Genomic DNA, 576,716 nt, shown 5'->3' with positions numbered 1-576,716 from the left:
GACAGCTTGGTTTTTGCAATCCCAGCAACAAATGGTAAAAAGTAATATTAAGCAAGTAGCAATGGCACTGTAAAAAGATTCCTTGGGTCTATATGTTTCCAGCCAAGAGTTTATAAAACTCTTCTGTGTGATAGATAAGGCCATTCTGAAATTTAGTACAAATCCATTTTAGAACTATGTCAATAGCTAGAGAATACAACCACACTACTGGAAAAAGGGTTTGCAGCTTGTTTCTATTTATTTGTTAAAAAGGTAAAAGCTGAGATAAAGAAATACGTGCATATCTGACTGAAGAGATTGAACGTGTTACTGCAGTCAGGTAGCCTGACGGTTCAGAAGGAACCGTCCGCACAGACAAAAAAAAAATAAAGGCACCATAATCAATTCTTTCCAGCCTTTCTGACTGTGTACAGAGAGTGAATGCAGGCATGTAAAAGACAATGTATATCTTTTTCCCAACGTGTAGCACATTAGGTTTCGACAAGACAGTCGAAAATATTATCTCCTATGCTAGCTTTTCCTAGGGTCAGGACCATGTGCCTTACCCCTCACGTGGTGTCTAGGAAACAGGCAATTAGTGCTATCCACCAGGTGTGAGGGAGGACTCTAGTGAGTTTAATTAAAAACACTGGATACTGTAAAGGAGACAGACATGGAAAAAATACCCAACAAATGAAGGATTGAAAAAGACAAAAGGGAGTGCATATTACAAAGCATTATGTATTTTCTTTCAGATATCTTTTTCCATTTTTATAGAAGAAGATTCCATGGGTTACTCGCGGGTTCAGAGAGATCAAGGTTTGGCATTTTGCGTAGATATTCAGCCCCTGACAAGGCTGAGGGTCGCTTGTTATTCTGAGTGAAATGTAAGGAAAACAAAATACCGTATGAAGCCTGACTTGGTCCTGACTGCTTTCAGTGAATACATTTGTGCACTTATTCTTGCCAGAGCAAAACTATATGAAGGCTGCACTCCCTTGGACTTTCTTTTCTTCAGCTCTCCCTCTAATCCTTCACCTTCAGGAGTGCATGACAGAGTTGATTAATAAACAGCAAATAAGGTAAAAAATGAGTACAGAGTAGAAAGCACTTGAATTAATGCATTGTGGTACTGTCTAGATTCACATAATGAAGACTATAGAATGTTTTCTGATAATTTTTAGCTTAAACAGTATTCTACTTATCAATATGTTTTTTCTTAATTGCTTCAAATGAAAAATTCAGCAGCTGGTGAGAAGTGAACTGAAAAGTAAATCCCAGGTTTTTCTGTTTCCAACTGTGAAAGGAACAACTTTCATAAAAATGAGATATTTGTCTCTGAAGACTATCCCAGTGATCAAAAAAGTAAATAAATATTAAGACACAAAGAAGCATTGGTGACATGACTGCTGGTGTCATGTCTGATTTTTTTCCCAAAGGGAATAATGACAGTTACATCTCCCTCTACATTAAAACTTGTTCTTAAAGCTACTCATTGATTTTTAGACTTAAACTCCCCAAGCCTAGAAGTAGGACATGTATTTGTTCTTTTGCTTGCTTGCTTGCTTACTTTCTGTATCCTGGTATACCCCTGCCTTCTGGAAAGTTTGTAATAGTGTGATAGTAATTTTTAAAAAAATTGTCAGATTATAGTTAAAATTAAGGCAGTGTGGCCAGTAGCACTATGCCTCATTAAACATTACATTGAACATTTTAATTTAGTCAGTATAAAATTCTATTAAAATGTCATTTATCTCTTACTGAGAAGGTGGTGTAAAAGCAATGGAAAGAAAGTCAAGATTAAAAGAAGAGATATTTTGCTGATTACAAATATGATAGGTCAAATATTGCCCAGTATAATGTGCGTGAGACAATTCTCCTGGTATTGACTTTGTCTACAGTATAACATAAGGATGCAGCTTTCAGGATAATGAGCTTTTTGTGGTTCAGACAAGTGAAACTAGCAATAAATACAGTTTTTATTGTATTTTTTTTACAATAAAAACTGTAACTGAAGGTGACTGTCACTTCTGCAGCTCATGGGCTCTAAAGTATCACAGAAGTCTCCCAGTTTGCATTACTGCTGGCCTCATCCCACAAATGGAAATGAAGATGGGCTCACAGTATGGACACGGCTGAAACATTTTTAGCATTATACTTTTCAGTGTCACATAGGTATTTTTGTCAAGCTAACTGAAACTAATTCTTTGTATCAGAGATTATTTTTACCTGAGAGGATATGACATAGCCCAATATTTTTTTCTCTTATAGATGTGATCTGAAATATTTGTAATGTGGAGGTGTCCCTGATGTCCTGCTCCCTGTTTCTTTCTCCTGTTTACAGGATATAAATTTTTCATGCTAAAAATTTCCTGGTTCATTTTCATTTGTCATAAAATCTGGATAAGATTTAAAAATTCAGAGGAGAACTTCATTGTTTAATGCAAATGCCTAATATTTAACATTTGAACTCCTGATTGTTATACTTTATTAAATCATGTCAGGAACTAGTTACTGCAGGTGGCAATATTTATACCACTTTCAGATCGAGATGCTGAAGTATAAACAAATATGGTAGGTCTGTGCACAAGACCTGTTCCTCACCAGCACTAGAAGGAACGTTTAAGCCCTGTGTGAGTGGGTGGCTCAGCATGGCCCACCTGTGGGGCTTCCAGTAAACTGTCAGCTGGAGAGAAGGGAAAAAGGAGATGATGGAGATGTGCTGGAAGGGTTCCCTTTCTGCGGGAAGCTTGTACATGTCCTGGGTCAGACAGCGAATGTAGGCAAAGGACTGAAGGGATGGAGTTGTTGCTGGGCACAGGGCATTGAAAAGCCCAGAGACATGCACAGGATATGCTGTGCCCCTCTCCTCTGGCAGCACAGGCATCCAGTGATGTCCCATGGCCATGAGCTACTTCAGGAAAGCCCTTACTGGGGTGCTTTAAGCAAGTGCCTGATGTCCACCAAAGCTAGGCTTCAAGGCAGACACTCAGTGTTCAGAAAGCTGATAGGATTAAAATATGTATTTCAAACTGAGCTTGCACTTGGCATTGGGTAGAAGTGAGGAGTTTCAAATTTATTTATTTGAAATTATGATGTTATTGACTATTTTATAACCAGACTGTGTAGATGTAAGTGATTAGCAAAAATTAAGTCTGCAAAAATAGAGGATGAGAAGGGCAGAGAAGTATGATAGGTTCAAACAAAAGAGGTAAGGAAACAAATGCACTTCTCATTTAAATAGGTTTTCTTCTTAAATCAGATTGATTTGTGTTCAGTTTCCAAAAGTCTAAAACTTCGTGACAAGATAGCCTGGTATCCTGCTCGAATTTTATTTTTTCTCTGTTAAGGACAGCTTTGCCATTGTCATTTTTATGTTATTGCCTTTTCAATCTGATCCTATTTTCCTGTCAAAAGCAAAACTATTAGTGAATTTGCTGAATGGCTTCTAAACAAAATTCAGAAAGTCTCCTGCTTCATTCCTCTAGTTCTTAAAAACACTTTGTATGTTCGCATCAATAACTGCAGTTTTCACCCAGAGATCAGATCAACTGTATGAGAATGTAGTCTTTCCATTTCCACATTTCTAACACAGGTTTTCTGACCACACTAAAATTTAGGCAATTATTCCAGTCATATTACGGAATTGAGATAAATGTATTTGGTAGGTTGTTCTCTAAAACTAACGTTCACTTACTGTTTGACTTGTGGGGCTTTGTCAATATTTGCTAACTGTAGGGTGTTTTGCAAACCATGTTGTAAAGCATGGCTCTAAATACTTTTCACTCTTAGAATATTCCTCAAGGCTGAAATATTTTTGTGTTTAACAACAAGATGAAATCAGTTGAAAACCCAGACTGTCTCAATGCAAAAGAAGAAATTTAACCTTAAATAGAAATTCTCTAGTGTACGGATTTTTACATAATTTCATTTGCTTTCCAGGAGGATGGGTGTTTACCAAATATGGTGCTGGAGGGCAAAAGTATTTTGAAGTGATTTATTTTCATGTTGATAAGGTTGTATAATAAAAGCTATAATTGATATTTAATCTGAATTATAATCAATCATAGAGAAGATGTGCTAATGGCTATACTTGTTGACTGACTTAAACTTATAGCTACAGTAAATACATATTTTTCTGTTCCACAAATAATTCATTGATATTCTCAGCACCCTTGGTTCTGTAGCATTTCCAGTAGTTATCAAGTGGGATGGATAAGCTTATCTAGCTCAAGCAATGCCATGGTATAGATAATCAAGTGAATACAAAAGTCTATGCAGCACCATGCAGAGCTAGTAGCTTGAGCCCTTGAAACAATATCCATCTGGGCGGAAGCCAAAGTAATTAGTTCTGCCTCCCTGGAAGGGTATTTAGACAAAGCACCACACTGAGGCAGCCCTGGTGCTTCTGGCTCCCGAGATAACTTACCACAGCCAGCTCAGGTGGCTCCGTAAGGTCCTGCTCCACCGAGTCCAGGCATGTTTGTCCCTACCACAGAGGAATAGCTTTGCCTCCCTTGGATTGCTGTGTCTCTTAATCATTTCTCTTTGTGATCTGAAATAAATAAAGCAGCTTTGGTTGTATTTTCCATATGAAATGTTACCTCCATATTAGCTAAATGAAGGTCAGATCTTTCCTCCCTTCCTTACTAAGTTCTTTAAATAAGCTACGTCTGTTATGAAACTATTATGGCTGACCAGAGGACAGTCATTAAACATATATGGCGTATTACAGGACATTATTCATACTTCATATGTGTAGTGGAGTGATCATTTAGGTAGTTTATTTTACCATGGTTGCCTCATTTAGGCTGTGCAGTCACTTCTTAAATGTGTTCTCTTGAAATTATATTATTGAAGTGAAGTCTACTCCCTCTTCAGCCCTGCACCCCATGTCACTAATAAACTGTTTGACAGATGTTTCATTTGCCTCTCTTACCTTTCTTTAATCTGAATTTTCAACATTTTCCTTTTACATTGCCTCATAAGGCTTTTATTTTTAAAGCAAAGTTTAACTTCTGACAGAATCACCACTGTGGTTTATAATGCAATATAATGTCCAGAGGCTCAGTCATAATTCTTTTAACTACAAGCCAAAACAAGTTGCTACTGATTATTTCAGCCAAAATACCCAAGTGCTGAAATAGTCTTCCAGTGCTGGCTCTTATGTAAACACTATAAAATGACATTTATAACTGCCAGGCAGCTTTTGCAAGTATCGATATCAGAAAAGTCACAGTTGAAATGTGACAGAAGTAAATACAGAAGATTGAAAAATGGTCCAGTGATTTTTTTTTTTTTTTTTAAAGTAAACACAAACCAAGCAAAATAACTTTCAGTTATTTGGACAGTTGTCTGTGTCCATTTTCTGTTGCTTGTTCATGCTTAGCTGCCTGCAGAACTTCACATGGTGGGCTTCCAGGTTTTGACTGGTCTCTTTGAATTACCAAAATGATGTTCTGCTATAGTTGAGGGTTTGTCAGTTAAGTAGTAGAAAAATCCCACCCAGAGGTGCATAAATGACAGAGAATGCACCAAAAAAATCTTCCTATATAGGAAGTGTCTGGTACTGTCATCAGTCTTTTCACATTACATACCCTTCAGTCTTGTTAGCACATTGTTGTTTGAAGTGCGGATCTCCACCCTCATCTTGATGTGTCAGTGTTCAATTGCTTTGTAATGACTGCTGAATAACATTTTTCTTTAAAGGTTTTTTTTTTATTTAAGAAAGCTTTTCTATCTCTTCCCAAACTCTAGTTCCTCCTAGAATGGATGTTTTGATGCATTTTACACTGTCTTCCATCTGTACCATATTTCTAGCCTACTCTGAGCCCTCATAATTCATTCTACAGTAGTTATGAGGTCAGATTAATAACTAGTATGATAAATAGTGAATATCAGGTTGTTCATCATGCTATGAGTCAAAAGAAGGAAAACTTCAGGGATCTTTGGTTGCAGTCTCTCTAGCTACTCAATATACCCCCTGCATATTGACTGAGTCTCATAACTTTTAACTTAATAGAATTAATTCCCTGCTGACTATACTCATTTATTGAGTTTGTAGAAACCCATAAAAGCACAGTCATATGCTTTATGATCAGTACTTTGTGCTGCCTTGAGTATCCCTGAATCAAGTTATTCTTCTATTTTGATCATAGAAGCTGATGTGATACAGTCAGGAAAACTTGGATATTTATTGTATAAATTTAATGACAATTCTGCATTTATGATTTGATCCACTGGCTGAGCAAGTTTTGCCAGGTATTAATTCAATCACCATATACATGAGCTCAAATATACAGCAAGCAAGAATTTGAAAATCACCTAACTACCCTGACACTGATGCCCAAAGATTAAAGGATAAGGTTAAGATTTAGTTACTGATTTCCAATTCTGTTATACCCTTCAAAATAATTACTAATCAATATTGAAAAGCAACAGAAAATAGATTTCCTGTAATTTTGTAGATTGTCTAGATTTAAATTAATAGGAACAAAAGAATTAATATATTGGATAAGATTAGGACCATTTATCTTGATGCTGACAGAGGTTAATATCAGCTATTTTAGAGGAAAACTTTAGAAAGAAAACTTTATTTAAGGATGTTAGAAGATAACTGTTTCCCATTACAGTACATCTCAGGAAACGTGATCAGAAGACAAAACAAATTTTCTGTGTTACTGAAATCAGTTGGAAACTGTAAACACAGGACTGAAAGCCTGCTTTTTTTTTTTTGTGATCATGCTGCTCATTTCTTGTTGCTTCTTTTTGCTTTGCTTTTTTGTTTCTTTTACCTTCTCTTGTAAAAATAACACAAAGCACATATTGTGTACTTCCAGAACTGTGCACTACAATTTACAAACAAAGCGCTGCTTCATCTTCCCTTTGTCTTGGAGCTGCACGTTAGAGTGCAAGAGTACGCGTTTTACCGTTACAGTGCAAAGGGAAAATGTAGCTCACGATAATTACAGCATTATCTAAAGGCTGATCATGCCATAAGGAATTGTACTTCCATCTCCTGTTTTGCTAAATAAAGACAAGTCATTTCTGTCAGCAGTATCTCCAGAGAATCTCTTGGGGGGGGGGGGAAAATAGGATTACAATTCTGTTTAAAACATATTTGCATCACCAATAAAATCCTACATTACACAGCTGAATGTGCAAATTGAGGTATCATCGAAGGCAGATGATGCATTTCAAATTTGAACCGAACTGCTGAGAGACTGGCTAACTTCAGTCTTGCGGAAGAGATGAAGTGAGTGGCGGCACTGCACAAGCAGCTGTGGGAAGCACAATTAACCTTGACCTTTTAAGAGGTGGAAGGCAGTTTAGTAGAGTGTTAGTATTTTCCTGATCTCCTGATTCAGATGTAGTACAGTTTCGGTAGTGTCTAAACTGACTTCTGTAAAAGTCCGAGTGCTATAGAGGTAAAAACTATGCAACCTAGCAAACCTGTCAGACAGCGTGAATAACCTAGTCACCATTCATGTACACAACTGCTGTCTGAACTTTTCCGGGGTCAGTTTTAGGCTTGAAATTTGCCTTAAGAATCAGCACAAGTCTTAATGTGCTTAATGTGCTAAAGTAACCTCTCCTAAAAGTATTTTTCTAGAAAGTAGTTGGTTTACAGAGAGTGTTTCAGACATTTGCATGGGGAAAAAAAAATATTTTAAGAACAAATCCATAACAAATGGATGTGAGGAACACATCAGGACTGATTAAAGACCGATTCTCTTATCAAATAAGTGTTTCGTGTAACGTGAAGATTATCCTGGTATGACCAAATCTTTTTTTTTTTTTTAATATATTCCTCAAAAACAAAAATGGTAGCTATTTATTATAACAGGGAAGAAAACACCATCAAAAATTGATCTCAGGTATTTTCCAAACTAAAACAAACGTGTGGCAGTCCTGAGAAGTATTAATCACTCAATATGGCTTTTTTCTAGATAGGGTATGCAGAAATTACTTCACTCTGATTCAAAAAAAATAGTTCATGTCTTTTAGAGTGGAAAAAAAATCTCTACAAACAATGCCTTATTAAAGAAAATTGAAAGTACTTATACTGCAGGGCTGTTCACATAATAGTTAGAAGACAAGCAGTTTAAAAATGCTATGATAGCTAATGTAAGGTGAGTTGAGATGTATTGTACCAATTCTTTCTCCTGTTTTCAACATAAGAAGATATTGGTTTTGTCATTCCTGTTTCTTTATCATACAACAGATGAAACAACTCATCAACAGACAGGCTTATGATGGATTTCAAAGTCCGCACACAAAATAGGTTCAGTAATGTATGCCCAGCCCCTGTAGGAGTGGGGTGACAGGACGAAAAGACTAGATAATGCTCTGAGGAAAATCCACCATCAATCACATTCTATATTCGGTGGAAAAATGTGCCATTCCCTGACAGATTGTGACATAGTGGGTGGTATTTTGCCAAAATATTTGTACACAGTTATTCAAATGACTGCTATTGCATTGTATAGGTTTATGGCTGTATGGTGTATTCTTGCTAACAATTCTTTTGTAGGATAGAAAACATTTGACATTGAACAGAAGATAATAACTCTCTCTTAAAGCAGATGCATGATGATCTGGTCAGGTATCTGCAATGACTCCCTGTATATAAATGGGGATAAGAGAGGATTCCATTATGTAACTTTTTTAGCAAGATGTTTTGAAAAAAATACCAGTTTCAAAAAAGTATCAATTTATTTTTCATTTTTTAAAGCAATTGATTTAAAAGCAGAGTTGCTACATTTTACCATGGTCTTTTTATATTTTAAGGTGAAGCTTAAGTATGGTCCCCTTCTCCATTCAGATCACTAAGTAATACCCAGGAAGTTTATTTTAAAGATATGATCTTCTTGCATTAGGCAGAATTAACATTATGTCTCTAAAAATGCAGAGGAAGTGGTTCAGCTGTATTATAGGTGAACAGTAGAGCTTTCCAAAGCCTTGGGATGTTTTTGGGCGCTGGAGAGGCACATAGCTGCATGCCCTGCATTGCTGCTTCTAAAAATCCCCACAGCACGCCCAGATTCAGGCACACATGCGTACCATGGGATGGAACCATATCTGGAATTGAAGCTGTATGCCAGTGTTTGGCTGAATCTGAACTGCCAAGGAAAACTCAGAATATTGACACAAGATTTATTATCCTGGTCATACACCATTTACAACAAATGCTTCATAGTGCAACTTAATCAAATGTTGGCAGGTGTACCTGGCAAGACATAGATTAAGAAAATGAAGTAATAGTAGGGTAGGAGTAAATACAGATGCAGCACGAATGATATGGGAGAGACAATTGCTTAACCATACGCACTGCAACATACGGTGCTGTTAAACCACCCAGATCCACATAAATTCAAATCTGCTCTTGTAATGCCATTCCAGGGCACACCAGAGTCAAGGAAAATATTTTTATTGATATGAAGGTGTTAAATCAGTTTTATATGATATCTTAGAAGATGTGCACTAGTTTCATTGGCAGCAGAACTGGTTAAACAGTTCAAACACATTTACCCTTTCATTTTCCCTGTTAGTAAAATAGCATTATTACCAGTAGTACTTGTCCCTTCCCCCTTTCTTCTTCACCCCTTTTTGCCCTTTCACTGTTCAGACTAACTTTAATAGCAATTCAACTTACTTACTGCAGGAAGGGATCATTTTCCCAGATACATGGAAATCTTATCACAGCAGTTGTCATGGGAAACTCACAGTTTTTACTCTTGAATTCTTATCATCTTTTCAGTAGATCATATAAAAAAAAAAAAAAAGAAAAGTTGTACAATTATGAGAGAAGTTGGTTTGCAACTTGAGGACTTTTAAAAATTTGAGAGATCCAGAAAATTAAAATCGAAGAAAGTATTAAAGATATTCTGTATTAATTAGCAACAATTGTCATTTCTTGCATTGAAATGAAATGAGATGGTCACTGCCTTTGCCTAGTAGTGAGAAACAAAACCTAAAAGAAGTGTGAAATCAATTACTTCTATGAGTGTTGTGTTAAGCGTTATGCAATCAGAGGCTGCTTTGCATTCATAACACATCCAGAATCTCCTATCTGAATAAGCTCAATTATTCTACCTGTTTCTCTAAACCTTTGTTTCTTCTGAAATGAAAATCTTTGATTGTAATAATAGTGCAATTTACTGCAAAATTCTTTCTCATCCTATGGTATAAATTGGCAGAATCAATATGTAATAATATTTTGAAGGTCATACATTTCAATTATAGTCAAACTTATGCATAGGTTACAAATTGCTTTAATCGGGGATGTGTGAGGCAAATGCATTGGCTCTGTAAAATTGTTTCAGATACTGTTTTATTCTTGTCACTTCTTTATTTCTTAATAAATATTTCCAAGAACAATGAAACTGTTATGTCTTTGACAGCCGGATAAAAACATGGAAACTTTCTCTAGTGAAAATATTGATTCATTCCCATAATCTGAATATAAGAATGGAAGGATAAGATCAAATAGTGGCATCATATTGCCATGTAGATATTTCTATACATAAGTCAGAATTTTGTTGAATGAGACCTGTGTTATTTTGATCTAAAGATAATTTTGAATTTTTTTTCATATCATGCAGTTAATTTCTGAGAAGTTTGGAGTCTATGCAATACTAAATTCCTTCATATTTCAAGTTCCCAAATACGACAACATATAAGCAACCTTGTCCACTTACTTAAAAAAGAAATGAAATACGACAAAGACCTTTAAATGTTCATACATAATATTTACAGAATTAACCTTCTTGAATTATGATTATTAAAATATTAAATGTCATCCACTTTATTTCAGCATTGTAAATACAACAGCCTCTTAAGGACTTGTAATTGCTGGAGGCGTATAAATTGGAGCCATTTTGGATTAAACGGGAAGGGGGTCTTGTACTCTTGAGCACTTCAAGCTCACTGGATTTTTTTCTTTTCTTGAGGACTGGGAGAAACGCATGTCCGTGTTTGGTGAAGTCGTAGTCTCAAGAACAGACCTAATTAAAATAACAAAACAGGTTTTTTTATGATGGATATGCTGTTTTGCTGAAACTGAAATAGTTTCACACAAATATCGTGAGCTGAATAAAAATTTTAATAGGTGGAGTGTCTGAAGTCCAGGATAAAATGTTGAGAAGAAAAAATGTATTCTCACAGTAGCTAATAATGCTCTAGTGCACTCAGATAGACTTGGGGAAATATGGTCAGGTTCCTGTTCCACTTCATTTGGTTCATCTCTCAGTCCTTTTGCAGGAACTCTTCTCTTCTCTCTGCATATTAGCAGGGGCAGAGACAGAGGGATTTCAAAACAACGTTAGGACTCTCATCTGGGATGTGGTCTCAGGGATGCTAGGCTGAGCTCATTGCTGCCTGAGCCACTTCTATGCCAAGTCAGCATAAAATTAAGCTGACCAAGAAAAAGTTTTCTGCAAATTGTTTGCTCTTTATGAAATTAGTTTTCCACTGGCTTAGCATATTCAAACAGGGTCTGACTGACACTGGTATGAGTGCACAGGCACTGGTTTCACCTACACCTATTTGAGTGCAACTGGAACAATCATGATAGTCTTCTGTCTCAGATTAAGATCAATTTTCTTAATATTTTCTTAAATATGTTTAATTTGTTTTAGTCTATGTTAAAGCCATTTCTTCTCCCCACCCTGTCTTAGGGAGATACAGCAAGTTCTTTTGTAGACTTCTTATGCATTAAACCAATTTGATGCAGTATGCATTCTGCTTACAGTATTTTGGAATAAAAGTGTATAAGATTAATTTTAGCATTTTTGGGTACATGTGAATCATGAAAACTGGAGTGCATAAGGTTTTAAATGTATTCCTCAATATGAACAATAATATTTATTAAGTTGACTACTATAAATCAAGTTGTCATTCTTTACTGGCTTGCAATGCTGCACTTAAATCTCACTAAACCACAAGCTTATTTCACAAGTTGGTGTTAATGCATTTTGTGAGAGGCTTAGAAAAACATGTCAACTGTTCTGTACAGGAAAGCTGAGGAGTTGGAAAGGACTGTGTTTTAAGCCTTATTGCTGCTTACCTGACTTTCTTTCAAAATTTCTTTCATACTTATATGTATCACATGAATAACATGCATAGTGCTAATAGAATGACCATGATTCTTCCAGTATTCTGGTTGTTTAACAACCATCATTTTCCCCTTTCGACTAGCAAATCTTTGCATTTCTTCATGAATATGAAATTGGACTACTTTGATGAAAGGTCTTTTTGAGCAGCAATTCATAAAATTATAGGTGGTAACTGGAGAGCAGTGGCATTTGCAAGTACATGAATGTGGGTGCTACAGCAAGGACAAAAGAAAAAAACGCCTGGCTGAATCTCTGACCACACACCCTGCCCACTAACTCTTCTGTGACTTCTGTCACAGAGCAATTCCAAAGTGGTTCATCTTCAGTCCTGGCAGGGATTCGATTGAGATAGAATACGAACATATATCTGTTATGGAATTCTGTAATGGCTTCCCCCCCCCCCCCCCCCCCCCCCAACTCCCAGGTAGTCTCAAAATAAAGTAGGAAGCATTACAACTGGGAGAGCTGCTTTGTAAAATCAATATCAGCACCAAAATGGTGATGAATTTTACACAGGTTTAAGTCTCCTGTTTTCTTGAGCGGTCAGAACACAGACACTTGGATGTTACTGATGTCTCTGTTCCAGAGCTATTCCAATGATGGCAGAGTAGGCTATGTTCCTTTCTATTTCAGGAATGACTGCTGTTTTCAAAGCCTTTCTACCTGCTAATGCATACAGAAGAAAGAACTTACCTTGCTTTTTCAAAACAGCGGATGCTGCCTGTAGCTGAAAATGTGCTTCTCAGACAGATCTCTTTGATAGGTAGCAATACATGGTAATACAGTTAGATACAGAAAATATTTTGTGGGTAAGTGTGCAAAGTGTTTTGATCTGAAAATCTGAAAGGAAAATATGCATTACCAATAAGTAATTCTTTGATTAGAACTCTTTGTGAAATATTATATACTTAAAACAACATATTGAGATTCCTCCAATTTTTTTTTTTTTTATTTCTTCTTGATTTTTCTCTACCTTGCTCTTACATTTTTGATTCAATAGTCTCAGAGACAACCTGCTGTATAAGGATGTGGCTTTAAATACCTCTTCTGTTCTGAAATGGTGTACAACTATATGAAAATTGATTTATTTTTCATCATGTGTCCAGAATAAATTCCTATATTTACATATTTTACAAATTATTTATCTTAATGGGGGAATCTATTGTTTGATGTCCATTTCTTTCACTTTTTACATGCTTTTGAAGAACTGTCACACATTATTCTGGTGTTTAGGTTTTGTGTTACCATGTGCAAGTAATACAAAAATAGAATTCTGTGCCTCAATTTCCACACAGAATTTACATGTTCACATTTATTCATTTGAGCACCCTTACCAAATAAAGCGGGCTTTTCAGAATGTAAACTAGAATGCATATGTAGGTATTGTTAAATACTGATTTCACACTGAAAAAAATTATCTGCCAAATGGGTTTGATCTTAGCTACAGAGCACTCACTGGAACAATTTTTCTGACTGCATACGAAGTCCAGCTGAGTCTGAGAAACGATAGATGGTCCAGTTGAGTCATGGCTTGAGGGGCATAGAGAAGGCAAACCTCACTGACAGCTCTTTATAATCAATCTACACTGTAAGAATATTTTTGACTATTTCAAAAAGATTCCTTCACAGAGATCAAACATTGCTCACAGATATTCCAGGATCTAAGAAGGAAGCAAAGCTCAATAAATCATTTGCTTGTTTACCCAGTGGAAATTCAGGCACAAAGACATGTTCCCTTCATTCCATTTTCCTTTTTAATGTTAAAATACTTGCCAAGTTAGGAACCTTTAGAAGCTTGCTGAATTTTAATTTTACTTCTCAGAGAGGTCTTGGTCTTGACCTTTAATTTTAAAAAAGCTTTATATTCACTTTAAACTTCCATGAAGTTTTCTTTTCTCTTTAAGAGTTTGGTTTAGCTGCTGAGTAACTTAGTTGATTTTTTTAAAAGTCATATTTTCTTGGATGTTACCCACAAAACCTTGAGGTCAGAACATTTTCATTCATAAAGGGTACTTAATATGCTGAAATCTAATACATATAATAGTAAATTGAATGCCAAGATTAACAATAGCCATGTAAAAAGTTCTTGAATTTGAACTGTTTAAAGTCAGAACAAACCAGAATTGCTCATGACTTAACAATTCATTGTGCTTTCTTCTGAGATCTTAGGAGACTGATATTGAACATCACAAGCATTTTCTCCAGGATTACAAGTGTTCAAACACTTTTTGGAATCCACAAGATTTTAAAGTCTTTGTGAGAGCAGTTTTCATTTCATTGCTATCTAGTGAATTGTAGCGCATGTGCTTTCTTAATGATCTGGCAACAGTCATTACTGTGGCAACCACTATAAATCATGACCAAATGAGAATTTTGCAGTCTCACACAAAACAAAGTTGGAGTCAAGCACACTTGGAAAATCCAAATGGTAATGCCTCTGTCATTTATGTCACGTGACTTGCACACATAAATGGTGGTAATGGATCAAGATAAAGGTCTACCTCACAACTGAAGCCAACAGCAGATGTTTAGGAAAGAGTACAAGAAAATCAAGCATGTAGTATAATTTCCACATACCAGTCAATACTCTAAATTAACTTTATGTTACCACAGAATATTCTTTTTTTTTCCTCCTGTAATTTAAGTGAATTTCAACATTGGAGAATATCTTTAAATGTGCAATTTGTTAATAATTTTAATTCTGAAATGGTTTCCAGTTAATACTAGACCCAGTACCTTCATATCCAGGTTAAAATATTTCACAAAAAATAAATTATGTTCTCTCTAGGTGAAATTTGAGCAGATACATGAGTCACTTCCAGTTCTAACAGCCAAGAGGCTTCTGTGCGCTATCCATATTTAATCAAGCATGAACAATTCCCACTGAAGTCAAAGGGATTTTACCTATGGTGTCTTCAGCTATGTTGGGACTTTTATGATGTCTGTGATCTAAAAATATCCTTTTCCTCTGTACAATTTACAAGGTGTTCTGAAAGGTTAAGGGTAGCCAGATTGTCAATTGGCAGTCATCAGTGTCATTTGCCACCATTTTGTAGGTGGGAAAATTGAGGCACAGAGAGGTTAAGACAACTGATGCTGATGTGGTGAGAGTGATAATCCAGAGATGAAATCACTGTTCCTCTAAATGAGAACATGTATTGAATTCAGTTGAGATAGCAGTGTCACTACAGACTTTGATTTTGAACCTGATTTTTTACACTTCTGTAGCTTATACGTATAGTGAGGAAAGAAGAATCCATTTCATTTCCTGAATTACAAAAGCAACATAACTCTTAATCCTCCACAAGAAGCACATAGTTCCTTTTTGCCATTATGCAGCAAAACTTTCAAAAAACCAGTGCTACAGATTCATGGCTTTAAGGGATACAAGAACGATTAACAACATTACACCTTTTAGAGGCCCATTAAGCATAATAAAATAATCCAGCTTTTTAAAAAATCATAAAATGCATCGTATACCCAGGGAAGACAGATGTCCAAACAGATAAAGCAGCATATTGACGATATTGAAAAAAATGATGCATTTTCCTCTAAAACAAATGAATGTAAGAACATGGTCTAATGGTCACAGTATAAAAGTGGGAGTGAGAAGACCCTGGAACTGAAGACTTTTCAGTTTCTCGTATTGTTTAATGTTTGACTGGAAAAGACAATATAACACCATATTTTGGCATGATTTTTCCCTGTGTATAGACATCTATATGTACATTTCTTTTCAGATGAGACTTACATATGTGTTTCGTACAGGCAAAAAATATCCTTCTCCAAGCCTGAATTCTTTTATGCTTCAGCAGTTTATTTGACTATAGCTATCATTTACACTGATGTATATTAGATAGCAAAAATATCCATTACTGGAAGGGGTAGCTGTTTCAGTCCCTCTCACCATTTTCAGCTGAAAGAAAATGCATTGTGTAAAACAGTAATGAAAGTTTTCTAGCCTTTCTTTCCTGTGCTTCACGCTAGAAGCCTAAGGCACACTGAAAGATGATGAACAACCTCTTTTTCTTGCCCAAAGGCATGTCATCAATATTGTCAGCTTTCCTTATTGATGATGTCTATTTTCTTGATCAGTGATTTTCCCTTTCTCAGACCTTTTTGAGGTAAATGTAATGACAGCATCCATAGGTTATATTTGTAAATAGAGTGCTGCTTTTTTGAATGATGGCTATGGGCCATCTTGCTGGTATATGTATGAACACTTAGACCTAGACCACAAATGTACTTAGGTAATTGATTGCAGTTAAAAGTTCAATGAGAATTTGATGCCAAAATGGTCTTGTGGCACACGGCTTTACCCTATTTGTTTTGTGTCTGTGTACAGAACAGACATTTGGCATACAGACCTACCTCTGCCTCAACTGGGGGACACATGAAATGTTGTCCAAGGTATTTCTCCAGACTCTGAGAAGCTGTGCCAGGACTAAAATACTGTAGAATACTCCACTTTTGTCTTTAATGGAAGCATTCATCCAAAGCTACCAAAAAAACCTGTTGCAAACAGGAGTGAATTGAGTTTTATGGTAGAGTTGGATTAGTATTATTAAACCAAATGTATTATTACTGATGAAAAACCTCAGGCAGAGAACATATTAATTTTTCCAGTTCCTTTAGTTTGAGAAGTAGATCCATAAATAATACATAAATCTGTGGCTACTCCTCCTCTCCTCAAGCCATTTCTTATTTTTTGCTAATGTATGATTTCTTTAAAGGTTAGTAGGACAACATCACAAAACAGTATAACCTTAGGAAATATAATTGAAACGATTTCTAAATCGTTGTGACCTTGTGACTGCAGTTTCTGCTGATAGCAGTCACTCTATTTTTTTCTGAAGATCATGAGTGAAATATCATTCTCGTGCTGTAAAAGAAACCTCAGTTATTTGTACCAATATGTGGAGAAGCAAGGCACAAAACAGTTTTTTGAGTGCTTCCTAACACCACTCAGAGAAATTCTGAATGGTGTTTGGCAGTGGGACATCAATATTGCTTTGCAGCTGCTGTGTAATTGGGCACTTGGCTCTCCCTGATGGACTGCAAATACCTAAATTAATATTCTTTTTCTGACAAGGGGGTTAATATGCAAGATATATATTGAGACTCATCGTGTAAGTTGTCGTGCAAGTCTTTTGAGTTTTCATTATTGAACTTCTCCTCCTCCCAATCAAAACTACAATTCATTGCTGAACACTAAGGTAAAAGGTTTAGTAATCCCTGAAGCTGAGTAATTCCAGGAACATGGGCACTTCTTTTTCACTGGGTAAGAAAGATTTTTGAAAGTATTCTTAGAGTTGATGCCCCTCTGTCCTCTGAAAGAGGCTTTCGTGCTGCACACCGCTTTTACCCAAAGCCCAATTTTGAATTTAATACTCTCAGTCAGAGCCTTACTACGGTCATTTTCTGATTTTCTAGTTGGATAAAGCAAAAATTGCATTATATCTTGGATGAAATTTTCACTGACTTTTCATGATTCTCACTTGACACCATTTTCCATTTAAATACTAGTCAGAACCTGATATAGGATAAGACACCTGGTCATTTCTGAAACTTTAGTTTATGGAACTGAACTGAATTTCTAAGAGAAATACAAAAGATTGTTTTGCTGTTCAGATTGATCACTCTTTTGGTAATTAGTGTAGTGGGTGTGTGGATGCTATTAGAGGGGCAGTAAAATGACAGATGTTCATGACTACAAAGTTAATGCCTTGACTAATCAAACATCAAAGCACAGAAGCCATTTTTTAAAACAATGGGTATGGAGTCAATACTGCTGGCTATCTGAAAATTGCTCTTGCAAAATCAAAGTGATTCATTGCTAGTTAATATGTGCTAGAACTTGGGGTAGTAACCTCAGGTATGCACCCAGGAGGAGTTTGTTCTGTGTCCATCATTGGTGTAAGAGTGAAGAATATTTTCCCTATATGACTATAATGAAGTGTCTCTTTTTTTCTTTCATCTTTTTTTTTTTTTTTTAAATTTTTAAATTTATTTCATTAAGCTATGGGGGATGTAACTTGCTATGGTGTTTTTTCCTGATGTACATTGGAATAATTTTTTTTCCCAACTAAACTCTGATTTACAATCTATAGTCAATTTAAGAGAGTAGCTGTTGAGCACAAGGTTTCATATACAAGACATTGCATATTATATTTTATTTTGTTCAGTATTAATATTAGGAAGTAAAAAAACCCCCAAAACAACACAACCACAAGCTAGTGTAAAATTAATACTTAAAGTTCTATTGTGATGTGGCAAAACTTAAAAAAAAAAATTTTCTCTAATGATATTGTATCTATCTTCACCAGGAATTTCATCTAAGATTTGCAGGAATTGTTTCTTTACATGAATTACCTGTATGTTTATAGCTAATACTGATTAGAGTATGTTCAGAAAAAACAATGAAGAAAATATTTTCAAACTGCTAGGCATTAATCAACTCATTCTGACCTATAGGAAAGGAGAGATCACATATAATTTTTCACAGAGAAATTAAGAATCATACATAATATATGCAATTTGCCCTTCGCGAGTTTTTGGCAGAGGAGGTAAACATTACCTGAAAAGGAAGCTTCTATAACAACAATAATTCCTTCAGTTCATTTTCAAAACCAATATGGTTTTAATGTTTGATGAAAGAGAATTTATTTATTGCTTGGATTATTTATTCGCATCTGGTAATTTATGGAATTATTTATTTGAATGCAGACTTTAGAATTCAGACAAATGCTCACTGTCCATCACAGAGTCATTTTAGAGGGATTTATCAGTATCACAAGTAATTATGAATTTAATTTTTTCTTCCAAATTAGTGCTTTTGAATGAGACACGTTCTGGGCAATCAGCTTAATACCTAATCAAAAAGTGAGTTGTCAGAGAGTAATTGCTAGGAACTTTCCAAAAATCAGGCCTTTTAAAATTGAGTGTTAAGATCGTTAGAAGCTTTTTAAAACCATGTCCTCCTTTTTCCTTCAGTGGCTTTGACCGAAGTTAAATACAGGAGAGTCATTATGGCAGCTACCTCTCAGGTAAGCAGTGATGATTTGTGAGGAAATTAGTGCAAGCAAGTTAGGTAAATAGGGATTTGAAGGAGAAAGGACATTCTTGATATATGGAAAGTTATAAGCTGCAGTAGGGGTAAAGGATGGCAATAAATTCCCACAGTAAAGGACTTACTGATTAGGATGCAAATAAGTGTAAGGGAACGTCTTAAATCTGATTTAAATGCCAAGAACAGTTTCCAGGAGATGGTCAGGTATCGCAACAGGGCCATATAAATGAGATGACGATCCAGGAAAAAAAATTAAATCGAGCTGTCAGAAGTATCAGCAGTCTAAGGTCTTTTATACACAACACAAATGACAAACCAGGACAGAACCAATATAGAAAAGAATGATACAGTCTTCATCATAGCATCAGTGATTTGACAGGGACTTAATATGGAGTATTTAATGGCAGGTAGGGTGCTGAGACAAAGAGTTTCTCATTGTTTCCTCGTTTTCAGATATTTTTTCTTTGTTATGTCTCCTTCCTTTTCTATTCCATGTGCCTAAGAACAGTAGGAGCAGCTTTGTAAATTGTTACATAGAGCTAAAATGGATATCTATAAAAATTAAAATTGTGTAAATAGATACCTATAAAATTAAAATTCTGTAAATTGCTATGAAAAGCAGGTGAATTAGTCTATAGAAATGATAAAAATACAATTAAATAAGGTAAGGAAATCGGATTGTGTGAGGTGACTGACATAATGGTTGTCTGCTTGTGTTCTTATTGCATTAATATGACATCATAAAGAGGACTGTAATTTTTGAACATGTTTCTTAGTGCTTTAATTTTACTGCAGATGAACATATTTGTACTTCTGTGCGTAAAACAATATAATGTGAGGTACCAAAATGCTCTGTGACTCTTTCTGTATGTTTAGATTTTAGATATATTAGGAGGCGCTTTTTTCAGAAGAGCATTGCCATCCTTCTGTGCAACTTCTAGAACTCTCCTCATATTGAGTCTAAAGGAAATTTCACCCTTTGTATTTTAAAGGGTTGTGTTTGAATTCTATTTTAAGTATGTTCATTCAATCAAACACCTGGCAGTATAGAGGCACTTACTTAGCTATTATTCATCTCGCTGGGGATTTGGTACCCAAATGCCTCTGTGGATTTGCTTTAAGTCTTGTTTAAAGCTACTTGTAATCAATAATTGATTGCTATCGATTGCCATGAGAAAATAAGTTGGGTTACATTTTGAGCTGTAGATGAGGAGCTAGTCTGTCTCAAACTGTGACCACAGTCTACATTGGCCCCTCAAATCATTGCTGGAAAAGAGTGGCTGTGGCCTCAGGAAGACAGTGAATACACCAAACAGATCCACAGCAGTGGAGTAACATGTCAGGTCCAAGTGGAATCTGCTCACCTAGTGTCTCTGCTCTGGGACTCAAAACTGACAGGTAGAAACTCTGTGTAACAGGAAAGAAAAACGCAGGCTCAAATAAAAAACATCTCTTGTCTCTGCAGAGGTACCAGTGAAGCTACCTTAACAGTGGAGGATTCTTTGCCTTTAAGAGTAGACTGAAAGCAACCAACTTACTATGTACAGATGTTAAGCTGCGCATATATATTTCCTTGGTTTGGAAAATTAAATTGAACCAGTGGAATAATGTAATACATTTTGTTTATTTAGATTACTAATACATTATGTTGTAGAAGTTAATTAGATGGCATCCTTTGGAATCTAGGCATTAATTAAACACTCACTAAGTGCAAGAAGGAATCAGGGTTAAATTCAAAATCATGATGTTCAGTGAATGCTTATTGATGCTACAAGGTGTCCAAAGAACTATAATCCATCTATTATTATATTTGGTTGAACTGTTGATTAATGAAACTGTTGACAAAGCAGAAAGGAAGATTGCTCCATAGAGTATGATCTGAAAGCAGATGAGACTGAAAATGTGGTTCAGGTGTCTAACATCTGTATTATGGCTCCTGACAAGAAGAGAACAAAATTGCCTGGCTCCGTAGAGACCTCAGCAGAGCCTGACATAGGTATTATTTCACTAACTGTTCCCCTTGAATTGAAAGCAGATAAATTTACCTCTGTAGTTACAGGGGTTAATTGCTTGTTGATGGAGGAGACTTTTTATTTCTGGGCACAGGAAAGTTCTGACTAAGTGGATTTGCTTCCGTTCTGAAACTTACCCTGGCAGAGAAGGCTACTCTTTCAGCTTTATTCTACGTTCTTTAACCAAGTATTTCCTTTTCTTTGGCCAAGAATAAGACAGACCTAATATTAAGGACTTCCCTGCCACTTTAATATATTCTGTAGGAAGGACTGCACACTGTTCAGAAGTTGGAAAGGTGGAAAAATGAAGGCATATTTGATTATAGCCCATGTTTTCACCCTTTCTGTTTTCTAAGGAAACATCTTTTTTATGTATGAGCTTGAATAGTTAGAATGCTGAAGCATCCTTGAATTTCTCCTGTATTTCTCCAGTCAGATGAAGTGTGAGGCACCCGCTATCTGCTTTTGTTTACAACCTGCATCTAATAGTAAAGGTTACATTTTCCTTTATGTACCAAGACATTGCTGGGCTTTGTTTAACCTATTATCTATCTGAACTACTGGTATATTTTGTTAGAGTTTATACTCAATTGTCTGCAAGAGTTGTAAAACAAGCGTAAGAGAGAATTCTAGCTTTAATGAACATTTAGTTCTTGTATCATTTCTGTGTGTAAAAAACCACTTTGCACTTCTGAAATTTATTTTTGCACCAGTTTCTAATAACCCTGCTTGATTTGTAAGGCTATCAGAGATAACAGCATGAACTGGTCTTGAAGATAAGGTGTATGAAAACTTATCTATAGGCTACTTTGGTCTCTCTATCCTTCTTCCTTCTCACCAGTATCACTCTTTTGTACCTATCTCTCCCTATGCTTTTACCTTAAGTACCACCAATAACAATCTATCTGCTGTTTCTTTCATCGGTACTGCTTGACATCAAAAGATGCTGTTCTCCTTTTTTATTACTCATCTTGTGTGTACCAAGAAAGAGCAGTGGTGTTCAGTGGTGTTGCCATGGCTTACTCTCACCCTTAGGCAGCATGGTAAGGCTTTAATTTCATCCTGCCTTGGACAAGGATTTTGTGGACATGAAAGTTCAACTTAAAATAAAACCTGACCTTATTACCATATTTACTGCTCCCACTGGATGTGTTCTTATTATCTATTTGGTCTGAATTTCCAGAGGGGAAATCACTAGGCTTTCTATTTTCCTTAAGAGGATGATAAATCCAAGAAAGCTGTAGTCTGAAAACAGCTTTCAGAAGAGGTGTACAATTCTCTGTTAGTACTTTTAGGATGCTTGAATAGAAAAACTTTTCAGCATTATGTCTCATATCTAAAAGCTGGTGATGTTATCACTAATCTTGAAAGCACAAACTGTTTACATTTGTCCTGAAGTGATAATTTTCCCATAACTGATTTTTTCCAAACATCTGAGTGAAACTGTAGATTTTGTGGTAGGCCTCTCCAGATCTTACGTGCTGATTTGCACATACTCCATCTTACATCGACAGTTCTCTGAGAACTTCTTTGTAGTGGATTAAGTGGTCACAGGAGCTGCCATGCTGTGAGATCCAGCCCTAAATAGACTCAGAAGAAATGAGAAGAATAGAGTCTAGAGAAAAACCTCCAGAGCATTTCTGAATTGGAAGACAGATGGATTTTCTTTACTTTGCAGTTTTCATATTAATGAGAATCTTGTTGTATATGATCTACAGGAAGCAGGTTTGCTCAAATCTTATGTAGTCATTAATTGCATGATTTTACATCAATCCATTTTGTGTTTCCAGCAAGTAATTTTTTTTTTCTCTGAAAATGACCAATTCTATGAAAAAGTTTTAATGATAAAGTGAAATGTGGAAAACAAAGTGGCTCAGCTCCAGCAAGAGGTTTAACCACTTCATGAGTTAACTTTGTTAACACAGACTGAGTAAAAGCTGTTTTCTCTTCAGCAAGGATCAAAGAGGTCTGGTAATACTAGTGAGAAAAAAATAACAACTTCTTCCATGGGTTGTGAGAAACTAAATAGCCAAAAGCTGCCTTTGAACCAAAAAGTCAATTCTTTGTGTAACTGAAAAAATAGTGCATTATTTTTCACCACGATATTTTTATTACAGGTGGCATTATCACAGCAGCCTTTGTTCATTTCCACTGCTTGCCAAATATCTCACTGAGGTATTGTGTCCTTCAGGGTGACAACAGAACAACCCTATTAGACACTGAAGGTGATGTAAATGTTCTTAGAATGCTTATGAAGGAATTTTCTTCTTTCTGCAGACTTTTAACACTGTTTAGAACAAAAGGTTAATTGTGAGATAAGCTTCTATCGTCCTGTTTTGACATTGCAGCTCTTGTAAAAATAGATGTTGGGAAATAATTGTGATGATCTTTAGACCTCCATTTTAAAGATTTCATTAAACTTTAGACAATGCAATTCCTTCTAAGCTTCTTCTTAACATGCATTTGTCAAACAGGTATTTATCTGCTTGTAGAGCAATACATCTGATAGAAGGTGGCTAGTACTGAGTGTTACTTCTCTGACACTTTGAAGACTTAATTTATCCAATTAACAGCTTTCTTGAGAACCGTGTGGGTAAAGTAACCCTCTGAATAATTAATATTCAGATATAAATTATTGAATAAAGGTTAAAAAGTGTGTATCATAAAAGGCTATCTTCAAGTGAGTGAAAATGTTCTTACAGAATAATCTTTCCAAAATATGGTACATAACTGGCAGCAATCCAAAATAAAAGTAATTTGCAGAAAAAAGGAATATAACAGTTTTTCCTTTGCTTCACTAGAATCTCATTGGTTGAATTTGATTAATCACATTATCTTGGTTGTCCATTTTAGGTACATGCTTGTAATAATGAATCAAGGAAAACAAGAGAAATAGAGAGTTTTAAAGAAAACAACAAAATCATTAATTATGAGGACTAGAACAGTTAAGTTAAAAGAAGGCTGAGAGCAGATCTGATAACAGGCTTTGCAGATTAGAACGCTGTGGAAAGGAATGGCGATTCTGCCTTCTCCATGTTTTCTAAGCATACCAGAGGATGAAATTGGTCTAATTCACACTGGGGTTTTTTTGTTTTTTTCTGTATTCTCTGAAAGAGGCCTGTTTGGTAATCTATACATTTCCTTTCCAGTGCAGACATGTGTCTTCTGTTTCTTATAGCTTATTTTTTTTCTCAGGAAGCAATTACTTCTCCAGTGTCTGAATTTATTATCTAGAGAGATATAAAACACAGAATAAAATATTTGTAGATAAATACAAAAATAATTTTTATATATAAAATAAATAATTTGCACAATTAATTCTGAAATTTTAAGATGAAAAAATTAATAGAACTGAGATTATTTTCTTTCATAAAAAATATTTCTTCACAAAAAGATAAATTGTCAAATTATATACAGCAATTGATTGATTCTGTTGCTGTTCAATGAAACGAACATTTTTTAATAGAAATGTTTGATCTCAGTACGGAAGGAAGAGCAAGATGTAGTAAATGTGTTTGCTACTTTATTTATTTGCTATGACAAAGAAAATTCAGTGTCCTTAAAACTAATTTTCCTTCTGGTTTAAGTTAACATTAAAATGATATTTCTCAAGAAAAATACACTTAGTACATCAGTATAATAATTGTATTGATCAGACTGTCCTGCTGGACAATAGATTTGTCTTGTACTGCTGCCTCTTAGTACTTTTATAATTTTCTACCCTTTCTATTAGCAAACAATGTTAACTTAAAATTTAAAATATACTTAAAATACTCAACTGTCAAGGAATTTGAAACACTGGGAATCATCAATAGCCTGTGCAACAATGAGATCTTCAGTGATGTAAGAAAGTCTAAAAATAAAAAGTCACTTTTGGAGGGCAGAAGGCAGACTCAGTACTGTTTTGCTGCAGTATCTCTACATGTAATACCTAGTTTGGTGCTGCTATCATCACTATTTTTAACAAGGACCAACCAGCAGAAAAGTATAAGAACACTTCCTAGTTCATCAGTGGAAAAAAGCCATTGTACACATGCTTCACCTGTATATTCAGAGCAACATTGTTTGGTAGAGCATTTCTTCCTGCTCATAGAATACTTCAGACAAAAAGCACTCAACACAGTTCTACCTGACAATAAACAGAAGTACAGTTAGCACTGTAACCATGGCAAAAAGCTCTCAGTGTGGATATAATATATGTGCTGTCTGATTTCCAGCACATAAAGCATTACAATTTCTTCAGGTAAAAAGACTTAGTCACATGTGGCATTCTGTTGAAGCTCATCTGTCACTACATTTAAAATAATATACATGGAGGTAATATATTTAGCTTTATCTTTTTTCTGCATGTGGCCTTTGTTCCTCAGAATATTTGTATTAAATCTGTTTTTCCCTTCTGTTTATATGTGATACTCAACTATTCAATTCTTCTGAATGCTTGTTTACAAACAAAGCAAAAAAATAATTGATATTGAAATGCAAATACAATATAAGCAACCTGCCTCCATTGCATTAAGATGCATAGAAAATAACCATATTATACCATTCTGAGCTCTGAATGTGCACCCAAAATAAATACAAGCCATCACTAAATACTTTTTTCATCTCATAATGGGCCATTAGTGAGCTGTCTTCATATGCCATATAACAGCTGAAAGCAAACAGCGAGAACAAGCGAAGAGTAAACATGCCACACTTGGAATTAGACAGGAGGCAGAGTTTTGGCTGTCTTCACACTTACTCTATATTCACTGGTTTCTAGGGAGCAATTCTCACCAACCTAGGGGAGAAGAAAATCAGACTAAAATACAGTTTCAGACAGCATTATAGTGGAATATACAATATAAATGGAATAGGACATGCTGCAAATGCTGTTACGTGAAAGTCCTAACAGCAAAGGAGATATGTGATGCCTAAGCGATTAGAGCCTGTTGAGGTTTTTTAAAGAGGTCATTTTTTCAGTGGAAAATGCTTATCCAATGGAACAGAAGCATTCTGTTAGCTCTGACAGGTCAAGTCAGAATAATTCCTTCCAGCCAGCCGTTTCTGGGCCACTCATTCCCTTGGACCCCATGCATGATTGTGGCTCTGGAATGCTTGGCTGACAAGCATCACTGCCAGCCCCCTCAGGTTGACTGTGGACTCTCCTTGCCATGCCAGAAATATTAACAAATCTCTGTTTACATTCTTCCAACTTTGGTTTTGTTTTGTTGTTTTGTTTTTTGGTTGGTTTTTTTTTTTTTTTTTTTTTTTTTTTTTTAATTCTCTTCTCTAGAAAATTTCTTACTGCTGAAATTTGGTTCTGATGCTCAACAAAAAGCAGCTTCACCCCTTCCCCCTCCTCACTACAGTTTTGAAATTGAGACATTTCTGTAGGATGGAAATTTTGGCTTAGTGTCTGTCCTTTCACAAAATTACCATGAATTTTGACAGAGCAGAGTAATCAGCATGCTACCACTGGAGCTGTAGATTGAACATTAGATTGGCAGAGTAATTCTAAGGGGGAGAAGTTGCTTGAGGTCTAGCTTAAGCTGGGAATTGGCACTACAAATCAGTGACGGTGCATTGGCAGAGCGGTGTGCTGCGAGTATGATCTGGCTCCTTGTCATTCTAAACAAATAAAACCGCAGTAAGCTTTCTCTGAGTGATTCAATCTAGTAGGTATATATACTTAGAGCCTAAGATAGAAATGATTGTGTTTTCTGTCTAATTTGTGATGCTTGGTGGTGATTTATGTCTTACATTGGAATCCTTATGGATTGCAATAGGAAACAGAAACCACAATACGGAGTTATTCAGAATGCATTAGTTTTTGATCAGATGATTTAAGCTATTAACAGTTTGCTTTAAATCACCAGCACTGGACTATTTATTCTTTCTGTGGGTTTAGAAGTAATGCAATATCCGGACTTTCAGCTTGTTTGGTAGTCCCTAAGCATTCTTTTAATAGACTGTTCCCTGACTGAGCTAGTACAGAACTTGCCACAAATATTATCTCAGATGATAAACACAGAATTTCTTTCTGTCATTCATTTATTGGTATAATTTCTTATCTTCAGCCTTTTCTTGCTACATTTGAAACAAGCTGTGAACCAATTAAGCCTTGAATTGCTTGGATGTTTATTTGGAGGAAAGACACACTTGCATTTATGTAAATCAAACTATAAAAAGATCAAGAAGCTTCACAACTGTGAAGTATTGAGATGATCTCTAAAAATATCAGGTAAACAGCATGTTAGAAGGTAGCTTTGCAGACACTCAACCTTTTCTTTTCAGGCTATCAAACAAGTCAACTCAGCATCCAGGGAGTTAATGATAAATGAAACTGGCTCTCTAGGGAAGTAGAATAAATGCTAACATAGTGTGGGCTTTAGTTCAGATTCTGGGAAGGCCTGCCTGCCTGCCTTTGGGTGTGGAAGAGGGATTGTACTGATACTTTCCATCTATATCTTTTTTCTTTTCTGTAATTTCATCTGCATAAAAAGCAAAAGAACTTGTCAAGGATTTCTGGAGTTCTGGAGGCTCAATGAATAGTGGGTTGTGGGCACTTGGGCTGCATCACACTACAATAACCTCAACACATTCAGAATATTTTTAGCTTATCACACGTGCTCTGGCACATTTGCCATTACCACATAAAAAATTTCCTGCATTAAAAATTCTATGTGTTAGGTTGAATAAAATCTTTGTTGGGAGACTTCTAGGATCCCGAATTGGATTTCTGGTCAAAATTGAAACATTTATCTTAATTACATGCCAGAATGGTGAAAGCATGAGGGATGAGATCCCTCAAATCCCAATCCCAAATGACAGATTTGGTGAGTCTCTCTTCATTTGCTCCTTTTGAGGCTAATGTATTCAGTGTAATTACTCTTGACCTGATTTTCTCTTGACCCAAAGAAATGCATTAAGGCAAATCAGAATATGGACTTGCAGTGAAAACCTTCCAAAGACCAGTTAAAGGAATTGTCCATAATTTGAGTAATTTTTGCAAAAAAGGGAAGGAGGGAGGGGACGTTTTACAAACACTTTGTTGAGTTTATTGAGCTTGTGTGATCAAATATGGACATGTCATTGCACTGTTCAAAACTCAGTTGAGAGAAAGCTGATTTTCCACATATGAAACTTAAAGTATGTAAAACTATATATTTATATGTGTTTGAAAATGAAGTAAAACACTTTCTAGAAGTTTTGAGTTTAGAGAAGCTTCAAAACCTAACGATACCAATGCATAAATATGTGCTTAAACTAGATAATAGGCACTGACAATTCAGAGAATCTAAGTAGTGATCCACATGATTAATCATGCAAGTATTCACTTGTAATTCTGCAGCTGATCTAGGATGTAGTAGCTCTTTTAACACTCCCATGATTTCAGAAGTGGACTCTTGTGTTTAATTGTATGGAATCCTGAGTTGACTGTTCCTCATCTAATAAAAGTTTTTTATTGATCTTGTGGGCTGATGACCTGCTTAACTTCATGCACGATAGTGGGGAGAGGGATATTTTGAAAATTCTCATCTGTTAGCCAACTCCGTTGCAGGGAGAGGGACTTGCCCTGCATTTGCCAACACAGCTATTCCTGCTGCACATGCTGCTGTGTGCTGCAGTAGGAAGGATGCTGTGGCAGATCTACACTTCAGACCGTAGCTCACGCATTTTTAAGAATCACGTGGAAGTTACAGACACATCATCTTAGTCAGTTCTGTGAACCACACGGGAACAATATTGTTAAGTCCAGCAAAGTTATGTTTTTCTGGTCAACAAAAAAAACTAGCTAACAACAGAGATTCCCTGTTCTATACTTGCATCTTGCACCGGACATTTGCATCTCACCAAAAGAGGAAATTAAATTATTTTTACATCAGTGATTTCTGTGATCTTGCTTCTAATGAACCACCAGCTGATTAATTTTTCTTCCTAAAATGGCATTCTGTTTCTCAGATGGAACATTACCATCCCAATCTTTATCACTCCCACACGTCACACAAAGCAAAGGATGTTAAAAAATATGTTTACTATAACAGTTTGGGACAGAATATGCTTGCAGTATATCTAGAAATCCAGAGGACCAGACAATACTGTATTAAAGAACACCCTGCAATGATTTGTTAAAAAAAAAAATTGTTAACTTGAAAATGCAAGAAGGAGAAACATGGTCCACTGGTATGAATATGGGAGTTGGAAAGTCTGGGTTCATCTTTCTGCTCTGCCAGTCTCTTCTTCCTTGACTTTCCCTGTGGCAATGGATTCTGCTGAACCTCTGCCCCCCTTCTGCAAAACACGGGCAGCAGTATCACCATATTTTAAACTGTTGTGCTAAAGACCTGGAGTGCTCATGGTAATAGGGTAACAGATACTGAGCAAATTAGATACAGGTTTTGCTGAAAGTTTAAATGGTATCAATTCCTGCATATTTACATGTTACTATTCGTCATTACCCTGCTACATTGGCATTCAAGAGGCAAATGCCCAGGTTGACAGACTATAAAATTTAATTTCCTTCCATACAACATTTTTTGATTAAAAAAATCTCCTGTTAATATGTGCACATATGTATGCATGTATGTATATATGTAGGTATGTAGATATTCATACATTACTATTAGCCTCCAGACACATTGTTAAATTCTGATACTGCTGAGAAGTCTGAAACAGTTTGTATTGCAGAGGTCTTGCATTCATCGCCTACTGTTTTATTGACTGAGTGAGGGACTGAAATAGGCACCCTGGCTGTTCTCCAAGGAAAAATAGGAGCCAGTCCTTTGCTTATTGAAAAAAAAGGACCTGGCATGGAGAGCAGGGAGGGACCAACATGGTATGTGCTCTTACATTCCAGCCCCTCGCTCCTCTCCAGTTACTTGAGCATGAGCTGTCTTGGGTGGGAGCTACAGTTCACGGTGGTATTTATGTATTTTTCTATAAAAGATCATAGTAACAGTGAAATTATTGGGAGAAATTTGAAATGTTGAGTGAATCAGTCTTGAACTTTTTAAAAAATTAGTATTAGATTTAATTTGTTATTAATTTTATAAACTCTAACCACAAGATAAAAATTCTGAAATATTTTAGATTTCCTTAGGTGGTGATGCATGTTTGTATGAACACAGGAGGTTAGATTTTCAATTAGGTTTATTTAATTACCTCCTTTATATTATTGACTTAATCAATGTTTAATGAAAGTTGCATATGCTTTAAAAATACTAAATTTTGACTCTTTTTAAGAAAAGCTATGGATAATTTTATCTGAAAGTAGAATGTGGAGAACATGTCTTTGAAGAGAGTCGTCAGAGCAGTTTGACCCAAAATAGAAATCTTTTAAATTGTTTCCACTTTTCTGATTCATAAGGAAATCAGAATTTAAAAAATTCCATTTGTTCCCTAATCTCTTAAAATAGCCATAAAGTCTTATACCTCAAAACACTGATAGAAACAAGTTCTGATGAATCACTACAAAAATGTTGTCCTTGAGAGTCTGATGCTGGCAGCAATTTCTGCCATTTTCTCCACATTCGCCGTGCACTCGTTTGTGCTAACTGTGCCATCTCTGTCTGTAAAAAAAAAGGCACAGAACAGGCACTCAGGGACAGCGAGGATTTGGCAGCCTAACTGGCTAGTGGGCGTTTTGACTGACTTCTGCTGTTACCTGATTGCTGCGTGCATAACTTGGGGAAAAAATCACCGCTGCAAGAGGCGAGAGGCGGGCAGCCACTGCGTATTAGGGCAGTGCCTCCATGTCTCAGCAGCTCCTGCCATGGCTCCCAGGCACACACACCTCCTTCGCTGTGCTTGGGGGCTCGCTTTTCCTCTAAACATTAACCGATGTCTCTGTACTGAAACTAGGGGTTGGTATGGGGTGAAGAACAACCCGTGCAACACTGACAATCACTTTAAAACTTAAGGGAATAAACTTTAACAGCAAATATTTTATCTTCTTGACAAGTAAACACTTTAGAGTTCCTTTCAAAGGGTAATAAAAATGGAGTGGCTTAAAGAAAAAAGGAAAAGGAAAAGGACGTATTTTCTATTTCAGATCTTTACTGGCAGGTCCTGAGCTGGTGTAAATCAACTCTGCTCCATTCAAGTCAGCAGTGATTTATATCAGAAAGGATCTTTACCTTTTAACTTTAGTCCACCCATGGAAGGAATACTTTGTATGTAAGTACTCAATTTCTAAAAAGGTGGAGATAATTTTAACCAAAAAATGTCTTATTGAAACAAAACCAGAAATTAAAAAAAAGATGAAAATCCGTGTGTACATGTGTACCCATTAAGGGAAGAGAGGTAATAATGTGTGCATAGGCCCTGCTGTTTAGGGTGTATTCAGCTGTTCCAGAGGGAATTCAGGTTAATTAAAAAACTTTTTTCATTTGTTAAAGAAAAAAACTTGTTAATTTCAACTTTCATTAGAATCTGACAACAAAAATCAATGCCTATCTAATGGCAAAAAGAGATTAGTGGAAGGTTACTTTTCTAACACAGTTCTACCAGAGGCTAAAGACTCTTTCAGTGGAGGGAGTGAATTTACATGCTGGAAAGTGTGCTCTCATTGAACTGGTCGGCAGATTTAAGAAACGTGATTGAAGATAATTGTGCTGGAAATGATGGTTACTGCTTGAATGTTATTTTGCATGGACTGACCTGATGTAAGACACAGTTCTAGTGGAATGTACAAACTTGGAGGCACTCTAAACAGGGAATTGAATTTCCCTTGGTAATTCAAGTTTGTGTAGCATATTTGGAGCAGGGTGGCAGATGATTGTATCTAGGAATACAGAGGCAATGGACATGTGATTGCAAGTGTCCTCCTAAGGCTTGAGCTAACACAGTATATTCTGCTTTGCATTTAAATGCAAAGGTGGACCACATCAATCTATTTCATGTGTGGAATGATACAACTTAAGTTGCCTGTAATCTGTCATTTGACCCTCTAGGACTAGAACATTGAACAGGATTTTTAAGAGTAAATCATTAGCAGAACAGACATAATTATTAAACCAAGGATATATATATGTATCAGGTTTGGGAGATCTGGATGTGCAGGACTGCTGTGGTCTCAGTGTAGTTTTGAACATTTGTATGTATGATACCTGGGTCCTTAAACATTTTTAATAGATCCCAGACTTTCATTAGAATTTGAACTTTATTTATTGTCACCACTGAGCAAAATAGGCAACAGAAGAAAAAAAAAATCAAATTATTGTCTCTCATGAATTATTAGGAGGAATTGAATATAACTGTAACAATGGCTTCTTCATAGTGAAACAATATGAAATCTTGAATGACAACATGAGAGATGACAATTTCTGTCACAACAAATGGCCGAAATACTGAATTCATTGTAACTCCAAACTACTTGAAGACTTTAATGAAGGTGGGGAGGAAGCTAAGTTATTCAGAATTTACAAATGTGCATAGACTTGCCCAAGATCTGTGCTTGGCACATGTGCCACTGTCCTCTTTTCATTCCAGATTTCCTCTGTTGTAGTTCATTGCTTGTCTACAAGACCAGCCGTCTTCTGTGTAGACCAATCTTTCTCATTTTACTCTCTCACGGTGCAGTCCCCCAAGGTAATTGGGAAGTATCCTAATTAAGTTTTGTTAATTTGAAGAGAAAGGACCATTATATACCTTGGATGAGAAATGCTATACAAGGGTCAATTATTATAATGATGATTATTATTAAGCATTTCAGACTGTCTATCTGCTCTATTGACAACCTATTTGCAATCATTATTTTCATATGAATATTCATAAGGATGGTAGAGATATGAAGTATGATACTTGGCAACATTTATGCAATTAAATACACATTTAAATTCTGCTGGTGGTAGTGGAAATTAAAATCTTCAGACTGATTAGAAGAAGGTTAGGCTCTATTAATCCCCACCATCTATACATCTATCCCTGTAGCTCTCTGTCCTCACTAGATGTTTCAAAGGTGTTCATCTGTGCCCTTGAATTACAGAATAATTTCAACTCTTATAATAGTGTAAAATAGCACAACTTCTTTAAAAATGAATATGTATTAATAAATATTATTTACATAAATATCCACATTGATGTCTTAATCTCTCAAATGTAGAAGAGCCATTTTTCATGCAATCAAAAAACTTAATAGCTTTTCAGTGTGAAGAAAAGTATCCCATTTGAACAAAGGAAAAAGAGTAAGGAGAGGTTAGGCCTATGCTTGTTTGATGGATAGAAATTTCATTTGAATGAGATCAATAATTATTCCACAGTTTCTGAAAGAGCCAAAAGTTAGGTTTCTCTAGAGTTACCTGCTAGCTAATTGGAGCATTCCTCCTTTTCAGCCTTTGCTCAGGGCTTCAGTGAGTGGTGATTGTTCCTGGTCTTTTACTACACCATGAAAAAAGTAATCGGAAACTAACTTCAGTTTCATGATTGTCTGCTGTTATCATGAAAAAGAAATCAGCTGCTTGCTCTGCTTCTGATTTTTTCTCACTTTGCATCTATTTCAGAGAAATTTGCAGTATAATTTTTTCCCAAATTAAATAGTGTGTTGAATTTTTGTTTGTGTGTTACAGCCATTGTCAGGAAAGAGAAGAGAAGGGCAGTGGTAAAAGCTGGTTAAAATGCTTTTGCCTATTGTATTTGAACAGACAATACTACTGCATTCATCTGAAGTATCCTTCAGAATGCCTGTTCACCCTTTGCATAGCCCTGAGACTCCATTTATTTCACACATCAATTACACACTTGACATTTTAACACTATGTCTCTGATTTTAATGGGTTTTAGGAACTGCATTATGATTAAAGAGAAATGCTTCATTCACAAAAGGAGACACCAATCACATTAAGAACAGAAACATAAATTGCAAAATGTTAAAATTAATGTAACTGGAACTCAAGAAAAAGATAAAATACCTGTAGAATTTCCATCTCTTAAGATGTTTCTCCTGTGTATGTCCAGAAAGTACACTGCTGCTGTGATACTTAAATTTCTTTTTGGATTTGCACTCTTAAGAATAGGATTTCCCTCACGCTTATTACAGGCCACAGCCTTCAGCATTGTTTCAAGGACAATTCAATGGAATTAGAATGGCTCTGAAATCACTACAAATGTTGTTTTGTGTTTAAGAAATTCCCAAGCGGTAATTTAATGTTTTCACCTTTCTTCTTTGTAAGATCTGTCATTTAGTTTGAATGTCAACTACGTGTGGCTAATGGTTGCAAGTATCTTTTTAGGTCTTACCTCTAAGGAGGTTGTGTTGTTTGTATATTTCTTTTAATAAAATATTTCTCACTAATAGCAATTAGTCCAAAGCAAAGATACTTTTTTGTATAACAAGAAATTTCTGAGTGTTATTTAAATTGTCTCTGTCACAAATGACCTACAAGTCATTTTACAACAAATTTGCTGTTATTTTATTGGCAGCTGCATTTCAAATACTTTTGTATTAATGGAACTTGATAACTGGACTTTCACCCTCTGATGAGTTTATTAATTTAGTGTTTAAACTTCACACAGGTTCCTGACAGCAGAAACTGGAGAAGAGAATGCTTGACAAAAAGTAAACTATTTTAGTTGGTTGCTGTCTGAGAATAAGGAAAAGACAAATGTATGCAAAAAAGCTTCAGAGAAATAGGAGGTCAGATTTTATCCTATTTAGTCTTGCTTCTTCAGGTGGTGCTGTAGCTACTTTAGGAAGCTCTTGAGCTGAAAGATTTTTCAGCCCATATGAGCATCTGTATCAGGAATACTTAACTCTTGCTAAACTGATTTCATTTGTCCTGGAAAAATGAGAGGTGAAAAGCAATCTATCCAGTTTTCAGGCCAAGTCTGGCCAAGTATTTTCTGTTTTTCATAAATAATAAAACAGAGTGTATGCAAATTTAATTTTAAGTGAACCCAATTTACACATGCGAGTGAGCAAAAATTCATCCCTTTGGGAAGTCTGTCTCTAAACTCTGTGGCATGAACCTTTAAGTCTGATATATATGTATCACTCTGGGAAGAAGGACATGAGTTTACATAGAATAATTCCATTTAACCTGTGTTCATGTGTCATCTCTTATTCAAGATATTTTACATATTCCTCTCAAAGTGTCCATAAGCAATGAGAACCCATTACCATTTCAATCCAGGGAAATTATGACTAGATTTTTAAGAATGTCTTATGCCAGACTGGAATTCATAATGTTGTATTTAATTGAGTCTACATAATCATACCAATGTGGCACTTGGCCTACATTAGGGCTTTATACCTTGACCAGGTAGTCTACTGACAGTATGTGAGAACGTCACTGCAGATGAAATCATTTGGCAGAGGAAGGACACCAGGACTCAGATGTGAGAGTCTTTCTTACCTCCCCATATGGATGTAAAGATGGTAGAGCAAAGCTCTAGTCTGAAATGTTATCATTAAGAAGCTGCTTAGAAAGCAGCTCCCCACCACTCACAATCAGTTCGTGCTCCCAGCTCCAACTAGTGATCCCAGTGTTTTTGAAGACAAAGTGTGGAGGGCTTGTTTTCTGATAATTTACATTAATCTGTTTGGCTGAGAGCTAATAGGGACTAGGAGTGCCCAGACAGTCAATTACCAGGTCTTAGATGAAAACATGTTTGATGATTGTTTCAGATGTGTTGGCATCTCATCGCACACTGTGGGAATTTATTGTACTACCCAGGGAGTTAGGACAGGAGACCCACATATAATGTCCATATATTGCTGCCTTGCTGCCTATCAGTATCTCTAAAGCAAAGGATCGGAAGGGTATATGGCCTGTCACTGTTACAGCTTCCAACCAAAAGAGAATTGTCTCAGAAGATGAGCACCCATTTCTGATGTGAAATATCTTTTTTTTTTTTTTTTTTTTCTTCCCCCTGCTGGAATGATTTCTGACTTATAAATGAAAATGAGAAGTTTTATGGTGTTGCTGTTTAATGTACTTAAATTCTGATCTGACAGACTATACTATCACTACAGGAGGTAAATTAAATCTTCATCAGTGGTACGCACAGCCTCTGGGCTAGGCTATGTAGGATGTACTGCATAAATTGTACCACTTGACCCAAGGCACTATGAATCAAATACACTTCTAGGTACAATTTCCTCCATATTTCCCCTAGCTCAAGTGTGCAAATGCAGAAGATAAGCAAAAGTTACTGGTTTATGTAGCATTGGTCTCAAGACTCAAATCAGCACGTGATTCACTTAGAAGTCACAAGGAATTTTACAAATAAATTCTGGGTTCATTCCAATGGTTATTTAATTTCTGAGTACTTAAGGAATATTCAAATCAAATTTTCAATACTTAGGAATGTATTAAAAATGAAAATTACAGTTCTCTCAAATTCATTTGCAGGAATGGGATCATCAATTAAAATAGCATACTGGATCTTGTAGTTAAGAGCAACTGTTGGCTACAGGTGCCATACTGCAGGTGAAACAGGACACATGCTGCACCATCCAAACATCTACTCATCTCCTCCCATACTCCACCCACACTTCTCAAAAAAAAAAACAAAAAAACCAAACCACCAAAAAAAAACAACGGATGGTGATAGGTGTGCAGCAATTGCTGTTTGTTGTATATCTGCAATGGGTTATTTGCATTAGACTTCTGAAGGATGTTTATATTCTCTTCCAAGTTGCAATCTAAGCACATAGATTAAACTATTTCTAGGACCATATACAAAAATATTGGGGAAGTCTTGGTGGCTATAAATTCATAGGGTCACATATTGATCTTTTCATGTTGTTATATACTGTCTTATTGAGTAAATGCCGCAGTGGGAAGTTAAGGGGGTAAACTATGATCTTTATTAGTAAGGGTATCTGGATGTCAACTGGCAATGGGAACTGTGTTGTTAAACCTTTTTTTTTTTTATCCTTTTTTTTCTTCTTTTTTTCCCCAGAGAAAGAGTGCTGAGTTGTAATAAAATACTGTTTCTTTAAAAAAAAGGACAAAACCCCATCTCTTCCAGCAAAATGAAGTAACACTAACTAAAGTAATTATAAAAAAGGAACACTTTTTAATTGACAACTTATTTCTTTAATAAGAAACAAAAACTATTCTAACTGTTTGGAGGCAAACCATGTGACCATTAATATGTTCAGATATTCATACGGAGTTTTTGTGCTAAATCTAGATAATTATTCTCCCTTGTGATACATCTAATTGATATTACATTTACAATAATAAACACCAAGTATACATTTGATTCATATTGCACTGATATTTAAAAACAGTAGCAAAGTGCTGTGCCTGGAGGTTTACAGACAAGTGAAAATACAGCACACAAGCAGGGGAAAGAAGAGAATAAAATATTCTTGGTGAAATTTACTTTCTTACAGTTTCAGCTCCAAAGACCTGATCAGTAGTCCCTGTGCTGCAGCTTCTGTGATGAGTTAAGCTGTTGTGTCCATGGCAGAGGAAGTGAGGCACAGATACTGTCCAGACTGTTATTTCTGTAGCTGGTAAATCATAATAATCTAGAGGGTCAGTTCTTTCAGGGACCTTAGGTTATGCCCTCACAGATGTCTGTACAGCCCAAGTCAGAATTAAGAGAAAGACTTTGATAACAGGTGCATAAGTCTATATGCGCTTAAAATGTAAGATGTAATGCTATCGTTCTGTACTGATAGATTTTTTTTAATAATTTATGAAGTGCTTTTGTGTCTGTTTCAGTAGACTGCAGCGTTGCCAGATTCTATCTGCAGTTACGAGTGAAAACATCTTATTGATTACGATGACAGTTTTGTCTGATGGCAGAATTAGAAGTCAATGGGAAAGGAGTGTTTTGAAGACAGAAATTGGTCCACAGTTTATTAACTGATAACTGTCCAATTATTAGAACATAGATAATGAAGGAGAATAATGGCTCTATGTTTTTATCACTTCATGTAATTATACAACTTCCTGGTGCATGTTTCTTTCCCTAAATGCCTGTAAAGCTGACAAAGACATGCTTTGTTACTGTCTTCCAGCAAGAATTATTCCGCTGAATAATATTTTGAAGGAACCAACATACCACAGAATTACTGAAATTTCAGTTTATTCAATTGGACAGCGGCCATTGCCAAGCATTCTCCTGAGTGGTTCCAAAGGATAAACTAATAAGAGAACAACATTCTAATTGTAGTAAATATGAACAAACAGTTTAATTTAGCAAGCACTTAGAACTTTTAAGCATGTATATACTCCTACTGTCTTAAAAGCAATACTTGAAGTTAAATAATAAATACTTAAATAAAGTTAAATAAAAGTTAAATAATACTTGAAATAAAGTTGTATACATCTTCTCTCTTGTTCCATTATAGCCTTAAAGAAAAATGGATAAAAGCTCTCATCCCTCCTTGAAGCTACACTTAACTAAAAATTTGAAAAATCTGAATTTTCAAAAAGCCCTAAAAAAAAATTTTAAAAACCTTCAAACATCTCTGGTCAAAACCAACCCACCAAGATTCCAAGATTAAAACTTTAGTAAAGCAATAAACATAAAAAGAAGTAATAAATAACCTAAACCTAAGATTTCTGTAAATTGTCTCTTTCAGTTATGACTTCTTGTGTATCTGCTCTGATGCTCAGTTATTTCTGCTGCTTGATAAAAATTCAGGACATTTTGAAAAGCATCTTTCTTTTGTCAGAGAGGATTTAAAGTGACTCAACCACATCAGAATGATCAGAGAGCATCTGATATTCAGGGCTGTTTCAGGAGAGGTTGTAGTTTCCATCTGCAAGCAGTTGCACACAATCAAGGTTGTGTGAGATATTGAAGAAAATCTAATTTTAGTCAGTCAGACTTCAAAGAGTAGTTTACTTATGTTCCTTACACGGAGCCAGGCTCCTGCTGAGTTAAGCTCCTGCTCTGACTCATTGTCTATAGACAAAATCAGGAGTCCAGGGAGTTAAGCTTTCTAAAATTCAATTTGTGCTTAAAAATAGACGGTAGAAACATTTCTGTGTTTTAGATAACAACAAGCAGGCCAGACTTGTTAAATAATAATTCATCTAAACACTGAAGTGACTCAAAACTTAACTTATTTTTCAAAGCGTGGTTCTGCAGTGAACTGTACACATTACAGGATCATAGTAGGGAGAGGAAATGTGTCTTATGCTCCAATACAGTAACTTCACGCTTGGGTCCATGCAAAAGGCTTAGTGTCAACTTCTTTTACGTAGAAGATCAGATGTGGTTGGGCCTCTGACTTTTAACCTAAGTGTAAAATACTGATTGCTTTGTTTAACTTCAAATTTATGACCAAGCATTACGTTGGTGGACTAGTCCCCAAATGATACGAATTGATTTTGAAATTTTTTTTCTTATGTGAAAATTTGAAGACATAGATTGTCTAACTGCTTTGCTATTGATGTCGCCCTGCCTTCTTTCATAAGTATTATCAAATGGGATGTTTGTTTTGGGGTGTAGATGTTTGTCTCCTGGTGTTGTAGTTTTTTGAGTCAGGTTTTGATGCTCTTAATTAGACACTAAAAATCACTTTATACCACTTGAAAACTTCATACATGATGAAATTAGTAATATCTAACTGGACTTTCATGTGTCAGCAAATAGACTGTATTTATGTTTCATCAGTTAGGATCTTATTTGCCCTTCACAAGTCTTCACACATTATTATTATTGTTCCTAATATTGCTTTGACTAGTTCCTTAACTACTCTAAGTTTTATTTCTTCAGATTCTCAGTGTAGCTGAATGTGCATACTGTTCCTTATTCTGGTCTGCAGGCCTGTCTTTTTGTTGAAATCAGCACATAAAATAGCTGGGTCTTTGGAGGAAGACAGATAGTAAATACCTTGAATCCTGCAGCCTTCTCTATCGTCTCATATTTGCTCTTTTCCTATTAAATAATGTATACCTTTGCCACCTTCTCACAGTACTAAAAGAACCTTTTTACTGTTATCTCTGATATTCCTTGCTAGTAATAATTCCCTTTTAACCTTCATTTTTCTGATTGTATACCTATCTAGCTGTATAATACCTTTCTATTCCTCCTTTATGATGTGTTCTTTTTAGATTTTTAAGTTCTTTAAAGAGTCATGCCAAGCCTTTTTCCTCTATGGTAGACTCTTTTGCCTTTGTGTTTTTAATATAGTCTGTTTTAATAACTGCCAATTTTCATGCACTTCTTTTTCCCTTAGAATTTCTTCCCAAAAGATCCAACCTACCAATTCCCTGAATCTGTCAGGTTTCGCTGTTCTTATTGCACTGCTCTTTGCAATAGAGATCTCAGACAATTTCTTGATTTTTCCCCTCCAATTTTCTTTCTACTTTCAAATTCTTACTTAGCGTCTTCTTATGAGTCAGGATCAAATTCATGGCACCAGTTCCCTGACAAACTTCCGCTGCCATCTGGACAAATGTAACTGTCTCTGAAACAGCAAATGCCTTTTGGACAGCCTGCATTTTCCAGATTTTTTGCAAGATATAGTTTGGTAATAAAATCTGGTTTTACAATTTTGTCCTTTGGATTCATTTATTAATGATAATTGAGCTTGATTTTCCTCTTTCTCTACTTATTGGTAATTTGCTTTATACAAGACCCTTCCAATGACACTGTTTAAGTTTTTGGAGAAAGAGGAAAATGCTTAGGGCTAGATTTACAAAGAATGAGTCATCGTTCACTCCGTGTTCTTACCATTAAGCAGACAAGACAGCCTTGAAGCAAAAGAGAGTCAATATTATTGCCATTCCTATTTCATAAAGGGGAATTGAAACACAGTGATTGTCCAAAGGTCATTCTTGATGTCTGTGAAGGATCTGAGAACTGCTTTAAATGTCCTTAATTCTAATCCAGTATCTAAGTGACAGGTAGTTTTTTCTCATATTCATCTAGCTCTAACTCACTTTTACCAGTTACTCAGGTTGTTTGTCATCTGATTTTGATACCATTTAATTAATTGTTTCACATTTAGGGTTTTTTAATCTTTGCTGAAGAATAAATTGCCTTCTTTAGGGTTTCTTTGCAAAGACAGATTATGGATAAAAAGGTAAAAAAGCGGGGGTGAGTTTTAAGTAAAATAAATGTTTATATGTGGACTGATTTTCCAGTCCACAAACACTATATATATATGTGTATATGTATACATATATGCATGTATGTATGAAAATATTTATTTAATTTTATGTAATTGTCAACTGATTTTCTATCCATCAGTTTAGATAGTGACATCTGTTGTTTATCCAGTTACTGACTCTTAGATGTGAATAATATATTCTAAGCCTTGCTTCTCACAGTTACCAAGTGAAAAGAGAGAGAATAGACCGCAGGGCCACAGCTCTCAGGGTCGGGGTTTCATCCCTGTAGGAAGGATGGAAGGAGAGAAATATTCAGACATCTCTGCTATCCACACTGTTAAATCCTACACAGCCCTCTGTCGGCTGCATCCTTTGCTCCTACACTGATCCCTGGAAAGACCTACCTTGCATTCATACCCAATGAACCTGGTTTTCTTTTTTTTTTTAATAATTTTTTTTCTTTTAAAGGTTTTACACATAATCCTCCCTGACTCTTGCAAATGCAGAGTCTCTTGTTCCCCTCCCAAGCTTCTTAAACCCAGAGATCCCACACAACAAAAGGAGCCCTGCTGACTTCCATGCTCTAAGTACCTTGTGCAGAGGAGAGCCTGATTTACTTTTGAATGTTGGTGGGTGTGATAAAACTATTGAACTTACTTTCTAAACCCCACAAAATTGGTCCCTGTAGTGACTCATCTGGTCTTTCTGTTCATAAGTAATAACAGCTATAATAAACACATGAAGAACTGCCCAGAAGATCAAAACCAACATTTTATTCCCAAGCAGCACTGAATTTTGCTCATCCAACTACCAAAACATAAATAATTTAGAAAGTAATTTCCCTTACCATTATTCAGAATTAAAGAGCAGCAGAATGGGAAAGAAGAAAGCTAGAAAAGAAAGGAGAAAGGTGTTCATAAAAGCTGGAGACTGATAGCAATGGCCAAAGCAAACCAATCAGAGAGATCTGTCAGTGTTCCTGGTGCTTAAAATGCACTGGTTTTGTTTTTCCATGGTAGAATCTCTGCTGAATATTGGCTGACAAATGTGCCATTGGCTTGTGTAACTGCTATTTATTATTTGTCATGCCGCTTGGGAATTGCAGCTATAGGCTAAGACCTTTTTTGCTTGGCAACATACCAACTCAAAGCAGAAGGATATTTGCTTCCACAAAGAGATTAAAATAACACAAGGACAAAATGAATAACATATATATGCAGACAGATATGCATTTGTAAACTTCTACCCAATTCTGGATAGCAAGGTGTCTACCAGTCAGATAGCCATCTGGCTGAAGCCAGCTGTATAGAACAACACATTGTATTTAAGGCATTAAATATGACATCTTAAATTTGGAACCATTCATAGCTGTGCTGGAGTAGATCAGGGACCAGGTAACAAAAGTAAGAAACCCTCTTCTCTTTCTTTTTTGTAGGAATAATCGTTTGCCTGCCCATAGCAAGGTTTCCTCCACACTGGTTCAGCTGTACTTGGTGAGTATGAGAATCCTTACTCAAGGTTTTTTTATTGTTCTTCTCCCCTGTAGGGAGATGAAGTTCAGCTGAAGTCTAGAAGGAGAAAAATATCTAGTTTTATATTGGTTTCATGATGTGGTATTTTATATCAGGAAAACTGAAACTTTGCAGGCAAGGTATTTATTCAGTTCTTTTACATGATTCCCGGGATTGAATACAGTAAAACATGTAAGTTGAGCAATTAAATTAATGAATAGTGTCACTGCTGTTTTAGTAATTTAATATAAGATGAAGAGGGGGCGATGACTGTGGGATGATTCATTTCTGATGCACACCCACAAATTAGCATTCCTTGTGCTTGCTTTTGTGTGTGTAATTTTGCAAATTTTGAACTTCAACAGAGAATTATAAACTATAATTGGTTCACAACTGAAAATACAAAGGTTCAACGGTCTTCTCACTGCGTGGAAGAACCACGCTAAGAAATTTGCTTCTGCTTATTTATGTCCTTTAAAAGATGATCAAGGGCTCAAAGTTCTCAATGACATTTAAATGATGGATATAGCAAGAGTGCAGTAAGGTCCAGAAAGCCTGCTTAGGCTTCTGCAATTTGGGAGTGGTTTTGAGCACTCCCATGCGATTTTTTAGATATTTCCTACCTTGTCCCTGGATCCCAGGTTTGGGACAGGGGTAGGAACCATCTTCCTATCTTTGGTACTTCTGTGAAAGCATTAGTTTAACATTTACAGAGCTTTTTAGTGCAACATTTTGGAACCGAATTAGTTTGGAGGGACCAGATTTATCTGGTAAATACTTGGACATTTAATGTGTGCAATTCACATCCTACTGCAGATTAACTGCCACCAGTTCCCAGATCAGCTCAGATGCATGGTCAACAGTCTTTGCTGTGACTACAGCATAGATATACTGCACTTTCCAACAGAAAAGAATAGTGCTTCCCTCCTGAGCAGGGCTGCAGTGAAGTGAGAAACATCATTAGGTGTGGTGGTACACTAGCAAAGAGTAGTTGGATGGATGCTAGCAGAATATTGTATAATATCTAGGAATCTCAATTCCTAGTAATCTCACCTGGCTTCAAACTCTGACACCAAAGTCTATCCCAAGGTCAGATCATATGTGGGTAAGTGAGAGACAGTGGAACAAATGGTCTGTACAGCTGCACTCCAGACCTGTTGGCTCTAGGACATAAAACTTGGAACCATTTTGCCACAGACTGCATGTCTATTTTCAGATCAGAAATTAAAAAAGATCAGAATGGCATTTGGAAGAATTTTTATTTATATATATACACACATATATATTTGTGTGTGTGTGTATATATATATATATAAAGATGTTTTGAACATACGAAGTTCTCTTGTCTTTAGCTTGTTTGATTTTGATTTTGCTCTCAGATTGCCTTTGGAGTATCTGCAGGGTTTTCTTGCATTTGTAGGAAATTTACATTTTAAATTGCATGTAATGTGCCCTCTTTCCACTACTCTAATTTCTAAATGTTATTTTCATTGGTAGCATTTTTTTACACAAGTCAAGGTACTTTGCTCCTTTCTAGCCACATAGCTTCTGTTTTTCCCCAAAATCTTTTTACTTTCCAGTATGCTTTAGTTTCCTTTTTTATAAGCAGATATTTAATTTTCAGTTGTTCCCTCACTTGCAGATTAGCTTATTTTGTCTAATTATTTCTCCTTTTTAATCTTTATACTTCAAGGGAAATGGGAAGACACATGCTATCTGAATTTTTCACATTCTGAAGTTTATTTTAATTGACATATCTCTTCACGGAAAAATAGCCGATTCTTTTCCAGCTCTTGCTCTTCTCCAAGGTGAGCTGGAGGGGATGGAGACCATGCCCTGTCACCAATGGAAGCTAGGAGCTGTTGCAGCCTGGCCCCCCTACAGGGAACCCTACACAGCACCAGCCTCCAGCCCAACTCTTTCATCTTCTTTGGCTTCTCTAATTCAAGTTTCTGTGTAATGTTTATTCCTGGCCACCATTGCTCACAGGCACTTTGAATCTTGCAAAACCGCCCAAGAAAAAAACAATACATAGAACACCATCGCAGTCACTATCTCTGTTTCTTAATGACATTGATCAGCTTTTCTAAAATTAAACAAGTGTCTTTTACACAATTTAGTTAGTTCTAGGCAAGTCTCCAAAAGGTAGAGTTCATGTCAGATACTGTTGGCTTGTAGCCACCTACCTTGTTGATGTTGCCTTCTTGCCATTCTTTGTCTACCTGCTTAGAATTTAATTTATGTGAAACATCCATCATGAGAATTTTATGATAAATAGGTCTTGGAAGAATTTGAGTGTTTTCTCCCTTTACCCAAGTAAGCACTAATACAAATTCACAGGTGTGGGCATTATCGAGGTTGGTATCTACTCTGTTGGGTGTGAGTCTTTGTGACTGCTAATTGTGTCCTGATGAAGTACTTGTGATTGCACCTTTGGACTAATTCCTATTTTTGGAACTCTAAATCATAGATTGAATCAAATGGAATTTTTATTGAGTGTTTCAAAATGGTACTGTTAATGATGGTATGGAGACACTCTTTTTCACACACAGATTACAGTTTATTACAGAAATTTAAAGAAAATGCTCTTTCTGTTGGAGAAACAGAGACAAGGAAGACATAAAGATATGTCAAGTCTTTATGCTGAAAAAATCAGATTTATGCCATTTGTGAACGTAGCTGTTACAGTAACTGTTTCTCTTCTACTGGATTTAATTATTCTCTCCAATGTAGTAAAAAAAACCTCCAATATTTTATAGCTGATTCTGTGCACAGGCTTGCATTTGTGGTTGGACCACCTTTAGTATTTATTTGCTTTTTCTTTGTTGGATTTCAGCAAAAAATCAGTTCGTAGGAATGACTTTTATTATTCCTAACAGTTTACAGCTCCATAATATTTGCTTACATGCTCATTCAATTGAAGACAATACCTGTTTCCATTACAAATAAGGGAGAGAGAAGTGGCTTATCTAAGGGTTCTCTTGTACTAGATTTCATTTTAAGTGAGTCTTAGAGCTGTATCTAATATTATCTAATATAAAGATATTTAGATAAACAATTTAGATTTATGTCTGTATATTTAGCTTTTGACTCTTATAAACAGCTATGGAATTTCTTCGTGTCTTCTTAAGTAAGGCAGTGTTCAGCAGGAGAGTGATTTTCAGAATTTGGTGGATGAAGTCAAAAGAAATTCACTTTAATTATGTGGATAAGGAAAAAGAAAGTTGTGAACTCTTCCTAAAAAATGGGGTTGAGGAGTACAGGTTGTCTACACAATGTGCAGTGTATTAGTAGACATTGCAATTGTGTTTGATTAACAGTTCCTACTTCATTTTCCACTACCTTTGGGGATACCTGTGTTATATCTGTTATCACTGCTCCCTGCCAAATGAGAAAAGCAGAGGACACACAATGGGACCCAGATCCATTCAATGGAGCTGAATTGGCAGCACTGCAAGCTAACATCAGGCTGCCTGCCAGGACAGAGAGCAGGGACAGACATACAGCTCACCTGAGCTGGGAAATAGTAGATTGCAGTGCAGCAGCATGCTGGTAAAAAAAGCACCTGATATTTCTTTCCCAGGAACAATGACTTCATGGATTTTCAGTCATTTCAGAGAGAGAGAGAGAGGTAGGAGGGAAACCGTTTCATGCTTCTCATGAGCATCAAGTATCTAATACAGATAATATCTTATATCTCATATATATATGTGTCCATATATATGCCTATAACTGTCTAGGACACACAGGTATTCTGAAATTTGTTTTCATTTCATTTATGAGGCTGCTGCCTTCCTAATTTGAGCTTCTCGCTAGAATCCCAGATGATACTGAAGAATCATTTCCTCTATTAAAAACCCAGAACCTGCGAATATTATTAATACTACTGACGTTATCCTTCCTCGGAGTGGCTGCTCAGCAGTGCTGGTGGTCCTGTCCCAGATGAAGCTGCCTAGCAACCTCTCTTGCAAAATTTTAGACTGGAGTTCCTTTCCAGCTAGCACCTCTTCTCATTTGGTTTTCTTTATTCTATCACCAGACTGTACATTAAAAGCTGTCTCAATCCTTTTAACGTTAGAAATGCTGGCAAAGGTGAGTGTCACCTGTCAGGCCTGACTTTCATTATTAGTTCATCTTATTGTGTATTTTTGCCCTCTTCTTTTTATGTATTTTCTCTCTCTCTCTTTTTTTTTTTTTTTTTTTTTTTTACTGCAGTAGTGCCAGTTACATGATCTCTCTGGACCATGGAGAGAGTCTGATGGGACAAGTGTATATGGTAAACTTGTACAAACAACCATTGCAGTGATTTCACTAGGAAACACACAGAGAAAAGAGATAATAAACACAAAGGAGTTCTATTACTCTATTAATGTGCATAACAGAAACTATTTCCTGAGGCATGTCTTTATTTTAATGGAGTAATTTGGAGTATTTTTGAAAACATATGCAATTAACATTGATCTTTTTCACCGTGATACTACTAAAGGTACCTAAATGAGAGCCTGAGATGAGAACCTTTTCTTGTATTCTCTGAGAGAGTACTCCAACATATGCATTTCACTTTCTCTCAGGTGGAAAATGCTTTGTCTGACATCTCTTTTCAAACTCACATGAACGTCTCCTTTCTCTCACTTTACCACAGTGGTGATTAATGTACTTTCTGAACCAGTGAGATACTCACATTCCTACAAATCCCTTTTATTACTGCTACTTTTATTAGGTATCCATGCCCCATTGTGCTATGCGTTACACTGATACAAATTTTCAAATTGCTCAGGATTGGCTTTCATATGTACAATAAGACTGGAGTGTCCCCAAATTCTCAGGATTTAGCAATTAATTGTGCCTGGAGTCTGGATCTCAGAAAGCTTTTTTTCTCCGGCTGCTTTCCAGAACACAACAGCAGATCACCACAGCACATACCCTGGTTGCTATTCCTGTGCCTATCATCTAATTTGTGTCTCTGTGTTCAAGGCGCTGCTGTTCCCTCCCAGAGCCCGCTCTCTGGGGTTTCTCCCCAGCAAGGAGTGCTGGGTCGTGCCTCCTCCCTCCTGTAAGGCTGGAAAGCAGCAGGGACACGCACCCACACCAAGGAGCTGGAAAGACCTACAACCCCTTTTTCAGATGCAATGCAAGTATCTTTACTTGCCAAACGGTTCTCCAGAGGTGACCCCAAATAAGAAATACCTCACAGTTTGTACAGTTTAGGTCTCGCACTGGCCAGATGTGCAAAGAGCGTGCATACTGGTGTACCATTCCTATTTACCAGATGAGAAACTGAGGCACAGAGAGCTTATGTGACTTGGTCAAGGCCAGAGGAAGTTTACTGCAAAACTAGCAACACTCGGGGTTTTGTCCAAATTTCCTCATTTTCTATGATTAATTTAATTCCTAATAAATTTCTTATTTTTCATTCATAAAATGCTATGAATAAATCATATGCTGAATTTATTTTTCATGTCTTTATTTACTTTTGGGCACATGTTGTGGCATTAAACAGTAGACAGCACTGCAGGGTCTTAATTGCCCTAGCAGGTGAGCTGCCAGTAATTACAGGAGTTTCCAGAACTGACTCTTGTTTTAAGATCTCCTCCCTCATGCTTCCCCCTGCAGTTGCAGAATACTGTTTTTTCTATTTTTCATTACTATGACATCTCATTGAAGACAGAGAGGTGATGTTGCAACTAATGCTGCTGTGAGGATGAGCTGGCAGCTGAGAGACTGATGACCCCATCACTCTCTTCCTAGGTGGAACAAGCTTACAGCACTGCAGGAGAAAAAGTCTCTCATGCATATCTGAGAGGAGGTGGGAGGTCTGGTCTCCTGTTTGTACCCAGAAATGGGTACACCAGCTTCTAGGGGGAGGGACAAGAGAGAAGAGAATATATCTTTGAAATTTACTGCCCAGGTGTAAAATAAATGAAAGAAACTTGGAATGCAAAATTAATTTTCTCGTAACAGCTATAGAGAAAGAATACAGCTGCTGATAAATGCTCTTGTTTTGCAAGCGCAACGTTCTTTGTGAGCTCCATGTTTTCAGCTCTGAAAACCTCTGGAGAATTGCTGTGAATGATGTGCTCAGGATTTTTAGGAGCTATGCTCTTCCTTACACTTGCTTCTCTCCCTGATCTTATTTATGTGAGGTTAGATGCACACATTACTTCAACCCCAAGAGAAATAGGCCAGCTCATTTCAGCATTTCAAAACTAGATGAAAAGGAAACTAGATAGTTTAGATACTATTTTAAGGCTCACACATTAAAGATTCTCCTGAGAGAATGAATCTGTCATTCTTTTCAGGGTGGGATGCAGAACATTATTTTTGTACTAGTAATTTTCAAAAGAAAACCAGAACTGTCTTCTTAAAATTAAACCAAAATTGTTGTCTGCCAGAATCTATACAGTAGAGACAAGCTCAGCTGCTCCAAATGCAGTACAGGCTCATCCTGACCACCGTCTTTCCCAGGGCCCTGGCATGACCCTCATCAGAGGCAACGCAGTCAAATGCGGGGGGGCACCGGTCACCGCTGCCTCGGGTGGGGTGAAGCCTGGACAGTGCTCCTCATTCCCATCATTTGGTGAATAAGGAAAAGAAAAGCCCAGATGTGCCCAAAGACTCCAGGTAGTAAATGAAAAGTGCTGCCTCAAATAAGCTGAATTTATGTGCGGTTTTTCTGTTCTCTGAAGATATTTCGGTTTAAAAAAGCAGATCAAAACGAATGAAAGAAAGTTCAGGTTTTTAGTTGGGATCAATCTATCAAAATGTGAACAAAATGTTCAAATTCTCTTAAACACAGACATCCAAATTCTGCCTCTGGTGAGGAGTCACTCTGACCTCACTCTGCAGCCTGCGCTGGTGAGATAAAGAAGCTTGCGGCAATGAGTTTGCATTTTATTTCTTTTTGAAATGGAGCAGAAAGTCTCCCTTTTGTGGATATGAGCTCTTAAGACACCTGGGCTCCTGAGCCCTTTCTCAAGTACTTGAGTTCTCTGCTATAGAAGTAGGCCTGAAGATTTGGCGATGCACTATAGCACAAAAAGTTAGTGAGATAAATTGTTTTAAAATACTAAAATTATTTTTTTTATTATTTTACAGGATATTAGAACTTATTCCATTTAGAAAATATCTGGAAAATGGAAGAGTGAATTTGCAGTAAAGGTAGGAAAGCTTGGCCGTGATGTTAGCAAGGAAAATATCAAGTCCATATTTTCCAAACACAGTTAAGAAATCCTGATGCTTCAGTAATTTTGAGCATTGGAGAATAACGAATAATCTTGCACTGGAAAGTTTGCAGGCTTGTTAACTAAGTTATTTCTTTCTTATTAAATTTGAAAAACTAAGAAATTGTACAGAACAAGCTTGCCTTATTCAAGGCAAGTATATAAAGTATATAAAATCACTTCTGATAAAAGTCAGTGGATAGGCAGCATGCATGGTTTTGTTTCATGTATTAAAATTATTAATGACCAATATGTAGGCATACTAGATTGCATGTTTGTTCTGCACTTCAGCCTACATCGAACACATTTTCTACGTGCTGAGATGCTGTGGCTGAAAGAGCGCGACCCTTGTGCTGCTGCCATTTCATTTTTTTCCCTGAATTGGTATGAGTCACCTAGCAAAGCAATGGGAGAATTTTCAGGGACACGTCTGTGTATTTTTAGAAGAAAACAGTATACCAAGAGTAGCTAAAGAGATGTGCTTCTGTTTAATCAATGAACAGATAACATGGGAAGTTTTACCCAGCTGACTGTATATACGAAGAATCCAAAGAATACGTACGGCAGCTCTGTGTGCAGTGCTGCACAGATAGAGAATTGTAAGCGTCACAACACTGAGACCAGGATCCTGAGCTACACATTATGCTTTCTTTCATTGATGCTGATTTTTACAGTATTTTGTGGCACATGAAAATCATGAAATTCAGGCTCAGGTGGCCATTTTGTTGAGAGTTCAAACCCATGACGTTCAGCCCCATGGGAGCTGCCTATCCTAACGCACACTTCATGCCGCACTGTTTTGCTGACGGACAAGTGTGGGAACTGCTGGGAACAGCCATGACTAAAGCAAGAAACACCTCTAAAGATACCAACATCTTTGAAAGGAATTTGGACACTCAATGCCCATTTATTTTTAATGGGATGTAAATCTGTGAATTCGTAGATGTCTCCTTGCTCATTGGGGAAATCTGCCAAAAAGCATGGCCAATTGCTTGGGCTGGAATTGCTGACTTTGGTTTTGTTTGAAGGGAGAAGGAAGGGGATGGATTCTTCCAAACACCTGCCAAACAGGACTGACCTGGAGCAGACACCCCCTGGAAAGTTACATTTTCAGGAGTTTATTTTAAAGAATTAGGCTGTAGAACACAGAGTTCTTCTGAAGACTGACTTGCAAATCATGTAGTGTCACCTTGGAGTGATATTTTATACTGTGACATTCATTGCTACTCTGGCTTTCCCAGGGACTGTATAAATTGCTTCTGCAAGCAGAAATTTATTATATATATGCAATGTAGCTCTCTTGATTTTGCCCCTCCATCACTCCCCCAACTCCTCCCCAAAACAGATGTTACTATAAGGTGTTTTATCATTTGTTCCTGAACTTTTCTTAATGATTGCGGTGGCATTTCTAGTATTTCTTAGAGGCAAGTGCAGCAGCTGCCACCGTGATTGTTTCACTAAGTCAATGAAATACATTTTACAACCAAAACCAATCCAGCTATGATTTCATAATTATTGCTTCCCTTGTTCAGCTCCAGAGCTGGACAGTCATTCTGGTCAGTCTGGATATTCCCCATTCCTAAATCCCAGGATCCTACAAAACTTAGTGCTGTGTTCTTTTTGTTATGCATGTTGAACAAATATCTCACAGATTTGAACAATTTTGCTAGACTAGCTTGTCAGGAGGCATCTTGACTTTGTTTCAGTTTTAAATTCTCCTCCTTGACTAGCCCTTATGCACACCCATCATACTTAACCCAAATGGATTTTCTACGAGGCATGTTTGGGCTTCCTTTCTGGTATAGCTTACATAAGGTGAGATCTGTCATTCTGCTTTATCTGTTGTTTTTTTCTTGGTTGTTGTTTTGTGGGGTTTTTTTTCCCCTTTTTTCTGATTCTTCTTGAACAGATTCATAGAAAAGAATTCAGGTAAAATTCCCATCTACTCTCTAGAGTCTTTGGCCTTTATTTTCTTTTGCTTTCTACTGAAGTACTGAAACAAAATTTAAATGTCTTATACATGCTTTCTGCTATAGACAAAGATCAAGTAAGATGTAAGACAGTCCATATTTTCTTTGACCTTGGTCCCACCCTTTATTCACCCTTCACATCTTATGCAAATACTATACTCCAAGCCAATACTGAATTTCTTTCATTAATCACAACACCGATTTATATAAAGTTTATTTTTAATATCACAGCATAACTTCTCAGTAATTTTCCTTATATTTTTGAAAAATTGAAGTTGTTCATATCGATCACTCTGTATTTTTACGCAATTAGCTGAGTGAAAATATTTTTAGTCATCTATTTTAAAGAACAAAATAACAACTCTTTCTCTACAGAGCACTCATAGATATTCAGAGCTTGTGATTCTGCCATGACCTGCTTAATTGGTCATGGTTCATTCAGTCATGGTTTGAGGAGATGCAGATGTTTGGACATGGATTTTTAAACCATTATAATAATATAGGCCAGCTATGAAACTATGATCTGGATCCATATCTAAATTCTGAAATATTACAGTCCCATCAGTGTTAAAATTATTAAATGATACATATTTTGGATATTTGGGATTGCTGTCTTCTACACTTCCACTAGAAAACATTAATGTCATGATATCTTTTCTGTTAGCTATTTATGAAATGCCCACAGCTGTAAGCATCATTCTTGGGACAACCAGAAAACCGATCATAATGTAGTATTTTAATACCAATATGTTTAATTTTAAATACTAATTAACAGAAAAACATTGCTGAAATTAATGTTTGTTGCTAAACCAAACCCCAGAAGTTGTGCAGTTTAAACTCTGATTCCTGGAAGCTTAGCAGGAGGCCTGTGGGAGATGCAGGAGTTTTAACTAAAATTGTTTCAATTTTTAAAAGGGGACTTAGATGACTTAGAGATATGACTTTGATATATTTGGGAAAAAATACTTACAATGAGCAATGATTTCCAGTTTTGTTTTACCATACTTGTGAAGCATTCAATCTGTAAAACCATCTATATTTTTCCAAATTCAATCAGATAATAAAATGTCTGGAGTTGGAAAAGACCATTACTTATTGCAGTGTCTCTGGGGAAAGGAGTGGCTGGTAGAAGATTTTTACTTAATTTTGCTGTTGTTGACTCTCCACTGATGTTATTTGAATTTACACTAGAATTGAACCTGGTACTGAAACAATAAAATGTTTGCTAAAAAAGAAGGAAAAAGAGTATGTGGAAAATTTTATTTTACGACAATGAGACAAATACCTGTAAACTGAAATTGTTGCAGGAAATATAGGCTTTTTAGAAAAGAAAAAAAGAGAAAAGGTACTGAATTGGATCTTGCATCTTCTAGGCTTAAAATTCTAAATAATAACCCTGACAATTTTTTGCATTTTGTGTATCTCAAACCTGCATTTTCTTGTCCCACAAATAGAGACATTTTCTGCTATTGATTAGTCTTTTCTATTTCTTAGTGACTCAGATTCCTCGTTTATATCTACATGTATCTAGCTGTCTCAGGACATGAAGTTTCATTCTTGAAAGTGCAGATATGGTCTCTTGCAAATATCACAGCGGAATTTGAAAGTGATGTTTACCCATGTCAGCTAAGCAAAAGCACTTGGAACTGGCTATCTCTATGTTCAATGAAGTCAGTGGCAAAAAAATCCCACAAAATATGTTCTATAAGATCTTGATGTGCTTGTAATATATGTCCATATATAATTTGTTTTAGTGATGAATTTATGGATGTCAGAAAATTTGGATAAACTCAGACATATAATTTATCCAAGGGGCAGCTAATCCATGTTAAGTGCAACAGGCCTCAGGAAAGGAAATTGCATATTGCCCATGTTAACGAATTAATGATGTTATCTTGGCTTTTCAATTCCTTCAATCATCCTGATTTAGTTTTGACAATTCAATTAATCAAAGAAAATTGCCCCTTTTTAGGTTTGTTGTTTAGCCTACTATTCACTGATGATATTAAAAAGAAACTAGGTATATTAATTGCGGCATTCAATTTTCAGCGTTAAGAGTATTAGTGTCTTTCTCTGGTTTTGATCAAAGTTGTGGCATAGTGAATGCCAGGCTAATATTTCTCATGTATTCCTTGTACTCTGACGAATGAAAGTGCCACGGCAGCTTCCTATCACAAAAGACTTTAGAGTTGTTGCCTATATCTACACATAGTAAAACGCATAAAGGTGCTCTTTTATGCCACTTTTTCCATGTTGAGCCTGGACAGAACTGTAGAAAGCGGACTGTCCCTGTCCCAGCGACACCTCTTTGGAACTTCCTCTGAAGGCCAAGCTTTGCCTAGCTTTTTCTGTGGGCTCTCATACTATGAGACTTGATTCCGTTGTTCCTGATTAATCAGGTAATTGTTCAGATTATTCAGATAACCTAAAAAAAAAAAAAAAAAAAAAGGCAATTTAGACTGCTTTCATCCCTTTTTTTGAGAGGTCTTAGAGGACTACTCAGAGAAAAATGGGTCAAATCTCAGAAGACACTTAATGAGACAGATATTGACCCAGTTCAGTGGGAAAGAAAAAAAAAAAAGAAGCCATCTAAACGAGGACATTCTCCAGTACACCATTCAAGTCAGTAGTAGAAGCAAAACTTTCTTATCTTTATACCAACTATTAAATAATACTTCACCGAAGTTAAATATTAAATTGGCTTCTAGCAATGCCATCAGCAATGTACAGCAGTATCTGTTTCTGAGATATAAAATGTCCATACATCCAAAGTATTTTGGTAGATTGGAGGTTTAAAAAAATAAAAAAATAAACAAATTATTACCTAAAAATTAATTTCTACATTATATTACAGAAAAACTTCATCTGTGTTGTATGTGTCAAACCTTTAATTGGTCAGCACGCAATATGGATTAATTGGGGGGTGTGAGGTCTGTGTGTGGAGCGATGTAAGTTGGTATGCAGAGCAGGAGAGGAGTTTCTGCATTAATGGCTGGCAGAAATGAAAAATAAACCTTGTTAAAGCCACACAGTGCATAATTTTACATTTAAAAAATTAGTTCTGAGACTGGCACTCTGGAGAAGCAACTGTTTCATCCAACTGTCCATGATGTGATTGTGTGTGATCATAAATCAGCCTTCCTGCCATTGCCTTTTTCCCAGATAACAACTGGTTACAAAAAGATCAATCTTTTGCTGTAAATACTTTAATTTAAATGATTCATAGGACCATGTTTATTATGAGGAAAAGTTTACATGAATTTGTACAATTCATTTTGATTCATTGACTTTCATTCAGGTTCAGAATGAAAATAAATGGAATGAGTTGTGGAGGAGATGTTCCATTTTCTGGTTGGCCCTAGGGTTGCCATCAATTATTCACAATAACGCTTTATAACTTCTGATAAATTTTTCTTACAGCAACACTGCAAATTTGATGGAGATATCTGTGGTAAATAGAGGGGGAAAGCAGACATGTTATGTGATTTGCTCAGGAACAACACAAGACCGAGCTGCAAACAGAGCCACCATGGTCTCAGTTGACACATGACATGACCTCATCTGAGAGATGACAGTTAACCAGAGATTTCTTATTAAAAGAATAAGTCTTGGTCACTCCAAGTGGGTAGCTGGGTTGTTCTGTTATAAAATATAATGCACTTACAGTCATCAGTGAGCTAGGAGGGGAAGGGATGCAATATGTGCTGGCATATACATAACACACATAGATTAGAACCAAGTGCCAATGGGACAGGACAGTCAGGAATGGTTTCCCAGACCATGCAACACCGGACCAGCATAAAATTGTAGCCCAAGGCCTTTAACTGGTCTGTTGCTAAGTATTAATGGAACAGGCAGGCTCATCAGGTCAGACACCATGGAAGAGGAGCGTTTCCTTATGCAAAACTGTGTGATAGCAACGGCATTTGTAAGGGATGAGCATTTTCTTAGCTTTGACACTGCTGTAGTATTTTGAGGTATGAAAGAGGTTTCAAGCAGCTCTTATCATAATGTAGTAGCAGCCCCCAACTGAATTTCTAAAAGATTTTACTCAGCAGTTTCCTGTGCTTATACAGCAAACTCTTTTCTCTCTTATTTGCATGGATCCTTGGACTGTGCCTTTTCAAAATGGGGTCAAATATACAGAAAGACACACAACAATTAGAGAAAAATAAACATTAAAGTTTTCTCATAGTCTAAATATGACTTGTTTCATTGTTCCAATAACATCATAGTTCTTCAAATGAAATTGTCAGAATGAGGACCATAAGGGAGATTTAAAGGCATTTAGGCATTTTACTCCTATTGAGTTAGCCACCTGAATATCCTAAAAAAGCTGACCCTCTCTTCAAAAAAGAGCTTCATTAAGCTCTAAATGCTATATGCAAATTGCCTCTATAACCTCTTCCTTTTTACTGTCTGCGTTTGCATAATGTAACAACAGGGCTTTGAGATTCATGCTGTGCTCTGTTTCTGCTGGGCAATCCATATATGTACTCACATTGCAGAACAGTGATAAAGCTTTTTCTTTCCTCATGTAAGACCAGATCATTTAAACAGCAGCTGTCTGTCTTTTGAGGTGAAAATGTAGTTATAATTTTGAATAAAAACCTACTCCTTCCATCCACTATATGCAACTAGAATGTATCAACTAAAAGATTCTCTTGGGAGAGTTAATAGCCATTTTGTCACAAAATCAAGTTTAAAATTTAATGATGTTTACAAAAAAGTTTATTTTAACATATACATTTTGAAATAAACTGTATGCAAACAGATGATCCTTTGGTTGAGATTCATTTTAAGGAGACTTTCTAGTCTTTCAAAACTAATGAATTGCTGCCAATAAAGGCTAACATGCAGAAATGAAAAGGCTTTACATATTCCATATCAGGCTTTCCAAAGTCCACTGAAGTCACTGAGGAGCTGCTACCCTACAGCAGTGAGGGGTATTTCAGCTCTGAAGGGAAAGCAGATTTGAGAAAAAGGGCTACCTGCTTCTTTAAATGGGACAATTTAAACCCTTCCCTGCCCCTCCCTTCTTGCTTTATAGAGGCCAGTTGAGCTAAACCCCAAGCAGTTTTGTTTCCACTGAAGCAGGCTGTAGAGTGATGCATGAATTACTCCTGAGAGGTAATCAGTCTGATTTTAAGATATGTTTGCTACCTATTTGCAAGTATCTTTTGGTGTGTTCTGGCTCCCCATTCTTGCACCTAGCCTGTGCTCAGCTGTTCTCTCCAGCGATATTCTGAAATACGGTTGTGCTAAAGTGAATTAAATCAGTGTATTTTCTAACATTGGAGATTTCAGCTCAACTGATTGTATAGGCTGGTATGAAAAGGTAATTACTTGCTTGGGTATTATTTACATCAGCTATCCCATATTTTAGAGAAATGGGATATAAATGTTCATGGTTAGTGTCATGTGGTTCCCACTGTATATACTTATAACACAACCAGGCAAACAGCAGGTGTATTATGCAGAACAGTCTCTACCAGAATAAAGCCATAATTGAAATGGACATTGATGTCACTGAACAATTTATCTTCCTTAAAAGGGTTTTGCTTTACAAAAGAAGCTAATTTAGTCTGGGAAATTAAATTGATAGCCATGTGGGAACATTTGTCTAATTCACTTACAGAGTTGTATCATTAACCATGATTGTTTGATCAATATATACAAAACAGTAGAATTTACTCAGTTGACAGATGTCAGAGTTCCTCTCTTCATTACGGAAAGATTCTTTGTGGGTAACCTGCAACAACATCTACCTCTGTAGAGATTCAAAATGCTAATATGGTATTAATAATGGATTTTTAAATACATGATACAGTCTTCTACAATATTTTAGTAGGCAGCTAAGCCCATGAATAACTCTTCCTAAATCCATGATGTGTACCAGATATAGAAGTTTTGTAATGGCCTTACCGCATTGGATAAAACCCGGAGGATGCCAAACCTACTCTATCTTACAGCTAAAAAAATTACTTCTATTCTCAGGTTATATGTGGATACTAGCAAAGAGAGTGCTTCAGAGAGGGATATACTTCTGCAATTACACGTGTACTGCTAGGATTGCCTACTCTCCCTCTTTAATTTTGCCATATTACTGTATTGTATCAGTTTTACTCTATTTCCATCATGTCCATTTTGCTTCTTGTGTCTGTAGAAACTGATGTGAAAAACCTGTGGAAGCTGAACCTATGACAGATGTGTTTTAGACCAGTATGAGAAATTATTCAGGTCAAAAAATTTCCAACATGTTCATATTTGAAAAATACAAATGGTATTTTTCTCTGCATCTTCAGAACTTTCATTCATTTCATTAAAGCTTTCCTTCATTCCTACAATTTATGTCATCATGTATTCAGCTGTACATTCTGTGAATCATGACTATAAATCACTTAAAATGGCTTTTCTGATCTCAGTTCAGCATTGTCCTACTTTGGGAAGAATTTTTTTTATCAAGTGGTTAAAATATAGAGAAATTTTATCTCTTCTTCCCTTCTCAAACGAAGTTCATTTAATAAAACCTTTCTTTTTACCATAGCTTTAGAAAATTCTTTGTAAGATTTATCAGTATCAATGTTTTGGAGTCTGGGTGCTGCTAAGAGGTGTGGTATACTGTACATTCACAGTAAAACTTAAACATGTTTTAAAACATCTCATATTTTGTCAAATAACTTTTTTGTATAAAGGAATTTGGAATATTCGCTACTAAAAATGTTTGTATTCACAGTGGAATCTGAGCTGCAAAAATTAGTACCTATACTTGGATGTGGATGTGGGAATTCAGAGGAAGGAGCTTTGTTCACTCCTGTTACAGACAGGAAGGCTGCCTCTGCCTCACTTGGTAAAACTCAGGGTCGTTCCAGTGAAGCCATTAGGACAACAGTGATTTTGGGGCAGTATACTTCTGTTTATCAAACAGCCTAATAGAAGAGAGACCCCTGTTTAAACAACCTGTTGTTTTTGGTTTGTTTTTTTTCTATGAGTCCTGGCTCTTTTCATTACTTTCCTATCTTTTAACTTAACATGTCTGTGGCTCAGACTTTCACTGAATTAGCATGGGTGTAAAACTGGAGAAGTTTCTTTTGATGTAAATGGAAATTATTTGTGATTTGCCCTGGCTACAGTGACATCAGATTTTCATTCTTTATCAATTCTTATAAATGGTGGTGCCTTCTCTCTCTCTTTTCCTCCCCTCCCTCCCTTTCCCTTCTCTTTTAATAATGGACTTTCCTCTTATAAAGCTTTTCTGCATCTTGGCTTGGCTTAAAAAAGGTGCAGTTACTTCTGAATGACAAGCAACACAGGAGAAGTTTCCTCCATTTTCTTTTTTTCCTCACTTGACTTGCCTTCTGCAGTTAAAGTAATATATTTTTCACTTACATAATTTTATGTTCTTCTTAAACCAACATGCACAAAATACATAAAACACAGGTAACTTGGCTAGCTTTCATTGACATTTAAAACTAGAAGTGTGACTGCATTAGGTAAAATAATCTTTCTTTTCACTGCATTTTTCATTTTATTGCTTTTCTCACATTGTAAATACTTTTTAAAAAGTATATACTAATCTATTAACCAAATATTATGATACTTTGAGATGCCTAACCATCACAGTAGCGTACAGTACATCCATGTCTCCTATGACAATCTATACCAATTTATGTGAGCTACAACTCTGGTTTTTGGGGGATAGATCATGCTTTTGAATGGTATACAGTAATTTTACTGACACCTGATCCTTGCCTCAGCTTTTACTGAGTATTTGTCATGGAACTGGTGAGTATCTGGTCTATAGAGGTATTCCACTGTGTGCAAGGTATGGGGACCGGGTACCTGGCCTCTCATCCAACTTCCTCTCTCTAATTAGTTAAATGTGAAGGTGAAATGGAGCCAGATTTCTGCCTATTACTCATACTTTCATGCTCTACTGTTTCAGACCAGGAGTTGAAAGCATAACTCTCTCTGTAACCTGTTTGAATCTAAGGCCAGGATATCATGCCTAGCATGAAGGTGATTCTTTCATTCTCTTGAGTAAGAAGTCAGCCCCAGCTGAAATAGAGTCTTTCCTATCCTCTGGCTTAAGATATTCAGACTTCTTGAGTTGGTAGTGACGTAAGAATACAAATGCTTTGTGCAGTCCTGTACTCAAATTCAATTTCTTTAAGTCAGTGTACCATAAAGAATCAACTCTAGGATTTCCAGGTAATGGATTGCCATATGCTTGAACTTGCGACTTTAACTAAAGCTGTCAAATCAGTGCTTCTGAGAAGTATATTTCTTTGATTTCCTTTTATTCTCTTTGGTCCTGGCTTGAAAGTAGGAAAATAGAGACAGACATGATGATAGATTTGACAGCTGACCTATTACTCTCCAAGAAAATGATACCATGATGGACCTTCTCTAATAAGAATTCAGAAGGTATTAATGTCACTTTCAATCTAACAAATGTTTGACCTTTATTATGGTCTTACAGAAATGATAGCTGCTCATACTCACTCTTCAATTTTAAATGCACACTGAAAAACGTTTAAATGTGGAAAGCCCACAGATTCAAGGCAAGTTCAAGAAATTGCTTCTGACTGCAGGTATTTTAATTAATTTATGAATGACAGAATAAGCTGGCTCATGTTGAAGGTGGCAATCTAAGGAGCTACAAAATCCGTTTCACAAAGCTGCATAGAAGACTTTCCCTTCTTTGGGAAGCTATGTTATATGATTCTGCAGATTTTCATAGGCGTACTTTCTCTCCAGGTTCTGGGAAGAAAGCCAGAAGTCTAATCCCATTTTGTAAGTGATTGGGGCCAAATTCTATTCCCAGAAAATTAAATGAGAGTTCTGTGATGTAGTTCAAAAGAACTGGGAATTGACCTCTATCTAATATCTTTCAGAATAATTTATTAAAATTATTTCGTTTTTTCTGCTATTGCATTGCCAATGCAAATTTGTGCATTGGGTTTCAGACTCTGAGGCAGAGGGGAAAAGAAGCTAAATAATGATTGAAATTCCAATAATATTAGTTTTATGCTTAATTCATATTGCTCCTAAAAACAATTCAATGCACAAGTTCATGACACTATAGAAAAATGTTCCAGAAAGGACCATACCTGCAAAGATGTACTAAATAGAAGAAAAGGCTTGAAAAACACAATGCCCTGATCTCAGTAAGTCAACATTTTAAGACTAGATCCAAACAAACCCTGCAGAACTGGGGCTATAGAGGGAGTTTAAACTCACGCTTGTATTAGAACATGTTGTAAAAGAAACGGAGTGAAAGAAAAATGCAACTTATTATAAAAATTGCTATTTAATATTAAAATCACTCCATCCATTTAAGTGATTAATCCTCAACTGTGCAATTCCACCTTGCTTTCCTGTTTAAACTCTCCTTGAGCAACTTAAGCTTATTAGAACTCATTGCTTTATTGAACTTCTGTGATAAAGTATCTCATGTGATTGATTAGCCTTTTGTCTGGAATGCTCTCCATGGCAAAGTATAGTTATTCTACCCAAGCAGCTTTGCCTGTGACACTCGCCTGAAAATCTCATTGATGCTTATGGAGTCAGTAATACTTAGCAGGTAGCTAGGTATTTAACAAATTCCAATTGAATGTAAGTGTATGGATTAAATTAATACACAGTCAATATTATTATAATGAATGGTTCCTTTAATGAACAGGCAACTCTCATTCTTTTAGATTAGGATTTTCAAAGTAGTTTTGAGGGATTAACATATTAAATTTCAACAGTGTTTTTAAGATAAGGGGCACCTAACTTCCTTATGTACACATAACAAATCCTCACTAAGTTTCGTCTCTTGGATTTGTGTGCAAAGAAGAGGGAAGAGAGTAAGAGGGTTGGGTTTTTCCAAGCTTTTTAAAATTGTTTTTGGAGAATTGCCAGTTCTAAGTCAATTAAATGGTATTAGCTGCTTTAGCTGTCTCTCTTGGCTTGTCAGCTAAAGAGAAGTATGACACCACATGGTTTAGGAAGAAAGTAGAATTTCAGTCATAGCATCTTCTAAAACAATTATTTGTGTCAAGGAACAGTTCAAGCTTCTTTGGGAAAAGGGATAGATTGTGTGACTTGACAGCATTGCCAAACTTATTTTCTAATATATTTTATTATTTTATTATACTTCAATTTCTAAATATAATGCATTAATGTAAATGCATTAATTTCTGCAGTCAAAATCTGGGGAGAAAGCTGACACCAGAGAGTGAACTGATTTCTGAGATAGACTGCCATCTCACAACATTAGACAGCTATCTCTGCTCTTTGGCTACAGAGGGGGATTAGTTAGATGAGAAAAATCCACTCTTAATGGCCCTGCATCCTTCAAGAACCACTAACCTTCCTCAGTTTTGACAGTAATACTTATGATGGAAATGTGCCCAATTGTGGGGCTTATGGAAGAAATTCTGTTATCTAATACAATTACTTACTGAATTTTTTATAGAACAAGTTATGATTTGTCTTAACATCCACAGAGAAACTAAACAATATAGGTTAGCAGGTATTTATTTTTTTAGTTGCAGGGAAGCCAAGGACAAAAAATTTCATTTTTGAAAACTGATGCTTTTCTTAACTTTTTTTTTTCTCTAGGCTTGGAAAAAATAGCATACTAATATTTGGATTAGAATATTTATATTTTTTTAACACAAGAAAGTGCCATTTCATTGCTATATTTAATTAAACATTCTTAATGGTCTTTGGACAAAGTCTCTGAGTTTATGAAACTTGTGTTATTCAGTAACACAACAAAAAATCCTGATAGAAGATAGTGATGTTAATATTTGTTTTTCTGTCATTTGGTGCACCAGCTGTCACCAGCTGTGCATAAAACAGAGATGCTCTACTTCAGAATTACTCCAGGATTCATCCGAATGATTATGTTCCTTAAATCAGCATGTGCTGATTTATGACAGTGCCACCTATCTTTAAGTGAGTTCATACTATCCTTATTTGCTATCCTGTATTAATTTACAGCTTAGCTCTCTGTTTCTCCAGTGTTTCTTGCAACTCTGAAAGGTTGATGGGGAGAGGTTTAGTTTCTCAGCTATCCCTAAAGTTTACATTCAAAGAGGCATCTCTGTTGAAGGATGGGATTTCCAGTGAAAACCAGGGAGAACTGTGCCAAATTGATAGAAAATTGGAGGCTGATGTGGGAAGCCTCTGCTTGAGGAAACCAGTCTGAATCAGACACAGCATTACCTTAAATCTTAAGCAATCATTTCTCAGACTGGCTTTTCTTTCTGTCTATTCTTTCATCTACCCATCCACAAAAGCCTTTGAAAGACCTTGGCTTTGGTATAATGTGCGAAAGAAAGCTTTTTAAAAACTTTATTTTGTGAGAGTAGAACCATTTGCCAATTAACTTTGCTCATGCTAAATAATGAGGATCTTACTAAAGGCTGAGGTAAAGTCCTGCTCAGTGCCAGCAAGGCATTATAATTGGGCCCATGGTAAGAAATGGAGCATGTATGTGATGCTCAACTTCAAGCGTTTGCTTACATCCCCACTGAAGTTAGTGGTACTACTAATATGACTGTCTCTTTAATCACACTTAATTACTTTACTGAATGACACTTTTTAGGCATATAGAATAATTGAAGATAATCACTTTGACCTATTCCAACCTTGGGAAAAGATTTTTTTGGAACTAGACTGGAAAATACATTGAAAAATAAAGGTGGGGGAGTGGGGAATGAATTTTGAAAAAGTATTTTGACTCATCTGCCTGTAGCCATGAAAAACATCTATACACTCTCAAGTAGTTTTGTGTGAGTTATAACTGCCACAAAGTGGGAAATGTTTCATTTTTGTCGTTATTCTGAGTGAGTTTATTAAAGCTAGGCTGAACAATTAAATCCTGATGAAGCTGGGTTTTGTGAGGAAAACTGATATATCCAGTTGAAAGAAGTGGAAAAATAGCAGAGACTTTTTTTTTTTCCAAACTGAGTTTTAACAATTTATTTCAGAATGAAATATTTAGATTGTTGCAAAATAAAGTGAATTTCAACTCAAACATACATCTGAATTTTTCAAAAGACTATTCCAGGGACTCAATATCAAGTATTGAGAGGAATTTTATTGGGTTTAAGCTAAACATATTTGTAATCTGCATGTTCTCCACAAAAAGAGCTGTATCATAGCTTCCCCTCCCCCCTCCTTTTTTTTTTTGAGGGAATGGCAGTTTCTGATCTCACTATGAATCAATCTTTAATAACTTTATTCAGTCAAGTTTCCATACAATTAAAAAAAGGTCAGTATAATGCATATAATTTAGTGGTGTGACTGAACACAGTAGTGGCAACTCTAGCATAGCTCTACAAGTTGATGTTATGTTCAGAAAAAAAAGTGGAGTGATCACATCTTTTAGGAATATTGCTTACAATAGCAGAATTGCTCCAGGACTCTGTCATTGCATTAGGTGAAATCAAAACTGATTCTGAACAGAAGTTCATGTATATGAAGTTCCATTTAATTTTCATCTGTTTGGTGGAGGCTGTATTTGGGCTGCCAGCAAATCTATATAAATTGAAGTGACTCATAATTATATTTTGAGTTCAGGCAATATGTAAACACAAATTCTGATAGGGTGCTACTCAAATCCTTGATGTATTGCTGTCTCTGTGTGGCTGTTGGTGACCATGTATGATTGATTCTTAATATACTCTGTTTATAAATTCCAATTTCTAAAAATACTGTGCTATAGCAAAAAGCTCAAACAAAGCTTCTTGTTACAGCTCAATATATATTAGGTCAGCATATGCAGTTCTCAAAATTATACTGGAAGTGAGAAATGATTTGCCCTTCATACTTTAAATTAGCTTACTTAGACTACTGAATGTCCTCTGCCTTGGTAAAGTTTTCTTAGATGAAAAATCTTTGTATTTCCTTAGGGACATTTGGAACGAAGCAGTTAATGGTGTCTGCTTAGTGACATACAGTGTCATAGATTGAGTTGTGGGTGATGCTTTACAAAGGAACTGTTTTGTGCTTCTGTTTTCAAGAGCATATCCGCAGGAGTCTGTGTGCTCATCTATTTGTCTATATATTGATATATATACACACACACCCCTTTTTAAAAAGGTACTTAATTTAAGAACAGTAAAAAGCAAATCACTTACAACTGAATTTTGATGTGCTACCAAGCGTGATGTGTGAAACCCAGACTGTGTAAAGTTTTTGGAGAAAAGCATGAATATATGCAAAGGTTTTCTGGCTTCATTGCAAACCTGAAATGATTCTGATGTTTTGTCGAGTTTGTATAGTTATTCTGAGTAAAGCAGAACCTGAACTTAATTGCAGCTGATTATTTCAGTGTTAGAAATCAGGTGCCCAGCATGTTGCATCAAATTTAAAACAACTCCATAAAGAAGCAAGCTTTATGTACTATCACTTGTGCATAAAAACAGGAATGGAAAAAGAGCTGCTGCTTCTAAAACAATAAGGACTCTAAATATTATGATTATCTTGCATATTGAAAGTCCATAATTTATCAGAACTTTGGTCTCTTTTGAAACTAGGAAAGGAGAGGTTGGACAAGGAGTTACTTCTTCACGTAGCTGAAAGGAAACTTTATTTTAATTAAAAGTCCAATGACTTTCCCTTTCAGTAATTTAACTATTGGAGGGGGAAGATTCTAAGAAAGAGGAAAATAATATTGCCATCTCTGTTTCCTTCAAGTGTACAAATAATCTGGATTCGGACATCTTGCCCAAAACCAAGTATTTGGTAAAAAATCAAAGAAATAGGAGAAATTGTGGCCTTCTAATTTTTCATGCTCAATGTAAACTCTTGATCTTCAATGTCCACTTCAGTTAAAGCTGGAAGAGCGAGAAGAGAGTGACAGAACTGTAAGTGAATGGCTTGCACGTTAAGGTAGTTCCAAAGCAGCCACATTTAACCTAAAATGTCCAATAATGAAAGTCAGGCTTTCCTTTTGAGTTTCAACACTGAAATACTTATTCAATGGGGCTGAAGCTCTCTGCAGTTGACATCTCTAAGGAACAGGTGAGCTATTTGCCAGACGCTCTGCCTCTACTGTTGAGGCACGGAGCTTTCTGACTCCCACTGCCTTACAAGTGAGTTGAGTTCTCTCAGCATTACTTGAAATGGGAGCACTAAATGGAGAGGTAAGCTACAGCAAGGATGCATCTAGCTCTCTATTCCAGGTTTCTTAGAAGGAAACAGAAATAACATTAATAGAAATATCTGTAGTTTCTTAAGAAGAATAAAAGGAGACAGGGCTACCCCTAGGATTAAGCTCAGGATTGAGGAGGAAACAATCCTGTGATTCTTGTGAGTAACTGCTTGAGAGCTATGCTCAGTTGGAACCTGAACTCAGCCCATAAACTTGCCCAAGGCCTCACAGCAAACAACTGTACCTCCTTGTTCTGCTTTTCTGTAAAATGAAAGCAGCTCTTCATAGTGCTTAATCTGTTAGGCATAGCCAAAATTATTTAATGCTTATCTTCCTATCTGAATGAAATTGGAATACAAATAATTCTTTTCCTTCCTTACTCTAAGAATAAAAGTTCTGAATAGATGCTACGTACCCCCATATACAGTTGTTACCTGAGTTTTGAAAAAAAAAAAACCAAACCAAAAAACCCCAAAAAAGCCCACAGCAATGTGAAACTGATTTGTGTGGTTTTGTTGATTTGGGGGTTTTGAGGTGTTGCTTTCTTGGGTGTTTGGGTTTTTTTTTTAAACTTCCTGGTCTCAGCTCTGCTATTCTCAGCTAAACTATTACTTTTTTTTTTTTCTTTTAAAATATAAACTCTTCCATTTGCTATACCCTGTCTTCACCAGAATGCAGGTAACTCTTACAAATAGAGGTATAAATTGTCTCAATCCTGTGTTCTCTCAATAGTTTGCCATTTCTTGACATTTCTCACTAGTAGCTCTGTTTGTTGCTTTAGAGTTTTACCAAAGTGCTGGACCCACTCCAAGCAGTAGGACACATGCCTTGTTTGTTTTGCCAGGATTTTTACTTAGTTTTTCAGCAACCAAGAATGGGCCCGGGTTCTTGTAGCCTAAAGACTCCCATGTGGTTTCCTAGTAACAGAATCTCCCATTACGCTCATTCCTAATAGAATAAATGGATGCCTCTTCTCTGGAACAGCACTGTATCTTTCAGATGGGAAGTTATGAAGGTACAGGGTGATTGCAATCTTCTAATGAAGGATTCAGAGATTATTTGGTTCTTGAAAGCAGGATGAGGAATACCTATATTTACTAATTTCCTTCCTGAGTCAGTTTTCCAAGAGCTTGAACACTGCCTTCTACCCCAGCTAAGTGGAGATGATGGTCGGATTAACATTTGATCCTGCAGATGACTTCCTCCAAAGTACTGGCAACTTTCATCTTCCCATGTGAACATGAATGCAATAGTATCATTCTCCTTAGCTATGTTGCTGTCTTATGGGAACTGACTGACATCCCTCAACGTTGCTTGCTAGCTGAATAGCAAGGAGACTGCTTTTCTTCCAGCAGAACATGACAGCTGAGTGGTTTTTATCTAATAGGGCCCCATATGCCATGGGGTCTCAGGAGGGAAGAGATACCAAATGCTCTAGCTGCTTATGTATTCAGTTCTAAAAGAGGGAAGGTCACCTAGCCCTAACTCACAGATAGAAAACTCAGTTTGGCTGCTATTTGACAATTTCTTCCCATTAACCATAAGTCTGCAAAATCACACTAGTGTAACAGGTGGGTTCTACCTTGACAGGCAAGTCACAACCACCAACGCTGAATGAAGTCCAAACTACTATCCAGTCATTGCATATGCTGAGCACATGCATAAGTAACATCCTATTCCATTTCCTGAATGTCAGCTTGGAGTCCTGACTGATGCTAGTTCATTGAAACTCCCTTGAGGGTTTTCACTTGGGGAAGCTGTTATGCAAACTTCAAATAAATGTAGTTACAGCCATAGTCAGCTGAATGCCCAAGAGTCCTTTCAGGAACTCCGGGTTTCCAAAGGTGGGGCATTCAGATACTGTGGATGTTGATATAGTGATCCCAACTAAAACATAAATGGAAGATGACAAGGAGAAAAAAGGTAGGGGTAATTGTGTATTTGTTGTGGATGGAGAGGAAGATCAATTTATGATTTGAAATAGATCGGTTAGAAAGTGAATGCATAGCAACAGAAAGAATCTCCGCTACATTTACCAGCAACATAAAATGCTCTGTGACTTTTGTGTGTATGCCAGTCATCTTTTAGTCTCAAAATGACATTCACTGCTTTGTTTAGTACCTCAGCACTTAGCAGGAAAAAACCCACAGAATATTTGTGTTGAGTGAGAGGAAATGACCCTTAAAAGTTAGTATAACCATAACTTCAGCACAACTGTGAAGATTGTAAATAATGTGTTTTCCCTCTTGATCATCTAAAGGACTTACATGATTTCAGCGCTATTCTGCATTTCCTTTCATCTTGGATGTCTCCGTTTTGGAGTAGTCTTGATTCCTAGAGTGGATTAAAATGTACAATGAGATATGCCAGAGTCATACTTGTATTATAGCAAGCCACAGTGGCCACTTCTTGGTAACTCTTGCATTGATTTCAGACTGCACAATGTATAGTGATTAATACAGTAATTTTCAATCACTTAATTCCTTATTGATAAATTGTTCTTAACCTGTAGGTGGAAAAAATACCAAGTAGGCTCACTTCCTATGTCAAATTCCTCCTGTGCTCTCAGCAGAATGCTGATGGGATCGTTAGGAAGAGATGAACAAACTGTGATTGCAATATGAGTAAGAAGAATTCTATTTTGATAACAACTAGTTTGAGTTCTTAGGGATAGAGAGGGTGAGAGTAGCTCTGTCATTAAGTGATTATTATCTATGGAGATAAAAACTAGGAGAAAGACAGAGGGAGGCAGAAAAACATGAACTTTGGTGTCCTAATGCCCAGTGCCCAGAGAGCAGATCCAAGCTTTGTGGTCACAATAGTTTTTCTGTTCTGCAGACAGGGCTGTCAAATAAAAGGTTGTTCAAGAGAAAATATAAGTGAGATCATATGGTGAAGGTAAACACCATTTTCCATTAAAAAAAAGTCATAGCAGCATAGAGTTAGTTAGAATTATTTATATTTTAGTTTTGACTTGTGCATTTTATTTTGGCACAGCCTAAAAAAGTTAGTAGAAAAGTAATATTTCATTCAATTAATTTGAGTCTCATTGCTTCAAAACTTACTTTCAAAGGTTCTGTAGTAATAACATGACTACTTTTTGTATATGCCATGTGAGAGTTATGTGTGTGTTAGGTAATAATTCTAAGCATGTCCAACATTTTAACCTTTCCTTTTGTATCTAAGAACTGGAGAGACAAAAATTTCTGTGCTGTAGAAAAGATGATACATACATCAAAGGGGCATGCTTAAGTGAAAAATTTTTCAGTGTGTTTATTTTCTGAGATGATACCTGATATGCAAGCTTGAGCTGGGCATTATACATTAGGGAATGACAACTTCCGAAAAGATTTCTCAAAAATATTCTGGGCACTTCCACTTAAAAATCTTAACTTATTTAATGTAAGATGTTCTTCCAGTTCTACTAGAAAACAATATTTCACATTGAATCTGAAGTGTATGGTTGTTCGGTGATTTTATTTTTACTGGTCATTTTCTTATGACATATTGCAGTAAAATTTTAGCTACCTTTACTAATATTGTTGCTTTTGTCAGGGGTGTGAAGATATGAGATCTCTAACATCAGAACACACTGGTCTAGTTGCTTAGGTAAACCAATAAACATGCAATCAGAATAATTGAATTTATACTGTGTCATAAAATACACACACTATATGGAAATTTAAGCCCAGTATGCAGCGCTCTCAGCACAGGATAATCCCAGTTCTCAACCTAAGAGAAGAAAGAATTTTTTTTCTTTCTCGTAGACAAAGAACCATCAGTATAGATTGGTGTTCTTGTACTCCCAAGAAGCCTGTAGTAGAACTGAGGAAAGCATTTAACTACAACTTAATGCACGAACTACAGGAGAATCACTTCAAGAACAGGAGTACACAGTATGTGTCACTAGTGGACCAGTCTGATCTAATCTAGCCATCTCCAGGACACCTCCTCGGTCTAGTCCTGACTCTGTGGGGGTCTAGGAGATAAAAACTTCTACATGAAGTTGAGATTGGGAGCCAGAACCATCTGTAGAAGAAAACTGGGTGTATTAAAATATGCCAGAGTGCGGTACAGTCAGATGGGTAAATGATATATCTGAACCATAGTAAGCTCCAAGTGCTTGTTCATTTAACCAGTAAAATTGCATCCACACTAGAAAGATTTCACAGCTTTAATTATGTTTTTGGATTAATTAAAGCAGTAAAACTTTCTAATGTAGATGAGCCCTTGTTCATCTCATTTCTTTGCTTCCGGCATGCAGTCTATCGGATTTGCAGTGGAATTTAGACACCCTTATTTTGTCATTTTGCATACAGCTTAGTAGGTCTCCTAATGACTTCACCCAGTCTTGTGTTAACTTTTGCCTTGCCATTTTCACTTCATGACTGCACACTTATTATAAATCAGCTCACACTACAGCTCCTCTTGGAAGCACATTTTCCTAGGCTCCATGGTTTTCAGGCATGGTGGGGTTTTATTAGCAAATTTGGTACAGTACAATCAGCATTACGCTTGAAATGGTCTTATTTATCCTCTGATTTTTGACCCCTAGATGTCTGGCATGCAAACAAGTGCTCTGATACCTCTTCTACTGTAACAGAATTTGCATTCTGTCCACACCAGCAATTTTACTGAGGCAATGAATATGATAGATGGTCCTGACATATAGGCCCAGTGGTGTCAGCATATTTACAATGGTTTCTTTCTTTCAGTCTTTTTTCCCCCTCTTTTGGCCCAAATATGAAGGTTTTGAAAAGATAACAAGGATCAGATGGGTGGATAAAGGATGAGAGTGCATGATGAAAAGGACAGTAATGCATACTATACATGTGAGGAGGTACTAGAAGAGGTATATGAAGTGGTAGTGTTTCTGAATTTGCTCATCTTCGGTGGGCTGCTGTTTGCAATGCTTGCCATCATACCTAAAGGCTCTGTCCAGTTAGGAGCATACGAAATAACATTTTTTTGCAGCACACTGTTGTATCAGTTGACTAGCATAAAATAATTTTTCAGGTCATGGCTTGGTACTGAAGCAGTCTCTGTGCCTCTGGAAAGGCTTCCAGTTTCCATAAAAGATAGACATTGGAGTAGGAATGGCAATCCCAAGAGTTCTAATTTTATGATTAAGGTCTACAAATCTTAAAACTGGTTTAAAATCAGAAAATTTTAAAATGGATAATTCTCTCTTACTTGGACCTTTGGGGCACATATTTTGATAATTTTAAATATTTTCTCTACCATCATAAAAACTTTCTTCTTTCACTTCTTTAAAAAGTAAAGTTAATATTTTCACAAAATAGTCTGTTTGGAGACTTAATAAATTATAACAGGTTTCCTCTTAAGTCACAACTTTTGCAACTATGCAAAAGTATTAAAGCATTAAAAGAGTCTTAAAAAATTCTAACAGTAGAACTAATTACTAATAAAGTAATACTAATCCAAATAAGTATTTCTACAATTTAGTGGTACAAAATGAACTAGTTTGAAACCTGAAACTTTTGGCCTAACTATACTCTTGCTTTTGTGCTGTGTAGCAATGGAAGAGTCAAATAGAATTCTCTGCCCTCTGGTACTACTTATGAAAACCTGTGGACTTCTTCAAAATGAGTTATAAAGCTTATGCATGTGCTCGATTATGGTATAATTCCTAAGGCTATACTGAGTCACTGAAGTGTTTAATGTATGCATATGTTTGTCTGATTTAATAACAATCTGCTGAGAAATAAATAAGGTGAGACCTTGGGTGGTTATAGACCTTCACAGGGAAGTACTGTTGGATTAACAGTTTACTCTTCTTCGTTTAGTTGCAGTTGCTGATTGTGTGATTGTCACTCAGTGAAAATGCAAAGGAAAATATATTTTAAATAATATACTGACTATTAAAAAACAAACAAAAACCTCAGAAAACCCAATCAAACAAAAAACAACTCAAAAAACCAACCAATCAACCAAAAAACCTACTAACAACAAACCCCCCTTCTCCCTGGTAAATATGTTTGGATTTAAAGGACAGTGCATTAATTATTCATCCATCTATGCCTCACCAGACCCAGGGGAATCATGGCCTGAGCTGCTGTATCCTGCAAATCAGGTTTTTTGCTTCCTTGGGAGGCACCACAGATTTCTCCCTGGGAAAGATGCAATCACAGAAAACCCTCAGAGGCAAAGTTAATCCCGTGAGCAGGCAAGTGAACCCATACTATATTCAGGTTTTTGTTACAAACAGTTTCTCTCAAATAGGAACATATATGGCTGGTGTTGCTGGCAGGAGTTAAAGGTACTACAATATTGCAATTTCAGCCAGCAAAAATGAAAAGTGGCTCCAGCCAAGTCACTTCCACAAGATCTGCAAAAATGTGCAATAGTTAGTTTTTATTTTTTCATAGCAGAGTCCCCAATAGTGGTGATAAACAGGATCAAAATACGGGAAATCTTTCTGATTACAAAAAGGTGGACAGTCTTATATCAGCATTAAATGGATTTTAGAAGCAATGAGTACTATTTTTAGGCTTGAGTTCATAAATAGAATGGGACAAAAGGTCAGTCTGGCACATATGGCTCATTTACTGTTAAGCCGTACAAAGAACCTTGTAATAGCTGGGTTTTATAATAACTGAAAAACCAATGGATGAGTGGGTACAGAGAATTAACTTCATAATCGGAATGTTGCATTTGAATGTTATTGAAAACAATTGTAATTATTTGAATCACTAAACTATATTTACATGTTTTGAGTTTCCCCTTTGGGATAGTTCCCTGGTTTTCTATCACACATCACTGGCTGGTAGATATTAGGCTGCAGTTAATAGCTTTGCATTACATGGCAATGTTATTTTGAGTACCTGAATGTAGCAGCAGCAAAACATCATGGGTTGTAGCTGTGGTCAGATCAATACATTCATACGAAATGAGGAGAAAATGAATGTTGTGCGATGAATAGCTCTAGTTAGAAAAACGTCTCTTGTAAGAAGGAGCAAACTTAATAGTCTGCAGCAAAAACACAGAAGTAAAGAGCACTGTGACACTGTAAGGAACATAAGGGAGCTTTGGTATGCTGTATACCTCTAAGGAGAAACAGGATTTACTCCACGTTATTCTCCTCTTAAGGAAATGGAATAACACTTATAAATAGTTAAACATCTAGAGGAGAACCGAGGAAGCAACAAAATCTGGGTTGAAGTCAGCCTTTTTGTAATCATCTCTCTGCCTCCTGGATGGGAACTAAGCCTGATGGGAGAAGCAAGAAGGGAAGCAAGTTGAAGGCACTGACATCTGACTGCAGGGAGCTTGCCAAAGGCTGGCAAAGCTCTGAGTTTCTGTGGAAAGGACTTACGGCCGATTCCTTTAAGCACAAGTGATATTTGAGATTTATGGGCTTGTTTCTCCAGGTGGAGGGGATGCAGCAAGCTACAAGACAGAGGGACCAATGAGGACAGGCGAGGCTATTTGTGCAGCAGACTGAGAGGTGACCTGGGTGAAAAGCCTGGGAAGTGGCTGCTGATAGAGGGGAGGCCCTTCGGCTCTTGTGCAAAGTGAATTCTTCTTCACTTGCAGATGGAGGCTTTGGGAATGTGAGACTGCAAAACAAAAAGCCATATTGGAAGGCTAACTGGACATCACTGCTTCCCTTAACAGGTTCAATCCAAGAAATAGAAATGCTACCTGAAATACTCGGGGGTAACAGTAACACTTAAATATCAAAACCAGCATGAAATGAAAGATGAAATGCTGTGCAGCAGTGCTTGCTGTGAGGGGACAAACTGCTACAAGTACCTTCATTTGTGCTTTGCCTTTCTTTTGCTGGCATGTGTGACCATAATGTCTTCTGACATGTACTTTTTTGTCTGATATCTTTACTTTAAGTTTCATGCAGGTTTTTTTTTTATCACTGGGAACAGAATTTCTCTCGCTACAAACAGAAAGAAGGCTGTGTTGCACTCAGGTGTGATAACAAGCTGCTGTTTCTGAAAGGGCAAAATCTCAAGCATCTTTTTGTAACTGCTTTAGCAAGGACTTAGCAGGGCAGACCTTGCAGCTGTAGTAGGAAACATCATTTTTTCCCTTCGTGCTGTGATGGATGGCTATCAACAGTGGACTCCTGTAAACTAAGAAAACAGTTCTTCCTCATACCACAGTCAGCAGAGCACTCCATGGTGGGACTCTGCTCCCTTAATTTAGACATCTGCAGTACAGACATCTCTAGCTGAGCTGGGCATACAGAGCACTTTTATAGTCCGTGGAGAGAAATAGGGAATGATTTGTCTTATTCTACAGTAAATGTCTAAAGTGCCATATAAGTCATGCTTTAGAAATGCCTATGTCTCTCCAAGGACTATTAAGATGTTGTAGATAACTAGTTGAAGACTTCTGAATTCACCCATCTATAGACAGGTGGGACGGGATCCTTTCCCTGGCCCTCAAACTAAACAGCGAGACAACTGCTGGCTGGTGCTGCAGACAGCTTCTAAGCCACGTGGGCCTGGCTGCTGCCCCTTCCCACCAGGTCCTTTCCTGCATTTTCTGTTTCAGCTTCCCTGCGGGTCATTCTGGGCCTGCTGCCCCTCGCATAGTACCCGGCGCAGCTTTTGGACTTCCTGAGAGAGCCTGTAGGTAGGGAAATTGCTTGCTATCCCTTTAGGGCTCCTGTTTACCTGTTTTAACACAATAATTTGTACCCCATATCCACAGACCATGCATAAAGGAGCATCCATAGGATGTGATCCAATTTTCATGATTTTCACTTTTATCTACCAGGCTTTTAATAAATTCAGAAGACTGTACAGTATTTAGCTCAAACCCAAACCTAGCAGAAAAGGACATCTTCCTTCCCATGGCCTCGCCTTAGGCTGCTCTGCTTCAATCTCAATCCCAAGGTGTTTCTCTTAAGTTTATTTACAGAGGAGGCAAGTGCTGAGCTTGGCTTTCTGTTTCCTTGCACCACACAGTCATTTACACTAATAAGAACAAGATTGCAACTGCTCCACAGCCAAAATGAGGACTCAAAACAGAAATTATGGGCCAGATTAAGTTCTAATTTGCATCTAATTCTGGATGAAGTGCCCCTCCTTCTCTTTTCACTCATACTAGCTCTGTTTCAGTGTTGCTTTAGGGTTTCCTCTGTCCTGCTTCTGTGTTGTGGATTAGTTCCTTGATTGCAATGTGATTTCAATAATATCCATAATTGCTCAAGTTTCAGTAGCTAACTATGTTAATTGAGGAGCCGGACAGATGGCTCAAGCATCTGATACTAAGCTTACCGTGCTGAAATGATGTAGCCATCAGGATTTGAAGTGTTACCATGGGAATGCACTTCCAAAGGCGGTTGAGTGCTAGAAGCATTACACAGTGACACTCCTGCCAGGGCTGTGGTGACACTAGCTTTTAAGAGATCAGAAGAGGCAAGAAAGGGTCATCTTAAAAAATCCCTGGAGAAATACTGTGATATGTTGGTATCCTCCAATTAGCTGCTGTATAATCAACCAATGGTTCTTTGTACATGCACTCCATTAAGAGCATCAAAGCTATGAAGAGCCTTTGTTTCTGGAATAAAGTAGAACTATCATTTTATAACTATAATTTTATAACTTTCATTGTAGACTTTCAATTGAAATAAAATCTTTCTGGTTTTCTAAATCCTCTATTCATCTCTCTGGAAAGACTTTTCAGTGGCTTTTAGAGAAAGAGAATGGTTTGGTAGCTAAGAATTGAGGTGTGATTTCAGTAAAATCTGCAATGGTTTAGGTTTCTGTAGGTAACTATGTGAATTGCAAAGTGGGACAGGTGGCTCAAACATCTTACATGAAACTTACAGTGTTGAAATGACGTAGACATTGGCTTCAGGGTAGTATATAGCTCTTACTACTTTGTGTGCTTTTGAGCAAGTCCTTTGATTTCTTCATAGAGAATAATTGAAATTTAAGCCAATATATTTTACCTTACAGTTTGAGTAGGCTGAGGACGTGCTAGTTACCAGTCTGACAGATGGAATTCCTTACATGGCTACATTCAACAGCATGGGATCAGAGAGTAAATGTGGGCCCCAAGCTCCTTCCACCCCCATAACCCCTGTAGCCCTGCCCCGTTACGCTGCACGGCCATAGCATCTTCTGCAGGGAAAACAAAGGATTTATGCATATTGTTGAGTGGCATGTTTCAGAAGACATCAGTGAAGGTTGTTCCCTGCATGCCCTGCCAGCCCTTTTCTTCTGCTTCTCACTTAGAGAGTTTCTGGTCAGGATACACCGAGGTGGGTCCCCCTTAATCCCATGCTGGATAGGCATGGCGAAGGTGGCACCTACTACTTTAGGAAAGGTGCTTCAAGGCACTGAGGATGTCCATTATCAAGATCTGCAAATATCTAGTCATACTGATATATCAAAGGAGTTTCATCCACTCTCTTAATTCTCTGACTTTGGGGGGGTTTCCCTGTGTAGATTTTCTGTGTTTTCATGGGGGTCTGTTGAAAGTTATCTGAGATTAATTGGTGTTTTTCTTTTGGTTTCAGTGAGCTTTTGAGCCAGTCTGTAACTAATGTCTAAACTGCGTCCTTGTCTTTCCCTGAGATAATGTTACCATGTCCATATGTTGCCATTTAATCTTTTGTATAATCTGTTCTGGACAGGAAAAAATAATAAACAGGGACCTGACACTGCAGATCAACTGGAAAACCTGCCAATGGCTTCAGTAGAAGGTTTTCTTGAGTAGAGAAATTATCTAATCTGATTCATGTCCATCACCATGGTAACTGAGCACTGTGTAGAAAATTACCTATATCTGTAAAAGAGTTTGCACATATACTGGATTCTTTCCTCCCCCCTCCCTATTTATATGATTTAAGAAATTCAGTGGATTTTTTCCTCTATCTTTGTGAGAGTTACATGAAGTGGAGACTAGGGCCTGTGTTTGCTTTGTTATGTAGAGTAATTCCCTAGGGTAAATATATTTACCGTTTATCATCTGTTCATATACATAATGCATATCTGTAGCTGAGTTGGCTAGCAGTTAAAAAGTTGTTTGTTTTTTTTTTAACCTTTCAGCTGAAAAGATGCATAAATATAAATTCCACCTGCAGATATAACATCCTCAGTGCTGTGTATTTCCAAACCCCTCCAGCAGCTGGGCTTTATATTCCAGGTCACATGAAATTATTTTCTTTTACTTAATTACTGTGATGTATCACAAGAGTTCCTGGGTGTGATGCCCCATATGAAATAGGCATGGCTGGAAATTCCAGCCAGCTCATGAGAAATGGATGTGACAGAACATAATTTCCAAATATTGGTGGGGGGTTTTTACCAGAAACTTAGAAGTTGCTGTTTTTTCTGAAACCAAATACACTCTGAAAGGCTAGATTGCATAGTATAAGTTGTACTTTTGATACCTCCATTTCTGACAGTGTTTTTCAACAACAAAAGAAGGGCTGTCCATGAAGATCATTCACAAATAGAACTTTGTCTAACTGCTGCACTTCACCAATGAAAACACAAGTAACAGGAAGGGAAAAGAGAAAAAGAAGAATAGTTTGACTCTTCCATTTCCTCCTAAAATGTGTTTTTATTGTAGTGCTTTATCTTATTCTTGGTAATTTTCCATCTCTGGGCACTTTTTTAGAATCTGTACATTTATTTTGGAATTTAGAGGGGAGCTGAGATCTCTGGAAAATCTCTCTCTAGAGTATAATCTTCACAGTATTTGTCTGGTTATAGAAAAAGCCATGGAGAGGAAAAGTTCTGTCTGTCTGCCTGGGGCCTTGCCACATCTCTCACTTAGCCAATGCAATCCATGTTGCCGTGATTTCAAAGAAATGTTGTGACTGAATGGCTCTAGGCAAGATGGCTAGCTGTGCTTGCCATTTTTTATTCTTTCTAAGTAGTAGTCCCTTTGCAGGACTTGTAGCTGGAAGGAAACCTTAAAATTGTAAAATGAATCATACTTGAGTAGAAAAGGAATATCGCTGGCACTGCTCGAGACAGGGGCCAGAACATATGAGCTTCATTTTCACAGTGAAAAAAGTCCTTTGGTGGCTAAATACATTTGTGAATCAGGGTTGTAGACAAATCCTAGCCCTGCTTAAATAAGATGGTAGTGATTTCTGACTTGTGAAATATGATCTTGTATTGTTTTCATTGCAGTTTTGCACTGCTAATAAAGTACTGCCCCTCACTCTGAACCGTGAAAATCAGCGACAAAAATACTCCTGCTGAAATGAACCAAAAGCTCATCACTGCCTGTTCTGCTCTTTAGGCCATTTAGAGCACCATATTTTATTCATTTTCTTTGAGGGCATTGTGTGTTGCTGATGCAAATTTTTGATTTTTCAAAAGTCTGCTTCATTTCCACACATGCACACAAAAGGTCTAGAAATGCCCGTGCTTCAGATCTCATGCCTTGTCTGAAGAGCAGTTTCAGTCCAAAATAAATGACAAGCACTTATTTAACAGAACAGCTCCTTGGTAAACTTTGAAGCGTATCTGCTTATTTTGCCTAACAGGTAAAATATGTGCTTTTTCCTTCTGCTGTTATCAAAAAAGAACCAATATAGGGCATGTGCATTCCTCTCTACCCTGTCCATCATCATCAGAACTATCAGTCATGTTTTGACTATAGAATATTCTTAGGCAAAAAGTAGAGAGCTTGTTTTTGCATGCTCCAGGTCACTCTTGCAAAAGAGCTATTTTTCTTCACAAAGTTGTGCATTAGATACTTCTTTCACTCAGTATCTCTTCCAACCTCCAAAATGTACTAGGTTTCATGCTTGATTTGTCCACATTTCTAGGACTGCTAATCTTTTTTTAGTTTCCTTTATCTTAAAGCATAATTATATATTAAAAAAAAATAAACCCCCCAAACCTACAGGTGCTAATGTTAAAGTAGCAACATTTATTTGTCTCACAAGAAGTATTTTGGTAAAGATTTTTGCCCTATTATCCACAGATGAAGAGGGGATTGGTGAGGGAATTGTGGTATAACCTAAAGAGAGCGAGGACAAACCTTTCAAAAGGATCTACGGGCAGTTTGTGTTGTGCAGTAGCAGAAGAGAGGGCAGAGATGCTCAAGGTAGCACCATCTCAGGCTGCCGTGTCCTTGTGGTACGTACACCGCCTGTTTGAGATACCAGCTGTGCCAAATTATTACTGGAAGTCAGTGCGGTGCTGTGCCTAAACTACTAATTGTTTCTTCTCAGTTTCTGACTTTAGAGACAGTGCTGAGCAAAGGTAGCTAGTCTGCTGTGTCACTACCAGAGGTGGTGGCTTGTCTAGTGTCTTGGCGTCTCATCGCTCCAAATGCTTTTTGAGTTTCAGGGTCCTTTTTTGAAAGGTCCTTTTTTTTTTTAACATTTAATTGAGTTTAAGTGACATAGATTGCTATAGAATAGTTATCAAAGATCTTTAGGAGTTTATACTCCAAATGTCGAGTTTCTGTTAGGCTTTAAAAATATTTACATGTTGATTTCCTATCGATTTCAATTCCCACATTTGAAAGTCCCATTAGATGCTGTCAGCATCTCTTAGTTGCAAGTGAAGATGCCTAGATCCTTTTGAAAGTTAGATGTTTATATCAAGAAACATCGGCCATACACTGCCATCTTCACCCCTGTAGAACAACAACATGCAGTTGAAATTATCAGACTCGTACATGGTTAAAATGCAGTCTGAATTTAGCTCCTTTATAAAGTAGACAATTTTTGTCATATACTTGTATCTAAAACATTTGAGCAACCACACTGGGATTATTTGCCACAATAGAATGAAATAATAGGAGGTGGTAGTTTTGTATTGTACAACTGCATAAGTTCCATCTAGAGCCCCTTGACCTTTGGCCAAAGCTCTGCTTTTTCTAAAAATCTCTTTCGTAGCAAATAGATACTGCATACATGAGAGGGGATGAGGCATGGAAATGGGTCAGGTGCTGGCTTCACCATCTCAACAAGGTAGTTACAAGAAAAGAAGGGAAAACTGGGACTGAAAACTGGAACTCTGGGAGCTGTGTCATTGAATCACAGGGCTTTGGAACTATTTCTGGCATAACACAACCTTTGTGTCACATTTTGCTCAAGGCAATAGGTAGAGCTAAACTGTTGTCTCAAATTCCGTGATAAAATCACACTGTGGTCTTCACTGACATATAGAAAGACTGTTTAAATGTCTCTGCAAGATGCCTAGTGAAAATGCTGTTCTAGGATGCAGAAAGCCAAGTTCTTTGGTTTTCTCAGTATTACAGTGATGGAAATGATAATGCAGCTGGATGATTAACTTCAACAATGTCAGCATGTTCTCACCATTGCATTTACATTAATTAGTCTACATATTATTATTTAACAGCACACTTCTCTTAGATGAATTCACTAATGTACTTTTTGGCTCCCACTATGTAGAGTACCTCTGCTTCAAAAGTAAGCTATTAAATGCTGAAAAAGGTAGGAAGATTTGTGGAAAGACACACAAACGTGTTCACATTTGAATAGGAGTGCGCAAAGACATTGAATGATAACTTTCCTGCAGAAATCTCTTACTGCTTACTATGCAAAAGTCTTTGTTTCTGCCTCATGTGCAGGCAGGAAAGAAACAAAAAGCAGCGTATCACATTCAGAGGAGGAGTGGATGTTTATGGACCTGAGAAATGAGATGAATGAATGGTTCCAGCCAGATTGTTTTAGCATAAATTAAGACACTGTTCACAGTCCAGAGAAGGAACAGGAAATATGCTGAGTACAGATCCTTACAGCTGCACCCTATGTACTAAGCACTCGGGTTATGAACAACAGTTAGTCTTCATTGCTTTCTTACACTGCATCTCTTCACAGCCAAACAGTCACTGAACTTGAACTACATCATGTTTGGAATAAAATGTAATAATATCTGTGGGGTTTTTATTTTAAATCTGTTTTCATAACCATCAGAGTTATGAAAATCCTCTTGGTCAGGAGTTTAAATATGGAATGTGATACTTCAGTTTTTGCCTTATCTCTGTGCTGTCTTTAGCTGCAGAACTCAGCCTGCTCCTGTGGGCTGGAACAGGGACACCTGAGCTCCATCTTGCTCTCAGTAGCTATGAACATGGTGTTGCAAATAACTTCTAGTGCAACTAGAATAGAAAAACTGAAGCATGTAATCAATCACATAACTGAAGAATTTTGGGGCTTTCCAAGAAGTATATTGGCTTTCAGTTGTGGGGTTCCCTTTTCTTCCCTCCTGCTCCTAAACTTTCTTTTGAAAATGAACAAAGAACTATGTTCTACATTGTGAGATGTAAATCTAACTGTAAAAAGAGGAGAATGCACTATAAATGTAGGAGAGTCCAAGGCAAAGAAACCTGAGAGCCTCCATATCAGACACATAGGGTAAGAAAAAGACAAACTTCTTAATGAAGTAATTTTTTCTTGATTGATGAATATTTCCGTTTGTCAAATCTCTTGGTAGGTAAGCAGCATTAGCATGGGGAGAACTAGCCTCTTCCAAAGACTGATGCACAGTTTGACCAAACATAGCATGAAATATAAAGGTTACATCTTTACATCAGCAGGGTCATCTTTCAAATAGGAATCTAAAGCCTTACTCTCTTAATACCCTTTTAAAATAACTTGCAGACAAGAGGCAACTGCCTATAATGGATGAGATAGTGAAAGCCAAGCTTAAATATGAGAGCCTAGATTTAATGTATTACTGGCAATGAGATTAGGCAAATTTGACTAGAATTCCATTTCGGGTTGAACATGAAACCTCCTGATGTCATTTGCATGATGTCATTCAACAGGTTGAAATCCCACTTTAAATAAAAGAACTGCCAAGATCTCTTTTCTGGATGTGTTTAGAAATCAGAGTTGCAAATAAATGATGCTTTTGAATACAAGAGACATGTACAAATTAATATTATTCTTTGCCAAGGGGCCAAAATTTCATTCATGAATGAATATCCATCAAATATGATGACTTAGGTTGATAAAAGAGTGAATGAAGCAAGAACCTAAGGCTTCCCCTACCCATGAAATTGATTGTTTATTCAATAAGAATCAAATTAAAACTGTTGTATCGATTCAGTTAGTCCTGTAGAATGTAGTCTTTTGATATTGATATTTTTAAACTGTAGTTATATTAGCAAACGCAGGCTGAGGAATGGGTGAATTGCATGGGTGCCAATCCCATGAAAACGTTCATTGCACCCCTGTGGCGCCAGCCATGAACAATTCATGATCATGCCTTTATCCATTCAGTAAGTACTGCAGATATTACACACATGCCCTAAGTCTTGATGATACTTTAGGAGGGGGAAAAAAAAAAAAAATCTATGTTCTAACACTGATGAGAAAACAACTGTCTAAATACTTCATTATCTTTTATTTCATTTATGTCTGGAGAGGTGCAGGGATGATGGTATCTTTTTCTAACCCAGATAACTCTGTTCTTGGTCTTGGGTTATATACTTCCCTAGGACAAAAAGTGCAGAATGTTACCCACTAGTCATGATACCAGGTGCAAAATTAATGGTCTCATTAACCTTAATCATCTTGTTTTAACTGTGAAGATCTCATGATCTGAAGAGGATAGTACCTTTAGCTTACAGTCATAAATAAGCATTTATCACCCACTGCTGCGGGGCAAACTTTCCTTTAAAACACTGAAAATGTGTTAGAGGAAGCTTTTGTGGTTTATCTGAAGAGCAGAATATATGCAACCTTCTAGACACACAGGTGGTGTTAAAGAGGCAACTCCCCTGTTCCCCAAGATCTGCACACTGTAAACTGGAATTTGTTTTAGTTAACCTGGAGAATATTAGTTTGCCATTGTTGCCCATGTGTGACACTTATTAATATTATCTCACTAGAGTATATATAGGGAACTGTTTTATTACTATTATTGTGTTATCAACAACTGAGAAATATTTTGAATCATTCATGCTAATCTCAGTACTGCAATACCGAGTATTCTTAGATTAGAAGTATTCTTTGAGAGTTCAGCTTTCAGCTTCTATTAGTAACATGTTCTGTAATGTACACTTTTTTTTTGTTGATATGTCTGTAATTTTGTTCTTCTTGGCTAGGAAAACCCAAACACTGACATCATAATATTCTTTAGTATATGAAATGAGAATAGATGGGATTTTCATGCAACCTTAGCTTATGCTTTTTGGTAAGTGATAGTGAAAAAGATGATCCAAAAATGCATTTGCTCATCAGTTAAAGATCTGACTTAAGCTTATGTAGATATATTTTAGCCAGCTTTACCCCACCTAGGCTGATAAAATCTGTGCAAGCTAGCCCCTCCAAAACTTACCCACGTTCTCAGATTTGTAGCCTGCAATGAGATCGTGCTTGGTGTTGTGTGTGCTTACAATAATTTGTTTTGTTAGCTCTAGTTCATCTACACAAGCAACAATTGCAGACTGATTGCTGTATAACATGGGGGTATTTATGCAGTTGTGATTGTATGGGGTATAATAAAAAGTGGCAGTTGTTTGCCTGTTTTGTTTTCTGTTGTGATGCCCAGAAATTCTGCCATAAGGATTTGTATGCATTGCTTGATTGCTACCATTCATCTTGGAGCTCTTTACACTATTCTTAAGCAAAACAGACCTAAGGCTGCAGGGATTAACAGGCCCCATAGCAACTCCCACAAAATAGCATCACAGAATCATAGGATCTTGAAGATTGGAAAAGACCGCTAGGATCATCAAGTCCAACTGTTAACCCAACACCACCATGTCACCTAGACCATGTCCCGAAGTGCCATGTCTACATCCTTTTTGAACATCTCCAGGGACGGTGACTCTACCACCTCCCTAAGGAGCCTGTTCCAATGTCTGATCACCCTTTCAGTGAAGAAATTTTTCCTAATATCCAACCTAAACCTCCCCTGGAGCAATTTGAGGCCATTTCCTTTGGTCCTATCACTTCTTGCTTGGGAGAAGAGGCCAACACCCACCTCACCACAACCTCCTTTCAGGTAGTTGTAGAGAGCAACTCTCTAGGAATGAGGTAGACCTGGCATATGCTGTCCAGTGCTCCACCACCTTCACAGTGCTTGGTGGGTGTAGCACAGGGACAGGAGAAAACTAGAAGGAAAGACTCTGAGTTGCAGCACATCTCCTAGGTAGCTGAAAGAGGCAACTGTAGGACAGAAAGCCTCTCAAGCTGAACCAATATTTGAGAGGCACAATAAACACAAAGATTTTTCTTTTTTTCGTACTCCCCCCCCCCCCCACTTCCTTCTCTTCCTTAGGCTGTGTCTTTTATGCTTCAGATCTTAAGATGCACAGCACGTAATCTGGTGTGTGGGAGGCAGAGACTCTGTGATTGAGCTGCCGATTTAAGTTAAGTTATATATTGCCCATAAATTGTTATTTTCTGGGGCTTATCGTCTTCATTAAAAATCACTTTGCGCTGAACATTTCTGTTATTTTATCAGCTCAAAGCTGGCTGTTTATGCCTCTAAAAAAATCCACTTTACACTTTCTGAGTTCTTAAGTTGTATTGAACCCTTTCAAAAGGAACTCCCTTTCGAATCTTTTACAAGAAACCAGAAACAACATTTTGAACAGTTCCTCTTTTTTGAAATATTCTAGATCAGATCATGAATGGTACTGTGGAAATCAACAACTTTTCAAAATTACCCAAATCCAGAGTTAGCTAAGATTTGCTATAAAACCACTCATTATGTAATGATGGCCATAAACCAGCAATTACACTATTTCATTGAGTTTTAATTATGTAATTGCAATGACTATGTTGATTGAATTCTTAGAATTGTTAATGGTGTTAAAGAAAATATTATGAATTTTAGCCCTTGTTTTTCAGAAATACTTTTAAATGGCACCAGAATTCACATGCTTCCCCTCCCCTTCCTTGCATGCTTTATTTTTCATTAAAGGGGGAGTTTCTTTTGAGAGAAGCAGACCCGAAGTGAAAACATAGCGCATATTGGATCCAATTTCCACATCTGGATCCTCCTGCAAGTACTAATTTCCACCTTCCTGTTTTAAAAGGAGCTTGGTACTTTGCAGCATCATGCAGATCATGCAGGATATGTACATTAAAACTTAATATGTAAGAGAGACAAATTTCTGACAAAAATGGGAAGTTTCAAGGCACTGAATAAAGTGTTACGGCCTCCTTCATCATATCTTTGCAATTCTATTCACTTATGTTTAAGAAAGATGAGCTAAAATCAGAAAAGGAGCAAAAGAAGATTGCAAATATAATTAGGAGAATGGAAAGTTGATCATACAGGAGGAAATCAGGGGCTGTCTCATTCATTTTCATAGAAGGAAGCCTGACTAGGTACATCATTGCTATATATAAATAAAAATGGAAGGACAGAGAAGGATAATAGTGATAGAAGAATAAATGGATATAGACAAGACATTAATACTTTCAGACTGGCAGTTTAGAACCAAATTCCCATCCACCAGAGCACTGAGGTGCAGCAGCAGCTATTCCATGTGATGAAGAGAAAAGAGCCCAACTTTTCTTAAGATTGACCTCAGTACTCTGATGGAGAGGACTTGTGTCCATGATGCTTGTGACAGAAGAGAATTTGACCATTTGAATCAAAATTACCACTTCTGCCTTGTGTTTTACTTTTTCCCCAGGACAGCAAAGTATTTAAGCAAGTTCTAAAATCCTGCTGAAGTGAGGACTATCCTGGATAGTGGTGATAGGATGAGGGGTAACAGTTTTACACTGAAAGTGGGGAGATTTGGATTGGATGTTACGAAGAAATTCTTTACTGTAAAGGTGATGAGGCACTGGCACAGGTTGCCCAGAGAAGCTGTGGATGCCCCATCCCTGGCAGTGTTCAAGGCCAGGCTGGATGAGGCTTTGGGCAACCTGGTCTAGTGGAGGGTGTCCCTGTCCATGGCAGGGGGGTTGGAACTAGATAGGCTTTAAGGTCCCTTCCAACCCAAACCATTTTGTGATTCTCTAATTAACCCCCCAGTGGGGACACCTCTATCCCCATTGACAGTGGTGAGACTTTGGTTAGCCCCAGTGGAAGAGGAGACAAACTCTAAGACCTTTTAAAAACCCCACTGATAAGATTCAACATCTAAAAGCATTTACTACTTGATTGTTTTATTGTTCTCTTTGTGACTCCAAGTGACAGGGTAATGGGGCATTTCTGTCATCACACAGCTACTTTTTTTTTTAATCCATTGTAATTCTTTAGTTAAGATTCTATGTCATCTAATTCAGTCCAATTGCTCTCAATTAGGTTTCGGTGAAGCTTGCACTGGACTATGTAAGCCCACTATAAGGACCCCATGGACACTGGCTTTTTCTGAATGGTCCTGCTAGGAAATAAGGCTTTCAGCCCCAGTGAGTTTGTTTATTTAAACTTTACTGCATTTACTTTTTGTCTGAAAATAAGACAGGTCATCTGAAATTACTTTTAGTGATACACCATAAGTATCCATAGTTCACAAATGCATTCAATAGAGAAAGTGTAATTAAACTCCAGCACGGACTTTCGTTCCTTGGAGATCAATGCATAGGTCTTGGCTGCAGTAAGGACAAATTTCATGCTTAATGTGCATCTCCTAAATTGGGTGATATTAATATGCTGATCTCTTTGGGACAGGAGGTATTGCTTGCTATATTAATGGACAATGCCTGTCATGCTGGGGTTGTAACTTGATTGACATTTCTATGAGCTCTGAATGTAAAATTATAATCAGAAAAGCTTGGTAGCTTTTTTCCACTCATAATTCATCAAATTGCTCAATACGTTTTTCTCTAGCATTTCAGCCTTTTCCATTTGGCAAATATTGATGGTTTTTCCAGAGCTTTAATGGAGGTAAAACTATCACAAAAATAATAATTGCATGCATTTCTGTAACGGTTACAAGCCAGAAAAAGCTTTTACTTTGGTCCAGAATAAGAACGCAAATTAATATACAGTCTAAGCTCCTTCTCAGCTTTTTAAAGTCTTCTACTCTGAGTCAATCACAGCTGCTCTGAATTCTAGTAATATGCAGTACCTTTATAAAAGTACTTGACTATTGCCCATCCTAAGCAAGAAGACTTGCAACTGTTTATTAGTGTCAGCAAACATTTCACACAGGTATCACTGAGAAAACTTACAGAACCAATGTTAACAGTATTTAACTATGCTAAAAGTCATAATACCTACCTCCAAATAGCCTCAATGCTGTAATTGTTACTCAGGCAAAACTTTAAATAATAAGCAGAAGATTTTTTCTTTTTTGATAATCCATGATCAAGTCCAAAACTTGTAATGGTAACGTTATACAAACCCAGTACAAGCAATCAGCATCAGCACCAGATAAACTGTATCAAATTCATACAGCACTGATTTTTTTCTTTGGAATCAGGAGGCATAGTGTAAACTGGAAGGAGGGGAAGGAAAAAAAAAAAGCAAGTCCAAGGTACGCAAGGTCATACTGAGTGGCTAAGCAATATCTCCATCTACCTGTCTCCGAGTTAATTATGTACATATACAGGTATCTGTCAACTGAGGAGTCAACTAAAGCAATTTCTAAAGCAGCAGCTGAAAATGGATAAAGGCAGCAGAACTTAGTAGTACATCTGGCAGCTTTAAGAGCACTTGACCTTATGTCAAGCCAAGCTGGGAGTCCCCAAGCACAAGCTATCGAGTCTCTGGTTCACTTCAGGCGTATGCAGTTTCCCTTAGAGCAACAACTTCTCTAAGGCAAAGCAAGGAATGAGAGAAGGACGTTCATAGCGATTGACTTATGCTGTCACACGCCTTGTAACACTGGGGAAAATGCACGTGACTTGTTAGCTCATGTAGAGGTGCACTGTTTCTCTCATCGTGCTCATTTTGCCATTGTGCATCATGATGAAACTTGGAGGCTTTTTTTTTCCGCCCTTGTGACAGCACATATGCAGATATATTACATTATTCATTCTCTGTGTATACCTCTTGTAGTTTTAAGTGTAAAAAATATTTGTAATTGGATAACTCACAGGCATCCTAAGCTATAAGATGCAGTTTTTACATGGAAATTTTCAGCAGTTTATTGTATCATAGCTATGCATGATCTTTATGGAAGAATAGAGTACTCTTATGCATGAGAATATTCCACGTCCATAAAATTTCAACCTTGTTCCAGAAGATAATGCTCTTATTAGTCAGTAAGGCTGGCCTGAGCAGAGCACTAGACAGAGAGTCATGAAAACTGGATTCAATCCCCAGCCCTGTCCTTGGTCTTCTAGGTCGTGGTAGGCAAATTGTTCAGAAGTCTCGATCCCCTTTTTAAGTGGATGTTAAATCTTTGACTTTGCTTTAAATCATTCTGAGATTTGCAAATGTAAAGGACTGTATTAAAAGTAGATGGCATATTATTGGACTAGGAATTCCCATTAAAATTTGTCAGTTTTAACAAAGAGTTGCAATACGATCTTAGTGAAATTGCTAAAGGACAGGCACTTTAAAATAATTGGAAACAGGAAAAAATTGTGAATTCATAATACCTTTTGGAAACATTACAACTAGTCTTTTTATGCTATATTTTTTCATTCTTTTAAAAAGATTAAAACTCCTTTCCCTCTGCCTTTTGTGTTCAGATTCCAATGTATTCATCAGAGTGACTGTCTTTGCCCTGTGTTGCTAAAGGACTTAGCATAAAGAGATCCCCGTGCCTGGAAAAGAAGTAGAAGTCATATTCTTAGCTCAAATAAAATAAATCATTTAACTTGTGGGGCAGGTGGGAAAGGGTTGAGGTGCATCCTGCTCTTAAATGCAAAAGACCACTTCCTTTCCCCAAAGAATGTGCTTTCCAAGTAGATATTTTAAAAATCTTCAGTGAGAATTTGACCGTGTTATCCAATATAAGAGCAACTACAGATAGATATCTGGTCACCTTTCTAGGCTACTGATTTCAGTCGAATAGTCCCACTTATACTATGCCCTGTGCTTTTGAAAACATAATATAACACTTTCCAAAATGGTACAAAGAATACATGAGAGCTCAAAGACACATTCCTGGGGATTTGATTGTACCAGTAAAACATTCCTCTCGTGAAGGGCAGTAGTGTTTAAAACCCCAGAAAGCTCTGCCCTTGCCCAAAACAACCTGTGCTGTGAACCACAGCTTGTCCCAGGACAAGGTGATAGTACAGCTATCCCTCCCTGTGGCAGCTGGATGTAAAGCAATGTGCAAGCTGCAAACTATTTTTAATGATGATGTGTTATTTGACAAGGAGCTACTGAAATTCCTTCAATACTAGCATCACTTAGGGAGACCTTTAACCCCAGGTATACATATTCACAAAACTGGAGGATGTGCAATGGAAGAAGCTACTCAGAAAGCCTGTGGAACTGGTTACTGTAATCTTGACCACAAAGACCTGTCTGGTTTCATTGGAAGCATGCTCACACCAGAGTCACTGATCATCCTGAGTTTCTACACATGTAAGGTAGTTGGTAACATCTACCAAGGGGTGTGTGTGTGTGGTGTTGGTGGTGTAGAAACCCAGGAAATTAATGTAATAAATCAGTGATTATAACAGAGCTGACAAACCTGTTATAAAGTAAATCATGGCATCTTGTTCTTCTGGTTCTGCTGACTACCAAGGAGTCTGTCTCTTCATGTTCCAGATTTTCTCTACCTCTTGTTTGTATGTCTATTTTTGTTTTCTGCTGATGGATTTATATTTTTTTGGCCATGTTGGAATGACAGAACAGTGACATCTGGTGACCAGTTATGAGTATTCATTTTATTTTTTTGATACTTCACCATAAAGCAATTACCCCAAATTCTGGTAATTACTGTGGAAAAATATATTAATAAACAGATCAATTATTTTTAAAAAGCCAGACCTCAACACCTCCCATAAAATAAGTATGAATGTCAGAATTTTAGCCTAGTCTGCTGAAGAACTAAATATTAGGTGATTGCTTATCTATGTAGCCATCTGACTGCCCACTGCCACCGAGCTGTTCACAGTCAGGTCCTATGTTGTCCCCATGGGTAGGAGGCTGTGCCATGTACATCCGTGGGGTGCTTGGCCTGAGCTGTTGACTGACCACAGATGTATAGGGTTTGTGTTATTTTTAGACTTGGAGGAAGCAATCATTGAACTAGGTTCCTGAATTCTCTATACACTTAAAAAAAAAAAAAAAAAAAGGCACAAACTCCAACTCCTCAACCTAATCTGCTGTCACAGCTTTGTTTTTTTTTTCCTAAGTGGGCTGCCAGCGGGGCTCCTGCTAATAGCCTGATGTCTCAGCATGCTATGCTTTTTGGACCTATTAATTTCATAAACAGAAACATCAGTGCTTCTCCTCCCTTCAGGCTTTAAAGGGCATGTCTATACTCAGTCTCTATCAGCTGTAGCTGCTAAAGCTATGTCTCTGCTACATCACGCAACTGCTTTAGCTCTCAAATGTTCCTGGGGTTGTTCTGATGATATTGGAAAGTAGGCTGAATTTATCCAGAGATTCATGAATAAGAAAGAAATCAAGAGCAATAAAGCACTGAGCTGCCTCTTTAATCAAATGGGTTTCCTGCATTGTCCTGTAAGGAGTTGAGGATAAACGCCACCGCATCATGCCATTATCCTCCTTGGCACTGCTACCGGTGCTCTCTGTTAGGACAAACAAAGCTGTTGTTCTGGGAAGTGATACGATCCACTGTTTTATTATATTCCCCCCTGTTTCCTTGGCTTCTCTGCCTGGTTGCAGCCTGCCTGGGGAGGAAAAGAGGAGGCACTGAGCGCATCCCCTCTGCCTGTCCCAGGGCAAGGGTACAGCAGGAGGCCCATGCCCTCCTCTTCCTCAGGAAAAGCAACCAAACACCTTCTGTTTTTTCCCCAGATCATCAGCAGAGCTGCCCTGCTGCAGTGCTGCTTCGCAGGACAAAGTTGTTTTGCTGCTGCTTCCCTCCTGATGAAGTGAGAACTTGCTTTCACAGAAAAATATTTGAAAATTTAATTTCACTTGCTGTTAGTCTTTTGTACTCTAATAATGCTTTCAAAGATGAGCCTTTTCTATTGAGATCCAATAATTTTCTAATTTTGAGTAGAGGAGGGGAAATACTGCTTTTAGAGAGAGAGATTTTCAGAGTCAGATGACAACTTCAGAATACAAGAAAAGGGAAATTCCTAATCAGGTTATAAACAAAGACTACGTGATTCCTCTGTGCTGTTAGAGCTTGCAGAAAGAAGCAGTGTGTGCTCTGGGGAACTGACAAATGAGTTATCTTAATTTTTTTAACCAACAAAATGAAAAAAACAACATTATCATTTGGGTGTGCACACTAACAAAATCAAATTAAAACAAGTGTCCCAAATAACTGGTGGATACCAGAATCCAGGGATGCCAAAGCACCATTGTGCAAAGTAGGTAACTCAGATATTTAAGGCAACAGACTTTGTATCATTCTGCCTTAGCTTGCTCAATAATAGAGCCATTTTCTTCTTTCATAAAACTATTTCTCAGAAAAAGCTGCTGGAACAGGATGGAAAGGGTGGCTAGATATCTCGGTGAGACCTGTGGCATCATACTGCATGGAGAAGCTTTGACGTTCCATCCTCTTCACTCCTGTTTCAGGCCTTTTCTCTCAGGTGATGGATGTGCTCCATGGCCATGGTCGCGCTGAGCTTGGGTCCGTGTGTGCATGTTTGAGGTTAAACCGCACAAATCCTGCCGTGGAGAGGAGCTCAGGCAGAGTCCTCACACAGCCACAGCTCTTGGGCTCCTTCTTGAGCCTCTGGAGGATTCTGCCTACAGTGGCACGGTGGCCCTGGGGACCCACCCACACGTTGGCAGGATGGATCCCAGGCTCCCTCAGTCCAGGGCCACCTGTTTAACACACACGAATAAACCACCACCACCTTCTTTGTCTGCTCTCAAAGCCCAGCCAGGCTGGTAGCACGGGTCACAACCTTTTCCTTTGTGCTATGTCTGCCCTCTTCTGCCACTTCATCATATTGTCCAGAAATAAATTTACATCATCATAAATTACTAATCTGTGCTATTAGTATCACCACTGAGGTGAATGAAGTGCTACAAAATGTATTAAGTCTAATTTCTTTGCATATTGGTTCTTTCTATATTCCCAGCTCCTGCAGGGTTTAGTAGATATGCAAATTATGTTTGATCCATTTTTGGAAGTAAGTTTTAATTATTAATATTGTAATAAAACAATTAGAATAATTTTGGGGGTTGTTAAAAATATTTTAAGTTGATGTCATTTTCCTAACTGTACTGCTGGGTATAAATAGAAATGGTTATTGCAATCTCCTGACCTAATGGGAGTAACCTGGCAAGTATTATCGTTCCAAAGATTTTTTTCAATCTTTCTTTTTTTGCCATCATCTCAGCAAAGATGGATTTTTCCATAATATCATTATAAAACATTCATAAAAAAAATAATGTTTTCCTTATTGTAAGTGGTATGTTTTAAATTACGTTTAAAACATCTGAAAGTAATTTATCCCAGAGCTACATGGTGTCACTTGAGAAAAGAAAATCAAAATTGCTTTTGAATTTGCTATTACTTCAGTACTACTTGTGATGGCAGCTGAAGTTGCTGTTTAGAAAAATTGAGTCCCTAAGCATCTTGAGGTACAATACTTGTGTGTGTGGGTATGTATAAGTAATTTCCTCAACTCCTAGTACTTTAAAGCTTCACTTTCTCATTCCAATGTCTCTGATTCCCTTGACCTTGTAAGCATTTTAATGTTGTACTTTCCAAAAATGACCATTACATCCTTAATTGAGCATTTTAATTTGTTTTGAGTGCTATTTTACAGTGGCTAAAACTATAAAGCTAAATTAGACAAATTACAATGCATGTTCATAGAAATTAATTATTCCTAATGATTTCCTGCCCAAATATATATTCCTTTCTATGAATGAAATAGAATGCTGGTTCTTTACTCTGGGAAAATATCCATATGTTTACAGAGATCTTAACTGACAATCTTATTATAGTTCTGAGTTATACAAAAATTTATTTCTATTGCAACCTTTTAGGTTCTGCTTTATTGGTTGGTTTTTTTCCCTCTCCTTGACCCTTGTCCTCTCCCCGCAGCCTGTGGACATGGAAACACTGACCACCTACTTACCCAACAGATCTGAAATGAGCTGTTTGAAATTTCAGCTGTTTTACTGTTCCAGTCAAGGTTGCTTTGATACTGTAGGAAATGATCTGGTTTTCCTTGTGGCCATAAGGAATCTGCTGATTGTCTTCAATAAATAAAGAGTTTCTATCCTTAAATCTCCACTGTGCATAACATTTGTATCTGCAGCTCGGGTAGATGTTACACTTCAGCTCATGAAGTGCTGCAAATGCTGGGCAGCTAGGGATCTCAAGTACAAAAGACTTCTAAATTGGGGTACTATAAAATATTATGATTATGGATCTGTTAAAATAAAGATCCTATCATTCATATAGTGATGATATTTTTTCTAGCAATATAAAGCCTTCACTCCACATTCTGATAATGATTGAAATCACCATCCAAGCCTGCACCAGTTTGTCAGTGTTCATTTGTTTAAAGAAATGGGGGGGTTGTGTTGCTTTTTTTTTTTTAGTGACTATTCTTTACATTACATTTACTGTAGCTTTTTTTTTTATTTAAGAGAACAGTTCAGTGATTAATGGGCTATTGAGCTAATCTCATTCAAACATCTCTAATACGATCTCACTGCCAAGGAATGAGAAAGAGCACATCTTAGATCTATGAGGTGCCACATTATCAAAGTCACTGGTTCTTCCTGGACAAGGTTAGCGTTTCGGTAATGTCAGTAGAGAAGCAGCACTTCCAGCTTTGAACTGTCTGTGCCAGTCAGAACCACCCGTTCTCCCATTTCAGCTCTGCTCAAAGTGTCAGAAAGCACAACGGGATGGATATATAGCTGAACATGCTTTACAGAAAAGCAGAAGAATGCCTCTGGGTCTTTTCAGTAATTTTACACTTTAGCTATTTCTTTGCATTTTGTACATACAGGAGAAGGACTGCTTTTGTTAGATGACTAGTCATTTATTTGTCCAGGTCAGTTTTAAGTGAATTAACATTGTTTCTGTGTCTTACAGAAAATAATGCTGTTAAAAATAAAATGAGGTACTTATCCATGGGTCATAGCCTCCTTAAGTAGCCTTTAATGAGCCCAGGTTTCACTCATGGTCTTATTTTATTATTAAAATATGTATATTTTGGTGTATTAAGATGAGAAACCAATTTGACCTTGATCTTAGGGCAAGTCACTTTGCTCCTCTGCACTGTAGGTGCTCCTTTATGAGGAGACACTATTAACATCCTTTCTTAAGTGCTTTGAGATCGCTGGTTGAAAAATATTATACAACAGCTTGGAGTCCTGATTTCTTCCAGTAAGAGGTTTTGATTTTAGGGAATTTTTTCTGATGTACCACTTGAATTTTTTTTCTGCTGATTTTTCTCTCCATTATAAATAGTTCTGTAAACTCCCTAGATAAATATCTCATATCTTGCAGGTATTTATTAATCAATGGTTGTTGGTTTTATATTATTTGCTATTATGTTACATTGTCAGAGTTAAAGAACTTGGTAGAGTTTAATCACATGTTCTTTCTCAGTATGGCATTGCAAGAGATATGGATAGAAATTGCAGGTCACTTTTGCAGCTGGTTAAGGAGACAAACTGTGTTACTGGATGGTTTGGGGGGCTACAAAGATTTTTGAATCTCATAAAATAATTAGGCTGGGTTTTGTGAATCAAGATATTCAGATAAAGAGGAACTAAAATATCTCATAGTTTCCTTTCCTTTAAAAGAACAACAACTTTTATATGTTGGTGGCTTTGCTGTCAAACAAGTGACAGAAGATCTCAAATGAAGAATAGTGAGGGATGGAAGAGGTCACCTAGAGAAAGGTACTTGAGAATAGTGAAGATGAAAAGAAATGTTTGTACAAAAATGAAAGATGTTGAAAAACCTGCCAGCATTCAATAACTAAAGGTGTTAGTAAATCAGGATGTTTAGTATCTAAGACATTATTTAATACCAGTTTGATGAACTAGGATTACACAGTGAGAGGACTGCTACCTCGTCTGCAGTGTTTTTCTACAGAACGGTAGTTAAAAATCCCTATCTTCTTGGTTGGATAGTCTTTTGTTAGATCTTGCGTTACATAAATGTGAGAGCAAGTCACTACATATTGAATATCTTAGAAAATAAAGGCTTGAAAAAGTAGAGGAGCAATAGCAATAAACTTCGTGTCTTTCTGTGGTACCAAGACCTTGACGGCAGAGTGTGTGCTTCCCCACAAAGAGGGAACACAACTCACTTTGATGGCCTTTCCTTGCGGTGCTCAACCTCATACACAACCGTGGGGAAATGTAAAGGGAGGGACTCAGAAAAACCAAAGGCTTCATTAATGTGAGTTTCCAGCAAGAGGAAATATACGTCCTTGAAAAAAAAAAAGAGGCAGAGGATGTGCCGCAGTGATAACTGATGCAGAGAAACAACAGGATCAGCTCTGATTTCACGCTGGGAAAGATGCTGATCGCATGCACTTTGAGGAGGGCTGGCAAGTTCTGAAAAACCTGCTGTGATCGCAGAATGAAGCCTCTGCAAAGTATTTGATTGTCACAGATAACATCATCCCTAATGACAGAGCAATCTTGTTTAACTCAGTTTAACCCTTCCGTCTAACAACCTCATTCCATTCTTGTTAGTTAACACTGAGAGTCGGTGATGTGTTACCAAGGGATATGATTTGTTTTTCAGAAGTTAGCAGAAATATCATGGCATAAAATTTAAGCCTTGAAGTGTTTCCCTGTCTACTGTATTTTTATTTCTCTCCGTTCTCACCTGTATCAAGGGATAGGGAAAGTACTGAAATCAGTAGGCAATGTAAAAAAGAAAATTTCCAAGCAAAGATGACAACGAATATTTAGAATAATTACAAATAGACAGATGATGAAACCCAGTAGAAACATCTACACATTTGTAAACAAAGGCATTATACTTTAATGATGCTATGGGAGTGATCACCAGTCATTTTGAGAAGATTTAAGTACGAATAGCAAAGAAAAAGGATGACCTTTCGTTGAGACCTCAGTTCAGCAAAACAGTTAAGGGTATCTCAACTGCAGTGTTAGTGTAGGTTTGTATTCAGATCTTTATGCTCAAATCTTTTCCATTTATAAATAAATTCTCACATCTGTCTTGAATGGTACTTTAAATGTGGACTAAGGGGGGTAGACGCCACCACAAGTCTTAATCTCATATAGCAGCCTTCCCAGTCTCTCGTGAGGAGGCAAAATTAATTGCTTAGGTCCAGGTGGTGACTTGTGTCTTCCCCCTTATCAGGAAATAACTACTTTTCCTACAACAGACTGGGAAAAAGTGTTGCCTGAAGCACATTGCTCTTCTCCATGAAGCACAGAAACATCTGAAAAAATGAATGAAGCAAGCAGAGAGGCAATGTTGACTTGTGTGTCATTGCAATGTCGCTGCTTACCAACACACGACTGGCCAGGGCAAGACCTTCATGCTGACCATGTTAACACTTCAGTGAACATAATCTTGTGCCTGCACAAGGACTATGCTGAAAATCAGGTGCTCAAACCCAAATCAGGATTCAGGCTCACTCAGGGTGTATTATCTCCATCAGTCCTACTTCCAAACTGTGCAGAAGTACCAGTGATGTATACATCTGGCCCTCTAACTCAATCTACTATGAGACTTTGCTCTATGAAGATGTGAAAACATTCAAAGACTTCCTGTCTTTTCTTCCCATTCTTGTTGTGATAGGAGGAAAAGGTTTACTCAGGTTACTCCCAAAGTTGGAGGATTTGTCATAAGGTCATTTATCTGTTAGTAGTACAGTCTCAAACTCCTGTGTAAAGAGGTACGCACAAAATATTTTATGTTCTTTGAAGTCACCATCTGACCTCCTGCCTCAGAGAAATGGGATGGGTATTTGAGAAAGAACACGTTGACTGTTTCAGCCCAAGGCATAAATTTTCTAAGAGATTTCTCAGGACCCCTGACTTCTGGCAGAAGCAGTCCTAGCCTGAACTACAAGCTATATCTTTTTTTTATAAGCTTATATAATTTCAGAGTGAAGTTTTCAATTTTTTGAATTACAGAAGCCAGACTGAACTCTAAACATTTATAAACATATCGGTGACTCTCTCCTTCCTCCTCAGCTGTGTCCACCCAGGCTGATTGTTAATTAATGGGGGGGTTTGGGGGGTTTTGGGGTTTTTTTTAGAGCATTCGGTGTTCACCCCAAAGGTCTGAAAACAAGTATTGAAATTGGAAAGATCTTGTAATATTGTAATATTGTGACTGGTACTGACTCAAAAGGATGTCTGAGGAGACAGAGCCTGACTGCAGATGTGTAGAACCTGCTGCTTGGGCATTGCAAATGCTGCAGCATTTCCTTCTCTGTCCCTCGCTGCTCCCTGAGGAGAGGCTATTTTCCTTGCTGTTGTTTATAAACGCATATTATTGGTACCCAAATGGATGATCTGGAAATGTCAAATAGGAACTAATTTAAAAACAGAAGACAGCAGACTGCAAAAAGTTTTAAGCTAAAGAAAAAAAAAAAAAAGTGGCATCAGCTAAATTTAGAAGGCAGAGGGAAACCAATTAATAGAAGTGTATTTGAAGGAACACACAAAATGAGGCATAAAACCTTATATAACAGGTTTTGTTTTGGCAAGAAAAGTAGAACAGAATATGGAAAGAATGATGGTAGTGGATAATAATGGTTTGAATGTTTTAAACAGGTTAGGATTTGTAATATTTTCCACTTGAAGTGAATTCAGAATTCATGTGGTGTTATTCAAGGGCTTGGAAGTCTTTTTTCTTGAACCAGGAAAGACAGTAATAGATGTAGGTCAAATTGCTGGGTAGTTGGTTGAATGACAAAACTTAATCTAGCGGGACAGTAAAGTACTTTTTTTTTTTTTCCTTCCCCTCTCTCTGCAGTGCTGTTTAGAGATGTTGATGGTTAGGGTATTTCCCTCCCAATTTTACTTCCATCCAGAAAGCACCAGTCCTCTAGTTCCATTAATAGTCATTGCAACCCTGTTCTAGGACAATAAGATATACTGATTTATGGAATTATGAGAGAGAGATCATTTTTCATGCTCCAACTAGCAGTTATCAGCAATTTTGATGATGTGTTGGAATCTACCTAGCTATAAAAGGCTCTTTCCAGTTAACTAAGTGTTGAAGCTAAGTTGAGGCATTTGCTATTGCAAAAATCACTTTATTTGACTGTTTCATAGCTATTTTATTGCAGCATAAATCCACTTGTCTTTGCTAGAGAAAACTGCCATCCTCAACAATTTCAAGTCATTGATTGCATATGTGGCCATAACTTGCCCCGAATGTCAATCCAGAAAGACAATACTTAGTCATCACGTTTAATGTTTTTTCTAGAGGAATTCTTATGAGCATGGGTGTACAGTGCAGCCTGCTAACGGGGATTGCATGTCTCCATGTCCTCACTCTGACTAAACTGTCATAATGATGTAAAATGTTGGCCCAGAGAGCTATAATGGGTGATTATATTTTGGCATCCAGGCGTTCTACCCAACTATCTGTGTGATTCAGTACAGTGCGTTGGTTTTACCACTATTCAGCAGTTTTAACCTGACTCGCTCTTGGTGAAAGACCAGCTCCAGTGCAATCAACCTGGCAACGCTGGGGAAAATTGAAAGCTAGTAACAAGCCTAAAATAAGTAAAGAATCAATTTAGAATGAAACAAACTCAAGTCCTTTTGTTTTATAAGCTATACGGAATTAATTTATATTGTCAAAATTAAATGGCCTTCTCCCAGGTTTGGCATGAGTCGTTGGTCAGCCCATGGAGGTAGTGCCACCAAAGGGCTCTCCATGGGACAGGTAATAAACTGCTTTTTCTGGTGACTCTGGGAATCTCTTACAGACGGTCGTCAGCACCTATTCACAAATGGGCTTTGAAAAGCCATGCAGAAGCACATTATTTTTTTGTCTGTACATACACCCCCCAAAAAATTGATTGATAATCAATAATATATGGGCTGCCTCCAAGAATATGTTAATACTAATGTCAACATGAGAAAAAGAACCCAATAAAAGAGAATATATGCTTGTTCCATTCCTGTCCTTGCATTTTTGGGCATTGCATGCTGATGTTTATGAGCATAAACTCTGTTCTGTGTCCTTACAGCAACATGTGCCACAACAATTCATCTTTTACTACCCACACAAATACTCTTTGCTAGAAATTAATCTCTTTTTTCATACATATTTAGAGTTGTAAAGCAAGGAAGAGATGGAGAAATAGTCAAGCAAAGTAGTCAAGCAAAATGCAGCTTTTTTGACTGCTACTTGAAGTTTTCTTGGCATTTTTTTTCTTTTTTTTTCTTTTTTTCTTTTTGTTTTCTATTTTTTTCTTATTATTTTTTCCTTTTGGTGGGTTTTTTGTTGTTTTTTGTTTGGTTCAGTTATTTTTGTTAGCAGCTCTTGCTGAATAGGTACAATACCCTTTGCTGTATTATTCCTTATTTAAGAAAACATCTAAGATACTTAACATTTATTTTAAAAAATATTCTAGATACTAATCACTGCAGAAGACAGTGCACTCCTGACACTCATTCATGATAACCAGTGATTACTCTTAATTAATTACAGAAGATTTTCCAAGATTCATTGTACTGTGAGAAGAAGATCAGGCCCAGGATCTCCTCCTTGTCCTTCTACCTCATTTCTTGTTGTGATTTGCTTCCTTTGAAAGAAGGTAATGCTGAACTGGGACTACCCACAACAACCAGCATCATTATATTGTCATCTTTCTGATCCTGCTGGATCTGCTATTATCTGTCTTGCAGACTGTCCTAAAAATTTTTCTTTTTGCGTCCACTGAAATCCTGTCTGTCCAACCTGATTTGCTGCCTGCTTATCTAGGAGATTGTCACAAATCTGATTTTTATATATAACTGTCCTCACACTCAGTGTGCCCAACACCACTCAGCTTGAGGCCATCTGGCAGTATGAAGACAGATTTTTGAGGCTCCTTCCTCATCCCAGTGCTGTGAAAAAGCAACAGGTAAAGATGCTTCAGGAGGCTGAAGCAGATGATGTCCACTGATGACTTAGACAATTAGCCAGCTTTGAAAATACCGCATCAGTATGATCATGTGGTTTGGACTGGATAAGTACGTATTAGTCTGGATTAGCTCGTTTTGCATGGACTGCCAGCAGAACACAGCCTGGGCATACAGTGCCCTCCAGCTGAACTGCACAGAAAATTCTCTGTGTGGATAAAAATGGATTTTGAAACCCCCCAGACTAGACCAGAGACTCAAAACAAGGCCTGCCTGTGCGGCAAACAGTGAGAAAAGTAGCACTGCATGCATACCACCACCATCTGTGTTCAAGTAGCTGCAAGTGGATGACCAGTAAGTTCTCTTCTCCCAGGTCCTCTCCCCAGAAGTCCATCATGCATGTGGTACAGGAGGTTTCCCATCTCTGCTCACTTCTCTCCCATTCTTTCTTCTCATTTGTATATGAAGTTTTCCTTTCCTTTCTCCTCCTTTTTATTCTCTATCTTCCTCTGTGTGATTCAAGCGACTTGGCATTTGATGAATTCTCTCAGTGAATTGATACGGGAAAGGGAGAGATTCAGACCCTGTGTATAATACCTAGAGCTAAAGGAAATGTGCTGTAGGATATGAGAATCCAGGTAAAAATAAGTAATCTTTGTCTTTTTTTTTTCTGTCTATGGTATTTCACATAATTGCTATTCTGATGTTGCTATGGTAATGCCAACATTTCTCTGTCTCTATATTTCCTCTTTTCTATCACTTAGATCTATTTCCTACATGGACCCAGTTCTACCTAACAGATGAATTGCCCATCTAGAGGAGTAGGTCTTTTTTTTTGTTGTTTTTTTTCCTCTGTTTTTTTGTTTTTTCCTCTTTTTTTTTTTTTTTATCCTTCTTTCCAGCCTCATGCAAGAGACTTACTTTAAATCTACACAGAACTTAAAAATAGATTTGTTTTCAACTTTTAGAAAATCAGAGCTATTGACTCTGCTGGAGAAAAAAGAGGATAATGAAGGGCAAATTTTTAAGATAAGCAAGTTTTATGACAAAAAATTGTTTGTTACTGATTAGCCAGATTAACCCTACTCTGGATGGCTTTGTTCATAGTAGTACCATGTAGTAGCATAAGAAGAGTAATCTGGAGGTGTCATTTATAGCCAAAAAAAATGGTGCATGAGGGAGAAAATTAATCCAATATTTCCTGGACAACAGAACCCATACTGGGTGAGTTTGTCTCCATTTAAACTGTGGTATTTGAAGCCAGGTTGGTTTGGCTGCCATCTCTGTACAGAGTGAATGACATTCCAGTTAGGCTCTTTGTGGCTCCTGCTCTGAGGATGTTCTCCAGGATCCTTCTATTGCTTAGCAGAGCATCTGGTATTTTTTTCCATAGACAAAGATAACTTTGAATTAGAACTCTGACCCTTTCAAGATCAAAGTATCTGCACTCTAAAACTTGCCTGTGCTTCTGCAGGATGTGTAGGAAAAAGCCCACGATGACAGATGGTAGGATGCTCTTCTTTCCAATATTATCTTATCTCAGCCTCTCATTGTCTTAACATCTGCAGCAGATTTTATATTTTCTTGGAGGAAACCAAATGCATGAAAACATGAAAAAATGCAAATATTATAATAGGGTAGACTGAGCTAGTAAAACAAATAATGCTATTTTCTTCCCAATTTTGAGACAAATATTAATATTGTCTTATCCCATTCATCTGAGAAATACAGTTATTGCTATTGCCAGTTGTTCAGTGACAAGCTCCAACTTGTCCAGAGTCCAGCTTGTATCAGACTGTCAACTGTAGACAGTGACTGTAATTTCTCTCCTGCCAGTTTTGGTGGGGTTTTTTTTTCAACTACTTTCCCATGAGACTCACTCAGTTTTTTAAGCTTGAGCTATATACAGCACCATACCCCTGCAGAAGTCACTGGCCATGGCAATTGCACCTGGGGCCTCAACATTTAAAGGCATGTGCTGGCCAGGTTGATACTGATGGGAGCATCTTGTCTCCTGTGTGTGACCCAGTATCCTCAAGGAGAGCAAAATGTTGTATGGTTTGAGTTTACACTACACAGAAAATGTCTTTTTAAGCTAGTAAGCAATTGTAAACTCATCCACAAATTCATGTGGAGGTAGAAACAAGGCACACCACATACTTTGTAATTTTATAAATGTAAAAAGAATCACAGTAGGCTCAGTTGGTGGCTAAAACTGCATAGACAGCTCCAGAGAAATGCTAATGCAATTTTGGCTCCCTTCTCCTTTTGTATTACACATTGTAATGGCATTTATATTACCTTTTGAAAAGATGAAAGTTTTTAATGGTTTAACTGGGATGACACTCTCTGAACTGACTGTATTTTATCACTGATTTTTTTATTCATATTACAAGGATGAGTATCCAGTCATATAGTTCTTTTGAGCTCGAATTCAAAGTCCACAATGTAAATCTGGCTATTCTTGCATTTGAGTCAAACTCATAATGATATTTTAAACGTAGATCTCAAACTATGTTTCAAAGGAAGCTAGACTTTTGTCCACATTTAGAGACCAAAAATTAGCAATGAAAACTGACAGGAACAAATTAATGATGTGGTTCATCCATGCAGTGGTATAAAAGTCCAGCTCTGCAGATCATAGCAGAATTATATAATTCAGTGGTCCATACTACAGCAGCAGCAGGAAAACATTAGTTACCTTAAACAAGTAACAGACTGTTTTAAGATCCTGCTGAGGCTTTCTTTCTCTGAAGAGTCAGAGATCACTGTCATACCAGCTGATTGATAATGTTTTATTTGACTTGAGATCTTGCACAAAGTAAAGGTGTGAATTGATTCTAATTTCTATTTTTCATTGTAATGAAAACTAATTAACAGTACTCAACAACTGGTTCAACAGAAAATATGAAAATTTCAATAAGTATAACATATTAGGGATATAAAGTGGTTTATTTTTGTTTCTGGTTGGTTTGGGTTTTTTTAATAAGACATATTTTGATACATTTCTAAGTTCTGCTGAAGTATCCTTATTTCCCCTGAATATCGGAGTATCTAATTCAGCTGTTTTGTACTCAGTACTGTTAGTATATTTATTTTTACAGCAAAAGATGGGCTAACATTGAGTGATCTATTTTCATATCCAAGATATGAAACTCAATTTAGAAGGAACTTTATGTTTACGAACTCATAAAGTCAATGTCAAAGTTTGAGCTGGAGCCACAGGCTCTTGTGATGTATAAGAATTAAATAAAATGATTCGGTAAATCCAGAGAGGACAAGAAATAGAAGTGTCATTTAAAACAAGAACAACACTAAGAAGCCCCCTTTACCTGAAGAGATACATTTTTGTCAGATGCTATTTTAATTTTGAGATTATATGATTAACTAGAGTAAAATGTAGATCCCAGCTCCACAGATACTTCTGTATATGCTGAATCGTATGGGCTTGCAAATGTGATTAAATGTAGGCCTGTCTGTGTGCTCGAAGGGACCAAGGACACTGTGGGACTGCACTGAAGCCTCTGATTCCTTGGGAGACCAACAGAACTATTAGTCTTCTGGTGAAAGGATATGGCAAATTTGCAAAGAAATTAATTTGGAGATTCCACTTGAGACTGTGGGTTACCTGTTGGGAAGAGACTCTAAGACACTTTACACTAGATGATATTTTCAATAATATGATTTTTCTGAACAGGAATTCTGACTTGTAATTATATGGAGCAATGGGCCCAGCTGATCAAAATTCTGCTTTTCCCCTGGATTTCAAGTACTGTGCATTCATTAAATACCTCCACCAGAAGTTACATATTCCAAAATTACCAATATTTTTTTCCTTTGACTCTCATCTCATTCCTTCAGCCTTCACCTTTGAGAGATATTTTCTTTGCTGTATTTTCAGAGGAGGCTACTACTGATATTTTTTTTTAAAAATGAAACTGTATACAGTGTTAATAATACTTTATTTTAATGTAAATAACACTTCAGTTTGTGGTGTTTCCAGTACAATGTTAACAATTATCCATGTAAGTCAATATTACCACAGCTTCCTATTCTCATCTTCTGATGGCAGAGGAAAGAATTTTGTCTGTGGAAGAATCCCCCATTAGTGATCTTCAGGCTTTGAGCTGATCCAAATAAAGAAATAGATACTTTACTGGAATTCAGCTGTATCGCATACTGATTAAAATACAATTTTTGACAATCACCATTAATACAGGCATAGTGTCTCCATGTTCTGGGGATCAGCTTTTAATGTTTTAGACTTAATGGCTCAGTGAACGTAATAGAGATTTCTAGGGACTAAGCTCGTACATGTTTTCATTTGTCTTGTGGCAAGAAGGTTTGTTAGCTACAAAAGCTATAATACTATTTTCTCCTCATTGTTTCCAAAGGGAGATTTCATTGTTGTAGAACCTGTATCTAAACTTATTTCTGGTAAGGTATTCTTGGTCTCTCCAAGTGTGTCCAGTTCTGTTGCATGATGTTATTACTTATCATAGTGTGATGGTAAAGATTTTTTCAAAGACTGGGGCCTGTACTGCTCAGAACTGAATGTGTGTATCACCATCCCAAAGCATTTACAGTTCTTATGTAGGAAGCAAAAAATAGCTGGGAAGAAGAAGGTTTGGTACCCTTCCTGTACCACAGTGAATGGGATACAGAACAGTTTCATTCCTTGTGCAGATCAGTGTGTGGGAGAGTGGGGAAGTGATCTCAGATCCCCTGTAGTGCTAAGACATAAGCCTATACTTCTTGTTCAATTTAATTTAGAATAAGTATCCATTTTTAACTGTGCTTCTGTAAATCATTTAGTAATAATCCATCCTCTTGAAACCAAAGCTATCACAATCAGCTGGATATGAATAATTGGTACTAGAAGATAGGTAAAAGTGTCTCTTTCCCTATAAAAATGTCTTCCTTTCTGAATCAATTCAGCATTTTCTCTCTCCTAGAGAGGGAAGAATATTCAGGCCATGAAAGGATGGAAGAAGAGTTTTGTTTTCGTTAGAAATTCTTTTTTCCAAAGATCAGTAAGAAAAGCCCCATCTCTTCATTATATTGAGCATACGAAGAAATAGATTCCTCCAGCAATTTATATAACATCTGTAGCATGTTGTCAAATAGCTGGGGGCAATTACAGTGCCAGGGAGATTTGGATTCATTAGTATTACTAGCTTGAATACTTCTAATAATTAGCCAAGTCCCTCTGGTGAAGAGTAGATAGTCTTTATAAGTCTAAAGCCATATCTCAATTACATAAAAGAAAGCAAGCTGCTATTCATATAAGGTACAATAGGTGATTTGGAAATCTGTTTTCTCTAGATGGTTAACAAACCTGACGTAGCAGAGAGCTTTATACTTTCTTTTATCTCATCTTTTTGCACAAAAAGTTGATTTTAGTTATCATTGCTTTAGTTTAGTGACCCATTGGATCAAATCTATAACTGGAAGACATGGAAACATTTACTGATTTCTCTTTTTCTAATGGAAGGGGGGATTGTTGGTAGTTTGGGGTTTTTTCCTCCCACTCCCCCCAAGATCCCTTGCCATCCAGGAAGCAACGCATTTGTTCCCTCTCCTGAGGCATTTTAGGGAGGAACACTTCTGTAAAACATTAAGAACATTTTGTGGAGAAATTAAATTCAATGAGAATTGGAGATCAGGAGGCCTATTTTCAAGTTCTGTAAGCACATTTTAAAACTAATCACCAATAAAGCTGAGGATCCTTAGAGGAACGGACGTAATAGTGTATGCTGGGAAAACAGGTCTCTGTAGGTGTGTGCTGGAGCTTTCTCTTTTAATGCAGCTTCAAGTCTCATTCCGTATGGCAAAAAAAAGTGATAGGCCACGAAGGACTTACTTACACTCATGATGAGTCTAATCCTGTTGAAATCAAGGAGAGTTTTGCTAGGAACTTCAGCGGGGCTGAGATTTCACCTTTAGTTTTCAGAAGAGATGTTGGCTGCTTCCCAGTTTAATGTGATTTATTCTTCACTTCCTTTTAAGTTCATCCTCTGATTAGCTTTAAATTCAGGTTAGAGCTTCTCTCCTCTGTCTTACAGAGAGCAGCAGTGACGGCTGTGGGCAGTGGCAGGGAGTGGAAAATAGCTGCTTGCAGAGAGGGACGAGGGTAAGGCTCTGGTTTCCAGACCAAACACCACCACCAGCAACCTGGATAATCGGCAACATGCAATCATGGCGTTTCATTTAAAATCATTCAAACCAAAGTGCCATCAGGAGGGTGCAGAAACCTTTGAAAACATTTGAGATTTAAGGATGGTTTGTAAGATTATTTTTTTTTTTAATTTTTTATTTCTTCTTTCAAGTCTTAATTTTTCTTAAGCTACTGAGGCCAGGGAAGCATTTAAAATGTGAGCCTTCATTCCCTGCAGTGCAGACTGGTGTGTGATTAAAGCCATGGGTGTTCCAGGCACCTCACTGAAATGGGCTCTGGGCTAGCAGAGGCTCAGGGGTGACACAAAGGCCCTTTTATTTCATTGAGCTTGTCAGAGAATTCCTACAAGGAGAAAAAATAACTTCCATTAAGTTAAGGGAGGCAGAAGCAGAGGAAAGCTTTGACTCCAAAGACAACCTACATGATATTAAATTGAATGTTTTCTGGTGAGTGAGTGTTTTGTGGTGTCTCGCTTGAAAGAGGGAACAAAGTGTGGATTAGAGAAGCTGAAAAAGCCAGGCATGTAAGGGTGTTTATTAATGTTCTCTGTTATTAAGGTTAGTCTTTCATGTGACGCTCCTACAAAAGGTAAAGATGTACAAATACCTGACAAGGAGAATAATAATAAGGATGAATAGGTCTGAGATGGATTATTTTGCTGTTAAAAAAGGGTATAAGAGGAATTTAGTACTTCAAAGAAATATTAAAATCATATGTCATGGAAGTGGAGCTGAAAAGCCTAGATAAATTAACAATATCTGTGCTGTTCGTTACTCCAGCCATATAAGCTGATACAGAGTTTGCCAACTAAAGAGCAGATTTTTGCTGGAACTGAGTAGCTGGTATAAAATGCAGACCCAAGGCCCACACATTCCTGTTTAAACAGATGTGTAAGGCCATTGACTTCAAGTATCTTGCACAATTCCCTCTGTTAATGCACCGTGCGCTAGATACAGGCTCGCTGCATCCTGTCATTGGCTCTTTGCCCTTCTGTACACGTTCAGTATCAAAACATGAAATAAAGAAATGCTCTACCTAAATTAATTTCTACAAGAAAATCATCCATGTGTGTAATAGCATTGTTAATTGTCTGTCATCTTGACAGATAGAATAATTCATTATTGATACATTTGATAATAAGGGGCCTGAATCCTGGCTTCTCCTTATTGGCTATTGACCGTTAGCTAGTCACAGAAACCTTCACTCTTTTCATTTTTACCTATATTTATACAATATAAGCAGGAAAAAAAACAGTGGATTTGGTAGCAATTTGTATGGTTTGTTTCATATTTGTATTTAAATATGTGATTAGCACCTGGCTGCATTGTAAATCATAACACTGACAAAGTGCTTGTATGATCTATGTATCTACATTTGTCTCCTGCACTGAAAATAACAAAGGAGCAATCAGTCTTTGGTATCACAGATGCTTCAGGCCTAAAACAAAATCAGAAGGTCTTGTTTCTCTTCTTTCTCAAGTTAAGTACTGGCACTGCCACATCCAACCACCCCGCAGTGAGTTCTCTTGACATTTACTTCTGGCTGCAGAACAATCATATCACAAATTTTTTCTCTAAATATAGTAGCTGAGAAAAATGCGTATTAGGCATTGCTGTAGGCATCACTGGTTTTGAAAAGTACACCATTAAGTCTTTTGAAAAAAGTTTCATCCTGTTCTTTTCTCAAATGGGCAAGGGTTACCTATAAATATTTTTTTTTCCTTCTCCCTATTGCTTAGCAGACTTTTGCAGTTGGTTGATACATCAGTTGATATAAATACATAGATCATGGTGCAATCACAAGAGTTGGAAGTTCAAATTTCCATCATGCAATTTTTACATATATTTTACACAAACCTCTAATGAGCCTCAAATGCAATTTGACACATTTGTTCTTATGGAATTTCTCATCCCGCTGTCAACAAGCTGTCTACTAGTATTCAGAAACCCACTTCAGATGGCTATTAATTATGCCCAGTTAGTGTCAAAATAGTTAATTCCTTTTTTCCTTTTCTTCTTTTTTTTTTTTTTTTAGACTTAATAGCATGCTATCATCTGGCAGCTTAATCTTTGCTTTAATGAACAGTAGCAACACATTAAAATGATGTGAAAATTACTACATTAACTTTACAGAAAAAATATCATTAGTACAAGAAACACATTAAATTCCTCAAGGATACCTCAAGTGCATGGATTTTGAAGTTGATTAGAAGTACTTCTGCAGAAATTGTTATTTTAGGATGTTTGCTACCCTTTTTCCTGATCTGCTATAAATTACCACTATATGTCATAGATAGAGTTATATAATCTGTGCAGATATAATAGAATCGTAATGCACATAAGGATATCTCTGAGGTCATCATTTATTAGTTAAAACACAAATAATCACAGTTTTTAATGATTTTGGCTGGAGGTCTAGCTGGGAACTATCATAACATACCTGTATTTAAACAGATTTACATGGAGTATTAACAATATATGTATAAGTATAAATGAAGAGATACTTTTTTGTTGTTGCACCAGCATCACTATTATCTGTTTTTCCACCATGACTTCACTTGGCTGTTGCAAAAGCACATGAGCTATTCTAGATGTTGGATTGTTTTGGTCTGTACTACTGAAAACCTTTCAGGGCCATCATACTACTCACTTTACCACCGTGAATTTTATAAAATGAACCAGTTTTAGCTGTGTTGCTGGACTATTTCAGGCTACTACTGCTACACAGAGCAGTTGTACATCTGACATAGCTCAAAATAATGTAAAGCATCCAGGCCTGTGGGTGAAATTCAAACAGTGTAACGTAAGGTTGCAGGGTATATTATTTTCGGCTTTCCTCTTCTGCTGGCTCATGACTGGCTATAGTAGCCAGTAGCTGTCAGAGGTCAGATTTGCAGAGTATTAAGCACCTGAAAGCTCACATAGGCACTCGCTGACATTTGCTGAGTGCCAAAGTGTGTTAGCAGATGTCTAACTCCTCACTGACATTCTGTCTACCCAACTTGCTTATGAGCTTCTGCAAACCCAGTTAGACATGTATGTTCACCTTTAGGTACCCAGAGGTTTGCCAATTTGGCCCTAATTCCATGAAGTGATCCATCTGATCATAGCAAAAATGTTCATTCAAAAATTGTCTTGCAAAAATTGGAAACTGATTTAAAAAAAACCAACCAAACAAAAACCAAAAACAAACCAGAAATCTTTCTGTCCCACTGTTTCTCATTTGTAAATCAGCCATTCTTGATTCTGCCGTTAACAAATGAACTGTCTTTTAGAGACCTTTCTGACCCATCTAATATAATTACATAAAAAGCCCATGGCAGGTTGATCTGTCTCTGTTGTCTCTTCTCATGATTTCCAACCTCTCTTCCCATTTCACTTCTTTCCTGCATTAAGTAATATGTTCCCAGCATCAGTTCTCATGGCTAAAACCGCTTCTCTGCTATTACCACATTTGTGCTGAACTTATTATTCCCTCAGATTTTTAGGCCTGGAAGGAGTCTAACATCATGTGGCCTGAGCCACTGTTAAATCAGGCTATAGAATTTCACTCTTACTCTTTTACTGAGCCCAGTATCTTGAGTTAGATTAGTTCAGATCTTTCCTAAAGTTATCGCTCTGAATCAGAAGGCTTCAAGATGTGGATGCCCACTGCCTTTCTTGGTCACTCATCCCTCGTTCCCTCTTGTCTGCCTCCTAACGTGATGGCTGGATGAAGCCACCATTCCTTCTTCTGGGATCCTGCAAAGACTTCTTGCAGTGTCTCATAGTTGTCTACACTGCAGCACCGTGGCTTGTGGCAAAAGGGCTTTGCTCACACTGAGCAAATTCTTCAGTCGTCCCACTTCCCGCCAGATGCCAGAGAGGTTGGCTCATCGCATGAGTCTGCACTGGGTGGGTGCTGTCGCGTTGCAGCATCACATCAACTAGCATATTTAAATGAATTTGTCGTAGATAGATGTTAGCAAATCTGTCATATCATGTATCATACTGCTTTCTGATTTAGTTATAATCGTACCTTTAGAAAAGCCATTGTCTGACACATTGTTCATCCTCTTTTTTCTACAGACAGAACAATTTCCCTTGATATTTCACCATCTGGGAATCCTTCTCTTCTCTGAATTTAAATGTTCTGCAGTCTCAGAAGGGCAGCTCTGTTCTCTTAGGTATTGGTTATTCCCATTATCTTGATTCATTTTCTTATGATCAGGTATTTTTTCTTATTTTCTTCAACATAAGAAGTGTCCTGGACCCAGAGCCATGAGATGGAAGCCTGTGATATTGGAGGTCTGGACCTGGATTTGGTTTTGGAATTTACTGACATCCCCTAACTCCCTGGTGGGTTAAATCAGCATCTTTTGGCTACACCTCCTGCAATTTGCAGAACATACCTGTCACACTTGTATCTACATCTAGTTTCAATAATCCATTAGCATGGCTTTCCCTCCTCTGGCACTGTCATGTAGGCTGTAGCATGTACACATTAATATTCCCCAATAGTCTCTTCCTTTTAGCTATCTTTTTTTTTATTATTATTATTTTTATTATTTCCCCTCCCCGTAGTTAATGTGATTTCTTTAGCCTGTATTTCTCAGGTGTCCTTTCTAGTTTTTGAAGATGACTTTCTCTCTTGTCTCTGGAGGAATCTGACCCACAATGTAATTCAAAGATGCTTCAAAGCACCCAGAATGCTATGACCCTGCATCCCACGCCTTAATCTTAATTTCTAAAACTGTGTGAAATGAAGCCTGCATATAGATATAGTTTTCATGGAGATCTGAATTCTTTTTTTTTTTTTATTTTTACCTTTCTACCAGTCCATGTTCTCACACACTGTGTTATTATTGTCTATTTTCAGACCCTCTTTACCTGGAAAAAAAAAAGAAAATAAAAAAAGGTCTGGTTTGTATCTCCTGACTGTCATTTAGCATGAATTTTTACACTGATAACACCAGCAGATGGCCAGATGTACTTTTAACTTCTCTGCTTTGGAGATAAGAGTGATATTAATCCCCCTTCAGTAATCTACTGAAGTATTTACCTGCCTGGAATCATCATCTTTATTTATTTTTGGATTCTAAATTCTTTTTTTTTTTAATATCCCTTCTATATGCTTTTCATTTCAAGTTGCTTAGATGACTCATTACTAGGCTCAGGTGGGGAATGCATTTGCTGTGCCAGCCACTAAATAACAAGTTTAGATGGTTTCTTTTCCATAGATGATTTTTATGATTATTATTTTTAATCTTAGCTGTGTCTTTTTTCGTGATGTGCTGTTGGGTACTAGCAATAGATCTGAAGTGTAGTTTGCACTGAAAGTCTTTTCTGGCCATTTAAAGGAGCATTAAACTGGGAGTAAATTATTTGTTGCTTTTTTCTTATACTCTTAAACTGCCAACATAGTGAGAAAGGGATTTTGTGTAAAAGACAGCTGTATTCTAAATGTCTCTGAAGAAGTAATAAAGAGTTTAGTCCCAAATGGATAAAGGTGAGAAATTTACCTGTATTTTTAAAAATAAAATATTATATGTTAGAAGACCTCATTTAGAAAGGAATTGTTTGAGTAATTCTTCCATTATCCCCAAGATTAGTTTAGGAGAGGCCAGTTCGAACCCATTACAGAAAGTGATCCTTGTCCTAAACAATTTCTCTGTCTTGCAGTCGTGTACACCATAACACACATTAACATTTTCTGTATTTTCATCAGAGGATGGTATTTTGGTACTGCAGGTGCAAGGATGTACCTCAAAACTCCCAGGGTGTCATGGGAATATAAATATCAATAATACAAAACCAGGAGCAGATTTTGCACGAGGGCGATCCCTTCTTTAATTAGTCCCAGATCTCAGGGCTTGTCTGCCTTTAGCATTTTTCATCGAGAGACAACTGTTCCTGAATAATTTTGTCTACAGGCTCCCTGGGAGGCTTCATGTCACCTAATTATAAATTTGCGACAATGTTCATGTTTGCATCTGAACTAGTCATCTAAGTAGTCGGTGGCAAGAGAGAGGTGTTCCTAGTGCATGATTCCCCTGGCAGAGGTCCTTGTGAGGCTGAGATAACAAAAGCTAGGTTTTTTCCCTTGATTGTAAGGGGAATCTCTGCCACAAATTCAGATTCTGATTTCTGCATGGCAGGTGTTTAAATTCAGGTATGTGCTTCCATGTCCTGTTTCAGAAGTGGACTTGGCTCAAGCAAAATAAAGTGGTCACCATCCCAAACAGGACTATTGTCATGGGCTTGTTCAGGGATTCCTTTTGCAGTTTAAATTCCCACTCCATCATAATTAAAATATATTATCAGAGAAATTCTTGAGGAAAAAAAAAAAAGCAATAATCTGTGGCTGAATACTGTTTTCTCAGCTAAGTATGCACTCTGCTTGCCAAATACTGAGCTATGGTAAGAAAGGTGTATTGAATGTACAAGGACAGAATACATTTATCAATTTATCTTAGTTGCATTTGCAATTGCCTAGGCTTTTCCTCTCCTTTTTCCTATGCTGAAGATGTTGCATATGATGGCATTGTGCCAGTCATACACCAGTAATTGCAACAACAAAATTTCAACTGTCTTCCCTGTATGAAATTTTTATGATAACGTAGCAAGATAGGTCCACAAGATTTTAAAGCTTCAAAATAGCCAGGCTCAAAATGGATAAAACAGGACTTTGAGATTTTTTAAAAAAAAAAAGTTTAGAATATGTTCAAAAGGCTAGAAAGAATGGAAAGTACTTATTAAAGTGATTAAACAACAGTCAGATTTAAATGCCTGTAAAGCTGAATCAAAACCTGAAAATGAGAGAAATGGAACTTAAGGAAACTTCCTATCCATTTCTGTCTACTGGAGCATACAAAATGCAGTTTCCTGGCTATTTCTAACGTAACTACATTTTACCAATAAAACTGAGAGCCCACCAGATTAATGTGGCCTGCAAATAATTTTGAAACCAAAATGAAGTATTCCTCAAAATAAGGGAAAATTACATGTAAGACTCAGAATTTTCTTCCCCCAAGGCAAGAGCTGAGGATAGCTGAAATTATACTTCAGATGGTTTGGGCTTTTTCTTTATAATGCATACCAATTACTTCTACAGTAAGTAGATCTGTTTTCCTCTGCCTGTTTTGAGAAGATATTACTTACATTGTAGATGAGGGCACAATTCTATGTCCAGCAGTGCATTAGCAAAGACACAATTCCTTGCACCTGAGGGCTCTGCCTGCCATCTGTAGAGCTCAGTGTGCCAGATTTGGACATCTGTCTTGGAGACGTCCATCAGCAAAAAGTCCTATTTAAAAGCATCTTCGGATTTCCTCAGGGCTTCCCCCTTGGTTTTCATGAGCAATATTTCTCACCCACGCACTCAAAAATTATTTACCACCTGCTATGTTCAGAGACTGGGACTTCCAAAATTACCATCCTATAGCTTAAAAGCCCAGGTTTCTGAGGCTAGTGAAGTCGGGAGAATTGCGTAGATATGAATGGAAACAACTGGGGAAAAGATGAAAACTAGTTACAGAGGTAGTTCAGAGAATTAATCTCCACAACATATTAAAAACCAGTAGACAAAGCTGCTGTTAAAATGCAAATGACACGCAGCCTTTATCACTCATTCTAAATCTACTCTCAAATCAGCTGCTAGACTTTGAAGCACTTGTTGATGATGTGAGTTAGGATTTATGACTGTGAAAGCATCAACTTCCTTTTGTCTTCAAGTTAGTACATGACAAGAACAAAAACCAGTATGGAAATAAGTAACAATTTGCTTTCTGTTTTTAATTAAGTTTGGCAAAATAAGGTCAGAAGAGGAGTATTTGAAGTTGCCTTGGGGATTTTTCAGACTTTCTCAGTCAAACTGCTGCTAAAAATATAAAGAAAAATCTGAGACACAGTTGGAGCATCATTGTCAGGACTATAATTGCTTTAGAATCAGCCTGGTACTCTCTAAAAGAAATGTGAAAAATTTCTGTTGACATGTTTGGAAAATGGATTGACCCAGTGTTCACTAAGTAAAATAATTTGATGTAATCGTGATCCGCAGCTGGTTTCTAGCATTTGCTGAAGCCAAGACTTTCCCCTCTTTTCCCCAAGAGGGGAAAAAAAAAAAAGGCAAGTAAATGTTAAATGCTGGCACTTATATTTTAAGGATATTAAATACTTGTGTCAAATAATAGTTTTTGCATTTTTCTCTCCTAAATTAGCTTGGACATTGTGTATTGGTTACATGGGGTTTTTTTGTTGTTCTAAAATGTGCAAGTCTAGAAAGTTTCTAAACTGTTTGACACAGACATGTGGGAGGCCATACATTAAGCTATTAATCTTGCCAGGTTCCTGCAAAGAATATGCTCAAAGAAGTAGAAATTTGTGTAGAAAATTCATAAGGAAAAAGTCCAGTGAAACCCCAGCTGAGAAATACTTGCAGAGCATTAGCCAGTTCTGTGCATCATCCAGTCTCCATGCTTTTCCCACATCCTCTTTACTATGTTCAGCACCTCAGCAGTGATCAAATGATCTCGAGCACTGAAGGTTTTCAGTCTAATCCAGCAAGGCACCAGCCTCAGTGAAAATTAACCGTGTCCTGAGTGGCTGTGCCGATTTCAGGTGAGCTGGAATGTGCTAAAAGCAAGCATTAGTTTAAATTCTTCATAAAATCAGAATCACAATTAGTGGTCATAAAACACTTTGGAGGCCAAGAAGATGAAAAGCACTTTTGCATGTGAAATAATTTATGGTCTTTATGTTTGTGTTAAAGCAATGACATATGCAACTCTTTAGTTTTCAGTCCTTATATATTTCACTAAGATTAATGTTGCCAAGTTTATTTCCAGCAAGACATGACTGTTCCACCCTTACAAACTTAGTACACACAAGAGGCCTAACAGCTGCATCTTATCTTCACCAGGCAGTGCATCTGCAATGTTGAAAGTGATGCATGGAGAATTTAGTCCATTAAGCTCAAGTGCTGTGATGCAGAGCAAGTAGAGCAAAGGCTTTCTTCCCCATGTACTGCCTGACACTTTGTTTTGGGGATGGAAAATGGGTCAAGCAAAGAGTTCGCTTTGAGGTTCACTAAGTCTCATAACACAGGGTTGCATGACACCGTGCTGTTTGAATGCCATTTATGCTGCAAAAGTGCTGTGTTACAAGCACAGAGTCCTAATCACTTTGTGTTTAATGGGTTATAATATTTTGCCATTTTTTATTTACATTGATTCGATGAACTACATTTTGATGACCCTCTCTGTTTTAAGGAAATGCCTTTGATACAGACTGGCATTACAGATGAATTAGGTACCACCTCTGGTTAGTCTGACTTATTGCCAAGCATCATGATGGGAAAGAGTTTAAAATCTTTGGTTTTTAAACCTTCGCAAAGAACAAATGTTCTTCTCCTCTCTTTTAAATCTGCACCACTATAATTATGAAAAGCAACTCAATTTTACCATCACCTACGGGCAGAAGCTATATGCTGCCATTTCTTTTCTTGTACAGCTGTCTGGTTCAGTAAATACATCTTTGGGGACTCATTTGCATTAGTTACCAAGAGATGATGTGCAGCAGTGAATGGTGGTTTGTGCTTTCTAATGGGCTTTCTCAGCCCTCACTTTCTAACACGATTATGAGCTCTACTGTCATTAAGGGAGGAGCGCAGATTCAACACTGTGCAGGAGACCTGAAGGTTAAGACTGAGCAGGCGGAAGGGACATCATCTGGCATTCCCCATGGTACCTTGTAACAGCCTTATGCCAGACTTTCAGCCAAGGTCCAGCAAGGTTTCCCTTTTTGAGGCCCGACAACTGTTTTTGGAGTTTCATTAGAGTTTGGTATTATACTCTAGGAGCTTATAAGAGACAGTAAAGTGCACCGTATCAATATTTGTCATTATCAGAGAAGTAGAACAAGAAAGCCAAAGGGCTCTGCATTTAGATTATTTCAAATTATTTAATGCGTGGCTGCATTATTTGAAAAATAAGATCAATAAAAACCCAGGCGATAAGGCATTTTGGTTTTAGTGGAAAAAAGAAAGAACAGATGCTAACCCCTTCATTAAGCAGAGATTTGTCCCTGAGAGGAATGTGCTGGCCAACAAATCCCTGCGTGTAGGTGAAAGTGGGGAAGGGGGAGGAGAGGCATATTGTTTCTCAGCCAGTCTAACCACTAGTCTCAAAATTAGAGAGTTCAGAGGAACATTTTGGAATATACTAGAAAGTCTGGAGAGAACATGTCGTACCGCTTTTCAAAAACACTTTGTGCTCATTTCTTTAGATAATCTGCACAGTTGTGATTTCAGGTTTCATAGGTTTTCAGTAATACACACTAGGGCTTTTTATTATAAGCCCATATTATGAAGTGTTTCTCCTGGCTGGTCTACAAAAAACCGTGATGGCATGAGTTTACAGTAACAAGTAAACTCATTAGCTTCCAGTAGGGGCTCTCTTACTGTGCATTTTGCATATTTTTGTGTTCAGACAGGAATGATTGCGGAGTAACTGCTTTGCTTATTGTGTACTGATTTCCCAAGTAAAAAAAAATAAAATAAAATTACATTTTCACTGAATAACATATTTTTCAGATTGATGTATGTTTTGTTGTGATGTAAGTTATGCAGGGTTTCCTCTGGTGCAAATTGGATTGAGTGTGAACTAAGGGCTTTGTCTTGCAAATTTTTAACTGAATGGAAATAATAGTATGGTATGATAAAATTATATAGAATTTATCAGCAAATATAAATTACGTATCTCACTAAATAATACATGTTCCAGATACCTTTTATTGTATTTTGGAGTGAAGGAAAGGGAAGAAAAGGGAAAAGATATTGAATTGTAAATATCATTTTAAAATATGGTTTGAAATAGCCTTAATAAACACAAATGCCTGCGTTCCAAGTTAAGGTTTTAAAAAAACTTCTGAGCAATATGCTTGATTTATTTAATTATTCTAATCTTCAGTGCTGTGCTCTCCAGAATTGTTCAAAACCATATTGATAAAGAAAGGCCATCCAGTCCCTTGGGATCAGGGATCTATAGTTGCTTTAGCCCATCATTACAGCAGTCTTTCAGCTTTATCAGTTAGCGTTCGCTATTTTCTTATCATTTCTTGTTACGCACCTTAGTTTCATAGATAATGATTATATCCATAAAAGCCCATTTTAATTAATAGGTTCAGCATTTTATTCTCAACAATTAATTTTTTTTCCCCAGACCATTTAGTAGATATATCTGTCAAAAATACTTCTTGCCTACAATAAATATTATTTTGAAGTCATACTCCAAATGGGAAAAGGACAATCTATTTGTTACCAGCTAGGACTGTTCTGTGGTTTATCAAAAATGAGGGTGTCGCTGTGAAATAATAGTAGTGGGATAGATGATTGATGTCACTAATTGGAGCCTGTGCTTTTAGGCTAGGTAGACATATCAAAGACTAAATGGGCATGAAAGCTGAATTCACCTCTCACCCTTACAAATGAGCTATCTCAGCTGGGCTTAGAGCGTGTTGTTTAATCAGTGAGGAGCAGCCTCTGCTGATGCTCCCGTTGTTGTTGCTATTTGTCATTAAACGAAGGTCATCAGTCTCTGTGACTCTCCCTTCAACCTTAGTATTAAATTTGCTGTAAAGAAAACAAAAGCACTGATTAGTGAGGCCTGGAGATGTTTGTCAGGGCTACAGGTGTCTTTCTCAACTGGAGACTGAGTATAAAAATAAATCTTTGTAAAATTAAAAGGTTCCATTTATCTTGAAGGGTGGGGGAGGATTATGGATAGTTGAAGGTGGGAGAACAAAATTGCCAGATCTGAAACATAATCATTGTCTTTTTGTCCATCAGAAAATTGGTTTAGGTTGCTTTTTTTCCCCCAGCTGATTTGTCTTGGACAAAATTCATATTTTATATATAACAAACTTATTTTTTTTCCATGTCAGACAACCTGTAGAAATAAAATTTTGTTACTTAAATTATAATGCAATGCTGAGTGTTTAGTATTGTGCTTTTCGTCACTGTATTAGCTTGCAGAGAATTGGGTTTGCTGCCAAATATACATCCACAGTTCTAGTAAGCCCCTTCCTTCCTTTGTGCAACATCCAGGCATGTATCTTCTCTGTCCTGTGCGTATCTCTATATCCTTTGGCTCTCCTCCATCCAAATGCAATCACTAACATCTGATCAGAAAAGTCATTTTGATGAACCTTTTATCACTTCTTCATGGGGAAGCCATGTATGAACCAAATGATGGTGTCCTGTGAGGTATCATGAGGTTGTCTTTTTTTATTCTTTTTTTTTTCTTTTTTCTTTTTCTTTTTCCACTTTCCTTTCTTTTTTTGAGAATCTGTAAGGAAGAAATACTGTTGATTGCATCAAGTGTCTCAAAAGTCATCAGAAACAATTTTGCTCTTTAGATTTACATATGAAAGTCATAAGCCAAGGTTAAACGGCTTCTTTGTACATGTCAATACGATATCCTATGCCACAAGTGTTCTCCTTGAACAGGTAGAGCCAACTGCCTCCATCAGGAATGCAGGTTGGGGCTCAAATTGGTTTAATTCTCTATACTGTGACAGTGTTATGCACAAGACTTTCAGACAGTTTAGAGGTAACATTCAGTGATAGTTATGTATTGTGTCAGCTTTTTATCCTACTGAATTTTTCAAGGCTCTTGTGGGTAAGTCCTGCTCTTACCTGTTCACAAATTCTTCCCTGACATGCCTGGAAATGTGATGACTTCCTGATTATTTAGGCTAATATGTGCATTTGGTTGCATAGATTAGTTATGCTTTTAAAATTAGAAATACATAGTTTTAGCTTATCATAAAATCAGAGACACAAAATGAATTAGTTTGATGCCTTGCATTTGGGAATAGTACAGCTGGGAATAAGATTCCTTCCTGTTTTCTAGTACATAGAAAAGTGTGCTTCTTGATATTGATCACATAAAATACATTTTATTACACCATAATTGCAGATATTGAGACAGAGTGGAACCCTTATAACTGTCAGTATTAGATTTGGAAGAAAAAAAAAAAAACCTAGGACTGATAACTAAAATAATATGGCTTAGATAACACAATAATGTTCTTTGTAGAAAGCGCTGAGCAGATCAGACTGGAACTTACTGAATAACTCAGTATGTGATTATAGCCCTCGGCGAATTGTCTGAAAGTATACTTTGAGTTGTGTATAGATTTATTTGTTAATCATAGTAGTTTAAGCAATTTATGTGATCTAGCACATTGCAATCCTTCTTCTGCCGTCAGATTTTATTTCTTGCTCAGATCGTTCTGCCTTATGTGACTTGAATAAAAATTTTCATAAACCCTCTAGATTTCTCTCAGGGAATGCATGTTCACCTGGGGGTAACAAGCAGGAGAGACGAGTTCACTGAAGAATTAGCGTGGCTGTGACTTCCGTGTGTGTTCATGACCGTTATCTAAAAGCTGGTGAGAAAGCTGCACTGGAGCACCTTCGGGGTGCATTCCGATGGGCAGGGTTCAGACAGTTCAAAGGGTTCCTTAGCCACTGAGTTTCCTGTGAAGAGGCAATCTCTGCGTTTGCTTACACTGAATAGGAACAGGTATAATATTCAAAACAATCCAGTTACACCAATACTAGCCTGTCCATACAGCTTTTGGCACCACTTTAGATACATTAGTTTAAACTTTACAGATAACCCACAAAACACTGCTTTCTTCATAAACAAGTTCAGCTCACTGACTCACTGGGATGGGAAGAAGCAAAAAATAAGGAAAATAATTAAATAAATTACCTTGTAATAAACATACTGGCTTGTAAGGACAGCTCCTGGGAACAGTCATGGCACCAGGAGATCTCTTCTGGGTGAATATGCTGTAATTCAAGCTGAGGAGTACCAACGTTACATGAGAGAAATGGGGCTTGAAAGATGATCCTGAGCTGCTCCAACCTTCAAGGATCACAACAGTCAACACATGAGACTCTCACCCTGAATAACTAAAAGTTCCCATTAGAAAATCTATACAACAGCACAACATGAGCCCACCACCACCATTCTATAAAATGGATAACTTAGCAGCTGATCTGAAGCAGTTCTCACTTTTGATTATATTGCAAAGATTACCAGCAGCCAGGTAATAATCAGATCAGTACCGTGCCAGTTTCCCCATATCTGCATAACCTCATTACGTGTTTATCCCGTGTTGTGTGTGATTACAGAGTAACTGAGCAGCCAGAATTGTTATGCTTATTCCAGAATTGACTTTTTTAAAGTTTATGATGTAAGAGCATATATCTTAGGGATGAAAATTGATCCGTTCTATAAGATAGGAAATATTTGGACAGCAGCGTAGAATCCCATGTAATGTATATCTACTCTGAACAGAGAGTGTAGCACACTTAAATCCAAAACTTCACCCAGTTTAAGTGGGATTTAACTTGGCCATAAGTTTTGTCCTGACTTTCTGCAAAGATTTGAAATTTTGCCAGAATTTATACCAGGAATGGGCTTGTTATAATAATTAAAATTAAGACAAGATAACATTTTGTACTTGCAGATGGCACAGAGGAGCAATAGGGGCTGATCTTGTAGCAAAGAAATTAAAGTAAAATGTCAGTTAAACTAGTTAATTACATCATCTGAGCCAATGTGAGATGCTTCAGTGAAGTTTAAGACCTTGAGTTATAAAGTAAAAGCAGACCCCATGATCACAGCAGCCAATTTCTCTGCAGCCCTTTGCTCTCAGCAGCAGGTAGGATGTGGCATCATTCTTTACATTTGATCATTCTGCTTTCTGCTGTGCATATTCACCAGTATTTGTAATTAGATTAGATTTACAGCCAGAGATGCTCATTAAAATAACATGTAATTGTATACATTTGCCTCTTCCTTCTTCCTCTGCTTCCTGAATTTAGCTATGTCTCTGAATTCAGCTGCAGTTCTGAAGCTGAGTATGTGTGAAATAAGGACTGGGTGCTATACATGTCCACAGAGTCGTTCCTCTTGCTTCCTGGTAGCGGAAAGGCGAGGGGGTTGTTGAGGACCATCTGATGACCAAGAGGCACTGTGTCCCTCCTGACCATGCAGCTCTCCAATTACAGCTCCTTTGCAGAACTGCAGATAGGCATTGATGTTATATATTTACTTTGGAAGGATCCTTGGTTCTTTGAGCTCTTGAAAACATGAAGTGAATGCACATCTAAGCATTGAAGTAGGAGATTTCCAGAAGTCCATGGCATTTGTTGGTGATCTCACAAGAGTCTGGGAACGATGCTAGTAGTTAACGGAGCTAACTCCTCTTGGAAGCGTGGATATGTTGCTGTTCATAGCAGGATACAAACAATAGCAGATCCAGGGGTTCAATCCTGCTTTACTCCCAGTTAGTACCAAATATATTTCTGTGAATAGGCTCAATCTTTGATTGTGTTTGGGAACCTTTCTGTGTGACACCATACTATTTTTTCACATTATTCTTCATGTATAGCGATTCAGGTGGTTTATTTTATGTGAAAATGGACCTTATTGTCTGAACATAACCAAGAATAATTTAGATTTTTTTCTGCGTTTTTGACTTCTTTCGAGTTTCCAGTTTGTAATGAATCTTAAATCCAAGTCAGTTTTGACTGGGCCGTTGTCTGGTTCCCGAGGCTTGTATGCTATCTCAAGGACAACAGTTTTACATGTATCATTTAACTTTTCTTTAATTTCTCTGGTCTGAGCTCTTACCAGATCCTGGGGGAATTGCTTTTATCGTGTTTCCAACCCTTCACTTTCACACATCTAAAGCATATTTTTTCTGTTCTGAAAACCCAGCATCTGGTTATGCTCATACTGAGCAAAATGAAATAATAGAGTCAATGGCATACCAATTAGATCACTAAAGAAATCACAGTTGGTTGCCATTTCCAGGAACATGTAGTTACTTCTGCAAGACAATACTATTATTACCTTGCATTTGGAAGTACTGCAAACTCTTTCAACAACTTTCATGGATGTTTGCCTCAGAACTGAATGACTCTGGTTTAATTTAAATGTAAATGAAAAGTACATAGTGTTTAAATGTTTAACAAACACACAGAGGATTTTGCACAGAGCAGAATTATTCATTTACTATGTTCTGTAGTAGTTATTATTCATTTATCGCCACATCTAAATTCCTTAATCAGATCCAGATGATATTCTGCAGATTCTCTCCCTCTCCCCTCCATGTAGATGGCCTTCAGGAAGACTTCCCAAGAGCTATGCCAGCTTGGCTTCTGCAAGTTGCTGCTGGTTTCCTAAATCCTGGCTGGAAAATAGCTTCCATGATTGCAGAGCATAACTAATGCCTTCTAATACTTTCTTCGCAATGAGTAGCAAAATCGAAGCAAACAGCAGGCCTTAGTTCCTGCTGCAATTCTGGATTCTGGCAGACTCTCCTCAGGAGTTCCTGGCCTCTTTTTACTGGAATAAACTGCATGTTTGAAAAGAAGGACAACAGGGAGTCTCTTTAACTTAAAGCTTGCAGAGGTTTTAGAGGCACTGCTCTCATCTCTTGAAAATCACTGCTACAGTCTAAGAGCTAATAAGAAGGCTCGTCCGTATCTTCAAAGCCTTTAGTATGTTATACTTTGTGCAGCCATTTATTCATAGGTGTTCACTATACTTGAAAAGTCTTTATTACTGGTAATTTATATATTATTCTGGACATTCCATTTAGTGTCATTATTAATGTACTTCATGTCTATATAGTCTCCAGGCTGTTCTTTTGTAATTAGAAAGTGTTGTATTTTTAACAAAAGAGCAAGATAGGCTCAGGTCAATAGTTCTGTTACACATACCTATAGCACAACCATGCCCTGCCCCATGATATATCTCCTGGGCCTGAGGACATCCAGGTGGGTAAGCAATAACAGTACAGCTATTTTGACTTCCTTCAGCAATGACACTGATTTGAACACGTTCAAGTTTCTGATTTTTTTTTTTTTCTATGATATAGCTACGAAATTGGGATTGCAATAGACCAGTCATCTTGGCAGTCTGAATTGTTGCAAATTCTTGTTACAGGTTCTTGTTAGTCTCTTTATCTAATTCATCTGCCTCCAAAAAAACCCATTCCATTTTTCCTCACCTTCAGCCTTTGCCAGTATGGAGTTTTCTTACATCTGCTCAAATTAATAAGTGTAGAAATTGGTTTTAGTGCCACAACATTAAAAATATATATATGTGTATATATATAAAATCCTGCTGAATTTCACATTATTTTTGATACTCTGACTTGCACAGATATCCCTAGCCTGAGAACTTCTGAATAATACAGACAATTCATTCTTCATACTGTTCAAGAGTATGAATTTAATCCTGTATATGGCAAGTTTGTCAGATTAACAGATTCTTCAATTTTGTTCTGGTTGCTGCTGGTGGCACGTAAATAGCGATAGAAAATCCACCCATCTCAGTAAGAACTGGCTCCAACCTTGGGCAAGACGTTGCAGCCACAAAAGCAGGAAGATGGTGGTTGTTACAGTGAAAGCTGTAAACCAGATTTGTTGTATAGAAAATTTCTTGGGGGGATGACGCTGCATGACACTGGACCTCAGCTCTCCCACGAATGCAAAGTGAACGGGAGCGCTCGGGCTGGCTGCAGCAGACTTTAGCCAAATGACGCCGGAGCCGGCATGGTAGTAATAATTCAGAAAGTTTGCCAAGATATTCTGACTGGCAAATTAATCCAAGTCACTTTCTGACCTCGCAAATCAAAGCTTAATTTTCTTTCTAATTTAAAGTGAAACCTAACCCTGCTGGTTTGCAATGTACTAAATACCAACAGGTTTTTTTTTATATATATATATTTTTAATATATATATATATGTTCTGTCTAGTTCATGCAAAGTGGAGATGAATTCACATTAACAGGGGCTGGTTGGTAACTAACACTATCACTCAAAATATTGTGCTGAACATAGAATACAATATACCATAATGACCACGTGACAACAGAAGCTCCCCAAGTCAATGTACTCTTATAGACTATATTTTTGCAAAAAATAATGATTGAATTTACTCTGCAGAGCAACCGTGTGATAAATAATTTCAATCCTTTAGTTACTCACTGTAAAGAAGCTACATAAATAATTACGGATTTACTGACAGCAATTAAGTTGGCCTAAGGACCCAGGATTAATAACACACTTACTCTGCTCATTCTCTGGAATAATAACTTAGATGCCGTTTCTAAACATCATATATCTTTATCTTAGATTCTGATAACTGTCAGCTCATCCTGGCCAAAGGAGCTATGAAAATGTAGCTAAAATGGAGCTTGCTTTAACTTCAGTAAATCTCTTTCCCTTAGTGCCTGTTTTTGCAATAGTCAGGATTCTAGTGAGGCAATCTTAATTTATTAGTTTAATCTGGGAAATTAGTTGCTGTAGGTTTTGGTTATACAGATCAATGGACAATAAAAACCATTTTGACTTGAATGAGATTTCTTTTGCTTTTGCAAGGATGCAAAGAGAATACTGAAAACAATTTGACTATTGTTTTAGAGACTAAAATTCAAAAACAAGCACATACAAAACAAATATTGCACCGAAATCTCTGATAAAGGGTAGTTTGCAACCGTGTAAAGACATAACACATTGAAAGTTTAAACAAGTAACAGCTGTTATGTTAGACACACACACACACAAATATTATTATAAATTGCACTTTAGAGAAAGGAAAAAGGAAATTTTTTTGAAAGCTTCTAGCTGATTTAGGAATCTAAGTCACATCATTAACTGACATGGTGCCAAAACCACATAGCTGTGTCTTCAAAAACACCTTTTGAAAGTAGAAGTTGAACTATAGTTCCTTTTTGAACAATTTGCTAGGTACCCATTTGAATTCTAGGAGTTAAGTATATTTTAATGTCTGTGCCTATGTGATTTTGACTTTAAGGACTGTTCAGTGCCTATTACTACTTGGGCTTCCAGCTGCCTAGTCACTTATGAAAGCAGGATTTAGCTGTTCAAATCCTTTAGACCTTGTGATGCTTAGTGCAACGGCATGAAAAAATTGAACCTGACTGCCTAAAGATACAGCTAAGTACTCAGCAGCCTATTATAAAATGCCTACACTGGTTAGGCTTGAAATCAGTTTAAGCAAAAATCACAAAAGTGCCCATGCTGTTCATTGAATAGGATCTAATTAGTATACAGAGATAGTGATCAAATGCCTTTTATCCTTCTGTAAATGAGGAATGATTCTCTGCTTGTATATTGTGCTGAAATGTTTATATAATTTCAGGAAAGTACCTGCAGAAAAAATAATCAGGCCAAAAAGATAATGCTCTGCCTTGTGCTATGTGACAGCTCTGTGCTCCTGAGACTGTCCAGTGCCACCACCTGCTAACACCACCCATTCTTGTCTCATACAAAAGGCATGGAAAGACTAGCTCTGAGTGCTCTTTTTAAGTACAACATTGAGCAGCTCGCAGTACTTGAGAGCGGATCACGGTGTATCCTACACGTTGTGCTCCAGCCCTAACTGCCCTGCTTTTACCAGTTAGAAGAGACAAAGCCAGCAAGTACTCCAACTCATGTTATTGGTAACAGTCGTGATTGCTCACGCCTGCCTGGGAGAAGGGTCTCAAGCCAAAATGTCAGGATGTGTGGGAGCTGCTTGCTCTTTGCCCCAGTAATAAATAGATTTTAGATTGTTCTGTTAACATTTGGCTGTTTGCAGAGTTCTGCTTTTATTCTAAAGGTTTTTATAAAGCTGAGAGGGACCTTCACTTGACTTTTTAACTCGAGGTTGCATCTCAGTATACTTGTGCTTTGGAGTGTAACATACAGTCTTTAGTGGTTTTCTCCCTTCTTTAATTTAGAATAGCAATGAAAAGCAGGGACCTGTTGAATGAGTTGGAGAAACTCCGCTGCTGCTGTGATACTCTGCTTTCCATGGACTGTTCAGGACTTTTGTGGGGACTTGGAAGAAAGAGAATAATCATGCTGTAATCCATTTGTGACTTTGAGCCACCTGGCTAGTTAGAGATGTAGGTCATAGTCACCTATTAAAATTTGAGAATCACACTCTTAATTTGAAGCTGAAGAGGGTTTGATCAGTTTTTAATGCTAGAAGATTGATCAGTGTTCAGTGATTGCATTGAGTTTGTTCTAGTCTTTCTCCAAGTTTGACACTGCTTGGATAAAGGTTAGGTGTCTCTTTCTCTCTGCTTGACTCAGATTTTTAAATGTTGACAATAATCCTGAAGTTTTATGTAAATTGAAATCTAGCCTGAGTTGGGTAAATAGATGCCTGCCTTTACAGTGTCTGTCAACTAATGCAAGCTGTCAACAATTCTGTTTCCTTTTAATAAAACATCTGAAATTTGGCTTCTCTGGCACTATCAAAAATTTAACTGAAACCCATTCATTGCTTGAAGCCTATTAGGAGATTAAGGCACTGAATTAATCTAAATATGTTAATGCAGCTACTTTATCCTTTCTAGATCTTTTGATAATATCACACATGGGTGCCGTAACCTTCAGAAATGCCAGTGTTGTCAGAGGGGAGATCCTGCGGAGTGGTCAGGAAGGGAAAGACAAACCATTAGCTGTCCTTTGTGATCATAGAGGAATCTTTTGCAAGTACCTATTGCCTTTGTTTTGAAAAAACAAACAACAAAAAAACCCAACAACAACAACAACAACAAAACCCCAAACCACTATCTGCTGCTTTTAAGGCTCCTCCACATCTAAATTCTGTCTTTGGAAATGTTCACACACCCTTCAATGGCCAAAGCCCGCGTGCATGCCTTGGCGGCATGCTCCTGGCTGTGACAAGGTTTGGCCGTGCAGATGAGCAGGCGCCCAGTACTTGCTTAGCTGGACAAGTCCCAGAGAACAAGGGCAGTGGGGAGCGAAGGGCTTCTTCATGGAAAGCAGAAGACCTGCCTTTCTTGAGACTTGAGCTCAAATCTCAGGTCTGCTGTTTTAAGTGTGTGACCCTGAGTAAGGTGGGTTTTCCAAGTTCCTCAGCCGTTAAATGAGACATTTTACAAGACTGTAATGACGATGAAACTCATAAACTTGACTCAAATATGTAAGCTAGTATAAAGTTTTTGCTCTTTCTTCTGTTTCCTACCTGACCTGCAATGGTGATTTTAGGGGAAATTATTAAACTGTGGATGAACTACCAGTAACAATATTATTTCTATAGATACATTCTCAATGTCCATTTGTAATTATTCTGTTATTATTATTACAGTTGTCTTTGTTGTTGTGTAACAATACACCACAAGGCACTAAGCAGAAATCAGGATTTGGAGTACTATGTGCACATAGCACATATATGGACTAAACATTTGACGCTCTAGCAAAAAATGTATGCTTATATTTTAAAACTAGGTGCTAGAAAGGGATAAAATGAATACATGTAAGAGAAGGAGACCAATGGTAATGAAAGAATAGTAAAAGTAGCAGACATCATTAAATGTGGCAGTTTGGTTCAATTCTTTTTTTTTTTTTTAATTATTTTTGCACACTTGTATTTTATGAGAGATGAAATGTGATCTGTGGATGAATCGCCCTCACTGGGATCACAAGACTTGCAGCTGTGAGAAGGCAGAAGGGAAATTATTTTTCATGAGACATTTCAGTTTAGATTTTGTAACAACATTAGGTACCCACTTTTCCAAAGTTTTTACAGCTCTTGGCTGTCAGTTCTTGGCTTTTTGTTTCAAAATGTCCTAGACTGGGCAATTCTCCAGTGTATTTGTTTTGTAACATCTTGCTTGGATAATGTGACCAAGGTGGGTTTTTTCCAGTTCGCCCTGGAAATAAAAAAGACACTATTTGACAAGTTCTGATTAGAGAAATACCAATATATGAAGGAAGTTCTTGTACTACGACAGTATGAGGTAGGGAGGGCTATTTTCCCATGTTATTAGCAAAAGACACTGAGGCACGAACTTACACTTCACTACCCTGTTTTGCAAGACAGAGAAAAGAATCTTACGAGAATGATCTTGTGGAGGGTCCATATAATCCAGGGTCAATGATGTTCCCAGTGTGATCAGTGATAAAGGCATTGTTTTATCATGCTTTGAGATAGAAAAGTATTATTGTTCTTGTTGTGGAAGTTTCCTTTATTCATAATCCAGGACAGCTCAGAGGCAGAGAAAAATGAAAGGATTGTGCTTCAAAAAAATCATAAGGGTAGACAAGTCCTACCACAAAACATTGTTTAGATAAATAGATGTTGCAGAAGATTCTATCAGTAGCATCATCTTCAATAGCCTTTTAACTATTTTCTTCCATTCAGGATGAAAACAGCCCAAATTCCCCTTCTGCTCTCTGAGGGTAACTACCACCGAGCATTTGGCCACTGTGATGTCTATGTGTACTTTCTTGGACCATGCAAGTCTGAGATAAGTCAAGGAACTCTAACTTTGATAGAAAATATCTTTGGAATTTTAAAAAAATAAATAGACAAAATGAAGGATTTTACATCTGAATTTAAGCAAATACGGAATGGTACAGTTCATTGACAGAAAATCATCTTTATGCCAGACTGATGCTACTGGTTCAGTTCACTTTGTTCCACTCCAAGTCTAGTGAGAACAGAGGGGTAGGAGTGACCTTGTGAATACTACTTTCAGTCCTGCCTTTAAGCCATACCTTTCATATTTCTATCGGAAGCATTTCATTTACATGGTTCTCAGGACAGATTCATCAGAGTAGGGTAAATGATTTAAGACTGATGGACTGCTGTGTAACTCGTGAGGCTTTTTTAAAAAAGTTAAGTCCTTGTTCCTGAAGCATAATTTTCTTCATGATAAAATGCAGTGTGAGGAAGAGGTTACACCTCAGAGAATATATACCTCACTGCAAAACATTAGTTTTTTCACCTCAATATTTCCAAATTGCCTGGTAATGTCCCTAATGTATTCATTAGAGAGTGGATGGATCAGCATGGCACAGAACTAGAATAAGATTCACACCAGGGGATGTGAAAACACAATATTGAGATAGAGAAAGGAATTCTTTTCATGTATGGAATAGAAATAATCTGAAGATGTCTGTATCTGTGCTTGCTTTCCACAAATATTTTTTTCTTCTTCTTACATTTCCATTCAGAAATTGCATTTCTGTATAAAGGCCTTCTATTTTTTTCTTTTCTGAAGTGAAATGGCATGTACTGTAAACAGATGTCTTAAACAATAATGACTTGTTCTGAACTTCTTGCTGGTGACTAGTGAACCACAAACATATACTGAGATGAACAATGGCAACAAAAGATTATCATGTTATTTATTTGAATTCAGCAGCAAACTTTGATTGAAGGGGATCTGTTTGTTTGTTACCCAAGAACAATCGAGTGTTTGACCTGAGCACAAAAAGTGGTCATGAAGGTGTGGGGGTGGTTTACTCCAATGTTGGAATTTTTACTGGAAGCTAAGTTTGATACACATCTTTCTAGTTCATTGCGTGCTTTATCAAATGAGAAAACAGACCCAATAAGTGCCCAAATGTTTTCTAGCTAGCACAGTGTATATACTATTGTAATATTCCATTTTTGTAAGTATTCAATATTTTTGCAATTAGTCATTTCCAACTGACTCATACAACTAAGAACGACGTGTGAATAGGAAACTGTGAATATTTGTACAAGATTTTAGCAAACAGTCTGAAGAATGGTAGTTAGTGTGAAGTAGTTAATAAATGTCAATGTCTCATCCAGTTCCAGAATAAGACATGACAGAAATCCTACTGAAGTGGTTGGAAGTCTTTCAACAATTGACTCCATTAGGCTTCAAATTGGAGGGCTCATCAACTAAAATGGGATGGAGTTAGTTGTATTATTTGTAGCACAGTATTAATATTTTTTTTTAACTTTGAATAATGTCACAGTTTTTTTTTCATTCAAAATGTCTGTAGCATTTCTATGAGCAAAGTCTTTCAATCTCAAAATTTTTCATCCTGTAAACTGTCAGTCAAATTATGACAGTCTTATGGCAACCTGGGTTTTTCTGCTTCACTTTCCTCTGTTCAGCTGGAAGATAAGAGTACAAGGAAATTAAAAAATAATGCAAATGCAAGATAAAAATTCTAGTCAAGTTTTAAGAGGATCTTTTTTTAAAATTCTTTTGTATTTGGGCATTCCTCAAATAAGATACAATAACCTCAGCATGCTCTTGAGATTATCAACAGAATTTCCATGCTATAGACCATCCAGAAAGAGGAATACTTCAGAGGAAGAAACACAGTAGATTTCAGGTACCCTAGATGTAGCCATTATTTTTCACTCTCATGTATCTGATTCCAATTTTGTATAAATGCTCATGTAAAAATAATTATTTTAAAATCTGTGCTGCTATACAAGAGTAGCATTGGAATCTTCTTGCATTTTTCTGACTATTAAAACTGACTTATGATGGAACAGCTTCTGTCATTCCATTGTAACTTTCTAATTGACTACATATTTTTTGGTATTAGCCCTAAAAAGCCTGTCTTGTTTTTTCTTTCTTTTTTCTCCCCCCACAAAAAATTCTGTTCACTTTCTGTGATGATCTTAAATGATTACACCAGGCATATGCTGCTAATGCAGAAATGAGATGGAAGCAAACAAGGCCTACATCTTTGTACGTTCCAGCTCCTGAAAAAAAATGGAGTGGGAGGGTATGTTAAATGACATTTCTCAGCAGCCAAATTATTCCTCACTCACATATCAAATGCTCCTTCCTGAATACTTAATTGACCAGTAAACTTCCTAATTAGAACACAAAAGCTAGATAAAAGAGTGCTTCTGGCCGTACTGTACAAGAGTACTGAATACACTTAGCTCCATATAGCACGGAGATACATTACCTCTGTAAGAGTAAACAGAGTAAATTTTCAGATAAAATACTGCCTTTTCACCTCTGGGATGAATGCCCAGTTTCTGTCCATATTACTACTAAATGTGAAATTAGCTTTATAATATTTCTGCCAGGCTCCTCTGAATAACATTTGGCATCTCAGAAACTTTGTTGTCACTTAGCACAGTTTGGGCCACATGCCCTTTCTACTCAAGGACTGACCTATCTACAAGGTGTAGTACCAACTACCCTCAGAGGGAGGGACGTTCCTAGGAGTGCGTTGGCATGTATCCCCATCTAAGTCACTTTACCTGATGCCTTTGATGCCTACATTGCATGCCCAATCCATAAATTTCCTAGGCTGGGTTCTTTCCACTGCATTAAAGCAGATGTTGCGTGGGCAGTGTCTGTGTGCTCAATGCACCAGGACAGCCCTTGCATCTCCAGAGGTGAAAGAGCAGCGCTGCTGGTATTTCATGCAAGGAGACAATCAGGTCTAGCAACCTGAATTCTCTCCTTGAAACAGGTATTCCCGCTCAGGTGCTGGGTTCATTCATAAAGAAGGGTAGATCTGGCATTGCCTGAATCAGTGCTCATTCTGGTACAAATACTGCCCAGGCTGCCCTGCTGTGGGGTGCTGCCTAACGTTGTTTCTCTTTGGTTGTTGATCCTACTAAGACTCATTTCTTTGAAAAAGTCACAAATGTCTAAGTACCAGCAGCTTTCGTAGGCATCTTGACATTTCAAAGCCAGGATTGATCTTCTGGATTTGCAGTTTGCAGCAAGGTTGCACATAAAAAAATTCTGATACCGGGGCCAAAGTAGTTCAGATTTTCAAATCTACAGGTTTAAAGGTATGTATACATATCGGTATATACATATGTGCATACAGACATCTCTAAGAATAGCAGACTTGCATCTGACTTACAATTTGACTTATAGTTGGGAAACAGGAGTTCAGCTGAAATAGACAACTGAGGTTATATTAACTTAATAAAAAATGTAGGGTGTAACTCAAAACCTCCAGCATCTTTTAACAGAAGTCAAGTGATTTTCTCATTTGTCTGTCCAGCTTCTATCAAGTTCATTACTCTTTCTTGATTAAATCTTTTCTAATGATTTCTGCCCGAATGAGAAGCAGAGAAGGTGTAGTCACAAATCATTCCTTAGACAGACTGTGACAGCGATGTATATTGCTCATTTATGTTCAGCTGTGTGTAAATCTTTAATTCTTCTTCTTAACTGTAAGGAAAAGGGTACCATCAGCAACAAATATCCTAAGGCTGCAAATTCTAAGAAAGGAAACTTCTACCATGTTATAGCTGGCAGTAATTGGAAAATTAGAAAAAATGTTGCATGTTTATCAGGAATAAATTTAATAGTGAAAAAGGGGAACCAGTGTGATAATACTTATCATTTAAGTCATTACAGTCCATTTATCTCATAGAATTTATTTATCTGGAGGAGAACAAAAAGTCAACTTTTGCCTCTTTGGCGTATTTCTATAATTGGGGTCTATGAACAGTTTGGTCTGTGAGTTGGACCACTTGAAAATGCATAATGGGCACCTTTCGGCTTGAGTGGAGTGACTTACATAGATAGAAAATCCTATTCGAGACCAATAGCTACACAAACTTTTTGATGCAATCAAATCTTTCAGTGAAAGACGTAGGTAAATTTTCATTTTATCGACAGGACACTATTGTTACGTTCTAGCCTCAACACTGGTATAGTGTTCATGCATGTACGTAACGTTAAGCACTTCCCTTAGCTTTACATGTTCAGGTGTTGCCAGACAGGAGTGTAAGAAATTTCTTGCAGTGGGAACCAGACCCATTTCTTATTCTGGAACAGATAGGTCTTCATTTCACATTGTGTTAGCATCTTAACTTTATTTAGATTTAAACATGTGTTAGAAAATAGAGGTGGATGCTACTCTAGTCTGGATGGTGGAGTTGGCTTACATGTATCTGTTTCAGCATCACAGTGTTGGAAGGATGCACACTTCGCCAGGCAGCGATAGTTGGGAGAGAGAAAGGCTGCAGCCTCCTTAGCTCCTCTGGTAAACCTGTGCTTCCATACAATTAAACATGTGCTAGGTGCAGAACAGCACCTTCCCTCGGTTTGGCCCTACAGATAAAAGGGAGAGGAAAATATTCTTTTCCCCCTCAGCCGCCTTTCATCTGTTATTTTTCTCTTTTATCTACTTTTCCTCATAAGGCTGATTGTAAATGTCGCCTTTTCTGACAGAGAACTGGGCTGCTTTGAGCAAGATAACAAACACATGCTTTTTCTCCCACTTTCCTTATATAAAATAGCATTTCTTATCCTATTTGCGTTGTTGCCAGCTCTTATCTCTAATTTGGATCATAAACCAAGACTGTCTTTTTCCAGGAACATTGAATAATATAAAGGCTGGTAAACTGTGAGGATATTTTTCTTTTTTTTTTTTTTTTTCTTTTTCTTTTTTTTCTGAATGTTGCGATGTTTCAAAATAGATTTGGGAACTATTCATACTCTATAGAAAAAGCAGAAACAAAAGCTTTTTATCCTCTTCATTTCTGACTGCTAGGTCTGGCTGTTTTAACGTGTTGTCTTTCCCTTCTTTACTAAAAATGAGAGAAGCTTTTTTTCAGTGATACTGGTGTGAGTCAAGGCCTGATCCAAAGCTTACTGCTGTTAGTACCAAAAACTTCTGTCGTCTTCTGCTGGCACTGAATGTGGCTGAGACTCTTACCGTGCAGTGAGGGATTCGGGGCCTTGGATAGGATTCCTGCCTTAAGGCTCTGCTTGAGAACAACTTCCAAAAGAAGATGCTCAACTGTTCCTTCAAGACTGATATTAGCAGGTTCTGAAACGGGCTGCACAGACAACTGCTCTTCACAAAGGGTGCTGAGAAAAGGGGCAGAAAAAGAAGCCCCAGATATTAAGCAGGAAAACCAGACTTTAAGATGGGTGGCTATAGATTAAATATGTCCTCTACTTTTTGCAGAACTGAACCTCCACTTTGCTCTCCAGAACAACAGTTTCTTCTTTGCTTTTCACTTTCCCCATTTTCTCTTTCACAACTGTCTACAGGAGTATCTGTTAAGAAACCAGACTTGGGGAGAGAACTAAAGCCAGGGCCAGATGATTTAACTTCAGTCATGGACATTCACAGGTTATTAATTCTCTGGTAATTCCTGGATTAAATGTTTCATAGCATATTTTCAGTCCTGTTAGGAGGGAAATAGGACTAAGATATTTTAATTGTTTTCATAGTTGCCATATAGTTACACAAACTGAAACTTTACATGGGGTCAGTCGCCTTGGTCATGTTTGGAAAGGGGTTAGTGGGTAGTAGGTTTATTTCATTCTTTTTCTATGTGTTAGCAAATGATTACTTCTTCCCCCGATCGCCCTTAAAAATCTCTTTCTTTGAGACAGTATTAACATGTTGGATGAACAAAAGTCTTTCTGCTATTGCTCTGGATTCCTGCCTCCTTTTGTATCTCTTGTGGCAGTGTAAACATCCCTTTCATCTAAATACTTTTGGAAAATGGCCCCAAAAGTTTAAGAGTACGTAGAGCCACCAACATCATGGATTTCTGGTTTTGATTCTGGCCTTTAGACATTTCCATTGTCTAAATATTTGTGATTAATAAAAATAGGTTATACAGCCACTTCCAGAAACTCTTTTTTACTAATCACGGTCCCAGCACAAGGACCAGCAAGTAAACGCAGGGGCAGCTGTATTGCAAAAGAAAGCTTCTACTGTTTATTGCTCACTGCGTTGGTGTGCTGCCCTTCCACATCCATCCTACTTACCAGTGAGGACACTGGCTATTATTTCATGTTTATGTAGCCTCGTTTCTTGCTAGCCCCTAAACACTACTGTCATCAACAGTAAGATTTGTATTCATAATAATAATTGTGAATAGCAAGTAAGCACTGTAAATACTGCACACAAAACTGCTCAAGAGAATACTTTTCACAGATTAGGGCACAGTCTCCTGTTCTGTTAAATCTCCTGATACGTCCCCAATTGCTAAAGAGAAGTGAATGAATTTTTGATTGAGATGTGATGGGTTTTACTGCATTCATCATCTAGTAGATCCATCAGGGCATTTCTGTCATGCTTATTATTATGGTACCTCAGCGAAACTTAATTCCTTATTGAGTGGGCACCAGAGAGGACTGACGTGAGACCAGGAGAGTCGTGGTCTCTGGTAGCAGTTGGAGGCAATTGAGTCCAGCCAGGGGTAGTAGGTGGAGTATTGCTGGCCTGGGGCAAGTCACTAATTAAATTAGCTTTTCTGGTTGCTTATGTCAGAGGAGCCCTGACATAACCTTCGGTAAGGGACCTCTTTATTTCTCTTGAATGCCAATGAATTTATTAATACGAAGATCAATTTTAAGTGCTGCTCCCAGTTTGGGTTGCCATGGAAACCGCTGACCTGCCGTTAGAGTGAGGCAGCCTTGGGTCCAGCCCCTCTGTGCTTGCTGGTGTCTGAGTGTGTTCTGTGACTTGGATGAAAATGCAGCAAATTACAGCTGTGCATATCTGAGGCAGGGTAAATCCAGAGGTCATGAATCTCAGGATCAATGGGTTTCTGCTTCAGATAAATCCTTTTTTTGCTGCACCCTTGCAGACTATGAGATGGCAGAGAGAGAAATTAAGTTGGAGAGCAGTAGCAAGAAGCATCCAAGCAGAGCCTGCCTTGAGTCAAGGATGTAAACCAGGGCCTGGATGAGGCCATTCCCACAGTACTCTGCTGGTTTTTGATCCATAAAGCAGGAAGTAACCTTCATTATGGGACTCTATTCATCTTCCCTTGCCTGTGCCCACTGCATGGCACTGAGAATAGCAGAGAACTGGACCCAGTGATTGGGCTTTCTGTGCCCCTGCTGACAGCTTCTGAAACTTCTGGGGCAAAGCATAATTTTTGCAATATCAATTCTCGTTAAAGAAAGAGTTTTAATAAATGCAAACCAGCTACTTATAAGTTTGTGCCCTTGATCTATCTGTATGGGAAGAATACCTTCCATAGAAACTGGTATCAAGAGCCCCAATATCCATCCTATGCCAAATTCAAAACATAAAAGCAAGTAAGGCATGGGGCGGTGGTCTTCAGTGGGCAGCTGCCTATTAAAACGCCATGCCCGGAAGGGAGCAGGGGGCCAGAACCATCCTGAGCCAGAAAGCAGAAAGGGGAGGTAAGGACCTGAATCAAAGCCCTCAGCAGGGCTGCAGAGTCGGTTATTAGCTGCCAGAGCAGTCTGCCGGAGACGGGCCCTCAGGTGGCACGAGCTGCTGCAACTTAATTGATGCCAATTCACAGCACTTCAGGATCTACTTCACAGAGTGTCTGGGCTCATGGGGAGGATGTTTTCAGAAAGCTCTTGGCCAAGTATGGATTTCGGTAAACGAGTGTTTACAAATAAGTCACTTACCACTTCAGCTTTATAGATAGCCACAATTTTCTCTTTCTCACGTAACCTCAGCCTCCCCAGCCAGACAGAGCAATGTCAGATGCAAATGTTAAAGGGAAGAAGTAAAATGTAGGCATTGCAGAAATGAACATGTACAGTATCTGATGTAAGTGCTGGCAAGACCAAGTAAGAAATGCCTGAGGAGTTAAGTAAACTGAAGAGGTGTTTATGGGAAGGGAAGTAAGCAACTCGAGAGAATGAAGAAGGAACAAGACCTGTGAACGTATTTGATTATCATAAACAGGGACCACCTGCCTCACGCATCCTAGACAAATACAGCTTGACTTGTAATTAATTTCATTGTATAAATTCCACCATCTGTAGGAAGAAAAAGCAGAAGGTAGAAGTGGAGGTAGTATAACCTCTTCCCTATGCCAGTCCCAAAATTAATACTGCAAAAGAAGCAGTATCTGTAGACCATGTAGGAGATAAATGCCTATAGTTTATGACATCTGCTCTGGCTTCACTTGATAGATAACTCCAGACAAGTTAAACAGAGTTTAACTTTAAGAAGAGTTTGGGGAGTGACTACACAAGTAACTTAAAAAAAAAAAAAAAAGTTGTTCTTGGAGCATTGTGGGAGGTGCCTAGTGGTAGTGATGCAGTTTAAAAAGAATGTTAATTGCCAAATAGATCAGATAACTGGAATTCAGGAGTTTTACATATGTTTATTTTAAAATGTCATGAACTAAAAATGCAATTAAAACTGAAAATAAGGATTAAAAAATGTTTGCAACTAATAGATCAGCAATTTAGGTTTCAAATTGCTCAAAACCAGGATGCTGTCCATTTGTGCAATTAAAAGAAGGCACCGTAGCTCTGATCCAGCCCTTGTGCTCTGTAGAGAAATCATACAGACCTAAGCACAGTAGTTAAAGTAGCTATGAGGCACACTGAAGTACCATCAAACACATCACACTTTTCAGCTTTTCCCTCTACAAAGTTTCCTAGTTCTCAAACAGCTGCCAAGCTACTAGGTCTTCAACAGCCCTCACTCTGGAAAGCTGCTTGAACATGGGTGGTTTAACATGGATTGCAGCTTTATTGGCACAAAGAGACACAGTTTACAAATTTTTATACTTTTCAACTGACTCAAAGTCAGCAATGGACAGGAGCTCTCTGACTGAAACTGTATCAATGGCAGAAATAAAATAGCTTTAGAAACAATTATAGCATGGATGAGACAGTGTTTGCATCTTAGGCAGAAGCAGAGAGGTCCTCTGATGGTGTGTAGTTATGCTTTAGTGTCACTGTTATCATGTGTAAGAATTGTATTTTTGTCTGGATGGATTAACTTGAAGGAGTAACTGTGGGTTTGGCCACGAGAGCAGGTGACCAACTCTACTGTGGTTTATGGAATTTCTTATTTAGCAAAAGAGTAAATATTGCTCCTTTTGGCACTCCCCAACGTGCACTCTGACCCATCAGCAGATCCTTTGTGTCCTGCCATTTCTGTAGGAATGTTTCTTGACTGAAATCAGATATTTTTGGCCAGGCTCCTACTGTGCTGGAAACCAGGGAGAGTTTGAAGAGGCGTATATGCAGTGTGTACGTTGTACATCACTTCCATCGAACAAAGTGAGGTGCTGTCTATGGCCCTTGGCCCAAACAAAGAACAAGGCTGCAGCCTGTCTTTGTATTACTCATTTTGCATGGCAGTTTTCTGGGGTTGTTTCTGCTTGGTTGGTTGGTTTTGTTGTTTTTTTTGTTTTGGGTTTTTTTTCAAATTTTTTTTTTCTCCTTAAACTGCATCTCTAAGTTCTTACTTTCTCATCTTGGAAAGTACAATGTTTCACAAATTATAGTACACAGAAGGAAACTTGAGTTTAGCTGTTTTGAGCTTCTGAATGAGCATTTCTTGTAGTGCCATTACTGAGTCTGTTATCTGAAAAATAGCTCTATTAAATGAAGAGCTTTGATACATAGGAAGAAAATTATCTGATATTTTTTTCCATGTTAAATTATTGTACTGATGCACATCCTGGAGGGACTGTATTTTTCTTGCAGAAAGAACAGTTAGGTGTTCATAGGTCCAAACATTTTCTTAACAGGAAAATGTTATTAAAAGTTGCTCTACAAAATGTTTTGTTGCTTGTCATTATGAGTTATGGCTAATGTAACAGTTACAGGGGAAAGACAAATGAAGTTTGCTCTGTGCACACATGAGCTCTGCAGAAGGATTTAGGTGGTTGAGGGAAGAGGACAGCAGAGCGGGATGCAGGGTGCCGGCGTGCAAGTGATGCTCCAGCACTTGTGCTGCTGCAGGAGAGCAGGCCCCTGGTGCTGTGTCAGGGCTGGGCAGCCTGGTCAAGGTGGGGAGCCTTGCTTCAGCCTGGATGCAAGACTGCTGTGCTTGCAGGAAACAGGACCAAGGATGTTTTCCTGGCCTCACGCTTTCTTCTATTTGCCTTAGGCAAGTCCCTCTCCATGTGCCAGCTTTTGTGGGGACTCCTGTTAGACACCTGTGTGCCGCTGCCATCTCAGCCTCAGAGCAGAGCTGTGATTGCAAAAGGCAGCAAGTGTGGACTTCAGGCTCTTCAGTGCCTGGGTTTGTAGTGCCTGCTCCTTTCATGGGTCAAGACTGTTGATAGACTAGAAAATAAGTTTGATTTCAGAAGTTCCTTTGATTTCAACCGCTGTGGATTCAAAGAGAAATTACTCATAGAAGTGACTTTCTTGAAGTCATGGAGCAAATATTACCCTTTACTGTCCATTGAAATCCTCCTAAGTGGCTACTCTGATCTAAATAAGCCCAGCTCTTAAGATGGCAGAGCACAGCGTGAGTTATTTTACAGCACAAATGTATCCTGTACTGAGTGTCTGTAAGTGTAAATAATAACTGATTTTGGCAGAAATGCCTTGTACACTGGAGACCCTGCAGACAAGCAGAGAGCAGCTTTCACACATTTTTTTCCAGCTACGTTGTAGAACAGAATGCGGAAATCCAGATTTGTGACACGCCGGGTGATTCCTGCTCCCCTGCTGGAAAAAAAGAAAAGACCACACTGCTTCACTGGTGTGGCTTTTTGTATGGGAAAAATGCATTGACATGACTTTTTCTGTGATTATTCATTTCCCATTATGGTTTGAGAGAGAGGAAGAAGTTCCTTGACAGTATTATGGAAAAAAGCAGCAACTGCCCTGTGGCAGAGAAGAGGTATAAGGCATGTAATATAACCTGGCTCTGCAGCAGCGCTGTACAATGAAATGCTGTGCTCTTCCCTGCAAAATGTAAATGATGCAAATTCCATCTGCTTTGGGGCAATCTCTGTTTTTAACTGGGGGAGGGTTGCTCCTGAAGGTAATATAAGCAGTGAAAGAAAAAAGGACATTACAGGAAGTATAATACATATTATGCATGTACAGTGAATAAACACTCCATCTCTGCACATGAGGAGTACATGCTCAATGAGGTAATGATGAAGCATTTACTGATACAAATGTGGAGGATCACCATCTGACCTTGCCTGTCTTGCCGCGTGTCTCTGTGTGTGCACTCCTGGCAACGCAGCGTGCTGCAGAAACCCGCTCAGGTGCTGCTGAACCACATCCAGGACTGGCAGTGGGAAAGTCTTACGGGGTTTTGTGCTGACCCTATAGCAGCTGTAATGCTCAGGGGCTTTCGATGAGAAACAGTGTGGTACCGTGCTGTGCCACACACTTGCTGGCTCAGGACAAGGGGAAGTCGGTGGGAATGTCTGCACTTATACGGGATCTGCTGCCGATGTGTGGATAGTCATGTGCGTCAAGGGGAGGTCGATGAAAATGGATGTGGGAAGGTATTGCTGGGAGCTGCATCCACCATCAGAGCTGCAAAGACCCACTGAAGCCAATGACTGTATCTATTCAAAACTTGATTCTATTCAGTAGAGGTTCACGTGTGTGGTTATAACCACCATATCCAAAAGATCAATAGTGCGAGGACATCTGGCTGGCAGTATTCCCAGAGCACCAGTCAACTTATTCTGGATGTGAGATCTTCAGATATGGCTCTTTCATACCAGCATGATTTAGTCTATTAGTTGCTGGCGTTATCAACATTTTACTCCAACTATTTACTTCTCCTCACAATGTACATTATCTGCATGGTGATACTTCTCTGGGTACCATTTGCCCTACACAGAAGTTTTGACATCTTTAATTAACTTTTCTTTTCCAGACTGTGATTGAACACTGCTCCTAACAACTGATTAGCAGTAAAGGCTTAGACAAGGTGCTTAGAGAGTTCCTAACATTAAACTAATTTTTTCCCAGATGATAATCAGCCACTAGTTTTGATATCCCCTTAGTCTGAAGGTATAAGAGATTATTTATAACATCACCAAATAATGGATAGTCTGGCTTTTAAGAACTAATTCCGGGAGACCTTTTGCATGCTGTATGTTGACTTGCTGTTAGTAGCAGGCGATACTGAGCAGCCTTTTAGGCATATAAAAACATAAGACTGAAAAATATCCCTACATCATGGAGTCAATACATAAACTTGCAGTGTAGTCTATTGACTACACATCTGAGATGTTAATGCATAATATAGAATCTAAAAGCACAATATTCAGCTTACCAAATGCAAAACGTAGTCCACAGGCTTTTTTATTATATAATTATTTCCTTTGCTGCTGCAGAAAGCTCTCTGCGCAAATATTCACAGATGCAAGCCTCAGATCCTGAAGCCTCCCACACAGTCATCAACAGAGAGTATGAAAGGGACTGAGCTTTGCCCTTTTTTCTCTATGAACACATGTCCATATGTACCCCCTTCCTTTTTTTTTTTTTTTTTTCTTTTGGAAATGGTAAAATATGACAAATTAGTGATACATGACTGGCTAAGTGAGAAGATGTGCTCACATTTAGTTGATCTGTGCAGAATCTGAAACAAAAATGCCAGAAGGAAACATGCTATAGTCAACATAATATGAATTTTAAGTTATCAAAATCCTACTATATAAGACCCAGATTTCCAAGGAGCATCCAATCTTTGCTGCTTAACTTGAGACACTTTGGGAGGGTAAAAATTTTGTTGTGTTTTGTTGTGCATTTTCCTTCAGAATATTACGAGCACAAACTAAAACAAGGCTTTGGCAGTGACAGAGTAGCTTTTGTGCTTCAATTTGGTTTGGTTTGTTTGTTTGGGTTTTTTTGGGGTGTTTTGGAGCTTGAACTGTTTTACTCATTATTGCATGTTCGTAAGCAGAGATATGCAAATGCTTAGCTTGGAGCATGCTTAAAGGAACACATACAATGCCCAATCAAGCCTGCTTTTGTACAGTAACCACAGAAAATAACATGGGGAGAGAAAATTTCAGTTGCTTTTGGTATAGGTAAATTAGCCAGCCTGCAACTGCTCTATTGGGAATTACCCTTAGCAAATTAGCAACTGGTCAAGGAAGCTCTTTGATAAAGATGCACCGAACAACGTCTAAAAGCCACCCTTATGACTCAATATTTCTGTCATGTGTCAGCACCTGGTGAGTATGCTGATGTCAGTGGTACATTTAGTATTGTAATCACCCTTGACAAGATGAAATATGGCGTCTGCATTCCAAGAACATATGGGATGATTGAGAAAGAAAATTGTGTGAACAAGGGCAATTATAGCAATAACTATCCATGACATACTACATTGAGTCATCCAAGCATAACATAGATATAATGAAAATATTTTTAAAGGCAAACATGATGTAAACCAGTGCCAAAATTATCTAATTTATTATTCTGTCATGAATGATAAATGTTAAAAATACCCTCTATATTACACAGAATAGCCAGAGAGCATTCCTTTATGTATGCCTTGCTGCATGATTTGGAGGGATACAAACCGAGGAAGGTTTCTCTGCAATGGGTATTGAAACATGATGAAACACCTTTCTCATCTCAATTCCAATCTTTATTTTTTCAGGATATAATTGCTCTAGTTATTCTTCATCACATAGTTCCCCTCCTGTTTAACTTTCCATCATCACCCCACCACATCTAACAGCTATGCAACATAGAGGAGGCAGTTGGCAGCTTATTAATCACAACAGAACCAGCTTTAACCTTGAAAATATGTCATCTACAGGATCGCACCTCTATGATAACAAGCTTTTGGAGCTCTTTGTTCTTTGAGATGTAACATTTCTCGATTTACATTATCATTTTCAGATAAAAGTGTAGCAGTAATAAAGTTTGAATGCAATATGCATTAGTTAAAAAAAAAATAAATTTACAGTATTTGTAATGCACTTCAGTATGACCCATTACCCTTCTATGGGTGACACTAGTCCTAAAGTCAAAGTTTCAATCTCTGAGCCACTGGAGTGAGGCCCAAGCCTTGTGCTGGTTTTCTGCACTGGCTGTGCTAAATCTCAGAAGATCTCTTTCTGCTAGAAGGCCACAAATTGACTGTCCTGAAGGGTCAGGGGAATCCCACCCATTTGATGCAGCTCTGGGAAACCATTGAAGTAATTCCCTGCTTTTGCTCTGATGTAGCGCACATGCAGGTGGACCTGCTAGCCCTACTTCACATGCAAGGATGCTCCCATGGGTAGAGACTGCCGCCACAGTAAGAAGGACATCTCTGCAGATGCTAGAAAAAAGTGAAGAAACCTCTGTCCTAATGCTGTAGCAATTAACAGATGCTTTCCATTGTTACAGGACACAGCGGAACCTCAATATCTAACACAGTTACATGTAGTTGTGGGGACAGGGTGAGGGTTAGGGGGCCACACTGTACAATGCTTTTGTTCTCAGCACTGGAGCCAGCAATAGGTGAAAGAACCAAAATTAGCGTAGCACCAGCATTTAAAAATAAATGCTCTGTTTGTAAACTGTGAGTCTCAAAGCACTTATCAAAGAGGACAGTATCATCATCTTCATTTCATGGATGGGATAAACACATAGTCAGGAAAAGTTACTTGCTGAAGGTCACGCAGCAGGGTAACAGCAGAGCGATGACCCACCCCCCACCCCCCCCCACCCCCCCCACCCCCCCCCGCATTTCTGAACCACCACCCTTTCTGACCATGCCTGTGCTCCCAGGTATCCAAAACATGGATAGTTGGTGGCGGTTGGTAGTTACTACAGATACTTGGCTGCAGGGGAGCGCAAACTGCCATGGAAAGTTAATTGTTGCATGGGCACCCCTCTTCTATCCAGCAAATTCTGTCTCCAACCAGGGAAAACAGCAGAGAAGTGATACAGTGATAGGAAGAGCCTTCTGAAAAATATGCGTGTGTAAATATAGATTTAAAATATATATATTTTTATATATATTTATATATGCAAAGTGTGTGCATATATTTATGTATATGTATGTATGTACACACACACGCACTCTTCTATATTCAGAGATCTGGTAGAATGGGCAGTTTTCCCTCTAAGTCTGAGACAGAATCTGTTTGTCATATCCGTAAATGTCATTTTTTTTCACCTAGGAACTGACCTTGACCAGGTTGCTGGAATAGTTGGGTTAGAAGAAATAATCTGCAGCAAATGCTTCATAAAATAGACTGCTTTCTTAAAGGGGAGGGAATTACTTTCCTCAGTATATTGTGTGGGTATAACTTTAATACAAAAGCATTATCTGCACATTACCTAGCTGCACCTGATGCTTATAGTAGGTCTCCTCATATGAGTAAAGCTCTGCTTATTTAATCACAACAATAGTACGCACAGGGAACCATAACTGTTATGCTATTGTTTATAACTCATGTCAAAAGAAAAAAAAATTGAACAAAGTTCTTTTAGGAAATTAAGAATCTTATTTATTTGAGGGAAAAAAACCCAACAAAACTAAATTATTTTAGTACTTACTGGCAAAGTCATTCTTGCTACATTACCTATTTTAAAACTCACATCTCATTCAATTAACATTTCATACCATTGACAAAATGACACTGTCCTGAAAATAAAAAATATTGCAAAAGCTGCTATATACAAGCCCATAAATAAACTACAAGATTTTCAGGCTTCAAAAGACTGAGGACAGGAAGAGATTGTTTAAAGATTCATTTGAGCATTTCTTATTCAGTACATTTGCTGCATTCTGTAACAACAAAAATACATTTAATCAAACAAAAAGAATGGACTTTTAGATGGCAATGGAACACATTTGTACATGGTGAGTTTTTTACTAGTGTATCAAAAACAGAAGAAATCCCATCCCCAACCTAGTTTTATAAATACAGTGTTCTTGCTCCTAAACTCACGTGACATAAACAAGATAAACTGCTTCATCACAAGTAATGTTCAAAAGTTAAAGCATGGGATGCAGGTTATCCACAGTGGATCTCAGTAGATACAGGATAATAAATGCTCCCTCAATATATAATACATCTATGTCACATTCTAACGTATAACACCAAAAACATTTCCATGCTCTTCTTATTTTTGGTGAACAATTTTAAAATATGATATACCTGGATGAAAAGCAGATTTAGCCCTTTATACTACTGTCATTTGTATGTTGAATGTCTTTTTCAAACGGACCTTGGGTGGTGACATAGGTGACCAAAGCACATCAATCAGCACAGGAGAAAATGCAGACAATGAAAATTGTGCAGAGGGGAATATTCTTAAAAATTAAGATCGTACTAAAAAAAAAAAAGCTTTCATATGTCCTCTGTTCATTCACAGAACTCTTTGGGCTATAATACAATGATTAGAAGAGAAATGATCAAGGAGGGTTTCAATCTATATCCATGGTCACAGTGTTTAAAAAAAATAGTACAACAAAAAACACATGCTCCAGTATAAAAAAAAAAAAAAAAGCTTAAATATGTTGTCTACACACAATACAGACACTGAACTCTGCTATCACAGCACTCTACTGTTACAATCTCCTCCTTACATTCCAAGGGCTCCTCCTACTGTGTCTTTTGGGGGAAAAAAACAAATCATCATTCTCAGGCCAAGAAAAGCCCGTATGTTTGCACAGCTGTAAGACAGTCTAACACAGAAAAGGCTAGGAAAAAGCCATACATAAAACCCAAAATAAAGACATAGACATTTAGATATTTAGCAGTTAGAATATTGACCCTCCTTTTTAGAATTAGAGTCAACAGCTTGAGTTATTTAGCAGTAGGAAACACAAGATTAGAAGCCTATATATTTCATGCATGTTTATATGTGATATGCAGCATGTCACATTCTGCTCTGTTCTAGCTGCATAAATCCAGCATATATCTGGGGAAACTAAGATAATTTCTTAGAATGTTTTAAATTGTAGCCACAGACAAACTTGGGTGCACTGTGGGGTTTCAGTTTGGTGACCATACCAACAAGTCTTGGCCAGGAAGGGGAGGCACTGGAGGTGGAAAAGATTGGTCCAAACTGAAACAGATCATTTTTTCTTAGGGCAGGAAGGAAACATGGGGAAAACTTGTTTTGGATCAATCAAAAATGAAATGCATTGATGTTGTCTAAACTTTCAACTCCATTTCTTTTGGATGAAACACTTTGCTAAATTCAGTCCTAATTGATGAATGCTTTCTGCTCCCTAAAGATCAATTTACTTTTATTTACTATCCAATAAACAATTTCCACCCTGCACATTAGAGTGCAAATACCTTTTCTCTTGGAAATCAATAGCAGATATCTTGCTAGATTCACTGGTACCAAAAAAATGGTCTGAACTGCTGAAGATACAAACCTTTAATTAAGAAAGAAAAAAAAAACCAACCCCCCCCAAAAAAATCTCTTAGCAAAAAATGAGGTTGAAAAAATGAGGTTGCATATTTCCCTCCTTTTGTATTATTTTCTTAGCCCAGTGTATTAGAAAAGCTAATTCCCCTGGTAATTCCTGCAAACCAGTATACCTGGTGTGTGAGGGAGACAGCTACCGCAAAGAAGGAAGAGCTGGGGATGCGAAGACATGGCTGCAACACTGCTCTGTGAAGGGGTCTCATCTTTGGAAATGTCTCTGGAGACCCTGCTGCTGAGTAAATCCTAGAGCAAGACACATATTTAGGGGCTCTGACCACCTCTGGGGCTTACAGTCTGCTTTAACCCCAGCTAGAAAGATGCATCGTTGGCACAGCCGAGATTGCACCCCCTTGTGCTCCACACATCACTTCTGAGAACCTACAAAACACTGGTCAAAAGAAAAATTACAGTGTTTTTTTTTCTATTAAGTGCTGAGCAGGGTTTGAGACCACAAAAGACACTGCAGAGACCTATTTAAAAGATGTCTGTAAGTAACAATACCAAGACTTATTTGTAGTCTGGCTGTGTTCACAGTATATCATTGTGTTACATTTTTGTGGTTGGAATTCAGTGTCTTGATTTGACCAGTAAAAGAAGAAAGATATGTCACAGTGCCAGGTTTTGATTTCCAAAAGCTACAGTGCATTTGCGAAATGCACTTGATGATGGACAGTTGTTGATTGCATCCAAAAGCTTCAGGCAAAGCAATACAACTCCTTCATATTGCGATATGTCAGCAGACACAAATCAGTGATAGCAATCCTGTGGACTGCTCTAGGAAAAGCTTAGCCATCTCTGCCTTTTATAGATATGAGGTAAACAGGAATATCTAAAATACTAATAGGCCACGTATAGGAATATTACATGTTCCATATGCTGTTTATGTGCATAGAGACATATGAGTATATTAACTTTGCTAATTCCATGCCCATGCTGGGAGCTGAGTAGCTGGAACTTGTTCCTCCCTCAAGTCCTGGCTTCCTTGTGGCATTTAAATTAATCACCACACTATGTATTTTGAATAAGCTTCACTTCGATAATTGGATTCTGTAAGGTAATAAATGTAAACAGAGAGTGCACAGCAAGACCAGAATAGCCCCATTACAACATCACAATGGGAAGCATTTCATTTTAGAGCATAAAAATCCATCTTTCTAGAGGTATGTTGCCTTTCCTCAGTTCTGGGAGCTGGAATGATTCAGATAGCAATAAGCCCTTTTTGCGTACCTCGTGTTTTCATCATTGCTGACAAAAGCATCCAGTGTATATTTGTGCTAGTTATTTTTCCAGATACTGCTAATAGCCAAGTGGTAGAATGTGTTATGCTTTCGAAGGCAAGCAGATGAGGGCTATTTACTGAACAAAACAGTACGGCAATTTCCAATTTATTAGGCAGTGATTAAAAAAAGCAGTTTTTCTATTGGTATTAACAGTGAGAAAAAAATGGTGGACACTGTGTCAGAGGTCCTGAATGTATGGCTTGGTTTTCACGGAGAAGCTCTTATTACTGTCAGACTGCCGATAAATCAATGCGGTTGGCTGAATTGGTGCTTTTATCCCAGGTGTTCAGCTTTGTGGGGGTTGTACCTGGCCTGTTCCCAGTCATCTGGAAAACAAAATAATATTGAAAATAGATTTATTTATTTTGCTAAACCACGCTTGTCTGGATGAAATAAAAGCTTTAAAGCATCTGTTTACATTACAGTGTTGTCAGAGAGTCCTGAGAGCATATGCCATGAAGGATTTTTAAACAGTTATTGTCCGGATCTAAGGTGATTGGCAGCAATCACTTAATAACACCTATCACTTCAGAAGTCTGGTTCTTTATAAAAACAAATTCAAGGAGATCTAGAAAAGCATATTCATGTGTTGACTTATTTTAGAGTTTATTCCTCAGGCTTAAATGTAAAAGTACACTATCAAAAAGCCATCATCATCAGACAAATACACTGCCAAAATGCTGCTTGAATGTGTAATAAGAAGTCCATTACAATTGGTGGGAATAGTGTCATTGAACCGTGCTCCAGAGTTCATAAACCTTTGTTTACTTTTATTTGATAGTTTACCAGAAGGCAGAATTTTGTCCTTTACTTTCAAAACAGATATTGTAGCTGCAATTTAATACTTGCTGATTGCACCTGTCTACACCATGCATTAGGTTAGGTACTAAAAATACCCACGTGCCTTCTTGTGTCCTATTCTTTCCAACAGAATTTAATGTGGAACACTTTGAAGTACAATGGGGGGAGGAAAAAAAAAAAAAGAAAAAAAAAAAGGAAGAGGAATACTTACAATGTCTGAATTGAAGGGTTTCACATTGATGTTGCGAGTTGAACTACTGGTAAGGGACCAGACCTTGGTTTTGTGCTTAAAAGCAGCTCTAACCTTTGGGGAAAAAAATGAAACCAGGTAGAAGATTTCTTTTGAGAAAGTTGTGTTTATTTTCACAGGTGTAGTTTACAATCACTTCCCCATTATCCTTCCTCCACATTAACATCACTGTATTAAAAAACAGCAAACAATCCACTCCTACATTTTTATTTATATTTATGGTCTTATTTTAAAATTTAACTTTACTTTTCAATTATCCATACTTTAAATACGAAGCATTGTGTAACCTCACATATTTCTCATTTCATTGGCAACATTTTCATGTTATCATCTGGGTTATCCCATCCTCCTAGATGTCAAAAGTATGACTGTGTTACCATTCATCTTGTTAAAAATAACAAATGATAAAAGCAAAAAACCAAAACTGCAGGGCATATAAGCATACATCCCCAGTATTTGCAGTTCTGGTTTGAAAGAATTCATGAGGTGCCATTATATTGATTTTCAGCAGCTGACTAGGACACTTGCACATTTTCTAAATATACAGCCCCAGACAGGACCACAAGCTCCCGGTATGGGCAGACTCTCCCTGGAGCTCACGCAGCCCTGATGGTTCTCAGATGCCACGAGGACATAAGCCAGCTGCCAGCCTTTGGAAAACTGAAATTATTTAAAGATGCTGAATGAAATCCCCTATAGATGTAGGAAGATTCTGCACCAAGGTGAAAATAATCAGCTGCATAAAGAAACGATAGTGAGGCAGTTGTTCTTTAGGCAAGTTGGTGAGATTTATCAAGGATTACTGGCTGGGAGTGATTGACCAGTGTTACGATGTCATGCTAAAGAACATCTTGTCAGGAGGAGCATAGTCTGCCAAACACACAAAGTAATCTTTCCTCCCTATTCTACACTGGCACAGCTAGAGTACTGGGTGCGGTACCCCAGGAAAACCAGGGACCAGCTGGCGACAGCTCTCAGGAGAGCAGTGAGGATGATCACAGCTCAAGCAAACACATGTTACGAGAAGCTCAGGTTGTTTAATCAAAAGAGGAGACGAGGGGAAGAGAGGATAAGTCTTACAGTTTTCCCTTTGCTGCAGAGAGGAAGGGAATTATCTGTTCTTTATACTCATAGTAGCTAAAACAGGAAATGAGAAGCTCAAGCTGCAGTAAGAAAGATGAAAACTACAATTTAGGAGTGGCAGTAGTGAGGCTAATGAGGCACAGAGCCAAATTGCTGAGGGAGGTCGAGGGGCTTCGATGACTGAGCTGTCAGGGGTGACACTGGCATGTTGGACGTGTGCTGCTGGAGAGGCTGCTGAAGTCCCCATCAGACCCGTTCTCCTCAGCTTCTTTAAAATTCCCAGACACACTGGGAATAAAGCTCTCATTTTTACCCAACGACTTGGAAACATCTGTTGATTTTACTTTACTGTATCTGAGTTTTACTTCTATGGTAAAAATGAAATTCTCAAGAAGATTTCTCGCAGTTTAGCTGAAGAAGTTTTTTACATATGCACAGCATACGATGGAGCCAGTAAGACCTGCTCTCCAAAAATGACAGTTGATGTTAGCTATATATGAACTGTTTTTTTGAGGATACAAATTCTGAAAAGTTTCTGAATTTAATTTCTCATGAGGTTCCTGGAAAAATGGCAGCAATTCAAATAGTTGTATTTGATGTAAGACATTTGAAGCTTGACACCAGGAAGAAAGCTTTCTGAGCTGGGGGCAGAATAGAATAAAGAAATATTTTTCCTCCTTCCCTTTAACCTGCCTGCTTCACTTCAGCTGATTTCAATCAAGATCAAGAATTTCATAGTCAGTCCTGATTCTCCAAACTGGTTGTAGCAAAGATCATACCAATGCTCTAAGCCTGAATAAGTTGGCAAACATTAATAAATAATAATGTCTCCACAGAAGAGCTGGAGTGCTAGCGTTGCATAGGAAGAAGCAGCAGACTACGGGGCAGAGCTACTTAGTAGCATCCCAAAGAAAGAGCTGTGGGAGAATCAAAGCTGTGTGGGTATTCACAGAGCAGTATCCCTGTCAGCATGCTGGAAATAGTTTTCATAAGAAACTTTCGTTACCAGTAATACATGTTGCTGAGCATTTTCTGCTATCTGCCATGGGAGGAGAGGATGCTGCAAGCTCCAGGCCCAGCAGAGATGGTCTCCAGAAGCCCCATTTAGATCAGCCTTGCCTTGGCTTTACCTCAGTTGCTCTGAGACACCCTGAATGCAAAAAGATGCCTCTTGGTCCACTATGAAAACCTGAACTTCCTGCCAAGAAAAATACCTAGAATATGTTCTGCTCTGTTTGGTTTCCCATTAAGGATTGATGAGCAATGTCCAAAAATATGTTTTGCTGAGAATAATATTTATTTTCCTCTCTGGAACTGCAGATGTAACAAAGCCAGAGGCCCCCCCCAACGGGGACTACCAGAGTGAGTCCTGCTCCCACTCTTTAGGCATCCTCCCTTAGCAGCACAGCCCACACCCCCTGATCAGTCCCTCCAGCCCTCAGGAGTGCTTCTTTCCTTAAGTCTTGAGCTGCCTTCTCCTCTCTCTCTCTTTTTTTTTTTTTAAAAAAACCCCTTTCTTATGTTAAATAAAATAAATGACAAACATGGGTCAAAATGCCACAAGTCACAAAGTCACTAACAGTTGTGTATTAATTGAAAGAAAAAAGAAATCAGTGGCATAGCAGGCAATGATAACGGAGAAAGTCTCTTCTTGGTTTACAGTCATGTTACTTGAATTTGTAACACCAAATTTGTTAGCACCATTTGGTTACATACCTCTGAATTCAGCAGACAGTGAAACAGGAACATGAAAAATCCCTGAAAACAGATGGAAACGAGAAAGGTGAAGAATGAAATACAATAATGTATTTCTTGCAGTATTACATAAAACAGGTATTGAGTAGCTGGAGATCTATAAATATTGAAGAGCAGGCCTAACTCTGCTCCATGTTAAACTGGAGAAACCTCCAGCATCAGGTTACTATGAGGCTTGTCTGGACCTTTTCCTGTAAAAGAGCACCTCCTACCCTTTGGGGTCCTAAAAAAGAAATTTGGCTGAAAAGAAGCAGGAATTCTGTTTTCATGACAACAGGAGAACTTTTTGTCTGTGCTTGCAAAGATAAAGGCAGAAGGAAATGCTCTTTGGGAAACACCAGATCAATAATTTTCACATTAGAGAAACAAAGTATTAGCATTAGGAAAATTTTCACAACAGAACTTTGCTGTCATTGGGCTTTTTGTCCAATGGAAAGTGAAAAGGTCCCATCCCCTTTTTCTTTTTTTTTTTTTAGGGTGTATTCAGTCAAACTCATGTTTTTTATTTTGGATGAAAATTGGAACTTTTCTTATCAGCTTACGGGGAGAACTCTGTTGAACTTCTTTTTGTGACGATAGTGCTACTTGTTCCTGAGACAAAAAAGGATTTATGTGAGTTCATTTTTTCTCCCCCTTTGTAATCATTATTTGGGAAAGAATTATAACACACCTATAGATTTATGCCTTTACGGAAATGTCTGCTTAAAGCTAAGCAGATGCTTATATTCCCTCTTGGACAGAGCTATTTTTCTGGATTGGTGTATTAAGAAGATGAGGGCTAGTTGCTTGCATGCAAGAGTTGTGCAGCATGCAGAATAGCTCCATTTTTCTCCTAATACCCCACCTTTCCCACAAACTTCTGTTCGCTTTCATTTAGTCTCAGTGATGAAGCCTCAAACTGAAAAACTGTACTGGTATCTCTACTGAAGAATCTTGCCTGTCATACATGGTGCTGGAAGAATGAATTTCATTTCTCAAGCTCACTGTCTCATTTATTTAATTATTGCTACTGGAAACACTAAGGAGTGGGATAAAAGTTTTGTTCAAACAGAGACTAAACAATTGCCAGTACTGTATGGTCAGCACAGACTTAAAAGACAGAGGAAGGAACATCATAAAAAAAAAAATCCAATAAACGCAAGCATGTGAAAACATTACTAATGATCCATTTATTGGATCTCAGCAGCAGTTTGGTAGCAGCAAACTTTCCCACCAGGTACTTACTTGTAGTGAATTGAAAACAGCAAATATATACTGAAATACTAATGCATGGGCATTGACAGCCAAAATCCCAAAGATCCATGAGCTTCCCAAGATCGGTAAGAGAACAGCGACAGCTTTAGCTGTTAGTCTGAAAGAGAAAATGAAAATAGGAAATGTGATGAGACAGTTAAAAAAATTTCAGCCCACGCACCAGGGAGTTTATCAATTAAGTCCTGGCAGCAAGGCAGTGTGTGTATGACTCTCTTTGCCATAAAATTCTTTTAATGGGCAAGTCTCTTAATTACTCATTCCTCATCTATGAAAATAAGAATAACAGAACTTCGGTATCTCATGGGATAAATACAGATCAAGAGTCAGTAACTGAGGGTGCAGGGGAAGAGATGGAGAGATGATCGTATCACTACTGCAGTCATATCTTCATTTTACAGTGAAGTATGATTTTGTCATTGAAGAGTCAGGTGTAAGAGTCAAAACCAGAGGGCAGAAACCAAAAACAAAGACAGCATGACATGGAAAACTAAGCCCACTATATAGTACATCCAAAATGCATTTGCTCAGCACTATGGCTGAGTCAAGACAACATGGTATTTCTCTTACAGAAAGTGACTTGGGATTTTTAATCACCACAAATGGGAAGAAACAGGATGTACCTCTGCCAAATGCAAATCCTCTAACACCCCAGTATTATTCTGCTACCATCCTGCTTTGTTCAGAGTTGATTCAGAGAAACGTATGCCAAATACTGAAATAGCCTGTGTTTCTTGGAGATCCCTACTGATATATGTTCACTCTGCTTAGCTTGGAGGTCTTGGCAGAATTTCAGTGAAAGGTGGTATGACAGGTGAAAAGCTAATGTACTGAGAAAATAAGAGGGATTTTTGATTTTGCCTTAATGAGTTATGTACAGGATGTTTGTTACAGCGGAAGACAAAAAGAAATTGTAGTATACCAGAGAATTAAATGATCATGGAAAGTTTTCTGCAGCAGTTGAATTCTGTGGACCAAATTTTATATAAAGAGTAAACAAAGGGAACCACAGAGAAAACAAAGGCATTGCATTTAGAATTGTAAGATCACAGTTAGGTCTCTTCAGTGTTTTCACAGCCTTCTGCATTAACCGCCAAAGAACTATGCACTTTCTATGAGGAGCTCATTTCCTTCATCTGCAACAGGAATTAAGGGCAGCCAAACCTCACGGAGCGCTCAGGACCCTGTAGAAGAGGTACAGGCAATACTTGCATCTGTTTTCTGCTTTGATGTAAACATTGCTGACATCTCTCTGCAACTGAATGCCACTGAATGTCACTCAGCCACTTCCAACAAAGACGGGCACAACTGATGAAATTTAATTCACAAAAAGATTATTGCTTATCCCATGCAATTGTCTTCTCCTTACGAAGCCTCAGAGCATCATCTTTGATTCATGCTAATTAACTGCTCTAACGAATTGTACTTTTGTGTCTGTGTATACCTTGTAATATTGACTTTAAGAGTAGTGCAGTAATACCCCTACAGAGTGTTTCTAGTGTAATCACAGAAAAAATAGGAAGACAACCAGATTACTCTGTGGAAGTCCTTGCCACAGGATGCTACGGACATCGCAAAATGATCCTATAAATTCACGGAAGATAGTTCTGTTGTGGATTGTTAAATGTGACAATTCTGATGCAGCCGCTTGTGCAGGAAGTCCCTAACCTTTAGTGTGCTGAAAGGTGGGAGTACATATGCGGAGAAGAATCACTCTGCTTGACCTTTATAGTGGGGACACAGGGTTGGACGGGCCCCCAGGCCATCTGGTTGAATCTGAGATGGCAGTCCTTCTGCTCTTTGCCTAATCCATCTGGCTTTTTAATTAAAACAATAAACATCTCCACAGCTTGTTTTCACATCAGTTTGATCCGGTAAAGGCAGGTATAAAACAGAGCGGGGCCAGGTGACCAATAATGGAGTCAATAAGCCATCACTCACTTTTTCCCAGGAAGAGCTATACATCTAGTTCCCAGCACTGGACAACCCAAAACCATTCATGATGTCTGTCCACTCTGTAATCACTCAAAACCCCATGAATCCCACAGGGCAAAACATTCTTGCTGTCAAGACACAGCTAACTAGACAGCCCAGTGCAATTTTGCTTGTCAACAATGAATAGATGTCAAACCTTTGCACACGCCGGCACCACATTTTCAGTGACAGCTATCAAAGGACAAACACTTCCTCCTGGGTAGCTGAGTACAATTTTGGAGGTACAAGACAGAAAGCACAAGGAAGGGACCTGTCCCCGTTTGAAACACCCTGAACCAGCAAGGCAGATAGATCTAATCCCTACTTACCACAGCACTTATTTACTTAACTCCTGTTGTAGCCCATCACATTTAAGCACATGCTTACAATTAAATATGTGTTTAAAATATGTCAGTGAATTTAGTCTATGGTACAATTATAGATAAAGCAGCCAAGCAGGCAGTAAAGGGAACGGGTAGTGAGAAACTAAAAGTCAATCCATGCTCGCTAAAGCTACATTTTTTCCAGAAATTAGCAGATTTCTATTTAGCTGGATATCTATGCAAGAGAGAAAGTTGTTTTAGGGAGATTAATGTCCTACTTGTGCCTTTTACCCCCTGGTACAGATTAAAGTACAGGTTCAGGAGAGAAGTGCGTAGAGCTGCATGACAAGAGACCACTTGTAATTACAACAAACATAAAACAAATGAGAACTTTGTACAACACAATTCAATGAAGAAATCTTTTAATTAAACTTAGAGCCAAGACATCTTGTTCATTTCAATGACCTGAGCACACACTTCGTTATATCCTTGATTAAAAGTATATGTTGAAGAACTGCATAGGCTTCAGGTTTATAGGGAAATCTGGGATGGGGAAGAATCTGGAATTTTATTTTTTTTTAATTGATTCATAACTTTATGTCCTTGGCCATGCATATTTCTGTACAATTAAATTTAATTCTGCAAAGAGTGTATTCAGCCAGAAAATGAAGGAAAACCTTAAAGCTTGACCTCTTCTATTTAATTAAAGATGCATTTTAAAAGATATAATTTTAAAACAACTGATACAAGTTTATTTTAATGAATCAAGGATGCTTTGGGTTTTTTTCCTCTGTTAAGACTAAAGTTCATCACCTCAACTCTAACATAAGATGTGCTCCACTGGGGAGCTGCCAGCAGACCACCTCTTGCAATCAGCTTTGTGCAGAAAGACCTGTATAATCCTACAGAGCCCTTGTGCCTTCAGGAAAATGTATCTGTGCAGGACTCAGGACATACATCTGCGGGGGGGGAAGATGGATTAGGTACATTCATATTCCAAGACAGTTTAGATGTCCTCTCTAACCTGATACAGCAGGTGATTAGTATGCCCATCACAGCTACACTTGTAAAACTGTCTTCATTACAAACCACCCTTTTTTCTTTTTCTCTTTTGTTCTCACACTCTCAATTTTTATAAAATTTGCAGTTTGGAATATAATTTTCCCCAGTTGGTTTGTTGCCAAAAATAAGTTTTCATTATTTCTTTTTCAGTCAGAGCATAAAAAGCTTCATCTGTAATTTGTAGTTGAGGGCAGAATAGAGTTAGGTACTCAGTTTCAATGTTTTGAAAATCATTCTTACAGTTTGGATTTTCAGGAGCCTTTAACATTACAAATGCCTTATATATTTTTTGAAATCTTGTGTTAATGAAGACTGCTCACTGTTAAGCACAGGGTTCAGCACATGTGCAGCAGAAATTCATAGCTAAAAATGAAAACAAAATAAAGACATATGGGATTTTTCATGGAAATGTATTAATGTTTCATGCACATCCATTTAGGAGAGTGGCCATGTGAGGGTGACATTCATTTAAGACTTTCTAAGGGTCAGCTCTGCATATGTATGACTTAAATCTCATTAAGTCTTTTTTTTTTTTTCCCTAATTATTGCATAGCTCTCTATGCTTGCGCGCTCTGAATTTCATCCTATGTATGAAATTATTAGTTCAAGGTGTTTATGAGCTTTACTCACCAAGCAAAGGACTCTGCTCTATTGTTTCTGGTCCTCTTTTATTTTCTTCCACTTACCCCTCCCCTTCCCATCCTTATTTCATTTTGTCTTTGAACTTTAAAAGAGAAAAATGCTAAATGTAAAATGCTGCGTCAGAACACCATTAAGGTGGCAAGGTTAAAAAATCTTAGAAATACAAAAGTTAATGTTCCACTAGGCACATTAATTCCGACACACTGCACATACTTTATTTTTTTTTTATTCCCATTTTTCTTTGCTACATGAATATTTTAGTAGATTAGTTCTAGTACACTAAGATATAGAGTGCAATCAAATACATGTTGTTTTTGGAGAAGGAATACTGCATGACCGTCAAAAAAGAAGTCACTACCGTTGCTTGAGCTTTATATTGTCTATGAAATTGGTGACATGAAGCAGCAACACTTTGGGGCAGGTCTTACTTTGCAGATATTGAGGTCCAGCCCCACCAGGACTTCATAAACCTTGCTAAAAAAATCTTCTTTTCTCCATGTGCCCTAATGTATCAGAAAACAGGATGACCATTGCCTTATGAAGGACCCTCTAAATTTCTCCTCTGTGCCCCTTCTCATGCTCTGGCCTTTGAAATTAGAAGCAACCTAACAGCCTGTTTCTCACATACACTTTTAAAAGCTCAGGTATTGTTACTCTTCTGCAGTCTAATAGCATTAAGTTTGGTGAGCTTTTTGTCTCTACACATCTATATACACTGAATGATCAGTCCTGGAATTAATTAATTAGAAACAAAGCAAAACCAGCACAAAAAAATTCGGTTTTGCTTTCTATTGTTTCCTATTGCCAATATATATTTTTTAAAAAGTATGTACCTGTTACTACTTAGACAACTTCTGTAAAATACAAAAATACCATCAGTCTGATTAAATTTTTATATCCGGTGTATATGGAAAAGCCCTTGGGATATTACTAGCTGTACATAGCCTAACTATCAATTCAGTCTAAGGTTAGGGTTGTTGCTCACTCTGCCCCGACACTAAAATCTCTTCAGCTGGGCTGCAGAGCCTGCAGAAGCACCGCTCACTAAGAACCACTTTGGCATGACTTGATTTCATTCAGACTTGCATGCTTGGTTTTTTGCAAGAGGCAAGCAGCAATGAGTTGGTACTGCACAGGGCCACATCTTCTGCCATCGGAGCTGCAGAGGCTGCTCTGCAGACAAATTGCTGGTCCTTATAAGCTCATAGTCCCACTCCCCTGAGCACTCATGTATGAACCCCATTGTCGGGGGGGCAGGATTGACTCCTTGGAAAAATCCTTAGAAAATTTTTCTGACACACTTCTTGGAAGAACAGCATTAACTTCATTCATTAACTGTTAATCAAGCTGTCCATTTAACATGCATTCACCCTTTAAATCTTCTGTTGAAAAAAAAATATTTTTCTTCTCCTTTCCTGTTCTTACAGTTTAATTCTAATTCCTGAAGAGTAAACCTTGCTCACCAGAGATCTTCCACTCCAAATTTCTTCAATTGACTTTGTTCTGTTGCTTTTTTTTTTTTTTTTTTGGCATTCAATTCAGTGCAGGGTTTTGATATTTTCTGTATCTCTTTCTCAGTCAGAGACGGACTGTTAGCCAGTGTTTTGTACCAGCTGAGATCCTGAAGTGTGCAGCAATCAATCAATAGAGGAGCGGAAGTTTTCTGAGTTGAATAATTATCATAGCTGTACTGGAGTCCCAGTGTGCAAGAAGTACAGGTTTCAGCACTTCTGAGACGTATTTTCATTACCAACATCATATAAAATCATTGAGCTGTTACTGAAGTTGCTAGGAACATTTCTCCAAGAGCGTGGTTGGGCCTTATAGTTTTATTGTATTTGCAATTGGTTTGGAACAGCCCTACTCAATTGAGATTGCTCCCTTCCCGTTATTTAATCTTTGCCCTTTTCTGCTATTGCCCTGAGCACACTGTCGATAGCTCACACCGATGCAGAGCGACTACACTGACAGCTACAAAAAAGAAATTTCACTGCTGGCAGAAAGAAAACTTTATTACTTCTGTGAAGGGGACCCCTAATTCACAAATCAGTTTTATTGGTTATATATGGAGCACTAATCCTTTTAAGACTTCTGACATCTGCTTTACAGTCATGATGTCTGCTGAAGAAAGAATTAATTCAGACTCATAAGCCAAGATTATATAATAATTGGAGGAAACATCTAAAAAAAGCAAAAATCCTTCACAACAATTCACCAAAATTGTTACCCTGACAAACAGTCCTTTTAACTGAAATCTCTCTTGTTTCTTCAACTCTTCACTAGCCGCTTTCAACAATATCCCATATACTTCGTATAAAAACAAAGTAAATCCATAAACCTGTAACTAACATTTCAGACTAATGCCGGGAAAAGTTGAATTTAGCTTCGGGTTGGCAGTCGTTACAAGTGGTGTTCACCAGCCCCTAAGCTGGAAGCTGGAGAGCTGCTGGGAACCACAAGCAGCAATTCTGACTACGAATGGCAACGTGTCTCACCCGAGTTCAGCAGTGCTTCCAACACACACCTTGCCTACGCCGTCTGACCGGTACTCGGGCTTTCCTTCCTGCGGATGTCTGAGGGATGGCCGTTCTTCTGACCATGGCATTCAGGGGTGTTGTGTGCTGCCGCTCACTTTGTTACCTGATTCTCCAAGGAGCAAAACGAACACTAAGTGTTGTAGGTGATGAGTTGCCACCAATATCAGAAAAATGGAAGAATACTGGTAACAACCCATCTTTTTTTAGTGAATGAGGCAGTGAATAGCAACAAAAACATACACATCTGTCTTCAGGGCTGATCCAAAGCCACTGATATAATTTGGAGTCTACAGGATCAAGCTTCCTTTCACTCCTCAATAAAACCAACCAAGTCTCAGTAGAGTAATGCACTGTGGATGGCATAAGCAGCTCAGCAGAGTAACCAAAGCACAGGCTTCAGAGTCAAATCCCTCAGGCCCCCTTCTAATGTAGCAGCCAATTTACTACTCACACTGCATGCGAGTGACACAGAGTAGGTGTTTGGGGTTCTTTCCAAATGAAATTAATCTCTGAACTCTGCTAGACATCTTGATCTAACGGGTAGAGCTCGCTTCTCAGAAAGGACAGACATGGATTTTAATTTTGCTCCTGCCACTGAGCAGTAGCTCATGAACTCCTGCAAACACACATGTACCTTTTTCTTCTCCTAACCTTTGTCTTGGCTATATAGACAATAAGGCTGATGGCACAATGAATGTCTTTTAATTAGCACATACACAGTTCCTAGCTTAATCTTGGGTGATTTCTAGACACAGCTATAATAAATTGGAAAAAAAAAAAAAAAAGACAAAACCACTGGTTACTGCACATGCCATTTCCCATTTTCCCAAATGTTATTTGCCCTTTCAAAGTGATGTTGTGAAAGTGAACAAGAAATATTTACAGACACTTCAGATGATAATTTCTTTCTGTTGGGTGCCATTTATGATCCAGGGAAGACACTGCTAGTCAAAAGTATTGTAGCTATGAAAAAAAAAAAAAAAAAAAAAATCTAGGCTGCAACAGCAATTACATTCAGATTGATTTTTTTATCATGTGAGTGGGAAGGGGGGGGTGGCATTACTCCTTTTCTGTTATGCTCAGTGTACAATACCCAGCCCTCTACCACAGACCCTCACAGGAAGGCAGATACTGCCAAAGCAGTGCCACTTCTCATAAGTCTTCCCAAAAGTTAAACCTGCCTTTAGTAGATACAGCATTTGCCCAGAATATAGGAGGTCTTGGCTCAAATCACCCTTCTGCCTAAGGGATTGCAGTTCCCTTTTTTCCAGAAGAGCATTTTGACTCCCTGCTTGGTGATCATTCTTGCCTATTGAATCTGTTCCACTTATATTAAATAATTAAATATCCACCAGGTCAGAAAGACAAGGTGTACTCCACAGATTAGTCGTGAGGCACTCCCCTGAGAGAGGAGAGTCCTATTTAATCCTTGCTTTATTAATACTTCTTATTTTATATTAAATATTCAGTGGAGCAGGGACTGAAATCCAAGTCTCCATTTAAACCCCAATCAAGCCTGACAAAATTATGGCCACGACCAGAAATGGAGGTACCTTAAGAATTTTAATGCTGAGAAGGCAATTCCAGGGGCTGGCAGCATTGACTCTTGACTTCAGCACCTAACCAGGGGTTTAGGAATCCTTGCTAAGTCCTCCCACAGATCAAGTCCCACATCACCTCCATCACTTCCTGATTCTAAAACTACTAAAGAAAAAAAAAACTTCCCAAAGAAAGTAATAAATACTTAACTAAAACATGTCCTTCTCCTTGTCTTTAATGCAAGCTATTAAAAGAATATAAAGAATTAAAGCATAATGTCCTTGCAAGCTGAATTTTCAGTGGTTATGATTTTCCCAGGGGAACTGAATTTGCAGTGGGATTTTTCCATTCTCTTTCTAAAATTCCTTTCTCCAACATTTTTTGACACTAATTCTCTCATTACACTGCTGCAGAGACAGCATTCTCTGCTTCTCGATCTTCAAGCCCAAGGTTAGCACTAATTTTCCACTGAACTTTGCCATTGAGTCATCAAAGAAAATAATAAGAGCTTACTCTCACAGTAGAAGAATGTTCCACATCTAACCAAGGAGTATTAATAATTGGGTTTGGATGAGGATATGTGGTACCTGCACTGAGAGGCTTTGTACCACAGGACAGCCAGATGTACATGTATTCATTCCCAAGAGACACCCAAAAGCCTCTCTGTTCTTAGTGAAGTCGTCTTTTTTTTAAAAGGTGACTGGGAGCTTTTGCTACTGAATAGTCTTGTTGCATATTTGTGCTTTAATAATCAAAATATTGTGCATCTCTGAGCTTCTTTTATGCTCTGTTTCTATTGAAGCATCACTTGAACCTGAGGAACAGCCCCAGTGTGATAGAACATGTTCTCTCTTTTCCCATAGCAACCTCTAAACGAACATGCACTATAAATATTTCCAGTTAGCTGATCACTTCAGATCTGCTGAGCACCATGATAGGTGAGCAATGATACAATCCTTTTGCGTACAATCATTTGTAATAAATTCACAATCAATGGTGCATTTCCAGGTAGACTAAAGGGTTGACTGTTTGTTGCAGTCACTTGTTAAATTTTTTTGAAATACAAAAAATGTGGCTGCTGAAAAAGTTTTTTGGGAGACTCCGGTAATGGGTGAGAGAACAAATTTCCCAGCAGTTGGTACTGACAACCACGGCCAGAGGCCAAGATAATCACATTCTCAGAAAACCATGTGGAAAATGAAAGCAACTTAAAAGAAAAAGGAGAATAATAAGCCCTGATCCTTACAATAGTGAAGATTTATGGATCTCTTGAACACAAACCATTCACTTTCCTATTTCTTATAGTGTTTGGTTCTTCCTTAAAAGCTGATTCTGGAGTTCCTTTAAAGGAAGCGGGGAGAGGGGGAAGGCAAGAAAATATTACCCACTTCCACTTCAGGGGTTCTTTAATAGTCTCACAAAAGCAGATTGACTGGGAAGTCTGGAGGGATTAATTTTGTTAAGAAGAAAATAAACTGCAATGTTCTAATGGGTCAGGTCTTTTTCATCTAGCATACTATTATTAAGCATCGGTTTGTTTCCGAAGGTGGAACAGTCCTCTTGGTTTTTCCAGTTTGCATCTTACAGAGCAAGCACCCAAGAAAAGAGCAGAATTTTTTTCTCACAACCAGACAACAAAAACTATGCAGGAGGATCTGGTCTGGTTTTATCCATACAGAGTTAGCCATGAGCTAGTCCTGGGTTGAAAAAGGTTATGGTATTATTTATTATGGCAATCTAACCTTGGCTGCTCTGGATGCTCTGCACATGTGAAAACATATGTTCCTTCAGACTCCCCCCTTCTTCTAACAGGGACCTAGTGCCTAGCTCTGCGTTGGACTCAGCCCAGGAGAAGGAATTTGTTACGACAGCTTGTTCCCAGAAAACTCATTACCTATCTCTTCCAAGGACAAGGCAATGGAAAAGTCCCAAAGGGCTAGATCCTGCCTGTGGGTGCCAGATGGACCAGGCTAGATGTCATCTACTTCTTTTCTCCAGCACTTCCACCTAATGATTTCTTCCACTCCTGCCTCCATTGTTTTATCCATTTTCAAAGCTCCCAATGCAGGACTTCTTCCATCTCATGACAGCTTTCTGTATAGACTATCCTGAGGTACATTGTTAGTGTAAGGCATGAATCTACATCAGCCCAACACTTACTATTTTTAATTGGCTAAATCTCTGCAAGTCATCTTGAAACAATATACTGAAAATTAGTCTTATTGTGCTATTTACAGCCATCTGAATCTTTTTTATAGTTATTATATCACGCGGTGAAAATCTTTGTTTTCCAGGCAGTAAACCAAGATGACAGACCCAGTGCTAATAAAGAGGGATTGTCAAATTACAGAAGTTATGAAAAAGACCTCATAGTGTTCACTTTTCCTTGCATAACAGGAGATTTGAGGGAAGAATTCACATGACTGGAATACTGATACGAAAGGGCACAGCTTGTTCAGAAAGGACACACAGGGAAAAAGAAAGGGTATATCAAAAATGTAGACCTGCTCAGAGCGCCAGAAACTACAGGCAGACAGACCTTTCAAAAATCTCTGTGTAAAAATAAAGGCAAAGGAAACAGGAACAGTATGGCAGCGTATGTCTGCTTTGGCTTGCCAAACCATGAGGCTAATGTGGATGGAGCCTTTTTTTACCCCTAAACATCTCAAGAGTTATCCAAAGCAAAGGATGAGGTGTTAACATGGAAGTAGCTTCATTTAATTAATGATAATGAAATACAGTTTATACAACTGTTTTTTCATGACTTATAAAACTGCAGCTGGTGATGTAACCCCATTATTTTTTTTTTTCTTTTTTTTTTTCTTTTCCTTACTCTGGGATGTCAAACCAGGAACATGGTATGTTAAAAATATGAAGTAGCCCCTACTTTGTGCTCTGTGCTGGTGATGCCTGAGATGGAGCATCATGTTGGGGTTTGGGTATCAGATTTCCAGAGAAGTGTGGTCCTCTGGAAAGACTCTGGAGGCAAGCAACAAAAATGATTGGCAATCTAGAAAATGTGGCCTGTCAAAAATGGTACAAGTTTTGAGTATATAGGTTTGCAGGGAAAGAAACTGTTGTTGATGTCCACTGGAGAAGGACAGGCTTCTATTTGTTATTTCTTAAACTGCCCTTGTAGAAATGTCAAGCTTTTTAAGAGAAGACATTAGGAAAAAAACTTGTGAGCTAGCTACACCCTGGAGAGACTCAGATTTCCATCACCAGAGGCTTTTACCAGTATAAGTGATTGTGTTTTACACACAATTCAAAATGGTCAGGAGCAATTACACAGCCAGTTACCACTGTTCAGCTGACAAGTGGCAATGAACTTCATAGCTTGGTAGTTCTGTATGCCTGGGAACACCCAGGAAAAGCAGTCTCACAGAGACAGGGTTTATTGGAAATCTGTAGGTTTGGCAAATATTTCTGGCTCTTAGCTTGAAGTCAGGGGGGCTCATAGTTTAATTTAGGATGACAAAGTAACAATCACATCAGCCCATACACAAAATTTCTGTGCAATAACATTCACAAACACACCCCCCCCCCCCCCCGAGGAGCTGAACTCTGAAAATGATCTCTTGACCTAAACAGTCTCAGTGACCCTTAATTATGCAATGATATCAACAGAAAGATCATTCTCCCATTTCCATGGCAACGGTACCAGCGAACAGCAAAGCTATCAAGGTCAGGCATATAAACTGAGAAAGAAAAGTAATTTTCTGTGTAATGGTTCATATGAGCTTTAACTGGAGTAGTGGCAAATAAATAGCCGTATACTTGCTTGATCGCCTGTCTCAAATGTACATAAGGGAAAAAAACAAAAAGAATTGCTGAAGTACAACTACAATCCCATTGCCTTGCTGTCTGGTTTCTAAAAACTGCTGGTGACTGCTGCTTCAGAGGATAACACAAACTGCAGAAAAGCATTCAGCTATGCAATGCTGTAATGCGAGGAACTTGATTTCTTATTAAGCTGGCATTGAAGAAGCCAAGCAACATATGGTTTTTATTGTGTTTATCAAAGTTAATGTCATAGCTGATGCTGTATTACTTGCAGAAAAGCTCAGTCGGAAAAATTCCAAAAAAATATTTTCTAATTTGTCAGATTAAAAATGTTTACTAACCGGTTTGACTCCCGCCTTCTCCCAAGGACCTGCTTGCAAATGGAAAATACGGAAAAATCTACGTACTTCCCTACTAAACTCCTTACAGAATCCAGGATCAGCCGCACCAGGCTCCGATTCCCTCCTCTTTTCTCCCTCACCCCTTTGCAATATCCATGAGGTGTCCAGGAGCAGGAGGTTTGCAGGTTGCCGGCCAGCTGCCTCACGGGGTGCAGGTTGGCTGCTGGGGACCTGCCACCAATGCCAGTGCTTGTGTCTGAGGATCTTTTGGCTTTCCGGAACCATCTCAAGCCCTTTGTTTTAGTAACATGCTGCAGTATTGGGTACAGTTGCAGTCCATCCACATTATGAAAATGAAAAATAGACTCTGTAGTCATTTATTTTTTTAATTTCTGAGCTGAGGATTTGCTGATTCTCTTGTTCTGTACGGTGGGCTCAGACCATAGCTCATGACAAGCTCCTTTATGCAGCTCCATACATATTTATGCCAGTCTTATTGCTGCTGACCGTTTTGAACATGTAATATGAATCATTACTATCTCTACTCACATGAGAACACCCAAGGCTTCGTTGTTCTGTTACTGTATTTGGATATTCCCTAGTTTTTTAATATCTTTATTAAAATAATTAACTTGGGAGGGTGGCTAGAGAAGCTACTTAGACTCCCTGGGGATAATAAACACAAGAGAGTTAAAGAGCATGGCTCTTCGTGGGGTGACTACAGCACCTCCCTTAGAATATCTCACTATTCTTGACATTCTCATGCTTTCAATTATCATCTGACCTAACTGTCTTTTTGATTATTTCTAATATTCTTCCAAAATAAAAGTGCTTTTTATTCAGTTTCTTTCAGTAAAATATGTTTCTGCCTCACATCTTTCTCAGTCGGAAAGAATGAGGCATAATTTCCAATTTCTATTTCCAAAACACTTGTAACATATCTATAGTTAATGGCATTTTATTATTTACCTGAAGATAGCATCTAAAAGTTTAAAAGGACTTTTGATTCTAAAATAGGACCTTTTCTTTATTGTAATTACCCATATTTTTCATTTATTTAATTTTATTTTGAGAGCGCATTGTCAGGAAAATATGTAAATCACACTTAGCTAAGAGCTGTGTCAGCCTGGGTAGTGATTTACAAGGTTGCCTAGAGCTCTACACAAGGTGCATGTTTAAATAAGCATTTACTTTATGCGATGGCATAACTATAATATTTGTCTTATTATTCTGCATAAAGCTGACATAGAGTTCTAGGATTATAAATTGGACCAAGGATGTAAATGCAACAGTTCAAGCAAACTCTTGGAGTTATTGCTGTTCACAGTGAATTGTACCATTTCATGATGAACAACCAGCATTTAATAGTTGCTCTGGTACCAGGCATAAAGCTATAACTCATAACACTGTCCTCCTCCTACCAGCATTTTCATGGCTTAAAATCAGATTAAAAGATTGAAACCAAAAAATAATTAGGAAATTTTTAAAAACAAAAGAATGTGAACTTCAAAGCTCTTTTTTCACTGTAGATTTTCAAAAGCTGAAAATTTCTGTTGTTATAATTCTAAAGTAAAGAAGACATGATATTCTTTAGACAACTTGGGTGGAGAGAGGGCGATACCACACCTGCATTGTTCACATATGTCACAATATCATTTCGCTAACAACATCTTTGACCCGACTCCTTCGTATGCTGGAGTATCCCATGAAAGACACATCAGGAATGATCCAACCGTAGGCATGGGGTCAAGAGAGTATTTTGTTCTTATTAAATGCCATATAAATCCTGATTTGACTTAAGGAGGCCCCATCTCAACATAGTACACCCTCAAGCTCCTACAGAGAGAACAGCTTTCACCTGCAGCGACGGCTTTTAGCATCTATTGGGGACTGATAGTGTGGAATCAAGAAATTGATTCAACCATAGATCAATAAGGACAACATAGGTTTCTAGACATTGAAGAGGAGAAATAGCTGAAGGGTGGGTTGGTATGACCCCTTCTTTCATACCCTTCCCTTTCATTACTGATTTTGTTGTGCTCAGAGCAAAGTTTCATCATAGGGATTTAATAACCAAGTTTTAATAAACCTCATTCTATCCTGACATTCAGATATGAAAACAAACATGCCTTAGCATCTCTAATGAAAAGTATTATATCCTTATACTCAGAAAATCCAGCATCTCTTAAATATCAAGTTTTCCTAGTATATTTCGTACCTATTTCATAGAATCATATAATAGTTTGGGTTGGAAGGGACCTTTAAAGGTCATCTGGTCCAACCCCCTCCCCTGCAATGAGCAGGGACATCTTCCAACAGAAGTCTTACTGCCCTTCCTAATACAAGAAATAGGCACACGAGTAGCAGAGCTGCTTGTTCTTTTGGAGTTCTCAATCAACACACCCTGATTACCCTGGAGCAGTAAATCATGTTTAAGGAGAAATGACATATGGAAAACAATCCTCACAAAGGACAATTTTGGCTCAGAAGGGGACAACCAACTAAAAAATAAGCTGTGGAAGGACTCATAATGGCATCTTGTCCAGCTCAGTCATGAGACAGGATTAGTTGTCGCTCCTGGCACCAGAATTAGTACTGACAGACATTTGTGCAACCACTTCTGAAAGCCGTTCAAAGACAGAAGCTCATCAGCTCTCCAGGTGATCAACTCCATTGCTTTGCAACTCCCATCCCACTACTGGAAACTTGAAGATATTTGATTTTTTCATCAGTTTAAGCCTATTACTATTTGTTCCTTTTTCTGTGGTTGTGCAGAGCAGGCTCGTCTCAGCAGCTATGTTGTATATACTTTTAAGCTTTTATTACTTCTCCCAAAATGTGCCTGAAATGCTCCTGAACAATCACAACATGGCCTGGAGCCTTTCTCCAGTGCTCTGACTCTTAGCATCTGCGGTAAAGAAAGCACTACCATTACTGCCATTATGGTTCCCAAAAGATTAGCACTTCCTCATTAATACTCTCATTGGCAACATTCAAACCCACGTATTTTCAGTCTACAACTCTGAGTCTAATAAGGAGATACCCAAACTGCCTTTGTATTTGTCATATTCAATGAGCCAAAAATTTAATTAGGTTGAAGACATTATCATTGGCAGTAGCACTTCAGCTCACTAATTGTCATTGCTTAATGCTTTCATTTTAATTATTTCCTTTATTGCCAGTCAACTCTCCTCCTTCCAAGAGTTTTCTTGAGGTACATCACTCATGCTGTTTGAAGCCATGTTCAATGAACATGATTCCTTACACACAATTAGAATTGTCAAGAAAAGGAATTGCTGAAAGCAGATTTGGCCTGCCACACTGCTCTTTCTAACTGATGGCTCTTCTTCAGCAAATGGGAAAAGCTCTTTTCTTTTTCAACAGAGCCCAGAAAAGCAGGAGCTACATTTCTCCGAGGGTTGCACTGCAGCATCTCCCACCCAGAAAGACACAGAAAGAATTTTCTAGTGATATGGATTTTCATTCCCCGTAGACTTTCAGAAGAGTTTGCAGATTGTAACTTGCTCCTCAACCCTCTTGGAAGGGGGGGGGGGGGGAAGAAATTCTGTAATGATATCACAAATGGGTGGAATTTAGTTATGGAGAGAGATTATGGTATCTCCTTTGGCAGGAAAGCGCTCACGAGAGCCTCAAGCAAGTGCCATGACTGACAAGTACGTTCTGTGACAATGAACTGCTGCAAATAATCCTTAGAAAGAGAAGTCTTTGGACATCAAATGACATGAAATACGAATGGAAGCACAAGAACAAAATGCAACAAATACACAGTATCTTGCAGAATAATGCCTGATGTTAAAAGCACCAAAGCTATCAGCACTAACTCGAAGGCTTGGTATCTGAAACAAAAGGTGACTGGGCTGAAAGGCAGGCGGTCTGTTTATAAACAAAGTAAAATACTGATGCAGAGTCATGACACGGAATGGATCATTGATTAAACGGATGAGCAATTTGCCACAGTGCATTCGGTGTGCTGCAGGGATATAATAGATGGCTTGGCAAAGTGCTTTGGAATGGTCAATTACACAGTTAAACCATACAGATGTCTGCAGCATCATGAGCTGTTGGAGGACAACCCTCTTGCATTTGTATCTGTCAAAGGGAAAATCTTTCTGTACAGGTTTGTTTTTTTTTTTTTCCCCCCCAAATAACCAAGGGAAGGAACAGATTTGCATTAAACCTACGTACTCAGTTTTCAATTTCATCCAAAGTGGTTTATGCTATATTAAAAAAGGTGGAACGGACTGACAAAACAGCTTACACAACTTGCTTGCCCTGTGGAGTTTTCCTTGAAGCCCTATTTTGCTCCCATGCACTGCAGCTACTGCCATTCATTCCAATATTCAGTCATTAATTTAACTAAACAGAAAAAATGGTTTTCCTTCCCTCGATAGAGAACTAAGAGGCTGTTTTATTATTTTACTGAGTGAAGATCAAGCTTTGAGGGACAAAGGAAATGAGTAAAATGAAAGAAAGAATGGGGTAAAAAGCTAAGAAATATTTCCGATTTTGTGGTAATTGCTTTCTCTGTGGATGACTATGATAGCTATCACTGCTGGTTCACTGGCTCCTGAAGTATACACTTTATAAAAAAAATAGAGTTTTTTCCAACTCCTTGGACCATTTCAGAGCAAGCAGTGAGAAAGTAATCAAGAGTTGGACTTGGCAATTTATTAAGAAAAGTTAATGGAACTGTCTCTTTGGACAATGCAATGCAAAAGTGAACTAGCTGGGAAAGCGCAGTGGTATGGCTAAGCATGGTACCTTTGTTTCTAGACTAAAACTACTATTCCTGCAAAAGAGACATGCTTTGCATTTCTTCCCCTATTACGATTGATATTAGTCTTAGTGCAAAACTAAAATATTTGAAAACTGTTATTATACTTGTAAAAAAAGAAAAACTTTTGTAATCCAGGAAGCAGGTAAGTCATGTAACCAAACAGCCACCTGTGATAAACTTAATCAGGGAAGAGTTCTCCCCCTGGGTAATGAAATGTGCAGGTTTCTAAAACACTCTCACATTAAATATAAATTCTCACTGTAACAGGGAAGTAACTTCCCAAGTAAACACAGCAATGAGTCTTTGAAGGGGCACAACAGCAAGAAAAGAAGCTATTTAGGTCCTAATAAGACTTAATGAATGCATTGACTGGAATTAAGACTTTACATGCAGCAGAAATAAGTAAGAAAAAGAGTTCAAATGGTCCATAACTCAGAAATGTAATCATGTGCCTTTTCAAGCACGTGAGCAATTCCATTAAATTAATCTCCTTTAATTGCATTAAGCTCAGAGAGACTACTCATATGCTTAAACTCAAACATATGATTAATTATTTCCCTAAAAGAGGGCCCAGTCAAGAAGAATGTATAATGCAAACAAATGCTGTGTGTGTACATTTAAATGTTTCAAGGTATTTGATTCAGCATTCTATAAACTAAAACATTCAGATTATCTTTTTTGTTGAAAAATCTGTTCCCTGGGTGCAAAACATTCTCAGAAAGCAGGATCTGAATTATTACATAAAATTATTTTGCTGAGAGTCAATAGCTAATCATTGAATACAAGGTTCAAATATAATCAATCACCATTAAGTGAAACAACGCATATTCTATACATGTGTTCAATATGCTTCAGAAAACAATACAAAAAGCATCTTCTTAAGTAAATTCAAGTAATAAATAGGAGCCGATAACAATTCGTTGCTCAGCTCTTACCAGCAAACTGCTCTTGCAGAATTAAAGTTTCAGATGCTAAAAAAGTGACTGTTTTCCCGGACACACAAAAATTCCTACAATCAAATACTTACTGTTCAGACTGTTGCAGGAGTCTCATTTGCATTAATTAGCATCTATGATCATATACTGATTAATTAATTACATTCATTTTGCCTTAAATTATTGGTCATTTTGCAGTTTAAGTGTCATATAAACTTACTTTTTATGCTGCTTCTTCAGTTTGTCCTATATTTTATTTTGGGGGTGCTATTATTATTTACTTTAAGTAAACAAACAAACAGACGTGTCCACACCAGTATCTCTGAAACTAGTGTTCTGCAAGATGCTGTCTGACATCACCCTGTGACGAGCAACCTCTGAGCCTGAAGAAGTCCAACAGCCCATAATGTTTTGCACTTTATTCTGGGTGAAATGTGAATGGGGAAGTTGAGTAAAATTAATTTTATGATAAAAAAGGAATTTTGTGCACAACCTCCTTTTCGATTTTGGCTTTTAAACATGAATTTTGACGGACGCTGCCTTCAGAGCGGAGCACTGGCTCACCCCGATGCATATTCCGTAGTCACTTTTGAGTCAGCATTTGAGAGGACCTGTTGCCATATGGAAAATCAGGAACAATTACTCTAAATAATTGCATCAGTTTATTGCTGTCTGTTGCCAAGAGAAACAAGCCTTGTTGGTAATATCCACTCGTGTTGCCAAGTAACTTAATCTTTAGGGAAACTAAATATGCTCCAGTACTAGCACTTCTCTAACAAATATCCTTTCTAAGTGATAGCATCATGGCTCAAAACTGCATCTTTGTTGTGACAATTTCCTACGGTAATCTCTGTTCAGCTATGGGCTGATGGCCTCAGAGGTGTGAGTTATCACACCTGGCTTGAGACATGCCCAGAGATGGTATCTGAGTACACGCTGGGCAGCCTAGGCTTCCTTCAGTCTCTGGGGAAAAATCAGAATTTTTAAGGCAGGTGAGATGAACACATAACAGACGAGTTGAGCTACATAGCAGAAGCACCCATTTCTCCACTGATCAGGAGTCCAGGTGCAGGTGGCAGCTTTACTGAGCTCTAAAGTTAAGGGAGACGAATCCAGGTCAGGTGCTGTCCCATCCGGGCTGCAGCAGAAATGGAAGCCAGGCCTCGTCAGCATGATTAAACTTTTCCTTTGGCAGCAAACCCTGGCAAGAGGCGAGCCTGATGACGAGCCTGTTTGGTAAAACCTGAAGGCTGGGATTTTCGGACTGCAATGGCTGTTCATATTTGAAGTCAGCAGGAGCTGGGAGCGTGAGGCTCTTAGTCAGGTACAAATATTGGCCTGAGCTACCAAGGACAGGCAAGCTGGCGCTGGCACCTCCCTCACCCTCCTGCCACAGGCGCTGCTGCCGTTCTCCAGCCAGCTTTGCCTACGCCTTTCAGTTCATTATCACTTGTAAACTTCGAAACCCTGCTGTTTAAGTGCTATCATCCAAATTGTTGCAGACAACAACTTACTGTTTCATTCACTTACATTTCATTCCAGCTTGAAAAGACACGCAGAAATCCCTCCTTTTTTCCCCTCTCAAGTTTACTGGGTTGAGCAGGCTTCCCCACCACAGCTCCTTGCATTGCAGTTCTTATCTTCTGTCTTTGGCTTTCGGAAACCATGAACGCAACCCTAAAAACCCCACTTCTGCCTCATGTACCACTTCACTGCAGCAAACAACTGCAACATGATGACAAAGTGCCTCCTTCTCTCACCAAAATCACGTTGTGCCATTTTAATTCAGCTGTTTCTAAGAAGTGCTTGATAAATTCTTTCTAACATGCTGCAGTTTCCTCCCTAGCTAATATCAACTGAACTGCACTATTCAGATGGGTGCCTGACAGGCCCTTTATCTGAGGCTCATATTACACAAAGTGTTTTGCAGTCTTCAGTGATTCCTCCCTAAACCAATTGAACTTGTTGATTCAGAAACTACCTTGTAGTCCTTGCTGACAGCAACTCGACAGAAACTACAGAGCTTACTGCGTTCTTCTGATTTCTCTGTGCTCTCTGTCACGGATTCGTTTTGCTGTGCTTATCCACTCTCACATGTTAACAACCTCTAATCAACATCCAGGATCCTTCAGTGGTTGGAGGCATGGGTTTTTTCCACTAGGAAAAACATTCCCCATGCAGCTGTCAGAACAGAACCCTCTTTTGTTTTGTTCTCTTCTTTTTTTGGAAAACAGAACCATGGACAGAATGATTTCACACTAGGCATATAAACTTCTCACCTGTATAAGGAATACTGATGACAAGAAAATGAAATCCAGTGTTACGAAGGCCTTATATTTCTCTTTTTTCCAACAGGCCAGTTACTTTCTCCGTGACATCCTCTGTACATGAAACTAATTCATCATGCCTCACTGCTATGTTGAATCAGGGTATAAATACCCTCCAAGATCTGATTTGGAAAGCTATTTATGCCTTTCTCATTTCAAATTTCTTCTGAGGACCCATTTCTGTAATGATATCTACAGAAAAAGAACTATTCTGTATGTTCTGTTTACCTTCGATTATATTTCATTGAATTAATTTAGTTCTATGAGGAAACCTGTTCTATCAAAGCATATTTCTGCTTAACCAATAATTTATTGATTGAATGCTTCCAGATATATCTTCCCATTGATTACCATTTTTCCCCATCACCATCACTTTTGTTAGGTCAAATCCAAAAACTGTATTTTAAAAATCACTTGGCACAAGAAACATCTTTTAGCCAGGGTGTCTGGAGGAGTCCCCTTTTCAGTACAGAGCTCCACCATTCCAAATCTACAGCTGATAATACTGGAACTAAGGACATATACTCCTGATTAAACGGATTTCATGTTGTTCCTAGACCAACCATTCATAAATTGGTTTACCTATGTACACACATATAGTTTTATTTTAAAAAAATAATAAATATTAGTGTGCAGGATACAGTATGAATTGAATCAATCATTTGTAATACAAGTAAAGAAATATCTAAGTACATAGAGGAATCTGTGCGTCTTCTACTTACGGAGGTTGTTCCTTTGTCTTCGTAATTCTAATAGTGTATAGAAATTGGCATTGACAATATAGTTATTTGCTTCCTAAGGTTCTATATTTCCTTGGTATTTCTGAAGGTCACAGGGACTCAGTCAAACCTGAAACAGTTATTTTAATTCCCAGTCTTTTCATTTCACTGCAATGTAATTATCTTATAGATTTTTGTGTAGACTTATTTACTGTTTTTCTTTTCCTGTTGGATAAGTATACAATAATTAAACTAACTTCAATTAGGTAACTGTCACCAATATTTAAAACTTAATGGCATTTTAAAAATTACATAAGTAATCCAAGCATAAAAATTATTCTTTATGATACCATTTCAGAGCAGTGGCACCAAATCCTTATCATACAATAGCCTGTGACTCAGAAACATTAAACACAAACCATCATCACATTTTTCTTCTATCTGTTACATATTCCTTGAGTTGCATAAAGCGTCCTTTTTATATTTGGACTAAAGCATCTTTATGAGATACAAAATACAAAATGAAACATTCAGCATCTGACTTTAAACTCATATTAAATTATCTTCTTAGCTACCCATATGTAATCCTATAGATTTTAGAAATCAGAATTTGTCCTAGTGTATTCAGATGTAGGGATGTATCTACCTTACATTTCCCCTCTAGCCTTGCTAGTGCAGTATTTTAAAGATGATACACTCTCAGAGAGGCCACCATCCCAAGGGGCTCAAGACACCTTAATATAAGACCCGCTTGAATTTAAATCCAGCATAAGTCTGCGTGCTTTGCAGTATCAAGAGAGGCTTACAGATAAGCATATGCCTAAATATTACGCTGAATTGGAGCTAGAAACAAGGTTTATCTGAAGGAGCAGAATAGTTGCAATACCCCAGTACAGATTAACGATGCTCTGTGAGATTTATCTTTGAATATAGCAGGAAGAGGAAAGTCTCCATTAATAAAAGGGAAAATCATGAATCAGCAAATGCTGGAGACTGTAATAAGCAGGAAAACACTTTAGCTCATGCTGAACCACAGGTCTCATCCTGTGCAGTATTTGGCTTTCATAAAATATAGGTTAACTGGCTGCATTCAAGAGAATGATATGCTACCTTTAACATTATTTGCTTTTTACTAAAGACAAATCATATCAGTGTTCTGGGAGAAGTCCACGATACACGTCTTCATGATACAACATTGTGTGAGATTATTAACTTGTTATAATATAATTTGAATGAGAAAAACTTACTTGAAGGCATTGGCATCTCCATGGACCTTATAGTTGTCTGCACTGATTCTTGAGATAACCCTTGTGACAGCAATGAGAATACCAATATTGACCTGAAGAAGAAGAAGGAACGAGAGTCGGTCAGGAAGGTACGTACTGACTGTGTCAGAAGTGCAAACTGCCCTAGGAGTCTATTGTATAAATACAACAGAAAATAGGAACTCTGTGTGTTGTATTTATTTGGCAAAAGAGGTTTCCAGTTTGGGGCTGGTATAGTTTGACCCTTGTCAATGGATTTCCCTCTCCCCACAGTGGGTAGTTTTTGCTTGTACTTTCTGTCCTTCAGGAACAGTCCTTGTCTGTTTAGGATAAGGCTGGACTGATACATTGCTTCACAGATAAAGAAGTGCTCAGGATTCCTACTGTACAAATAAATACCCTAGTAATCTACTACCAGCTGACAAATTAAACAGAAACTTCAGTGAACGGGGGCATGTGTCTGCATTCTTTTTGGTTTTGTGCTTGCATGTGCACAGACTTCAGAGAGCACCTTTCTTGCTAGACTTCACAGTGTACAGTTCCTGTTTCTCACCAAAGTCTACTTGCAATTTAAGCACAAGATTATTTTAAAACAGCAATGAGGAAAATATGTTAAGCCTGAACTCTGCTCTTCAAAAGCCCTGCTCTTTTTGATGTCAGGCCCAGCAGAAGCATCAAGAAAATGAAAAGAACTCCCACCAGAAAAGTAGGAAATCTTGAAAAGACTAACACTGCCAATGTGTAACAAACGAGAGTTTGCTCTGGAGCTACAGGTGAAGAAAGAAGGAAATCTTGATCACTTAAAGGAAATGTGGCAAACATCGCGTTGCTGCACAAAGACCTTGGGTTTAAAGAGAGAAAACAAAAAGAAAGAGGAGAGAATGTGAAGGTGAAAGACGTATTTCCCTTTTCCTGTCCAAAGTTACACATCAGCTACAAAGCTGATATTTAGCATCAAGTTAAGCACAAGAGTAAAACAAAACTACCCTGAACTACAGAGAAGACTTCAATATAGTGCTGTTGCTCAGTTAAAACTCAATAATCATTCTCTATTTTGACATCAATATTCTAATTCTGAGGATGAGGGTGAATTAAAAAATGTTTAAGTTTGATGATAATGATTTCCTTGATATTTTTCAAATCTTCTGACTACTATTTCCATTTTAGATTTCTAAGGACAGATCATTACCTGGTGTAAAGTAGGACCATAATTGTGATAGTTTATTCCTGCCACAGCTTTTTAGCCCATCCTAAGAATACCCTGTGGAACCTGACAGCTTTTCAATTACAAGCATACTTGTTGTTCAATCAGATTTACAGAGATGAATAAGAAGTGAAATTCAATGGTCTTGGGATCATTTTCCCTATTCCCATGAAATCATATTTTGTAAATATCTTTTATAAATTCTTTGAGATGGTAATAAGCATTTTTGAGATACCCACTTATATGTTAAATATGCATGTTGAGTGAAGCTGCAAACGATGAGCATGAACAAATTACACTTTCTCTTCTTTCTCTCTTCCCTGTCTCCTCCAAACTCTCCAATTTTCTGCTGCATGTCCACCAAATGATCATCATCATTACTCCCGCTTTTCATGGGAACTGCACAGGAAATGCCTCTCTGTACCCCTGACTTCTTTCCTGACACATGATCTTTCAGCAGCCGTTTTTAGTCTTTTATCTAAAATATCAATCTCACCTTTTGACATTTCCTTGTGATGTCTCACTGACAGTTCATCCTGGCAGTTTTCCATGATCTCTTTTTCTGGTGACTGCAGGCAACAGTACACTCCTGCCAGCCTCACAAGCACTTAACCCTAATGCTTTTTTCCATTTCTAATTCTTTTTAGACAATCCTACATTTTGCTTTCTGCATAGCATTTTTAAAAATATGAAGATTATGCCTAAATAACGTATATTCAAATACTCCCTCCAAAAAAATCCAGTTAAGTAAAAAAAATAAAAAATGAAACCTCATTCTTCTGATTTTCCTCCATCTTACAAAAGTCAGTGCAAGTTATGAATGAGAAGCACCAAGAAATGGATATTCAGAATCTTGCAAACTCTCACTCAAATGGGACACGAACCCTAAGATCTGGTCATGAAAATGGCACAAGTAAGATAATCTCAGAGGAGAAAAATTAGATGGTTTTCTAAAGCACAAACTGTTTGGCATTTCTAGCTGAATTTTCATTTCTTTACCTAAAGTTGGAAATTAATTTCCTAGGTATTTTGGATGGTCTAAAGCAGAAATTTAAAAAGGCCTTGAGCTTCTCCTCTTGTGCAGTCAGTGTGACTATATCCTTTCCAGGGTGCATTAGTAATATGTTTAAAAGATGAGAAGAAAACACTGTGATCTCACTGCTGATAAAAAACCAAGGCACTAGTAAAATGAGCAATAGACCATTACACCCAAGTCCCAAAGTTCTATATTTAAATTTTCTGAACCACTTGGAAATTTTTGTTTAGGTATTTTGAGAAATTAGAGTAATCTCATCCAGCCTAAACAAACAGATTAGCTATAAATGTCTTCCTTTGCTAATGTTTCAGTAAGTAAAGCACGGAGGTATTTCCACTGCCCTTATAATGGGAAACCAAAATACAGCCACTGAATTGTTCCTCCAGTGATTTTTTTTGGCATCTGATGTAAATACTTCACCAATTATTTGAACAGGAGATTGCTTAGTTGGTGAAACACTCATTATGCTTTAACTTATATCAGAATGTTCAGACTAGGAGAATAAACATTTAGATAAGGGAACCGTATAGACTTCCTATTTTTTTACTTTTCTGAAAGGCCAGCTTACCTGACAGTTGGAGTTGTTTTGCCTTAAAATTACGCAGGAACTTAGAATATTTTTACTTGCAGGTACTGGCCACAGTCTACTTTAAAAAAAACTATAACTAATAACATTAGCACTTGTTTTCTAACTCACAGGACTCCCTTCAAGGCAGCTTGTCCAACCCCAGGCACTCACAGGTCTCTGTGAAATCAGCAGGAGATGCCAGCTCCCGTTAATGTTGGCTTGATCCAAAGCCCACCAGAGCCCATGCAAAGATCCCTATGACATCAGAGAGCTCTGGCTCACTCCAGTGACTTTATCTGACTAAAAGATGTCAGATCAGGAAGAGAGTTAAATGAGTAAAAAGGACCACTTTCAATATCTTTTCTCATCAAAAATTTGTCAGACCAGATACAGTGAGACAAATTCTTTCCATTGCTTAGGGTTTTTTTGCAGGGGTTTCACCTAGATTTCCTCCAAGTCTCATGAGATTATTGTTTCTTCTTTAGTGCAGCGCAGAAATCCCATGTGTAAAACCCTCTGATGTGGTGTGTTGCATCCTAGCCAAGAAAAGGCTTGGCAGCACAGTGGAACTAAAAAAAAAAATGTTTAAAACATATTGCCTTAATTAAATCCATTGACCTGCTTTCCTCTAAAACCACAAACTATTTTACGCTCCACTTCACTTTCGGGCAACAGTGCAGGGAGTTATAACTGACTCCTCCAATCTGAGGTTTAACATGGTGCAAGTTAATTTGATCCTTATCATGACATCATTAGTAGCACAGCAGTGTTGCAAGTTGTTGCAGTTGCAGCCCATTGCTAGGTCACATCGGAAGTCATTACTGGATATTCCATATACAGCTAGTCGATTAAATTAGATCGATGTTGAAATATGGGAGAATGATTTTGGAAAGCCTGCTTCCACTCTTACCTATCCCAGAGCAACTACGTATGGAATAGGCTAAATTGATTTATTTTAGACTTCTGTGTACATTACTTCATATTCATGCACGTAGTATGACACTAGTCAGAGCTGAATATCAGAGCAAAACTTTGAGGTTGGAAAGGAAATACACAAGAAAATAAATAATATATAAAAGGCGTTACAGATCCCTGACTTCTACTCTTTCCTAATATTAACCCTTAATTTTTAATTTCTTACAATCTGTCCCCTTTGAAAAAAATGTTGCATGCTTTCCTGTTGGTTAAGTAAGAAGAAATTTAATTTAAAAATAATGAAGGAATTTGATTTTAAAATAGTAAAAGTGCTCATAACTGAGTGCTAATAAGAAAAAATGAGAAAATGAGAAGCTTAGCAGCTGTGGTCTGTTCATTTGTGCTCTAATCCTCCACAGCACTTAAGTATGTACTTGATTTCAATGACTCTGAGGAATCCTACTGTTTCAAGGCCTTTAAACACTATGGGTCCAATTCTGTCACCTTTTCCCATGATGAACAATGTCTAATAAGGAACACAAATTGTCACTTTTCAATCAGTGGGCCTACCTGCAGAGTAAGATATTATTCAGCCTACAAAAATGATCCCAATTCCACACTGGTACGTAAAGTTATGAATAAATACCATGAGGCAACAGAAATAAATCATGCATGATCAGCAGGTATAAGGGAGAGAATATTTTTTTTATAGAGCGAACATTTGTAAGCAAGTACCAACCAAAGACAGTGATGGCAATCTCAGCCTGGGACCCGAGTTCCACGGAGTCCCATCTGAAGACAGTGGGTACAAAGCTGATGTCCCCACAGCACAGAACTGTTAGCAAAATGCTAATGAAAATCATTTAGCATCCATAAAAATGCTGTTTATCAGAAAGACTTGTAAAAAAACACCAGGAAAGTAACTACTTAAAGGGAAAACAATAGAAAGGGCTTGCCACTACATCCCAATATCTCGCCCCCAATGGATTGTTCACAGTCTGCAGCACACCCACTGCTCCGCACACACAGATGCTTTCCACAGAATTTCCTTAATTCTGCCATATCTATGGAAACACACCAAGGCAGCAGATGGCTGATAACAAACAAAGCCTTCTGCCAGAAGTTTTAATGTCTTGTTCCAAAAATTCAGGTGCTTTGTCAAGTTTGGTTTTTGGGTTTTTTTTCCTTTGAAAACAAGTCCCAGGCTCACTTTGGCCGAGATTGGTTTGGGTTTCAAATTAATTGCAACAATTTTTTTGTGAAGCTGCCTTAAGAGGATGCTATAGAGGCTTGAGTGTTGTGGTTGGGAGGTGGGGGAGAGTAATCTTTAAACCTTAAGACGCAGGTAGAAGCCAAAAGACCTACACATAGAAGGAACTATTTCATCACATCCCTTGACTCAGACCCCAAGGAAAGAGCACTTTACATACGGGAATCCATATAGGGCTGGGAGGTTCTGTGAATTACTCCCTAGAAAAGTATGTGTGAGTATTTTTTCCCAGTCACACTCCCACCACATCATTCTGTTTTAAGGCTCCGTGATGTCTATATTGCCTGTGAGGCTGTGGCAGGACAAAATCAGACTGTGTCTGCCTAGTCTCCAGGGTGTGGGAGTTGAAAGGAGCAGTCTCCCTGTTTTCTTCACAGCATAATCCCTTTTTCTTGGCAGAGAGAAACTGTGGATGGAAGTAGTCAAAAACTGCCTTTCGAAACGTATTTTCAGAGCTAAGCACTAGTTCATGCAACTAGTGGCTAATTTGTTATTTTAAGAGCACAGGCATACATGCACGCACAAAATAGTGTTTAGCCTTGTTATTTCCCTATAGGCACTAACACATTTTTCAGCTAGCATATTCAATGCCCAGAGAGAATAATTTGTCAGCTGGCTTGCTGCTATTTTGGGCAGAGCTGGGTTTAGACTATTTAACAAATTGCTCTACGTGGATCAACCTTGTGAGCTCATTTTTTTCTCTTTCTCAAAATATTTGTATCCCTATAAGAATATAACTTGAGCTGCACAAATGTTATATATCATAAGCGAGAGCCAGACAGTTAAACCCTTACTTTCACTGGCAAGCAGCTACGCATGCAAATTGTTGAAGGCTGTGCTCACTCAGGTGAGTAAGCACTTCACTATCTGGCATGTTTTGATTGATATCATCTTTGGACAGCAGCTGGGAAAGATTTGATTTCACTGGTAGCATCTCATTTCCTCCTTTGCTGCTGAACAATGGCCAGAAAGCAAGTGCTAATGTGAGAAGGAGACATTTCAATATTAGATTATTTTAATTGCTCTCCAATCATCAATATCTACATATCTTTGAATATGAACTCACATGCAGAAGGTCTAAGGTACAGTCCAACAAGAAATTAAGTTTGTTGGAACAAAGTCCAGAGCTCTTTAGCCAGCTCTAATCCAGTGATCAACATTTCTTATTTACATGTATATGCTTTCACTTAGGTAAAAGACATTCTGCCCTTCCTGCACAGGGATTTTCCAGTGTTGTCATTAATAGTTTGATTAAAATGCTAACATGAGGCAATTTCTGCCACATCAATATAGCAACTATTTTCATTGTTTTCTTAATATATGTTTATATAGCATAGTTTTTCTTGGGTGGAAGATGCTGGATTAGGCTGGGCTGGGCTCCTTATAAGAGATGCTGATTTTGCTGTCTCCCAGGCAAATGTTAGGATGTCCACTCAGCTGCAGTGTAAAATTGCCTGAGATGGAAAAGGTCAGCCAAGGAGCCACCTTCTGCTTGCCAAATAGTTATAGAGATATGCAATGGTAAACATTAGTTCTATATGCATAGCTCTCCTTCCTTCCTTTGGCTTGTGAGCAGGATTTGTGGGGTTTTTTCTGCATGACGAGATTTGGGGAAGTTTCTTTCTGCTTTCCATGGAAATCCTAGCTTCTGTAGGGAAGTACAAAGTATAGTCAGTACCTTCTTTTGATTCTTCCTCCAAGCAAGCAGTCAGGATCTTATTTCACCTGACCCTCCTTAAACACCACAGCAGGCAGACTCCGGTCTCAATTTGGGCTCATGCCTTTAAAATCTAAGCTTTAAAGACAATCTGATTTCACTAATCAGTGAGTCTATTCCATGTTCATACTGTCACTCTGACATTATAACCTGCAGCAAAAATCATAGATAACCTGATCAATTAAAGTATTGGAAACAGTGCTGAAGAGGAATAATCTCCCACTTCATCCCTGCAAACACCCCTGACTCCTTAAGCAATCACAGTGATTAAGCTACAACTCACTGTAATTTAATGTGTGGGCATAATTAAACTGCTGCAGAGCATTCATGTATCAGCATCAGAGCCATGAACCTGCACTCTCCCCGGAAAGATGATGTTCATTATAGCTGGCAGAGGTGTCTGCAGCAGCCACCTGAACCCTGGCAAACTCGCCTTAACAGCCCTGCCTTGATCAGCCTGACAAAGTGCCGCACCTGACATCGAATTCCAAAACCAGAGGAATAGCACAAATTCCTTCTCACTGTAAGAAGGTGGGTGCAGCTTGCTACCTTCTCCAGAACTCACCCAAAGGGTGACAGCTCGTCCTGTTGTTTTAACCTGTTCCTGCAGGCTGCTGACTGCCTGCAAACTCTGCCGATGATCATCTTCACTGAGGGCACTCAGCTTTACTGGGAAAAGTGAGCTCTCTACAAGCAAAAGCTTCAAATACCAGTGGGGTGGAATCAGCCTTTCAGCTTTTACTTGTAGATATAAAACACAAACCACAGAGTTTGTTCTTCTGGGGGATCTTTCTGAGAATTATTAAAACTCCCAAGATTACTTGGTTCTACACAGTTATTAATGGCCCCAACAGGGCTGTTTCAGAAGAGGGCTGTCCCAGTATTTTAGGTTGTATTTTTGTCTTGGAAGAGCGAAATTAATAGTGTGAGAATTAATATGCACAAAATTAGGAGGAAGGAAAATATAATTCTAGATCATTCATCTCTGTCATTCAATCAGTTTCACTGGCCTGGCACAAGGAGTGACATCAGACCTTCAGCGAGTTCTGCTCTGTGGCTGACACAGACGTGTGACAAGAAAGCAGCAGCAGCCGTGGGTTTACCTACCAGAATTACAAACAACGCCGGTGCCACAAAAGCCCAGATTGCTCCATTCTCTAGTGAAAGCCAGCAGCTGCAGAGAAAAATCAGAATGATTATAGATGAAACACACGGTCATTTAATTAGTAATGTTCTTAATTTAAAAAGAGACTAAAAGAGAGTGCAAAAGACTGATCAATTTTAAAGGCAAGAGACATGATAAAGCATCAATAAGAAGCTGCTTTTCCCCTCGCACTTGGGGAATCTGAGGCAAGATCTCATTTTGATTTGTATCTTGCAGAGAGTCAGTGACAGCTATCTGCCCTAGCACGCCTTCAAACAGCATTGGGGCGGAAAGATGGGAAGAAAGGAAAGGTTTTATTTGCTATTAGTTGTTCTTGTGTCCTGTATCACAGGCACTCATTTCAGTGCTGTGAGCACTGTCATTGTAGCAAGAGAGAAACTGAAGCCCTCCCTGCCTTGCCTGGCTGGGGGTGAGGAAGAGGCTGGGAAACATGCTGTCAGCTTCACACGTCTGTTTTGCAGCACTGACGATATAAGCTAGTTTACCATACATAAAAAATAACCCCTGCTCCAAATCTTTTGCTTACGTTATGGTAGGATTGAATCCTATGGGGGTTTTTCCAGATAAACTTGCTTTTCTTTTTCCAGATGAGAAAGGAACTTAATTTTCAAAATTTTTAACAATATCCACTCCTGATCTTCAGATGTTTAACTGCAGATTTCTTCAAAAGATTAAATATCTTTAATCAAAGGTTATTCTCATCTTGTTAGAAACTTTTCATCCTGTGCTTTACTCTGCGCATGGGGTAAGCAGGGAGCTCACCGTAGGAGACCTTATGGCTCTGCAGCAAAAGGGAAAAATTGGCAAAACATCTCAGGAGCTTTTTGTGCATCATCTCAGCAGTGAAAAGCCAACCTGAGGGTTCTAGGTCTAAGAATATGCCTATATAACAGTCGTGCTTTTGCAGGCTATCTCCCCTGCTCCTCGGCAGGATCTTGCAGAACCATGTCCCTGTTAACAGATCTACACGGTTTTCTCCCCATCAGACTTCTCATCCTTATTGCACTTGGAGTGAAGACATTTTCATACTCACTTGCCACTTTCTCCATAGCTGTCTAGGGATGATGTTGTAGAAATTACACAAATCACCAGCGGGCAGCCTGCAAAAAGGCAAAGTCAGTGGCAATATCAGTAACAAAAACACATCTTCCAGTAAACCCCGCAAGTTCAGCTAAATTTCATTTGAACAGAACAGCTCAGAGTAATTTTACAATGAAGTTTAACTCGACATCCTCCTGCAGCTATGTAATACAACATGTTTTAATCAATTAATGTCAGACAAACAAAATGACTTTTCAATAAAGTACTAAACAGTTAAACTGAATTAGTGCTAATTTCATTGAGAATCATAGTCCTTTTTCAGCCTGATTTTTGTTTACGCAATTTCTCTCTTGCTGTTCAAGCAGTGATATCCTGTGCAGCAATATCAAGCTTATTTTAACCACGTTCCCCCAAGTAAGGGCAACTTGTTCAAGAATTCAAAACAATCTAGAAAACAAAGTTGAGTTTCTCACAGGGGTGCATGACTAGCAGGCAAGAGGACGGATATGGCGACATTTAATTATCTAGAGCATCACACAGCAGCAAGAGATGGTTATGAAGAGACAGAAGCAAACACAGATCCCACTCAGATGCCCAACCAAGACTTATTTTAACATAAATATGTAATAGCTCTACAAGATTTCTGTGTTTAAAGGAGAAGTTTCCAGACGGGTTTTGACAGTTCCAGTGTGCTGCATCCTGGGAGGTAGAGGAGTGCTTTACGGGATTACACAGGAATTAGACAAAGGCGGCCAGTTACGGTCCTGCTCTCGGGGGGAGCTGCGTGTCTGCGGCCCCCCAGCACTGCGATATCCTTTGTGCAGCTTTAGCACAGCTTTCCAGGCCAGGAGCTGGAGAGGAACCGAGGTTTTTCTTGCCAACAGTTCTGAATATAGTAAAACCTCATCCCTTTAAATATTAAATGATTGTCTGTTAATTCCTGTGTGATTTAATAAAATGTGAAGGTTTGGGGTTTTATCATCTTATGGAATTTAATAACCAGGTCCCAGACAGAGTATTATACATGATAGCTTAGAGTTTCAATTTTCTTTTAAATTCTTCAGGTTTTCTGCATGAGGCTTTACAAAATTCCCTGACAAGCAATTTCTGCTTAATCTTACCAATGTCAGCCCCGTAAAATTCTGTGAAATTTTCCTGTAATGACAGAACTGTAATTTTTGGAAAAAAGTATTTTCATTCTGTAATGATTGTGGCTAGAAGCACCTTGTATTTATAAATAAGACAGACAGTAGTTAAAAAGCAGCATCTACAGGCATTGTTTATGTCTTCAACTTTGAAATCCAATCTGCAGGATGGGGTTTAATATCCCATAAACTTGACTCTGCTCTCCCATGCTTGTCCAAATCAGGAATAGCTCCTTAGAAGTAATATTTGTGTAAGACCTAAACGAAGGCAAGATTTTAGCTTACTGTCACATTTGCCTATTTAAGAAAGGGAATTCCTACACACAGTTGAATAAAATCAAGAATAATTATATTCAACAGAGCAATTAAGTACAGACAGAAGCCTATCTGCTGAAACAGTCTACCATGGGTATGTGAGCTACCTGGGGTACCTAAAAGTCCCACAGGTACGTCTACACATTACCAATTACATGTCTGGTTGCTGAGTAGACACTGCCGATTGGCACTGTTTGTCTTCTGATGCAAGTTGTCTTCCCATGGCAGGAGCTTTGTCACAGAAGCAAAAATACCTGTGCTTACCCAAGTCTCCCTTGTACTTCTAGTCTGCCTTTATTTTTCCAAGTCAAATGCTGGATATTCAAAGGATTTAGCATGATGCTTTATCAATTTTAAACGGCAGTGAAGAAGAAAATTAAATACAGAGTTCCTTTGGAAGATAATAAAACTTACGCAGATGAAACATAGAGCAGTCATCTGCATAAAAAGAGCTGTTAAGTCAGTGAGAATAAAATGGTCTACAGCCTATAGTGCAGTGTTTGCCTTTTCTTTGCATTAACAAGGTATTAAATGGATAACAGCAATGGAGGCAGAATCAAGGTTTTGTTAGAGTGAAATTGGAGTATTTTTTCTTTAAGAAACAACCATTCAATAAATTCCATAAAGGTTGAAAAAATATATTTAGCCTAAGGGGGATCATAAGATTTGATCTGGACTAAAGAATTCATATGGATTATTTATTATACACAAAAGTAAGTACGTTTGCTTAATCTTTTGTCAGTAATAATTACATAAGAGCTGTGAAGTTTAGTCTACACCCATAATAGGTAATGTTAATATTGTGCTGGCACTGGTTTTCATCCATGAAAGAATTATGGATATGGTTTTTTGCTGTATCTGAATGTTTTCTCAGTTAGTAGATGCTACAAATATGCTCACCAACCCTACTCCCAATCGCCAAATTTACGATGCAATAGACCGTGCTTTCCAGAGCACAGTATCAGATGAAAATATTCTTGCACACCTTCCTGGCAGCTGATCTATGGCACTGGTGTCATCCGTGTCTCTGTAGTCCTAGAGCAATACAGCATCACATTCAAATGGGGTAAATCAACCCACATGGAGCCGTGTGCTGCTGCAGCTTGAGCCCTCTGGGGCCCCAAGCCAGCTAATTTAAAGCTACCTCCCAAATTCAGCATCAAAATACAGCCTGCAGAGCAGGCATAAACTCTTAATACCTGGCACAGGAAGCCCCATAACACAAGCCTTGGTCAGACAAGATTGTCCCTGAATTCAGCCCAAACACAGTCACTAGGGTGAAGTCTAAAATGAATGTCAGCTAGGTCCTCTTCTTCATCATTAAACTTCACATTTAATCCATTTGCTTTAAGTTTCTGAGGCACTAATGATAAATAAAATGAAAAATGCCTGTAAAGCTACAAGCTGTATTTTGAAAGCTCCTGTGTCTTCTATACATAGAAAAAACCAGACAGGCTATAGAAACTCTGTGGCAGGCAATTCAAAGCAATTTTAGGACATTAATTCTAAAAGGTTAAATATGTCATTTATTGAGAAAGATGAAGCGTTAGACCCAAGTGAAAGTATATTTCCTTCTAATATTGAAAAGATCTGCTTTGCTTGATGGGGAAAAGCATATTCTCCCATTTGTTTTGTAGAAGTTAATTTTCGATTATTTTCTTTTTCTTCTGCTGCGTTACACTGTATCTATGCAGAAGTCTGGGACTACATCAAGCAACAGCAAATAAGGAAATTTAAATCTTTTGACAGCTCAGAACAAGGTGTTCCTTCTAAGGTGGCCTCTAAAAGAAAGGAAATTGTCTGAAATAGGAAAACATGTTAAGGCCAAAGTGCCACAGCAAAACCTCCAGTATCAAAACTCTATCATCAGCATTCTACAAAAGGGTGGGTGGGAAAAGCTTTGCTACAATAATCTGTGTGTGTTATGCTGAATCACCAAGGCAACAAAGTATTTTTTTTTTTCCCCAATCAGTCTCAAGGTAGTTTTATAGGTAGGATATTATCACCTTCCTAAAATTGCTCTTCTTTTGAATTCCTGGCAACTGTAGTCTTCCAGGTAATTTTAGCACCCTTGGGACTAAAGATAATACACAGGAACTTCAATCAGCTCTGCACATTTGGTATCCTGTCTCTGATTACTGTTGAATTCATTTTACAGGAGTAATATCTCTCAGAAATCTCAATAGATGTTAGGAGATCAGTGATACTCAGTGCAGAGTTCCTTGTTCCCATCTCCTGTCATTGCCTCAAGTTTCAAATTGTCATTGATACAGATGTCCTGGTTTTGGTTGGGATAGAGTTAATTTTCTTTCTAGCAGCTGGTATAGTGCTGTGTTTTGGGTTTAGTATGAGACTAATGTTGATCACACACCAATGGTTTTAGTTGTTGCTGGGTAGTTCTGGTGTCTACACGAAGCCAAGGACTTTCCAGCTTCCCAGGCCCTACCAGGTGCAGAAGAAGCTGAGAGAGCACAGCCAGGACAGCTGACCCAGACTGGCCAGAGGGATATTCCCTGCCATAGAACGTCATGCTCAGGATATACCTGGGGAAGCGAGCTGGGAGGTAGGATCGCTGCTCGGAAACAGACTGGCCATCAGATTAGTTTTTGTTTCTGTGGGTGGTGAGCAATTGCATTTGTGTATCACCTTTTTTAATATATTATTATCATCGTATCTTTTTTCCTATCAAATTGTCTTTATCTCAGCCATGAGTTTTTTCTCCATTCTCCATTCTCCTCCCCATCCCCTTGGTGGGAGAGGGGTGAGCAAGCGGCTGCATGGTGCTCAGTTACCAGCTGGGGCTAAACCACGACAATAGACTTGCAAACTTTTACACATGTACCTAACCCAGTATTTCTGCTTAAATAAGAATGATGGGTCCGGGTTTTTTAAATTCAGGGCTGGGGGGTTATCATTTGTCTGGGAACTTTTTGAGTTTGCAAAAGTCAAATGCATTCACACTTCATCAAAAGCAAAGAATGAAGACATGACCTGTTTTGACTAACGTGAGATGAGACATCCTTGTCTTCAACTTCTTTCTACTGTCTTTGGTCAGTATAATAATTAGCTAAGCCAAAGTGTAAAAAACCAGCCATTTTTATTAGACACTGGAAAATGTATATCTATTACGGTCTCAGGATGGCACAAGAACACTCGACTTCCTTTTAACAATTGCATACAATGAAAACTTACCCTCATTTTAAGAGCTAAGCAAAACAATTTCAGGACAAAACCTTTTTAGCCTCTTTCTCCAGCCTTGCAAGACTTCTATTTAGATGTGTGATTTTTATGGAATAAATGTAACTCCCCTCTATTGTAGTTTCAACAAGTTCCTGAAGGAACAACCCAAACTCTACCCCACAGAACACACGCACACACTGCTGCTGAAGGCAGTACTGATGCTTGATCTCTAACCATTTCTATTCACATTCCGTGCCAATGTGCTAACAAAAGAGAAGGTGGGGAAAACCTGGGTGTCCTTTTAAGCATTTAATTAGTGAATACTGCAATGTGGATTTTCTCTCTAAAAACATCCTTATTCAGCAACATCTATTACCAGCTGAATGAACATTACATATCAGGCAGTGAGTCACAATGCTGCTGACTGAATGAAGGCTGTCCTGATACTTATCAAGAGATAAACAATTTGGAATGCAGTTGCCTAGTTAAATTACTTTAGGGATGTTTGGACACACTTGCAGCAGTGATGTTAGATATGATTAAGGAAATTCAACATTTAATTCAAATATGAATACTTTGAGCTATGAGGAAAAAATAAAGCAATACAAACTACTTTCCCAGCAACACTGTAGATTTACTGGATTTCAGAAAACATTTTTTTTCCAAGTCATTGTAGAAATAATAATTGGCACGTGCTTTCCACAATTGAAATATTTGTCAAAAAAGGGCTTTTGAAAAGTTTACACAGAGAAATGTATTACTGTTATATGAACAATGTCTTCCACTATCTGCCTCCAACAGGACCATGGCTACATTTGGCACCAGGTTTCTTACACAATCATTACCAAGAAGACTATTGCTAGAAGAACTGATGTAGAACCTTCTATTGCTGGTGCCTCCTGTATTTTGCTGTGTATATCTAATTTGATGACACAAACCTAACTGTTGGGTCTGAGGGATTATCATCCAAAGCATATCTAAAAATACCACTGACTTTTTTAGTAACTACATTTAACATCCCATTGGGTTATGTATCAATAGGCTATGTACTCATTGTGCTAATTACTACTAATTGAGTGGTAGCAATCATATTGCAATGAAATGAGGCAAAAATGCAACATTTAGTGCTATTCATATTGCAGTCAGATGCCACATTTATCCTTTTGTCTTCTAAATCACTTTGTAGATCACTGCCATTTTACAATATATAAACCTTACACAAAATGCCAGAAAACAAGGGTAAAGGTGCATTGCGGAACATATAAATCATTAATTTATTTTCATAAGGTAATTAATGATTGATTGTAAATTGAGTTAATCAAAGCATCTGCTCTAAGCAAATACCCCAGTGAATTAAATGCCAGTTCTTATTATTTTATTAACTGTTATGGCTTTTTACATAATATTTCTGAAGGAGAAAGAGTTCTCAAGGGCTTATGAGAACATTTTCTTTGGTTTGATCCACTTGGATTTGTATTCCATGAGCTCTGGATTAAATAAATCCACAAGAAACCTCTCTAACATCAGCAGGTTTCTCTACCTTTAGCACTGAACCTAGAAGAATCTACAAATCTCCAAAGTCTTTAACTCTCAGCCTGTCTAGGTTCTCTTTACTTTTGGGTCTATGTGCATGAAAAAGATTAATTATTCCACTTAGCCTATTTTGAGTAGTGGTTTTGGGAAAAAAAAAATTAAAAAAAATTACACAACTCTAACAAAAATTCAGCAAAACAACTTTGAAATCTTTTCAGCAACCGAAGCTATAAGGTGCATACTGCTGGCAAGCGAATTGGCCACTCCTTAAGAGAAAAAACCCTATCTTTAAGAAACTAGGATAAGGACATATATATATGATACTCTTGAACCTGTCACAGAGGAAACAATAACCACAAAGAAAAAACTTCTGACTAACCAAACTGCAGTTTGTCCCGTCAATCTAGCAGATATCGTTTTCACCAGAGGACGGTATAAAACAGCCCTTAGACAGAACTGCTAAGAAGGAGATTTTCAAACAAAAGAAGAATGATGTACAGAATAAAAAGGCCATATTAAAAAAAGGACAAGTAGGCAGCTGTTGAGATATATATAAATATATACATATATATAAAAAAGTGAACAGCATTACTATCACCCAGATCTGCATGGTGCCAACAGGTATAAAATATTCCAATTACGACTGCAGTAGGTCTGTATTATTGATATAATTGGTTTTCATTCAGCTTCCAAATGAATTTGTGGGGGGAAAGATAATGAATGTTTTAACATATTTTGAAATAATCTGTAATTACATAGATATTCCTTTGCTATCTTTTTACATCTCTCTTTTTGACTCAATGTATGAGGTTTTCTTCTTTAAATGTGGAGTTTTGTCAAGCATCATTGCTGTACTTCCAGCACAGTGAAAGCAAGCTGAAACAAAATATTCAGTTTTGATTCCTCAATATGCACACAAATTATGCTTTCATTACTGCATATAAAAAGCTCTGAATTGTTATCTGTGAGATTCCTGTGTCATAGGACTACTTTTTTATTCTTAATAATAATATTGAGGTTCTGTGCAGCCTTTTTCATCTACAGATTTCAAGGCACAAAACATCACCTAATGAAGTCTTGTGATACTCCTGTGCTACTGTGCCAATTTTTTATGTATGGATTGCAGAATACAGATAGAATAAGCCAGTGCTGCGAGTTAGAACCAAAAAAGGAACATAGCAGTGCAGTGAGACCTTCCCTCCCACACTTCTGCTCTTGATTTGGTAATTAAGGATGTGATCTGGCCTTGTGAGGTCATGGAATTCACTCCAGTGGAATTAGGTTTAGGGACTATACGTTTTAAAGTCTGATTACAGTCAGAAAAATTATGCATTTTCTTATCCAACAGACCTACTCTCAGTAAGGCAAACTATGTTCATAAGATGACAGTTTTACATATGCTTCTGAATACAATCTTGTCCTACAGTGAGAAGACTTAAAGCAAGCAGCTACTAAATGCTTACCCCATCCAATTCCATAATAATATAAGTGCTTGCTCTCTTCTGACCCAAATACTTTGATCACCATACTGTAAAGATGAAAGCCTTCCACCAGCATCCATGCAAAAGCACTCAGGAAGAAAAAATGAAGGAGAATGGCCAAGATCTTGCAAGGCACCTAAATTAAGAAGAAAAATTAATACATTACTTTTTTGTGATGCAGTCACATTGGTTTTCCAATTTTTATTTTTTTTTTTAAATTTCTGTATACATTTACACGCTAAATGTTAAATCACTGGAGTAAAACAGCCTTAAAAACAAAGCACTAGAGAATTTCATTTTTCTATGGCATTTTCAGATAGATTTAGAGTAACAAATCCTCTTACCTTTTAACAAAAAAGAAAAAATACATTGCCAAACGTGATGTGTAAATCCAAACTAATTTTTTATTTATAATAGTAGGAGCAATACTCCTACTAAAGTCTAAAACATATTTAAGAACTCAAAACTGAAGGGTCGACATCCTGTTGCTGAGCCTGTAGTAAATATAGGAGAGGCAAAGAAGTGGGGGTACAGGCATTGTCCTGTACCCCGCTCCCTGTTCTGTGATGGCAGAAAAAACAGCACAGTTCATGCCTCATTTTCTGTGAGGAACTGGTAGAAAGTCAGTGGATCAGCTAAGCTTGAGCAAAACATGGAAATTTTAAAATAAAGTGTCACGTTGAACCTGCTCTTTAGTTACACTTCGCCACGCAGCTTTCCTACTTTGCTGTTCTTCATATTAAAAATAGGATAACACACCAATTAAATCACATCATATTCCAGTGTCTGTCTGTCCTGGTTAGAAATTCTGTAAAAGTCCCACATGCTCCTCCATTGGCAATACTAATACAGACATTTCAAGAAGTTATAGCAAGCTATCATTAGCTCTTGAGTCCTAATTGCTCTATGGTGGACATCTAGTTTACCTGCCTGTTTGAATTCTCAGTTTCACATAGTCTGAAGTATGTACCAGCTGTATATGAAGTCATATTTAACAAGAACACATCTAGTGATTCAGGCAAAGAACTGAAAGTCTCTTCTGTAGGATGTTTACAGGCAGTTTGAATCTTCCTTGATAGTCACAATGTGCTATCAAGATTCTGGAAACAGCAGCTAATATGAAAATTTAAGCAACAGAAGAAAAACATCTAGAAAGTGAGCCCACCTGGTCTAAACTGGACTATCTGTTTCAATTTAAAGTATAACACGTTTTGAAGTGAAACAAATGCTGCCCCTAAGAGAGGAATGCCATGACTAAAGCAATGCAGCAAGAAGTAAAAATATCCTCTTGAGTCCTGCTTACACCCATCTCAGTGCTTACGGCCCACTGCGGGCTACCGGAAATGCAGTCTGGGCTTAATACCTGGCTTTTCCTTAAGTCGCTCCTCAAAGAGATCTTTACATTTTTCTCTAAATCTCCTATCAACTCGCCTTATGAAAACAGGAAACCTAATCCTTTCTTCTTCCCCACTCACGTATTCGCACAGCACATTCTCCTTTCCCACTAATTGCTTTTCGAGGATGTCTCACCACAAGTGGTTTCGCTCATCATACAGTAATTGAACAGATGTGACTGCCAATGATCTTGCCACAAGATAACCTTGTTTGGTTTTTTTTCAGTTAAGGCACATTTTAAACATGCTCTTGGAATGAGTCCCAGCTATATCTTGCAGCATACTGATGATGGTCATTCTGCTCTGTAGTTGCAACATCCCTTCTGTGACACCTACAGAATTTCAGAAGGGTTGCTTGCATGCAGTCCACGTAAATAGGAAGACTTTTGTTTGTTTGTTCATTTCCTCAAGGTTTCCCTTCCTCACCTGGACAAATCACAGTAAGGTATCCATTACCAGTAGGAACTAGTTTGCTGGCACAGGGGTTCTCTGATGCTAATCATTAGTTCCCTTTGTTGCGTTATCTTAGCTGTCCTGTGCTGACATTTATTTCTTTTTGCTGATGGCTCGGGATTTTGTACACTAATGAAAATTAAAATGTTGGGACTTGATCGTATAATGAAAATTGAAGCTTTCCCTTACCTTCTCACTTGTACTCAGTTGGTTCTGTGATAATACAAGGACATTCTAATGCAAATCCACTGTGACCACACGTATTAAAAAGCAATAACTTTGTTTTTAATTCATGTGAGTGAGATCTGTAAGTGTTTTAGTATTTCGCAATGTTCGGTGACATATAACTAAACCAGATTTGCTTATTGACAAAAACTGTAAAAACCTTTCCAGTTAATTTTAGCATAAGGATATTAAATTCATTTTAATGCCTTTTGATTTCTACCAGAAGACTAGTCCATGAAAATAAAAATGCAACATAAAGCTGACTTACAAGCTAGTTCTGTCAAATGGATACTTTCCAATTTTTGAGTAGCCAAACAATATGAATCACAAAACAGCAGAAAAATAAAACATAGTGAAGTAGCAGGAGGCTGGTCTGTATATAATTTTGTATAATATCAAGTTGCAGACTTTTACATAAAAATCCATAGCAAAGTTATTACTCATTTTGTATTTGTGCCTTAATTATTACTTTGAAGATACTCTTAAATGACAGAATTGCCTTCTTGAGAAAGATATTGAAAAGCTGAGACTTTACAGATTAAAAACAAGCAGCTCTCCCTTGCTGTATCATAAGATGCACACTACTTTTGGTAGAATACCTGTAAAAAGACAGATCTCATTATTGTTACTCTTACAGTTGACTACTTGTGAGTCTATGGAAGTACAAAAATCAGTCCAGCCAGTAGCACGGCCTATCATGTTATCATTGTTGGAAAGTAAAGCAGACTCTCAGAAACACCTCTCAGAAAACAATAGTCATTTGTTTACTGAGGACAGTCTTAAAACAGATAGGTAAATTTGCGTATATTTTCTAAATTCAACTTATAACAGTGTTTTCAGTTTAACTGGCAATCTTACTGCATTATACAGAACTCTGAAAATGTCCTTCCCTGCAATCTATATGCTGCTTTGATACACAGTCTTGAATTTCTGCAGATACATGTACCATAAACAAAAGTAACTCATCTCTCTCTTTGGAAGTATTTTATGTGATGCCAAGCATGCTTCACTTTTTCCCACAAAGATGCTCAAGTCTTTGGAAGGCTTTAGTAGCCTAAAGAATTGTTGATGGTTAATTATTGTTACATGCACACCGCTGTTTTGGATTCTGTTAAAAAGAAAGGTGGTCTCTAGTCTATAGCAGAGAGTAAGAAAGACAGCAAACATCTCTGAAGAAACAAATCCATCTATTGCGGAAAGTCTAAGGGAAGTCATTAGACTGGCATGTGGATAGCAAAGATATCTTAGGGACTTGGCAGCATAGGAAGAAAATGCTGTGTGCGAAGATATTTGCTTTCTCTAGAAGAAAGATGTCCTGGCTTAAGGAACAGTTGCCTTTCTGGAATATGCCATGATCATTTAGGACTACTGCTTTAGCACTACTGACGTTAGGTATCAAGGACTGTCTTTTTAGAAATAGAACATAAAAAAATATGTTCTTGGATGCATTAGATCAAAGTCCTATTCGTGGAAATAGAGTTTTGTGGTTAAAAATTATTCCTACTCTACAAAAGGAAAATTGCTGTAGTATAAATTGTAAATTTAAATAATACATCTGAAATTACCAGGGTAATACTGTATGTTATATCTGGAATCAAAACCTAAATATCCCTAGCGATGGAGATGGGAAAAGGATGGAGAGTCTAAAGGCTGTCGTGCAAGAACGGGATGCCAGCTTAGGGCCTGTTTCAATGATGCCATTCCCCGTCGCACTGTATTTCCTCAAGCAAACTGGTACCACTTGTCCTCTCGAGCAAGGGCACTTCTAAACTGTTTAGCACTAGATACACCCATCTGTGGCAGAAGCAGAAGATTAAGAAATTTACACCTTCTAGTGTAAATACTGCCTCTGTCTTTTTGTAAACTACCATTTAGCAGTCCAATTAAAGCAGTAATTAAAGGTATTAAAACTGATGTCAAAGCCAGTGAGAACTGAGCATGCAGAAGGCAAGGACAAATAAAGGCAAATAAAAGGATGAATCACAACATCCTTGATCCCAAGAGGTTAAAACAATAAAAATACTAGTGTAGCAGATAAAGTTGAAAAGCATGATGTACACACTAGGATCTTTACAGTGTTGTGCCCTACAATTACTCTGTTAACAGAGGAGATAATGCTGAATTATCCATGGATTCTGTGAAGTGTTTCACTTCAGAAAGCCTGTGGCATAAAACAGGTCTTGCTTTCTGTGTGCTCCTGTTTCAATTTAACTAAAGTAGGTTTTGAATAGGTTTAAGAGAAATGAAAATATGCACCTATTAAACCACAACTTAAGTCTATGTGAGCGTTTCATAAGCTTAGCTACATCTGCTTAACTAAACAAGCAAGATGTCTGTGTGTGGACAAGGCACGTTGTAAGTGTAGGTGGACACTGGGACAGATCTCTGAAGAACTCAGGCCCTACCTACATCCAACTAAAAACAGGAAATGCAACTAGTATTTCATAGTTTTTTAAAAGACTGGAGGTGATGCTGGCCTTGATAAGGTGTGAAGAGGTTTTTACACCTTACCTGAAGTGACTCAGTTGGATTGTCTGAAAATCTGGAATGGTTGAAAAAGGAAAAACTTTGAGAATAAGACTCCCTGTTATGCTGAGTGAACGTTTTATTGCCCTCAAGCCTATGTCCTTTCAGCAGAGTTTTAGCTCTGTACTTACTCAGAGAGGATTATTTTCATGCCTGGTTTCATGCCATTGTCTTCAGTTTCAAGTTATATCTTTTGCTGCTCTCCTCTGTCTCTATTTAATTTTCCTTCTAAAGCATTCCCTACTATTTTCTCCCTTGCACATTATCTTACTCGTTCAGGACCTACCTGAATGTTAAACAGCGAAAGAGTATGAACTTACTCTTAAAAGAAAGTGCTTTTAGATCCTCAGGTAATAATAGCCTATGTAAAACCAGACATGTTTTTTATTTATAAAATTAACAGAAATTCAAGGGATCCCATTTGACCTGAATATAAATTTAAGTAGCTGCTGTACTGGCAAAATTAAGAGTGTGCAAACCTCATATTTACTTGTACTGAGAATAAAAAGAATAAAAGATGAATAGAAACTGCTCACTGCTTTTCAAAAGTCGTATCGAGCAACAACTGGTCACCCAAGCAGCCAAGTTTTGACCATTACAAAACCAGAGCACACTGGAAGATTATTTTAAAATCAGGTTTTGTTTCTGCTTTTTGCAGGTGGGACTTTCCATCAACAGACCTTATGTTACTTTAAACAGCATTTTTTAAACACAACAGTGGAAACAAATTGGTTTCACTGGTATGTAATATTATTAACTTGGCATATTCATCTTAATCTAAACCAGGTGTTTGAGATGCCAGTTTTAATGGTTTAGATTCTGGTACTCTCCACAAGGAATTCTCACCTGTAGTAGTAGATCCATAAAATCAATCTGTAATTTCAAGTTCCGATCTATGTGATCAGGCAGAAAAAGCCTATACATGCATAGAGCTTAAGTACCACATAAGCAATGTGAAGATATTTGTCATTTGCTTAAGTGGTGGCTTTAGATGCCCAGAGAAGTTTATATATGTTTTACAATACTGAGGATCTCAGATTAAACTCTTATATAGCGATACTTGGAGATAAAGCTTTCTGCGAGCTCTGGCTAATTAAGCAATAGTTGCTATACCTTTCTCATTGATTATTACTCAGAACAAATAAACTGAATGATACTTAAAAATCATCTAAATTTCCAGAGTAGAGATCACGATCAAGAAATCTGCTGTTCAGAAAAAACAGTGTATTCTACACACAAATAAAACTTTATGAGCAAAAAGCAAAGACCTTCCGTTTTGCTCTCCAGAAGAAATTGCCACAGCTCCATCAGGAAACTCATTACTTTGCAACGAGAATAAGATGACTTTTTAATGTGGGGAAAAAAAAAGGGCAAACTGTACCATGGCAGAGAATAGACGATTAAAACAAAAACAAACAAAAGCACAAAAAAAACCCCAACCCTAACAGAAATATAAATACCTTACCTAAATAAAAAATTCACACAATTTTCTCCAATACAGAATTCCTACAGTTTTCAATAAAGAGAACGGATGAGAGAAAACAGAAGCCATGTCAGGCAGAAGTCAGCCATGCCATTTGAACACACAACTGAAATGTTCTCCACTACTGTGGTGATTTTTCCATTTGATGGGTGCATACCTCTTTCAGGTTTGCAAACATCCAGACATGGCCACATACTACGATAACACTATTTGGATGCACAGAAGACTTTATCCAGTGTTGTAGGATGTCATTTTTGGCTAAGGCACGTTAAAAATAGGAGATCTCACATGCAAGACACTTTCTTGCAGGTGGCACGTGGCATCATTCCATGGAGGTGCCTCACCAAAACCACAATCACTTTTTCTAGCACTTACCGTTCCAGGGCTGAACTGAAAGCTGGTGAGAAGCAGGATCTGGGCCACCAAGACAGCAAAGGACAGATTGGCATGGATATGATAGCGTTGGTTGCGGATGGTGCTGACAGACCTGGCAGAAGATAGAAAGACACATGAATAAAACAGTATTCCAAGAAGCACAAACGTATTTATGATTTATCAGCAAGCATTTTGATTGGCTTTTGATCATTCATTTTGGTGGCGTTATCATGTCTTTTGAGCACTCCTTTCATCAGGATGGAGTGGTACCTAACTGGTTTCTTTCATATTCCACTGCCATCCTGAAGGCAGCAAAAAACCTGATTTGCACATTAACTAGTTCTGCTGATGACTTGTGATAGAATATTAAAAAAGGGCTTGATCCTGAATGGTGCTGTGCTGTCAGGGAAGTCAGATATGCACCTCACAGTAAACACCTTGGGTCTTGCACCATCTAGGCCACACTGCCACAGAGTAGTTTTATTTTGTTGGTATTTGCCTGTATTAGAAATAAGGGAACATGAAAATACATTGGTTACAATTTTTACTGTACTATTATCGGCTTTTGAGAGCAGGAACTATAGCTACTTACATGTATGGGCAGTGCCTATCTTGACAGAGACCTGACCTTGATTACAACAGCATTTGAACCTGTCTCTCTGGCTTTGCAAAACCAACTGGAAATCTGACAAGAAATCTGCTTTCCTGGGAGTCTTCTGACCTCGTGTTTCTGTTCTCATCCAGAAATAGGAAGTAGAAAACAAACAAAAACATTTATCTGAACATTTCAGGCCTTTCGCATATTTTTATTCTTCTTTTAAAAAAAAAAAAAATAGTACTAGTGATAACAGGTTTTCTATTTCAAAGCACACTGCCTGCCAGCCCCCACCATCCACTTTAATCATTTCAGGAGATCTGGACCGTTTGGCTATGTGAATGGCAGTGCTGCCTTAACACAACAGTACGCACTCCCATCTTTTTTGTTGTATCACGCTGGATGGTGATGACTTTTGCAACCGCTGGTGACACATGGAGCGTGCCCCCTGCAGCAGGGTGACCCAGAGCAGCCAACAAGATGGCTTGCTGTCAGCCCTGCTCTCCCAGCACTGTTGTAGCCAGTGCTCCATTAGAAGGGAGCGAAGAGGGAGACGACAAGTATTGATGTCCTAAAAGTAATACAAAGAGACAGGTTGCGCTGCCTGGTGCCAATGGCTTTCTAATAAGGAACTTCATATAGTCGTAAGCTGGAACATCGTTACCCGGAAGGCAATCAGGACTGCCCTCCTGGGAAGCAGCCGTCATTGCCAGTACGTGGAGTAGCAAAGAACTTGCCAGATTCCTCTTCACTTACCTCATGGCCATCTAACACTACATTGCAAAATTTCGCTTCAGCTGTTTAATGAGGCCCTGGTCTCCAGTGAAAACCTAATCAAATTATTTTTAATTGGCACTTCGAGTGATCCTGTATGTAGGTGGGGTGCTTAACCCTGTGACAGTCTGCTGGGTCCAAGCTCTCTTTCCAAGTCTTCTGTTTGCCTGCAGTTTCTCGAGGAGTTTTCAGCCCAGCTGCAGCAATATCAGCTCCTTTTGCTTCTTTTTCCTTTCTAAACACTCTAACATCCAGTTTTGCACTCAGACGAAAATGGAGCAGATCATTCCCCTTAGCCTGAACATGCCAACAGCATGATGCCAGATAGGCAGACGTCGGACTTATTTAGAGTGGATTTTGCCATGCGTTACACACTTAATCCAAGTATGACCAACACAGATCTCAAGACTTGGAAATAATATGGGATTTGGAACAAACAAACATTGAAATTACTGGGTTTCAGCAAGTCCTTTTTCCTAGAAACTGGCCTCTTAACAGGATGTCCAAAAAACATGCTTAGGCACAGAAATAAAAAATTGAACTCTTGAGTAGGAAGAACATGGTTTAGTGTGTGAAAGGAAACAAGAATCCCATTCCTTGCTGTGCTCCCAATTTGCTGTGCAACCTTGGACAACTGACTTCACCCTTTGTCAGATCTTCTGGTTTTTATTTAGACAGAAACCTCTAGGAAACCTTTTTCAGAAATGTTTGTATTAAGCTTAGCTGGGCCTCAAACTCAGTTGTCACTACTGGATTATAGACAGGCACAAAGCCCCGAAGTGCCCCATGGCAGAAACCTTCCCAGCACAGAGAGCCCTGGAAGGGGCTGCCGTGCTACGGGCAGGAGTATGCAGAGATCCAGGGGATTTAAACATAAGCCATGGAGTGAATTCCACACTGCCTATAGTGTCCTTCATCCTACTAAAGCAACACATCAGAAAACTAGCCTAACAGAGAACAGCAAGATACTTGAAAATAAATGTGGGTTATATGAGGTAATTGTGTACAAGCTGTATGAAACAAAAGTGAAGCAGCTGATGTTGATCGAGCCTTCCTTTCTGGGCATACCTTTCTAAACAGACTGCCTTACAGACAAGAGATTTGAAAAGCAAAAAGAAGTATTGATTGTACACTCCAAACAATCCAAAGATGTATCTGGGGGGAGAGAGGGGGTGATCCTGCAGTCCTTGCTCATATTCTCCTTGCCTTGAGCTCCAGACCAAGCCCTCCTACAGCCTCCTTGAGAGATTCCTGAACTATAGCAAAACATGCAGGGTTTAAAAAAGATCCAAAAATCCCTCAGAGGATGGAAATAGCTTGCTATATAAAGATCACCCCATTTCAGGAAATGAAAGCAATTTAGAAATAACCAACCAACTGTTACAAATACATGTGCAGAATCTAATTAAGGAAGGTTGTAGAATTAATAGCCTTTGTTTTATCCTGAGCACCTGAAGGGATCCTAACCAGTGGCCTGAAATGCACTGCTTGGCTTTCTTCACAATAGTTGCTCGGCAGGTATTAAGTTAAAATTACTCACGACAATATAGCAAATGTGACCAGTGTGATCGTCAAGCAGAAGATGGACAGAGCACAGCCAATGTAAGTGATGGAGGAGAGGGCCACCTGGTGTTCTCTTGTTAGCTGTACACAAAGAAAAAAACAAAATAAAAACTATTAATTGATATATTACACTACAGAACCATAGGTCAGCACCCCTGCACATAGCGTTTCCTCCTCCATCTGCTCATATGGAAGCTGATGTTCACAATCATTCGCTGCTGTTTCCAACACGGGAAATGAAGAGCCAACTCCAAACTCAGTCACACAGCCAGGGCATCCACATGCCCATGGCATTTCAGTTCCCTCTTTTATTTCATAAGTCAGTATTTCCTCAGCCTGAGCTAAGTTTCTCTGCTGCTGCGATATCGTCAAGCCTGAGATTAGAGCAGTTTATTGGGCTGCACAGACAATGTCAGCAATAGGATCTTTCACAGCTCGCAGGGCACTTTGCTAATGCTCTCACGCTGCAATAATTTACATCATTGTGCAAATACCAGAAGTGCTTCACAACAGTGAGAACTGACAAACCAAGATAACCCATAAATCATGGGCCATTTATAGCCCACTTGTTTTGCTTAATGTATCATGTTTTCAGTGCCTGTTGAAGGAGCTGAACTGACATTTACAGAATGGAAAACCACAGAAAAGACCCGGCATGAGCAGTCAGAGGGTAAGCCTCTCGTCTCAGCCTCTCTTTTCACCTGCAGGCACCTTTTGTAGAAGTAATTCAATTTTCATGAACATTTAATCTGTAACTCCATAGTGCCTGCCACTAGGATCTATGTTAAAACTTGGATAGATTTAATGAGGGAGGGACGGTGGGTTTTGATCATTCATCCCACATTAATCAGAAAGTGTGCTTTAATTTTCCATGCAAGTTCTCATAAAGAATGACAAAAAAGCCACACCCAACAAAGGGAGCCAGACAGTATTAATATATAATAAATAGAACAGAGCTAGGCAGGAAAAAGTTTTGTCATCTCAGAAGAATTTTCAAACATTTTTCCTGACTTGAATTTGGATAGAGTTGACATTTTCATAAACTGAACATTTGGAAATAAAAAAAAAATGTGGTCAATCAAAAAGATTGAATTTTGATGTTTGAAATACTGCTTTTATTTCAACGCCTATTCACTATAAATTAAATTCCTAGCTGAAAACTCATTCAAAATATTTATTTATTCTGAAAAATACTGAAAAGAACAATACATTTTCCAAGCTTTTTACAGTAACTCTATCTAATAAAAAATAATCCTTTCTCACAGTTTGGGATTTTCTATTATTTTACACACACTAAAAATCCCCCCCCCCCCCAAGTATTTCATCACAGATTATCAAACCCAACCTGTTCTACCGACAAACTTCCCATTAAAATTCCTTTTTAAAGGAGAGACATGCCATATGGTTATGAGGAAAAAAAATGTTTTTCAATACAGACAAAACCAATGTGTTGTATACGGACATTTTTCTTGTAATTATCTGCCAACAGCATCAGCTCACGTGCAGTAAGCTTTACAGCAGAAACGCTTTACAGCAATCTGAGAACTATTAAGCGATGCAGCAGCAGCATTGAAAGACAACTGTTGCTATGGTGTTACAGTTCCTAGGAAATATGATGCAGCTCTTCAGTATTTTTTTCTCTTTCAGCCAAAGACACATTTCTTTTCCCTGACTTGGATAGCATCAATTACAGAAACAAAAGGGTTCTGTGTGCTGGACCAGCTTAAAAGGTCCACATAATTTCTACAAAAGAGCTCCTATCGTCCCTCATCTGCCAGAGAAGCCATGTATAGCCATTCTTCACAGATTATTCCTGAAATAGGAATAATTTGTGTGGTAAATTCAGAAGTTTAGAAGTGATTTCCTCATCAGGGATATTCACGTCCAAAATGCACGGACCTTATTTCCTGATTGCTCCAATACACATCCCTTTCTCTTGCTTGTAGTGGCTTGTAGTTCTGCAGAGGGAGGAGGGGAGCAGAGGAAGCTTTTCCAGCTTCAAGTCACTCTGAAATCAGTATTTCTCAGAAGTTCAAGGCTTTCTTTCACTCCCTTCACTCCCAACATCTGCAGCCAGAAAATATTCCCTACAGAGGTCAAAGCTGCTCAGTGCTCATTAAGATTTACAGTGGTCTATCACAGTGTTTGCATTGGCAAAGGCAGGTAAGGTCTGCAAAGGAGAGGTAATGTCTCACTATCACATACAAGTACAGAAGGTACAGGGGATCCATCTAGTGGAAATAGGCAAATATCAAAGCCTTTGGTTTTTTCCATAATATATCCAAGAGAAGATAATGATCACACAAACACCTTTTTCTAACTCATTTCGATCATAACTAACACCCCTAAGAAAGTCTTTCTCTGGGTTTCAGCCCAGTCTTCCTCCAGAAACCCTTGCAAGGCAAGACAAGACATGAATCAAGTTCTCCCAAGTGAAACCTGTATTACTTAAAAACAAAAAGGGGAAAAAAAATAAATCTTTTCAACAAAATGTAGAATATTCATTCAAATCTAAAATAACCTGCTTGGGTCCCCACATCTATGAACTGAAAATTGTTCTTGCTCTGGTAAACACAACCAAAATCTCATGATGCTTTAAGAATGATGCCCTTAAATCAATATCCACATCAGTGTGGTAACAACTATTTCAAAAATAACATTACTGTAGTTCACAGTCTCATCCTGCCTAGTGTGAGCGACAGAAGGCCTGCAGGTAGTTTTGGATGATTTTCTGTTTATTAAGGAAAAGGTGGAGCCCTGCAATAGCTGTTCCCAAACTGAACTGTCGGGTTGGAGGTGTGCGGGAGAGCGGTCCTGTCCACAGCCGCTCCAGGCGGTGAAGCCAGCTCCTTTCTGTGGGTGATATGAATTGCAGGGGGAAGGATACAGCATGAGAGGAAGGCTTGGAATGATTTCCAGGGTGTGGAGCCTCATTTCTAAAGACAGGTATATGGTGTGGGAGAGAAGAAAAACTGTATTTAAAATATCAGGTCTCTACTAATTTCTCACAACCCAGCTGTTACAGCATAGCTGGATGCTGTGTGTCTATGTTCATACCGTAAGGGATAAGAAACATGCAGGGTTTTTTAGAAGTACCTGGATTGTCAAAGCATTGTGTACCATCAATTAAGAAACCATTTCCTGTAAATTCCAGTGCCCTGATATGAGCTGATTTCATCGTATCTCAGCTTGTCTTTTTGAAAATTTTCAGACTTTGTGCATGATGTGGAATGTAAGACAGTAATTTGGGATGATCTTGTAGTCAGCACAAAAATGCTAATCAGGCTGTAATGCTATTACTAAAGAAAACAGCATTTAAAAGTACCAAATAAAACGTTGAGCAATCTGTGAAGTAGTCCCATGAGCCTGGTTCTCACTCTTTTCCCAATCTACATTAACTTATTCTTTCCTTCTAAAAGGTTTTGCTTCTTTGAGTTTATAAGGTCATTCTCTTACTCTGCAGCAAGCTGAAAAGCTAGGAAACAAGCTCATGCAGTCATGAGTGTTAGTAATCATGAACGCTAAAAGACAGATGTTTCTCAGTTTCAGCTTTGACAAACAATCAAATTAAAAATTCACATTCCATATAAAACTCCCACCCTTTTAGTTTAGGCTGTAACACCCTTTACCTTGCAAGTGTCACTAATAGCATGGACAAAGCTCTGGTGGTTTCGGTAGCTACACGCATCTGCAATATTATAGTCTATCGTCTTACTCTGGTTCTCACTCACAAAAGAAGTTAGTACATTGCTCAACATTTTTATTTTGGAAACTCACAGGCAACTGGATAGCCTGAGAAATGATTCTGGAAAGATACTGGTTCAGACTCCAAATAGTTATTTTTCCTTTATGATGTTGTTAATAACAAGAAAATGAATGACATCTATCTCTTCTGTTTAAACTGCACAGGAAGATGAAAATATATTATTATAGTGGGATGAAACTTTTCATCTCTGGAGTATCTAGAAAAGGTCAATTGGGGCTGAAAGAAAAATTGTTTGATCTGTATTTAGAACAGAAAACTTATTTATGTAACATCACTTATTTATGTAACATCAATGAGCAACTGTATGAACCACACAGCACAACAACCCATCAAAAAGCTAAATGGGCTAGAGGAACACAAAACAGCAACTGGTCAGATCAGAGCATCTGTGTGGGCAGCACTGGGCTCTCTCTGCCCAGCATCCCACGTTTTTGTGTGAAATTTGCACTCCTGGGCCTTTCTCTCATTATTCATCTCTCAGGCTGTTGACGTCACATTTTCTGCTTTGCAAAGCCGGGTATTTATGGCTTTGTCCAGAGGCAGGGACATTTTGGGGAAGTACTAAGCTAAAATTTTCTTCTTTACATACTGCAAAATATCCCTCTGTGTCTGCCTTTAGAGGCAACACGACGGAAAAAGGGCCGAGTGCAAATACTTAAGGTTTGTCATGGCTGATCCTGAAAGGGTTTCTCCATATACCAAATTACAACTTCACAATTTAGCCACCAAAGGCAGTAATTTCATTGTCTAAACTACTTTTGAAATCTCCTTTTTGAAAAGCAATTAATCTTCTTCCAAAAAAGACAAGTTCTTGAACAAAAAAAGAAATTTTACAGCCTTAAAAAATGAGCCCTGCAATCTAAGAACTATATCATACCTATCATTTGTATTTTAGAGAGGAACACAGAATATAATATTTTTGCATGAGCTTATAAAGTGTATACATTTTATGAAACCAAAGTTATCTGTTTACTGGTGGAAATGTAAAACATGATAATTGTATTTTTGCCCTAAGCCCAAACAGAAGAGCAAGTTATATTTCAGTGTCCCTTTTGGTCAGCTTTCCATCTCAAAGAAGCATTCCTACCGCAAAGTTACTGACAATGACGTATGTTTTTTACCCTGTTTATCAAACCAGCTGAGATCTGCCATGAGACGATCAGCTGCTGGGCTGAAATCCACTACCAAACCCTTCTGCGAAGGCTTGAAACAATATCTTATGAGACATTGCTGAGGGGAGGGAAGGGATGAGAGGTAGGGGTGAAAAACTAAGGCTCAGCCAACCCTATTGAAGCTGCACCTTTAAAATGCAATCTGAATCCAATTAAGAAAAGGATGAATAATTAACTTTGGCAGCCTCAGTGTTTCAGAGACATTAAAATGCTGGCCTTGGCTGATGAAGCTAATGGTTTTAATTGCCTCCAGAAAGGCTGCTGAAATTCAATTTCAGTCCAGTGAGGCCTTTATTTATATATTAAATAAAAATAACAATACAAATCTGTTTTCCTTCAGCTTGCCAAGCACTTTGTTAGGTACATAACATTATGTTTTTTTCAAATTAACATCTGTGTTTAGTTCAGGAGGCTCAGTCTACTCATTGAGCCAGTAAGAACGATTTTGGTGGGGCTCTATCTAATGGCACTGCACAATCACTGCTCACAGAAAGAAGTCTAACTTGAATCAGAGACTTCTTTTATCGAGCCACAATGTATCAGATACCATAAGTTTAGGGGAAAAAAAAAAAAAAAAGCCTCTGAGAGTCACGCTTTGCAGCACAATCGTCTTTATCAGCCTTTTCCAGCAGAACTGCTTTTGAATTCCCATTCTCTATCAACTCCACAAGTCCTAGTGATCAGCAATAAAGTGCTACGAAGGGGGCTTTTCAGGATTAAAGGAACATTTTCCTACAGCTGGCCCAGCCTGGTGGCTGCTTATTTAAAACTTTTCACTGCGATGAGAAAACTTTAGAATTTTCCAAATATCTCTGCCAAGGTATTAATTAGTATTTTTAAAAGTCCATGTCGTCTTTTAAAGGAGTTCTGGGCAAGATGTCATCAAACAGTAGGTAATCTGCTCATTACAAATCGCACACAGCAAGGTTTTAGTTCAAATGAAGCCTGAAGGAAGCATGGCAGTGGTACCAAATTATAATAAAGTTTGGGGATCAGAAAAGCAGATATTTGCAAGTTCCTCCTCATTTCTCTGTTTGTGTAACACAAAGCAGCGTGTTTTTTCTGCCGTCATCTCCGTCCTAAGCCTTGCAGCGTTTCCCAAGAACTGTTAAATGCCGCATTTACAGCAGATTATCCTCTGTGAAACTGAAGGAGCTACTTTTGCCCGTACACCTAAGACTTGTACATCTGTTCTCTCCTTTCTGTTCCAGCAAGAGCAGACTCATCCTGTTCTCCAATTAACAGCCAAACCGAAGTCCATCAGAGAGGGCTACGAGGAGAATAAAACCCAGCGTGGGTCCAGCAGGCTCTTGCAGGCAGAGAAACGGTGGTCTCTTGCCAGACTCTGAGTCTGAGATTTTTCAGAGCAGTTGAGGATAATTAAATACCCAGCTCCCAGTAAAATTCAATGAAAATTAGTATGTGTACCTCCCTTATCCCAGGCTTGGGCTTTGATTCAGAAGCATCCATTACGATTCAGGACTGCGGCTAGCTGTGGCTTGCACCGCAGCCAAGAATCTCCAGGTACCCAGCCCTGAATTTCCCCTACACCACGCTTTGGGGAGAAAGGGCATAAAAAGGGCAATGCAGGAGACAGACTGAACTCAACAGTACAGAATGGCTAAATTTAAAGATATTCAACAGAGAACAGTGATGGGTAAAGGTGCAGAATCATAACATTTTTATACTGCGTGGGGAAATCCTTTAGTCAGCAAGAAGACCCAGCTGCCAAATGGCTCAGTGCTTTCATTTTCACCAGAGAAAGGAGGTCTATGTTATTTTGTTAAGTATTCTGATTAAAATAGAGTCTTGTTTCATGCTCCTCAAACAAAAGAGTTCTTTTGACCATTATAGTACTCTTAAATATTTGTGTTTTCCAAAATACAAAAATCATTTTTTTGTTCTCCTCTGCTAAGTGAAATTTAGTAACTGCCAAACAATTCTCTAAGGAATTTGAGGGGTTTAGCATCCTGCAGCACGAGTCCAAGTTTTTCCATATAATTCTATGGGATTAAGGACAGAACCAGAAAGTCTCCTATTTCCTCCCATCGAAATTAGCAGAGATGTACTGGCACAGGAATAGAATAGCAAAAGAATGAACAATGGCTCTGAGCTAAAAATCAAGATCAGTGCTCAATTTTCAAGAAAGATGAGCATGAGCATAGTAAGGACAAAAGAAATATGATGCACAATCATACTGCGAACACATCAGTGAGATGTGTTACTCCATGGGGACAACATTCACTGCAATAAAATGGAGGGGAAAGTGAAGAGAGTGAGAAAGAGCAAAGGAAGTTTACAAAGCAATGCTAGAATAAACACATAGGCTGATTTATCTTTGTTCATCTGATGGGTAAGGGCTGTCTAAACTGTCTGTAGAGATCTCTTCAGTTAAATAAACTGTCAGTGGTAATAAACAGGACCGAAAAAATTGCAATGCCTATCCAATTTTTAAATATGCAACACAAAAGAAAAATTACTGGACTAAGACATTATTCTTTTCATGTTCCCAGCAATGAAAAACATGCTGAGAAAAGTAATTATGATAAAATTACAAAACAGCAGAAATTGGAGAATGTCACATTATTTCCACTTCATTGTCCTATTAGTATATATAATTCTAGCCTTATCTGGCTGAAAAATTTAAGAAAAAAAAATTCAGACTGCTATTTTAATGCCCCCTGAGTGCAATATTTGATTAATAACTTAATATTAGATTTAGGAAAACAATGCTCCAAACTTATAAATTACACACCTATCCCCCCATATTTTTAAGACATTTCACAATATTAGGACATTTTCAAAACAGTCTTTTTAAACACAAATAGATGCACTTGTCAAAACTTGCTGTCAAACTCAGCTGTAACAGTGAAAAATAAAATAAAAACACACATATTGCCCCAAAGAAGAAAATTGGGATGTCTTTCCTCTTGTAAATAGAACCTCACAGACAAATCCCCAAGCCTTTTCAAAATCCTGGACTCCCTAAAGATGCTTAGGGTTGCCTCTACAGCTCCAGCTGCAAGATCAGACTTTTTAAATATGTTCCCCTTTATAAACGTTTCTCTGCTTTCAAGCCCATTGGTGAGCAGCTTGAACTATATTGATTGATCCTCCCTTCTGAATTATGGAACAAGAGCTACAAACTACATGAAAAACGAAGTCATTTCTAGCTTCAGAAATGCAGAAAATGTGTTTAAAAACCTGAACAATTTCTACCACAGATTGTACAACACTATTAGTTTGCTGGAAATGTCCATCCACATGTGAACTTTATAGTAGACATTTTTATACCCTCACAGTTGGAAAAGATGGAAAGAGGGAAAAACAGGGGGAAAAAGACAATTTCAGAGAATGGTTTGGGAGCCATAAATTTTACAGTTGTGTCCTGCATTGGTCACTTGGGGGAGGGGGACCCAAACCTCAAACTCTATTTTGCTGTGGGATACAATGATTTCCCCTTTAAAAGGAGTTTTGAACTCTGGGTCCCCAGGTGTCCACCATCCTTTTGCTGAAATGACATTTATGTGGCAGATGGTACAAATAGCCTGGCACGCTTTGTAGTTGTTGGATCACTATAAAATAAAAACTGCCAGATGGCTGGCATGTTTCCTGGCAGGAGCATAGGGCCCCACTGACTGATGAGAGGAAGAAAAGCTGCCCAAAATAAAATAATAGCATCTGAATTTTCTTTGGAGTGCTTTTGAAATGTGGCTTAATCCGTGTTGGGTTTGATTCCTGCTGTCTAGGAAGCACCTTGTGACATCCCTTCGTCTGACGGCACCAGAGGAGCACTGCTCACATCTCTCCTCCCGACTTCATCTGTCCCTCACACCCCAGGAACGCGACCCCACCACCAGCCCTGTCCCCTCCAGCGGGAGGGAGGTGGGTGCAGGAGGTGGCGTTGCAGGTTGAGACCTCCCCAGGCTCTGTGCCAGCAGAAGATGCCTCCTCAAGGGAACATCTCATCTCCCATCCTCTGCTGTTCCTATCCGGGTTCAAGCCCGCGGCACAGCAGGGGACAGTCATATTACAGTACTACAAGAAAACCACCACAGGAAGCATATCACCCTGGGTGCCCTCTCCTTGGACTTTCTCCAGAAGAAGATAACATGAAGCAGTGTAAACACGTCAAACTAAATGGATTATTTATTTTTCCTACCGCAGCTATATTAATGCACCATTGTCTCCCTAACTATAACATTGCAGGGCAGCTGGCAGTACGGGTTTGTTCTGACTGCACCAGATGAAACAAAAGCTGGAACACTGTTCTGTGGATTTAAGGAAGAAGACAGACAGACACAAACCCCCAAGAGTGCAGCTTTAGCAATGATTTACTATGAGGGACTCTTTTGCTCTACCTCAGTTTCCCCCATCAGAAAGAGGAGCTTGATCAGAGCAATGAGTTTCCCAGAGGAGGGGTACATGAATTGGTTAATATCTGCACAACTACTCTGCACGTCCCACTGACACATTTTGTTGGGAGATGCAATTGTAAAATTCTCAATCTTACTAACTTGATCAGAGTTGTGAAAAGACTTCTCAACCGAGTTTCCAAATTCTGATCATGTGCTGACCTTAATTACATCCATGCAACTTCACAAAGGCAACCAAGGGCTGAACATGTCCCTTCAGGAACATTCTGCTCATCTTCAGTCACATTTTACCTTCAATTAACTTATTTATTCATTTAAACCAGTTGATGATCACTAAACTCCAAAACTTCAAATAAATGCTATAATTTCTCATGTTAAAACCAAGATGATAAATGAATCTTGGTAAGCAAGCATGAATTTGGGCCAGCCGTGATACAGACATGACAGCAGAGCAATACAAACATAAATAATTTTGGTATTCCACGTGGGCCAATTCATCAGCAGGCAAAGAGGTCAGTGCCAGGCCGACATCTGAGCACCACATGGTTGTAAGTTTTTCCAAGATGGTTATTTCATTCCTGAAATAAACTTGTTACAACTGCTAATCCCCTGCATCACTAAAAGCAGCTAAACCGCATACATGTATCTCCAGCTAATCAGCAGTATTGTTCATACCCTTCTTTCACAACCACTGTGACTTTAGTGCATTCAAGCTCTTGCTGAAACTAATATAAAATCTGGAGTAGTGTTCAACTACACTTGTAATCCGAGCTTGGTTTTAGCTAATTCACAGCATTCAAAGTTCTTTGTCTTCACACACTGCTCTATAGCACACAGATATCAGAGCGGAGGTTCATTTTGTGACATTTAAGTTAAATTTTCAGAATTTAAAATTTTTCTTTGTGACCTCTCTCTTTCAATTTCTTTCTCTGAAATATTGGAATAAAAATGCTTTTTCATCTCGGCAGATTTCAGTCTCTGGAGATTACTTCCAGCTGGCATACAGTAGAATAGTGACTGAATCAATCTAACCTGTTTTGAGTAAAGATAAAGAAGAAAAATCAAGAACTCGCAGCTTGTTCCTAAGAACCTTCTTGCATTTCTATGCTCCCTGGAAATTAGACCCACCTGACAGTCTGCTCCATAAACATCTAAAAATTTGTCAGCATTCCTTACCTCACAACATTTCAAGTATTCAAGAAAAAGCATCGTCAGATGCAAGATATCCTACAATTTTTTTCCTATGAATGTCTCACTGAAACAAAATGAAATCCACATGAGACATGATAATTGCTCCCCAAGCCAGGTGCATAAATTATTAATATAATTCTGTACCTTATAATAAAATTGCAATGATAAAGAATCTGGAGGATATATAAAGGTATTTATGCCCACAAGAAATGCACTATTTCTTGTATATCTATTTACACAAGCTGAAAAAAGCAGCTGTAAATCTGCTGGAGATTGGTAAAGGTGTGAAAATGAGCTGGACCAGTACTAGCAGGAAGGGAGGCACTGGGGTGGGTTCACAGTGCATCAAAGCTGACAAGGTCTGGATCATGCTATTGTTCTGTAAGTGGAAAAAGCTAGACTTAACCATCTGAAGGAACGAAGACAAGGAGTTAAGCAAGGAGATGCTTGCTCGAATTTAGCATAACTCAGAAGAAAAAGTCACCATCCTTGCCAAATAGTTATCATACAAGCGCAGCACTCTGGTCATTTGAAATGCTCGCCACAAGTATTTATGTGGCAGGTTACTTCTGAGGAGGGTCACTTATTTTCAGTATTTGTTGCTTAGAGACACCTTGGCTTTGTCTGAACTCGGAGAGTATGCTGTACTCTCTGGTTGTGAACAGCAAACTCTAAAAAACTGTAATGTCTGATTAATGGAAAGCTTATCTTTTTCTTTTTTTTTCTTTTTTTTTTTTTTCTTTTGGTGTGTGTGTATGTAAGCAAAAAGAAAATCAATCTCGTGAAGAGGAGCTGACAGAGTCAGAACACTTATCGCACTGAACTGGTCTCAAGAGTTCACGGATTTCCACATCAACAGTGTTCTCCCTAGGGATGTTCTCCCAGGTCTGAAGCTGCTGCATACACAGTGGTCTGTATTACATCTCTTTAGAATAGTCAATATCCCCCTCTCTTTTTTTTATTGTTTTCTGTGCGTCTGCCTGCCTTTCTGCAAGGGGTGGTAGAACTATTCATACCCGGTTTTACTGTTCTGCTGACTGGTTTATTAGGTTAAAGGCTGATATGGTGCCCTCGGAGAGGATGTCTGCCTGTTTGTGCTACCCTGAGAGCTACATTTATCAGTACGATGTAGAGAAAGGGAAATGATGCTTTCCACAGGAGAATGGAAGCACCCAAAGCAGAATTCCCATGAAGAATGAAGTCACTTTTTTGTACCAAAATACAGCTTTTGATGAAAACCTCTCCAGTTTTCAGGCAATCCATTTCCAATAATTTATTTACATTTTTAATGAAAAGCAGACCCCTTTTTGTAAGAAACAGAATCTAGACAAAAAAATAAACTTTCTGTCAAAAATAGTGTTCATGTGGAAAAATTTCATCCAGTTCTATTTATATGACCACAGATATATAATAGCTATATAAACAGAACTGTTCAAATGTGGGCAATTGCGTACTCCCACCCTCTCTTTTTCTTGTCTCATATGATCTGTGAACTCCATTTATGAAAAGAAAAATAAAATATACAAAAGTTCAAGATCAAATATAACATCATTGCAAGAATGTCTTAGAGCATTGACAATCTAGTATTCCAACGAGTGATTTATATGGGCCCTTTGAACCTTGGCTCATGAATTTCAGAACATGGTGAATAAACATGTATATGCATTTAAAATCCACAGCATTTTAACATTTTCTTAACAGGGTTCCAAGGACGCCTGGGAGAACTTTCCAATTGTCTAGTTGATTCAGTAGTCTCTATTGCTTAGGCATGTAAAGCAAATACTTAGCAAATGTTTTAGGAATTTGTAACTGAGCACAGTCTGCTTATATAACTCAAAAGCCAGGAAGCTTCTTTGCCCAAATCTTAACTTCATGCCAATTACACAATGAAGATACCTATTTTTTTCACTGGTTAAAAAAATTAGTACCACAAGATAATCCTAAACCGTCAATTTCTTTATATTTAATTTAAATAGCCTTTGGTATGTCTTGGTCAAAGATTTGGGATGAGATTTTCTGATGAACAATGAGAGAGGAACTACATAATAGCCAAAGCAGAGGAAGTGGAATTAAAGCACATTGACGGGATGGCATCCTTCACTGGCTTGTTAGTGGCAGCACTGCCTGAGCCTCCACATGGGCCCACTCTCATTGCCACCACGCTCTGACATCAAGGTTGTGCAGGTGATGGGAGGGCTGGGCAAAGCAGCCGTGTCAAGGCATAGTTCAAGTTCATTGCTCTGCAGACCACTGAACCCAAATTTCTCCATGCTACAATGCATTTATAAATTCTGCCAGTTGAGGTGCATATAAAAATGATTTTTAGGTGAACTTTCAGAGGTTAGAAATGAATGTATATTTTCTACCTAGCCTCCACAATCTTCCATTTAAATCTGCAGCAAGCATTTCAAATTCTCATGGATTTGCACTAGGAACATACGGACTCTATACTGGAAATACTCCTCTCACCTTTCAGCATTTCACTTTTCCTGCCACAAATTTATAAATTCCCTTCTTTTCTTCTGTTCAGAAATGGGATTTTATGTATAAGGGGTCAAAATACAACAGAAAATCATGGGCATTAAGTTTCATTTAAAAAAAAAAACCCTAACTATTCCTAATCCCTGTATATTGCTTTTTAAAACAGGGTTAATAATAGCGCATTTGTCCCATGCTACTTTTGTCTTACAAGATGGGAAGCTCTTCAGGCAAAGCTGCATTTTATTATCAGTACGAAGAGTTCCTAGTAAAATGATACTTGGAAACCAGCTGGGCTCATCTGGTGCTTTACAAGTAATAAAGATAAGGATGGTTAGATAAAAACTGGGTGACCTGAGCAAGCTACCCCCATCTTCAGACGGTTCCACTAACACAAAGGGCTGTGGGTATTAATTAAGCTCTTTGGAGAGCAGACCACCTTGTTCTAAACTGTGACCCTGACTTCGACATTACGCTGTCTAAGCAGGATTACCAGGTGAGTAGTTGTGCTCACAGTGTTGCTGAATCAGTAACTCCTAATAGCAGTCTGGGACCATTCATTCCTTGAAAAGACTCTGGTGCTGCTCAGTGGTATAACCCTGATCACGGTTCCCTTACACCACAAGCTGACTTTTATCTGCAGGAACGTCTGTGCCACCCTCACGAGCACATGCAGCCCATCCTGCAGCAGTAGATGTCTCGGCAAAGCTACTGCCTAAAAGAAGAGCAAACCCATCATTCAAACCAATTAACAGGAGCCTGAGACATGGCCATATAGTCAATGAGTTCACGCCAACAGAGCTGACAAAACCCCTCTAGCTGCACTACAGAGGACACTATGCTTGTTAGCAGCACACAGTGATAAATGTGACAGTCGGACTCCTACTGTCCTACTGAAGCTCTTCTTCAGTCTGTTAATTTATATTATAAGGATGGTGTCTGTAGAAAGCTGAGAATGTGCCAGAGAGTATAAATTTGACAGACAATTAGTATACATTTCTTTAAATGTACGGCTTGTAAATTATTTATATTACACATTCATTTTTTATTAACTGAGGTTTGTCCGGAGCAGGCCTTCATCACTATCTCCGTTGGATCCTCCCTGACAGCAGCACAAATAAAGCAGTAAAAATATATTTCTCATGCTCATGGCAGTGCTGTCTGTCTGCTAAGACCCAGGAGGGGGTTGACCTTGCCTGGTGCTGAGTTTTGGTGAGGGAGTCCTTCAGCTGGAGCAAACCACCACTTCACCTGCAAGGAGCAGACACTCTGCTCCATCTCTGAGGAAACCTCAAGGCATCACAAGGTGTCATGAAGAGAAGAACATATCTAGTGAGGGGAGCAACGTATTTGCCATCAAAGCTTCATCTGAACCCAGTGATGAGTACTAATCAAAAGCATAAGGTCCTGGGTAAACAGGGAAAGTGTCATATTCCAGCTGAAAAGAGGCTTATTTGATAACTCTGGACAAAGGAAGCGAGCATAGAGAAAACTATACATAAGGGGTTCACTCTCAACTCTAAAGCATCATTTTCTTTCTCATGCTCCTTCTACACAGGCCCCTGCTTGGCAACAAGGTGAAGAAACAGCAGCAGGGAGGCACTTGGAAAGCTGGCAGAGACAATGGCAGGGGCCAGCTGGCAGCAGAGCTTGCTTCACATGGAGTTCAAGCTCAGCTGTTCATATTCCACAAGTCTAGTTACTAAAAGTATTAAACAGCCACATCTCAGCTGTCTCTGTCTTGAAAATTAATCAGAAAAGCCAGAGTCATCTGTACAATGTCCTCTAGTGCTTTTCCTGCCTAGCACTTTAAGAAATCATGCCAAAAGAGTGAGAATATAGTAAAGAGAATTCCCACTTAACACAGAGGTGTTTCATTTCATGCTCCATTTCAGTTCCCAAAAGTTTTAAAAACATAAATATAATCAAGAAGTATTAAAACATCATCCCAGAAAGCAAGATGTGGAATAAGTCTGAGTTGGGCAAAAATAAGCCCAGTTCCAGTCACTTACTGATGCTGTGTGAGGATGCAACTGATGTATTTATGCTTCATTTTTAGCAGACACATTTACCCCTTTGCTTAATCTCACCTTCAGAGGCACCACTTGCATCAGAATGGCGAAGTTAGTGAGGTGGTTACAAAGACACACTGAGTAGTTGAGGTCCCCACTCTCTCGCGCACAACCTTCATTAGACCAAACACCAGTTCCATTGCTGCAAAGCACCAAAAAATGGAATATAATCTCTATCAAAATGCATCTTATGCAAGTTAATTTGACATGCATTGTACTATACAGGAGATAAAAAGGTTTGAAAGTCATCTCAGGCTGGAGCATCCACAAACACTGCTAGTGTCTTCTCAATTCCATCATGAAAATAGTTAAGGAAAATATTGACCAGAACAGGGCCCAGATCAGACCCCTACATGAACACCTCTAGAGACTTCTTCCCAGTTTTATAACCAATGAGTAACTCCATTTTTTCTCTACATTGTGCAACCCATTTATGGCATTTCACTTAGTCACAAATATCTGTGTTCCGAGAACTATAATATCAAACAAGTCAATAATCTTGCAAAAGTCAAAAAAGTCAGCGTATAATATCTGCTGCCTCTCCCTTCATCCACTGTCCCATTCATCCTGTCAAAGTAATTCAGACAGATTGAGCATGATTTCTAGTGACCCATCCATGTCAACTGGTTTTTGTCGCTTTATCCTTAGGGGTAGCAAGAGCAGCTCCTGCTGCACCGAGGATACGGCTGGGCTGGCTGTGCGGCCTGGTCCCAGGGCTGTGCAGAAAAGTGATCCTCATGAGTTTGCTTTCTCCTGGAGCCAGGGAAACCCAGAAATCCCTGGGCCATCACAGCCCTGCAGTGGAGTGGGGACATAGAAGCCACAGGCACACATCTGGGGGGGCTCCATGGGCTCAGGCGCCGGAGGTCACCCACCCAAACTGCCTGCTTCTTAACCATTTATTACTTTTGATATTATGCTGGGTCCTGAAGCTAGACTGAGTGATCTGTATTTTTCTTGGTGCTTATTTTAGAAATAGTTGTAACCTCACCCTTCTTCTGTCCTTTGGGACCTCCTTGACTTCTCAAAGAGAGATTGTCGTAGGTCAGAAACCAATTGCTTATTCTTTAACTAACATGCACTAGGGAATAAGAGCATCTTGATACAAATAAACCTCATTTGGAAGGACAGATTTCATATATCAGTTTCTATCCTGAGGCAAAGCCTCAAGGACCCAAGCCCCAATGGAAAACAGTACGGGAAGAATGCCCCAACCATATTAATTCGCTTCAGTAAAATCTGTTTCTAATTTATCGTAATTTGTGAGTGACCATAACAATGAGTAACTGCCAACAGCTGGGACAGTTCAACATACTTGAATCAAAACTTCGATAAAACAATTACAGTGACCTTCCCACGTGCATGCTGGATAGGAGGGATCACGGCATCGTGGGCCATTGGTACACCAATTAGGCTTATACTATTACAGCTCAAAAACTGTTAATCTCCATGAAATTAAAAATTCACTATTTGTATTCTTTCTCAATTAATTCAGTAATAGCAGCATGTTTGGAATCAAAACCAGATGAAATACATTCAGAGCTAAAAAAAAATAATTAGCTACTGCTTTTCTATAGTTCCTATTTTCTGAGTGAAATTTAAGGTGATATTTATTTCTCTTTTTTTCTAATTTGCCTTCAGAGGGATAATATTTCTCCATTCCACACATTAGCCAAAATTTACAGCTCTGAAATACTGATCTCACATGATGTTGTGACATAGGCATAGATCCAGTGAAAACAATGGCTCTGCTGGAGGTTTGCCATCTTAAAACATCCAAACATCTGCCCAAGTGGACATACTCATAAACCAAGATAAGCATGATTTGTATCAGTCTGCAGTTTTGATTCCAAAATTTTTCAGTGTCTCAATTACCTACCTAACACAGGGGCTGTGAATAACAAGTGTCCTATTTGTGATAAGAAGTCACTATCAGATTGTGGTTTTTGTAAACCAGTGGCTCCATTTCTTTAACTATTTCCATGAATGAAAGAGAACAAGAAGAATATAGGTAATAAATAGCATCACAAGCTAAGTGTAATTTAATTAAACCAAGTTAAAGAATTTGAAATTATGTAACATACCTATAGTCCAGAAATGCACAGTAAAGATGAACTCTGTTACTCTTATTTAGTGCTTGGCTGTATTGTTTGGGAGTCTGCAAGAAAGAAAATATAAACCCTGAAGGAATGTTTAAAAAGGACTAAATTCCACTATTCAACAACTTTAAACTCTCATTGTTATAATATATATTCAATAGACTTATTCTAGATTAACACACCACAACCAAAAGCAAATTTTGTCAGCCTTCGTAGCTTTAACACAAACTCCAAACATGCAAAGGCTGGTATTCAGTCTTAATTTTACACACTGGGATTAAAGTCATGTCACTGAGTGAGAAATCTGTGTCTCTTTTAAGTAAATAGCAAACCAGGATTATTCATTGTATATAAACACAAATATATGTGTTATTTTTTGCAGGATTGGAGAGTTATTCTTCAGCACATATTTGGCTTCGCTGGGTTTTGTTCTCATTGGGTAATAAAAATCTCACATTTTAGGATTAATAACACTGAAATATGTGCATTGCAATGACCAACTCACAGACATTTTCTTTCCACAATAGTGATTATTTTAAAACATACAATCAAACTGAAAGAGCAATGCCACAATTCAAGATTTTATTTTAACACACCTTAGCATTATAATGGCATCGTGTCTATCTTCCATAAGCAGATTTTGCCACTAACTCAATCTCCTCCTTTCAGGAAGCTTTGAGACCCCATTCTCCATTCTGTTACACCAGTTTCAGGACAAAATAATTCAAATTATATTGGAGTGATAGCTTGTTATATGCAAACTAGAGCATTTCCAGGATCTGTTCAACCCTTTCTAATACGTAAATCCCAAAAGTCCTCATTGTGTTAGACCCTACCTTAAGGCATTTTTTTAATTACAAGAGCCTTCAACATAAGCAAATCGCTGGTGAATTAACAGCCTTTGGATTATTGCAACACAATTCTGCTGTCAAGTGAAAGATAACCAAGTATTGCTTTCCTTGTTTTAGAGAAAGAAGGAAAAAAAACCCACCACCTGATTACACTGAAACTCAACCAAGTACAAGAAGTCCCTGATGCAATTTTCCTTCTCCTCTCCCACAAGTCCAACAACGAGTGTCAGGCACAAGGTAGCACAGTTCCCTCCTTACTAGCGATAATAAAGCATTTCTGCCTAACCCAGGACATTCACACATTCTACTGGATTTCCACACACTTCTATGCTGTAGATAAGGCCATTTACTTCTTAACTCACATCTCCGGATAACATAAATGGAATTTTCTTATCTTCTTGAGCAAGATCCCCAGACAAAATTTCTAGTTCCTTGGCTCACCCTGTTTTCCCTAAGCCTTCTTCATAGAAAAGCTGAGACTGCAGGTCAGGTACTCACAGAAGCAGAGCTTTGTGAAGAGGAAAGACTGCCACTTATTTGGGTCTCTATTTTCCCCTTTGACTCTGGTGACATCCTTTAGCCTTTTTCCATGAGGGGAGCAAAGGAAACGGTAAAACCTCACACTCTCACAAGTGTGCCACACTAGAAAGTGGTAATGGGACAAGACTGATGTCCCTCATCACCAGGAAATATCTGGTATAACCCCCAGTCTGCTCATGCCACTTTCTTTCCAGCTGTGGTGAGACACATGTAGTAAAACCAAGTATTTGACATTAATTAATACAGAGGAGTCCTTCCTCATCTGTGAAAGACCTTCCCCATCACCGGCTGCCCTGTGAAGGCCCTGTGCAAGGCCTCAGGATGAAACTGGTATGTTCCCTGCTAGATCCATCAAATCTGAACTTCCCGCTCCTTTCAGAAAGTGCCCCACCATGAGCCTCACCTTTAACGAGCGGGGGACCTTCCAAATCACAAACCACCTGTGAAATATGGAGTGTCTTACAGAAACTGCTTCCTTCCCTTAATCCCACCTCTTGCTGCTCAGAGTATTCCTGAAGAGCGCTAGTTCAGAAACTGCAGAAGACTAATGATCCGTAACCCACGGCTGGAAAACTGCCTTCTGCAACTCCAGTTAATTTAGAGTTTTGCTGGCAGAGTTCATTCTGTTTTACCAGCAGCAAGGGCACGTAGCATAATGTTTGCCATTATGCTGTATAATGTTATGTCCATCATGTCTATAGCTTTCCTGAAGTAAGCAATTGAAAGAATCCATAGTCAGTTTGTATTACAAATTACTTCACTTGTATGACAGACAAACAGCAGCTTAAAAAAAAAAAAAAAAGAAAGAGAGAGAGAGAAAGATACGCTGTAATAACAGCTAAGATCGTACAATAACTGTCATTTCTGATTTGTAAGATATCTCTAGATAAATCTTGATTCTTAATACACTTAATGGAAAGAGTACCGCAGGGTCAGGTTGGAAGAAGACATAGTACTTCAGTTGTGTATCTTTTTACACAAATAAATCCCAGATGTATGTTTTACTCTCAGTTAAATATCTCTGGCAAGGGACAAATTATTGGTTTTCTCCATCTTTAACTCTAAACACAGATGTCATTCATTAGACAAAGAACTACACCAAGTGAGGCTATACAGTCTCTGAGCTGACCAGAACTGCGTGCGTAACCACATGGAGAAATAGATAAATAATGTGTATAAAGAAGGGTCCATACCAATTTGCCTATTTACTTCTCTTTCTTAAAGAATATGGCCCATGTTTTAACACACACGACATAGGCCTCACAAGGCTTTTCAGTGCTATTTATGACAACTGTATAAAATACTCATCTTCTCAGACTTCATTGAAGTTCTGCAACAAAACCGTCATTAGAATAGAAAGCCCCCCAACATATAATAAACTGGCTACAATGAGGAATAAACCCTCTCTGATCTTCAACAACTCTACTTCAAAGTACCCACTAATCTATGAAAAACAAACTGACTGTATGTCAATACTGCATTTCTTAAGTTAAACTGTGTGTGACAGCTTATATGTGACTTGGATCCTGTAGCACTGAGGATATTGATTTAATGACATTGATGACAGAAAGCTTAATGTACAAATAGGCTTTTACACTAAGATTAACTCACTTGAGTGTTTATAAAAGCCTGCGAAAGGACAGTTCGTGCAGCTCTCAGTAGTGTGGAGAGGGAAAGTACCAGCGCGCTGAGTAACCCAGAGCCTGTGCATCAGTTCTCCCTAATCCAGGTTCTTTATATCAGTCCTCTGCATGGAGAGGGGTACGTGCAGCTTCTTCAGAAAAGAATTACATTCCAAGAGGAAAGCAACCTCTTGTCACTAAGAAACAGTGCAAACTGTATGTCTGTCTAATGCAGCAGGTATCTTGAGGAAGGACTGTCTCTGTTTACATCACGGCTGTTCAGCATCCCTTGCACTGACCACTGACTCTTGGTAACTTAGTCACACTTACAAGCAAACCACAGAAACTCGTTGTATGTGTTGAGAGAAGGTAGAGGATATACATGGATGTGCGGTGAGGGTACGGTACTTACACTGCTGGGAACTAGGCACAAGGCCATGGTTAGTGGGTGCAGAGGCCAAAAAAAGGGGAGTAGGGGGCTGAAAGGACTGCTGGAAACCTTCAGGAAAACCTACTTGCAGGAAATGTCATGAACACAATTGCAGAAGAAAAACAGTCAGCCAGCTGATGCTGGGAAGTCTTGCCAAGGAGAGAAGACAAGCAGAGGGTGGGGTGAACTTTTACGCGATTAGCTTGTTTCTCCTCCCCTGAATTTAAAAGCAAATATTTAGCTACATAGTGGTGGCCACCAAGGGAGGAGGGTGTGCACCTTCTAATTGAATATGTATTTTTCTCCAAGAAGGACAAATCTGTGGGTCAGATCTGCCATTGATCCAAACTCAGTAGCTCCAATCCCAATGTGTTGGGTGTTGGACTTCCTCTCAGCCAAAGCAGATAATAATTTACCCTATGAAGTTCAGTTTGGAGCTCACTCGTCTCTGTTTGCAAAATACAGCATTTTGTTCAGAGATTGAGAGATTTTGAAGCCTTGTCTTCTCAACCTCCAAGAACAGCATGGATTATTTTGAAGGTGGCAAGAAAAGGCACTAAGACAAACAAGCCTCTTGTCAGTATGCTTTTGTCTTTTCTGCAGTTCACAGCTCCACTGAAACATTCTTACAGGTGTATGAATCAACATCATTTTTGATTCTGGTTTATGGTTTAAATTAGAGACTAAAATGATGCTTCTAATATAAGGATTTCCTGTCCTCACAGCAACATCCTGTTAGCGTGACCTATCCTGGACTACAAGGTTTATTGACTTTCCTTTCCACCTTATATGATCTACTTCCCCTAATTACCTAGAAAACTAAAACTTTAAGGTACATTCATCTACGCAGTTCCCTGGAAAAAGACAGACAGACAGAAAGAGAAAGAATAATCACCTATTTCTACAGTGGCTACATTTTTTTCCAAGCTGTGAGAAAACTGCATTGCAAGAGACCTGGGGCTTAGGTCACCCAACTATTTTAATTTAAAGTCTGTTTGACTGATTCACTCTAAGATGTAACTAGCATATGAAATGAAAAAAAAAAAAAGTTACAAATTGTACAAAAATGAATATAACTTATGAATAGGAAATTACAGTGTGTTATGCATAAAAGCCAGGCCTTTAGTATGTGGCACAGAGCTATGCCAACACACACTTACTGAAGCAATGAGAAAAACACTGTAGGCTCCCAGGGTCAACATGAAAGCTTGCTGAATACATTTCTTACTGGTACAATCATACAGTTAAAAAAAAATCCCGTGATATCACAAAGGGTGGAAGACTTTGACAGACAATATAAATGAAAAAAACAGTGACGTATCAGAGGCTATAAAGTCATCTGAAATTAAAAAAGGTTCCCATATGTAATTGAATATGGATTGGGTTTGATCCTTCCTTTGCCTGAGGTTAAAAATAGTCAACGTATCAATTTCCTGCAAAAATACTGTTAATCAAATGCTACACCAATAGCCTTCCCCAGTTCTCAGAGTTCTCCATTTAACAGCTGCTGTATTGGGCAAGCAGTGTGAGAACAAAAAAAATAATGAAAAAACCCATGAGCGACAGACTGAAAAATATCTTGGCTGCTCTACTAGACAGCATTTTTATATAGAGAGAAAGAAAAGGAGGAGGGAATGGATAAGGAAGTTGTTCTTTTTTTTTTTTAATTATTTTGCATAGCAAAAAAAATTTGATTACTTCTGAATGTGTACAGCATCAGAAGATTTCGCTATTTTTCTTAGACTAGCAAGTCCACATCCCTTTAAATAAAAATGCCATCTTTTTAACACGATCCCATCTTTCTTACTGCACCAAACATCCAACAGCTTCATCCAACAGCTGTGAAGACAACATCTGACCACTTGCAGACCTCTGTGTGGGCTGTCAGGCACTGTGCATCTGTAAAACAGTTGCTTATGATCTGCAGAAACTGAATCTATTACTTGGTGCTCATCTTTCTTCAGCTTGTCTCTGATCCACTTCAATTTACCTGTTTATAGCACAGTTAGGCTTCATGGCACCTAGAAAAGCTGGGGCAGTGATTGTTGAATGTACTGTAGGTGCAATGTGATGACAATGTTAAAAGAGTAATCGCTCTCTCTCTGGTTTTGGGTGCTGACAAGCATAAAAGTCTTTTTTTTTTTTTCTCCAAACTACTCGAGGAAAGCTGCAATTTTGGCAATGGAAACTGACTGCAACCATTGACTTAAAATTATAATCTCCCTAAACACACATGCACAGCTCCCAAAAGGCTTTTCTTTATTTTTACAGCTAAAATATTCCCACCTTAACATAGATGTTACATTCACGTAGATCCCGCAGGCAGTTAACACAGCATCAGTGGGTCAGAGCTGACGCCTGGACTGAGGAACTTCTGAGCACAAAGTACCTTGCTCAGCCTCACTAAGCCACGTATCCTCTATGGACTATGCTTTCACACATTCCTCAATTTAAAAGATCTCAAAAATGTATCAATATATTTCTTCCCTTTTTCTTTCTCTTTGGCCTGGGTGCATATGGGCATGATGAGTGTTTTGTATGTATTTGTTAACGCTGGGCAGTGACAAGCAGTTGCATGCCAAATTCTTTCAGCTTGAAAGCCAAAACTATTTAAGATGCAGTACTGCAGCGTAAAACCATGCCAAACTCCCATTGACTGCAATCTGGATTAATAATACTCACAATATTGTTGTAAATCATGGTAATAAATGGAAAGCAGAGAAAGGCTGAAGAATAGCCACAGAAAGAAGAAGGTTCATTTTCATTACAGAAGCATGGAGCTAACTTCAATGGAAGGCATGCACAAATAGAAACTGCAGGACAAGGACCTTTGAAATTCAATTTGGGCAGCAACCAAGTTACATCAGTAAATAGTTGATGTTTAAAAATTTTAAATGCCAGTAAGTGAGAAATGGGACTCAGCATGGCAGGCTTTCCTTACGTGAGCATTAATAAACACAGGATTGAACTGATGATCTATATGAAAAGCTGCCTTAATGCTTAAGTGAAAAATTATTTCTCGTGTCCCTTAAAGCACAGTTCTGTTCCAAAGAATGACGAAGTGAAAATAATAATATTCCTTCTCTAGAAATAGTCTCATTTAAGTTATTAGCAATATAGCAGTCAGCTGGTTTTGATATGTCCTTACAGTTACACAATTATATCCATACGTAAGAAAAAAAATTATATGTACACAGCCCTCTAAACCTGCACGAGATTTAGACATCTAAGGAGGGACTAAGGAGTGCAAAGTGAAGTCACTGATACTGAAACACCTGGGATATGTCTCACTCAGAGTTTTAGCAGGTCAATTCAAATTGGAGCGCAAGAGAAAGCTAGTTTCTTTCCTGCGTGTTATTGATAGGATTGTTTACGCAGAGCCAGGGTCATCAAACTTGTTGGGACACTCCACATTGCCTCCAAATGACTCAGGGCATAACCTCCAACTAGATATTACCTCTCCAAAATTAATGATTGCAGTCTGGCTCCAAAGAGATCTAATTTAAATCAGGTAATTTAAAATGCAAGTTATTTCACTCAAGGTGCCCGTCTTGAAGCAGTTACTCATTGCTTAAAAGACCTTATTTTGTTTTAGTGTAATTCAAAGCCCTGCAGAGCAGCTTTTCTGCTTTTGCCGTCTCCCTTCCCATCTGGCACACACTCAGAGCTACCAGAACTTCACACCAGACAGAAGAAGAAACCCAGCTTGACTATCAGGGCTCAGGAAGAGTTTTTCAGACTGGCAAATGAATAAAGAAAAGGAAATCTATCATTGTTGTCAATGGTAGGCCTACCTGAAGTAGACATTGCACATGCTGACATTGAGAGGCTGTAAACACCAAGTCCCTCGGGGCTGTTCTCCCCTAACCAAGATCCCATTTATGTCTTTTATGTTCTGATCTGTTTTAACTCATCTGAGTTTGATGGGCCAGGCTGAAAGCAAACTTTGAGCACAGATGAAGCAAAGCTAAAAATATAAAACTACCCTAAGCCTGGTCATTTGTTCTGGTTCTTCCAAGAAGTTGTTTTGTGAGTTACTACTTGCCAAGGCTGGCTATTAACACAACTGGTTGTCGTGTTCATTCCTCTGGTCCAAAATTGTGTTGCTTTACGTTGCTTCTGCACTCTTCAGCTCCTTGAAAACACTATTTTTAATGCAAATAAAGTGAAATACTTATAAAGTTGTCTGTGCAAACCACGAACTAGACTTCCAAAATTCTAGTCACATATGTTTTGGATAGATGAATGAAATCTCATTTCAGCTCTTCCCCACCCTCCCTACAATCAGCATATTAAATTAGATTTTGTGGTCATGCTGATACAAGTTCATGATAACTTTCCAAAACTGCTTAGTGAAATAGCTGATGGCGTCTTTTGCTAAGATTTTTTGTTTCCTTTTGCTGTGCCTTTTTCTGTACTCTGCATTATCATATTAAAAATTTACTGCTTTTCAAAAAGAAGAAGCAGATGTTCCTTCTACACACCTTTTCTTAATCTCCTCTATTTTTCTTAACTCATGTGAAAGTACTAAAGGAAAAACAACTGGTCTGATTGATATTGGAAAGAGTATTTAAAAATAGACACCTTTTCTAATCCAACAGAACCATAATGCAAGAGGCAACAGATCTTTTTTCTTTTTTTTTTTTTTCCCCATTCACTCGTAGTATTTTGACACAGGCAGAACTATTGCCCTTTGCCGTACAACTATCCAGAGGTCTGTAACAGAAAACAACATCTAGGTAATGACAAGAGCTGTGACAGGGACCAGAAGGCAGGCATAAAGCATAATCCCTTCAAGGGATGCACAGAGTAGAATCAGTGTTAAGAATACTTTTCCTATTACATAGTATTTCCACAATTCTTAGTTTCCAAAACGGTGCTTGGACTTTTCCTCCTAATGGTTTGGTTTGCTTTGTTTGTTTGTTTGTTTTAGAAGACAAACATTCGCATCAGATACGAACCATTCCAGACACTCAGATTTAACACTAATTTAACATTTAACATTTTAAACTGCAGTCGTGGTTCACAATCCCCATGTTACTGGGCAGAGCGAATTGAAAGCAGAAACAAGAAACTGGGACAACTCAGCACTAGCTGGACAGGAGTTGGAGACTTCACCCATTATGCCGCCCTGCCCATGGAGGGCAGCGGGACAGACAGGCAGGCAATGCCTGCAAGGGTTTGCTCCGATTCCCACCGTACACTCACCCATATCCCAAATAAGACATGCCTGTCATAACCGGATTTCACAAAGCTCAGCGAAACTGAAAACTTTTAAAACAGAGATTCAGTCCCAACAGCTAACAAGCACTGGCAACAGCAAGATGTTGCACCAGATTCAAAACCAGGAAGCTACAAAACCCAACAGCAACAGCAAGTCTCACTGGCACTTTTTGTTTCAGCTTTACATACACAAATGATATCTGAATTAGCAAATATCTCTGTTTCCCACAAGACTGAAAGTTGTAATTATAAGACAAACCAATCCATATTCACTCATATTTATTATAGAAGAGTCTTTAGGGACTATTTGGGCAATTTTTCACAGCAGGAGCACATAGTAGTCAGCCCAAGATAGATTTCCAAGTGAAGAGACAAATGTATTGACTTTTCTGACTGGACAAAAAGAAAAAGCACAAAGATGTCCTAATTTTCCTGCACAAAGACCAAACAAAGTCTGTGTCCTTATTTTTTAAGAGCACAAGGACATTGACCGCCTGGAGCAGTGAAACATTAGCATTTCATGTACTCCGCATGATAATAACAGGAATAATAGACTGTTTATGGAATAATTGGGAATAATGCATTTATCTTCTTTATAAAGACTTAAGTGCCCTGCACTTCACCTCCAAGGAGAAAATTCGCTTCCAGGAATGGGTAACCTGGGGAGTCTGGCAATGCAAGAGGTCTGCTATGGCTAAAAACTGCTCACGAAACAGGATAAAGACAGAGGGTACCATGGGAATAGGAATATAGCAAGGTGGCCAGGGCTGCTGGTCCTGGGGAAGGTTCCCTGAGCTCCTTTGGGAGCCCAGTTAAACCAGTGAGGCTTTGCCCAGGGCTCCAGCTGAAGCACAATCCTGTCTCACATGTACACATCTGCATAAGCAACGGCTTAGCAACCCTTCATGGGGAGGAATAGAGGTGACAGCACAGCAGCAAGAGCTAAGTGAGCACTCAAGGAGCAAGGTCTTCAAGGCACAGGCACAAAAATCCTTTATATTTTGTGTGTGCACAGCACATAACAATGTGACTCTGGTTTGCAAAGTAGATATACTAATATGAATAAAATTATACTCCTGAAGGAAAATACCAGCTTCTTCAGATGTCAGAAGCCTCTTCATCAGCTTCAGTGAGAGTTTGATCAGGTCTGCATTGCACATTTTGAAAAAGCCAGGATTTTTCAAGATATTCAGTTGGTTCATCATCATATATTTCTAGAGTCATATTTGCTAACATTTCTTTCCAAACAAAGGTCTGTGTTTTAAAGGCTGTTTTGAATACATGATTTAATGAAAGCTTTAGGAAGTGTTTTAATAGTTCACATCAAAAACAGAGTACCAGGCTTAACGGTAAAAATATTTACCACTCAGTACATTTGTTGCTAATATTTTTTGCTAGGACTGGATTTATATGTTAGCATTTTCCATTCTCATTAAAATCCTGGCTATGCGAATGTTGCCTCTGAAAAGCAATGCCTCACATTCTTTGTGAATTATATGTGGCAGCCTTTGTTTTATATTGACCCTTTCAGCTCTTACATCCCTTGACTAGCTGCTAATCATCATTTATCCTTTCCCTGACTCTGCTAATCTCCAGAGAGCGGGTGGGACAGGCAGTCAATGGCAGCGATGGTGTATAAATAATGACAGAGTACAATAAACATTCCAGTTACAATGCCACATCTCATGACAAAGACTTTCAGAAAGATACAGCACACAGCCCTTCTACGATAAGGCTGTTGTAACCAGACTGGAAAATATTACAAAAAACTTATGCTTGCTTAAGGCCAAGATAGTCAGCCCCACTAGGTGAGATAAGGGAATGTTTATTCTGCCTAATCAAAAAATCACTTGGATTCCAGACACTTGGTTTTCCTCTCAAATTCACTTTCCTCATCTGACTTTTCACAGGTTCTTTCCTGTCTCTATGTGTTTCATTTCACATTCATTATCCTATTTAGTCTGTAATGTCTCAGACTAAAATATGACTCCCGTGTCTTGTTATGCTTTGCATGGTGGAAATTCAGCTGAAGTCTGCAGAGACCAGTGAGGAAACCTGTGCTCACACACAGCCTAATACTGTGGCACTTTCTGATAACAGCTGTGGAGCACCTGAATACCTCCCAAAGTACCTGGTGAACCCGGGGGGTTTCTTCCCCTGACTTCTCTCTCCCCAGACTCCAGGTGGGGAAATACATGCCTACTGCTTCACTTGTTACAGTTCTAGCAAACACACAGCCACAGAGTGCAAATGATCTGAAAAAGAGAAAATTAACCCCAACAAAAAATGCAAGTTTTCTATCACAGTAATAAGCTACAGCTGCTGCCTTAAGCTGTACAATCAATAAATGAGACAAGGAACCCATGACAAGGGAGGCAAGGACAGGAGCAGGACTGCTCTGTTCAGATACAACCCAGATCTGCACCCCATTGGTCTAAAGTTAATCCTTATCTTGATACAAAAATACTCTTCTGTAATGCTTCTTGAGCAGCAGAGAGATGTAACGCCCTCTCTTACAAGACCCTCTATTTCTTAGACCTAAATCTCCTATTAAGATATTATAGTCTCCTGACTAGATCTTTCTAGGATTAAGCTCATGGGTTTCCATTGCTTTTTTTTCTTTTTCTTTTCATTGTGGGAAAAAAACCTGTCAAGAACATTTACATTTTTCTTCTTCTGATTTGAATCTTTTCTCCCACTCCTGTACATTTGCCAAATATGAGTTGTCTTTTAGTCTGCTGCATGAATGGGGATGAAATTCACACAACTGTTAGGCTTGGTGTCATTTTTCATTCACAGGAAGCGTCAGGGTGCCAGAACTATTTGATTTGTGCATCAGCCACATCCAACGAATTGGGAACCACTCTGGAATTAGGCCTGGTCCATTAACTCCAGCTAGAAAGTTGAGTAATATGAGACTAAGCCATTGAGTTCATTTTTCAGATGAGAAAATGGAAGTTAGCGGAGCTTTGTGTATGTTTCTAGACATAACGCAGATAGAGTTATTGCTGCCGATACAGCAGCGACAGAAAAATAGCCGACTGTAATTTCAGCCAGGACCCCTGGGTCTGCGGTGACTATGGTGCTGCACAAGGACGGTGTAAGGAGGCTGCAGCACAGCCAGCCACCCTCCTCCAGCACTTCACGGAGCACGGGGCAGCCTGGGCTGGCAGAGGGGCTGGAGAGCCCCGAGCACCCGGCTCTGCCGGCCAGGGAGCCCTCGGGACCGGGGAAACAACGCAAAGGCAGCTTCCAGGCTGTGTTTTCAGAATTGTGATAAGTAGCTGGAGCTCTGAATTTTCCCTGTGTGTTTCTTTTTCAGGATAACCAGGATGAAAGTTTTGAAGTACATTCGACCTTTCAGTCTTTCTCCGCTTTGCAGATAACACCAGCTTTTCCTCTTTTTCCTCAGCTAAAAGTTTACACGAACATTCCACCAGAACAGTTGTGCGCAGCTGTACAAAAGAGGGGCAAAGCAAACCCAAAGCACACTGCAGCAAGCTCAGGAAGAGGAATAAGCAGCTCGGTAAGGTATCACTGCCTGCTGGGTGATTCATTTGGGCATATCATAAAGTGCCACATAAAGGCATCTTCTGCCATAAATTTGAATACCTCCATAATTACTCAGCTCCCAGTTTGTGCTGTTTGCGTGGAGCTCAGTTTTTCCATGTGATTCCTGAAATCAGCAATGTGTCCCTCTGGAAACTGATCTAATGGTTTGAGGAATGCAGCTATGGCCATTAGAGCTTTGCAAAATCTCTAAACTCGCTTGTCGATTACTTAGTACAACAACAAAATGGGCAAAGAATGAGAAATCTTACGTTCTCCCTTCAATGAAAATGCTGCTACACCCCTTTCCTTTCTCTTTCTTGCACTTCTGTGAAATGTCACTGTGTGGTAACCCGGACTTTCAAGCATCTTGACAAGATGCAGTGGCCAGGAGTTAAGCAACATATCAGAGCGTCACATTCCAGTAAGCTCCTGTGACACAGGCACCCTGTAAATCAATTGAAATATTTTCTTTTTTCTTGTTTTTTCTTTAAGTAAAATATATTACATAAATAGGGGAAATGCTTTTATATCTAATAAAACTAATCATATGCAAACAGAAATGGCTGACTGCAGAATTTAATTTACCAGCATAATTCTATAGAACTTCAGAAGAATTACAAACCAAAGAGCAAAAGCCTTCAGCAAACCACTGCATGACAGGAGCTTTACGAGGCTCAGAGGCACCTGTTCTGTTCCCACTGAACTTCATAGGGAAACTCCCAGTGACTTCAGTAGGTACAAGGCGTAATATTCCTGTTCCACTGTGATTAAGAGTTATTAAAGACGGTCCAGTTTTAGGAACACAGTGTCTCAGAACATTACAGCAACTATTTCAGTGTCATCTGAGTGCTAGTTCACGATGCTTTATGCCATGGAGCATGGAGATGTCTGTCTTTAGCAAAAGACGTTTTTGGAAACATTCTTGCTAGTGTTCATGGGAATATTTCCAATGGGGCAACACTTCCAGTTAAGACTTCCTTTTTATAGACTATAAATACTTTAATAAGTGGTTGACAGCCTTAAAAATAAATGTATTTTTTAATAAACAGATGATGGTTAACCTGTCACAGAGTGATACACAGTCCAAATAAGTCAAGAGATTCCTTCCAACTGTTACTTATAACTTCAGAGCTTTTAGTATCCTCATAACCAAAAATGCCACATGCTATGCATATCTATCCTACGTCCGTATCATCTACTGCTTATTTAGGAATACTAAAAAGTGGTTCGTTAAAAAAATGCAAAGTCATTTCTTACATAGATAAGAGGCTCTTCCACAAACTCTTGTGATAAGTAATTCAAAATTAAGTATTTCTAAAAATGGAGAACAGGAGAAAGAGGAAAAACAACCTTCCCTGGAGATGTATTTAGATTCTCCTCAGCACAGTAAGTTATCACGGGCATCAATGCTATCACTGTAATTCTTGGACTGCCCTGCACACGAAAGGCTTTGCTGCAGTTAATGGGAACATCACACAAGCACTCTCATAAAGCTGTACCATAAGGCTGTAATTTACCTAGTGGGGACCATGACCACTGTAGGGGACAGCCCAAGTTGTGCCCGCTAATAAATCAGAAGTTTAAAGCACCCGAGTGAAACAGCCTTGAGCATCAATACAAAGAAAAGGAATATAATTTCAACACGATCTTCTAGTTTATGGACAGCCTGTCATTATGGTCTCCTCGTGCTGCACAGAATCCAAAAGCAGAAGAGCCTGGGGAAGGGGACAGAAAGATGGGAAGAGGGAAGACAGAAGGGAAAACGCATCTCTTCCTCTTGGACTCAGCCGTGAGTACGAGGAGCTTGTAGTCTGTCTAAGAGCACTTTGCTTAAAGGAATAAAAGAAAATACAACTTTCAAAAGTAGCAAAATCCCATCTGAAACATTATTTACCAACAGGATTATCACTGATGCCTCTTCAAACTGTGTTGTGTACTGGTTGCACAACCAGTTACTGCTGGTGCTACCCAGTACGTTAGGTACATTTTAAGATGCACCCAGTGCACTCAGTGGGGGGCAAAGAGGAGCTCAGGGAATCTTCCAAGCACTTGCAGCAAGACTTCAGGAACACAGCCAGGCCTCTTGTTTCTTTTCTACACAGTAGTGATTCATTTCTGCTTATTTCCCATCAGCAAAATATTGATCCAACCGGACTTTCTTTGGAGTTTTGCTCCTACTTTTCTTCTCATTGTTTGCCTTGGTAAACTCTCCTAGTTCTTTCCACATTCAACCTCAGGAGAGCAGGAAAAGCAACAAAATCAAAAGGCCACATGCAATGTCTCAGGTGAATCAGTATGTTTCAGCAATGTCTAATATCTAACGTTTGCTACCCGTAAAAGCAGCTTTTAACAATCCGGTCATTAAGGATGTTCAGTGTGACATTTTAATGCAATTTTATAAACGAACTTGTCATTGTCACGCTTAGTCTCTTTACATTGCACTGGACCTATAAGGAGCTTCAGGGTGAGCGCAGCTGTAACTAAGACTGAGCTGTAACACAAATCAAGTGTCTGTATGTCCACCCCAGTCTGCCTAAGAAGTGAGCATCATTACAGAATTCATGGCTTGATCCCAAACACATTTAGGCCAGTTACAGCCTTTCTTTGGATTTAAAGGAGTTTTGGATCATTGTCTCCATTATAGGGCCAGCAAAATTCTTCATTAACACCCTCAGAGACTTCAGATTTTGCCAGATTTCATTATTTGAAAGTGCTGCCAGCCCAACAAGAGCCTTACAGCACCAGAGCCCTTTACAGCACAAAGGTGGGGCCCACTTTGAGGATACATTTTACTTTTTTTGTTTGTTTATCCAGGTTGCACTATTTTCTCGTATTTTGGTTTTGATTGACTCAGATACAGGTTGCCCTAATGCTCATGAATGCGAGCTGCTGGGTTCAAAGGAGGAATTTGTGTAAGGGAATATTCAGGACAAAAAAGTGATTGCTGTATGCAATAGCCCTTCCCATTCCTTAATCTCTTCCATAGGTTCCAGCTGTATCTTCTTCCCAAAAGTATAACCTACTTCTCTGTGAAGAGAAATTTACAGTCTTGCTGAACAAGATTTAGATCATCTGCATTGAGCTTAGGCACTGCGTGTCACAGAAAAGAAACCTAGGGACTGATCTGGCATCACATAGACATGGGTATCATTCCCACTTGAGTCTCCTAAAGAAAGGACGGGGCTACTCAGGCATCAAAATTATGCACGTCCTTTGGTCTGCACCACTGTAGGGATCTTCTTGTTTGCTGTTAGTAGAGATATTTAGGGCATAACTATCACAAGGACTTGCACGTGAAAACAAAAAGATAAAATAAATGCAAAGACATCTGAAGGCAAAATGTAAATATTCAGGTGTACTGAGTAGGTATTTGATGCACTATTGAGGGCTATTAGCTGTAATCTGTATTGCAGACATGGTTTAGGCTTGAAGAATCAAGGCTATAAAAATACTGTTTCTCCCTAAATCCACATGCCACTTGTACTGCTTTTAGCTCCTCTTTCTTCCCTGCCCTCAAGGACTGAAATCATAACAACAATCAGCTTATTTTTTAATTTAATAGAAGGAACAGTGAAACTAATTCCAGCCTTGGGCAGTCCAGACAGCAGTAATCTACTGTCATTCCTGACGTACTTTATATAAATGAGATTGCGACTAGATTGCATCCTTTTATCAACCACACGCTGAAGAACTGGCACATGGGGCTCCACTCTGTTCTTTTCACTGGGTGCCCAACAATCCCTCTGCCTCAGTGGAAACATGGTAAAATATTGAAAAACCTAAAGATAAATCAAAGCATACGTAGCAACAAAGCCCATCTAATGTAATTACTGTAGATGGCTATATATGTTGTGCAAATTGCAGCATACAGCTATGTGGTACATGGATATTATAGGTTACAGCACTCACTAGACTTGGATTCGTCAACTTCAGCTGACAAAAAATGACATCCCAAATACCTACTTTTGCCTACTTCTTCCTAGTAATTAACACAAGCAGCCTTTAATGTATGTTACACCAGGAGGCTGCTATCCAACTGTTAATAATGCACACAGGCCAACAAACATAGCAATCATGAGACTGACATGGCAGTCTCCAGTTCCCCAGCATCAATTACTAACACAGCTCCTCTGACACAAGCTATATAAAGCAGTTTGCTGGCATGCTGAGGGCTGAGGCAAGGTTTAAAATATCCTCAGAAAACTAACGTGTGCAGATTTGTCACAATTAAAAGCAATGGGTTTTTCTATTCATTTTGATTGTAACATTTACAATTTTATTTCCTCTAAAAAAAAGCTTATTTTATCTTGTTGATTGGTTGTGGCTTTTAAACATACTTTTCTTAGAGGGCCATTTGATGAAAAAGGAAAATTATCGTTTCTCCACACTCCTCGAGGTCACAAAAATTTCTTTGAGAGAACACTTCCATGTTAGACTGAAACAGGGTGGATATTATTGAAACAGAACTATTGGCATCCAATTCTAGTGTCATGTATCTCTAGTGTTTCTTTCTACTCTGTTCTCAAGCTGAAACACATAATGTGTTTGGGCACACAGCACAACTGCAAACTAAAATACATTCTCTGGACAATGCCAGCAGTATTTTGACTGTGGTTAGAAATTACGCAAACGCATGCATGAACACAGGAGGGAGAGACTCTCAGAAAATACATTCTGTTCACGGAAAGAACTCTCCCCGATTAGATTAAATTAGACTCCAGTTTATCTGATAGTAAAAAGGATCACATCCAAAAAAGAGCCACAGCTACAAATGTTGAGTGCACAAACAGTCTGTGCTCAGCCTAGTCAGAAGCCTAATGAGATATAAAATTACCTATTGGCGAGATTTGGATAGCTGTCTCATACACATACAGCAAAGAAGATGATCACAGGTATGCCTGTCCATGACATTGCTTTGTGGTGTGAAATTACCCATTTCCAAGTTCATCCATTGGACAGAAAACTCATCAAAGATTCGCAAAGAATTGTTCCTTATTTTTCCTGAAATTTTACATGAAACAAATATTCCTCTCTACATTTTGTATGGATGTGGGGGGAATTGTTTTAATTTTGCTTGGCTTATCCACTCTTGGTATAATGTGTAACTTGAAAAATAAAAATGTCATGAAATTCTAAAAATTAAAATATTGACCAGACCTAATTTTCCATACCATTTTCCCTAAGAAATCACTGAGTGATAAAAAATTGTCCCCTAATTATGACATTTTCAAAACATTTTGATATTTCTCTTCTGAGCCACATTCTCTTGTTTTTCAGACTATATGTAATACAGCAAATTATTAACTTCGATCATACTAAATCTTTGCCCAGAACATATACCTTGGTATCTCAGCGGTATACATTATCACAGTCCAAAGTTTGACGACATAACTGCTCAACATTTCCCCATAGCATATAAGCAAAAAAGCCTGTAGGCATTTTTATCACCTACATTTCTAAGGACATCTGTGTCATTTCTCTTTTTGCACATTCCCCCTAACTGTTATCCTACTGCTTTACTCAAGGTTTTTTTTCTTTTCCCGTATAGTGAATTCATTCACTGATATTGGTGTCAAGAGGATCAGACCCACCAAAATTGATGTAAACTACAAGATCTATCCCACTGGGATAATGACTTCCAGAGATTATTGTTAAAGAGAAACAATGTTTTGGGGGTTGGTTTGTTGTTTGGCTCCAGGGGTGTGTGTGGGGGGGTTGTTGTTGGGTTTTTGTTGTTGGCTTTTTTATGTTTCAGAGCATGACAAAGCCTGGAGCCAACAGTGTCATTTATTCATCTGAGTCTTTGTGATGTGAAGGTTTCTAAAGAGCTTGTTTTCATTTTATAAGACAACAGAAGAGGAGGGGAACAACTTTGCTTTCAGCTTGTTTCTAGTATTTCAACTTCTAACTTTGAGGACAAATTCAAGGCCAAACTGTAGACACCTAAAATACAGGGTTTCTTAAAGAAAATGCTGACAGCCTATGAACTATAAAAGTTACGGAGAACCCTGTAATAGTAATAATAATATCTTTCATTTATATATAGTGCTTTTTCTCCCAAAACATCTCTTAAACTATAAGTCAAACAGTCTCATCAGCGGCAGTAAAAAGGACTAAAATAACAAGTATTGTAAACTTTAGGATTGCAGAAAGGTTCCACCCCTGGTTCGTTGCTGGCCAGGACTTTATTTCCAGTAAAATTAAGTTAAACTAAACAAATTAATTTGGGCAGCTCACCTGGTCACTAATGCCCTCCCTATGAACTGTTCTGAGTGTCAAGAATGAGAGCAGGCACGTAGTAAGATCAGATGTCCAGAGATTCACACGGTGAAGAAAAAAGATTTCCTGTAGGGCTTTGAGATCTGAGCAGCCCAAGTGCATTGCTGATAACTCTGAAACTCCAGTACTTGAGATTTCCCTCCAGAGAGCTCAGAAAGGAACAAGTCACTGCTATAAAAATATATAAGCTCTTTATCTGGGTAAATAATAGTTGGGAAAAAGAAAAAAATTATAAATTTTTCCAGCAGATACTAGTAGGAGTGCAATGGCTTTTCCAGTTAAATCTTTCTGTTGAGATGGTGACTAAAGACTAAATTTTCTCCTGAAGTTTTTCTAAGAGACCAAAGTGACAATAAATAATAATAATAATAATAAAGTAAAACATATGTGATTCCTAGATGAATCACAGAAACTAAGCACATAGCCACTTGAGGAAAATTGAGGCTGCTTCTTTGATGTGTGCTATTTCCTATCACATCAGATGGTATAAAAGAGGTCTAGCTAAAAATATGAAATCATTAAGAAAATAATTTTAGACAGAACTTAGTGATTTATTTTGCATAACAGTTTCTTCTCCAAAGATCCTACTAGCAAGCTGAATAATAAATGTCTGATTCAAATTTATTATGAGAAATGGACACAAACCAAATAGTAAAATATTTGTGGTATATGGGAACCAGCAAGTATGTGAGCTGCCCTAGTTGTTTTCAGTTAGCTTCGCTTGCTTTTATTGAAAAAATAATATCCATACATAAACAGCCAACTCCTGGTCTCTTTGAAGTCAGTGGGAACTTCACCATTGACTTTAGCGGAACTCCAGTGTGGCTTCCTTGGATCTTATTTGGAAGGTGGGGGTGGGAAGTTGGTTTTTGTTAAATATGTGTATTGGAACAGGAAGACTTTTCAAAAAGATTATCATAAATTATCTGCCAATTAATTTCAACCAGTGATACAGCAGCAATATATCCTAAAATCCCTGTTCCAAGTCTTTGTGTTAAGTGCCAATATGCCAAGCACTGAGTGCACACACAGTTTCAGCTCTGAAGAGCCAAATATCTAACTAGAAAGGAACAGTTAAGAACAAAAAAGTTGAAAGATCATTGTGTCCATTTCACAGATGGGAAAAACTGAGGCACTGAATGATTATGGACTATTTTTCTTCTTGAGATAATTAATGATATTTCCTCTTATTTCATCTAAGTGAACCGACTACATTTAAACGGTTTGCTGAAAGTTACAGAAGCAAATTATGCCAGATCCAGAAATGTATTTTAAATATCAAATGCTTTATCAGTGTAAAACTATCTTTTCACTCTCCTTTTGTAATTACAATCATTCACTTTATACATCTGCAGTTCACTAGCATAATGATCAAGGGTGTCACAGTAGCCCTAATCGAGGGACCATATATAAAGATTTTAAATGCAGTAAAAAGATAGAGTAAATATATGAAAATAAGCTTCTTATGCAAATAGATTCATCTTAATATTTATCCTTATAGAAAGCAGATTTACATATTCAGGACTGCAATTATGAACGAAAGCAATTTATACATTAATTCAACACCACTCTAGAAAACTGCAGGTAAAAGGAATAAAAACAAGTGAATACTGAATAAGCTTGACAGAAGATCGTTCGTGCTTTTGTTTCCCAGAGTTTAGAATAAACCAAACAGACTGTGAGAATTATATGCTTAGTTGGAAAGATACAAAGCATCTCAATTTTCCCCACAGAACCAGAACTTCCAGGTGTGGGGTTTTGAATCACAGGCAGACCCCTAATGGCTGCTTAGGATGAAGACAGATTTTCTGATGGCTCAGCTTGATCCAACTATATCACAAAGCCTATTTAAAATTAAAGCAGGCATATTGTAGGAAAGGGAAAATAACGAACAGTGGTGCATTGGCGGAAAGATGAACTGTACCAAAACCAGATCATTTCCAGTCTTTTTTCTTATTTTAACTTTAGAAAACTCAGAAATCTGGGACACTGCTCCAAAACTGCATGGTTTACTTACAGCATATCTGAAACTTGGCCCATAAACTGCATCTTTTCCAGTTTCATGGGAATGACAGTTGCATGAGATTCGCCGTAGTGCCTGGTTAGCCACGAACCAGAAACGCCACATGAAAAGCTATTTTCATAGCATTTACGTCCAGTTCAAACACAAATCAAGAAGTGCATAGTCTTACACTGTATTTTTAAGCTAACAATATCTTTTTGAATCTCATTAAAACTTAGGTACTGTTTGGTTCAGAGTTTGAGCAAAGATATAAATAGCTATTTTTATTAAATTTTATTCAAGTTTCCTATGTTCTTCTAGTCAGTGCTTCAGGACTGAAGAAGTTGCCATATTCCACAAAACCTTCAAGGTTTTCTGGAACAGCTGGGTTTAAACTTTACCCTTACAATTTAACTTGCTGGCCAACTCTTTTGTTTGCTTTAGGTTTTTCTCTATGTATTGTTTTCTGTACCTTTCCTAGCTTTTTATATGACAGTCATTTGCATGTCGGCTTTCTTTTGCTGCTCTCAGTATTCTGGATCAGTACAATATGATGATTTTCTCAAATTAAATACTTTGATTTAAACAGATAGCTATTGAAGAGAGGTCTTGTATAGCATTAAGATTTAATAAAAATCAGGATTAAATATAAATTTAAAGGGCAAACTAAAAAAGAAATAGGATATTTACAAGAATATGAAACAAATCTTGCAAAGACACAAATACCCAGAACCTTGTCTAGTCATCCTTATATGTGCAAGGCCAGCCTCAAATGCTACCTAATACGAATAAAATTGCATCAGAGCTCACTGTACTTAGCTACACAAAGTGCAAGGCAATGGAAAATAAGGTCCATGTTCTCAACTCAGTGTAAGAAAGCCAAGTTCTTTTGAATTCAGCATATTTTACAGCAGTTTATACTCACTGAGAACCTTGACCCAGGGCAATTCATCTTGTAAAATACTGCAGACCCTTCTTGCTTGGGGATTTTTCCCCAGATGCTTCTATCATTACCAGTCATCAGAGCAGGAATAAGGGGATTTGGATAAGAGAATTTATCACTAGCAGAAAATGAAGAAGGCAGCCTGATATGGACACTTTGAGCAATTTACCTTGTGGCTAGGCTTCTGGATACAATAATTCAACATAGTTTGAAATAGCCAAAGACAAGACAAATCTCATCGTAAATAAGGCCACAGAGACTACAATTAACTTACACATAGGCACTTCTACCACCCACTAGTATAAGCTTAAAGCTATGTGCCAAATCCCTTTGTTTTTGTCAGAACCTATCTCAGATTAGCTGAATGACATTTCACAATTAATTATTTTAAAAAATGTGGAATGTGAAATGAACATCTATTATTTTCTAAAATAAAAGGAGCTCCATTTTTTAAATCAATCTAGATCATTCAATCTACTTGAAAGGCCAAATTACAGCTTGATTGTAGGCCAATTATTCCTGTGGAGATCACTTGAATGACTATAAATGTATTCTTTCATGGGCGGTATTAGTTATTTGAACACATGTTATTTGATTAAAGGATGAAAAATATCTCAGGTACTTCAGGTCAAAAATTCATTGAAATGAGTGCTGTTCTACATATATGCTGTTGTACTTTTCTGGAATGGGTTTTTCAGCCTTTGAGGTCTGAGCCCCAGGCCTCAAAAATAGTTTTGATGATGTTCATGGAGATACACACAGGGGAAAGCACAGATCCAAGCCCATGGCTAATTGTCTTTCACTGACAGGATGCCAGTGCAGCAGCTTGTAACAGCAAGCCTGCGGCCACACAGAAAGGTGATATTCTTTGGAAAAAGCAACCATGGGGTCTGCACGTGTAAGCAACTCAGTAGAGCACAAGTAATTCCCCAATGCACTCGTCTGCATGGGTTGTATTTCACTCATACTAAATGGCTCTCAGAAAAGACTTAGTCACAAACTTTCTGAGTTGGTCCCCACTGCTCGGTCCATCAATCACTCTGCTATTGTAGCCTAGATTGCAATTAAAAAAAAAAAAAAAAAAAAAAAAAAAAAAAAAAAGAGTGTAGAGTTTATATTATGAACAATAAATTCTCTCTCTCCAGAAATGTTATATCTAAGGAACAGTAATGCAGAACTCATTACCAAAAGCTGATTATGAAGACTGTGAGCCATGCTTTGGGTTATTATAATCTGATTAGTATAATAATCTATTTTATCCAGCTCCATGACAGTTCAGTACGAATTATCTTGAATACTTGAGCTGGTTGTGCTAACCCACTCAGAAGTTCTTCCAATTACACTGGCTAGCATTAACTTAAAATGAAAATGTTTACTGTGTTAAAAATAACCCTTTCAGCATTTAGTAAAAAAAAAAAAAACAAAACCCTTTATTTGTATTTATCTTCTCATTCTTCACATTTTGAGTCATGTCTCAAGATCAACTAAAGAAGGCCTTATTGTGGTTCCAATGATATAAATCCTTAGAGTTTATGCCAATACTTTTATTTGTCATATTTATTGGAACTGACATTTTTCTGGACTCTGTTCACACTATGACTTATGAGCTTAATTGGGTTTCATTTGTTTTGCTGTTTAAAATAAATTAAGACCAGGGTGTGGGGGATTTATTCTTCCTCATGGTCTTTATTTTCTAATATTGTGCAATGTGAATTCAACATTCTACTTGCTATTGAATTATGCCATCTTATTTGGAAAGACCTTACCTAGCTATTTAAAATATCCTCTTCATTTCAGAACTACTATTTCATTTAATCCCTGTAACATAAACCAGGGATCTCATCTAGTTACACTCACGCTAGGGATGAGGAGCTGAAGCAGGAAGACTAAAACTAAATTAGCAGCTGTGCCTGAGATGAGATGGTTGTGCAAGGGACTGAAGTTCAGTCTCCCAAATGCAGTCTTAAGATGGGTCATATGTGTTCTTAAAATAAGCAGCAACAGGGGAAAAACTGGGCAAGCTAAGGCTTAGAGGATCTTGGAAGCTCGTAAAGAAACAGTAACAATATATGATAAATCATGCACTCAAACAGATTTAAGTCACAAAATATCACAATTTGGGAAAAAAATTATTTTCCTCTGATACTGGTGGTGCTGGAAATAGCTGCCACATACTTAGAATGCAGAATTCCCATCCCTTCCTGATGGTCCTCTACAGCCATGAGCAGCACAACAGAGGCCAAGGCACGAAGAAAGCTGTGGAGACGGGTACTGCATCTGCCTTCCAAAGAGCAGGTATAAGAAGCTGTACGCTAATCGGGACACCCATACCTGAATATAATCCACTCCATTTCTTCTTTGGAATCAAGATTCATCCATCTGTGCTGCACTCCAAACACCTCTGAAGCCAAATCCAGTCTACATCATAAGGTATTATATTAAATAAAAAGAAAATAAGGTGATACAAAATCTTTACGCTGTTACAGTTAATTCCTGTACTACTTCCTCATATTAATAAATTGCATAGTTTTGCCTGACTGAAGCCCAGAAGACTTGTCCTACATAAGATTTTATGCAGAACTCACTGATGTCCAATTGAGTTCTTGCATCAGGCAGAATACTGCCTCCAAGGAGTGAGCCACTGCACCAGAAATGAAGGCACACTTAGAGCATGTGTATTTGAGATAAAGAGAAAAGAAAGACTTGCCTAATATGAAATGCTGAGAGAGCAGAAAAGCCTTATTGTTCTTGATTCCCAAGGCTCTTTGCTGATTCTTGGAGGACTGTTTGGGTTCTTCTTTGAGGTCAGAACATTTCAGAATCACATTCTGTAGGGTTTTGAGAACACCCTAACAAGGGCCACTGCCTAGTTCTCATCAAACTTGCTCAGTGGAGTCAGCTAAACAGCAAAGCACAATGCTCAATTATTTTGCAGTAAAATACAGATCCAAGAATGTCTTGCAGGGTATGCAACACTTTCCCCCAAGAAAACCCCAGCCTAACAACAAAAAACTGCAAAAGGTCCTCAAAATCTGAATATCGTAAGCACAGGCTAAATACTTTTGTGGTGTTTAGGTCTGAAAATTGTTCACTGATAAACCAGATGTTTGGGATTATAGAAGATGGGGCTCACTGAAAGATCTCTGATGAGCCTTGGCAAACTCAGGGATTACAAAGCAGAAAGGCAGAAAACCTGCTTGACAACTGTGGGTACATTATGATTATACAACTGCCCATACACAATTTGTGATAAAGTCTTGGACAAAGTGGAAAGGAGTTAAAAAGAATGATAATTAAAAAGGTTAGTTCTGTTATCTCCTTTAGGTAGATAAATAAGGCTGATGATCATCCAAACAGAGAGAACACCACCTCGATTAAATTAACAGCTATTAACAACAAAATTTGTTAGGGGACAGCAGTGATAGCTGGTGCTTTGTTAACAACCCCCAGGTCTGACACTTACTCCTCCTAGATATGAATTAAATTCTCAAAGAAGGAACTGAATCAAAGTTTAAAACTCTTGATGATTGCCTGCAAAATAACAGTTGACATGACTAATTTCTGATGAAACAAGCGTTGATGACAATAAGGAAATGCTGCTTAAAAATACTACTATGCTATGCCATTGAAGCAAAGTTGGCTGTTAATTGAAGTATTCATAAGAGGACAAGCAAAGCAATTCTGCTGGTGGAATAGCAGGGCACCTCAGGGGTAGATGTTGCAGACGGAAAAGGATGATGAGCCCCAGAATATTCTCAGTAACTATTCTTTATTCTTCTTTTAAATCATGTTTCAAAGTGGTTTATGAATCCATCTCCAATAAGCTACAAAGGATCAGACAAAACCAATCTCAGGATAATACTTTAAAAGAAACTAGATTTATCCCTAGGAAGAAACAGGCCCACTATATCTTTCACACGAGCTTTCTCACCAGCTCTTCGTTTTTAAAATAGCCTTCTAAGGGTATGCTCCACACTCCTGTACCTGTTCTAGTGGGTCACCTACAATAGCCTGCTGTTCTGTACACCTTATATAGTGACTAGCTTCTTCCCAGTTTTCAACGTGCCTGGTTTATGCCACCTGCCAGCTCTGGCAGCCAGTTCTTTTCATAAAGTCCTAAATTATTTTACTCCTCAAATAACCACTTAATCTTCACCCTTTTCTTTATGGACTTGGTAAACAGCAAATTTGTAAGCTTTCATTTTGTGCCTTAAAACACCTTAGACCTGCTTGCCAGTTCTGGGATGACATATTAAATATCTTTTTTGCCTCTAAAGGAAGGCATACATACTGGTTTCAGGCTGTTTAAGAGGCTACAGAAAGGTGAACACATTTAAAGTTGCTGACACCTGCAAACTCCAGACAGAAATAGGAGCACTGATCACTGGAAATATATTCAACTGCTGGCCTCCACGTACATTTCTCTTTATTATGTATCTTTTCACAAATTTTTGGCCTTGTACAGTTGCTGCACCGTACTGGGTTTTTATTTCCACTCTATTATTCCTTCAGTCCTATCCGTCTTGTAATTTTATACAGATGACATTGAATAGGTTGATCCATCTTGTAGTTAATCAACCTAGTCCTCTCCTGACAGCAGGGATTGATTGCAATACCCCTGTTTCTCCTCAATTATCTTGCTTACTTCAACGTTCCTGAAGAATTCTCCCACAACAGAATTGTCCCTTTATCCCTCTGACTGTGTGAAGGTCTGCTATGTCCAGCAAGGACTATAATGACTGCTCCGTTCATTTAGTTTGCATTCCAAGTGTGGAATATCATGTTAGTATGAAATTAAGTGTCAAATGTATATGTCAGACAAAAAAAGGGTTAGTATTGTCTTGCCAGAATGTTTGCTCAGACCAAACAACTCAAACTGTAGATTTGGTGTATATCCTACACAGAGTTATGAACAGACTTTCAGTATTTATTTTCTCACTATTTACCTGTATAGATACAGTTTCTGTGTTCTGCCTTCTAGTTCAAGAATCAAGTTATGTTATACCTTTGCCATTGTTGATACAGACTAGATCCTGGTATGCAATACACAAATTGAAGTTTGATTTTCAGAGACCTATTAAGAAAATCGGAAATCACTGATTTTATATAGTGAGCAGCAAGAAAGAGAATACAAATAGAATAATTTTGTCTTTTCCAACGTACATACCAAACTTCATGAACATGCCGTTTCAGGGTTGACAAGAAGAATTGCAGGTGAATAAAAACACTATGGAAACACTTTACTAAAATGTTTGTTTCAGTATAGCTTTCAGTTAAATCCATTGTAATCCCCAGAAAATGGAAGAAAAAGACAGATCCAAAATGTCAGAAACTCACAAAGAATACTCAAAGGTAATCTAAAAAGATGCCTACTAAATTCCATCTTTATAAAGTTGGATATCACGATACCTGAAAACTTTGCCCTTCAGGGAGCTTTGCCTGCATTTGGTTTCTAAAGACAGAAAGCGCTATCTGGTTGCTGCTCATGGAACGAGAAACAGAAAAGCAGCAGAAACTCCTGAAGACCAGTAGAAGGTAGCTCAGGCAATGAGCGAAGTGTAGCAAAGAGCTGAGGAGTCTGGTTATAGTGACCAAATTAGCAAACAGGGCAGGGAGTTGTGGTGAGATATTCTAGATTGTCAAAAAAATCCATTTTCTTCTTTGATGCAATGACACCCTACATGCATGTAACAAAACATTGAATCTTGTTTCATTTTGAAACAGAAAACACTCTGAAAACATTCAGATTCAATATGTCACACTAAACCAAAAAGATATATTCTATTTTTAAATGCTGAAATAAAAAGTTTCAATTTTAAAAATACTACAAAAGTTTAAAAATACTTAGAGCTATTCAATACTTTCAGCACAAATGACACCTAATTCAGCCCATCCACTGTTACAAGCTTTAGTGAATAAAAGAGTAGTTAAGGAAAACATTTCCTCAGCATATAGCACAATTAATTCTGCATCACCCTCTGACTGAGGAGCCCTGGGCATTTTGCCCTAAATACGCTGACACCAACAAGCCCTGGGCTGCTTTGCCAACCCTGAGTCCTGCCGCTCTGACTCAGGCAGAGCGTGCTCCGCTCCCCTGCCCTCCTGCCCAAGGTAGCACGGGACCATGCAGCACCTCCTGGCTCCACCACTCACCCTCTCAGCTCATGAATACCATTACTGTTATTAAAGGGAGGATATAGTAACAAAGATCTTTGGAGCCTGTTAAAACAGTGCAGCTGCAAGTCCAGTACTCTTTTGAAAACTAAAGGGAAAGAAAAAGAAGAAAAATAGGGGAAAAAAGGGGAAAAAAAAGGCAGCTCCTTTCAGTATAATCTTTCTTTTAAGCTGAGCAACCTAAGTAAGGGGTCTTAGTCCAGCCTCAGCAGAATTGGAAAAGCATAATTCTAGGAGATTTTTTAAATTGTTTTGTGAAGTACTTCACACCCTGTGCTTCAGGGCACGAAGAGCAGCACAGTAAACACAAATTTTGGGATGACAACTTCCTTCACAGTGAAAAGGTTTTGCCAAGACACTGACACCAGAAGAACTTCCTAGTAGATAGGGATGTCATTTGTACCAGCAAAAACCATTCGTCCGTCAAGCAAACCCAGGTCCCTGAATGACATAGAATGTTTTTGTATTGACACAGGCTGTTTTGCCTGCACAAGTGTTATTGTTTGGGGTAAAAAGCAAACAACGGTAGTGTGGTGCTGGCCCAAACATTTCTGACAATCGAGTACATCTTTTCCTGTGCTCTAGAATTTATTGGAAACGGTCTGTGATTGAGCTAATTTCACACTTTAGTCAGAGTTGGACTTTGACCAGGATCACTAACATTTTTAGATAATCGTTATGGAAGCATTCAAGTGCTATCCAATTTCTTAGAAAATAATCGGTCCATGTGAGTTAATGCCACACATTCATTTTGCTGCCTTGCTATACAGTTTGTACTATAAATTGTGAGCTCAGAGGCAAGTAAGTATAAAAGGAATGCACCTCTCTCCCCTATAATAACCCTGTATGTTAACTCTCTGTTAATTTTCCCGAGGGTAAGGCAGCAGACACAGAACTACTGGTTACCTGGACCATACCATTCCCCAGTGATCACACTCAGCTATTTCTCCAGCTTACTTTTTCCAAAGAGAGGAATGGAAGAAGAAATCTCACAATGTCTGGGGCAGAGACAGGGTCTGAATTCTCTACCTTGCACCAAAAAGAGAGTTTTTCTATATTTTGTCACCATAGGCCAAATACTGAGAAGAATCAGACCAATATAGAACATTTCTGAAAATCTTACTCTACATGCCCTTGTTTACACCCATAAAAACCAGACAGAGCATTTGTGCAAATCAGGGTAGTATGTTTTACATCCCTTCTTCACTAATGTAAAGGACTGCTGCAGGCAGCAGTGAATTGGGTATTGTGGATTTTTTTATCCTCATTTATCACTATGTCCATATATGACAACATGGAAAGTAGAAGTAACAAATAGCTAAGTTATTAGTATAGCGAGGTGAAACTCATGAAAGACAAAATATCTCATCAATCTCCTTCAAAACTGTGATGCAAAGGTTTTTATGGAAACACTCTTAATAGCATATATGTATTCTGGACATAGCAAATTACTTTGGGATGAGCAAACAACCCATTTGTCTGAAGAAGTGTTCGTAAGAAATACCCTGAAATTATTTATAATTTGTAATGACAGAAACCATCCCCCCCAAATGTTTTAGTGCATGGACAGATGTAAAGAAGCAAATATACTATCTACATGACAGGCTGATGCGCTTCTGAGTAATTTCTTGTCTTTTTGTTTGAAGTGTATTTGCTGTTGTGCTCTAAACAGCAGGTGCAGATGTAATTGAAAGTGGCTGGTTGTGTCAAATGAGAAAGATTTCATGAGAAACCTTAAAGAGCTAACCTATACCCTCCTTGGGAGAGCTGAATTCACTGATCTGCAAGAGGAAAGTCGCAGGCTGACAGCAAAACAAGAGCGCCCATTTGGCCTTCCTCCGCCACTCCTGATGAAATCATGCTATCTGGGGGCCAGTATAGCTCCGCAGATGTGCTCTGCCTTATAAACAAATGAGTGAGGTGCCTTGGGAACAGGCACTTTAATGTACGAAACAGATTGCATTCTGTTCTGCCACAAGCAAATAGATGACTGAGTGAACAACTGACATCTTTATTTGCAAATATTTCCAATTCTTTCCTTGTTCCAGGCCCCTAACACCTTCATCACCAAACCGGTTTCTACAGTTGCCGGAGCTCGGTCCCACAGCATCCATGACAGCACATTTTTGGAGATGTGGACAGACCCTCCTCGTTTAACTATCTCATCTCACCTAAGTGGAAACTGGGACTGGTATTTTGTGAATTTCTGCCACATCTAGTTAGATTTAAGGGTTTTGGCCTGATGTAAGAGGAAAGATGATGGATGTCCTCCCACCTGCAGGTGAACTAGAGTGGTGTGGATATATCCGTATATTACACAAAACTACTAGTTCTTTGGCATCTGGGTTAAAAAACCCCAAGCAATAAAATAAGAGCTTGGAGCAGGGCCAACAACAATTTTACAAACAGGTGAAGTGCATGCCTGAGTGCTAGACATTAACGTTACTGGCAGTCAGGGTGCCTTTCTGTGGCATCCCAGAGTCATACTTCTTAGGGTTTCCTTCTCAAAGAAAGTTGAGAAGTCCCTCTCATTGCAAGGGCTAGAAGAGGCAGAGCTTGGCAAGCGTGAAAACAGGCTGAGAAAAGTTACCCTCATTGTTTTTCTTTCTGACCTGAAGGATGAAGAATACAGGTGATAAACAAGGAAGCAAGAGATGTTTTAGTGCCCATTTGGAAAGTCAAGAAACTCATATACACTAAGAGACTAAATAAGAACTGCAGCACTTATAATTAACACTTCCATGCCATAATCCAGGCTGCATGCTCCCTCTTATTTATCCAACTTTGTATTTAAGTAATTGCCTCCCCTGTCCTCCTTAAAAAAAACAAAACAAAAAACACAACAAAAAAAAACCCAAAACACTTATGGGTTTTGTTGCCATCCCACATTCAACCAAGAGCCTCCTGAGACTGTACATCCTGGAAACATCCTGCAATGTCTGAACCACTGGAAATCTTAAAATCCTTTGTACCTTTGAGATTATCTCTTGTTATACTTCAAACAGGTGGAAAAACACAGCACAATATGGAATGGGTAATTATTTAAAATCCAATTATTATCCAGGGGCCTTGTTTTTCCAGATGTTTTAGCCCAATCTGACTGCAATACACCATCTAAGAATCTAACTCTCTAGCCACAGTGGGTGGTCCAAGAAACTTGTAAGAAAGGCAGGATTATATCACAGTGAAAAGTGCTTTGTTTTATAGATTCATCCCAAGCAACCTAGGTCTCTTTGTAGAACTAATTGGAAAGACCTAATTCTCGTGCAACTGCTCCACTGCCAAAGTCCATATCAGGTCATGCCTGCAGGAGACAAAAAGAAAAAGAAAAAAAAAAAAAAAAAGCTGCATCAACCTGCTTTAGGTCACAATAAATTTGGGAAATACCTATTCACATTAGAACTGTAGTATGTCCATGTAAGGTGAGGCACAACCATTAATGGGTATCCCTTTGGAAAACAATGTCTGAACTGACCTTTTCTATAAACTAAATACTCCCATTTTTAGAGTAGCTAAAAAAAGAAAAGAGTTGGAGCTGACCTCGGTCTCCTACTATACTGTAGCAAAAGTAGCAAATGCCAAACAATAGTTGAGGTATTTCCTAAGTGGCACCAGAGCATGGCTGCCTGCCTCCACCTCTAGCTGGAGGGAGCACGGACTCAGACCATCAGATTCAGGGCTGACTCACCAGTCTGTGTTTACCCTTCCTGCTCCAAGAACGTATTTTGTTAGCATGCAGCGTATGCTACCACCCACCACAAAGACAGAACATTTCTGCAAGGAAGTTGCTTTCTTTTGCAACTGATATAACTTTAAAGGTATTTTTCTGGTTTAGTATCTACATTTCGTTTTTTTGTTTTTGTTTTTTTTTTTTTTTTCCTAAGACAGGCTTTATAAAGCTCTTGTATCTTCACAAGCAACAGCTGTCAAGTTCATTTTATGGAACATGGTAAGAGGACAAAGACCTTAGGCCAACGTTTTGGCCACATGCAACCAGAGAAAATGTGCCTCTACCTTACATAAGAATTTATAGGATTAAGATCCATTGGGTCTCTTATGCAGTCCTGCTGTTACCATGGAACGTGGCTCACAGTGAAATGGTATCTTATCACAGTTAGTCTAAAGTAGGGCTGAAAATACCACCCCATCCAAATTTTCAGTCCAATTCCCACCTCTGCTGTATTTTCCATCCACAAATGTTAAACACAGTACTCCCAACTTCAGGAAATTTTTGACATGTTGAAGTACATTCCTACGTTATTCCTTTTGGGATATTCACTGCTTTTAAAAAAGCATCTTGTTTCTGTTCACGCTGTATTTTAGGCAAGGCACTTCTTTCAGAAGATCTGGTTTTAATTTACATTTGAGTGACTGCCACTGCACAATGGCCATTCATGATGAACACGTCCAATAAACTTAACAGCCTTATGATGTGCTGTTTCCTGAGATTAGTTCCATTCTATAGTGTCTGTAGAAAAAAACATTTTTTTTAATTTGCTTTTGTTGTCTAAAAGAAATTTAATGCCAGTAGTACTGGAATATGAAGACTTATTAATAAATCAAGTTTTCATCTGCTTTTTCGAGTTTTTCATTGCTTAGAAATTCCAACATAACGGCTTGCTAGGAATATTATATCTATGAATGAAAATAAAGCCAGTCCAGAGCTGTACTCCTCAATCTATTTCTGTTCTTAACTTGAATTAAGTAAGCACGCTAACTGGTGTCTGATAATACTTATGTAGATACTTTGTCTGGAAAAAAAAAAATTAAATCCAACAAACTACCGATGTAGAACTTGTCCCTGTAAAGGATTATGTACATGTATCTTTAAACAATGATGCTAAAATTACTCTATTTCAAATTAAACATCATGCATATCTTTCTTATTCATGATTTTCAGAAGATAAAGGTTACTCAAAGTTTAATTAAACCAAAGCACAGTATATTACAAGGTTTTTCACAAGGACACACTGCTTTTTCAAATGCCATTAACAGAGAGGAGCCATTACACGACTAGGGAGATCTGTGTAATCTGTAATTACATTAACTGTAAGGAATTGATACATATAGTAACAAACCAGGAACACTAGCTGCATTATTTGAGTATTGGTTGGCTCAAACGACACTGCAAAACCCCTTTCTTAATTCCATAATCCTTAATATATTTTATATATAGATGGCAATTCTCTTTCATGGATCTTATTTCCATTAGTTTCAAAATCTGTGTATCCATAGCAGCTTTAATCAAATCCTCTGAAGTCAATCACAGCCCACCCACCATCTTTGATCAAACCCATTGGAAGGTATGAAGTTATTGTTTGGATCTTGGAATCAAGGCCATAACCCTTCAAGGTACTAGTTCTGTAAAAGAAATTAAATTTAGGTAGTTCTAAGCTCTCAGTCTAAAATTGCTTCTGTATTTTGCAGTTTTTAATTGTAGGAATAAGCCCATCTGTTATTGTAATAATATTATAATTGTTTATTTTTCAGGTGGAAAAGACAGGAAATCACTTAGCAGAATATTAGGAAAAAAGCTTACAAACACCTTTGAAATACCATAAAAATGAGAGCATAAGCAAATTTCAAAGCAGTGACTGGCCATGGAATTTTAAGAGCGGGCAGACTCCAGTGCCTCTACAACCCCCATGCAGGAGTTTTCAAAAATATCTTTTACTCTGTTACACCGGGGGGTGGGTGGGTGTGTGTGGGGGGGTGTGTGTGTAATTTTTCAAAAGACTTATTGTTCATTCAGAAAACAGAAAAAAACCACGGGGTATTAAAGGGTTAGCAGTGCCAGTGTCTTTTGTGGGAGGCAATCTGATCTCTAGCTGATCCAACCAGAACTGGAACAGTTAAGCAGACGTGATATTTGAGATGTGGTTGGTTTATTTGACATTCACCTCCAGTGATAACGTTTTCAGGAGAAAAATCATCTCTATTGCACAGTGCTCTCCATCAAACGCATTCCTTCCCCAGCCTGGCCTGGCACCCCCAGGCACAGCGGTGTTGGAAGGTGCTGCCTCATTGCTAACATTTTCTTAAAGTCTGGAGTTTTTGTAGCTGGCACGAGCAGGACAGAATGAACCCTGGAAAATACTTACACAGATTATACCAAAGGAATGTAGGGCAAGGATTAAATTATAAACCAAAGGGACTTTAAATGAAATAACACAGCAGGTTGTGATGGCCATTTGATATGGTCATTTAGTATCTGACTTTCAAGATATGACAGAGGAGTAGGTGGTAGGTGTGAGAAAGAGGAGGGGACTCCTGGCTCACATGATATCCAGGTAGGGTCTATATTCCTTCTCCTTCCACCTCTCCAAACTACTCCTTGACTTGGTGCCTAGAAAATCTGGGCACCTGAATATATAGTTGGCAACATAGAATGTAAAAGTCCACACTGACATCTGAAAGTGATCATTTTACTGCCCACACTAGAAGAATGTTTCCCCACAGGAATAAGGAATTTTATAAGCGTTATAAAAAGTTACTGGCACTACAACGTATTATCACTGTGGTATAAATTACTGATCTGCAGTCAGCTACGGGCCAGCTAGGATGGCAGCCAGGGCCAGTTCTCTGCTCTGAAAGAGCTGCATGGGCAACTGCCTCCCTTTGCAGCCTTCATCCTTAGTGTCACCCAGCATAGTCCTCCTCAACGGGGATGGATCCAAACCAGAAGGCAGAGAGGGGCAGAGTAGAGAGCTTTTGTATCACATACTGATCATAATACAACTGCAGCAGCAGATAGTGTTTTAATTACATTTATCTTGCTGGCAATAAGAGCAGCAATGTAACACTTTCTCATCAATAAATATCAATGCTCCAGTTAGTTTTGCCATACTCTCAATCTTGGAGTAAATTGAGTATACTTGAATATACTTAAGAACCATGTATACTTAAGATATAAGATAATATCAAATATTAGATTCTCATCAGGCCATAATGTTTCAGCTACATAATTATATTTTTTTAATAAGCACTCTGAAATTTACCTTTATTTTTAGCCTATGTTTTCCTGAAGTTGGCAGACATTCTGTGACAGAAGGAGATATTGTGTACAAAATGCAAAATATTGATATCTATACTGTCCCTCGTATTCCTAAACCGAACGTGCTTGAGCCATCTCCCAAGCAAGCTGTTACAAACCAGCAGTAGGAGTGCGGGGCGGTGGCAGCTTGCACGGAGCAGTTCCTTCCCCCTTTGCAGGGAGCCGAGGGGTGCGGGCAGGCACATACCGTGCACGGTTAAGCTAAGGCAAACGCGATCTGCGCCAACCCAGGCTCGCCCAGTGCAAAAGGTGGAATCCAGCTGAGAGCGTAGGCTACCTTGTTTCCTACCTTGTCTTTTACATTGAGGGGAAAAAAAAACCAACCAAACAACCCAGCATCCAAGCCCTGATCCATTTAGCAAGCGTTATGTAACTGAAGTAACACCGAATTTTGGATCCTGTAACTTAGCACAAACTACAGTTAGATGATACATCTTTATCTCCCGTTCAGAAACCCCGTGCTATGAGACCATGTCATATAAAGAATACTGTCAGACAAATGAGAAAGATTGCAGCTCAGACTGAAACAATTAATCTGTATGCAGGGGTTGTCATCATTTCCCATTAGTTCGGAAGCTCCAGCCTTGTCAGTGATCCATCAGTAGTTCCAAGACACATTTTTATTTTCAGGGCTCTATAGCTCTGGGCTGAAATGTCACATTTGTGGTGTCATCAAAACATATAAAACCTGGTTTAGTCATGCAAGAAAGAATATGAGGGTAAAAATAAAAGACTTTAATAGTTTCAGTACCTTTCCCTCGTAATTTTTTTTTTCCTCTCTCTCTCTCTGAATTAAATATTGCATGCTACAGAAAATCCAAAATGAGGTAAGTTTTTCTCAGCAAGTAATACAAACTTTAATCATTACAAATACAAATCTCCATATCTGTACAGTCTTTACTAAGCACAAATGGACCCTCTAATTCCTGAACACATCTCTGTTGTCCCCCTCGCCATGTTTCCCACTGTGAGTACTGATCTGCTTTACTTTGCAGTAAGACACACAGGGTGGCGCTTAGATGTTTATCACTCCAGGTTCTCTTCATATCAGTGGAGATAAATAGGAGTAATTCAACCAATACATTTTAAACAAATACTTTGGCATGTGATGGACCATATCATGGAATACTAACATCTCTTCTTGACTGCACAGACAGTCTGTGCTGGTGAGCAAACATGGGGATGTCAATTATATAGGGATGTTGAAATACCAAAGTCTTACTCAAACACACCCTGACCCAAGTCTTCAAATGCAAACAGGGTTCAATCTTCATTCAAATAGAGGGTAACTGGGTATCCAAATACTTTTACGGATCCAGCCCTATGCATTTTCTGAATTCCTATAGGGACCCACTGGAATAGCAGCCAGTGAACAGTCATTGGATTGTTCTTCCTGTCTCTTGACCCTTGGAAGGTCCAGTAAGAGTTTTGTCTACTCTTCATTTAGTGTGAAGAGCAGCAAATACACCTCTAACATTTTGGCTTAATATTCTACAATTCAGAAGCTAGCTCTTTGCTAGCATTAATATGTGCGCTGCAAAAGTCAGTCTGAAAAAGCTGTGGCATGAAAGTAAAAGAAAATAAAGTAAAATTTCCTGATGATCTGAAAGAAAATATGATGAGAAAGACATAGAAGCTTAGATATCAAGTAATAAAATTATGTTCTACAAGACTTGCATACCAGCAAAGACAGGGATGAAATATGTGCAGCAAGAAAGTGTAAGCAAAAAGCAGCCCTTTTAGAAGTAGGGCTGGTACAGAGTCATTCCATTAATTGCCTTTATACAACTGATCACTATATTTAACCCAGTAAATCTCGAGGGGGGTGTGTGTGTTGACATGTCATTAGTGAAGACAGAGTCAGGCAAATGTGTACAAAAGCATCAAGAAATAGTAGTTACCACGGAAAAAATGTCACAGCTTGCAAGAAATGCAAAATTCAGCATTTGTGCTTACTGTGCAACTTGAAGATGTTACATTTAGTTTAGATAAATGTGGTTACCAGAAAAGTTGTTTTTCTGTAATACATTGTACCTCTGCTTTAAAAAAATACTTATGCATTAGTTAAGATCATTATCATATAAATAATATCTTTCTAACATTAAAGGATAAAATCTTGTTAGGTCTTCTTAGATAGGATAAGGACTCTCCACGGACTCTGTTCCACTAAAACATGAGGTTGCGGGCTGGCAGCGTAAGGTCCAAACAGCATAAGAGAATCATGGCTTGGTCAGCCACCGCCTTTGATCTCAAGACATAAAAAGAGAACTGATTTGGGTTGTTTCATAGACTTTCAAAGAAGCAATGAGCAAGTTGCCCAGTAGCTCTTTCTTTTTATATTCAGGATTTGGCTGAGTTTTCTGGGTTTTTTTACTGTATGGGGTTTCAGAATATACATCTATTCTGAGCATTTTTGACAACATGTAAACTTCAAGACTCCAGTACCTTTGATGATCCCCAAAGTCACAGATTATTCTTTCTTTCCTCACTGAAGCAGCATGATTTTAACTTAAGAGCCACAGTTTGAAATCTGGCTTTTTGGAGTCTGCCTTCCAGGAACAGTCTTTAGAAGCCACTTAAGATTTGCTGCTCTGCTAAATATTCTTGCCAGTACATTTATTTTCTGCTGGCTAGTTGATAGTTCCATGAAGCAAACTTTAAATTATTTTTTTTTTTCTTAAGTGAAAGAATATTTATGGTGCTTTTTTTTTAATATTTACTGAGCTCTAACTTTCCTCAAGAGAAAGCCAAAGAATGAGTTAAAATATGGAAATCTAGTTCTGGGATATACAAAATATTCAAGTTGAGGGAAGTAAAATCTAATCAGTCTGCAGATTATGCCAGAAGAAGTAAATACAAAAAAATATACTATATACTGAAGTTGTGCTTTTGTTCCCTTGGGTACAGATTTTACCACAATAAAGCAGTCAGTTACTGCAATTCTTTTTATAAATTTTACTGGAAATATTTCTATCATTCCATCAGGTTTGATGTTCACAGGATATACTTGGATTTGATGTTTGTGTGGTTAGCTGAGAAATACATGATTTAAAGTGACATCATGTACTCCAAGGTGGTTAGACAAAATGTAAGGTTACACATTTCTTAAATAATCAGGCTTAATAACACATTTATAAGGAGTTTGTTCCTTCCATGCTGCCTTCAGGGCATTGTCCAGGACTTTTATACTGAACGATTTCCACACAGCATCTCATTTCACCCCTCTCAACTGGTCGTTCCCATGCTGCTTTTTCATTCCTGTACATTTTAATGATAAAGAGAAATCTTCAAAAGAAAATAAAGCAGAAAATTCCCTGCTAGACAAATTACATGCCTCTAGTTAGGATTTAAGGACAGGAATTTCATTGTCAGGCACGGACCTGTGCTCAGTGTTGCAGCTGTGCACGCTTGCTCCAACAACTCCAAGCAGAAACATGCACATGCCAAGTAGACGACTGCACAGAGAAGCACGCATACGAATGCAGCCTGTATGGGTACACACCTTCAATGCTCCCGCCAGTTTGGCTACGAATGCAGTAATAAATGGGCCTTGAGCATCTAACTGAACCTCACTTAGTAAACACTTTGACCTGAAAGATTAAAAGTTAACACGCCGAGCTCTGAAGGGAATGAGGTGACAGCACTTGGCCACTTTGCAAGAAAACTCAGTCCCACAGAGGATGCTGAATTTATGCTTATTTGTCTCACACTGGCAACTGTTCCCAAGAGCAAAGTAATGTTTCTCTGAAACAGAAATGGTGTTTGTGCTGTATTTTCTTCTGTTATATTAAATTATTCCCTGGATGATTTTCTTCCTTCGCCCACACCTCTTTTACCCCCACTAACACTTTGTCTAACTCTTGGCAGATTTTAAATGTAAATATTTCTGCTCCTTGAAGGAATTTACATAAAGCTCAAATGCTTTGCAAAGGAGAAATGTGGGAAGCTGTCACAGCTCCTTGGTGACGCTTTAGGAGGACTCAACAGTGCATTCACAGGACCAAGAAAGGGAACGTTTTGACCTCCTGCCATTCATCAAACAATTTCAGTTTAAGAGTTAAAGTTTCAAAGCTTTTATATGCCAGTCTGCAATAATAGTCTGAAACACATTTTTACTGGTAGTGTTCAACAGGTTTGCAGTACTCACATTTTTGCAATTTTTAGCGGTTTTTGGAAGTACGATGGCTGTACAATGACACTCTGGGGCCACTGTGGCTGAGTCTGAGAATGTCTCCCCTGGAGGAGATGCCCTCACAGTTAGTACAAACTGCATCATTCTATTAACTTCTGTGACTTCCTGCTGATTGACTCCATATGAGAACCCAGTCCCACTAAATGTTTACCCAGTTTCTATAACCATGTTTTCTCCCCAGTTTGAGCAAGAATAAACAAGACTGTTGGACTAGAAAATAGATCATCACAACAGTATCATGTATTGAAATAAACAGAAATCTGGACTTTAACACTGACATAAATCTAGGGGAAAAGTTTCATGTGAATCACAACGTAAACATTATATAGAAAGTGAAACTGAGAAATCAGAGATGAGAATAAAAATTCAATACTGTTCTAGTTTTTTAATTAGCTGGAGTGCATAATTAATGATATTGCATTACAAGGCTGACTTTCTTCACAAAGAAAAATCAGTCCAGTCCTTTAAGTAATACTCCTAAAAGAAGAATTATCATTTGTCTGCCATACGCAAAAAACAATAACATTTATTTTTAGGTTGGGAGAGGGGGAATGAAACCACACAAAAAAACCCTCTCCCCCAAATCTGAAGTTCCACAACTTGTTGAGAGCAGAATTTTCATCCCTAATGACAAATGGGAACCACTAAGATTTCATCAGTGTAGCTGAATAATTACAAACATTACTCAGGAAAACCAAATTCCCCGGTGTGTCTGGCGCTTTCTCCAAATTTATTCTTTGCCTGGCTATTCAAGCTGTATTTGATATCAACTATCACAGCAGACAAACAAGGAATGAAAAATACAGACAGCAGTGCTCCTCAAATTATCATGATTGAAGTTATTTAAAATACCTTTAGACTAATAAAAAGTCTATTGCAAAAATTGTTGCCAAAGAGCAGCATAATTCACCCACAGCCTACCATGGACCAATCCATTTCTTAATTGCCACAGGGTACTTTTTCCCCCCTTGTAACTTTATTAATTAGAAATCTCCTTGAGCATTCAGTTCATACATTCTCTACCTTAGACCCACAGAGAGAATATGAAAGGAAAGTGTCCACTGTGCATGGGAAAAATGTTCGATCTTATCGAGGCTTTTTGTACCAACCTATAATGTATGTCATCATCTCTCCAATGCACGGAGAAAAGGCGCTCTGGTGCTTTACACAACCTCTCCTCTTCCTCCTATTTATACAGAGTGGGACTCCTGAGGTAGCTCACAGTAGAATCTCCAAACTTTTGATAATATCACCAGTTGTTACATCATTACACTGAACAAAGATTTAGTCATACTGTACAGAATTAATTTATTTCACAGCTCTCTGGTTAGCATGAATCCAAAATAATGAAGTTTAATGACTTACACTGGACTAAAAGGTAGTGACTAGACATTTTTCACTAGATGATAAACTGTGTATCTAGGGATTAATTCCACTCTACATCCTTACATGATCTGTCAAAGTACATTTCATCAGCTTAACCCAGTAAGCTCTTCCTACAGCGCACCATATATAACATAAATACAAAGAGCGGTTTAATTCTAGGATGGAAGCACTATATCTTCCTTCTACCAAAATACTCAGGCTTAAAGCCCCACATTATTCGGCACAGCACTCCAGCTCTTGCCTATTTTTCAGCAATATGGAGTTTAATATTAACATTAGGCATAGATATAAATATATAAATAGCAGGCTATAAGATGAGTAAATTAGGATATATATATATAGATACTGATATGGCAAGCTAAAAAAAAAATTACCAGTTGGCCAGATTAGACTTGCTCTAACTAAACCTGAGAATTTATTTTAACCAATATTGGAAACACTTATCTATTTCTTTTTCTGAAATAAACCAATAGCTTTTTTTACTAAAAATATCTGTGCCTCTGAGACATTACTTTCTACACTTATCTGCATAAGGATCAAGTAACCAGGCCTAGTGGAGGGTGTCCCTGGCCATGGCAGGAGGGTTGGAACTAGATGATGTTTGAGGTCCCCTCCAACCCAAACCATTCTGTGATTCTATGATTCCAAACTGATCTTTATATAAAGCATATTATATAGCCCTCTGCATTAGTTATAAGCATGAAACATCTCTGGGCTCAACCCTAGAACAACAAATAAAAGATCAAAATCAAATAATCAGCAGAAGATAATTCTCAAAGAAAAAAGCACTTAGAAAGTTAAAAACCTGGGGAAAAGAAAGACATTAAAAATAAGAATGTAAGGAATTTTTTAAGAAAAGAACTATTAATATTCTGAAATAGAACTTTAAAATTATCCAACTTTTGTTTACTGCAAAGTAATTAAATTTCTATTTTATTTGATCATAGGATTTATGATTTTCACATTTTCTATCTCTCCTTGTTTAGCACTAATACCCAACTTTAGCAAAACACTTAGCAATGTGCTTGATTCAAATCACATGAATAACCCCTGTAAAACATGTCACTACATTCTTTGCTCTCTCTCCTAAACTGTGATGCTCTGGTTGGAATACTAAAAGTGTGAACGTATAAGCCCTGCCTTCATCTAGAATATACTTTCCCCTTCAAAGCATATGTTAGTCATTAAATGATAGCTTGAACAGATCAAGATTACTGAAATTTATTGTGAGTCACTGCAGAGGAGGAAGGTATGCAGAGCTAGCTTCAGGGTGAGTCACTGAAATGCAGTTCCTCTTGGCTGTCCCTGTCCCGATAGGAATCTTGTTGCTGACCTAGCTTGTGTTAGCTTCTTAAATTGGGAAGGACTCTACCTTTTTTTTTTTTTTTTAAGACAAAAAAAGGGAAAATCCCTCCTTAGCAGCTGCACATTTCCTGTGAGAACAACAACTCCAAGTTTCTATTACTAGCAGTTAATATTATCTCCCAGCTCTCTTGCAAAGCAGAGGGAGTGGAGTTAAAATGCCTCGTGTAACAAGCAGTGAGGAGGGAAGCAAACAAAACCAGAAATTTACCATCCGCAGATTTCTCTAAAGTATGACTCCTCTGCCATTTCTGAGCTAAAATTAACACTGGTTTCTAAGCCAAAGTTTTTATTTATGTTGCGTGAACTAAATACAAGCATTGTTTCAGATTGGTGATGTTACTGTAACACAGCCTGTACTTAGCCATAATGCTGCCTTGTAATAAGTACTGTCACAGCCACAGCGCAGTATCAGGTGACTTTGGTTTTGCTTTAAAAGAAATGCCACTGTGGGAAGGCAAAGGCAGATCACACCCACCACTGCTGAGCAGGTGCCTTGTTTTTCTGTTGCTGGTTAAATGCAACAGCTCAGGAGCATGAAAAAAAAAAAGGACGTAGAATTCATTCCAAAAGCTGTGCAATTATTTCTGTACTAATGCTGCTAATCACCAACAGCAGACAATTTTTGCCTCCATTCGACTGTATAACTGCTGTTTCTCCCTCAACCTTCCCCACTTTTCTATTATAGCTGTGAGGACTCCAGTCTGAATGTGAATCATGTTCTAGTTTTCCCACTCAGTGGTCCAAGGCAATATTCACAGCATTTTCCTGCAGAAATTGTGAATATTTAAGGGGGGGGGGATCAATTTGCATCAAGTGGACTTGTAGAGTTTTCAAATCCTCCTCTTCCTAACTATGAATTCATTCCATTTAGAAACTGCCCACTACTACTTCATCATCAGAACATAGCTGAAGACAACTTTTCAATCCTCATTATCACAAACTAAGCTTTTTCAGTTCCACAAAACCATATTAAACTCCCTTGAATTAAACATTAATGTGTGTAACATGCCAATATGCAACTTTCAAAAATTCCTAGTCAGATCCCTCTTAACTGCAAGCCAGCATAGAGGATCTTCATGTTCAAAACACTTAAATATCCTATGATTTAGGAGTACATCCAAATGAATAAATTTCCTGTTACCATCCATATGCTTCTAGAGCTTGTGATCTTTTGGACATGCACACACACAAAAAAAAGTGATTCAATGGATTAAAAATAAAAATAGCCTATAGCCTTTCCACAGCAATGTTCTAAACCACAGTATGCACAGAAGACCCTATTCTTTTCAAAACACGTTCCATCTTCACAACAGTTAGCCTTATTTTCAGTACATTTTTGCATATATTTCCAAGGCAGCAGAACATAAATCAGGAAGACAAAAATAGATTTAGTATATTTACCATTTTATGAGTGAAGCATCATTTGTTTATATGCATTTAAATATCGGTCATTCATGCCATATAAATCATTCCTGCAAGCTTAAGATATTTCACAAAGACATAGGCAGACATGCCAGAAGTCTAGGAACTTGAATACAACCAGGTGATAATGTCTTGGATTGGCAAGTGACAAACGTAAACCCACAATCTAAAAGGCAAAAAAGCACGAGCAAAGTTCAAACTACATGCACTTAATAAATGTAGCCCAGCTCCATCAATACTTAGTGCTAACATTCTGAGGTCACCACTGCTGCAAAAAACCTAGCAACTGTTACACCAAATTAACTCAAGGAGAATGTAGAACAGGTTATTCACATCCCATACTACTGAAAACAATAAAAATAAATTAGATTAAATATAGGGGGTTGCAGGTGGTACCTCAGCTGAAATAACTAGTGAGAATTTTTGTAGTGGACGACTACTTATTTACTTAATATACGTGCTGACAGAACTTTACATTTTCAGAAATGATTTGTACAGAGCGCCTTCACTGTATTCCTCATAAATATAGGCCCATTTAACTGCTCGGACTCATCCTGTGCAACAAGTAGTATCATGGCAATTCTGCCTCTCAGAGGTACACGTAAGATGTTAGAGACAGAAAACTGGCTTAAGCACTTAGGAACATGGTCTACTCTGATTTGATTCTTGACATATCTTATTTTTTTACTGTGTTCTCACATAAGTAGCTTAGGAAAATCTAGGTCTGAAAATCTTGTCAGTGTAAGGCTTCCAGCATGAACCCAGACGATATACAATGTGATGCAGCTGAGGGTTTGATCTGAAGGATCAAACTAACAGTTGACAAGATCATCTTTCTTAAACTTCCCTCCACCACAGTAACTTATCTGGAACCTATTCATGTTGATTTGGAAGACAAACTGAGTTGAACCTGCCCAGAGGTAAGCCTATGGTTCCAGAGGATGCAAAAAGTACTTTCTCTTTTTGCTTTTACATGGATTATTCAAAGAGTAACTAATTGAGATATAGCAAAGCATTAGATTTCTGCTCACTAAAAAACACTGGCTGCCAGTACAAACAACAGACAAACTGTCCGAAACAAATCTTCACATTTTTAGTCTTTGGACTTGATTCTGTTTTTTCTTCAAATTGTTATGTATAACAAAGAATAGAGTTGTACCAGTCTGAAAGCAACAGTAGCTCAACGTCAGAGTGAGGATTGAAAGCTTGGCCCCATGGGAGGCAGCAGTTCTACCATACATTGCAATTAAATCAGAATTTTGCCCTTTATATTTAACATGTATCTTTACAAAACAGTTTTGAAAACATACTCAAAGTGCCTGACACTCCAGTGAATCTGAAATTCTCAATCAGCAAAACTATTTCTGACCTTTTAAAAAAAAATAATAATAATTTGGGCATTTTGAATCTAAGTCTACAGCTTTTTGCTATTTCAAATGCTACAGTTCACTTCTGGCACTCCAAACAGCTTGATCTCAAGATGGATTTTACAGGACCCATGCTCATAGTGGGGATTAGGGACTGATGGTATGTTATTCTTACTTTTCTGTTTATAATTTTAAACACCAAAATTATTAACATCTGAATGTTGGCCACTTCAGCTCTGCCATAAGTTTTTTCTCAACATTTAAATATGTATATATATCTACTAAAATTGTGCAGAGAAATACAATGTTTTATAGAAGAAACTCTGTCAGTTCATTAAATGTAGCACAACTAGCTGGAACTCCTGCAATAAGCCATCACCACATGCAAGGATGCTTTGAGGATGTAGTCACTGATGAGGAACTTAAGGGGAAACAAATTGAATTTAAAAATTGTGCTCATGGCTAGGACAGAACTCTACCTCACTGGACCAGATTTGATCATGTCAAATATAAACCCATGATTTTCTCTTCTCCTCCTGTGACAAGTGTTCAATCAAAGGCAGAGAGTGAAGTAGCACAAGATGCCAGAGTTCTGTAAAATAGGATAACTGTGGAATTCAGTTCTGGGTTTATAAGTCAGCAAGATTTTTCAAAGTTTATTGCTTGGTATTGACTGACCTCCAACTGCTACTGCACTGTCACTCGCAAGCAGAAATTTGAAAGAGAAAAAACAGATGCTTTTTGCTGTAGATTGATAACACTTGGTTCCAGTCACAAGTGGTTATTTTCTTTAGGCAAGAAGTAATTTTAGAGATACTAAGTGGAAGCTGGCATATAAAACTACCCACATATCCAAAGAATACGAGTCAGCAACTAAACTTAAAATTGAAAGCAAACTTGTATACTTCCAAAAACATTCAATCACTTCATGATGCCCTCAGTCCTGTTGCAATATCCATCTCTGAGGCAAAGGACTCATTTATAAAGAAGCATCGAGGCCTTGTTTCACGACAAATGAGTGATAACACATGGAAAGTATTGTGCCTCCAAAGATTTAAGTCTGTTCTGACATGGAAATGAAACCTTCTATGAATTACAGCTTATTACTATGCAATCCTGATTCTTACAACAGGCAATCTTCAATGTGCTTAATAAAAATCTATATTTTTTGTTATTGCATCTTTCGAGGCTTTTAGAATGGATTCCTATGAGAAAATAAGTCCTAGGATGTTTCTGTTAATAACATTAACAATACAGAACTATTGCTGTATTGTTAAGAGATGCTGTATATCATCATAATTTCTATTGGTATTTTAAGGTTGCCCAGAAGCAAGAAAATTAGCTGCAACTCTGTTCATTTCTCATTTGAACTCAATGGATTTTCTGTATTCTTTATAGCAAGGATTTAACTTGTGTAACAAAGTGCTGAACTTTGTATTGATTTTTAAATTACAAGCTTTATTATTATTTTTTCTTTTGCCTTAATTGTGGTACACTCTGTAAGAGTCACAATTTTAATTGTATTTTATTCAGGTTTTTCTGGCAAAGTCCATCCAGTGAAAAATTATACCTTTGTTCTGCAGATGTGGGCAAAAGTCATTATTTTTCCTCGATCAATATATAAATTAGTCAACACTTACCTTGCCATAAAAATAAATTGGCTCCACATTGATTTGTCTCTCTCATGGTAGCATTAATATTTGTGTACAAATGAGAACTGGTCCTTCTCTTATTTTATTTTCCTATCAGTAATGATGTTAAACAAACCTTGGGATACAGCACACTGCTGGTCAGGCAAAAGACAACAGAGAAGGATGATGTTCAGGTACCATTTAGAGGCAAAAGTCTCATTGCCTCATTAAAAGCTCAATGAAAATGTTCCTTAACCTTATCTCTATCTCCCTGAACTGAAAGAAGACTACCAGCACTTTTTTTATAATGAGAGCACAGTTAAGAAAAGAGGAGGTCTATCTTTTCCCTGCACTTTACCATCTCCAAAGGAGTACCCCAAGACAGTACTTTGCAGATGTGCAGACTGCACTTACAATAATAAGTGCTGACACGCTCATACGACTGCTGGTTCTGGAGATTTAAGAAAGTCACATAACAGAATATGAGATGGGATTAACAGGAAAAGCTGATAAAGCTTCATTGACAAAGCGTTCTAGCCAGGAGCATAGAGGAAGCAGGTCACTGTGGGGTTCTGATGGGAAGCATTCATTGCAGAAAGTAAAACAGCGGAAGCTGAGAAATGATTGAGAGAAGAGTTGGTCAAAAAATGAGGAGAGCAGCAGCTGTTTGAATGATTCAGTATAATAAAATGGTAGGAAAGATTAACACTTCATGGTGAGACAGACAACTCCAAGCACTACGTTTGTTAAAAGGAACCACATGGAACAAAGGAGGAATAAGATGAAACAATGCTAAATTAGTCCTAACTTGGCAGTATCTTAGTAAGACACATTTTTTTCCCCAGAATCAAACAAATCTTTAAAATGACATTTGTATTAAATATATTTGGGGGAAAGCCAGCTACATTAAGAATTCCCAATTCGCATCTAATCTTCATGTGAGGCCCTCTCACAGAGGGTGTAACAATCAGGAGTTTATAATTCTCCAAAACTGCAGCTGCACATGTTCTCCTGCAAAAAGGAGAGGGGAAAATAAAGCCTTGGAAAAAACTACAGAAGCCTCAAAGTGATTGAAACTAGCGTATGAAAAGTCTTCTTCTAGCTGTAAGGCAACTTTCTCTACAGTGCCAGTCAACAGCAAGGGATCAACAGAGCAGTGAGCACAGTGTGCTCTGGTACATCATCCAGGGCGTGAAAGCTCCCCTTTTGTCTCACATCACCTTCGTCACACCTTTACCCTCTCTGCACCAAATGTGCCTGGATTTACACCAAGCTGGTATTTCTATGTGCTGAAAGATGGTCAGCTGCCTTGTCAGGAAAGACAAGAATTTACAGCTACTTTGTTTCCGAGAGAGCGTTGAAAAGTGACTTGAGAGTGGTCAAAGATCAAGGTCTATGCTACACAGCCATACGGATTTTACAAAACATCGGTGCAGTTTTACACCATTTCTCCCTCTGTTGCCTCTTCTGACACTTGCCAGAGCATGTTATGTATACATTTCAGGCTTGACGTTCATCTCTTCTGAATTTCTACCCTGTGCTGTAATTTCTTGGATCGTATAATGAAATGTTAGTTCTTTTCTAATTGCTCCTGCTATGAAAAACATCTTGCCAGAAACAGAAATTTTTTGAAGATAATCATTTTACAAAATATACTGTTGCTTCATTACAAAACATCTGGACAGGTCGAGATTATGCCTTCTTCACAGCTGCAAACTACCATCAGTCTTCGCATCATCCCACACACCCCAAAGGTGTTAGTTGATTTCTGTTATTTTTTTGCTGGACACAGTAGTTCATCCAAGTTGCTGAAGAGCAGAGCATCATCAGTTTTAAAATCAGTCATAAGATGTCTGCCTTTCACTGAAACGTTCCTGAATAACAACTAGCTTGTGTAAATTAGTGTATCAAATTTTGTCTTTTAAAGGGCTTAGTTCAGAAAAAATTTTGCTGACAAAGAGAAATGTTTATATTAGAATAAATACTGTAACCTATTGTAAAGAAATAATTCAAAAAATGCATATTTAATAGAATTTGACATCTTAACAGTTATGAAGAACAATGTCTGTCTGAAGACATATGTCCAACATGTGAATTTTTGTAAACCTTCTTTGACCAAGATGTTGGGAATGTAATCTAAAGCTTTTCCAAAGAAATCCTAGACATTTTGCAAAGTTTAGCACCTTAATACAAGCCCATATTCAAATTTTTTTATGTTCATTCAATACTAAAGCCAAAGTGATATGCCTCAGGGTAGTTCCACTAAGGATGCTCCTTACTGTATCTTTACTGTTTTGGTCTTTGGACTTGCTATTAAAATTACCAATGCATATGCGCTAAGCGGTAACAGTGAGTTTGATGTGAGTAGCTATCCAGTAGGAACATAGCCTATTCTTTTCGTTTAAGTTCATCAGGGGTTCCCATAAGTACCGTGCAGTCACATTTTCAGCCACAATACATATTGGCTAGAGATGAGCAATCGTTATTGCTGTTGATCCTTTTACTATTTCCCTTATTCTCACTCCAGTCCTCCTTGATGGGCTAGAATTGTTTCAGTCTCTAGAACAACAGACTACTACCACATACTCCAACCTGACCCAATCAGCACGTATATCAAGAAAATGGGTAAGTTTAGAGGAAAAAGTGTGTTCATACTGAATATGCTGCAATTACAGGCAATACTAGCTATCAATGAACATAATTTTCTTGCATCACAGCCTTTGTCTAATAGTTTTTCAGATGAGCCATAGAAAGAAAACAATATGTATACATAAACAAGCTCTTTTCATTCTTTGTGCAGGTGTATGTTGACTCTCAAGACAAACACTTATGACAAACACTGAATCAACAGTGCAAAATATTTAATGAGATTTAAAGTCCCATTATCAATAAAACATCTTAGAGTGACAACAATAGATCTGAGTCTCCAGTATCACAAAGTACTACTGGTTCTCTCTCATCTTCATCTTGTATTCTAAGCAATGTGAAAGAAGGGATAGTCATTAAAAAGACCCATGAATGTAATTCTCCAATATGTAAAAAGTTTCAAGCACAACAGCCCTCGATGATCCCTAAATATCACAGGAAAAACTACCTTATATCTACAGAGAAGGAAAAGGAGAATTGCTTTTCTCCTCTAGCTATGTCATTGTGTTATAGAAGTGAACATTGTGGGTACAAAGAGTGGATAAGCATTCCTAAGAACAGCAGAAAGAATGAAAGACTTAATCACTTCATGTTCTTATGCAAAGAAGTTAATTTTAAATCCTTGATGAAGTCTCCTTGCAAAATAACCATTCTAAAGCTGTTAATGTTTTCATACAATAAAAGAATAACAGAAAAACCTGTTTCAGGGATTGTGCAACAAAATAATTGTCACTATTCTAACAACAGTTTAAGACAAGAATAACACTACAACGTACATGTCGATCCTATCCACAGGGAATCTTTACTTCTTAAAAAGAATTAAACAAGTAATATTTTTATCCAGTGGGAAAAAAAGGATGTTATTCATCCTGATTCAAGAAAATTTCTATTTTAAGTTAGAAAACCATTTTTCACTAATGGAAGCTTGACCAGAAAGTTTTCTGCCTGCTCTTTTTGTGGAAAGAATGTTGCTGAGTAATACTGGTCCTCTGAGAATCTAGCCTGAGTGCAAGCCTGAACATCAAGACCTAATGGTTGTAGTTACTGATGTCCTCTCTGGTGGAGGTGAACCTATAGTCTAGTCTCCCTAGTCCTTGTACTCATGAAATTAACAGTGTATGTATTAACTATGAGGTAACTTCTCAGCTCCACAGCACCAGTTTAGCCTCCAGCCTGTCCCCCAGACTGGGTACCATCTCTTCTGTGCACTGTGCCCTCTACCCCTTGGTGCTCTCTAGAAAAGGAAGCATTAACATGTCATTTATAAGTATGCTCTGCATTCCTACCTAATTGATTAAATATTAGCATCAGTTTGTATTGCCTTATGTTTCAAAAAGAAAGAGAAATTTAATCATCTCACAAGCTCCTAAAAGCTACATAAAAAATGCAGACAATTTCAGAGAAACCCAGAGAACCCTTGCCTAAGAAGATTTAACTAACAGAGAGTCAGGCTGTGGAATGATAAATGCTTTGTGAAGTTTTGGTTCAAGAGGTGATATACAGTTCACAGATGTTCTCTTTGTAACTATTTCCTAAAATAGATATGTTTTATTTTACTCCCTTTTGTTTTCTGTTGCTCAAGGATTGGCATTTTTCCTATACACACTAGAAGAAACATATTAAGCCGTGCCAAGCATCACTACAATCAGTACAAGAAACCATATTCTTCTTTCACTCCTCTCATTTTTACACTTGTGAAATCCAGTAGACTCCATTGGAGTAGCTGTAACTAAATCAGATCAACCGAAAAAAAGCCAGACTCAAACTTAAATATTAACTGTAGCAATATTGTGGTAGATAATAGATGGCTGCCTATGAATGCATTGCCAATTAGCAATAAGGCTCTGTATAAGAAAACAGTCACTTCTCTAATGCACAATATAAAGCACACAATACTTTAGGTAGAGACTGAAACTCCCCATTAACCTGAATCTGTTAGACAGAGGATACGTTAGACAGATGTTCATACCACATTCTCATGGATTCTGCTGACTAAAACAGCAGAGAAAGAGATGGATTACAAATGTAAAATTTCTGTCTGTAAACCAAGATCCCAGTGATCTTCACAGTGAAAGCCAACAGGCATAAAGAAAAAAAACCACACGGGTTTGTTTAACAGCCTGCTAGGAAATCATCATATTAAGACATGAGGAGGTACCTGAATAAGGTACATTTTATAAACGATCTACACAAAATACAGTCTTCGCTTTGCAAGTGCCTGCCTCTAAGAGGCCACTAGGGACATTCAGGAGAGTCCTTAGTTTGAAAAAACTGTCAGCAAAACAACACTTGTCATTTCTATGCCTCAGGGTTTTTTCATATATTTGTCTTCCGTAGCCTACTGCATCTTTATCAGAAGCCCAAGAGTATGAAGAAAATCTGGCTTGAAAACAGCCATTGAAAGAAAAATATGATAAAATATTCAGAAGAACATCTAAAAGATGTTTTCTAGGAAACATTTAAGAATGTAAATCTTTCTTTTCCGTTTCCATGCAATGCTCTAAGTGGGTCATAGGTGTCCCATGTCAGCACCTCAGAGTTTGAACTCAACTATTCTCCATTCCACTGACAAGATAGAGAGATGCCTTTTTCTCCAAGAGCAAACAAACCCAGCTATTTTTCCAGTTCCTTGCTGGAATATGGTAATTTGGTGAAATTGAAATGTCTTACCAAAATTGATCAGTTTGATTAAAACTTGTCTCCAAGTTTTCTCAGTTTCTCATATTTCTTGTCTCTTTCTCAGATTCAGAATGCTCTCTAGAAAAGGCAGTTCACACCACAACAGGGATTTGAACCTGCTCCACTCCTATCCCAGGAGATGCTCTGCCCATCATACTTGGATTTGCCCTTGGAGGAGTTCTTTCTCTGGGTTTGTTCATGAGAACATTCAAAACACCTCAGTTATCTCAATGTGGATTAGGACCAAAAGCAAAAACCATAAGTGCATTATTGTTTTTGGCAGCTCTAATGAGAGAGCAGTGATTCATACCATCCTATTGTAGATAGCACAAACACGTCCATAGAACAATATACAGAAAAGCCTAAAGCTATACTTGTCACTTCACCTTTTTCAACATGTGCACTAATCAGCCTTTTGCAGTGATGGAAACAGAAGTCATTGAAGCGTTATGGCTGGAAAAACATAATATTGTAGTCACAAACACCATCTGAATTGCTGCTAAAAATGCTACAAAAATTACAAGAGAAATACAAAGAAGTCATCACAGACACCAACATTTTCAACAGCCCTGATGACAGTCTAAACTCGTAGTTTCCATTTCACTTACCAGTTTGTGGGTGAGCTGGATGGTAATCAGAGGAGATCCTGACAGATTGTGGGACAACTTAGGTAGAGGTTCCACTTTTACGGAGATAAGATCACTGGTTGCTGAGATCATACAACCTTTGTAGGCAGCAGCTTCAGCAATCCTTGGAAAGAAACAAATATTAAGTAAGTAGAACAATAACTTTTTTTAGTTCATCCACAACAACAGGAACATAGAACCTTCTTTTTCCATTCAAAATAATGAACTTCTATGGGGGGCAAGATCTGGCCCCAAAAGATCCTACAGGACTAGAAGCAACAAAGCATAGGGAACAGCTTTAGACATTAGGGGACTTGATATCAGAAATATACCTTCATTCTGCTGCTCTTTTGCAAAGGTTTACAAGCCTTGCTGAAAATGCTTTACATAATTAGAAACCTACAAAGTAAGGGATCTAACCTACGAAAAGCAGTCTAAGTAAGGAGAAAACTTGCAGAGGTTTCAGACTGTCTAATTAAACATACATATTAATAAGACACATATATAATGCATATAAACACACAGGTAGGAATATATTTAGAAGTAATTTATAGCTTTACTTTGAAAAATTGATTACATCCAGTTAGGTTTGCTAGAGAGTACCTCAGGTCACAATATAAACAGTTGAACCTTACTAAACATCTGATTTGTCCAGGTACTACTATCTTTCTAAGCTGGAGTAATTTTTCAGTACATAAGAACCCTTTTATTTCTGCTTTCAGCTACAACTTATGACTTTGACATTTTTGCACATTTGGGAGTAACTAAGATCCATTTGCCTGTAGGGTAAAATTTTTTACACTATCAGTAACAAACCGTGCAGGAGTAAAATGGTCTCTGTCATCCACCTCTTCAGTATGTGAATGAATAAGTATTTACTATGAGAAATATGAGCCATGGTGAATTAACCATCAGCATGGGTTTCCAAACATAGCACAGCACTGGAAAGAAGCGGTTTACAAAGCACATTAAAAATATGTCTTATTTACATCTGCCACCTGTTTGCAATGGTTTCTTGTTTTTCTTTCAGAAAAAAAAAGTTACCAGACATTAAAATAACTTCATTCAGTAAGGTCAAATAAAACAGAATTCATTAAGCACAACCCTAAGCACCAGTCCTTAGTTCTGACCACAAAAACCCATCAGTATCAGAGATTACTTCTGCTCCCAGTAACCAGGACTTGAATTGAATTTGTTCATCTGAGGGCAGAATTTGCTACGTTGATACGAAAAGTTTAAGTTTAGAGAAGGACTCACACCATTAAGACCACTATTGGACATTTTGAGATTTCTCCTATGCAGATTAACAGGGTGGACTTTTTTTTCCACACCCATTATCTGCCTTTTTAACTTTAGAGAGCTAGATGAATTTTGAAGCATGAAAAAACTTCAGCACAAATGAGAAACAGTATTTCTGTGTTTCTTACTTGCACATGCAAGCCTTTCCTCACTGTGGCCCTGGATGTCAGTTGGAAGTGAGTCTGTCAGCTGATTACTTTCAGTGGAATTACTACAGATTTTCACAAACTGTATCTGAGCAGGAGCAGAAGTGGGCTCAAAACCTTTTTTTTTTTTATTGTTCAATTGTTTTTTTGTAAAGAATCAAAACTGACTCCCCTTAGAAACTGCTATTTATATTGTCTGAAAATAGAAGTCATCTGTCTGTGCAGCACAAAAGCTCCCAAAGTTTTGGTTTTAACTTTCCACCACAAAAGAAAAAAAATTGGCCTTAAGAAGAAAATGGACAGGCTTCAAATTACAGGTGTTCAAGTAGCCCAGTGCTAGCAGGAATATAAAGGAAAGTCATTAAAACAAACTACTCTAGGAAAACGTGGTTACTCTAATGAAATGTAAGCAAAAAAGTTAAAGTACAACACGAAAAAAGAAAACCAAGCAAGAGAGAATTGCACACTTATTTTTAAATCACTTTTTTAATATCTGGGGTGTGATTCCCTGTATTACTAGTTTTTTAGATGTTGTTTTGGACAGATCCGCATCTAGAATTTTATAGACGTGATTCTGTAGTGCATTACATACAGCAAAGAGTTCAAGTAGTTTGGATTAGTTATAGAAATCTAGGAGATGTTTCTTCTCCAGTGTCTGTGCTTCCATGTAACACTGCAACAGGGCCAGATCCTTCCTTCTCAAAAATGAGTGATAAAAGATACATACAACTCAGTAGAACAGGAATGGGTCTCCAGGTTGTCCTATTCCCCAAAATTCAGAGAATGTACACAAAGATGACATAACTGTTTTATTTTACTATATCTAACTCTATGACAAAGCATTAGAATACAGTGTTTTAGCATCTTTAATCATCTTGTGTTTGCTAAACTTTGACCTAAGTCAAGACTCGTTAATTCTCTTTCTTTGAGAAGTTGAGATTATAGTTTATTATCTTAATAAATTGCACTGATCCTCCTGTTTGAAAAACAAACTATCATAAATTATTGTCTCTATTTCTTCATGTTGGTAAGAAATATAGCGCATTAATGACATGTTTCCTTTACAGCCACCTGCTAAGTGCCCTTTTTGGTTTTTTTTGAGGCAGACTAAGGTAAACAACAGTACAACTTGCTACTTGATTTAAAAACGGTATTTAGTAATAGCTGTGTGATTATCTCAGTGTGATCAGTCTGGTCATATGTCAGGATTTTTTTACCCTGAAGTTCACAAATGAGTTTCCGTAATCATGACCTTCCGTGCAGCTGTATGTAAAGAAAGTGAAGTAATCTTTGACATTTATGATAGCTGAGATGCTGCATCTTTCCTTCTGCTGTCATAAATAACGCACCGAGAAGTCACAGATTGGAAAAGACTAAAAAGTATAAACTAATCCATGTATCCCAGTGTAGATCAAATAAAAACATAAAGTCATCCTAGCTTAAAAGGAAAGTGTAATGATTTACATGAATGGCCTCGCAAAATTCCCTGGGGAACTGCATTGCCAAGCGGTATACAGCTCTGCATTTACTTTATCTTATCTACTAATGATTTCATTGATACAGCATGTAAAACAAAAGGTCTTTTAAACATTGCCTGGTCTCCTGTTGTAAAATTACCTTACGGGTTTCTAGGATTAGGATTCAGATTTTATCTAAAGAGGGATGTTATGTTTTCTTTCTTGTTTCATTTAAGTGCAAGCTTTATCTTTATATGTGTCAGGAGAAAAGATGTAATTTCCTTTTATGAGACAGATTAAAATGATGAAATTCTAATACCAGATATGATGAATGGAAGAAGACAAAGACAGACAAACACGTCGCTATGGGAATCTATTTTACTACAACATAAAGTAAAACATCTAATGTAAGCTTTAATCTCTCTCTAGTTAATGACTACGTGTCCTCAATATTGCAGAATCAGGATTATGGCTCGTAATTTATTTACACTTGATAATGACATGACTGTTATAAAGGTATATCACTAAGGTAATAAACACACTGTTACAGCATGAGAGGTCCCAGATACTTACTTGGTATCCATAGGGTTGATATTATGAAAGAAGTAATGCATGTTATGGTAAAGCAGGCCAACAATGGTAATCCAAGCTGTGAAAAAGGAATAGGGGTTATTCCTAAGAGCAACATTTGTAAGCAAGAGACACTTCTCTCCTAGACCTGAAACTCCATGTTAATTAAGAGCCTTGACTTCTGTAGATTTTTATATCTTTGCTTTAGCAGATTTCCAATTATTCTTTTAAGTAAAAAAGTATGAACATCTTGCAGTATGACACAGGAGACAGATATCAAAAATAAAATAGAAGGATGCCTGCCCTGTGCAACTGTACTTCCAAAAAAAGTTGTTAAAGTAATCAGTTGTCAATTATAAATCCCCCACATAGCACTAGAAAGGCTAGCATGACATACCAGAGTCACTATCTCAATGGTAGCTACAGTAATCTAAAGGCTACATTAACAGGCAGTTTATGAAACTCAGACATGAGCAACCGGCTTCCACTTTGGTTGTGTGCTTTCTGCCTGTATTCCAAGTATTTATGGGATCTTCAGCATCTGAGTGAAGAGGCAGATGCGTATTTTCTAAGTGTCAGCCATACTCATGTCTTTCACTATCCCTTTTGCTGGGTTCCAAGTATTTATAGTGTTAACAGTTTAAGGTGGCATAATAAATTTTTAGGTTAGCTCATTTCAACAGTGTAGAAGTGTGGCTTGAAGGCTAAAATTACTCAGAAGTGAGCTTTAGCTGGAAAGAGTTAAACATCTAATGGGCTGGATCATTTCGGGATACCAAGTATGATAATGTTCTGAAGAAACAAAAAAAATGTGCATGGTGAGAGACTTTAAGTGGGAAAGGAAAAAAGTCCTCTCACATGCTATTTTTGGCATTACAAGTTGGTTTGCAATTATAGTTATTCAAGCCTCAGAGCACTTGCGGTGAAGTCTCCAGCCAGAGCCCCCTGCCAGTGCAAAGAAACAAAGCTGTCATCACAAATCAGGTAGACAGTTCAGTAATTATTAGAGTATTTCTCACTGCAGGTTATCTGCAGCTAACTTTGCTGTTTATGAATAGGGACCAACCTTCCTTCAACAGAGGTGACTGCAGAAAGGTCTCTGGGTATGTAAATTCTGTGGGTTGCAATTTAGGGCACACGGATCAGTTTTTCAAAGATTTGAGGATGCACGTAGATAGTTTTGTAAATAGGTTCCTTCAATGCTCGATTTGAACGTAGATAATTAAATTCAAACATTGTTATTTTAGTCTTGACTAAAGCTTCAGATTTTTGTCATATCCCCAGCTTTTGAGATAATTAAAATTTTAGCCTAGGTATGAATTTCTGAGTTCTGCCTTTTTGCCTTGACTGTAGTTTACATCTTCATTCTGTTTCTGTAGCTGCTGCTGCGTAAACCTGTCATTTTATAGTTTAATGTCATGCAACATTTTAAGATCATTTTTGCATGAAGGGATAAGTAATACCTGATCTGACATCCTGGATTTTCTTAAAAATAACCAGTTCAGATGATTAAAAATAGTTTACAAAATTGTGGCTTCTCTGATGTAAAAAGATGTCAATTTAAATGGCTTCAGTCTCTGTGGCCCAGCTGTATTATTCAAGATTAATTCAAGTAATATTAAAATTCTACCACATTAATCATTCATTAATACGACAGAAGAACTGCTGCTTCTTTAGAGCTATTGTGATCAACAGTGATCAAATCGGTTACTCGGAAAAATAAAGCAAACCAAAACCTATTTTCAAGCAAAATAATTTTGGGATACCCTGTTTACATGACTGCTCCTCTCTTTAAATTTTTCCTTACCTTTTTCATGAAAAGCTTCACTGGGAATGGAAATATAACTCTGTCCTCGAGATGGAAATCGATAATGGGACAAATTCAAAGTCTGAGGATGCATTTTGACCAAGCTGTAATCTGTGTGATAACCCAAACAAAAATATGATAAAATCAATAGCCTCTACAACCTACTTGACTATTTAACTAGACTTCCCTAAAGGCTATTGCAAGCCTTGAATTTAAAACCCCAGATGTTTGCAGAAAATATAGTAAATTCCCCAAGTACAAAATTGCCTTTTATATCTTGACTCCTTTATGACAGAGAAGGTGGTACACGCACTGTTAATATACCATGGATCGCTTCACCCATGCTCAAATACTGAGCTTACCAGGGCAAGCAAAACAGATTGATAACATGCTCTTCCTCTGACATTTGAAGGCATTATTTCAGACCTCCACTGCTCCATTTCAGAATGCCAGTGTCCATGAGAGCATGTGCGGTGATTAATGGTACTGGCGACTGCTCAGGTTATTTGGCCCCTTACACAGGTCTCAATGAAGCTGAGCAGAATGCCAGAATGGATTAATTACCTTTGACACCTGTAGCATCCAAAGACAAAGATGAAATTAGAGTGCTAGGATGCTAAACAGTAGTAAAATAAATTTCTCCTAAAAGGTCAAAACTATTCCTATTATTTGCAATCTCTAGCAAAACCTTGCAAAATTAAGGTTTTATTACACCCAGATATCTGCAGTTTCGAAGTGCTACGTAAGAGCTCTAGGCCCTTTAACTGCTTATCAGTATAGCACACTATTACTAGATTCATTTCATAGAACTCGTATTCTAAACCCTTCCCCAAATAACCTCAAGGAAGTTCAAGTACAGTCAGAGCTGATTACCTTTCGACTAACTGCACAGTTATCTTTCTACAACTAAAACACTGTTTTGTATTCAGAAGAGAAAATTATCTGTTTTGATTTCTTCCTCCATGTTGGAAAAGGAGGGACTGCAAGCACAGAAGCATTTAGGACACGCGGACAGTCCAGAGAGAACATTTCTGCTAAATCCTACCTGCCACGGATGATGAGCCCTCAACAGTTAAAGGTAATGAGTTTTCATCTAGATTCTGCGTCATATGAGCCATCACACTGTCAATAGTTTGAATTAAACTTCCAAATATGTGAGCGGTCTGGGGGAAGAAGAGAGAGAAGGCTCTACAACAAAAGCAATTGCAGTTCATAGCACAAAATGCCAAGGTGCCATGTTAATTCCTGTGAGACTCATCATTCAACCATCCAAAGTCAAGTGTGACTTTCTCCACAACCTTTTCCACATATAGTGGATATAATGTTGCACAAATTGCCACCCAGAGCCTGACCTTACAAAATACTACGTTTTATAGAACATCTCCAAATGACTCTCTGCTCCCACCAGCATTTGACGCTCAATTATACTCAGGATTCAGCAGAATGAGGCCAAGAACTGAGCAGATTATTTTGACAATATATAAAGACTGGTATCAGATCTTTATTGGAACATAAGCTGAGACGTTACAGCTTAGCCTTTCTTTCATCTTTATTAAAATGGTCCCCAGTATAAAGCTACTTTCAAAGTGTTTACATGTCTCCTGGAAAACAACCCTCCAGGTTGATCGATAAAATCTCGGCGTGAATGTATGTTTCCATGAAAAAGAAATTTATTTTACCTGAAATCTATTTACATCAGAGATGATCAAGGATTTTAGGCTAAGACATCCTTTTGTCTTAAAGCATTTTAGGCTTCAATGAGACCTTAATTTACTTTAGCCTCTCCTTCTTTCAGTTTAAAAGCTCTCTGTTCTGAAATCTGTGCTCTCTTAAGATTCAAACAAAAATCCCAAAAAATCCCCAGGTCTCTCCTGCAAGTATTTCTCTTCACTCTAAAAGGTAGACTTGAAGAGAAAGAACATTGATACAGGTTACTTTTCCTTATGTTAGGTTTAACCTTTCTCAAAGCTTCAGTTCACTAAACAGGTAAACACTACCACATTTTTCACATGCATTGAAAAACATCAATCTACAACACAAATATAAACTTTAAAGTATCAAAGTTCAGTGCCAAAAAAAAGGAGTGATTAGACACTTAGTGACAATATCTGTCATTTTATAACTACAATTTTGTTTCATTCATCCTGAAATATGTGGAAACTGCAGTAGATAAAGCTCTCTTAATTTAACCCTCAAAAACATATTATAGAAGAAAATGACATAATTGTTTTATCTGCGGATCTTTACTGCAAATATGAAAGCGGCATATGAGAAAAGAAATCATACTGCCAAAAAGTCCCAACAAGAAGTAGAGGTAACCGATTTAATTTCTATGCATGTGAAATTATGCAACCAAAGTAACCTACAAATCTAAGCCCATTTATCTTACCTCTGGTACATCAATCCAGTTGGGCAATAACAGAAAGTCTTCAATAGCTTTTAAAAATGCCTAAAAAGATAAACAAAACCATATTATTTGATTATTTATTAATCAGCTACATCTCCTGGTAAAGATCCAAGGCAGATCTCTGCTAGGATTTTTTTTGGTTTATTTTAAGATGACAAGCCCATTTTCATTCAAGTCACAGATTCATTTCTACCTGCTAGCACTTTCATCATGTTCTGTATGGTGACATTTTAAAGTACCAGTTTATTTATTAAAAGTAGCACCACTGTTAAACTCCCAAAGTGCAATCATCATACTACAGCTGAGGTGACAACACTGGAACTAAGACTAAAGTGAACTTATTCTCCCATTTTATCTAAATTCCTGAGACATTAATATGTCTTTTAGTCTCAGATGACTAGATATCTCAACAGCATGAGATAAATATGAGTGCCATCACTTGTACAACTTATTATCTGCTTAACTTTGACTTAAAGGTTGTTTTTGAGGTCAAGATCTGCACTTGAAGTGCTCAGCATGACATAGTCCCTGCTGTAGGAAATCTTGCTGATGAAGACAAATAGGAGGAAAAAAAGGGAGAGCAGAAAATTAAAGAAAACCCCCTCATCTTCTGCTTAAACTTGTCTCTTAAAAAGTCTTAAAAAGCATCAACTGAATATAGAAAGGTTCCACTGAGAAATGTGGAAGAAAGCTGCAAGACCTTTCTGAGCATAATTTTACAAGCTATAATACATAGGGCAGTACCAGAGCTTTGCTATATGAGCTTATTTGGGGCAGCTTCTCTCAAACACTGAGTGTGGAATTCTACCTGACATGCACAAAAGTTATCCCAAACCCAGGACCCAGCCCAAATTGCCCAGAGCATTCAGTAAGCATCTCTTTTCAGGTCACAGCATCACTCCAGAATGACTTCGAAAAGGATGTGTTAGACCCCTGGAAAGGGAGGGAAAGCAGGAGTGCTGGAGCTACTGAGCAGAGCAGCATTATAACAGGAAACACAAGTCAGATTTGTCAGAAGCAATGCATCGTAACTGTGTGTCAGTAATCAGAAAGTTTATTGCATATCACTTAAATTTTCTTGTGCTGTGAGGCATATGACAATCAAGACAGAGATAACTTTACAGAAAATAGCACGCATACTCAGTGCCTGCCTTTCAGGGAATTAGCTGCAGACAATACAAAGCCTAACCATCAATCAGACAAATGACAGAGTCTGTATGTATGATCAGGACTCTCTTGTATTTGCTTCCCAAAATAGCTTTGCTAAAGATAATCATGTCCCACGTTTCTGTCTGCAAATCTCTTTCATGGCACACAAAGCAGCATCAGATAGTATGAATGAGCAACCAAATGGCAACTGAAATGCTGTGGGAAACAGGTATGATATCTGACTGGATGATGCTCCAGTTTCAATTTAGAGCCCACACAAAATTTTCAGCAAAACAAGGGAAACAATGAATTAGAGCTTTTTAGAAGAGTTTTTGCTACATATTAAACTGTGATCCATGAAATCCAGCTTTACAGTTTGCAAATGCTAAGCTTTTAACACAAACCATCAGTTGCTGCCCATGTATTTTTCAGAAGCATTTATTTATATTGTTTTTCTGAGTAAATAATCCTTGTCACCCTGGTATTACCCACAGGCTTAAAGGAACGATCACTAGTGAGGCCAGAGCTGATTACTGTAATAACAGCTTTCTAGCCTGCTGAAATCAGGGAATTAGATGCCCATCATTTTACAGAAGACTAACTTTATGTTAGCAGAACGTGACCCCTTGTCCTCAGTTCAGACTAAAGAAAATGTCGTCTTCTCCCCCCACCCCCCTTTGTGGATTAGCTTAAACAAAAATAAATTACTCATCAGTTAAGCTGTGGACCTGATCTTTTTGTGAACTAGTTTCAGTGGAGATTTGCAATACATCTACACAGGAGTCTTGGCTGTGATTGGAACCCAGTGCAAGATAAAGCTATTAACCCACAAACGCTAAGGACACCACTATTAAAAAAAAAAAAGCCATCTCCCACAGCTTTCCACCTTCAACACAGAGCTGGCAGAGCAGGGTCTGTATCTTGGCCATTGCAGAGCCCAGCAAGTATAACACACAGCTTTGCAAAGAGATGCCAGAGGAGAGGCACAATTTACCCTCTGCTTACTACAGGAGCAATAAATGCTAACAAAAGGTTAGGCAGACAGCAGTAATTTATTTTTAACCCTCTAGTGCAGGTGTGAATCTCAAAGATAATAAGTTACAAGTTTATACTTGGGCAGTTACCCAGGCCCAGACTGATACTGTCACAACTGGAGTGCTCCCTGCATCCAAGTTAGTTAGTTTGCTATTAGCTCCTGCATGCCTCCATTTTGCTGCTGTCACTGCTCTGATTACAGTGTCATTATGTCCTGCAGCTGACAGATGACTGTCAAATCCTGCTACATTCTGGATCAGCTGGGCCATGCAGAGAAATGCTGAAATTTTTTTTCCGGAATTATATATTCTGCATGAAAATTACAGCTGAAAAAAATTAACAAATTATTTTCTCCTCCTCTGTTTCCTACTCAACTACATTATCTTTGGTGTGCGGTCATGGTTCCAGGTATAATTAATGCATTAAATAATATCCCCAAGAACTAATGGGACCCTTAAACTATTTTCTCTGGTTGAAGCTCACCTTCTGCTATTCCCTAAAATAACTACTGCTTTTTTCATATGTATTTTTCACAATCAGCAAAAATTTTCAAGGCTGCATTCAATATTCTAGCTTCTGCAGAAGTTTCAGGGTCATCTGACGCCATGTATAGATGTGAAAGACACTTACCTCTGTCAGGCTTAGAGCAGTATTTTCTGACAAGGATTTGTTGGGCAAGCTGACGGACACATTCTCCAGGTAGCCCAGCATGTTGTCGGGGGAGCGGAAGTTCGCTCTCTCCTGAATTAGATTAGTTATGATGGGACGATAGGCATTTGTAGAGAGCTACAGGAGAGAGATACAACTCCTCTGAAATTATTCCCAATGGCAGTCATTTTTTATTGTTTTAGCCCAAAAGGGAGCTTGAGTCATAGCAGACTGCTGTGGTTACACACAGGAGGCTGCATAAGCCAAGGGAAAAGGAAAGCACAGACAGACAGACAGGATAAACAGAATTTCCAGGCACAGCTTCATTTTTTCATTAACAATTCAGGCCCTATCTGCCATGGTTTCCTGAAAGTCTCTGTGAACAAGAAGAAAACTAATAGAACTTTGACACTGCAGATAGCAAGAAAGAGAAAATACACTGCAACAGCTAATTGCATGTAGACTGATTACAGCTGATTGTATTCTGCATATGAAAAACTAATTTTATTTAAATCTTTTTCATTAAGCATTTACTAAAGAGATGACAACTAATTTTGTTATTGTGGTGGGATATCTTTCCTCATTTTAAAGGAAACAAGATGAAAAATTATTGAAATGTTTTTGAATGTCCTATATCTTCAAAATTCCTTGACATATTTCAGAAGTTTCTGCATTTTTCCTTTTTTAATACACAAAATATTTTTATTTTACAATGAATTCTCTTTATCTGTCCTGTATTAAGAGTTCTGTAGTGTTTCCATCTTCCTATGGTGGCTAAAAATTCTCCCTATGCATATCTGAAAATATTCATAATTGGGGTACTAAAATAAGTGCCACTAATGAATATTGTAAAGTGAGGAGGGTCTGTCACTGTACATATACGCATTCTGAAATTATAGAAGAGAGTTATGAGGACTGTCCTACCATAGGTTTTGTAGTGGTTGTCACCACAGACCATGGAAGCGTTGAAGAAAGCAAAACTTGCACACCTGAGGAAAATACATACATGAATGAGACTGTTAGTAAACCTGATATTCCCACAGCAGATTGAATCAGTTCTAACTGAAAGTAACATATTTGCTGTTATGTGCATTTTATTTATTTGTAGTACTGTAGCTACACAGGCTTGTTTAAAGCACTTCATTTCCTGATTCTCTCATCAGTTTTATTTTGTCATCTTTATCTATATAAGCTTTGCAATTAAGTCTAAGTCTTAAGCACTTTAATTAAACCTTTGTTTGCAAACAGGAAATTTCAAGTGTTATAGCTCAATAAAAAAAGTACAACTGTACAATTAAAACATTGCCATCCATCTTCCTTCTCTAGGTCTTCCCCCAACATTTATGCAAAGTATTTATGGAAAATTAAAAAAAAAAAATTATGTCTTAGTCAGAAATAAAAATCTGTAGGCTCTTCTGACAATGTCATGTACAACCTTGCTGTATTTCTGTATATGTGATAAACTTGGACTGGGATCATAAAGACACTGGAAAAAATGAGACTCATATCTCAGCTATGATCTCCAAATGTTAACGTTTACTTATATCTTAAGTCTAAATTGCCTGAGTGCCAAATAAAATCACACCCATGAAGACAAGTTCAGAAAGACTTTTCCACATTAAAAAATGTGCAAGAAATATTCAAAGCAAATGGAAATACTTTCATTGCTTGCAGCAAAACTAAGGCATCACCCTTAAGTAAAAGGACATTGGCAGAAATAGTATGCTAGAGCTTTTGGGGCATGTTAGTTTTGCCTAAAACAAACAGGGCTCAAGGAGTCAAAACATAGCCTTCATTAGCAGTTTAAGCATACTGTAGATAACATCTCTATCAGGTGTTTTTAAGTTGATTTCAAGCAGCAGTGAGGTTATTAATCACGCAGGCTTTACTAATAAATGTCACCTACTAGCACTATATCCATTGAAAATTACCACACAAGCATGTCATAAATGATTTGTCAAGACAGAAAGAATAAACTTGATTTTGGATGGTTTCCAGTTGCTCCATTTCAAAAAATATTGATTCCTTTCTGTGCAAAGGGATTTATTGGTCATTTGTGATAGAGGAATGAAATTTTCTTCTCATCTACATCTTAGCAAGATTTTATATTTGCCAGGAGTGTGGTATTTCAGTACAATCAAACAGTAGTTGCATATATAGGACACATTTTACTCATGGATCCAAAAGGAATATAATCATTCTATTAAAAAACAGGATGTCCTATTAAATTTCTTATGTCAAACCACATTAGCCCAGCTTCAACCCTGCTTTAAGTTCTCCAAGGTCAATAAACAGGTACCAAGAATAACTTTTTTTTTTTTTTTACTATGTTGATTAGTATTGTAATATCCATTGCTCCCTCTGAGAATGTTCTGATTTCATCCATCAAACTGGAAATTTTATCAATTCTGATTAGTCCACTACTTTGAAAGAAAAAAGCAGAAAATTCAATACTCTACATTACTCAAGTGCTCCAAATCACCTGGACACTTTAAAATAATATTGCCTTGAAATTCTTCACACATCAAAACAAATATATATACCTGGTATCACTTTACATTTTAATTCCTAAGCCCCTAGAAAATACACATCAAGCTTTACTTTCAATTAAGAGGCTAGAAATTTATTTTTCACAGAAAATTGATAGTTCCTGATGACCCTGAAGACCTGTGAACTAGAGGTTTAAGGAAAAAAAACCAAACAAACAACCACAAAAACAAACACCTGATGTCATGCAAATTGCAGTAAACTCATAAAAGCTCCAGCATTAACATCTCAATGTATAAATCAAGGAGTTTCCTATACAGCCTTCTAAAAATCAGCAGGGATTGAAAGGTAGGACACAGGCAAAATTCTGTACAACTCATTAAAAATTTAGACTTTAGCAGGGTCCGAGGCACCAACTCTTCCAGCAGTGTTTCAAAAGCTTGCTACAAGCATTTATGTCCAGTAACCAGATATTCTAAGCCTCAGTAAAGCTCTTTCCAAACCGAAGTATAGAGGAAAGTAGTAGAAACTGAAGTCCTGAACAGGATTTACATTCATGGAAAGAGTTTTCCATGATGCCTTGATTGTTTGTTAGGGTGACAGATGGGAGGGTGCAGGGCTGCAAAGGATGGTTGCTGTGAGTTCACAAGAATTCAAGGGGTTAAAAAAAAAACGGTGTTCTCATACCTCTCTGACAGTGAAACAGGGCACCCATATAGATGGATCAGGTCAATTTGAAAATCTACTGCTCTTCAGTTTAGCAACATAACATTCTTCTTGAGTTACACTAAATCAAAGAATGTGATTTATGGTAGCTTTGAGTTGGATAGTGTTATAGCAACCCTAGATTGTTGTGAGAAATAAAACAGCCAAATACAGATGATTTTAAAACTATTTCCTGTATCAAATGAATACTCCCCCACCCAATCAGAATTTGTGAAGGTTTTCATAGAAATCACTTTTTAAAATAAAAAAGTTTTAAAATAAAAAACTTGCTCTCAGTTGGCATTATTTGTGTGGCAAAGCAAACAGATTGCTTGATTATATACCAGATGGAGCATTTTTAAGTGACTTCAATTCTAGAATTCTACAAAACTAGTTTATATTTTCTTGTTTATAAAATATATTTTTTATATACTTGATTGCTATAATCAAACCTGGATGTGAAACACACATACATTCTCATTTCCAGGCATGCATCAGATGTTCTATGTTATTCAAAGAGTTTCCATTGTGAAAATATTTCCCATGGGTTTAAAAGCACAAGAGTTATGGGTGTAACTGCTTTAGCTCTCAGTAACCTCGTAAGAATAAATGAAAGCAGCAAAACTGCCAGTGAAGCCAAACGTTCCAGATGCCCCATAGCTTTATTCCCGAGATGGATGTTTTCTAATTGCTGCTCTCACACAAACACTTAATAGCAACAGCCTTTCTTGTAGCAAAAATTATTATAAAGATCCATAGACTAACTGTCTTCTAAGTCTCTGTTCTAATCCTGATTCTTTGCCTTTTATATTACATTTCAGCTGATAGCTTTCTTTTTAGTTGACAAGCATACATGAGTTAGTAAGTCTTTATCATTCCAGGAACTGGAGAGAAAACCATTATTATCCACATATGCTGGAATACACTGAGTGACCTGGCTCTAAGTTACACAACAACCAGAGTGCACGTTAGAAATCCACAGTCTTTTCTAATACTGTTCTGCCTCAAGTCTAATTATTACTCCTCTTCTCTTGATCCTAGGGGATCTAACAATGGCTGGATACTTCAGGTCTTGGTAATTTTTTAATGACATTTTAAAGAAGCTAGAAGCGAGGATGAAAAGACTGTACATCCAAAGACACCTACACATTTTGGTGACATTCATACCTGACTTTTTCTGTCTCTAAAAATTACATTCAATAGCTGAAATGTGTAAAATAAACACAAATCCTACACACTAAACATTTTTAAGTCAGCATCTTTACAGATGAATTATGACAACAGTGCAGATACTCACCAACAGCAGCTGTAAAGTACTGCTCGATTTCATGGGGGGTGAGTGCCCTTTCCCATATAATGAATTCATCAAATGCCCCATTCACATAGCGCTTAGTTTGATCCCCCTCTGTCCCAGTCAGTAGATTTGCACTGGGGTCTCCGTAATCATAGAAGACTTTCCCATCTGGATCAGTTGTATTTAGAGTTCCATTGACATAGACTTTCAGTCCTTCTCTTGATTTCCAAGTAAAGAGAATATGAGTCCAATAAGGACCTGCAAAACATTAAAAGTCACAGCAAAATCCATGAATCAATTCTATTCAGAGTCTTTCCTGTTCAGTAAGTTTTTGCTGACTTGTGCAATGCTACAGAGCTGTATAGGAAGTGCTAAGAGTGAATTATGGAATGCTGATGTCATGTATACTAATCTCTATACCCATGGGGAAGCCCATACTCTGGCAGAATGCCTGTTAGCTTTTGTCTGAACTCTTACTTGGGCCCACTGCAGTTTCATAAATTACACTTGCTAAGTAGTATTGGCCAAGATTTGAATTCTCTTCAATACTGTCTCCAAACTCAGTTCAGCAAGAACTGCATAAAGACTGCAAGGACTGGAGAACAAGCAAATAGACTAATTAAAAGTTGCCACAGTTTCTTTGTTGTACTTGAGAGACTGGAAACATAATATTAATTTTCACTTGGATTGGATAATCCACAAATGTGTGAATTATTCTCACCATTTAGCGGCTTTTCTCTTAAAATAAGATTTCTAAACAGATTTCTTAAGCTTTATAAAGCTCCGTTACTGTGAGGTGAGAAAGTTCTATTTTACCAATGTACAGGTAAGTCAAATTAAGGCAAGAAAAGATTTAGTGACTGTCATTGGCATTACTAGAAGACCAGAATTTGTTCCAGTCACTAGGTAATACCGGTCCCCCAACAATACACAGTTTAGATAGAAGCAGTAAGATATGTGATATACCAAAATGTTTATTAAAACTATGCCATGGTATACAAAACTTGACACTCGGATAACAAAATGACAAAAGCACTAAACACCCAGTTAGATAGTTACTAAATAGAGTCTTAGTTTAGAGGACAGTACATGTATTCCGTTTTAGATCATACTGAGAACTGTCACGGATTAACCTGCATTCTTCACTCATGTTTCCATCTAAGCACTCCTTCATCTATTGATATCAGTAAGAATTCCACTTCAGAAACAACTGGAAGTTGGGTCTGAGTGTTGTTAGTGAATGGCAAATGTTCCATAACACAATATCACTGTTTTTTCACTTTGTATTTTCTCTCTCTCCCCTCATCAAGCAAATCCTTGACCACAGAGCTTTGTAGCTATTTTCATATACCCACTTCTCTTTCCTGAAGCTGTGCTCTTACCACTACAGCTCTCTGCAAGAATAAAGTAAAACATAACAAAGAAATTAATAAAAAAAATTATAAACTTTACCTGGCGGACTAAAGCTTGCTTTCCACTTCATCATTGCATTCCCACGGGTGTAAAATTCCACTGAGCCTTCACCTTCATTTGAACAGATTTTGAAACCACTGGAAATTACTTGTCCACCAGAGGCAGGAAGAAACTTAGCCTGCTGATCTTGAGTCTTCCAGAAAAAGGAAAATGTTACTCCTGATGAAAGTAAGTGAGAGGAGATTTTACTTAAAAAAACAAACAAACAAAAACAAAACAAACAAACAAAACAAAAAAACCCCACACAAGTGCAATTAAAAGTTTCCAATACTGTACAATACAGAGAATGGGAATGCTTTTGAGGACAGATCATCTGCTAGCATAAACAAGAACAGCATTTTTAAAATCAACAAAGCTCTAACAGTTTAAACCAAATAAATATCTTTTCCTAGGTTTCACATCACATGCACATACCCAGGACATAGTAGTGATCATTGCTTCCTGAGTATCACTTAAAACTACAGTTCTTTGAGCACAGAAAGTAATGAAGTCTTTTTCTTAGATTTATGCTTCCATTCCCTTTGCCTTACTCTCCAGTCTCCTTACCCTTCTCACCTTCCTGTGATGATCCCTTTTCCTCCTGTGATCTTTGCTTATTTCAAAGCACAAGTTGCTCTCATATCTCCATATGCTCCACCAGAATCTACATCTTTTTTTTGATGCTGACCAAATGCCAACACAGCCAGAAATAGTACATTGACTGCTTCCAAGCTACTGATGTGCTAACTGGCTGCCAGCATGCCCATGCTTATTGAGTAGCACCCATTGCTAATTACACTTCAATTCTTCTAAGGGTGTTATTACCTGTGTTTTCACACTTCAGTGCCCCAGCAATTGCTGAAAGCAAAGAACCAGTGTAAAAGAAAGGGATAGAAACATATGCAGGGTTGAGATAAAGACAGTTGAATATAACAAAAAAGGAAAATAATAATAATAGAATATGTAAAACAAGTGATGCACAGCACAATTGCTCACCACTCACAGACCACCAATGCCCAGCTAGTTCCCAAGCCATGATCTAAACCCCTGACCAGCTTCCCCTAAGTTGTATACAGAGCATGACATCACATGGTATGGAACATCCCGTAGGCCAGTTGGGGTCAGCTGTCCTGGCTGTGTTCCCTCCCAGCTCCTTGTGCATTCCCAGCCTCCTCGCTGGCAGGGCAGTGTGAGAAACTGAAAAGTCCTTGACTTGGTGTAAACATTGCCTAGCAACAACCAAAATACTGGTGTGTTATCAACAATATTCTCATCCTAAATCCAAAACTCAGCACTATACCTGCTACTAGGAAGAAAATTAACTCTATCACAGCTGAAACCAGGACATTGTAGAATTGAAGAGCTCTTCAGATTGCACATTAGTGAAGAAATACGGTTTCTGCAAGAAGGCTTGTTTCTTTAATAAAGGTTACCTCAAAAGGCTTGACTGAAACACAAGCAGCAAGTCAAACCTCCCTCACACTTCAGAAGTTCACAGTGGTTCTGCTGTAGAGGTTCTGCAGTCAAATGCAATTACAAAGAAACTGGCTCGACTAAACAGCTCCTAAAAATGTTCACCTCAGAATTTATAGTACAAAGTGATAGCAATAAAATCTGAGTTCAGAGCAGGTTGAGGAAAAGTTTATGAAGTACAGAAGTGGAAGAGGTTTTAGCCACAAAGAATCCTAATGAATTAAGTTGGCTATGACCCTGAAGGTCACCTATTCTAAACTGGCTGCTCAAAGTGGGGCCTATTTCAGAGCTATATCTGGTTGCTCAGCTGAGATTTTAATGTTATGACGGATGCAAACTGCACAGCCTCTCTGCACAAGCCATCCTGATGCTTGGCCACCTACATGGCAAAGAAACTTCTTTCTTTAGATGTAATCAGCATTTCCTATTCTACAAGGTGCCTGCATTGCCAGTCACATGTTCATTGTGCATGTCCAAGATTGTTAAGCTCTATCTGCTTCTATAAGCACCCATCAGGCAGTTGAAGACAGCCCTTAGCATGCTCTTTTCTTGATGGTTTAAGGCAAAACCTGAGCCTTCCCTCCCATGTCATACTGTCCAGCCCCTTAAGTCATCTGCTGGACTCACTCTGGCTTGTCAGCGTCTGTCTTGTATCAGGGGAGAAAAATGAGACATAGAACTTCAGATATGCTCATGAGCCCTGAGCAGAGGGCAATAATCACTTCCCTTAACGTGCTGGCTATACTCTGTTGACATGTAGTCAAAATATCTGTCTGGATGATTTTACAATCAGCAGTTCTTCAGGCCATGCAAACAGTATGAACTTTGACAATTTGCTACCAGATAGCCCAGCACAAGTTAATGAAGCCCTCAAACTATTATGTATATTTCTTGTTAAAATCATAGTATTTTCTTATATGTTTCATAATTGTATGATTAAAGATGGAAAAGCCTCAGAAAGCTCACTTCAGTCATCAGAAATATTCCTCCCCACTATTCTCCGGAACATAATTTTTTTATATTTCACATATACTTTTTGTCACATTAACTTAACAGAAAAGCTTGAAATTATATTATGGCACAATAAATAATTTAACTATGTAGTAACTCCCTGCCTAACTGATATTTCTGTTTGTCCACATGACAGCACCCGTCAATTTACATGATCTACACACCATTCCCTAAATGCTTTATACATGATAAAATAATCACCATGGAAGCATTAATCAATTATCATTGGCCTCCTAGAAATCAATCAGTGTATGAACATCATCAATCTCAGTTTCCTAGTTCTTAATGGCTACGTGTTTAAAACTATAAACACTGTGAACTCCCAACTGAAGAATTTGAGGTCTGTTTTAAGCAAGTTGCACTACCTTCATCAGCAGATAATCCTGAGTTCCTATTTCAGCTGCTTTTCACACCAGTAACAGGTTGAAACACTGATCCAGCCCTCTTCCCAAAAAACCACGCATTTCCCTTGTATCTGCACACCATCCTTCACCACCCTGGTTGAAAGGGCCACCAAGGTTAACTGTGTTAATCTAGTACTGCTACTACTGCGATTCCTTTGTCAGTGTCTCACAATCTTTTTCCAGTGCTTCACCACACTTCTGAAAGGTATGGAAGTGCTGTTATTCCTTCTTTACAGGCTGAGAGATGAAGTTAACATGACTTAGACAGACTTTTATACCGCGTGTCTGCAGTGGAGCCAGTTTCCCCCATCTTTGACTGTCTATCCTATTGGACTACTCTGCAGCTGCTGATCATCCTGTAGCCACAAGAAAACTGTGGATCTAAACTCTCCTTATGCACACTTCAGTTCATGAAATGCTGAAACTAAAAGTAAAAATTAAAGCAGGCACGCAACAAACACACAGCTTTATGAAATGCTATGTTGTGCATAGGGCTGCTTTTTTAATCTTTTTTTTAATTTCATCTTCGCCTGTGTTGACTAAATCCAACTTCTACTGCATTCAAACTAATGATTAGGAGAATATTCCCTTGCATCTTTCACAAATGTTTCTTTTGACCGAAAATGCCAGTTTCTTCTTTTCACATTTTATCTACTCAACATTTCAGTGTTTTATGTTTTTAATGTTCTTGTTTGTGAGATACTGGGAGTGCTCCAGTACTATAAAAATAATTTATTCTGATTATTATGTTATACTATAGATGTAGAAATAATATGACTTAGTGATGATTTTTATTTCCCAGCGGTATGAAAAAAAAGCATGAAAAGATACAGCATGTAACAGAAAGTGTGCCTATAATAGGATACTGAATTACTTTTTCTAATATTCTCAGGTAATAGCCACATACCATCTGCTCTCTGAGTTTCTCTGACTTTCTTGGAAAATTAATACACAGTACTTGCTATAGCAGCTCAAAAAAAACCCCCAACCCTGATTTTGAGTAATGTTACCCTTTTGAAGAATGGCCTAAATCAATAAAAGCAAGAAAATTCAATGTTAATAATACTGCTTAAGCTTAAGGACTGCTGGAGTTTGTGTATATAAAGTCCCTATTTTCCACTGATCCTTCCATTTCTACTGAATTTTAAATCTCTAGTCCATGTTCTATGCTAGTGACTAGTTGTACATTTGGTTTGACAGTATATAGTTTTAATCATCTCCTGTAATCAACATAATGTTAAGCCTGTGCCTCCTATTCGACCTGTCATTTTGTGACCCTAGCGCTAGAAGAAGAAAGGGAAGAGAAACAGAATGAAGATATTTAAGCACCTACAAGGACAAATGGATTCCAAGACACCAGAGACTTAAAAACTTCATCATCTCCAAAGATAAATCTAAAAACCCCCACCATCCCTGCTAAGAGGCCACACGGAAAAAACTGTCTCCTAAATTTGAAACTTGTAGGACAACTTTGTTTGTGAAACTGCATTTCTCGAAGGAATTAATCTTGGTGCCACAGGCAACATTTTGGGCACTGTAAGCTTATTTCTGTATTTGTTTAAATTAATTATACTGTAGATCATTGATCTGAGTAGTTGGTGATTAGATCTAATCTAAATTTTCAGCAATCAACACTCAATTGTTTTAAAAATAAATAAAAAAGTGTCAAGCTGCAATTTTAGAGTTTATTCCAATGAGAAAAGAAACAATGATTATTGAATTACATAATTTCATAGCAAAAAAGCAAATAGCAATTAATGAATTTACTAACCTTCAGGTCCACAAACTTCTGGATTACTAATGCAAGAATTTTGATAGCTTCCAAAGAAGAGAAAGGTGACTCCTTTCTTTTCAGTGACGTAAATTCCCTTGTTCACCATTCCTTCTACAATATCTAGAGGAAAACAAAAAAAATAGTTTAACATTTATATAAATCAAAACTTTCTAGAAACATGATTTTAACAGAGTCATACACCTCATATGTTTATCTTGTCCCAACTATAGGTTTGCTTTTCTTGGGTTTTTTTTGTTGGCTTTCTTTTTGGTTCTTGCTTGAGTTTGGTGGGGATTTGTCAGTGGTTTGTTTTTTTTTTTTTTTAAAAAGAACCATACAGATAACTCTTTCATTTCAAATTTGTAGAAGTTATACTCGTATTTGTCACTCATATTCTTGATTAACTAAGACTGCTTGACAGAACCCCTATACCCAGAAATTATTATTTAAAGTAATCTGAATAAACCCTATGCTTTCCAGAGTTCTGAATACCAGACAGATCATAGAGGTATTTCTATCTTACTGTTAGGCTGCCTTTGTGAAGAAATTCTTTAATCTATCAAACTTATAACAGAATTGGGTTCTTTTCATTTTTCTGAAAGGGAAATTTTCTGATCAAAAGCCACTTTTTATTAGAAAAAAATAATTCAATGAAATATACTTGACAAGCTATATTCAAAGGGCAGAAATACATATCCTTTTCAGATATCCTTTGGTATGGCATCATTATCATTTGTAAAACTATTTCTTTGTCTAACATGGGTAATGACTAATTGTCTTGTGATTTGATTGTGATTTTCTTGTGTTCACTACTAAAAAGCACTGTTGATTTATCTCCTACTAGCACATGAGCTTTCTTAATATGAAAAAAAACTATGGCAGTTGTTTACTATAGAAAACCTCACTAAGCTCTGAGAGTCCAGCTGATAGATGATGATGGGAAATTAATTTCTTTTGTCCCAAGATAAAAGGAAGGACTAATTTTAGCAATGAAGACAATAGGAAATCACAATCAAAAACCAAAAGAACACAGAACATTCTAGCATCTATTTCTGAGCAGACAGAATGTAAATATTCAATTTGGAATTTCATGTTAATACCATTGTTTGTGACAACATTTCTGCAAGGATTGAATATTCAGGATCTTGGTTTTAAGACCAAGTGAATATTCAGGATCTTGGTTTTAAGACCCTTCTCTATAATTTCTTCTGAAAAAGTGTTAGGAGAAGTGTTGCTCCAAGGGAAACACAAGCAATGAGAATACAGTCTTTTCCTGCTCTCAGGTGCAGAAATTGCCAACTAAGTGCTGACCAATATTTGCAAATCTAATGAGATAAGGGAAATGAGGAAGGCACACAAATGGTCTAAAACATGTGAAGGGTGGGACACAAAGGACTTCTCTCTGTATTTATCACTGTACATCTACCTGACCTAACAGAAGCCTTTTGCACAGCAGAATACAGCACAAGTCATGCCAGAGATGCACGTTCAGTGCTAGGGACAGATCATTTATCTAGATGGATAATCACAAATACTGTAGTCACTGCTTCAGGATTGTGCATCCCTTTATGCAATGGGGCATCTCATTTTCAAACTGTAGACAACCATCAGGTATGAGGACAGGAGTCATAGTGCTGGCCCATCTGGAAGATAACACCACTCAAGGAAACAGCAACAGCACGATGTAGCCCTCAGTGAATGTATGTCCAAATATTTTCTTAGTTCATTCCAAATCTCTAAACAAATATCACAGTTTTCACGTATCTTCCCTCCCTTTGAGTAAGAAGTCATCAAGTTCTGTCTCTAATTGACGGATAAAATTTAGTTTCTTTTAAAAATTTGAGTGTGTATTATGGAGTGAAGCAAACATTTCTAAGTTCTTCTTGAGTCACTTGAATTCTAAGTTAATCTAACCAGAATAAATCCCGTAAAGTAATGCATTCCTGTTTCCATAGCATTTCTTTTGCCATTGATGTCACTTTTTTTTAACGTTGGTATTTAATATATCTTATTATGTGAGAACCATGCAAATAGTCTATAAAGCAGATAAGTGAGGACTGCAAGGAATTAGGGTCATTTGAAGTTCATTATTAATAGAGTTCACATCTGCCAGCATACTTTTACTGTTAGAGAGTAGAAAAATAATGCACTTAGTATTCTAATATAAACCTCCTAGTATCTGAGCAGCCCAAATGACAGTTCAATCATTTCCATCCCTCTCCTTAGGTCAGATTTTTGAACAACTAAATGTGAGTTAATACCCAATTGTAAAGTGGAAAAGAGGTCATATTTCAATTGCACCTACACAAGTATAAATCTTAGTGACTTAAATTAAATGACTTTAAGCTTATATTGGTATAGATGTAACTAGTTTCCAATCTGTCAGGTCTCTGACTGGAGACTTGCCATTTTCCATTCTTCCTTTTATCTCCTGGTGTGTTGATGTAAAAAATAAAATATATATATGTGTGTGTGTATAATATATATATATAATCTCATTAAAAAGACATACATATGCAGATTTTACTTACTTTAAAAAAAAAAAAAAAAGACAAATCCACAAACATGTTAATCAAAAATGTCGTTATTAACAAGATCTAACTTCCAGACTTTTCAAATTTACTTGCATTTGTCTTTCTTAACATGTCCTTTAAAAATTACTATGAAATGGTGAAAAACAGATGGTTTCTTTTTCCTCTTAACCTTGAAAGATGGGGGTGGGGGAAATCAACTTATCTGTTCTTATATGTTCCTCTGAAGTGTCATCTCTGTTTATTTTAAGTTTAATACAAATATTTTAGGTTTTGGAGGACTGCTGGGGCCCATCCTCCCATGAGCTGCTTAGCATGGGGAGACGCCTCTCAGGTAACATTGCAGGAGTACTTTTTCAATAATGGATGCCAATGTAAGCATAAATAGACCTTTACCACTTGACCCAAAACTCAGTGTTAACTTTGAATCCAACGTTACAAGAACCATCCAAGCTTGACAAAAGCAGAACAAAAAATATGTAAAATCCTCACCTACAGTTGCAGAGAAGTTAGAGTAGGCAGAATCATTGGTATATACAAAGGTAGAGTTATGGGAAGGAAGCACAGTGAAGTTGTGGATTCTTAGAGCTGGGTGGAACAACAAAAGAAAATAAGAAAATAAGCAAAACAATGAATAAACACAATCAGTAATGAATTGACCAGTTCATATCTCTCAACATAATACAAGTCATGGATGTTGGTCAGTGGCCTTTAAAATGACCATACAACCACTTCTCCAAGGACTTGTGTGCATGTGAACATTGAATTCTTGAACTACATAAGTATATACAGTATCACTAAAATGATTTTTTTCCTTACTGTAAATTGAGGAGAAAAAATTATAAAAAATACAACTGCAGATGAAGGGCTCTGAAATATAGTCACGCTGGTAAGGAGCTCTGCAATTATAACAAAAATCATTATACTGGTGAAAGAGCTATGGGCAATTCCAGTCCCGTGTCCAGTTCTGGGCTCCCTAGTACAAGAGAGCAAGTGCAGCAGAAGGAGTACAAGGGGCTCAGGGATCTTATCAATATATTAACACCCCACAGGAGGTGTAAAGATAGCACCAGACTCTCCTCAGCTGTATCCAGTGAACAGACAAGAGGCAACTGACACAAATTAAAATACAAGAAATTCCATCTAAATGTAAGAAAAAAGCTCAACTCTTATATCTGACACTAAAGTTTTATTCTCTTTCTTTTTTTCCCCTTATTTTGATAATTTACAAGTATCTTGCCCACTAATTATTTACCTTGGGCAGGCAAATGGAGCTTGATGGAAAGCCCATGAAAGTAAATAGACACACATCGATTTGGGATTTAGACCCACGGAGCTCACAGAAGGGAAAGGCAAATGCTCTTAAAAAAAGAGAACGCACACAAGAATCTCAAGAGAAAAACGTACAGAAAACAAAGGGTCAGATGAAAAACCTCAGCACAGCCACATCTTTTTTGATTTAATATATTAAGTTGATTGTTTCCCTTCAATTGTTTCTACTGCTGAGATAACAAAAAAATTAATTTGCTGACTCTCTCACAACACAAACGCATTGAGAGATATAAATCTGGCTTCACACACAGTGACTTCAACAAATAAAATGGATTAACATGATGGACAGATTATGATGCTTCAAGGATTTAAGAGGAGAAACATGGAATGAAAATAATGGCATGATATGATGAGTGGAAAAACAAGAAAGACTAGCAATAAACAGAAGAGTTGTGTAATCAGAGTGGTATCAAAAACAAGCAAATTGCCACCTGCATTAGATTATAACAATAAAGAAAAGGGCTTTTTGTGTATCAAAGTCGAATATCAGATAGATACATAAAACTTCTGCTGGAGGCAGTTGAAATATTATCTGTGTATTATAAGACACTAAATATAAGCGACTGAGAAGAATTTCAACTGTCCACTACAACATTAAGGAAAGAATTCAACATTGTCAGAATTGCACTGCAGAAAGACACTTTTGGCTACTGGCATCCTCTGCAAATAATAGTGAGACAAAGTCCTCCAAACTTTTTTCAGCAAAGTCATGCAGCTGGCTCGTTTATAAAGTTATTTAACACAATGTCCTAATAGGAGTCAAAGGAGATTGCTCATGTGAGCCAGTCCTATTCCTGTAAATGAAGGTTTGTGGGATCAGGAACTTTATATATTCTGCTTTATCTCTTCCAAGATATAACTGCAGAGATTTCTGAACTTTGCTGAATCAATGTAATCTAACATAATTTGGAAAAAAAAAATCCAACATCAATTGTCATTTTTTCAAGAGCTATATTTTATATATTTCTTTCAAGCACTTTCAAAACAACATCTTTGTAACAACTGCCAAAAAAAATGATAGATATCAAGTGCTTTACTCTTCTTGAAACTACGTGAAGTCCAGTGTCAGAAACTTACTTTAACACAGTGTTAGAGACCTCATATGTTAAACTTTTTGTAAGTCAAATTATGATTCTATTGAAGTCTGTGGGAATGCTGCCATCAGCCTCTAATGAGAGCAGAATATTGCCATTATTATTTCTGGTCAGCCAATTTCATTTCTTTAAGAAAATTTGTGGAAAGATGGGTCAAAGTTTAAGCTAAAATACTTTAACACCTCCAGAATAAAAGGTTTTAGATATTTATGGATCTTTTTCCCACTTAGGAATAGAGATTGATGTTGCCATTTTTGTGTAATAAATAGCAATAACTTTGCACTTTTGTAACATTTTTCATGTAAGGTTGTAAAGGTCTTTAACTGCTGATTTAATCTTCTGCAATGATCTTTCTAGGTAAAGATATTACAGTCACCAGTAGTAACACAGCAGCTACCCCCTTGCACTAGTACAAAACAGTTTAGCTCAACTGCCAAGGTCATCAGCCATAGTGTGAGAAAGACTGGGGAATATACATCACCCAACTTGGAATTGTCTCAAATATCAGAAGAGAAAAAATAGTTCATGTGAAAATTGCTAAGGGACCTTTGAGTCTCAGGAGGTGGCAGAGCAGAGCTGAAAATTTCATGAGAGGAATGGCTGTGCACACACATGATGCTGCAATGGGATACAGTGGTTTGGTCAAAGCTCCGTTAATTGCATTGTCAGCACATGCTCAGGAAGCCCTCATTACCCTTTTTGTTCCTGATAGGAGACATCAGAACCAGAAAAATGCTGAATCCAACCAGACTGCCTTTTAATATTGCTCTCTCTGGGATCCTGCAGTCCTGACACCTGACTTTTTCAAATCAGTGAGAGTTTTGTCTTATCAAACCTCTCTTGGTTTTGCCTGATTGGAAAAAAATTTTGAACTTATGCTGCAATACCACTTAAGGAAATATCCAAAAGCTGATAAAAATTAGTAAGAAGTAATCAGATAAGAGCTTACACTTCTCTTTCTATGGATACTATGTGCAATTCTGAAAAGTGCCTGAAAAATTTGGGCATTTAACTCCTTCCAAAAAGCAAAAAGAAGCAGGCATCTTCACTGCTGGTGCAGCCAAAGATCTCAGTCACTGAATGTATTAGTTTGTTATGCATATACCAAACCAGCTAATAACAATGTTGTTTCAATGACTCCTTGGATCATAAACCTTTTCTCTTTATAACCTTAACAGTGCGTAGACAGTCCATAAAATGTCTGAGAATACTCTATAAAAATCAGTTCACAAATACAATACTATTTGGATATCGGAGCACTGCAAAAACATTAACTGAAAAAAATATTTCAGCTGCTGTGGTACAAAAGCTAACCTTTTCCATTTCTCCTGTTCCCTTTCTACTTACAGATCGCCACAAATACTTATGTTATTGCCATTATCAACAAATCCTTTGTCTACCTCCATTCGTATCCCGAAACTCATGAATTCCATCCACATCTTCCAATGGCCAGTAATGGGAAGCTGATGCGAGAACTTTGAATCCTTTCAAGAAACACAAATGAAAAGGTTATTAAAGTAAGGACCAACAAGGAGTGTAACAAGAAGAGAACAATAAAGGAGGTCAATAGGTTAAGTGAAACAAGATATTTTATGTAAATCAAGTATGGCACATAAATGAGATCGTAAATCAAAATAGAAGAGTAGATTAAAGCTATATATCTGATTGAAAAATAGGTTTTCTGCAGTGGTCAAACTCAACTGATTTTTATTTTAATTGCACTTAAAATGTGCAACAATCTCTGACTAAATCTCTGCTAACGTATGAGGCAGCATTCGTTGAAGTAAGAGTTGAGGAGTCATTCAAGACTAATTTCAAGATTTTAAACACACAGTGGATAGTGCAAAGCACTGAGAAGGGAATTCACAAGGGAAATATTTAGCCTCTATAGCGTACTACCTCTGCTCCTGTCTCCTCTTGGCAGCTCAAGGGAGTAGGAGAAGATGCTAGAGAGTTCCCTGCAATTTACCCTCTTCTCCAAAACTCAGTAGAAAACCAGTGCAACACCTTCAGGTTATATTAATCCAAGCATTTTTTCACCTTTGGTCTTCTGTGGAAAGACACTAGTCAGACATTGTAAGCAGTACTCAATGGAGGAGCAGCTGCAACATGGGTGAGAGTACAGGTGCCGGCACAGTTGTTACTGCAGTCTAGCCTTCCTGATGTCTCCAGGTAACTCTCACCTTGACAGAGTCATATAGCAGAACTTAAACAGAAAGAATTTGATGTTCCTCAAGAGAAGGAGTTCCAGAATATTAAGCAACATATAGAAAAGAGTTCACTCCTCCCCTCACGACATTAGCTATTCCTTCAGAACCTTCTCCACTACACCAAAACCACAACAACTCCTTGTGGCTGACAAGAACATTTTGTTTTCTTGTCCTCCTTAGCAACAGGTGGAGAAGCTGACAAAAACAAAACATCCGCTGGTTTCCATTGGCAGATTTATCTGCACTGTTTAATTGATGAATTTGAACAGATTTTAGATGTGACTACTCAAACCTGACCAGAAATGGTCAAATTTTGTGTTCAGATAACAATTCTATTTTAAGGGTAGAGTATTAATAATGGAGGAAAACATGACTTGTAATTTCTTATTATGTTGTTAGCTGGAAGAAACCCTTTATTCTCAAAATAATTAATTTAACCAGCTCTGCTGAAATAAATTTATAATCTCCTATATCTAAGTAAGTTTTAGAAGGTTGATACAGATATACAGAAATTTTACTGTGAATGCAAATGCGAATGTGTGTTGTTCACCATCATAGCATATCATCCTATTAGTTTGAGTTAATCTTTTCTTTGGGGGGGGGAGGGCAAGAAGGGGGGGAAATGACACAATCGGCAACAAGTACAGAGTGCGCAAGTATTTCTACTACACCATATCTGTAGTTCTTTGCCCTACAATCATTTTTCATTCCCAGGCAATCTTTCAAGAACCTGAGGTACAAAACTAAGAGAGATAAGTTTCTTAAAAACCACTTCAGCTGTCATACATCATACAAAAGCTCCCCACATTTAGTATGCAAATTAAAACAAATCACAAGCAGTGTCCTTTGACATTTACAGTCTATCCCACAACTTTCTTCACTCTTCAGATTAAAACAGCTTGCCAATTTGACAATTATTCTATCATTTTAACATCATGGATATAAACAGGATTTCTTTATCATGGATATGAAGGTGCAAAAATTTTATTTGCATCCTTAAACTGCCTAGCCCACACAGTGGGGATCAGTTTGATGTCCTCCGTCCTCACGGTATAGTTTCAGAGCTGTAACACAGAGAGGATCCTAAGATTTTATCAGCTTCACACTGTTGAAGAAAATTGCTAAACATCACAACAAGCAGTTGTAGATCTGAGAGCACAGAACTAAGAAGTTCTGCACCTTGTGAAGATACACGAACTACTCAGACTTGCTTCCAAACTCAACTATACCGAAGATATCTAACAAATGATTCAAAATTGACCAGGATCTATTATTGGCCTACCTAACTAGAAATGTTGGCATTGTCATAGAGGTTTTCCCACAGAAAGAGAGTATGAATGTAAATAGATAAGATGGGGATGTCTTTAGAGAAATGGATTAGATTCTATGGCTATACATTTCCTTGAATATTTGGAAGATACAGAGAAAGGCACAACTGCTAACAAAAGGAGCAAGCTACTGCCAACATAAGAGAATAATGACAGAGAATAAGCATGTACAAAACCCAATCTGAGAATTCCAGGCAACCCAAACTCAACTAAGCTGAGCATGGCAAAGCACACTGAGGAAACAGGATAGAAGAACAAGATTTTTTGCATTTACATAAACTAAATCTGGGTATGTGCTTAATTCTATCTTCAAAGAACATATTCTGGCTGCTGCAAAAAGAAATGAGAGTTATAAACTTCTACAGTATTAAGAGCATCCACATACGCTAATGTACCTCCATCCGACTTTCAAACTACCAGTTTCATTTTGCATAGCCCAGAACATGCCTGCTGTTTCACAGTGTGCTTATATGCAAATATCTCTTGCTCCTATTAACATCTCCCTTTTGTATCAAGGAACAAAGATTAATGTTGAGAGTTGGTAGGAAAAAAAAAAAAAAGAGAGAAAAATAGAAAAGAAAAATCCCGGGAGAAAATTATTTTATGGCAAAAAAATTGTGTCACAACATGGCACAAGTATTTTAGTAGCAGTAGTAGTAGCAGCATCACAACAAAGGCATTGCCATGGTTGGCATCAAACTCATAAGAAGCAGCTATATTAAAAGGACCTTACATTTAAAAGCTAGAAAAAAAAATGAGGAAAAAAAAATGGGAAGGGAAATAGATATATGGCAAAGTGAATTGCCTGGAGCCACACTGCATGCCAGTGGCTTTCCCAGCAACCAGTTCTGAATTATATAAAGCCATACTGTTACTCCCCTTCCAGCCAAGCAGCCCTAAGACCACCTCTGAAAGCAAATACCTCTTGCCTTGAATTCAACTTATACCTGCAATATCCTTTCAATAGGTCACTACTCTGCATTTAGAACAAAATCACAGGACTTGTTTACAACCTAGTTCAAATCCAGAAACCATCGCTCGCAGTTATGCTTCCCCACACACAATATACTACAAAATAAGTGTTGTGTAATTTGCCCTCTTATTGCTAGAGGCTTTTTTTTCCCTCCTATTGTTCCATCAGCTAGAAGCCAGTGATCCTCATCTATAGGAAACAAGAGTGTATTTCTCTGTTTTTGAGTGAAGGTTGAACAACAACAACAAAAATCTAGTCAGGCTGAAGCTACTGCAATAGCAGACAACATGGCTTTTCCACATCACTCTGTATTTTACTTTGAAACTAATTGCATATGGTTAAAACTGAAAAGCACAAAGCAATACATGAATTGGTAAAGCAGTAAAATTGTACTTGTACACCACCATGAGGCTTGAGGTTAAACTATTTATATAAAACAGAAGAATTCTGCAGTGACACACTCAGACCCCAAATAAACTTTGGGTAAGTTTTTTCTACATTGAAAACATATGAGAGATCCTTAACATGCTCTATAGCTGATTTAAACTTAAGCATGAAGGCTGGGAGGAGGGTGGATGACTTGAAGACATGCCAAAGTAATGCAAAGTATAAAAGTTGGCATATCAAACTGTAAATCATTGAACTGAAAATGCTGAACACTAAGACATTGAGGGGAAAAAAAAATAGTCTGTGTAGAGGTCTGATTCAGAAACTCATGCTCAAAAAAACTAATAAGCAAACAGTGTATATAGGATTTTTCTGCATACCAAATACAAACCATTTTCTCCAAATATATTTCTATGCAGAATATTTAGTAGGTAGGTTACTGAATTAGAAAGGACTGGAACAGTCTGATACTTTAGACTTTATTACATTTTTAATACAGAGCTGACATTCAAACATAGCATCACAGTTTCTTTGGAGCTACTAAGAAAATGAAAAATATAAACTGAAAAAGCAAATAAATATTTAAGCACACTGTCAAAAAATGTAAATAGAACATTCCTTACCTGGGTGTTTGGGTAGCTGGGAATAGTTTCCATACACCTGCACATAAAATATTACATAATGAGACATAGTAAGGCAAAACTTGCTAAGAGGAATCCAAATATATCTCAATACTGACCATATTTGGAACATTACCTGATATTTGTACTGAAATAAAATCAGCAAAGAATAATGACAACAGAGTAGAGATAATAAATTCTCCATGGTCTATTTAAAAGTACAACTGAAATCAAATTCCTGTAAGATTTCAATCATAAGTTTTCCTTTTAATACAAAAAGTATCAAAAGGACGTTTTCCATGCAGGTTCAAAAAGTCTGTTCCTTCAGCGATGGTAAAATATCCTTCCAGACCCTTTAAGTAGTATTTGCTTGCTTCACACTTTGATCTCCTCATTTAACTATAAATAAATTACCGTGATTGGAGGAAAATTAAAAGAAATGTGCATCAGATCCGAAAGTTGTACTGTTCCATGGAAAGAAGTCAAATATTTCTGTTACAAGCTGTGCCAAAAAGAAAAGATCTTGTTTTCAACTTTCTTCCTATGGTTGTCTTTTCCTTTCAATTACTTTCACGTTGTCAGAGATCTGAAGCCAGTTTTGGTTTTGCTAGCAAGAAAATGTACTTCCTTATAGCACATAGGGCGTATAACTCTCTCTATTTCCTCAGAAACTGAACTGAAGAGAGTTGCTAACTCCTCGCTTGTCCAGCTCACATTTGCACCTCCATCCCAGATCTTTTTGGGTGGAGAGCAAGTCTGAGTGATGTCATGCTTTCTTCTCAAACTTTGTCCCATTCTGGTACTCTATTTATATCACGTTGCTGCTGTCTCTTTTCTGGGTCCTAACACCAGCCAGCTAGGAGCAAGTGGAAACAAGTCAATGCGCTTCAGCAAACAGATAAAAGAAATTACTGCTCTTAGCAATCTGCACACTTGAAGAATCAAAGGCAGAACAAGTGTTTATAATTCAAATGCTTAAGAAAATTAAAACAGGTTTTGGACAGAAATTTTTGAAGGAAAACTAAGATCTATTTATTAAAATAAGATTGTATTTCTGTCTAAAAAAAAGTATGACTGTAAAAAAATACTCGTTTAAGTCACATGGCATTCCAAAGGATTAATTTTACTATTTCCCTATCAAGAAGGGGAAACTGAGGCATTAGCTGTTTCACTGATTTGCTCAAAGTTGCACAACAAAACTAGTAAAAGAACTAGAAAATACTTCTATAGTTACCAATTTATTTTTAATATAAAAATAATTATATTTAGGTCTTTTTATAAGAGCCTCCTAACTACACTCTGAACTATATCACAAATATTAACCATCATTTTATATGTAAAAGAAAAATAGTAGCTAGAACAAGTTGATGTTCTTCATTTAATCTGCTCCTCTGTGGTAAAATCTTGTTTTCAGTCCCCTCCTATTTTATTCTATTTTATTCTCAGTGAAGTAAACTGAAAGAGTAATAGAGCTTTCCATCCCTGTTCATCTCTTCCCTGCATTTCCATATCAACCCCTTCTTTATGCTCACACAAGCCATTTAAAGGCGATGTAGGGAAGATTAGAAACTAAAAATCTGAACCAGACCATGCTAATATCTCAGCAAAATTCAAATTATTTCATTTACCTTTTCTTTTGCCAAAAGTTATGTCAATAGATTAGATCTTATTTTCAGCCCCAGATGCTTGTGCAGCAAAGGGGGGCTGAAATCAATGGACACACAAGATATCAATCTATAGAAAAGTGATCACTTGTTCCTGTTCCTATGCATACCACTGCCCCTCTGCGACTTACCTTCTGACCTTCAGTTATCCTTCCCTCCCTACCCATCCACTTCCTGACTCTTAGCCCCATCTCTTCACATACCTGTATCAGCCTATATTTGCCTGGTTCATTTTCTTAGCTCTATTCCTTCCAGTATGTTAGCCCTCTTACTTGTCTACTTCTTAATCACAACTTCTGCACCAAACTCTTGACTAGAGTTGATTTTAACTTTTAGGATGAAACAGTTTGCCACTGACACTTTATATAGAGATTAAACAGCTGGAAGCCCACCAAGTTTGGTATCAGCTGTGGCCCTGATTTACCCAGCTAGGTCCCTGGATGAATAGTGAACTTCCAAAGCTTCTTGGTGGCAACTAGCTCCATGCAGACAACTGGTGAGTAGATGGGACTCCAAGGTCTAAGGACTGAAGAGCTCGACATTAATTTTGAAAAACTTAAGACGTTCATGCCGTATGAATACTTCAATGTTATCAAATTTTAATATTACAAAATTTCAGTATTGAAATAAAATGTGTATTTTTTTGTAACCCTGATTTAGAACCTCCAACAAAACCATTTTAAAAAATTTGAATTTCAGTTCCTACAAAAATTTAGCTTCCCATTTAGTTATAAGCAGTCTGACTTTTGCTTATTTCCCTCTAGGTTTTTTTAGACTCCTTCCCTCATTACTGTTAGCCACAAACTCCTATATCCTGAAGGAAGAGGAGTACTGTATAAACCCTAGGAATTCTGCATCACGTACTAACAAGCAGAGCCACCCTTAGAAATAATAGAGAGCTGCAGCTAAAAATCCTGAGAAAAGCTAAAATGTAAAAAGAGAAAGACAGGAATTTGAAATATTTGCCAAGAGGGGCCTGTCAAGGGAAAGAATATGCTTACCAAAACAATTGCGAGAATCCAAGCAAACATGTTCACTGCCAAAAATTTTTGTGGAAACAGTAAATTGCAAGCAGACATTGGAGATTATTTGCAGAAACAAATTCTGAATTTATTCCTGTGATCCTCTGGAAACCTGATCTGAGAAGTCACACTGCTCCCACCGCAGACCAGAGGCAGCATCGGGCATCTCGCGTGCAAACCAGAGTAATTGATCCAATGCTCGGAAGACAAACAATCACAGAGGATTGCTCTTGAAGAACCTGCAGATTAAGTAATGTTCATTTAAAGTACGTGCACGTCAATAAAAGCACAAAGGTCTGCATATGCTGGGTAACTGGGCAGCCTGCACTAAGCCCGCTGGAAAGGTTTCTCCCCAGTGCAGCTCTCCCACCCTGCTGTCCTGGGGCCCTGCTAAGGGAGTAAGGAAGGAGAAAACTGTGACCCCGTGTTACAGTACTGGGGGGACTGTGAAAGGCTTCTAGATTTTCTGTCCCACTTGAGCAGAGAGCAGGGAAAATGCCATGGAGGAGCTGCTCTGCAGCTCGGACATTTGCTGACAGGTAGAATGAGTTCCCCGAACAGAACAGAAAGCCTGATGATCTGTAGCAACAATCAGAGACTTGCAAACAGTAGAGGAAAATTATATGCCCCAGGTTTCTTCCCCATATTTTTTTTTTTCTTCCCTTTTTTTTTTTGGGGGGGGTGGGGGTGGGGGGGGGGTGGGGGGGGGTTGGAGTGGGTGGGTGTGGGGTGTGTGGTGGTGGTGGACTTTTGAAGACAAACTTTTAATAAAAATGAAAGATTAATTGTTATGTGTTGGTGATGTCGGCTGCAACACTTGCACAGCAATGCAACTGTGACCTGTCATGCAATAACTAAATTTAACTTTCAGTTTCAGCTTTCCTTGTTCACCTTGTGTTCATTCAGAATGATTATATTATTGAAACAGAAGATTAGCTGTAGCCAACATTTACCAGGAAATTAAAAATAACCTGAAGTTAAAAAACTTTATTGCTAACTGTGTAAATATAGGCAGAGAAAATAATCCTTTAAAGAGTGTTTTACACTGCAGAAGTCAAGCAATCTGTAATACAGTTTTCTTCCTTTGTTTTCATTGGAATTATTAGCTTCCCACAAGAGAGCTGGTGCATAATTAGGACTGAAATGTTTTTAAATATTCCTTTTGAGATATTTGTTAAGAATAAATCTAACAGCTAGATTTTGTAAAACTTCTCTAATACCACAGTCACTACTAGTACACCAGTAAAAATTCTGGATTAAAATGACTCCCTGGTCAAAAAATTTCTCTGCTGGCAATAGAAATTATCTACAAGGTGGTTACAGCTGATATATCACCACTCATCTGCTTGGATTTGTAATTTTAGTGCTAACTTTTCTGGCTTGTCAGGGACATCCCACCCCACAGTTTTAGAAGCTAATTCAGCTATCCTTTGTTATAGGGAACATCCAGGACAACTCTAGCAGCTTTCTTGGAACTATTCAGATGTGTGCAGCTGCAATTTGATTATATTTGCCCATCTGCAAGGAACCAGAACAAAAGCTTGTGCCAAAGCTTACCACCTTCTCAATACACATCTTTGTGCCAGCACAGTTATTTGTTATTAGTATAAGTTATTTACTCCAATAACTCTAAAAAAAGCATTTTCACAGATAAAGAGGCCACCTCTAACAGACTTCATTACACTATCTTATTCCAATGTAAAATTACAAGCTCATACCAAATAAGAGTTTTGGTGGGGTTTTTTTTCATTTAATCATAATTTGTGATGAAAAAGTCATTTCTAAACCTATGAAGCTGGCCTTGCACAGAAATGTGGCAATTGGAAGGCCCTGCATTAGCACTCAGATCAAGTTTGACATATTGACTACCAAAGCAGCACACTGGTACTGTGTTTAGAAATTCTTGAGTGCTCGCACTTAAGAGGAAGGACAAAGACCTGGCGAACAAAGTTCTCCCCCTCTAGTTGCTGTACAAGGATGAAATACAATGAGGGACAGGGTAAAGAAGCTGTCCCTGCTGATAACTGCTCTCCCAACATTTGATGGAGAAGCAACCTGTGTCATTCACCTCACCCTTCTTTGAGTTGTGCATCCCTGTCTTGCAACCTCTGTCTGGATTCTGCAGTCACCTTCCTAAACCGGGAACTGTGCCCTTAGCTGCTCCATTAGCCTCCCCCTGCTCCCCTTCTAAGGTTTAACTGGCTGCAACCAAAGCCACTTGACCATAGCTTAAACACCCAGGACCAAGAATTAAATTGACAGTACAGTTTACAGGCAAGAAAGGGAGTTCAAAACTCTTATTTCTTTCTACTAGCTACATCTCATGTATTCAAAGGCTGTGGTTATCAGTACCTGCAACGCAGACTCGAAGCTGTCTTTCCATTGTGTGGCTCATTTCAGCCCTTCAAAGGAGCCATGGCTTGGTCTACACCAGCTCTATCCAACTCACTGAGACTATGACTTCCCTGAATTTTAAAAGCAGCTATCCCCATATCATGACAGACAGGTCCATCTTGCATTTGGCAGCACTTAAAAGCACTGTAGTTTGAAGGGTTGTTTTTGTTGTTGTTTTTTTTCCTCCCCTCCTTTTCCAACCTCTCATTTCTTCTTTGAGCAAGGGAACCGAACAGGATCATTAGAGTGAATTGGCTGAAAAACACTTCTCTAAGTATTTGTATGTAGGTAACGCCTTTGAGCACTTAGTTACCTAGCTCTCATTTTTATAGTGTAGGTAGTTTATATTATAAATGAAAGTTTAAAACAGAGGCAAAGAAATATGTGATTTGGAGAACTGTTCATCCAGATAAATTAGATAACTAAATAACATACTGCATATTGGTTAATATTTTGATTAGTGTTTCCAGCACATTTGTTGTATTCTCACAAGTTTTGCTTATTTAAAACAACTACTGCTAGTGAAGCAGCTTCTTTCAATTTCAGCAAATAGGTCCTCGTCTTCCTTAAAAGGACAATTTTCTCCAAGTAGGATTTTAGACAATCTAAAAGACAATCATTGTTCCAGGCTGCCCCAAAAAAATTCTTAACAATATTTTCATACAGGGGGGAAGAATAATTTGCCAGCTGTGCCACCTTCAAAGAGATTGAAGAATATGTTTCCTTCCCTGTGTTCTTCCTTGGTGTATTACAATAAAATCATGACGATAAGCAATACTAATTGGCAAAGTAACTATGGAAGAGTCACTTTAAAACACTGTAGCCCCCTGTTTCTAGACAAAAGCAGGAAAATACAAATTTCACTGAGACAGAAGATTGTTGCTTAAATCACCAACTGTTGCTTTAAAAAAAGCAACAATTTATTATTTTAATTAGTATCATCATTGTAGTAATTTGTATTGATGTATTAGATGAGGCAGAAAAGGCTGAGTCCTGCTTTCTCAAGATTTTAGTACACAAATTCTCTTTTCCTCATGGGATGGAGTGCATGCACAACTGTGGTAACATACTATAGCACTTTCCTTGTGTGCTGGAAGAATTATGTGTCTGTTCCCAGGCCTGTAACAACTACAGACATATTTTCATTGTTATCCTTTACATAAGGGACACCAGGGCAATACTTAACTACTAGTGAAAATCTAGTCTATGGTAAGTGTTATTTAAACTGAAAACATACACAGCCTCCTGTGCTTTCATAACTCAGGACTCTGCAATTCTAGGCAAGTCCAAAATATACAATTGAGGGTTTTTTCGCTGTTATTTTGAAAACTGTTTGTTAGTGCTTAAGTCTTGTGGACATGTTGTCTCATGTTACTGTGCTAAGCTCTCCATAGACAGCATTTGCTAGAATCCCTGTAACATTCTTTTAAATGGTAAACATCCACTGAACTGTGGATGCCTATTAGTGAACAACAGTTTGAAGTACATTGTACCCATTTTCTCAAAACATTAAAACCAAACATTTAAATATTTGGTCCCTTTTCTTTTAGCACTTTCTCAACCAAACAGCTAGCGAAACTTAACAGAAGGATTTTTTCTTCCTGTTTAAGTTTTCTTTCTTTGAGTGCAAAAATTGGACAGCAGGATTAGTTGCTTCTCTTTACATTGAAATGAATAAATGATGCATGAAAGTGCATTTTTATTAGAAAAACTGAAAAGGGTTGTATAGTTGACATTAAGGATATTTTCATAACAACAAAAGTGTGGCTGTAGCCCTTAGAGTAGCTGAAACAAAAATATTGTGGGTGGCAGTCCAGCAACCATGATCTATCATGTCCAAGGATCCAATCAGTTTTGGTTGCTACACTATGCCAAAGCTTGCTACAGCTTCGCTTCTATTGCTTTTTGTGCAATACTCAATCTAATATTGAGCTACAGAATTCAAACACTTATTTTTGCATTTAGAATTAATACAAAAATCAATTTGATTTCATATCTACCTTTAAGTCATCTATTAGAAAGGTGTTGGGTTGGGATTTGTTGTTTTGTGGTGCATTTTGGTGTTTTTTTTTTTAAATCAGTCTCCATTATTGGATATCTTGAAGGCTGGACAAACACTTGCCAGAGATAATATGAAAACACTTAGTCTTACCTTGCAGCATGAGAATGAACTAAATTAGCTCTTTTGGTCCATTCCAGGTGTATTTTGCCATGATTCTGTGGCTTCTGAGATCATTGATACTCTCCTTTTTGATTTTTTCCTCATGTTCAAACAATGTTAACTTTGGCTTATATCAACACTAAGATTTACACTGCAAATCCTGAAACATAATAAATTTGAATTTCCAACACATAGCAAGAAGGAATCCAACCAAAAACTCTTGAGATATTATAAAGAACAATTTTTATAAAAAAAAAATAAAGCAAGACTTTCTAGACCTTATGGGAAAGGATTATGCATAAAGATTTTGTACAGGCTATACAAGCTAGTACTGCCTTTGAAAGAATGAATGGTATGGGAGGGACATAGAAGCTTTACTAGCATGAGAAACAGCTATTACATACAGATTTCATTAGCATCTGTATTACTGTAATTAACAGTAGGATGATTCTTGATCAAGTGCAGCTTCTCAGAGTTGTGACCTTCAATAGCACAAACAATGCTGAATGAGCAGCTATCACACACCATGTAACAAGCAACTTCATGAGCTCTTAACTGGGCTCCTGACTGTGGTAGGAATCGACCTGCACAAACAGAGCTGCTGCTGAGCGACTCAAATCCTTCTCAGATCAGCAGAGAACCACAAAAGCTATGGAAAAAGCTTCATAGGTAGAAGAATTTCAGGCATTACAGTTCTTATTTGCACAATGACATCTAACAAAAGACAATCAAAGGGTGGCAGTGGCCATTGCATGACTCTAGTCCCTAAGACACATCAAGTAGTAAAAGATATTTGACAAAATTAGTCAAAAAGTAGACCACACTAAAATATTGCATGAAATTTTCTTTGAGTTGATTATACTGAAGAGGACGAACTGAACAGTTCAGACTGAAGAAAAAGCAAACAAACTAAAATCCTGGAGCTAATTCAACAAGGCTAACACTATCACAGAAAAATATTTTTCTAATTAAGAAAACGAGAAGTTGTTGGTCAGTGCCAGAAAACAAAGTAGAGCTTTTTGGTAATAAAATTTAGGCCTAATCAGATGAAAATATTTTTATCATGCTGTATATGTATGTTAAGCTGATTTAATTTGTATATTCTTTCTGAAAACATTAGAGCCTGATGATTCAAAGACTAAGCAGTGAATAACATACAATAAATTATACATTTAAGTTTTCTTTGTATGAGGTCCACTTACTAATAGTTATTTGATTACTCTTTTTATTGTCTATTTACTGTATCATCCTGTTTATTAGGCTTTTTTTTGTATTGTGGCAATGTCTTAAATATCTTACTCCATACACTGAAGAAAAATTTGATTTTTATTTTTCAGAATAGTTCAGGCTTAGGTACAAATCCCAAAGATTTAATTGAATTTAAGCAAAGCTTTGATTATCTGAGCCTTAATGTCAAGTTTACATAAAATTGGATAAATAAAACATTATATGAATTCTTCTATACATGATTAAGCCAAATCATATTTTCCAAAAAGCCTCTGCCTCTAAGTGCATATTTTTGGTATCATTCAGGTAGTCAGATTTTCTTAATTACAGAAATATTTCACCATGATAGAGTTTTGCCTTTGGAATTTGTGCCAATTTTTCCTCTTACTTAATTCTTTCTTGCTCTTCCAGGTAAAAGCAACTTCATGAAAGTTTCATTCAATTGCTTTGTGAAACAAGTTTACTAACACAAATGGAGAATATACCCAGAAGCCCATCTGCAAATTACTTCTCAGTAAGAACATCTGAGCCTATTATAGATGTACATATTAAAGACTTTTCATACTATGGGGAATAACACAGTTCCTGTCTTTTATAGTTTCTTACTTTAGATCTAAGTGGCAAAAGCAATGAGAGGGTGGGAGCAGAAATCAGAGAGCTGGCTAAAAATGTTGGCAGTAGCTTCCAAATCTGCACTCTAAGATCTGAAGAGTCATCAAATCTGAAGCACAACCCATTAATTTAAAAGCATGAAAACTGAATTCCAGGGTTAAGATCCAGACTAAGCCCTGCAAATTTCAGGTACTGAGTCTTGGAGATTTAGCGCTCCATTGATAGAAGAGGGTCAATACATAAACCAAACCCTAGCATAAGTTCTCTTCCACACAGTCTCTTGACCACTGTGACTCCTATTGGTGACTCTTCCTCCGCTATAATGCTTAATGAACTGACTAGAAAAATCACTTGCATCTGTTGGCTGCAATAGCCATCCCAAAGATCCTAAAAATCACAAGACACACTCTAGAATCACAGAACTGGCTAAAAACCTATTTCAAAACAATAAACAAAAGGAAGAAATCCCATTTGTATCTGCCATTGTTCTTAATGCATACTGCAGAAAAGCAAACTAAAATAAAATCAACCATTCAAAAAAGTGATTTTGACTATGAAAATAGATATGATATGGAGATTAAAAAATCTCCACCTTTTCTTTTTCTAGAGGATTTGTCAATCTCCCAGGGATTTTCATAGGCTCCTTAAATAGCTGTCATTTACAGATGTCACTTGCAACAAAAGACAACTGATGTGACCTTCTTCAGATCCTTTTTAATTAGTTAGAAATACTGATTTTAAGAGATTAAGTGTTTCCCTTCTTTCTCTTGGGCTTTTTAGCACCTTTCAGCACATGCAAAGTCAGCTGAGGTGAAGAGCAGTAGACAGAATCATCAAGGAACACCTACCACATCAACATTCGCATCTGTAGCATTAAATAAGGAAGAAATAATTCTGTAGTCAACCCAGTAGCCGTGAAAGTGGCAATACAAAACTTAACATGTCAGATCTTAAATAACCAGTGATATATGCCATGTATTTAGAAGTAGGATTTATCTATTGTTCAGAGGGGATAAAAGCATTAGTCCTCTGCTAGCAGTAAACCACTAGTACCAAGTATCCACTCAATAGAGGTGAACGGAAATACAAACACATTTTGAAAGCATAATTAACCCAAGCAGATAGCATTATTTTCTTCTATCAGTTTTACAAAGGCAGGAAAGAAGGTTTTATACCTGTATTTTTTCATTCACATTTATTCTGCAAGGCTGATATATAATGTTTATGTGAAAAATAAAAGTATTTTTTCAAATGTGTTGTACTGAAGCTTCCAGGTCAGGACATGGTCTTAGTTGTACAAGACATTGTATACACACATATCAAAAAGACAGCACCTACCTCTTTAAAAGCCTATAACCAAAGCACTTGAAGAGCCCTTCCAAAAGTAGTCAACTGAAATAACTGAAAGGAGTAGTAAAAGAGATAATAGAAAAATGCTTGCCCCAGGGTATGCCTTTCAAACCACAACACAGGATGTTACATGCCGTATTTATCCTTTCACTTTACTTAAGGTCCCTGCTGTTTACAGAAGTAACACCTGATCTGGAAAAATCCAAGCTATTTACCTACAATAAAGTGGCAAAACACTCTACCTGACTTCAAGCTGCAGGGTGTTAAGGTAACTTCCATTTACATCACAGAAGTTCTACTGAAGTCAACTGACCTGTGCACAAGAAAGATTAGTGATGAAAGAAACTCAGTTATTTTCTGTTAGGTCCATTTCTTCTCTTTAGAGCATTTTGCTACAGTATCCTGTCAGCACTACCTAAAGTGCTTTCCAGCAAAGCACAGGTGCATGATCAGCCTCTCCATGTATGGGAACAGGGAGTTCCCTTTGCAATTTGTTGGATAGCAAGCTGGTCTTATTTTAAATTCTCTGTGGTGGAGAATCATCTAGTGAAGTTCTCAGTTGCCAGGAGAGTTTTGACATTTCCCCTCCCTCTCCAATCTGCATCCTTCTTTCCCCTACTGCTTTCTTCTATTATGTTTTGATATCTAATAGCAGATTTCCATTAAGTATAATTACTACTAATTAGTTATACTTTGGAATGTTGCACTAATCATGATCACATTATTAGCATATGAATGTTTTTTTTCTCTAGTCATAATTTATGTCTTTCTTCATCTGTTCTCCATACCTTCCCAGTGGCCCAACTTGCGTGCATGCTGTCTTCTTCCTGCTTTTGAGTTCCCTCATACTCCTTCTCACAGGTTCAGCCCTTTACAACAGAGGTGTCATCTCAGTGCCTAATGCAATGTTTTGCTGACTGCATTTATCTTACCAACAGTCTAGGCCACGCTTCTGGAAATGCCATTTTGGTTTTGTGTCACACTGCCCAGGCTTCTCCTGTGCCATTAGCTACCATTAGTTCCATGAGTACTACCTCAGCTGGGAATTTGCCCGGGTAGAGAGTCAGTCAATTGCTTATTCCACACTCTGAAGCAGGGACCTCAGCTGGACAGCACGGATGCAGTTTATCACCTACAAAATATGCAGAGTGCATTTGAGGAACTTTTAAAGTTAGCCTTCTCCAGCATGACTAGAGAAAACTGGCATGGAGTAGTTCTTCCAGCCATTCTAATTTCAAATCTGAAGGTTTGAGTGGAAGAACATCTTTCTCCCTTATTTACAGTCTCTTTACAGAGAGATAAAGTTATGCATTAATTCAATGTCAATTATCAAGATGTTGACTAATTCCATATAGTAAGCTCCAATTTTAATTTTTTTTTAACCTAAATTTGCTGATAGTAGAAAAAAATCTGAAAGTACATGACGGTAGTGCCTAATCTTTGCTATGCTAACAGCATTAGGATGACAAAAATCCTCCTCTAATTCCCTGTCTTGGTCTATTTCATACTCTTAGTGGATTTAACTTAAAGAAAAGGCCTTATTAAAGGTTCAATTATATTTAATCTTATTTTGCAACAAATACTGTACAAAAAAATTATCTGCTCCAATTTTAAATTTTTCTCGACTAGCCTCTGCTACTGCACACGCATTACAGCTATTCACTACTGTTCATAAACCTAAAAGCACCCATATCACTTCCTTCTTGAATACACGACGCTTGTGCAACCCCAACAGGTGTATTTCAGTTTACTACATCTCCCTGGAGCAAAGCAGCTACACGGGCGGCGTGCCCCACCGCGTGGCTGGAGCTGGTACCACAGAAGAACCCTCCCTCCTATCGGAGACGTTTCAATCAAGCCTGGAATTACCTTCTCTTCTCAGATGCCACACGCTCTACTTGTATACAGCTAGCGAGACAAAAGAATTATACAGTAACCACTCGATCTCCACAGCAAAGGTTTTTTCATAAGCTATAGCTCCCTGGCTGAACAAGTCTGATAAGAACTACTCTCTTACATCTGGTTTAAGCCTCACGTACCCAGCAACAACTTCTGCCCTTCTGACCAGCAGATGATGCATCTCAAACAGCTCTTTTATACATAAACTTTGAAGAATTACTGTACTGCTACTTTGAATTACTTTGAAGAATTACTCATCTGCTACAGTTTGAAATAAGTTTTATAACTCGACATCAATTTAGGTATTGAAGTAAAACAAAACATCCAGACCCAAATAAGAAATAAAGATACTAGATCCAGAATCAAGAAGCAATGAATAATGCCCAAAAATGTAGGCAGATTTCTTGTTTGTTGTGATCCACTTTTTTATATATAAATGGAACAAACCTCTTTGTCTTGAGCTCTTTCCCTAAATACTTGCCCTGGAAGATCTGGAAATTTTAATAAAAATTTTTAATGATGTAATCCATTGAAAAAGCCCAACAGGAAAATTAACTTTCTTTTATATTCTCAGTATAAGCAAAATACACATTGCTTCCCCCCAGCACTATGTTCAAAAGTCACCAAGATGGGAAAAAAAAAAGTCATCAGCAAGTTACCACTGGTTTTGTGTAGTGAAAAGCTTCTAAAGCAGCAGCAATAGGAGTCAGTGTTACAACTGAGAAATCAGACTGGTACTGGCTCATGCAAACTAGCTCAACCTGAAAAAAAGTTCAAAGAAAAAAAATTAACTATTTGTATTAGTTACTTAATTTGCTATCTTTAGCTTAACACTTTGTACAGAAAACAATAAAGATCCTGATGCTTCAGAGTATAATCAGTGATTTTGTCACTTAAACAATCCTAACAGGAAGGACACTGGTTAAAGTTTTCTTCTTTGATGTATTAATCACACCACCTTTGAGTTTCCTGTTTATGACTGAACTTTACAGTTAAGAGTTTAGTTGTTTTAGCTGCCCTTTTCAGTCCCTATTAATAAAGTGTCAACATGGAAACAGGCAACTGAAACTAGCCAGGCTCATTGCCTCCTAGTAACCTGGAACTATATTGATGGAATTCAATTTTGACTGCTTGCATTAATATATTAAAACCATAACTTCAGAGATAGTGGATTAAATGTTAAGTTTTGTTAGAGTTATATAGAATATGAAATTCTGTTTAACATTATTTGAGGAAATTTATCCTCATAGTTTCAGGGTTTTTTTCCCCCCTCAAGCTAGTAGAAATACAGGAAACCAATTCTTTTTACATTCCAGGACCACAGTAAGACAGGCATCAACTCTGACTACCAAAAAAAAAAATCAAAATAACCTATTTCTATACTGAACTAGTGCTCCAATATGGATATTAGCCCATTTCAGTGATGCAGCTTGTAGAACACTGGAATTTTGGACAAGTGCTATTCACTCATTGAGCAATCTGTTCACTTTGTGAACTAGAAGAGAATTACCCACGCAACCCAATTAAAAGTATTTGCCTTGTACACTCAAATCTGTAACCTAAGACTTCAGCTATGCGCTAGAGCCTCAGTACAAGTAACATGCCTTATGTTTCAACACTCCTACAGTTATTGAATAACTGGGTATCTAAAGAGGCTATGGTTTGGCTCATCACTTAAATCCCACTAAGTCTGTTAAACAGGCTGTCATATTAAGCCTTCCTTTCAAGCATAAAATTCTTCAAAGTTTAACTTGACATTATTTGTTAGGCAACAGAGTGTTTCCTGATTTTGGCCACTTCCAGAGATGATCAAGTGTTAGACACATGCAAGGACAAACTCCTTTACTGGATGCTCACGTAGCAGCTTGCGCTAGGAAAAAGATTCTTAAGGGCAAACTCTTCTGCCTAGCACAAAACACAACACAAAATCAGCCTACAAATTAATGCACTCGTGTGAAAACAAAGTGATCAAAGCAGCAGCAGATTTAGCTTTCCAGTTACTTGTAAGACATTGCTATCAATCCTGGTTTAAGATAGCCCAACTGACTGTTGTCAAAACTCAGGCGAAAGAAAGTGACCAGTACTACCAATTCAGGTCACAAAAACAACTGGCTTTTGTGGTTTAGGAAGGTGAACGCAGAAGAAAAAAAACCACCACAAACCAACCACTGTCTCAGCACTGTTTTCTCCATCAGTTTAGACTAAGAATGCATTAGCAACACAACAGAATCATTTCTAAGGGAAAAAGACAAAAACTTTGCCTCTCTTATGCCTGCAAGTTACCGTACAACAGACTTCAATCTTCTTGGCGTAGATTTCCATTTGTTGTAGAGAAATGTTCTCAAGTGTCTCTAAAAGATTCTCTGTTGAAATCCTGAGGGATCTAAGGGCAATCCTAGCTTTCCTAAGGTCTCAAACACTCCTTCACTTAAACATAGTGAGTAGCAAAACATTTCCTCTGCTAGTTTCTTGAACTAACACTTTTGCCTTACTTATTTTGCACATGCACTAGTTCTCCAACTACTCTAATACAAGCCTTTGGGCTTGAACACAGCTTTATCACGGAACTAGGAACAGCAAATGCACCTCCTCCTGCTTTTGAAAGTGAAAGCTGAGCATGGTCTGTAGTAAGTCACTAGAAGAGTTTGAAACCAGAGATCCTAGTGAGGGGAAAAAAACATGTACAGAGAACACAACCACTCCTACTATTAATCTGCTCTAACCATACAGCAGTCAGGTGAGTAGAACAAAGCAGGTATTGCAACAAAGGATGTCAGTACTGATAATGGTAGAGCTCCAATACACTGATGTATTTGGTAGAGGTTCTTACAACAAAGTTTTACTCAATACTTGACTAAAGTGTTAAAAATTTATTTTGCCTAAACTTAACTAGTGCAAAACTTCTAAGAAGTGTTACAGTTAAGGAACTTCCAACTGAGGAACCTGCATATGTGTATTAAGGCTACTTGTATTATTTATAACCAGCAATTGACACTAAAATGTGACAGACCAAGTATAATACTGCAACAAGTGGACTTAAGTTCACTCCCAAAACATTGCAAGTTGAAGAGATTACAGCAGGCCTAGTATTACCGCCTGCTTCAGAGCTGGTTTTGTGGACTTGGAAGTAATACTGAAGACTACAAAGCAAAGCTCATAGCAGTTAGACTAGTCTTCAGCTACTTCGCTTTTCATAAATCTTTTCCGCTGTTCCGATTCATACTAATGCTAGTACCCATGTGCAGCAGGCAAGTTGTAAAGATGACACAAACACACTATGAAACAATACAAATACCACTTCAGTGCTGCTGGTTTTCCTTCTTAAGGTATATCAATACTGCAGAACTACTGATGTTTTCAAAATTAATTTGTGTGTTTTTAAGCAGCGCATTTTCAGAAGTGAGATGGCCTGAAGACAAAAAAAAGCTACTACACCTAGTAGAGCAGCAGCAGATAGTCAAGCTAGCAATATTAACCACGATACGCACAGGTAAATTAGTAACCACTACAGGCAAGAACCTACAATATGAAGTTAAAGCAAGATGATGCAGCAAGAAGATTCAATGGAATGTTAAGTGGGAGCTTGTCTTTTCACAAACTAAGTGTATGACATTCCTTATTTTCATTAAGGAATTTCAGATCCTAGATACCACAACTCAGCTTCTCATCAACTAGCTAAAAACCCACAAAACCCCCCCACATAAAACTCCAATTCACACTAACTTAAAAACAAATCCTTTACAACAGTATTGCAGAATAATCATAGTCCACTTTTTGCTAGACTGTACCAGAATAGTTAAATATTCAAATAGATGTACACAAACATCAAAGTTAAAAGGAATAAATGAAATGCTCCACTTTATTAAGAAACCAAAAATACAAAACTGAAGAGTTCAAGGCTTCATGTACTCAAACACTACTGAAAAATGGTATCTTAAACTTATATTTTGTTTACTAGCAGTACTAATATTGACCAAGATTAATCTCTACAAGATAGTGTTAAAGTTGACATTTTCCACCATTTGTGCTGTAATAAGCTAAGAGTTTCAAATTAAGAACTTGGTGCAGTTACAGTAAAGTCTAGATATTTATATAAATGTTGGTTTAGTTAATATGCTGTTTCGTAGCCAAGAGCTTTTTAGCTCTAGCTACAGCTGTTTTCTAGTTAGTGAATTTTAAGATGCTTAGAGTTTGTTTCATCAGCTATAGCCCTACTGAATGATGTTCCATGCAAAGATACAGCTTTTAAGTCACCTAAGAGACCTAGATGCCATTTGTTTCTGGCTACTAAAAATACAGAGTTCTGTGAAGGCATATTGTAGAACATACTAAAAGTTAAGAGTTGAGACTGTATCCAATGGCAGCATATGCAAGCTGAACTACACTTTGCTCTCGACACCCTGCAGACCACAAACATTCTCATTTGCATGGGAATGTTGATCCAGTCACACTTACCAGTCAAGTGTTCACTGCTTATTTTTACCTGGCAGTTAGTTCAGCTCTCCTTAGGTGCTTTAATTATATGCTTCAGGAAATCAATGGAAGGTTAACTGTTAGCTCTGATTTAGCAAAAGGAGCATAACATGAGAAGCAGGAGGGAAAAGGAGAACAGAGAATGGGAAATGCAGTAGACAACCAAGTATTAGCTTCAATTGAAGAACAGAAGACATTCTGAAGAGTTTTCTTAACAATGCATGAAAGTTCACTTGCTTAGAGATACTTGAAATACAACTTTATTATCTAAACAAAAAAGAATGGGAATGACAGAAACAAGATTTACCACTTAACACTCTGATGTGACTGCAGCAGTCTTATATTTGAAACTCAAAAGGGGAAGTAATTGCAGTCCAAAAAACAGCTAAATATGCAGGTCCAAAATATGAAGTTTTTTGTTTGTGGTTTTTTTTCATTTGTTTTGTTTTTTTTTTTAAACTGCCACATTCACTCCGAAGCCCATTCATCTCTTTCAGCATCCCAAAGATTAAGCACATGTTCTGCTCAGCTAGATAATAAAGTGGCAAACACGCTGCACCACTGACATCACAGGACAGTTGCCTATAAAACTAGACTTCTGACGCTGGGCTCCAGCTTCATCCCTCACAGGTCATCATCTTCATCTGGCAGTGCAGTGGTTTGAGCAATCTGGAAGAGAGAAGTTACACTTAAGAACTGCTCTTCGGTTACTTGCCCCAGCAGTCCAAACACTAGTTATTGAGCATGTATTTCATCTTTGTGCCCCTTCTCACTTACCTGTAAGTCTTGCTCATACTGTGCTGCCAGTGCTGGGTCCATAACAACTTCAGGTGGTGCAAGAGCAGGCATGGCCACAAACTCCAAGTTAGGATCTCCAATTAGCTTTCTAGCAAGCCAGAGGAAAGGCTTCTCAAAGTTGTAGTTACTCTTAGCTGAAATATCATAATACTGCAAAAAAGTACACATTAAACATTAAAGAAAAGACACTTTTAACTGATATTCAGGGCATACCAAGATTAACATGCACATAATCTAATCAGCTCTACTTTTACCTTAGTATTCTTTTTGACCACATGACTTCTGTTTATGCTCTCAGAAACAGTTATGGCCTAAGTGTCTAGAAACATATAGTTTCAGGCAAATAGGCTGAAATTGATAATTGAAAAGGTATCCAATCTATCTTTTTCCTGTGACTTGATCTACTTTAGTCTCACTTCTGTGACATCTGATGAGATTCTGAGCAGTGAAAGCCAAATGCACACAAGCTCTTTAAGAACTTATCATAGCTTCTACTCAAGACCAGTGATGATCGTCTTTAACATCATCACTTCCCCCTTCCCTGAAGTTAGGGTCAAGCAGCCAACAGGATGTAAAGTTGGAATATTATAGCCTGTAGTGACAAAGGCAGAACACTTGATTACTGCACAGAACCCAACTGCAGTCAGACCCCACAAATTTGATTCCTACAAACTCATGCCAACATACCTGGAGATTCTTCTTCCTGTGGAAGACAATGGATTTTGCCTTGACTTTTCTGTCCTTAATATCCACTTTGTTGCCACACAACACTATAGGGATGTTTTCACATACTCGTACCAGATCTCTGTGCCAATTAGGTACATTCTTGTAAGTAACTCTCGATGTTACATCAAACATTATGATGGCACACTGAGCTGCAAGAAAAGAATAGTCAAGAGTTGCATCAGGAGAGTAAGCACTTCCCTGTAAGATACGAGAGAGAAGAGGTACCCGCAGAAATCCCACATTAGGGTTAAGCATTTGCATTAACTTTTCCCTCCCAGCTTCATAGTTCTGACAGCCCATGTTCTGTTAACACAAGTTCAATGCACAAGTCCACAGAACTCGGCTCGCAACCATTCACCTCACATCTTGAATGCCCAATCTTAAACACCAGCTAGCTTTATCAATGCAACTGTCCCACTGAGTAACACGGCGTGACGTGGTACAAGAATATACAAGGATTACAAAAAACCAACTTTGATTTACACAAGTATTTGACAGAAATTGGTTGACACCCATTTAACTAATCTCAGACATCCTATAGAGGCTTTCAGGTAGGTTGAGAGCTTGTAGTCAACATCTCAGAATGCCCTTGTCCAGAACAGTTTTTCAAAGAACACGGGGGCTTGACTCAACCCTGATGCTTCTAAAGGAGAAGCAACAGTGTCAAACCCTAATAATCCCCTGCAAAAGTTTAAGGATACACAGGTGACTGAAGTACACACAGAACACAGCTTGGCCAAGCAGAAGTAAGGGACACTACCAGTACTTCTTCAGAAAGAAAACTAGACTCTGACATGGAGATGTACAATTTCGTCTCACATAAAATTTTCCAGTTTGTGTTACAATTCCTTGCCTCAGCACAGTACATTAATAACGATATAAACATGTAGTAACTGAAACACATTTTCATCTCTTAACCACTGAATTTTAGCAGCAACATCTTCTTAAAGGTACACCACTACTCTTCATTAATACCAAGTCTGCCATACCATACTGAAACACAATCTCAGAATACTCCTACATCAGTGCAAGTTGCCTAGCAAAATCACATCTACACAAAGAGTCTGAAGACCCAGAAACCAGCTCATCATTGCAAGCCACACTGACAGCTTTCAGAATGGCCAACATGACCAGAATGAAAGATTGAACTAAGAGGTAGACTATTCCCACACACACACACCGCCCCCCCTTACCTTGGATGTAATAGCCATCTCTCAGGCCACCAAATTTCTCTTGGCCAGCTGTGTCCCATACATTAAATTTAATAGGGCCTCTGTTAGTATGGAACACCAGAGGATGAACTTCAACACCCAGTGTTGCTATAGCAATAAGAAAAAGCAGTGCAGTTAGCAAGTCATGAATTGTACTTCTGATTATAATATATTAGATCTCAAACATTTCTTCAGACATACCTACATACTTCTTTTCAAATTCACCAGTCAAATGACGTTTTACAAATGTTGTTTTACCAGTGCCACCATCACCAACCAGGACAAGCTGTTGTAAATAAAGGCAAAAAAAAAGTCAGAGCAATACACTTCTAGAGACATTTATTGGTCAATTTTGTAGTAATAATTAGTATTTACACTAAGACTGTAGTCCTACAAGATGCTGTAAAGAGAAGATTGAATTCCTCATGAAGCTACTTGCTGTACTGGGACCCAATTTGTTAAGCCCATCATGCTGTAACTCTAGTCTGACTTATCTAGTTCCTGTAGCTGAAAACAACAACAGACTGTGAATATGGTTCTACTAAACTACAAGTGACTGAATTAAGAACATTTGGTGTTTTCAAACTGAATGTGACCATATTTAGAGAGGAACTCATTTAAGCACCCAAACTGAAGAAACCCACTGTAATTTTACAATTAAAATAACACTAAAACAACTGCACTACTCTAGCCAAGTATTCTAAGAAGCACAAGTAACCTTTCATGAAGCTGTCTTAAGGACTTCTGGCTGTTAAGATAACAAAAAACCCACCCCACACAACACCAGAAAATTCTGTTCTAAAACATTTTAAGTGTTCTTACCTAAAGAATTAATACACAGCAGAAAACAGACTATTCTAGTTCACTCTAAGCACTTTTTGCTGTGAACTTCACTTCTAAAAATTAGAAATCATTCTATAGGCAAAGCATCACTAAAGTTTATTACACTAACCTACAAGTAGCATCAGGGTGACACAGCGCAAGAGGATTTTTTTTATGCAAGTTACATGCTATACTATAGTAAACTAACTGCACCATTAAGGAAAGACCAGCACTTCAAAACCAAACCTACCATCCACGTTGGCAATCTAGAGTCGCTCGTAGTACTTGACTACTGAAGGGGGGGGGGGGGGGAAGCTCAAACCACTCCCTTACCTTAAACTGCACTTGGGGCTCTCCTTGGGCGGCCATGCTGGGTCTGCAGGGGAAATGGAAGCATGTGAGCTCACAACAGGCGAGCTGATTCAAGGCCGAGCCGGAAGGGGCCGGGCGCGGTTTTCAGTTCCCAAATCGCCTCCGAAGGCGCGTGCTCTGCGCGCCAGTCAGCGCGGCCGGCGGAGAGGCCGAGGCTCGGCCCACGCCGCCGCTCCCCCCCTCCTCTCCGGCATTACAGCGCGCGTGGTCCCGGGCCCATTCATGGGGCAGGAAACGCCTCCACGTCTCCCCGCATGCGGCGGGAGTGCGCGCGGTAATGGCGGCGGCACCTCCCCGCCCACCCCCGAAGCCCCGTAACGGTAGGCTGCCGCCGCACCCCTTTGGCTTTCGGGCTCCAAAAAGGAGAGACTGAGCCGCGGCCTGCGAAGGACACCTCAGCGAGACGGACCCCTGCCTCGCTCCACAGAACGTCCTCCCCAACCGCCCACAATCAGAATCCCATCCCTTACGAGAATCTGCCTTCTGATCAGGACAGCCCGGAGTCAGTCCTCTGGGGCTCCCGAGCGGAGCCCTCCCCCGGCCGGGCCTCAGCCTCCCCCCAGCCCCCACCAGCGGGCCTAACGCGCTCTCCCCGCCATGAGCCACCATGACTGAGCAGCGCGCGCCACCTCCCCTCCCCCCCGCAGACTCGGGCCGTTGGAGGCCCCGCTCCATTCCTCCTCCCGCCCTTTTATCTGGGACGGAGCGGAGCACGGCTCCTAGCCTCCCGCCTCTCCCATTCCGAGGGGCGAGGGGAGAAAAGACACCACGCAAGCCAGGTATCACATCCTGCAACGCTCTCTCAGGCCCGGCCTCACCCCAACCCACCTCCTATCCCTGTTCCTAGACACTAGCTAACGGTGACCGCCATCCCCACCGCTCACGCTTTTAAAAGTGGCCACGCTTCCCCCCACCCGCTCCTAGAAGGAAGAGGAGGAACGCCCCGACTCCGTTACCTCTCCCGAGCCTTCTCTCCGCGTCGCTCCCCTCAGTGACTGGGCGCTGGGAAGATGGCGGAAGCGCGGTTCAAATACCCGGAGAGCGACGCCGCGCGGCCACCGGGAGGGGGAGGGGCCGCCCGTCACGTGGGAAGGGGCGGGCGCGCGGGCGCCGGGCGCGCGACTTCTCGGACGTTGCTCAGCGGCGGCCGTAGGCGCGGGGCCTGAGGGGGCACGTGCTGAGCCCTGAGCGGGGCGGGCAGCTGGGTCCTGCCTCCCGCCGCGGGCGGCAGCGGCCTGGCGACGTTTAGCCCGTTAGATATAAAGGGAGCGGGGGAGCGGCTCCTTCGTGGTGTGGGCAGCAGGGCGCGCGGGCCCCGCCGCCGGCCACAGCAGGTTCCAGCCCGCTGAACTGCCTTCCGCCCGGCGCCGGCCCCTGCAGCCCCCGGCTGTTAGAGAGCGGGCTCGGCCCCGGCATCTAAGTGGCACCTTCGGCTGTAAAGCCCAAGGATTGCTGGTGGGGGTCGAGGCTGAGCTGCTCGGGGAACTCAGCGGTCTCCCTGTTTAATCATTAAAATCGCATCAGAAAGTGTTTTAGTCAGCTGATAATACCCTTTCTGCGGACAAAGTTTAAAAATTGTATGGAGTTCGTTAGAAAAGCTTTTAAACTGCCTCCAGCACGGTTTAATAAGGTCTTTAAAAGCAGCAGGACAATTTAACTGAACAGCTTAAAACGGCTGTGTTCAAAGGGACTTTCCTTAAATCTACCTTACGACCATTATTTTCGGTTCTTCATGCAAGTCAATCTGCGTTCACTGGAGAGTGCGCTACTGAAAACAAAAGTTGTTTTGGAAGCCCTGCATTTAAAATAGTTCTCTGAGCTCTCAAGTCCAAATTTCAGTGGAACAAAGTTGTTTAAAAACTGACTTTCAAAGAATGTGTTTTGCATAGATCTATAAATACCAAGTTCATGGGTTCACACTGACTTTTAAGGCGTCTGATTTTTTTTACTCTAGTATACTTAAAAACTTCTATGTGATCTGTATAGTGCACCCCATAATCTAGAACAAATAAATGATTTTTTAAAATATCGATGGATTGAATTAACATAGAAAATACTTAATGGTAGGTGATGTATACAAACATAGCTTATTTCTTGTTCATTTCCTACAGACATAGAGGCAACGCATACAGAAAGTTTTGCAAGAGTGGTTGCACTCTGCTGTAGCTTTCGCTTGTTTGATAGTGTAATACCAATCCAAATGTTGCATAAGATTTTCTTTGTTGGAAATATCACTGGCTTGTGGAACTTGCTTTCCCTTTTTTGGATGAGTTGGTTTGTTGGTTTTTTTAGTATTTTTGCTGATCGCCTCTAGGTGTCAGGAAGAATGTTTTTCAGAATATGTAACATCTTAATTTTTTCTCAGCACAATGGTATATTTAAAAAACCCTTGTGAATTCCACCTCTCTTCTTGACAAATAGGCATGCATTTATAAATAGGAGCCCATAAAGCCACATTAGTGGAGTTCGGCAGGTTTTAAGAATATAAACACTTCCAGGGGAAGAAAAAAAAAAAAAAGAAAAAAAGCAATCTGTAACTGTGTATAGAACACTATGTAGTTTAGAAACTTCTCAATATTGTTACAAATGTACTAGTAAAGTACTTTTTTTCCTGCAAAAAAAATGGTAATATATCTGATACTTTAATTTGGAATAAAATAGATTTATAATTATTAAGTCCCCTATCGTAGCATTTTTGCTCCTGGCAAATATCTATTTTGTTGTTACGAAGATAAATTACTCCATGGAATCTAATTTTTATCATCTGTTTTATCATCATGTATCAGTAAGTGTTCAGTTCCGAGGATGCACAAAACATGCTCCAGATAACCCCATTCAGCAAAGGCCACAGAACACTTCCAAGCAGTCATCAGCAGTGTTAGATCACTCTAAAAGATTAGAATCCATAAGATATCACTAGGTAATCAGCAGAATAATTACGTTTAAAAGATCTTTACATTTCCTATATCTTGACTCAGGTCAGCTGTGAACAAACTTAGCGACTCACTGATGGAGATAACGCACAAGTAAAAGGCAGCCTTTACTAAGTACATATCTGAAGATGCAAATGAGGAATGTTACAAAAGATAGTACTGGAGATAAACAGAGTCACAGACCTAAACAGCATATTTGAATGTAACTGCTATATTAGCAGGAAGCAAAATCATTTCGTAAACTATAAATGAAGGCAACAATATATGCAGGCAAGCAATGAAAAGGAACATAATTGTACTTCCCAGTTAAAGCAGTGACTGCGGAAATGTCTCTGGAATATGAGCTCAAGCAGGAATGGAGGTCTGCACGCTGGTGTTCAAGGCGACACAGGAAATTATACTAAAAGGTTTGAAGAGGAAATTAGTCACTTTCAGCATGGATAGGAAGAATGGATCATACAGTAGCAAAATTGAATCAAAATATGTATTCAAAAGACAAACTATTCATTTTTTCACCAAGTAAAACATGTCTGACTCTAGGTTTCGTTAAGAGACTACGCTCTTGGAAAATAAGCATTTACTAGGTCAATGATGAAGGGCAGATGTAGATGTAAATTTTTTCAGAAAAAAAAATCAGCAATTTATCATCATTAAAGCAGCTTACATTGCTAGTTCAGGATCTTTAAATTCCTGATCCAGCACTGGAATAAAATTCTTTAAATACATGAGGAAAATGACACATTGGATTTTTATGCTCAGTATCCAAAAGTAACATTTTTAGAATTTACAGCTGCTGAACATGTAGTCTAGAAGATAAAGTCTGTATGTGATAGAACTGAGATACTAATAATTACATCTAATTGACTATAGTCTGAAGTAGCACCTTTTAGCAAGCACCTAAGAACACAATACCATGGAGGGTTTTCAGCCTTCCATAGTATGTACATGCTCTATGTCCCAGAAACTGCCAGGCCTGTAAGACATACCTGTTATTGTACAGATTTAGGACTTGGGCAAAGTTTTGGTGTTTTACTAGAGCCCTAAACATCACTAACAGGCTATGTTTGTCAACATGTTTTAGTTGCAGAGTTAAAGTAAGTCGATGAGCCATCGTCTGCTCCATTGGAATGGGTGTGTATAGCTTTTTTTTTTTCATTTCCAGTCATGATATGCATCACTCATAGCTGTTCTGCGGGTGAACAGCAGGCTGCAAGCCATAGCTTAATATTATGAAATGGCAAAGGGACGTGCCTGCGGCCTGTGATGAACAGAAGTGTCGGCAAAGAGAGGACACAGTCTGTACGCTTTTTGGACTAAACATGAATTACACAAAGTCCAACTGCAGCCTACCCACATCCCATACCAGAAAAGAATTAAATAAAATTCAACTAAAAAAGAATCGTATCACAACTTTTTACAACTTTCTCTCACGACAGTCTCCCAAAACTGCGTGTATTGTAATTTCTGGTTGGGGTACGCCCAGCAGCGCTGCTTCCTTGGATGGGGGTTTCCTTGTGCGTACCCGTGGTACCCTTCATCCCCTCAGCTCTCCAACACCGAGCGTTCCTCTCTTTTGAAGCGCCCCTCTTCAACATTTACGTGGCGGTACTCTGCTCAGTCCTACCTTCCTGACCGCTCTCGCCCGCTCTGTCACGGCGTCCCCTCCGCCGCCGGTGAGCGGGGAAGGGCGGGCGCAGCGGCGGAGTTACCTCAGGACGGCGGCACAGCTACCCCCGCCCGCGCGGCCGGCCGCGCCGTTACGTCAGCAGCGCGAGGCGTGTTCCCCGAGGGAATAGTTGCCGCGCGGCGCCGCCGGGGCGTGGGGACATATTCTCCTCCCTGCCCCTTCCGCTGCATGCGCGGCCTGTGGTTGCCGTGACATTGGGCGGTGGCTGGGGGCGCGGGCTCCGCCTCTCGCACCGCGGAAGGAGAGCGGGGAGGTGGCGCGGCCCGTTCACAGCGCCGGGCCGAGCGGGGCGGGAGGGAGGGAGCGAGCGAAGGGGTAGGCGGCCCCGGCGGCAGCGGGCCGGGCGCGGGCGGCCCTCGGCAGCGAGCGAGGAGCAGCAGCCGGGGAAGCCTCGGGGAGGCGCTGAGCCGCGGCGGGGATGAAGGACCGGCTGGCCGACTTGGCAGAGGTGAGGGCTCGGGCTCGGGGCAGGTCGGGAGCGGCGGGGCGAGCGCGGAGAGGCTCTCGGGGAAGCGGGGCGGCGGGCTGAGGCGAGGAGCGGGGCGGGAGGGAGGGGACAAAGGCGGCGGAGTGCGGGAGGGGAGGCGCGGGCCGTTACCGCCGCCTGAGGTAACGGTCAGCGGCGGGAAGGTGGATGTTCCGCCGCGGAGCTGGCGCCTCGGCCGGGTCCCTGGGGGCGGGGAGGTCTCCGGCTGCCGCACGGTGTTTGCCAGCTCCTTTCCCGGGGAGGGGGGCGGCTTCCTCCCGAGGGCCGGGGCGGTGCGCCGGAGCCTGGGTATCTGGCAGCAAAGTTCAAGCTTCTGCGATTTTTATAGATCACCTTCCCCCGCTTCCTCCTGACCGCTGGCGCGTTTCAAACGTTTGCGTTTTGAATGGCAGATAAACTAGATAATAATTCTGTTTTCGAACTGGCCGTAGTGGAGTGGAGTAGATTTATCTGCTTGGGAACTATGTAACCAGCAAGGCGTCAATAAAGCTATCATCGGCAGATTTTATTTTTTGCGTGTTTACAAAATGGTAGCTGGTTGTGTTTATACGCTCCTTTCCTTTCCCTTATTTGTGCTTTGAAAACAGTATCCTAAAAAAGAAGAGCGAGTTGGAGGGAGGTACCATCATGTCTGTCTTCAACAGGATATGGCTCGGTTAAAATAAAAGGATATTTGACTTTTTTTTTTTTTTCCTGAAAAGCAATGGAAATGGAGAATACACAGGAGTTCCTGTGGTAGTTCTAGGGCTCCACATATATGTCAATGTTGACCTGTGTTGAGCTGCATAAAACTTTGGGGCTCATTCATCTTAATCTCATCTACATTTTATCACTTAAAAGTGTATAGTTGACATGACGTTTTGAAAAGTTGCGTACCTGAGGGAGGTGACTTTTGTAAAACTTGATTTCTGCAGGGCACTCATGGAAATAGAAACTTCCATTTACATCTTTACTTGAAATATCAAAAAAGATCATGATTTTGTGAAGGGACTTTCCTTTACTAGTATAAATGCTTTGAACAGTGATCCTTGATCACACATATATAAGATTGCTTTGAAAAGGAATAAATAATCTGAAGAAATAATGTATTAACATTTATTTGCATATTTTCCAGACTGTTTTAGTTTGATTACTGTAGTTCCATTGTATTTTATTTGGCTAAATCATTAAGTGAAGAGAGTAGAGCTTATATGCTGTCTTTTTTGAACAGGCCTGGGCCTGCAGAATCTTCGTGAATAACTATGCCTTGCCTCTTTAATATAACAATGTAATTGTGTATTACTTTGTACCTTACATGTGTACCACGTTGGGTCTTTGCAGGAAATGGGGTGGATAGAACTTACAAGTAGTTTTAAGAGATCCTAGTACTTTATAGCCAGTCTACCCTGACCCATTTTAACTAAACTTAAGTTTCCATGTCCTCGTGTGTGTGCCTGGATTTTGACAGCAAGCAAACTATTTTGTCATTAAAAGTTGTAACATTTTCCTAGATTTCCCTTTATAAAGAAGAGGGAGAAATGTTACTTATCAGTGTTTGTGGTCTATTAACATAATGAAAGTATCAAAAAGCTATGATAATTTTAATACACTGTGTTTAGGCAGTTAAACCATGCTAAAATGGTTGCTGGAGAAAGGAATTGTTGAAGACGTGCAGATTATATAGCCTTCAGATAACGTTGCTTCCTCTTATTTTCTAGCTAGAAAAAGTCTTCCAGAGTACATGCATTTTCAGAAGATAGCAACCATAATTGTATTTGTCTGCTTCTAGGGGACTATTTTAATGTTATTTCTAAATTATTCTAAGCAGGCCAAAATGAACTTCTTTCAGCTGTTTGGACTGTCCTTTAATACAATTAGTTGGACAACTGATCAAATCCCAGACTAGTTTTAGTTATTTTGAGCATAAATGAGTGTACAATTAAAAGAAGAATAAAAGGTTCTTTCTGATCCAGTATGCTATTTTCAGCAGTGCTTGATAGTAGATACTTAGGGAAGAAAAAAACCCAAAATAACAGAGCAAATGCATAGCAATGATTGTGTAAAAGATTCTCCCAACCTTCGATGGTTTGCTGTTCAGAGATACAAGTCCATCTTAAAATGAGCTGTAGGAGCTGTGTTCAGACACTCAGTTCAGCACATTTAGCTAGCGTCAGATATTAAAAAACAGATGTCTGTTAATAAAACTCATTCAAACTTTTTGTTATTGTTAAATCATTTAAGAAAGAGGTAAGATGTAAACCTGTTTATTGGGTGGTATGGAAAAAAATGCAAAGGGATCCTTTTCAGGAAGAGGAAAACGTTACTGAGTTCTTTTTTTTTCCCCTCAGGTTAATTTCTTACATTAGTCTTTGTTCAAACATGGAATTTTCTGAAGATGAGCTTTATGTTTCCATGTCATAACAGCATAATTTCTTGTAGACAGTTACCAGGTGATGTTTTTCTGGTTGTACAATAATGCTACTAAATGTGTGTTAATGATTGACCTGCCAAAGCTGCCTGACAGATCTCTATGGCCCTCTGTAAGCCCTCCTTGGCTTACACTGGTGCTATAAGGAGAAACTCTAGAACTCTGTCACCCACTCCTTGGGTCTCATTTGTTGGGACAGTGGTGGTCAGTTGTTGTCCTTGCAGCCTGCCAGAGGAATACAGGTGATCTGGACTGAGGAAAAAAACTAACCTTGATTGGAATTTCAAGGGCAAGTAATAGTAATGCTTTTAGGTCAAAAGCTGTTTTCAATTTCAAAATTCAGTAATTAATTTGGTAAGACATCTCAAGCTAGACTTATTTATCCAATTCTATAAGGCATGAGAAGTGTCAGAGGTTTCATAAGGCATCAGGATAGCTCATACTTGGAGCTGAGAAATGACATTGAATATCTGGATTCTGTCATGTAAACCAGCTTTTGAGGGAACTTGATATATTTTATAAGTCTATGAATGTTTACGGAGTTGTATGGCCCAGACTTTCAGTCTCAAGGTCAAGCTATGAGATGCAAACAGACTTCATTAGATTGCTCTTGGCATTGATGTGAAACTTTTTATCGATTTTTTGTGATACTGCTTATACTGAGGAGGTAAGGTCTGGGAGAAACAATATGTTTCTGCTAAACTTGATGACAAAAGTGAGTTCTTGGTTGAATCGTGTGCTTGTCAAAAGCTGTATTTAGGTAAGAAGTGATTTAAGAATGCTGAGAATAGAGGTTGACAAGTCATCAAGTGTCTTTGAAGTGCTGATGTTCAAGGTAGGCTGTCCATAAATCCTTCAATAAGTTGTAGACAGCAAATTTATCTGCCACTTGGTGTTGTAACCAAATGTGAAAGCGAAATAAACGTGGAACTGACTGCAGGGAGGGTAATCATGATTGCTTCCTCCCAGCCTAGCACCCACAGGCAGGACTTCTGAGTAAGATTTTTGTACCTTTCATTTGTTTAAGATTCACTCAGGTGTCTAATGTTTTACCAAGATCTTCTGACCAAACTAAAAGCTGACACAATGAATTTCTTATCTGATACTATTTTCATTATTTTTAGTTCAGTTAACTAAACACAGGATGTAGTTATAAACAATTAGATTATTCTTACTCGGTAAATGTAAGCAGAAGGTGTTGTTTTACATAGATAATGAAATTACATGTCTTTAAGGTGTAGCTCATTCTTAAATATTAACTTATAACTGGTAGCTTTGTAGCAGTGCAGTCTCTGGTATGGGTAAAAGTTGAGTAACTTCATTTGGGCACGGCCTTCCTTGCTTATTTGTGTTAAGGAAGACTGTTAATTGATTACAATCCCTAAGGAGAGATTCTTTCATACTGAGTTCTAGCAATCATCTTCCCAAAATGAGTAACTACAAAAAGTCTTTAATGACACACAGAACTATGAGTGATTGGAAGGTGGTCTGGAAGAGCAATAACATCTAAATTCCTTTATTTCAGTTGAGGCATTGTGGTTCCCCTGAGCATAAAACCCAGATGATTTCTGACAAACATATTGTTATAGGGCTTTATGCATTCCCTGAATTTGCAGGACAGGAACTGTCGCAAAATATAAGTAATAACTATTCTTGAAGATTTGGGGCAGTCTTAGATTTTTATGCATAGTTCATAATTTAGTATAACCGTCTTTATTAGATAGTAGCAGTGTTTGGCATTGGATTAAATTGCAGAATTGTCATGCAAGTAATACAAATCTCACTCAAGAAGTCCTTTGTTGCTGGTTTTATTAAATTAGGTAACAGGTTCAGGGTTTAGGAGCAGAAGGTGGGTGTTAGAAGGTCAAAGGCAGAGGGGCTGGTAAGAAAAAAGGAGTTTTGAACATGAAAATCCCTTAATGTTACCAATCTTCTATGTTTTTTCTAACCGACAGCCCATTGACTTTATAATAGAATAATGTTTTCTAATTTTGATGCAATACAGTTCAGTCAGTGCTCTACAGAGGGAACTAGAGAACATGGAAGCTGGAACTCTTTGCCTCTGTATGATGCATGTTAATTCTCTCTCTTCCTTCGATAACATTTGAATCTCAGTTATTGTCAAGATCCATATATTTTGCTGGGTTGGCTCAAGGGTTAGGGAAGTGTGACACGGGGAACGCATTGGGCTGCGTGCCCTCGAGACCTGTGAGAGCCTGTCAGCTTGAGCTTCTGCCTCCTTGGCTGCTATTCTAGGCTTTATCGATGATGTAATGCATGTGTGGTTTAGTGTAGCATAATTATGTCTGAATTGGTGTGGAATGGCAGCCTTGAAAACACCCAAGGGCAAAACTAGTAAGCAGATGTTGATAGCTTTTTGTTCCAGCTTTCATTAGATGTGTAGCTTATTGCATCAAAAGTCAGTCATCAGCATCCCTCTTAGTATTTCTTTGAGAGGGTTTGATTTACTGTCTCAGTAAACCAATTATTATTTTCAGTTCGTGTGGGACTCACTGTGGAAGTATGTTTATGCTGTGAGAGAACATTTATATGCCACATTGTATTTTAATAATTTTTATGACAGGTAGTGAAAACTGACATCACTTACAGACTGGTTCTGTCCTGAAGTTGTTTAGAGGAGTACATGCCTTAGCATTCACAGCTTCATGGTTGTCAGGTGACTTTCTTTGACCTCTCTGCTTATTTGTTTTTAGATTACAGTCCTCAGAAAGGAAAACTTACTTTTTTGACTCTGTAGACTATTGACAAAAGGGTGTATGCAGTAGCAATGCAGAAGTCATTGTTGTTTCAGAACAGTGTTCTGAGTTTTATTTCATAGGTTTGTTTTGTTGCCTTTTGCAGTGTAAAGGAAATGAAGATGGGGAGACAGTTATTGTTGAAAAAGACCACTTTATGGATGACTTTTTCCAACAGGTAAAGTTATAGTTTTCACCATGCATTAAAGACTTACAGTTTTCTCTCCATGCCTTTTAATTTCTGTAATTAGGTTTAACAATTCATCTACACCCCCCGCCCCCGATATGCTCTGTAGTGGAATTCCAAACCGAATGTTGGTCACACTTTTGCTTGTTTAGTTCAGGGTATTTTCTGTCTTTACTGCATAGGAGTGTTTTTAACTCCCTGTTGACAAGGAATTTGCTTATAGAGTTGTAAAATCTGTGCTATTAAGAATAGTAGCACTTAAGTTTTTGGCCATATAGAATATATTTGCTATTAAGAATACCATTGTTTCTTTAAAAAAGTGCAAGCTGTTTAAATGTCAATATTTCTGCTAAGATTTCTGTCAGATAATTACAAATGTTGCAATGAAATACTTTACGATTTTTATTACCAAAGTTTTTTGTGGTTTTTTTTTGTTTATTTGTTTTAAATCTTTGCCCTGAATTATTCTAATGTTTTCATTGCCATATTTCTCTTCCTCTAGGTTGAGGAACTTAGAAATAATATAGCAAAAATAGCACAAAATGTGGAAGAAGTGAAGAAGCAGCACAGCATTATCCTGTCAGCACCAAATCCTGAAGGAAGTGAGTATCACTTTTTAGATTTGAGATATGTGTGGCTAGATATTCTGAAATAATTTTTGTTTGTTTTAGGTCTCTATAGGAGTAGAACTTCAGGTGTTCAGAATGCAAAATGTCACACAATTTATTTAAGTATTTCCATATTTAATTTGGAATTAATGTTTTCATTTGCTTATTTTTACCTTTTCTAAGGCTCACTTGAATAAATACATTTTCAGAATATTTGTTACATCATCCAAACCTTTGCTAGACCAAAACTAAGTTTAATATGGTGTCTTGAAATTGATGTCTTCAGGAACTTAGAAGCTACTTGTATTTCTTTTAATTTGGGAAAACGTTGAAGTTGTCAACTGAAGCTCATACAGCAGAGCCATTATCTTCTCTTAATTCTTCAGTAGGGGCAAGATCCTGTCCGATACTAACACTACAGCCAGCTGCTTCCGTGGTAGTAAGAGTGTCATGCTGGAGCTTTGTAACCCCAAAGCTGAAAGTGAAGATGCGCTTTCTGAACAGAGAACTTGAAGGGTTAGGGAACTTACCCAGAAACATGGAACCTTTTCTGTTCTCAACACTGCTTAATTCAAGACATGCCTGGGGTGGTAGGCCGCGTTTAAAGAAAAGGGAAGAAGAGATGCTGAGATATTTTTGTGGGATGTTGCAACACTAGCTTAACATCTACCATCTTGTTGCTGAAAACTGAAGTTTGGATGTTAGTTTTTCTTTCCCCTCCCTATTTTCTTTGTTTATGAATGGGCATATGTTTGCGTTCTTACACATGATTTTTGTCTTAACAATCGTGTATAGTCAATGAATCTCAGGTTTAATAAGGGTTCATCTGAATGCTTAAAATCTGTGGTCTCAGTTCATTTGTCAGTTTGTGTTTGTGCTAAAAATTGTGTTCAATAATGTGTCTGAATTGTGTAGGAACATGGCATTGCTTGTAAGTAATGTATGCTCTTGTGAATGTGATGTCTTCAGTAAATCTGTTAACAGAGATCTAGCTAAATTCTTAATGAATACTCTGTATTCTCCAAAAATATAGGTAGCATGTGGTACAGTCATGTTAATAAGGGTAAAAGCAATGAGTCCATGATAAACAGAAGATCTAAAAAAATGTGAGATAAATCTGTGTTTTCACTTGATAGACTTCAGTGAACTTTCATTTTGACCAGCAAATGAATATTACCCTGAAAGTGTTACATTAAGAAAAAATATGGAATCTTTTATCACCTGGCTTAGTTGGTAAATTTGGTAATATAATTTCCCAAGTGTAAAGGCCTGTCATAAGGAGCAGGAACGTGATAGTATGCTGTTAAAAATCATATTTAACGTACTTAAGAGTATAATAAACATCTCTGCATGGTTGTACTGAATACAGTTATGAGATTGCAAGGTAGAGGTTGCTGGCTTGCTATTGTCAATCATTAACAGTTCTAAAAAATGTTTTTCTTTTTTTTTTTTTTTTTTTTTTATTAAAGGAACAAAGGAAGAACTTGAAGAATTAAATGAGGAAATAAAGAAGATTGCTAATAAAATCCGAGCCAGGTTAAAGGGTAAGCTGTGAAGAGAAATAAAACTACTGTCGCTTGTAATTCAGACTAGCTAATTTTGCTGTGATTTTCCCCGGGAATATGTCTTAGTTGTTTAACATAGGTTTTGAAACATATTGAGTGGTTTAGTGTTACTATATTACAATTACTATATGCTTTTCTCCTTCTATAAACACTAGAGTATGGTATTTATTATTTAAACTGTAAAAGCAGCCCATTTTGTTACACCTTTTAAAATTTTTCCAGAGTAATAGACAGTAATGTGACTCTATTAAGAGTATTGAAGTAGTTACTGTGTTTCAAGATCTGTGCCAATGATCAACATTATTTTAACTCTGTGTGTGTGTATATGTGTGTATATATATATTGCTGCCACTCCTCTTCTCCCCTGAAATGTTAAACATGTATGCAGGGAGCTTGTATATGAAAAAAGTAATAATTAATAGTATTTACAAAGTAACTGACAGCTACGCTATTAAATAATAGACCAAGCATTGACTCAAAATATTCTTGTATTGTTCTTAGCTATTGAACAAAGTTTTGGTCAGGGTGAAAATGCTAATCGGACATCAGTGGACCTCAGGATAAGAAAAACACAGGTATGATCACTTAATAAAGTTAAAGTATTCTAGTAAATGAGAGAATGAGTTTCACTTTTCTGAAATAGTTTCAGAACTTCATGTTCTGTTTTGTTGGAATGTAAATACCGCTTTCAGTTGTTGTGCAGTAGTATTTGCTGTATCAAAAAAAAATAAACATTTTTGTTCCACGTTTTTAAATCCTCAAAAACAGCACTCTGTATTAGCCCACAAGTTTGTGGAGGTCATGACGGAATACAACGAGACCCAAACTCTTTTTCGAGAACGCAGCAAAGGTCGGATACAGAGACAATTAGAGATAAGTAAGTGACCTCAATACACTTTTTTTTAAAAAAAGATTAATTCTGTTGTTACTACCTCCCTTGTTTCTTACTACTTAAAGATGGTACAAAGCATTGTAACTCTTGGACATCTTCTTGAAGCATGTGAGGGAAAAGAAGCAATTTTATCATATGGCATAAATTCTTTGGTACTGCTCTTCAGAACAGCTGTAAAGAAGACAGAGAAAACTTACTAAATCATTTCTTTTATGTTGAAAATTATGAAAGAAAATATCTTTTTCCTTTGTTACCTTTATTTTCAGTGTGGTATCCTTAAAACATTAAGAAAAGCTGCGTTCTGAAGATAGCAAGTGTTATTAAAAGCCATTCCAAAATTAACATGCTAAACAGGACAACATCTCTTTCTATGCTATGCTCTTTTTGTCAATAACATTTATTAAATTCGGCTGACACAAAATCAGTGCTGCTGTTAGATGTACTCTAATAATTTGTTGACTGACTCACATTTGACTACTTTAATCATAGATTATTATGAGGAGTATTCAGAAAGGTACCTGACTCTACTCTGTACTATAGCATCTACCTCAGAAGGTGTCTGAAAACATCCATAACATGTTGTACCTAAAATTAGCCTTTTTTAATATCTTCTGTAAAAGCAAACACATATATTGCTGAAATAGTAAATGCAAACAAAATGTTGCCAAATTATAAGACAACTTTGCTTTTTACTTGCTTCTCAAATTCGTCAATAGGCTCTCATGCTAATGGTTCAATTCAGCATTTCAGGCAAGTTCAATTCTTCCATGTTTTAGGGGAGGGACCTAATACCTGAGGACGTGATTCTTTTAAGTTAATGTTGTTATAACCCAATTAGAGCCTTCAGCTTTCTCTCAGCACTAAAAATTTTAAAGCAGGTTTTGCAGCATTCTTGGTTATATTAGTAATATAATTACTAATATTAGTAATATAATTAGTAATATAATTACTAATATTAGTAATATTCAAACTGTAACTTTCATCTGCTAGGACAGAATTACGTAAGTTATTACAGATATTCAACTTACTTTACATGGAAAGAACAGAGATTTGATATGTAATTTGTAAAAGTGTACCGTACAAATCACTTGAATGTGTTGTGTAACTCGTAACACTTGTGTTTGTCATACCAGTGTGATCAATAGGATTCAGTTTGCTTAAACATGCAATAAACTACATCAATTGTTAAATGTCATATGAAAAGTAGAAATGAAGGTACACTGTGGGTAATCATGTTCTCTATGTGGAATATGAATGTAATCCTGTGTTGGTAAAATCAAATTTACATGAAGATTTTATTGCCCATGCAGTGGTGGCGAGCAAGTAAATTAGGTGCCAATGTGACATGATTGAATAGGTAAATATTGAATGGTATATAAATACTCTGTATCTCAAGTTCTTCCTTCTGAAGAACACTCAATTTAGCAAGGTTCATATGAACATTGTAAATGGTTCTAATCGAACTTGACCAAAAAAAACCAAAACAAAACCAGCAACAAAAAAACCACCACTAACCAGGAGGAATTCTTCATCGTAGCTTTGAATCTACATTTGTTTCTGCTATCACTTGATACTGTCTGATTTTCATATGCAAAATGGCAGTCAGTAATGGCTAAACACTACCTTGTTTTGTTGTGGAAAATGCTGAATATGAGAATTCTCTTTGAATTGTCATCCTTCTGGTATGGTAGAGTTTTATGTTCCGTAACGAATAAGTGATGAAGTACTGTTGTTTTTATCCTAGCTGGAAAGACCACCACTGATGAGGAACTGGAAGAAATGTTAGAGAGTGGTAATCCTTCAATTTTCACTTCTGATGTATGTATTTCTGGTCCAGTTATGTGTGTCTCCTATTCTGCTGCTTCTGCTATTTAGAAATGTGTCAGCACATACTTATGTCCATATCTTTTTTTCGTTCTCCTGAAGATTATATCAGACTCTCAAATAACTCGGCAAGCTCTGAATGAAATTGAGTCACGTCACAAGGATATTATGAAACTGGAATCTAGCATACGGGAACTACATGAAATGTTTATGGATATGGCAATGTTTGTTGAGACTCAGGTAAATGAACCAACTCAAACACCTTTATGTGGTGGGAATTTTTCCCCCAGTCTTCCTCTTTGAAATATGCAGAAACAATTGCTTATATTCAGATAATACAGACCTAGTGTTTTTTGACTGTGATTAGAATATCTGAAAGTTAATCACTAAAGGTGTTTTGTTCTGTTTTAGACAAACATATCTAGATGTGCTTGTAGTATATGCTATAAATAACTAAGCATAGGCTTTCTTTTCAGTTAGTATACTTAATATTTTCTTCAACGTGCTTACATTGCAATATGCTTGAACATGTTGTGTGTGTTTAAGAAAGAACAGCTGTCTCCTGGAATGTTGGCTAATATCTTGGGAATATAGGATTCTCACAGACATGGTAAAGGACTACTGTGATAAAATAAAATGTGCATTAGCAAGGATGTACGCAGCTTGTGCATACTACAAAGTTACGATTACTGTTACAACTAACGTGAATGTAAAGGGATTGACAAGTCAGGCAAATTGTCTCATTCATAATGTTTGTCTTGACATGTGCATAAATTAATTCGATTTGTAGTCTTTACATCCCAATTATCTAAGCAAAAAATTTTTAACTTCTGTTCTTACAATTCTTTGACTTACGCAGGAAAGTGAAAAGAATAATGTTCAGGAGAGAAGCTTTCCTGAAAAGAACTTTTTTTTTTTAATTGGGTTTTGTTCTAGAAGTTCCGTGTTGCTTTGATATTAAATATTTAGCCAAGGCAAATTGGTAGCAGTTTTCTTTTGAATTAAAAGTGAACAAAAGTTACTTGTGCATCATTCTTTAATGCTTTGCTGTTTACTGCTGCTGAGTATTTCTTCTGATGGACAGAAACACAGGTAATAGACTTCCTGTAATTTTTCACCAATCCTCCATTTCATTACCAAATTTCATTCATCATAATTAACTTGAATTTGTTATGTATTGACATTCTAAACCCTCATTTCTGAGGAACTTTAGAAGTTGCTATTATATGTGTGCATTTTCTTAGATAACTCTTGAACCTTGCGTTAAAATAGTCAGTATCGTTTCCCACTTCCAGGCACATCAAGGATTTCTGATCTCTTTAGTATGTCATTTTTAGTCGTGGCTGTTAAAACATACCTTGCATTCAAAGGTATGTTTTCAGGTGTTCAGTATTTGTTCCTGCAAAAGGGAGAAACATGCCTGCCCTGCCCATGAATGTTCGTTGTTTGGTTAGAACTTTGAGCCTTTGCTTCTCATTCCCTTTTTCCTTTACACATCAAAGCAGAAAAAAGTCAGCCACTAATATGTACATTATTCACTTTGTTTTAAACAATTGTTGACGTTCGATAGCTTTTCTTCTCTTAGGCTCATTAAACAAGGATCCATGGATTCCAATAATATTTTTTTCTTCAAAATTTCATTTTAAGGGTGAAATGATCAACAACATAGAAAAGAACGTGATGAATGCATCAGATTATGTGGAACATGCAAAAGAAGAGACAAAAAAGGCAGTTAAATATCAAAGTAAAGCACGAAGGGTATGCTGTCTTTCTGTAATTGTGCTAGCCAGTATATTCATTTAACACAGTATGAAGTGACCTTCAATTTTACTTGATTTTTTTTGTTGTTGCTTTATTCAGTCCTTCAAGGTAGAACTAATACATACATTTTACTCTTTTGTAGTTGTAAAATTTAAAATTAGATTAGAAGATGTTGTTATAAATTAGTATATGACAGGGGAAGATTTACCAGAGGATTTTACAAACAAAAGTTATCTGAAAGAAATCAGAACGTTTCCAATATAAGGTTGGGGTTTTTTGTAGTTAATATTAAAAATTGATATTCCCAGTAGAGGACAGAAACTTTTTGTACTACAAAAATAAGTAATTCATGCACAACTATGGCTATGTTCACAATTTCCATTTAAACTGTTGTTACAGAGTGTAAAAACCCCAAAAGAAGAATTATTATGCTAGTAGATAAATTCACAGGTTCTTCTCATCAACTACCATGAGACCTTAAATTATTCAGACTCTGAGCTTAAAGGTTTTTGGGTCTTTATCACTGGTAAACTTACCTGGATTTATAGCTATAACATCTCCATGTTAGCAGGAAAAATAAAATTATTGATTTTGCTGAAGCAGGCTTACTTTTTTAGAATTCCATCTGTAATTATTCCTTTTACAGGTAACTACTTTTATACTCCTGTAAAAGTACTAAATTAGGGGCGTCTTCCCTCTGGAAAGGGTGTGACGTTAAACTGTGATGCTCAATTTTGTAGAGGAATTGAGCTCAAAGTAAGGTTCAGGGATTTTCCATTGGTGTGGAAACTTGTTTTGTATTTCAATATCTCTCTTCCCCTCAGAAAGCCAAATGATGTATTCTGAAATCAAACTACTAAGCCATTTATTTTTGTATTTTGTAACTGTATGGCTGCAGTGACTGAATTGTTCTTCTGACCTAATTTCCCCTTTTGTGATGCTGTGCAATTTTGTGAGGCTTTTTATGGCAAGTTGGATTTGAGAGAATAATGTATCTTTATATAGATAGACAGATATCTACATATCTACATACTTGTTACATTTAAAAATATTATTTAAGTGTCAAAAGAGCCCACTTAATGTGTTTGTAAATGGTGGTTTTCTCATCTTTGGTAACTATATAGGTATTAATCATACTAGTTAACCTGTAAACATTGTTTAAAATTGTTTATTCTTATGCATGAGTATACAGGTACATTTATCTCAATTTGAGAATACTGCAGGCTTTAATAAAAACAAATGTGATCTAAAACCTGAGTATTTTAAAAATTGAAAATAAATGCAAGTCTTATTGTGCTTAATACTAAAATAATAATACCTTGTTTTTTGACAGAAAATGTGGATAATTATCATTGTGTCATTGGTGTTGATTTCCATAATTGGTCTAATTATTGGTTTGTCTGTTGGTATTCCGTGATGCTTGGATAACCTCAGCATGCATGACTTCCTGCCAGTGTGGCAGTAAGTAACTAATCAACTAATTTTGCTCTTGTTTTTATCTGGTAACTTGTATTGTTCTACTAACCCTTAATATCTGTACAGTTATGGGGGAGTCGGTTTGAGATGCATTGGTGGATCTTCTCTGACTCTGCATACTATAAAAGCGCGGTGCATGTGAATATTGAAAACTGACATCTAGTGGTAAGCTGCTCAATCTACAGAATGCAGTCACTACGTAAAACTCATAAACACAGAAGGAAATGAGACCAAAAAATCTAGTTATTTTCTAGCATTCCTTTTATTTTTTTTTATACTGAAAGTTCACATCAGCAGATAATCTACACTAAGACATGGAATACTAGTTACACTGGGAAGTTTATCAAATGGGGTTTACTATGGTTTTAAGTAGAGCTGTACAACCATGAAGTTGGCTATTATGTCTTGCAGAACATCGTAAAATTTCTTACTTTGAAGCTGTTTATTAATACTAGACTAAATGAAACAGTGGGAAATAATGTATTTTTTAAAAGGAAATCTAAAAAGACTTCAATTGGAATTTTAGGACATAAATTTGAGAATTCTTTCAATCTTCAGATTTTTTCTGTGTTAATCTACCATTTCTTGTCAAGATAACACCTAGCCAGGCTAAGTAGAAAACAGCAGTTAATTCTTCTGAGTCCAATAGAAACTCAACTTTTTACATGCAGTATCTTCAAACTATATATGAAGCGCTATGAGCGGGATGTTGTTTTAGACACCTAATTGGGAATTCAGTGTTCTGTACTAACACTTTTTGAAGTTTTTAGTTTTGATGTTAGTTTCTTTGCAGCTTTGGTTTATGGGCAGATAAGAGGGTTTACTGTATCATTGCTTGTAGTCAGAAATACCTGACCTAATGTGAGACTTTGCATGTACCCATCTCTTTTTTTTGTTTTTGTTTTTTCCTTGCAGCTCTTCTGAGCTATTACCTACACAATGTTTTTACTGACTTTTTATTGAATTCCACTAAGCATACAATTGTAAAGGTTTGAGCAGGCTACAAATATTTATCCAAGGAGGGTGACAGTAAGCAGTGTTACTGTACTTAGACTTGACCTTTATAAGTAAACGTTCACTATTGCATCTGTTTCTATACGTAATGGTATTTACAGAAGTTGGGTATGAGTAATAACAATTATTCTGTGAAGCAAAATAGAGAAATGTTAACACAGATAGCTCTATCTTGTAACTATGGTTACATGTATGTTAGAAAAGAAAGACTAGAAAGACTAGGAGATGATAGCACTAAGTATTCTTTAGAAAGAAAATTGAAACACTCAGATTAGGTATCAGTATTTATTAATTTTCTGTGGCTATGCATGTATTTAAACAGTTCTGTATCTGACAGGGTATTTGAATCTCAACTTTTCTCTCTTTTTTGCAGAAATTGATGTTCATAATTATATGTGTAACTGTATTGCTTCTGATACTTGGAATTATCCTAGCAACAACACTATCATAGCAAGCACATTCCAAGAGTTCCGAACCTTCAGAAACTCCAAAATACATCTTCAGTAAAACCAAACCTTTTTTAATAAATGATGCCTTACACTGTTCCATGATGACGACCTATCACTAATGGTTAAAAATTAAAACAAAATCACTCTTAATGTTTACTCATAAATGAAGATGAGAATGTATTAGGGTATGGATGGATTTGCATCATAAACTATACATTTGTGAGACTGAAACTTGCTCTTAATTGTTTTGAACTAAAGTAACTTGGAATTTTTTTGTATGTCAGTGTTACAAACAGCTTAAATAGGGAGTTGAGAGACTATTGAGTTTTGATCGTTTGGCTTTTTTTCCTATTGCTAATACAATTCTAATCACAAATTCTAGTACTTACCAGTGCTGCTTTTGCTAGCACTCTTGTGAACATTTTTATGAGATGTAGCCTTGTCTTTAATTATTTAGTCACCTTAACCTTTCTAAGCTTTATACTTAAAAAATGTTTCTCCAATAAGTGCTAAAATATTTTACCCTGAAAAGACTACTTATTTAACTGTCAGCCTATGCATTACACTTGAGAAGAAAAACAACAAACTTTTTTACACTTCCCAGGTTTTTTTATTTTTTCTTTCAATGTGACTAAGGTTAATTGCTTTAAATATTTACTTGCCTTTATAACAAAAGTTAGTTGTAACATTTCTGGTAAAAGAACGCAGTAGTGAAGCACACAGAATTTGAACTTGAGCAGATAATTTTACAAATAATCCTTGTGCAAAGGAAACTGGTGGATCAGTTTAGTTCATTGTTCATATGAATTTGACAAAAATTACACTTTCTCTCTCTAAAGCCAAGTCAAGATTTCTTATTCAGTAGCTTGCTAATGTTGATGTGTGAATATAGCACATGGGGATAAACTCCTCAGAAAAGTCTGAAACATAATACAAACTAAGACACTGATTTGTTATGAAATGTATGTGTCATATAACATATATGAAGTGTTTTAGTATCTACATACCTGTTGTAATGCTAGCTTGCAAGACTTGAAAGACTTCAAATGTAACCAAATAACTGCATTTAATGTTACAGGTTATTTTTGTATTTTGTGTGTAAAATATTTGTAACTTGAATTTTTGACTTCTCATTGTTTAAGGATATCCATGTAGATATGTAGATATATTTACACTGTAAGAGGATTAGAGGAAAGTATGTGTGCCTTTTTAAACACAGTCTAAAACTACGCTTGTCAATGTTTCCAAATATTCAACTATAATGTTCACTGCAGTAACTTGGTCCTAAATGGTTAGAGTCCTTAAACTTACGTTTTGCTGAAAGTGTCTGAGATCAAAGTTACTCAGTAAACTATAATTTAGTCTGACTTAATGAAATTCAGCAAAGTTTACAATTTATATTGTATGTATCAATATTCCTGCTTTGCTGTCCAAATATACTGTGAATGTGCTGGAGCTATTCAGATGTCAAACGTGTAAAAAAGAAAAAAAAAATTATTATTGGTCTTTTTGCAAGTCAGCCATAAAGAAGTCGCTTGAAAAATTTTGGCTTCGTTGGTGAACAAATTTCTTTACCTCTAAGTCCGGAACACTCACCGATGTTTGTGAGGAAGTTTACATGCAAAGTAAGGAAAGATTGGTTGCCTTAGTATTCGTTCTAGGTAAAATATATTTTTATTCTATAGTTTTCTAGATTTTTATCAGTAAATATTATTTATACAGATAGACAAATGAGATTGGGGGGAAAAAATCAGTTCTGCTGTTTAACAGCTGGTTACCTAAAATGACCCCCAAAATCCTGTCATGTTGAATTTTTTTATTTATAATGCAATAATTTGCCAGTCAAGACCAGAAATTTGATTAGGCCACTCCGTACTTTTTACTTGTTATATAGCTGCCTCAATGAGTTTGTTTTAAAACAAAACAAAGCTTGTTTATTACATGAACCTCTTTGTTCTGTTAATATTGGAGGGGAAGTAAATCTCTAACCTATGCACTAATAAATTTATCTAAGCAAGTATCTTGTGGCTATTTTTATATTCATGATGTTATTGTGACCTTTGTGCATCTTTCCAGTAAGTGCTTGAATAAGGCTGGTATGGTTTTGCATGACATATGTCACACAACTGATACCTAAAGGTAATGGAAAGGTAGTGTATTTCCTGAAACTTTTTACCCAGAAATAAGTAGAGATGATCAAAGTAGGTGTAGAGATAATTATGAATGCATTAATGGGATTTATTTATTTAAACTATGCCCATGGATTTTTGCTTTAATATTAAACTTGAAAAATATGGGAATTATTTATTTGAATAAAGCTATTCATGTATTCTCAGAAATTCCTCATAAAAGTGCATATTTCACAATCCAGAATTAAAATACCTTCCTGTTCCCTGCCTACCCCAGAATTGGAAGTTTTGGAATAGATTTGGGGTTATGATGTACAGACCAGGTGGTAACTGGAGTCATTCCCCCTGTGCTGCTCAGAGCTTTTTGCTGGCACGGCGTTGGGTGGTGGTATCTCAGTGGCGATGCTGTACCTGTGTGCTCTTGGTAGCCTGGTTCCTTCCAGCTGTGGCCAGCTGTCTGCAGTGCCTCCATCGCCAGCAGCAGCAGTGAAGAGCGAGCAGCCTGCTCGGTGCTGATAGCCATGGTGGCTGCGCTAGAGGCACGGTGGGACGGAACAGCTGCCACCGGCACTGGGCAGCATGGGCGCTGGTGCTCGTCTCCTCCTGGTGCCTCTTCTCCCTCATCTTCCTCAGTGTATCACGTGTCGAGGTACATGAGCCTTTCATACGGACAGTGCTCTAGCAAATGCAGTACAAGTGTGAGTATGGTACCGTTTAGAGAAAGATTGGTTGTGCTGATCTCGTGTGGGACTTTTTCAGAGAAATTCTGAGGTAAAAATGGCCAAGGTTTCCTTTGCTTTCATTTGAGTCCGTGCTATCTTTGTCCAGCAGTAATTGTTGTTATAACATTTGTAACAGTCTAACACAAACGAGGATTTGCATGCAGAGTTAATAGCAAAGCACTTAGAAGTTGGGAATTGGCCAGCTTCTGACTAACTGTAAGGTAATGGAGCAGTTATGCTTAGATAGATGTTTCTCTGTGGTATTGGAAAAATTGGATAGGAGTGGGAATTTTGAACTTAAGGCGAACTTGTCCATAAAGGCAAACCAAGAAAGTAAAATCTTAGCATATGGAAAATGTTAAATGGCTGTTCTTAAAGATGTGTACAACAAAAATGCTCAGGTAATTTATAAGTGCAGGTATCTGGTGCCACACCACCTGTGGAAAAAGCACCAAATCTGAACAGAAATGAATTCAACAGAATGAACTAAAGTCATTTCAAAAATTAATCTGTCTTTATTCTGCTTCTCTTTGTAGTGTAAAGCGCAGAACAGACATTTCTAGACAATGCGGGATTTGTTTGGCATAGCACTACGTGAGTTTTGATGAATATAAACCTGATAATTCAGAAGACAAAGGGAAATGAGGGAACTGCTGCCTATGAGGAAGGTTTTTTTTTTTCCCCTGCATAAAAATGATACTATTTTTAAAAAAGCCCACCCTTTCAGAGAGTTGTGCTTAATGTAGTTATGAGAGAACTGTTTGGATGTGGGTTGTGGGGAGCTTGTTTTTCTTTTTGGGAGGGGGGGGGCGTGTGAACGGGGGTTTAAAGACTTATGTTACCTAATGTTAAATTTGCTGTGATGCATTCATCTGGCTTGTGTGCAACTTCTGAAAATAACCATGGCATTCTTCCTCGTGCTGCAGTCAGTGGGGCAGCCTTTGCACCTGTGAATCAGCTCAGGCTTTCCTGTCATGTACAGTAATTGGCTGCTCGGTTATGCGGTGCCGTTTGCAGCCTCTTTTAGCTACCTCTGTCAAACACGCCAAGTCCTTCTGCCAGTAGTAAAGCACTTAAAATGAGCATTTTGCAATAAAAAGAGCATTTTATAAGCTCTTGTAACTAGGTTCTGAAGAACAAAAGCTCTCCTGGAATAAAGGTTTTTACAGAGGGAAATAAATAGAAATGGTAAGTAATTACAAAATAAGTGTTTGTGTTGTAAAGAATGATTGCTTTTATTGGCTGCGTTTGAATCCATTTTACTGAAAATGGGGGAAGGAAGGATTTTGATGTTGAAGAGTAAATAGTTCTTAAGAAATGGCTAAGTTATGATACAAAGAGCTAACATATAGCAGACTATGGGTTGGGAAGATAACAAGGATTATTTTGCATACAAAATTATATTTCCTATATCAATCTCCTGTTCTCTCTAAAATATGATCGGGTCAGCCCGTGCCAATTAAAAGTAAATGGAACTGGACAACACTAACACAGAGTGCAACTCAGTTTAGAGGGTGTCGGAATGAATACAGACTCAGCAGAGGTGCCGTTTATGTAACAGCTCGCTTTGCACTCCTTTTATGTAATCTTACAGCAAATGGAGAGGCAACTTCAATGCATATTTGACAAGGTGGTTTGGAAGTATTGCACAGAACTGTTAACTTTCTGTAGTTAAAAGGCTTTTACTTATTTTGAGTCTGCTATTATATAACGAGCAATGTTTCTAACATTGGGTAAGTCTGTTAAGGGAATTTTAAATAAAAATTTCTGAAACGAGATGTGGAGGCTGTAGATGAGAGGGCATACAAGAATTAACTTGTGTATAATAATATTGACAGCTTGTTGAAATCTGTAGCTTCTCTTTTAAGCTTCCTTGCTTCCTGAATTGTGACATGAGCCTGTGGTGAACATCTATATATCGTAGAATCAAAAGAATTACTGGGGTGGGAAGCAATTTCTGCAGGTTCATGTAGTGCAGCCTCCTGCTCAAAGCAGTGTCATTGGTGAGATCAGACTAGATTCTCGTACTGTTCTACGTCACCGAATGAAACACCTTTGATTTTAAGTGAATCTTATAAGCATGTGTTTATTTTTTAAAAAAGCCTAAACTTTTTCTGTGATGACTGTATAGTAAACAGTCTAATATTCTATGGATTAATGGAACTGTTTTTCTATAGGAAGTCCATCAAACAAAATAACACTTTCCTAGTCTAAAAATTCATGAGAATCTAGCCTTGAGAAGAATTTTTTCCTTGGCCTACTTGTGGAACAAATTTCTGTTAACTGAAGGATGTAAATAGTTATTTTGAAGGGGATACTTTGGACTAGATATAAAGTAGATGAGCTTTAGACAAGGGGCAGGGGGTGACTGGCTATGGTATTTCACAACAAAGATAACCAGATAGTGGTTTCTTCATGGTGTCTAGTGTCATCCTACCTGAAACACGTTGTTGTCCAGTCAGATGTTGCTAAGTAGAAGTGAAGGAATTGCAACTATTCCAAAGCCTGTTCAAGGCTTTACTTGGCTCTCATTTGTAGGTCACTGTGGAATCAAACACTCGCCAGAGCTGTTACAGAGCTGTTCTGCTTACGTGTAGAGTTGGAAGATTAAGTCCTAGTTCGTCCAAGTCCCTGCAATGACTTGTCCCAGATGACATGGGGTCTCTATGGCAGAGCACAGTGTTTGTTCTCAGGCGCCCGTTCCAGCTTACAAGACTGTCTTTGCCTTTGGTGTGTGCATGAAAGGGTGTTAAAAGAAATACTCCTAGGAAACTTTTAAAAGTTCATGCTATGTGTTTACTGTTACTGTCAAAAATTTTAAATTCTGTTTTGCTATCTTCCTAGACAGTAAAACTTCTTAAACTTTTTATTTGAAAGAAGCATCTGTATTGTGAGATTACTTTAGCCAGAGGAAGGAAAATTACCCATGAGGTTTTGTAAGATCTGTGAGTAACTCTACTACAGCTGTGTTTTTATTATTTTTTTTCCCAGAGCCATCTGGCAGCATTGGATTACCTAGTTCTTACCTAGAGCATGGTTAAGTAGTGGATGTCCAAATTGGTGAAGGCAGCTTTAAAATCTCAGGTTTCAAAGTGCTTTACAGAAATTCACTATCGTTGAAAACATTGCTCGCACTTTATAAATGTGGGAAGAAAGTTGAACTGAAAGAATTGGTATTGACACTTCAATTTTCTGCACATGTTGTTCTTTCGGTATTAAACTTTGGACCATGTATACCCCTCTGCATCCCCTGCTGTAATTCAGGTCTAGATTTGGTTCCTCATTAAAAGTGACAAAGGATTCCCACAGAAGAGGAGGAACTGCCATTGCAGCCTTGCGCCCCAGCATCTGAAGCAGCTTGGGAGGAAGAGATACCCCGTCCTGTGGGAACACAGCGATGCGGGAGGGAGTGTTTTCTCTCAGTTGTACTTTTGTATCAGTGATGCATTCAAAAGTGGCAAAACCCTTTGCTGTTAGTCCCATTCATTCGGTGGTCTGGAAGAATACTTTTTTGCTTCATAGTTCATCTGAACAATTTTATGTGATTGGTTTAATGATCTTAATCAGCATTTCTCTCAGCAGAGCTTTTTACGAGGCTTTCCCGGTAGTACTTCACGCACACCTCCAGGAACTTGGCCACAATGTAGATGCTGTGTGTTGGCTAGAATCTCGACTGACTTGGCAGATCGACTCCTGCTCTGTCACTGTTCCAAAACAGCAGGCTGCTGGTCATGAAAGGTGCTATCCTTTAAAAGTATGACTAAACCCTGATTTGTTTTTATTTTATCACTAGGTTTTATATTGTGAAAGTGGAAAGCAAATCCTTTGAATGCTGGCAATGGGGTAGGCAAAACCATTTCATTTGGAGCTCCCTCACAACCTTGTTTGTTGAATGCTGTAAATTTCAGCTGGATAGAAATGCTTTCAGAAAACACAATTAATTCCAATTTTATTTTTCCAGACCATTCCCTGGGATTTCTGATTTAAGCACAGCTAGCAATCTGGACCTGAGTCTAGAGAAAAGATCTGATACCTGGGCTGTATTTAGTGTGAGCAATTAAGCTACAGTACCCTGTGCAAAATCAACTTGAAACTTGGGGGGAAAAAAAAAAAAATCTCGTTCCCAAGAGCTGCCTTGACAGAAGCAGGTCTCTTGCCTCATTGCTCTGACTTAGGAGAGCTTTATGTTCAAGGGTAAACTTTGGATGAGTAGGGGAGTAGTTTGGAAAATGGTACTCTTGAAACTGCGTTGGGTACATCAGCAGGCCTGCTTGGGTTGATTCCTGCTGTGCATCTTAACTTTCTAACTAACTTTTCTCCTAAAGCGTCACAGGCAGCGGCGTGGGTACATCACTGAAACAGCCCTGCTGCAGCCGTGGGTGGGAATGATCAGCTGACAGATCCTGCAGATCTGCATCGGTGAGAAGAATTGGAAGTTTTGAGGGACAGGAGGTTAAACCTAAGAAGAAAACCCCATATCTTCTACATTTACAGCAAACATCGTAGGACCTTTGACATCTGCTGAAGCAAGACATGACCTTACTACTATAGTAATTTTATTTAAAATCAAACAAAACAAAACCAAAAAACCCCAAACAACTAAATCCTGGTTCAAGGATTTTGGGTTGTTAATTCTAAATGAAAAGTTTAGTCACTGAAAAATGCATGGGAAAGATCAACAAGAAACATACAAACCAATGAAGGCAGTATTAGTCAGCACTGGCGATGTTTTTTTAAATGAACTTTATTAATGTGAATTATCTAGGTCAGATCTTCAAAAAATGAGTAAATTAAGTTCTCTAATAGGTGTGGGATGCAAGGAAACATTTTCAAGGTTTAAATCCATATATACTGGATAAGGTTAATTCTGCTTAGCTCATTTTGTAATGGGGTCATGCCTCCTATTGGCATGGGAATGAATTGAGTTGCTTATGCTTAAAAGAAAGCACCAATTCGCACACAGTTGAATAAAAATCAAAACAATTTGAATTCAGTATTGGTTTGTTACACATGCATATTTATTAGACTGGTAGTCTGACTTGCTTAGAAGTTTAGTTTATTGTTGCTGTAAATCTAAGTGAAGCTCAAGCTCTGAGACTGAAGCATTCATGTTTTGTGATTAGCTAAAGAGAAGGGGGGAAAAAAGAGGTTAGTTGTCCTAGTGTATTACATCTCAGGCTGTGAGGTACCACATCAAGATGCATCTGTGGGCAGACAGCTTTGGTTGAAGTAGTTTTACTTTGCAAAGAAGGAAGTCTATGGGGAATTCGCAGTCAAATCCTCTTGTTCTGAAATAGCGTTGAATGTTTAGTTTTTAAACCATAATCATTAGAATATAGTTTGTCAAATACTATTAAATTCACAACGTTGATGTCTTATGCATTCGCTACAGGAGTATCGGTGGCTGGTAGTGTAATGAAGCGGGAAAGGAAGACAAGTGGCAATTACAGAAAAACAAGTCAACGTTTGCCAGCTGCCCACGGTGATGGGCTCCTGCAGGGTTACTGTTCGATCCGGAATACGCCACCGTGTGGAAACTGCTTGTAAATGCTGGCAGGGCGGAAAAAGCGGGTAGTGGAGAAGACTGCTTCATGGGATTTGATTTATTGTTTTCATGTAGCCTAATTAGCTGTACTCAGCTTCTGGCAGTGATTGAAAGACTGGAGAAAGAAGTAAGATTCCTTTCCCCTGTACTATTCACTTTCTTTTCTTAAAAAAAATAATTACCAATTACTCTAGGGTTTGGAAACCAGTTTCTGGGATGCATTTTTTTCTAGTCTTTGGTGGTGATTGATTTATGCCTAGCAATGTCTTTAGGATAGCATTCTGCATTTTGCAATAATACAATCCATTTAATGCTTATTTCTTCAATCTTTATACACCACAGCATTGTATCAGGGCACATATCAATCGTGCATATTGTCTTAATGTTAGGTTTCTAGCCTCAAATAATGTCTATATAGTGTCCATTAACTTAAATAACTTCAGTATCTCTAGGTTGCCTCTTTGAAGAGGAACTTAAGTGCCCTAAAACTTGCTGCTTTCTTCTAACAGTAGCATGAGTTGATTTTTTTTTTTTTTTTTTTTTTTATTTTAAGGTATGCATCTCTGCAAAATGTGTCAATTCTCTCTAGGCTTTGTGGTTGCTGCTGATCTCTCTTTTCAAAATTTCAGTAATCACCTTTGTGAAAATTAATTCACTTTTCTCAGTTTCAAATGTTGCAGATTTGTCTACTGTGCCTTTTCTATCTAAAGGATTCAATGGTTGCTAACTTGCTCTGCAGACTTGCCATTTTCCTCTTGCTGCTCTAATTTCTTTAATGGACTTTTGGCAGAGGCCTTGTGAAACACTGTGACTTGTACGCATCTGCCTTCCGCAGTGCTACAGATTGACTTGGGACCTGACCAGGAAAATATTTGCCACTTTTTCATTCTGTTGCTTTAATTACTGGCAGTACTCACAGAATGCTGTTGATAGTCACTTTTCCAAATGCAGACTTTCTTAGCTATTGAGCCATCTAATTGTAGATCTTAGATTTTTTTTCTGCCCATTTCTTCTCTTGGTCTTCAGCTTTCATTTTGTTTAGGTTGTTGCTTTTAGAGGCGTAGTGTCTGCTATTATTGAATCCACCTCATAGTATTTGTAGTGAAGAAAAATGCCAATATGTATGTTTAGTGAAGAAGAACAATCATCCATGATCTAGACTGATCTTGGTTCTATCCACACTGCTGCCAACCATCTTTAAATGGATAAATATAGCTGCTAGCAGATGAATCTAACTGCATCAGAAAAAAATCTGCAGAAAAAAACTACATACTTTAAAAAAAAATAAATCAAAAAACCAACACAAACTGCTTTTAACCTTCTGAAAATTTGCAAAAAAAACCCCACCAACATTTCAAAACATCATAGGTTTAAATCAGTTCACACAACAAGTACACATTGCATTTCCAGCTCACATGCTTGCTCTGCTTTTGATTTTCCCTTTTGGCAATTTATTCAGAGTAGAGTTAGTGGATGGAATCTCAGAGGAGAATAAAAGCCAGTGTTTTGAGAACTAATGAAGTAATTATCTAAAGCATTATTTACAATGGTTATTTAGAAGATAATGAGACCCTTTAATTATGTTTGTTCTGCATAGCTAGCCTTTCAATAATTCAGGGTATTGCTGTACAATTTCCTCTATATTTACTTTGCACATTTTTGTTTAGAAAAATGACACAGCTGTCTGCAATGCACAAACATGTGTTCTCATTCTGGATATCTTTTGTCACATGAGAATCACCTGCTCACTTCAGTTGAAGTAAGAGGCTTTGAAGTTCAGGCTTCTTTAATGTGATGTGGAAGAAAATAAATTATGGGTGAGATAAAGCTGAGCCTGTTAAAAGCTGTTATGGCTTTATAGGAGCACTAGTATTAACATATATATATAAGTCTAGTGATGTTTCTCTTAGCATTTATCTTAGAGGTGACATTTAACTTGCAGTTTATTTTTATTTTAGGAGTCATGATAATTTTGTTTCAAATGTGGGGTTTTTTTGTTGTTGGGGGTTTTTGGTTTGGTTTTTTAGAGAGCTTTACTCGCATATCAAATCAAGAAATTCAGAGCATCATTAGCATTTTGATATCTAATAAAAATTTCACTAGTATTTTCATATGCATCAGTGAACTTGCTGCTAAAATAGACGATTCTACATAAGCACATCATTAGTAATGCCTAAATACTATATAGTCCCTGAGGAGATGCATCTTTTGTCATAGGCTAAGTCTTCATTTGGTACACCAATGAAGCATTGCTTCACTGGCTGCAGTGATGCTACTCCAGGTTACCATGGCTGATGATGTAGTCCTTGATGATTAGAAAGTAATAAAAACCCCCTTAATCTCAGAGAGGGTCGGAAGGCTTGGCGTTTCTGTTCCAGCATGGTTGGCCACTTATTTAGAATCAAATCATCTCCTATAGGAATCTTTCCACTGACTTTGAGAGATGCTGCAAAGGGCAGCTGGTCTCCTACCTACCTTCTGTTCCTTTGAGGTGAGTAGACAGCATGAGGAGGAGTATATTTTAATTTTACTGGAACATATTTAAAATCTATAACACAGGATCATTTGAGAACACAGTAGAAGTTAAAAGTTCAGAAGGTTTATTAAGCAATACAGTCTTGGGTTTCACGTGGTTCCTTATGAAATAAAATCTTAATGCATTTAAATAGTGGCAAAGACTACAAGTAATTATGAATAAAAAGACAGCTAAGCGAGCTTCTGAAATACCTGCAGACATACAAATAAGCTGCTTGAATCTTGTTTCTCTGCTGGACTTTTTGTGTGCTGAAGGAGGGACTCGTACAGCCTCTCTTATTGAAATTCACAGCAATGCTCCTGTGGCTTCAAAGGTGCTTGGTTCAGGCCAACATGCGAAGTAGACTTAAGCCTGTGATTCCCGAGATGAATAATTTGTGCATTAATCTATTGTGCCAGTAAGTACAATTCTAATTTAAATCTAATTCCCCCAAAATATTTTCCTTCTGTTAACCACAGAAAGTACTTTTTTTGCCCTTCTGAAGTGTGTAATACTAGTTCAGGCTGCAGATGAATGCCAGGAAGGCTATTCACACTGTCATTAAACAAGCAATACAGGCATTAGCAAACTTGCATCTTCAGTATGAATCTTTTAATTTGTGTCCTGTGGACACCAGCTCTTCAGTCCCAGCTGGACACCCCAGAACACATTAGATAGAAAGCTCAGTGTGGCGCTCAGTAGGAGCAGTCACACTTCTGATTGCTTTCTCTCTTCAACTGGGGCAGGAAGCTTAGATTGAATTCCTCTGTACAAATGTTGCAAGAATAACTTACGTGAACGTGGGTTTTAGCTGTTACTCAAATATAAGGGCCATAACATACATGGTTCAGTGTCTTGGTGCCTGACCCATGATTTTAGGTAGGGGAAGCGATTTTTCTTTGAGAACTGAATCATTGATTTAATTGCTGGAACCTATAGCCTTTTTTTTTTTCCACCCAGGAAAGTGACCTTATTTCTTCTTTGTCAACTTGCAATTTTCCTGTGCACTTCCCTTTTTATTTTTGGATATGTTTTCACAGTAAAAGAAAACTGAATTTCAAAATTCAATGGGTTATGTATGTTCTGCATGTAGTTTGCAGATATATGTTCCTTTCAATCACTTTTTGATTTTTTTTTTTTAAATAGCATTTTGCAAAATGCTGTTAAATTAAGCAATCTATGAATTCACTGCAGTGAAAGCTAGATACTAGCTTCTCAGCATATAAATGCATCTCAACTGACTGGGAGCTGCATATTTCTCCTGAAATCTGTTCTAAGCTTTTTCATCTCAAATTGGGTCACTGTGCCTGCAGTTCAGAGCAAAACAGAAAGGTAGGTGGAAAGCACCATCTCCTTTTGAGGGCAAATCTTGCAGCCATCAGACTCCCCCATTCTGAAACTGTTTGAAATATCAAGTGTATGTTTTCAGTAGAAATTTACATTTTGTTTTTAAATATTATTAAACAAAACACCAAAATATGTTGCTAGGTGTTGATGCAAAGCATTGTTTTGCCTGATAGGAATCTTTTAGACTGCTGTCCTAGAGAAAATGTTGTTTATCTCTGTCCCAATTCTGGATGGGAGGAAAATTACTCCCTTTGTAAAACATTACTGAGGCTGTAAGATTCACTCTGACTACACTTTTACCTGACACACGCTGCCTTGTCGTATGGACATTATACTCAGCTGTTATAAATACCAAAGTAAGAACAATCTGTTACTCATAGGAACAGTGAAGTGTCTTATATTAGGTGGGGAATCTCTGAGTGCTGAGAGGAAGCTACTTGCTCTCCAAAAGGAAAGGCACAGTGCTGCTGCTTTTTGACCTACTGCCTCACGATACCACCAAACAGTTGGGAGGCTGTCTTATTAAAAGTACTAGCTTCCGAGATTCAGAACTGCTTTGGCTGCTATCTGCAATAAAACCCCTTAGAGGAAAAGGGAAACTGAGCCATGCTTATTTCTCCTGTGACTAAGCATCTGGGTTTTCGTTTGAAAAGCACTGGGAGGAGAAGGGGAAAGGCAATTTCCTTTACAGGCGTGTCACAATACCCACCCAGCATCTCCAAAGCCTGAATTAAAGATGCAAGAGAGACCATGAGTATTTTGGAAGGGAAGGAGGAAACAAAGGCATATAGAAAGGAAAGAAGAAATACCCAAGTAACATGTCCGTTACCTTGAAGCTGTAACTAGTGAAATGGTGCTGGCTGACTTTATTAATAAAGTCAGAAGGCCTGTAAGCCAATTTATGCCTCTCTCTAGAGAGTTTAAATGCTTTCAAGCCACTTTTCCCTCTATTACAGAAGAAGACTATTGGTCACGTTCTGGATCAGGGCTATTCTGTACTGGATTCCCCCAAGGCAAATCAACCATTTTCAAAAGTGGATAAGCCCTTGACTAAAGAACGAGAGGAAGACAAAGTGGTGAGTAACCATTTCCAGTCCAGGACATGCCAGAATTTGTCTGAAAAATTGCCCGGGTTATTTCTGGGTTTGGTTTTTGGTAGAGGAACTATGTAAAGCCTTGTTAATAAGCTTTATATTGCAGAATATGACCCTAGTATGCAAAATAATTAATTAAAAAACAAAAATCCTTCTATTCAGTAGACACCTTAGTGGAGATTTCTTCTTTCTTTTTTAAGCAGAAAATATGTGGATGATGAGCACAACAAGAATGCAGCTTCTTTTTGAGCTATAAGGTCATAACATTTACACACCTCCTTTGGCTACAAAGATCGGGTATTTTGGTTATGCTGTGGCTGTAATCGTGCTGCCGATTCTATCAAAGAGCTGCTCTAGAGCTTGTGAAACTTTTGATAGCAGGTAAATTTTGGTGCCCTGGTAAGTCTGGAGTGAGTTGTAGATCCAGTTTTTGAAAACCAAGCTCATAGTCCCAGAAGGCCACGGCTGCTCTTTCAACCTGTCCCTATTTCTTGCACTTTTGTTGAGGAAATACTTTTATCCCCACAACAAATAATTCACATTAAAAATTATAGTTTAGTAGGTCTAAACTAGTTGTCTAGTCTAAACCCAGTAGTTTCCTGGATTTGCCCCAAGGCATCATAATCATAGTTTATAGAAAATGATTGCCTCGTCTGTCTTCAACTATGTTACCCATGTGTGATATCACCATTCGTGGTGAAGTGATGCTATTGTCCCTGATACATACATTTTTAGGGATTCATTGTTAAAATAATTGCAGCTCCTTTTCATGTTCCCCACATAAGAAAGTCTCTGCTTCCTAAGCTGCCTCCAAGTGGTACCTTTATTTTTTAAATAAATTAATTTGCATGTGTAAAAGAGTACATTTAGTCTACTCCTACAATATAAAGGTATTTCTTACCACATATTTACACAGTTCCCCAATAGTTACTGATGGCAGGTTTTTAAAAAAAGTTCACCTAAAATTAGGTTCAGAACCATTAAAAGAACTATAGCAAGTTTCTACAAAAGACTTTCAAAGTACTTAGCAGAATATTGTGTGATCAGCATTTCTAAAATGAAGTTGGATAGTTCTGAAATGAAGTTGGATAGTTGACAGCCTGTGTATGAAGCTAGGAGGCTAATTTTAGGTTACAGTAATCTTGCCTGAAGACTTGATCCACCCTGGAGAAGCACCCACTCTGTCTGCCAGGACGAGCTGGGGAAAAGCTCTGATGTTCTCCTCAGACCCAAAGCATGACAGCTGGGCACACTTGCTCTCACTTGACTTTGAAGCTATTTATAAGGCTTTTGTCAGAGTTCCCATTTATACAGTTTCGCCTAGTTTATTTTTGGGTCTGATTTTCCTTCCAATATGAGGCAAATAAAACCATGGAACAAGTCAGTCTTAGAAAGAAAACAGGTAAAATCACAGGATGATAAAATTCAGCAAGTGTTGAAATGTACTTTTACTTACAGCTGATACTTTTTTTTTTTTGTCCCCACAAATAACAAATTACTGTAAACCTCAACTGAGTTTGAAGAAAATAAAGGCAAAGTCTCTACATTTCCCTGTGATCCAACTGGATTCACATATCCACATACAGGAGTTGTTTTTAGATGATATATTTGCTCTCCACATTTTTTTCTCATCCAGCTTGGTTTGTTGCTAAGCTATAGGCAAGCATGTGCTACGCAGAATGACTCATAGACTTGGAGGCCAGGATGCTTTTCTTGGTTTTCCATTAAGCATTCTTTTTATCATACTCAGATATAAATAAGTGCCCTCATTGACTTCCCTATCATTTAGTACTAGGAAAATAAATCTGAAATTATTTTAATTGCATTAAAATGTTTTCTGTGACTAAAGGAGAACTGTTTCATTATCATCTGTTATAATCTTAAAAGTTCTGTTCTTGCATATTGATACATGTAGCACCACAACACAATATAGTAACATATAGAACAAAAATAAAACCTGAACTGAATTGTTGTAAAATAGTGGTTATTTAAAGAAAAAAATGAATATGTATGTAATGTTCTTATTAAAGTGAATTATTTTATTGTGGTCTAAGAGAAATCTGACAGCTTTAGGAGGAGGCAGTGAGGTTTCACAGACCCCACTGGTTTGGAAATAAAAGCTTGAAAGGGAAAATGGTTTTCCCGTTTCTTCCTCTGCTCTTGGGAGGTGCCACAGGCTGTAGGAACAGAAAAGGAAAAGAAGGTGTGAGCAAGGCTGGGAAATGGCAAGCCTTCACTTTTGTTTTTCCTAGGGGTGGTAGTTTATGGCGTTGGTGCCCGCTGCTGCTGCTATGAAGATCACTCCTGTTAGCATTAGCAATATCTCCTTCTGCCCTCACCGTCATGAGCCACAATGAGCTGTGCTGGCTTTATCTATACCTGGGGCCAGCTCAGGTTCCAGTCAAGAGCTCATTCAGGTTTATTTCCATTTTAATCTGGTTTTATTATCCAGGTACGGTGGTGAACTAAAGAAAAATATTTGTCTGCTGTACCAACGGGGCTTATATAGATGATCTTATTCAGGGTCCAGCAATAACAATTTTTTTTAAAATGTCTAATTCACATCAAACACTTTGGATCATTACTTCACATGTAGTAAGTTTCTTTGCATATAGCCCCCTATGCAGTTCCCCCTCGAGTATGTTTGCATTTGTTGTGTATATTTACTACCCCTCCAGTTTCAGTGTCTTCCTGGATGTGGTGGGTTCCCACCACTGGAACATAAGATGAAAACAGAAAAAATTCACAGAATATGGGGGAGGGGGCATTGTTTTAATTTTTCTGAAAAGACTTCTGGATTCCTCCCAAGTATCCTGGCCTGTAGCAGAAATCATCACAGTTAAAACAGTGACAGATGGTTGGTGTTTGTAGTACGAGCAGTTCTAATGACCACCTTCAGTTCACAGACAGTGACTGCAGAACAGCTACGTAAAAGGTTTCTTTTCAATTGCAAGCAGCTATCTGCTTTATTAGAACCAATTCACTTTTTCTGTTTGGTTTGTTTTGTTGCTTTTTCCTCCTACCATCTTCTGCTGGTGGGTAATTAGATAATTTCAAGGGCTGATTAGTGAAAAGAATAGATTCTAAACTTCCTTTTCCAAATACAGCTTCCTGCTTGGTATGGCAAGGTTCAACTTTTCTCAAATATGAAATCCACACCTCAAAAGGTACAAAATGCCAAGTCATCCTGGCCAAATAAAGACAGCCTGACTCACCATCAGCAGAGAAGGATGAAAATAAGGGTAGTAGTGCGTGGAAAAACAGATCTCAGTCACTTTGTTTACCCTCTGGGAGCAGTCTTGGTTATCCAAGATTAAATGTTATGTAAAGTAAAAAAAACCAGCTGCTTTGCCAGTGCTTCTAGACAGCACACAGTGAGGGACAACAGGAAACTCTGTTCTGAACTTTCCCTTAAACATCCACGAACAGAGGAAAGAGATATCAATCTTCCTAAAAGAAAAAGTACTGAACTCCCTTGGACTGAGCAATATGGTATGAGGCTAATTCCCTTGTTGTTTTATGTTGTTTATTTGGCTTTGTAAGTTCAAGGAGATAAGACTGTCTGTCTTACATTGAATGGAGCATACTGTAAAGTTGACGTGTGATTTCAGCAATACCTTGAAATTTAAAAAAAGGAATCAATGCTAAAATCTCTAGCACATTTAAAATAATACTGCATATTTATTCTGTACGCTGTCATTCTGTATTGGGTAACAGCAGAAGGAACAAAGGTCCCTCTTTGTGCGCTTCTTTATCCCACTTAATTCCAGGGATGTAGCAGAAAGTGCCCTCTTTTGACTGAGTAATCTGATGAAGCAGTGCCATTTACCATTTAACTACATGCTGCTTACATCCCTGCTGTTTTATCTATCTTCCACATAAACCCAATATGAGATTCTTCCTGAGATTGACAAAGAGACAAAATGCCACGCAAGGAACAAATTGCTCCTAATAATATTATTGTTTGGATTGCAGTGGTATCTAGTCTCCATTCTGGAGCATTAACACAGTTCACACTGCGCTGAGCACTGCGCACACAGGACTAGTAACTGGGCTCTGCCAGAGATGTTATGTCCTCTGCTGTTGACTGAATGCCACATCTAATTTGTTCCGTTTACCCTCTTGAGCTTCAAGTCTATACTTTGAAACTTGTGCTTTACCATGCAAGAACAAATTGATTTAAGACCAAAGAGAATCACTGAGACATTTTAGATGTGTTGTAATATATTTTAATGAGCTATTGATGAATTTTGTTCCACAGTCCAAAAAGGGCAACAAGAAAGCAAAACAAACATCTGAAAAGCCTCCACGCTGCAGATCCGAGGGCAGAAGCAAGCAGAAAAGTAGCTCAATAAATGTTAAGAAGAGCAAGGTGAGTGTTACATGCTCTAAAATCTTCTAAAATCTGGCTTTGCTGCCAACTGCTGAAACAGCTGTCACGGCATTGACACGAATCAGAAGCGACGACGTCAGGTGAAACGACTGTCTGCACCCCCCCCGGCACCTGACGCACTGCGATCTAGCTCACATTTTGCCTCCCTGATACGTGTGTTTCGCTTTTATGGTGCAGCGCAAATTAAACTTAATTCTGCAGTTTTAGGAGTTAGACTATGAATGTTAACCAGTTACAGGACTACACCACTATGATTTTTGCCTTTTTGCCTTTTCTTTTCTCTCCTAATTACAGTTATTTACTACTTTCATTGTAAGATACCCAATTTAAAATATTGGTCAATTCGAAGTAATCACCCAATAAAAAAATTACACGCTGATGTTAAATTCTATTTGTCATGATTCCAGCATAATAGTTTGCACACGAGGCTTGTGAAAGAGGGGGATCAACACCTTTCCAGAAAGCACGGAGTGTGAGACTGGCATAGAAGAAGGAAGTGGTGAGGATAACCCTTGTGATGGAGACAGAGCGCCCTGTTTATCTACAGGGAAACTGCTTTTCCAATGACATTGGGGAGCATTAGTGATAGGGAACTTTATCTGATGTTTACTCTGATTCATCTTTTCTAGTCACTAATGGATTTGCTCTCCAGAGCTTTCAGTGCTTCTCCTTTCAGTAGATACAAACATGATAAAATCGCTTTAAAAAAAAATCAATAAACACTTAAGTGTTTGGCAACTCTCAGACTTTTTACAGTATCATTTACTCAACAGTTTAATGCTTAATAGAAGAAACTGGCCTCTTAAATATTCATGTGCAGATTTAGCAGATAAAACACACCACAGTTTGATTTAGTTTTTCTAGCTCTCTCTCATTCATGGCAAAATTAATTGTTTTGGAGCACAGAAGTTGCATTTGCTGGAGTGTAACACCTGAATTACTCATTTGAGGTCAGTATCAGAATCTATTTATGAGAATCTGCCAGTATTCAAGCTTGGGGCAGTAAAGTTTTCGTCATTCAAAATCTGGAGCCTTTTTTAGCTTTAAAAATGAAAAGTCAGTTCAAGTTGACTCAGTTTACACAGCTGTATCTCATTTACGTTACCACCTCCCTCACCCTGAGAGACTGGTTGCTGTGCTGGGGATCTACTTTGATATAGGAGATGAAGAATGCTGACCACTTCAGCAGAGGTTATCCTCTGATGATTAGATTGTATTTTAATATATTTTAAATGCATGTACTTGATGGATGTGCGTGCCTGGGTGCTGGTGGTGGGAGCTGCAGGGGCCTCTGTGAGGAGAGGGCGGGGCTGCCCTGCACCAGCCAGCTGGTTCCGGACAGTTCCAGCAGGTTCCCGCCACCCCACCACAGGGCACAGCTGAGCCCCTCAACGAGGCTGGTGGCACCTCTGGGAAAACACGTTTGAGAAAGGGCAAAACCTGCACAGAGTGAGGAAAAAAAGTGTGAGAAACAGCCCTGTGAGCACCCAGGTCAGAGCAGGGGGAGCAGAAGGTGCTACAGGCACCAGGGCAGAGAGTCTCTCACAGCCATGTTGGAGAGACCATGGTGGAGCAGATCTTTCCTGAAGGGAAAGGTAGAGCTGTTGGGAATGAAGGTGTGAACTTGAGCCTTGGAAAGGTGGGGGAAGAAGGTGTTGTTTGAATTTTTGTCTTTGTTTCTCACTACCTAAACCTATTTTAATTGGCAATAAATGAAATTAATTTTCCCCAAGTTGAATCTGTTTTCCCTGTGATGGTAAATGGTGAGTGATTTCCCTGTCTTATCTCAACCCACAAGCTTTCTCATCTTATTTTCTCCCCCCCTCAACCTGTTGAGGAGAGGGAGTGGAAGAGCTGCTGGGTGGGCCTCTGACAGCCAGGTGAGGTAAACTCATACTGCAATAAAAAGAACTAATATAAATGTTTGAACAATCCAAGCTAAAACATATAATTTGACAGCTATAGCAGTATTTCAGGTTGCTGTTAAAATATGAGTATCTGCTGATATGACTCGCTTGGGGACATATTTACATTTTTATGAAGAACATATATTCTTCAGGTTGTTTAATATTTGAGAAATTATTATTATTGGTTTTTTAAATAGGGTGTCCCAATGCTTCTGTAACCATTAGTCTTCCATTTTGTGAAGTACAAGAGCTGTTGGGAGATGCTTAAAAATTGGGCTATCTCTGATCAAATTTTGATCCTGAACTAATCCAAAGTTCATGGAATTTTGTTCAGTATGTTATAGATGTAAATAATATTAAAAATTAATATTCAAATTTTTCTTGAGTATTCACCAAGATTGGGTATGTTTGTATTACTGATGTGTATTTGCAAAGTTATGTTTACAAGGTTCACATTAAGTGATCTGAAATCTGGACTTCACACCCCTCTCTTATTTTTCACACTTCCAGTTTAAAAAAAAAAAAAAAGCCAGAAAAGATAGATGCTATAATAATGTTAGTGGATACAGCTGTTCTTTGGTTATACTACCTCAAACAGATCTCATCTTAGAGGTTTCTAATGGTTACTACCTCAAAATTTAGAGAATCCTGTGGGGTTTTATTATTATTTGAATATGAATGTTTGCCATTTTACGTGTAAAATATGGCTTGTAATATTTACTGTAGTTTAATGACTGATTACTCAGGCTTCTAAACCTCTTTATCACACCAACCAGCAATGCCCTTGGAGGGTCTCTCCTGGTCCCCTTGAGGGAGTGGGCAGGGCTGGGTTTTGGCGTGAGCTTCACTGAGCTTCAGCACCGAGAAGAAGCCATGTCGTGGGCTGGCTGAGCAAACCTGAGAGAACGGGAGCTCCTCACTATGAAACTGTAGTTCAGTTGAAAGTTTCATTTTGTTTTTTTCACCAGTGATCAGTGTCTGGGCTTTTATCAAAATGTGAGTTGGAGAAATATGATATTGGGTGTGTTTCTTTCTCTAGCCCAAACAGGAGGAGGGAAAAAAAAAAAGAAGAAAACCAGGCAAAACTTTCATAAGGAAAATAAGAAAGCATACTTTATAGACTTTGGGGAATTGCACATCACAGAATAATGAACGGAGAATTCAGTTGTCCTCTTTAAAATTAGGCGTGAAATACAAGAACAAAATTTAAGCAAAGTGATAACCGAAAGAATGTTTTACTCTGCTATAAGTAAAATCCTACACAATCTAAAACTATAATGTCATTTTTCAGCCGCATTAATATTCTTAGCTGAATACGACACAAATTGGGGCAAGTTATTATTTCTGTATTAAAGCTCCACCAAGCGAGTCTTACATGTAGACTGTGTTTGAAAAATTAGTAGTTTGTTCAAATGATGTACTAGTTGCAGGTGGCAATACCAGGCTGGAAGTGGTATTCTTGCAAGCATGTCATAAGAAGTTGCCTTTTTTGTCTCTTGACTTAGTGTGAGCTTAATTGTAAAATGAAAGACCTTTAAATGGGTCTATCTTTGTATATTAATTGTTGAGTGTGTAGAATTAACATAGAGGATACTATATTTTTTGAAAGATTTTACTCAGCGATAATGGATTTCAAGAAAGGTAGTTAAATGTTACAAAAAATGGGATCTGGATAGCTGATGAGGGTACCCGAACAGCTTAATTTACTCCATAGAATAATACTTTTTGTGCATTTTCCATATATAGAGATATCTAGACTATTTTGCTTTAAAAAAGCCAGAAGAAATAGATTCAGTGAAGGGAAATTTCTGGTACAATCATGGTGACTTGTAAGAATGCCTTTTGTCTTAGCACAATGGCTATGTATTCAACAGCAGAATTTCTTTGAATGTCTGGAGGACTGTGAGGCCTAATACCTGTTTTAACTGTACAAATGGACACTCCTAATCAAAGCTAAATTTATTATATGACACTGAGTATTATCTTGCCAAATCAACCTTGAAGGTTCTAGAACACAAGTCTTATGAGGAGCAGCTGAGACAACTGGGATTGTTTAGCCTGGAGGAAAGGAGGCTGAGGGGAGACCTTGTTGCTCTCTACAACTACCTGAAAGGAGGTTGTAACAAGGTAGGTGTCGGTCTCTTCTCCCAAGTAACAAGTAATAGGACAAGAGGAAATGGCCTCAAGTTGTGCCAAGGGAGATTTAGATTAGGTATTAGGATAAATGTCTTCACCGAAAGGGTTGTCAAGCACTGGAGCAGGCTGCCCAGGGAACTGGTTGAGTCACCATCCCTGGAGGTATTTAAAAGATGTGTAGATGTGGTGCTTAGGGACATGGTTTAGTGGTGGACTTGGCAGTGCCAGGTTAATGGTTGGACTTGATGGTCTTGGAAAGGTCTTTTCCAACCTAAGCGATTCTGTGATTCTAAACCTGTGTCATTGGGCTAGGTTCTCATATTGTTTCTGAATACTGTCTTACTGCACACGAGAGCACATTGGGACAGTCATGGAGTAAGGAAATTACTGAGTGTAAAGCAAGATGACTTGGGATGTAAATAGCTGTGAACTGTCTAGTCTCAGAAGGGAGCTTCAGTTTTTTCCACCGTTCTCATACAGTAAGTTTGACTGCATAATAGTTGATGCCCAGTGAAGGGTTTGCAGCATGGTCAAACACACCTTTTGGAATACAGCATTTTGGATGTAGCTGGAGCACAGCTTCCAAGTGAGCTGCATGTTCAGCAGCAAGTGTAACTTCTTAATTGGCTGTGTGATACAATGCTCAGTGAAGGACCAGAAGCAGTGGCTGAGCAGCAGCACTATGTTGCCATCAAGTGGTAAATACATTGATATCTATGTAGTCAGCGTGATCATGGGTGGCTGGTATCCACTGAATGAAGACAAAAAAATATTAAATTGTCTGATTTTTATTTCTTTGTGTTATGCCTATAGAGATAGGGATATGGTGATTGATCAAGTGAGATTGTCTCTTGCTCACTTACTGTTTGAATGAAAGATCTGAAGAAAATGTTCAAATAAAGCACTTATGGTATGACTTTTGAAATAATTTGTATTATAGTCTTTCCCTCAGTCAAAGCTTTAGCAAAAATGACATGCAAAATGTATTGTCTCTTTACCAGGATGTCAGCCCCTCAACTTCATTGACATTGTCATCCAATAACACTGCTGTCATCACAAGAACAATTACCAGAACACTTCCTTTAAAGCAGAAAATGCACTTTGTGAATGTTAAGTCCCAGAATCTGCAAAATATCAACAAAGAATCCAGAAGTATAAAAGATCTGGAGATCCAAGTGCTGCAAGTGGAGTGCGAAGAACTCAAAAATCAGCTAGGATGCCTGAGGGTAGGTAAAAATCCAGTTCTGTTCTTAATATTTAACTGTGCTGGTAAACAGTTACATTGAAAATAGTTTATTCATAGAGGTGTTAAAACCAAGTAGAAAAAAGAACGGTTTTCTTCTCAGTTTTCATCCACACAGATAACTTATTTAATATCTTGTAAATTATCATGTCTAGAAGAGAGTTTCGGTCTGAATTCACAATACTTCTGGTTTAGCCTCAAGTTAAGACTTTTACTAAGGATATAAATTTGTACTTTGGGTTACTTAGTGGCATTCCTATACTTTTCAGTTATTATACTATATTATACTCTTCTCAGCATTGTCTTGTACTACTTTTGTGCCCTACCAGCAGCATCTCTGAGCCCTTTGTTACAGCAAAATATGTAAGAGGAGCTTCTCCCAGTTCCCAAAAGTTGAAGTTACCCATGTTGTGTTCTACCTCAACCAAACGTGCTTTGATTAATAGCCAGAGGAAGTTCACTAGGCATGAAGTATTAGGGTACTCAAAGTGTAGGATGTTGTGCTGCTGATGCTATGAAGAGACATCTTTTTAGGTAGCAGAGGATTATTAAATTAAGCACAAAAATTCACATGCAGATAGATATAGATACACTGCTACAGTAGATGTTCTTGTTTTGCTAGAAATGTAACTATGACAAATCGTATGTTACTATCACCATATATTTGAGAAAACAGAAATTGAAAATTTCCTGTTATGCAGGAAGGGCTGATGGGGCAGAAGCCAGGCAACACAGAGGAGTTACTGAAACAATCTCAGAAAGAGCTGTTGTGGCTTCAGAGACAGCTGTCCTTTATCTCCCCAGGAGGCCCTGTGTGTGTTTTGGCAGCTAACAAGGTGAGCTCCTTTATTATTTTTTTCAGTCTACCTCACTGTACAAAGTGGAATACGGAAGGGAAGGGTTTATCATCATTTTGGCTTCTTTTATTGAAACAACAGCACACTGCCAATTTTATTTTTCATACTAAGGGTACTAAGAGGAAGATTCATCTTTTAGGATCTATTTTAAATAATTGTTTCACATAATTCAGAAATACCAGATAGAACATGCAATTCATTACGTCCTGTGACAGGTTACATAGTTAAAATGGCATTTCATAGAGCCCTATCATATACGGAAAGATGTCTTAGTTTTTATCTCTTTTTCTAGAGAAAACTGTCTAGCAGAAGGTAGGATCATTATATTGGGATTGTTATTCTGGGGGGTTTTTTTGGCCTGGCGTACAGAACTGTAAGTCCCTTTCTTCTTTCAGCAGCACTGTTATATATGCTTTCATAGTTACCAGCAGCCTATCATCAGCATAGCTGCATCCAGCCCTGAATGGGAAAAATTACTATCAAGCCGTATCACAGTTGATGCTGATATTAGGCCATATAAATTACTGAATTAATAATAAACTGTTTATGTTAACAATCTCCCAGCATATTACAACTCCAGTAAAATGTGAGTTCTCATCTGCTGTGGTATAACAAGTTGAATATGTCAAGTTTTGATGACTCAAGTATCTAAACGTTTATGTGAGATAATGTATTTTAAAATCTTCATAGCAGTTAATCTGTGCTAATAGTTTAAAAATTAGTTGCTAATTTATTTTCTGAGTGATTTTATTAATTTAATTTTCCATATTTTTAAAACAAGATTTCCAGAAAGTTTATCGTAATTTGCATATTTTATAAATATACACACACCTCCCGTGTACAAATATACATGTTTTAAATCCACCTATGAAACGGTATGAGAAGAGTTGGCTTGGTTCAGTGTAAGCCATTAATAATGCCATTTTACAGTGATCTGACTTATTTGCAAGTATCAAGTTGGCTTAGCAAAGTTTTATTTGTACAAATGCACAGAAAGCATCAGATATGTTCATATAGGCTTCAGCCTTGACAAGACAGATTTCCAAAATGCGTCACCTGGAATATTCTGGTCTCACTTTGTGTCATATGCTGCAGATCAGTATTTGTTGCTGAAGCACAGTATGGTAAGTGCTGATATAGTCATAGTCAGAAGGAACGTTTGGATTTGAAGCTCGTTTGTAGCTCAACTGAGGAAAAAAATCTAACTTGCCAAAATTAGACTTTTTTAAAAAAAAATTAAAACAATTTATGCCACAAATTGGTTATAAAACTAAGAGTGCACTTGCCTGATGATCAAAGCCATAATCTAATCTGGGAAGGAACATATGATCCTGAGTAGGAGCAGCTTTTCTCTCCAAAAATACCAGAGTTTTGTTGTTCCCGCTACAGTAATGAGTAATCTCAGGGAAGGTCATTTGGGGCTGAGATTTGCACAAAAGAGTGGTCTTGGATACCTTATTTTTAGAAGTCAGGCTTTCCATTCAGGAAACTGTAGTCTTTCTAGAATGTGCCAAGGTAGACCTTTAGGGAAGAAAGCACACATTGTCTATAACCCTTTTCCTCTCTTTTCTCCCCCCTCCCCTTCACTATCACAGAGCCAAGAATCAGATTTTAGCTCATTCATTTGTTTAATGAGGAACAGATTTTTCAGAAGCAATCAGTTACTTTGAAGATCACACTGTGATACTCTGCACTGTACTTTAATTCTAAACCTCTGAAGAGAAATGCTTTTCATCCAAATGAGTGGTAGCACTCAACGTTGCTAGAAGCTTTGGGGGTAATGATCCTAAGGCGCTCAAATAGATTGATGCTTGTGAACTGGAATATCCAGAAATATAGGCAATGCCATTTTGGAAGGATTCCTCAGCTGTTTAGTAAACATCATGGTTCAAGATTCGAATTTATCATGGACTGGAAATCCAGATAAGACAAAACTTGAGAAAGAGATCATCTGATGAGTCCCTTTCCCATGGCTCTTAACACCTTCCAATGAAGCATCTGTGCTGACAGTTTCTGGAGATCAGGGTACTCTCCATGCATTTCAACTTCATAAAGAATTATTAGGCTTTGGGGGAAATCTGGCTCCTTTAGTTAATGCCAAACTTTTTTGAAAATTCTCCTCTTCTTCCTCATCATGCCTGTTAGTAAAATTGGGGAGGGAAGACTGACATTTGAAAGGGAACTGTAAATTAATATATCCTGTTCAGTTGCATGGACACTTAATTTTGGGGATAAAAGGGAGACATTATTAAATGGAGAGATGTATTTCTGCAGATACTTTAACAGAATTCAATAAAATAGTGCCTTGAGAGTGCAATATTTCCTTCCCCTGTTTAATACTGAAAGGAAAATACAGAGGTTCCACTCAACATAACTTCATATGATTTCTTGATAATTTAACCTTCATCAGCCTTTAAAACTCACTTACATTATAGTGAATGCACTCCCAAAGTGGTCAGATCTGAGTGTCAGATCATCTCTGCTAGAGAAAAAAGAAAAAAAAAAGAGGGAAAAAATATTAAAGCTAGGTTTTAAAAAAAAGAGATTAATTTAAAATCTTTCCCTGTATTCCCTTACAGTTTCTCCCTCTAGTTGCTGGGGAGGTGGTCATTGCATACTTAGAAGTTTTGTGTGACTATATTGTATACAGTTTTCTTGAGAAGAGGAAAGACAGAATGGTTAGGATGCTCCAGGTAATCTGTCTTAATACCCTTCTGCATTTGAGTTTCTAAGCCTTCCATTGGGCAGGCTTGGGAGTGAAAAAAAATTGCAGCTCACATTTACAGTTCATTGGTTCGTGCCAGTAGGCCACAGATGACCTACTGAGAAGATCCTGTGATAGCATTACTTGGAGGTAAAATAAAATCTCCCAACACCCGCCTCCCCCCTTGCCCCCCCTCACTGAAACACACCCTTGCTGCGATCCCACTTGCTGCTTGTCAGCTCCTGTCCGTGCTCTGCTGCTGTGTCGGGGTTAATACTATGTGAAAGAGAAACTGGCAAATAGGGAAAGCCATCTTTGTGTGCGTATGTGTGTGTGAGCACTGCTGTTTCATAGGCTCTGGCAGCTGCTGCATGGCCGATGATGCTTGCTCTCTCTTTTTCACCCTGCCTCCCTGCAGACAGCTAATGAATCATTTCTAGCCTGAATACTAGCAGTGCAAACACACCAATGCTGCCGCTGCCGATGCTGCTGCCTTTCTCTACAAGGTTGTAATTTGACACAGTAGACTGCAGTTCTCTCTCGGCAATGATCTTGCTGAACATCGGAAGCACTTGATTTGAAGGTATGCTGAGATTTCACCCTTTCTAAAAATAGCTATTTCTGTTAAATGCTTTACGGGCCAAATGAGGGTGGGAGGGCTGAAGATTTGTAGCGGGGTGTGGGGGAGAATCCTCTTTTTAGTTAGCAGTAATGCAGCACTAACTCTTATTGGAGACAGACAAACTTTATTATTCTGCTGCAATTTGATGATGCCCTTCACTGGATCTTTTCTTCTAGGTGCTGCTTAGAATAATAAAATGTGTTAGTATCGTGCATGAGCACTAGGTAAAGGGATTAAACTCTTGCTAGATTATTCCATCCTCCCTCCTATTGATGTTTAATCTGATGTCATTTTCCAGTCACTTTCAAGTTTTCTAATAAAATAAATACTATATTGACAGGTTTGATGGTGCCATATTCCTTTTCTGTATTACTGTCTGTGGGCAAAGTTAGTAATCATACTGGCTAGCAGCTCCCCCCCACCCCAAGCCCCCAAGCAGGGTGCATATTCACAGTATCTGTTTGCTTTGCAGATGTATATTGGCATGGCTTGGCAAAGTCATCAGTGTGACTACTCTTCCATACAGATATTGTTAATGAAATCATATGTGGTATTTGTCTGGCATCTAATGCTAAATTAGACCAATTGCAAGTAAATATCTCATCCTTTTTGGTAGAAGGAAGAGATCTTCTGCAGATATATATATATATATATAGACACACTACACATAGTATTTGTGGGAAGAATGTTATGTATGTAAGTATGTAGAACAGAATAATAACATTTTATTATAACACATGCATATAAATATCAGTTAATTAGGTAGCACATACCAGTATGCTGTGCTCAGTATTGTAGGGGATACTGCAGGTTTTTTATTAACCTCTTTTCAAAATTGGCTATTACCTATAGCGTTGGGCAGAGAAGGTATGCCTTTCCAAGAGTGATGTGATGATCGACATTACAGTTGTACATGGTTTAGTACAATTGTAACCGAGGAAAATGTAAATGCATAGGAAGGCTTTGGTTTTTCTTTTTAAGCTACTGCTGTCTGTTATTTTAGTGGTAAAACACTGACTGGGCTTTTTTTGTCCAGTGCAGGTAGTGATGCAGAGTTTATATATAAAATAACTCAGCAGAATAACTTATTAATGAGTCTTGTCACTGCATCTAGTAAATACAGAGTCCGCTCCTTAAGTGACTGGATATATTTTGAAGAAATACCTGAAGTCAAAGCCATGATCTTAACATTAAGAATTCTACTAAGTATGCTGAGACAGGGAAAGAATACTATGATTGGCATCATCAAAATACAGATAAGGACTATTGCTTAGCAAGATAGAAGAGCTGCCTTTAGAAAACAGCATGAAATATTAAAATACAGACCAAGTGGTACAGTGGAAATTAAAACATCACCATAAATTTAATACAATAAAAAATAGCAGTATGCATCAACAGATATGAAAGTTACTGTAGTCACTTTATATTTCAGCTTTTTTGATCAGGAGGTGTTACATTTTTATTAGAGCAGGGCTTTCAAGTCTACCCAGCTGACAAATGAGGAAGGCAATTCAGATCAAATCTTACAGATGTCAGCCAGGCTTCACCACTGTAGATATCCTTTGAAATACATATGCATTACTTCTAGTACCTTAAAGGAGAGTGGTGAGTCTTTTTTAGGTGACTCTTGGTTATTTTCGTTAAAGAGATCTGGTGGTCCTGAACAGTGGCTTTGTGCATACTGCTTTCTTTTTAATAGGAAAAAGACCTACTCTAAATGAAACTAGTGAAGTGATCATGCTGCCTGCAGACTAGAGAGCAACCCTGATTCTTCATAGCTATATATCTGAATAGGTTCCAGTCTGCTACCATAAAGCATGACTGTATACTAGAGGCAGTGAACAGAGATGCAGTGTTATTACATACAACTTAATATATTTGGGTGTACCTGGAACACCTTTTTGAGAAATCTAGTGTGTTGAATTTTTTAGAATTATAACCAAATTACAGCTTTAAAATGGCACAAGGGTTTTAGGGGTAGGAAAAGTGAGATGGAACAAAATATGGGACAGTGCAGTGCCACAGATTTCTGCATAAAAATGATCTGAATAGCTGATGCATGCTACTTTAGTTAACTGACAATTACAAGCTCAGAAATCTAAAGCACCTCTATATGTATCCATTTTTTACTGATACCTGCTAGGTATGTACTTTTGTATACATACAAAATAGGTATTTCTTTTAATGTCAGCTTATTCTATTACAGATATGTGTTAGATGTGCATACTCATTGTAGTTTAGATAGGTGTGCGATATTGAGTATGAAATGAATGTATAAGCACAACAGTGTTTGTTCTGGTAATAGCTTGTTACAAAGGTCCGAGCTTTTCTGGATTGCCAGGAGTAGAAATAAGATGCCTGCGCTCACTGGATAATTAGTATCCTCTGGTATAAGGGTTTTTCCTTTATGTGTGTCAGATGCCCCACCACATATCAAAATTAAATATCCAAAATCATGCTGACTTTATTCTGAAATAAACTTGTTGGTCATGCATCCCTGTCCTGTCCTTTCAATATTTGTGTTGAATGAAGTATGGTTTGAGAGTCAAGGCTGTTCTTCATTTAATTGAAATTGCTACAGGCCCTCATCACTACTACAAAATGTCAGAGTAGCTGAAATATCTGTTAGTCACGACTTTTTCCTGGGACTTATTTTTTATTTAGTAGTCAGCACAAGCTTCTGACTAAAATAGAATTTTGTGTAAATCCTTTGTTTCCCCCTTTTATAGCATTAGCTTGTCATGTCCAGTGAGCTTTTTGATAGAATGGCAAGCTATATAGATAACATTTCCTCTGTATCATTTTGAAAATCTTTCCGTGCATAGTACTAAGTAACTGAAATCTAAGATTTTCTGGAAAACACCTGGTGCCAATGATGATTATCTATCTTCTGACTGTTGATGTTCTAAGCTGACTGCCCATCACGGAGGAGAATCACCATGAAGCATTGCTGACAGTGGCATTTGCTCATTGCCATTAGAACTGAAAAATATCTACCAATATCATGATTAAAAACAGAATTGGAATGTAGCTGGAAAAATGCAGCAACGTATCATGAAACCAGTTTCTGTTCACCAGTGAAAAAGGCGGCTTTTGTCAGGCTTATTTGCATAGAGTGGGCTCTTGGGAAATGGCAGTGATAACATTACCCTGGGAGAACAGTTAATGTTCTTCCGGAGCAGCTGGTTGACACTGAAGTTTGAATGTGGTCATTGAGGGTTTCTTGGCTAATTGTAACCGTCCCGTTAAATAACATGTTGGAGTCATGTTCATTCTGTAAGGTATGATTGTAAAGCCACCTGTGGTTGGCATTTTGGTGAGGAAATTAGAGTGGCTTATAGGCTTGTGGCTCAATCCTTTGGCTTGTGCTTGTGGTGTGGCACTTGATGAGGAAATCAGTGTGACTTCCAGCTCTGCCACAGATTCTCTTGGGCTCTGTTCTCTTTCTGTAAATGGGAATAATAATGAACCCTTTCCACTACATTCTACTTACTTTATCTGCTTAGAAAATGAGATCTTCAAACCAAAGACTGTTTTCTCCATTGGGATGCTAAATCCCAATGGAGGCTTCTAGATGCTACTTACAAATTACTTGACAGTCTGCATTGTATGTTGTTGATCTGCAGAAAAATATTTCCAAGTGTCAGAAGAATCTGAATTGATTTTGAACTTTTTGGAATAACACCTGATTTGCTAAACTTTCTATTGTGCTCATGGATATGTTTAGTTTGAAGAGCCTAGTTTCCCTAATAGTGGCGATGGTTTGGTATAAACATTTACAGTGCAAAAGTCAGGACAGAGGAAGTGGAACTGTAGGTCTGATTTTTTAATTTTTTTTAAATTGTCATAAAGTTTTATATTTTCTGTGTTACAAACAGTCTAATACTTGGTTTCTAAGGCAATAAGTATTACTATGCCAAATGTTTGATGTCGATCAGCAAGCAGCAGCAGTGCACAATATTACTGTGAAGAATTAAGGGAAAGGCATTGCAAATGTAACAGTATGACACAGTCTCTGTTCTCATCTAATGACAATTAGAAACTGTCTTCCATTTTTGCTTTAAAGATCATCCTATAGAAAGCTCTTCAGTGTGATACCTTCCTTAAGGCCTGATTTCAGCAGAGTGGGCTGATGGGCAATCAACTTATGCACCCTTTCCTTCTGTGCTCCACCTCCACTGGCATTAGACTGATTTTAATTTTTTTTTCTTCTAAGGAGCATAAATAATTTTTATAGACAGCTTCAATTAAGTTTTTACACTGGATGTATGGGGGAAAAAATGACAATGATATCCCCCTCTTGCCAATATTGGAAGGAAAATAAGCCCTTTTTGAGCCAGGTTAACTTGTTTAGGGTTGGCTTACAGAAATCCTAAATCAAGATTAAATTCCTCCGGAATCAGGAATTTATTCTGTGGCTTCACTATTTCAGCTCTTGCTGAGTATTTCTGTACCTCCTTTTTATACAGTTGAAAAACGTTCTGCATGGAATATCATGGTTCCTTTTCACTGACATGGAAAGTGCATCTTTAGTAAGAACATTGTCCAACTCGCTTAAAAATATTCTCTGATATTAATCAGCAGGGACTTTTAGAGATCTGTGCCAGTTTACACCAGGAGGGAGAGCTCAGCACGCTGTCTCTGGGAGTGTGCTAATGGGCTAAACTCTTACAGAAGACTGAGAGAATTGATGGTGCTTAGAATTCAGCCAGGTGAAGCTCACAGTTGTCACTATAGCAGCAATACGTGGTTGAATCTGTCCCGTTTACTGCATTTTCCCTCTTCTGTGACAGTCAGTTTTACCTATTTGTTAAATCCTCATTTCTGTTCTCCCCACTTCCCTGCCCCCAATTCTGCATACAGTTTAGAACATTAAGAATATTGTCTGTCTATTCCAGGAGTGTATTTCTTTCTTTCTCTCTTGTTTACTGCTTGCTAATTAAATTTTGTAGGTGGCAGTTTGAAATCTTAGTGGGACGTGTCACGTGACTGCTAATGCTCTGCAGATCTCTATTACATAACCTTTAAGTAGTTTGGGAAAATGTGCTTGTGTCATACTGGGCCTGACATAAGGCTCTGTCTGAAGCCAACAGTCTGATCAAGTTTTTTATGTACAATGACTGTAGAAATCTTGTGGATGGTTTGTTCTGGCACAAGATTTGTGCCCTCAGTTGTCAGGCCAATTGTCTTATTTCCCTGAAATGCTTTGCAGTCTGCACTGTCTGCCTTTCCTGCAGGGTAGAAGAGGGGAGGGGTTAGATTTAAACACTCTGACATGCCAGGTAATGATCAAATGAATATTAAATGCAGTATGCTGGGATCCCTTCTGTTTTCCTGATAGGTTTGTTCATTTTAGTTCTGAAATGACCAGAGTATAGAACAAACACAGAAAACCTCTCAGTCTGTCCCCCCCACCCCTTCACCTCCTACGGATCTTAATTGGGCTCTGGTGCATTATGCAAAATGAAGACATAAATCAATACAGAAGTTTAAAAAAAATGCTATGTAGGGATGATCAATTTTTAATGCATGGTAATTCATTAAGTTGCTGTTTTGCAAAAGGAGCACTTTTATAAGTGACAGCAATGTATTTACTCACAGAATAGCAACTCCTCTCGCTTCTCCTGAACCGGCATCATCTTTTGGTCCTACTTCATGTACAGTTTCACATTTTTGTTGCCTAAACCATATTGATATGCTATCCAATCCAGCTTAAGCACTCCATTTTTGGTGGAACAGCTCTGTGCCCTGAAGAAAGTAAGTCTCATTTTGGTTTCCTGGCCAGGATATGGGCCTTGGAGGCTGAGTTTTGTCTGGGGTTCTGACATTTGACATGTTGTGTGTTCTCAGGTGAATCACAGGAGATTTTTCTGCCTCAATTTCTTTATCTGCTGGGAAGGGTCAATAGGAATGAGCTGCTGTAGCCTTGCAACAAAAGTTGCAGTTAGAAACTAAAAACAACTAGATGAAATTTTGGGTGTTTTGTGGGTTTTTTTGGTTTTAACGAAGTCAGATTTTCAAGTTTATAATTTCTTGTTGAAATCTGCGATTGTGTGAACCTGCATTTTATTCTAGAGTAACCCTTAGTTTGTAATAGCAATTTTCAGTAAAAGTGCTTTACAAAGTGCTTAAGAATGATGGTTGATATCATTCCGTCCATTTCACTGATGAGAAATTTGCAATGTGCTTCAGGTTTATATGGCCAAGATCATTCAGCAGGGTCAACGCAAATCTATGGATATTGTTTGCAGAGTCCTGTCCAACATGTTATCCATTGTATATTGCTTCTCTTAATTAAATCTTGTATAAGAAGGGAGGAGGGGGAAGTATTGATCTTCTAAAAACATGCTTTCTTTTGTTTCACTTAGAGTAGCACACAGGCAAACAGTTAATTTATAGTAAAGAGTTTGTAAGTGTATTAATTTATTTTTTTTTAAATTACTATCATAAATCATGGTGGCTACAGTCAGTTTGTCTATTCTCCTAAAGGTTTCCTGCTTACCTACTGAGTATACTGAAACTACAAATGTTTCATTGCTGGAAGGGCCTCTGTTGCTCACCAGTCTTAAATCATCTATACAAACGTATGTACTATACATTCCCTGCAATTTGGTAGCTTTGGCTTATTTGAAGATTAGGTGGGTACAGTTAATGCTGCTGTGTTATCATGGTTGTTGGCTGCTGAATGAATTAGGATGAGAACACAGAAGCAACTGTAAAGCACTTTTGTGTTTGTGTGGTAAGGCAGATGGGTACAGCTAATGCTTTTGCATTTTAAAGGAAACCTGTCATTAAGGCAGTTGTTTCTGTTAATAAAGTGCATAGATGAGCTCTTCAGGATCTGGACCTCTTCTGAAAACCCACAACACCCAAGAAAGCTTGTGTTTCCTTCTTGCTAGTTGGTGGAGGCATACCTGTTACTTTGTTCATCACATCCATTGGGATCTGATGGCGTCCTTCTTGCCATTTTATTCCTAAAAACTGGATCTTCTGTGTAGGTGCCTTGACCTTACTTTGTTTTATGGGAAAGCCAGCTTTCAGAAGAATTTGGGCTATTTTCTTCCCTTTCTCAAAAACTTTTGCTGTGTTGCCCCATGTGATGATGTCATCAATGTGTTGCAGGTGTTCTGGAGCTTCCCCCTGTTCCAGTGCATTCTGGATCAGTCCATGGCAAATGGTGGGGCTGTGTTTCCACCCCTGGGGCAGTTGGTTCCAGGTGTACTGGATGCCCCTCCAAGTAAAAGCAAACTGTGGCCTGCACTCTGCTGCCAAAGGGATTGAGAAAAATGCATTCGTCATTATCAGTTGTGACGTACCACTCAGCTGCCTTTGACTCCAGTTCATATTGAAGTTCTAGCATGTCCGGCATGGCAGTGCTCAGCAGCGGCGTGACTTCATTCAGGCTACGATAGTCTACTGTCAGTTTCCACTCTCCGTTAGACTTTTGCACTGGCCATATGGGGCTGTTAAAGGGTGAGCGGGTTCTGCTGATCGCTCCTTGGGTCTCCAGTTGATGAATCAGCTTATGGATGGGAATCAAAGAGTCTCAGTTGGTGTGATATTGCTGCCAGTGCACCATTGTGGTAGTAATTGACACCTGTTGTTCTTTGACCTTGAGCAACCCCACAATAGAAGGGTCCTCTGAGAGACCAGGCAAGGCAGACAGGTGTTCAATTTCTGCCGACTCCAAGGCCGCAGTGCCTGTCGGCAACAACTCTCAGATGCAACCAGGAAATTGTTAATGTGCTTTACAGTCATGGAGTGAGAAGAGAGCTGTCACCCTGGCAAGCTCTGTCCTGAATTGTTTCAGGATGCAACAAGTGGCTGACCTGAACAATGAAGGTATGAAACGTGAAGATTTACAACAGAAGATCTTTTCTTGCACTATCAGCAATAATCCAATGTCTGTCTTATCTGAACTGTCTGTGCTCTGTGGTACCTTACCAGTGATGAGTGTTATGGAGCAGCAGCTGTGATGGTCTTTCTTGAGGGTTCTTACCAGGGAAGAAATACAAGCGTGGATTGTATAAACTTCAGAGTAACATCTTGTATAAACATTGTTGATAAAGGAGAGGGGATTTGGAAGGAAGGGTAGATCCTTCATGTCTTACCAATCGTCATAGTTCTGATGGCTCAAATGGACTTAAACTTATTTCCTGCAATGGTGGTAGGTCATACCTTTTTTCTTTTTTTCATAGTTCCAGAAGGCAAAGTATCTCATGCAGCCAGAGTAAAGCAACCCTGCTCAGTGACTTCTTTGTAGATATTGATCCCAGCTGTCAGATACAAATGAGAGTTTTGCCAGCTTTGATATTGATAGGTACTAATTATCATAAAATGTAAATGTTATGCTTAGCTTGCAACTTTTGTAGCTTTCCTTTTGGAAGATTTCTATTTAATTTCAGTAAATACTGTTAAAAGGAAATGAAGTATAACCAGCTCCAAGCTGCTGATATTTCTATGATCTAATGATAGAAGTTTTGTAAATACATAATTTTTTCTTGATATATGGATTATGGAAATTGTCTTAAAGTAAGGCAGAACAATTTAGAAAACAGCATAAGACAGGAAGAGAAGCTGTCTATGATGATGAGCTAAAAGAGTCAAATAGGGAATGAGGTCATTGCACTGCTGACACCAATGGTGTAACACACTTGTGTCTACAGGGCTCAAGTGGTTTTATTGATTCTTTATGAAAAATTGCTCTGAGTAGAGAGTAGTAAACATTACTGTAAACATAATATTCGAGTGCTGTAAATAAACGAATACCCACATTTCATTAAACATAACTGTCAACATTGATGCAACAAATGTGTGACACGGAACAACTGGAACATTTTCTGATCTGCAGGAAGAGCTGCTGGCCAGGTCTTGAGTATCAGCCCCATTGAACGAGGCACTGAACACTTCTCAAAGAGCTGTTGGTCCAAATAAACGATTGGACACAGCTAAGTGATGTGTAGCACAAGAGAGAAGCCTCCTTCCCCCTTACCTCACTTTTTAGCCACTTTCTGATGTGTGTTCTTTCCCCTCTGTCCCCATATTCTGGTTTGTGTAACTAAAATTTAATCTGTTAGGTAAAAGGTTACCTGCACATTTAGACAAACAATGTTGTTGATTTTTTAATATCATTTTATTTAAAAGCATTTAAGAGACTGCTGCTATTGAAAAGGATATTTTCTCAGCTCTGATTTCCTGTAACTAAGTAACAGGAAATTTTCCTTAACATGACTGAATTATATACTATAATGTCTGGATGGAACTGGACTGTAGTTGAATTGGAGGGGATGTTAAAGCCTGCATGCTTTGATGATTTGTTAGTGTTTATTGTATCTTATTCCAGACCCTATAGGAGACTAGAGATTATACTACAGGGGAATGTCTGTGGTTTTCTTGTGCTTTATTCTTTAGCATTTGATAGCCAATTTTGCCTGGACTGCATGGGTCTGGAATCTGATCTAGTACGGCCATTTCTGTCCCTTTTCCTTACAATCCCAAAGAATGACTGTTAGAAAAGAGTCTTGATGTACATTACTGTTTGAATAGGGTTTGTGGATTTTTTATTTTTTTTTAAATTGTAGAAATTATTTAACCACAATAAGGGAAAACTAAAATCAGATTAATTTTTCAATTTACTTTCTTTCAGGAGCTAGAGGTAGTGGATTGTGGTTCTGGAGAGGGTATAATGCCATGGTTAATTTTTAGTCTCCTCACCTACAAGAAATTACTGTTTGAAATATAAAATGTTGTGCAACCCCTTAAAAGAAATTATTAATAAAGTATGTATTTTATTCTGCAAAGGATAGAGGTCTTTTGTACACAAGGAGAGGTGTCTGGAACAAAGCATTCTCTTGCCCGAGTATTCTTTTTGGGTTTGGACCAGCCTAGTTTACGTACTTTGTAGCTCTGTGTACTAGTTCTTTGTAGAAGTTAGATCAGATGCTGAAGAAGGAAGGAAGAAGTGGAGAGGCTTAAAAAAAAAAAAAAAACCCACAGTGAGAACGCAGAGTTAAAAATGGAGTGAGGTAAATAAGAAATCTTGATGATAAACCTACAGAATTAAAAGGTAACATCCATTCATTTTCCATATGTATGAAGGGATTCTCCTGGTGTCTGTCCAGACTTGCATATTATAATAATTTCAAATATGTGATACTTTAATACTGAGTTCAGAAATGCTCTTTATTAAATACTGATGAATGACAACATCCTCCTTAATTCCTTGTCATTGGTCCTGTCTTTGTCCTCAGTAATATACTACAATTTAGATTTTTGTAAGCTTATCATTTGTGGACTACTTCCCCTTCAAAACTAAAATTCATAAGTAAGCAAAATGGGACTGTCCTTGACATCAAACCTGCCTTGAGGATAAAAATGATCTTTTGTTTGTGACGTGTAATAATTGCTAAGAGGACAGAATTTTCATAGCAGTCATGACTCTTAGTGCCACATGCCTCAAATCTGTATTTTTCTATGTATTTTGTTTTTATTATTTGCAACATTTATTACAAGTATAATTGCTGACATTGACTAGGAAGAATAATGCGTGCCTGTGAGCTGCAGTGCTTTTAAAGGTTCATGTCATTACTGTTATCAGAATTTCTTAATTTATTGGAATAACTTCAGGGCTGAAAAGGTTTTCTTTCATAATGGGTCAGTGCAGTATATCTTTTTCAGATAAGTGGTAAATCTTTTCTCATGTGCATGACTCCCACTGTTGTAATCCAGTACAAGTGTGCATGGGAAGAAATACATTTGGATTTTTATAGTCCCATCAAACCTACTTTATGGAAGAAGGCCTGTGAAGTCCCACAGGAACATTTGACTATCACTATCCATCATTATTGGATTGATAATAGACTACTATTACATAAATAATACAAACATCAAGTAAATACTTCAGGGGAATTGTCACAACATCTTACTCTCTGTTGCATGTCTCTTAAAATTACCATACATATTTAAAAGGGAAGGCGAGAAATGTAAGAAATCAGCCATATTATTTCATGAATAATTGAAACAATTTATGTATACTGTAAAATACTTAAAATATATTTTAGAACTCTACCTTTTTGTGTCAGTATAGGGTTTATGTTCAAGAAAGATGAACTGGAACAAGCGAAAAGAAAGGGCCATATGAATAAACCACGACTTTGGACAGCTTATGTTATGAAAGAACACTAAAAGGGCTTATTCTTTATAGTCTACTAGTGACAAAACAACTAGGTAATAGTCTGCTTTCATCACTAATTCTGCCTTAGAATTTTTAAAGTTAATTTTATATATATATAAGATTATATATAAGCTTAGTGCTCCAATTCTAACAAAAGATTGTCAAGATGATAGAAGTGTTCAAAAATGGTATAAAGCTGTTCATTTTTAGTGTAATTTGTCAGTAGTATCTGTCTCTCTAAGATTTAACCTAACTTCTGTTTTTACCTTATCTAAGTGCCTCATGCACTTGTTCACTGTCTGAATTCAGTAATTCTCAATGAACCATTTCTTCAAAGTGCTACATGAATGCTATTTCTGTAAGAAAAACTCTTTTACTTTTGCAATCTTTACATGGTGGTGTCTGTGGTATTTTTCTCAATGTAGGTGACTGAATATTTTAAAATGCAAAGGTCATAACTAAAAGATATGACTGCTCTGGAAGCCCTAGGTTTCTCCTAATCTCTCACTGCCATAATATTTCCTGTATTGTGAATAGTTCTGCTGTTCATTTTTAGGGTTTTCCCAAAGGTGCTCCTGGGAAAAGCAGATTCTTATTTCAAATTGCTATTCCTGTGAGGTCAGATACATTGGGTTAGTATTTGTACTGTCTCAAGAATACCTGCTCAGGGTTTATACCAAATGAAAGCCAATCATGAAAGGGGCAGGGGGAAGAATCCAGGGAAATTTAACACCTTAATAGCAAACCCAGAGGGGAACATCTGTTATTAAATTGAAGAGATGAGGAAGTGATTTAAAGAACTCACTAATAGCCATGTAAGGGTAATTTAAAACATGATGTGTTTTCATGCCAACCAAATGCAAGACATCAGCAGCCTCTGCACGAAAGGCAATGAATAACTGGCTAGTGCATCTCTACATACCTTAAGCTCACACAGTTCTTTTTTCTGGAAGGCTAGCAACAAGGGTAGTAGAGGTTGTGCTCTGACCTGTATGGCTTACCCATAGGCTGCATCTTAAATTCAGGCCAGTTCTTGGCGGCCCACTGTAAGCAGAAATCCTGATGCATGAAAATTTTTTGCCTCTGCTTTTTCATCATTGTGGTGGGTTGTGTCTGGCATGGGGTGGCTCCAGCCCCTCCTCCGAGGCCTCTGCAGCCCTGCTACCAGAACCTGGGCACAGGCACGCAGTGCATGCATCCCAGAAGAGAAAACTCCTCTGTGCATACGTACTTGTCAGCTTCTCATAGTAACATGTGTCTTGATTTCCACTTCCTTAAAAAACTGCAGGATATTCTGAGGATGCTTTCAGGAATGTGATCAGCTGAAGAGGTGGTTAGATGGATGTTAATGGCAGTAGTGGTTTGATCCTTTGATTTGAGTAAGCAAGAGTTAAGGGACCTTCTTTCAATCAGATGATACATATGAATTCTCCTTTTTAGAAGGGATCTGGGTCTGATTCTGGAACAAAGAGTTTGAAGAAACCTCCAGCACAAAATGCTCTTTAAACTGAGTAGCATATAATGCCAACTTTCTTCAGCTGTGAAGAGAAGATTGAAGTTATTTCACCAAACTTAGCAGCAAAACTTTATTAAAGATAAAATAACAAACAAATAACATGTGTCTCAAACATACATGCTATAGTCATGTGAAGGGAAGAGGAAGAGGAGACACAAAATTGAAGACAATTTGGAGTGACAGCCTCTCATGCATCTGTTTCAAGTAGAATGAGTTATTAATAGATATTCAGGTTTTCTCCATAAAGATAGAAGAGAAGGTAATGCTAATAAATGCCTATATTTATGGTAAGCTTTCTGCATTAAAGATGGTCTACTTTTTGTCGTTACTTTGTATTCTTTTAAATTTAAGTCTGTTACCGGGACTGGTCATCATGGATTATTGATGCCCTTTTCATCTTTTCAGCCTTTAGAAGGATTGCAGAGCAGTTCTGCTGGAGCCCAACCTGACGATCAAGTTGCAAATGATTAAGAATACAGAAAACAGGCTTATTTGTTTTCTTAGTCATAGGATTGTTTTTGTACATGTTTGTCTCCAGGCAATTTTGTTTGATACTGGTAGGGTTTAAATGATTCCACCTCAGTGAGGTCAAAGAAGGTTTGGAGGCACAGGGTCCCTAGCTTTTCTGGCTCTGTTGTATGCAAGTCTGTTTAGAAACGAATGGCAGTAGTTTGCCTTTTACAAGCACAGGAAATGGTTAAGAAGTGTTAAATGCGTTATTGCATAGATACATTATTGTATGTTTTATGGATTCTTATGATGCACTTTGTCTTTAGTCTTGGAATTTCGAAGTACTTACAGACATTAATTAACAAAGTCTTACTGCACATCTATTTTATAAGAATGATCATTATGCCCATTTTGATTAGAAAGGCACATGATTTCCCCAAGTTTCTGCAATGAGTCAGTGACAGAGCTGAGAATGAAACCTGGATGTTCCACCCACACCGTAGTCCTGCTCCACTGAGTAAACCCACTGGTAAACGTGTAGATTTCTGTAAAATATATATGAAACATTTTCACTTTTCAGTCATTTCCTGATACAGAAATAAAATCAAAACAAACAAAAAATACTGCAGTTGTATACTGCTGTATACAACTAGCAGTCATGGAGGGGTGAAGTGATGAAACAACATTTTGTGAAAAAGACATGGACACTTTTATTGACTTCTTAACAGGTGCTTGTAGTTCCCCATAAGGAAGACAGTAACTATGTCTGACTCATTCTGCAAATACTGCTTTTATCTCCTTTCTGGATACAGTAAAGACAGAAGTCAAGATTTAGGGCAAGCAGGGAGTTGTTCCTGTTGCAGAAAAATAAACTGCATTTATTACAGTTGCTGAAAGAGGTATTCATTGCTGTTGGTTCAGAGAGATTTGTGAAGCAGTGGGGCTTGTAATACATTGCTTAAAATTTTCCCTTTATGTTGCTAGCAAACATTTTGCCTGCTATCTAAATGTGAAGATATTCTTATTTGTTTGGTACATAATAAGATTCAATTGCTCCCCATCCTTATTTGATAATGTACTAGTTTGTAAGATACACTTGGGATTGTGTGCAACTCAATCACTTAGGGTTCTGTTTATTTGGGGTTTGACTTGAAGATTTCTGGACTGACCTATGATCAGCTAAATTCATCTCTGATTATAAATCATTGCTGATGACTTATTCTCTTAGCTTGATTAGTATAGGTGTATGCTTTTGGCCTTAAAAGTCTTCCAGCTGTAATTTGTAGGGACACTGTGACTGTGATCTGAATTATGCAGACCTGTGATGGGTTATGGATAGGAATGTTAGATCTGCTGCTTCAACCTTAAAAATAAAGAAAAAAAATATTTCTTTGGCCGATAGGGAATTCTCTTGGTCCTAAAAATCCTTCTGAGAATCCAGAGAATGCCAGAAGTTTCTAAGGAATTGTTCTCCCTGACAAAATCAAGCCAGGATTTGCCTTTTTTATTTAGAATTTAGAAGACAAAGTATATTTAAAGGCTTCCATTCTCTTCCTACATGAACAGTGGCTAGAGTTTAGCATGCTGTCTTCACTGGAAGTTTATTAATGTAATCACTCAAGCTGCAGATAGTTAAAACATTGAAGGAATCAGGCTGGCAGCGAGCCTAATCACTGTGCAAAAACAAGCCATACCACAGCAATATTAACCTTTACTGTCTGGAGCATTCTTAGTTTCCCTCTAGTGTGCTTATCTAAGCTTGCCAGCAGAACATGCAAGGTAAAGACTTAAAGGAGATGTGGTGTGGGTTTTTTGCTTGTTTATTTTTATTCATGTATTCCAATCTTTGCACAAATGGCTTTCATGCAGAATTAAAATAGAATGTGCACTAGTCCGCTCTGCGGAAGGTAAAGAGGTGGAAGGTCGGTGTAAAGATCATACTCTGATTCCTCTGGTTGTATTGTTCTCTTACCCCAGGAAGAAATGGCAGTACAAGGCTCGGCAGCAAATCACTTAGAGATAGTGCAGTGTTCCCTTTAACATACCAAAACTTTGTCCAAACAAGGGCTTCACAACCTGTTTACAGACCTCTCAAATCTGTCACAATGGAAGTGAGACTTTCACAAGCTAACTCAACCTCATTCTTTTCTCTCACCTATGTCTGTTTCTCTGTCGTTTACAGCATGACACGGTGTGTTTCATTAAAGTCATATGCTAAGTGCATCTTGTCAGCCTGACCTGCTTCTTGCTTCCTGCATTCATGCGTGTCTTATGAATGGGACCATGGGCAAAAAGGCAACTGGGAATGTCCTAGCTAGGAAGGCTTTTTTGATTGTACGTCAGGCAGCAGCAGCCTTGGACTTCAACCTTTCCTGTTGTGTGCCCTGGTTATCTTGCTCTTGTCACTAACTCTTGGAGAGAAACATCATCTTTCTCCTTACATACATGTGTACAGTCACGACATGATTGTGGATTCCATATTCTGGTAGAGAAAGGGTAGTGTCCTGAACTGCTTCAGTACTGAACCATTAACTTGATGAAGACTCCTTTTCAGCTGTTTTAGCATGTGTGGGGTCATAGTTTAAACGCTACCCCAGTACTTGCACCAGTAGTTAGAAATACGTGATGCTTGCGTAAGAGAGAGAAAGCAAAAAACTTTTCTAGAAAAGTTAACTCGACAGAATTTAAGTCTGTGGAGCTCAGTCCATCTAGATCGCTGTAGACAGAAGATTGATATTAACAACTTATACTAGCAGTGATAAAGAAATTATATCCAGGAGAAACAGAATCTGGTTATGAGGAAAATATTGTAAGCTTCAAGGAATCTTCAAAGTAACTGCATTCCTTAAATGATGGAAAGCAGAAAATTGCAATGAATCTCAATTTCATTAACCGGATCAAAGAGGAAGATAGATGAGACCTGCATATCCTCAATTCTATCCTTTTGCTTATACAGGACTCAGATGGAGGCTGGAGAAAAAGAAAATCCTTTAACTAATCTTCATGTAACTTCATAGGAAAGTCAAAGTAAATTGATTCTCACTTCCTGGGCTTAATTCTGGACCTGTGATAATTTAGTTATTTAACTTGCCTTTATTCAAAGAGTTTCCCCTGAAAAAGGGCAAGTGTCAGCAGCTGTTATAGGCATAGTTTTGTGTGAAATGAAGGTGTAAGCACGGATGTATATGGGGTTCAGGTGATCTGTTAAATGACTCATAAGAAAAGCAAGTGGGAGGTCAAGGTAAATTTGCTGTATGTCTAGCCAGAGAAAGGACCAGTTATAGCACCATCACAGAGAGACCATGACGAATGACTAGTGCTTGAGCAGTATGGTACTTTAGTAATAAGTTATAAAAATTAGATGGAGAAAGAAAGCTTTCTATTTCTAGTATCTGTTTTAGAGTCGAGATAAATTACATTGTAGAAGTGCCCGTTTTTCCATTGACTGTAAGAGGGCCCAGACAACTAGATCAAGTGTAGGTGTTTATATATCTCTAATGATAAATAAAATAATCCCATGAAGATTTACATATTCAATTTTGTATTAAAATGTAATTAATTTTTTAATATTAAACATTAATATAAATCTCTATAATTGGAATAAATTTTGAAAAATGTTTGGTTCTGATAAACATTGATGCATCATTCATAATTTCTGTGTAGATGATCCAAAATTCTTACTATGTGAAAAACCAGTTGTGTTCCTTATACTAAGTGGTGGCTAGGACCTGAAGGTTTGAGTCTGATGTTGACACATCTCCCTCTGATTTTAAAGTGAAGCAATCACATTTTATACTTCACAGGCTGAAAATTTCTTTTGATTAGCCCATTAGTGCATGGCCAGAATGACAGATTATTCACCTGTAGAGCTAAAGCTGTGGACTGCAGTGTTTTTGGAACGCTGGGGGAAGCCTGCAGTGCTCAGGTGGCTGTGCTGTAGGGCTAGTCTGTTTGTTAATGTTTTTGGCTGCATATGTAGGCACAGATCCAGCGAGGCTTATGTCAAAGACTCACATTGGGGAAAAAAATGCTTTCTCTCTGCAGGTTCAATTTCTGTTTTGGCAGATACATTTAAACTTGGTCATGAAATCATTTATAATTATCATCAGAGCCCTGATACCAGGTGATCAGAGAATTAACAGTGGTACTGCTGTTCGCCACGTAAGTAGTTGAAAGTACTACACGTAGGAGAGAACAGAAAAATCATGAACTTTACAGTGCCGGTTCAAGATGCTGTTTGTCTAGTGATGGGAGATTCTGGTTTTGCCAAAATGATACCTTTGCTATTGCCAAAACAGAGATGTCAAACTCAGATGGTTTGGCTATTGAAAGATACCAGCTGTTATCAGATGCCTTCTGGCTTTTGTTTGGGTTTCAGATTTCTTTATAGAGATGAATCTTTAGTTCTTGTCTTGTTGTTTATGTCAAAGGGAGATGCTTTCCTGACTGTCATTTTCTCATAAAAAGCCACCTCAAATCCTTTTTAAAGGATTTACATTTTATGTTGATAATACTTAGGGCTTAGAGGCCTGATTCTCCTTAGACTTCTGGTAGTATCACTCAGTGATAATGCCACTAAGAAAGATATTAGTTACATGTGTGCAAATGAAAGAAAAATTGGTCTGGCTGATACATAACTCATTTAAATAAAAATCAACATGAAAAAGAGAAGTATTATTTTTGCTAGTGTGCGGTTTCTGCAGGATGATACAGTAGCTTGCTTATACATGTTGCTAAAAATTGAGGTTTAAATGCTTTGCTGAATAGGGATATAGCTGTGACAGGTCTGATCTGTTGTTCATCTCTCGACATGTGGACCATGGAATCCTTTGTACATTCATAAAACCTGAATGTGAAGTATATATTAATACGTGATGTTGTGAATTTTCATATTAATTCAAATATTTTAGAACATTTAACATTGATGGATATCTGGTTTTCATAAAGTTTTGGGTTTTTTTTTTCTCCTTCTTAGTCAGGAGATTTATATAGGTTTGAGTTAAGAGCTAATGCAGAGCTTCCTTATAGTCTGTGAAAAATAGCTATGGGGACATTTATCACAAGAGTGATTTATTATACCGGTTTTCCAGCGCACAAATGTTGCCCATATTTGCAGCATGAATAAAGTGGAGAAATCATCCAGTCTTATGCTAAATAAGCTTTTTCTAATTTGTAAATTAGGTAAATTATTTAATATTCATACTTCATGAAAGAAATGGTAGTATAGAGATGTCACTTGCATCTTTATCTGAGTTTATACTTGTAATGTTATCTCCGTGTTAAAAAAAAAAAAGCAAAAATTTCATCCAGACAGCCAGATTGATATTTTTTCCCAAGAATCACATTTCTTGCTCTTACCACAGTATTTATTGGCATGTTATGTGATACTCTGTTTTTTGAGACATATAGTTAGGAGTGCTTTTTAGATGTAAGATACTAACACATGAGTTTTTTGCATCAGGACCTCATGTCCAGAAGGTACCAAAGTACAGTGGCTTTGAATTTATCATAAAAACTTTAACAGCAGACTCTCGCATTGAGTTTAGGATAGACTTCTGCAGCTAGGTGTTTCACTAATTAAATTTGGAGCAATTTGGCACAGTAACTAAAAATATGGGAACCCTCAAGATTGCAGTGCTTTGGAGAACTGATGTCAGCTAAACCAAGAGCCAGTCTTCAAAGGTCTTCAAGGATATGTGTTTCAAGTGGCTAAATGCCTACAGTTTGGCATTGCTTTCCTTTTCAGGAACCTAAATGAAAGCTAGATTTTTTTTTCAAGAGCACTGAGCAGGTATTATGACTTCAGTGTACCGGGCTTTTAGAAAATAGGGCCACAAATAATTGCAGAGTTACACTCTAGAGGGGAACAGTATGCAGGGGGAATATTTCAGCCCTTACAAGTACATATAATCATCCCAATCACATGCAAGTCCCTGCTTATTGGCTGAGACAGTAAGATACTAGTATTTTCCCCAGGGTAATACAAAGCTGGAACCCTTCAGTGAGGATAATGTTATACGCTGAATGCACTGTCAGCGCTCTAAGTGGGATGTGAACAAACTGGGTGGAAATGCAGACCAATTCTGTGTCATTGTATCTCCCACACACCTTTCCTTCTAACAGCTGCACATGCTGGAAAGCATACATGCTGTCTTAGCTGCCAAATGTCTTATTTAGGAGAGGAGGGTCAAGCTAGGTGTGTCACAAACATGGCCAATGTGTGATTGCATAGGTTACTGTTACTGAAGCACCCTGTACCAGATAAATGGGACAAGAGTAACCCCGTTGGTATAGATCCTATGTTTATTGACTGTGAAAATGCACCTTTGGGGCTGGGATTCAACTTTTTGTTTAGTAGAAAAGAGATGGTACTTTTCCTGTGTTATTGGAAGGGTAAGTAAATAAGGTAGGAATGGATCCTAGGGCTCCTCTAATGCCATACCTGGTGTCCTGTAATATACTACCTCTCTGTTAAAGTTCTGTGGTAGCTGTAAGGTTTTATTTTTTTAATATTTATTATTATTATTTTTAAAAAAATCCCAAGCTTTGGCTAACTTTTGATACGTTCATTTGGAAGTAGTTGACTTTGCCAGGTAGTTCAGTTATCACATCAAAATAAATAATACATTTTCCTATAATTTTTCCATTGGTTGGGGTGTGCATATACGATTGCTTATCAAGTGGTTTTGTTGTGTCAACTGTTTTTATTTTATCATTCTGGTGATGTAGACTATGGGGTGTTTCTGTTCCAGTGCTGTGATTGCCTGCCTGGATAGCCTCCAGTACAGCCTATTGTTCTTTCTTACTTGCAAGTGAGAAGTGAGCTCTAATTTTTAAATTTATTTATTAAAAACTCTAAACAATATTCCCATTCACAGTCAAGACCACCATTCATCCAAAGCTAGATCTGTATAATTACCCTCAAGTTAAACTTAGCATTTTCAGTAGTGTTTCCTATTTCCTGTCATAATAGGAATTGTTCAATCTGGCTAAGATTGGAAAGATATTTGAACAGAGATTAAGGAATCGAGCACTAACAGTGAGTGGTTTTACTGATACGGATAATTAGGAATTGCTTTTCCAACTTATGTATCATGGCCCGTGTTCTTTTACCTACTGAGATACTTGTATAATCCATCGTTGCTATGGTAGTTCTGTGGTTCTATGTCAATAATATATTTTATTCCCAAACTGTTTGGCTTGAACATTGAACATTTTTTTCTTCTTTACAAAGAAGCTGAATGAATTATCCAAGGTCAGAGGCTGAGTCTTTGGAGCCATTTAGTAGATCTACATCACCTGAATCCCATCCTTGTGTTCTGATGACAAACATTTCTTACTTATTTATTCTTGATCCTATGAAAGAGGTGGCAGAGAGTCAGTAAAGTACTTTTCAATAGCAGCCCAGACTAGCGGAGGAAGCAGTATTATTAAAGGTCACAACCTTGTCACACCTAGGCCGGAAAATGAGTCTGTAATCACAGTTTAAGCTAGATTATTTGCCTATAACCAGAGCTCATTTTCAAAAGCAAGTGTGGGGGTTTTTAGCTGAAATCAAGTGTCTTCGTGTTGTCAACTTCTTGAAAAAATCAGGTTACCTTATTGCCACCGGTTTGTTGTCACTGCCATTTTGTGGTTGTTACTGTTCTGCATATCTTTATTGCATGGCAAGCATAAACATAAAATTCAAGAACGCTACCTTGAAAATAAAAGTCAAGAGCTGTAGTTGCCAGTTTCCTGTTAACCCAGAGCAGTAGGGACTACAGACCTCTGTCCCGTTCTTATCTCGTCCAGAAGAGGGCAGTGGCAATACACCGGTCGTTTCGTATTACTCAGAAAAAATGCATGAAGGTTTCCTTCAAGATGGTAGACTTTGTGGAAGACCTGTCTAACAGTACAGAGATGGATTTTATAACTGAGTTAAGTGTGTTGATAGGTGTATTGTCACCAAAATCGGAGCCAGTCAGGAGCCCAGTAATTCATAGGAAACACAGATCCTACTTGATGGAACCTAATGTTAAAACTTCTCTGGCACTAGTATCTGCCCAAGTAGAAGAAGACTTCACTATTGATACCATCTAATTAGAGCTAGGTAAAATATTGCCTTTTTCCTTCAATCTCATTATTAGCCCATTCTCACTGCAAAAAATATTAATCACAAAAATTAATTTAGATAAATCAGTTGCTTCAGTAATATTCTGAGCTCCTTTGTGTTTGCTTTGAATGACTAATGACATAGGTCATGTTTTATTGAAAGAAATGCTGGCAGAAAATGAAAGTTTTGTATGTCTTTACATGAATATTCTTTGAATGGATGTTCCAGTTAGAAAAGGTGAAATGGAAATCTTGAAATACTCTCATGCTTGACAAACCCCAAACTGGAAACAGAAACACTGAATAGAATAATGAATGTTCAAGTAATCATGGGTTTGAAAACTAACAAATGGTATGAGTGATAACGATAGGTGTAGGAATATAAGGAACATGATATAACATAATTCTAAGAACATAAAATTACTTCAGAGCAAAGGTCCCCTTAGCTCAGTATACTTTCTTCAGCTGTGATCAACAGTATGCTTGGACTAAAGTAAGAGCAAGGAAAATGCATAGTTATATTTTGTGTACGTATTCTTCCAATCTCCAGCAATTTGCTGCTGAGGAGACTTTCTGAACAAGAGGTAGTGTTCATAATAGCTCTTAGTGGATATTTCACATAGCATGTGCTAAGTAACTTTGCACAACAATCTTTCTTAACCAGTCTCTTCACACGCGCACACACACACAAAGCTTATAAAAACCAGATGTGAACTCATGAATTGGGCTGCTATAAATATTTACCTCAATTTTCATCCTGGCTGACTCTCCACATATTAGTGAAGTTAGAGATTTTAACGCTTTTCGAGGAGCTTGCTCATGGATCATCTGTTTAAGATTATTTACTCTGAATCAAGGACTTTGCTTGGCAATGATGTGTTGCATCTTCCTAACCATGTTCTATAATTTAATTTTTTTTGCCATAATACCAAGAAGTGACATGTGCATGTCTGAATCCTATGGCACATAAACGTTTTCCTTTGAAAGGCCATGAATGCAAAATGGAATTAAAGAGTTCATACTGAATTCAGTATGTTATGTGGATCCTCACATGACCTGTGGTCTTAAAGATTGATACCCTGGTTGCCTGTAGTCTGAAATGTATTAAGAAAGCTGATAGAAATCACTACGCAACTCCACCAGGTGTCATCAGTGGAATATTTTGGGATGTTGACTTGATTAAACAATGAACATATTATATGCTCAGAAAAAGTTATTTAAGAAGAAGATGTGATTCTTTCTTTTGAAATTCATTATATGATTTTCAAAGACAGCTTGGTTTCAAAACTTTCAATATCACAGAGATAATTAGGTAGAGACTATGCAGGTAGTCATCCTTTCTAAAAAGTAGTGGAATGAGCAGGACCAACAACAAAATACCTTTGATCTCAGCCTGGTCCTCATGAAACTACTTGTTTCTTAAGTCTAAGCTAAATACTCATTCTCTTCAGATGTTTAAGTAATCCTATGAAGCTCACTGTACATATTTTTGATAGAAACAGTTTATATATAATTTATCTTGCAATTACATCTATTTCAAACATCCAGTTTATCACAAGATATTGCAAGTTCTTTAAGCATCTTTATCTCAAGATATGATCTCACCTCTACAGGCATTTGATATGCTGTCTTTTGTGTGCTATGCTCTGCAGAGCCTCTTCTTGGAGTAATGCTGGGGCTTCATGTGACTAGAAGGTAATTTACTAAATGACCAAAATGGAAATATTCTCTATCGTGTTGTGAAAAGGAAGGGAGCACAGATAGAGGATGACAGAGTGAACCTTAGGCGTAGTGTGTCTTGCTGGTAAGTTGCAGACTGGTCACCTTGATTCATATTATCTGGGGTTTTGTGTAGGAAGAATTGACTGTGAATTCTATGAGCTGTCTTGGTTTTCTTATAGTGCCAAATAGAATAAATTGCTTGAAAAGAATCTTCAGTATACTGGATTTCAAACTAGAGGGACAAGTGTAAACTTAGTTTAATTAAAGGCACTAAAATGAGACAGGAAGGGAGATTATCTAGCAAGAACCCTTAATCTGCTGGGTGGTAACTCTGTTGCTAGTAGCAAGCTCAGTTAATAGATGCAGCAGGGTCTGGAATGTTTTTGTTTGCTCTCTCAATTTTGTCATGTATACAGCTGTTTCTCCTCTCATTTTTTTCTTTATTTCATTAAAAAATATTCACACAAATAAAACATGGTTCCATCTACTGCTGTGCTGTCATCGTTTGAAACTATTTTTGTCACCAGTTTTCAGTGGCCAGTAGGAGTCTGAATTTCTCTTCTGCGTCTGTCCCATGACAGACCCCAAAAGTAACAGGTTTCAGGTCACTCTCCTATGTATCCTGATTCAGAAATTATTAAAATGCCACGTTAGAACACCTTTCCTTCACCCAAATTTTCCTTTGGTAGAATACCTCCCATGTCATGAATATTTTCAGAGTTTCCTATATTGTACATGCAGAGCTCTCACAGCTCTCAACCTGCAATTACAGCTCTCCCTTATAAATATTTAAATGGCAGTTCAGCTTTCAGACAGAGTACACCAGTGACAAAGATCAAGCTTTCTGACCTTTTGTTAGTTTGCTCAGTGAAATAGGATTCCCTTCGTCTCATTTTTTGTATTTAAGAGAAAAAATTTGCATGCAGAGAGGGTGTTGGCATTTCTCATTTTTGTTGCTAATTTACTTTTGGTACATTTATTCTAATAGATCTTTAAGAAAAAAGTCACTGGAAAGTTTTATCAGTTGTACATGAAAATGTGAAAGATGGAATTAAAGCAGAAAAACATTTAGACTCTTTATCAAGAAATTTCTGTTATACCATGATGGAAAAAAAAATTCAGCAAACAAAGCAAAAGTGGAAATGTGTGTAGACCAATAAGAAAATTTACTATTCCAAATTCATTTGGTGTTTCATAGCCCTTTGCACAGGGCTGTTTGGTGTTTCATAGCCCTTCCTGAGAGATCAATTCCAGCTTAGCGCATCAGAAAACTCAAAAGTCATTTACAAGCAAAGAGTACAGTAACAATAGCTGCTTACTTCACAACTGGAAAAGGGCAAATTGTGTGTTTGGGATTGCAAGGATTTTGCCCTAATCAAGAAACAGTCTGATAAGAGCCTGATAACAAGTTTTGGTAATCACAGAGATTTGGAGGGACAGGAGGCAGGTTAAAAAGACTCTGTGTGTGATGTAGTGGAAAGAAATGGCAAAAATAGCCCCTGAGTTGTGGGATCTAATGATCAGGAGGATATGGCTGTGCTATCTGCAACACAGGCTGTCCTTATCTGCAATAAGGAAGGAACGTAAATTAGCTTTTAGCTCTCTTCTTTGAGAGGAAGGAAGAAAAAAAAAAAATATTTGGGTAGAGCTAGTTAAAGATAACAGAAGGACAGAGGCTATTCCTAGTCATTCCAATCTCCTCTTTCACTGTAGGTCACTGAAGGCCAGCACCTTTCCCTTATGCCCAGTTAAAAAGTGTCAAATACTTAAAAGTTCATTTTCTTAGGAGACGGAACCTCTCATGTCTCTGATCGCATGCCCACCAAATAAGAAAGATTCTACTTGTTAATGGAGAATATTTTAATTTTTTCTCTTGAAATAGTACCATTGTTGCAAAAGCATTATTAATCTTTTTTATTAAAATACCAAACAGTAAAAAATTATGTTCTGTGATTGTTAATTATGGTATTAGATGTTGATATTGAGCAATTCTGTATTGACACACTTTAGATCCAGTAAGTATCTCTTACCATGAGAATGCTTATGTATTAGTATATTTATGGAGTGAATATTTAGCTAGCAACTCCACTGATACTCAGAGATAATGCTTTTTCTTGAAAAGAAGGCTGACATTTGCTGTATATGTGCCTCCAAGGGAGGTGAGTTTGCAAGTATTAGCAGAAAGCTGGTTTTTTAAAAAACATATTTGATTTGAGAGGTATGAGCAATGGTTTTATTTGAATCAGAATACTATCCTTTTTATTTGAAACAGTAATTTGTTAAAAAAGAATACATCTCCTTGTGTAGATGTTGTATGAGGGTCTGCAAAAAAATGAGATTAAATTTGGGCTTTCCTGGTCAAAGGATTGAGGTCAGGATTTATATACAGCAAAATGATTTTTCAGAGTGCGTCTGTAATAGGTTTGAAATGCCAGAAACATTAGGAATGGCAAATATTCTTTTAGCCAATATGTTTTGGAAATTAAGTTTTAAGTCGTCACACCTGATGTGGACAAAGGCATATACAGTGCCAAATCAATCTGAACTTCAGGGAATGTTCAGAATCCTATTGAAAAGAAATTCATGTAAGATATATGTTGGGTTTTTTTCAGCCTGATGGAATGAGTCAGTGGCTCAAATATTAACTTCAAAAAATTGGAATTGCATTTTACTGCAAACTGTGTAAAGGGAAAGTACGTCTTTTCATTAATGAAGAGCGTTTATATATATATATGCACTTTAATGAATTAATAGTATTAACAGAAAAAAATTGCCAATACAAATATGTACATATGTCTATATAGAATATGTTAATAACTGGGGTGAATTACTCTGAATGACTTCTACATCTTCCCAGTACACAATGGTTAAAAAGAGCAATTTTCAAAGAAAGCAGCGTATTAATTTCATGGCTATAAATTGTCATAAATTGCAGCACACTTTGCTCTGGAAAGAACCACAAACTATTTATGATAATAGTAAAGCATGAAGTTGGAAAATCTCAATTATTTCTTTGGAAACAGAGTTATCTTTTCTAAAAATATAGCACCTGCATACCCTGAAAAGTTAGTATTTTAATTATAAAACACAAAATTTGTACAGAAATACAGGATGGACTTTCTGCACCCATTGAAACAAAATGGTGAAAATTCATGCAAGTATTTGATACAACTCTTTCAGTGAGAAACAGAGAGGCTTATGTAAATCTCTTTTGTATAGGAGTAATGGGAGATTTAGTATATCTGAACAGTTTACAACTGTTTTATTTGCCAAACAGCCCCTACTGATTGTTTCAGATTCAGATATAGTAGATGTGTATGAGTGAATTTGACCTTGGAGACAACCTGGAAATAGTTTTACCAACCTAGCTGCACCTCAGCGATCAGTTTACCTTAAGCAGCTGAGCTTCCTATAATACATTACCTATTCCGCGATTGACACTCCTTGTCTCAATGTTGATTTGTGTTTTCCATGTCAGGATAGGATGTCTAAGGGTATGATAAAAGTGTGATGTAAAAATTCCAGTATATCCTCACAGTATACAGATAAAAGACCTGCCATCTAAGCTTAGCTTTTGGAGTAACTAGAAAAGTGTAACCAAGCTACAGATTCTTAAAACTGACAGAAAACTAAACAACAAAGTATGCAAATATAATCCCTAATCCACTGGATTTTCAGGAACTGCAAAATCAAAAATCTATCAGTCATGGTTTTGTAAAACCTAGCTAAAATTTTGGGGGTTTTTGTATTTGTTATGGGTTTCTTATGGATATTTAAAAGGAAGGAATGCTTGCAATTCATGGAACAGAGGTTAAGGCCATCCAAATACTGTGAAATCTCTTGTGCTGGCCTTACAGTTTTGCAAATTGCTCTTTGTTTCTTTTTTTATATGCAGCTGTAAATGAATGGACATAGCTATAAAGTTGATTAAAGAAGGGACTTAATTAAGGGTTGTAATTAAACTAGTGGAGGAAATTACAATGGAATTGAAAATTCTAAATGAGCCTGTGTGATGTAAAGGCTAATGGTGTTAAGGCAGTAATCTCTATGAAATAATTGATTCTGTAGCCATTAGTCTTTTCTAATGAGATTAAGGACGAGGTGGCACAATCTTACTAATTAATTTGTTTTGTGACTTTGGAATATGAAGTAATAGTACAAAACTGGGGATTGTTGAATACACCAGAAGGCTCTCAAATCTTAGGACAAATATCATCAAAGTATTTCCATATTCTCAATTGTAATAAGGATGGAGGATAATATTTGGCTTAATACTAGAAAGTTAAAATGAACATATATTGCGTGGTTCAGCCTTACTGATGGAAAGATATCAGGAGATGGATTCTCCAGATGGTGTTTGAGATGTTTTGTGAGGACTTTATTCTAACTGTTACGGGCACCAAACCTGGCATGTGGACTCTTTCTAGGAACATTGCTGTCTCACCTTTCAAAATTTTATTTTCATATTATATTGAGCCCTTGCCTATTAGTTGAGTATCACCTTTAAGCTAAAAAAAAAAATAATGCAAGAGTGAGAAAATTAAATTATTTTCATTCCTTCTTAAAGAAACATCAGTTGTTACTATCACAGTGATGTAGAGGTTCTCTTATTTTAAGTCATTACTTTCTCAGCCAAGACAGTCTGTATTTCTTTCCCCCTCTCAGATTTCTCCATGGCAACTCCATATTTTCAGTGAATGTTATACTGACACTTCTGACCTACGCCATAACTACTGGAGCACCTGTGTTGTGTTTCCCCCTAATTTTCTAATATGACAGAAAATATCCCCTCTCTTCTTGCAGTCAAATCCTGGTCTTTAGAGTGCAAGATCAGAGGAGTAGTGCAACAGAAGAGTAAAATACATTGAGTAGAGAAATTGTCTGCAGTGTTATGGTTAACAAGTTCAAAAATGATAGTTTAGGAATCATGAAATGCCATGTTGTATTATTTGAGTCCTTCGATTAACAGCAAATGTCATCTTGCAGGGCAGTAGTGATTTTACAAGTGATTGAAAGTTTGGTTTTTTTCTTCCTCAAAGAGTAATTTTCATAATTCCTCAAGGCATGCTTCTTAGGAGATACTACTATTTTAGAAACTTTTTGGTGGTGTTGTAGGCTTGTTACCTCTTCTCCAATCTCTCCCCTGTTCCTGTATATATAATTTACAGTTAACCTCAGCCATATTCCTGTGTCAGTGGATGTGTAGATCAGCTGATTTGGATAAGATTTGGTGGTAATGCAGAATTGTAATTGTATTTGTTTATTTATTCAGTGAAAAAGTAAAACAAGTAAGATTGCAAAGTACATGAAGTGTTTTTTCTTCTGGTAAAGCTGTATGAAGAGTAAAGTGTGTGTTTATGTGTATCATTTGTAAAGGTGGTTGCCTGCAGCCAAATCACTGTACTATGACCCTGTCAGATGTTATAAACTACACAAGGTCAGGCATGGGCCAGTGACGTGGTAGGAAACTAAGGAACCATCCCTGGAAGCTGCAGGCATTTTATATTTCTTTGGGGTTTGATTTTTAGATCAGTTCTTTGTCCTAGATCTAGGAGGAACTGCGGGGGGGTGGTTCTGGAAGTCATGATGATGCTGTCTTTTCGGTAAGATGCAGTACCCCATCTTTCTTTTCTTATGGTCAGAAAGATCATGTAGTTTTTGCACATAATGTAGTTATATTTCAATGTCATAATATTTTCAGTTTTTCTTGTTGGTGGAAATATGCAGGCAGATGTAAAATTTCATCATTTTTCATTTTTCATAAAAGATGCCATATGCGAATTACTATGGACAAATAGAGATGTAAGCTTGTTGAGGCATGCAATGTTTTTTTGTGCTGTGGGTAGTACAGTGTGCCATGTCCCTTGACTGACACTCTGCAGTATTGTATTGCATTATCATGATACAGATAATGAATTTGTTCTCTATGGTATTTTTAATTTAAAAAATTAAGAGGCATTTCCACAGTGCTGCTAGTCCAGGGTTTGCCTTATTGTTACCTACTTAGACTTAATAGGACAGTAATAAATTGTAATAAATTAATTATAGACAGTAAATAAAATATATTGTCTTGCTTAGCATGTGTATTAAATATATCTTTCTCTGCACACATGCATGCACCCACACAGAGTGTAGAGCTGCATAATTATTATACATTGTAATATTACTGATTATTTCACTAATAATGACTATTTCTCTGATAGAGGCAGAAGAAAAAGAGCATGTATTAAAAGCAGAGGCAGGTCAGGGTAATCCTTTCAATTTAAGAGGAAAGATTGAAATGTGTTTTGTAAAGGATTTATGGAAGTGTATTACATTACAAACACAACATTTAAGAATCGCTTCAGCAGGCTGATAACTTTGTTATTGTTGACATTTTGCCTTTTGTGTTGAATGTTATTGTCTTTCGCAACTTGGCTACTGATTCTTCAATCACAATGCATTTGTCTCTTGCAATGTAAGATCAAAGTCGATTGCTGAATTATTTTTAACGTATAGTTAGAGATTGTCAAATATATGATACAATGACAGCATCTTTCAAATTAATTTCCAAAACACTGCTTCACAACCCTGTCAGGTAAGGAATATTAATGTAATTTGGCTTGGTAGCTATATTGTTTTATCTTCAAAGTTGGCAAAGCATTTATACCTCACCAATCAGAAAAAGTTTAGCTGTCATAAAATACATTGGATGTTGTAATCTGCATGAAATACTGTTTTAGACTCCAATGTGACTTACAGTTTTAAGGGAACTTTAATGAAGGTGTGACTTTATAGATGCTCCTTAGAATGTCGGTATTCAGATTTAGACCTCTACCTTTTGCTGACATTTGCGTCTTGCTGATTTCAGCTTGAAAAGAAATATGTAGACTGATAAAGACTTAGATCTCCAATGGACCATGATAAAAAGTCCCATTATGCTGTACTTGTATGTATCAATATTTTATATCACTGTATTATGAAATACCATAACAACTAAATAATGTTAAAGTTTAAGATATCCCAGTGCAGCTTTTGGGACTTGCACTTTCCTTTTGCCTCTTACTCCTCTCTGCAGGTCAGTCACCCTAAAATAATATGGCTTCAGAACTGATGCTTATGATAGTGTCTGCTTTCAGTTAATAGCCAATAATGAACCAGATGTGTTTAATGAATAAGTATAAGCAAAAGGTTTTGCATAGAGATGGGGTGAGGAAGAAGATTAAATTAGTTAAGATCTCTGGAACACTTGCAGGAAAATCAACTGTAAAAGCAACAACAAGAAAGATTTTTAAAGTAATATAATAAAGGACAGAAAATGTTGGAAGGCAAAATCCCTAGGAAAATGTTTGTCAGGAATGTGTCCATAGCCAGTCAGCTGAAGACAAGGAGAGAGTCTATTCAGATTTGAGTACAGTAAATGTATTTTCATCTCCTCACTCATCTTTTATAACCATCTGTTTTCATGTTGTTTGTTCCAATGGTCTTCAGAAGTTCCCTATTCATTTAGTGGGAGTTTCCTGGTGGTGTAGCTGTAATACAGTGTGCAAGACCATGCCTAGCACACTTTTCTTGTGAACTGAAGTGATGCCTATCCACAAAAATTGATACCTCTCCGTGATCCTAGAGGGAACCTGAACTGTCAAGTGCAAACAGAACAGTAAACTAGGTAATTGCATATCCAGTTGAGGCTTATTTACAAAATGCAGGGCTTCACGCCGGTAGGACAGAGAAAGAGCTGGAATGTCTTTCCTTCCCCTTCCTATGACAGACATAAGTCTTAGTTTTAAATTAGAACAAAGATACCAAAATGTCAAAGCCCTAAATCAGAGGATGAAACTTAGAAGCAGCCATTCTCCAGGGTTCAAAAAACCCTAAGGAAATGCCCAGACTCCAACTCAGCACCTGTTTTTTTGTATTTGTTCCTTATCTATAATGGAGGTGACGTGAAAATGAATGTAAAACCAGACTTATTTGCCATTATGAGCATAACTCCTCTGTATTCTGCTTTCTTTGTAAACCATTACTGGGATTTTCTGGCTCCAAAAAGAGCTGTTAAGCAATAGCCAGCAGTAACTTCAGCACTTGACCTCTTGTGCTCTGCCTCCTAGGCGATTTTCCTAGAACTCTTTCAGTTCTTGAGCTGACTTTCGTATCATGTGTATGCTATAGCAGTGATCTCTGGAAAAGATTTGTTTGTAAAGGGTCAACTATTCTTGCTGTTTGTGTTACCTGAAACTTTCCTGAGTGAAAACTCTATAATGAGTATTATCATAAGCATATGGCTCTAAGAGGTCATTTCTTACCTGCATTTATAGTAATACTGTAGATAGTAGAGCTGTAGACCTGTGAAACTCCAGTTGACTCCTTGTCATTTATACTTAGATAGCCCTTTGAAGACCAGAATTTCGGAGGAATGGTAACAGCTCTATTTGAAAAGCTGATTGCAAATCCTGTGCTTGAATACCAAGCCTTGAACACTTTAGAAATTATCCTGTTCCAGTCTTCCTGCAGCTGTGAGCTTGCATTTTCAAGGCCTGTGCCCATAAAACATCCTACTGCCCATTGACACAATCCTTGCAGCAAAATGTTACTGTTACAGGTGTGAATGTGCGTCACCTCATTTGTTTATGTTGTGAAGAAATAATGCTATCTCTCAAAAATTAACATTGATAAACTGCATAAAGTGACTTCTCTAAACATATCTTCCCCTAACAAAAGGCTTTGTTATTATGAAACAGAGTTCTTTAGCAGTCAGCTTGCCCCTTAATGAGTCATTCAGATAAACAGGTTCCAGTGAAGATTGAATTACGATCCTATTCAGCTGACACAAAGCAACCACTAGTTCTTCTCAGGAAACTCATGAATAAATAAAAGTTCCTGTGCTTCCAGGCCCAAGCCTAACAGAAATGTAAGGATGCATGCTTTTCAGTGTGATTTCCCATGTCCTACAAGTACAGCCTTGATGTTGCCATCAGAATTAGATTGGTGCTGATGAAGACATCAAACATTATGTAAGTAAAGACATTAAAAATAGATGGAAATGTGGGGGTATGAGTGGAAGTATCTATCATTAACTCTGAACAATCTGTTAGACAATAACCTTTGATATTTAGCTTGTGCATATAGAGTGCAATTCATATGCCTTGCCATTTTGTGTGTGGAGGGGAACTATCCAAAGTTATTTTTAGAATTCCATTTTAGTGAAAAATAGGAGTTTTAAAGTCTTTGGACGAACTTATTTATGCTTATCATCTACCGAAGCCAATAAATGTCGGCTCTTCTCTGTTGTTACATTATGATTTTTAGCATGAATTCAGACTCCAGATAGTGTTGTGCTGCATACATGAAACAACAAGAGTGATTTCTCTGAGCAGTTCACAGTTTAGCAGGTGATACAAGATTAATAAAACAGAAAAAGGGGGTGGGAGGAAGTCATGGAACAGCACTGGTGGGGATGAGAGTAGTCTTGGTGTGTCACCTGGCTGAATATTACTTAGTTTTCATAGGTACTGAAGCAACTGAGAATCTTAAGGACAGTTGGATACCTTTGACAAATGCTCATAGAGAATCTTTTCTTGGGTATAAGGAAGAAGCACACAGATGCTTATGTGAAAATACAGCTATTGAGGGATGTAGTATATTTGAAATGAAGTCATCTCTGGAAAGATGGGGGCTCACCTGAATTTAATTTACTGAACTTAATCAGCAAGTCTTTCTACTCAAATTTTTTCATTTTCTAGTTTTTGAAATGCAAGCCAAATCAAATATTATGGAAAGGTGCCTTACTGCTTCACAGCTGTAGTTGCAACACCGTTTATTTCTAAAACTGTTCTTTCAAGAGCTTTAGCATCTTTGCACACAAATATTTTGACCTGAATATTGGAAAAAGAGGGATATGAAGATAGAGCATGTGGTTCAGAGTTGTGAAGACTTTGTGCAAAAGTGAGGGCACAGCAAAAGTTCTTACAAAACACCCTCTATTTTCTGCAGGAGTATGTCTGTGTGGTGGGTTGACCCTGACTGGACACCAGGTGCCCACCAAAGCCACTTTATTGCTCCTCCTCCTAAGCTGGGCAGGAGAGAGAAAATATAACAAGAAGCTGGCAAAACAGACTCAACTCAGGGAAATTAACTTAATTTATTACCAATCAAATCAGAGTAGGATAATGATAAAATAAAAACTAAATCTTAAACCACCTTTGCCCCACGTCTCCCTTCTTACTGGGCTCAACCCCAATTTCTCTACCTCTTCCCCGCCAGCAGTGCAGGGGGATGGGGAATAGGGATTGCGGTCAGTTCATCATGTGTTATTTCTGCTGCACCTTCCTCCTCAGGGGGAGGACGACTCACGATCTTCCCCTGCTCCAGCGTGGGGTCCCTCCCAAGGGATACACTTTTCCACGAACTGGTCCAATATGAGCCCTTCCATGGGCTGCAGTTCTTCACGAACTGTTCCAGTATGGGTCCCTTCCATGGGGTGCAGACCTTCAGGAGCAAACTGCTCCAGTGTGGGTCCCCCATGGGGTCACAAGTCCTGCCAGCAAACCTGCTCCAGTGTGGGTTTCTCTGTCTACGAGTCCACAGGTCCTGCTGGGAGCTTGCTCCAGCATGGGCTCTGGCAGGGTCACAGCCTCCTTCAGGTGCCTCCACCTGCTGGGGTCCTCCACAGGCTGCAGGTGGATATCTGCTCTACTGTTAACCTCCATGGGCTGCAGGGGGACAGCCTGCTTCACCATGGTCTTCACCACAGGCTGCAGGGGAATCTCTGCTCCGGTGCCTGGAGCACCTCCTCCCCTTCCTTTTTCACTGACCTTGGTGTCTGCAGAGTTGTTTCTCTCACATATTTTCACTCCTCTCTCTGGCTGCAGTTGCAGGTTTTTTCCCCCTCCTTAAATATTTTATCACAGAGATGCTGCCATCATCACTGATGGGCTTGGCCTTGGCCAGTGGTGGGTCTGTCTTGGAGCCAGCTGGCATTGGCTCTATTGGACATGGAGGAAGCTTCTGGCAGCTTCTCAGAGAAGCCACCCTGTAGCCCCTGGTTACCAAAACCTTGCCATGCAAATCCAACACAGTGTGATACTGGTTTCAGCTTATGGAGTCTTCCAACTGGAAAAATACTAGAGGAAGATTAAATTACTTCCTGTCAGATGTGCCATGGTAAAATTTATTAAAAAGATAGTTATGGAAAGGTCAACAAGGGTGCAGATGACCTCAGATTGGTAAATCTTTTCATTTGTGGGCAGAAAATAGTCTAATGGATTAGAGAAATTGATCTCCATGAAACACATGATTTAAATACATGACTCCCTTCAGAGGAAGTTAGAAAGTTTTCTGTTGAGAATAATGTTTATATGAGGAAATGAATAACCATAAACAGAATACTCTCTATTATTAAATACTTATGGGTGTGCTGCAGCTATTTCTTCTTTTAATCAATGCACCTAATACTGTTGAATACTCAGCCTTTCCAATGTGTGTATGTGACGAGTAATGCACTGTGCATGTTTTAATTCAAGGGATGGCTTATGAAATCTACTCGCCCCATGCACTGCATGTTGTGCATCTTTTGGGAGTGCTGAATTGGAGTTTTAGAAGTTTAACCATGCTAGTGGAAGTTTCTTTCTTGCACATATTTGCATGCTGTCCTTCCAGTCAATTCATTCTATTACTTGAATTATAGCTTTGTAAATTAAGTCTTAAAAGTTGTAGATTTTTTTGACAGACCTACATTTGATCCTTATGTCGTGGAAACAGCCATCTATTCGTTACTGTCCATGAAATGGACAGTCACATAGGTATCTATACGTAAGCATCTTAGTGATTTGCTAAGCTGCTTCTGGGAATAGGAAGAACAAGTTAATTACATTTCATGCTAGACTTTACATCAAACTTTGATTCATTTAAAACTGTCACAATGCTGATGCTATGTTACATTGCTACTAAAATCCTTTTTTACTTTTAAAAAACTTTTTCACAATTTTTTGTGTTTCCTGAGCTTAAAATGCATATGACTCTTACTTGCTGTAGGTGGTATTAAAATTGATTGAGTTACGGTTTAAGGAAGGAAGCTAATTTTGCTTGAGTGGAGAACCGCTTTATTGGATCTTTTCTTGGGTTGCAAACCTCAGCTATAAACAATTAGGATTTTACCCAAAGATCAGTGCAAGTTTTTCCATTGGTTTCAGTGATTTTGGGTTGTGCCTATCAATAATTTATGGTCTCTATTTGCAATTGGCGTTTGATTGTTGGCCAAAACAGAGAAGCTAAACAAAGGATTAAGCAGTCTTGAACTATCCCAAATACAGGATCTGTTAAAGTTCCTCAGAGACATCTGCATTTCAAATTATATTTACATGAAAATGTAGTGTATTTGAGATGGTTGTTCCCAAACCTTCTTTAAAAAGGAATTTGAGAATGTGGACATCACTGACTCCATCCAAAAAAAAGTGGAAATACAAAGCCTAATGATCCCTCTTAAGCTAGGGAGCACTGTGAGTTGTGTGAGTGACCTGGCAAAAAACCCCCAGGATTTCTAGTGGTACTTTGTATAAGCTTTGCTGGAACTTTGTTATTATAAAGAGAGATTCTGACAAACTTGTAGACTCTAATAATAAATATTAATCAGAATTTTTCTGCTTAGTTCTATGTTCCTACATTTTCTAGAGAAAATATCGAAACTGAATTTTGTCATTTGCCCTCTGAAAGTAATTTACTGCAAGGGACCAATGACCACAGTATTTTAAGTCTTATTTTGGAAGTTTACATTGAACTTCAGTCTTGTTGCCCTTACGAAATGTTTATTTTTATTAGTTTAGATTGACTTCTTTTGTATGTGATGTATGTTTAACAATCACTTTCAAGCAGCTTTTTGGGGCACATGCAATGAAAAACATGTTAATGAAGCATGTTGTGTTGCAGGAAGAGCAAGTGCTAGTCAGCTAGTACAAAAGCAGTTTTAACAAACTGGTCACTTGTTTTGTTTTATTCTGCACAGTTTGGAAATGATTCATCATGTCTGCAGCCTGCAACATCACAGAAAATATTTGATCAGACTCAGTTTTTAGAAGACACACAGATTTCTAAGTCTCATGTCACCACCTTAAATCAGGAGCATCATCATTGGCAGTTTTTAGTAAGTCGTCTCTGTTTTTACTATTTTATGGCAACTGATGAATTGAAAGACAAGCCTAGTTTTGCTGTCCGTGCAGCTTCTTTTGTTTGGTTGGTTGGGTTTTCTTGTTTGCATGTGCGCTAACATCAGGGGTCAGGGTTTTCTGTGAGGGAGTGTTTGGGAGAAGGAGGGTTTAGCTCCATGATCTTTATAGCAATAGATTTTTTTTTATTGATTTCTTACAATCTTGTAGAATGGTAGTAATACTTAAATATGTACTTGGGACCTAATTTAGGTATGAAATGAGAATTTAATAAACAAAGCTGTGATGCAAATAGTAATTCCAGTGTTTTGTTCTGCATGGATGAATACAAAAGTGCAGGATCCAGTGCTTAATGGTTATGATCAACACATTCCAATCTGTTTTGGTGTATACATCCTGACACTTGATTCTGAATGTCAGCAGATTTTTTCCAGTTGGATTTCTATGTGTTTGCATGCGTTCTGATTTTCAGGCACCTTTTGCATTCAGAGAAGAACCTTTTAGAAGGGTTCTTCAAATATAAAAGCTATAGGTTAATGTTAGTGTTCCTGAAGACAACTTCCAGGGAGGTGTCTTGAATTCTTCCTTTTAAATAAAATACTTTCACTTAAGTACAAAGACAAAATGGCCCCATTACATTTATAAACGTGAGTTCAAACAACAGATTCTTGAAAAGTGTACAACAGGGAATACTAAAATCATGTTTAGTATTGTATCTTAATGATTGTAGATAATATTCTTAAATTCTATAGGGAATGTCTTGTATTACTTTTAATGTATAAGAGACAGAGGAGTTGCTAATAAAGGTTTATTCTGTAAGCATGCTTTATATCTGTTAACATAGTTTATGCTCTCTGCATAGAGTTGATTGCAATTCATTATTGCATAATTGAAGTTATACCTGTATTTAAACAAGGTCCAATCCTATAACTAGACCTGCATATATGAATATTTGCTACTACTGTATACTCTCCCATTTTAAAAATGAGCTATTGTGCCAGCCTAAAATCATGTATGTCCCTATCTGTGTGAAGAATATGTGCCTACTGTAAGTCCTTTAGACCCTTCAGGACTGTCAAGTGTTAAGAATGATAAGATACTGTGATTTATTTTTCAGTGATGGTAAGTTCTGAGGAATATATATGTTGGTCAGTTACTTGATCCACATCTCTTGGTGACTGAGTTATAAGACGTAGTTCATATATCACCCTTGCTTTTCAAAGCACTTTGCAACCAATAACTAACAGAATCATTTAAAGAAAATTCACAAAAATATATACCATTTTAAAACCTAATGTTCTCACTATTCTTACATTGTACCTCACTGAACTGAAAGTAAAGGCTTAAAGCTTTGCTTTAAGAGCCTGATATTTGAAGCTTGAGGTTCTAAATTTGGTGCTGGATTTATCCATTTGAAGGATATGAGTTTGATTGCATCAGAAGTAATTATATTTAATATGACAAGAGAAAAGTGCATAAATGTGATATTTTGAACGGCTGTTAATGCCTTCTTTGCATCTCTGCTTCTGAAAAGAATAATTACATAGCTGTGATGTGAACTGAATGTTAAGGTCTGGTGAAAGACATTTCTGGTAAAAAAACGTGAGGTCAATCTTCTAACATTGTGTGTAGAAGTTTCCTTAACAGAAAGCATTTGAGAAGTTAGGTAGTTTGTAGACTCAGACCCAGTACACTTACAAAAGACCAACTTGAAGCGATGGGATGCCATTGAAATTAGTGGGAATTTTGCTGTTAATTTCATTCACACAAATAATTCATGCTTTCAAGAAGCATAAAGTTGTGTTGTAAAACAAAAAGCACTGGTTTGGATTAGGATCTTGAGAATAGAATAGAGAAATGATTATTTGCAGCAGCTTATTTCAGCTCAGCGTAGGCTGTATCTTTGAGTCCATTCAGAGTCTGTTCTCACTGCTTGGTTTGTCAGTATTTTCGGGGAACAGAAGAAATCTAAATGGTTGCTGGGCAGTAGCAGCCTTCTGGGTAAAGGGTAAACTGTGGACACCCAAACCAGCCTCTATTTAAAACACTGTTGTTTACATAGTGTTGTAATGTGGGTAGTGAGCGAACTAGACACTCTTGATTCCGGGATTAAAATTTCCGAACAGAATATTAAATGTAGCTTCTTTCATACTGTGGTTACAGTAATTTGGGGCTACATTTTAACTTACTCTTCACTCTAATTTTTAATGAATCACTGCAGCTAATATCAGTAACAAAAGATTTTAATAATTTACACTGAAGATCAGAAAAAATAAGTGCAATTTTTCATTCTGGTACACTATATTTCAGCAGTGGTTTCACTGCAAGAGGAAAATCCTGTATTTTAGTAAACAGACACCAAATTTTTTATCTACAGGCAAATAAATGTTCCCTTCGCCTTCTGCCATTAGCTTTCCGTGTACATAAATATAACAGCCTTGCACCAGTTACCTGTTAGTTACCAGGCAACAGCAGCATTTGACACTGCCTGCAGCTGCAGTGAATGACGTGCAGCTCCCTGATTGTAAATTAAAGTGCCCTGAATTTTGAACTGAGGTTGATAAAAAGGACATTAGTGTGAGTATAATGCCACTTTCACTGTAGCAGCAGCGTGTCAGTGGAGTTTCTATAACAGCAGTTTGCTGACATATAGCCCTCTGTCACATGTTCGTGATGGAAAAATTGTAATTGCTTTAGTGTTCCGCGATAGGTAGTTTTCTCTAAAATACACGCACTACTCCATTTAAGACTTTTTGCCTCTGTGCAAAGCAGGAATCTCATGCTTCCCAAACATTCACTTGGATTCATTGTTTGCTGAGGTCAAGGCACACATGTTTATAATAATAGGCAAAAACTGGGCTGAAAGAAAAAAAAATTAATTTGTAAATATTTTTAGTATTGCTTGGTATTCAGATATGGTTTGCAGTCTCTTAATGATGGCAGAACAATGAGGCTGGGTATTAGTAGAATAATAAAAATATGAATGCTTCTTATATAATACTTAGTGTTTAGCCTAGATAGCTGGTTCTATGAAAGAAATTGTTTAAGGTTACCTGTTTTTACTGTGCCCTGTACATCTGTGTCATTTTTAGCAATGACAGAACAATATTCATGGTCAAAACCAGTATCTTGATTTTGATAAATGCTGAAGTTAATCATAATGTATTTGAATTTTTATAATTTTGGGTCTCTTTTGAGCATTTTTAAACATATGGCACTGACTGCCAATGAGCTATTTTAATAGTTTATTTCCCTTCACCATTCCATCATCAGTTTTCTTCTCCACTTCAATGGAATGACTTATATAACCTTCCATATCTAATGATATTTTATAGATTAACTATTGCCTGTGAAAATGTAGAATTATGTTTTGATTTTGTTGATACAGTGCCAGTATAATAAAAACCTTTCCTATCTGCAGGCTGTGAAGAGAACTTCCATTAAAAATAGATCTTAATATGGTTTTAAATTTTTTTTCTCTAATCAGAATTCAAGCAGGTTGTTACATTCCTGAATGAGTGAAAGCAGTAAAAGATATTTAAAGGCTCAAACAATGACATGTCCAGTATAAGACTGGATTAAATTAGTAGCCATGAGAGCAGGCTGACCTTTTCTTTTTCTTCTCTAGAACATAATATTCTTACTCCCTCAGTTTAAAAACATTGTAGACTCAAGTATGATGTGGAATAAGCAGAGCCGTGGTCAGGATAGGTCAGGACGGACACTAGCTAGGAGCAGGTACTCTCAAGCACTGTTGCTGACGCTGCCAGCGATGGAGTGGTTACACGCGTGATGTGGCTGTTAAGGGCGCTCTGGAGAGATGAGGCGTGCTCAGGTGTTCAAAAGGGCATAGGTGAGTCAGGCCTTTAGCTTTCTTAGGGCAGTTTTGCCTGTGCTGGATGCAATGCTGCCTTGTTACGATTCTGGAAAAAATATACCATGTATATTTCAAATATTATAGGTCTGTAGTTGTGATTTCTGTCATTAATACATCTGTTAAACCTGCTGGATTATAGAATTCAAATGTAAGGCCTTCTGATAACCTTTATTGTATATGATATATTCAAACCCTCTGGATTCTTATATTAAAAACTAGGCTTTTGGGGTTTATGACTGCAATTTAGGAGACATCTCAAAATGATTTCAGTATAACTGAGATAACTGAGCAGTGAATCCGGTCTAAACAGACAAGAGCAATGAAACATTCTTATCTCTATTCCTCTATAAGGAAAAGAACAAATGAGCTAATTAATATCTAAAGAAAATCAAAGATAGATTCAGGAACTGAATGTAGATTTTCTCATTGCCAGGTGGTGCTTGCAGAACATGGTTTTTCTTTTTGCATTTTGTACTCTGTCATTTAAATGCATCCAGCCAACAGTGACACACACCTTTGAAGGTTCCACCTCCCTTAAAACAATTATTTTCTGAACCTGGGATATGAGTTGTGATTCTGTTTAAGAGACAATTTATATATTTTTTAAAAATCTTGATTTTATCTTTATGAATATAGTCTATATTTTCATAAATCTCACTACCCAGCGTTCTGTTCATTGCTCTCTGAAAGGACGCCATCTGCATAAGCCTAGCTGTATATATTATCTTTCTCCTAAATCTACTGTCTGTTGTCACAGTCCCAGTTTCCTTCTAAATTGCCTCAACAAATGTAATACTTGTATCAGACAAGAAAGCTAAAAAATCTCAATGCATTATCAGTTACAGCAAAACAAAGCGCTTATGGAGCAAGGTGATTTATTACTTCATTTTTCTGAAACGCATTATAAGATTAATTTTTTTGCTTATATTTTTTCCTATCCTAATTACATTTGCCTCTTGTTTAATCATCTTTAAGACAAAATAGTACGTCTGAGGAGAGAACATGATTTAATTAACTTTTGTCCTAATGAATCAGACTGCAGAAGTTTGTAGTAGCTTCATTTGCAAGGCTTCTTGTCCAATATATTGGCTGGAGACAAAGTATTCACGTGATATTAAAAAATGTAAGCCTTAAACCCCATACTAAAAATCTTTAGGCTCAGTGGTGTTGCTACTGAATTCAGAGGTGAATTAGATGATGGCTTTCTGATTTTGGCTTGAGATTTAATTTAGAAATAATTTAGGGGACTGATTGACTCTCTTTATAGAATGTACAAGAATATATTTTTTACCTTGAAATAGTCATTACTAAAACCCAGATGATGAAAATATCGAAGTGCATATCAAAGCTTTCTCCAGTAGGAAGAGCAGTAACACCTCTGCTGATTGTTTCATATTTGTGTCTAGAGCTATCTCAGACTTTCTGCTGAGGCTTCCAAAAAACCTAACCATTTAATAATAATTTTGCTACTGAATTTATGTTATGAAACAACTGGTTCTTCAACTTCTGGTTGTCTTCTAGTTCTCAAACTGAACTAGACTGAGTACTTTAGCGTATTTCTGAGAGACTCTTCAGCAGCCTTCATATGGCTGAAGATTGCAATCACTGCTCTAGTGACTGAGTGGCAAAAGAATCTTTGTTCTGTTAAAACTGATGACCTAAAGCCAGAAGAGTATGTATTCCATTTCTAAATATCTGCAAGTCTTTTTGCTAGTGTTGGTGTTTTGTTGTTTTGGTTTGGGTTTTTTTTCCTCACATAATATATGTCAAATTTTGATTATTAGTAGTACCACTGAAGACAGCAAGACTAGTAATATGAGTAGTGCAAGCAAGATACAGCCATATCTGTATGAATAATCAAATTGTTCTCTAACGGCATATAAAGGTAGACTAGATCGTTATTTGAATAAACTTTTCGCTCTGTTTCCTGGAGAAATACTAGCAATTAGATCTGCAGCAAGAAGGCTGCTCAAAGCTACCAAACTTTCTTTTTACTGGCTAAAAAACACCAGAAGTGTTGGATCAAAATTCCAGTTCATATAAATGCTGTACAAAGTGTACAGCACTTTGTAAAGGCAGCACAGCTGGGAGAAAGATATTTTTAAATGAAATCACTTTCTGAATATGGATATTAGAGCCTGTGATGAGCTCATGCCTCGGTGGTGTACATCACAGATAAAAGGCGTTTTGGGGAAAAGTGTATTGAATGTCAAAAAGATATTCAAAACTGTTTCTGAGCTGTCCTCTTTCATCAGCCATAACCAGAAAAACTGAGATATGGGAACAGGAGCATATTAGTGTGTGTTGAAGTTTACAAATTCCTGTCTTAACCTGTGCTTAGTACTCATGCATATTTTATATGCACAGATTCTGTATTCGCATCTGTGGGGATATTAGTATAGATTCCAAACGCAAAAGGTGCTTTACTGACAAATGTTGGTTTAAAAAAAAAAAAAAAGTCCTTCTATGAAGAGTTATAAACCGACAAGGTAAGTCATGCAGAATGTTTGTGGTTAGTTCAAAAGTAACTACATAACTACAAACTACAGTCCCATAAATTGTAATTCTTATGGTAAATGAACCTGAAGTTAACATTGACAGGACTGTAGTCCTCAGCATGGTCCTTTAGCAAACATTCCTGCAGCTTGGAACATTCGCTTTATATCAGGAAATAGTGCGAGTTGCTTTCTCAGCGTGAAGTACCGTGATGAGAGTAGAATGAATTTGGGAGTTGGACAAGACCAGTTTACCAAAGGCATAGAAACTTCTGCTTGTCTGTTTAAATGGTTTTGAGACTGCATCTCTGGTTTGAAGCAGCAGTTGTGATTCTCCCCTCCAAAGAAGCCTTCCAGTTCTGTTTCTAATTGATTAAGGTTGGGTGTATGGAGCTCTGAGTGTCTTCAGACACTTGAAAACATTGTGTGCACTGGCAGCACGCAAGATCACTGTTAAATAGCTAGATGTGTGAAAGTATACACGATACTTCAGTTATTTACCACTGTAAATAATTGTTACAAGCGATTCCACTGATGTTGCAGACAGCTCACAATGTACTTTGATAAGCATAAGAACAGGGCTTTCAAGTTGTGTGTATAATTGTAGCTAACCTGTGTAAATACGTTCTAACAGTATCTATTCAGTGTAAAGATATGCTAACAAGTGTGGAAGTGTGCCCATAAGCCTCACCATTTTCTGTGGTGTTGGGAGAGAGGCAACCACCAGCTGTATGTGGGACTACAGGCTCAGTAGCATTTGGCAGCATGCCCTATGTAAATGGCCGTTCTTTCTCTCCTTGAGGAATATGTACCAGTATTAGTACACCACTAGGGCCTTGCTATGGCTTATTTTATTTTGGAGGGACAGAGATTAACTACATTGGGTAAAACAAACAGTTTTGAAGCAATCATCACTTGGGATGTTCTCTCTTACTCTTTCCTTATGCACACTGTCTATAAGGTACCTGCATTGCTCTTACAGAAAATCACCTATCAAGGTTTCTTCATTTGGGGGAAAGGTGCAATGTAAGTGACTTGCTTCTCAAGTCTAATGGCAGTGAGATCTCATTTTTGGATTTCACTGAATATTCCTCCAAAGTGGCTGCACTGGTGAATTTTTTTCCTTCTTAAAAAAAGTAATAGTTTCAGACACATTCAAACCATTAGTTCATTGTTACCTGAGAGGTAGTGGGTGGACGAGGGAAATGAGTCGTGCTCAGCAAAGCAAGGAGATAATGAGCTATATAAATAATTAGCAACACTTTTTAAAAATATGCTCATATAGAGCCAAAAGTATCTTGGCTTGAGTGCATGGTCTCAAAGACATAATTGAGACTATTCATTTCAGCAAGGCAAGTATGATTTAACTCTTTCTCTATGTGGGTTTATAGGATTCATAAAATGTGAAATGTAGTCATAAAGGAACAGAATATGATTCAAAGCAAAGTGCACTATATTATCACCACTCGTGAACATATTTTGAAACTTCCTTGTTCCTTTAGCAGTAGGTGGCATGTTTTGTGTAGTTGCCATGAAGATTTGCGGATCATTTTTTATGAAATTTTATTGAGATAAGAAAACAGCTTTATAACTGGGTACCTCCTAAGAAGGGGATGACCCATTACTCTTTACTAACAATTCCCTAGTTCCCTGTGGGCAGGCAGGATTTTACTTGCAAATGGCAGGAGAGTGTCTGAGGAATCTGTTAGACTCACAGCTATCTTTGCGTGATGAAACGCTCCTGTTTCTGGCCACATCACTCTGCTGTGTTCAGGTAGCCTCTGTTTTAAGTATTCTAATTGAGCTACTTTTGGTATTTTAAAATCCTGTGTTTCTACTTGATTATTAATTTCTATGCTAGCACATTCTCCCCTAATTGCTGACATTTGTGTGTCATTAAAAAAGGGCCTTTGTTCTTTAAATTTCTAGTTCAGTTTTATAGATTAGGAGTTACAGGTGGTTTAGACAAGTGTCTAGGTCTTGTCTTTCAGTTGTGATGCTTGCTGCTATACACTGTATGGTAGATAAGTAAACTACAAAATAATATTTTCCAATATTTTGGCCACATTGCTAATAAATCATATATTCATTTTCATAAATAATAGTGACACAATTGAGAGTTACATACATCTATCTTGGCTAGGTTTGCCTTTATCATAGCGAGCCGCTGAAGAAAATACCTGTCATTCCTGATGGGACACCCAGGAGATGAGAACCGCTTGCTTTCAGAAAAGGAGTGTTGAAGGCAAGGAAGACTCAGTAACTTTACCTCAATGCTGTATTAAATCAAATTCATGTTTTCTTTTTAACTACATACTGAAGATGTATGTGCTGGCCTGGGAGTGATGTGTGCTGCTGGATTTAAATGTGTGCTATGAAACAGCTCACGGGCAGCAGTCCAATCCCAGAAATGCATTGCTTGCTTTGATTACTTTCTCTGCTAGTAAAAATAAGAAGCAGGCCAAGGATATGAGCAGGCAGAGTCAGGCTGTGACTTAGAGATGTGATATGTATGTTGTTGTTTCATTTTTTTCTCTTGCGGATTTAAATGGAGATATACTGGAGGGAAGCTGGCCCAACTACTGCCCTGACAGTGCCTTGTTTTCTTTGTGGATTAACAGGAACTCCAATCTGCAAGGCCATCAATGTGGCCCCTTTCATCAGCACTGAATCACTTTAAAAAGAAAAACAGTGCATGTGATTATCAAAAGCATTTCCATTTATAACACACTGTGGCAACTCAGCTCAGTCACCAGAAAATAAGAACATTATGTATTAAAAGGATGTTGCATGTGGAAATTTATGAAATACATAAATGTGGCAATAAAATATACATATGACTGTCACTTTATGGAGCTGTGAATACCTATTGACACTTTAAATGATGTTGTTCCCTTTACTTAGCTTGTCTGTGGTATGTACACATCAGCAAAGATATTAGAGACTGGAGTCCAAAGAAACAGTGATTAGCATATTTTAAAGTTTCCTGCACTGACTGCTTAAATACATTTGCATTAATAGAAAGATGAGACTCTTCATGATGTTCTCTGCGTAACAAAGGCTAAAAATAGTTTTATTAGAACTCTGGCTGCAGTTCTACTAAATTTTAACAGTTTGGGGGAAAGGAAAACACTTTTGAAAGGTTATAATTAATGAGTTATGTGTTGTTGTTTTGTTTTTTTTAAAATTATACCAAAATAACATGAAGAAATTGGGACAAGTATGCTATTTTGTGCCTTTGGCATTTTGATGGTTTGCAGCCTAGCTTCCCACTTGAGATGGGGGCGGGCTTTGCTGTTGCCTGCTCTTAGCAGTTAGCCCTCTGCAGCTGTTTAGAAAGGAATTCAGTGTGTAAATTTGAAGTTGATTGCACAGAAAGAAAATTCTGTTCTAAATTTACAAAGCAAAGCATTATGCCTACCACTCACTTATGTTGAAAGAAAGTCCAGCATGGTGTAACTTTATCTGAGAGAGCGTAAATTGCATTTAAATAGTTGACAGTTTAAAAATTTAGCTCAAAGTCTAGAAAAATTTAAGGTTTGAAAACATCCAGTTTCTGTTGTGATGGGATAAAAATAAATAAATCAATCACCTGTGGCAGTACAGCATGCATGTAACGCTAGGCGTAGTACTGTGGAGAGAAGAGAAACAAAGCAGGCTGCTGATGTGTAAGTGTAGAAACCAAAGTTACATCGGGCACTGAAGTTGCAATGTACGGAGTGAATTTTTAGGCTTCTAGCTCCATTAAGTGTTGTCTGGCATGAGAAAGGGGAGTTCAGAAAGTAGGAGTTGCTGTTTTCAATTGACTGCTGTAATCATAAATGGTATTGTAATGGGCAGAGGTGATTATTAGAACAACTGTAACAATTGGAACCCACTAGCATTGTCATTGCCATCATTGCTGCTGCTCTAAGATCTGTACATGTGCTCTGATAATTTGCAGTTTTTGGATGAGCATAACCATCCTAGCACATACATTGTGTTGACAGAGGAAAGATATAATGCTGTGGAAGAGATTTTTGCGTATTTTTTATGAATGAACATTCTGCTTTTCTGATGAAGTGTACACTTATTTGTTAAGATGCTGAAGAGTTTAACACCTATATTCTCAGCCATCTTTGGAATGCTTAAAATTCAGAGAATAAATGCCATAGTATTCCATAACATATCCTTGTAATACATGACCTATAGAATTTAAAACAGAATATGCAGGAACTCACAAGAACTAGAGTAAAAAAGTAGAGTTTTCTTGCTTCTGAATTTTTCATGGTATGAGAAACATGTTCATTGCAGATAACTAAACCAAGCAGTGTTGTAGAATATATGGGAACAATGTATTTGTTAAGAAAATGATATGTCAGAAGTCCAGTAATCTGTACAGATGTTAAGGAAATGATTATTAGCTGGTAACTCAGTTGAGTGGATGCAAGGCTAGAGGATTAAAGCTCAGTCTTACAAATAAAATGTAACTAGCTTTTTTTTTTTTTTTTATTAAGGCACAGACACAGTAATTTTCTCATACCTTTCTCCTTTTGGAATGGATGTGGTCAAATGCTTAATTAGATGTTTCTGAATGTCTGACTCCATATTGCAGTATTCTCAACACGCTCATTAAAGGACTTACTGTCAATTTATAAATTATATGTAAGCTCAACTGAGAAATACTTAATACAGAAGGGACTTATTAGGAATGACAAACTATGATTTAAGACTTTGGCTTTTTTTTCTTTATGAAGATGTGTTTTTCATCTCTTCAGCTTACCTCCTGTATTTAAAGAATTACATTATAAAAGCGATGACTACTCAAACATCCATCCACGGTATTACGTTTAACATGTAGTTCATCATGTCTGTGCATTTTGGGGTTTTTTTTTGGGGTGGTGGTGAAGTGTTTCAGAATTCTGATTGTTTTACATTTGCTGCATGCTTGAGTTCTGACAACAGCGTATTCATTAACCTAAATACTGCTACAAGATTTTGCTATGAGCTAAGATTTTTCGTGATGGAAGTGATTCAGTGAACCTAAGCTTGGTATTTTTTTTAGACTTGTACTAGATCTTCACTTACACATAAGTTTCATCATTTTTAACTCATGAGCTTCGTTTAACTATAAATAGGGAGTGTACTCTTCCACCACACATGCACATGTCAGCTTTTGGTGAAGGTGTAGGACTGCATCATGATCCTGTCTGTACAAATTCTGAATGTATCTACATTCATTTTCATACTTAGGAGTTAAAACCCAACACTTCTGCATCCATGTTTCTTAAATTCAGTATATAAAGTATTATTCCACATAGTGATGTATTACTTATTTAGAGGTGTTGTGTATTATTCTGTTTTGAGAATAAATGAGGGGGGAAAAGCTTTGAGGTTATTTTTAAAAAAGGAGAAAAAAAGAAAAGGAAAAAAGTCCTCAGTGCCACAAAAAGAAGCATCTGAATGTACTAGTAGCATTGTGCTAGATGCGATGTAAATATGGATGGATGACAGAATGGGAGACGTAAGGATGATTCATGATCTTAGCAGGGAAAAAGTAGTAAAATAAGTAAGCTGCTGTGATGGTATGGTGTTCAAAGCACTTCTAGGAGTTTCTCCTGGGATATTTTGACAACTGATGATAATTTGCAGAGAGTTTGGAATATTTCAGCCCAGCTAGACACTCCATGGGAGAAGCTTATTCATATTTTTGAAAGGTTGGAGCCTCTGAGATCATTAAAATCTGGCCTTGAAAGCTCAAAAGAATAGTTTTTATCCCCCTATTTCTGGCATAACATTATCTATTTCAGCATTTATTCTATCAGTTGGCTTTTAGCAGAAAATGTGGATTGATTTTATTGTTAAAGATAATCAAGATCTTTTAAATTTCAAAATTTTAACAAACAAAAGGCTTATTTCATAGCTAATTCTATCTCAACTGTGATTTTCAAAGTCCTAATCTTATTTCTGTCTTCAGCTGTGCTCCTATAGAAAGTACTCTGTAATCATACTGCCCACTGTAGGGAGAATTCTGAATAGAGCTAAAAGAAGCATTTCTGTGTTAAAACCTTTTGTCTTTTTTATTAACAGTTTTCTATATTTGCATTATGATTTGAAAAGATGAGAGAGAATGTGTTAGTCACACACTGGCCTGTATTTACATGCTAATCTTGGTATTCATGCAAGTACGGTTTCTTTGGAAGATTTAGTTGGAAGAGGAGGAAAGAGTCAAATATATGCACTGAACTTCAAATACATGAGCTATAACTTTGTAATGTGAGTAGTAAGCTTGCTAGAGGCAGTTCCTGATTATATACTGAGAGAGATCTTGGATTTGCTGGATGATGATTACGTTATGGATCTCTGAAACCTGTCTTTAGACGCAGCAGGCTCTGGGGCAATGTTAGGCTCCAGAGCTCCCTACCAATTTCATAGCAAACTTGATTAAGCCATTAAATTGCAGGTCATTGCTGACAGTAAATTAATTCTTAATCCAAGTCCTATTCTGCACTACATTGGGAGACTTTTGCCAGGAGGCCAGTGGCTTGAAAATGTGTAATTAAATTCTGCTGTAAATACATTTTTATCTACCCTTCTGCTTGCAGGAGCTAGCAAACAAGCGAGAGCCGTTAATTAATACCTGTAATTCAGTTTAGTGGAATAAGTCCTGGTCCTGTCAGATTCTGAAATGTAAACCAAGGCTATGAAGTGGGGAGTAAAAGATAAAGAAAGCTAACAAAAATGTATTCATAAGAGAATCTGTTCTCATTTCTCTTTTTAAAAAATGTTGGCTAGTTTGCAAATTTGGCAATGCTTTGGTCTGAAGTCAATATAGAAGAGAAAAGTGAAAAAACCCTAAATACAGGAAAAGTAACAATAGTGGTAAGATGCATTCTGGGCATTTCTCAATTATGTAATTAATCCCTTATGACCCAACTTTACCACTTCAGGAGGTAATTTTAGCAGGTTGATCATCTCTGGTGTACATACAGTTGTGCATTGGTTGTCACACAAGTTTTTTTTAATTGTTTGGATTTGAACGAAGAAGTACTGTTTTATTCAGAAATATGAGAAGGAAACTGGGACCTTGTTTGCTAGCACTGTATTAGCACTATTCTCTTTCTATCCCTCTGAAACAAACTGGTTTTGTACTTTTCTCGCATAGTTTTTCCATTTCCTTAAAGTCCTGAAAGTTGGACAATTATGAAACTCACTCCTTTGTTAAGGAAAGATGCCTACTAATTCTCATTAATGAGAGAAGCAAGCTGCTCCACGTTATTTGCCTATGATAAATAGTTTCTCAAGAGTTCAGGGGTACTTCCAGCTCTTCAATCTGGTTTAAGTCTTTCATAGGGAGTCTGACTTTCATTTACATACTCCAGAGATTCCTATTGGAGGATTGAAGCTTATCCAGGGCTCAAACAGAAAGCGATCTAGGAAGAGGGAAGGCAAAATTGTGACACATGCTTTTGAAAGGATTGTGTGAGTGACCAGGGGGGAAAGATGCCTGGAGAAAGGATTGAGCATGAGCATTTGGGTATGTCCCTATCCTAATAGTGGAGGGAACTATCTTCATTGCTTTCTAGTACTCTTCTTAAAATTTTTTCAAATATTTTGTAATTGTGTGAATAATTTTCTAGAAAAGAAGGAACAAGAAGCCTATGGGGATGTTTTAATGGTATTACTGGCTGGCTGTCTTTAGCTATGAGTCAATCTGAATTATATTCGGGGTGTCTCTTGGCAACCTAATGACATTAGCCTTAGCAGTGTTGTGGCTTACTTTTTTGTGGTTAACATCGCAGACAGAGCTGAGTTTTTGAAAACAGATGTTTGGAAACTTCAGAAGGTAAAAGGTTTGCTTGGCAGCAAACACATCTATAAAATTTATCTGAAATGAGCAGGTCGTATAAAATGGAAGATATCTGATAGCAACATCACCAGGAAAATTTCAGTTTTCTGGCAAAAATTGTAAGAGAAAGAACCATAGTTCAATAAAAAATAATGTTTCTATACTTAACTTACTTCTGCTTTCTAAGGTTAATAAACCCAGAACATGGGTAGAATTAATTTGAAAATCTAGCATATAAAGTTAGGCAAGTTGTTTAAATGCAAGTTGGGGAAAAGTCCAAAGAGAGAGACAAGGAGAGAACATAGGTGCATTTTTTCTGGTTTGGGCAATAAATGTTCTATTTAATGATCTCCAGTGCCAATTAAAATTGTAGAATTGCAAGGTATTTGACATTTGAGGGAGTAGTAAAAAACACACAAACCCCCCCTGAGTTGTTTGGAGAAAAATGTTTTTAAATGGGCAAGGTTATTGATAGCTGACTTTGTACATGAATAAAATAGTTTACTTCATGTCTTCGTGAGAGGTGGGCGTTTTTTGGTTTTTTTTGTAATGAGTGTTTTCCATTAGAACTATGAAATATGTAGTGAGCAAGCCTCTTACACTATGATCTCTAGTAGCTTCACCATTCTCCTAGCTGGCAGAATTCCACAAATTAAAGATATGGTAAGATAGGCTTTTTAGGGGTCTGTGCAATCATTTTTGTTCAAGCCTGTGGACCCCAAAAGCCTTCTGAGCTTAATCTCTTTTCTACATTCTGAACAGCATGATCATGCGATTTCATTAAGGATACATGCATGAAAACATATATATATGTTTTTAATGTTTGTATACTTTATATATAAACAGAGGGAGAATTTTATACATTTTTATATAGATGATATTATATCTATAAATACACATACCTGTAATATTGTGTATGTTTAAAATCCATATTCTGAGATTTGTTGCTTTGCTTTCCAGTGTTATTAAAAATTTAACCATGTCTCCAGCTGAGACACTTTGTCATTTTGAAGAGCAATGTAAATGTTAATAATTAAAGGCAATTAAAAAGTGTGTTAAAAGTCATGTAATTTTTATAGGCTGGCTAACTGAATAATGGATGCCTCCTAGATTTTCTGGAGTGCCAAAGCATTATTAAACAAAGCTTTCTCCCATCCGAGAAGTCCTGTAAAAATTAAATAACCTATTTTGTCAATTTGGGAATCCAGCTGAGGTTTTGGAGTGCAATTATAAATTATGATCTCTGAGTCCCACAATCACCATGCTGTGCACTACTCTGAAGAAGCTCTTTCTTTCATGAATCCAGATGTATAGGATTCTAAGCAACAGATCAAATAAAAAGAATACCTATAAAAACCATCCTGAATATATTAAGTTTTGTGTATTCTGTAGTGACCATAAAGCCTACACTGCAACCACATTTTACGGGGCTCAGTGCTTAGAAGTAAATACTACATTTCTAGCAAAGATGAAATTTTTATCTCTTTTTCTGAAAGAATGATGAAAGAGCTAAGAAAACAAAATGCCTCCTCCCTTCTCCTTTTCTAAAAATAAATTAATAAGTAAATAAAAAGCCATAGCTGCATGATTGGTTCAAAAGAATTTTATACAAGAATAACAGAATTATTGCGTGGGTCAAGATAGTTGCAGAAGACAGCAGTCTGCAGTCCAACCAGGAATTTAAAGTCAGTATTTCTTGACTGCACTTGTGTTTTACATGGTTAAGCCTTTTGGCATATAGTTTAAGCACAGGCCTCGTGTGAGCCTTAGGTATGTAACCTTTTTACATTTCCTTGAAATCACCGTATGAAGGGTACAATATAGGATATGAGTGCTTTCTTACTGCTTGTCCATTACATCACTGTCTGGCACTGCTCTCTCTTACAATGGATCTGTGCCCAAGAAACATTGTGTTAAGTCATGTTCCAAAGAGAAACTCTTACCTATCTACCCTAAAACCTTTCTGTCTCATAGTGTTGCGTATTTCTTAGAGTTGCTTGGTTCAAAGAATGGAACACGACAGCGGGCAGCAATACCACCCATACTAAGGTTAGCACTTTAATCCTGGATTTCCCGTAGTGTAAATGTTCTCCAAGCACGTTGACATCTATTCCAGAATCCACATGCAGACTGCCACTGCAATGGGTCCAAAGTTTTATAAAACTGTGACTTTTATGTTACTTACTACTGCAGATATTTTGTAAAATTTCAGATTCTTGAAGCAGTTTTTGAGTAAGAGTGAGACAACTTCTATAGGACAGAAGTAAACTGGGCTTCTCTGATAAGGAAGAACAGATGACCTGATGTGTGGCTTATGCATTTATGTTGCATGGGAGTTAATATAGCTGTGGAAAAGTCATCTTCAGATTAGGTTTATAAGCCAGAATGTTGTCACAAGTATCAATGGCAAAGCACTGACTTTTTAACAATTTCCAGAAAGTGATGTTAAATAGCAGCACTGATCAATCAGTAAGAGTAGTTTTACTGAACATACAGATGGATGATTTACCATGTTCTTGGTTTACATGGCCACTGTATCACTGGAGTTGAATTATTCCAGGCTGTAATTACTTCTGTTATTCCAAATGAATAAAAAACTCACTTGGTAGTCACCAGTTGTCGAAGGCAATTGGAAAAGAAAGACTCTGATTTTCTGAACAGAATTGTTTAAAACAGTTCTGTGGCCCATTCTCTTCCACTGCTCCTGCAGAGTCCTTGGTGTTGGAGGTTATACACTGGGGAAGGGCCTTTGGGCTCATACCTTTCTGTGTACTTTCTTTGTGACAGTGGGAGAGGACTCAAAGATCTCTACTGATCTGGGCAGTATTTTGAAAAAACATAGTTAATATTAAGGAAAAATTGGCTTCTTTCTGGATTATTTCAGGCCTCTGAACCAACCACATATTTATCCTATTGAAACATCATCTTGTTCATTTAGTAGGATAGTTTATATTTTACAATGCAGCTAATCATTACCTTGAAAGAGAAAAATGTTCTCGGAGCTCTTCACTTACCAAAGGGAAATGATGGAAATTAGTTCAGAAATCTGCCTGGATTTCTTCATGTCCTTGCAATGTCTGCATGCCATGTAAATTCTGTCTGCTTTTATGTCTGTGATGAAACCATTGCCAGCCTCAGAGCTAGAGACTTATAGACCGTGATTCAGAGAACAGAAATTTTGGTGAATCAAATGCTTGACTTTCCTAGTTATTTTCCGTGAACTGCAATTTATGTGTTTCTCCTTGGCAAATAACTGAGGGGAAAAAACCTACTTTTGCAAAACATCACCAATACAGAAAATTGCTATGAGTTTTTCCCACCCTATTCCCCTTTGCTGATGTATCAGTGCGGTGTTTTTTGTTTGTTTTGTGGGCTTTTTTAACTTCAATTATGGGATTTAATTTCAGTTCTGTGTCTGGGAGTCTAGCCTTTTGAGTGCACCTTCTTGTCACATGAACCAAATTAGATTGACAGATGAGCTGGGACATACCCTTTACAAGATCTCAACTATGCAGATTCTGGAAGTAATTTTCTTGAAATTGGACTCCGTCCTTATGTATAAAATGAATAAGACTGCAGTCCTCCCAAGTAACAGCATTTTTAGCACATTACCATATAATTAAGTTTAAAACCAAGACATCCCCTCAAGTGTAATTGGGAAATCTCTACCTCTGGGGGAAAAAGTAACACCATATTTAGTAAGCTAAAAAGAATAGTTGGGAAGGCACTGTAAAAATTGTGTTAAACCAGCTTTAAATAGCTGAACACCATCAGCTGTTAGCTAGGTATGGTATTTTATCTAATATTATAGGGACTGAAGCCCTTTTTCTTCAGGATCAATATTAACCTTTTGAAACCACTCAGGATTTTAATCTTGCTATATTGGGTGGTGCATAAGAAAGTCATCTGTGCTTCAGCAGACTAGATATTTTTGGATTGCAATTCCTCTTACAGAAAGCGTAGATTTGGTAATGTCAGAATTTTATGCGAATTCTTGTCAGAAAGAGAAACTTGGTAGAGCTAACAACTTAAAAAAAAAAAAAAAAGAAAAAATGTGTAGTCATTTCAAGTTGGCAGTGTTTAGTGAAATTTGATGATGTTTGAGTTCAGTGCCAAATTTAATTTGCAGATTCTGATTTATACACTTCTGATTTATTTAAAGTACTGGATGTACAGTGGTCAATACTGAAGAAAAGTATGATGATGATTTTGAAGAAAAGCAAAAGTTTTTTCAAATTTTCATTTTGGCAAAATCAAAATAACTGTTTCAACTTGAATAATCATTTAAAAATATTCTGAAAAGTATAAATAAATTTCAGTAAATACCGAAAAGTATTTCAAGGCCTTAATTTTGCCTGTATACTGCAAAATAGTACACGTGATGTTTTGGGAACCATGTATCAATGGATGCTTGGTATAAAAATTAAATTACAAAAAAAAAAAAACACCCAAAACTCCACAGTCTGATGAAATAAGCTACATAAGTCCTGTAATAATGCGTTTATTATAATTTTCCAAGGCCAACTTGCCAACTGTGATCTATGAATCATTAGAAGTCCTCTGGGCATGTTACTGATTTCTCCGTCTGGTTTCCATCAGTTGTGTCCTTCTCCAAACTTCATAGTTCTAAGAGCGTCTGTTGCTGAAGGAAAAGGGAGCTTGTGTCCTGGTCAGCAGTTGCAGGGATCTGATCCATCTGTGAATCGGATGATCACGAAAAAGCCGGGGGGGCAGGAGTGGGATGTTCCGCGCAATGGCAAATGAATGAGTAGATTTCTGCAAGAAAGTGGTGGTTCACCCTATAGGAAAGGGTTCCTTGTCCATACTCTCAGCCCATAAATGGAATGAACGATACAGACATTTGATAGGAATGGCTAGTATGTATAACTAGATTGCACATTAAATGCTGCCTTAGAAAAAATGGAGTGTTGAATTTTGGGGTTTTTTTCAGTTGCAAACATCAGGTTAGTGAATAAAAGTGAGATGGTTATTTCTGCTAGTGAACAGTAGCTTTAATAATTTTCTTTCCCATTTTCTTCCCCCATGATTCCTGTTTTGAATATTTTCTTTAGAATATGGCAATAAAAGTTCTCAGGCAGGTTTGATTCAAGTGACATTAATGTCTCCCACCCTGAAAATGTCTTTTCTGGTTCCTAAGCAGGCTGAAAAATCAGAGCCTGGGTTGAGCTGTTAGAACACATGCAGAGATCTGCGAAGAAAAATTAGCTTTCCTCACAGACTGCAAGAATAGCAAAAAGAAGAATAATGATGAAAGCTATTACTGAACAAAACAAATTATTTTTAGAAGCCCTGTTCTCTTAGCTCACCCAGCTGAAAAGAGAAGCCATTCTGTGCCTATGGATCTGCCTGTCACTGTATAGTATAGACACACTGAGTATGTGTAATAAAACTTTTTCAGAAGAATAGGAAAATCCTCCTATTACTCTTATACTATCTGCTCTTTTGAAGAGTGGCCGATTAGAGAGCAGTGAATTTTACGTCAGAGTAACCTACTCTTCTTCACAGGTTTAGAAGTGGTTGTTTCTGTGTCACAACAGTGTACCAGTACTTTGTTTATTTGTTCATGTTTTTGAAAATATAAGAGATCTGGTATCTTATTTAATTTGGAAGTTGGGGCCATATTTAAAATGTAACCTCTCTTTTGCATAGCCTTCAAAAACCCATCACCATTCTCATCTTTAGATTTTTAGAATACAGGAGGCTTTGAAGATCATGAAGATTCTCATTTCTGAGGATTCAGGTAAAGTCCCATGAAAAAGGTTCCAAGAACAAAGATGGATGTTTTCTTTCAGTACTGAATTCCTGTGTAGTTTCACTTGTGGACTCCTCTGCAGTTTCACAATACTACAGTACATCAGAAAGACAGAGTTCTAGTGCCATAGAAACTAAGTTATTAGATCCCAGGCTACCAGAGATTATTGAGAGCAATAGTGAGACTTCAAGCTCCAAATTAAACCTCATGGGAGCTGTGCGATGTATTTTATCTTTCTGGCAAACTGGTAAGTTAGACCAAATCAGGCTGAGAATCCGTCTCAATGCCAAATTCAGTCTACAGGAGGAATCTGCTTTGAATCAGAGATGGGTTGTCTCATGGATGACTAAGGTGCAGTCGGTTCCCTGTATGATAGCAATGACTTCTGGTTAGCTACCCCTTCTGTTAAGAATTACTACATTTGCAAATGCTTTTGTCACCTTAATCCTTTGTGTGTTGCCTGTCAAACACCTCGTATGGAGTAAGAGCTTTCTGATTCTGCTGCTTTTGTGATTATTTATCCTGAGTGAGGCAATATTTGTTACTCTATTATTCTTTCGTCTTCTCTCTTTCTCTCTATTTTAGAATGAATTTCAGTATGATAAGATTAGAGCCACTCTCTAAAATTGAGGAAGAAGTGATTGCATTCATCTGGTAGGAAGTTTTAGGCACATACTAATAACCTAATTAAAGATCTTAACTTTTCAGTGTATACTATTTGTAGTGGACTGGGGTTAATGCAGATGAATGACACTTGAATGGTCCTTAGGTAGATCCTAATGTAAAAACTTTTTCATATAGTTAAAAGAATGTCAGGAGCTCAAAGCAGAAACAAAAACAAACAAACAAAAAAAGCCAAACCCCAGAAGTTCAGCAGATCCTAAACCAAAATGGTCTAATACGGTTCTAACTATTTATCACAAGATTTTAATATCTAAAAATAAGCCTTGATATATCCCAGTACTGAACAGGAATTTGACAGGTTAACAGTTTTGCATAGCTATTAAGGTTATGTGGCCTTGGGTTGTTTGTACATACTAATCCTCTAGTCTACAGTCAGATAACAATATTCATAAATTTTCAAAACAGTGAGGACTAAAGCAAAGAGCTTACTTTAAGTTGCATGGTATTATCTAGTCTTTAAACTGAGAAAAAGAGAAAGATTCAGAGGAGAGTTAGAGATTTCTGTCAAGTTAGTGGCCTGAAGTTTGCAGTGTACTGAATGATTTCCACTTTCTCTTCTCTACCAAAATATATGAAAAAAAGAGGAGAGTTTGGCAAATGAGATGAAATGAACCACACGCTTCTTTTGGGGGTGCTCATGAAAAGAGACATTCTGAACATGAAGGTTAAGTGGAAGTGTAATCATATCTCCTTTTGTTGAACATATTTTCTTCTATTTATTTGTGACATCTGTTGAACTCCCTAACACAATATTACTGTGTTTAGTGGGTTTTATTTTAAACTGTTCTATGGGTCATTTTGGTAGTACTCACATTTACATTGGCCATGAACTGAAATGGATTCAAGTCAAAGTGAAAAAAAAATATATATGTAGCATTCTACAAAGATTTGATCTGTGGTATTTCATAGTTCTGTAGTAATATTATTTAAATGAATGCAGTTTCATGATAAACAGGAAAGATCAAAGAAGAGATTTTTGATAGATGCCTGTCATATCCTTGATACTTCACTATGGCAGTGTGTTGTCTGGGCTTACAAGATCAGATTGTACATATATAGTGACACAGACCTACAAGTGATATACTGCAATGTATAAAGCTCTATTGCAACATAGTAAGATTTCTCACTGAATGTGTAAATACTACTATTCTAATCTGTGGTGACATTTTACTGCCATAGCAGATGATCATCCTTGTAAACAACGGTGAATTTCTGAATCTGTAGAACTCAGCTAGAGACTAGCAGGTTTTGTTCCATATGTTTGTTAACAGTTTTTCCATGTTCAATAAGAATGCATCAACACCTCAAAACCACTAAAAAGCATTTTGCCTTTGAAAACTTGCTGATGTGTAAATCAGGGTCATGTCTTGCCAGTGGCTAACCAGGTGATTGAATGTGCTGAGGCGGTTTATTGTAGGAGACAGGAGCTAGTGTGCATATGCACCATGATGAATAGGACTAAATTTCCTCTCCTTCCCTTAAACCAGGCAGTAGTCGAAGGGGACAAAGTACTTTGGGAGTTTGCTGTGCTTTCCACAGAGGCTTCTGCTTATCACTGGTTGCTGGGACACCCTTCTTTCTGTCTTTAATTTGGCTGTGATTTCAGTTCACAGGCTGGTCTGTGCAGTTTAATTCAGGTTTCACCTTGATTCTTTTTGAATACTTATGAAAATTTATTGGAAACTTGGTCTCTGGGGTTTTTGTTTTGCTGCTTCCCCCCGCCCCCCAGGTGGGATTGGTGCCCAGTCCTATGAATTGTAAAACCATAGTTTAAATGAGGATTGTGTCTATCATTGAATCTTTTATTCTGTATTAATTAATAGAATATCAGACATATGTGAAACTAAAACTTGTACGTGATAAATGCATGTAGACCATTGCTGATACTTTCTTAAAATCAGGAATGATATTAATTAGCTGGTTGGGGATTTGGCAGTGTATTTGAAACCCACATTGTAGGGCTACTGAAAGAGTAATTTAAATTGGCAGATGGCAAGCTATTCTGTTGCCAGCTTGTTTGCTTGGTTGTTCACTCTAGTCTCTTTCAGATTTCAGAAGCTAAGAAATCAGTCCTCTGAAATTCCTGAAATCAAAGACTTAGTGCTCCCAAGATTCAAGTTGGCAAGGGACTGCTCTAGGGCAGCAGTGTCAGGTAGATTGTATTTAAAACAAGAACCTTTCCTTCCTTTCACTTGCACAAAGAAGTATGAAATGTCAAGGTTGTGTTCAGAATTCTAATAAAACCACAAGTGGAAAAGTCAAAATCCTCCACGAAAAGGAATATTACCCAAGAGAACTGTATAGTTTTATTTGAAAAGCACTTTGTAAGTATGTATGGAATGACACCTAATCACTGAATATTGCTGTTTTGATTGTATTGTGATACAGAGCAAACACCAATGAAAACAGTCAACTGCAACAATGGAATTGTCCAGCTTCATTTTTTCCAAAGTTGTAGTGCTTGTGTTCCTTGAAGTCTGAATTGGTGTTTAAAATGAGGACTTGCCTCAAGGAGGTTATTTTTTTTAGTGTGCATTTCACTGGACAGCAAAGCAATTACTTCCTAAATTTAGAAATTATTCCCTACCACATTATATCAGGATTAGACTCATTTTGGCATTTGAGCAACTTTCAACACACATTTTGCACATAAGAAGAAATAATGCCATTTGACAATCTGGCAGAGAAAAAATGTTCAAAATTTATATCGCTTTCCAACCTGTCCAGGGATCAGGACAGGGATTTTCAGGTTTTCTGTGGCAGAGATGTAGATTACCGTAACCTTCAGTTTGCCATCTTTACTCTGCAGAGGCATTTCACTTCACTGTGGGCAATTTGGGACCCTCAGGGAAAACTGCTCTTTTATTTTCTACTTGTGGTTCAGCTCGCAATGCTTGAGTTAAGAGACTGAGTTAAGGAGACAGCATTAACTTAAATCCAGTCATTCTCAAAGAAAGAATAAACTGATGTTAAGTCATTTGTTTAATTATGTAGTTAAAGCCCATTTAAGGTGATATAGTCTTGGCAGCACCAAGACTGAATCATGCTGAATTATGCTGAAAAAAGTAAAGAAAAGGCCCAGATTCCTATCCTCTCAATCAGGCACGAAAACCACATACAAAACATGCTGGCAGTGAGTTTCATTTCCTCTGGGTAAATAAAGCATCATCTGAGTGTTTGAGGGCTGCGGTAGTTTGCATTTGGTCAAGCTCCTAATCAAGTGGCAGTTTCCATTTTGACAAGGACAGAAACAGATTCATAAGTTTGAAGAAATGGAGTTAACAAGCTTCCTTCAGCTGCTGTTTTTTCAGCAGAAAATAAAAGGAGAAAGGTAACATGGATTCTCTAGCTAGTTACGGTGTCAACAAGAGATGTAACTCAAAATTTCTCCCTTGTAGTTTGATTTCACTATTTTATTTTTTTTTTAAAACCACCCTAAGGCTGTCTATTTTTTCTCCTGACTCATTTTCTGCTTTGTGAAGAGCTTCACAGGTCTGTTAAGCAGAACTAAACTTTGCATAGCTGCATGAAATCTGAAATGCCTGAGTGGAAGAAATGGATTAAGCAGATAATCTCCTATCATACTTCAAATAATTTGAAGCATAGGGGTTTAAAAAGCAATAATTTTATATGGAGAAATTTTTTTTAAAAAGGAAGGTTATATTCCTGATGTACATTAAATAAATAATAGTTTTCTTTTCTTAAAAGAATTTCAGAGCACTTTTAAACAGTAAAGGAATGTCTTTATGTGTAGGCTTGACCATAGGTAGATTGCTTGTCCGTAATAAGAATTTATTCTACATCTAATTCAAATGAGTCATACTGATTTATTTCTAGTTCTTCTGTGTGTTCTCCACCATTTGCTAGTATTATTTGTGAAAGAAGGAAATATGTGAGAACTTCGTGCCTTCTGCCACACACTGGGTGTAGTGCTGTAAAGGGTAAGTAGAAGGGAAAAGAAATCATCTTTTGTGTAAATACCACTTTTTGGCCTTCACAAGTTGTTCCAGATCAAATCTTTTCTTTGTGAATTAGCCAAAGATAGACTGAATCATCCTCTGAACTATAATAAGCATAATAATCAGAAATCAATCTTAAAAATAATTTCCACCATTAAATGTAGTGTAAATTGAAGGAGAAGAAAATGTGGTTAAATTGGGCTTGGAGGAGAAAGCCTGTAACGTCTTTTTCTATGGAATTGAATTTAGTGTTAATTGGCTGGAAGCTTACAAAATAAACCAACAGTAAACCACTAATGGAGGGAAAGGCTCACTAATGAGGGGATGTGCAAATTTAGGAGAAAGTCAAAACACTGTCACTGGTCTTGAGATAAATGATGAATTAAATGCTAGGTCCTGTATTCACATCCTGCACACTAGAAAGTTCACGGAGTCTTTCCTGGAGGGAAAGAGAAAGCAGATGTGTTTCATCTTGCAGGTAGACACAGATGTTTGAATTTTGCCTATGATGACATATTTTACAACATAATTGTTGTTAGTTTTTCACAAAATTGCTTTAATTGCAAATTCCATGATATGCTTTAAGCTGGTAGATGCATGACATATTTCTTCCTTTGTTTACCACTTGCTGTTCCCCTAGTTCTGCCATCGAAGATGTTGTCTTGCCAGTGTTACTTTGCTACTGGGTATGTCAAGTCCTTTAAAGACCTGTAAGTTTATATTGCTGAGGTTCACCTGATTTTAAATATATGTGACTGTCTTGTGACCATATATGCAAGGGCAGATCTTCAAATTGATAAAAAGCTTATTTTAGTATTATCTTGAGAGATCTGCCATCTCTAATCACATTTTTCTTGTCTTCCTTAATTTTTTAAGAGACATAGGCAAAAAGGCAATTCATCTATTTCTAGCTTATGCAAAAATAAATTGCATGACTGACTTGTAAAATGCTTACATGAGATTTTTACACTCACAGTAATGGTGCTAGTCTTTGCAAGTACAAAAATAGCAATTTATTATGAAAATTGAGTTTGCATTCCTAAAAGCAGATTTTATCCCTGATTTCTATCAGACAGGCTTCACACCAAACTGGCAATAGAGGAGGGAAAGAATTGGCAGGAGTGTTCAAAGTTATCCTTTAATGAGGTGAAAGGCAGGCTGGCTGTTGGAGTAACAGACTTTTAACAAAACAGCAAAATTGTGGTTTCCTTTGGATAAGGTTAGGTGATTTCAGAGCCGATCAGCTGTCTGGGCTATGTTTTGGCAGTCAAAAGATAACACACATAACAATTTATGTCTAGAATTTTCTTTTTGATTGGCCCAGCAGCGATCTTTAAATCTAATCTATAAAAACTCTGGAACTGGAAGGTTGCTGACTTTCACTGGAGTTGATTTTTCTTTTTCTGAGTGTAGCACATGTGTGCAGATATAGTTTGACACACGTATGTAAACATACATACTCTTCTCTCCATAACTCACTTTCTGGAGAAAGGGACTGGTAGTCAGAACGTTAAAAAGTGGTATGTTCAGGTTGTAAATGGTACATTCTGTTACCACACTATGCAGTAGTGTGTGTGTTTTGTAGTTGGACAAACTAGGTTACTGTATGAAATAACCTGAAATAAGTGAAGATTATGCAGAAGAGTAAAACAGTGCAGACTTTGGTTTTGTACGTTGAAATGGCCTTCTGTCATGGGTTCTTTCTTTTGTATGTAGATAAAAAAATCACACGAACATTGTGGAAGAACTTTTCCTTTTAGCAACTGAAAATGCTAATAAGTTTTCTTACATACATGTAAACTGAACAAATGAAACTCTACCTTCCTTTTTGGTTGGCTTTATGGTAGTTTAGGCTCATAAATTCTTAAGACCCGTGCATGCAAGGAAATAAATAACATGTGTTCGAGAGAGTGCAGCTGAAATCAGTAGTTTACCTATGGAGGGTTGTAGTGTTAAATCAAAACTGAATAGATATGATGGAATTTAAAATACTTAATCAAAAGCAGCATGTGTAGCCACTGCTTTTCCTTCAATAGAATATGAGAGTAAGCCCATGATTTTCACGTATTTACATCAGATTTTCCACAATCATGGTTCCTCCATTTTAAAATGCACATTAATGCTGCAATGATAGCTCACCAAAAGGCAGCCTCCCCACAAACATAGATATCGCTTGCAATGAGGTGCTAAGAAATGGTTCTCATAGATGTACATTCCTGTCAAAATGTTTCTGTGAAAATAGAAGTTAGTTTAGTTCTACAGTCAATGGAAATACTTTAAATAGCAGATTAGAGCTATGTATTCTGCATTAGGAAATTTAGGAAAAATATTAATCTTTTATGTGCTATTATGCTTGTTAGAATGACAGACATTTTGATTGTCACTGGAGCAGGGGGATCTGTCAAGACATCTGATCTCTGGTACCTCAGTGATCTCTGGTAATCACTTTTTTGCAGGCAGGTGTTATTCTTCAGTAGATAGTTGGAAAAAACAATCAGTGATATGAAGTTTGTTTTAGAAAACTTCATAAATGTGCAGCCATCTGAGCCTATCTTTAATTTTCAGTTTCATTCTTCACTTTGCTGATAGCCATATCAGAATTCAGTGATGCTCAACTTCATTTAAACCTAGTGTCAGTATGGTGAGATTTCATCTAGGTCTCAAGAAAAAGCTGGGCATCATGTGCATTTGACATCCCTACACTACAGCATTTAAAATGCATGCATAACTATTATTGTAGTCTATTTTAAAAATGCAGAGGATAGCTAGCTGCCTTCGCTTCTGTGTTAAAGTGACAGATGAGACACCATGCAGTGTCCCTTGGAAGCAGAGTTGATCTTCAGCTGATATTATTGATACTTTTGAATTAATATATTCAGAAATGCAGCTAAGCTGTGTTGTTTTGAATATTCCCTGCTATCTTCTGGTCTAACTATTTTTCCCCAAGGTTTCCTGATAGCCATCATATGAACACATACATTCTTACTGTCTTTTTCAGTTCTTCATGTGCCTAGAAATGCTGCCTAATTTCAAAAATCTTTATTGATAATGGGAGATAAATTGAACTTCCCCTTTGATTAACCTTCTGTTTTGAAATTCAGCCCATTGCAATTCAGAAGTGTCACTTAAATTTCTTATCTGTAAACATTTAACCAAAACTAATTTCTTTTGGCTTTATTAGAGCTAATTAGTTTGCTTGAGGACTGAAAATCTCTCAGCATTCCTTGTTACAGATAAATACATCAGAGGGAAAAAAGCAATAATTGAAAGTTACTTCAATATGAATAAAAAAATATATGTTAACGAAATTCATAATAGGTAGAATACAGTTGACAATATCTGGTCTCATGTGTCTAAAGTGCTGGAAATTTTAGTGTAGTTTTTAAATGTTCTCTGAGGATTTGTTTTGCATAGAGAATTATAATTACCTTGTGGGAGAGATCCATTGCTTCATGAATAGATTTTCAGCTGGAGTTTTTTTCTTAATTGATGAGTTGGGAGAGTTCAGAAATTATGCTGATCTTGTCTGTATATAGCTTACGAGGTTGCTATACAAAGATGAAACATGAGGGTTATTTTAATCAAATATAATCTTTTCTCTATTTTTTCAGTTGATGATTCATGAGAAAACATAATGTTGATAGTTTTCAGAAACATATGGCAAACAAGTTTTATCTTTTATAAATAAAGATTTTTTTTTTTTCCTGTTCATTGTTTTCCTCAATTGTGCTGATAATGCACAGCACGTGAGGATCAGAAACTGTGAAGTGATAATAAGTTCAGGTGAAATGAAGTTGGAACTAATCTACATCTTCCCAGAATTTAAACTGAATTCATTCTTTTTCAGGTTTTGGGATGGTGTATGTTACTGAAGATGTCTTTAGAAATGGGCTTGTCCCTTTGTATGTCTGTGAATAGAGAAAGAAATAAATTGGTGAAGTAGACAGTACAATGAGTTGGTCTAACTATTTCTGGTAATGATTGGAATCTTAACACATTAGATTTTATATCAAGTCATATCCTTTATTACATAAAGTAATGATTTCATTAATCTGTTTCTCAAACTGGCTTTGTACTTGCTTAAAACTTGAAATAAACTCGTATACTGGCCTTTTGGTCCAGGCTGTACAGTCTTTGAACTATTTTAAAAGTTCTTCAGTGGCTCGAACCAGATCAGAGCTGTGTATTCCATGAGTTATTTACTTTTTTTTTTAATTATGATCAATTAAACTTTATTTCATCAGTTGGTCAATGTTGCTGCAGTCTCCTGAAAAGACTTTGTCATTTTGAGGTTTCTAGAGCAAAGCCGAATGATAGCTGTATGAAGGTATTGTTTAGATGAAAAGCCTTTCAAATGCAGGTGTGGAGGATGTCACCATTAAAAGCATCCTAAGCCCAGAAGCTAGTATTTGAGCTCTATTTGTTAGCATATACTAGTTGGCAGTATCTTTCAGTTAGAGTACTGGGAGATTGAAGTCATAATTCATTTACAAGTAAATTTTTAAATGCATATGCATAGGATTTTTTTTTTTTACATTGTTTTGGTGAGTAGCAATTTGAAATTAGAGAAAACAAGACATTCTTTGTGAAAAGTGTTCTTTTCAGTGTTTCTGTTTCTTTTTTTTTTCCTATCCTTAAAGCCTTTCCTGAGAACTTCCACAAAGCTGTAAATTTATAGCTGCCACAACAATTGATTTTTATGAACTGAAAAAAATTAAATGTGACAAGCCCTAAAGCTAAATATTATTAGCATTGGAATTATTTTCTCTTTTATCTTTAATTCAGCATGAGAAATTTTCAACACTTACTTTTGTAAAGTGGAATACTATAATTCCAGTAGTAGTAGTAATCATTTACATTGTCCCACCATTTTCAAAGATTTCCTTGCGTGGGATTATTTTCACTGTCCGGAGTTTACTTTTTTTTGTATTTCCCCGTTATATATCATTTGAGTCAAGAATTATTTTCAGTCAGTTCACAAATCAGAAATATTTTGCATCATTTTTCCTCCCCTTTCCATTTTTGTCCTTAAATAAGATTATTTGCTAATCAACTGGTATTTTATACAGAAGATGAATTCTGTGCTCTAAATAGACTCTTCCTGGTTGGTTGCCCTAATGGTCTTCAGACTTAGGAGCTGTTTTCAGGTTGTTCATATTTTCGTTATAAAACTGATTAAATATCAGCAAATATACAAATCACAACAACAAAAATTGTATATCTTTTGAAGGAGGACATAAAATAATGTGAATTTTATATGAAGTGACAGCAAGAAAGAAATTTTTCAAAGCTATATTCAGGATATGAGTAATGCTTATATTTAAAAAGGTTTTATTGGCAAAGAGAAATTGAATTTCCTAGTGCTTAGATTGTTTTGAGTGACAGAAGGCAAAATCCTTTTGCAGTCTCTGTAACTATTTTACACATCCCATTTAATCGATGAGTAAGTAGCAAAAACAAACTCTGTGCTTCCCTGATGTGTCAAGGTTTTATCTTGGAAAGAACTATGAATTATCTTTGGTTATGTAAATGATTACAAATGCCTTAATTCCCAAAATGTCCCTGTCTAGTTCAGGAATATAGTAGTAGCAAGCTGGACACGGAAACTGAGTGAAAGCTTACGGGATCTTTCTTTTCAGCCTCAAGCAGTTAATTATGGACTTTTAAAGAATAAACCAAAATGTAAATATTTACTGATGTTACAGATCACAAAAAGCTTCCCTGCCGCAGGTACTTAAGGAAGCAAGAAGCTGAGCATGGCTTGCCAGCCTTCCTTGTATAAATAAAATTAATCATAACTTACCAAATTACCTGTTTTAATGTGGTTTCGCCTCATCTCATCTGGTGGCCGAGAGGTGTCAGGCGCAAGAAAGCCCTCCCCCAGAACAGCCCCCAGGGGAGTGATGTTCTCTTTCCAGGCAGTGGCTAAAAGGTCAGCTTCGGCTAGTAAGGAAGATTAATTTTAATTTAAGAGTATGATGCAGTACAGCTTGAATGAGCAGAAAGAAACTCTGACTCTTTCTGTTTGCCTGTGTCATTAAGGAGGGAAGATGGATGCAATTGCATGTATACAGGACTGCTTTCTGAGTAAGTGGGGGTGAGATACATTTCATTGCTACCACATGTAACTCTAATGAAATAATTAATGGTTTAAGACTGAGGGTAATATACACCTAATTAGTCATGTTAAAGCAAATTTAAGATTAATTGGAGATGCCAAATAATATGTTTGCTAAGACTTGGCAATAGCAAAGAAATGAGTCTGATTGCAACTTTAATGCAGATTTTTAGCTGATGATTTTCTACTCTGTTGAAAGCAGTCAGGACTCTGTTAGGATTTGTGTCAGAGTTTAATGAAGGAAAAAAAGTATTTTTCAGAGGGTTCAGATAAATTGATTCAATAGTCTACTGCTCTTAAGCAGTTAGTTCCTTGCCTGAATTGGGGGCTCAATGATTTAGTTTTGATTTTATATTAAGCAGAAGAGTATACATTAATATATTAAGCAGAAGAGTATACATTAATTAGATTTAGGAAGGAGAAGAGAAGGAAAAGTAACATGGCAAATACATTGTTTAGATTTTGTGTTGTTACTTATGATATGTTAACACAAAGCGTTTTGCCTATGCTCTGTTCTCTTCAAAAATGCCTGGGAAATTGTCCTTAGAGACTACAGAGATGTAGAGCAGATTTATGGCAGCAAAATAAGAAGTTGTGGTAGTTTTTAAAGGCTTAAAGACTTGCATGTTTGTGTAGAGTGTGATACACAGGAGGATTTTTGTGTTAGTATCTGTCTCTGACTCTGCTTTTATATTGCTGTTCAGTGCCAGTCAAATCATCTAAGACCACATTTCTAAAGGGTTCATTTCTGGTTACTGCCCCAGTTTTTCAGGGATGTCTACAACCAGCAGAGGAATCCAAAATCAACGAACATTTTTTGGTCTTAGTTATTGAGCTTCTCTTTGTGAAAAACAGGTGTCATGTATTTCTCACAGGTTTACTGTACAAACTGTTGACATCCTCAGTGTGTACGTATATCGACATACGTAAGTATTATTCTCGTGGAGATACTGCTCTCATCCTGTTTATTTGCACTCTGTCAAATAACCTTTCCTAATATCATTTTTGTAACTCCAAGCTGCAAAGTATCTTGAAGCAGCTACTGTTTAAAAGCTGTAAACCTTTTCCCATATGCAGAGGATTTCTTGCCTCCAAAATCATGTATTAGACTTGATTCTAGCCCCTATTTTGTCTTATGCTTTAAAAAAGAAAACAATATATTTAGGCAAGGACTTTCTTCTGTTTGGGTAGTGCCTAATATGAAGATGGGTACGTTACTGACATTCAAGGTTGAACTAAAGTTCAAGTAATAAAATAATGACATATTTGAAAAAAATCATCATTTTTTGTGAATTCCAGTATTTGCTAGCTATTGTATTTCTCCTTAATGTCCTTGTGACAGGACTTTAGATGATATTGAGCAAATACACACATAGTAAAACTATTAAGCTTTGTTAAAGTTGTTACATTTCGTGAAATGGATCGAGCAAATATCCATGGTGTTTAGAACAAACTATGTAGCCCTTTCAGATTTAACGTCGTATTATGTAAGAAATTACATAAAGTTCCATTTTTTTTCTGAGTTTTCAAATTGTGTTTCAAATGGTTTGAAAACAGCCTTGATTACTAGAATATGATACGTGGTGATTTCCTGTTGTTTGCGAGTCCTGCAGATGAAAAGAAGGCTTCAAGACTTACCTGTATGTTTGTTCTCCCTAAGGAAGGAATGCAAAGTGTTGTTCAGATCTCTGTAAACAGGAATGAAGTGTTTTGAGGTGGGCGTTTACTTATAATTTTAGTTAAGATTTGGTTGGACCATAGTGTAGTTCTGTACAGCTTTTCTTAAAAAATCCTGCAGGGAAAGCAGTGGCCCATAATACTTTGTTTTGGTTAACTCATAAATTTGTTTAGTGTTCATATATACCATCTTAGCTTAAAAGAAGATGAAAAATTGATTGTACAGTCTTACTTGAAGGCTGTAGTATTATCTGTTCTGAAAACAGAACTGTTGGAGCATGAAGAGCTGTTTGTGAATGATGCTTCTGGCATCTAACCCTTAAAATTATTTAGCATATTTTTCTCGTATCTGTCTTGAAATAAAAAATTATCTTCTGTTTTAGAGTCACTTATAATTTTTAAAAACTGTGCTAAACTTTGCATAGAGATTTCCAAAATTATGCAATATATCAATATAAATTCCTGCCTAATAAAATTATTCTGAGACAATTGAATAATTACTAATGTCACCAGAGTTCACTTTTTTAAAAAAACATTTGCCTCTCTAAATATGTTGCTGAAAAATATGCCAATCTATGAAAAACCATTTAGCTTGTTGAGTTTTAGTTGATGCTATGCTTAGATTCAGTGCATTTCATCCCTTTTTAGTGTCACAGGACTGAGTTTTTCACCTGCTGGGGCATGATGTTACCATGACAACAGCTGATCTTGTTTGCTATTCTCTCCTCTTTGTGCATGACAAAAGGGAAAGCTTTTTGAGAAATATTTGTGAAAGCTGATCTAAGTAATTGCATTTTAATTATCAGTGAAATAGAACAAGAAATGGCTTGCTCTATTTCAGTAAGAATAAGAAATTTCTATTATAAGAAATAGCACAATGAACTTGACAGTTTAATCAAAGTTGACAAGATCTCTCCATGAGCTATTCCTATATAAAAGCGTCTGCAACTGGTGTGTTAGCAGAATACTAACGTACATGACCTTTAGAAGATCCTATAAGGTATTCTACTGGGAGAGCTCCAAGTTCACATTGCCGTTCACCAGTCTTCCGTCTATGTTCTGTTGATCAGCAAATGGAAACCTTAATGCCGTAGTAGATAACTGAATAGATGCTTTCTGTTGCAGCCTTATCCCTAATGAGCTGCAGTGGTGATCAGAACAACTTTGTTCATGTTGTTTAGCTGATGAATTTTGTTTGTTCTGCCACTAGTGAAATCGAAGTAAGTGGAAAATGTGGATAGCAAGTTCCTTATAAATTATCACAAAGTGCAAGTGGAGATTCACACGTGCAGAAACCATTAAAACTACACCATGAATTTTAATTATTTTTAAATGTTTGGTGGCATTTGGTTTGACCTACAAAAATAAGTTAGATCTTTAGCACATCCACTGGACTCAAGACAACAGAACAATTTACTACCAATTGGAGATGTGAAACAAAAGATATGTTGATGGTGAAAAAAAAAAAATATTTTTGTTAAGGGGGCAGTAGGGAATGTCCCCTTCAGACTGTGCCAGCTTGATGCCAGCATTCAAATGAGGTTAATGTTTAAGCCACATTCTGTTTCCTTTGTGCCTTTATGAAGAGGAGGCACCTTGTTCACTTCTTTCTCCCTGAGCAGTGAATAATTTTTCTTTCTCTTGGGTATAAGTTGTCCCTGAATGAACTAGAACTGTGCCATGGTAAATGAGAATTAGACCCTCTGTCTCTCAGATATGTGGTTTAATTTATTGTGTTGAGAAGTGAGTGTAAAAATAATTGAAAGAAAACCCCCTAAATAAATATTGATTTTTGCTGCAGCCTACTAATCAAATTGATTAGCTTTCTAATACTGTCCGAGGGAAAGCACTGCTGTAATATAAAATTTAAGATTAATTCACTACTAAAGGCTGCAGAAATGTATTTTTATTGTATCTTTGGCTATGTTTATGTTCCCAGCAGCTGGATGTTATTTGAAAGGTGGAACACAAACATGCTTATTTTTTAAAGGAAATACGAAGTAGTAGCTTGGCTAACTTGGGGTGAGGGGGTATCTTAGGAAGGCAGCCTAGGCAAAAGCTAAAGCACATTGTGTAGGTGCTCTGGGTGGCTAAATTGGGAGCAGCTGTGTTGTCAGTGGTAGAATTACTTTGGAACGAAGCTTGTATTAAAACTTAGGCTTATCAAAGTAATTTTTTATGGTTACTGATGAAAGCATTATCAATATTGCATAATTTTAGTTATTTGAACAGCCTTAGACTGACAGTATTACAGTGTTAACATACATAAATAACTCCTTATTGATAAATAACTCATTATTGATGAGAATTGACCTCTGCCTTATCCCTTATTTTTCTTTGAAGTTGATAGGCCTAAAATTACCTTGAATTGATTCTTCAGTTATCAGCTATACATTTGCATACTACTTTTCCACAACAAGATTATGTATGATTTTGTCATTAAGGAATTAAGCAGCTATCCAATAATAACATTTAATTGCAAATGCTGAGAAGGTTTTAAAAGATGATACTGAAAAACATAAGTTATACAATTGCTGTCTTTGCTTGTTGCAATAGTGTTTGATGCTTTCTGCAGAAGCTAACAAGAAAAAAAATAATGCCACCTGCTGCCATTTAGAGGCTTCGTTCCATCTGTGTTGTGAACTGAAAGTGTGCAAAGACATTTGGTCTTTTGCTTTTGAGTATAGAGTCTAGTTGATGCATTCCATATACCTCATGGAGGAAGCAAGACATCATAAAATACGAACATAATAGCAAATACTAAATAAAGTTATTATGGGGATTGTCTGCTTTTTTTACTGTCTTCATGAGTACTTCCTTCAGCCACAGTAGGTATAACGTCCAAAAGTAATGTATTGGAAAGAACTTGCGTATTTGGTAATTCATTATAAACAGCTGCAGCTAGAATGTCTGCTGTGTTATTCACAACTACGGATGCTATAATAAAACTATTGCACTTAGATATATCTAAAGTTATCACTTTACCCATTTTCATTATTAAAAGAGATGAGAGGGTCTTTTCATGTTCATACTATGTGCCATTGGTGAAGAAAACATGATGGAGAGTGTGATGAACAATTATCAGTGATGGCCATAGTCTGAGCAGCAGGAAATCAAATATGGTTAAATGTGATGCTAAAATAGAGCAATCTTCAAGAAGTGCAGGTGAATCTGATGTTGATCTGCCCTTTTCCTCTCTGATCATGCAAAACATGGCAGTGAGTACCTCATCATGTAAGTCAGTGTTGTTACGGGGGTGACGGATTTGAGATGGTAGAAAATATTGTGTGGACAAGTTACAAGAAACAGTTGCGTGAAAAGCTAATACTCCAAAGGACAAGACACAAAGAGTGTTAGTGAAATGAGTTGGTAGCGCAAAGCTTGTTATCTTAAGAGTCTTACTGAAGTGAAAAAATAATAGCATGCATTAATTGTTTGTGCTTCCTCCATAACATCTGGTCCTGGTCGCTGTAGTGCCAAGACACTGGTGATTTCCAAGTGCAATAAACTGCTACAGTTCCTGTGTTCCTTATTTAGTAGGGCTTTTTAAGAAGCGCTATTTTTATACAGTGTTTCTTATGCTAAATTCAGCCTACTCATTAGAGTGGTAAAGCAGCATTTGTTTTCCTTTGTTAGAACAAAGTATAATTTGCATGGAAAAATTCCTATTTTTAAAATGAAGGAAATCAAATTATGAAGTGATTTTATTTAAAATGCAAGCATTTCTGAATAGATCTTCCGTTATCTTAAGAGTGGTAGTGGAAAAAACTTATGCATGCCTGTTAATATTATCTGTAGAAATTCCTTACTTTTTAAATGCTAACATCATAAAATGTCAGACTACTTTCCTGTACTACTTGCTAACATGCACTTCATCATGACAACTGAGAGGAAGAATCAAATGGAAATAGTAAAACACCTCAAAAAAAAAAAAAAAAAAAAAAAAGAAAAAGTCTTCAGTTTGATTATTTTTCATTGCATTTAATGGTTTTCCACTAACTTATAATACGTTGTTTATTACAAGTGCAACTTTGGAACTGTCACAGTGATAACTGTGGAAGCCAGTACTGGATAGAACTGTACCCTTCATGGGACAGGGAGGGGACATTGAGCATCTTTCAGTGCCTTCTTTGATCCCACTTTTATCCTACTGGCATGCATCCACAGCTCTCAGATATGATGGACGTGATGTCAGAGCACTAACAGCAACAGAAGAACAGCATCTCTTGTGAATGCCATTTTTCTCTGCTTACTTATGGTGTCACTTTGCTCAGTGCTACATTATATAGTGGTTAGAATTATGCAGGACAGCCTGTATTGCATCATCCACATGCTAATTACTAAGAGAAAACCAGAAAGGTTTTAATGGCAGTTTGTTGTACAGACTGTGCCTCTCAGCCTAGCTCTGTTAGCTTCTCCATGTTGAGGTTCTTAAATAGTTCTACTGTGTACTATTCAGAATGAGTCAGCTTTGCCTTTAAAATCTAGCACTTACAAGAAGAAAAAAACGAATTGGTGGCAATGAACCTGACCTTAGAAGTGAGTCATTACAGGGCAAAAATACATGAGAAAAGATCAGAAGTTTCTTCATGTTTCCTTTTTCTTTAAGTACCTGTAGACTAGAGGTTTTCACTTCTCTCTTGGATTAATTCTATTCATATATCATCAAAATAGAGAACTATCACAGGGAACTATAATCAGAGTGTTCTAATACAGTCATTCCAGGTTACTGGCAAAAACAAGTATCAAAGAAAAAGAGCTACAAATAAATGAATAGTGTATAACATTTTTTTAAATGAAAATAATTGATGGATGAGCAAACTAGCACACAGGGTAACAGATGCCTTTCTCCAGGCAATGTAGAACCTTGTTACCCAGACAGTGGTGTCAGATTGTATTAAATCTACAGAAGTCATCCTCCTACCGTGAATTTTTATAGTCAGTCCTCATATCTGTAGGAGAATTTCTACTTTTGATCTGTTACGAACACACATTTTTGCCTTCATTTCTGCACTTAAACAAGATGCAACTTATATATAAGGTAACACAATTTATTTTTAATGTCTTTTATTTTTAATTTCTCATGGATGATTCTTTATTAATTATCTCATGTTTTGTGAAGTATGTACTTGTGTGTGAGCCTTTAAATCCGTGTAGTTCTCTGGGCACCTCTTAAAGAATGTCAGACTGCAGGACTGCTTGTGTTTATATACATTTGGGAGGGCTGTCAATTTTCTGGTTCAGTTTACTTTGCAGATTCTGAAAAGATCATCCTTAGTGTTGTTTTCTTAAATCAAAATGCCTATGTGAGCTGAGAATGCCTGAAGCATTCCTTACATACAGTGGGAAATATCCTTGTTGTTTAGAATATCTTCTGACATGCTAAAGACATATCAGATTCTTTTTGCAAATTATTCTACTTATGGTCCTGACATGAATACAGCTTGATTGACATACCACCACGTATGCAATATACGTAAGTATGGTTTATGCTTCTTGTATTTAACTCGGTAAAAAAGCTTATGCATGAGCAATCTAAGCTCTGTGCAACTTCTACCTACATACATTAGAAAAAGTTTGTGTTTGGTTTGTTCTGTAAATTGATGCTAATCTGTGACAATACTTTCCTTTTTTCTGGGGGAAGGTGAAATAGTTCTACATACAGCTTTTATTGTTTCTTTTCTTGTCATTAATTTTCCACATTCATTTCTCTGTAAAATTTTTGGAGGCATGCTAGACTAGTAATTAAATTGCTTCAAGCCCTTGATTTTTCTAAATGCATATTGTGTAGCAACGTCGTTAGAAAGGGGGTGACAGACTGTTCGACTAATAATTGAAACGCAATGTCAGGACTCTGGAGACTGGTAGGAAGCGTTTTTGGAAGTATGAAGAATTGTTTCCTTTTCACTTGCACATTAGTCTGCTAACATTTAGTCAGCATTTGCCTTTATACTGTGTCTTGGACTAACTGGCTTGATGAGTTCTTAATCTTCACCCTACTTGTCTTTATTAACAGCTGCAGTGGATTGATTTGCATAGGTTAAATGGTAGACCTCATTTGACTCTAGGAAAATGTTGCTTCTTAAATTGTCAGAATTGTTACATATAGTGCATAAATGAAGAGGAGAGGAGAGGGCAGCAGGGGAAAAAAGGACAAAAGTCTCATTAAATTTGTAAAAAGAAGTCAAAAGCTATTTATATAAAAAATAGAAAGGATGAGGGAATGCTTTCCACAGGTTTGTTTTTTGGACAGGTACTGGTTTATTGTCAAGAAGTTTAAACATCTGAATCATGTCAAGCTTCGAAATAAATTGTGAAATCCTACAAAATCTCCTCTTAAATCCAAGCAATAACAGAGTGATGCTTCTTTGCACGATCCCTTTAGAATTTGGTAGAGTTATTAAATTGACAGTGGGGAAGGCTGTAGCGGAGAATCCGTAGCATTCGCAGGCAAGCTGGAGGCAAGAAGCGCATATCCAGCCTACTGCCAGTAAGTCTGTCATTTGTGATGGCTGCCCTATGTATTTGCTGACCTCTTCTTTCTGTTGACTTGGAGGTTCTGTTTGGAATTGGCAGTTGAAAGAGCTGAAGTGAGAAGTGTTGCCCTGTTGTTAATGCATTCAGTGCTAGCTGCCAAGTAAAGGAAAGAGAATGGAAAAATACTTTATTTATTCAGTATCGCATCTTAAGGAAGTGTAGCCTTCCTGTGCGAGAAGAAAGATAGCTGGGATTTTCAAAAGGTGTTTGTCTCCCTTAAAATGTGTTTGAAGTTTCAAAGCTCTTTCAGGATCCAATCATAAAATACTAATGAAGTCAACTCACAACATAGTGGAATGATAATCCAATGTGTTGGATTCCCCTTTGTGTGCTCTGGCCCCAGTCAAATGGGCACACACACAATGGTGGTATGACAGCGCTTTTGAGAAGAGCAGCTGTGAACCGGCAACTTTCAGAGACTGACTGTTGGCCAATAAGAATTTATACCAGGAATTTCAGTTTTCTGGTTTGTGCATGGAAGAAAACTAAAAATGTCATTTTCCTCTACACGACTTCAACTCTCTTTTTTAATATATGAATTGCTATTGGGCAGAGTTTAGCTCTGGGGTAGCTGGGATTAACTTTGATCTTTTTTGTTGAAGGTTTATATTTAACTGGTCTGGAAAATATTGGGGTGGATATTGTTAAGGGACCAAATCACTGAAGTCAATGGATTGAGAGAGAACATAACTGTTTGGTGAAGTACTATTCATGTATACTACACAGAAACTACCTTGTGTTCCTCTTTTGGCAGTAGTACATACTGCTCAGTTAACCACATCACAGGTTACTTTTAGGGACATGACTGACAGTACTATGCAGTAGCTAATATTGCAGCAGAATCTACTGGAATTCTGCTGCCAGGGCCCTTGTTGTTAGGGTTCACCACTGTTGAGAGATGACTTAAGTCAACCAACGATTGAAACTAATATTGTGGGAATTTCTGAGTTGACAGTAATTATGACTTGGATCATTTCCAGAAGACACAGCCCAGTAAATGAACTTGGCTAAAATTTACAAGACTTTAGTTCAGTTTCTGGCTTTTACCAGATTATTGCCATGAGAACTTTATGAATCATTTATTCTTTGTTCCTTAATGGATTTTTTGAGAGCAAGCAACGTAAATATTGTAAGTGTACATGTATTTATGTCACTTCCACACACACTGATAATATATACATATATGCTACTATTTCAGGTGATTCTTGATCCTTATGGATTTAGTTGGGATGGGGAACATAGGTGGTGCTTTATCCTGGCAAATGCGAAAGAATACTGAGAGAAATTGTCATTATGATGAACAGAGATGTAAGTGAAAAGAAACAGGCTTATAACTAAGGACCAGTGAAGCTGGGATAGTTACTGTCCTACTTCTATTCATCCTTGCAAATGTGATAAAAATGTATTTTCTTCAGGTAGGACTAACAGCCAGCTCAGTTGCTGTGCCATCTTTCATAAACTGTTTTCCATTCTGGAGAATTTAAGTAGGGTGTGAAAGATGCTGGCCTAGAATGCCATCAATTACTCCTCCTTTCCCCCCATTTCTGCTTGAATTCCTTTTAATAACACGATTAAAACCTGGTAACTCATTGACACTTGTTCCCTGTTAAAGTCAGCTGAGCAGTATTGATTTGTAACAAATGCAAATTGATCCATTAAAGTCAATGTCAAATCCAGTTTGACAAAAGCCTGCAGTTGTAAGGGTTTCAGTAGCTTAGTTCCACCTTGTAAAGCGCAGAATAGACACACAACACTTTACAAGTGACTTTCAGCAGTTAATAGGACACAATGATTTATTTGTGTATCCAAGGAACTGTTCTGTACAGTTTGTTGATATTATAAAAATATTTACTGATTTAATTCACACCTTTGAAAATGCAACGTGAGCTAAGAAATTCTTTTCATTTGGCCCTTAGAACTGTCTAGCATCTCACAGAGCCTGACTGCCACTTTTAATTGCACCCTGAACAACAGATTTAGCAGTCTTGAGAAATTATAATTGCTGAGCTCCTTATGTGCAAGATGATAGGTATATCTGCAATCAGGAGACTGTGCATATTCTGCAGTTTGTCGTCTTAGTTTTGTTCAGTGCAGTAGCACTTAACGCTTAGTTGAGGGAACGGCTTCCCAAAGGTGATGAGATGTTCTGATATCGTACGATGATGGTGCTGTAACATGTCATTACTTAAGCTGAACTAATTTTCACTATTCTTTGTTTATGTTCAAATTTAACTATCAGATTGGCATTCCAGGTGTGGGCAGAAATGCTGTATCTTCTGCGGAATTAATTGATATATTGAAATATTAAAATCACTGTTACTCAGAATGGCCTTTTGTGTGTGAAATGTTTCATAAAAAGGACATTTTATTCTAATTTTCTATAGAAAAAAATATTCACATAATCATACTATCTTTGTAGCTGATCCTATAAATTTTGAACCCAGTGGTTAATTTCAATCAGATTTGGATGTCACACCTTCTCAGATATCAGTCAAGTAGCCAAGGCAGAAATCTGTAAGCTTCATTACTTCTGATGCTCGGGTAATGAAGTTTTCTATTTAAAACACGGACTTTGTGTGTAGAGAGTTTTGAAATTGATTTAAGAAAGGTATGCTTAAAATAGCAAGTTTTTTGGTTCAAGTAGTATGAAAAGCACATAAATATCAGAATCTTTAAATTGCTTTTTTAGGGCTTACATTGGTAAATAAAAAATTAGCAATTTAATTTTTTTCATATTGAGAATTTTAAAGAGAAATTGTGATAAAGCGTTACTTGAACAGTTTTTCTGTACTAGAGAAATCTGCTGATGGTGTGGATTTTAATGGTGCAAAATCATAAATTATTTCAAGTCACTCAAAAGTGGGCCCAGTTTTGCCCACCTTAGTATAGTTTTTGGCAAATATAACCAATATTCAGAAGATATTGTATAATGTACACTGTAGGATGGGAAGATTACAGATTACTCAGCATGACTGATTGCAGTGTTCATAAGGAATTGAATTTAAGATTTAATCGCAGACAACTACCTTTGTGAACTTGTGCAAAAAAGAAACTGTCAGAAATATCAGAGGATGATGCTATTTTTCCTGAGCTGCATGTATTTTGATTTGTGTGACCTGACAAAGCATTTCCATCCCTCTAATTTGACCTTTGACTGTATATTTGAGTTTTATTTACTTTTCCTTTCTTCCTCCTTATAATGCTGTCTATGTAAATAAAAGTCCATTCCTGAGGCTGTAGTTAATACCTTGATCTTTAGGCGTAGGTTACTTATCTTTTGACTTCCATCTGCATTTCTGAGTTGCTTGTAGTACATAGATGCTCTACCCAGATTCTAAAAACGTTTGTATTAGAATGTGCATATCTACATATATTAGAAATATACATTATAAGTGAAATATGTGAATATAAAAATGTGCACATGGGTGTACATTCCAGTTGCTGGCTTTTGCCCTCAAAATGCTTTCTGAAGACCTAAGTTTGATAGCATTACTTTTTTTCTGGGAGCCAAGTCCTTTCCTCTTCCCAGCTCTAAGTGAGGCAGCCATGTTTGAGCTCTTTGTTACATCCACAGGGAGATTTTTTTTTGTTATTATTTTTATAGGCACCGGGCCTATGAAGTGAGGTCATCTCTCTTTGCCTGCACATCTTTAATCAGATCATCTACTGAAAACATGTGGGTTTACGATAGAGCCAACTGTAATTGCAAGCTAATCTGCTGCTTCCGCACCTTCAGTGCCTTTGGCTCTCTGCCTGATATTACTCTTAATAGTTCGTTAATACCAAATAATGCAAAAACATTGCTTCCTTAAGCACTTAATAGGATGTACTGTAATGGAGATAAATGGTTGATAACACTCTTCACTTGTGTTTTAGGAAAATGAACTGAAGGATGCTGTGCAAGAAAAGAATCGCCTGAGCCTTCAGTATGCAAGTGTGTCCCACAAAGCACTGCAATATGACCAGGTAACGTCATGAGCCCAGAACTCATACATTCATTTGTTACAGAAATCAGGCTGCAGAGTGGATAAAAGTGGATTGTAGAGTTATTTTTTCTAATTTGCTGGCTTCTACTTGAGAACATAAAATATTTTAATTAAAAATAAATTACAAAAATTTATTTTATGAAGAATTGTTATTTTCAAGTGAAAATTTAGGACTCGCTGATAGACTTTAGGGAGGTACATCATCCCTCTGATGCATATTTTTTTGGTATTTTAAATGAGTATTAGGCTTTGGTAATAAGACTTCTTTGGTGATTTTGATGAGACTTGATTCAAAAAATCTCTTCTTTTTCTGAAAAATACTGATAGAAATAATTGCTATCTAATAGGTTTTTTCCCTACCTTTCTGCATTTTTCCTTTGCATTTTTAAATTTCTCAATAAAATGTTGACAAGCTCTTGTCCAGCAGCAAATGTCCAAAACTCAATTTATCAGTTGTTACTTCTCCTGTAGCATGGCACATGGCATAGTCTCAGCTATTTCAGATCATGATATAAAACCTGTTTTAACAGTAAGCATTTTTCTTCAATTCTTTTTTGTGCCTGTTATGGGATAAAAAATATCTTTCTGATTACAGTGTGATTATATCTATGGCAAACACTGCGTGGCATAAGTAGTATGGGAGGAGAGGCTGATGTGCCTCACCACATATGCATTCAGTGGAAGAAGCATCATGAACCAGCCACTTTATAGGGCTACATTTAGCTAAAAATAAAACTCCAATCTGGGATTTCTACAGGGCTTACGTGAGTTGCTCAGCAACCTCATTCATATCAGAAGAGCTGTAACTCATATAGGCTCTGATGAAAGCCCATCTTCAAAGCTTGCAAAACAGTGGTAGCTGCATGCTTTGATATCTCTGACGTGCATGTGTCGTAGAGTAGCTCACTGCTGAATTTCCAAACCAAAGGAGGTCTGATTAATTCCCTGAGACAATGCAAATTACTAAAATTCAGAGATGGCTATGCATGTACTCTGCATTTTGTGTGTAGCACCTGGTATTGAAGCACACCTGAAATTAGCTGTTGCTGAGGAATTTAAATTGTTTTTTACATAAAAAGGCAGTGTAATAATACTTTATGATAAGAGGAAACCTCATATATCATAGCATCGCTTAATTTTATTCATCTATCTCTAGAATTTTTCTCATTCCTAATGTTTTTCTCTTTTTTTTCTTTTTTTTTTTTTTTTTTTGACTTGGAAGGGACCTCAAAGCTCATCTAGTTCCAATCCCCTGCCATGGGCAGGGACACCCTCCACTAGACCAGGTTGCCCAAAGCCCCATCCAACCTGGCCATGAACACTTCCAGGGATGGGGCCTCCACAATTCTCTTTATTGTTGTTTACACATTGCCTTTACTCTGTACTTCATGAGACACATGAAGTCTTTCTTAAGCAGTTTTATATTCTAGCTGACACAAGAATAGCATGCATCATTAATGCAGTGGAGGCTCACTACACTGGTGATACTAAAAGTGTTATCCCTCTTACTATCAGAAAGTGAAGAACTATGCAGTTAATAATGTTTTATTATAGGTAATGTTTGTCTTTTATGACAGTGAAGAGCTTGAGGTACATTGAAAAACCTAGTAAAATCAATTTAAAATATAAACATAAAATGTCAACCTTTGACAGATTAGTCACTAAGTAATAAAATTACCTTTTACTATTGTAGTGTCAGAATTTGTCATACTATGGGTGTTTGTTTCTTCAGATATATTAAATACTGTGAAAGGCACAATGCAGCAATTCTGGATGCCTGTGCTACTAATTTAATATCACAGCCTCACTAGGATCAAAGATTTACTTCAAGCATACCCTCACTTTTAACAATTTTAACAAATGCAATCTTTGCAGTATACCTTGAATGTTAACAAATCTTGTGTTTTCCTTCTTGCATAACAGCTTTTCTGAGGGAATTACTTTGTTTTTTCTGTTTGGGTGTTTTGTTTGTTTTCTTTTTTTTACCAGACACAGTGCAGTTGAGGATAGATTGTGCAGTTTAGGTTACATTTTACTATTCAGAAAGTGTGAACTTATACAACTTTGGATGTGGAGATTGGAGCAGAATTCTAACAGAGTTAAGGCTTAGCCTTGAAGGGGAAAACCTGCCTAAAATAATTTATTCTTTTTCACCCTTGAGAGCTGACCTGAAAAACAGGCCAACTTTATCCAAGCAAATGGGGCTGGAGGAGTGTTTATGCATTCTGTTATATAGCACAGATAAAGCTACTGCTATTTTTGCACAATGTAGTTGCTGAGATTTGACTCTAGAAAGGAGTAGGTACGAGGCTGTCTACCTTTAAATCCACAAAATAAAGCTAAAATTGCACATAACTTACATGATTTAGTTCTGGTTCTTGCATAAGAGAAAAAAGTTGCATTCCTGGAGTGCAGTACTTGTGAAAAAAATTTGCGTGGTTAGGAGGACTATGACACTGGGCTGTAACTGTTTTTTGTGGTCATCTGAATTTATATGGGCTAGTGTTTTTATGTAAAAATAGAATAGGCTTTATACATTCAGAATTTATTTCCACAATACCTGAAATCATACCATTTTCATGGTAGTTTCTGAATAACGTTTTCTGAACAATGTAAGTCGTTTGAGCAATTGGCAGGTCATTAAAGTCTAGAATTAAGGCAGATGGTGGGTTATAAGACTGGTGATGCTTCTCACCAGTGAAATAAACTGCTGGTTGTTTTAGTGTGCTGGTTTTCAATAACTAGTTTCTGTTTAAGTGTTCAGGAAGTGGAAGACACTTTAGCAGTATACTGGCCTTCATAACTGACTCAAATGAGGGTGCTTTTAGTACGTGTGAAGGTATGGGATGAAAAATAAATCGGTTGATGCATTGAACAGAGGAACATCGCAGATCAAAATGTTCCATTTCTGTCATGAATTTAGAACTGTTGATGATGGCACTCTATTTAGGTCAACTGTTTCGGCCACTGGGAACATCGATGTTTTGATGTGCTCTGTGTGTAATTCAAGTTCACGTATATCCCATATGTTCTTAAACAGCCTGGTTGGAGAGACCATTAACTTTACATTTAAAAACAAATGTTGTCTAAACAAAACAAAAAAAACTCCACATTATAGACTCATGAAGTTTTATGCTGCCTTATGGGTTTTATAAATGTGTATATCGCAGCATTCTGTGATACACAGTCTTCAGAGGAGAAAGTCCTGGCAAGAATGTCTTGTAGAAATATGAAAAGTTATCAGTGTTGCCGGAAGCAACAAGAGTAATTGTCATTACTGGTGTAGCTGGTAGATTTGGTCGTGTTCTTTCCAACCTGCAAAAAGAAAATATACACAGAACTTTGTTCAAAAGCTGATCTGCCAAAAGAGAAAGTAGAGAAATGATCAGAACTATTCATGTATTCCTAAACTTTAACTAATTTAGGTATGTGCTTTGAGATCCTAAATGAAAGATCCTGAGAAGTGTAAAATATTGACAGTTCTACCTGACTGTAATTCCTCTCTTTCCAAAATTACATTAGCAGCCTGATAGGTACTGTTTGTTCTGATAGCTCCTTCGCTGCCAGCAGGGAAAAAACCACAACAGAAAGGTACTGTGCTCACTAGCTCCCAAAAATTATTCAGACTATAATGACAAGTAAGTTTTAGAAAATTCTTTACAAAGGTAATCAGTTGGTGTCAGTTGTTTTAGAGACAGGGAAAACTAAAGCCTGAGGAAAAGAACCTTTTCTTGAAACTTATTCAAAATATTGTATTTCATTCGTCCTCAGTAAATTAACTGAGAATCACAGACAATAACAAAATTGCATCGTTGGTGGTGATACCTCATTGCTTCCTTTTTCCACTCCATTATTCTTCAACAATATACACCGACTGATCTGAGCAATGAAATACAATACAAAGGATACAGGAAGTTAATAGATTCTGAAAACGCATTGTTTGCTAGTTTCCTTAGTTATAAAGAGATGAGGGAAAAGGAAAAGAAAAATGTGCACTGAAAAAAAAAATCCTGAGGTTGACAATAATTGCATCAGTTCTTGTGGAAAACATGATTTGTTCCATTTTCCTCTTTCTTTTTTCTAGTCCACTGCACTCTAAAGAGCCCTCTTACAAAGATGAATACGAGGGCTGGCTGCAACCATTTAGATTGTTTGGTCCATGGCAAAATTTGCAAGTTAACAAACTGAGGCCAGAAGGCAAATAGAAAGGCAGAATCAGTTTCCAAACCATCGCTTTAGAAAATATCCAGGAGATATCCATGTCAGAGATTGCTTAATGCCATTCGTTCTTTAAAAAACCCAAGAAATTACAGTAATTAAATGGAAAAAAAAGAAGTACTTGTCACTTCCTTAACTGAAGTTAGAAGGAAACAAGAGCTGCACCAAGATTAAAGCCTATGCCTTATCCCAATGCTTTGTACTGCTTTGCCTTTCCTTAGTCAGTAATCCTGCCAGCAATGTTTATGCTTCTGTTCTGTGTTGCACTTAACAAAGGAAAACAGGTGCTTCTTGGAACACTTTTCACTAAAAATATTATGGCTTTTTCTTTTGCTTTCTTACCTTCTATCAACATTGCAGGGAAGTGGAAATAGTATGTGAACATTATGAATGTTTTTCTACCTAGGTGTTTATTGCTGGTGGGTTTTCATTCTTAATGTAAAATTTGCAGTTTCTGATAGGACACACGCTGTAACAATCCTATTGTTATGCATCAATACAGGACATAAAGTCATAAAATGATCAGGGATAAGAAATCAAATTTTCAGCTGATCTGAATCGAAGAAAGAACTTTTCCATGGCAGGGTAAAGTAGTTTAATATTATATTTCTTATTTATCTATGTGTGTTCACAAAGTAGTCACTTCCACTGATGATTCACAAAATCCTGTATAAAAAGACTTAGGCATACCGAAATGGTTAAGCTAGCACCAAGTAAATAAAATCGGAAAACAAATCCTACTTGATGAGTATCTGATCCTTTGAAAACCTTCTGTATGCAAATATTTTAAGGGAGAGCAAGGGTTTTGCGGAAGAATACTTGTTTTTTGAATTGTAGACACTGATACCACACGTTAGCACAGGCAGATCATGTATATTTGAGTTTATTCTGAAGTCAGTTTACACTAAAGACTAGTCCAGAAAAATGTACATCTGAGTTATATGTACATGTGAGTGCTTGGGATTGCCCCAACCCATGGGCCGGGACCTTGTACTTGGCCTTGTTGAACTTCATGAGGTTTGCATGGGCCCATGTCTCATGCCTGTCGATGCCATCCAGTGTTCAAGGTTGGATGGGGCTTTGAGCAACCTGGTCTGGTGGAGGATGTCCCTGCCCATGGCAGGGGGGTTGGAACTAGATATCTTTCAGGTCTCTTCCAACCCAAACCATTCTATGATATATGTTAGATCTCTGTCTCCTTATATAGCATATGCATTTCTGATGCCTCTGAGATCCAGACAAATTAGGAGTTGTTTGATTGTCATTTATTTTGTGCATTATATAGTATATTTATCTAACTTGGTATACCTTATGCATAACTACAGTCCTTGTCAAAATATGTGCATATGTGTATAGGAGACACACAGGATTTCCTCACTGAACATTCCCTTCCATTTTTTACCCTTCTTTCCTATTTTCTTTGAACTTTCTTTCCTTTTTCTATTTTAACATGCAGAAATATTTGTGTCAGAGATAGTTTTCCCTTCATTAATTAGCTGTTTGGGCAATAATCACATTTTAATTTTTCTAGGTAAAATCAGACTATGACCATCTTAGAGAAACCCTTCTCAGAGTGACCAAAGAACGAGATTTGGCTGTAAAGGGAAAACACCAGCTCCAAGCCAAGCTGGAGAACTTAGAGCAGGTCCTAAAGGTATGTATAATGCTGTAAAGCTCAATGAACCAGTACTTCTATTGCTTGTTTAATATTCCGGATGCTCATTCAGTGAGTCACGGAAACATAAGTGTATTGCAAAGTAAGGGACTGAATGCCCCTAATAGTTATGATAAAATGTATGGAATACAGCAGACCAAGTACCTACAAGGGATCTCAAGCTATCAGAGGAGAGACATCTTTAGAGATCTTTATCTGATACTTTATAAGTAATTGGTTGTAGGTTTTCACTATACCATTGTTGGAGGTAAGTCAAGTTGAGAAGAAAAGGATGAGAAGTGACTATTCTGATGAAGGAAATATGAACAACTGCCAAGAGACTTTAAAGAGGGCTATGTCTGCCAGTCTAACTTGAATCAAAATGTTATTGTGGCCTTGTGAAACAAGCTCTTGGTACCAGCTTGTATTGTCTGTGCAGAGTAAATCCCATTGTCAAAACAGGGTTGTAAAACCTGCTATTGTTTTATTAGAGGGGTCTTATTTAGAAAGAATTGTAGTGCCTGGTACATAACCACCTTTCTTTTAACGTGCTTCTGGAGAAGCTTAGTACATTGGTGTCTAGCCATGCTTGTTTTCGAGATACACAGTTGTTTTCACATCATCAATTTGCTGCTTCCTTTACAAATTAGAGAAATTTAATAATGCGTTTTGAATCAGAAATGTATTCTTCAGTAGAGGTTTCACAGTTCAGTTAAAGATGCTGTCCTGCTTCTGTTTTCCTGGTTATTGTGTGTAATGCCATGGAACAAACTGATTCTATGAAATAGTGGAATTCACCAGGTGAATCTAACAGAGATGGATCTAGCTGAGGTGATGGGGTAGAGTAAGAATAAAATTCATTTGGAAAATGGAATCAACCGAGACATTATTATTTACTAGCTAATTCAAGGGGGCAATGATTTGTATACATTGAAACAAAGTGCAAAACAAGTTCTAGTGATGGGAAGGAAATAGTGCTTTGCAAGGAAACATCCAAATTCCCAAAGTGTCATTGATTAAATAAAGATGGAAGTCAGTAACTTGATAAGCTAGACCTGATAGATGGATCAGGAGTCTGAAGGGTCTCTTACAGACAATGTGGTGGGGTAGAGGGAGCCAGTGGAAGGAAGCATATGATGTGATAGAAACACAAATTGGTTTGAATGTTCCCAGATTTTCTTAGTTGTAGAAAACATGGAAGTTGTGATGTGAAAAACTGCCACCAAAACATGCCTTGAAGAAGGTTAAGCAACTAAGATTATTTTTTTTTTAAAAAAAAAAGATTAATGTAGTTACAGCTGTTTACATCAGTGGCGGATCTGCATTGGTGAGGACTCCAGTGAGAATTCTTGAGAGAGAAAACACTTGTAAACACTTGTCTGTATTTCAGACCATTCAGAAAAATGAAGGATGTGTTTGTCTGGTTAGAATGGAGCATTGATCCAGTGCTGAAACTTTTTTGACAGACTGTCAAAGAGCTGCTTATTTTTCATCTTCTCAAGCCCAAGGTTTTCCTTTTTCAAACCACTGAAGTGGCTAGTAAAGGAGGGATGGATGTCCTGAGAGACGGATGAGATGGAAGTGAAAATAAGTGGTCTGAAATAGTAGATTTCAAGCAAGACTTTTTTTTTGCAGAATGCTTTAATAATTCTAAGTGACTTCAGCCAATGCTTGTCATAAGAACAATCACTTATTTTAAATTGGACTTGTTAATGATTTTGACTTGCATCAGACTCACTCTAAAAGGGGAAAAATAGTTTTGCTGTTGGCTGCATCAGAATAGATCTGGGCTTTTGGAGATGATTGTAGTGATCAAAATGGCTATCTGTCTGAATTTTGAGGAGAGATTTTATTTTTGGCTTGTTGCACTGGTAAATACATTGTTGAAACCCTCTCTCAAGCTTTATTTGATATTGCTCAAGAGGTGAGGAGGTTTTCCAGCTATAGATGGAAATAAAAGGTGGTTATAAGGTGGGTCCTTCTTGCTGAGCCTCCAAAAGACTATGGGGTTATCAAAAGTGAGCTGACTGCTCTGTAAACCAACTTAGTCCAGCAGCTTCTGGAAACATGAGCTGTTGAAATCACATACTGGGCAACGCCAAGGAGAGTTACCTGTCATGTGTGGTGTTGTGCAGTGAATTATCAATGTCCTATTTACCAGTCAATAGGTAGCACTGATGGAATAAATCTAGAATTTTGTGCAAATGAACTGGGAAAGGAAAATTAAACAGCTTAATTGAATAGAAGCGTGATACACTGTTATCTCTCTTTAGACTAATACAACTTTCCCTAGGAACAGGTAGGAAGTTTTTCTCTAGCAATGGAAGATAATTTACTTGTTCTGTTATTTCCTTCCTTTTCTTCTGGGGAATACAAAACTGACAATTCCACATACCTTTATCACTAATTTGCTATTTTACTGTGAGCCATATGCAAGTAGAATCAACACCTAGAAGCTATTTCAACAGATATGGCTTGCCCATGCTCTCTATATGATTGTGGGATTCCAGCTTGATAGCTGCAGAAATTCACTTCTTCAAGGATCATGCAGTAGAAAGATAAAAGGAAAAAAGTCTAGAAAAGAAATGAACTGTGATTTCATGGCTCATAAAACAGCTGAGGATTAGACTTTGCTCTAAGTAAATTGGCATTAATTCTCATTTAATCAAATCAAAATACAAGTTATTATTGTCTGAACTCGTATGCTGCTAAAAAAACCACCCACTTTCTTGAGCATAAGTGATTGTGAACTCTTAACTCCTTTCTCGTACCCTGTTCAGATACTGGTTTTGCTAGGCTTGTATGGTTTTGAATACTTGAAATTCCTCCAATGATGTACTGTGTTTTACTTTCTTAAAACAAATCAAAGAATGTACTTTCTTTTTTAGCCATACCAAACTACATTAATTTGTCCACTCTTTAATTAGGATATCTACTGGCATTGGAATTAATGATTCCCCTAAATTTCTTCTGTGGAAGAGCTGAATCTGGTTATTTGACTGATATTGCTTAACTTCCACTGAAATAATACTTCTAATGTACATGGCAGGAACATCCTGTAAATCTTACTGTTCTGCTTAAGAACTTCTTCAAAAGTTTCCTTCAGTGAAACAAAAATTGTCTGATGGATATAGAGATCCTGGCTTTTCATATTCAGTAGTTCTCTCCTTGAGCAGAGCACTTCTGAGCTGCCAGAGTATCTTGAACAGAGTTGAAACTCTAAATCTCCTTTTTAGCATTAAACCATGCCCAAGCAGATGCAGTTAATTGTGTATTTCATGTATGTCCTCATATGCTCAGGAAATTAGTATTTTGAAAAAATGGTTTGCAGCTTTCCAGCCATTGGAAAGTTTTAAGAAATGTTTAGCCTAGTTTCCCTGTCAAAAGAGAAATTCAGTTTCTCTTTTGAGAAATTCAGGATGTATCAACAAAGCAGAAAAAGGAAGAAGAACTGCTGAATTAGCTAATTCCTGACGATCTTCACAGTGCCTCTCACATGGAACAGTTCTGATTTTCTGATGTGTTCAGCCAGCTTTTCCCATTCATTCCACTGTAATGGTGCCCACCCATCTGCAAGCGCAGATGACAAGTCCTTTGATCAGAGTACTTGGGTGAGAATTAAATTTGCTCCCCATTCAGCATCATGTATGAGTTCTGTCTCATAAACAAGACTTTAGTACTTGAAAGCCATTTGAGTTTGTTCTAGCATTAACCAGTTGCACATTTTAGAACTGTAAAAGTCACTGCTGTAGGAAAGAATGGGTTTCTTTGTTTTGTTTGCAGCTGTAGGTAATACAGTGCAACCACTGAAACGGTTGGAGCTAGGATGGACTATTCATTGTCAAATCCCCCTGCTGCCTGTGAGGAAGCTGGAAAAACAAGAACTGTTTGAACAGGTCCCTTAAGTGCTATTTCAGAAACAGTTTATACTATACAGCCGTCTAGCTCTGCAGTTTGAAAGAAAACTGAGATATGCACGATGTCCCCAGTTCATTCTCAACTGCATAGCAGGTGATCTGAAAGATATACTGGAAAGGTTCCTTCTTCACACTTTCTCGAAAGGATAGGGCACTATTTGCCAATTGTTTTGAAAGTCCTTACTGTGTTTTTTCTATGCTCTTTTAGGTGTGGATTTGCTTTCTGATATTACAGTAACATTATTAGGATCTCTAGAAAGGGTGCAAAAAGGGACGTACAAATTTATGTGTTTAGAAAGTTGTAACCTGCCTCACATTAAGGAAAGCGATAGCATGGACAAATGGATTGCCACCACCTGCCCAAACCATGGCGATGTGATCATTGTGGAAGTCAATCCTGAAGGAAGATGCAGAAATAATTCAGCAGCTCGGACAGTCCTCCTCCACTGCCCTAACCTATTCCCCTCAGGCTTGGAAGAAGAAATGGCAGCAGCTGATGTGCAGACAGGAAGCGCAAAACAGATTTGCAGACAGAATCGATTTGTGAGCAGAGTGGGAGGGGAGGAATTGCTTCTGGTTTGGGGGAGATTTAATTGCTGTGCCAAGGGAGAGACAGATGCTGGGGTGAAGAGATCCGTGCTGTTTTAAATACTAAGTAGATCATGACAATACTAAAATGACTGAGAGATACTTTTAGGTTAACATAAATGACCAAATGGCCTTTTCTGACCTTAAAATCTGTGAACTGTAGATCATTATATACATATTTTAGGAAACAGAGAAATTAAAAGCTGGGGAGAATCACAGATCATGTATCACAATCTGTTTCTTCATTACATTTTATAGATTCACTGTATGGTCACGGTGTTATTTATTGATCTCTGCAAAGGACTAGAAATGTTCTGTAGTAGCTTTTGTAAAATTAGTAAAAACTTAATGCTATCAAAATATGCTGTACCAAATCTGGCACTAAATCTTGAGAGTGGGTTTTTTTTTCCCCTGATAATTAAAGGTTTTAAAGGTGTGAGAATGACTTGATTGCCTCACCATTTCTTGAATATAAGAAATGTGCTGATGCTCCATCAGTGTCAAGTTTGACATAAGATTTGATGGAAGCTGCTGAGCTCAGTAAATGTAGCTTCATGCTAATTTAAATCATGAGTAATACTGGTTAGCAAAATAGTTATGTGCATTCAGATGAGATGAGAATCGGAACCATTATTTTTGGTCACTATTAAATACTGAGAATAGATATTACCCATGAACAGAAGCATTTAACTTTTTTACACTATGCACAGTTCAGAAATGTCTACAGTCAAAATACTAAGTCCTCACAAAACTCCTCGAAAACAAGCCATAGTTGAGAGTCAAAACTGATCAATCGGAAAGATCTTTGATGATTTTTTTTTTGTTGTTTTTAATGAACACATCAAATAAATAAATTCCAAGCAGGATCCAAATGGAATATTGGAGACATTTCTGCTTCCTTTGCAAACATATCCAGATTGAGAGAAGCCAGCCTCACTGTGCTGTCCCTCTTTGTTATGAGAAACATGTAGCAGAGAATAACAGCTCATTAAAGTTTAGCAATATGCTTGATAAAATTTTCTCTTGTACACAATAAGAGATATTTTGGGCTTTTCTTGTCAATTTTAGTCTTGTATTTGTGTTTCCAAGTGCTGATTCCTAATAGGTTTGTGTGTAATAACTTGTGGTGCTGCAGATAAGACATTGTGCCTCTGCTCTGAGAGTATTAGGGGAATAGTACGTAATTTGGAAAATAAAAATCTTTAATACCAGTTCCCCAGAGAAGAGATCAGAATCTATAAAGAGAACTTTCTTAACTCCCTTTTATTAACAGGGTGTTTGGAAGTTATAATGATATTGGGAGAGTAGTATTAACCTGTAATGAAAAAGATTTCTATCTGCAAAGGGTATCTTGACATTGTTCAGCTTGTGCTCTTCCCAAGAACCTTTCTCATATTGCTTTGAATCATTAGTAGCAACTGTAATTTAAAAGTTGGTTTTGGGTACTGTATGTACTTTTGTCCAAATCTACCTGTGTTAGTTTTGCTATAATTTGCTATAAATAATAGGGAGAGATTAGCAAAGGTAAGCTATTTCTTTTGGGTCATCATTTGCAAAACCAATCACAAAACTATATCCTAGATAAAGAAGCATTTAGGGAATTGTCAAGCTAATTTTTTTTCCAAGCTTTAATTTTTCAGCACAACACACATAGAAATGTGTGCCTGATGGATAAAATGGGTACTGTTCACTTGTGCATCACAGAGGCCACATTGCTGGCAATGACAGAGTCATATATTCTAAAAGAGATTGCTGTCAAAATGCCCGAGTTTACCATGGGCAATATGCCCCTAAGTACTGACTGAATGAAAATCCTATTCAGTTTTCAGCTTGCCTATCAGTGATACCAGAGAGCTCTTATGTTGAGATGAATATCTGCATGCCTGGGAATGGCAGCATGTTTGGCTGCAGGTAGAATATGTTCAAGTCTCCTGATAGTTTTTCTGCTTTCTTTGAAACAGCATATGCGAGAGGCTGCTGAACGGCGGCAACAGCTGGAGTTGGAGCATGAGCAAGCCTTGGCTGTTCTCAACGCCAAACAGCAGGAAATTGAACTCCTGCAGAAGGTAAGTGGAGAAAAGGAAAGTCAGGTGAAATAGCAAATTGCAGTGACAGAGCACAGATCATGAAACACGTCTGTTTTAAAGGAACTTGAACCACAACTGGCAAACTAGTTCCTGTTCTGGATTGTTCTGCGTGATTGCTGGTGCAGTTGTAACAAGTCGATGTTTACTGTTGGGTTTACATGACTGTACTAATTGACTTATAAATGTTTATGCCAGTGAAGATTAACTTGACACCAATATACGTAAGCCCTCATATTTTCCATTAGGGAGAAAAGTGATGCAAATACATGTATTTCCTTTATATTTCCATTGCTTCTCTCTGTATTGGCCTTGGGAATATTTGTGCATTCCTTAAATGCCAGGAAAGAATCCAGTCTTAATTTCATGATTATCAAAATATGAGGAATCCACCATTTCCTTGTCAGTTTGCTGGAACAGTTAATCATTCTCACTGACACATTAATGTTTTTTTAGAATTTCTTTGGCTTCATCATCCAGACACTGGCAATTCTTACTACCTTTCTCCACTAAATTAGATTAAAATAAGTCCTTGTCAAGGTACTTACACATTACAGTTCATAAACTAAACTTTTTCATAAACTAAACAGTTGTTTAAGTACCTCATTTCCAAGCTCATTCTGTAATTCACAAATCACTTTAAGACTTTTTTCACACTGCAACTTCTCAGTATTTATTACAATATAAAAAACATGGTATTGAGTTTCAGTCTTACCAAAGTCAGTGTAGTTGTCTAAAGACTAATGTTGATTTTTCCAATTGCTTGACTAGATCAAAACACAGAAACAATAATGCTATTGATAATTTGGTAGAGAATTGGCATGGAGGGACATTCTCAGCAGAATAAAAAGATATATCTAAATATAGTTTGCTTGAAATAGAAAGCTTCACTTGACCAAATTAAATCTTCCAGTTAATTTTCTTTTAGCCTTTTGCAATTAATCAATTTAGGCATATTTCAAAATGCCATTTCTAGTTGTATTCAGCTGTTATTATTTGAACTTCCACATAAATTTTGGACATACATGTCTTGGAAAAGCAAAGAAATCAAAGAAAGGTACAGCTTTTCTTCTTGCTAATTGTTGTCATTTTCTTCCAATAAATCCACATTACATGGGTCTTTTTGTTACAGATATGTATCAGGAGACAAATCTCTGTAATACTGTTTTCTCTAGTCATTTTTGCTAAGCTATAGCGTGATAGACTTCGAGCATAAACGAGGTTGTATTGTATTTGTTATTTTACCCAATGCAACTAGCTCAGCATCTGTAGTCAGTGATTAAATTCTTGCTCAGTGGAGCTGAAGTAGCATGGAATACAAGATCATTTATGTTAAAAATTATTATCTAATAGTCATTTACCACTAAGTTCCACTAGAATTTTAGCTTAGAATTCCTATACTAAAATCCACCATAACAATTAATCTATGCATTATTTAGTAGAAGCTTTTAAGAAATAATTCATCCTTCTTAGTGGTTTCATTCCTTAGCCTGAAATACTCCTCCTAGGACTTTGCACAGACACTCATTTTCACCCTCAAATGTCTAATTCTTTGTGATTAAGTTGCTATTGTGCCTTTTAAAATTATTATTGTCTTTCATAATAAGGATCTGTGACAACTTAAATGAGCATTCTACCCGTCACATTTCTTGACAAAATCTGTATGTGATATTCATTCTAGATACCACTTAAAAAGAAAAAGGGCTTTTAAAAAAAAAAAAAATATTTTCAGCTGCTCCAAGCTCAGATTCTTTTCCATTGTGACATGTTGCGATCCTAGCTTGATTGAGATGCTTAGTTGCTTCTGTAATGCTATTATTAATGCTATAGAATAAGAATGAAGACCAGATTAGTACACTGTATGGGTAGCAGAGGTAAAGTATTCAAAACATTGAAAGATTTTGGGGGGATGTCTACATGGACTACTGTTCTATCTTGGAGAGAGATACCCAAGCTACCTGTAGTTCTCTAGGCATGGTAGTGGAGATGAGCACAGGCTAATTTGTTCTGCTGTAGTGTCTAGACTGCTCATATCCAACACATCTCCTTTTTAACATTACAATGCAGTGTATATTGTCAGAAAAACAATTTAAATAAATCTGTTACCTAAGTAACTACAATATTTTGCTTCCATCATTAAACAGGAATCACTGGCTCACATTTCATCCAGAGCTGACCTCCCAATATACCTAATACATGTGTTAAATTCTTTCTTCCTTTTTTTTTTTTTTATTAGAGTGATCTAATTACTTGAAAAAGTACCATGAAATGAAAGTAGTAATTCCAGGCAGTAACAGGATGACATTTCACAGAATAAACTTGTTACTGTCGTAAAGTTGCTGGTGAACCACAGAAATGTGCACTTTAAAACAAAGCAAGTTACTGGTACAGTCTGATGTATTTGCTGTCACATTTTGATATTATAAATAAAAAATCATTGTGTTTTTAATATATGTACAGACTGATCAGATTTTCAGCCTAAAAGGAAGAATATAATGTTGTTCATCAAGGTTTTGTGTTGATAGGGAATCAGATAGTCATTTTCTCCAAGAAAGCCTTACTACAAGACAGTTCGATGTAGAAGAGAGATAGCTATTGATGCAGGTTTTCTAATCATTTATCAAGAACTCATATTCTGGGTAGATTTTATTAAACTTGTAATGATGGATAACACAAGGCTTTCTATTACCTGTCATCATAGGTTAGCTAATGCTCCTGGAGCCAATATTTTATCAGGTGCTGGCAATAAGACTTATTACTGTAGTACAGAAAGAAATATGATTGTGCTTGCAGGACCAAAGGAGCCTTTATTACCATGCATGACAGTGTAGTTTGGGTAAATGTTTTCAGTTGTGACTTTATGGCCTGACTCAGCTTCCACTGAAGCCAGTAAGGGAGTAGGGTAGCCCTCATAGATGAGGAGAATGAAGTTAACATAGCTGAGTCAGTGTCCATCGTGGAAGTATCTGGCCCATTAAGTTAGAAAGTCTGTGAGGTGTTGCCCTCTGCTAAACTGGAGGGTTTTAAGACTTTTCTCTGATGAGGAATGTGCAGAACGTGTTCTTTGGGTTACAGTAAAAAGGAGCTAAGAGGCAAAGCTAGTGTATCACACTGCTTTCAGCCTGATACAATAATTAATAAAGTTTTGCTTACCTTGAGCAACCTTCAGTAAAGAAGATAGTGAAAAAATAAATGGAAATAAACTGAGGATTACACAAAGTTACTGAGGTTTTTTGGTTTTAAGGTTTAGATTTTTCCCAACCAAAATTTGGTAACTGAATTTCTGAGCTACATAAAATACAATTTTCTGTTCGTATTGATTCCCTCTTTTCTTCTTTGACTCAGGTGATTGGACCCTAAATGTTGCACACCTGTTCAGAGACAAATTTTCTTGTGGTTGTGAGCTTTTTACTTAGATGATAAATACTGTTGCTGCAAGTAGAGAATGAGCTTAATTTTGTATTGCTTTCTCATAGCTGGTATGGTAGGTTTCTACACTACGAACCTCCTGCAATGTAGAATAACAAGATCATTTTTCAGTTTTAATTTAGAGGGTTTCACAGATACTTCTGATGTGTTCTTGCAGTGTGTTGAGCATGCTCTTCTTGGTCCAACAAAATACCGATGCTGGTAAGCTTCACTGAGATTCAATCTCCTAAAAATAAGCAGTTATTTCAGTGGCTTGGAACCAAAGCGCTGTAGTAATATTGATGGAGCCATCCCTTCAAGACTGTGATTGGCTTTGGATTTTAGTATGCAATATGATACTTTATGTGGTTAGAGCATACTATATGTGGCATGATTAATTGATTTTTCTTTTTTCTTTTTCTCTCTTAATTGTAAAAACAAGGCTCAGGTTGAAGCTAAGAAGGAACATGAAGGAGCAGTTCAATTACTAGAGGTAAGAAGATATCCTTTGCTTGTGGAGACTCCGTTCTGAATGTGATAACTTTACAGTACAATCTTTTTTGAAAGTTGCAAGAAATATGTAGGCAAATAGGGTTTTTTCTATTCTAATGTAATTGCATCCTTTAATGATTATAATTCAGTTAGGAGTGCATTAAGCTGAGCTGTTGGAAATGATGTGTGCACCTCAATTTCTCTTTGTATAGAACGGAAATTTTAGTACCTTTTTTTTTTAAATACTATGATACATAGAAGGGAAGTGATTACTTGTAAGAATTATTATTGCTTAGGCTGGAAATATAGCTGCAACTAACAATTAATTATGTAAGGTCCTAATTAAATACTGGCTAGTAAATATAAAGCAACATGTTAAAGAGCCAAAATTTTTAAACCTAATGGAAGAATTTGGATACTTCAAAAAACCTTCAAAGGATGTTGTAGAGAGAGAACACTAGAACATACTAGATATTTTCAAGGTAGTCTGAACTGGGCATTTGAAAATCAAGGGCACCAGAAACATATTCAAATTTTTAATTAGAAACATAGAATAATTTTTTTTGGAAGGGACCTCTGGCTACCTGGTCTGATTCCCTGCTCAGAGAAAGGCCTTCTTTAACATTACTGTAGGCTGCTCAAGGCTTTGCCCAGTCCATTTCTAAATATCTCTGGGAATGGAGATATGACCACCTCTATGGGCAGTCTCTTGAGCACTTTCATTATAAAGAACATTGTTCTTGTATCCTATCAGAATTTTTCTCTGGGTGCTACCCATATCCATTGCCTCTAATCCTATCGCTGTGTATCACCAGCAGGGGCCTTTCTTAGCATTTCCCAACTATGCTGCAATATGTTTTTAGAATTTGCCAGTGCCTATTGGATTTAGTAAATAAACACTGTTAAATAAATTAAGTTTTGAGAGATGATTCCCATGATTCGATTTACTAACTTTTAAGGCACTAAATACCTGTACGTACAGACATCATTCATAAAGATATATCAAAAAATCTTAGTGTTTTCCGTAGCAATTGCTCAGTTATGACCTTAGCATGGGGCATTTCCTGTAAATTCATTAGCAGTTGAGTTTATGGACTTTGAATCACATTTCAAGCTTTCCTTCAAGTCATTAATCCTAAAGAAAAATCTAGTGATTTAGTCTTCTGGATACAGAATTGCTTGTGTCTTGTATAGAAGTGACATGAAATATAGGAGCAAATTCTTACTCCCATTCAAAAACCATGAGCTTTCCTGTCAGTTTTAGTTGGAATAGGGCAAGGTTTGCAAAACCTCTTTGTCTTGGGTGGGAGTGAAATTTTTAGAGATTTTAAACTGAGACTCTTATAATAATGGAACCTTCGTAATGGGTACATACAGTTATGGTTAAATTACATATTTAAACACAAAAAATCAAAGGAGAATTGAAATAAATCAATACACTTGAATATCTGCCTGGTGCTGACAAAACCTTTTATTCCCTTTTCCGTCTGCTGTTTAGAAATGCAGGCTGACCCGCAGTGTTGTGCACAATAGGACAAAAGACAACAATATGTAACAGAAATTAGAACTCTTGTAAGAAGGTTCCTAAAGCAAACAATTCCTCCCCAGTTTTTCAAAACCAGGCTCAACAGATTCTTTAAGTTACAGTCATATCATTTGATGTACTTGGATAAGGTGAAGTGTCAGAAAATACAGATGTACAAGTAATTAGCACACTAACTGCATCCAGATTTCCTTTTTCTCTTTTTTGTTCTTCATTTTTTCACACAAAATAGGTTTTCACTGATAACTACCAAACTAACATTTTTGTCTGAGGAAAAGAAAAATCATTATATGGTTATTAAGTCTTAACATACGTATCATAAAGAACATGCAATACCATAGATTGATTATAGTAAGTGCATTGTCAATATTTCATTTAGAAATCTGTTTTTAGCAGAAAATAATTTCTAGTCTTTTTACCTTCTCACAGTCGTTCTGTCTGTGTACTTGCTGATCACACACTGACTGAAGGTGGTTTTTCTGGTGCATTGATCATCTTTAAATACACATTTTAAAAATCTGTTTATATCTATAAAAGTTAATATTCCCACAGAAAGTGTTTTACTTACAGACTTTCATTATAATTGTATATATTAAGTTTGTTTTGCCTTTAAGAATATAAGATTAAATTATTATTTAATGCCTGGTAGAAAGTGTATGATGCAGGAAAACAGAAGTAGAAACAAAGCAGGCAAGTGATTATTTATCCCCCCTCAAGCTAATCAAAATCCCTATTTAGCTGATTGTCTGCCACCTCCGATTTGCATAATGCCATCAAAGTTTCCTAAGCTTTTGCTTTTTATTGTCATAAGCCCATTAATTTTTAGCATTTTATTTAATCTGCCTTTTGCAATTTCAGATCAGCAGTGGTATTGATTTCTGAAATGTTCTATAGTGTGGTTTGCGTTAATGCATGTTTTTACACGTGTTAACTGTTCTAATATATTTTGCTTTGAAATGTAAAAAAGTGTTCAAAACTATTTTTATTTCTTTATTTCACATCTCTTTGTTTACTGTGTCTTGTTTGGAATTTATTGCTTTGCACTTCATCCAGAACACCTTGGACAGCATGCAGGTATTTTAGGGCATAAATTCTCCTTTCCCTGTCCTGAATCCTGCACTTTTCCCTTTAAAATGAGTATGACAGTCCTGCCTAACCTTGCATGGAATGTGTGCTAGAACCATTGTTATGCAAGCATGCTTGGCATTTATTGGCCTAATACCAAATGACAAAAATCAGAGCTTTTTTCTACAAGAGATTAATCTTCAAATATGGCATGAGTTAATGAGAACTCACATACTAGTTTTGAAAGCTAATTTCTTATGAGCATGCCCAGTAAGAATGGTTTGATAGTTTATTCAAGATTGTAGCTTTCTGACTGTGTGGATTTTGACTGAATTCAGATTGTTTCTTTGTTAATACAGAGATAATGTTATGTGGTATTTTCACCTAAGGTTGATTTATTAAGCCACCTACTAAAAACCATTGCTGCTACATAAACAGTTAAACTATGAAATGATATCTCTGTAGCAGAATGTGAGCTAATTACTAGTCTGAATTCAAGCCTATCCACCTGGAAAGTTGCTTGTCATCTTATCTGTCTTGTGTGAACAATAACCGTCTTGTAAAGGATGAAGTCTGCTTCATTTTCAATTTAAGAAGCTGTTTAAGTTTTACAAATAGCACTAGGTATTGTAGATGAAACTTGGCAAGTCCTAGGTGATATACATTCGGTATGGTCTCCAGTAGAGAATGTCTTTTCATACAACCACTGCTATAGGCAGATCCAGTTTTAGGAAGATCTGGTAGACTTGGTACTTTTGTGCCATCATTATTAGGATAGGCTATATGGGCAGAACTACAATACAGAATGAAAATTCAGTACTTCTGAGAGCGTGAGCACATGCCTCGCTCTGCAGTGACATACATGAATAAGTAGATTTTACAGTGAGGTGAGTCTGGCAGGCTCGCAATAAACTAAGCACCTGCCTGAAGTCAAGAAACAAAGATGGGGATGGGGATTCCTCCTGTTAGTACTATTGTGGATCTTATGGCAATTTTTTCTTTATATAGTATCAGCTTTGTGCTCACTTCTAACTCACAACTTTGATTAAAAACAATTAGTAAAGGCATTTTTCTTCCAGGCTTTGTACTGACATGAGAGAACAACTTGAAGATTCTAGATACTCAAAAGAAAAGTCGAAGAAAGCATATACTGAAATGCAAATAAGTTTTAAATTAATAAATAACAATACATTAATATTTTTTCAAAAATATTTTTAAGGCAGTCTTAGCATCTTGTTGGGGTCTGGATTGTGATATATTTATTTTTTTATTTTACACTAGAGTTTCCATAACTGCCTGTGGGAAAGGTCAGTATATATTCTTAGAAAGTTGAGTAGCTCATCCTTAAACTTTCCCTTGGAAAGAGGGGATCTAAAAACCCAAACCACTTTACTGTTTGTTTGTTTAATGTTCTTTTAAAATTGTACATAGATGCCTTATTTGTGCAGCAAATTAACAAGTAGCAAAATCTTATATTTCAGTTGCTCAAAACCACAGTGAAAAGATGGAAGACAAAAAACCCCAAAATTAAAGCATGTAGTGTTTGTGTAAAGCTCCCACAATCTCTCTGTGTCTTATTGTTTTCTGTTTCATAGTCAGATTGTTACCCTGAGACTTCTTTAGCAGAACTAAATTAATTTGTGTTTTATGAATACAAAGAAATTATATCCTCAAAATTCACTGTAAAAATACATGAAAAATGTATTTGTGACCAAAAAAGGCACAAACAGTACCACCTTCTGTAGTAGGAAATTTGGATTTTTGTGTTCTTCTGGGGACTACAAGTGTTTTGTTTATCTTTAGCTGTGTTAAGATCTTTGTATAGGTGGTATGTATTATATGTCATTTTCTTGATATGTAATATGTGTGGTTTTTCTTATATGAACAAAAAACTTTTCTCTTTCAAGAAGAACAAACCTTTAGTACAGTTGAATGAATCTAATTGATATCCAGGCTTCCTTTGTTAGTACACGTTTGACTAGGCGTACACTGTAAAGGGGTTTTTAATGAAGGAAAGTGATATTTGTTCATCATAAAGCATCAGATTAGGATATAATGCATTAGCTTTTCATATAAGGAGCCTGTTACTGCCTCTGTTGAGCTACTTCTGCTTGCAGTGTTTGGGTCACAGCGCATAAAACACGAGTGCTCCCTAGGTCTCAAATGGCACATTTCCAGAGTACAGGCCAACTGTTTGCCCCTATGTGAAAATCAGGCCTCACAAATGAAATTCTCAGAAGCTTTGCTGATTCTTCAGTCTTTGCAACAGGTGTTCATATGCTCTTTCCTAACTCTCTGGGCACTCTAGATTTGTGGGTTTTCTCTTCAAGAATATCTGATAGTGTATGCATATATACGGGCTGTTTATAAATGCAGATTGAAATTTAAATGCATTATACTGAAAACATTATATCATAAATTAGCTGGTGCAACAAATGTGCAGATTTGGATAAAAGGTTTTTTCATGCTTTAGTGTTACTACTCTTAGATATGTTTTTAGTAAAAGTCGTAGAAGAAACCCTGAATTCCCATGCCCTTTGTAATTCCTTTCAGCCAGGGAATCTTGCCTTTGGGTCACCTCATCCATTTTTACACATCAGGAATTCATAAACTGTATCTCGGCAAACTTCCCAAGTCAGCACAGAAGCTTATCTTCTAAGTTCTGTTTTGCTAAAGCCTGATGCCTCAAAATTAAAACAAAAATGTTTGCCATTTTGGTACTTCTCACAAGCTTACAAACAGTCTCCTCTTGGCCCGTGTTTGGATTACTTTTGTGTGGTTTGGCACCTATAGTGAGGAACATTATTTTTGAGAGGGAATTGAGCCAGTAAATAGACCCACATTCTGCATGAACCATGGTGGGGGCGGGTTTTGGTGGTGGTTTTAAATACATAAATGTTAATCTAACAATTCAGGAGGCTTCAACTTCATAGCCAAGGATGGGCAAACCTCAGAAATATACTTGAGCTTTAGAAAAAGGTGGAAAAGTGCACAAAAGTGACATTCAGATGTGTGTAGAAGTAACAAAACTGTAGGATCTATTTGCAGGTGTTCTTGGCAGTGATTTTTTTTAGCACTGCCAAAAAAATATGATGAGGAATTTCCACTTTGGAAATTGGGGATGAAAGGAGAATTTACCTCAATATTACAGGGCTACTAAAAAGTGTAATTCTAAATGTGGGTGACAGTTTAGGGGGAGAAAAGTATGACTGTGGGTCTGTTTATCCCAAGTAGTTTGCCTATCCTGGCTTCCTGGTACTTAAGAAAAATCTGATGCAGTCATAGCTCACTCTGATCTCAGTCAAATGTCTGTGTTATGTCTTGCTTGTGCAGGCCAAGGTCCGAGAGCTAGAGGAGAAATGTCGGACACAGAGCGAACAATTTAACCTCTTGTCCAGAGAACTGGAGAAATTTCGACAGCAAGCAGGGAAGATTGATCTCCTGAGCAGTAACTCGGTGGCATCCTCAGATATCCCTGGTTCTCCTGGTAAATCTCTATCCCAGTTAATGAATGGAATAGCCACTTCTATAGGCAAAGGTAAGGACCAGCATTTTATTTGGAGGTATCTGTTCTGCCCTGTAGCTTTTAAGATACAACTCAATGCTATAAATAGACTTTGATTGTACAAATGGAGGATAGAATTCCTGGTTTGTGACTTGTTTAAATTTCAGCCTTCACTGAGGTGGTTCCAGTTTTATTCAGTCACTGCTGTGACTGTTGTTGGGTATAATGAAGAGAAACCTGTTCAGTGTTAAAATGATGTATTTCTTATGTAAATATCTAGTCCTGTTGGAAGAAGAAAAACTATCTGCATATACAGGGCTTTGTTGTAAAACCTTCACTGTTTCAGGGACAGGAGTTGGTCTGCTATCTTGTTGAAGTAGCAGAGAGACCCCCACACTGCTTACATAAACAAAACTTGTAAACAGAGCTGGGTAGAAAATGGGAAACCTGAATGGAATGTTTTGACAAACATGAAAAGTTTTTTGATTTAGTTGCATTTGTTCAACATAAAATATACACTTCTCCATAAAAACTTAAAAGTAAAACATTAAAAAAAAATTCAATGGAAGCAAACACTGTCTACAAAAGCACAGATTCTGTCACAAAGTGATTTTGGTTGGGAAGGAGTATCATGGGATATATTTTACAGAACTGAATAGGGTTAATATCTACAGTTGCTTACTAAACTCTGCAAAGGTGCGTTCAAATTTTTAACTGTTTTTAAAAGAGTATTTGAACATGTAACTGCCACCTGTTTTAGGAACAGAAAAGTTGCAACAAAAATATTGTTGATTTGCATTTTAATAGATGCAGAGTGTAAAGTAAAAAAAAAAAAAAAAAAAAAGGTAATTTACAACTGTATTGGTGTTCTTACACTTATAGTGCCTAGAATCTTCAACACAGTATGTTTTTCCAGGATCTGTGTTGAACTTTCACAAGGTCATCTCCTGTTGCCAGAGGCAACTGCTCATCCTAAGTACACAACTTTGTTAACAATTCATTATTCATAAGAAAATTTCAGAGATCAAGGCAAGCGGTTACCTGAGGACACTTGAAAGTAACTTGCATGTAAATCACATGTTAGATTGTGTATTATAACTATGTTGTTATCAAGGCTGAGGAGTGTGCTCACCAGCTCAGTATCACCCATGCTAGAATGATTTTACTTGTTCTGCAAAGGAACACTTGTCAGGTAATTACTTACAAATTCCCCTAAAGTTGTTTTAAAATAAGTATGAAGAGGAACTGGAAAAATGAAATAGTCTTGACTTTTTTTATTTCATCTTCCTAACATTCTAGAAAAATTCTGAGGCATAGGGCCTAGAAATCACAAATCATTTCCCTGTTGTTACAGATGAGCACTTATTTTCAGTGAAGGGTGCTAAACTCAATGTGAAACCAAGTCAAAAGGAACCAAGGTGACATCCCTCCTTCATTTCACTTCAGTAACTTTGTACTTTGTATGCCTTGGGTTTTTGAACACAAAATTGGAGCTGTTTGCAGTCTTGCCTCTTGTGATGCATATTATTTTATAGACTTTTCTGGACCTGCAGGTATTACCTAAGGAGATATTAAAGTGCACTAAATGGAGAATTAAGAAGGCATTACCTGATAGCCCTAAGAATTTAGTAGAAATTTCCTTAGTATCAACAGGATTAGCTCCTCATCTCTCTAAGGACAGGCTTTTCAAAGCAACAATTAATTTTAAAGGAAAGGTAATTAGGTATTGAAATGTCCTTTAGGCAGCTAGTGAAGGTCCAGTCTGTATCTCTGGAATCAATATAAATAGGCCCCAATCCTCAAATGAAAATCAACTGAACTTTTTGAGGTCCTCAGTCGAACTCTCCAAACTAACTTATATTTATTCTTGAAATACTAATGGAAACAGCTTTTAAAAAAACCTTCAAAACATAACAAACAGAAATCTTCCAAGAAATCCTTGACTAAAAACACAGAAAACACAGCCAGATCTGTACTGAAGTCATTTAAAGGCCTTGCTCTGTTAACCTTTTCTCATAACTTACTGATTTTTATGTGACTTAGAATTCACAGCCTGCAGCACTGATATATAAACATCAGAAATCCTTGGACAATATTCATTCTCAGTATGAATGCACTGATAACAATAAAGTAATGTTTAAGCAAGTGGGCAGGATTTCTAATTATTGAAATCAACCATTTCACAATAACGATGGTAATGCTACAGCAAGTTCTTCAAACCAGAAGTGTAATTATTTTTATTATGTGTGAGGAAGAAAGAACACAAGAGGGAACACAAGGACAGCTTTCAAAGCAAAGCAAATAACGGAAATGAGATCAGTTTATAGGCAGCTGCTTTGCCTTAATTGGTGATGTTTGAATGTATCAGGAAATGAAATAAACCTAGCCAGAATAGATTAGAATGTAAAAAGTTAGCTCTAAACATATAATAATGTCACAATCAGATATAGAAACCTTAAGTTTTATTATTCATCAGATAAAAGGCTCATTTAAAGGGCCTTTCTAGATAATTTAAGTAGTCTATAATGAATCAGCAGTTCCAATAAATAAAATTGACAGTCTAATTGTACTACAAGTATGGCTAGCTTTAATTCTACTGAGACATTTAAATTAAGTCTGGTGCTTTTCCTTGCCCCTTTCCTTGAAAGGGTGTTCTTTAGTCTTCCTTAACAGATATTTGCCAGTCATGGAAAAATAAAGGCCATTTTGAGCATATACAGATTTTATGAGACTTTACAGACAAAAACTCTGTGGCTTTCTAACATTCTTCTCTAGTATTTAAAGAAAAACCAAGATATTTCTAGACACTGCTGTGTCTTATGAACTGACCTCTTGTATTTTTCATTTTAAACTTTATTTTTTTCTGGAATCCAAATAGAAAAGGAAAGGGTTTTTTTGTTTGTTTGTTTTGGTTTTTTTTCTTCTTAGTTTCCAGTGAGTTAACAAGGTTTAAAACAAGCTTTGTAGATCTGATTCCTCCACATTCTGTTGTTCAAGCCCGGTGACATCAGTGAAATTGCCTTCGATGAACAAGAGAACATAGTTTGAAATTGTTTCTTATTTTGGAGGTAAAGTTAGGCCAGTTTTTAAATGCAGCCATTTTTCTCTGTACTTATGTATTCATAATCCACAAAAGTAGACATTCTGCAGAAATAATCAGGAGAATACAGATATTCAAGAGGTTTCAGAAGGGATGTACTTCATGCACAGCGAATCTCAATTTTTGCAAAAGCATTGCTTGATGATGCTTGTGTTTATTTTTTTTTTAATCCAACTGTGGCTCTACATACATAGAATCAGCATGAATTTACATATAGTATTTAAGAAACTCATCACCTTTTAAAAGTCTCTTGTACAGAATACACAGGAACCAACTGCTAACGTTGTATGATACGGCTTGCCCCAAAAATCTATTCTTCATTGCAGATATTAAATACCTTGAAAATGCAGTAATTTTTAAGCTGCTTTAAGAAATAGATCATATTGTGGTCCTAGATAAAAGCAGTCCCACAGCATGGGAAATAAATAGCCTTAGAGGATCAGCTTCTGTTATTTCACACGTGTTTTCATAACAAGACAGGAGTTGATGGCCGCCAGTACAGATTTTATTGAGCAGGGAGATGTTACATTGCACAAGTAGCCAAATGAATAGAGAAACAGAGGATACTGAAGGCAGGGGTAAGTCGGGTTAGGAAGACAGGTCCATTTTGCGTAGCTAGATTTGGGGCGCAAGCTGTATTTCCACATGCATTAATGGATATGGGTGTAGACTTTGATGGGACGTGAGGTATCTGTGTAGGCTCTATCTAGTTATTAGCACCATCTGGAGCCATAGATGTGTCCAGTCGCATGATGCAATTACAACTGCCACACAGTTTTCTCTCCTATATGTTAAGGACTCAAGGTAAATTTTATGTACTCTGTTTCACAAGTGGAAAAAATAAGGCAGTTGAATATCTTCCAGCATCTTGATATTCCTGGAGTTCTTGATAATGTGTGTTCCTATCCTGGTTATCATCCTATATGTATGCAAAGCAAGGACTATATTGTCTAAGAATCTTTCTCACATTTTCTATGTAGTGCAACTAATTTAATAACAAAGCCTGAAAAATCCAGGAGGTATGAGACCAAACAACAGTTTCCTTTGAATGAATAATCACAGTTGGACCAATTATTTATAGGCTTGGCGCTGACAGGCTGATATGGCAAGCACATTAACAGCAAACAGAAGGAGCTAAATTGGCTGAAGGTTTCTGAACAGGGATGTCTTTTCTGTTATATATGTGAGAAAAGTTCCAAGAATAAAAAATGTGCCCTTTTCCAGCCTGGGGATTGCTGTAAGCGGGCTGGTTGTAATTAATCTTTTGAATGATGACTTGTGTATTTCCCTGCTGTCAATGTGCTTAAGCTGTCCTGCTGTAAATTACAGTGATACAGAGAAAATTAATCATATTGGACTAAGGAGCACACCAGAAAAAGCCTCTGATGATATGTTTTGGAGCTTATTCTCCTCTGCAATATGAATAAAGAGGTTCCACTGATAATTCCTGGTGACGTGTGTCTGGGAAACTTGCAATTCAGTAGCAAAACATTGCTGTCCAGACTTCTGGCTGAACTAGAGAGGAAATGCTGAACCTACACATATCCAGGGTCTGAAAAATTAGAGCATAGGCTCATTATGTTAACGAGAGAGAGAGAGAAAGCAGAAGGCACTCTGCATATCTGATTGTGTCAGCAATGCCCTAGAGTCTGTGCTTTGCTATAACTTCTGCTGATGCTGCAAGCATAATTAGGCTCAGTTTACAATTTCCTGCTTGTTTTCATATGGTTTGAGGACTAAACTAACAATAAAAGGGGGAAAAATGTAGAAGTATTTTATATTACACTTTATTAGTCTCTCTTGCAACCTTAATGAAGTTGTTCTTTTTACTTGTCTCCCCTCACCATTAGGCCTGGTTTTCACTTGAGTCAGTGTTCGGCCTCTTGTAAGGCTGCCTCCTTAGGTCCTTTAAATGTGCAGTATAAAAATAAAAAGGAAAAGACAGTTTAAGTGCTTTAAAAAAGCACAATAAAAATATTCAAAAAGCATTTCTGATGATTTTTCCTTTTTCATAATCTATGTCTTCCAGTCTATAGAAACTGGAGAGATGGTACTGTGATCAAACTATGTGTTTTAGTACTGGTATTAATGAGGTGCTCTTAAGAAATAAGAATCTTGGAATTTACTGCCCTGCAAAAAGCCAAACCACTTCCCTTCATTTCAAAATGAATATCCTGCTAACTAAATTATTAGCATTTCAGTCACTTTCTTAGAAGATAAATGCATGACTTGATTCTACTTTCCAGTATATGACAGAGTACCTGAAAGGAATAGAAGAGTTCTAACAGCAGTTTTTAGTGCTGGGCATGTTAAACAGCATGTCAGATAACTTCTCCAAAGATATCAGGAATGCTCAGAACAAAAGTGGATTTATTTTTTTGTAATTAGGGAAAACTTTAACTTTTTTTTTTTTAATTTAAATACCTTCATTTTCTACATTATGTACCATTACATATTGTTGACTTACATAATTTACCAAAAGGCTGGGAACTAGTAGGCTTAGCTACCTTTATGCTCTGCTAACTACCTTAGTCTTTTTCTAGAATGATTTCTAACAGGACGAGAAAATAACTCACTGCTGCTTATTAGCTGGCAGCGTTTCTGCTTGAGAACAATTACTTATTCTCGTATGTGTTTTGTTCACCGTCAGGTCATGAAAGTCCTTCTGGAAGTCGTTGTGTGATTTCAGAGTTTATACGACCCCTTCAGATATCTGGAGACAAACCAGAACAATTGTCTGTCAAACCTACATTCCTGTCCAAGTCAAGATCTGCTACTCCAAGATGCAGATTTGATTCAGACGTAAGTCTTTTTTAAATTTGTTACTGAAAGTTTATGTTATGGGGCCAAGATCTCTCTTCTCCAGGGCACCAATGCAGATTGATCCACCTGCTTTTAAAAAGTTAAGACATGAATGGTCTCATTTTCTGAGATAACTTGGGAACATGACCAGTGGGAATTTAACTGATAGTTTCAAAGTCTCAGCTGATATCCTAGTTACACAGCATAAAAAATGGGGGTGTGAGAACCTCAAGCTTCTATGAAAACCTTAGCCTTCACTGATGCATTCAGAATGTTATACTATTTCTGTGCATAAGAAGAAGTGTAAGTCAGCATTTCTGTCTCTGTTTTGGCTCAATGTCTATGTTATGTGGGTTTGTTATTATTATTATATCTACCAAAAGGTGTGACTGATACAGCCTAGGCAAATGGAAGAGAAATTCGATGCAGTGCCCTGTCCAGGCAGGTATACTCTGACAGAGCAGTAGCTCATTCTGCAGGACTTTTTTGCCTGGTTTCCATGACATGTGAATCTTCTCATTACAACTAGGCTAATATCACCTGCTAACAGCAGTTTCCAGCACACTCTCCTCAACTGATTTTGAGCCTGTAACCTGGAAATGAAAGTTGTGGGATGTCATCACTAAACTCTTCCACCATTCAGCTTTACAGCTTGGATTTAATTGTACTTTTGAAAGGTTCTGTTCTTCCTTTCTTAGAAAGGTTTTCTGGTTTTTAGTAGAGTTCTAGTAGAAAGTCACTGGGAAGCTCAGAATAGCTTTACAAAGGTGCCATAGCAAGTTGGATGTTGATATTTAGGACAAATATTAAATATAAGGATGTATAGGACACATTTTGAAAACTTTATGGAAGGGTATTATTTTCTGGTAAATACTGTAAGCCAGTTTTATATGGGCAAACAGCCATGAGAAAATAATCTTCAGATTTTACCCCTCACCTTACAGTCCTGAATCCCATTCTTAATCTTTACGGACGTAAATAAATTGAAACTATGTGCATGCTTTCTATCTATTTTATATTCATTGCTACTGAACCTGTGAAAGTTGATAGAATCAAAATGTTTTTAAATGGCTCACAAGCCTGAGCATGGTGTAGGATATTCAACAAAATATTAAATTCTTGTGTAGTAGGCATTCCATGGGCATGTCTAAGGATTATTCACAAATAAATATATGTATATATTTATGTGTAGCAGCATTACTGAAAAGTGGGAACATCCACTGCTTTTTGAAGAGGCCATAGAAAAAGCAGCCTGAAGTAGTCAAATCAGAAAAAGCAGCTTAGCAACAAGACTTAGGGAAGCAGAACTAACAGCAAGGAACAGAAGAAGTGCACGTCAAATTTAATTCCCTTTTTCTATTATTTTTGAGTTATCTCCCACTGAGAATGTCAAGCTCTCTTTTGCAGAATTGTTCGTTGTGTGCCATCTAGAGTGTAATTATGAAATACATACTTACATTATGCAAGCTCACAGAAATTAAGCTCCGTTCTTTTCTACAGGTATCCAGACTCAGGGGGAGAGTGTATGAATAAAATCTAAAAATAGAGCATAATGCTGTGAAGTCTGAAATACAATAAATGATACTCTGCAAAAATGTATCTGCAACTTCCTTGATTGTTATTAGTAACAAAGTCTTCTAGAATAAGCATTATTGGGTTAGTTACGAGCTTTGTGACATCCCCATAAAAAGGAATCAGGACTATAATCCATGAAAATTTGCCTGCATCCCCAAATGCTAGAGGAGAATACCTGTTAGCTGACTATTACTGTCCTCACTGGAAGTGGAGTGTTGGCAGAATAGTTTGTGTTGTGCTAACTCAACAAGCTAACCTACTTCTTAAGAGTTAATTCACAAGAAAAGTGACGTGACTCAATACTTCTCTGGTGCACTTTGGTTCCATACCAGGAACCAAGCTGGGACCTGTTTAGGCCTGAAAGTTGCAGTTCAATATTCACTCTGTCCAGATTGTAAAGTTTCAATCAATTTGGGACAACTTACCTTATTTGATCCCACTGTTAAAGCTAGTATTTCTAGCTTAATTGAAGTTCTTTCAATCTGAGGGGAAATTTTTCATTTTTACTAAAACGTTTCACAGCAAACTGTAAAATAATTGGAAGAGAGAAGTACATCTCTCACTTTAAAAACTCTACTAGGCTTAAAGCAAAACAGGAAGAATTACTATTTTACCAGTGAGAGCCTTAGTGCAGAGCTAAACCAGGTGGAGTCTGTGTTGATTCAGCACAATTTAATCTCCAGGTTTTGTAGACCAGATCTGTAATGGAATAAATGTGTGGCTTTGCAGAATTGAATTAAATATGATGTTAAATTCAGAGGAAATATATTACTTCTTTCAGTTAGTGAAAAGGATGGAATTCAACAGATGCTGCTGCTGTGGATTGGATGGGCAAGGGGGTATATTTTATGTGATACTCATTGTTTCCAAGTGTTTGGAAGTTCAAACTTGCACCAGCTCTAAAGTCAGCATTTGTCACAAGTACTTAGTCACTGGTATTAGGTTTCTACTATTGTTTTCTGATTAAAATATTAGGGTATCACCCTAGGTTGTCTGTGTGATCATATAGCTGTACTATGCCCAGAAGCTCTAGGCATATCACTTACAAAAGGTCATCTTGGAGTAATTAAGTTTACTGTACTTTAATGAAGACTTTAGTAAAAGCTTAGTCAGGAGGGTGAGGTGGTCAGTGAAACTGGTATAGTTAAGCCGTGCCTGTTTCTTTAGTCTGCAGCATGGAAGGGAGTGGTGTGGTCAGTGTCACACCTCCTTCAGCCATCTCCACTGACCAAATGACAAAGCACTGATCTACTGGTTCTTTGTCAGTTTTGCAGGCTTTTGAGGAAAACCAACATCCAGTCTCAGACAAGTTATCTGAATCCCTAGCAAGATGTCAAGGAATTAGCTCAATTTCTTTGCTGTGTTAGAATCTGAATTGCAGTTCCTTTCTAGCCTAAGCCCTTCTAAGTAAAATTAATCAGTTCTGTTCCATGTTAGAATTATTTTAATTTTTTTTTATATGTTGCCTGTTCCCTGTCTGATTTATATTGTGTGTCAGGTAAACAGTGCGTGCATCTTTTTGAAATCATATTGTTGCGGTTTTTTTCTTCTCTTTACAGATGGATAATGATCAGAATTCCAATACCTCAAAGCAGAGATATTCTGGGAAAGTCCATCTTTGCATTGCCCGTTATAGGTAGAAAACCCAGCTCATTACACATATAATACATATTTGTAATATTCAACATTTGGTTTTTCTTCACTTTTATTCATGCACTGAATTATTGTGTGGAACCAATGTTATGGATAGCAGACCCCTTTCCTGTTTGCACTAGCTGCAAAATAGTGCCATTTCCATGTGCCATAATTGTCAGAGAAAGTTTAACATGGCATGGCTCTTTTACCCACCACTGTATTTGTAGCCTTCAATTTCTAAATAAGATGAGAATATGTACCTCCTGCTTTATAAAGGATGTCTCAATCTGTTCTTATAAATTGCTTTTTCATCAATGCAAGAAAGATTTAAAAGTTCCTCTCATCTTTGCTTTGCACATTAACATTTCAGATATAAGGTATTGTCACGAAAAAATTTTCAGTGATGAACAATTTATATCAGGATGGATATGGATTTAAATACTTTATAAGAAGTTTTTGTCTGAGTGGCTTATTTTAGCTGTAACTCACTGTTTTTGTTTTTATTTAACTTGTCTCTGTTGAAGTTAAACTCGTGTAAAAGACTACCACATAAAACAAATGGAATATGGGGACTGGAAAAGATCCCCACAACTGAGATTGCTTTAATTCACTTTAAAAAATAAAGAATATTTTGGCCAGTGTATTGAAAGAGACCTAAGTGAGAAATGTGTAAGTAAATTCTACAGAAAAGAATGTGGTTTTAAGTGTATAATGCTTAAGCGAATAGGTTGTGTTTCATGGCAGCCCGTGGGTGATACAGTTACAGTTCACAATAACAAACTGACTTAGACTCCACTCAGAATATATGTTTTAGAAGGAAAGCAAAAAGATTGAACTGAGGAATTGCCTTCCTGTGCAGCCTTAGAACTGTACGCCTTTTTCTGATTATTGTTCAGCTGTGTGAGGGTTGTGAGCAAACACGTATGTCTTCCATCTGTACTCCATTGCAGTTACAACCCTTTTGATGGACCAAATGAAAATCCAGAAGCAGAGCTCCCCCTTACGGCAGGAAAATATCTTTATGTGTATGGAGATATGGACGAAGATGGCTTTTATGAAGGTATTTTTTTAATCTGTGAATTCATGCTAATTCATGCAGATTCAAATCAGTTCATCTGTCAAACACGGTCCCAGTTCTTTCCTTCATCTACTACCAAATCAGTTGCTAAAATTACCCCATCATCATCGTGTTGATTAACAGAGTTTCTGCACCAGCAAAGCTGGTCCTTGCAGGCATAGCTAATTATAAGATATTTTATATTGTCAGCTTTTCCTGCTGGCAAGATTTAAGTTGACAAGAAAGCTTACTAGCAGTTCTGGTTTTTGCCTTACTGAGCCTTTACAATCTCAAACTGTGAATGTTGGTTCTGTATGGTTTTCACTTGTATCATCTTCTTCCTTAACATGTCCACTTGCAAGGCATCGACGTGGCTCCTTCAAGGATTTTAATGGCATTGTTCTTTCTCACTAGGGGAACTTCTAGATGGACAAAGAGGACTAGTCCCTTCAAATTTTGTAGATTTTGTTCAAGACAATGAGACCCGGTTATCAAGCACATTAAGCAGTGAACAAGATCAGAATTTTATCAACCATTCGGGTCCTACTTTGGAAGGAGATCTCTTGGAGATAAGTCCACCAAGTCACGTAGACTCTAGTGTAATCAGCAATGGCGGAGGGACTCTGGATGTGAACATTGATGAAATTGGAGAAGACATTGTGCCTTATCCTAGAAAAATCACCCTTATTAAACAACTAGCCAAAAGTGTCATTGTGGGCTGGGAGCCACCAGTAGTGCCACCCGGATGGGGAACCATTAGCAGCTATAATGTTCTGGTTGACAAAGAAATACGGATGAACGTAGCCTTGGGAAGCAGAACGAAAGCTCTTATAGAAAAGCTTAACATTTCTACTTGTACATACCGAATATCAATTCAGAGCATTACAAACAAGGGTAACTCAGATGAACTGCAGTGCACTTTGTTAGTTGGGAAGGATGTCATAGTAGCCCCCTCTAATCTTAAAGTGGATAATATAACCCAGATTTCTGCTGAGCTGTCCTGGCTCCCTACAAATAGTAATTACAGTCATGTGATCTTTCTTAATGAAGAAGAATTTGACATTGTCAAGGCTGCTAGCTACAAGTACCATTTTTTTAATTTGAAGCCCAATATGGTCTACAAGGTGAAGGTCGTGGCAAAGCCCCATCAGATGCCCTGGCAGCTTCCCCTGGAACAACGAGAAAAAAAGGAAGCCTTTGTGGAATTTTCTACATTGCCAGCAGGTTTGATATTTTTCTCCCTACCCCAAAACTCACCAGTTAAGTTTCTCTGAAAATTCTAGATAAATTAATCTAACCTTTAGCTTTATGCTGTAGCTTCTGTCACATTCATGAGCAGACTGGGGATTATTAGATTGCTTTATGGTATCTAAAATTAATTCCAGTCCTGTGTTATTCTCTTCTTTGTTCCTGTGTAAGGACTGAAGCATTTTTGGTAGATAAACAGGGGAAAGCCATGCTTATCATCATCGCAGATCACACATTAAGTGTTTTATCAGATTAATCTCCATTTGTATTTAATTTGTCCAGTTATAATATTTCTGTTAGTAATTTATTTTTATTGGTGTGAACAACACTGGCTAAAAAACAGTTTGAATTTGTAAAGATAACAAATTGGTCATGTTTTGGAAAGTCCAAGGTTTTTTGGACTTGCTTTTACATTAGGAATGTTGATAAGTGTTACCAGTCATTTCCCACTATTTAAGAACATGAAGTGGTGTTGAAAACTAGAGCTGAAATAAATTAGTGCATTTAATGGATAATCTCATAATTTTGGGTGTATATGGCAATACCTGAAAAATTTGAACATCTCTCCTTATAGATTCATCTAACCAAGTCTATCTAATCAAGGCCAAGTAAAAGGCTCCTTATATGTTCAGACTTTCAGAGCATTGAATGCCCCTGAAGCAGGGACAGTCAAATACAAGTGACTCCTGGCGAGTGAAATTTCAATAGCATATACTGTGCTGTGGCTTAGTTGACTCCCTGCTGGGATTCGGTTCCAGCAAAGATGCAGGAATTAGTTCTGGTTTCTTCCTCGGCTTGTGTGACTTATATGTAAGGAGATATGCAGGACAGTAATGCTGATTGAGTAGAGAGGGAGTTAAGCTTGTATGTCTACTGTTTGTGATGCTGCTGATTTATAGTTTCAGTAGAAATGTCATCAGCTCAGGCATTTACTCTTTTGTCTTAAATCATTTGGGAGATAAGCGGTACTGCTGTTACAGAATCTGCTACGAAGGGTTGCATTTTGAACTTTGTGTATGTTCTGTGGGAGTTGGGAGATACTGCCTAGATGGTGGCTTGAACTTATTAGATATTATTAGATAATTGACGACTTTGTTACTTGGGAAAGGCCTTTTGAGTGAGTTTTTTTCAGGCCAAACACTTAATGTGCTATATCTCCCTCTAGTTGCTGAAGTGTGCTAAAGCAATAAATGAACTGTTCTCTGTTGAGGAGTTAAAATGCAGCAAAGCCTCTGCTTTTAGATCCAGAGATCCCAGAATCTTCCCATCATGTCATTCCAGAGAGGGCGTTTTTATAAAAGCATGTAAACTTTTCACTGTTATATAGCAAAATAAAATAGTAACTGTTGAAGTGATTAGAGGCTGATGCTTGTATTTCAAAAGCCATTGAAAGAAAGGGAAAAGAATGCCCATGAAATCAGTCAGCAATGGGAGTTACTATAATAGTGTGCCATGTTTTTCTCTTGCAAATATTACTGGTTTTGAGTAGTCACGTCTCTCTTCTTCCAAACTACAGTTAAAAGAAAGAAGTCAAAAGAAAAAAGAAAAGTATCTTAATGTGACTAATACTGGGGTTTTTCTCAAACTCTGCATTATTTTTCCACCTTAAGTACCATCAGTTGATCTACACTGTAAGGGACATGTTTCAAAGATGATTTATAATATGCTGAGAGAGCAATACAGATATTCTGTGTGAAGGGAATCTTTTATTATTGTGCTTCTCTCGAAGATGCATGGGAGTGAGTGATGTCACATAAACTTTAGTTGTGGTGAATGTCAGGTTTAGGAGTCAGTGCAGCATGAACTTAACAAGCCACAGGCAGCTGCTAATATTTGTAGTGACATTTTTCTAAGGGCTTCAGATATGTTTACAAATGAATACATGTGCTCGCTTTATTTGAAGCTGAGAGGCTCTGCTCTTTACTAGTGGGTTCAGTGATATCCTTGTAGAAAAGGGTACTATCAGCCACTTATACCAAAAAGGGAGTGCGGATCAGTGAGTATTTTAAAATTTTGACACTGTATTAATCTCAGGAGTTTTTTGGGAATACATTAAGCAAAAATGAACTTGAGATAACTGCTCACATTTCAAAGCTAGAGAGAGCAGTTACATAAAACGTATAAGGCAATTAGAGGTCACCTTTTCATTTTTCTCTTTGCATAGATATATCATGTTTTGCATGATTTATACTTGGAAACACATTGCTTCCTGTCAGACCAAAGCTGGGTGGCAGGTCTTTGGTTGCTGAGCAATTGAACTCCTCTTCTTGATTCATCAAAGCATTAGAATTGCTTAAGTTAAAATAGAAGTAGTTCTCTTTTGGGTGCTCAGATCTAAAAATAGACATAAGTATACACAGGATTGGGATCGATGGGACTGTTACGGTTTTTAAGCTAATTTAGGTAATAAATTCATGAAGATCAAACTGTAGCAGAATTCTGAAATGAACATTTATGTTGATGACCAAGACCATCACGAGTCATCAAAAGTAATTTCCCATTTAATGCTGGGGGAAAATAGAAACCATACTAAGCCTTGGACATTATGGTTTATTAAACCTGTCTGTGTTACAGCCTGTGATGATTGAGATAGATGCTCTGGGGATTGTTTGGTTTTGGGAGAACGCAAGGAAGGTGACTTCTGCAGGAGCAGATTAATATCATTGTCATAGACAAGATACTGGACTAGATGCGTTCTCTCTTGTAAACTGAGGAGCTTGGCTGGATTGGGAGTGCTGGCCGTCAATAAAATAGGATGGTCAGGGAAGCTGAAATTCAATCCTAAATCAAAAATCTTCATCTTAGCCAAGAATAGTATTAGGTCAGTTTGCATGCTTTAGCCTTGCAAGTTAAAAATACATTATAGGTGCAAGGGATGGCATAGGCAAAATTTTCATGTTGTGCCTGTAGTGTATGAACATGACCATAATTTCATTTCCGTGCCCACTAGAGGATGAAATTCAGTGACAGCAAACTACAGAAATGCATTGATGGTTTGCCAGCATATCTGGAGGCTGAGGTTTGTGTGATATTTACACTTGTATCATGATCTGTTTTGTAGCAATGAATGCACACAGTTAAAATATTTATAGCTTTTTTGGTAGATGAACAGAAATTGATTGTGCTTAGTTCACTGACAAAAGCAAACTCACAGCAACCAAGATTTGCATTCTCCCAGCTGTTACCCAGAGATGACTACAGCTGAACCCTGCTTTTGAAACGTTTTAGCATGAAACACTGCTCAGGGTTTGACTGTTAAATTAACACAACAGGATGCCTGAAATATTAATGAACTGATAATCTCTATGATATTTTTACTTTGGCTTTCTGTACAAAGTAGAACTATTTATAGTAGGGTAATAATGTCTTTTAATTAAGGATGTCTACTTGGTGTGCTATTACACTAACACACTGTAAATGCCTTAAAAGATTAGTAGGCTTATTTTTTTCTCAAGTGCAGAGAAAAGACTTTGAGTCCAGTTGTCCTTTAAAGCACCATGCTGCTGGTTGAAAAGGTTAAAGTTTCAGCTTGCTTCTGGCCCATAAATTATGACTTAGAGCCACTGATAGTCCAGAGAGGCAGAATTTGAAAGTTATTTCTGAGTATGCAGTATGCATTCAGTGCAGAGATATATACCAGAGTAACTTGCTGTTACCTGCAGCAGTTTTCCACTAAGTGCCACTCCTGGGCCTTTTTCTCCCTGCATTTTTCCGTTAACATCATCTGCATTCAAAGAAAATAGCAGTTATGCAGCCTGGAGGGATAAAAATGGGTCCAGAGCAAGTTGAACGTACAGACTATTTTGCAAAGAAATACAGCTTAGTTACTGGCTGTAAGCTGAGAGTCAGTTCCTGGCTCCATGACCTGCTGACTTCTGTTTTCACCTAACAACTGCAATAAAGGATATTTTGTCATCTTAAAAAGAAAAAAATAATGTAAAAATAATGCTTTGAGACCTGTAGTTCCCAACTTGCAAGTATATCAGTTGACATATATACTTCTGATCTAAGGCTCAACAGTGACCAGTCTTGTCTGTCTTAGGTCCTCCAGCTCCACCCCAAGATGTTACTGTACGGGTTGGGTCCACCCCAGCAACCATACAGGTGTCCTGGAAACCACCAACTCTGACAGCAACAGGGACCTCCCATGGCGCCAATGTCACAGGCTATGGTGTTTATGCAAAAGGTCAACGGGTGAGTTCTCCTTCCAGCGTTACAGTGACCATCTACATTAGGTGAATTTCAACTGACAGGTAGAGGCAAGGATAAACATGTGACAGCACTTAAATGTGTGCAGGGTTTTCTCAGTTTTCTGTAGAACCTGCTCTTTTGTTTGTGCATAACTTGCTCATTAGCTTTCTTTCTATAAGCACATAAGCTTTTGGACAAATGGGTTGAAAGGATTAAAGATAACTGGTGCTAATTAGCGTGGAGCCCTAATGTGAGCTCTTGCAGTCCACTCTGTGTTAACTCCATGTTAAGACCTTGGAGGTTGTACTTTAGTGGGGTTGAGGGGAGGGAAACAGATGTCTTCACGGTAGTAAGTTGCTTCTTTGTGTACTCAGGTGGCAGAAGTGATCTATCCGACAGCAGAGAACACATTGGTGGAGCTAATGAGACTAAGAAGTTTGGAAGCAAAGGAACTTACAGTTCGAACGCTCTCTGCACAAGGGGAATCAGTGGACTCTTCTGTTGCTGCCATTCCATCTGACCTACTGGTGCCTCCAACCCCTCACCCCAGAACTGCTCCCAAATCTAAGCCATTAGCAAGTGCCGGAGCCCCAGAAACCAAAGAAGAACATTTAGGTCCACATTTAAAAATGGATGAGTCATGGGAGCAGACTCGTTCAGCATCCCCTGTTCATGGACACATGCTTGAGCCACCTGCTCCTAACTTTCCCAGCCCGCTTCAGGGGAGGAGGTCTCCATCGCCTAACCGAATACTCCCTCAACCTCAAGGCACACCTGTCCCAAATACTGTCGCAAAAGCCATGGCAAGAGAAGCTGCACAACGAGTTGCAGAGAGCAATAGGGTAAAGGCAAACTTTTTTTTAAGGCTTTTTGGGCTGGCTTTATTCATTGTGGCACTTTGCATCAAAGAATTTTTTGTATCATATGCTTTAAGGAGCAGCTAATCATTTCTAAACTCTGAAGATCCATAGTTTGAGAAGAAGCAGTGTGCTAAAATTCTGTGCCATCTTCCACAAATATGGTTGTAACCATAAAGATCAGCCTTTGGTCAGCAATAGAAACCTCATAACATCACTAGAAATGTCTCCAAAAATGCAGAACCTCACTTCTGAACAAGATAGGAATTATTAAAGTTTGTGCTTGGATCCTGTAGGAGTCAAAAGGGAGTCTTGTGCCTGTGAGAAGTACTAAAGTACTTTGAAAGAGACCAAAACAATAAAGGGCAGTTTAAAAATGGGTCCAGAAATAGGTAGGTAGACAAAAGTCCTGAGCAGACTTACCATGAGAGCTAATCTTTCTGACACTTTACAAAATGAGAACAGTGTAATTTCTTAAAAGGGACTCTAACCAGCAGTCAGATGAGACATGTTTGTATTCTAAACCCATCTTCTTTTTCAAAACAGCAAATAGCAGTTTAGATGCCACATAAAGCACTATTTTGTGCGCTGTCATGGATATACAGGCAATGTTACATATTTACTCTTCAAGAGTGTCCCTTTCTCAGTGCTTACACCTTCACAGATATTTACAACTGCTCCAGCATAGCTGCCAAATGAAAGCTTTTCATTACAGCTCCTTTTGTAGCTGCTGGAAGTATCACTGCCCAAAGGAGACTCCCTCGTTTTGAGACCATTATGGCCCATGGCTGCTGTAGTGACTTAGGTGTTTGCTAGTGAATTTAAATCCCATATTCGAGGCTCTTGGGTCAGCATAGCTGATACACATGCATCCTGACAGCATGCTCTGGTTTTCCTACCCAAGCATACAATATTTAAATACCCCCTGGCCAGTTACTTTCTCATCACAAGCTGCTCACAACTTTTACTTGTTTCAAGCTCTGGTGTCACTTTTTTTGATGCATTCTCTTGGTCCTTCATCTGGCAGTCATTAATTTTTATGTCTAGTATTCCATCTCCCATTGTATCTCCAAAATAACTCCATTAATTTTGACAGTTCACACATGTCTTAACAGCCCCAACTTATTGACTGTCCCTGTTTTGGGATAGAATTGAGCCGGTTGAGTGATGATACAGCTTTTGGGAAGCGGAGTAATTCTGGATCAATAAGATCTGCTTAAATACATATATGTTCATGTGTATATTTCTTCCTTTTCTTTATAAATAAAGCAAACCAGAATAAATGTAATAGAGGGATAAAAGGCAATTAATTTCTTTGGTACTCTGACGTGAAAGTTGATTTAACAACCATATAGGGAAAGAGAACTGAAATACTTTCTCTGGTTTTGAAAATTGCTGACATAACATATGCTCTGAACCATGTTTAATTACATTAATTTTAGTGATGCTTGAAATGTTTAATCCAGGGATCTGGACAGAAGTTTACAGATGGATTCACATTAAATTAAATCAAATTCTGCCAATGATATTTGTCATGTTTAGTCCCCAGTAGTAGAAATTCTTCCCTTGCAGTAGGCTGGTACAGAAGCTGTGTGTCTTCTCCCTGCCCTTCATCCAGCCTGTTAGATGGCTCATGGTTATTGTCATGAGAGTAAGCAGCTGGATTCAGTAGCTGAGGGTAAGAGTCACCTCAGAGCAGAGGAAGAGCACGAAGTCTCATTCTATAGCTTTTTTGGTATGGAGGTCAAAAATGCTGTAGTGGCTAGGTCTTCTGCTAACCTTCTGCCAAGGGGAAATTAGTGTCTTCATTAGCAGCCTCTGACTTGTAGCATACTGAGAATTTTGACATAAGTGGTACAGGGAAGAAAGCTAGCAGCTGAGTTGATGGTCACATAAAAGCATATAATTGTTTATGAGTGAGAGTAATATGACAAGCAAAAAATTCTTGAAAACTAAAAGGTTACAGTCAGGGGAAACTAACATTGCTTTAAACCAATGTCTATTTAGATGTTGTGTTATTGAGTCCTTATGTCTTATGTTTGTGATTTCTTCCATTGGTTGCAGGAACAAATCTGCTTCACAATTTTCCATTTTTTGTTTTGTTGCCAGATGGAGAGAAGGAGTGTTTTTAGTGAAAGGAGTAACGCAGCCCAGTACGCTAACTCAGATGATGAAGAAGATGGCTATGATTCTCCTAATATCAAAAGAAGGGGAGCTTCAGTTGATGATTTCCTGAAAGGATCAGAACTTGGAAAGCAAGTAAGTAGCCTGGTCTTGTCGGACACCTGACACAAGAACATGAAACAAGTATTTTATGAAGCTAAGCAGGCTATCCAGGTCACCATCTGATTATTGTAGGCATATTGGTAAACTACACAGACAAGCAGCTAAATTGTGGGGAGGTAGATGAATGTCCTGTTACTGGAACATAACTGTCCAATGGGAACTGAATGCTTGGCACCATGCACTTATAGATCGTTATTGCAAGCAACAGTCTTAAGCACTGGAAACTGAAAAAACTGGAGCTGAAAATGTGACTGGAATGTCATATTCAGGCTCTGGGGTTTTTTTGTATGATGTGTTACGACTGCATATGAAAACATGCTGTGGGAAAAGGGGAAGGATTTTTGTTTTACATAAAAGCCATAACCTATAATCCTAATTAGCAGAACACCAACACTATATACTTGACATGCTGTAATGAATAGAAAGATGTTGTCAGAAGAATTTTGCACAGCTTTTAGTCTGATCCCACTGAAAACAAATATGAAGTAATTTATTACATTAATTTCAAGGGAGATGTAAATTCTAGTAAAGAGATATTTTCCTATGTCTTAGCATGATGGAATAATCTTGTTAGCTAACCATCTGACCTCCCATGTTAAAGGGTCCAAGCAACAGTATTCCTTCTCTTACTGGTTTTGAGACTTTCTGGAATTTTGGTTCAGTTTATTATAGACGTTCAAGTATTTATAAATGTATAAACATTGTTTCAAATTTCCAGTGTTCTAAATATGTGGCTTCAGGATTTGATTTGGTTCCATCTTCACATACAGTGGTCCCCATTTTTAGAGTACGTGCAATCACACTGTTCTTCCAAAATGTGCTGGTGGATGAGATGCATCTCTACCTCTGTATACAATTAAAATTATTCTAAACACAAAGATTTTCTAACAGGACCAGTGATCTTATTAAGAACGCCCAGTGTAAAAAGTTTAGAGTGTTTGTAAGGGACCAAGGTAAATAAACTTGGAGGTATCTACCATGTGAGTACAAAGTCGCGGCTCCATGTGGATTTACTACCTCAGATCATTAAAGGGTGAGTAGGAGTACATCTGCTTTACCAAGCTCTACAAAATAACAGGTTTAGATATGAATACTGGAAGGCTGGGAACCCTTAAAGTTATATTCCTTGAAGCCTAAAAAGAGTAAGCTCTCTTATCTACTAGTTACATCCTCAAAGCTAGATTTGAAATCTCCTTGGCTGCAAGTACTCTCAGATCTGATTAGGTTTTAAATTTAGTTTTCATGTAAGGCTGAAAGAATTCCTCACTGCTTTAAAATGCTGTCAAAAATGCACTTTGAGAAATAGCAGTTAAATTATGTCTGGCAAAACAGCTGTGGCATGTTAAGTGTAAATTGATTATTAAATGTTTATTTTATAGCTTCACGAGATATAGCTATTTGTAATTTAATTGCTCATTTGCATTTTTATGAAAGATGATCACTTTTACCGCTTGCTTTGTTAGTTAAGAAATAATTGGAGAAAATTGGAGAAACCTCATCTGTGGTGGTTTTCTCCATAAGAAATTATTAGTTTACTAATTTCATTATAATGCTTATGTGCTGCTGCTGTCTTCCAGAAGCAAGTGCTATTCTGTATGCTGGTTCCCTACCAAAGGTCTCTGCCTTTCTATCAGTTGACTTGCCTTAATCCATAGATAAGAGTAAAAAAACTGCCAGCAAATGCAACTAACATTAATATTTTTTCATCAAGATTGTTATTAGCATTAGACATGGCTACTAATGGAAATCCTTCATGTCTGCCATGTTGTGTTTTGTCGGAAGATATATTGATTTTAAACTCCCCCATTTAAAATGCTCCACAGGGAAGGGTGGCATGGATCACAATTCTGAAACAGTGGTGCAGTATCAGTCTGTCACAGACTTTCTTTGTGAACTTAGAAAGTTAATCTTTCTTGCCTGGATCCTCACAAGTATTTATGCATCTAAATATCTCAATACCTCTGAGGATCTGGGTCAGTGGGCCTGTCAACCAAGAATAAAATGGGAATAATAATTATTCTTTTTGTCACAAAAATGTTTGAAGATACTGTTTTCTGCAAGCTGTTGATTTGCTCTGTAAATAGATAATAAGGACAAGGGAAGTAAGTATCGGAGATAGTCCTGAAATTCCGAGACAACTTGGCACACTTGCGGGATAGGCAGCACTAGAAAACATGTGAAATAACCACCACAGGTGCATGGAATATATGGCCATAGAGTATGGCCACTGGAAATCTGCATGTGTGAATGCACCTAGTTATTGAACACAGAGTGTGTATGCCCTATTCCATGCAGAGTTACTTGATTGCAAGCAGAATTGCATGATTATTGCTTATATAATATCTCCTAGTTACATTTTATACCTTAATTAATGTAGTGCTTGAATTGGAACATTTATTTAAACAATTGAGTGGCTGCTTAGCAAGGCAATGCTGTTGTTAAAACCACAATGGATAAGCTTGGAGACAGTTTGCTAGGTTTCTGTAGTCTGATTGCCCAAGCAATCAGGGCTTTGTTCCAGCAGTATTGGCCTTTGATAATCTACAAGGCACTGTGCATTCTGTTGGGCAAGTTTTGTAGTACTGTGCCAGTGCAACCCCCAAGTCTGTTGGGATACAGCCGAGAACAGGAGTGCAGGAGTGATTTCCTGTGAAAAACAGGATCAAGATTCTGCTGGAATGGAACTGATGACATAATAAAATTTAGTATAAAAGCCACAAAATTTAAATGTGAAAAATGAAGCATTAGAGTATAGTCTGATCTTTTAACGTAAAAAAGAAACCAAAACCATTGTTAACCTGCAGTGGCTTTTTTTCTAAGTTGATCCTAATATAATACATCTGAAGAATCTGAAAACATTTATGGGCTTGACACAGAGAATTACTACTAAAGGCTTCACACTACAATCTTTTTAGCTCTGTAATTATCTTCAAAGAATTAAAAGAGGAAAAATTACCTCCTGTATTTGGAGGGCAAATCCATCTTCGCTTTGGAGAAATTGCTTATTGTAGACGTTTTCTTCTCATTGCTGGGATTGATTGATATCAGCGTTTTACATAGCTATGGGAATTGATCTGGTACCACAGAAATTATTTCTTCATTAGTATTGCTGGGGGAAGGAATGCAGTAATTTCTAGCATTGTAGTACTTGTAGAATATTTGATCCTTCAAATATTCTACTGCAATCTGACAGACACATGCTTCCATTTGAAAATTTGTCCTTGCAAATACAATGAGTTTGGTTTATGATCTGTTAGATGTAATGTTTTGCTGAAGCCACTTCTATTTAACAGTAGCAATTCAGTAGGACATACTTTTTCCTCCTTCCAACTAATTGGAAACTTATGGGAACTTGAAATATTTGGCCTAATTTTAAAAGACAATTAAGGTTTTAGCCAGTCTATTCCTACAGTATTTAAGAGAATTAAAGCTTCAAATTCCATCAGCTAGCTATATTATACAATGGTAACATCCTGCAACAATTAAATGCTGATCACTTTTAAATTACAATGTGATGCAACAAACAGCTGTGAAGAACAGATGATATGTGAATTATCCTAGGGCTTTTACAATTTGGTCAGCAAGTCCATTGATGCATGAAGGACCTCTTTAAATCAAGGGAATTTAATCAAGACTAAAACTAGATTTGGTGCTGTGAGTGCAGACATCCTTTTTTTTTTGTATCACCTATGGGATCAATAGATTTTTTTTAAGTGAGAGCATAAATGGGCAAAAAAAATGTATAAATAATCTCTCCACTAGAATAGAGCAGCAAGCCACATGATGTAATTTGTATGTGGGTATTAGTGTGATATTCAAACCTAGGAAATGCTCTAGTCCTCATTGGTGTTATACAAGGATTTTCAGCTTTACAGTCAGTAAAGATTTCTCTCTCTCACCCTGTCGATTAGCCTCACTATTGCCATGGTGAAGAGTACCATACAGAGAGCAGCAGAGGTTCTGACTTGTCTGATATTATGGAAGAAGATGAGGAAGAGCTGTACTCTGAAATGCAGCTGGAGGATGGAGGAAGGCGACGAGTCAGTGTGACTTCACACAATGCACTTAAGGTAAGTGTGACTGCAGAGAAACCTTAGGAGTACCTCCATATTTTGATTCTTCCTTCAAAGCATTTCTTTTAATCAATTAGGGATTTTGCAGACCATTAAAACTCACACTGTCGTATAGTCCTAGAACTGATGTCAAGGCCACTTTAATACATTTATTACTTTTTTCTTTTTTTTCTCATTATTTGATAGCTAATCTTTCAACTAATTGACTATTTTCCTATATGTAATTGTTGAAGTTGCAATATCTGTTCTATATCTGGGGACCTTTCCCATGTCTATATGACAATATACTACATGTGCTACCCTGACAATGAGTTCTAAGCAAGGAGATTTATATAAACATACATACATATAGAAGAAAAAACAGCTTAGGTTTTTCATGTCTCAGTAATTTGTCCCTGTTTCCAGTGCTAGTCCCATCTCTTCCACAGGCTTTAAAGCATGCTTGTAAGAAAGGAAGTTGGGTCAGCTTGTTTTGATAAATGCATTATTAGAAATTCTCGTGCTCTGATTATTAAGGAATCACCAGATACAGTAGGAAATACCTATCAGAAATATTGCTTTAACATGACACAGGAATATTAATCATGAAAGACAACTTTAGTATAACAATTAAAGTATACGTAGAATGTTGAACCTATCCAATACAGAATATATGTTTCCCATTGTATATTTGTATGTGTAAATTGTATTTGCATTTTATGTGTCTAGCAATTACACTAAATTGTGTTTTCTTAGAAAGTTGGATAATTTGAATGATAAGGAAACCCACAGGTTGATATTTCTTCCAATATGCTGCCATTTAACTAAAAAGCAATACTATTTTCTCATGCGTACAAGAACTTTGACCATTCCTGTAACTGCTTTCATGTACTATAAATTCAGTCCTTTTATTCTGATACTATCTGGAATGAGACAGGTACTTTTTCAAAAGAAAAGTGTTTCTATTATTCTGTTAACATAAAGGTTGAAACGTAAGTCCTTCTGCATGCTGCTTCTGTCCCTTTCCTCTGGGAAAAAGTGAATTATCCCTAGGCTGTTCTTGTTCTTTATGCATCAGAAAGTATATTTACTTCTTGGTTTTAAATTAGTATTGCCAACGTTGATATTTAAAAAGAAAGGTCCAGGCCCTTAATTGGCATAGTAAATAATTTTAGACCTGTTAAAGTCTGCAGGCATACTACTCTTGATGTAGTAGTGTATGTGAAGGGTACACGGTTGGTTGACTCATTCTGCAGAAGTGGAATTCAGTATGTGAGTACTTCCTGGGGAAGGACTCATGGATGTGATTTGGAGAATATGGCTCAACATGCTGATAATTTTCTGATATAAAATGCAGGTCAGATTCTGATCCCAAAGCGCTCAATAATTTCCCCCTCTTTCACAATTCACTTTACATCAATAATTAACAAAAAAATGAAAACCAGGTTTACTGAATTTTCCATAATGTAATCAGATTCCTGTTCCTCTTACATCTGAAAGTATGCCAACCATGCCCTTACAGCCGTAATCGAGTATTCTCTCCTGAGTTAATAGATGCCCCCAAGTAACAAGAAGACATTTTGCTTGCAGATATGTATTTGCTTTATTGGGAAATTATTATTCCCTCCGATGATTCCCTAAAACAAAGGCTGACATGGGTGATCAAAGGAAGATTCAACTCACTGACCTGATCTGAAGGTTCTAAAATGTGAGATATTTGAGCCCCAATCAAAACTATCCTTGTTCATATTTATTGACTTTTTTCCACTTTCATGGCAATTTGTCTCGAAAGTTTCATAAATGTGACAGACATTTTAAAAATGAATGAAAATAGGTGAAACAAATATAGTCATAAAGTAACTTACAAAGTTCCTAATGCTTGAATGGGGAAGACATCCAAAACTCAGTTAAATTTAACATGCTCAGAGAGAGATGTATTGCTGAGTCTCCAAGATGATCTTGTCATTGTTTATGGGTGCTGTTGTGTCCAGAGACCGACCTGATCTGGGCATTGAATAATGTACGAGGAGAGGTGATTTCCATGATGTAGAATTTATAAACCATGTCAATCAAAACCAACACCTCCTGCATCATTATTCCATGGTCTCTTCTCAGAGTCCAACAAAGGTACTGCATAGGATTCTTTGGTTACACCAACCTGTGTTTTGTGTAAATATAATAGAAAAATTACAAAATGTATCTATCGTGTTCAGAATGCTTATTTTATCCAGGCTGGGACAGTTTTTTACCTACTTCTGGTATAAAGAGAGATTTTTTTTTTTACTTCTGCTAATAGGCTGATTTTCAAATATTGGTTTTATCAAGCAGGTACAAGATTATGATGAGAGATCTGATGACAGTGCAGACCAAGTGACATCAGAGAGCAGCATGCTTCTCAGGGTTCTTTCTGTGGAAGCCAAGCTTTAAAAATGGTGCCATTTTTTTACAATTTTATGAAGGAAACTAGAACACCTTTAATGATGTCTACAGAATAGCTCTCCTCTGGGAGGAGATGTAGGGAGTATTTGCTATTCATACAGGATACTTTAACAGATGCAAAGCAAAATGCTTGCTAGAATGGAATTTTCATTCTCAGATACGGGTTCTGGTTACATAGAAAAATTATATAGCAATTTGGCATGGGGCAAGGAACATACTAAGCATTAGAGCTGCGTTTTAATGCCATTCTCATTCACCATGCTGAAACCTGTATGCAGCTTTTATTGCTTTGTTTTAAATGCATGGGTTTATTCTTGTTAAGAGCATCACTCAGTTGTTTGTACTGACCTCTCATGTTGTACCTGACACCCAGCAACTTCTTAATCACGTCCTTATTTTTCACAGATTCTCATTCAAAGCATGACATCCTTTTCACTAAATAAGCTGCATGTCTTATGTTTGCCATTGCTCTAAAACTAATTCTGTCTTTATTTTTCTTTTCTTCTCCCTTTTCCCTCCCATTTTATTTTTGTCACACACTATTTGTTCCCTGTCTGGTTTTTAACATTACATAATCTTAAGGAGTGCGATAAGAATAAGAACACTGAAGCCACATTTTTGGAACAGCCTGACTTTTCACAGCAGATACATCACAGTAAAAAGCTTTTCAGTATTCCAGAAGTAGCTGAAGAGGATGGTGAATACTCTGAACTGCTGTACAAGCAGGGTTTAGGTATGCCCTATAAAAAGAATCCCACAATAGCTAGAGACTCTAGACTACCTAGGCCCTACAATCAAGACCAGCAGCACAACTTCTGGTACCCAACCAAGCACAGAATTTCAGGCATGGAGGATTTTGCTGCAGACGACAAAGGATGTAAATATAGCCGATCCTTATCGAGAAGCCCAGACAGTGGACTTGACTGTGGAAGTGAAGAAGAAGAATCTCGGTTCAATTTCAGATATACTTGTGATTCAGTTTCTGCCAACGTTGCATCTAGCTGTTGTGCAGAGACTGTTAACTGTTCCTGCAGGAAAAGCATGAGGCCATTGCTTGCTCGCAGGAAAACTTTAACCAGACAAACCAGCATCGAAGAAGATTTTGGTGACCTGGGTCCTTCCTTTGTAGAGCCCAGGAGTGAACAGGTCAAGCCCAGTTACGAGAAAAAGTATGAGACTCAGAAATGTAATAGAACAGATAATTTGTCTAATGAAGATGTTCAGGGAGGCTGGAAGACCGACTTAAAAATGGCTGACTCTAGGGCAGCTGGTCTACTTGCAAAGCCATCCCACAGAGATGCAGAAGACTCTCTGGTGTGTGAAATAAATCTTCCTTCTAACGTCTGCTTGCCAAATCAGTCTGTTTTCTTTCTTTTGTTCTTTTCTTTTTCTTTTTTTCCTGAATTAATTTTCAGAGTCCATCCTTTGGACCTATCTGCTACATTTTTCCTTTTTTTTTCTCCTCCCCATTCATTTTTGTTTATTATTCTGCATTTTCCTTTACAGTCCTCTTTTGTGTCATGCTGAAATCAGTTTAATTTGCTTTACAATGATTTTCCCACAGAACAAATTATAATAATGGCTGCTTTTATTAAAGGACAACTGAATCTAAATTTTAATTAAGGGTTAGCTGAACTATAATTTTTTCCAAAAGATTGTTTTTCTTTATTTTGCCCATCTAAATGTTGCTTTAAAAAAAAGCTGCATTTTAACTGGAAAAAAAATTCATCAGTTTTTGGTTTTTTTGTGTTGTGTTTTGGTTTGTTTTAATGTCGAGGAATTCATTTCATCATGTTGTTTTTGTTAGCCTCATTCCCAGAATTTTCAGGATATGCTCTTTATAATGAAACATCTCCAGACAAGAATCAAGATTCTCCCCAGTGTGACAGTGACCCAGATTTATGTAGTCACAGGTTTCATCATATTTCCATTTTCTGCCTTATCTCTGCACTGTCACTACTTTGCCTTCCTTTTTAGACCATCTCTTCTTGCCTTTGAAGTTGCAGACTGCATCTCTGCATGAGAATGCAGGCAAACAGCTTCTTCCAAAGGGAGAGGCCAGGGCCATTCCATATCTTTCAAGGATGTCTCTGCGTGATCTTGCCTATTTGCATTTCTGTCCATTAATCTATAGCAGTCTCTCCACACTTTGATAGATGCATCCATAGGCTTCCCTGCTCCCTAAAGATGAAAGCAAGTTCTTTACCCTCTCAGTCTGCAACAGTCCAGAGTGGAAACCTCAAATCTAATGTTTCATGTAAGAGTAGAAATCAGCTGCCTGCTCTTCCAGCCTAGCGGTTTATGCTGAAGTGATCCTTAAAGATTTCTCCCATTAAAATTGGCGCCCAAGCTGTATTAATCTTAATGAGTGCATGATAAACTCTGGAGAGCATTAAAATAGTACCATTTAGATATTAAAATAGCAACATTTTCTGCAAGGGTAGTGAACAGAAAGAGACAGCTGTGATGTGAGACGAAGTGTGTCTACGTTCCCTTCTACGTGTTTCAATGACCTTTAAAAGGCTTTAACAACCGAAGGCCATTATAGAAAAGCAGTGTGTTCAAAGACAGAAGGACGTACACTTGATCACATACTGCAAACTGGACAAAGCTATATAGCCGATTACAAAAAAGGCTTGCCTTTTCAGTGCAGTCCAATCTCCACAGCTCTGATGACTGGTTGTACTACTCTTCAGACTATAACATCCTTTTAGCAGCAACAACAAAGGCAAAAGAATATTTCAAAAATTATTCTTTTCTTTTCTTTTTGTTCTGATGTGTGACTGCTGGTTACAAAACTCTGCCATAAATCAGGGAACCATTTTTTCTTTTGCAGGTTTGCCAGGCAACAGTATTTACTTTTCAGCTAACCTTTCAGTTAAAAACTAAGTTTAGTTGCCTTTAGAGCTTATGCTTCCAAATGTGATTGACCTGATTAATGTCCAACCATATAACCATAATGTTACCATGCATGTAACTTACAAACCTGTTTTTTTCTGTTGTTGTTTTTTAGCTTTTAGGTAATCCATCATCCGCAGGACGGCCTGAAAGGGCGGAGCATGCAGGGCGAAGGTCCTCTCATGGCAGTGCAGTGCCACAAAGGTCTCGACCAATGTTGGTCCCTTCCATTGGTTAGTTGGACAGATTGGTGCATTTCTGTTCTTTGCAGCCTCAGAGTTGGGAAGGTGATCCTTAAAAAAGAAACAACTTGTCTTGAACCATGGTTACTCTTAGTTTAAATGGGATAAAATGGAACTAAAAACATCTCCATCTAAATATGAGTGTATTGGGGTCTCACAGGGGGCTGAATCAGTAGTCATTGACATCACTGGGAGTCTTTTCATTGAATTGGGTGGGTGTTGAAGCTTTTCTAAGCTTGGTTAAGCTTAAGTACTGTCAGATCTTCCCTAAGAAGAAATTATAATGCAGGCAGGCTACTATATGATCAGTAAAATAAATGTACCCATTCAGCCATCCATTCAGCCATCCATCGTTCCATTCATCAACCATCATTTTGCATTCACTTTCCATTTTCTTGACTACTTTTTGGAATTTATCAGGAAAAATGGAAGCTGTTAAATGTAACATGCTAGTAGAACTTGCATATGTTTACTAGATTTGATATTTCTTACAGAATCATCCCTGTTCTGGTTTACTTATGACTTAAACCATATGCTGGTGTATACCAGAAAATCCAAAAAGTAGTGCAGAAAAGATAATGGAATCAAGACACTATGGACAAATACGTATCTGTTAAAACTTGCACTCTATACTGACAAATAAGAAACATTCACACTGCAAATCAGGACACACATGCAAAACAAGTGCAGAAAGAGTTCTGTGAGCTATTAGAAAAACTTTAGTCCATGAAGATGGAACGTTGGTCCAGTTCCTGTCCCTAATCTGGACTTTAATTTGTGAATACTGTAGGCATCATCAGGAGGAGAAGGAAGCAGTGCAAGGCAATTCTCACCTGACACTTATGTGAACAAGAGATGTCACAAATGTGATTTATCAGAAGGACAGGGACTGATCATTAAGGAATGATTTTATTTTTAAATATTTAATATTTTTCCCTTTTCATAGAATCACACTAAAATACCTGTACCATAAATTAAAAGCAAAATCCCCCTAGTGGGCACAATTATTTTGATATCTAATACATATTAATTATTATTATTGAAACCATAGATCAGAAAACACACACAGCTATAATGCGTGAAACTTTTAGTCTCTTCAATACAGCATGACTGGTCAGAGGCCTGATTGATTCTCATCTCACATCCTGGTGTAAACCAGGATAATCTTCACAGATGTCAATGGAATTACAGTGGTATGAAAATGATATGGGGGAGAATCAGCTCCAGGGAGGCTCTTGTGCTTCTGTTGACAAGTTACTGCTAGCTGAACCAAATAGTTTTCAGATGATGGTGTGACGACTGTTAGATTTTCACGTGCTTTTTCGTTTTCTCTGAAAGCAGCTTTTTTTTTTCTCAGGGGTGAAGATTTATGGTTTATGTTTGGACTACTTAAAGCAAGTTTTGTATCAAAGTTCTTTCTTTTATATTATCTTTTAAATTTTTTTTTATAAATAGTGAGAGAGAAGACAGGTTTGTTTGAATTAATCCTTCAGGTTTCCTTTTTAATTTTCATTTTAATTAAAAAAATAAGCGAAGTAATTAAATTTATCAGAGCTCACCTTCTGTCAACAAAGTTAGGACATGGAAACCACTAAGTAATGCTATTAGTTCAATACCAGCAGCTTAAGAATCAGATAAAGAAATTGATTTCTGATAGTCAATGTGTGCTCAAACAGATAATTAGATAGAAAATAAAATCTCGGATTTTATTTCTTTCAGTGTAACTTAGAGTGAATTAGTGTATTTTGTATTATGTACAATTCACAAATGCTCTTTGGGGAAGTTCCGTTAGGAATAAATTACAATATTTTATAATGCTGGTAACAAGCAAACTACTGAGCCTTATGTACAGTACCTAACAAAACAAAAAATGATTTGCTGTGAAGCTGCTGAAAGGCCTTTTGTGGTTTAGAGTTCAAGAGTGCTAATTTCTGACTAAAAGACTAGTGATTGAAATTGCTGAAAGATATGTATGCAGTGTTTCTTGCTTTCAGCATCACACTGTAATAAATCACTTTGAGGATAAGTGAAGCAAATATAAACACTTGATAAAACTCTGCACAAAAGTTGTTTCCAGAAAGCCTGCTGGAAAAAAAATCTACAAGATATGAAATGTATCAAGAGTTCAGATAGATAAATAAAATGTGGTAAAAGTAGGGCATCCAGAAGCATATAGTAAAGCATTGTATAAACTTGAACCCACTGTTCAGAACTCCCACCGACAGAGGAAATTTCCCATGAATAAGGGCTGCGAGTATGGTTTTTGAAGAAGGAAGTTATTATAGTTGTCACTATAATATGTAGTCCCACAAAGTGAAAGGCAGAGTAATATAAAAGGAAAGAAGAAAGTAAATACGATTCAGCCAAAGTTTAGACTGCTTAAATACATGACACTTGTTGGGCTCAGCATATAGCTCAAACGTGGATTCCAAATTTCTTGGCAGCAGCTTATTCCTTTACGTTTATGCCTGGAGTTTTTCCTGAGTTATTCAGCTAAAGGGTCACTTTAGTGATGGAAAGTTCTTAAGGCAGCTCTGGGAGGTTAAATTAGTGGGAAAGATCTTCAAAATTGTAATGTTCTTAGGATTCCAGTGATAAAACCTTTCTCCGAAATGTTCTTTGGATAGTTTGGATTAGTATCTTCTTGCAGGTAGGATTTAAGTAAATTAATTAATTTTTGTTTTTAGGTTGATACTTTAGAAGGTGAAACACAGTTTACAGTGCTCTTGACCTTGCAGATCTGGCAGGTAGGATTGTTTAAACCTCATAATAAAAGATGATTCCTATCCAAAGATCTAACAAACAATATTTTCACTGTATGAAATTTAAAAAGCACAAAATTCAGATGCTTTAAAAAAAGGAATTACATATCTCTGTCATTCCCCTGCTGAAGAAGGATTTCTAGAGTCTGAGACATCTGGCAAAGCTTATGCAGTGTTTAGCCTTCCTACTATATGCAAGTCAGACAAAAAGGTAGGCAAAGCCTGCCCGCAGGAGCCTCCGCAAAGGCAACTATACAATATGTTTTAATAGATCATTCCCTTTTTCTCCATAGAAATTACAATGGACAGTAACAGTGAAGGCGGTCGGTCTCGGTCAGGTAGTGAGGGAAATATTTCACCTGTAAAAGAAGAAGCTTATTATCGCAGCATTGGTGGACACAAGAAATGGCCTCAGCAGCGTACCATGGCCTCTGAATATAGATACGGTATGCCGAACATTATTCATCCTTTATGACAGACACATGTTAGAGCTGCGTGTTAACAAGTGCGGTTTCTGTATGACAACATTGCATGCAATGCAGAATGCCAGGGGAACTAGCTCTTAAGTCCTGTCTGCTCTCAGGTAAGTTTCTCCAGCTCAGCTGTAAGGGACAAACAGCCCTTAGTCCTCTGTCCTGAAACTGCTGTGCAGCCACCTTTCCATACTCGACTGAGTCCGAGCACACTGCATTGCATGAACCTCTGTGAAGCTATGCTGCTACTAATGCCAGTCAGTATTTACTGTATACACCTGAACAGCCATTCATCAAAATGACTACATTTCCACTTGATTCATATAGACTGCCCAGGGACAAACGGTAGCTGGTATATCACAACCCAACGTCCTATAATAGGAAGCAGTTACCAAATGTTATTCTGATTTACGGCTTGGGCTAACCGAAGATTCAGGGTCTTTTCGATGACCACGGGGGACTTCGGCTGTGTCACTTGAAGACAAAAATTATTCATTTTTAGGAGCACTTACGTCATAATGACAAAGTTACATGAGTTGAGGCGGTTATACCCACTACTGATAGTATTTGTTACTTCATCAACATAGAAATCATTACATGATCAACAACTCAGTTTTCATAGTTCATAACACAGTGAATTGAAGTGTCTAGCACAAGACATACAAGCAGCCCAGGCCATATATAGAGCTAAGAAACACATCACTGTTTTGTTGAGATCTGAAATGCAAAACTTTCAGGGGCCCTGAAAGTTTAGGTAAATCATAATTTAATGTTGGGTTTCAAAGCAAACTTATCTGGCTGACTTACAACCAGATCATCAGCTTGTGTATATCAGTCTATACCTCATGAATTCAATGCAACTGTGGTTGCACCTATGCATCTGTTGGGGATCTGGCTGGCAGCATCCAAAGATGAAGTTTCTACATACACAATTGTGTGTGTGTATATGCATGATATATGTATATACCTCTTGAAAGAATAAAATAAGTGGGTAATGAGCTAATCAAGAGATTATTTGCTTTCTGGTTCACTGAAGCAAACATGACTGTTCTGAGTCAGATTGTTAGAGGCCAGTGCTTTTAACAGAGATACATTTGGCTGTAATTCATGTTTGCACCTAACCCCCATTTACTGCAGTTGGAGTTGGATGCAAAAATTGATATTTTTAATTTAAAAAAAAAAAAAAAAAAACAAAAAACACCTTAACCCACCTGTTTTACATTGCCTGGTGGGCCAGAGTATGAACCACAGAATGACAGCAACCTGGCTGTGGGAAGAGAACAGAACAGAGAAAAATCCCATCCTTTGTGTCCCATTGCTTTCTGTCCCACATGTGCCCTTTTCCCACACTTCCTTTCTGTGCTTTGTGCCTGCCTAAAGCTTCTTGGCTGGAATTTTTCCCTGCCCTTTTGCTGTTCTGCGTTTTTCTCTATTCACATTCTTTCTTGCGCTCTGGACCCAAGAGTTAGTCGCTGTTCCCTTAAAGCTGTGACCCTCTGAAAATTTTTTCTGGTAGTTTAAAAATATCAAATATCGACTAAAATGCATCAGCTGTAGAGGCAAAAAGAGGAATTTTATCCAAAATGTTCCATATTTGAATGTTCAAACTATTAGCAAAAATGGGAGTCATTAATTTGTAAGAGGTGATTACAGTAAAAATTGTATTAATATGAAAATTGTTCAGAAAAATTTTGATACAGTTGAACTATATTTTCATCATACTTCATAACTTCGCTTTCTCAATGTATTCATTGTGAAGGATCATGTAAACTGGATGATGAGTATTGATTCAGCAAAAGCCAAAAGTACGTGACTCCCACTGAAGTTAGCGGGACTTGCACAATAAGCCAAGTTTTTTGAAGTGGCTTATGATTTTTGAAGGCTTTATTTTTTGGTACTTCAACTTCATGTGTCTTGAAAGAGCCTATTTTTTGGGAAAGTGCTGCCACATGCTCCTTCAAAACAAAATTAAAAGCCTTTGAACCCCATTGATCAAAACAGTGTTAGGCATTTTGGCATAATCTTCTAATTCAGTTTTACTGAAGTCCATCCTTAAGTATGTTGTTGAATCATGGACTAAACGCATTCTCCAGGTCATTTGAAAAGTCTGAAAGATGTATGAGACAAAACACCAGTTCTCATTTTTTTTGAGACCAAATTGATTTGGTACCCCACAGTGAACAGAATTCAGTGCACTGTCAAGTGTTGCGATATTCATGGGTGATCTTTCCTAATGAGCTTATGGTTAAATGCAGTCATAGCTAACCATTCCTCCTGGATTTTAACACATCTTAGTGTTTGGGTTGGTTTGGGCACTGCTGGCTATGTTAACTATTGACTGTGTTTAAACAAAACCATAGGCAGTGTAGTTCCAACCCTGGCATAACTTACACTACTGAAATCTATTTCTTCTTGCCTGTCTGGAGAGAAGAGGTTATAACCATGTTTTAAACCTGGTACCTAAAACATGGTATGTCAACACAGCTGGGATGTGCTTTCTTGTGTCCATGAAGAGCAGAAGCAGCTGTGCTGGAAAACAGGTGGATCCAAAGCATGGTTATTTTTGCAGTAATGATAAAGCCTATCAGACTCATTGTTATGTCACTCTTAACATGCTTCATTAATTTATGGCAAACTTGAGTACACCTAACAATAATTGCTTTCTTACCTGAGCTTTATTCACATGTGTAAATGTCAGTGTGGTGTAGGAGATCAACACCACATTCAGTGCATGCAGATTGTATATGTTTTTTAAAAAAATAACAACTTGCTAATTAAAAAAACCAAACACCAAGCTCAATAGCACATGCATTAAGTTATTGAGTTTTTTCACTGAAATGCCAAACATTTTTCAAATATTAACTGGAATAGTTGAAAGATGAGGCCAACTTTTATTTACTGAATTGTTCTTTTCTGAATTTACCTTCATAGATGGCTATGGTGGTCGTGACCATCTTTCTCCAGATATTTATGAAGAATCAGAAACAGATCCTGGCACAGAGGATATTTGTACTCGAATATTTGTTGCACTCTTTGACTACGATCCACTGACAATGTCCCCAAATCCTGATGCTGCAGAAGAGGAGCTGCCCTTTAAAGAAGGACAGATCATTAAGGTGAGATCTAAAACACATGGTCTCCTTTGTTCCCTATGGAGAAAGCAACTTGTGTGATTAGAGTCCAGGGGTTTTTGCCTCCAGACATTCTGGCTGTAAATCTCACTGGATCTGGAACCTAATATCTACTGCTAGTGGCTTAAAAATAATTAGGTAATGGGCAAAAATCTGAAAGTTGCTATAGATAATTAGGGCCAGACTCAATTAGAGATCTAGGTGCCAAAACCAAAATTGTGACTCGAAAGCCCCCTGTGTCCATTGCCACAAGCCCTGCAGGAAAAACTGCTTCAGAGAGCATTTCTTTCCTGCAAAGGTACCACAAAAGTGCTTAGTGTTGTACCTCCATACATACAGAGCTGCTGTATTTTTTTTTTTAAATGCTGAAGACCCCTAGCTAGTATACACTTAAGATTAATTAAGGTCCAAAAATTAGGTATTTCTCTTCCAGAGTTGTCCTCTTCTGAACCTGGGAAAACAACTCCCTTTTCTGTTTGTTATAAAATACCCAAGCTGCCTTTGAACAGGGCACAGAAGACAAATCAGCCCTGTTTCAGGTGACAGGGACGGTGTGAGGCTCTCTCAATGGTTTCAGCCAGCCCGCTATCCCAGCTTGCCTCATCTTATGATTGTGCAGCTGCAAGGCAAATTTGTTCAGTTTGCTGATCTGATTTTCAAAAGCTAGTGAATTTTTCTGTTGAATCAGCAAATGTAAGCATCTCCTCCTGCAGCCTGGTATCTAACCGATCTGGTGAAAAATGGGCAGAAATGAGAGAGGCAGAAGGAACAGCTGCTGGTAGTCCAACAGTAATTGAGATTTCAGTGTGATCTGAAACAGAACCTGAAAAAAACATACTCATTTGTGACACTACCCATTTCAAAGATAAAATTGTAACTTAAATTTTTAAAATACTGACTGCCTTCCACTGTGTTGGATTGGATCCTAACACAAATGTCCATATCCAAAATCACAATTATTTTAGTGTTAAATACTTTGTTAGATATTTTGCTTACCCCCTTACATGATGTAAGATTCATATGCTAAAAGTATGGAACTTCTTTGAGAGCTTATTTTGATTTGCAAGAATGTTCATTTCACTCAGGTATTTTAATTTTTTCTTCACAAATATGTACATGTTTGGCACTGAAAAGTCTAGAGAGATCCCACATCAGACACTTACTCTCAGTGATCTTTATTTCATATTTGGGATCATGGTGATTATAATGTCACCTGCTGCTTTGAATATCTAATCAAATTGTGAAGATGGATTAGTTTGCATTTTCAAAATACTTTTCGTACATTACCTGAGCAGTGGGATGGTGGAGGATCAGTTCCACCACGAGCTGTATGAAGTCTGTCCCATACATGTGTTACAGTCACATGTGGTGTACTGCGTGAAGTGGCGGTGCCAGGTAAGTTATGGGTATATAGTGATTAAAACTGAAAAACATTGCTCTAGAAAGTTGAGGGTAATCAATGGTCACTTTTAATGAACTCTGATTTGAACTGAAGGGATTAGTTTGGGGTTTTTTGTTTGTTGTTGTGTTGGTTTTGTGTGGCAAGGTTTTGGTAGCGGGGGGGCTACAGGGGTGGCTTCTGTGAGAAGCTGCTAGAAGCTTCCCCTGTGTCTGACAGAGCCAATGCCAGCCGGCTCCAAGACAGACCCGCCACTGGCCAAGGCCAAGCCAATCAGCGCCTCTGTGATAACATATTTAAGAAAGAGAAAAACAGTTAGAGAGCGCTTTTGCAGCCAGAGAGAGGAGGGAGAAGATGTAAGAACATCTGCAGACACCAAGGTCAGTGCAGAAGGAGGGGGAGGAGGTGCTCCAGGCGCCGGAGCAAGATTCCCCTGCAGCCCGTGGTGAAGACCATGGTGAAGCAGGCTGTCCCCCTGCAGCCCATGGAGGGAGGATGAGGGGGTGTAGAGATTCCACCTGCAGCCCATGGAGGGAGGATGAGGGGGTGTAGAGATTCCACCTGCAGCCCGTGGAGGAAGGATGAGGGGGTGTAGAGATTCCACCTGCAGCCCGTGGAGGACCCCACGCCGGAGCAGGTGGAGACACCCGAAGGAGGCTGTGGCCCCGTGGGAAGCCCGCGCTGGAGCAAGCTCCTGGCAGGACCTGTGGATCCGTGGAGAGAGGAGCCCAGGCCAGAGCAGGTTTGCTGGCAGGACTTGTGACCCCGTGGGGGACCCACGCTGGAGCAGTTTGCTCCCGAAGGTCTGCACCCCGTGGAGGAGACTCACGTTGGAGAAGGCCGTGAAGGACTGTCTCCCGTGAGAGGGACCCCACGCTGGAGCGGGGGAACGATGAGTCCTCCCCCTGAGGATGAAGAAGCGGCAGAAACACCGCGTGAGGAACTGACCGTAACCCCCACTCCCCGTCCCCCTGTGCCGCTGGGGGGGGCGGAGGTTGAAGCCGGGAGTGAAGTTGAGCCCGGGAAGATGGGAGGGGTGGGGGGAGGTGTTTTAAGATTTGGTTTTATTTCTCATTCCTCTACTCTGTTTTGCTTAGTAATAAATAAGATGAATTCCCTCTCTAAGTTCGGTCTGTTTTGCTCGTGATGATAATTAGAGAATGATCTCTCCCTGTCCTTATCTCGACCCGTAAGTCTTTTTGGTTTTTTTTCATTGTACCTTTTCTCCCCTGTCTAATGAAAGAGGGGAGTGATAGAGCGGCTCTGGTGGGCACCTGGCCCTCAGCCAGGGTCAACCCACCACAGTTGTCAAAGAAAAGGAAAAATGATTGAGCCTAAACAAGGAACAATCTAAACTCAGCCATCAGTTTGGCCTTAAGAACATCATTTTTGTTTAGTAGAGTCCTGATCTAGGCCTTTGTGTCATTAGTAGCCTTTATGAATTGACTGCATTTTTGGAATTTACCTGTTCTCATTGATGAAAATTCCTGCTATTTTCATATCTTAATTTGTGTTTTCTGGAAAGACAATAGCAGAGCTGAAGTAAGTACATATATCAAGTATATTAAGTATTAGATAGGCATTTTTGATCATATACAAGTTGTTCTATTCAGAGTAACAACACTTGGCACAGTTTTCCAAATGCTTCATTTTACACATAGTTCATATGGCACCAAAACGTGAGTGTAAACCATTAAGTATAGTTCTGACTCAGCACAGGGAGAAACTGATGACTTTTACTGGTGTGTCTCAGTTTTTGGGCATTTCACGGCTAACAAAAAAAGTCCAAATTCTATTTATGTATCTGAAGTTGTAATTCAAATTAACGTAACAATTCCAGTTTTGTAACTTAAGTCAGAGTAGTCAAAACCCAATTTAATTCCACACCCAAACTGTAGTCATCTGTCTATGCTTTAGTAACCATTTAGCCTGTATTAAAATTCTTAAATGCTAAAAACTGTATTGACCAGCATTATCGCTGTTTGAATAACAGGTTTATGGGGACAAAGATGCTGATGGATTCTATCGTGGAGAAACCTGTACAAGGATTGGCCTTATCCCATGTAATATGGTCTCTGAGATCCAAGCAGATGATGAAGAGATGATGGATCAGCTTCTAAAACAAGGCTTTCTTCCTTTGAATACACCAGTTGAGAAAATTGGTAAGGAAAAATACATATGCTTCACTACTTCTAACTTTTGGGTGCTATTAACTTGGCTGGATCTGCTTTGCCTTTTGTTTTTACTATATGCAGATGCATCTAAATTTTACAGCAATTTACTACACCATGGGATACATTCTGTGTCAGTATCTGGATGATTTTATTCAACTAGTATTTAATCTTGGTCACATCTTTTGCTGCAAATGAGGACTTGTATCTTCACCACTCCACTTGTTACTTTCTTTTCATATTATAAAAAAAATGAGGTTTGTCACCTGAAAGATTTCTAGACACAGAACATGATCCCTGTGCTTTGGAGTGTGCTGTGCTGAGGTGCTTTGTGATACGCTCACTGCTGCAAAGCATAAAGAATCGCTTTGTTGTTATTTTTACTCTTCTACGTTTTCCTACTTTACCAGTAATTTAAAGGGATGGTGGCAAAGGGTTATGTGTAATCTGATTTGGGATAGCACTAGATATTATAAGATTTTATGGATATTGCAGTAACAAACCCTTTAAAAAGCAGAGTTTGGTCAAACAATTCTGTATTATGAACCACTTGTGTTGCATCACTGGTTCAATGTTGCACACAGATACACAATGCAAGTATCTTAACTTAGATTTCTTTCTAAAAATGAATTTCATACAACTATCTTAATATGTTTTAAAATTGTCACCATGATTCAGAGAGTATAAAGGGCTGGAATTGGTTCAGTCCTGTTTAAAAGTGAACTGTAAAAGTGGTTGCTAAAAAAACAAAGACATCTTCCACAATTGTTTTCCTAGATTGCATAAAACCTTACTGTTTCCAAAATTGTATTAGTAAATGTGAGACAATTTTTTTTTTTTTTTTGGGGGGGTGGGGGGAGGGGGTTGGGGTTTTTTAGATATTGAGATAATTTTAAATTCTCCATTGGCCATGAAAGGGAAGGGCGGTTTAAGTTTTTAAATGCTTAATTGAGTTCTTAATTAAAATCTGTGTATTTATTTACTTATGCCACATAAATACTCCCACCCACATGCACTTGTAAACCCCACTGCCCATCTGCTCCTCTAGGTATAGCCCGTACACCCATGTGTACATTTACAAGACAAAATGGTGGGATGGGTACACAGTGGGACTGCCCGAATGGGTTGGCTGCTGCCTACAGCATCATTCCACACAAGTAGTCATTTTAGCACACGTCTGCATCGTTAGAAGTCTGTTAGAATGAGATACCTAACCTGCTCTAGGTACATCTGTAAACACAACTGGGGCCTGAGGGGATTAGGAAGTGTCTAAATATATTTCTGCTTCCAGCAGTGAGGTGACACGTGGGTACGGAAATCTCTTCCTGAACAGCTACGATTGAAACGTGCTGCTTTCAGTCTTGTTCAGTGCTCTCAGTTCTTATCAGTCAGCAAGTTGTTGATACAGAACACTTGTGAAAACGAAACCTCTAGTCTACATAGCTCCCCATAATTTGAGTATTTTGGCTGTCTAAGGGTCATATTTTGCAAATATAATTGGATTTTTTTGTTGTGCTCAACTGGCAGTGTCTCCTGAAGTAGCTGAGAAATCAGAAAGGCTTTATCTTGGAAAGAGGGAGAGGCAATTTGTGACAGAAATGTTGCCCTGCCTTACATTTTTAAGCAATTCTTTTTATTCTGGGATGTTTCTGAGCAAGCTGTTAGCAACCTACCCCCAGCAGTTCACCTTTAAATATTTTAGTACTTTAAAAGCATCATGTGCTTTCACTTTAATATGGATTTAAATTGTTAACCATTTTGTTTGTTTGTTGGGTTTTGTTTGTTTTTTAACATTCTTCCTAATTGATTTGGAAAGAATAGTTAGTTTGGCTTAATTTTAAACGGAGTACAAATTTGGAATAGCAGAGATCCACGTGCTCAGACCCTCGCCATCCCAGAGGCTGCCCACGTGGATTTTTAGCAGAAGCAGGCTCTAATTGCCAGTCTGTCTCAGATGGTTACATTTTTAATGTCATATCAGCCACTTTTTACATGCTGTGTTCATATGACTATATTCTTCTTAATCCTTTGCCCACATTAAATCCTTAAAAACAGAACTTTGAACAGCTTCATATCTTTTCTTCTTTTATTTGTATGCATTCCTTTCCTGAAGTCAACTGTGACCGTTTCAAAGAGAGCACACGCTCTGTACACCGCAGATCCAGAAAGTCTAAAAGAGGTCTGTGCTAAGAACCAATAATTTGATTCAAGCTGTAAATTAGCTGAAATGATTTGAGCTGTCTAGATTTTTTTTTTTTTTAATGCCTTTGAACTTTTGGAAACCAGAAGGTGGAAATATTGTCAGATCATAGCAATTAGATACAGGGTTGCTTTTGGATTCTTTTCTTAGTCATAGAAGGGGCCCTTGACCCTGAACAGTGGGCAGTGTCCTGCCCCAGAGAAGCGCTTCAAAATGGAAGGTGCGACTCTGAGCCACTTGTGTAGGTGTGGCTTGATCCAGGCTTTGGGGAATCAGGGGATCGGCTCCCTTGTGTTACAGTCCGTGCCTTCGTTGTGGATCTCGCCGTGTGCTGTGTGTAAATCCCTTGTGTTGGTAGCTGGGCAAGTAACTCCAAACTACTCACTGCAAAATTCAGTGATCTCCTCTGATGCAATGCTTCCGTGTCAGCAGGCGGGTGATGTGACAGCTGTGAGTGCATGCCACACTCAGTACATGCTCCTGCATCAGCCCAGCCTTTACTGTTCCCTCTCCTGCCAGAACAACCCCAGGGTGCCTGCTCACCCCAGGTTTCCTTTGTCACACTGCATAACACTCATCAGACTTGCTCTCAAGGCCTGTCTGTAAGTAGCACTAACAAGCATGTTTCTCTTGCTACAGCAATCATCTGCAAGAATCATGCTAATATCATTCAAATTTAAAATGAAGCCCATTTTGGACCTCTCTGTAAATGTTTAGTATCAATTAATAAACATTTCACATGGTTCTTGGAAACTACAGATTTTACTCCTTTCCTTCTGTTCCCCACAAAGGAAACTTGTAAAATTAAACAGTATATGAGAATGTGTTTTTGTAGTCCATGTTGAAAATATTGCAGACCACTTAGGTAATGAGTGGCCTCTTTTGTCTTGGACAGCTGAGTGTCCGTTTCTCTTTCACGCTCCCAGCAGAAAGTTGAAGAATAATCCCAGGCACAAAATTCCTTGTGATGGGGGGGGGTGGTGGTGGTGGGGGGGGGATGGGTTTGACAGTAAAAGTGGAGGTTTGAATAAAATGAAACAAATGTGAATGTTGAATATTTGGCTTTGTATGCGCTGGTAACCTCTGATTCTTACAACCAAGAATGGCTGAAAATTTTGGAACATTAGTTTGGAGATAAATATTGTTCAGAGGATTCAGTGGCTTACAACAAAGAGGGCAAGTCAATGTTAGAAAATATTTATGAAACGCACATACTGTTTCAAAACTGTTATCTGTGCTAATAGGTTTGGTAATCTGTGACCTTCTATCACTATGCTAGAGCACTATCAACATTGTTACTGCGCTGTGGGGAAAATGATGTGGGGGGAAAATTTGCACATTGTTTTTCTTTTCAAAGTAACTTTGATAGCTTTCCTTCCCTTCCTCTCCTTGTGATTGGAACAGAAAGAAACAGGCGGAGCGGCAGGCAGCACTCAGTCTCTACAAGGAGGATGGTGGCCCTGTACGATTATGATCCAAGAGAAAGTTCTCCTAACGTTGATGTAGAGGTAGTGCCGTAACTGTTCACTGTGTTTACTGTGCCCGGAGCCATCATTTAGTTAAAAGGCAGTTGGTATTAACAAGCGCTGGTATATATTTACAGTGGATGTGCAGCCATAAAACAGTTCAGAATTACAAACACTGGTCGAGTGGGTTTGGGCAGATGACTTTGAGAAGCTTATCACTTCTGTACAGATAGATGTATGGTTCTTGTTCAAAGAAAATCAAGCAATATCCTTTGTAGGATTTTTTTAATATGGCTCAATACATTATATAGTCAGTTATGGATATGTGGTTGTGCAATGTATATGTATGTATGGAACAAAAGTCTGTAAGGAAAAAAGCATGGCATTAGAAATAGTAGGGAATGATGATTTTCCACTTATTGTTTTCAAATTTCCTTTGCATATTTCCACATAAGAACATGGTTATATCTGAGAAGCGTCCCAGCTCATGCTGATAAGCTGATAGTGAAGCTCTCAAAGCTCTGTAACCTGCAGTTCCTCTAAAAAAGCCAACCCTCCTTCACACCCCAAATCAGAACAATCTAGCACACTACACCATTCCCAATATTTTGTTTCATTCTTGTCATTGATGCATCTGAGTGTTTGTGAATGTACGTCTTGTCTGTAATCCCTTTTTTTGTAACAAGGTAAGGATATCCTAAACAACTGTGCATTAGCTACAGCTTCATTTAAAAACCAGCAACCATTAGCTAGAGCTGCATCCTCAGCTTATCTTCCCTTCTCCTACATGCAGCCTCCCAGCTCCCCCTATTTGTCATCACTTTTTACATTGTCTTTGATGTTACACCATAAATCCCTCAATCAAGATTTGATGCAATTTTCATTTATATATGCATTGTATTAAGAATATCAGGGTACACTTAAAGCTCTAAAAAATTACTGTGTATCTCACAGCTTCCTCAGGTTTCATTTAAAATGTATGGGTTTGGTGGGTTTTTTTTAATTTGGTGAATTGTAGAACAATTTCAAATTTTGTAAAGAAAGTGAATTTTAAAACTCAGCTAGTTTCCTTATACTTCTCACTGAATCAAATCTTGTTTCAGGTTACAGTGTTTCAGGGTAGTTAGGGCAACAAATCTAATAAGTTGTACTGATACATCACAAACATTTTATTTGTTTTCTTTCCCCTGGCCAAAGAAAATTAAAAAAGTAAGTTTAAAAAAAAAACCAACAACCTACTTAAATTACATTTAAACCCCAGGCAGTTAACAAAAGCCCAGTACACTGCAGACGAGAGACTGCTGAAGTCCACGTTCAGTTTCACCAATTGTGCCATAACATAAAGGGGAAGGGAACATATTACTGGATTTACTATTAATACAGAAAATGTTACTTTTTGCCTAACAAAGCACACACTGTCCTGTGTTCCTTTCTCTGCAGGCCGAGCTGACGTTCTGCACCGGGGACATTATCACTGTCTTTGGTGAAATTGATGAAGATGGATTTTACTATGTAAGTTGGCTTGTTTGGTCACTTCCAACTGCTATGAGCTGTTAGAGCAATCATCAGGAGCATGAAGGGTTAAACGGCAGCTGGGGCCCAGCTGTGTCTCAGACATTTTAGAAGGGACTCCCTGAGGAGTAACTTGCTTGCCTCGGGAGCTGTGCAGCCTCACACCACAGTCCGGGGCGCTGCAGTCCTACGGAGCCACATCTAGAAATGGTAGGGGTTCAGCTCCTGCTTCTCCCTCGGGCACAGATAAAGAACAGGGTTCTTTGCTCTCTGTTTGTTACACACACTCGCTCTTGCAGTCTTCACGTGTGTAAGCTCTTAAGGTCCCAAGTGACCTCAGATGAGTACTTCCTCTTCCTCACTGGCTTTGAAATAGTCAAAAGTATTTCCTTACCATTTGCTTTAATTGAAACATTTGTTGAAAATTTCATCGTGTTGCAGGGTGAACTTAATGGGCAAAAGGGGCTGGTTCCTTCCAACTTTCTTGAAGAAGTGCCTGACGATGTTGAAGTCTATCTATCTGATGCACCCTCACGATATGCTCACGATACACCGATTCGTACAAAAGCAAAAAGGGTAAGCAACCGAATAAGAAAAACTTAAAATTTTTTCCATGCCATTTTCATATATAATTTAGACATTATTTTTAACATTTTAAATCCATTTACTCATTTAAAATTAACTTTCAAATATATAAAACAACACAAAATGACTTGACTTTTAGCCTTCTGCTAGCTCGTTACATTTGTAAATGGAGAAACCAAATTTAACATTTAATTGCAGTCATTACAGTACTTTCAATTACAATTTGAGTTTAAACAGCTTTTCCCTGGCAAAAGTAGTTACTTCCTAATGCTTCTAAACTACTCTTACTATGTGCAATACCTAGATGAAAGCAAAAGTTCTTGCAGACAAAAGACTGGTACAAACCTTCCTTTAAATACAAGTTGTCGATGCAGCTGATTGATTGACAGTGCTCATCTCTTAATCCTTATGACTTCCTATTCCAAGTGGCAGTAGTTAATTGCCCAGAGACTTCTCTTTTATGAAAGACTAATCATGTTTAGAGTTATCTCATTTTTGGTTTTGTTTCATCACTGCAATACTTTTATATATTATATATTTTATATATATTTTTATTTCTTTGCTCATCTGCTTGGAAACAGAAGAAGAGTGTTCATTTCACACCTTAATAAGGCAATGTAGCCTTCACGTAAGTGAGCAACTGAAGATACCAATAGAGATTTCAATTAAAGCTACCTGGCTATCTAATGCAAGTCTTGAAACTTAATTGTGGGGGAAAAATAAAGAAATATGTCTCCAAAATCCTTGGCCACAGAAGAATAGGCTGTATGCTTTTACTATATCTAGTCAATTTAGGGTTTTTTAGGAGACAAATCCTTTAAAAAGGAATCCTTATAAGTAAGTCAATTAGACCTGGCTTTATGAAGGTCAATGGTTGGAGCATATTTCTTCATGAGCTGAATGGTTATGTTTACATAGAAAGGAGAGTTTGATGTCTAACTACCCTACAAACGAAAGCTGCATATTGCATTGTTAGCCAACCTGGGATGTTAAAATTCCAAGCTCCTGTATCAAGAGAAAAGCACAACACCCCCAACCCTTAAAAGAACATACAAATGGAACGTAAGCGGATATGTACAGTCGTTTACAAGGGTATAGTTCGTTCTGAAACTCATTACATGCAAATAGAGCTACTTAAATTGTCTGCCTTAAAATGTGTTTTCCATAATCGATTATACCCCAGTTTACCTGAGACCAACTATTCACCACTTCTGAAAAAAATCCCTTCCTATGGTACAATTTCCTCGGATTTTCCAAGAAAGTGCACATTTGAAGTATTAGCAACTGTTTGGTTTACCAATGCAATAAAAGTCTCACTATGAAACATGCAGCTCACTGAATGAATGCATTAGACTAAATATCTGGTATCTTCAGGTGTACGTTTGGGTGCTTTACCAAGTTGGGTTTTTTCATTAGAATTAGACCTTGATTTAAAATCAAAGTAGGCTTGAAGCCCCTTGGCTTAACTCACTGTTGCACAGCAAGCCAGTAAATTGCTGATGTTTTAACTTGAACTACAAGATAACAGGGGTCCCTAAGGCATGGATTCTCCTCTGAAAATATCATCTTAATTGATAGTACCACATTTTGTCAGCTGGGCACTGTAGTTAGGATAGGCTGAGTATAAGTAGTTTAGCATTTTCATTCAAGTGCTTCTGATGATTAAAAAAAAAAAATAGCTGTTTAAAATATTTAGGAATGCTGTCATCTAACTATCGTACAAGTATTCACCTTCATTCAGCAACCTCATAGCTCCAGCATACACATCAAGCAGTCAGGGTCTTTAAGCTTTCTTTGATTGCAATTAAGGTTCATTTTAGTTTTTTCTTTTTCCTTTTCTTTTTTTTTTAAGCCAGTGTGCCATCTTCTCAAATATGTACATAAAGTTTGCTAGCCAATTTTTAAAGACAAGGCATTTAAAGGATTTTATCATATGGCAGTTTAAGTAATTTCTTCTGAAAACAGTTTGGCTTCTATAGATTGCTAATCTGTAGTAATTAACACATTTATTTTTCTTAAATCTATAGCACAAAGTATCCCTCTTCATTTTTGTACTACCAGAGTACTGAAATGCAAAACCAAAACCAGTTTTGAGGCTTCTGTGGCCAGAGCTATGGCAAAACAAGCATATCCAGCTCTTTCTTTAAAAAAGTATAACCAAAACAGGGCTCTATTGGAGTGTTTGCTATTGTCTATACTTTTTCTCAAAGTTTATATGTTTTCCCTAAGCCTATATGGTATTTTAAGCCACAAAGGAGAAAGGAACCAGCCCTTTTGTTTAAGTGGGTAATAAGACAAGTGATGTTACCAACTTTCTTGATGATAACAGCTTTGAAGCTTTCAAACATTCAATAAATGATAACAATGTACCTAATAGGTTCCTCCTGAGAATACAGGTACATCACGGAGAGCACCATCCCCCACAGTTCATCTCCATTCTGGGTCACCTACGTCACCTGTGGGTTCTGGTAGTCCCGGGAGAGGCAGGGATATGTCCTCGAAAAAGAAAAAGGGGCTGCTTTCCAAAGGCAAGAAACTGCTGAAAAAGCTGGGTGCAGTGAAATGATTCATGTACTCCTGGACAACTTGTAAAGCTTCCAGTCTGTGTATTTTTTATTTAAACGTCAAAACTAGGGCTTTCATGACTATGCAGTACAACTTTACCAAACCTTTGCATTTTTAACTCTGACATCAATAGAATCATGTGAATTGCCTAATCAAAACAGCAAGAAAAAAGGAAGTGGATTTGTTGTTGCAAATATTTTTTCTTTAAAACAAAAAGTCAAATTTGTGGCATTAAGACCAGAAGAACATGGTTTTATTTGAAGTCAACTCAACACCTGCAACTCCATTGGATAAATCTCAGCCTTTGGTCTCCTTTAACTGTAAGTGGGGGGAAGAAAACACTATTCATTGATTCCTGGTTCAGAGATCACCCCACTGTATCTAACCTTTATCATACACAAAAATGGTCTTGAAACTCCTAGTTTAATCAGCCTTGATGTTTTGCCTTATTAATGCACAATGATTTGTACTGTCTAATAAATATACAGCGTATACTTTGTATGTACTGTGTATTCAACTGTCTTCATCGTCCCTAAAACATGGTAATTTAAGATCAAGTACTATGTTACTGACTCCATTCAATGTCTGATGTAACTCCTGGGAGTTTGAAAGTGCTGTGCAAAATGCTTTCTTTTTGGTTTCTGCTGCTTTTTTTTTCTTTCAAAACAAAACCGTTAATTGGTTTCTTTAGTCAACATGTGCACTAAACTGAAATCAGATACAGTGTAAGTTATTCAGAGACTCACCCAGTTTCAACCATACAGCCTCCAGTTTTTGGAGTTCCTGGTTCATTGTTCTAAATTACCAGGAAAAAACCCAAACCAAACCCTAACAACTCCACAACAAGCAACGTTTATTCCCCAACTTTTTTTCCTGTGGAAGTATAGTCCTAAGTTAAAAAGCATTTTCATACTGCTGATGTCAGATTCAAGATGATCAAGTGCATGTCTAAAGTAAAAAGTGAAAAACTGTTAGACACACAAGCCGTAGCCAGTAAAGGCTGCAACAGGTGATAATCAAATATTAATTGCAATATTGGCATCTCAAGAAAAACAATCTTACACATTGATGGCAGTCATTGGCTGTTACTATTTTGTAATTCTTGTCCATTTGTAAATTGTTTTTACTGTTTATACATACTTTTCAGACTGCCTTTCTTTTTTGTAATTTATGGAAGGTTTATAAATGAATGATCAAAGCTTCCCCATTGTGTCTTCAGATAATAATGTAAATTACTGTAAGATACCGTGTGCTAGATTATAACATTTAATTAAAGAAAATAATTGGCCTAAATTTGTGGTAAAGTACTGTGTGGGTGTGTGCATGTGTACAACTGTTGTGTATTATATTTTATATAAATAAATAATTTGATATTTTGTAGAGTGCAGTACATTTCATGTATCTACTGTATAGCTGGTTGATCATTGTGTTAGCCATCCCTCTCCTGCTAAAGGACCAGGCACAAGCGGCCAGATCCACGCCTAGGGAGCGATTATGAAGCACACAGCCCTGGTGCGAGCTCCACGTCCAAGCAGTTCGCAGTAACCATTTCCTACCGGTCTGTAGCTGGCTAAGGCTGCAGCTGTACCAGCTCTTTTTCTACTGACCTCAAGTGACAGAAACCAGAGAACAAATACCCCTGACAGGTTTGAGTGATACATAATTAGAAAGAAATACAAAATACTAAGCAGTGAATAGGGAAATCTGCCACTGTATGACACCAGAAAGACCAAAATATTTGCTGAAACCCCCTATGCCTCTCTTCACTACAAATGTCACATACATACCCGAGGAAAGAAAAAAAAAAAAAAAAACCTGACCTGAATACAAGTTGTACAGCTCCTTCAGTTTTCAGAGCTGTCGATGGCTGATGTTTCCTGTAGAATAAAGGTGCATCTAAATGCAAGACTCCAGGAGCTTTCCAGAGGAAAGCAATGGTTAGAAAGTTACTCTAGCACATCACATAGATATGTATGCAAATATATGTCAAGATTGGGTTTTGGGCATACTAACAGGTTCAAACGAGCAACGGTTACAGCAACAACTTTATTTAAGTCTCACAAACAAAAAGGAACAAGGTTCACAACAAGTTAGTTAAAAAAACCCCACACAACCCCAGCACTAATCCAAATTCTTCCATATGCACTAGTTTGACACTGTGTCTGGCAATGCAAAACTTCCATCAACGCCACTGCTATTTGTTTTACAAATTAAGCTACTCTTGCCAAATAGTTACCAGTGAAAGTCTTAGAAGTACCATACAAACCAAAGCCTAAGCACCTCCCAGTACTTGGAACCACACAACCAAAAAACCCAAACCCATGAATAGCAAAACTATCTCCTTCTTTGCACATTAGTGCACTCATTCTTCGATGGAAATTATTTTCCTCATTTAACCAGCATGCAGTTAAACAATGTCAACCAAGAAATTTAGGTCATTCCAGTTATGAATTTGCAGTTGTCTAAAACGATGTACTCGCACTACACAGTAAGTAAGTTACAAGACTAGGAAAAGAGAGCATGTCAACAGCATGGTCTGTGCTAAGTCACACAGCCCCCACCACAGCACTCAAGCTTAGCCAAAGCTGTCACTTTTTGTGGAGAGAATACTGTAGCCTTAGACAATAAAGGTGTTCCTATAGCTGCGATAAGATACAGAAATAACTCTGCCTCTGACACTCACAGAACTTCCACATCAGCTATGGCAGTCCGAGTCCCACGTCACTTCCCTCCACTCCTAGGGCGACGCAAGTGAGCACAAGCCAGTCTCTACTTAGTCTGCAAAGCACTTACAAGGGCAAGTATTAAAAACTTTTTTACGTTTTGCAGTACTCTGCAATCTTAAAACAACGCTTTGATAACCAAGAATGGCTGATAGCCTCTCTTTAACCTACGAAATACTTTAGGAGGCAAAGTTTTGCCCTCATTTTAACAGCCAAGAAAAACAAGGAAGCAACAACTGCATTTTGAAAAATTAAAAGTATAATGTGCTTGCTTGCTGGAGAAGTTTGGATTTTGGTCTACATCACTATGTATCTTGCATGCTAGAAATTATTCTGTGTAAGACTTCCCGAAAACATAAATAAAAACAAGAGCTGATAATCTTTTGTGAAGTATCCCAGAAACACTTCAGTAAATAAGTATTAAAAAATAATAAAGAAGTTGCAGAGTTTGGATAGCAAGCAAGAGACCTATTCAAAATGCAGACCTGCTAGCTCAACCTACTTCCTACAACGAAAATAAAGTTCCACAACTGCACCTGTAATTATGTCATGCATACGTCTCTTAACAAAAAAACTTAGCAAAAAACTATACAAACCACCAGACAATTCTCCATTCCCTAGAAAGGAACTACATTTAATTTTTTAGCTGGTAACTTAACTTCAAAGATAGTAAAGTCTGTCTGAAAGCAACAGGTTTGGTTCTCTGTGAATACTCTGACCGACAAGGAAAGCCAGTTTATGGGCATATTGGCAAGGAGCAGGTACTCTGATAACACCCTGCAGAAGGAAAAAAAAGAAAAAAAACGGGGGGGGGGGGGGGGGAATTATTTTCAAGTCATTTACATAAGCATGCATTCACTGTAACAAAGAGTGTCCCGGAATTCAAAAGTTTGGACACATGGAAAATTTATATTCCCTGCAGTTTATACAGATTTGTGAAAAACAACATTACATACACTGAACACATTAAAAAATCCCCATGCTTTACAGAAAAATAGATGTGAAAAACTTGTCAACTCCCTTCCCCTCCGCACTCCAAAAAAGCCCCTTATGCAGGTTTACATGTGGTGCTGGACCTCATGGCATCAAGGTGGGACATGGGTAAGTCATGTGAAATATTTACAGTTACTAAATAGGCAAATCTAAAGCACACCTCAGGCACGAGCTGACTGTGCTGATCTCAGCATACAACAGAAGCCTCAAGGGAAATGGAGGAACACTGCTCCATCTCCACACAAATAAGTATTTCTGCAGGTAAGAAATGCTCATTTCAGTTTTGCTTTTGAAACAAATTTGAGAATTTGGGAACAGTACTCAAGAAACCCCAAGTATTTTCTAGAGAGAATAAAGATGACTTTAATCTTCAGACATAATTATAAACCGTCTAGTTCTCAAACCACCACTCTAGCTCAAAAGGGATACTTGTAGGCTTTTTGGATCTGCATGGGTCTTTTAAGGATACCTTTTTCTACCTTCTCATAGGTTGTTACTGCAGAGAGATGTGCAATTGTAGAAGAAAAATATTATCATTTCCCAGAGGAAATACTTACCGACCAGTTATAGTACATGTGGCAAAGTTTGTAGGTTAAACGTTGTACATGATCTGGCTTCAGTTTGCTAGTGTCATAAATTACATTATAATGTGTGGGTGCAACGCAGCCATTTCGCACTGCCTGACTCACAATGAAGAAATCATACCTGTAATAGAAGACACAAACACCAGAAGTCTGATACAGAAAGGGCTGCTTTTCTTAGAAAAACGCAAATCCCCACAAATTTGTCATACTTATTTTCTTCAAGTCACTTTATGCAGATTGAGTAAATCCCCAAAGTATGCCTATGCTTTGGTCACAAAATCATCAGTTTCCTCTATTTCTGAAAGGCCAGGAGATCTGGAAGAACGTAAATAATCTAATTATATGGAAAGGGCCTTAAGACCATGAAGATGTTAACCATTTGTCATATAGTCTTCCCCGCATAACCACACTGCACACGTACTTGGCTTACGCTCATTTCCTCTAGCTCCCCAAGCCACGTTTGGATGCGTAACCTACCACATCACTTGGAACATCTGCAACAAGCTAGTACAATACCACAAACAAAAGGCAAAACTACGTATCGGAACCATGCGCTGCCTCAGACAACTGCACGGTTCCCTAGGTGCTCCAGCATTCCCTGAAAGTAAAACATTTCACGGTGTACTGACAAGCTGTGCTTTTCCCACATACCTGACTTGAATTTCATGGAGTGTGACTGGCAAAAACGGTCAGTATTAACAGCAAGCGAATCAGTGAGATCTGTGTTACCTACACACATAACTGTACAATTCTGAGTCGTCTTCTAGTGACTTCCCAACCACCTAACAATACTTCCCAACTTGCTCATACAATGTAATGCTCACAAAGTAACAAAATCTATATGCAATGTCAAAACTCCAGCCAGCCAGAATTTCATTTCCGTTAAGGACAGCTGGGCAATCCTATCAATAGTCAGTCATTCAGTACTAAACCTTTAAAAAAATCAAAAAAGAGAAACACCAAGAAGTGAAACACAGACACTTAAAGTATATAAAATACTCTGATGTATACAAATACTCCATATTGAAAGCCATGAAATAATTGCTTAATGATTTCATAAAATTTAAGCTTCTCCATTTCTTTCATCTACATATTCACTGTAATTTCTTTTCAAAAGGACAGAAGTGTGGAAAGTATTCTTCTACTTGATATCAGATGTTATTTCCCTTATTATCACGTTGCCAGCAAAGAGAGGGAGTGTTACTTCAACTTACCACTCTGGTCTGGTAACCTCCACATCAACAACAGTACCAGGGGGTGGGTTTTTAAGTGCTCCACCGCTCTGTGCGAAGAATCTGGCATTCACTCGTTTCTTCACAACTATCACAGTAAGTCTTGGACTAAAATAAGTGGTAATAGAATTAAAAAACCCCCACGTGAACAAAAAACCCCACACTATCCTGAAAAACTGCACTGAGCCTATTTCAGAAGCAGATTCTCTAGAGCTTCCAATGAAAAGAAACTTTAGAGTTCTCCAGGGCATTAATGTCACATATAAGTCTTCACTAATTCAGTGATTTAGATTAAATAGGACATTGTTCATAACTTTAGATTTTCAGTTTCAGGTGCAACTTGGATACTATTTCTCAACAATCCAGCTTATATTTAACTTCATAGGGAGACAGAAAACAAACCACAAAGGGATCTTCTAAATCCAGATCTGATTTCTACTATCTCTCTACCTCATCTTTTCATACAGAAAACACTGTGTTTTAGCAGTATTTTTGGTAAAGAGCAAGCCATTAAGAGAAGCTAAGCAGAAGAAGTAAGCACTTCAATTCCTACTTGCTATAACTTGTCTTGTGCTCCACTTGCCTGCAGCATCAGGAAATATTTTCATTTTTCAGAGCAAATTAAGAAACCAAGTCACTGGAGTTGATAAGTTTTAAAGCAGAATGGTGAAAACTGTGCAGAACAAAGTGACTGGACAATAGACAGTTCTTTCAGAAGTGGAAAGAAAAAAAATGGACCTACTGGACACATGTGATAGGAATCAGGCTATGATCAACCAGTTGGAAAAAAGTATGCATTACCACATGCATCAAGAATGCCTGTGGAGTATACATGTACGTGTGTACTGAACACTCACGTGGTGCACGTACTGAAAACCTTCCCTATCATATTACAATTTTGGTATCTCAAATCACATAAACAATCATCAGAAAAGCAGTTATCTGAGCTCAAGTAAAAATGACTAAGGAGGAAAAGATGACACAATCTGCATCTATAATCATTTTTTGTATCCCAGTAATATATTCTCTTACAGTATAAAAAAGGGTGTTGGTGGAAACAGACTTACTTGTAGTCTTTTCCAACACTCTTCAAGCAATCCAGAAATTGAGGCACTTCATAATTAACCAAAGTATTTAGTTGTCCATCTCCTACACCATCACGATACACAATAATACGAGAAGGCAAATACTTATTCCACTTGAACCAGTCTCTTAGAGCAGCTTAAAAAAAATAATCAAACAAGAATAAAAGCTGTTAGCTGTAATGACAATTCATTGCAAAACAAAAATTGATTTTTATAACTGGAAAAACAGCAGTTAAGTTTTGAAACCTAAGGTCCTCAATCTTTCAGTAACCTGAAACAGGTATGCATTATGATACAGAAATGTTACCTGCAAAGAGTTCTGGTTTACCTGCATACCGACACAAAAAGAAAGAACCCGAGGAGATTATCTACTCTGCTGTCCTCTCTCACAGCAAGGAGCTGTCATCCTTTAAATCTGTCTCCTTTAAAGCATTCTTTGAAGCACACTGATAAGTAGTATTTAATTATTGTTAAGACATATGGGAATCAATGAAAGAACGTACACAAAATGCTATTAATTTTCAGCAATATTTACAACTGTATTTTTAATCTGTTTTTATCTAAGTTCACGTTAGTAATGCCTCCCCTCGAGGCAGCTAAGGTGGTGTGTTTTGAGGAAACTAAATTGTCATTCCTTAGATGTGACTCAACAAAAGCAGAAAGCCTTCTCTTACTTTGCAAGCAGGCTTTGAGCCCATCCACAAGTTCCTGCCCACGACCTTGAACAGCACAGCGGGAGAACCACCTGTGAAGAACAAAATGAAAGATGACCTTCAAAGCATTTCCCAGGCTTACTTCCATTAAGTTAGTTTTAAAATGGCTATGACAACTTAGTCTTTATGGGTATTGTGGGTCAATGCAGTCACTCTACGAGAGCATTTCCCTCGCAAAGCCCCTGTGGTAGACAAATGCTGTATCACCACGTCAATTCCTCTCAACCAAACAACTTTCACACAAAGAAAGAGCCTGTCACTCTGATGCCCTCTACTCATCCCAGCCCTTGGCCCACCATTCGCCTCTCCCATGCACTGCAGGAGGAGGACATCCCCTCAAGGGATGTGGTGGAAAAAATAAGCCACAATATACAGTTCTTATTAACAATGTACAGTAAATCAAATCTGGACACTTTCACGATGGCCCACCACATTCAAGCTGCTTTTCAGTTAAGGGAAAGATAAAGATTTTTTTTGTTTTTTTTTTTTTAATTCTTTGGCATGCAAATCTTACCGTGTCATTGTTTGATTCAGGCTAGCGACAAATCCTGCAATTGACTGCTTTCCAGATAAAGTGTCATGGTAACAATCAATTCCCACAACCATTACCTGTTTCAGCTTAAAAGGAATCAATACAGAACACATATTAGTACTTGAAGACAGGCCAAAGCACCCATCATCTCCATCCCGTAGTGTAACAAGATCACGACATAAGCTGTATGGTTTCAGGACGCTAAAGTAAACCATTGGCACCGAATTCTTTAATTAAATGTCTCCTCATGTCTTATTTAACTCCATACCTCTTTTCACAGACACAAAACAAACTACACAAAGAATACTCAATTTTCTTTTTTGGGGAAAAAGGCTTGCTTTTTAAAATGGAGCTCAATAAAGTAAAAAATTACTTACTGGGATCTCAACACTCCAAAGTTCTCCACCCATTTTACAGTTCATTTGTAAGGCAATTTTTGTTGCTATGGCCATAGCAGTCTGAGGCTTGCTTAAAGTGCGAGCAATCACACATTGACTTGGAATGGGACAATCTGTACATAAGTATTTTTTGATAGCATCATATTTATCCTTTCGGGAACTAGACAAAACACAAACTGCCTTTAAAGAAAAAAAAAAAGGGGGGGGTTAAAAAGCTGCATTCTCAGATTTACGTAACAGTTGTAGTTCTTTAGGAAAAGTTGCTTACGCTCAAGAGGAATATTCAAGTGCTCGCACTAAAAGAAATACTTGGAAAGTTCCAGTATCTACACGTGAGAGCCAAGTACAAAGGCTCTTTTCCAGAAGGATATGCATAGTCAGTCTGGGGTTTGAACAGGAGTATGAGTAGACATGTAGCAGATACTCAGGAGCCAAGAGTTCTATTTCTGAGAGTGGTGTTTTAAGACTAGTGGGATTCAATTACAGAGATTAACATAATTTGAAATTTGGATTCAAATACATACTATGTTTGTTTCAGGGGTAATGCTTTGCTGTAAAACCCTTAAATAAGCTTCTGTTCTATCATCTACTTCAATCCTGAAAAGGAAGAGAAAAAAAAATGCTTACAGGAAAAAAACCCAAAACTAACAGCTATTGAAATGTTAGCAAAAACACAGATGTTCATTATGCATCAGTACTGTATGAAGTATCACATTTATAGCTATTAATAAATGTATAATATTGACACATTTTGGAGATTAAGAGGAATCATCCCCAACTTAGGCTTCCAAGAGCAATGTAATTCAAAGTTAAAAGCAAGCACAGGTGCTCAAAGGATGATATTTGCAATGAGAACAAATCAGAATACATCCAAAGTCAGCAATAAAACATATATTCCTTCTTGTATTACATATAGCTCCACCTGAGAAGGTTTTGCTCAATAACTGCATGTCTAATACTGTTTAGTTTTGGCATGCTTCAACACCCAGTGAAAGCTCTCACAAATAAAACCGTGAGTAAGAAAAATCAGTCACTAGAGAAAACTGAACAATTTGCACACTGAAAGCAACTTTATTAAAAAGTCTCACAGAAGTTAGTATAGTGTGTCACACTATACTATCTCCTCGTTTAACAGCCTAAGCATGCTAAAATTATACTTAAGGTATATGTTATTTTTCCATCAGCTTTCTGAAGACACTTACATGGTTGCCTTGTTCATTCTGATTCCCAGAGATGGTGTGACTTTAAAGAGATTTTGAACTAACATATTAGCAATATCATAGTTGCGCCGCGTATATATTAATAACCAGTTGTCCAGAGGCTTTGCACAGATTAAGGGAGCTCCTCTAGTTTCCTTTGACCAATCAGCAAACTGAGGATTGTAATCAAACTGTAAATAAGAGATGGCAGAGAAAGAAAATCAACACCCTACCAAACAAGCGATACCACAACTACTTCCTGATATACTTCAGAACAGATTGTAACACTTCTGCCTAGAACAAATGACTTGATTTTTATCTGTTCTAATTTAAAATAGGCTTCATCTAGCCCTTTCAAGAAATCCTACAATCTTAAAATGTTTCATTTATAATTATGCAAAGACACTTATGATTTTCAGCCCAGGTAAGTTATTACTATTTGCTGCAGTTTTTGTGCTACAAAGACATCGCTGTTTATGTATTGACTTATTTTTCTCCCACTTTTCTTTTTAATAAGGTAAGTGCTTGAAAAAAAGATAGTATTATAAAGAAGATTACAGACTTGTATATCTGTGTATTTGGCAAAGGGTCTTTTATTCTCGTTATTGAAAAGATCTGATAAGACACTGTAAAATGCCCTTTTCCATCTAGCATCTATTCAAAACAACCCAAACACCTCTACTACAGAGCAAATATATAGTGTTTTATGGCAATCTATGACTTAATTGAAATTTAAGTTATTCATACTGAAAAGTCACCCCACCTCTGAGAGAACAGATACTATATGTGTGCTATCTACTGAACTGAAATCATTAGTGAATTTTAATTTGAAAGCCTTGGTAGTTTAATAAATGGAAACTAGTTAGAAACATCTTTGGTCTCCTAGTTTGTGTATCTGAAATGACTTTGTTTAGCAGAGGGACTGTTTTGCAAGGAAGACACTACTGTAATGCAAGCCGGAAAAGTCTTCAAGGGTTTCTAAACAGAACTTGTAAACAATTTAACAAGTTTGAGAGTCTCCTGTTTGGACAAAGACTTGTGTATAACATTTTCACTTATTATCCTTCATTTGTAAACCAACAAGTAGTATTTCCTTCCTTAAAAACTTGCTTCATCAGTGAAAAATCCAGAAGATTTTAGAAGTTGTTTTATTTACCACATTTCCTGATTGAAAGATCTTTTCTCCTTGAACAACTCTTCCCGTAAAGGATAATAAATTAGTATCAAAGCTTAAACCCCAGTCTCGCAGTTCCTTCTGAACATTGTCATCTCTGTTTAAAAACAAGATTTAAATTAAACCAAAGAAATGTGTTCTTGCTGAGACTTTTCTTTTTTAGAACCAGTAAGATTTCCAAAGTTTTGTTGCAAGAAAAGTTTATCATACAAGTTTTTCATGACAAAGTACAGAAGATATTAAGGTAGCATACTTTCGGATGTAGTCAATAAGTCTTCCAATTTCACGTTGCCTTTGCTCAGGTGGCACTCGCGTATGAACAGCCAAGTCTTTCATCATATTAAAATCATTACGCATCTTCTCAGTTAATCCTGTTAACAGCAAAATCTTTTTCTGAGTAAGAGTCAGACTAAGGCATAAGAAAAGTAAACTTGCAAGTCATGCAGGTTAACTGCGCATGTACTGCAGACACGTGAAGGTGTCAGTACTAATCAAGGTTTTCAGTTGCTCCCTGTACATACATTTCCATCTGCATAGAAAAAAGTCTGGATTTTTGCACTTAAGATGAAACCACAGAAGACATACAGCTCTATTTACATTTCCAAAGCAAAACAAAACAGTGCTGAGATAGACAGGTACTGCTAGTGCAAAGTGAGTATCTCAGAGGAAAATACATATTTATTTTCTTACAAAACTATCAATTTATAGTAAATTTCTGTTTTTCAACAGAAGTTCTACCACCAAAAACCACTACAGTGGGCCAATGTTGAACACTGCACATAAAGACTATGTGACATCAAAACCCCTCAAAACTTTCAACCTCATTTAAATATCTAATCTTTTAGCTACCAAACTTGTTTCTAAAGTTACATTTATACAAACAAAACATTTCTACTTAATTTTGCAAGAGGCTGCTGTCAAAATACCAGTTTCAGTAGGCATTATGGTTTGACAGATGCCTTGATATGAAAAAATGCTACAGTACCTGTTAGGAAGCACAGCTCTGGAATTAGAACCACAGGTCCTGGCATTATGCTTCCTCTCTTCCTCCTAGACTGACTGATCAAGACAGGCTGGTTCAAGTCAGTAATTTCTTGATTATATTGCTGTATTAGAAATATATATATTGTATGTTAGTTTCTTCATATCAAACACGCAGTTTTCTTAATAATAATGCTCACTTTAGAAATCAGTATTTTTCCTAAAACAAACAGAAAAAACAAAACAAAACCAACCAGCAACTTTTTTCAATTAGTATATCTAACTTAAGAGGACCTGGTTTTCTCAGAAAAGGCCAAACAAGGAAGCACTGTTCTCTCTATTGGTGTCATCAAATTATTCACTTGTAAGAGACCACAGAAATAATGTTTCTGCCTTGCTCAAGGCAGTATCACCCAGAGTATCTAATTCAAGATTAGGATGCTCATTCCAGATCAGCAATGGACAAAGTTCGTGCCCTATAGAGCAATTTAATTCAAGACATCACAAGAACCAAAGTAGATTCCTAGTGAAGTCTCTGAAATTCAACCCTTTCACAACCTTTCCTTGCATCTGACAAGAGGTGGTCTGCCTAGCTTTCACTAATTTATGTTGGAGGGGTGGGGAGGAGAAGCAACACAAGCTGACAGTCAAACCTACTTCATAGTTTAACTTTTTCTTAAAGAAAACCACAGGTCAGAAACCATCCAAAGGATAGCATTTAAAGACAAAAGAGTGAGATCACAGCAAAGGCAAGAAAGCAGAGAAAATTGATCATTTATAAACTCCATCCTGAACTAGAATGGATAATACAAATTTTGCTTCTAGTTTACTAAGTCTCATCCTGTTTTACAGTTGAAACTGGTGTACAGAAAGATTTCACGATTACAGTGGTAGGCCTCAATGGTAGAAAAGGTTAAGCTATGAAAGACTTACATAAACTTTGTTTCAAAGAACCAAAAGTATCAAACAGTACTTTCCCTTAAAATGACTGTCCATATATTCTGCTTCCAGTAAATTATGAGCAAACTTGCTGAGGGTACACTCTGTCTCATCATCCAGATCATTAACAAAGATGTTAAACAGCACTGGACCTGGTATTGACCCCTGGGGTACACCGCTAGTTACTCGACTCCAACTACACATTGTGCCACCAATCACCCCGCTCTGGGCCTGGCCATTTGGCCAGCTGTCAATCCACTTCACTGTCTGCTCATCCAGCTTCAACAGCTTCTCTACCAGGATCTTACAGGAGACAGTGTCAAAAGCCTTACTGAAGTTCAGGTCTAATTTGCTTAAGTATTGCCTGACCTGATTCTCTTGCACTGAGGGAATGTCTTCCCTGCTCCAGACTTTTCCCTGGTCTCTGGGGCCTGGGAATCCTAAATGGTGATATTGCTACTAAAAACTGAGGCGAAGGCAGCATTCAATACCTCATAGTCTTCCACACCCTGTGTCACCAGGGGCCCTGCCTCATTCACAGCAGTAGGGTCAAATCTTCCCCAGTTTTCCTTTTGTCACTTATGTACTTATAGAAGCCCTTCCTGTTGCCTTTAATATTCCTGGTCAGATTCAATTCCAGTTGAGCTTTGGCTTTCCTAATCTCATTCCTGTATGCTGGGACAATGTCTCCATATTCCTCCCAGATCACCTGTCCCTGCTTCCACCTCCTGTATACTTCCTTTCTGAGTTCTCCCAGGAGCTCCTTGTTCATCCATGCAGGCCTCCTGGCATTTTTACCTGACTCATTGGGAGCGACTACTCATGTGAACTCATGCTGCATAGGTTACTACCACTCTCAGATTACATAGTATCCATTAAAAATAAAATTCTATTAAGAAAACTATGAATTACAAATCCATGCATCACAAGCAAGTCTCTAACAATGCTCTAATATTTCAAGTTAAAGTGTAACACACACCCCCAGACAGTGAAGTTTCCATACCCTTTTGTAGTAGTCCACGTAGCTGATCTCAGAACCATCTGCTTTTCTAAAGGTACACTGCGGATTGGCATCCCAGTCAATATCATCAACTCTGTATGTTCTGTTGTTGTACCTAAACAAACAATTTCATCTGTTTTTTTAAAATCTTAACTCAGAACTGTGGGATGAAAAAGTTAACAGCAATACTCATGTAAGTTGAAAGTTTTGCTCCTATCAGCGGCAGTAACTTCAAATTTTCAATTGTAACAGACTATGAATTCTACTAAAAGCTAAATTGTAATAAACCCAAATGAAAACAGAACTAATCCTGTATGCACTCCTGCTTTTGTAAACGCTGTCACCTCAATTAGTTTGCTAGCTTGACGATGATATCATTTTCATACTTTCTGATGCTTCATTGTATACTTCAGGATATGAAACATTCAAAAAAATAAATAGATCTCTAAGATGACAAGAGTCTAAAGAGACTTACTTTGTAAGAACAATTAAACCAATCAGCTCTTTAGCACAGGTATCTCTAAATCTTTGCTCTTCAACCTGGTAATACAGACTGTACATAAAATCCAGCACTGTTTCACTGCGAAGAACCTTATGGCTCACATCTGTACATAACATAATGCTTTCCTCATACTGGAGGATAGAGCTTGTGAAGCCTGGCCAAACCATCAACCTGTCGAAAGAGAACATACAGAATCTTAACGTGCTTTAAAGCATCTCTATTATCACCCCTTAAGTTATTTATATCCACTTTCCCAGACACTAGAAAGCAGTCAAGACACAAAGTAACCATTATCCAAATATAAACAAGCTCCTGAAATTTAACAAAACAAAAAATATTTTACATATACATGTATCTTACTGAAGATACATGACTTATCTTTAGTCAACATAATATAAAAAACATTTATGGAATGACATAGCAATAACCGAAGTGAAAGAAAGGATGCTTCAAAACCTACAAAATCCATTTCATGCTATTAGTCTTAAAAAGCTTATATATAAAGTGCACGGGTATTCCAGACACACTGAAGAGAAAAAGACCAACAGTCTATCTAGTAGAACAAAGTCCAGCTTCTTCCACCAACCAGGTTACGTAGGCTAGGTTAATGGCAAGGAGTACACCAGAGCTGTATGACGTGGCTCCACTCAAACTGAAGGTTACTAACTTGTACAACAGTTGTAGGGCTAACCAGAAGCATCAAGTCACATCATAGGGGATCCTGGCAGGAAATGGGGACAAGACATGACAGCTAGCAACAGATGAGTTTCAGAACTGCCCATCTAGCAGGGTATGGCCAGATATGAATTTAGATGGCAGATTAAATGGACTTCAGAATGAAGGCTGGACATCCCTGAGCTTCAGAATTAAAGTATTCAGAGATCTCAGGCTTAGAGGCATTTAAACTCTGACACTGGAATAAAGTGGAATAGCAGAACACACCCTGGTAAAGAATAGTGAGCTCTTACACATAGAAAAACTATTTTAGGAGAACAAAGTCTCACGCTTCCTGGGAATACCAGTTTAAGTCCATGCTTTTATTAGAAGATAAACCACTAGAGAGGTACCAAAGCATCATCCTTTGTTCCCACACCCCTCCTAAACCCAAGTATCCTTTTTGGCCAAACCTGTGATTAGGGATGCTGATTGGGTCACTGGGGTTGTAATAATTACGTCCAATCTGCTGCAAATTCAACATCTTCAAAAGCCTAGAAGTTGAAATATGCATGTCATTTACCATTATTATTCAGTTTATCAAACTATGCATGGTCCCATCCCTCTGCACAACCTCATTTTTTGTTCATCTGACCAAATGAAAGAGTCACAAATATGAGCTTTTCATTAAACTCAATTTAGAAAGGCCATGGACACATTAATGGCAATTAATGAATTGAGAATAAGTTAGCATACAACCCAACCTTCCACCAACCAGTTGAAGGTAGCAGTCTAAACAAGCTGCATTTCAGATGAAGCAGTCAGTCCGGGTACCAAGGTTAAGTGGAAAGTCTACAGCAAAATAAGTGATTTGCTAGTTCAAGGTCCTGCACTACTATTTGCTTTAAGAGGCAAATCCAGACACAAAAGGAGAGCAGAGATAGGACTAACTGCCTACAACAGTTAGCACTCCAGTGTGAATCTGCTTGTTCAGGGAAAAGGTATAAATTCATTTCACACTAACATGTGCCAGCAACATGCATAAAACTGAGCATTAAAATGTTGCCAGATGTGGTTGGCCACACAGTAACAGTAGCTACAAAGGCTTAAAAATTTACATTTATAATATTCATCTGTAGTCCATTCTTCAGAAAAGAAAAACTTAAGTCAGATATTTTCAGAATGACTTCTTATAAAGACGTAACTTGAACAGCAAACCTTCTAAAAATGATGTTGTAAAATTGGAGACACGTAGGTGAAGTAGGTGGCAATTCATTAGTCAACGTGATTGTTATCTTCACATTCTCTCCATTTCGAGTCCTACTAAACACTTCAGAAACCTGAGAAAGTGAAGTCAGGTTAATAAAATTAGAGGCAAACAGGGACACAGCTGGACTTTGGTCCATTAATATTGAACTTGTACATTAAGATTCTAAGTAATAATTCAAGACTTAGCTGAAACAGGAATTCAATTTCCTACTATGTCTGTAAACTATAACCTAAAATGCTTCATTCGTTTGGATGAAGACAACTAATGGAGTAGAATGGAGGCTATCCCTAAAGCAGATGAATTCAAAGTGAAGAGAGGGAGATCCCTTACCAATTACTATCACAGGAAAGACCCAACTTGAGGAAATAAACTTAATATATTGCCAATTAATATATATTTAATTACTAATTCAGGTACAGGGGGGCAAAAAGACAAACATTAAAACACATAGTAAAAACATCCTCTCCCTTTTCCAGGCTCAACTTCCCTCTGGACTCGTCTGCCCCCCTCTGTTAACACTACCAGTTAACACTCAGTCCCTTCAGTAAGGCAGAGTGGCACAAGGGGCAGAGGAGGGGGGGAGGCAGGGGCCACCATCAGTCAGTGGCATTTTCCCTCTGCCACTCCTTTCTTCTCAGATTTTTCTTCTGCTCTGGCATTTTCTTCCCCCTTTTTAAATACACAGAGGGACCATCAACATTGCCGATGGGCTCAGCTTTGGTCTGTGGTGGGTGCATTGTGAAGCCAGCCGGAAATGGCTGTTGTACAGCATAGGGCAGCCCCTAACCTCTTCCCATAGGGGCCACCCCAGACCTCCCCCAGCTACCAAAACCTTGCCACATACACTCAATGCATCCCCCCTTTCAATTATGTTGGATGTTAAAACACAGAAGTTACGAAGAGATCTAAGCAGAAAGAAAAGTAAAGGAAAAATACTGTCTGTACTATCCACTTCTGTGGAGAGGATTATTCTAGCCTGCAGAACCTAAGCATTAGAACCAGAGGTTTATTACCAAATTTCTCTACACAAGCAAATTAGTTTATACTAATATATTCAATCCAACTAAATGTTCTTAGGGACATCAATTCTCTAACTTCACCCACACCAGTAAGAAACAAGAAGCATCACAAAATGCAAGTCAAAATAAAAAATAAAATAGCATTGTCATATCACACCTTGTTCCCTAGTTTTTTTGGCAAGAATAATATTGATCCATCAAACGCATGTGTCTTTCCAATTAGCTCTTCATGCTGAAAGAGCAAAGCTGATCGAAGGCGGCGTGCTTCCATCTCAGGACTATAGCCAACGTGGTACTGATACAAAGCCCACTGCGGCCGAGAAGTCAAACGAAAGTAGTTTGCAGTTAATTTTATCCTAACACCCGAAGAACCTAAAATGAGAGGCAAATATCTTCAGCATTACAAAATTTTACCAGTTTATAGTAATTCAGCAGCTTTGAGAAATGTTAAAAAACTAAGACATTCAGACAAGATTAGAGCTAATTTATGTTCTGCAACTGTTCTAGCTTAGTAAGTTATAGGAAATACTCACATAGGCATAGCATTATCTTAGACACTCACCCACTTATTAGAGCTTTTTATAATTCCTTAAGCGGTCAGGAAAACTCTCACATCAAATGAGGTAAGCATTTAGATCAGTAACCTGTCTCCCAAAGTGCCAAGTACTAGACAGATAAGTTTCCACCAAAACATAAACTTCCTTTGTTGACAAATTAATCCTTCTTTACATGAATCACAAACATAGAACAGAAACTAACAGTATCAATCACAAAAGATATCCACATTCCCATTCATATGTGATGAGATTAAATTTCTTAAGCCATTTCAAGATTTTTTCAAACGAACAAAGCAAACAAAAAAACCAGTAAGAACTAGCTCTAGATCACTTAAAGTATTTCTTACTATTTTTTCATGTGTCATTTCAATTTCTTTTAAACTTAAAGACACAAGTCTAGTAAAAAATACATTGCAGACAATTGTGGATCATTCTTTTAATTTGGTTTTCATTACCCATTTTTTCCTATCTGAAACACAGCACCCTAGATGAAAACAAAATATCCTACCACATACAAAGCGTGTATACTACACTTGAAAACTGTACAAAGCTACAGAGAGGAAACACAAGGCTGGCAATACACCTGCCCTACTAAGTTCAGTGATCCATGATCTGCGTCAATGTAGCTCTAGATAGAAATTTAGATGAGAAGAAAACAACTATATTGCTTCTGGCCCAAAGTGACTCAAGCAGGACTAAGCGCTACCATTCCTGGGCCCGTGGCATGATCCAGTTATCATTCAATTAAGTGAAAGTGGGTCTACAGTTGCTGTTATCTCATTGGGATGTCTCACAGAGTCACTTGCAATACAAAACTACTATCAGCACAGAACATGTACTGTTGATGTTAAAAATTATTGCACTCTAAAAAGAAGGCAGGACCATCATGACATCCTCCTTTTACTTCTTTTCATATGCACGATTTCACCTCAAGGAAAGAAGCATATCACCTTTATTTAAACTAAAAGCTTCTTCTTCAGAGGCCTCAAATTCCACATTAGGAGATCTTTATGAATTTGGTTAGGTCAATGCATTACAAACTCAAACTTCTAGAAGAAAACCTACAGAGTCCTGCTTGAAGAGACAGACATCAGGAACATACAACAATCATCACTTATGTCTAAATAGCTGCAATATAAATACCACACACAACTTCTGCCTGAAGCACTTTGCCATCAGACATGCCATCTTACGAGTTGCTCCGATATCTGAATAGGAACAGTAACTTTTTCTATTACACAATGAAGATTTTTGTTTTATTGGTGCTCTAGGGGATACTAAAAGCAGAAACAAAACAAAACCATTTTTCATTTCAACTTGCTTATATTTCTCTAGTTTAATCTGAACATACCAGTTTTTGATTCTTGAACATGTTCTATGGCTTGCCGAGTATTTACTCCGAGGTCATGGAAATCTCTACGACGTCCACCCCTATCTGCTAAAGACAATTCCTGAAATCCTGCTGAAATCTGTAATCCTATTGTTTTCAAATTTGAAGAAGAGGAAGAATTACAATCAAGTTTTATATACAAATAAGAATTAAATACAATTCAATTTTGAAAGTAATTTATATATAAAACTAAGAGAAATCATGACATGTGAAGTTTCAGCTTTTGCTGTGTAATAAATTAATTTAAAAATTCAGGTAACATATATAGCTTCTAAGATTTACAGTTAACTAGTAAGCAAACAGAAGAGCTCACTAGCCAAGTGAAAAAAAGATGTAAACCCTCCAAATCAATCTCTTCCACAAATGCAGGGAGGACAGATCTTTCACTTCAGCTCCATCTGGCACCAAAACATTTAAATACACTGTCATGCAAAATAGGTAAGAAAGTTTAATTTCCTTATTAAGATTCAAGAAAAACAATGCACTATCAACATGAAATTTACTATTGGGATTCATGCAGTTAATTGTGCCAAATATTTTCTAATTATTTTCTTAAAACTCTTTTGATAGAGGAGATGGTACAGACAGAATAAAGCAACTTAAGGTAGTTTTCAGAATTCCTGCTTCAGTTATACTGCACCTTACAATAATAACGCTATCATCACAAGGTATGTACAGTGAACTTTTCCAAATCTTAGTAATAAATTTCATTTTGAAAAGAAAAATTAGAAATACAGTCTAAAGAATGTCTTAATTGCATTCTCTTCAAAACACTTGATCTTGTGGGCAATGAGCTTTTTCACCCTTTCTGACCTTCTGGCCTTCTCCCATTCTGGCCTAATGGAACACTCTGAGGGCCCCTCTGTCGTCCATGGCCACCGGGTTCTTCCAATACTGATGGAGGAACACGCGGTTGCTGAGGTTGCTGACGGCCAGGTGGATGACTTGGCAAAGTCTGTTGAACCTGCAATGGTTGGGAACAACTTTTCCTACTGCAACTAAAGAAACAACATACTTCCAAGAGTATAGCAAAACAAAGTCACTAACCAAGTACAGAATACTCAAACACCCAAGCGTAACAGTTACATAAAGTTCAAATCTTTTTTCCTATATTAAGTAGCAGAATTATTACTCTCTACTTCAAACTCCAAAATAACAGGGAATTTTGTACGTTAATATTCATTTAACTAGCAGTAAAAGCAAAACTCCTCTTTCCAAGCTCTAAAATTTCTGGACGTCTCATTTTAACAACCCCTCTGATACTCAAGTAGATGACTATTCATTTTATAAAAACACCTTTTGCAATTTTACTGTCTAGTGAATAAATAATATTAAAAAGTGTCATGCCTGGAAGAACTGCAGTACACAACCTTCAGCCCTGAACAATCCCACAATTCAGTTTCATGTTAGTGGACTGCAGTCTACCCCATAAGTTAGTCCCTCCAGAAGTAACCAATTTCTTTTCCATAAGTAAGTAAGCAAGCAAGAGGCCAATACCAAGGATGATCATGAAACCTGAGCTAGAGAGCCAGTATAGCTCTGACTTGTCCTACAACATAGCAGTAGGAACCCCCTGAACCAGTGTCACCCAACCTGCCAGCAATCCATTCCTGGAGTTCCTCAACTCCTTTGCTCTCAGAGCTCTGGGTATGTCTTGTGTTTCCCATATGCATATTCTGACACTGAACACAAGATCAGTAACTAAGCAGGCCTCTCTGTTCTTATACTCTCCACCTTATTTTTACACGTTATAAGGTCTGTCAAAAGTATACTCTCTAAGAAGCCTGTAAATATCCACACACTACTGCACACATCAAATGTACACAACCCTAAAGAGTATACGTGAAAACTATCAGAGTCTAGTACTACCACAGTAACAGCATATTATCGCAAGTTTTGTGCTCTCTATAGCATTCATAAAAGTAGTTCAGGAAAGATCTGTTCTGCTTTGCCTCTCATCTATATTCCATCCTTGCCCTCAAAGGAAGTGGCAATATCACCTACATGGATCTTCTAGTCCAACAGCTAGGCACTGAGCCCCGCTACCCTGAGATGACCATATTCTTTCCTGTCCATTAAAGGATCAGGGTAGTGCTCCGGGTCCAGTTATAATCTGAAGGAAGAGATTATGCTGGGACAGGGTTCACTCTACGGGTGCGGGAAAGAGGGTTTTCAACAATCCTGTCCTTCATAGAACCACAAGATAATTCAGCCTGAAAGAAACCTCAGGAGGTCTCTAGCCCAACCACCTGCTCAAAGCCAGGTGAATCATGAGGTCTGATCAGGTTGCTCAGATTTATCCCATCTCCAAGGATGCAGACTGCACAACCTCAGTGCACACCCTCTTCCAGTGCTCAACTGTCCTCATTATGAAAATATTTTTCTTTACATCCACTCAAAACAACTCTTGCTTCAACTTGTGCCCATTGTGTCTCATCCTCTCACCATGCACTATTACAAAAAGCCAAGCTCCATCTTCTTGGTATCCTCCTTGAAGGCTGCAGTCTCCACATTGGGAAGGACTTCCTACAGACTGACCAAGCTATCCTCTTTCCTAATTCTGCAGCAAGAAAGATTACAGGGTTGCCAGGACACTACTAAGGAAAGGCAGGCCCCCGACCACCTTAAATATCACTAATGCTTTTTGATGAAAAACTCAGTAATAATAACTTGGTCTATTATGATACCTCTGTATCAGTCCAGTGTAAAAATCAAATGGTATGGTTCATTTCCATAATACATGGCTAGTTGTTCCCATCTTCCCCTGCAATCAGCATGGATTATGTTCTCACTTAAACTGGGACAGAGCGCATACCTCAGCCCTCATTTTCCAAACATCTAATATAAACCCTCTTATTCATTCCACAATCTCTTTTCAAATGCCTTTAGAAATACTTCTGGAAAACTAACCCTCTTGGAGGGAGATATGTACAGTTGACACAGTAGAACAGTGGCAGCCTATATAGAAGAAAAAGTCAAACTGGACTTTTCTCCACTCAAATTGCATCAATATACATAGTGCATGTAAAACACCTAAGCCTCACTGTTTCCTTTACTCTCTTCACCCACAGCAGAACACTGATATAACCTCCTGACTTCTGCTAGCAATTCTATTCAAGTCAAAGAGACCAAGTTTGAAGTAATCAAGTCTCTTAGGTTTATAAATTCCACTCCAGGTTCAAGAGGTGCATCAATGTTAGTGCTAATGCAAGATGCATTTCACTATTTGAGAAACAGAACTGTAAACTACCTTCTGACACATTTAAAACTCATCTGACACTGGCAGGAAATGGACTAGGAATGCTCCTCCAGTCTAAACACATTCTCAAATGAAAGTTGATTAATAACTGACAAATTTGAGGAACTGCTTTAAAAAAATCTCCAAGTGTGTGGCAATGGCTGCAAATAAAGAAGTATCAGCCATTTTCAAGCTACAGTTTGAACAGGGCATATATGCAGAAAACAAGCCCTAAACACTAGTTCAAATGCAGAGACAGAAAGTCCTTGATATGGAAATTCAAAACAACAGGAACAGGTCAGAACACCTGCCAGACCCAGGTTCTGCCCAAATACACATCAACAGCGGCAACCTAGTAAGTTCTGCGGCTCTGCATGGTATCACAGTGGACAAAGCAGACTATGAAAATGCCTACCTATTTCCACTAGCTCTATATGACAACCGTATTAAAACAAGAGTACTTGTTTGGAAGTATACAAAAAAATTCTTAATAAAAACGAGTTAAAGTAACTATACACCTGATATAATATATACATACACACATCTAACATATATACCTGATATTAAACTAGGAAGTAGTTGAGCTATGACATTTCAAAGCCTAGCTGTGCTAATTAAAAAGAGAACCAACTTACAGATGCAGCTCCTACAGAAGGCACAGCAGTCTCCTGTCCTGGAGGTCTTCCTCTTGCTCTGGCTCTAGCTCTTCCTGTCATTTCTTCTAAGACAAACCACCTTCAGCATTAGTGTTCAATCTTCTCCTTCCCCATCCTTATTCCAATAAATATTATGAGCAACCCTACTGCATTTGCCCTCATTTAATTTCAACTGCTTCAGTAAAACATATACTGCTGTTCAACCTTCCCTTCTTTGGTTCTCCACACTAACACAGCCACAACAGGTAAGGGGAAATTACAGCTTCTTATAGTCAAGTCTGAACTGACTGGCACAGTCCACCACAAATTCTGAAGCTGTGAAGAAGGTCAACTAGACTGGAGAGCATGGCAGGACCTGCAAACCAGCCCCAGACACCTGTCTATGCCCTCCCCGCACAGCGACCCTTCCCTTCCACGTGGGATCGGCCCTCACTTCTCTACCAGCCTCGAGCAGTTTGCGGGGCCAAAATCTGCGCCCAGAGGCGCCCCTCCTCCACCGCCTGCCCTGCCTGGCCCTCGGCGTTACCTCAGCCTGCCCCCCCAGGCCGCGACGGCACTCTGCTCCCACCCCAGCGACACACAACAGGCCGTCCTCTTCACGACGCCGCACGACTTTGTTCCCGCTAGGGTAAGCAGCCACTCTCGCAGCCGAAAGCGCCCGCAGATCGGTGCCCCGGGCACAAGAACCTCCACGCCGCCCGCCTCGCAGCGACCGGCCGCCCCCGCCCTCCCCTCCCCTCAGGCCGACCAGGCCGCGCGCAGGCGCACACCTTCTGGGCGGCACGCGCTAGCGGTGCAAGGCGGGAACGCATACTCTCCTCCGATTGGCTCCCGAGACCCGAGCCTTGCCGAAGAGTCCCGAAGGGCGCGGCCGGCCGCGGCGGGCGGAGCCGAAGGGGGCCGAAGCTCAGCGTCTGCTCCCGTCCGGGCTGGTGCTGCCCGCTCGCTTCTGCGTGCGGGGCCTCAGTGTGGCGCTGGGCGCTTCGCCCGATAATGCTGACATGCTGCTTTCCGCAGGGTGAGGTCCGGGGGGACCCTCCCCGGCCGCCCCGCTACCTCCGGGCAGCTCTTGGCGGGGCGGCCCTGGCAGGAAGGGGCCCCTCGGGCCCCGCCACAGCCGCCTGCGGGTGTTCGTGCCCTGGTGTGGCGGGCCGGGCTGTTGAGTGGTCTGTGTCCCCTTGGTGAGAGGAGAGTTTTCCCGCTAAAAATTAAATCTCCTCTTCATCCCGCTTTTTGCTTGAAAAATAAGTTAACCAGAAGGTGGAGCAATAAAGCAAGAAATAAAACCCTTCTGTTGTTCAGTTGCGTTTGTCAGCGTGTTTACAACGATGCCGCTTCACCTTCCAGCTCTGTTGCAGAGATGTGCAGAATAGAGACAGAAATTCTTGGCAACGGGCGCAATGCGCGTAGCACAGAAATGCGGCAGGGATGACTTGACGCTCTCCGGTTAAACATCAACAGTTCAAAACAGATGAGTAACCACCCTTCCATTGAGATACGTTCTTCAGAGTAGCAATCAAACAAGAAAGAAAAGTGCCTTGTTCTAAGTACCAAGGCTGATTCAATTGCTCTGATTGTTACAGAGAATCCCAACTTGTATTTTAGATACCTCACAGCAGAACCAGCAAATCCTGCCACTTGGAAGTAAGTGGCTTTAAGTGGGAAGTAACTCCGTGCCTTTGCTTAAAGGTTACGTGGCTGTGATGCATCTGGAGACACTGACTTCAAGGGACAAGAGATGACATCTAATTAAAACTCTACCTTTATAAAAGATGATACTGATCTCATGAGGTCATTTACAATTTTTCAGGTACCTGCAGTCAATAGAGGACAAGGTTCCTTTTCCTTGTTCTCTGTTATTCCAGGTAGAAATGGGTGCCAGTGTTAATGTTCATACTTAGCATAAATAATACAAATATCACCTTTGATTTAGATTGTCAGTTTGTCCCTAAAGCCAGTTTTGTTGTGCTTCTCACTGATGTCAGCATAGCAACCCACGTAGGAAGCCAGATTCTCTTTTACAAGTTAAAAAGAAGAGCTTTCGAACTATGAGTGTGGCTATTGCTGCTTAAAGATAGCTGAAGTACTTTTAGCATGTGATTTTTGTTATTCACATATAAATCTGGATAAATATTTAACAAACTCAATAGATAGGCATGTTCAGTGTATTTAAGAGCACTGATTACTGCTTGCCATGGGCTCTTTACCCACAGTGGGAACTTTGATGGCTCTGTAGGCTGCAGAACTCTCCGGTGGGTCAGAGGGTTAAAGCTGCAGAAACACAATATGCAGATTTTCTTGGCTCAGCAGTATTTAAAGATAAACAGAATCTAAAGATGTTGTCAAAGTCATTTACGTTACGTTAATCATGAGACAGCAGAATGTGTGTGTTAGAAATAGCTATGTTTGTTTATTCATTTAAAATACCTGTGGTACTTAATGTTTATTTTTTTAATGCCAAATTCCTTACATTTCACTGCAGAACTTAATTATCTTTAGATGGGAGTTGTTAAAAGTACTTAATCAGGCTGGCTACCTACAGCAATTTCTTATAAAGTGAAAATAAACATCAACAATAAGCACCCTCAGTTTTATACGTAGGTTGTCAGTTAATTAGTACTTAATGAAAGATAGGTTCCAGTTTGGTTTTCACAGTCTTTCAGACTTGATTTTTTTTTTTTTTTTTTTTTTTTTAAGCCCAGTTAAAGCTGTGACTCTACAGGTAGGCTTCATGAATTTTCACAGTCTGAGGGAACATGGAAATGGCAACGGACCAATTGCAACAGGTGCATCATGTCCTTAGTCCTGGCTGGTTTCTCAGAAACATTGAGAAAAACAAGATTTTGAAAATGGTAACTGTTTGCATTTTATTTTTTCTGTGTTGCCAAAAACCCTACCAATGCTGGACTTCAACACGTCAAAATATCACATATGAAATAATTTTTTCACAGCTACTTGGCTTCGTGTTCTTTGATGTTTGTTTTACCCATGATGCAATTGTTTTTGCCTTCTGTCTCCTGTTGCTACAATAAGCCATTTCCCATACATGTCATCTCCAAAGGGGAAAAGACTGCATGGAAACAGAACAAAGAAAACAGAACAAAAGAAAATCAGGGATTTTTCCAAAGGCCCATTTGATGTACAAGTATAAACAGGAAAAAGAAGCCTGAGGAGGTAGGAGCCAGGAACTTTAGTAGCAGACAGCTGTTAACTTGTGTAGTTAGCAGCACTTTGGGATTCTGAATGGCAAATAAATAAATTATTCCAGCACACACAGTGAAGAAAATACTTCTGTACCTTTAGTGTAATGTTTAAGTGTATTGCAAACTCCTAGCAATGTAAGTTGAACTCTTGCCTTCATGTCTTTCTTGTAACACCAAGTCCAGGTATCAATAGCACTTTTGGTTTGAGCCCCAGAAAAGGCAGTACCTCAAAATATCAGAATAAAAAGTATTGTCTGCTGTGATGAAGCAGGAAAAAATAAGGAATGCTTCACAACACAACTCAGCGACTCATATGTGGCGGTAGATTTTAAAAGCACAACATGCTGCTCCTGAATCTTACTAAATATTTGTTAAAAAATTTCAAATGGGAATTGCTCAAAAATAGACTTTAAAATTCAAGTTCCTGTGGTAGGTATTAAGTATTCACGAATCTGGACCGCAGTGTTTTTACATTCTTAATTCGTTTTTTCTAAAGTGAGAGAGGCAAGTTTTTAAAGACAGACTTACTATCCGAAATAATATCTCATGAGTTAACAGTCCTGCTTCTTCCCAATGCAAATTTTTAATGTCACATTTAATTTACTATAATTATGCTTAGGATAGAGGAACTGATCTGCCTCCACAGTGGAGCCTGGTTTATTTACTACCTTGGGTAGAGTATGGGGGACAGAGAAACTAGTATTTACATACCGAAACAGAAAGCAAAAGGCATGTTATGGAAAAAAAAAAAAAAAATTGCTACTAAGGAATACCCAACTCACTGCCTGACAAATAGAATGCTAGCAGGTTCTCTCAGGAAGAGGGAAAATATAGTTTTCAACTTTGTATTTCCTCTGCTGTTCTCTAGTCTATTTTTTTCATCCCTAATTTCTCTTTTTTCCTTCAGATCCTTACTTGTCTGAGCCCTGCTTCTTTGTAACTCTTCTCTTAAAACACCATTTACTCTGTTCTTGGAATCTGTGCAGGACTCTCTCCTGCTCCCCTTGACAGCAATGTGTTTTGCTTCAACAGAAGCAAACTGTTTTTCTGTTTCACGTGTTCCCTGTTTACCAGGGTATCTAATCACTGCAGTTATCATTGCTGCTCATTCCAACCCCTGTTTTGTCAGACTGTGCCCTGAGCCCTCTTTTCCTGAAGAGAAAATGGCCTCTTATTTACAAAACATCCTATCCCTGCCAAAATTTCCAGTGCTGTATCAACTTAACTCTATTTTCTGCTCATTTCTGCCCATGACAAATTCACATCAGTCCTAGCTGACATTTAATTTGTGTCCAAGTCCTGAGCGAAGTGAGCAAGAAGTGATTTGATGCAAGTTCTCAATAAATAGCCACATTAAATGGAGAGGTCACATTAAATAGACAAGAACAAGGCCTCCAGAAGTTAATACTATAATTAGATTTGTAAAGTGTATTTTATAAATAAGTAGGAAATTCTGTAAGATGTGGTCCCATTTTAAGTAATAAGAGGAGATGGCGAATTAGTAGATGGGGTATGTTAGGGTAGAACTGAAACAGCCTTTTGATTTGGGTGTTATACAGTAAAATATTGTATTATTCCAAAAAGCAATGTGATGTATTTCTGGAGAGTTCTCAAGTTCAGATAGATTGATTTTAGCTCATTTAGCAGCCCAGTTTTATCTAATTGTCTTTTTATTGCTCTGAACATTCCTGAATTATGCAGAGAATTTGGGTTATATGATTTAGTGTTGGATTAAAAAATGTCACTGCTTAACTTTCTTTAAAATAGTGTAGAACTTTCCTCACAGTCAACGAAGTTCATTATTTTTTTGTTCAAAGCCCAGCTGCAGGCCTGGAGCATTTCTCATAAATATCAGGAAGTACCCGAAGCCACAGTCAGGATTAAAGAGTTGATCTGAACCTTAGATCTCAGCTTTAAAGCTGTAATGTACAGTGAATTTGGTTTCATGGTAAAGGAAATGGTAATTGCTGAAGTATGTTTTCTTAAGTTGCAAAATCATTTTTGAAATGTTTTCATTGAAACCTCTGTCAGCGCTGTGCATGAGAATGAGTGGACTTGCAGCACAGCATTTACACATGACCACAGCACTGACTTTGTGTATTCGTCTCACTGACACAGAGACGGAGGCTAGTGTGGCTACTCCTTTGAGCACAGTATCAGGTGCAGTGTCACAATCTAGAGGACTATCTGAGCAAGTGAATTAACAATTTAAATTCACTATACCAAGAATTTCTTTTGAAAGGTGGGTCAAGTTCTTGGTTATCTGTCAAATACACTCTCATGAGAACCAAGAACACAAATCCACAAGTGATATCCTTAGTTACAAAAGTGCAGAGAAAATTCCTCAATGTAGTAGTAAGGTATTGGAAAAAGCACTTCACTCCTGGCTCTCTACAGATACAGAATGTGGTCTGCACGGCTGAAGGGAGGGGAAGAGCACAGCTAAGTATCAAACATGTTTCTACATGTCTTCTACACCTGGGTAGCTGCATCAACCAAACCACACACCCTGTATTCTGTTTCCATAGCAGTTTATTTAATCTGAACATTTTATTGCATGAACGTGACTGTCTTTATTGTATTAACAAGGAAAATAAAATATGAACATTTGGTGCTCCCTGACCTTTATCAAAGGATGTTGCATTTAAACATGTATTTCTTTCTACAAGTGACGGTATTTACTCATAGTCTACTGCTACATTCATGTAAGTGATCCAGATAAAATATAATTCTTAAGACTGACTGTTGCACTCCTGAAAACTTGGCTTTCTTGGGTACTTCATACAGCAGGTGTAGAAGGTATACTTCATATAGCGCTTGCACAAATAGGAGGGATGGGCAAAAGTATGATTTGCAGTCTACGTAAGCGAAGACGTGTCAGTTTTCACAGTTTCAGTGAATTTATCACAAACTGCCGTAGGTTTTAGTTAGGGTGCTTGTGAATTCAGTGCTGCAGTGATATCAAAACATGGATGGACAGTTAAGCCTCTGTTGACCCACCCTCAATTGTGTGGCACCCATGTAGATGGATGCTTTAAGATGGTGGCCAGCTGGCGTAGAGTTTCTTGAAGGATTTATAGTTTTCAGAAACTTTGCTAGATTACGTCAAAGACATTAATAACAGTTTCATATCTTTTACTCCTATGTTTGATTTTCAAGACCTGAAGTCACTTTTGTCATCTTGTATTGCACCCTCTTTATGACAACATGAATATTTCAGTGGTGTCTTAGCACTTAACTTCACTCCAGATGCAGTCTAGTAAGTACCTTGGAAATTAAATGCATTGCTCCATATTTAAGGCTGTCATTTTAAATTATTGAACAGCAAAATAATGAAGGCTTAATCTCAATTTTATACCTTTTCCTTAAATCTTATTTTAGCATCTCTCATTTAGAATTAGTCAATCACAATGGTCTGATATATAATACAGTAAGTTGAAATTAATAGGGCTCAATCTCTACTGTTACATATTTAAAGGAAGCACATTTGTCACTGTGGAAAGATATTTCTCCTACATATAAAATGAATTAAAAATGAGCACCACATAATAAAGCGATGCAAAGATTGCATGAGAAGGAAAAAATGAGTGCATTGTTTCATTATGAAGTGTTTCAGCCTAGACCTTCCTCTCAGGGCACACGAGTGAGGCGATCTGCTAAACCAGAGCTATCGAGGAACTGGGAGCACAAGGTACAAAACCACATTAACAGAGGCTGCACTGGTGTGCTGGTCCCTCTGCAGGAATGGCATCTGGTTTCCTTGGTAGTGGTTGTGTTGGGGAGGTAGTGGTGAGTAGGAGAAAGAGAAAGAATTGGGATGGCTTTTTTCTAGGTGCTTCCAAAGTCTGGATGTAACCTCAGATACCAAAGATGCATTTCAGTTCAGGATCTGAATAAGTTTCCTACTGCTAGTTTGGTTCTCATATTAGCTCAGTCTTCCATTTGTGTGCTTGAATTACTGACACAGATGTCAATAACAGGGGAACCAGCAAGAGTCATTATCTGGACTCTCATAGGAATCAACTTTCACAACTGAACTAATTTTGCTGTAGATGAGCAACTAATTTTAAGTTTCCCTACCTTAACAGCTGGGTCATTTTGGTAACCAGCAGCAGGCAAGGCTTCATCCAGTGGGACACTGGCAGGTTTCTGCAGAGCTCCTAATTTATTCTAGGCACTCCAGAAACAAAAACATGGATTTTAATTACCTAAATGGCTTACGTGACAAACTTTCAATTGAGGTGCATGGGGGAACAGACTCTGTGTGCTTATACTGTACGATATAGAACTTGAATACCAAACTGACACTGGAATCTCCTGCTTAGCTGCTGCCTGTTCTTGAAGGTGCCTAATTTCATATGCACTGAACTTTTTAATGATAGATTTCCTCAGGCACTCCAAGTTACTCTTTTGTACATCCCCAGCCAAAACTGTCTTGACAAAACTGATCAAGTTGTTTGCACCAAAGAGGCAGCTTAGGAGAGAAGAAGTGTCTCCAAGTCAGATGCATGCTGCCTGTGGATTACCTCCATCGCAGCACGGGCAAGATACTGAAAGGCCCATAAGAGAGATAGGAACCAGGAATAAGCAGCAGCCAGGAATAAGCAGCAGTCACAGTCAGAACGTTCACCTACTGACAAGCTAATTTCTGTCAGCTCTCAAATTCAGCCTAAGCAAAAGATATGTGGGCTACATAAAATATTCCCATAGGTGCAGCCTAATCTCAGCCAGTCTTCGTCCTGGGCATCTTTCAAGCATGCAGTAGCTTATTTGCATGAATTACCTGTGAACTGAATGCACAGTGAGTCCAGTCAAGAAATGAAAAAGCAAGAGAGAAGAGGGGCCATAAGCATCAGCTCTGCCTTTGAAAAATCTACATGACTTGTATGATCAAAAAGGATGGACACCACTATTTGAAGACAAGAGCTGGGGGGCATTCACTTGAGAGAACGTTCAAGTGGAATCTGAGTGGATGACAGTACACTCTTGAAGCCCTGAATAGAGCCAGGAAATAATTTCTGAGAGTGGTGGAAAACAGGACTGTACCTCCTCCATGGCATGTGCTAGTGCATGCCCTTCAGGCAGTGTTGCAGGGGAATTACTGTTCCTCTGCAGAGTTTTCCTTACTGAGTCAAGCCCGTATCCATTTATAAACGGGAAGAAGGAACAGAGGGATTCAGGCCCAACATGCAGATGTTAGGCTGGCTCAATATACTCCTCTGGAGTCTTACTGACTGTGCAGGGAGACTCTGGCCAATAGCCAGGCATCTTTATTACATCGAGACCCCTAGTTGCTAAACTCAGATGCAAGTTTGTAATACTTTAGTAGTTTCTATTGTAGCTATAAACTGCTCGAAGTGGATCTTTTCAGTGACAGAAGAATTATACAGTGACCAAATCTGCAGGACCATCTCTGAGATGGTCCGGGAACCTCTGTAACCAGCTCTGAAGGATGTTGGGAATGTACAAATCCCTGCCCACAGCACGCAGTGAGAACACAGACAGTGTTTTGCTATGTGTTATGTACACACAGACAGGCAATAGTCAGCTCCCAAAAATGTAGGTCAGAAATGCCCACTACATTCAGACTTCTGTCAAGGGAAACAAAACCCCATCCAGAACACAGAAAGATGTTTTGAAAACAGGTTCTCTTTCACATTGCTTTGTTCTGGTTTTCCTCATTCTCAAACGTACAGTTAACTCCTGCCTGACACTGTGCTGTGGAAAGGAGACTGGCAGACACTGTAAAAACACGGTGAAATCTTCCAGCCTCCCAGTAAGATAAAAAGCACCAGCTTCCAGCCCTTAGAAGTCGTTAAGTACATTTTAAAAGAAGTGATTTTTTTAGGACACAGAATTTTTTTAAACTTCAAGAGTTTTTAATGGTTCCCACCAAATCCAGGTTTATGATCTTATAGTGACAAATAGAACATCTGGTTGTAGAGAGCAAGAAATACAAATCAGTCCTAATACCAAAATATAAAAATCTCTGAGCCATTTGTAGTTTTTCTGTATTGCTAGTGGCAAATAGAGAATGACAGATAGAGTCGTGATGCTAGACAATTGATGAGCATTAATTTGAAATTAACTACAAACCAATTCTTAAGATTTATCCTTTACGAGTAATGAAGAAAAAATCATGCTGAATTCTACTTTATATCATTTTACATATCCCTGGCCCAATCAATGAATCTCATGACTGCATTTGCCCATATTTCAGCCAAAGATGCCTGTGACGCTAGTCTTAACTACTGTCCTTGTGACAGCTCCCTAATCAAAATCAATTTTTGCACTGTTTTTTTTGCCTGTGGTTTCCTTATTTCTGTCTGACTCCTCTGACAGACACTACAAATAAAAGTTATTTTAAGCAAAATTTGTACAGGAAGGATGCTTTTCCTGGAACAAAGGTAATCAGTCTTTCCTTGGACCCATCAGCAATAGCCTTCAAGGAAAAATAAAACAACCATCTTGTTTATCACTTGGTCACCATCAACTTCTGTTGTTGCATTCAGGACTTCTGTACTGCGAATTTGTTCTACTCAGTTAGACTGTGTTGTTATTTCACATTGTCACTACTAACCTTTTAATTTCCAGATTTTCATCTCTAAGTATCTTAATTAAGCAGAAATGTTGAGCTAGTGATTCACTTGATAGCACCTCTGAACTAAATACGAGATGCTAAAACTGCTTACTCTGTGCATTTTAGATAGGAAATCATGAGTTAAATTTAATTGCCACCATTCAGGGAAGTAAATATACACACATAGATTCACTTCCATTTTCCCTTTCCCCTTGGCTTCCTTTTTACCCTTCTTCCCACTGGAGGAATTGTCTGGACCATTGCTTTTGGACCAAAGAACTACCTAGATGCTACCTAGATAATTAAAGTGTAGTTATTTTTTTCCTTAAAGCTGTAAGCAGATTCATTATGATGGCTATATTGATATTGCTTAACAATCTGTTTTATTATAGCCTAAACAAATGCTAATCCTTTATTTAATTAAGAAGATATATAGATTAAGGCAGATGCAATGTCTTTTTGTAACAAAGGACCTGCCCAGTGTTTTTGGAAGCAGACAAAAATAAGACAAGTCACATTGCAGCCAAATTAAAAAAAAAAAATGCAAGTAGGGCATTAGTGCAACGCTTTTTGTATTGTGCATTTCAAAGTTGCACCCCAGTGGGTGGGGCAAAAATAAATCAGGGCCTCCTATGGTGAAAATGTATTTGGGATTCAAGCATCTAGAATCTGACCCTATCTTCTGCTCCCTGGGATTGTCAGCTGCTTCAGGGGTCGTCTGATATATACCTCCTTTTCTCACTTCTGAGAATTTTTAGCTTGGAGTGTGTTTGAAAACACTTCAGAAAAAGGGTGGAAAACACAGAGTGCCTTCTTTGAAATACACTCCTTTGTTAAATTCCTTTCCCAAGGGTAAAGAGACTCTCAGACACCTGAGGGCAACAAATGACTCTATTCAACTGTCTCACAAATGACCTAATAAACTCTCAAAGGGTTACAATAGCTTATTTGTCATCATTTCTTGTCAGCTATTTATAGCACCAATGTAAATTCAAGCTAAACAATAATACCCACGTTATTTTCTTTATTTGAAGGTTCTGTGAAGCCAAATGGTGTTTTACAATTTAAAAACCCCAATAATTAATTTTGCAATTGAATTTAAATGATTTTCACACATTTTATGTTATGTTAAATAAAGTTTGTATCTACCTATGTGCAAAACATGTCACCTTCACTCACTTCCCTTAGAATATTTGCAGACAATGACTTTATAAAATTCCGTTTTGGTTAACTTTGAAAATGTCAAATCATAGCCTGATGGACCATGTTACAAATGATCCTGCTGAATGAGTTTCCACATGGACTTGGGTGAGAAAGCACGGTGATCAATATGGTAGTAAAGATCCTGATCTCAGTAACAGTAATTTGAAGATGTAATAACTCCACTGTATTAAAAATCTCTTCTGGACTGAATTCTGATCCATTGCATTGCTCTCACACGTATCAAGTATAGATATACTATCAAATCTATTTAATATTATAAAATATTTATCCCATCAAGCAGACGATCTACTTTTGTACGTGGCTTCATTGACTTCAGTTGGGCTGATACGTGTTAAATGAGTCTAGTACAAATGGCTTTACCACTATCACTAAATGCTTTGTAAGCAATACTTCTGAAGTATCACCATGCCTCTAGACACAACTGAATAAAATTACTGAGGGCTCATTAGGTTTTCTTTTGGTGTCTCTTTTGTTGCAATTTATTTGCCCAAATCAATTCAAGTCAGTGGAGCTGTGCCAATTTACACTATCCTGCTGAAGTGGCCCTAAGAAATCTAGGCACATAGTATATTCTCTGAGTTCTCTCTGGGGTATTTTATGTGGACTGCATCATTTGTAATGCAGCATGGTATGTAAAATATGTCTTTCCATCTCTTGCAACATCTTTTGCAATATCCTTTGACTTATCAGCTTCATTGTCATCCCCACCTCCTTCATATATTTCTTTTGATGTCAGTGATGAAAACACCCATCTCCTGGCTGCAGGAGTCAAACATCTTGGTTACTAGTTTCGCTGGTCCATATACATATGCATATATGTATATCTATCTATGTATGTATTTAAATTTTTGTAGTTATTACATGGATTCCTCCTGGGAAAAAGAAGAAAGAGACAGAATTCGCATGAGGCAATTCTGAGCGACACTCAGTACTGCTGTGGTCATGGCTGCAGCAGACACAAAATTAGGAAGAGTAAGGAGGCATTAAGGGCTGTCAAAGAAACATTCGTGTGCCCAAAACAGGTTTTAGAGAGAGTTAGGCACCTAAATCCTCAACTTCAGTCTGCATAATTTCTTTAGCCTATGTCTAACCCTGGATGAGCCTAAAATCATTCTTTGACCACTTAGTTTTGAGATCCTCACAGTTGTGTCTTCTGGACATAGGTGGTTGAGCAGCTGGGTACAAGCCAAGCCTGAGCCCTCCTGGAATACAGGACCTAGAAGGAGTACCAAAGTCCCAGTTCCAGGAGGAGCATGCCAGATACCTATCAATAGCCCTGAGCTTGGCACAATGTGCTGTGGTTGTGGCCATTCGTATTTTAAAATAACACATCTGACTTTTACATGCTGTGGTTTCATGGTGAGATTACTCAGCCAAGAGGTGTAGGTTCAAAACCAAAAAATAAGCTAACGAAGAGAGAAAATGTATCATTAGTTTATATTCACTGGGAAGGCGGAATGGTGGGTGCCCGTGTGGGTGTAAAGAAGTTCTTGTTTACAAAGTCTGCATAGTGCTGTGCTGTCTCTCTCACTCCTACTAACCTCCTTGTAAGCAGATTAAAGATGTCCCAAAGGAGAAATATAGTTCACTAAAAGTACCAAAGAAGATAATAAATCTGTTTTTTTCAGGGATGACAGCAGGAAACAAGAGGGAAAATTCAGTTCATGGTAGTTCTTAATTTTAAGAAGAATTAAAGATTGTGAGCATTGCACCAAATCATCCTGTGTCTTAGTAAGTCTGAATCATCTCACCCAGTCTCTGCTATCTAAAAGTTAGGAGTTTGATCCAAACTAGTTATCTGGACTCCATCAGTGGGGATAGTGGATGCCATATCTAGAGGATATTCTTTCCCATCATAAGTATTGATAGGATGGTCGCATTCTGCAGGTGCTCACTTCTTTCCATCAGCAATAGGTTCTTCTAAACTAATCATCAAGGTTTTGTAGACATTATAATTTTGTGGGTAGCCACTATGTCCAAGGAAGGATGAATGCCTTTAGGCAGCTGGAGACAAAGGAGCAAAGGAAAATATGTATGCTCACTAATGTCTGGAAAAAAAATCTTCATGTTGCAATTGTATTCCTGTGTCCATAATGGGACTGAGAGACCCCAGGTTTGTAGGGAACTCATCTTCAGTGAGATCAGATGGCACAAAAGTGGGTTAGATTTCAGGCACACAAAATTGTCTGCTATTTACTTTTGTTCTGCACAAGGAGAACTCCTTTTTCATTGGTTCTGAAGCATTATCTCAGTAGGTATTATTAATAACAACAATCAAATATTACAAACATACACAGGTAGCCGATGTCAAATAACAACTTTGTAAAAGCCTGTTCAGAGCTGGATCAGAGTTGGTACTCAAAATGCCAACAGCAATGATGATAAATGTTATTGAAATGTTGTTAATACAGACACATCCTAACATACATCCTCTACATCTTTTCTAACTTAAGGTATGATAAATAAAACATCAATCAAACCCAAGGAAAAGGGAAAAAAAAGAGATGCTATAATATGGCCATAATATAGTGATAAAATCAAGTGCCTCTCAGATTCTCAATTTACGTATTTAAATGATCTTTGCCTTAAACAATGGTTGTAACCAGACAGACATATGGTAAATACATCCCAATCCATTATGTGCTATTCAGACCAAGAAAGCTCGTCGGGGAGGGAGAGGTTTGGTATTAAAAGTGATCTGGTGTTATGTACACTCAAGTAACCCCTTCATGGGGAAGAAGGGGGAAAAAAAAGGAAAAAAAAAAAAACTTTGTGAAAAGGGGAAAAAAAATCTTAAAAAGCAAAGCTGAACACTTTGCTGCTGTGCAGTGAAAGTGAGAAACGGTCCCCCCTGCCGGGGAAGTTGATGAATAATCCGCAGATCTCAAGCTGAGCCTTGGGCTCAGAGCGGCTGGTATCCCATACTAACACTAATCAACCAGTATGAAACATCCATTTTAAACGCAAATGAGGGGGGCCTTTTCAAAGGAGACCCAAAGAGGGGAGGGAGGGGGAGTTCAAAGCTCAAAATGGTTCTTTCTTTCTCTCTCTCTCTCTCTCTTTTTTTTTTCTAAAGAAGACAGAAATATGGTTGGTTATTATCTAAGTTATTGCTACAAAGAATTTTGAAATTAAAAGATAAGCTTTCAGAGGAAGCTCAGTAATTTTCATAAAGAAGGACTTAAAACAGATGTGCCCTTTTTAATCGGGGTGTGCTTGAAAAAATATAAATGCATTTTTAACATAGCAGGGGGAAAAATCATATGATTACACATTTGTCTCCTGGGCAAAAATAATTAAAAAAAAAAGTCTCACTGCATTAAGTATTTCACAAATAGCCACCACTAGAACTTTCTTATCTAGCAAAAAGTCGGGTGAATGATTAGCCAGTGTTTAGAAGTAGAAAAATATCTTACGTTGTTTGCTCTATTTTTCCTTTTTTTCATTCTCGTTTTTACCTATTCAAATAACTGCTAAAGTGAATTAACATCTTCATCAGGGTCAGTATGTGACTTCTAGTAAAACTCTTAATACTTACTGATATATTATTGATTGTCTTTCTTCTCAGTAAACTTTTTTTATAATTTCTGTGTCCAGTAGCACACTGTGGCAAATAAATTGCTATCCAAAACTCCAGACTCTTACATTTCTTCTGGCATTACAGGACTGTCCTCATAGATTCTGCCCAGAAAAAAATGTGCCACTGATGTCAGAGAAGGTTTCGTTGAATGAAGGCTAGGGACTGAGATTGTTATAGATTCAATGTTTTCTAAACGTTCTTCCTGAACACTACTAGCTTTGAATGAGCTATTTTTGCCTTGTTTTCCTAAGTCCATGCTGAAGGAGGATGCCTTTTCAGTATGAAGTTATTGCTAGAATATGGAATAGCAAGGAGCTAATTTGATTTTCTGGAATAAAGTAACGCAACAATCCTCATAACAATCCTCTCCCCAAGAAAACCACATGTCCTGACTGGTTGCTCAACTACAGTTTATAACAAGTCTGACAGCTGCCACAGGAAAGTTTTTGTACAGAACATTACTGACATGCTTTGTTAAGTACACAAAGAGCTAATAATCCTGCAGCATTAAACTTGTGTACCTTTTGGCTGGAGCAGCAAGAAGTTGTAACTTCTTCCTTTTCAAGAACACCTCTCGAAGAGGGCTATTTCTGAGAACCCACCCTTACCCCATTTCACCCAAGGCTTCCACAGTGTGAAGGAAATCTCCCACTAGGGTCAGAGGGAACAGCAGCTCCTACATCTATGCTTTCTTCTGGAGCTATCCAAGTTGGCTCAGGCTACGAGAGATGTCTAGAATGATCATCACTGTGTGCCACCCCATGCCTGCTTGTGTAGAAGGGACACAGACCTGTGTCCTTCCAGTACACTTTGTGAAGAGTCACCTTGAGCCACTTGGCTTCTGGTGAGCCCACACAACAGCACCACTCTGTCAATAAACCCTCATTCCCATGAGGTCCCTTCGCCCAGGAAATAACTTTGGCACAGTAAGCTTTTCTAGCAGGCACTAAACTGACATTGCTACCTGGAGCATTCAAAGAGGTATGCCAGGACGGGAAGGTCCTCCCTCAGTAGTTCTCAAACACAACAGAAATTTTTTGCCCTTCCAAGTATCACAGGAATCTATAGAAAGACTCTGAATAAGGATGGTAGGATGGTAAAACACCTTTCTAACAGCAGCAAGACAGGCAAGGCACGAATGGCCGTTGTATTTTTCCTTGGGCAAATACAGATCAGAGCCCTCTGTCTACACATGGACAGGCTCCCAACAACTTTTGCAGTTGCCTTTTTTTTTTTTTAACTTGCTTTTTAGCAAGTTGGTAAATTATGTTAGTGGTTTACTGCTCCAAATGTCTGCTGTGGTGTCTGGGGACCATGGGGGTAGTGTTTCCACAGGGCTTATTTCTCCTTGTCTTGTGATCTCCAGACTTGTGTGAGAGGGAAGGGAGCTGGGGCCAATGCAGCTCTGTTACACGCTGGGGCAATTCCAGGGAAGGGAGAGTTCCCAGCTGGGCAGTGAAGCTGTTTGGATGTTCTAAAACTGCACAAGGTGCACACATAGCTGGATAGAAGGTCTAATCCTCCTTATTTTGTATGAATGTAAATTTTTGATGGTAAATACATGCATTTAACAGTGCAGTCACATAGGTTCAAATATTATTTTGCTCTGCACAACATCAGTCTGGAACTTGATACTGCAAATCTGATAGTTGTAAATATGCCATGAATTTTGAAGGGAGTTGTCTAGCTATAAGGAATGTGGTCCTTCCATTACCAGTTATGTCAGCTGACAGCTGTACTCACAACTAAGCCACAGAACAATAAACCAGCACCTAATTATTAGAGGAAGTCAGGCACAGCAGGAGACCTGCTTTGACATTTGCCCACTTATGACTTAAATATTATGGCCACCCAGCAGTAGGAGAAAAGCAATACAACCTTTTGACATAAAAAGCACCTATTATCTAGTTTTCCTTTTGTATAAGCAAAGTAATGTTCTCAATACACACTACAGCTCTTTCAGTGAAAAAGTCAGAGGAAAGAAATTTGCTGAAGAAAAATGAGATGCCAAATGCAAATGTTTCTGTCCTCAGCATAGAGAAATCATGGGCTTGAGGTATGGCAGTAGCCTCAAGAACTGTGTTCACCTTTCTGTAAACGTGAATATTTTGGTTTGGAATTCTTACTTTAATTTAATAGTGGCATAGTTTTAGCATAACAGAAATATAATGTTCCCTCTGCTCCTGTCTTCCAGAGCCTGCTTTCAAGGCTGAATGATGACTTTGAATCTCTGTACTAACACTTCACATGTTTACACAAAACAGCTGCTTCTCATAAAGTGGATCATAAAGTCAGTCTTCTTTATGTCTCACATTAGACCTCATTCATGACCAGTAGCCTAAGAATGGACCAAAATAAAAAAATCCTGAATATAAATAGCAATTAGTTGACCATGATCACCCTTTGGGTAAGCCAGGCAAAGAGGAGGACAAAAGCCAGACTGCCCACAAAAGGACCATTGTCACCTCACAAACCACTGGTTCTCTACTCTGGTCTGTAGTAAACTAAGTTCTATCATTCTTTAATGATAAAATTTTAAAATGCTTTGAAATGCTGATGATAAATTCAAACTCACTGTTTCTTGGGTTTGTTTTTGATTAAGGAGTCTTCCAAGTGGTTCTTTGACCTTTACACAATATTTCACTTAATATCTTGCTCAGCTGATGAAATTTTGCTGCTGTATCAGTGCTAGTACAATGGTGCATACTCAATATAGATACAGTACGTCAAGCAAGCATGATTTACGACTCAGACCTGGTGTTACTGATGTACCTCTATATTAAGGATTATAATCATGTAATGTACTCATTTTAGTTATGCAAATTTCTCTTATATAGACAGGAATTTACTACAGCTTTTCACTTGTAGCCCATTGCAATATTTACTTTTTACAATCCTGGAAAAAAGGCCAAATCTTGTTTTCTGTACTCCCATGAGATATCTCATTGAGTGAGAAAGTAGAACAGCATTTGGGCCAAAATCCAACATATTTCAAAACAATCTGCTGTTCTGTGTGCCTCTCAAATGTCTTTGGAATTCTTTTAATTCAAAATTCTTTTGGCTTCTTCAGCTTCAGCACAAGTTAATCCTATAATAGAACAACACTCATTAAAATTAAGAAAATGTTAGTTACACTGCAGCTGTAATTAAAGCCAGTCCTTGATGTTATAAGAGCTGTACACTATTTTCAAGATATAATTGATACCCATGATGATTTACTCAATCTATGCACACATTTTGCTAAATCTTTTAAACACTTTACATTTTCTTTTTAGGAAATAGATCATTAAAATGGAGTGATTTCTGCAGTTTAGATTATACACATTTTATGTTCAACTTCATTTCAAGTTCTATTATGTAGCATATTAAATGTCTCTTGATTCTGTTTATGCATTGGTTTGAGTTCATATAAGCTGTATAGTTCTTAAGTGCCATTGATCGCCTCCGCAGAACAATAGTCTATTCCTTGGATGTCCTACATTTGTAAATAAATCAGTGCATTTGGGTTCCAGTCAGTACAGTATTTGTAGCATTAACATTTTTGATCTGTCATTTCAGTTGTAAAAGAAAACAAGTATGAAGTCTCCTTCATGATTTGCTTTTAAAATGTAATTGAATTCTACAGCCAAGTGCATTAATCATGCTTGGTTATTTAATAGAAGTTTTTTAAATTTGTGAAGTATTTTGTGAAGTTAATGTTACCACCCTGTTTTTCTTAAATGATTATTTACAGCCAGTTTTGGATGGGGCTACTAAAGCGGTGGGGTTTTATCCTCAAGCTAGAGAGAAGTGGGTCATCTGGTCTCTTGATTTCTGTAGCATTTGTCTGACATGCAGTCTCTGGAGAATCCAAGTCAGATCAGAACTCACAGTTCTTGCTGAAATGAATATATTAGTTAAAGTTTGCTTTCATACAGTATTTTGCAATATCTCTGCATGCAGGCACCTGCTTTGGTGTTTTTCCCATACGCAAATGATGCTACTGCAAAATCTTCAAGATTAGACAAAGAAAACATACTTACTTATTTTTGTATTTCAGCACTCAAGGAGGAACTTCTGCTTCTGAATCCAGACTCATCTTTTGCCTCTTGCTGACTCCACTTCATGCTGGAGATGTCCTATTTCTGTGCTCTTAACCTCTTCCCCAGACAGAAAACTCCCTCCTGGGCTAAGATTTAGCTGCATAGAGGAAGTATAAACTGAAGGAAGTGAGGAAAGGAATAGCAGCTTCATTTTGGTTGGAAAAAAGCCAGAGACATACCTATCTCTCATATCAAGCAGAGATTAAACAGAAAAGGCAACACAAAATAGGGATGAAATAATTTTCTCACTGTCCTGGTTTTAGCAAGGGTAGAGTTAATTTTCTTCCTAGCAGCAGATGTAGTGCTGTGTCTTGGATTTAGGATGAGAATAATGTTGATAACACACTGATGTTTTGGTTGTTGCCAAGCAGACGAGGACTTTTCAGCTTCTCACACTGCCCTACCAACGAGAAGGCTGGGGGTGCACAGGAAGCTGGGAGGTGGCACAGCCAGGAGAACTGACCCAAACTGGCCAAAGGGGTATTCCATACCACATGATGTCATGCTCAGCATGGCTCAGAAATTAGCTGAGCATTGGCTTTGGAAGGTAAGAAATTGTACTGTGCATCACTTGTTTTGTATATTCTTTTATCATCATCATCATCATCTTCCTTTTCTGTTGAGTTTTAGGGTTTTTTCCCTTTTTGATTCTCTCCTCCATCCCACTGTGGGGGTAGTGAGCAAACAGTTGTGTGGCTGGTTTAGCTGCTGGCTGGGTTATACAACACTCACAGAGTACTCTCTCAGAATGAGGGAATTTAAAGGAAATTATGTCTGCAGGATTCTGTGGAATAGCAGCAGAGCTGTGCAGCTGTGGCAGAAGATAGCAGCAGTGGGTTCAGAGCAAATTTTGGTGGGTACATGGCCTGTACAGACACAGCCTCTTCTTGATTTGAAGAATCTGGTGGGTTCATGTTCAGATTTCACAAACTTTTGTGAGAAGATAAACCTTGTATTCAGAGAGAAAACCTCATAGAATCGCAGCAAGAAAATACTTTCAGTGTTTTTCCTCTGATTTTTTCCTCCCCACAAATTCCTGGTGATCTAAGCAATGATCCAGTCCTGAGGCAACTGAGAGAGGTGACTTGCCATGTAACCTACAAACATCCACATTCTGGTCTCATCTGTGCTTTGTCTGTGCTAGCACAACTGGGGGCTCTTCTTTTGTTTGGCTTGCACTGGAGCCAAAGGAAATATTCACTCTTATCTAAGACAGTGGTATGGAGCAAAAGGAAAAAGAAGCATTAGAATAACCAGAATAATGGCCAAATATCTGAAGGTTGATCAGTGTGGCGGAGATCTGTAAAACTGGGAAGGGAAGGATAGGTCTGCAAAATGAAGTTTAACTCTCTCTAATAATGGAACAATTTATTAGTAGAAAATGCATTTTAACCTCTTGCATCAGTATTAATTTTATTCAAAGAAACAAAACTTGCTCAACAAGCTTATAAGCATGGGTAGGAATGATGATCATTTCCAAAAATGTGCCTATATTGTCAATTTTCCAAGACCTGAGTCCCCTAGTGCCAAAAATGTGTATTGCTGTGTGCCTGTGGCAGTAATTCTTTATGTATGAGAAGGTAATAGATTGTGCTTCTAATATGAAAAAAATGAAACAATATTAAATGATTCTCCAGCTTAATTAAAAACATAATTATTAAAGGGACTTGCATACAAGTAGATGGAGAATCCCGATTGTCTGAGAAGAAAAGTTCATAGATGTTTTGCATGTCCTATCCATTCAGACATCTGATCCTCGCTGAGCAGCAATGGTACTACACTGGAACCTGTGCCAGGTTACAGCAATAATTGCAAGCCCCCCAGGATCCAAGCTCAGAAATTTTTGTATGTTCTCAGGAGACAAAGATGAGTGATCATCAAAGGCAGAGGAACACAGCATGACTGTCATAAGCCTGAAGTTACAACTTAGACATGCAATAGAAAATATCATTGGTACCTCTCCAGTGCATAGCCTGTAGTAATTAAAAACTTGATCCCTGCTGTTTTATCATCTCATTAGCAATGGGGGCACAAGACTTTTATCCTTGTTTGTCAGGAATCAAACATACCAGAGGAACTCTGATTATAAATTGATGAAAGTAAAGTTAAACTTTTAAATAAGAGCAGTTTCAGTTCCCAATGTTTTTAAAGCTGATTAAAGAGATCTCATTTCAGTAAAAAATAATACCTAAGACCAGCACAGATAGTAGAGGTCATCACTAGGAACAGGACATGAAATAGCGTTTGAAAAAGTGCACGTACTTCTAAAATATACTGGTTGAGAAGTAAATACAAGCCCTTTCTGGTAGTTTTAATACAACAGGTTTCAAACTTTTGATGAATTTTGACTCTCAAACATTTAAAAAATCTCAAGATTGTGATGTTTTTCATTGCACAGAGTTATCGGACAGAGAGGTATTGTTGCCATGTCAGTGAAGGCAGTGTGGTATCTTCTTTCTATTAATGATAAATTCCGTTAGTAACAGTAGTAGTGGCTTCCCCTCAAATACCTTGCCAACAACCAGTTCAGCATTTGTTTCAACAGTTAGGATTATGGTATAACTGAAAGCTTCTTGAAATCAGTGCAAAAGATCCTATTTACTTTTGCGGGTTTTGGATCAGTCCCTTTGGGAAGAATTCTTCAAGTAGTTCCAGGATGGTTCCAGGTTTCCAGAAATATTGTCGCTTTATTGCATTTTAATAAATCTCTGACCTGAGCAGTGGTATCAGCATTGAACTGGGCAGAGGCAAATTTGGTGGGAGAGAACTGATGGTAACATTCTTTTCTTTTGTTTGATACCATCTGAAATCACACTCTTCCCCTCTCCCCCCTCCCCCCCTTTTTTTTCTCCCATGAATCTCTGTTTCTCCTTCCCTTTCTTCTTCTTCTTCTTAAGATCTGTGGCTATCCTGTCGGAGGTCTAACAGGCTAATGTACCTGAACCACTGTGCCGATTTTATTAACAAGTTTTTTATCCCAATAAAAAAGCTGGACCTATGTCTTTTCATGGTGAGTAGGAAGCCACCCTTGATGTTTTGGGTCATTATAAGAAAGGCTACCATTCATTATTTCAGAGCAATGGTGAATCAAAACTAAAGAATCTGAATAATTTTTTTTTTCAACCTGGCAAAAGACAAGTCCTTTAAGCCAAGAAGAGTAATCAAGAACTCAAGGACTTTTTTCAAGTGAAAAAGGCAAGCAATGAGAAACAAAGCAAAAATGATGATACAGTAACTCATTATTTTACTGTGATTACTTCATGAGAAATAAAGTTATCAGATTCAGCAGAATTCATTATGTCTGAGCAAATGATCCGTCAAAGACAGAAGAGAATTACATGTTGAACTAGCTCCTTTCACAGAAAATTGCATCTTTAAAATGTTGTTTCTACAGCAGATAAGTGAGATGGTTGCTTAAACAATCTCTCATCAATGTAAAAGCTCAGAGTTATTCCAAATGAAAAATAAAGAACTAGATAGGCTATTTTCTGAAAAGTTACAATGAAGGATTTATTTTTCAAGATGGAAAAAATATACTTTAAATTTTGACCATTTAATTAAATTGAAAAGGATCAAACAGAAAAGTGACAGAAAGGAAATCTATTTCATAAGTGAGCATAATTGGCTTATTGAACTCATTGTCACCATACAAACCACGAAGGCAAGAACTTAATGGCACTCTGTGAAGAAATAGATACTTCACAAAAAGTTTTGTGAAATTATGATAGCTATTTTTCAAAACTGCAGTTTTATAGAACTTTATACTTCAGGGCGTAAGTCAGTCTCAAACTGTTGTGGCTTGGGGAGAAATCTTTCCCCAGGGGCAGGTTACCCCTGGATTACTAACTGGAACATTCCTTTCCCCTTCCTATGCAGCATCTGTTACTAGCTTTTCTTAAAGACAGGATACTGGGCTAACTATACCGCTGGTCTGATCAAGTATGGAATTTTGGCTATGCGTCTAAATGAAAACAGAACTCAGCAAAGTAAAAAATTTTTGAGCAGTGGGATATTCTTTTTCTACAGGGATGCTCAGACAGAATTGTGTAGCTCCCAAATGGACAAAGGAATAAGAGGAAACATATCACCAAAAAAAAAAAAAAAAAAAAGGATATTTACACTGATTACTGAAAACATAGTTAAGAACATATGTTAAAAGCTTGAAGACAATGAGCCTAGATAGTTGGACAGATAATAATATAGGCCTGAGGTTTCTGTTACAAAAGCAAAAGCCAACATAATCTTTCTAAAATCTTAACTATCTGGGTACAGATATTTTCCTGTGGCACATGGCAAATCTGAAATCTGCATGATTTCTTTGTAGCACGATTTAACTTTATTCCTAGTGAAATACAAATTACAGTGTTCTTACACTATGCAATGTCCCAAACAGAAAACACACATCTAAAATCTCCTAATTTTTTATGATCTAAGGTACAAATTCTTTTTCGTAATACTACTAATAATCTGCTGCACAGAATTCTAATATTAAATTTTAGTCCTCTTGATTTTCAGATTAAAGAGAAATAATAGAGAGAAAAAAAGCAAATTAGAGTCTTCCACCAAGTCACTTTGAATCCTGAAACTGAAGACACAGATACCTCAGACTAAGTTAACCCACTTGGACCAACATGACATTTCCAGAATCTCTTTTTTTCAGCCTCAAACCCTTTAAATTAACAACAGTTGAGGAATGCATCGTGGTATGTATGCTGTAACTAAGGAAAGAAAATGGTCTGACAAGATTGCCGTTCAATTCTATGTTTAACCTTTTGTAATGTTCAGTAGTAGCATGAATGTTTCATTACACTGGATTTGGTCTCAGGTCTATGTGAGGGGAGCATTGCTAGAAGAAGGAGTAGGAAGCCTGTTTATTCATGTATGTCATTTTTTTCAGGGTGGCTAGTAATCTTCATATTAGGCTGACTTGTTTGCTTCATTAACTTTCTGTTTGTTTTCCCAGGTCGATAAGAATAGGATGTGTACATGTGTTAGGGGGTTCTTAAACAAAATATCAAAAGATAAACTATTTCTACTTCTTCCTTTCTTTAACCAATTAACCCATTAAACATTATTCCAAGACAGCTATGAGGAAAAGTCGTATTTTCTATGCATATGTTCTCTGTTCAGGGCTATGTGCTTCTCTTAGCAGGTTTGAACACAGGGTGGTCAAATGAAAGGAGAGCACAAAAAAGAGACATCAGCTAAAAAGTACAGATCCTATCTGAGAGCACTGTAAAGCCCAAGAGAGAAGGACAGGAGAATTAATTCTCAAATCTGTAGTCTTTTTCTGCCCATCAGTTTCACTGGAAATTGCATGATACACAGGTTATTATTTAGTTGTGCTAGTCCTTCCACTTCTCAATGAACTCTCTTTCCTCTCATACTCCATTCACATGTATGTAGCTTGAAAGCTAGCACTCCAGGAGAGTAGGGAAATGGATCTTGTGCAGAAGTCATGGAGCAACAGGACCTGAGAGAAGATAATCTTGCAGTGGCATAGCGAGTGGCTGGCTTCTGCCATGCTTTCAGAAATACAAAATCACTGCCAAATTTACAAGAGACTGGAGTACAAGGTAGCAGCAATTGGATCAACATCCTTCTCAACACCTGACAAGTCAGAGGTGGAACTGTGCTCAGCACAGACAGTAAAAAGCAGTGCTATTGCAAGGTGAAACTATCCTTGCTAGCATCACACTCTTTTAACTTATTTTTTTTATCAGTACTGTGGGATTTCCTGTCCCTTTGTCCAAATTTCCCATCCAAGGAGAGTTAGGAATTTTGCAAGTAGCAGCTACTATGGTCACCCTTTGACTCCAGCCTGGATAATGTTTTCTGTGCCAGCACTGATCTCCGCTGCATGCTTTACTTATCTTGAAATTGAGGTTAATGCACGTGGGAAAACATGCAAAGACTTTTGATTAAATTAGTAAAACTAATTGTTTAGTTAAGCAACATTCAGTGTGAAGGCAGGAGAAGTGATCTGTTAGAGTGATTCTCTGAATTGGTGTAGGTTGCAACAGTTCAATGGAAATAAATGAAACAGTTTGCATCTGCTGAATATCTGGCCTTCTGTATTTAGCCATTAATGTCCATACTGATGTAGTTTTAAACAATTTTAAACAGTAATATTTCTATTTCAAGCCAAAACGCAGAGTACTTATTAGGCCTTTGTCATGAACGTAGTGTAAAATCCTTGTCGCTAGCTCAGAAATGTTGAGCACTCACAACTGCAGTTGACTTCATTTGAAATTGCAGTGATCTACAGCCTTGGAATTTGTTTTCTCTCTCAATAAATTAGGCAAAAAAATCAAAGTGGAGAATACAGTTTGCCCTTTGTCACATCATCATTTAGTCTGAACAAAATTAAGGTAACAAACATGTTAAAAAATGTCTTAAAAAACAAAATATAGAGAAAATTATTACTGGAAGGACACGCCCAATTGTATTGCACAAGTACAATCTCATTACTACTACATATATTGTAGCCTGCTTATAGTGGCTTCATAGAATCACAGAATGATTTGGGTTGGAAGGGACCTCAAAGCCCATCTAGTTCCAATCCCCTGCCATGGGCAGGAACACCCTCCACTAGACCAGGTTGCCCAAAGCCCCATCCAACCTGGCCTTGAACACTTCCACGGAGGGCACAACCACAGCTTCTCTGGGCAGCCTGTGCCAGAGCCTCACCACCATCACAGGGAATAATTTCTTCCTAATATCTAATCTAAATCTGCCCTCCTTCAGCTTAAGGCCATTCCCCCTTGTCCTGTCACTCCATGGCCTTGTAAACAGTCTCTTCTGCATCTTCTGATCTGTAGTTGAGTAAGGAAAGAGGAAAATGTTATTTCTATTCTGAATGGTGGATTCTTCCTGGGTAGTATCCTGTATTGCTGTTTTGATTGTACAAGATTCAAAGAGCAACTGCACATAGGTGTTACAGACCACTGCTTATAGTCTCCATTTGCTCCAAGACCCTCTTCTTTCAAATTGTACTTTTGGTTAAAATCAGTAAATTAAAGCTCACAGCAGTGTTTCTAAAGTATACTTAACTTGAAATTTATTCTTTCTAGTTTAGCCATACTATAGTCTAAGAAAAAATGGATAGTTCAAATACTAAAGAAAGATGAAGCAAATACTTCTTGCTCTGAGATTCAGAATGTTACGCGTTTCTTACCAGAGACTACCATATACACCATGCAAGATCCTATATAAGAGAGCCTGGCATAGGCGATACCAGGCATACTTACAGTCCAGTTACTATGGGTACAGCAACGGAAGACCACAGAAGCCAAGAATATCACAAAGACTCTTGTGAGGATGTCTAATACTCACAAAGAACTACAGCCAAGAATAGCATGTGCTTGCTCCTAACTATGCACAGCCCTCTGAACAGATAGGCAGCTGCACTGATGGCACGTACTCCTGCCCAAGGGCATAAGCTATGAGGACAAAAGAATTCACAGTCTTGAAGACCGTGGAGATACCTGTTAGAGTCTGAGTACCAACACGTTTCCAGGGTTTTCAGGCTTCTAAGCAGTTTTGTTTCCACCAAAACTGCAGAAGGAGGCAGGAAAAGCATGTACAGATCAAACCATGCAAAATCTCAGTTTATTCTTGATATGCATTCACATTGTGATGAGCATTGCATTTGGCTTCTCCCTTGGGGCATCAACAACAAAGGCTCATTGGCCCATCTTAAACTAGGGATTTCAAAGCTGCCTACAGCATTTGCAGGCCTGCTGAGCTCTCCCTAAAACCCATGTATGGTTTTTCAAGAGGATTGCTCCCTGAATTGGTTTTTTCCTTTCACTACCCGACAAGTGGTCCAGATTAAGGCTTGAGTGCTTCCTGCAACTATGGAATGCCTGCAAAAATAAAACACATCTTAAACAGGGTGAGTACTAGGTCAAGTCTATCTGCGGTAACAACTGTCTGAGCTGAGCAGAGTTTAGAACAAAATCTGGAGTACAGATCTCTTCCTATAAACAAACTATAAACATTGCCATGGAGAAACTAAAGAAGTCTCTTAAAATCATATATGTACCAGTAACATATAAATCAGGCCTACTATATAGCAGGTCAAACAAACAGCTATTATTACCTTTTCTTTCTTTTTTTTTTTTTGGCACTGCTATTATTTAAAATATGTCTCTTTCTTCTGAGATGAGGAGAAACACTTCATTCCCAGGCACAGAAGGAGAACTTCAGAGATAAATATGTTTCTGACTCGCTCAAATCAAAGCTGACCTCGCGGTTGAAGTTGGTGATAAAATAAAAAAAAAAAAAAAAAAAAAAAAAAAGAAAACTGTTCCCCTTCACTATAAGCAGAAAGGAAACTTCAGCAAGATACTGTAAAAAAGGAAAGAAAAAGATTGCTCACCCCCGACCGGCTCTTTTAGGATCTTATCATTAATATAACATTTAACAGACAGCCGTCTCAAGCGTGAACCAGCCATTCCCCCTCTTGAAAAGTCTTTTTGCTTAGCCAAGCTTAAAACCCCTTCTTTTCAAGATAAACATTACACAAAGTGAAGCATAAATTCAGTAAAAAGTCACAAAGATGCAGCATGCAGCCAGACTATATAGGATGTTAAAATACAATCTTTCCTTATGCTCACGTCTGTGACTCATGCCCAAGGCCTGAACAAAAGTCCACTGAAGTCAATCGAGTGCACCAGCTGTCCATCTGCAAGAGGGAAGTTTGCTGTCAAAAATCAGAATAACGTCCCTGCTGATGGGATTCCACAGATCCCACGGCCAGGACGGATAGCCAGGTGATGGTCTTGTTTATGCATTACTCCTCAGGTTCTGGCAGACACACTTCCATAGAATTTATTCCCTGTCCTGTCCAACTGGGAACCCCACCAGAAAATTTGAGAGATGAAGAAAATTAATTTTTCAGAGAAGGAATCCCTTTTGTTATGTTGGAGTCATTCTACCTGAAATAGATGCAATTCATACAGCTGCTCAAATGAAATAATTGCATTTTGGTTGTTTGCATTAGTCCCTATTATTTATTACACACACAGAGAAACAAGTTAAAAGAAAATTATTCAGGTCAAACTCAAGCACTTAAAAATAAGAAAATGCCAGGAGTGGAGATGCTTATGGAGCAGTATTAGCCTCCTGCTGTTTATACATTATGGCAGAGTTCTTAATTACATAATTACTTTGGTTTTTTCCAGAGAGCCCACATCTCTTTCAGCACATGGAGACAGATCGGTGCTGTTCAATGCTTCCCTTTATCTCTAGTGTTCGGTGTGTACCTCCCTACCTTATGTACAGCGCACTAACTTGCTTTGATACAGAATTATTAAGTTCCTAATGGACCTTTCTGTAGCACTTACCACTGACGTATCAGTATTTTAAAAACAGAACTTATGCTTGCAGGCTCTGTGAAGACAAATGACAGCATTATTGCCACTTTGTTTGCCAGAAGTTTTTTAACACAAAAACACAACAAATTTATCCTTCATTTTATGCCCAGAAATGACTGAGATCACACATGTCAGGACAAACAGATACAGTTTGGGAGAACTACGAGCAACTGAAAGGTGTCTCATAATAGGAAGCATTGGGCAACCTGCCTCACAAACAGCGCAACTGGCTCCATTTGCTATTTTGTGCAGGAAATGTATGCTTCCTCTTGAAAAAACCCGAAAACGATAATGGTCATGCCCTTTCCTCCTGCCCCAAAGAATTTATAGGCTAACTCAGACAAATAAAATACATAGTTTATTAGAAGTCAGGGAGACATTATTCATCACAGCAACAGTATAATAGACTTTCCCTGAAAAGGGTTTTAAAGAAGGAATTTAAGATATCTGTCATATTTGGCATATGCAAGAATGTATATACGCCTTATGCAAACACTGTTGGATTAAATAAGTTTTTTGATGAAGGTTGAATCTGGCCCAGAGGGAATAGTTAGAAGAGATAATGGATACAAGCATGACGAGGAGATGTTGGGTGAAATGTACTTTGTGGAAAGTAGCCAAATTTATTTGCAGTTGTTATGTGTTAATAGCCTGGTGTAAGTAGAAAAAGAATTTCACAGGGACAAATGGGATATATCTGCTTTATTCTGTAATTTGGGTTTGAAAGGGCAGATCCAGTAGTCCTGCCCTAGGGGAATGAATGACAACAGATCAAATAAAATAGATACTTCCAATTACCTTATGTTTATATAGTTTCTATTTTAAAAATATCTACTCCCTTTATATGCAGAACATTTCCATAAACTGCACTGAAATTCTCAGCTGGTACTTTCTCATCCCATTTTATACCCAAGGCAGTTACATACAGCAGGTAAGCAGACGTCTGGAGTCCAGTTCCCATATGTTAGAAGTTAGCATCATAGCCATCGCAAGACCTGACACTGAAAGTCCTTTGCCTTTACAGGAGCAGAACACCTTAGCTACTATAGGACTGGCCATTTGCAAATTCCAGCTCCAAGGTTTGCCTTTCCATTTGGTCTGTGTAGAAGCACATGTGGGGTTTTTTTGTCTTCCCAAATTGCGTACAGCCAGCAACCCTGCTTGCTACATAGGCGGGTAGAGCCAAGCTTCTACGGTTCCCTGTGCCCCACGCCGGGAGGGTAATTTTGTCTGCTTTCAGCTCACCAACGTGACATCACTGCTTACACATGCAGTGTCTGGCCCGGCAGCTATTTTGTGTGGATGTAGGAAGGTTCCTTGGGCCTTCCAATTACTCTGCCCAAGACGAGTTGCACTGAAACCCAGGGAATTGAGGAGCTCAAACCTGCTGGAGGCCTCACTTTGCATGGCCAAGCCTGTATTTCCTCACTATCCCTTAAGGAAAAAGGCTAAAGGCTGACCGTGCAATGGAGACTGAGCTATTTCTTTATCTGAAAAAGAGAGCAAAATATATTGAATGTTTTCTCGCTTTGCCACACACGAACACCAAGCAACATGGATTTACACGAGCCTGCACCGCACTACTCAGCCAAGCGCATTAAGCTATCAGCACATCATCAAACCATCACAAACACTTCCTGCCTTCCTTTTCCCTGCTTCTTGTTATTTACCCTTTGCCAGGCAGCGGCAACCACAATCTGCAGCTTAACAGCTTGCACTACACTGAAAAGAAACCCCTGCACAAAGAAATGCAACCACAAAATTATGTCGCTCAGTAGCAATTAGCTTTGTTTTCAATATACACAAACTTCGGGGCTGGGGAGGAATTAAAATGTAATAGCAATTGTGGAGGAAAGCAGGTGAGTGACTTTGTGGCTTATGGGGGATCTATTACTTCTCCTGGGATGGATAAAGTCCATATTTCACCAAAGTCATTGCAAGTCCAAACACTCTGGCATACAGGGAAAACTAGTGATTTGTATCTGATCTGAAACCACAGAACAAACAGGAGCAACGTTACAGACTTTTGCCCTCATGCAGTGACTGACACAATTTTTTGAACAGCTATTACATGTCCTAAAATTGACATATTACTGGTAGCAGCACAAAAGGCACCCTCTTTCAATAGCTGTTACTCAGCAATCAGTGTCCAACCCTTAATGTTTTCTTTTGTTGGAAAAAAACCCCCCACAAAAACTAAAGTAAACCACAATCTGGTTCTGTGCCAACAATATTAACCAGCTTCTTTTAGAGCCTTTGAAGTTAGCAGGGGGCATCCAATCTTGTGGTGCAAGTAAAGAATGATACTTTAAGCGATTCCTTTTCATCCCTTTAACTTAATGAAAGATTAATAGCCTTGTTATTTTTGTTTCTGCTTTATTTTTTTATATTCGGGGGGGGGGAGGAGGATTTTTGGCACTTGTTGAAACTGAAATGCTGCCTATAATGATTTTATGGATCAGTGAAGCACTGAGTTGTTTGGGTGTTGGGGTTGTTTTTTGCTCAGTGAATCCTGTTTAACAATGCAAGGCACAAACAAAATTGCGTACTGTAAGTCCAAAAAAATAGCCATGCATACACTTTTGGGAAGTAGGTGGAAGAAGGTGGAAGGGAGCTTTTAGAGTGCACAGACCTAAAAGAAAAAGCAGTGAGGGGGGCTCAGCAAATCTTTTCAGTCAAAGAACTGTGGATTAGTTATAAAAATGTAATCCACTTCCTAGCTGAAGAAAGCAGCTTTATGTCGCTGCTGGCTGTGAAGATACAATGTGGGTTTTATAACCACCACTTATTTATATATTTTCAACCAAAGCCAACAAGGCAGCATTCCTGGCTTGTTGATGCCATTCGGGGCGTAGGAGATAGGTAGCTTTTATTTTGTCCTTCTGTTTCCATATCCGTTTTGGGGGGTACAGGGGGACCGTAGGTCTCACAAATATGTCCTAAAGATATTATTGCAGCCATCTATTCCCTCTACTTCTGCATTCATATTTTGTGGGCTACATTGTATAGTTCTGTGTTACCAGGTGTGCAACCCCACATAAAAACCAGTGAACCGCAGAAGAATTGTGGTGTAATACTGTGTGACCCACAAGAGTTTCATTTTGCCAGCTGAGGACTGGCCAGACACCTCCCCGGGGCTTGCACAGCAAGTGGATATATATAGCAGTTGCTATTCTTCATAATAGACCTCAGACATTGGATTTTAAGGATGGGTAAGACGAACGCGATGTGGCCCATGACAATTGAGCGAGACACCTGATGGTGCTCTAAATAAACCCATTATAATCACTACTTACAATATGTTTTTTGACTTTGGATCTTGTATTCAAAAGCTCTTTACATGTAATAAATCTAGAGTAGAGTGTGCACATTCACTCCAGCTTAAACAAACCAGAAGAAGAATAGGTATTTATACTTTCATTTTATGCAAGCAAAGTGATTAGTGTTTCACTTCCACCACCAAGGGCAGGGCAGCTACACTGAGCAGACCTTTACTGTAATACATGTATATATTTTATATAAAATAAACTATAGTAATATAATTATAGTATATTTAGATATTTCTAATATATTAAATTATATTCAATGAATTACTCTCTTAGAATCATACAGAGATTTGTGATGGAGCCAGGACTTTATTCCAGATTTCTCATCTCCTAATCCAGGGTTTTATCCATTTATCCAGCATAAAGAAATTCATTCAGCATTTCACATTAGCATTACAGTTAATGAGATCCCTGCAGTATCTTATAGCCAATATTTACAACATTGCTAAATTTTGTAAATAATTCTTTGGTGGCCTGTTTTTCCTCAAATTTCCTTTTTAACCTGGTACTAAATTTTGCATCTGATGTCCACTTTAATTCTTCAGGCAATTGCAAAAAAGAGTGAATCAAACACATTAATACAGTTACTACAAGCTGTGAGTGAACTCCTTTCATCATAAATTGTCCTTGAGTGTCTGACAGAGAAAAAGGATGGGATCCAGCGTTTCGAAGGGGCAGTACTACTAAGCATTGCAATGTATGTTAGCAAAGAGATTGCAGAAACGCAGTAGTAGATATCATGTGCACAACTTAACTAAGCTTGCAATCCAAGTTCTTTCTATGAGCTAGCCTTAAGGTTGGCAATTCCACTGAGCCAGCCTACCTCCCTGACATGTAACCATCCTGACAGGCAGAGTATTACATGCTTTAAAAGTTGTCTTCATCAGAATTCAGAGGAAAGATGGTCCCAATGTACAAAATAAAACACATCACTGCTCTTGATAACTAGTCTGTTTCAAATGAGAAATCACAGTAGTGTAATACTGTAAAAATTAAACAGAATTTTTCTGCTATTATACCAAACAGCCTACTTAATAAATGGGTAATGAAAAAGAATAATTTATTACAGCTTGTGAATTTTGACAGTTCTAAAAAGATGTTCTTAGAGTTTCCCCAAAGGGAGAAGAAGGATGTTTCTTCCTTAACACATTGGCGTTAGATGTAATTTCTCTGTCTGTAGAATTTTGCTCCTGTCTGGTAGAAGGGATTAGATTTTTTTTCTTACATCATAACCTATTTTAAGCAATTATAATCTATGAGTAATAAATCATTTTCATTCACCTCTCATGGGGAGAGAAAAGATATGAGAGAGCGTTCTGGAGTTTTAATTTATATCAATGTTTGCATTACTATTAAATGAATTAAATGGGTTCTACAAATGTTCTCTCATAGATCTGCAATAAATTATGGAGCATCTCAACCTAAGACATTTAATTGTCTCTTTTACCAGCTTTTTGTTTTGTTTTGTTTATTTTTTAAACTGCATAGCACAGTTATAAAACACACTGAAAAACTCAAAAGACTCTTGGGTATTGCAATATAGGACATAACTTCAATCATTATAAACATTGCATATCCATTTGAATTGCGGGAATGTGCAGAGACCCTGGTTCTGCCTCTGAAGCAGTATAACCTCGGCAAGTACTGACACCAGTACAAGCAGTTCCAAGAGAGACCATTCCTAAAATGAAACACCGACCTTGGCAAAATCAATTGTGATTTTTCATACGTGGTTTATTCCTAGCTTATCTTCTGATGGTATGGCATAATTAAGACGAAGGTGGATCTTTTAAATGGCAAGAGAGAATAACTAAACTAATCTAACTAAAAATATGAAGGTAGAGCTGGTATAAAACATACATTAAGTGAAATAAACATTTGAATTTATATTTCATGCTTTCTTGTTGGGCTTTTGAAGGAACCCAGAACACATGTACAGGGGTTCCATAAGACCTCCAGAATTTTACTTAGAATACATTGATGATGATGAGACTCACCTTATCGGACAGATCATCTGTGCTGTCTTCTGCTTCTGACTCAGGCTAAGGGCAGAGGTTTCCTAGCAAATGACAAGAAATCACATGCTGAACAAAACTGGTATTATGCTGATACAGGATTTCCAACTTCATGCATGTATCATGAAGCAAACCCTTTTTAAGTTTTTTTTTCAACCTGTTTCACAGAACATTAGAGATTATTGTTCACTTGTCCTTACTCTCTCAAAGTTTTTAGTGTCATTCACGTATCTACTCCAAGGGATAATTCTTCTTGCAGTATAGCAAAATTATTTACTTCCCTTCATTTACTCTTTCCAATATATTAGAAATTCTATTTTGCCCTCACCAAATCATGTAATACAAATCTTTTTACATTATCATTAGGCCAAATAAATCAATTAACATATTTTAAGGAGTGAAAACCTAGCACTTAAGTCTTCATGCTCAAAAAAAAAAAAAAAAAAAAAAAGGCTTGTCCTATTTATGTCCATTTTTACCCTTTGAAATGATTCATCTTTGAAGAAGGAACAATTTGACAGCGAATGAAACTGCTAACCTCAGAAATATTTGCTTAGTCCCATTCACAGTCTCTGTCCAGAACATTCTATTTCTTCAGTATTTCAGAACTGCTTTGCACCAAGCTGTAGTCACTATGTGACATGATTACTTTTGAACAGCTGAACAGTTTCTCTTCAAGTCTTTCTTAGCATATGACTTTATTGAAGGTTTTACTTTGCTTGTTTATTGGATTTTCTTTATCTGCCACTGCAACACAAATCTTTATACTGAACACATTTTGTACAGGAAAATAAAATAATTTGATTTCAGAACAACCATTTTAAATGGTTGGTCTGACGTAGAAGAGCTACTTAATCATTATAGAATTTACATGCACACTTGCATAACGGAAAACCCATTGTAAAGATCATCACACTTAATTACGCCAAAATTCACAATTTTCCATTTCAGTTCTAAGTTTATAATGTATCAACATGAATTAGCAACAAAAACCAACCAACCAACCAAAAACCCCCATGAGAGCAAATGCCTGAATTTTCACTGCTTTGCACCAGGACAAATTAGCCCAGGTAGAGCCTGGTGCTGCTGAAGGTAGTCAACTTTGAGTACCTGAGCAAATTTTTCAAAGTTGCTTGGATATTCCTACCATACATTTCAGTGTGCAATGTTTTCTGAGTGACTTGAGTGAAAGGCTCCATAGAAAACCCTTAGGAAGACCCAGATGTTCAAGGAAGGCCTCCTATTAAGGAACTCCTGCAATTGAGACTTAATTGACCATTGGTTCCAGTTTTTGTCATGTTGCACTAGTTTGGGATTTGCACACTGCTATTTATAGGGTGAGCACTTAAATTCCCACTTTTTCATGGACCAGCAGGGAGTCTACTTGAATCAGAATGAAGCATAGGTAGAAGAGAACTATTTGTCATTCATTATTGCAGTTTATTATGTCCCTGATACGCAAAGGCAAAGCCTTTATGAGGAAAGGTTCTGAAGAAATATTGCTGTTGAGGTTAAGTAGGCAACTGCCCTTCAAAACTGCATTTGTTTCAGAAATTTTCATTCTGTTATTGATAACTCCTATATAGCCATTCCCCCCAAATAATCTAAACAAAATTCCTCTGATCCTAGGTAATATGAGTCAACAGAGCCTAAGCAGCTAATGTACTTTATAGCATTATGTGAGTCTGCAGAGAACATGATATTTGGATTGTAGAGCTGTTGACAAAAGACTGATATTGTTCAGGCAACCATGGCCCACATGTCAGGCTTTTGTAGTTCCACTCTATCAGAATATGCATCTGGGAAAGCTGATAGAGGGAAGTCAATTGCTCCCTCTACGCAGATAAATAATTCTTATTTCCTGAATTTGAAAATCAAGCAAGTGTATCTTGTTTTGGGATGCATTCACAAACACTACTGCAAGTATCATAAAAAAACTTTCTCCATGCTGGCCAGAATTCAGGGTTGCATTCAGTTTTCAACAGTTGATTCTATAAAACCTAAATGTAAAAATACTACCACAATAGTAAGCAAGATTCATACCAAATTTTTCCAAGCTTCAAATGATTTTCAGACATTGAGTTGGCACAGTCCTGATGTAAATGATTTACCAGATTTACAGATTTACCTGCTGAAAGCGTGGGCACAGCTTTAATCCATGACCCAGCCTCATGGAAACTGGGCCTGGGGGAATGCGAGGAGGAGCCATCTCTGCTAGCCCTTCTGCCCCTTCAGGCCAGAACTCCTCACTATTTTTTGATCTTCTCCTAGCAGAGATCACATTTAACACTGAAATTTCTCCTGCAGTGTGTTTTGTCATTAGTGCCTTGTGTAAAGATACGGTTAGTTTAGACCAGTAAACCCCATTAATGAAATTTGCCTGGTATGCCCTTTCAACATTAATATCTACATTTTATAGATGGGCAAAGAGAGGCAGAGAGGTTAAATGATTTTCATAAAGCCTGAGCCAATGTATGTCTGGAATTAGAAAATTTGCTAGTACCTATCTCATTCTGTGAATGAAACACCTACCAGTGCTTCTGTGTGATGTCTTTACGGACTTACTATTAGAATGAATTTTACCCAACACATGCAATGCCTTTAAAAACACACTTGATTTTATTTGAAAATTAAGCATTTGGTTTGCACTCTGCTGAATCAGACCCCCAATGAATAAAGACAGATTACATTCTAAACCTCTCTTTCATTCACTCTTAATGTACAAGTGCGATGCATTATTCTTCTGGTTTCAGAGTAAAGGATATACTCATTTGGATCTACAACAAACATCTATAAATGGAAAAGCCAGAGAGCTGGTGGGTTGTGGGGT

The 576,716-nt window shown here is 37.7% G+C and overlaps 5 protein-coding genes and 1 long non-coding RNA gene across 24 annotated transcripts; 2 read left to right on the top strand and 4 right to left on the bottom strand.

Annotated features, from left to right (window-relative positions):
* Positions 1-131,184: 131,184 nt before the first annotated feature.
* On the bottom strand, positions 131,185-136,588 carry LOC142604216 (uncharacterized). The gene is made up of 3 exons (XR_012838100.1): positions 136,445-136,588; positions 133,749-134,226; positions 131,185-132,253 (listed from the first exon to the last, which is right to left on the bottom strand). It is a non-coding gene; the product is annotated as an uncharacterized LOC142604216 (long non-coding RNA).
* A 7,614-nt stretch (positions 136,589-144,202) lies between these two features.
* On the bottom strand, positions 144,203-302,304 carry ADGRD1 (adhesion G protein-coupled receptor D1). Of its 3 annotated transcripts, none has more exons than XM_075769598.1 (26): positions 301,655-302,304; positions 301,522-301,558; positions 297,401-297,484; positions 294,067-294,162; positions 291,041-291,163; positions 286,382-286,561; positions 284,933-285,187; positions 281,368-281,432; positions 280,426-280,581; positions 277,594-277,653; positions 276,250-276,367; positions 275,205-275,315; positions 273,401-273,476; positions 269,908-270,049; positions 217,927-218,000; positions 215,861-215,984; positions 200,765-200,868; positions 197,856-197,967; positions 191,382-191,535; positions 183,738-183,804; positions 182,647-182,713; positions 174,812-174,903; positions 152,558-152,684; positions 151,295-151,336; positions 148,457-148,549; positions 144,203-147,770 (listed from the first exon to the last, which is right to left on the bottom strand). In XM_075769598.1, exons 1-26 carry the CDS (start codon positions 301,721-301,723, stop codon positions 147,675-147,677), a joined length of 2,724 nt encoding a protein of 907 aa, XP_075625713.1. In that variant the 5' UTR covers positions 301,724-302,304; the 3' UTR covers positions 144,203-147,674. The 3 variants fall into 3 exon arrangements, with proteins under 3 accessions (XP_075625713.1, XP_075625714.1, XP_010309069.1); XM_075769599.1 differs by having other exon boundaries at positions 301,933-302,303; XM_010310767.2 differs by lacking the exon at positions 294,067-294,162 and having other exon boundaries at positions 301,655-302,303.
* Positions 302,305-317,678: 15,374 nt separating this feature from the next.
* On the bottom strand, positions 317,679-327,022 carry RAN (RAN, member RAS oncogene family). Its single transcript, XM_075769603.1, has 8 exons — positions 326,807-327,022; positions 323,206-325,582; positions 322,211-322,253; positions 321,257-321,341; positions 321,038-321,163; positions 319,806-319,993; positions 319,098-319,268; positions 317,679-318,989 (listed from the first exon to the last, which is right to left on the bottom strand). The coding sequence occupies exons 3-8, from the start codon at positions 322,244-322,246 to the stop codon at positions 318,945-318,947; spliced, it is 651 nt and encodes a 216-aa protein (XP_075625718.1). The 5' UTR covers positions 322,247-322,253; positions 323,206-325,582; positions 326,807-327,022; the 3' UTR covers positions 317,679-318,944.
* A 98-nt stretch (positions 327,023-327,120) lies between these two features.
* On the top strand, positions 327,121-344,315 carry STX2 (syntaxin 2). 3 transcript variants are annotated; one of them, XM_075769602.1, is made up of 11 exons: positions 327,121-327,317; positions 332,626-332,697; positions 333,209-333,308; positions 334,784-334,858; positions 335,381-335,454; positions 335,648-335,756; positions 337,516-337,589; positions 337,698-337,835; positions 339,243-339,353; positions 340,690-340,738; positions 342,220-344,315. In XM_075769602.1, exons 1-11 carry the CDS (start codon positions 327,288-327,290, stop codon positions 342,351-342,353), a joined length of 966 nt encoding a protein of 321 aa, XP_075625717.1. In that variant the 5' UTR covers positions 327,121-327,287; the 3' UTR covers positions 342,354-344,315. The 3 variants fall into 3 exon arrangements, with proteins under 3 accessions (XP_075625717.1, XP_075625715.1, XP_075625716.1); XM_075769600.1 differs by having other exon boundaries at positions 327,126-327,317; positions 340,690-340,817; positions 342,220-342,394; XM_075769601.1 differs by lacking the exon at positions 340,690-340,738 and having other exon boundaries at positions 327,133-327,317.
* A 1,776-nt stretch (positions 344,316-346,091) lies between these two features.
* Positions 346,092-519,044, top strand: RIMBP2 (RIMS binding protein 2). 15 transcript variants are annotated; one of them, XM_075769517.1, is made up of 29 exons: positions 346,092-346,334; positions 355,510-355,629; positions 359,909-360,019; positions 365,085-365,309; positions 366,028-366,162; positions 405,444-405,581; positions 448,428-448,517; positions 454,287-454,409; positions 460,876-460,980; positions 464,849-464,899; positions 470,840-471,044; positions 476,762-476,913; positions 480,048-480,124; positions 481,074-481,183; positions 481,595-482,404; positions 486,471-486,622; positions 486,994-487,461; positions 489,586-489,735; positions 493,674-493,832; positions 496,836-497,567; positions 499,267-499,384; positions 502,449-502,601; positions 505,560-505,744; positions 509,152-509,320; positions 511,443-511,508; positions 512,934-513,037; positions 514,436-514,507; positions 514,949-515,083; positions 517,470-519,044. In XM_075769517.1, the coding sequence occupies exons 1-29, from the start codon at positions 346,332-346,334 to the stop codon at positions 517,656-517,658; spliced, it is 5,307 nt and encodes a 1,768-aa protein (XP_075625632.1). In that variant the 5' UTR covers positions 346,092-346,331; the 3' UTR covers positions 517,659-519,044. The 15 variants fall into 15 exon arrangements, 13 of the variants coding, with proteins under 13 accessions (XP_075625632.1, XP_075625637.1, XP_075625636.1 ...); XM_075769522.1 differs by having other exon boundaries at positions 515,677-517,606; XM_075769521.1 differs by having other exon boundaries at positions 515,674-517,606.
* A 1,906-nt stretch (positions 519,045-520,950) lies between these two features.
* PIWIL1 (piwi like RNA-mediated gene silencing 1) lies at positions 520,951-540,556 on the bottom strand. The gene is made up of 20 exons (XM_075769362.1): positions 540,476-540,556; positions 537,416-537,566; positions 536,564-536,689; positions 534,813-535,027; positions 533,585-533,706; positions 532,840-532,920; positions 531,686-531,883; positions 531,214-531,325; positions 529,276-529,396; positions 528,544-528,661; positions 528,273-528,387; positions 527,120-527,307; positions 526,442-526,514; positions 525,897-526,097; positions 525,502-525,605; positions 524,949-525,019; positions 524,257-524,410; positions 523,172-523,297; positions 521,931-522,078; positions 520,951-521,157 (listed from the first exon to the last, which is right to left on the bottom strand). Exons 1-20 carry the CDS (start codon positions 540,554-540,556, stop codon positions 521,041-521,043), a joined length of 2,622 nt encoding a protein of 873 aa, XP_075625477.1. The 3' UTR covers positions 520,951-521,040.
* Positions 540,557-576,716: the final 36,160 nt, after the last annotated feature.

This window comes from Balearica regulorum, chromosome 17 (genome assembly GCF_011004875.1).
Source record: "Balearica regulorum gibbericeps isolate bBalReg1 chromosome 17, bBalReg1.pri, whole genome shotgun sequence".
In the NCBI taxonomy this organism is placed as follows: Eukaryota; Metazoa; Chordata; class Aves; order Gruiformes; family Gruidae; genus Balearica; species Balearica regulorum.
Note: the sequence above shows the minus strand (reverse complement) of the source record. Positions and strands in the feature narration are given on the sequence as shown.

What these genes read in the sequence shown, in the direction of transcription:
- ADGRD1 (XM_075769598.1), bottom strand. Translation starts at nt 301,723, where the DNA reads ATGGAGAATTTATTATCTCTACTCTGTTGTCATTATTCTTTGCTGATT. An exon ending in AGCAAGCTTTAGTCCGCCAG is followed by an intron (nt 285,188 to 286,381) that starts GTAAAGTTTATA and finishes AATGTTTTGCAG; the next exon opens with GTCCTTATTGGACTCATATT. An exon ending in AGCTATGGAGAAAGTGGCAA is followed by an intron (nt 182,714 to 183,737) that starts GTGAGTATGAAA and finishes TTTTCTCTGCAG; the next exon opens with CTGCTGGCTTTCACTAGAGA.
- RAN (XM_075769603.1), bottom strand. Translation starts at nt 322,246, where the DNA reads ATGGCCGCCCAAGGAGAGCCCCAAGTGCAGTTTAAG. An exon ending in AGCCCCAAGTGCAGTTTAAG is followed by an intron (nt 321,342 to 322,210) that starts GTAAGGGAGTGG and finishes TATTTACAACAG; the next exon opens with CTTGTCCTGGTTGGTGATGG. An exon ending in AGATGGCTATTACATCCAAG is followed by an intron (nt 319,994 to 321,037) that starts GTAAGGGGGGGC and finishes CTTTTCTTGCAG; the next exon opens with CTCAGTGTGCCATCATAATG.
- STX2 (XM_075769602.1), top strand. Translation starts at nt 327,288, where the DNA reads ATGAAGGACCGGCTGGCCGACTTGGCAGAG. An exon ending in AGCACCAAATCCTGAAGGAA is followed by an intron (nt 333,309 to 334,783) that starts GTGAGTATCACT and finishes TTTTTATTAAAG; the next exon opens with GAACAAAGGAAGAACTTGAA. An exon ending in AATCCGAGCCAGGTTAAAGG is followed by an intron (nt 334,859 to 335,380) that starts GTAAGCTGTGAA and finishes TATTGTTCTTAG; the next exon opens with CTATTGAACAAAGTTTTGGT.
- RIMBP2 (XM_075769517.1), top strand. An exon ending in AAATTGAACTCCTGCAGAAG is followed by an intron (nt 460,981 to 464,848) that starts GTAAGTGGAGAA and finishes TGTAAAAACAAG; the next exon opens with GCTCAGGTTGAAGCTAAGAA. An exon ending in CTTCACACAATGCACTTAAG is followed by an intron (nt 493,833 to 496,835) that starts GTAAGTGTGACT and finishes CATAATCTTAAG; the next exon opens with GAGTGCGATAAGAATAAGAA.
- PIWIL1 (XM_075769362.1), bottom strand. Translation starts at nt 540,556, where the DNA reads ATGACAGGAAGAGCTAGAGCCAGAGCAAGAGGAAGACCTCCAGGACAG. An exon ending in CAAAAAAACTAGGGAACAAG is followed by an intron (nt 533,707 to 534,812) that starts GTGTGATATGAC and finishes TCACTTTCTCAG; the next exon opens with GTTTCTGAAGTGTTTAGTAG. An exon ending in ATCAGCATCCCTAATCACAG is followed by an intron (nt 531,884 to 532,839) that starts GTTTGGCCAAAA and finishes CTCTTTCGACAG; the next exon opens with GTTGATGGTTTGGCCAGGCT.